This window comes from Zootoca vivipara, chromosome 2 (assembly GCF_965207765.1).
Source record: "Zootoca vivipara chromosome 2, rZooViv2.hap1.1, whole genome shotgun sequence".
Lineage (NCBI taxonomy): Eukaryota > Metazoa > Chordata > Lepidosauria > Squamata > Lacertidae > Zootoca > Zootoca vivipara.
In genome coordinates this window covers 82,145,131-82,632,717 of record NC_142584.1, presented here as the reverse complement: position 1 = coordinate 82,632,717, position 487,587 = coordinate 82,145,131, and the positions used below count along the sequence as shown (strand labels likewise).

At 42.0% G+C, this 487,587-nt stretch overlaps 6 protein-coding genes and 2 long non-coding RNA genes across 22 annotated transcripts; 5 read left to right on the top strand and 3 right to left on the bottom strand.

The window, feature by feature from the left end:
* The first annotated feature begins 1,107 nt into the window (after positions 1 to 1,107).
* Positions 1,108 to 40,070, top strand: ABTB1 (ankyrin repeat and BTB domain containing 1). Of its 3 annotated transcripts, none has more exons than XM_035106466.3 (12): positions 1,108 to 1,602; positions 4,245 to 4,307; positions 5,869 to 5,924; positions 8,557 to 8,701; positions 9,333 to 9,492; positions 10,166 to 10,211; positions 13,522 to 13,638; positions 24,188 to 24,303; positions 27,007 to 27,105; positions 27,812 to 27,979; positions 33,934 to 34,134; positions 36,506 to 40,070. In XM_035106466.3, exons 1-12 carry the CDS (start codon positions 1,547 to 1,549, stop codon positions 36,710 to 36,712), a joined length of 1,434 nt encoding a protein of 477 aa, XP_034962357.1. In that variant the 5' UTR covers positions 1,108 to 1,546; the 3' UTR covers positions 36,713 to 40,070. The 3 variants fall into 3 exon arrangements, with proteins under 3 accessions (XP_034962357.1, XP_088518467.1, XP_088518468.1); XM_088662342.1 differs by lacking the exon at positions 1,108 to 1,602 and adding an exon at positions 2,741 to 2,759; XM_088662341.1 differs by lacking the exon at positions 24,188 to 24,303 and having other exon boundaries at positions 27,011 to 27,105.
* Positions 40,071 to 59,176: 19,106 nt separating this feature from the next.
* Positions 59,177 to 139,293, bottom strand: MGLL (monoglyceride lipase). Of its 7 annotated transcripts, none has more exons than XM_035106463.3 (8): positions 139,068 to 139,292; positions 137,247 to 137,385; positions 116,873 to 116,979; positions 82,248 to 82,384; positions 74,766 to 74,876; positions 71,938 to 72,027; positions 65,526 to 65,741; positions 59,177 to 64,258 (listed from the first exon to the last, which is right to left on the bottom strand). In XM_035106463.3, exons 2-8 carry the CDS (start codon positions 137,369 to 137,371, stop codon positions 64,133 to 64,135), a joined length of 912 nt encoding a protein of 303 aa, XP_034962354.1. In that variant the 5' UTR covers positions 137,372 to 137,385; positions 139,068 to 139,292; the 3' UTR covers positions 59,177 to 64,132. The 7 variants fall into 7 exon arrangements, with proteins under 7 accessions (XP_034962354.1, XP_034962353.1, XP_034962352.1 ...); XM_035106462.3 differs by lacking the exon at positions 139,068 to 139,292 and adding an exon at positions 137,991 to 138,367; XM_035106461.3 differs by lacking the exon at positions 139,068 to 139,292 and adding an exon at positions 137,547 to 137,683.
* Positions 114,066 to 116,270, top strand: LOC148686943 (uncharacterized). The gene is made up of 2 exons (XR_015948257.1): positions 114,066 to 114,259; positions 115,378 to 116,270. It is a non-coding gene; the product is annotated as an uncharacterized LOC148686943 (long non-coding RNA).
* KBTBD12 (kelch repeat and BTB domain containing 12) lies at positions 138,901 to 211,796 on the top strand. Of its 4 annotated transcripts, none has more exons than XM_088662337.1 (6): positions 138,901 to 139,070; positions 165,010 to 166,162; positions 168,102 to 168,372; positions 173,861 to 174,011; positions 195,349 to 195,546; positions 209,438 to 211,796. In XM_088662337.1, the coding sequence occupies exons 2-6, from the start codon at positions 165,084 to 165,086 to the stop codon at positions 209,602 to 209,604; spliced, it is 1,866 nt and encodes a 621-aa protein (XP_088518463.1). In that variant the 5' UTR covers positions 138,901 to 139,070; positions 165,010 to 165,083; the 3' UTR covers positions 209,605 to 211,796. The 4 variants fall into 4 exon arrangements, with proteins under 4 accessions (XP_088518463.1, XP_060127393.2, XP_034962346.3 ...); XM_060271410.2 differs by lacking the exon at positions 138,901 to 139,070 and adding an exon at positions 160,004 to 160,153; XM_035106455.3 differs by lacking the exons at positions 138,901 to 139,070; positions 195,349 to 195,546; positions 209,438 to 211,796 and adding exons at positions 160,004 to 160,153; positions 176,134 to 189,148.
* LOC148686942 (uncharacterized) lies at positions 189,297 to 232,911 on the bottom strand. Of its 2 annotated transcripts, XR_015948255.1 has the most exons (7): positions 230,711 to 232,911; positions 223,001 to 223,146; positions 215,958 to 216,064; positions 214,874 to 214,919; positions 209,374 to 209,480; positions 190,897 to 190,948; positions 189,297 to 189,772 (listed from the first exon to the last, which is right to left on the bottom strand). It is a non-coding gene; the product is annotated as an uncharacterized LOC148686942 (long non-coding RNA). The 2 variants fall into 2 exon arrangements; XR_015948256.1 differs by lacking the exons at positions 189,297 to 189,772; positions 190,897 to 190,948; positions 209,374 to 209,480; positions 215,958 to 216,064 and adding an exon at positions 214,015 to 214,144.
* A 129-nt stretch (positions 232,912 to 233,040) lies between these two features.
* SEC61A1 (SEC61 translocon subunit alpha 1) lies at positions 233,041 to 246,833 on the top strand. Of its 2 annotated transcripts, none has more exons than XM_035106451.3 (12): positions 233,041 to 233,074; positions 234,671 to 234,738; positions 235,826 to 235,891; positions 235,997 to 236,075; positions 236,694 to 236,825; positions 236,961 to 237,070; positions 241,107 to 241,260; positions 242,286 to 242,446; positions 243,338 to 243,535; positions 244,695 to 244,886; positions 245,602 to 245,678; positions 246,415 to 246,833. In XM_035106451.3, exons 1-12 carry the CDS (start codon positions 233,068 to 233,070, stop codon positions 246,599 to 246,601), a joined length of 1,431 nt encoding a protein of 476 aa, XP_034962342.1. In that variant the 5' UTR covers positions 233,041 to 233,067; the 3' UTR covers positions 246,602 to 246,833. The 2 variants fall into 2 exon arrangements, with proteins under 2 accessions (XP_034962342.1, XP_088518465.1); XM_088662339.1 differs by having other exon boundaries at positions 233,041 to 233,343.
* A 28,806-nt stretch (positions 246,834 to 275,639) lies between these two features.
* Positions 275,640 to 307,053, bottom strand: RUVBL1 (RuvB like AAA ATPase 1). Its single transcript, XM_060271411.2, has 11 exons — positions 306,827 to 307,053; positions 304,342 to 304,428; positions 302,358 to 302,490; positions 300,137 to 300,288; positions 299,068 to 299,157; positions 297,646 to 297,795; positions 295,579 to 295,642; positions 293,691 to 293,889; positions 290,316 to 290,418; positions 277,188 to 277,279; positions 275,640 to 276,133 (listed from the first exon to the last, which is right to left on the bottom strand). The coding sequence occupies exons 1-11, from the start codon at positions 306,965 to 306,967 to the stop codon at positions 275,974 to 275,976; spliced, it is 1,371 nt and encodes a 456-aa protein (XP_060127394.1). The 5' UTR covers positions 306,968 to 307,053; the 3' UTR covers positions 275,640 to 275,973.
* Positions 307,054 to 313,832: 6,779 nt separating this feature from the next.
* On the top strand, positions 313,833 to 477,147 carry EEFSEC (eukaryotic elongation factor, selenocysteine-tRNA specific). Of its 2 annotated transcripts, none has more exons than XM_035106448.3 (8): positions 313,833 to 314,032; positions 315,826 to 316,238; positions 359,793 to 360,000; positions 367,448 to 367,544; positions 371,242 to 371,406; positions 412,942 to 413,583; positions 425,605 to 425,761; positions 476,280 to 477,147. In XM_035106448.3, the coding sequence occupies exons 2-8, from the start codon at positions 315,929 to 315,931 to the stop codon at positions 476,462 to 476,464; spliced, it is 1,764 nt and encodes a 587-aa protein (XP_034962339.2). In that variant the 5' UTR covers positions 313,833 to 314,032; positions 315,826 to 315,928; the 3' UTR covers positions 476,465 to 477,147. The 2 variants fall into 2 exon arrangements, with proteins under 2 accessions (XP_034962339.2, XP_088518462.1); XM_088662336.1 differs by lacking the exon at positions 476,280 to 477,147 and adding an exon at positions 426,716 to 427,559 and having other exon boundaries at positions 313,891 to 314,032.
* Positions 477,148 to 487,587: the final 10,440 nt, after the last annotated feature.

Below are 487,587 nucleotides of genomic sequence, written 5' to 3'. Positions count from 1 at the left end.
AGTAGTACTTCCTTTTGTCTATCCTGAACCACTTAGCTTCAGTGGACAACTCAGGTACTAAAATTATGAGGGAGCAAAACATCTATTTACTATGACATAGCTGTCAAGTTTTCCCTTTTCTCCCGAGGAAGCCTATTCAGCATAAGGGAATTTCGCTTTTAAAAAAAGGGAGAACCTGACAGCTGAATAATTGGACACACCTCTATCACGCCTCCCCTTACCCTAGTTTTTTTTACCAAATTAAAAAGTCTCAGGCAATTAGCAGCTTAAAATGTAACAAAGCCGTCGCCTCCACAACTCCTATTTGTCAAGCTACTGGTATCATCTGCGGGTAAGCAATGGGCGTCCCAAATGTACACACCTCGGTTTAACTGCGAAGTGCATGCGGTTTTAAGATTGCCTTTCGGATTAAAGCTGGTTTGAGGGGAAACACATCAAGCGGCAGTATTTCTCAAGAAACTGGGTTGTGTGCATACGGATTCAACAAGGGGGGTGTGTGCATTGGAGACAGAGAAAAGGATAATGTGGTAAAAAAAAACCCTAAACCGTTGATAGCCTGTCTCCATAATGGAATTGCACCAGTTCCTTGAACACTTCCGTCGCCCTTTTCTGCATCTTTTCTAGCTCGACAACATCTCTTATTTTGGAGACGAAGAGAATTGAACCGAACAGGCTTCCTTCCATACAATAAAAACTTGAGTAGGAAAGCGCATGGATGGATGCCTCCCTATTCTGCTTCTCCTACTTGCTTGCGGCCCTGCAACGAGAGACACTGGGAGTTTATATTCCTCCCGGTCTCCTGACATTTATTTATTTATTTTCTTTCAATTCCTCTGGGGAGAGACCACCACGCGAAGAACACGGCGCCAGAAATAACCAGGAAGCTCCCTTCCGCGAGCGGACAAAGGAATTGTCCGCTTCAGCCTCGCTCCGACCGAGGCTTCCGGCTCACAGCATGGGGAGCGCTGGAGGAGCCCGAACTTTTTAAAAACACGAAGCCTTTTGAAAATTGCATATAAATATATAGAGGCACAAACGCCGGTGCTAATCCTCGCTCTTGGCTCTTGGAGAGGAGGAGGTGGCGGCATCTAATCGCGGGCGAATCACAGAACGAACCGAGGCGGACTCTCGTGCAAACGGGGCGCAGGAGGAGGAGAAGCGCGCGCGGCGCCTGGAGAAGCGGCAGCTGCTGCTCGCCCGTCCGGGGCTTTGCCAGGCGGCGGGGGGAATTAAAGCTGCACAGGCACGACGCCGGCCTTCCGCAGCCGCAGCCCCCTTGAACGCCGACGCCGCTGCCCGGTATTCTAGGCTGACCTAGGCGAGGTGGGCGGGCCTGCGCGCCGCCGGGTCCTCCAGGAAAGGGCGGGGAGCGGGGCCGGCCTCCTCGCTGGTGTGGAGCAGCCTCTCCGGCGCCGTGTTTACATCCGGCGCCGCTTGCCCTGGGCTGCCCTGCTGCTGCTCTTCCTCATCCTGGGCCTCGGCCTGCTCCCGCAGAAGCCGCCTTCGCTCCCCTAGGCCGGGTCAATGCGGCGTTTTCCGGCGGGCTATGGACACCAGCGACCTCTTCACCAGCTGCAAGAAGGGCGATGTTTTCCGAGTGCGGTGAGGCCCTTGCCCAGGTTGTGGGGTGGGGGGGGTCTCCCGGGAAAGGGCCACACACCCCATCGGTGCTGCGCCTTGGCAGAGGCTGGGGCTAGGGAGCTTAATAGGGGGCTGTCCCTTGAGGTTCCGGTTTGGGGAGCACCTGAATGGCAGGTGGAGGTTTAGGGGCTGCACTGGGACTTAAGGTAAAGTCGTCTATCCCCCCTAGCTTTCCTCGAAGTTTGTTGTATGTGTTTAGGATGTTTAGATGTCTCTTCTAGACAGCAGCAAAAAGGGCTGCCTGAGAAGTAAAACTGGGAAGCTATTTAGAACAAGCTTCTGGGCTTGTTTGCACACATGAAAGCAATAACATGGGTGAGAGGGCTCTGGGCATGTACAAAGTGCCTTCGGTAACCCCAGCTAATGCCTTCTCCACCAATCTAGGCTTAAAGGGAGGAGAGTGTTCCAGATAGGAGCTTCGAAGTTCTAGGCAAGGCGGATTTCTGGCACACACGACTTTTAGAAAGCAAACGTGGGGCATAGGGGCAGTACTGGCTGGGGCTGAAAAAAAATAGAATGGAGGATATTGGGAGCAACCAGTGATATTTTGGAGGGAGATGGTCACAGATCTGTGAGGAGAATAGGGATCAAGCATGGACTGGATAACTTAGTTCTGTTGGGTGTGGCAGCTCTTTGGTCTTCAACTGGTGGGTTGGAACCCATGACTGTCACAGCCTGATCTAACATGTTGCAGCAGCAGCAAGACCATCATACAAATATGTGTTAATTTTTTTTTGTTTAAAAAGGGTTTCCAGATGCATGTTTTGGTTAAAAGTTGAGTCCTAGGTCTGGGAACACTGAAGATTATTGTGGCAGAGAAAAGGTTAGGGGGCAGATAAACAGTTAGGAAGCAAATTTCTTTTCAGAAATTATTTTCACCTGCCTGTATTTGCCAAACTCCCCCCCCCAAGCTACTCATATTTGGCAATAGAATGGGTGCTACTGTGTTGCTTCATGTCCCTAATGGGAGGCCCCAAGTTCTTGCTGTGTTTTTAAAAAGGAAAACAACTTTGCCTCTTCTGCCTATCAGCTCAGCTTCCTGTCCTGAAACAGCTGACTACTTTAGATATCCCCTGAGAGCAGGACCAAAAAGAAACAGATGCACAAAAAGGCAAATGGTATTTTAAGGCTTTATAAACACATTTTCTCCTTTTTTAAACTGAAGATGTTGTAAAATATAAACTATATGCTGCTTTTCCACACACGTGTGCCCAGCATGACTGAACAGAATACAAGCACTGTCACAAAACACATCATTGCAAAGACAAAACAGTTAACATGACAGTAAATCATGAATACAAGCATAAATATATACCAATCGTATGTGAAAAAAATCTATTAATTAATTTCCTGATTCATTGGATTAAGATGTAGTAACAGCTAGAAAAGTACTGTTGATCACAATATTATATCAATTCAAATTCATTGTGATGTGCATAATCACCATAAGTGATGCTAACCATCAATTTCAGTGTCACTCTTAAGAACTAGTAAAAATCACAACACTTATAGCTTTCAGTTGCAACAAAATTTACAAGCAGAATCACAAAAAGGACAACAGTAGCAGCATACTTGGAGAACACCAACCAGTTGTTTTAAGATTTTTAAATAATGGCTAATTTTTGCTCATGATTTTAAAATGTCATTTATATTTAAATTCATTCTAACCCCCCCCCTTGCCTTTTTATTTTATTTTTGCAACCACCCTGTGAGATAGTCTAAATTCAGAGACAGGGACTGACTTTATCCCCAGTCCTAGTCCAGTACTCTTAACCATTGCACCATACTAACTCTGCTTCTTTAAGGCCTTTCCAGAAAGCAAAATAGAAACACAAACTATTTATCTTTGTGTTTTCTGTGTTCCTTATAATCTGGATATGCACTGTAGTGCCCCCATAGAATTGGTGGGAATATTTGTCACTAACTTTTTAAAGGAAAAAAACGAGGGGAGGTGTGTGCTGCTGTAATGTAGAGCAATGTGATGCCTCCAGATGTTAGACTAAACTGTCCATCATTTCTCAGATGGCCAGGGCCGATGGGAGGTGGAATCCAAAACATCTGGAGGGCAGCATGTTGGTTTCTTCTGATATTTAGGAAATTACACGCTTAAAAATCAATGGTGGGGGTAAAGGAGAATAAATGTAATGTGAGGGGAAATAGCCTTGCTATTTTGTGTCCCTTCTTTTAAAAGTTGCATGGGCACTCCCAAACTCGAGTATTCTGTGAACCGCCCTGAGATGTTATGATGAAGGGCAGTCTAATCTAATCTAATTTCTGAAGCTGTTGCTAAAGTGAGTTAGATGAATTCTTAAGTCAGGGTCTCCAAACTAAGGCCCGGGGGCCGGATGTGGCCCAATCACCTTCTCAATCCGGCCCACAGACGGTCCAGGAATCAGCGTGTTTTTACATTAGTAGAATGTGTCCTTTTATTTAAAATGCATCTCTGGGTTATTTGTGAGGAATAGGAATTTGTTCATCCCCCCCCCAAAAAAATATAATCCAGCCCCACACAAGATCTGAGCAACAGTGGACCGGCCCCCTGCTGAAAAAGTTTGCTGACCCCTGTCTTAAGTGCTAAAGCTGTGCCCTTGTTTGTCTTTCAGATACCTTCTTGAACAGAGAGATGTTGAAATCAATGTCCGGGATAAATGGGACAGTACCCCTTTGTGAGTGCTTTGGCCTTGAGACATACATGCTGTTTGGTAACTTATACAGGATTTAAAGAAATGCTTCCAGGCATTGCAACGGTTCCTCATTTTACTTCTGTTGTTGTGTTCAAAAAAGAAAACATTTTTCTTATATCCTTCTCCTACAATCTGCTCCCCATTGTCTCAAGTTTTCAGTGTGCCCATGCTGTCTTTTGTTGGCAAGACCTGCTGTTGGAAATAATTTTCCTCATTCAGAACAATATTCTGGAAGGCAGTTGAATGCCTGCCACTGCTTTTGGGATAATTTGTGGCAACCATTTTACTAGCATGCTAAGAAGAGGCCTGCTCCAATTGCGCCATTGGCTCATCTTGTCTAGCTCTGGTTAGCCGTAATGTTCTGGGAAGGTTGCAAACAGGACATGAAGACAACAGTCTTCTCTTGTTTGTCCCCAATATATGTTCATCAGCACTATGCTACGTCTGTCATAAAAGAAAGTATAGAATGGGAATCCCTGGAGTTGTACAATGTGTCCTTGGGATATTGTCTTGTCAGCCTTTATATGATTGCACTGACTGCTGATCTATTTCCACATAAAATTCAAGGTACTGGATCTTATGTTGAAATCCCTAAGCATCTTAGGACCTAGGTTACTTTTCCTGCATGAACTTTCCTATCACCTGTGATCATTGCTGGAGTTCTATCGCCTTCTGAAGTGAGGTGGGTGGGAATTGGGAAAGGGATATTTTTCATTTTGCTGTCTCCAGGGAGGCCCACCTAGCACTAACTAGTCTGTCTTTACAGTGACAGATGGAAGACTTTTTATTCACCCACAACTTTTAATGTCAACTTTTAGAAGTTTTTAAAAATCTGGGATTGGGTTTTACATGAGAGTTATTGTTGTCTTTATCTTGCTAATGGAAACTGCTCTGAAAGTCTCGACTAATAGAGCAGGATGTAGATACTTGCAATAGAAATAATAAGCATGTACCCTAAAGTTCCCTAAAGTTCTTGTTGGTAAGGCTATCATACAGTGTTGGGGCTGTTGTGCAGATTTCACCTCTCTCAATGTTGTCCCATAGAACTTGATGGGAGCACTGAAAACCAAGGCAGCTCCGTTTGCAAGGTCCCACCCCTTCATCTGCCTAGCCCTAGTCCACATCTCTTTTTTCTACTAGCACATGAAGCAAGTGCATATCTCATCACTAGAAAAGGAGTGGGAAAAGACCCTTCTTCTCCTTGTCACAACAGAAAGAAGTGAGAATGCTATGGAGAGGACTGGATCAATTTCTTGTAAGGAATTAACACCATGGGGGGGGGGAGCCAACGTGGTGCCCTCCAGACGATGTTGGACTACAACTTCCATCTTCCATCATCTGCAGCTGCTGCGAGTTTGACTCCAACAACAACTGGAGGGCAACACATTCGCTGTCCCAACCTAATGTGATTTTAGGATCTTAATTAGATTGCAAAGTTGGTGCTGTGGGAGGACTTTTGAAGGCCATGATACATTGAATCAGCAAAACTTAGAAGTTTTCATTTCTAACTGTCTCATTCATAACTCATTCCTTGTGTTAACAGGTATTATGCTTGTCTCTGTGGACATGAAGAGCTTGTACGGTATCTTTTAGCCAACGGTAAGAAAAACCTGATATGCTTCTCCTGGAGACTGTGTGCCCAATATATATGGTCACCTGTGTGTCTCTTGAATTGTCACTGAAGGTACACCAGAATCAAAACAGTATAATCCTGCTCTGATGGGAAACTGCATAGCTGCTTTTGACTTGTTATGCTAATCAAACAGCTAGAATCTTATTTTGCAAGGAAAACTTCCTCCCACGATAGTGGTGTTAGTACAGGGCTCAGTTTTTTTAAAAAAGTTTATAGTACTAGCCCTAGAGTGACATTAAAATTGGATCTTAGCCAATGTGAAGAGCTGCTATTTTTAATCTACTGTAGTCTGTTTGTTGCCATTTTGTTTAAAAAATGCACCTAAAAGTAAATGTCCATTTGATGTTTTACTACATTTTATATACAGTGGTATCTCTACTTACGAATTTAATGCGTTCCGAACACACATTTGTAAGTAGAAAAAAATTGTAAGTCGAATCCCATAGGAATGCATTGGGAGAAAAAATTCGTAAGTCTAAGCAACCCTATCTAAAAATTCGTAAGTAGAACAAATCCTATCTAAACCGCATCCAAGATGGCGGACGGAGCTCCATTTGTAAGTAGAAAAATTTGTAAGTAGAGTTATTTGTAAGTAGAGGTACCACTGTATGCTGTAAGCCATGCAGAGTGAGTGAGGGAACCCAGCAGGATCGGTGGGGTATAAATAATAACAAATAATAATAATAATAAATATTAATAACATTTTTTATTATTAATAATAATAATTCTCATTTTTTTTGCTTTAAAAAAGCAAATGTTAAGGCTCCTTGTTGGTACATTTAATATTTCTGTTCTTATCATAGCACCCAGCAGGGCAAAAATAAATGGATTTAGTGTTTGGCTTTACTAGTAGGAATAAATTCACCAGTAATACACTGAATCAGTAGCTGCCACCATTTATTGAGTGACTAGTAAGAACAGTTATCACCAGGAATATGTGCTTTCGCTTGCAGATCTATCTAGGTTACTAAGTAACAAGTCTGCCAGCATCCATTCTTGAACCACCCAGCTCCCAAGGGCATTATTGCGCTGTTTCTTAGTAACTTGGCTAAAAGGACAAAGGCAATAATGTAGGGCAGAGCTTTCCAAACTTTACATGTTGGTGGTACACTTTTTAGACAGGCAAGATTTCACGACACAGTAATTCAGTTTTACTAGCAAAACCGGAGTTACTAACCAGTTTTACTAACTAAACCGGTTAGTACAAGCAAACTAACCCTTTTCCAGCCCTGGGAGCACTATGGAGAGCATTCGTGTGACTCACCTACACACTGCAGCCAACACACTAATGTGTCGCGACACACAGTTTGGAAAACTCTGGTGTAGAGTGAGATAACCTTACTTCTCTCACCCACACCATCAAAATACGTTGATTTCATTTAATCAATGTTAGGTCTGTTGTTTAACAGGTACAAAGAATATAAATTCAGTCAGAGAAATAAAACAAAAGCATGGTTTCTAACTTTATTTATCAGAAAATTTATAAACCACCAACACAATTATTTTTGAAGTGGTATACAATACAGTCATTAAAAATAACAAAATTGTACATTTATAAAATCATAAGATGACTCAGGCTGAATCAGATTAAGTCTTTAAAAACACTTGGTGAAGCAAATATATTTTCAGCAGGTGACAAAACATCAGGATTGTAGGTGCCTTTCAGATTTCCATAGGAACAACATTCCAAACTTGGTATTAGATCATAATTCATAGTTTACAGCTAAAGCATATAATAATCCTTCTTGGGATAAGAAATCCAAATCATGCCGGAGTGGGGGAGGGTTGTTGAATTTGGTTAGCATAGCTTGTCAGTAAACAGTAGCTACATGCAGACTATATTAGAAATGGGTATATTTCAACCAATGCAGGCACAGACTTAAGAGAGAATTATATTGAATAAAGTTTATATTCCTAACTGTAGTTAAACACACAATCAAAAAGTTGTTTTGATTTTTCTGGGAAGCTTTTTAGCTTGCTTCTAACTTGTATTTTACTAAATATTTACAGTGTACTTTAGAAGAGATAGTTTTCTCTGTTTTTTAAATTATAATAACTTTTCTCCAAGGAGCTCGAGGTGGTGTTCATGGTTCTCCTCCTCAGTTTATCTTCTCATCAACCCTGGGAAGTAGACTTGGAGACAATGACTGTCCCAAGGTCACCCAGCGAGCTTCATGGCTGAGTGTGGATATGAACCCTGATCCTCATCCAACACTCTGACCACAATCCAGCTCATAGTGTAGCACACTGGATCACAGTGGTATGGGTATAGCATAAATGTTTTCTGTGAAATATTGTAGAATGTATGCAGCTTCATGCAGCTATTTTCTTTTAAAACTGAGTAGTCTTGCAGTTGTCCCAAGGCAGAAATTAAGAGACTGGATATTATGGTTGAATGTTAATTTTACTTCATGAGCTCTGCTTTAGACCAGAAGAACATATGGAAGTACTTGTAATGAGGGATGAATGTTGCTTCAGTTGTTTAGTGGAAGCAGTTCTTAGTTCTGTTCTGCAAAGAAAGACAATATCACATATGTAAATGATATGCCTCTTGTAATATGGCTTCAAACCTAAATGCCAGTTGGTATTGGTTTACAGGTGCCAAATGTGAAGCAAACACCTTTGATGGCGAGCGTTGTTTATATGGGGCCCTGAGTGATGCTATTCGGCGGGTGTTAAAGGAGTATAAGCAGATCACAGCAAAGTGCATGAAGAGAGACTACTATGATGTCTTCCTTCAACGGTAAAGAGAGAAGGGATGCCTTCATTGCAGGCTATTAAACATTAAAATGCACCTGTTTCCATTGGACTGCCACACCCACTCCTCGTTTTGTTTAAGGAGTTTATATATATATATATTTAATTCCCTCCCCACTGAAAAAAACTTATCATGCAGTATGCATGATAAAACTGATTAATCACTATCTACTGCATAAGTGGCAAAAGTAAATAAGACTACTTAATATATATACTGCATGTGTGTGTGCAATCCTGTTTATGGAATGCTGTCCCCAGGGAGGCTCACTTGGAGCAATCATTATATAACTTTAGGCATCAGGCAAAAACTTCACTTTTTCTCCATGGCATTGAATCATAATTCCCTGTGGCCTCCTTGAGTGGTTCAGATTCTGCCTTTTTAAGAACAGGATTGTCATTTCATTTTTTCATTGTTTTTCTTTGTGCTGGTTTTAATGTATGTTTTTCTTTGTTTATATATTGTAAGTCACTTTGAGTTCCCTTGGTAAGAAAGGGACCAATTAATAAATAATAAAGCATTATTTTAGAACCTTGATTTTGAAGGAACAAGCTGCTCGCAATTGCTGAGTCCTCCAGTTCAGTTTTTTTCAGACTTGTTGTTCTCATTCTCCTTGCAGACTTCTGGAACAGGGTTACCAGAGTGACATTGTATTCATTGTGCATGGGAAGTCTTTCTGTGCCCATCGCTGCATTCTCGGTGCCCGGAGTGCATATTTTGCAGAAATGTTTGAGACCAAGTGGAAGGGGAAGAATATAATAGCACTAAAGCATCCATTGGTGAGAAGACTCAAGCTTTGTTTTAACTAGAATAGTGTCTGCAGTTGGTGCTTGCTTTAAGGTTTCAGGTGCTAAGTCTAGACCCTGATTTACACATGCATCAGAATGAGACAATAGAGTGGACTCTACCACTTAAGACTGTGGGTGAGGATGTCATTTCAAATACATTAAAAAACATAACAATCAGCTAACTAAAAAAACCATTAAAAAGCAACTAACTTCCTGAATTGGCTCATTGAGAGGAAGTGGTTATGGGCTAATCCTCTCACTGCCATTCTCCTTTCTTCTTATTTTTTACTTACAGTGAATATTGTTAAATTTGGAACACTCAAAATGGGCTTCTGAGAGCAAACTGAGAGCTGGCATTGAGGAAAAGGGAGATACAGCTAAAATATTGCCCTTTTTGTTGCTTGCCTCTCCAGAGTTAGCACTACTGCAGAATCTCATGGGCCTTCATTACCTTCTAGTTTGAATATAGCCAATGGGGTACCCTCCATAAGTTGTTGTGGACTTCTGATCATTGACCTGACAGGCTGGGGCTGATGTGAGTTGGACTACAACTACAACAAACACCTTAGCTACTGCTATTCTAGCTTGTTTCTCATATCAGTGTGTAGTTCAAGCCATGGCAAAATGCAAGCTCTGTAAATAACCACTTTCATTCATTATATAGATCAACCCAGCTGCCTTTGGTTCCCTTCTCCAGTACCTCTATACAGGTAAATGTGGGCATGTGTTCTATTGTAGTGCTTACAATTGCTGCATTTGGATTCAGAATAACATATTGCCTATATCTATATACTTCACATAATTATTTCAAAACTCAGCTTGTCAGAAATGGCTGGGGTGACGTACTTTTTCTCTCTCTTGCAAGGACTATACTGATGGAAAGCAATAGGTCCTGGGGCATAGAATAACAGCATTGATGGAGAGGCATGGAACTGCACAAGTTGTGTTGGACCTTGCTAGAGCGAGATTATGGGAGATTGAGGTTCTTTTCTCTACCATCGTGCTTTTGCTTTAGGGTTAGCCACTCACCCACCCAAGCAACAATATTTTTTTTATTTTTTATTTTATTTTTTACAATAATTTTTATTAAATTTTCCATTTCTATGTTCATTACATTATATTCATTACATCTATCATGGCTTTAAATTCTTAAATTTCCAATCAAATAGAAAGAAAAGAAAAGGAGAAAAGAAAAGACAAGGAGGGAGAAACATAAAGCTAGAAACAAAAACCAAAAATATTATTAAGTCCAATTTCTATTCAACTTTATATGTTGGACTTCCATTCTTCTTTCTTCTGTCTTCATTCTGTCATCTTTCCCTTTTTCGCAGATATTTTCACAGTTCGTTTTAATTTTCTTCTCTCTTTCACAAATTATAAACATAACATTGAATATACATACAGTATATAACTGGCTTTTAGTCAATCATGTATTTACTATACCAAATTAATGAACTTTTGTGTCCTATGTTATGTTTTAATATTCATACCCTGTTATCTTATTGTAATAAAGTATTTTATAGCATCTAGTTATGAGATTGAATTCATTTTGCTAGTATTAATCCATTCAACACATCTTACTGATATATTTTTACATATTTCTTTTCATAGTGTTTCTTCGCCCTACTGTCAAGCTTTTGCTGTTGATTTTGTTTTTTCCTTGTATCCAATTTTTCCTACCACCATTCATCCACTAATAAAATTTGCTACAATTTCCAAACCTAAACAAACAAAAGCAAACAAACAAACCACAAAACTAAGCTAACCATTTCAATAGAAGGGACCCCGTTAGAGTCTCCCATCGTTGGTATTTATTGTCCATATAATCTATTAAAATTTCTTCTAATTTTCAAGAAGTTTCCACTTTCTTCTCAATCTTGGCATGAGTACCTGCTAAGCTTAATTTTCCATCCTCTTATCATTATATATATCTATACATATATATATATTTCCTGCTCAATTTCTTATTTATCTCTTATCAGGTTCCTCTACCACTCCTTGTATTTTCCCCAACTCTTTGTGGCTTCTTCCAAATTCCTTCATCTCCTGCTCTGTTTTAATCTTAAATTTTTCATCCTTGTAATAAAATAATACGCCTTCAGGGTACTCCCATCGAAACCTTATTTTGTTTTCAGTCAATTTTTTTGTCAATTCTTTGTAAACATTTCTTTTAAATAAAAACCGGTCTGGAATATCTCTGTACACCACAATTGGTTTCCCGTCTATATACCACTTCTCCTCCCTACTTTTCTTCATAATTGTATTTCTGACTTCTATTGAACTCAATGTTACTAAACAGACCCCTGGACATTTTTTTGATCTTGTTATGGGTGAGTTAGCCCTTATTCTGAATGCATTGGTTATCATATAATCAACTTCCTCTTCTTTCAAATCTAGCAACCTAGCAGTTTCTCTAATTAATTTACCCCTTAGGTTTTCCCCCTCCATTTCTGGGACACCGCTAAATTTTAAGTTCTTTGACCTTTCATTCATTTGAAGAAGCGCCAGGTTGTCCAACGTATTCTCCTGTGTTTTTATTATTTCTGTTATTTGTCCTTTCATTTTTTCCCCTTCTAACCTATTTCCTCTGACCTCTGTGTGTATCCTTTTTGTCTGCTCTTCAGCTGTCTGGATTTTATTTTCCAGTGTCTTTATTTGTCCTGATAGTTCAGTGCCCGAAAATGCCCGAAAATGTTGTCTCCCACCACCCAGCTGATGGATTTGTTTGTTTTGCAAGTGCTGTATCAAATGCAATAAAGGCACTGGCATTGCTAGTAATGAGTGACACAACTTTGTGTCTGGACATATTCCTGGTATGCCGCTCTGTTGCTCTAGTTACATTTACGTCTAAAAGCGCTATGGCATTAATCCCCTTTATTTCAGCAACAGTTTCTTGAAACGTCGAGCCTTCAATCTTAAACACACTTGTTTGGGAGTAAGTCTTTCTTGAATTCAGTGAGACTTACTCCCGAGTAGACGTGCAAAGCATTCTGCTGTCTAGAAGATTTGTTTGCTGGTTGGGCATTCCCACCAGGCACAGACTGTGCTAACATGTTTTTCTGCCTCTATTTGCATATGGCAATAGGGCTCCTCCCAATTCCAGAGCACAACTCTGGATTGGAGCTACCAAAGGAAACGCAAAGAATAAAAATTTGTCTTATTTTTGTTTGTTTTTAGTGAACAAAAGGTCCTTATCCTTATCCTTCACTAGACAATGGCCATATGTTTCTGGATGTTTGGGCACAGGAATATTTATGAATCTGGCTATTGAAGTTGCTCCTCTTTTTGCTTTTATGAGACAGGAGTACCTTGAAATACAGAAAGATACAGAAAGTGACACATGCATCTTTATTTAACATGTCGGACACGTGGATTAAACCTATAGAAGGGATTCTGGATTAGCCTTCTATACATTTGCTCATTGCTTTGGGCAAATGTATGTGGGAAAGTGGCATACCTATTGAAATAAAAGCTACATTATTGTAGTTATCAGAATTGATAAACTTGTATGTAACATTTCTTGGCTTTGTCATATGGAGACATGTGCATCCATATTTTTATTTATTAGGGTGATAGTCAACCAAGTTGTGTATCCATAGTCTATTTGTTTACTTAGGGTGGCATCCATCTTTGTCATATTCTTTGTAGACTGATTGCAATTAATGAACTCAAGTCTACTGATTTTAATAGGCATATACCGGTATCGCTGTTGGATGTCACCCTTACTACAATTTTGTACTGCTAATCCATTCAAGGTAGTTTGCAGTCTAAAATAATAAAGATGCAAAGGGTAAAAAAAAAATCAGAATATCTGAAAAGCAACATACATTATGGCTCAAAAGAAGTTGCTGTACTAGCTGTACAAGTGGTGTTCTCAAAAATATAAATGCAGTCCTTCCTTAAGTCACAGGGGGGTGCTGAAACATAAATTTGCAGCTGTGGATGTAAGGATGAATTTTACGTGTTGGTGAATAAATAGAGAGAATTGAAAGGGTCATTTGCTTTCTTTTCTTTTGCCAGGCCGTTTAGACATAGACGTAGAATATGTGAGCGACTGCAAAAGATTGGCAAAACAATGTCGGCTCCAGGATCTCATTGAAGACTTGGAAACCAAGTGTAAAAAGGTGCATGAATTTGGTAAGGTCCAAATTGCTCAAACTGGCACTTTATATAAGAAAATGGAAAATTGTCTTTTTTCTGAACGGCTTATATTAATTAGCTAAAAATTCTAGTAATAACTTTCTGTTCTGTTCCGCTCTTCTCCTGAAGTGCTCAAAACAATCACAATATACTATGCAGATAAGCAATTAACAATATGAAATATTCTTTAACATGGTATTATTATTATTTTCTTTCCATTTCTATACTGCTTTATAATTTAAAGAAAAAATTCTCAAACTGGTTTACAACAGATTAAAACATCAAATAAAACAATCCGGAATAAAGCATTAATGAAGAGAGTCAAAAAAATATCAAGTATACATTCAAAGCAATGTAATTAACAGGAAACTAAAATATTATCTTAAAGATTTCAAAATAAAATATTACAAAATAAGTCAACTACAGAATACACATTTAGTGCAGTGAAATTAACAAAAAGTTATCGTAGAATATGTGAATATTTGGAAGGGACTCCATGGTCCAACCCCCTGCAATGCAGGAATCTCAGCTAAAGCATCCATGACAAATGGCCACCCAACCTCTGCTTAAACCTCCAAGGAAGGAGAGTCCACAACTTCGCGAGGGAGGCTGTTCCACATTTCAATACTTAAACATTTCAAAAGAAAACATTACTATAGGAAGTTAAATATAATACGCACATTTAAAACTGCATAATTAGCAAGAGACTAAATTACTATCATAAACTTAGAACATACCTGCTCCTATTGCTGCCAGTCGTGCCCATGGTGGTTGGCAGGTGTGGAAGCTCAGGCTTGATGACTTGTACTAAGAGACAGCCAAGTTGGGCTCTGGCCTTTTCAGCAGCCCTAGCTTTTGTAGCTGGAGTCCTCCCTGCCTTCCCAGGCCAGGTAGAAAAAGGCCTGCAAGGCGGGGAGCGGGTCTTCCAGGATTCACAGCCAAGATGGGTCTCCAAGATGGTAAAATCAGTCAAGAGCAAGATCTAAAATTTCACAGTGAAAGCCCAACCAAACAAAAATGTCTTCAAATACATAGTGAAAAGATTTCCTGACTGGGGTATTCTAGAATTGTAGCACCCACAAAAAATGTCCTGCCTTCTGTAAGTTACCCAGTAGGTAATAGGGACTTCCAAGCTGATTTTAAAGCCCATGCAGGCTACAAAGTAAGTGTTCCTAATAGTTATTTGGTCTTAGGCCATCTAGGATCGTCTTCAGTGTCCCACATGCTGTACTGCAGTAGTCTATACAGGAAGTATTCAAAGTGTAAATAACAGGCCAAGTCTGTTGCTTTTAGAAACTGTGTAGGTCTTGCACTAGCATGGGCAAGGTCTTCAGGCTTCTGGGATGTAGGTGCAGTGACTAAGGAGAGTTCAGGTAGATTCATGTGCCCTTGATTTGGTGACAAAGTTCTGTCTCCATTGTACATCAAGTTACTGTGCTATACTAGTGGGTGAGTACTCTAATGGGGCATTTAATTGTTTTTGGCCTCAGTCCAGTATACCTGAAGCAGTGTTTCCACCCCCATCGTTCTGCCCGGACACTGAGGTCCACTGCCGAGGGCCTTCTGGCGGTTCCCTCATTGCGAGAAGTGAGGTTACAGGGAACCAGGCAGGGGACCTTCTCGGTGGTGGCGCCCGCCCTGTGGAATGCCCTCCCATCAGATGTCAAAGAAAAAAACAGCTACCAGATTTTTAGAAGACATCTGAAGGCAGCCCTGTTTAGGGAGGCTTTCATTTTTTTGTTGTAAGCCGCCCAGAGTGGCTGGGGAAACCCAGCCGGATGGGTGGGTTATAAATAATAAATTATTATTATTATTAGCATAAGCCTTTGCAGCATTCTTGTTTTCTAGAAAGAGTTGTGATATGTCATAACAGGGGCATATGGCTATGGTCCAGAAATCCGCTACTTGAATATTACCTGCCTGAGGACCATTCCCATGATCTGGAATATAAATACTTGGAATACTCACTTGTAAATGGCTTAGTTATCCATCTTTGTAGTGCTATATTCTGAAATGGTACATTATTTGTCACTGTCATAGTTTTAAATGTATTTTATTGCTGTAACTCACCCTGGGATTATGAATCAAGGAAGAACAGGCTAGATATCAAACTTAAATATTTAGTGGGGCTCTGGGCCATTTCTAAACTGGATGATATAGGTTGCAGAAAATGAGGCAAGCAAAAAATATGTCTCTAAACCAGATATGATTAATCTTGAATTGGATACTTGAGGAGCTCCCTCCCAGACTTAAATATATAGGTTGCTTGTTTGTTTTGTAAGGTTAACTGTGTAGATATCAAACAATAATTTATTGCAGTAATGCTTGATAGATGCTGATAGATATTTCACAGAACACCCTGTATGTTTTCTGCAAGTGTGTTAAGAATAGTTGAATTTCATATCCCATGTACATACCGGTAGTTTAATAAAAACCATGCTCTCATCACCTTAAAGAGATAATGAATAACTAATTTAGCTATATTTGTGTTAATGCTTGATTATATTTCAGTATCTCTGATTACATAGTTTTTCAGTTCTTTTATTTGAGGTTAAGCTGATTGATGCTAATAAACTCTTATTCCCAGAAATGCATAGTTATGATTTCTTAACGGATGGAAAAAGTCAGGCGGTTAACACAAGTTGCTTTGCTGCCTTGGTTGTGTGCTAAGACTACCACCTATTGTCATCCCTGCCCCCCCCCAAAAAAACAAATCCCCCCCCCAGTTCCATTGCACCAGGGGAAGTTGCTTTTTCTCTTGGACACTTTGAAAGGATAAGGCTGTCGTTTGTTTCGCAGCACTCATATTAGACATCAGAATTTAAATAGTTGGCCGGGCAGATCATAAATGTACACTTCTGTAGGTTTATTTTGTACTCTACTTCTCACCATTTGTGAGAAACCCTTAAGTGATGAAAGGAACAGTTTAGCTTGCTTCTATATGCCGCTGTCTTCAAAACTGAAGGTGCTAGAGCATCCTTTATTGACAATCCGCTCTTGAGATCTTCTTCTGCCACTGCTGCCATTAGTACTGGTAGCACTTAAGCTTTGACCCTGGCGTAGCTACCCATGTTGCAAAAACTGCAAAATATACTATATTCCATTCAGCTTCCCACTTTTCCCACTGGAGAAGAAGGAAGCATTTGGACTGGTGTCCAAGAGGTCCTTGCTTTCATGTGTGTGGACCATTGTTGGTGCTAAATGAATGCTAATTGTTGCTGCTGCCTTGTCCACTTTCTTGACACTTTATAAATGTGAGTTGATCTTACTGACGCTGCTGTCACCAAAAGCTATTTACTTTTGACTGACCACACTCACATTTGTATTACATCTGTTCCGAAATCTTACCATAATTATTGCAATATTGCTGTCATAGATTGAAAGATGCAGCCCATCATAGCGATCAGTTTCCCAGAAACTTGTGATAAAGTGCTTTACCAAAACTCATGACACAAATTGGTATTTTAAAAAAACTCTATGCCATAGACAACACATCTGGGGGGGGGGAGGTCTTGAGAGGAGGAGGCTGCCTCGCTCAGCTGTTCTGTTCTTCAGCTTGCACTTCATCTGCATTATCTAAGCACTTTAAGCAGAAAATTGCTATCTTCTAAATGAACTAGAAACTTCAAACAAAAGCATCTCCATAGATAGCCCTCTGAGAATGTTCTTTTTCCTCTTCTAGAAAAGAATATATTGCTGCTTCTTAGTGTCTCCTGGATAGGAAATATAGGCTGACTCAGTCCTCCTTGAAAGCAAATTGCATATGCTTTTGGTTTCTGAGTTTAAATTGGCACCAGGCTGCCACTTTTCCTTTGGAACGGTTCTATGAATGTACTTGAAACAGATTCTACAAGTTAAAAGTACAATAAACAAATTACATTCACCCACCAAGTATGGGAGAAATCTGTTCCTAACAACACACACACACACACACACACACACACACACACACAGAGAGAATAGTGCTGAGCCTTAACTTTGTTCACGTTGAGCCTGAAACAATTGCAAAACATAAGGAGAGGATGTTAACTTTCATTTGTAAAGGAACCAGACCTGCCACTAGGCACACAGGCATTCATTTCATCCATCTTAAGAACATGCTTCATCAGGCTAATAGTCCTTCTAGCTAGCACTACAGCATATTTTCCACAGTGGCCAGCCAGATGTTTCTAGGTTTCTACCAGCAGGATGTGAAGTCAACAGCTGCCTTCTGCCGATATATATATATATATATATATATATATATATATATATATATATATATATATATATAACATAAACACCACAATACTAATTTTATTATTTACACCCCGCCCATCTAGCTGGGTTTCCCCAGCCACTCTGGGCGGTTCCCAACAAAATATTAAAAACACAATATAACATCAAACATTAAAAACTTCCCTAAACAGGCCTGCCTTTAGACGTCTTCTAAAAATCAGGTAGTTGTTTATTTCCTTGACATCTGATGGGAGGGCGTTCCACAGGGCGGGTGCCACTACTGAGAAGGCCCTCTGCCTGGTTCCTGTAGCCTCACTTCTCACATTGAGGGAATTACCAGAAGGCCCTTGGTGCTAGACCTCAGTGTCCAGGCTGAACGATGGGGGTGGAGACTCTCCTTCAGGTATACAGGGCCAAGGCCACTTAGGGCTTTCAAGGTTAGCACCAAAACTTTGAATTGTACTCAGAAACGCACTGGGAGCCACTGAAGATCCTTTAGGACCAGTGATATATGGTCTCAGCAGCCACTCCCAGTCACTAGTCTAGCTGCCGCATTCTAGATTAGTTGTAGTTTCCGGGTCACTTTCAAAGGTAGCCCACGTAAAATGCATTGCAGTAGTCCAAGCTGGGGATAACCAGAGCATGCACCACTCTGGTGAGACAATCTATGGGAGGTAGGGTCTCAGCCTGTGTACCAGATAGAGCTGGTAGGCAGCTGCCCTGGACACAGAACTGACCTGCGCCTCCATGGACAGTTGTGGGTCCAAAATGATTCCTAGGATGCACACCTGGTCCTTCAGGGGTACAGTTAACCCATTCAGGACCAGGGAATCCTCTACACCTGCCCACCCCATCCCCCCCAAAACAGTTCTTCTGTCGTGTCAGGATTCAACCTCAACTTGTTAGCCGCCATGCTCCAACCGCCTCCAAACATTCACACAGGGCCTTCACTGCCTCACTGGTTCTGATTTGAAAGAGAGGTAGAGCTGGGTATCATCCACATACTGATGAACACCCAGCCCAAACCCCCTGATGATCTCTCCCAGCAGCTGCATGTAGATGTTAAAAAGCATGGGGGAGTGGATGGAACCCTGAGGCACCCCACAAGTGAGAGCCCAGGGGTCTGAACACTCATCCCCCAATACCACTTTCTGGACACGGCCCAGGAGGAAGGAGCAGAACCACTGTATGACAGTGCCCCCAGCCCCACTAGACGGTCCAGAAGGATGTCATGGCACCCAGGATTCAGCAATCATCCTGCCTCTGAAATTTGGAGTTCCCAGTTACTCCACGAGTTTGTTTAATCGCCTTCTGAATCATCACTACATCCTGTGGCAGTGAATTCCATAAACAATTCCTTGTTTTCCTTTTTCACTGTCCTGAATTCATTAGGTGACCATCCAATATCTTCTACAGGGAAAAATTCATGCACCTTCTTTGAAATTTCCTTACCCTCCTCCTAGCGATCCTTTCACATTTCTGTCATCTAGTTGCCCAACTGTCTTCCCAGATTTTCTGCTCCTATTTAAAAATATGTCTTAACACTTTTATAATAAGCTACAAATTCTCTTTTCTGCGCCTCATCAACTTCCACTTGTTTTGCCTGAATTTATGCTGTCCTCATTTGAACTAGACACAACTTCTTAAGGGAAGCCTTAATTAATTATTTAATCAATCAGTCAATCAATCTGTGTGATGTGCTTTCTCCAGAGTTTCTTTTAATGGGGATTAACATCCTAAAGAAACTTGAGCCCTTTGATTTTCCCTTCCAATGAATACCCTCATTCTTGCAAAATTAAGTTAATTCATGGTCAGATGTATCCCCCAAGAACTTCAGGCAGTTTACTCAGTTTAGACTCAGTTTAGAAGTGGACATGGGACCATACTTGGCAGTATTTGCTAAATACAAATGATCCCAGTACAGTTTGTGTTTTACCATTAAACACATGTTGCTTGAGTGTCCACGATCTTCAGCTGCTTTCCCATTTTTAATGCTCACCCAGACACATCATAGAATCATCTGCACCAGGGTCCCCCCCCTGTTTCTAGTTGAAAATATTCATTTACATGTGTTTATAAGTTTCAAAACAATAGATTGGGTGGGGTTATTGAGACTTTATTGAGGACCGAAGGAAGCTTTTTGTAGAGATTAAGTGTTCTGTACAATATGATTTAGTGCAGGCATAGGCAAACTCGGCCCTCCAGATGTTTTGGGACTACAACTCCCATCATTCCTGGCTAACAGAACCAATGGTCAGGGATGATGGGAGCTGTAGTCCCAAAACCTCTGGAGGGCCAAGTTTGCCTATGCCTGATCTAGTGGCTCTGTGCCAGCAGAGCTAATCTATCTCCCTTCCTCTTCTGTCTTCTACTATAACATAACCCCGATGTAGCTCCTCACAATTAACAAAGGAGGGGCAGGGAATTGTCATTTCCTGAGGTGTTGAGAAGTTGGTACTCTCTCATGTGAAGGAAAGAGTGAGAAAGAAACAGTCTTTCCTCCTACCCACCACCTTCATATGTTGGAGCAAAGTTTCAAGTGGCAAAAGGTATAATTTCACTATCTGCTGACAGTAATGGCGTATCTGTTGAAAGGCATTATATTGCCTGTTTAGAATCATAATTCTGAGGCATGTACTACTCGTTAATTTGGGGCAGGAGGGTTGGGAAGAAAGATATTGTACCGTGGCAGTCTTCTTTCACCCACCTCTCAATGTTGTGGTAAGATAACATCCCTGCGTAATCTGTAAAATGTCAAGAGCAGCAATTTCTTATGCCAATGTGAGTCACCTGAGATTTGGAGACAAGTTCTAAATCCATTGAGTCACGCTTGTCGTACCACCTCTTGTTCTGATGCAGAGGCAACTTAGCCAGCTCAGGAGTAACTTCCTTTTCTTGCTGAACTCCCAAGTGTAAACCAATGAAGACTTTTTGTACATTGCTAACTAGATTATCATGGCATGAGCTTTCGGCTCTTGGTTACAAAACCTCTTTCCACGATAAACCACTTAATACCAAAGGTGCTGAAATAGCAGTTTTGTTCATATTATTATAAACAAGTTCTCTGTATTAACAAAAGATATAAATAACATTCCCTAAAATAAAGACTCATGTGAGCTGGGTGTAGGAGGAGGAGACAAATAACACTGTGTAATGAATCACAAGCTGAAATCAATATGGCATCATAAATACATACTACTTGTTAATGATTTAGTATTGATCACAGCAGCTTGCTTTACTGTACCAAGCTATTCAGGTGCTCCTTCTTCATACAGCAAGGCTTTGGAGACTCATAACATGTAGGCAGCACTTACAGTAAGAAAATATATACTGTATGTGTACATATATAGTGCATGTAGTGCCCAGACATGCACTAAATGACCACTTCTTCATCAAGAGTTATTGATCTATTCCCTTACTTTAATTCTTGAAATGGCTATGTAATATGACCAACAAGGAAATGTTCATAGATGAATGGCTGTGTTAATATGAACAACAAGGGAAAAGGAGCCAGGAGCCTCATACTTGCATGCTTCCTCCTTCTCTCATAGCAGAGAAGTGGATTTAAGCAGAGATTAGTTTCACTTTCCACAAAACATGGCTTGCTGTTATGAGCTAGAGATTGTTCTTTAAAACAAGCTCTGGTTAGTCTTTGAACAAGCCAGCTTCAAACCATCGTTTATGAAACTACAGTTGTGTTATACTATGGTTTCCAGTTCATACATAACAGCAAAATTATGGTTTAAAGCAAATTCTGGTTAGTTTATTTTTTTAAAAAAATAAATAAATTCATTTTATAATAAGACATCATAAAACAAAAACAAAACAAATACATCACAGAACAAAAAATAAAAATAACAAAAAAGAAACACTTATCAATATTTTTAACCTCATATTTTACTTAACATTGTCTTAAGGACTTCCTCAAATCCCACCCTTCTGATTTTCATTTTTTAAAATTATTTTTATCCTTAGCAGTTTTCATATGTCCAAATTTCAACCATTACCATCTAAACCAACCATTATTTTCAGTTATTCATATTTCCAAAACATTATTCTTTCTCTCTCTTTTTAACTTATTATCAACCTTCTCCTATCCCCCCCCCCTCCCCAGGCCTCCTCCTGCCACGAGAAGGTCCCAGGGTGAAAGGACAGTCGAAGGTGATCCATTTTATAATTAGACTTCCCCCCCCTGAACCTCCCCCTGCCACCAAGAGGCTCTGTATTCTGGTTAGTTTAAGCAAGCCAATTTCATTAACCATATGGTTTGAAGTTGGTTTGTTTCGAAACTAACCAGAGCTTGTTTTAAACCATTATTTCTCATTTGTTCATATTGCCAGGTCAGGTTCCCTAGAAAGGGAAACTAAATTCTGATGAACTCATTCTCCAAACCATGCAGGAATAGTGAGCATGGTAGCTCAAGACAAGGGGAGGGGAATGTCTGAGCGTCCCAATAGATCCTTCCCCCTCTTGGATTCTATGCTGAACCATGCTTTAGTGTCGTGTGCAAACTAGGCCATTATTTCCATATTTGTAAGACAGGCTTCCTTTAGGAGATTCAGTTAATTGCCAGGGCAGATACAAGCTCCGTTCTGATCTCTCCCAACATTGTTTTTGTGGTGTATTCCTCCCCCACCCCTTTGGACCATTACATCAAGTGCCGGCTTGTTTTCATGCAGTGGAGTGGCTTGGTGCCCATACAGTAAAGCAATCCTTTATTTCTTAAGAGTATTTGATCCCCTCAGCATTTATGAAGGCCCATCCAACCCTAAGCCACCCAGAGTTTGGGAATGCGCAGCACCACTTGACATTTTTTTATTTTATTTGTTGTCCTTATGCTAGGAGGGTGTTCAAATATTTCCCCCCTTTTGAAGAGAAGCTCACTATAGTAGCAATCCTACTTGGCATTTGTATTGCCTTTTTGAGAATTCAGGGCACTCTGTTTTACATTCCTTCTGCAGTCCTTGGAACAACCCCGAAAAGTGGGTCAGTGTGAGCCACCGCACTACAAAGCTGAAGGCAGTGGCTGATGTAAAATTGTAGCCAGAGTTTTTACAACTTGCATGTTTAACCAGTGCACATCAATGCTTTGTTGTGGTTTTAGCATGTAGGAGAGAGATTGGGAGTGAACAGTGTCCTTCCCAAAGAATCATGCTAAATGATTATAAGCTGCCCGAATTCTCTCTCTCTCTGCTCCCCGTAGATGTTGGATCCCTAGGGTAGATAGAGGAGTTCTGTTTAAAGGCTTATTCCAGAAATGTCTAAGCGGTTGCATGGCAATTACCAGGACAGATGTGTTACAGTGTTTTTTTCTGAAACACGCTGAAAGACTCTGAAAGTCTCTTTCACATGTCCATGAACACCCCCAAAGAGGTCACTATGGAACAGGGATGCAAGGATCCTGAAGGCTTCCAGGCGTTGTTGGACTTCATCTGCCATAATCCCTGACTATTTGACATGCTGGTTGGGCTGATGGGAGCTGGAGTCCAGCAACGTCTGGAGGGCACCCATTGGTTCTCCCACTTCTGATCTGGAAGGAGTTTCATATTCATTAACCATATCAAGATGTGTAATTTAATACCAGCATCTTCATGGGGATGTGAATGCTGCTGAAGAGAACCTTTCTTGTTTGTCTGCCTACCACATGTAATCTGTTTAATGTATGAATGTGTGATGGGTGGTATCAATAGAATTTGTCATTTTTAAAACGCACATGTCCAGTTGAATTGCTACATGTTGTTGGGCACTGATAACCCCCCCCTTAGCTGTGGTATTGGTGGTATGTGCATTGGTGTCTGATCACAGATATTAATTTGGCAGAGCATGTGCATACTCTGTGGTCTTGTGGGGAAGATGGCTATGTGTGGAAGATGGCTATGTGTGGAAGATGGCAAATAAGAACTTCCCTTTGGCTCTCATGATGACTTTTTGGCCAACTAGTAGGCATGATTCCCCCCTCCCCTCCCCCCAGCAGTGTAGTCATAATTCTAAATCTCAAAATGCATGCAGATCTCTTACAAAGGGCCTACTGCTCTGCAAAAGCAGTAACAGAAGCAGTTGTGAGCATGAGTTTTGTGTGGGAAAAGTCTACTTGTTTTTCTGTAGCCAGAGCTTTTCAAAGAAGGAGGGAAACATAATGCTTAGCAGTCTCTTCCATAATTTTTTTTAATGCTTCATTCATTTGCCTAACATTTGCATATAAGAGGTATGGGCCATCCTTGAATTTTAAAATATCCCCAGATATCTTTAACAATCACACTCCCAAAAGGATGTCCATATAGTCTTCAGGATTCTATACTTTGGAATATTTTTTTTTTGCCTCTTCCAGTTTCTTCCAAGCCAGGGACCTGTGTGAAGGTGCTGACGATTGAGCCCCCAGGTAACTCACGGCTACAGGAAGACCTGGCTCTGCTAGCAGACTGCGCCCTGCCAGCCGAACTCAGGGTAGGAAGTATATGTTTTTCCCTCGCTCTTCTTGCAGGGTCCTTCCAGTTAAGCCCTCAGGAGTCCTGCACTCCGCTAGGGTTGACCGTTGACAGCTCCTGCTTCCATGGTGTCAGGGCACCAATCTTGCTGGATTCCCTTACATCTACTCCTTTCTGCTCCCTCTCAGGCATCCACGTTGCTGTATGAAAGAGGAGATAGTTGCGCGGAATATCTGCATGGGAGCTTTCATGCCCCTCTGTACTTTTGGTACATGACTGAAAGTGTGTGAGAGAGGTTCCCCCAATAAAAATAAAAATGACAGGGGTGGTCTGCCTTGCTATGTCTGGGCTATTCCACTCTCTTACAGCCTGTTATTCTCCTATATTTTGGTAGTGTCAAAGGGAGGTGGCAAATGCCATGCCTTGTTTGGTCCCGAAGCAGCCATTTGTCTTCTTTGCTCTTGGGAGTCCAACATACTGTGGTCTCTCTCCATGAAGGAATACTCTAGATTTGGCCTGTTCCATCGTTGGTCTTCTGTAAGAGTGTGGCGAAACTATCCTGACGGTCTCAACTTTCAGGAGCGCCTATGACCGGAACATGAAATGTGGTGACATATAAGCTGGGCATTAATTAATAGCACTGCTCAGATCATTTTATCGTAGAAGTCCTCAACTCTTGGTCAAAAGGTCTTACTTTCATGGGAGAGTGTTTCTGGCCTCTAACGATATGAAAACAATGAGGTGGGGGAGATAAGGGTGCGCTGCATGTATCTTGACCTTCTGTTTCTACTTGCTTTGGTGTTAGGAATGTGATTCTTGGATATTTTGGATTCTGAGTGCCAGATTATCCTGCTTTATTTTCCCCTGGTGCAACATGGTTGCTTTTTTTTATGGCTTGGCACTTGGCCCATTGCAACACGATGCAGATCATGGCTGCAGGAAGTGCTCTTATACTGTACTTAGGCTTTCTGTTGCATGTTCTCGAGGAGCTACAGACCCAACCTAGCATCCCTGTAGTTACCCTCCATAACATTTCAGAGGAAGTCTTCATCAGGGTCCTCGATTACATCTACAGTGATGACAGAGGTGAGAACACAAACTACAGAATAATAAAAACCAAAAAAACTAACCACAAACAAACATTTACTCCTGGCACCTGAGCTTCCCTAAGGAGAGCACCCCACAAGCGGAGAGCCAGCATGGAAAAGTCTTCTTCTCATGTTGCCACCCTCTGGACTACTCTCAGAGGGGCCCATGAAGAAGGGCCTTAGATGATGATTGCAGGGTCTGCGTCAGTTCATGTGCACCTTCCCTCAAATAGTCAACCTCTTGTGATGTTTTTTCCTAAAAAACAACAACAACAACCACATCGGATATAATATTCCCTGTACAGGATTATAGTTGTTTTTAGCACTTTATATAAAAAAGAAGAAGTTTGTTTTTCCACTCTTTGCCGAAATATCGAATATCGAAATTTGGCATACTTACCCGCCCAGCTTTCTTTCATGAGGCTTTGGTCCATGCCCAGATTATCATGTTTCCTCAAGATTAGTCATTGAATATGTTGTGTTTTGGTTTGTGTGTTAATCTTCACTGTCTAAAACAGGCATCCCCAAACTGCGGCCCTCCAGATGTTTTGGCCTACAACTCCCATGATCCCTAGCTAACAGGACCAGTGGTCGGGGAAGATGGGAATTGTAGTCCAAAACATCTGGAGGGCCGAAGTTTGGGGATGCCTGGTCTAAAACAACAGGAACAAGAAGACAAAGCTGCTGTTTGTCCCACAAATTTTGTTCAGTGAATAACTGACAGCAGCTGTGTATATCAGTAATATTTGGGAACGATCAATAATCTCCTAAGACTAAATGTAAACATCCCTGTCCTACAGTTCACTTACTATTCTTTAAAAACAAATCATTGTAATCTCAGTTCTCTGCATTTTACTGTGTTAGCCTGATTTGTTTTTCAGACCCCATCGACAGCAAAACGCCATGGTGGTCAAATTATACACTGAAATCCCAAAGCCATCTTTTCTCTCCCCAATCCCCGATCTATAGTTATTACAGCTCTACCTATTAGGAAAATAGGTATAAATGTGTTTAATTTACTACTTAAGGAATTGTCATGTGTTAATTTTTATGCCCTTTACTCTTATCTCTTAATGTAATAAATCTCTTAATGTAATAAATCCTGGAATCAGGATGCAAATTTAAGAGAGATTTAGATATTGTAAACTTCTGTATATTCATCTTCTTGCCCAAATTATTGTATACATCCTGCTCTGCAGCTCTAATGTTTTGAAAGTTGTTATTACTGATGGCCTTATTTGCTAGATTCACTGAAATGAAATAAAAAACTTCTTTAATAAGTAGAGGTAATTGTCTGAATGCATCCTCGGTCTTACAAAGCTTGGTTAATGCCTTATGAGAATACTTTAGGATTTATTGCTTAAGTACAGTCACACCTCGGTTTAAGTACGCTTCGGTTTGAGTACTTTCAGTTTAAGTACTCCACGGACCTGTCTGGAACGGATTAATCTACTTTCCATTACTTTCAATGGGAAAGTTCACTTCAGGTTAAGTACAGACTTCCGGAACCAATTGTGTACTTAAACCGAGGTACCACTGTATACAGGAATGTTTCTGTCTGGTGATAGGTATTTATTTTAAAAGGGGTCCTAATACAGAAGGTGTCATAACAATTTCCCCCCCTGTTTGTATAGGTAGGTTTTGGAGAGTTGCCGTTTGATAGCACTGACAACTTTAGCAGCTGTCCTGATGTTTGTTTCCGGGTGGCAGAATACAATTTCTTGTGTCACAAGGTATGTATTTATAGTGACTTGCTTGCATCTTCCAATTTGGCACATACCAAGGTATATTTCTAAAACCAGACATATTTGTAAGACTACATTGGGCGGGGGGAGGGGCAGAGCAGGGATTCTAAGGAAGTCCTCACTGCAATTCATGAGCATGCTGATTGTCTAGCACACAACATATACAACAGAATCCTATGCCTGCCTACTCAGAAGTAAAATAGAAGTAAGTCGCACTGAGTTTTATGGGACTTAGTCCCTGGTACGAACTTTCCCACTGTCTCTTGGGGGTGATTGGTATTAAATGTTTCTGCCTGACTGCTTTTCGGAGCCACATGGCTGCAGTGCTATGTGACACTGAAGACTATTATAGAGCCTCCACCTGAAAATGAGAAGCTCACCACATGCCTTTTCATGTTCCCAGGTCTACTAAATGAGCTAGTGTGAACTGCCAGTACCTGCTATGCTGGGGCCAGTAGTTTGAGCACATGTGTAGCTGCATAAGTTGAGAATTGCCTGTATGTTTCTATGTGCTTTAAATCACTGATATGTGAGCTGCCTTAGACTCCCTTGAGACGTAGGGCAGGATGTAAATGTAATAAATAAACCTTAGAAAGCTAGGAGGGTCAATAGAAATCATTCATATCTGGTTGCTCTCCTGGTGTGCAGGGCAATGCTGAGCCAGGGAGATTCCTGCTTTCTCCTCTTCTTGCAGGCATTTTTCTGTGGCCGCAGTGACTATTTCAAAGCACTCCTAGAGGATCACTTCTCTGAAAGCGAGGAGCTGCAGACTCAACCTAGCATCCCTGTAGTTACCCTCCATAACATTTCAGAGGAAATCTTCATCAGGGTCCTCTATTACATCTATAGTGATGACACAGAGGTGAGTTTTCCATTTTCACCCTTTTTGAGCACAGCCCATTTCTAGAACGTTCGTTCTAGCAAGGACTGCTGTGGTCCTGGGAGAAAAGTGCCAGAATTGCCACTGTGTGGTGGGAACAGAGTGTTATTTAATGAAGCCTGTTAACCTGCAAATGTTCCAACCATGGGATAAAAGAACCCTATCTTTTCCTGTGAAATCATAGAATCATAGAATTGGAAAGGGACCCTTAGGATCATTAGTCCAACCCCCTGCAATGCAGGAATATGCAGCTGTCCCATATGGAGACCGAACCTGCAACTATGGTGTTATTAGCATCATGCTCTAGCCAACAGCTGTTATGCTTACCCTGGATTTTTTACTTATCTTTCACTGCATATTAATAAAAAGGTAAAGGGACCCCTGACCATTAGGTCCAGTCGTGACCGACTGGGGTTGCAGCGCTCATCTTGCGTTATTGGCCGAGGGAGCCAGCGTACAGCTTCCAGGTCATGTGGCCAGCATGACACAGCCACTTCTGGCAAACCAGAGCAGCGCACGGAAACACCGTTTACCTTCCCGCTGTAGCGGTACCTATTTATCTACTTACACTTTGAAGTGCTTTCGAACTGCTGGGTTGGCAGGAGCTGGGACCGAGCAACGGGAGCTCACCCCATCGCAGGGATTTGAACCGCTGACCTTCTGATCAGCAAGCCCTAGGCTCTGTAGTTTAACCCACAGCACCACCCATCACCGTAAAAAGCCATGCAGCAGTCCCTTGCTGGTTCAATAAAACATTTTCCCCATTTACTTGCCTTTTCTAGTGGGTCTTGCGTCCCTCCCCCCCAAAATGCTTGAATTTTATTTGAGGTTAGATGTGAACTTTATTTACAAGACTGCAGTGCAGCCATCCGTAAATGACAAGAAACAACCACCATGGATAAAAATATATCCTAAGTCAACATGTCTCTCATACTGACTGGTTTCTTGCCCCCATGTGGTACATTTTTTCTGATGCCAACTGGGAGTACTCACTCATCTGAGGAATTCTGTGACGGCACTAGAATACATAGGGCGGTCAATCTGCCACTAGGGGGCAGTGCCAATACACAGTGAACTGGCTAGAAATGCACTGTTTTCTCCTGTTTGTACTGCTGCTTGTCTCATTCAGAAGAAAAGGCGTGGTTGCACTTTTCCCAGAAGTCCTAATCTAGATTGAATACAGGAGTGTGTGAATCCTGCACTCGTTGCACAGGACTTGGCATAGGATGCTTAAGGAATTGTTGAGTGTGTGTTGTGTTTTGAGTAACCAGAGGGTCTCCAAAATGTAGGAGATGCAAAACTTCAGGGTGGTGTCCATGCTGTCAAAATGGTTACAGGCATTTCCCTGTCGACCAAAAGTTGCTCCCTGTGGAGCAAAAGTGTTGCTGCTGTCAGCATCAGCAGTCTGTTGTGGTGCTGTCTAAGCAAGTGAGTGGCGAATCTGTGGGAAAAGGAACACGGCGGCAGCAACACTCAGCAAGAACGGCTTGGGGGATGAAGCCATCACTGAAAGAAAGGCTTGTCAAATGTCTCGTTAATATCCTGAGAAGTGCATATGCATTTTGGCTGCAGTCTCCCGTCAGCTTTAGGACTGACAGGTGAAGTGGGAGGTGGTAATCTCATTCCCAAGGAAATTGAATCCCTGTCATGCAGTGAGCAAGCTCCAGCTCACTGCTCTGAGCTCAGAAATGCAGCAAACTGGAAAGCAAGAGCACTTTCAGAACTGAAAAATAGCTGCAGCATTCCCTCTCCTCCAGCAGAATTATACACTGGCTGGCTCTCTCAGAGCTGCCATTTGCCTTCTTTTGTGTGCTGTTCCTTTAGAGAGCAGTGGCTGGGGGACCAAATATTGCTGGACCCCATTGGTTGTGCTGGCTGGAACTTGTGGGGGTGTGACTGAAGGCTATAGGTTCCCCACTCCTGCCTTAGTATACTTACATGTTGCGCTGGGGGGGGGGAGAGAGAGAGAGAGACTGAGAGCCATCTTCAGCTAGTTGTTGCCCCTAAATCTCATTGCATCTGGAAGGCATTTTACACTGTAGGGAAATGAGGCACTAAAGGATAGAATGTAGTGAGAGCACACTTTGCTCTGCAGAATACTCTCTGAAACCATGAATCTCTTTTCCCCCCTTGATCTGTCGTCCTGCAGGGCAAGAAGCAAAGCTGCCAACCAAGCCATCTGTCCTTGTTTTCTTTTAGATAGCTAAGGAACTCTTGAAACAATTATCTTCTTCTTGACACACACACACACACACACCATCCCTTGCTTTAAGGCTAGGGAAGTTTCTTTTAAAAATCATGACACATACACAAGCATTCCTGTTCTTCAGTAATTCCAAAATTTGGGTATGGATTACTACTGAACTTCTTTGCATCTCAGATGTTACTTTTATTAATTACTTTCCCTTCACCATAACATCCCACGGCAGGTCACAACAATTTAAAATAAAATACTAAAACCAGTTTAAAGCAAATACCGGTAGGATGGGTCCTATTTAAATGCATATGTCAAGTGTCAAAGGTCAGAGGTGCATCTTCATCAGCATATGATGAAAACTGCACTCACCACTGTGAGGAGGGTATTCCACAACTTAGGGGCTGACACAGAGAATGCCCTCTCCAGTTCCCCACCCCTGCTGAACCTCTGAAGGCAGTGGAATGACCAAGAGGGCCCAATAGAGTTTGCAGGAAAGGAGGTGGCATTTCCAGTATTTGGGATCTAAGACATTTGGGGCTAAAACACTGAAATGAGCACCTTGACTTGGGCCTGGAAATGAAGTGGTAACTAATGCAGCTGTTTTAAGACAGGGTTCTACAAGTTCCAAATGCGACCCCAGCCAGTAATGTGGCTGACGCACTTGGGCTAGCTGAAGTTTCCAAGTGGTCTTCAAGGGCAGCTGCTTGTAGAGTGCAATAATCCAGTCTGGAAGTTACCAGAGCATGGAGTACAGTGGCCAACATATCTTTCGCAAAGTTGACTGTAGCTGGCAAACCAGTCAGAAACAGCTGGCAAGCCAACACCCTTAGCCACCAAGGCCACCTGGACCTCTAGGGACTGTGTTAGATCCAGGTGCAGACCCAAAGTACAGAATTGCTCTTCCAGGGACATGCAAGCCCATCCAGACCAGGCTGTCTCACATATTCACTACTGTAGATTCACTGCTCAGAGGTATGAATCTGTCTCCCTATATACTCCACTTAGAAGTGGGATCTTTTTTTTTTTTTTTGTTTCTATATTTTCCCATAGGCTAATGTTCATGGGAATGGCCTCCAAAAATGTCCAGAAACTTCTGCTGGTGACTGGTATTGCAACTGCTCCTTGTAAAAAGGGTACGATAGAAGTGTGAATAGTAATAACCAGGGACAGGGTGTCATGAGCATTTTATGCCACTGCCAAAAGAGCTGTATTGCCTCCTCCTTGGTTACTGGGCTCATTTTTACCTATAAAGTTCAGCACAACCTGGGACTGACGCGTCTGAAGCAACCTTCTCCACATGAACTGACCCAGCAGTGAATTTCCTTGCCTGTCTGAGACCCTTTCCTGGCTGCTCCCTGCCTTCTGAGGTTAGGTGGCTGGAGAGAGATTGCTTTGACAGGGGTGACACACACATTCTAGAATTACTCCCTGATTTGTTTCTGGCACTTTTTGCTATTGTCTCTTAAGCACTAGATGAAGTTTTTCTTGCTCTGTTAGGCTTTTAATGACACCTGCCTTGCCTTTTTATGCTATCTGCTTCCCCCGGCATGTGTCTTTGTTTTCAATGGCTCTTCGTTTTGTGCCATCTGTTGCTGTTTTTATTTCATGGTTGGCCACCTTGAAACAATTCTTTTTAAAAAGGTACACAAGTTACAGTGCTAAAATGTGGCCTGTACATCTGTACTCTCCCTAGGTTCACTTCCCTCTGACTTTGGTTTTAGTCCTCCTCCTCCTAAATAATTTCTTTCTTTCTTTCTTTCTTTTTAAAAAAGACACATCTCTGGTAAATGTTTGCCATGTGAAGAAGTTTGAAAATGCAGTGACTGAGGGGGGAGCTGAACAGTGCAAACTCTTCATCCTTGGAATAGCAGTAAAATGGGCAAAAGCAATAGACCTGTGTATCAGACATTCAGGATTTTCTCCAAACACTTTTTTGAAGAAACAAATAGGGAGATCTTCCCCTCTGAGCCCTGTACAATGTTTAGCTTGTTAACGCCAGACTTTATAATGCCTACAACAACTGGGGCTGGCTCTGCTTTGAAGCAGAGTGAAGCAACACACTATGGGTGGTAGTGGTAGAGAAGAAAAGAGGCCATAGTTTGGTGTCTGAAGAATGGAATGCAGAAAGAAAAAAGTGTTGGTGGGTGCCATTTAGGCTGTTCTTCAGGCAGCAGAATGCCCTGGGTTAGCATTGACATAATGAGTTGTCATATTTGTGTACGGCAGTGGAAATAGCAAGGCTCTTGGCTGTAATGGCCAGTTAACTGTGCTGTGCCAGTTTACTATACTATAGTGTTCTTCACAAAGAATAATAATTTAGTTTAGTTTCTTCAGTTCTTTTTTTAAAAAAAGATTTTCTTGGCTTACAAAAGTACATGCCTTGTCTCTTTAGTTTCTTCAGTTCTATGTAACTAAAGTCCAGTAAATCTTTGCAGAGAATCCACTAGAGCATTGCTGCTTACACTTTCAAACAGCAGGAAAACTACTTGCTATGGGCCTCCTAGAATCATGGAATCATAGAATTGTAAAGCTGGAAGGGACCCTGAGGGTCATCTAGTCCAATCCCCTGCAGTGAAAGAATCTCAGGTTACTGACACATGGTCCCCATTAAATGAACATCAAGGATTTGAACTGATGAGGCAAAGAGGAAAGGCAAAGTCATATTTGTCTTGGTGTTATATTTTGGAACTGCCTTGTGCTTGCTTGAATGAGTGGCTTAAAAGTGTCTGGGAGGAGGAAACGTCAAAGCCACGCAACTCAAACCATAGCAGTGAACTTGCAGTAAATATTAAGACAAATTTCCTGGGCCTAGATTTTTGGGAAGAGGGTGATTGCAGGGGCCAAGGAGCTGATGGAGGAGAGGAGTATTATCTATTGCACCATTGCACACTGGCTGTGTCCACATGTTTCCTCGAAACAAATAATGAGCTCAGTTTTTACTGACACGATAACAAGCCCAAGACTTGTGGTTTGTTGCTTCCAGTATTGTGTGGCCAGGAGCAGGAGAAGAGTGAAATAGGAACTTACAGGTATTAGACCATAGTTAACTGGCTTAGTGAAGCATACGAACAAGGTCTTTTAAGTCACTTGCCTTCAGCAAAAGCTCTATGAATGGCACATCCCAACATAATGCACACACAGGCATTTGTGGAAATAATTACTAAAGATGACCCAGCACTGGATTTAGTACAGGTGGTTCCCCTGTACAGGGCACCAAGGCGAGGGGGCGCAAAATGATGATGATGATGATTTAAAAACCTATATTTATATGGGTGCTTACTGAAAAAAATCCATTAAAAAAGCAAGTGTAGCAAAATGAATTATTGTGAAAATAAGAAATATTTAGATACCCAAGGCTATCGTAGAGCATCTTAGTGATGACTTCTGTGCATTGTCAGGATATATCATATCATATCCAGACAGAACTGCACTTGGTGACTGACCTGCAACTGAAGATTTAACCAGGCCTGAGAATTTTTCAGCAGTGGTGTTGTAAAATATTTTCACTGGTATGGGTTTGAGCTGGCAAAGCTAAGTCTTGTGTGTGAGTGTTTGATTTAGTTGTGCTTGTGCCTAGACTTTTAAACTAGTTATAAACTTCAAGTCTTTGGGCAGAATATAAATAAATTGCATTTAATCTTATAAATGAGTGTCATTGTTGCAGTCAGATATGATTTCCAGGCAAGGTTTTAGTTTTGATACCGAGCCCAATTTGATGGATGCCCTTTTGTCACGGCAGCTGTCTCCTGATAATGCCTACGAAGTGCTTTGCGTCGCAGACATGTACCTGTTACCTGGGCTGAAGCGTCTTTGTGGGAGGACTTTGGCCCAGGTTCTCGATGAGGAAAGTGTTGTCAGCATCTGGAAGATCGCAAAGCTGTTTCAGCTGACCCGGCTGGAGGACCAGTGCACAGAGTACATGGCAAAGATCATTGAGAAGGTAAGGAGGGGAGTTTTCCCTAGGGGTGGGTTGTATGCAGCAGTCAACAAGTAACCAGCGTTCATCTCTCTCAAGGCTTTTAAAGACTGATGGTCTAAACCACTGAAAGTCAGCGATTCAAATCCCCGCAACAGGGTGAGCTCTCGTTGCTCGGTCCCTGCTCCTGCCAACCTAGCAGTTCGAAAGCACGTCAAAGTGCAAGTAGATAAATAGGTACCGCTCCGGCGGGAAGGTAAACGGCGTTTCCGTGCGCTGCTCTGGTTTGCCAGAAGCGGCTTAGTCATGCTGGCCACATGACCTAGAAGCTGTACACCGGCTCCCTCGGCCAATAACACAAGATGGTCAGGGGTCCCTTTACCTTTATGCATAGTTGCCCACATTTCTTAAAAACAAGGCATCATGTTCTCTGTAGAAGAGAGTGCCTGTAGAACAGCAAGGGCTGTTTACGTGGAGGACTGTGGATCATCTGCTTGCCTGAACTAGTTGCTTGGTTAGTTTATTTGAAATGTGAGGATTTTCAGGTGCAGAAGTAACACACAAAAGAGCTCAGTATCCTAAGTAGTCCTAAAATATGGTGCCACAGTTTGCATTTTAGAGAAAGTTCTCATACATATCAACTTTCTGTTGATATGTATCAACTGTAGCAGATTCAGTCTATTTCTTCTTTGCTTTGTGGTAAATGACTTTACTGTAAGCTTCCATGGAGGACCAATGGCCTAATAGTACAAGCCATATCTTCTTGTACCGAATCTTGGTTGCAAAGATCAGTTTGTCCCACAACCCCACCAGGTTGTACCTTAAGCATTAACTGCTACATGCAGACCTCTGTTATCTGCAGAGTACATACATCGTCTCCCCAAGAAATGCTTAGGCAAGGATTATTTGAAATATCTCCCAACTAAATTGGTGCAGAAATCTAAATTGTGCTTTAACTGGACAGTAATAACATGCATTTATGCCAATGTTTGCCCCAGGAGAAGAGGAAGAGTGCTGCCTTCTCTCCGTCTCCTCTCCTGCTTGACCAGTTGTAGTATTGACAGTCCCATACTACAGTCCCATGAACACAGGTTCACAGTCTTGCCTCTGCTGGGCATTTGGGAGCCCGGTCAATTCACTGTTTTTTATTTTATTTTAATGACTCTAATTCGCACACCCACACAAGTTGCAACGTTCTTAACAGGCTTTGAGAAAGGTGTGAAATTCTTTCTTGACTGTGAAAGCACATTGAAGAAAATGATTTCTTAACAGATCCTCTTATACAAAAGTACCTCTCCCATTTTTTTCCAGTGAAAACAAGCAGGGAAGTGGTTCTTAGTGGGGAGCCCTTTGTTAGCGAAACAAAAATCAGGACTTGCCATTTAACTGCACCAAGGATTCTGTTTTTCCTGCACCTTCGTTGTGCTAGTACAATAGGCCATCAATGTTTTTTAGATGCAGAATTTATATTGGAATATAGAGGCATAGGCCTATGCTTTTTGTAGCCTTTGGTGGGTATCCTATTTCATCAGCCTTTTTTGCTTCTGTGAAAAATTGTTACAATCTCCTGTTCCTGCTTTACAAGGTATGGGAAGCTTTGTTAAATGTTTGAGCAGTACCCACAAAGGCGCCGGACTGGGACAGCTAGTGAAGAAGTTGACTAAGATTGCTTAGATCAGGCATCCCCAAACTGCGGCCCTCCAGATGTTTTGGCCTACAACTCCCATGATCCCTAGCTAACAGGACCAGTGATCGGGGAAGATGGGAATTGTAGTCCAAAACATCTGGAGGGCCGAAGTTTGAGGATGCCTGGCTTAGATTAAGGGGGTGCTATGTAATGGCTAAAACACCAGTTCTAGAGTGACCTTGTGTTGGGTAAATTTTTGTTTCTGAGGTTAAATAGTTCAGTAAATGATGGGATGGAAGGGAGCAAGAGGGATGGGTGGTTCCAAACAGAAAGCCTTTGTGTGGTAAACATGTTTTTTTTTAAAGGTTTCAGATAGTTGCGCTGCCATTTTTTAATGCAAAGTTGCATCCCAGACCTAGGTCTGCATTTCTTAAAGAGATGCTTTTCTTGCTTGCCAGGTCTTCATAAAATTATTGAGCTGAATTAGGCCTCCTTATGGAAATGGTGGTCTCTTTTGTGTGGTGTTACAATAGAGTGATTCTTCTTCCCGCTATTCTGAAATTTTATATCACACTTTCAGTGTGAATCTTTTTTATTTTATTTTTTTGGTAACTCATGTTCATATTATGTATAATTGTACACACTGAATCAGAATTTCTTCTGTACTACTACCGCTGTTTAAAATTCTAAATGACATCATTATGCTGGGGACTCTTAATGTGCTTATCTGTCTACCAATTTCCTTCACCACTTCTCTTTCCAATCCAGCTAGTGGAGTTTGAGGAGTTTGCCGTGGCAGTGAAGGAGAATGCAGAGGCAGTCGAAGAACGGCAGGAGACAGACTCAATCCCTCTTGTTGACGACATCCGTTTCCACATAACCAGCAACGTGCAAACATACAGTGCAATTGAAGAAGCCAATCAGAAACTGGAAGCTCTGGATAATCTTCTGGCCAGCATAGGACTTGAATGCTAATCTGGGACATCACCCTGTGTGACTTCACAGTACGGTAGATCAGCTCAGAGTTCCCTCCCCTCACCCCCTGGGTTTTGTAGCTGCTTCCCACTTTTATGCGTAATTTCAGTTTCTAACTTAACATTCTGACAATTGCATACTGATCTACCTTTCTTCTCCTGAGAACCAGGTCCCTGGAAGCAGCTCAGATTTGAAAACATTGCTGCTTCTACATCGTAGTGCTGACGGGTGATCTGCAAACCAATTTTAATGAATGTATTGATTGGCATATTGTGAGGCTGCCAGATGTTGCAGGCCAGTGATGCTTAGTGAAAATTGGTGCAGCCTGCAAGAACATTGGCACAACACCTTCCTGCAAGCAAACTAAAGCAGATTCAATTCAAGGCAGTTGCTGGTTAAGGAGTGAATCAGACTGCCTTTCATGATCCATATTTTACGGGATAATTAGGGAGATAGGCACTGTTACTTCTACAGGGCTATAGAAATGTTGTGCTTGTGCAGTGGTATCTGCATTTGCCTGCTGCTTGCCTTGCAGAAATGGCTGTGTTTATTCATCCTGCAGCCTTATCTTCCAGATTTGCACAGTGGGAGCAGAGCAGAACCTTGGCTTTCTAACCCGGATGCCTTATTATTCAGCAAGCTCCTGTTCAATTCAGGTGTCCCATCTGTTTTTTATTCCCCATTTCTGCAGTTCTTACTGGAATACAGTAGTACTCCATGAAATATCATGGCTTGGACTTTTGTCTTGAGTGCAAACACACTTGGCCACCTACTTTTTACATGTTACTTTTGTAGAGGATGCTCAAATGCTGACATTTAGCAGGAACTTTAGTCATGTGTCTGTTCCACTTCAAGCATAGTTGTGATATTTTATAGATATTGTTGGGCTTGGAAGTTTAGTTCAGGTGGTTCGCAAAGTTTTCAAATCCTGGTTTGGAGTATGTGAGTGTATGTGTGGCATGCAGCATTTCCCCCTTTCTCATGGAAGCATAACTTATTGCCCTGTTCAGGTAGTGGTATGGGGTGGGGTGGGGTAGAACGGTCATGCAGCCATCTCCACCCCCTGACCGCCCAGTGCCAACACACTTGACATCACATTGGCATAGATCCAAATAGCGTGATCGAAATGTTGCAAAATTAGGGTCTGTGAATCACATTATTCTGGTATATGCATGTTGGTGTACAGACAAGAAAAGCAGTGGCTCACCACTACTCAAGAGTGTGTAGTGTCTCCTCTCCCCCTGCCCCTCCCTTTAGAAATGGCAGGAGTTGGAGGCAGCTACAATCAGGGCTTGCATAGTGCTCATCCCATCATCACTAAACTCTCTCTACTGATTTGAGTGAAATATCTGCTTGTAACAAAGCTTACCAAGGCATGTCCTTTAAGGCTGCCACAAGTTAGTAGGTTTTTTTAAACACAAACTCCTCTTAAAATCTTCCTAGCAAGCCCTATTTGAGACTTTGGCAATTGGAGAACATTTTGGGAGGACGTGGGGATGTGAACAACGTAGGGAAGGGCTGTGTTGCCTTACATGGAAACTTTCCTAGCTAAGATAATGCAGTGGCTCTGTACCACATAACCGTAAGAATTATGTCCTGTATAAATATAAATATGACAAGGAGGCCCACTTTGGATTATCTTGGCAATGTGAGGATGATTATTCATATAAACAAATACTATTAAGCATGGGTACAATTGCATTAGTAGATGCAGTTGCTCCGGCTGATGTAATACTGAGGTCAAGAACTTGTTTTTTCACTTTCCATTGATGGGTGTGATGAAGTGAGAAACTTACATTGGGTCTTTCCCCCATTTTCCTATCTGGTTTCGTGACTTGAGCAAGATAGATGACATTATATAACCATGTAAGCAGAGTCAGGGCTTACCAGAAGTTACTGCCTGCCACACTGGAGATTCATCTTCCTTTAAATGTTTTGTGATAGAATGGGAAATGGTAGGATGGGGGTGTCCCAGATTCTACACCTGTAATTCATGTCCCCAGAGAGGTACAGTAGCAGGACTGAGTTTTTTGTTTTCTCGGCTCTTTCTCAAAGCATATATATCATCCATATTCATGTGATGTTATTCCCATGCTGGCTATCTTAAATGAGGCACTTAAACTCTGACTTATTTCAGTTTCTGCTTCGGAATACACAGCCATCCCAGTCTCTAAACAAGTCTCCTTTGAGCCTCCACAAATCTACAGTAAGGGTCCATGCAGTATTTGACAAATGAAACTAACTTGATGTAGAATTTTGACACTTCTGACTCCTGATTTTGTGCCAAGGAAAGCACATCTCTTAAAAGAATGGTACTTGTTCAAAATCATGTGGAACAGTTCTGTTATGCAGAGGCAGCAAACTAAAAACCTGGCCAAGGTATTATTTTTCTACTTTTCACCAAAAGTAGTCACAGAAGTTAAGTTTGATGCTGGTGGTTGGGACCTGGATTGGCTGGGCACAATTTCTCTCCATGGTGTTATGGCAACAACTCGGAAGAGCACCTCACAGAATAAAAGGGCATCATATTGAAAGGGACACAACTTTATTATTGAGCTGCTGATTTCATTCTGTTCCGTAGTCTTCCTGTTATCATGAAAAAAGGATTCAGTTGGCTATCTGCTGAATTTAGCAAACAAATGAGGTTTAATCTTTTAGAGTTTATGCCAATACTGAATTATTAGGGCAAAAACAAACCAGAAGCACAGAAGGCTTTTTTAAAAAAAGGCACACTAATATTTCTCCTTTCAAGTATCTGGTAAAGTAAATGTGAAATATAATTAGTTAATTGTCAAGAAGCATGGCACCTGGGTGCTTCTGGTGAAATGACTTCTGACTCTTTCTTTTAATTGTAGAACCAGGGAAAGTGTGTCAGGGTGGCCTTTGTTTTCTTGCCTAGGTTTGCCCAGACTGTTAAATATGCTGGAGAAATTAAGAATGGATTGCCAGTGTGAATGAGTTGTGTAGCTGCATTTCTGAGTTCAGCTCCTTGGTGAATTCTCCCATCACTCCCAACTCACTATCTGGTAGTATTTGGATTCTTGCCCTTTGCAAGAAGAAACAGATACTAGGAGCCACACTTACAAGTGAAAAATTCCCTATTTAAATAATAAATGAAATTAATGGATTTCTGATATTTATTGAACTTTTTTTCTTGGCTATTGGTTGTAGTTATATTGCAAGACAATTTAAATGTAAATTGTTTCCTTTGTTTACATTGGTTCTGCCCTCTGCTACTTGTTAAAAAATAAAGAGAATGTAAAAGCTTTTCAGAATGGCAATATAATTAAATAATAATAATATATTTAAAAGCTTAATATATAAGCATGTGTGCAGCAATAAAGAGTTTATTTCATTAGATCTGGTTTGGCTGTGTGTCATTAATTCATTATATGAATGAGTGCTTAAAAAGGTTTCTTACATGCTCTCCCCCCCCCCCTTCCTCAGGCAGTAGCTGTGGTTGTGATGACATGGGGCTGTCAAATGCCACACAAGTGTTTTTCTACCCTGGCACCATCTTCAGATTAATATGTTGTGCACATGTTATGAGCAAAGAGCTGGGTGCTTAACAGTGGTGACTTGACACCATTTAATTCCATGCTTCTTGTAATGACCCTGAGGTAAACATACTACCTATGGAAGGAGTATTTGCATAATTTCATAGTTCCTTCCTGAAATTCTAGTACCTCATGAAGCTCTCCTCCCATGACTCACAGCCTGTGGTAGCAATCAGGGTAGGAGTAAGAAAGGAGGTTGGTGTGAGTCACTCAGAGGGATTTACAATACAATGGTACCTCTGGTTGCGCATGCTGTGGGTTATGAGCTCCAGGAAGTAGCCGCTCCCAGTTGCAAACTTTGCCCTGGAATGTGAGTGGAAATGGCGCGCCAGAGGTGCACGCCCAGCGGAAGGCACACTTTCGCTAATGGCGCCTCAGGTTATGAGCGGTTTCCAGTTACAAACAGACCTCCGGAACGGATTCCATTCGTAACCAGAGGTATTAAAAACACAATTCTCCTCTACACAAATTCCCTGCAGATAGGTTTGAGCCCAGACTGCTCTGTTTGTCCCCATTTCTCATTTTGTGTGTTAGTTACTTACAGTAGGAAGCTTCTACCGAGCAACGTTCAGAATTGCATCCACATCTGCACTCCTGATACATTCTTCCCCACCACCTCAATATTTTATCTCCGCTTATCCAAACATGCACTCTTCAACTTGTGCCTGGATCTTGGCCCCAGCTGAGACTCTGTCTCCGAACAGCATTTTGTAATGAAAGCAACAATAGTTTTCAGAATAGAAAAACCAGGAATAAAAATGGCATGGCATTGCAGTTCACATCCGTGAAACAGATATATGGTTTCCCCTGTTTCAGGGAAGCACTTGTAAGTTATGTCCTCTTGTTCTAACTAAAATTAAAATTATGTCTCCAAGGTGGATTTAAGATAATCCACTGGTTAACCTTCTTAGCAGAAAATGAAGTGTCCAAAATGGTGTTACTCAGATTTTCAGTGTACAAGGTCCTAAGCAAACACTTTTAATTGTTTTTTGGTGTTTTTTGGAAGAGGGATAATGATGGATGGATGGATGGATGGATGATAGATCGATAGATAGATAGATAGATAGATAGATAGATAGATAGATAGATGGCAGAAAACCAGGAAAGTTGAGTGGATCCACCTTCAGGAAAAGGGTTAATTACCTGAGTGCTTCAGAAAGGTCAAAACTGTGAGGCTGCTGTGGAAGTAACACAAATGAAAGAGAAAAAGAAAAGTAAAAGAGAAAAGTGCTGTTGCGCTGCTGTCTGGTTGGTAGACTGGTAAGTAGGTGAAGGCCCTTCCATTATCGCTGTCTTTTCACTCGAGGGCTTTATAGGAACAGCGCTAAAACTAACATGAATAATTAAATAAGCCGGAGGTGCCTGCTTTAAAAGGGCATCAGTCATGAGACTTCAAACACTGCCATCAACGTGGCACATTTTTAAAAGGGTATTTCAATCTCTTGATTTCATGAGTTGAATGAAGACCAGGAGTGAAAGTAAGTGGTCACAGGAGGATAAATAAATTGTTTGAGGGAAGAAAGTGTAATGCCTAAGAAGTCAGGCAGACTTAGTTCCCTCATTATGAAAGGGGTATGACGAGCTTTTTAGCAGGAGGAATAAGACATGCAGTTTACAGGGGTGCAGACAAGTCCCAGCCACACTTCAAAGCATGATACGGAATGTACATTATCTTACTGGAGAAGCAGCAGCAAAGAAAGCCGAGAATGTGTTCTCTTAACATGGATCATGGTAGGCAGTGATATTGGTGGGCATTTTGTTCCTTTGCAAAATGGGGTGTCTCTTCTGAAGGATCCTTTTGAGAAGAGTGGTTCAAGACAGTATTGCGATGGATCCCATTGAGAAGGTTGGGTGAATCTTTAGAGCAGGGGTGCCCAAACCTTTTTCAAAGAGGGCCAGATTTGATGAAGTGAACTTTGGCTGGCCAAAGTTGAGCTTTTTAAAGGATTTTACCTCAGGACATATACTGCCATGGGGGACAGATTAAATCGATCGGCAGGCCGAATTAGGGCCCCCCCCCCAATGGACTTTGGACATGCCTGTTTTAGAGGCAGATAAGGCGCATAATCGATCTTGAGTCCCTTCAGGGGGAAAGGTGGGGTATGTATGAACAAACAAACAAACGACTCATGTTCCCATCTGGCACAACCAGTTATTAATGTTGACTCCCTAGAACTATTGCTTGATAAGGCCCCAAATATTTTGCAGCCAGTAGTATTAGTCCACTCAGGTTTTTAACAGCATGCTAAAAAGATGTGTGAAGGCTTCAGGTAACTGCCCCCCCCCCACAAGGAACATGGAACTTGACTTGGCAAGTCAGAATGTAATACATGATCTAGTCTACCGGGTTTGCATTAGTGGTGGAAGCAATTCCCGGAATGCTAAAGAAGACAAATTAGAAATGTGCCAAGCCTTCTCTATTCTATTGTAATCCAATGACACTACCTGTGTCTATGATTCTCTTATAGCTGTGGAACTCCTGAACAGACACATCTCCTAGATTATGTGTTCCAGTATACATTCTCAGCATAATCCTTTTATCATGGTAGTCTAGCTGGTCTCAGCTAACTAGCTGTGTAAGTTCAGAATTTTTAAGATGGAACCAGACTCAGTTCTGATTTGCTACCTTTGACCATTTGCATCAGAGATGGGACTTCTCTCACCATTGGTTCAAGCAACCATTCATCTGAATTAAGAGGTAGGCTGTTACTAATCTCTGATTTTTGTCTCCTTGTAAGCATCCCAAATTAAGAATCAAAACATGCTCTCACATTCATATCACCTTTTGTGCAAGGAAACCCATTATCCACTTCAACCAGGTAAAATATAACTAGGTATGTTTGAGTGATTGTGTGTGTGTGTGTGTGTGTGTGTGTGTGTGTGTGTGTTGCCAGTGTGGTGTAGTGGTTAAGAGCGGTAGACTCGTAATCTAGGGAACCGGGTTCGCGTCTCTGCTCCTCCACATGCAGCTGCTGGGTGACCTTGGGCTAGTCACACTTCTCTGAAGTCTCTCAGCCTCACTCACCTCACAGAGTGTTTGTTGTGGGGGAGGAAGGGAAAGGAGAATGTTAGCCGCTTTGAGACTCCATCGGGTAGTGATAAAGCGGGATATCAAATCCAAACTACTCTTCTTCTTGCATTTCCTTTAAATAAATATATGGGCATTTAGCTTCCTTAGATTAAAAGGAATTTAAACATTTCCCCCATGTGCTAAACTACATAGTTGTTAAACTACCCCTCTGTATTTTAAGGACAATTCACAAGGTTCTGTAAGATTTGGTATCCTATGGGCAAAGCTTATTATTTAATATTTCTTGGGCTGGGCTTAAGGGAAAGGGTGCTAGAATTTCTATCAAATAGCATGATAGTTCTGCAGTTGTTCACAAGGCATGGTGAGCCTGTTATAATTCTTTTAGGGGAAAACCTTTATAGAAAGAGTTGGCCCACCTATGGGGAAAATCTGCCCCCCCCTCTGCAGATTCCTCACATGGCAAATGACTATAAGAAATGTGTTGTCATCCTCCAATGCTATTTTTATATCACTTCCAAAATATGTGAAATAACTATTTCCAAACTCTGCCATATTTGTATTTTAAATTTGCATTGGGTACAAAGTCAGCTGCTAATCTGGATCCCCTCTACAAGAACGCAATCTGTAGATCCATCTTCCGCATAGGGAAAGGAAGCCAAAATCTAAATGGAGACATAGCGCCTGGGGAAATAAGATAAAAAAAATCCTTCAGTAGCACCTTAAAGACCAACTAAGTTTTTATTTTGGTATGAGCTTTCGTGTGCATGCACACTTCTTCAGATACACTTGAAACAGAAGAGTCAGACCCTTATGTATATACAGAGGGTGGTGGGGGTGGGTGGGAATGGGTGGTGGGCTGATAGGAGTGGTAAACCTGTTGATGGCTGTTAACAACTGCTGATGACTGCAATTGGTCCTGCAATTGGGGAAATAAGAATTAGACAGGTGCTGCCAAACCTGAAAGAGAGGCTTGTGGCACTGAATTTTATCTACAGAAGGCTAGACCCAAAGAGGGGAAAAACCAATAAATTAAACATGGTATCTTTTAAGCATTCAGTATTGTTTAAAGCTTCTAAGTGTGAACTTATTTAAACAAAAACATTTCAGATAGTGCTGTGCTTGTTACTCTGGGACCAGAGCCTGCCTTGAGCAGAAGGATTGCAGTGGTGCATTCCTAGGGCTGCCATACATCCGGGTTTTCCCGGACACATCCGGGAATCGGGCTGCAAAATGACTTCTGGGCAGATTTTTGCTGAATCGGCAAAATGTCCGGGAAAACCCGGAAATATGGCAAGTAGGGCGATTTTAAAAAAATAAAAATGCTATGCATTTCCAAGGTCCAATTCTTCCTACAGTTCTTTTAAATTATGATGGGACATTCTGCCTCATAATCTAATACAGAGGCTTTCAACCTTTTTGGGTCCATGACTTCCTTGACCAACTGCATTCTTTCTGCGGGCGGCACCCCTGTGGGTCTCAGGAGCCCAGTTATGTCAACCCTTGCCTGCAGAACTGGCAGCCTCTCACCCTTTTTCAAACCCCCTCCCTTGTGAAGTGTTTCCTCAACCTCCTCCCCTCTCCTTGGGAGTCCTCTGGGCAGCCACAGCTGCCACCCCTAGTCTCTGAGCTGCTTCCCTGCCCCAAAGAAAGGTTCTTCCTCAAACTGCCCCACGGGGGTCCGGGAAGTACCCCCTGGCCAGCCCCAGAGGCTCCATTTACCTGGGGAGCTTGTAGCCAGGGCTCCTGCAACAAACAGATGTGCAAGCCTTTGGGAGGCAGAGATAGAATAATAGAATCATAGAATCATAGAGTTGGAAGAGACCACAAGGGCCATCCAGTCCAACCCCCTGCCAAGCAGGAAACACCATCAAAGCATTCCTGACATATGCCTGTCAAGCCTCCGCTTAAAGACCTCCAAAGAAGGAGACTCCACCACACTTCTTGGCAGCAAATTCTACTGTCGAACAGCTCTTACTGTCAGGAAGTTCTTCCTAATGTTTAGGTGGAATCTTCTTTCTTGTAGTTTGAATTCATTGCTCCGCGTCTGCTTCTCTGGAGCAGCAGAAAACAACCTTTCTCCCTCCTCTATATGACATCCTTTTATATATTTGAACATGGTTATCATATCACCCCCTTAACCTTCTCTTCTCCAGGCTAAACATACCCAGATGCGAGAGGGCATTAGAGGAGAGAGGGAAGGAAAGAGGGACAGAGGCCAGTGTTGCAGGTCGTACCCCTGACCATCATTCAAGGCACCCTGGTTGAAAACCACTGATCTAATAGACCCAGGGTGGAGAAAGAGGGGGGCGGGATGGCCGCGTTTGCCTTTGAACTCTGTTCCAGCTGTGACTGCCTGAGAACTCAGTGCTGGTCTCTCCTGCCAAATTTTTGAAGCAAGATGAGGGTCATATTCATACTCAGCCGCTGACTCCAGCTGGCTTCAGGGGAAGGTAGGAGTTGTAATTTAAAAACCCTTTTCCTAAGTGTTTTTGGGTGTTTTCCCAGTTTACGGAAACTAGCCCTGATACTGTTCTTCCACCTGTCTGGATGCCTGCCCCGCCAGCTGGGGATATGAGAGGGGTGACCTGTACATTCATAAAGAAAAGCGCATCATGCAACATTCCTTGGACTGTACAGCATCAGAATGCAGGTGGCAAATGTAGGAATAAAAGATCTTCCATGGCAGAAACTTTCCGAGTCAAAAACTTGCATGTCGGCAGACAATAATCCCCCCACCCCTCTTTATGCACTAGTTTTCTGTGCAATTATTCCTACTTGTATCTGAAATGGGAGCACTACACCATGTGTATTTTCTTCTTCTTCTGCAAATGTATATTTTTATTTACATGCCATTAACTCATAGGGCTGCTAACATAGCTGGCAGTGTGCAACAAAATCTTCAAAGCTTCATAAAATTATTACTTAAAACAACAACAACTATACCATTAAAGATCTGTCTCAGTTGCCCATGACATTTGCTAGCCAAATGTTTCTCACCCTGGCCAGAGCAATAGACTTTTCTTTGGGGTGGCATTCTTTCTAAAAGCTTGTCCTCAACTGAATATGAAAATGAGCACACATCACATGGCTCCACCATTCACAGTTCAGCTGTGATGTGAGATGCCAGGTGAGAATCTTGGTGGAATCTACTGCAACAGTACATAACCCTGAAAGTAGTAGATAAGTGATAGATTCCAGTTCTCTACTGAATCTCCAAAAGAAATGCATTTACCCAGCTTCCAAACTAATCCATGTGGAGAGCTGCTTGTGTAAATAAGTGCTTGCCATTTGCATCCAGTGGTTTTTGTTCTTGGAGCTATACTCCTTTTTTTGTTTTGTAGAGAAGCATAATTAGAGTTATCCACACTGTAAGTTGCTTCATGCAAATCGCTCATCTAGTTGAAGTGGCTTAAAGTGATATAATATAGCCTCTGTAATAAGACCACTTAGTCTAAAATGACCTGAGGGCAAAGTGTTCACATAACTCTTGCTTTTAAAACTGACACTGAGTTAGGTGAATTTTGGTCCAGAAATTTGGATGTAGATTCTTTTCTCCCCACTTGTAATGTTGGCTGCTAGAGCAACCTGTCAAGCTTAAGTAATTTGCACAACTCTGTGGGATTCACTTTCACAAGATAAACTGATATATTTCACACCTCAACTAGAGAAGGTCCTTGCAGAGGGATTACAGCCTCCTATATGAAAAAATGATTGAAGCTTGTTTAAATAGCCAAGGACATCTAATGCATTTCTGGTCTATTACAAGCTGACTCCCAATAATATCACATTTTCATTTAAAAGTTGCAAATCCTCATAGCTGCAAAGAGAAGCGTTCAAGAAAGATGGGCTTGGAAATCAGAATGGAGACCAATGATTAAGAAAGAGACCTTTGTAGTCCTGAGAATTGCTGTGCTGTGTGTTTGCCACTGCCTCTGCCTCGCAGCGCCCTTCACCACCATCTTTCCATCTAAAAAAATAGATGTTCAACCCCTTCTTGACTCCACAGAGTAAATATAAAAATAAAGTACACCATTCCAATTTGCACGAGATGCATTGACAATGCAATCTGTGTTTCCAGAATGCAGAAGTTTTGAATGGTAGTCTGTACAGAACTCAACAGCCATCGCGATAGTTAAAATAACAGCCTTGACCATTGCCCTGTTAATTTATTATTGTACCATGAATGCTTTAAATTCCACCTCCTCACATTCAGATTACTGTTTCTGCTCTGCTGTTGCCATATCATTTGAAGCAGAGGAAATAGCAAGTTGAATTATTTCAGTTCCGTCCAAGTACCCCCTTTCCCCCCAACTTATTTAAGGTGAATGTTAGCCTTTGAGGATAATCTAAAAAGCTAGTGTAGGGAACCTCTGGGCCCATACGCCGAACTTGGCCACCCAATGGTTTTCACCAAACCCTGCCCCCCTGTCCCATGGGATGGTAAGTAGAGACGCTGTGGCAAAGGCACTATCAGCAGCCTTAAAGTGAGCTCCCAGCTGTGCCCTGGTAAGGGAAAGCGGAAGCCTCAGGTGCTTTAAAACACAACACAGAGCTTTAAAGTCCAGTATCTGAGGCCCCAACTTCATTGTGATGTCAGATGACCGACCACCCAACCTACCAAATTTGGCCCATAGAGCCAAAAAGACTCCCCACCCCAGTCTAAACATGAAGCTTTGTGGGACTTTTGTTGTTGTTTACCTAAATTATCAGAGTTCTTTGAAATATCCAAAAGCATTCCATGCCCAGCTTAGCTTGCTCACTAATGTGCAGATCAGAATAATGGGTTTTGCATACCTTGGGATGTTGTGACTGTTCTCAGCCTAAAAATGCACACTTGCATATTTTGGGGGAATAAAATCACATTTAGATACATTAAAAAAACATGTTTCGATTTTGAAAAGTGTTTTTAACCATAGATTTATGCAGAAACAATGGAATTAGGGTTAAAAACATGCAAAAGCAAACCGTAAACAGGGGAATCTGCCTATTGCTGGTCTGAACACAGAGCCACAATCTCTAAATAGATTGGAATGGCAATTCCATTCAAACACCTAGGGACCATTTCCTTTATAACTTGACATACTATGCCTGTGGATCTTTGCACATTTCAAATTGCATTGCCATGGCTCAGTGGTAGAGTATATACTTTGCATGCAAAGGGGTCCAGGTGCAACCTGCAACATCTCCAAGTAGAAATGGGAGAGACCCCCCACCCCCCATGTCAGTCAGTACTGAGCTAAATACACCAACAGTCTAGTTCAGTAAAAGGCAGCTTCCTGTGTTCCTATGCATTTTAGTTTTGCCAGAGCAGACTATGCTCAGAAAGTAGCTGAATGATATCTGTACGTACACATATTGTTTATATCCTAACTCAAGCATTTTTGACTGGACCTTAACATTTCAGTGCCTAAGGAGGGGGTTGTCCAAATGACAGCCTTCCCGCCTCTTCTCCGTTGCCTTTGGTACAAGCAACATAATAACACACGACAGTTTCCTGTCCTTTAATGGTGTTCAAGTTATTCTGCCTGAGGCAGCTGCCTCGCAGGGCCTAATGGCATGGCCAGCTCTGTCTACAATACACATTCATGTTTATGGGAATATTCTGCTGCCAAAGGTCCGTACTGGACATGCTCATAGATTCTTCAGGCAACATGTTTCTTGAATGTTATGCAAGTATGCTATGCATTTACATTGTCTCCAGCACAGCTCACAGTGCTTGCAAAACATTTAAAATGATAATAACGACGACAACAACATTTCTAGCCAAAGCAATTAAGCATCTCTCTCTGCCTAATGGCTGGGGGTACAAGACAGAATTTCAGCAGCTGCAATTTGTCCTGCAGGATTGAGGAAAGTTGTACCTACTGACTAAAATGCCCCCTGACATGAACTGGCAGGACTACAAGAAGGAGGGAAAGGATCCTAGCGAAGGGTGTAGCCAGGACTGGGACACACCGGGGCCAACTGGGGAAGGGGAAGGAGAGGTTGGTGTAGGAAGTACTCACGGGGTGATGGAGGATGATGAGAGGGTGGGGCGTCAGTGCACAGGAACCAGAGCAGCAAGAACCCATCACTAGAGCCAGACAGGCCCCTGTCTCCACAAACAGGGTGGGCTCTGAGGCACAGGGAGCAGCAGATAGTACACTCTAGGAGGCAAAAGCAGGCAAGGGCCCACATCCCAGCTCCCTAGCTGGCCAGGTGGGGCTCACTAGCGAAGAAGAAGAAGAAGAAGAAGAAGAAGAAGAAGAAGAAGAAGAAGAAGAAGAAGAAGAAGAAGAAGAAGAAGAAGAAGAAGAAGAAGAAGAAGAAGAAGAAGGGGAGTTTGGATTTGACATCCCACTTTATCACTACCCGAAGGAGTCTCAAAGCGGCTAACATTCTCCTTTCCCTTCCTCCCCCACAACAAACACTCTGTGCTCTGTGAGATGAGTGGGGCTGAGAGACTTCAGAGAAGTGTGACTAGCCCAAGGTCACCTAGCAGCTGCATGTGGAGGAGCGGAGACGCGAACCCGGTTCCCCAGATTACAAGTCTATTGCTCTTAACCACTACACCACACTGGCTCTCTTGAGCCTTAGGGAGGAGGTGTGTGATTCCTCAGCTGGAGTAGGTGAGAGTCACAGCCTCATCAAGCCCAGATGCTGCAATCAGGGAAAAGGGAAGCAGAGCACTTCAGTGTTGGGTCTGCTCAACTGCCCATTTTGGGGGACCTTGACTTGGATGCCCCTGGACCTCTATGGGACTTTACTTTGGGTTTGACTCTGGACTGTATCCTGACTGTGGAACTTCAGACTCGGCTACTTGGATCGACCCTGAACCTTGTTTACTGACCTTTGGACTTTGCTTGTGTGGACCGACCCTCAGATTTTGGACTCGGCACATTGACTTGCTGGCAGGTAGGCCAAGGGATCAGGACACTCCTCTACTATATATCTGCTAACTCAGGGGTGGGGAACCTGCTGCCCACCAGATATTGTCAGACTACAACTCCCAACAGCAAGGCCCATGGTTGTAGTTGAAGGGTGGGAGTTTTCGTTCAACAAATATCTGGAGGGTGAAAAGTTCTCCCATCCCTGTATTTACTAAACACACCCTGAGCAGCACTGACAGATGACCCAATAGTGTTTTGTGATAGCTACACTCACTGTGTTACCGAAAATTCATGCATTATTCCTAGGGCACTCAAAGTGAATAGTTGCGTAAACTAAGGTCCTCTGCATACTACAGCCACTTGCCCATTGACAACTAGAGTGTTCAGGCTAACTCTTCAAATTAATGTGTAAGTCCTTCTAAGCTATGCTAGTGTTGTAGAAGTTTTGGTCTGAGTGACAAGACCAGAATGGTGTTCTGCCGCTGGTTGGCACATGGAAAATTAGTATAGGTGTAATGAAAGGTGAATTCCTGGATGCCAATATCCAGATTTGGGACATGGTTGATGTGTTGTGTGATGTGAAAAATGTAAATTAATAACATTTTTTTAAAAAAAGAATTCATGGCAACAAAAAATCAGCACAGATTTGAAATAAGTGGTCAAAACAGTGCACTTTTGAAATGTTTGGCCTGCTATCGCGATTCAAAGCAGCATCCAGCTGTATCCTGAGTCAAATCTGCTCCTTGATCTTGGGAACAATCATGCAAGATTTGGTTAAGAAGTGTATCCAAACAAATAACTTTCTGAAATATGTAGTAGATGGGTTTTCACTAAACTTGTCTTGCTAACTAAACCAAAGGAGTTTGAAGGACTGGAATATGCGGCAATTGATAAGATTTGCAAGCAGAAGCTGTTTCCAACAGCTAAAATACACTAGAGAAAGGGAATAGGAAGATCCCACCCAGCTAAGGAGTCTTTATTTAAGGCTGTATTCAATGCTGCAATCCGTTGATATTAATGTTGGATATAAAACTGGATTCCCTGTTGTGGCTGGTATCAAGTGATACCAAAGAAACAGCTTTGCTCTCTTCAGCCTTTGCCCCCAGCTGCTTCAAAGGCACCTATTGGGGCATCTTGTCTGTGAGGCATGCAGATGTCCCCCACAGGGCCTTGCATGGAGAGGAAGCTTCCCAGGAAGGGAGCCTCACTAAACATCTGCCAGGCGGGAATGGCTCTTTTGCCACAGCCCTGGGAAAAGTCGGCTGCCTGGGTGTCCTGTCAGCAACGCCTTAGCAGTTCTGTCTAACAGAGAGCTCTCTCAAACAGCAGTTTTTAAAAGGGAGTGGGGGGGGGGGAGAGACGAAGCAAAGGTTGGAAGCAGAAAGGCAGTACAGCACCACCTCAGCCGCTGCTAGGCCCATGCGTGCAGCAAACGTAGAGGCGCAAAAAGCCTGCGCTGGTTTATCACGAAATGAAGACAGCACCTTGGGAAGCCATTAACCTTGGAAGAACCTCATTTGTTTACAACAGGATTGCTCCTGTGAATGGAATCGGAAGCTTATGTGGAAATAAATTAAGCAGCTTGGGCCCTTTTTATTCTTTCCAGCAAAAGAGCTCCCCCCACCCTGCTCTGTATAAAGGACTGGAAATGCTTGGATCGAATGGTTGCATCCTGCTCCCTTCTGTGCTGCTTCTGCACATGTGTTAGTGCATGTCCGTGTGTCTCTCTGTGTGTGTGCGCACGTACAGGCACTTCAGGAAGCGCTGCTCTGGGAAGCTCACAGGTGGTGGTGGGGAACGAAGTGGATGCTTCACATCCCTTCAAGTGTTTGCTTCCCATGTCCCTCCTTCTTCCCTTTGAGGGGGCTTTATAATGATCGTGCTTCAATAAGGGATGGACAAAAGAAGCCATCTGTGCTAGGGTGAGCAGGACAGAACAAAATAATAATAATGCGCTGATCAAGTAGGCCCACAATCCTGTTAATTAACAAAGATATCCTGGGCCTTTAAATGCTACAAAGAGGCTGGCGCTTTTCTCAGCATGGAGATGTATTGCAGGGAAAAGCGGCACGTGCAGATTTTCTGCAGCTGTTTCAAAGCCCAGGGCTTCTATCTCACCCTCAACCTATGGCAGCCATACAGTGGTACCTCGGGTTAAGAACTTGATTTGTTCTGGAGGTCCGTTCTTAACCTGAAACTGTTCTTAACCTGAGGTACTACCACTTTAGCTAATGGGCCCTCCCGCTGCCGTGCAATTTCTGTTCTCATCCTGAAGCAAAGTTCTTAACCCAAGGTACTATTTCTGGGTTAACGGAGTCTGTAACCTAAAGCGTCTGTAACCTGAAGTGTCTGTAACCCGAGGTACCACTGTATTTACTGTCGCTGCTTTGTTCTTAGACGTGTGAAGGTGGTTATCATTCCTTGATCTACAGGGCTTTGTTTCTTTAGAGCTGCTAGTAACTAATGATTATTTTATTTTTTGTTAAATTTATTAGTTTCTTCTTCTTCTTTTTTGACACACAAACACACAAACCAACTTTTCTTTTAGCTACACTTCCCATTTCCAACTCTCCATACAATTATGGAGATGTAGTAAAATGCATCTGGGGTGGGTGAGCTTTTAAATTTGTATTGAGTTTGTATTAATTTGGTGACATTGTTAAAAATTATGGAAAATCAATTTAAAAAATAATTGGCAAAATAAATAAATAAAATGCATTTCAGGGTCAAAATATTTGGTGCACAGTTTAAAACCTACCTTAAAAAATAACAAAACAGAGAAAATGTAGAAAAGGACACCCAGAACAATCAGGTTGGAGATGAAACATCTTCCTTGTGTGGGGAAGGTTGCAGTGGATCTTATAATGCTTGATGTTTTGACAAGCTTGCTACAAGACTGAGAACAGTGAGGATGGATTGAAGAAATACAGATTTATCTCATAATGCTAGAACTTGGACCACCTAATTAAATGGATCAATAGCCAGTTTAGAGGGGAGGATTTCCCCCCTCACAATTTGATAACGGCTGCTAGTTTCAACGGCTTTTTAAAAAAATCGTAAGAAGTAGGCCAATCAATGTGTATTAGCCATGACAGCTAAAAGTTGAAATTTTGTATTCAGTTGCTACTGGCCTCTCATTACCAGATGCTGAGAACAAATAAGGCAGGATCAGGCTCTGCAGGTGGGCTTCCTAGACCATCTGGCTGCCTGTTGCTAGAGGCAGCATTGGACTAGATGGTCCATTGGTCTGATCCAGTTAGGCAATGCTTTGTTCTTATGGAAAATAGTGTAATGTTTGTGGTGTTGATATAAAGGTTCTGAACTTCTTCAGAAACTGTCAGGCATATACGTAGGTGGAATATTTGTGCTACCATGCACAGAATCTCTCCACTTTCTGATTATGTCAACACTGGACAGAAGACCATGCCATTAGCTGTCCCTTACCAGCTTTATAAGAAAGCATAATTGTACTTCTGAGATTGTCACTAGGGATGGGGAAAAATTGAGTATGTTCACATTTAAAGACAAATCTACCTAACTCACACCTTCCAAGACAATACTTAAACCATTCTTTGAAGTTCGCACTTATCTGAATTTTGCAATGCAGATCTCCAGCCAAGTGCATATATTTGTGAAAATGACACACAAAATACAAGAAGTTGCTTTGCAAGAATCTGCCTTTTAGGAGGGGTATAAACTTTATTACAGTCGCAGACCAGCATAATGCCTTTTAGAATAACTTTGCACTAAAATGCTAAAGAGGTATTTAAAAAATCATGAACAGGTGTGGAAATATGGGGAACTGAACTTAAGAATGGGAAAATGAGAAACGGAGGAAAAACTGAAATTGATAGATTTAGAATCATAGAGTTGGAAGAGACCACAAGGGCCATCCAGTCCAACCCCCTGCCAAACAGGAAACATCATCAAAGCATTCTTGACATATGGCTGTCAAGACTCCACTTAAAGACCTCCAAAGAAGGAGACTCCACCACACTTCTTGGCAGCAAATTCCACTGTCGAACAGCTCTTACTGTCAGGAAGCTCTTTCTAATGTTTAGGTGGAATCTTCTTTCTTGTAGCTTGAATCCATTGCTCCGTGTCCGCTTCTCTGGAGCAGCAGAAAACAACCTTTCTCCCTCCTCTATATGACATCCTTTTATATATTTGAACATGGCTATCATATCACCCCTTAACCTTCTCTTCTCCAGGCTAAACATACCCAGCTCCCTAAGCCATTCCTCATAAGGCATTGTTTCCAAGCCTTTGTCCATTTTGGTTGCCTTCTTCTGGACATGTTCCAGCTTGTCAGTATCCTTCTTGAACTGTGCTGCCCAGAACTGGACACAGTACTCCAGGTGAGGTCTGATCAGAGCAGAATACAGTGGTACTATTACTTCCCTTGATCTAGACACTATACTCCTATTGATGCATATTTGCACATGCACAGTTGTTACTGAAGTGCAACTTGGAAGTACGTGGAAACAAAGGATACCTGAAGAGACTAGGCTCCTATTTGTTTTAGTAAGCTTTAGTAAGCTGGTGGGCAGACCTTAAAATGACTTCATCAAAACATTCCTTGCAGTGCAAGAAATTCCTGACAAGATCTATGTCATGCTGTCTTCATCTCAAAGCTGTTCTGTGAGTTGTACTCAAACTGATTTATTCACTGATAAACAGCAACATTTGTAATTCTGGCTTAAAGTCAAATGAAACATACTACCTTAACACGTTGCAGCCTGCATCTGATTAGATGCTGATGCAAATGTTGGATTCCATGCTTCATTCTCAATTCCACATCTGACATTTCTGGAATAGCAGTAATACCGGTTCCAGACAGGAGGAAAAAAAACTGAGTTAGAAAAACCCAGAGGACTTAATAGAAGTGGTTTGCCAACATCAATTCAGCTTTTGTATAATTGGCTTCAGGTGTGGAGCGGCCAGGTGGCTTTGTTTCTCGAAACTGTTCCCTCCACCCAATATTTGTGCATGTTTTACACACAGACATTAGCCACAGTACACTGCACAATTGTGTGCATTTAAACTCCCATTAAAAGAAGTGGCATTAAGATCACCTACTTCTGTGTTGAATGCAGGCTCTGCTTTGCAATCTATTATTGGGCAAGCATACAGTGTGAAGAGGCTTGAAATTGTTTTTTGATACTCAAGTATCATGGTCAAATGCATAGAAGGGCAATCAGTTTCATAAACCTTAATAAATAAAAGTCGCAGCGAACCAAACTGTACCTTTGCTTTGTACCCTTTATGTGCTATGGCAAATGGCCAACACCACCAGAGGAAAAGAAACAGAGAACCCAGATCATCCAGTAAATAGCCCTTGTGATATTTATTAGTTCAGGTGCTGTGTCACATTCTTTTGTAAATAAATAAATAAATTGCATTGTGAAAATAATAATCAAACAAAAACAAAAAAGAAACGAGTGAAAATAGAAGAGGACATGGAAAAGTGCTTTGATCATATAAGGCGCTCTGACCATATAAACCCAAATATACTGGACCACCAAATAGGATGCAGAAGTCTAAAAAAACACAGCTGACCAAATGTTCCCATATTTATCTTCTTCGTGCTCATGTGTATACACGGCCAGTTCAGATGAGGACAGGGAGTGCAAACCATTAATCCATCATTGTATACAGGGCAATGACTTTGTCTTCCAGTGTTAAAATACAATGTGCTTGGCTGAGTGCACTGCACGCATGGCCAATAGGTCATGGCGCCATGGTAAATTCCAAATAGTGGGGTTATAGTTCAACAAAACATGCACATCTTTGATATATAGCAAGCCTTTCAGGAAAGCTAAATTAATCATTACCAGGAAAACATCACCTCTAAAATGGCTTGCAACTGGACAATTCCACATCATGTTGATAAGGAACCCCATTTCCACCTCATATCACCAAAACCTCAGAGACAACATTGTATAGTGGCGATTATGAGGTATCCACTAACTCTAGTGCACAGGTTTTGGATGGTAGTGCTTTGGAACACTCCTTTTCTCTTCATGGAAATAGGATATGTCCACCTGAAGTCTGTCAAAGAATCACTGGTATAAACGGGCCACTGCTCTTCAGAAGGTCTTCTAGGTGCTCTGAGAGTGCAGATAGTCCAAAACAGACTGAAGGAGGTGTTTAAGTAGGAAAAGTTCATGGATTTGTAATGTATGAGGCTAGAATTCTTCCTCCTGTCCAAATGTTGGCATGAAGTCTTAGCCCCGCAGCTTTGCAAACTTGTACATCATTATCAGGAGCCTGAGATGCTTTCAGGATGGACACAACAGGTTAGCCACTGGTCAAATCAAGTTTGACGTGGACCAAGTAATGTGGACAAGGCCACAGTTCTAGTTTGTACCTTGAGACACCTCTGCAAAGTAGTATGCATGGTCACCATTGTTTGCAAGCTTGTCACCTTATGCCCAGGTGCAGCAGTAACCTGGCACTGCATCCCATACTTGTTTGCTCTCAAGAGAAAAGCTGCATTCTTGCTGCTTGCCAGCAACTTGGCATCATTCTTGCGGATGATTGACAGTGCAATGAAGCTGTTGCTATATGTTTAGACACCTGGATCTCGTCCCCACGGGGCTGGGAATTTGGAACTGAGGACTGCAGTTCCCTCCTTAAGTGTTTTACTTCCTTGTTCTTGTTACAGGTAGGTAGCCGTGTTGGTCTGACGCAGTCAAAACAAAATAAAAAAATCCTTCCAGTAGCACCTTAGAGACCAACTAAGTTTGTCATAGGTGTGAGCTTTCGTGTGCATGCACACTTCTTCAGATACACTGAAACAGAAGTCACCAGGCCCTTATGTATGAGGGTGGGGAGGGGTATTACTCAGAAGGGTGGTGGGAATGGGTTTACCACTCCTATCAGCCAATCACCCATTCCCACCACCCTTTTGAGTAATACCCCTCCCCACCCTCTGTCTATATATAAGGGTCTGGTGACTTCTGTTTCAGTGTATCTGAAGAAGTGTGCATGCACACGAAAGCTCATACCTATGACAAACTTAGTTGGTCTCTAAGGTGCTACTGGAAGGATTTCCCCCCCCTTGTTCTTGATGGAGTCTCTGCTGCCTCCCAAACTCACTCCCCCAACCTTTCCCCAAATGGTTGCCTGCTTCCTTGCATTAATTCCACCAGAGGAAACTGTGTGTCCAGACTTCAAGGCAGAAGCAAGTGTCCCGCTGGATGGGCCAATACTTGGCTGTAGTAGACTTTCATCTGCCCTGAGCAGCATGCAAAATGATGTGTCTCTCACACCTACTTATGAAGTACTAACTTCAGAGACAGAGAAATAGTTAAAACTGCAAGCACCATTTGCTCTAAATGTTGTCTCCTGCAGGGTTGACTTGATCTTCTAGCTATGCTTGCATTCTGCTGTCTACTTGTCATAAAACCCCACCCAATTAACTTGCTTGGATTTTCCAGTTCCCCTCCCCCCCTTCACCTTACAGTGGAACTGAACTGTTGCCTTGGCAGCTTGAAGCTCTCTCTGAAAAGACTTGGCTCGCAGCCTCCCAGCTCAACAACCCCAGCAAAAAAATATTAGGATGGATTCCCAATAGGAGATAGCAGATGCAAAAATGTGGCAGATGATGAGATTTTCTTAGAGCACAGGTGGTTGCCTTTGTTACTTAAGATATATGACGGCTGGCTGAGATATTTAAAAGCGAATTTCAGCCAATGCTAACAAAAATAAACATTAGGTATTAAGGGTGAGGGTCCCTAGCACAGCAGAGGATTCTATCTTGCATCTCTTATTGGTAACAGGTTTTATTAGCTGTTCGAGGTTCAGCGTTTCCAAGGATGTAGATTGCAAGAAGTCTCCTAAGGGCCTCTCCAGATGTCATTTTTAATGTGCATTCATGATGGATCTTTGCAAATACTAGTATTGGGATGGTTATACATTATCCTTTTTTCCAGAGTTTGTGCCTGGAAAAGTTTTGGAATGGACATATTGCTTTGTTTGTAATTGGGAGTATGTCCTGTGGCTTCCTGCTGATACTTTTCATAATGTTCGTAACTTTCCATAAAGTTCAAGGGTTGTGGTTGTTTTGTCCCACTTTTGTTGTGCTTTATAGTGCCCCTCCCAAAGGCAGTAATTCAGGAAAGTAAAAAAAAGTGGAATGCCTGTGGGGTCCAGTATAAATTCACCACTAGTGACATTGCAGAATACACATGCTAAAAAAACCATCCATTTGGAGAGGCCCTTAAAAGGATATAATTGGGATTCTAAGCTCTTGTGTACTGTGGGCCTTGTTCCCTCAGGCTGGAAATGAAATGGCTTAAGAACACAGGCATTTAAGAGCAACGAAATATCACGGGAAGTGTATGTGCATTTCGGAAGCTAGACAGAGGGTGAAGTGATGGTGTAAAGTGAAGGAGGGGAAGCTAGGCAGGTATACTCAATGAAGGCGCCATATTGGGGACTTGGGAGGTCTAATAAGCTTAGAAAAGTCTGCTGGCCCATCTACTCCAGCATTCTGTTCTCACAGTGGCCAATCAGATGCCTGTGGGAAGCCCACAAGGGGACAATGAGTAAACATTAATATGAGCAATCAATGGCATTTTAGCATTTATTCCTTGTGCCCACGCTCTTTCTTTTCAACCGTGTGAAAGTGTATGCTATAGTCTTCATCCATGCAGGGTTCCCAGCCTGCACTTCAAGATGGCTCTGTATTCCTGGGAAGACAAAAAGCCCTCGCTGACACAATCCAGTGCCATCAACAAAGAGAATGAGCATGTGCCAGAACATCCTTTTCTAACCTGGGTTTGCATTCCCAAAGGCCCCCCTCTTTAGAGTGTGGTAAAGACTTGAATTATCATTTGCAGAATGTCCCTGAGTTACTCCCCTTCGGTTAACAAAATACCTGGTCTATTTATCAAATATTAACTGGGTAAAAGCACTGTTGTTGTTTACAAAAGAGCAACAACCAAACACCTCTGCAGCTCTTGATATAAGTGGGTAGATACAAATGCTCTCAATCATGCCATACTCAAAAAACGTATCTTTATTATTAGTGTTCATATACATATTATTTTTATTTTTCTCTCAAAAGTATCTAAGTTGTACACATTCTCCTCGCTGTAAATACAGGCATTTCAAGTGTGTATGTTGAGTGTCTAGTACTGTGTGAGTTGGAGCACAAATGAAACAAGCAGAAACAGTGGCACAGGAATTACTTGGAAAAATAAGTTATCTTGGTAAGATAATAATGTCATCAAAGTGGTAAGGGGACTGATATAAAAAGAGCAGGCTCATTATAAAACGTTGTGCCAGACATGTTATGGGAAGGCTGGTTGTCATGCCATGTCCGGTGCATATGATGGCGGTTATATACATTAGTTACACACAACTATTGCTCTGTCATAAAGGAACTAAGTTCTCAAAGGGGGGAAACTCCCTGTTGGTCCCCAGCACAGCAGTCTGGAAGCTGATACAAGTTCTGGAGAACTTTGCTCTCCAGAAATGGCATGCATCAAACAAGTTTAAATTGTGGATGCTTTTGGTGAACTCGAGTTTGGGATTTTAAGGTAGGGCAGGCCTGTGCAATTTGTCACCTGCCAAGCCAAATAACGGCTCACTCACCAATGTCTGAGACTCTGTAAGACTCCCATTTCTGCTGCATGTCTAGGATTGTAAAAGCAGAAGACTTTGCAGGCTGCAGGAGAGGTTGTAGTCAGTTTGGTGGGTCACAAGTTGTGCAGGCCTGAGATAGGGCAGCCCCAAGGAGCTTCAGCTGGTTTAATGTTGATTAGCAAGGCAGGCTCCTGAAGATCACCACTACAATCTCTCTTTTTTCTCAGGGCAGGTGCAAGAGGCCACAGCTATGGCCATAATGCAGCTTGTGGCTCTGCCCTTATTTCCCCACAACAATCTAAATGCTGCCCCTGGCTGCCAGCTGTGGTTCCTCACCAAGTTACTTTCTTTAGAACATTGCAGAAGTCCAACTTCCCAGCATGAGCAAGCTTAGACTTGACAGGCTTAACTACAGCAGAAATGATTTTTTGTTTTAGAGTCTTCACTGGTGTTGATCCAGCACAATTCAGTTTACAAACTGTTGCTTATTCTATCCCAGCAGGAATAGAAGTCTTTTTCAAATTCCCCAACATCTAGCAAATGAGTATTGTTTAAATTGCCCCTCCCCTTTTTTGAAAGCAATACTTAAGCCAGGCATCCCCAAACTACGGCCCTCCAGATGTTTTGGCCTACAACTCCCATGATCCCTAGCTAACAGGACCAGTGGTCAGGGATGATGGGAATTGTAGTCCAAAACATCTGGAGGGCCAAAGTTTGGAGATGCCTGACTTAAGCAGTTAGTTCTATTCTTTTAAAAGCTCCATGGCAGACGGAAGCTCAATAGGCCTATGTGAAGGTGGCCGGCTTCTATTTGCTCTTAAAGGAACATAACCTCCCTAACTCACTCTCCCCAAATGCATAGTCCTTAGCAAAAATGAACGAACAGTAGCTATCACTTTCCCAATAACAGTAGCTATTGCTTTCCCATTAAGTAAGTGTCTGGTTTTTCAAACCTATGCATGACTCTTGACAGTTGAATAAATAGTTTTCAATCCACTTGTCTCCAACATGTGGTCCTCAAGATGTGGTTGCAACCCAGCTACTCCCACCAGTCCCAGCCACCATTGGCAATGGTCAGGGGGATGGGGACTATACAGTAGTTCAAAACATCTGGAGGGCACCAGGTTGGGGAAGTCTGTTCTAACTCTTCTCGATCTATTGCTTCAAAGCTCAGGAGTTACAGCAGGCTTTCGCTGGACAAATTTATTCAAAGGCACTGAACTTAGAAACTCTTCTGGGCATGTATACAATAGAGACCAGCACAGCAGTGCTCATGTGTGTAGGAGTTAAATGCAAAAAAGCACTTCTCCTCCAAGGCAGCCAGCATTGACCTAGATTTCTCACACTGTGGCTAAACTCCCAATTGACTTGAATAGGTGAAGAATTAAGCTAACATGCACATCTTTGGAATACTCTCCACCTTGATTGCCATTTTAATGTGTGCAATGTGCATTTTCTGAGTGCTTCTACTTCTGTGCCAACTGTTGCTTATTCATGCAGCTTACCTGATTTTTTTTAAAAAAAAATTAAGGTTTATAAATGCAAGGGCATTCACCTTAGCTAGTCACCACCCTTGCAATATTGCCTGTTCCCTCAGCTCGTGGAATGGGGAAAGAAGCCTATTATGAAGCTAGAAGAACAATGGTGTATCTAATTCACTGGGCTTTTGCTGCTGAAATAACTCCCACCACCCATATGCAACGGCAAGCATGCTGTTCTCCCATAGCCCAGTCTCCATTTTAGTAACCCACAGGCCACAACTCCAGCTGCACTGGTTCAGTGAGCTGAGCTCTTATGGTAGGGCTAGTCCTCTGTGATGTGAAATATCTGCAACCAATCATTAATCCGGGGCCTGCCAAAGGAAGTTTTAAGCACCCTGATTCTATAACAAAAGGCGGCTTTTTTATCTGGATGAACTGCTAGGAGTTGCAAGAGTCTGTGCAAACCAGGCGACTATTACTCCTACAGTGCTTTCTCTTGCTGAGGTCTTATGATGTGTTAAGCTTCTGCCACTCACACCCTTATTAGAGAACAGATCAGAGCTAATTAAAGTTAGATTCGGGGGCTGTTTGTTATTACACAAAGTTCTCTTTCACAGTTCCCAAAAGGAACTGGCTTTGGAGGTGGGAAGTGAAACTGTCATAATCTGGGTGGTTTTGCAATACAGTACAGACTACTGGTCCAGCTGAAAAATCTCAACAGTGGGGAATGCTGTGTTGTTCGCCCCCAGTGCAAAGCTGAAAGACCAGCAGGTGAAGAGAGTTCAAACTCCTGCTGGGTATCTATTATATAAAGTCCTATCCACTCTCCATGCCCCTCTACAGCAGAAATGCATGGTAAAAGCAGGACTGGCACTCTTGTAGAAAGATCATGGTAGGCACCCAATGGAAAACTTTTAAAACTGATTCTCTTTCCAAGTCACTTTAACAGGAGACTAGCTCAACAGTGCTAACGGGTTATTCTAGAGGGGGGAATAGTAATAAATAGAAGAATTTTGCTGCAAAGCAAAGTTGGCAGGCCCCTCATAATCCTCACACTAGTCAGGGTGGAGGGGGGGCACTTTTACACAGCCTTTCAACAAACATGGCAATTTTGGGCTGCCTGAAAGCACTGTTTGATAGCTAGGTGGCATGTTTTTGACTAGCCATGGGCTGCTCCTTCATATTTTCCTGGTGCAGCTGGCCAAGCAGCTAGTCCCAGTGAAAGCTAATACCCCAAAATTGTTGCAATTAAGAGATTCCACATAACTGTTTTGCTCTCAAATCCCCTCCCTCAGAGATGCGTACCATAAACAGCCCATTTTACCCATTTCCTCACCCCTCCACACAGATCCCAATCTTCCTCATATGCAACAAGCACTTTCACTCAACGGGTGGCTCTTTTCAATTCTTAGCGCTGCCCATTTCCCCCTCCTCAAATAAGTATTGCCAAAAACATGTTAGCCCTACTACTCTGCTAGTCAAGCTTCCAGGGCCCCCACATACCATGGACTCTGAGAATCCAGTAACTTTTACAATCACCTCCTGTCCCCGACTCGTCCATTACTTTGGCTTCTTTCTCTCACTCCTTCCCCTTATTTCCTTCCAAACATGGATAGAATAAAAGAATGGGGAGAAAACACTACCCTACCCCAAAGGCAAGCTGTTTCTGTCTGGTTCATCCTAATTAAAAGGAGTGTGAGAACTGTGGAAAAGCAACGGGTAGCTACCACCTGGTTTTCAAGTGGCAATTGCATTCATATTGCAACATGGCAGAGTTAAACTTGTGCTGCCTGGAAATCCCTTAAAGGGACACACGTTGCAGAAGCGACACCCCCTGCCTTCATTCTATACTCTGTTCCTCCTCCTCTTCCTCCTCCTCCTCTAGAAACCTCTGAACGACCTTTAGAGACATTATATATTATATTTAATATATATTTTTAAATATAACTTTTGACTTTACATTTTAAGTTATCAGTTAACACAAATAACAAGAAAAGCAGCCCCTACGTGTATTTACAGATTACAGTTCTTGCACAGAAGAAGGATTTGGTTTCTGGAAGCAGAAGTAACAACATCAGCATCTCTTTTGCGTGCTTAAGAGTCTATGCCTTAAGGCTTGTAGACTTCTATGTTAGTCCTGTTCCTCAGTGGCGTCATTTCTGGGGCTGATCATTAAACGGCGCTACATCTCAAGTGCTGTTTGCACTGTTCCTGTGGCCTGCTGGACTCCTCCTTGTTCTCAAAGCCCTGAGGGCTGAGAGGCCCTTTCGGCCTGGCCTGACCCTAAATCTAAACACTGTCATGGCCTGAATTCACACAGGAAGAGACTCCGCCAGCAGCCTAACTTCCTTCCTAGCTCCATCTCCATCTGACAAAGACGTTTCCCTTTGGATCTGTTTTGTATCCTTGGAAGTAGAGGAGGGAGGAATGATCACCTGGCAAGAGTAGAAACTGAATGACATGGAAGATGCCAATTATTTTTTAAAACGTTCTGAAGATTATTGCAATATTTAAAAAATGGAAAAAAATACCTCAGCACCTCAGGAACTCCCTGGACAACAAAGAACATGTTTAGAGCGTGTTGTGGGCTTTGAGGGGGGATTCAAGGAAGTCCCTTAAAGCAGCACCCCCAGCTGGGAAGTCTGTACTGATACAACATTCCCGTAGCTCTTTCTGCTGGGAAGAAAGCGCCCTTCAAACCGCTGCGTGGCAACCCCCCTCCCCACAACGCCACAGGAAATGTCTGTTTGAAAATAGCGTATTTCAGGAGTCCCTTTAAGAGAAACATTTTTGCCCCCGGAAAAGAGGTTGTAAAAAACAGAAAAGGAAAAAATATCTTCCCGGAATAGCCCAACAACCATTTAAGAAGGTCTCAAGCCAGCTTTTCTTTAAGAGCGACGGGCTTCTGCTGCTGCTGAGAGTTTCTGACTAATCCACGATTGTATTTCCTTAAGGACAGATGCAGTCACGTCAGGAAGCTCTTTGTGGAGGGCATGATAAGCCTCGTCATACACCTGCAAAGAGAAGAAACAAGCACGGTTAAAGGCACGGTTAAAGACACATCCATTTCAACGGGTCTTCTCTGAGTAAACCCTAGTTGAATATGACCCAATGGATCCAAAGATGTTGGAACCATACATCAAAATGACCCATTTGGGGGCTTTCTGCTGCCAACTGACAGTGGTAGCTTCCTGTCTGCCAGGGCAAAGGTTACATGTCTACCACATCAGAGAACCCACCACCCCTGGCACCCATGACTCCTCTCTGCCAGTGGAGGTCCAGAGAAGAGGACACTATGTGCCACCCTAAACCCCTGCTCTCACCACCATCAACAGCAAGGGTGGGGATTAGGATTGCACAACAGGCACTGTGTAGTATATGAATGAACTCCACAAGCTTACAATAACACCCTTCGCATCCTGCAAGCAAGTGTGGCCATCTGTGATCTACTCAAATAGAACTGCACTTTAACATGTATTAACAAGTCATCTTTCCCCTAATGCTCCGATGCACACAGAGTGGTAATGCTAGCGTCACAAAACCAAGCAGAGATTGAAAAAGAAGCCCCACATCTCTCCCTTGTTCAACTGATCATAACTACTGTTTGTAACCATGGATTGAAAGCAGGTGCCGAATTTCAGCATGTACCATCCCTTTTGTACAAAACTACACTGCATGCACTGTAATTCTTCATAAATACTTCAAAATGGCTCAGAAGGCAGCTTGTTTCAAGCTGCTCATCAACACCTGATAAAAATACACTTTATCCCTCTTTTTTTGTTTACTCTCCTATTGCTAGAGCAGATGTTCACTCAAACATCTAATGAATAAAAATTAAGTGTAATTTAAATATTTTATGGTTGTGAAATCCTAGTAGGTATTGCACTCCCTGTTTTTGTTTTTCTGCACATGCTTCCCATTACTTCATGTTAACTTCCTTGTGTTTTGGCTGAAATCAAGAATGTTCACCCTACTCAGAATAGACCCAGTGAAATTAATGGACACAGCTAACTGGGGTTCATTAATTTTAGAAGGTCTGCTCTAGATTAGTTGAGTGGCGTCCAGTGGTATTTATTTCCAAATAAATGTGCTTAGACCTACTTAAGTATTGCCCCAGAATTTAACTCATATCAGCCTGTGGAAGATAGAGAAGTTGACACATGCCTCTTCCCCAGGTGAGGTTTTCCTTTACAGTGCCTTACATCAGCCGGAAAGGAGCCCAATCGAACTGCCAAGCAGTAAACACCAATCCCTTAATCCTACAAAAAAACCCAAGATAACCTTGAGAGTTTTATCCTGGCTTGGTGCCGTATCCATCAGCAAATAAGAGCCTTTGATATCGCAGAGTTTGTCAGGTGAACCATGGAGCACCAGCAGGGGAAGAGTCAGTTTGGGGAGTGAACGCTCTATTTTGGCAATGGCATTCAGCAACTGGATGACGAAGGAGACTTTCATTCCGCCATGGTAAACTAGCGGGTCTGTGGTGTAAGAGTCAACCTGTTGAAATAAAAGGGACATTTAATGAACATTTTATGGCTTAACCAACTCAATGGATACTTGCTTTAAAGGCAGCACATTCTTATGTGGTGAAGCCTCCACAAAGGTTCCCAGTTTTGATTGCAGTCACATGAGAGGTTTTAATTTATATGCTGCCTTCTACAGAAAACCATGTTCAAAGCAGGTCATAATGTTGTTGTTGTTGTTTAGTCGTGTCTGACTCTTTGTGACCCCATGGACCAGAGCACAGAAGGCACTCCTGTCTTCCACTGCCTCCCACAGTTTGGTCAGACTCATGTTCGTAGCTTCGAGAACACTGTCCAACCATCTCGTCCTCTGTCGTCCCGTTTTCCTAGTGCACTCCATCGTTCCCAACATCAGGGTCTTTCCCAGGGAGTCTGCTCTTCTCATGAGGTGGCCAAAGTGTTGGAGCCTCAGCTTCAGGATCTGTCCTTCCAGTGAGCACTCAGCAATATATAATATCATCATATACAGCAACAAAAACAATACAATTCGGTTTTTGAAAAATCAACACAAAGTATCAATAAGCATCTCAATTCCAAAATATTTCAATATTAAGCAGGACATAGTGCTACTTCAATTATATTAACAATAAGAGAGCATCAACCTCCTTTCTTCTTTAACTCGTCACAGAATTCCATGGACTCTGCTATGAGATTAGCTCCTTCTTCCCTCAATTGGTAGCAGTCATTCCATCTCATTACAGTAGAGGGGGGGGAGAGGAGGGCCACCACTAAGTTTGGTAGGGCTCCTGCTGTCCCCCACTTCCTGCAGTGGCCCTTGGCACAGCAGGGGGCCCCTCCTCTTCCCTGGACAATAGAAGGCAGGCACAGCAGCAGCAAAAATTAAAAGCCAGTATCTATAATTTTAATCCCCCCCATGCCTCTGGAGCTCCATGTACTATTGCTCTATAGCAGTGCAGTCTTGGGGCCCCAAAAGCATTGTGGGGGAATTAAAATGGCAGCTGCCAGCCACAGCCACCTGGGCTCAAGCACTGGGCAAAGGAAAACCAGTGGACCAGCAATGAGAGGAGCAGGGTGGCTGGAGCATGTGGGTTATGTGGTGGGCCCTCCTGAGGGTTTTAGGCCACGGGAAACTGCCTGGCAGTGCTGATCTCTACTGCTGCGTAAATAGAAAGTATGAACAGCAGGTATGGACTTTGGTCAATACTCATGGGAGATGCTGCATGTGCCGAAAGTTCAGTTTCTTGTTGGTTTGGGGCGGTTGCTTTGATTTTTTTGAAGGCAGATATGCTTTTTAGTCAAACACTGAAACACACCTTGGGTGCAGCAAAAGTGTTCTTGGGGAAATGTGGAGCACAGTCATCCTGTGCCTCTATTTCTCCTACGGAAATATTTTTTCTTAGAAACGCTGGCTTGTGCCCCTGTGCCTAAGGGTACGTGAGGAAACCCAGAAGATTTTGTTTGCCTGGATGGGGGAAGAGAAGATGGAGAGAAAATCCTTCCGTACAGGTGGAAGTCCCTGCACCAATGGGATAACTCTGTTGCAAACAGTCCACTCTAAATAAGTAGACAAGTATGAATCAAGGCATTTCTTCCCTTGCCTTTAGGCATCTAAACTCTGCTTCTTCACTGTCCTCCTCCCATTTCTGCTCAGGAGAAACCTTGCTTTAGAAAGGTCTGGCTTCCGGTTTAATGTGCTTTCAGGGAAGAAGAAAGAGATGGCTAACGGAACAACTGAGGCGAGTGCATGCAATTTTGCCAACTCCCTTTCCCAGCACCTGGGTGTCCTCTGACATTTTCACCCGGGCCAATTCGACTTTTCTCCTCCAATTTAAACAAAAGTGCTGGGTTGCTCCGGCTACTTAGCAACTGGCTGCAGACTAAAAACTGCCAAGTTGTTTGGTGCTGTGACACAGCACCACGTGCAGGCAGCCCAGCCTCAAGCTGCTTCCCCGACGAAAAAGCAACAGATAAAAAATTCTTGGGGGAAGAAAAATCACAAAGGAGTGGGTGGGCGGAGTGACAGACGTCCTCTTCCCGCAGAATAAAATAACGTAGATAAATTCATATGACGTACCACCTTCGCCACCCTCATATGCAAAGCCACGAATGCCAGGAAATAGCCTAATGGGATTTTCTTTGTTTTCTCTCCCTAACCTTGTTTTATGCTGTTTTTTTAATCCTAATGCAGGAGAGTTCTTAAAAAAAAAACCCAAAAACAACCCTAACCAACCAAACAGTTTAAACTGTTTTAGGATGCTTCTTAAAAAAAAACCCATTGTGGATGTGCTTGCCTCCCTTGGGCTCCTTAGGGAGGCAGAGCAGGATATAAATGAAATACTAATAAAAAAAACTATGGTAGAAAAGCGTTTAAGTACAGTACAGTACAGTACAGTAAAGCAAAACAAAACAAAGAAGAAAACACAACAGGCATCACTGGAACACTATGAGTTGCTTTGATACTGCAGAGTAAACATGATGTTTGCAAGCCCCTCCTAAGTTTCCAGCACAGAAACTATTGCCTCTGTTCATCTAACCTGTCCTGTTAGCAGAACCACAGAGAAGGACTATTACTGCTAGTGAAACTGGGCTTCCCCCATCTCCTCCCCGCAAACTGGCTCGGGAGTCGCAGCCAGGGGAACCCCCAGAACAAGGTGCAGGGGGAGAGCTTTCTTCATCAGGTAAGCACAAATGCTTGCACCGACGGAGTGATCTCCTTAGCGCCATGTTGAATTCCTCCTAATACAGTGGATACTCGGGTTGCGAACGTGATTCGTGTGGGAGGCATGTTTGCAACACGCAGCGTTCGCAACCCGCAGTGCAGCGCCGCGTCAGCGCACGCACGGGTCGCAATTCAGCGTGCATGCGCAAAGCGCGATTTAGCACTTCTGCACATGCGTGAGCACCGAAACCCGGAAGTAACCCATTCTGGTACTTTCGGGTTCGGCACAGTGCACAACCCAAAAACATGCAGCCTGTAACCCGAGGTATGGCTGTATACTGATATAGTTTTTTCAACCCTAAAATTTGGTTTAATGACCTTTTCAGAGATCGAGAAAGGAAGACTGGTGAGTGGGAAAAGGCTGGATTCTGGATTCCCATTGGCTTTGCAATGATCACTCAGGTCCACAGAACCAGCTGGATGTATCTTAATGCAGATGGAGATGCACATCATAAGATGGGACCACTAAGGATTGTTCAACTAGAGCTAGATTGAGTGGGTTTTGCTTTTTAAGGCAGGCAAGGCCCACCCCACCCCCCAAACCCAAGTATAAATCTATAGCAACACAGCCTTCGCATCAAACACATTTTAGATTATGGTGACAGCCTTGCTTTCTTTTGAAATTGCACCCCAACACATCTGGAGTTTTGCATCAAATTTAACAAGCCAGAAATTTTTTTTTGATCAAAATGTCTCGAATCTATCATTTACATTTCAGTTCCTGGTTTGCAAAACCAAACTGCTATGAACACAAACAAGTCAGGAAATTCTTGGAGGACATCCCAATGATATTTATAGAGACTAGAAATTGGTCTGGCAGATGAATACGTGCAGCATGTAAATAGTGGCTGTTCCCAGTACAATCTAAACTTGTATTCTGCAGGTTTTGAGTGTAGGTGACACTAAAATGCTGGGGATTTATTTCTGTCAAACTACAGATAGGTCATTTTTCAGAAGTAAGCCAATGTCAGCAGACATGGCAATGTTTTCAAATTGCTTGGAAGTTCTGATGCACATAGCAGAGATGGACAAATTTTGGCGTCAGAGATCAGCTTTGACTCACCTTGGGCATTTTTTGCATCGCAGTTACCTGAGCTCTCTGTTATTGCTACTGCTACTACTATTATTTCAATTTATCATTTGCCCTTCGCCATAAGTTCCCAAGTTGGGTTACAACAACTGAAAATACAGCATTAAAAACATTTTAAAACAAACTATTGTCACAATAATAGGCTGGGTGTCAAGAGGTCTGTCTTGGGCACACTTGTGCAGAAAGAGGCCATAGAAAGGCTTGGATGAGCTTTTAATCTGATACAGTCTCATGTGCATATCAGACAAATTCCTATGTTGTTCCCAGCAGATTCTAAATTCGTATTTTTAAGATTCTGAGTGTAGGTGGAACTAAGAAACTGGGGACTGCGCTCTCTCTCTCTCTCTCTCTCTCTCTCTGTGTGTGTGTGTGTGTGTGTGTGTGTGTGAGAGAGAGAGAGAGAGAGAGAGAGAGAGAGAGAGAGAGAGACTGTTCAAACTTTTATAGGTAATGTTTCAGAAGAAATCTAATCACAGCAAACTAGACAATATTTTCAAATTGCTAACAGTAGGTATCTGTAATGTATGACATCAAAGAGGTGTTCCTGGTTCCAAAGCGATTTGGTAAGCAGCAGTGGTCAGTGTGGTGGAACAGCATGACAGAGTTGTCTGGCCAACACCAGTGTTGCTACAGGTTAACTGGGTAGTGCTGGGGCAGGACTGCATGGATTTACTGGTGGAGTCAATCCAACATCTGCACAGTCCTACCCACACCACTGCCCTGCCCTGCCCCAGCACTGCCCAGGTATGCTGTGCCAGTGTTGGGGGGAGGGTGGCTGCACGATGCCAACACTCCATGTGAGCTGCTACTGCTAGTACATTGCACATGTGGACTGTATGGATTGGATGACCTCCATGAACACTTGCCAAAAGCTGCCTTCCGGAGAGATGGCCCATTGTTTTTCCTAGCCAAATATTGTCTACTATGATTGATAATGGCTCTCCAGGCTCTCTCAGGCAGGGATATTTCTTAGCCAGATCTATTATCAAAAGGGCAAACTACAAATTACACTCACTATGTAGCTGTGCCTTTAAGTATTTGATTTGTTTTCTACACAAATTGCTGGGACCCTGGCATGGGGATTATTTGGAGGGCTTTAACCCTTTGCCACCTGATGTGGTTCTGATCTGGATTATTGCCCCTGTGTGTCTGTAATTTCCGGTGGGGGTGGGGAGACACGGACCACCCCATACATTTCAATAGGACCATTAAAATTTTTTTTTAAAACTATGCAAGCTACAGGTATGTTGAAGCCCCTGCGCCAGCAATTTAAGTTAAAACATCCCTGTACTGAAAAGCTCAGAAACACAGGAAATTTAGCATGCAGTCTGGCTCATGGACTCTTTAATGAAAGATACCAAAGACAGAATCTGGACCTTAAATGCAGAGCCACATACACCCAATCCTCCTTTAAGCTGCTATGTGTAGACCTCTCTGTTAAGTACAAGTGTTGTTGACTACAACAGGCTGGATGTGCTAAGAAGCATTTTAACCTTGCTGCATTGCTGGCATCCTGTTTGCACTTTGCTGTCAGACACCTTCTTAGCATTTCCAGGGTGAGAGCTCCATCAGCATGTATTAATCATTGCAATGCAGCTTACCTAGCAAGTTAGCAGCATTAAATATATTTACAGTGCATCTGAGAGAAATCTGAGCTGGTAGGAATGTGCGTTCACTAACATGCTATAGTCTCAGACTGCTGCTTTTTTCAAAATCAAATCCCAGAGTGGCATTTCCTGTCAGTTCAGTTGATCTTTACAATGAACTACAACCCCATCTAGCAATCCTTTGTCAGCCTCTGCTTACATTCATTTCCCCCCTGCCTGTATGGCCATGATTGTGTTCTCCTTTAAAGAACAAGTACATTTTTATTTGTTACCGTTTTGATGCCAAAGCTGCTGTGGATATCTCTGGTTTTACTAGCGGCTGCAGGTGCAGGTTTGCATCCTGTGCTTCAGGAAATGTCTGTAAGCAGCACGGAGGTGCTTGTCTACAGAGCTACTGCAAAATGCAAGGTCTACTACTGGGCAGCCGCCACCACGGGTGCATCATGGCAACTATGAAGTCAACCCATTTGCTTCCATATTACCGTAAGATGAAGAACAGGGACACAGAATGACAGAATGAATTTTCCCTGCTTCACAATACTGATGCAAAACATATGAGGATTAAGTCATTTCAGGCTGGATTAAATTTTCTCCTCCTAAGTGCCGTATGAAATTCTCTCATTGTCTATACAGACAAGGTCCCATCCCTTTTCCGAGGGCATTTCATCAGTTTGCACCAAGATGCAACTTGGCACTTGTAGTTCAGTCAAACTGCTGAGGCAAGAACAAATGGACAAGACTGGGAAACAAGAACAGACACCGCAATGATTTGCAAGAGCAATAAAATTCTCACCTCTTTTTTATTCCGGGAAACCACGTTTGGGTCGATAGATCCCAGGGACAGGTTTGGCAGAACTAAGTTAAGTATTTTAGCTGCAAAAACCTGAGGGAGATGAATGTAGTTAGTAACTTGGACAGCAAAGAAGAGAATTACAGGAGCCAGATCAGCAGGTGGCAGAAATGGTTTGAGGTTCTCTGTTACTGTACCACCACATCAATGTTATATTCCAGCTGAGGATCCGGTCTTAAGTGCCAACTAACAGCTCCAGTACAAATACACTGAAAAGGCAGGGAAAGTTCCCATGGCCATTTACAATGCCATTTCATGATGCAACAGGCAGTGTTCCTCAACACATCTTTGTCCAGCTTCAGGACTCCTGCATTTCTTCCTGGCACCAAAATAAGCAGGGAGAGAGTCCTTGCTGAAGAAGCTAATACTGAAGCAGCGCTTCACTTTTCAAAGCAGCCCAATTTTGTCTCATCACCATTTACTTCTAATTTCAGTCTGTTACAATGCAAATTGTCGCCTGTGCAATCCAACCAGTATTTGCCTAGGCTGCAACTCTTTCTGTGAAGCACATTCTCTAGGGGGACACAAATAAACAAGAACAAATGTGCAGGCATTGACTAAGGAAATCTATTGCATACCTGCCCTCTGGGAGTTAAATGCAAAAGGTCTGAACTTCTGGAGCATAAAAATGTCCACAGAAGAGAAGGAAAATGTATTTCTTTCTCCCATTAAAAGCATTTTGCAATCAAGCCCAATATTTAAAATTCTCCTCTGATCTTTTGAAAATTACCTTCTAATTAAGTGGTGATTGCTTGGAAATGTTGACAACCAAGAAAACAAATAGCCGGGCCTTTGTTTTATAGTCTCTTTGAATGTCAAATACTGTATCCAGAGATACTTCCTGCAAAGTATAAAATGAACCGTGCAACCTTGCTAGAGTACAAATCCATTAAATACACCCAGTCACATAACATTCTCTCATCTTCCTTTATCAAAGTTGCTATGGATTGGGAAATTATACTGTATTAGAGCAAAGATAAAAAGGATGAAATGAAGAGTTTCTCCAAGGTACCAAATATCAAAGCAGTCACAGATTTCAGAGGCATTTAGAGGCATTTCAAATGCCATTGCCATGGAACACTCCTTTTGTACCAAAGCTTCATGAGCTCCATTTAGCACATGGGCCAAGAGAGAGATTTTAGGACATAAATGTCTTCGCCAGAAATGCAAACGTGGTCCTGGAACTTCAAGTCACTTGGAAAAGTTCACTTTTCCACTGGCACTAATGCACATATTTCTACATGTTAGGAGACACCCTCACAGAGCTGTATTTCCTATCACCCTTAATGAACTACAGTTCACAGTATTCTTTTTTTGGGGGGGAGTGCCATGACTATTAAAGAGGTTTAAGAGTGCTTTAAATATTTAACATGAATGTGCCCCTGTGCTTTGTTTGTGCACCACTACTTATGCTCTGCCTAATGTGTTTAGTCTAGGCTTAGTTCCTAGCACTGGCCTGAGGAGGTGAGATGTCCTGGCTTCCTGGGGGGTGATACTAAGAGTCAGTGAAACAACAGGCTTTTAATTAAGCAGCTTTGTGTAACAAGTACCTTGTTTTACCTGGGGAAAAGCTAATGAACTCATCTGAGCAGTGTTCTTGCACAGTGTCTTCTGCCAGGAGTTGTGGTTGGTAGATTTAACTCATTATGGTGCATATCCATCTACATCAGGGCTTCCCAAACTTGGGTCTTCAGCTGTTTTTGGACTACAATTCCCGTCATCCCCGAGCACTGGTCCTGCTAACTAAAGATGATGGGAATTGTGGTCCAAAAACAGCTGGAGACCCAAAGTTTGGGAAACCCTGATCTAAATGATGGTACATATATATGCATTGCATGCGCTCTTAACAAGACAAATAAGGTGGGATTCAACCATGGTATGTTTTATTCAGAGTAGACTAACAAATATGTCCAGGTTAGGGGCATCCGTTTCAATATATCTTCTCTGAGTAAAACTTCACTGAATTCCACTGATATAAATAATGAAGATTAGCATATGTCGCCATTCTAAAAATCTAAATTTTACCATTATAAAGTTTGAGTAGAGCAACAACTGCATGCATGCTCCCATGCTTATCATTAACAGATGCCGGGACTGGATATAGGGATTGAGGCTACTTTTCCAATCTCAGGGCGTTCCCCCCCCCCATCCACTTAAATGCAAGCAAATTCAAAATTGCTTGTTGTGTAATACTGAGACTAAACCTATGAAGCTAAAGCAAACTAGGTTGAACCAAACTAGATTGAACCTCGCCTCCCAAGAAAGCCCACCAATCACATAAGCCACATCAATTGAAAATATATTAGGCAGAATTATAAGTGAAAAGTGTCCTTCCACTCATAGCGACTTTACAAAGGTAAACATGAACCTGGAATATGGAAAAAGCCAGGGAGGGGAGAATAGTAGAGGTAAAGTGACAGCAAAAGCCAGTTGTTAGGTCTTTGCAGGTTTCTCTGCTCCAGATCTCACTCGCTCAATGGTGCCTCATGCACTTTCTTAAAGGCAGCCACTGGGATTTTGCTATTCACATGTTTCCAACACATATTTAGGCCCATAGTCTTCATAGTGACCATGGCTTTTACTCTGAAATTCAGTTAAAATTAGTAAGGACCTTAAATCAATCCTTCCCCCTTTTCTTTTCTTTTTAGTGCAAATTGACATGTACAGAGGAAGGACTGGTGGGGGGAAAAGAGCTACTGGCTGGAGACTGTGTAAAGCTCAGCTGACATTTAGCTAGCATGTTGGAAATTAATTTATGCCTGGATTTTTACCTTGATCGGTGTTGCTACATCTGGGTTTGCAACTACCAGAGGAGAAATTAATACCATGCCTGAAAAGTCATTTGGTCTTTCGCACGCAGTGAGGATGGAGATGGCTCCTCCCTGAAATGAAAAAGCAAGCAACATTTTGAGTGAAAACACTGGCAATTGCAATGAGTATTATAGTCATAGGATTGTAGACCTGGAAGGGACACCAAGGATCATCTAGTCCAACCCCCGCAAGGCAGGAATATTCATCCCAATAGAGCAAAGAGGGATTCTAAGTATTTTATAGTCAAGTGCAGTAACAAGGTTTGCTACTGTACCCAGGAATCTTGTCGATTTGCTCTAGCGATAGAGCTACAATTGAGCCAAAGTAGTTAACGTGAATTTCCTTCTACGCACAAAAAAAACAACACAAAACAAATTTAGATAAGAGTTTCATCCTCACATGCCACTGAGTTCAATGGACATTTTTTTTTTGAAGTGCCAACATGGGATCACAGTGCCTGTGAAGCTGGCAATTTCAATTTTTATAACATGGATACAAGTGTGTATCACAGGTGTGATTCACCTGCCAATCTCAGCTGAGCAATTTTTGCGCTTCAAAGGGGGTTCCAATGCTGCTGCAGCCACTGCAACACTCAGAAGCACAATTATATGAAAGAAGGCATCCTGTCAATCTGCACACGGCTATTCTGTGATAGGTACATCAAGCTCAAGCTCATCCATATATAAATCCCAAGTTATACATAGTTTAGCAGAGAGAAATGAGAACAGTAAACTACTTTATTTACAACCCACCCACCCACATTTTAGACAGTAATTGGCGTGGGGCAACGAGGTGCAAGAAGTAAGAGTATGGTTGTCCTGGTGGTGTGGAAAGGAAGGATGCCTCTGATGTGCATATAAAGGTTAAAAAAAATGTGGGGAAAGAACTGACACAATCAAAGGGGCATGAGATGGTTGTATGTTATCGGGAAAGACAAGGTGAGTTAAGGAGCCAACTGGAAAAGGGGAAATGGCAGAAAAGACAGGCTGGCCAAAAACCAAAACCAAAAACTAAGTTACCAACAAAAGACAAAGAGAAAACCGAATTAATAGAGTTGTGCAGCTAGACACTAAACCTCAACTATTAAACACACACACACACACACACACACACACACACACACACACACACACACCAAAGCTATGGTAACTGTTTTCTGACATTCAAACCTTTCTTAAAACTTTCTGGGGGTTTTGCCTCCTCCAGAAGTAAGCTGCAGCTCAGGGTCATGACAACCTCTGTGGTGTCAGTATCAGAAGCAGTATGCATTTGAATGCCAGTTGCTTGAGAGCTCAAATTGGGAGGGGGGGGGAGTGGTGCTGCACTTATGCCCTGCATGTGAGCTTCCCACAGGCATCTGGTTGGGCAGATGTGAGAACAGGATGCTGGACCAGATGAGTCCTTGGTCTGATCCAGTCCAGCATCCTGTTCTCACAGTGGCCAACCAGATGTGAGAACTTATTAAATTATTGTGTGTGTAGGGCTCCTTTGCTTGAGTGGGGGCTCTGGCTGCTTCACATAGAGCAGCAAAATTCATGTGTGAATGGCCTGCAGGTACCTTGGCATCCAGAGCACAGCTCTCAGGCACAACTCCCACCTTTCCCTTATGCATATGAGGTGTCTATGAGAACTAAAGGCTGAACCATTTTGGCCTACTTATCCTTACCGCCCAGTTATCCTAGCCGCCCAGAGTGGCTGGGGCAACTCAGTCAGGTGGGCAGGGTACAAATAATAAAAGCATGTCTGAACTGAAACACGAAGTTTAGGAAGAAGCATGAAGCACACACGTGTGCGTTTTCACCACAGCGGCACAGGTCACAAACACCTAGGTAGGAGCTAGGCTCCACAGAGAAAGAGAGTCCTTTACATTTGCTGTGGGGAGGAAGGCCTAGTATGGTGGTCTTTAAAAATCCTGTGAAGGACTGGACTCTAGAACCTTCTTGGAGACAGGGGATTTTGCAATTAGAGACTAAACTAAGGCTTTAAATACTCCAGTATTGTTGGCTAATATTTGACCAGTCTTTTAACAACATTGTTTCATCTAATCAAATGGGAAGGCTATCTTGGATCACAAATCAGTACAGCCAGGACAGAGCATATCTCAGGCACCAATAAGCAGGGATTGCCTTGGTGAAATTCTATGAGCTGGAGAGTCACAATCCTGTTTACATGTAGAAATGACAAGAAGACTATGTAAGACTTCATTTTGATGAGGATTTAGGAATCAGACTATTGCTACAGTCAATTTGCCTTTAAAGGTATGCTATGAGCTTCAAACCAAACATCTTCATTCAAGTTGGTCGCATTTGGACTAGTGACGGGTGAACTCCCTCAGCCTTGTCTCAAAAATCATTTTTGTTTTGCTTTGAACTTTCCTTGGGAACACTCAGAAACTTGAAATTAATTGTTTTTGTGTGCTGAATTCTGCTACTACCCATTCCAAACAAAGAGAACCTTTCTATAAAGAGGAGACGGCTGCCTAGACCCTACTGCAGTGTTTCCCAACCAGTGTGCCTCCAGATGTTTTGGGACTACAACTCCCATCATCCCTAGCTAGCAAGACCAGTGGTCAGGAATGATGGGAGTTGTAGTCCCAAAACATCTGGAGGCACACAGGTTGGGAAACACTGCCCTACTGAACCAAAAATAATGGTCCTGAGCATGTTCAAAGTTTTCATTTTCCTGCCAGGGAGCATGGGATTTGTAGTCGTCTCTGTTTCCCAAGGCAAATTCAACTGAATTAATTAATAGGGGTCCTGTTCAAAGGGGAGTGAGGCTTTTAGAACTAGGGGAGTTCGTGTTTCTGATTTCCCCAGTTGCAAAACTGCACCCACTAATCCTGACTCAGTATTTTCTTTTTAAACCTAACAATAGGCAATGCACTTTTCATGTGGCAAGTCTTTGAAGCATAATGCCGTGGGATATGGGGATGGCTAACAACATGGTAGTAATGCTAGATAAAAGGAGGGGGCAACATATTGGCTTAGAAGATCTTCCAGGGGCCTTAACTAATGAGCTGATCCTACTGGTTGCCACTCTACAGAAAGGAACAACACACTGAATAACTCCCCCCGTTCCTACTATTGATGCAGGAGTGGACACTGGAACTCCTGCAGTGCTGATAGCTGCCTCCAGCCCTTGCTTAGCTGTGCCAGGCAAAGGCAATTACATAGCAAGGAGAGAACCAGGGTCAGTTTTATGCCATGGCATCCGGCTCAGAGGTCAGAAGTCTGGGTTTGCTTGGCAAGTAAATGCAGCACTGCAGGTAAATAAACCAACCCTTAATGACTGGAGATGCAGATTAACAGGGCATGTATCCCCATAACGAAAGCTGTTGCACTGTATGCTCTAGGGCCCTCCAACAGACTACCTTTTGTATTTGCATTCCTGATCCTTTTTATGTTTTGCTTATATACACAATAATAATTGAACTAAGCTCCTATGAGGCTTGTGTGCGTATTCTGTGTTTTAAAACTCATTATTCCCATTCATGCAATAAGGTAACAGAAAGTCTCCATCAAGGAAAGCAGAATTCGGAGTTATGAGTAAATTGTGCATATCTGTATATATTCGCTTATTTTGCTTAATTCATGCTTCTTTTGTTAAATGGCAGAGGGAGCTATGCTGAGCCATACTGAAGCCCCCATTCCAAGATCACAAGGAGCCCTGCTCAACATTTTAATGTTTTAATGTTTGATGGATTTCTGTATTTTAGAATTTCTGTTTGGTTGGAAGCCGCCCAGAGTGGCTGGGGGAACCTGGCCAGATGGGCGGGGTATAAATAATAAATTATTATTATTATTATTATTATTATTATTATTATTATTATTATTATTATTATATTTACTTTCGTTTCTGAAGTTTTCTTGAGGCGTTATCCACAACCTTTCTACCTTATCTCTAGCTTATCTCCACAACCACAGGGACTAGGCACCTGGGGGAGTTAGCTTTGTTTTGGAGAAGAACACGGAGATGCTCAGGTCGTTATTATGTGTCTACTATGAACTGCCCAGGAGGATTCCCCTGCTTGAGTGCCCTGTTCCTGCCTCTCACCACCTGACAGGCCTCATAAGGACGGTTGCCACTGCTGCTGTTGCTGCCCAGGAGAACTCAGAACAGTGCAGAGTTCTTTTAAAAATGTTTTTTAAAAATTCTTTTTTACCTTTTTAATTTCTTTTTGGTGTGGGGGGTGGGATGGATGTTTAGTCGGGTTTGGGAATTTGTTCAATTTTGGTATGTTTGTAATTTTTACTGTTTTTGGTTTGTATTGCTTTATTGTGTTGTTTTTTTTATTTTGTTCTTAAGGGGAGGGGTCAGGGCTGCCTGGGAGTGGATCCCAGCCAACAAAATGGATGGGGCAGGTTCCACCGGGGGGGGGGAATGCACTGGGCCAACCGATCTCAGTGATCATGGGAAGGAGGAGGAGGAGTTACGCTAAGACCAGACCATGTCATTACCGAGGAGGCAGGTTTAGTTGTTGTTTGAGGACTATCCCTGCCTCCAGGTCTGGTCTTGACCAGACGGATATGGAATCAGCAAGGGATACCCACATGACCAGAAGGTGCTGCTGTGCAATGCCAGGTCAATGATTCATAAGACCACCGCCATCCATGGCTTGATCGTGGATGACCTGGCAAGTGTAACAGAGACTTGGTTGGATGAAGCAGATGGGCCTGTCCTTGCCGCTGCTTGTCCACCAGGTTTCTCTTACGCACAGCAACCCGGGCCTTGTGGGCAGGGAGGGTGGGTTGCAGTGATTTTTAGGAAGTGATTAGTTTGCACCAGGCATCCTATTGGGAAGACCCAGTCCTCTGAAAGTCAGTGTGGTGTAGTGGATAAGAGCGGTAGACTCGTAATCTGGGGAACCGGGTTCACGTCTCTGCTCCTCCACATGCAGCTGCTGGGTGACCTTGGGCTAGTACTTCTTTGAAGTCTCTCAGTCCCACTCACCTCACAGAGTGTCTGTTGTGGGGGAGGAAGGGAAAGGAGAATGTTAGCCGCTTCGAGACTCCTTCAGGTAGTGATAAAGCGGGATATCAAATCCAAACTACTCTTCTTCTTCTGAGTGCATGTTCTGGAAGTTGGGCAAATAGGGGCAGTACAGGATTCCTTTTGGTGTACCGATCTCCCCGCCGCACCAAGGCTTCCCTGCCCGAGCTGCTTCAGATCATGGCGGATGTTCTCCTGGAGACACCTGGTTTGGTTGTCCTAGGGGATTTTAACATCCACACCGACACGACCTTACAAGGGGTCGCTCGAGACTTCGTGGAAAGCATGGCCTCCATGGGGCTGTCCCTGAATAAGCCTGGCCCAACTCATAGCTGCGGACATGCCTAAGACCTGGTGTTCATCTCTATAGATGTTGGTGATCTGACACTAAGTAAAAGCAAAATTAAATAAGTGCCACGGTCAGATCACTTCCTGGTGCAACTGGACTTCTCCGCAACCCTTCCCCTCTGCAGGGAGGTGGGACCGATTCGGATGGTCCGTCCCCGCCACTTAATGGATCCAAATGGTTTCGAGAGAGTGGTAGGGGATGCTTTATCCCATGTTGGTGGCCTTTCAGCTGATTCCTGGTGGCCCGCTGGAATGTGGAGTTAACCAGGGCTACTGACTGCTTGGCTCCGAAGTGCCCTCTCCAATTGCATGGAGCCCGAACAGCCCTGTGGTTTTCCACGGATCTGAGGGCAATGAAACAATCACTGAGACGTATAGGGCGCCGGTGGCGGATACCTCATTCTGAAGCTGACCAGACACAGGTTAGAGCTCAATGTCGAGCCTATCAAGTGGCAGTAGCGATGGTGAAGAAGACTTTCTTCACCGCCTCTATTGCATCTGCAGAAAACAGCAGCAGGAGACTCTTTCAGGTGGTTCGCAATTTAGCGGAACCTGCTCCATCGGGGCCCAGTACGGGCCACATGATCTCCTGCAATGATTTTGCAAAGTTTTTTTGCAGATAAAGTAGCTCAGATTCGGGAAGAGGTGGACTCTACCGTAGGAGCAGGGGCGGGGTGGGAGAGTGCTAGAGTCCTGTCTAGTTAAGTTGTGTGGGATCAATTCCAATCTGTTACCTCTGAGGATGTGGACAGGCTGCTTGGACGAGTGAAACTAACCACCTGTCTCCTTGATCCTTGCCCATCCTGGCTTATAAAAGCTAGCCGGGAAGGGCTGGGTGATGGGCTTTGCAGGGTGGTGAATGCTTCTCTGTGTGAGGGAGCCTTCCCAGACCCACTAAAAGAGGCGGTTATCAAACTGCTTCTATATAAAAATTCTTAAACCCGGCCAATATGGCCAACTATCGCCCAGTCTCAAATCTTCTATTCTTGGGCAAGGTGATTGAGCGAGTGGTTGCTGAACAACTCCAGGCACACCTGGAAGAAGCTGACAATTTGGATCCCTTCCAGTTGGGATTCAGGCCTCATCATGAGACTGAAACTGCCTTGGTCGCACTGGTCGATGATCTCCGGCGGGCTAGGGACAAAGGTGAGAGCTGTTTCCTAGTTCCGCTGGATCTCTCAGCAGCTTTTGACACCATCGACCATAACATCCTTCTGGACCTTCTAGAGGGCTTGGGAGCTGGGGGCACTGTTATACAGTGGTACCGCTCCTTCCTCCTGGTCCGTGTTCAGAAAGTGGTGGTGGGGGATGAGTGTTCAGACCCCTGGGCTCTCACTGGTGGGGTGCCTCAGGATTCTGTCCTTTCCCCCATGCTTTCCAACATCTACATGCAGCCACTGGGAGAGATCATCAGGGGGTTTGGGCTGGGTGTTCATCTGTATGCGGATGATACCCAGCTCTACCTCTCTTTCAAATCAGAACCAGTGAAGGCGGTGAAGGTCCTGTGTGAGTGCCTGGAGGCGGTTGGAGGATGGATGGCGGCTAACAGATTGAGGTTGAATCCTGACAAGACAGAAGTACTGTTTTGGGGGGGACAGGAGGCAGGCAGGTGTGGAGGACTCCCTGCTCCTGAATGGGTAACTGTGCCCCTGAAGGACCAGGTGCGCAGCCTGGGAGTCATTTTGGACTCACAGCTGTCCATGGAGGCGCAGGTCAATTCCGTGTCCAGGGCAGCTGTTTCTTCCCTACTTACTACTTCAGTCCTGAGCTTGATTAGTCTCTCAAACCTTGGCCATATTGTGTCAAGTCATGTGGGTTCTCTTTCTCTTCGCCTCTCACAGCTTCTCGCCACAAAAGCTCACCAAAGTGACTTGTTTAGTCACCTCACTGGTTCTCCAGTGACTCCATCCCTCAGGGTCATGCCTGTTCACAGGTAACTCCACAGGTGCAATTACTGCTTTTAGCAATTATCCATGTAAAATGAACATAAAACGAAGAAAAAGGGGTAGGGAAACAGAAAAGACCAAGAATGGGAAAAAAGTGTCCTCTGCTCCTTGGTAGGAAGCCGAGAGTCCATTAAGGAGGGATAGAGCAGGACTGCTTACCATGGAGTGCCCTAGAAGGAACACAGGGAGGCCTGGGTGGTCTTTCTTCATGAGGTCAATGTGCTGCAAGCTGTCTCTGACAAACACATGGAAGTCTGACACAACCATACGGTCTCCTTCACTCTGCCCATGGCCAACTGTGGAGGGGAAAGGAAAAGTGACCTGCTACATCAAAAATATTCAACACCTTGAATGTAAAGATGCTTGAGGCAGCATCATATTTGAAATTCAATGGAGAGAGAAGGGGGGGTGCTAGAGATGTGCAAAGAGCTCTTGTGCATTGTCAGGGATGACCAATGGCAAAAACATCTTTCTGGTTAGTTGTAATCATATGAAGATGCAAACATAAGGGTAAACCACCGTGGCCTGGACCCAAATAATGCTGCTGCATGCAAACAGATCTGCCCACACACTCTTGCCTGGATAGCTAGCACTGACCTCTCTCAATGTTGGGGACCGGGATTCAGCCGCCCTCCAGAATGTGCTCCTGTGAGTGGCTCTCCCTTGTTAGCTTGGGGGTGCATCTGCCCACAGATGCACAGAGTGAGGGACTCATTGACTGGCAGCCTGCCAGAATGTCTGTCAGTTATCATGACTACACAAATACCTTGCATATGAACACACGCAGGAAGAAATTTTCCAGGAATTACACAAAGATTATTGGCACCCAACTATGTGCTGCCAGTGTCTAAAGCATTCAGCTTGAAAAGAGATGTTGATTGTGCTGGGAGCAGCTAAAAAGGCATTTCTGATTCAAAGGCAGCAGATGTCTTGATCCAAACCTGGATACTGGAGTGAGTGAAGGAAATGGCTAACAGTTAAGGAAATTATCAAAAGGGTGGCGTCCACAGCGCAGAGAAAGAGGAAATGCATGAGCAACAGAAGCTGGGAAGGAGACACATCAGCACTTACTGTAAATCTCAGGGTTAGAATCTAACTTTAGCGGGGTTTGAAATGCGGATGTTAAACATCATATGAGATACAGGGGAAAGAGAAAAAAATGACATTTCAGAATTTTGTCTATTACTTTTCAGCAAGGAAATTTTATGCCCTCATCAGACATTCAGAAATCATCTTTGGGGAATCTCAGAGCCAAAAACAGACATTAATTTAATTGCATGGCTAGCAGTCACATCTGTTTCGTTTTGTTGTTTTAAATGCAATATCTGGCACAGTGAGGGTGAGACTAAGTCAACTTTCATCAGGACCACAGCATGTGGGGTGGGGCGGTTTAACCCTTCCTTCTCATTGCCAGTCCAAGTGAAAATCACCCCCTGCACTACAATTAGTATTAGAAAGAACATTTCCTATTGGCACGAATAGGAGGCAGCTTTTTCTCTCATGCTAATTGTGGCACAGGGTGATTTTCATTGGATTCAAGACTGGGAGGGAAGGATGAAATCTCCACTGTTGACATGCTGTGGTCCGATTGAAAATTATTCCCTCTAGACTGGTTATTACAGTTAAAGTAGCATATATTTTGATCCTTAGGCAGCCCATGTGCTTTAATTCTCTTCTTCTTGAACCCATTCCTCCCCTATCCAATTCTATAAAAACACAATAGCTCCCTAAAAGATTAACTGATATATTAAAAGTTACAAATCTCCTGATAACTATTCGGAAGCATGAGTGTAAGTAACTATGCAGAGGTGCATGGTGGGGCAAAAAACTCTAATTTCACATATGCACTGAAGGGGTCTGAATTTGGATGCCTTTAAAAAGGGGTTTGGGCAAATTCATGGAGGATATCAGTGGTTATGAGCCATGATGGCTATGTCCTACTTTCACTGTTGGAGGCAGAGTGCAACTGAATGCCAGTTGCTTGGAATCACAAGTGGGTTGTGCTCAGGTCCTGGCTGTGGGCTTCCCATAGGCATCTGTGAGAAGAGGCTGCAAGTCCAGAAAAGTCTTTGCTTTCTCATGCTCTTAGGTAATCTTGGAGGAAACTTGTGTATGTGGCAGCAGTGAAAAATTCAGATTTCATACTACAGATTATAAAGAGAGGGATGGGAAACAGTGCTTCTTGCTTGGTAAAAACCACAACAGAAGGGGCTTTGTAGAAACTAGCCTTCCTGCACAAAGGCAAATTTGTCACCGGTTGCTCTGCCCACTTTTGCCTATGGCTCCACCCACCACAGGCATGTGGCCCCTGGAAGGTTGCCTAGGAGGGAATGTGGCCCTTGGGCTCAAAAAGGTTTTCCATCCCTGGTTTTCGCATGGCATGTGAATGTGAAACTGAATCTCAGAATTATTTGCAGCAAGATGCAGGGCTGGCTACTATCTATGGCTGCTTTTAAAGGAGATTAGACAAATTAATGGAAGATATGTATATCAACAGCTATTAGCCATAACAGCTGAAAGCACCTCCATTGCTGGGATGAAACAGTGGCAAAAGGCTTTATGACCCCTTTTCTGGGCTTTTCAGAGGCAACTGATTTGCTACTACATGCAACATGATACTGGACTGGAAGGACTCTGGATCCAGGACTCTGGATGGATCCATTCAGGCTGCTCACAGCCTGAATGAGAACTGATTGCAAATTGTAGGAATATGGCCCATTGCTCTTAAAAATAGAAAAATAATTATTAGCCTCCCCCACTACCCATCTCTTGCCAGATAAGGATTGTTTGCGGCACTGGACTATTGAAATTCGTAATTATCCCTTGAGGAACAGAACTAGAGCAGCAGCAATAAGCACTGATGATAAACTGATCTGAATAGGTGGGCTGCTGCCATATCACTGAGCCAAAATTACAGCTCCTTCATTGTAGAGTAGCTCTAATTCCCAAAGGGGAAAATGCAGAATAGCCAAGCTGGGAGAGGAGGAAGAATTCAGATCATTGAGAGACTTCTGTCACTCATCAGAGGAACATTTAGTATAAAGTGTTTCTCTTGCTGCACCCGCAGGTTTTTATCTAGATCTGCTCATACAAATTCTGCAAGTGCTTCCTCAGTTCTGACACCTCCATCTAGTGAGATCTCACTCAAAATGAATTCGAAAACAGACACAGCAAAGGCCTTCCTATTAAAACACTAATTCAGGCTCATTAGACAGCTTTACATTATCAACAGATTTGTAGGAAGCAATAGCATTGGCTGGGGGAAGGGAAGCAGGTGAATTTTTAATACGTTTAAAAATAGAAGTTCTGCAATGTACCATTCCAACTCCTCAACAGATAATGTACTGGGGACTTTGCTTGACTCTTTAGGTCTCATGGGCCAATTAACACACAGCTTGGTATTTTATTTTGTTTACTTAGGATCAGAATAGAGGTGGAAATCACAGAAATGCAGATGGTTGGCAGCTGTGCCATGTGGATTCTGGGTCATAGCTGAGTAGAGAAACAAGCAAGCAAACAAACATATTTTTTACATGGATCTGCCCTTGGTTTGGCTGGAAACCAACAACCACACAAGTCTTCTACATACCCGGTATGAATGAGGCAGCCTTGCAAACAGTTTTACAAAACATACTAGCCCCATGTGCCCAAATAGATTGTAGCTGAAAAGGAAAAAGATCCAGTCTCATTTCCTCATTGCTCTCCTTCACCCCCAGAACCCTGGAATAAACAAAGGTCAGTTTGACTGTCACTTTGGGCTGCTTTCTTAACCTAACTGAGCTGCCTTGATTGAATAGAAGTCAGGAGGAGCTCACCTGCAGGCAACTTCCACCATCACTGGAGCTCCAGAACGTGGCATTTGAGTCTCAAAGTCTGTCGCCCCAAGAATCTGCGAGCATTCAGGATTTTAAAAACATTTTTTAGATAACAGAGACCATTTTCTGAAGGCTTCCATTAAACATGGTGCTGTGGTCTGTGGTGGGATCATGGTCTGACCACAGTAATAGTAAGAATAACAAAAAGGCTAGGGAGAGCAAAACTTAACACCTGAACGATCCCTCAGAAAGATGAAGCTGCCATATGCAGTTCTTTATTCTGACACACTTCACAGCAGGCCTCCTTGACTGCTTTGTAAGTAGTGAATTCAATCTAATTTCAGCATCTTTCAAGTTCAGAGGGAGCTGCTACAATAACACTCCAGTATCTTGGTATGCAGAGGCTGTTGACTTTCATCCAGTTTCCTAGGATTACTTGGACACGTAACTCAGCTCTCCTGTTTCCTCTGAGATTCTTTTTGAGAAGAGATAATTGTTAGCATTGTTTCTTCTCTCCCTTAGTTTAATTACATACACCAGATGATGATCCTTCTACTGCACCACTTGACAGATTATTCCATTGCCTACTGGATTCAGAAGCCTCAGCTTCATCGCTCCTAATTCCTTTTAAAGTAAGCAGTCCTCTCCCCGCTCTCTGGTGTTTACACTTCTCCAGTTGCATAAATTGCTACTGTTGTTACTGTGGACAAACGCCAGGGGCCTGAAAAGCGACATGAGTGTCGCACCCCATAGTCGCCTTTGACTGGACTTAACCATTCAGGGCTCCTTTACCTTTACATTTTTTTAAGCTTACTGTTGATATTCTAATAAACCAGGGTTGGGGAACCTTTGCCAACACGAGAGCTGCATTCCCCCATCAGCAGCCTTATGGGGTGGAGGCAACTGTCATGTTGTGGGTGGGGCCAGAGGCAAAATGGGGGTGGAGCTACAGCTGTGATTCTTACCTTTGGACAGCAGGCTACATTCCAGCCACACAAAAGTAAGAGGTTTCTACACACACACACACACACACACACACACACACACACACACACACCCTCCATCCTAGTAAGCAAGACAGTATCACAATTCAGTGACACATTCCACCAAGACCAAGCACTTGGGGAGGGTGCAGAGCAGGGTTGGTGACCATAGTGGCCTAGGGAGAGGGACTGTGGCGTGCAAGAGCTGGTGCAAAGGGAACTGAGAAATTCCTGGAGGACAGGATTCTGTGGTGCCTATATGGAATCTTCACGTTCAGGGGCAATGTGTGCATGACTTCAAGATAGGGATGCAAGAAGGCAGCATTTTCCATTCCTCCCTGTAGCATGCAGCAATGTTTCTATTCCGCTGCAGTTCATCTTTCACCCAAAATGACCTTATTCATCTCACAGTCCGCTGTGGCAAAATTATGTGCCTTACGTAACTAATTACATAAATTATGACAATCACATTGTCATGACGATATTCCACCTCATTCAATTCAATGCAAAGGAAAGGTAATGAAATGTAATCGCTTGCTGACTGAAAGCAACAACAGTAGTGAATACTGATTATATTCACTGGATTTATTTTCATCTAGCTGGCCATTGTTAGGAACAAAGATTTTGCTCCAATCAGACAGGTTTCTTCTCATGCTCCTATTAGGTTCTGGATTCTTTAAATGAATATCCAAGCTACGTAACTAGGGAACATATTATTTGCCTTTGGTTTCCAAGTGAGCCTTTATTTTGTTTTAAATCAGGATAATTGAAGAGTGTATTTCACCATTACTTCCTATGGGAAATAATAGTGGCTAATTGTGATTTTCAGGTCATCTGACATCTCTGAAAGGTAAACAAATATTTTGCCAATCCTGAGAAAGCAGGGGTTCAGCAAAAGAAGTGGCTAGACCAGAGATGGGAAAAGGGCCATTTTAGTTTAGTCTTCTACCCAGCAAACAAGCTTTACCATTCCCATCTGTCCTCTGTTTAAACTTGAAGTAAACATCTGTACAAATAAAGTGGGAAAATGAATATGTACGGCATGACCTCTCTTTCCTGGATGGCCTGGGAGCCATGCAAAGTATTTGGATAATGAGAAGTCTGGATAAACAAGAATGCAGCTTCCTTGGAGTTACAATGACAATGAACTATATGGAACACATACACATTGGTGGGTGCAGGAAGAGCTTGGGGTAGCTGGAGTTCATGGGAAGGGGAGGATGTATGGAAACTTAGCCACTGGTTTCAGCTGGATCAGTTCTGTACACATTTATTTTAGAACACGTCAGAAGAATTCCCCATAGAATAAAAGCACGTAAATCAAGAATGGGTTTTTAGGAAGGGAGTGGAGCTTGTACATGAAACACTGGATTTAACAAAATACATGGCATTTAATTATTCAAGGAGCAAGCAACACAGCTAATTCAACCATTGTACCCAAGAAGAAGGAAATCCCAAGGGCGGGGCACCTCTTCAACATCTGGAAATTCAAGGGCTCACATCCTTTTGGACATGCAAAGTCAACATTGTTCTGACAGAGCACAGGAAGCACCTCAAGTAAGCACATACACAAGGACACATGCAACATCAATCTGGGAAACATCTTTTAACACGGAGCAGAAGAGAGTGCTTTAAAAAGCCTTAGTCTACGTGCAGCTGTTTAGTTTTTAAAAACAAGCACACCACAATTTCTATATTGCTTTTCCCCTTTAACAAACACGATTGTATTAAAAAAACCTACCAATCTAGCAGTGGTGGGGATCTAGCATTTGGCTCCAAGAATCTGGGGATGAATCCACCCTAGCTCCATACCACGAAGCAATCCTACCCTTAAACTAGGGACCATCAGTGCTGCTGTGTCAGCTTTGGATAGGTGAATAATCTGCACCTTCAGTGTAGCCAGAAAACAACCTCACTAAGTGGTTATAGCTTATTTTTTAGAGACAAGTGGATCAGATATGGCTTAGTACTGGGAACTGTTTTACATGTTGAAGCTTCAACTTTTGCATGTTGTGCTGGAGCAGCTTAGGCAATGGGTGGTTTCATTCTTCCCATGTGCAGAGCTACATAAATGTACACATAGCTATCATTTTAGTGGGTCTGATGCATTAATTAGTGCATCGTGTAGGTGGAAGACTCTCTCATGGTTTCCCTGCAACAGACTAACACGCCTCTGAAAAGTGTTTCCCCCTGTTCTGGCCCCGCCAGTCCATTTGGTTGGTTGAAACTTTTGCAAGGTCAGAATGGGCAGTGCAGCGCATGGCTGACTTCCAGCTTTGAGTATGGGGGGTGTTCTGGGGCTTTAAGAAATGGTATCCTGCCTGCAGGCTCTAAAATGAACTAGGTACTGAAAAAGTAACAGATTATCTACAACCTGGATGCCTCCAAACCACTCCCATTCATTGCAAACCCAGAGGCCGGCCCATGCCAGTGTTCAATTGTCAGCTTGTGCCAAGGCAGGCCTAAGAATTCTCCAATTTGTGTGACTTTCAGCATGCTACTTCTAAGCCACATTTAGGGTCAGTGTGCCGAAGCTGAACGCCACAGGCACTGGTGAAAACCAACCACACTATGGCTGTTGCTGCTGGAAACTAGCAAAGGCTGGCTTTCATTTGCAGTTACCATTGGCTGAGCTCATCTTCTATTTTCTGCAAAAGCGTGTATCAGTTCTACTTTTTATATTACTGATGTCGCTGGGCTGGAATACACAATCTTTTTGTTTCCAGCACGATCAACATCCATTTCTTTTCAGTGTTCGCAAGATTACTTTTCTTCTCCCGCCTCACACAGCACAACACATTGAGAAGGATCTCCTCCCACCAGGCTCACATTTTTGGAGAGCAGAGATATTTTTAGACTATTGCCTGCACAACACTTACATTATTGTTTTGTTGTCTTGGGAGGGAGGGGTGGGAAGAATAATTGGAAAGAGGCAATTTTCTAGGCTAAAATTATTTCTGCCTTATTTCTGTGCAGCAGAAAATCTCTCATCTGGTAAATCCACTGCAAGGGGTTCCCCCCTCCCCTCCAGTGCTAAACAAAATGATCCCCGATGTCAGAAGGAACATTAATTCCCATCGGATAGAACAGCTCGGTAAGAAAAAGGACATGCCTCTGCTTCTATCAATGCTGGGGGCCAAAGTCAGACTTGGGGAATCAGATATGCAACTCCTGCTAATATTTTCATAAATGACCTTTTTTCACCAGCAGTCTCTACAAAACCTGTTTAAAGCAAACAGACTGAGTGATACATTCTTGGCGAGGTTCACCTAACAGCACCAGTATCACAGAACCGAGCGGGGGGTGGGGAAACCACATCAAATTATTTCAGTGAACAGAATCAGGGGCAGTAGAAAGGCTGCAAAGCTGCAGAACAGCAAGCCATATCCCTGAGGTCAATATTTTGCATTTTGAGTGGCTCTGCTAAATGCACAACTCGTGATTTCTTCTTCTTCTTCTCAGAATGTCCTCAGAGCTTGCTCATGCACTGGCTTTTCAGCTGAGGCTAGATTCCTGGATTGATCCAATTAGTGTATATGCATTCTCCAAGAATGCTTCCTGGATGGCTTATTCTACCATCCATGCACATATATTTCCATGCACATATATGGGGATCATGTCAAAGGTAAGCCTTTCAGTTGGAAAACATTGTAAGTTATATAGGTTGGCATCTCTCTGTCTCGGGAAACAATGGAAGAGCACACCTTCAGGGGTGAAGTCAAACCACTGGAGAGTTACAGCGCCTGCTGTGGCTGTAGAGACCAATACAGGAGAGAGATGTTTTGTTGCAGCTGAGGCAGATGAAGGCGTCTGTTGCCTTGCATCACACTGATATAGGCAACCGCACCTGGCTGAAGGCATACACGCTCCTTTTTTTTGCACAATGAGTCCTGAACAGGAATGCATAGGAAAGCCATGTGACTTTTTCACAGTTCTTCATGAACGAACTATTATCACCTCTTCCCTTTGCTAATAGGCAGCATAAGGAGAACAAAATCTATCCAGGATGTCTCAGGTTCACTGAATATAATGAGTTTCCTGAAGAGAGATCAGAGACTTCTTACATGCAGACTAGTCAGCTCTGGGCCACGGGCAGCCATGTATGTGGAGAGCAGAAGGTATATGTCCTGGCAGGATTGGACTCAGCAATATCAAAAGCATCACGATGGCCAAAAACAATTACAATGTGAAACTTTATGGAATAATTCAAAACATAAAGATTAACAAACTAAAGTCTCTGAAAGTCTCTTGAGAGTACTGAATGAATCACGGTGCCAGACTTTACCCGGCGGAGAACAAGCTGTAAAGCTTTGTAATCAGCAATGTCCAATTCTTATGTCCAACTCTGAACTCTGCTAAACAGTGTTTCCAGATAGCAACTACCGTTTCGTTGAATTCTTCATCAGCCAATTGGAAAGATATGTAATTTCTTCATAAACCAATCTTTTTTTCAAATAGATGTAATATACACGAGAATGGAAAATATTCTGGAACAATGCTCAAGCAGGATTGGAAGCAGGAGCAGAATGGGGCACTGCACCAGAGCACCTCAGGCAGGGTTTAGAAGGCAGGTTGGCAGAGAAACAATACAGAAGGTCCATAGAGAGGAAGAGCTAGTTGCAGGCAGGGGTTAAGATGAGGAATTTGATCAAAGGAGGCAGGAACAAGCATGTTGGGAAGCTGTAAACAGGTGGATAAGGAAGCTGCCTGCCCAGCTGGAAAGACCAGATCTGACTGCAGCCAAGAGAGAGAGACTAGCTTGACCTGCAAGCATCTATAGCCAGAAAGAATCAACAGGTTGTCTGGGGAATGGCCAATAATGGGACTACCCCTTTCTTTCCCCTCTCTGTAGCCTCAAGCTGCTCATTAAAAGACTGAAAAGAGACACCAGTGAATACCTGACAAGCAGTGTCTCTTGCTTTAGAATAACATACTTTCATTGTACACAATTTAAGGTCCTTATATATCAGAAGCCCATAAAGAAAACCCACATCACAATAACTTGTTCTCCATTTCTTTCAGGTCAACAATATGACTACATGTGGACAGGTAGTCTGGCCATTTTTTCCTCAATGTGCTAGTAAGCTTTGCATAGCTGCCAAGTTATCCCTTTTTTAAAGGGATTTTCCCTTATGCTGAATAGGCTTCCTCATGAGAAAAGGGAAAACTTGGCAGCTATGCATCCCCACACTGAGGCCCTCCAGAAGTTTTGGCCTACAACTCCCATGATCCCTAGCTAACAGGACCATTGGTCAGGGGTGATGGGAATTGTAGTCCAAAACATCTGGAGGGCCGAAGTTTGGGGATGCCTGCTCTAAAAGAACCAGGTTTCTTAACATGATTTGCTGGAACAGGTGCACTGTTACAGTTTAATCAGGAAAATTGGTCCTCAGAAGGTCCAGATCATTTGCCAGAGCCTCCTATGAGGAAAAGTCTTTGGGGGTTTTATATTGCTGATTTCTCATGATAGTCACTGCAACCATGTGGATAAAGACCACCGACTGAAATAATTTTAGTGCATAGTTATTTTAGAGAATGGGTGGAGAACATTTTTCGGCCTGAAGGAGGCATTCCCTTGTGCACAAATTTCCAGTGCCCACATTCTAGCGCTGGGCCGGATCAGAGGAAAAGGTGGGCAGAACAATAGTTGTGACCGTTGTCCAGTAAGCTGAATTTCAACTACCCAAATGTGAGAGGGTTCTAGACAAACTGCCTTCTCCATCATCTACTTGGGCATGAAAGAACCACTACCACAGTTCAGGGACAAGCGAGACGCACTTGACAGTATGGGACAGGGACCGTGAGGGTGTGGCCTGGGGAAAAGTGGACGTGATATGGGGAAGGACATGGCCTGAGGAGAGCCCTGAGGGACATCTAGAGAGACCTATGGAGAACTGCACTTGGCCCCCATCCCAGCCCCTGGTGCTTCCCACCGATTTCAGAGTTTTAAGGTGTCGAACATGGTGCTATTCTGTTATGAGCACTGTGACAGCTTTCCCTTTACACAAAATCTTCATTATGGCAACATGCCTCAGGTTTTAAAGAGACTATACCTACCATTATGTCCCTGTTGTTTTTAACTAAGAACATTGGGTAGCCGGGGGGGGGGGGGGGAGAGAAAGAGACTGAAGTAGGGACACAGGATTTACCTTTAATAACTCAAGAGTTTTAGAAACAGCTGAAGCACAATGCCAGAGCAGTTGGGTGGTGGTGGTAGACTATTTGCTGATCACACCATGTGTTTTCACACCATGGGCATTGAGGGCATGCATGCAGCTGTGCTTTACAGCAGCACATGCTATTAAGTCCCAAATGACAGCTTGCTTAGCTGGAAAACATTTCCTTTCCTTTTCAACTAAACTCACCCACTTCCAGCTCTTCTGTGGGGCTTTGTTCACTCTGCTCGTGAGTTCTATATAACCCATTTGGCTGGTTTCGATTCAAAGAGTGTTACTAAGCTTAAGTAAGACCTGTTGGTCAAGAGAGAAAGGAGGGGTTTTTCCGCAGAGGCACATCGGAGTACCTTGTCATGTTGTGTTTATGTTGCAGAATCAAAGTTTGAGTTTCAAATAATGTTGGTGCCAGAGAAAACACAGAATTCTTATTTGACTTGAAAGAATCCTCTGTTTTCTAGCAGGAGTGGAGAATAGGCCTTGTGAGAGAGCTGGAGCACAGACTTCCTTTGATGATGGCTCCTTTGCCATCCTTGGTATTTTGCATTTTTAAATGAAAAATTCTTCTCAAAACACTTCCCCTGTCATGACTAGCCAATACAGCTGCCATTCACCCAGTATGCTGAATAAATGCAGCTGGCTTAAAAATATATAGAGAGAAGCTACAGTTCCCAGTAGATTGCTTTATCTTATAAAGATTGCATGATATTTCAAAAGTATCTTCTGAGTTTTGTGTACCTTAAAACTCTTGCTTAAGTAAATCACAACAGTTTGTGCTAGCTGTAGTTTAAAACCCCAACCATAGTTTGAGCTTCCAAATCAGTGTTCGAAATTCCCATTATTCTAGGCATATTTTGCGACAGGGAATTTCATTAGCGCGAGCAGTTTCTGAGCTCTGGGCGCAGTACTGCGCCTAAGATTTCAGATTAAAACTGCAGAGTGAAAGGAAAAAGAGGACCTTTTTCTGCCTGCCCACTTCCAGCTACTCTGAAGACTGGAGAAGAGACCATATCTGCCAAGTTGCTGTCAGAGAAATAAGGGACCGGGCCGGAAATAGCAGGCCGGAAGTAGCGCTGCTGCCATTTTGGAACTGGGCGGAGCATACTCAGAAGTGACTTTTGATGCTGCTTTGCCCAGTTCCAAAATGGCCACCGCGCCAGAAGTCGCATTTTGGAACTGGGCAGAGCAGCATCAAAAGTCGCTTCTGAGCATGCTCCGCCCAGTTCCAAAATGGCCGCCACGCCAGAATAAACCAGGAAAAAACAAAAAAAATCCGTTTTTTCAGCTAGGAACAGCTGGAAAAACGGGGATTTCCCGGGGAAAACGGGAGACTTGGCAGCTATGGAAGAGACCCTCTTAAGAATATTAGGGGGATGGGCAGGGGAAGAAACAGACCATGTGAAAAATGAACATAATATTTTTAGCTTTGTATTCTTGTTATCAAAAAATTGTGCCTAGACTTTTGTTGTTGAGGCCATAACCTAGGTTTAAGGTACACTTTAGCTCCTAGCTTTCATATATCAGTTTCTAACACTGTTCCAAAGGAATAAGGCAACCAAGGCTTAGAGCTCCTTGTCTACTTTCATTTCTGGTCTGTTCAGCAATGTGATTTACAGGTCTACTGTGTCCTCAGGAAGAGAAACCATGGTTTGCCAATTCAGGCTTCTCACCAAACCATTAGATGCCACAAACCAGGATTTGCTAATTCACTTTCAACCATGGCTTAATTGAGAATCACTTTGTAAGAGGCAGCCAAGAGCCACATGTGTAGTCAAAAGATTTGTCCATGTCTTGGCTTAATAGGCTGACATAGGATTTTCCAAGCACAGCCTTTGTGTCCAAATCCATTCCAGCTCAATTGGCACTTCCTTTTTTCCCATCAGACCAGATAGAGATAATGGTCAATGGAATCGAAAGACACTGAGATGACAATGAAAACCAATAGGATCACACTCAACAAAATTCAGGTCAACCAAAGGAGTTTCATTTCCAAGTTCAGGCCTGAGGCCCGCTAGTTGTGGATCTAGAAAATCAGTCTTATCCATGAGTGCTCAAAGGAAGGAGAGAACAATAAAGGTATGAATTAAACAGGGGAATAATATTTTACTATTTTAAAAATTATTCCTGCCACTTTTAATCATTAATTTGATACCAATGTTGTGCTAGGTGCTACAGAACCTGGAAAAGAGTATAATCCCTGACCAATTGACTTAAAATAGACAAACCTGAGTGGGACACAGAAGAGATTCATCCTCTGTAGGCATTGGGAGAGTACAGGAGAGTACACTTCAACTAATATGAAGCGGCAGTGCAATGGAAAATCATGGTTGTGTAAGATACATGTGGGTGGAAGATTTTGCCTGATCCAGATGCTGGGAAAAGCCTGTCCTTTGACTATATTCAGCACACTTTCTTTGTGAATTGAGCCCTGTGTCTGCCTCTGAGCATTGCCTAGTCACACTGGCTCAGCTGCTAAACTAACTTCCATTGTCTCCCAACCAAAGCTCCCACTTCAGCTTCTCTTTGCTATGCTCTGTGTGCTTGTCAAAAATAGCACATTCCCTACATCTCTGTGTGTGATCTGCTGGTATGGCTGAATCTTTGACCTTAAAATTCTGGCCTTTGATTAAAAAAAGAAAAAGATCAAAGCAAGAGATATCTCTTAGCCCTCATTCTCTGTACTTACAACACTTATACTAAATTATAATGGCATTTATTTCAATGCAGGAGACAGCTCTGTGTGCACAAAGGGACAAATGTACCAAACTATCCCGTCCACTGCTGTTATGAAAGATGCCTCTTGTGCAAGAGTTTCTTATGTACACTGGAGCATACACAAAGCTCTCAACTGGCTTTCAAATTCTCTCTCTCTCTTAAACACATGCACTAATCAAAAATATAATTTGCACAGTCAGAGATGAATCGTCTTAAGTAATTTAATAATAGAAATGTCTGAGGTGGGAGGCAAAATCCATTTAATGGGATGGGATATATGTCATCGTAATAAGAAAGCAAATTTTAAAATACTAAAGCTTTCTTTTTAAACACGGCTAGGGGCTTTTTTAAAAACGCTGCAAATTTCACATGTGGGTAGAAAGCAGGCAAATGCTAAGCAGTTGCTTTAATACTATGGCGATAGGTTTGCAAACAAATGTACTTACATCACCAAGAACTTCAGATGATAAAGACCTGGGACCCAATTCAACTAAGAGCTTCACACTTTTTACCAGGGGTAGGCAACAGAGTGCCCTCCATATGTTGCTGAAGTACATCTCTCACCATCTGTGAACACTGGTTATATTGGCTGGTGTTGGTGGGAATTGCAGTCCATCAATATCTGGAGAGCACCATGTTGGCTAGCCCACACCCACCCTTTTTTAAAAAATGCAAGTCTACTCAGAAGTAAGCCCCACTGAGTTCAATGGAGGTTATTCCAAGGAAACGGGGAGGGGGGAGTAAAACTTCCCAGGGGGTGTTAACTGAAAACTGTGCTTGTATTCTGTTTCCAATAGGAGGAAAGAAAAGGGAATAAACTATACTAGCTCCAGGACTGAAGTAGCTTGTTCCTTGGATTGAGGGTGTGTTGGACAACTAGGAAGGCAATGGATCCTTTTAGAGCCATGCCTTTCTCCAATCCCACTGAGGCATGCCTCAAGACCACCAGCAGAATACTCTCTTTTTGGCTACACTGATGGTGGAATTCTGACACCAACAGGTCAGGATTGTCAGGGAGCAGAAATTTGACACTGGGTCAATCTCTCTGAGGCTAGAGAAGGCATAGGCAAACTCGGCCTACAATTCCCATCATCTCTGACCACTGGTCCTGTTAGCTAGGGATCATGGGCCAGAGCTTTCTCTTCACCCTCAAAGTGGGAGATTTGATGCATCCTACTGTCCCTGAGATACTCTTCTGAACTGTAGGACCTGCCATTAATTCCACTGATAGAAAGAGGTTCAGCACATGTTCAACAGTTTTGGCTCATCCTCTCTTCAAAATCGTCCCATTTCACAGCTGGTCATTTTTTCCCTACCTCCTGCAGAGCAAGAGTTTTGCAGGTTGTGCTTAGCTTAACTCATCACAGGTTTACTAGATTACACATCACCTGGTTTCCTCAAAATGACAATGCACCAAGATGTGTTAAGTGTGAGCAACCACTAACAACTGCCTAATAGAAAAATAAAAAGCAACCTTTCTAATCAGACATTCTTGGCAAGTAAACGATATAGAAATCAGTTAGCTGATCACACTAATGAAATGCTGTTGCTATGGAAAAACACGGTCCTCATAAACAGTAAAACAAGGGGGAAACTCAGATTCACACTTCTGCATTTACTGCAGTACTCCTAAAGGATTACTGGTAAATCTTCTGAAGAAGGGTAGGCCACAATCTTGGCACAATATTTTAGATAATCTGTTTATTTCCCTCCCAACATTTTCAGATTTAACTGTGTACAGCCAGATGTACCCAACAGATGGGAGATTATGCAAATTTATATTACACAAGTCCCAGTCTCTCAAATGCCCTTTTTCAAAAATCCCAAAACTCTAACCCACCCGATCCCTAGCTAAACTGAAGTCAAGGAAGATCTATTTATTCACGTACCATAGGAACATAAAAAGCTGCATCAGACAACTGGTACATCCAGCTCAGTTTTTCTATACTGACAAGAAGTGATTCCGCAGGACTTTAGCTAGCAGTTCCAGCCCTACTTGGAAATGTTAGGGATTGGATATAGTGGGATATGCATATAGAGTACATCTTCTGCCACTGAGCTACAGCTATTTCCCTTCACATCAGGCCTCACCTGGTCATTATCAAAGCAACATTGCTAATAACCTCTAGTGTACAGTAGGAACATGCTTGTGGTGCTACCCCCCCTTTTCTAAACCTGCCTTCTTCTAATTTTCATAAAAACATTTGGCTGCAGACTCACTTTCTGCAGCAGGCCTTTACAACTTAAGGCTCACACAAATTAGTTGTGGTCACTTCCCTGTTCTCAAGGAAAAAATGGGAATTGTGGGAGGAGTCATCCCATCTAATGAATGTCCTCCTGTCCACTCTTGCAAATTAAGTCACATCCACATCATACATATAAAACACCCCCCTCAAAAAAAAGTATAATGGGAACTGTTATTTGTGAAGGGTGCTGGAAACTGTAGTTCTGTGGGCGGGGGGCTTAAACTGTGCTTTACCAATGTGGATCTACTGGCATTTGATAAACGAGTCAGCATCTACTCCTGGACACTTCAGTGGAGTTGCTCCGGGTGACCCCAGTGTGGGTGAAAGTCAAATTTTCTTTTTCCTGTGGGAAGCGCTCTCTGGTGTGAATGATTGGCAACCTATTGAAAGTATCACCAAGAGCTGTTTCTGCTTTGCCCTGCCTGTCAAAACCATTTTGCATCAGTTAATGTGCAATAGGGAAATTTGTGTTTCACAATGATGTTAAGTGGGAAGGAGCTCCTACCCAAAACTCTAGAGAGTGGCTGCCAGTCAGTGTAGGCAGTCCAGAGCTAGTTAGACCAATGGACCTGACTCAGTATAAGGCAGCTTCCTGAGGAATACCTGAGCTTTCTGCAAATAATCAAATGAAGGCTGCTGTATTTATACTCAGCCTCTGGCTGCAGCAAATGCACTGACATGCTTCTGCGAAAGAAGACACATGCTTTCAAACAACGTGTCTTTTAAAACGGAATCGAGAAGATAGTGCTTCACCTACAGAAGGCGCAGGAAAGCACCGTTGCTTAGGTGTTGAAGAATGAGCTATGCAGCCAGTAAAGTGAAACTTTAACTTGACCTACTTCTGTTGCCAAACAAAAGGTATCAGCTTACCTATGCCACATACAAGGAGGAAAGGCAATTGATCAGTGAACGTGCATGGTTCATTTCTGAGGAGCACGACAGCAAGCATTCAAGAGACACTGATCTTAAAACCAGTAGCTACAAGGATCTGTGGGCACTTATTTGGGGAGCTCCTTTGATCCCCCAGCACTATATCAACAAATGCCTCCCAAGTGTAAGAAAGGAAAGGTTCCTCTGCTTCCTTCCTCAAAGCAATGAAGATCTCACAACCATACCTGTTCATTGTGGAAGAGTTATGGCGTTAACCAAGGAGAGGGCATTTAAAACTGTGGCAACCTGGTTATAAAGAAGCATGGCTGGCGCATTTTCTGTTATATTTTAGGTGCCAGGCAAAAAGATTTTCAATTCCCCTGGGCTTTAAATGTTTTTAATATTTTTTTAAAGCTGCTGTGTAGCTCACTTTGCCATTTTTAAGTGCTTTTCATGTCTTTTGAATTTTGTTTTGTACATATGCAGTGGTAGCTTCACAATAAAAATAAAATACATTGTTGAATGTGAACCACCCTAGGATATGCATTAAGAATGGTATATAAAGGTTCTACAAGTAGATAAATAAAGGCTGCAGTTCTATACACACTTACCTGAGAGTGAGCCCCATTGAACTTTATGGCAGTTACTTTTGAGTAGACAGGCAAGAGATTCAACTGATAAGGAGTCTTGATATTAGCTGTTCAAATTCTAGAAAACATTTACTAAGGACTTTGAAGGACTCTCACTAGATCTAAGCAAAACATTTGTAAGGTGTTTTTTTGTGTGTGAGCTGCCTTGGCTATAATAGATATATATAAATCTCCAAAGGTGGAATAAAAATGTTTAAAAACAGTATATTTGTTTCCAAGATTGTACCCTACCCTTCAATAAATTCCCAGGGTAGTAAGATGGTGGTGGCTGCCTAGGGTACAATTCATCCACAGTTAAGCACTTTCAAGCCTATGGATGTAAAATAAATCCACTGAAATAGAATGCAAAACTGCTTAACGTTCTGGATCTGGATCGTAACCATAGTAATTTGCAATTCACATCCTGTGCAAGATAGCTGACCTCCTTTGCAAGCATTTACAAAGTGCTGATCATCTTCCAAAGAACTATGCTAGGTTGCAATGGGATTCGGCAAGCACAACTCTGGGACAGCCCTGATTACAATAACACTGTTTGATACAGTCAAGCAAAGGTGAAACTGACTAGAATAAATGCAAAGTCAGGAGATAGGCAGATCATCCTTATAATCAGGGATTTGGTTAGCAAGACAGTACTGAAGAAAATATGCATGCTACTTACACATGGCAGGTGTTGGTTAGATTTTTTACAATAATGTTCCAAATCTACAGCATGGTGTCACACCAACCCACATAATGCACATTAAAACATCAACTTATCTTTACTCTTAAAAATCCCACACCCTGCAAAGTGGGAGAAGCCACACCTCCAGGAGCAGAACATGGTTGCTATGTCTCAGGTTGCTTTCACCAGACTGGCACAACCAGAAGGTAGGATTGCACTGTCAAAGGTGTATATCCAGAGAAGGGATGGATAAATTGGTTGATATCAGTTGATTTCAGTTTGATTTCAGTTTCCCAATTTTTCCAACTTTAAGTTCAGTTAGCCCCCTTTCTGCATCAAGTTGATTTTTTTTCCTTTTAAAAAGTCACACAAAGCCATATGCATGTTTTGTGCTGATTTCTCCTAATACATGTCTTTTTGTATGCATTTTTTATAATATATTAGGGGAAATTGCTTGCTGAAATGCATATATTATGTATTGTACATTGTTTCCCTAATAAGTGCATTTTTGTGCGGAAAACCACTTCACGAGATTTGGAGAAGTGTGAATTTCTGAGTGTAGCTGCAATTTGGCTTCCTTATCAGTTAAGGAAGTACAAATTAGGTAGAGAGTGAGTGTGATGTATTGTTTAGAGTATTACACTAAGACCTGGGAGACCAGGGGTTCAAAACCCATTCAGACACAAAGCGCACTTGGTGTCCCTGGGGCCAGCCACTCACTCTCAGCCTAACCTACCTCACAGAGTTGCTGCGAGGATAAAATGGGGAGGGTTCAGTTCTGTTACCGTCAGCAGTCTCCAACATCCCTATGTATCCCTCTTGACTTTGACACTGGCAACTAGGGAACTGTGCTCAAAGAACAGCCGCAGAAAAGCTTTATGCCTTCCAAAACCTCCCCACCCCGCCTCATTTTTGTTTCCATTCCAGATTTATTGGTGTCTGAAACAACACCTTCAGGGTGCTTTAATGCAAGAGCCAACAGAACGGGTGACTCTGGCCAACTAACAGCTGATGATGAGTTTACCTCATAGAACAATCCTCTTCCCCAATACGCATGCCTGCAGAATAATTATAAAATACTCTAGGAGCCTAGCCAGAACTAACAACCTGTCATTTCTTTCCTCTACCGCTGTGGTTGAAGCAGGCCAGCTTCACAACAGACCCACTCTTGGCTGTTCTGTGAAACAGAAGTGACTGGAAACTGAATTAAAAGAACAGCAAAAAAAGATAAAAGAATAAAAATTCCTTGAGGCAAGGGAATCTCTCAGGGCTCTTCGTGAAGCAGCAGGTCTTAATGTGGGAGGTGAGCTTTCCCTAGGGAGATCCTTTCTCCCAGAGTAGGCACTGACTGGGCCAAAAACCAACCTTGTCAGGGCTGAGTGTCAAAAAGAAAAACATTTCCCCCAAAGCTTCTTTCTTTGGCATCTTAAAGGATTCAGCAAGAGCCCCTGTAATCCTTCTCCTTCCTTAGTTCGTTTTTTTTTAATCCCTTCACCTCTAAAAATAAGGACAAGAGCAGGGTCAGAGAAAAATAGTGAACGATGGTCAGTAAACCTACTTTCCCTTTTGCTTGGTTGTGCTTACAGAGTTATTTCAATCACTGCTCCATTACTCTTGTGGCAAAATTTGAATACTATTGTGAGTGAAGGGACACTTCACACACTTGATGGTCATGCGAGGACTTGCACATGTGTTACTGTGGGATCAGAACTTGAACACTGCACTGTAACTTCAACTTGGTCACATGATCGGAGATTGTGAAGGAACAGACCAGTACATTTTATGTGCCTCCCTCCCAGTTTGGGATAACTCCTTTTTAAAGAAACTTCACCTGGAAACTTGAGTACTGATCTTACAGATGTGGCCGGAGAAATAACCAATGAGCATATGTGGATTAACATATAGTCAATGAAAAATGTTACCAATCTAATAAACACATGGGTTGATCAGATCTAGGGTTACCATATTTCAAAAATTGAAAATCCAGACACATAAGTTACTGAGCTTTTTAGCCATTTTTAAAAGGAAATTTGCCAATTAATAAACACTTCCGGCATACAACATCTCAGACAATTTTGCGATTTTCAGAAATTCCACCCGTACACTATTTCTGATGGATGATCCCGGATATGTATGGCAGCCCCATTATATCTCAACTTGAAATGCTCTGGGCATTTTACACAAATGAGAGTTTATATGGAGTGGGGTAAATTTTTCTGCAAGTCTTTGGAGAACAAAAAGGGCAGCCTGCTCCTATGGGGAATACAGCCCAAGGACTTAAATGCCTTGCTTGTGTACACACACACACAACACATACACAACACATACAAACATGCCATGCACCTGAAGATAATTTGAATGATACTTCCATGATACAACCTAAATTAAGACAAATGACAGTGGGCTACACTATTATTTCAGGAAAAAACTGATGATACTAACGTACTAACTTGTCTTAACACATTCCAGGAGTTTAACCAAAGACTGATGTGAGTTTATATATATATATATATATATATATATATATATATATATATATATATATATATATAATATTCCCAGATTAATTAGGGCACTCTGGACACATTTCTTTTACACTTTGAGATACCTGATTGTGACAACAATGCAGCAGTAAGCAAAATTAACAGCAAGCACATAGTGACTTGAAATGAGAAGCAAGGGTGCAAGTTCAAGGCACACTGGGACTGTATCTACCCAAACAATAAATTCAAACGGAAAAGCTGCACACCTGGTTATGAACCCCGATTTAGCAACCATGGCCACTTCTGTGTTAAGAAGCCCACCATGCCCAAACTACAGTTCCTCCTTTGTGTATTCCAAAATGCAGGAAGAGAGGGATGGCACCAATCTGAAACAGACTGCAACCCTCAGCAAAAATCTGCGGGACCCGAGTTTGAAACAACCTTTCCAGACGCTTCCCAGTATATAGCAGTTGCAGCAATAAAAAGAAGCTTTGGACCTAACTTTAATGTGGACACATCCGTTCCAATGATTTCCTTATAGGCATCCTAGGGATAACCAATGTTATTGTTTCAATTATTTTATAACAACAGAATAAATTAGACTGTTTCCCATCTTCTTGTTCTTGAATTTCTTGAGGTGCTTGCTCCTTTTTTACCCTGCTGGCATAATTTTGTGTTGTACTGATCAGTTTGTGCTGATCAAAATTTATTTGCTTTGCATGATAGATGTGCCATTCTATTTGATTACATTTATTTTGAAAGCAAGAAGTATTACAGGAGCTCTTTTCTCATTTTGGAATATTGCCCATATATCACTTCCAAACCAGAATTGCACAATAGCACTCCTTTTAGGGAGAAGAATTGGTCCAAGCATGAAGGCACACTGATAGAAGTGCTCAGAACCAAGGATGGATGGATCAGCCTATTTCAGCTCCATATGCCTTCAATCCTAAATCCATTCCATCCCATTTTCTTTGGTGTTTTTTTTTAACCATGGGGAGGAGGTGAATTTTAAATGTAGGAGTTTTTGTTAGCACACACAGGTCCCGCTTACTAAACACAAGGTGTTCACTGGAAATTGTTCATATAACAAGCCCACGATTTCCATTATTTCCTATGGAAATATTTCTAATGTGGGACTTGCTCCCCACTCCCTCTCTCTGTGGCTTTTGCCTGAAAATGGATGTCACTGACCAGCAAAACACAAACAAACAAGGAATTATGGAGGTTGGTGGTTTGGATATCTGAATCTGCACAGTGTTTATCAAGGTTCCGGCATAATTCTTTACCTGCAGATGACTGAACTTTTGGATAGCAAGCATGTGGTTAGCAGGACTTGCATGCACTTTCCTCTAGAGTTTGTTTCATGCATTTCCTCCTTAACATATGCATTTTGTGTGCTTTTCTCCGCATTCCCCCCTTTTAAAATAAATCAAAACACTAGCATACAAATTCAAGGTGCACAATCTGATTATGAATTTTCTTCCAGACCATTTGTAACTGTGAACTATGTTAGTCCACTTGAAAATGTGGAATGAATGACATCCAAATACTGACTCTTTCTTCCTAGGCCATCAATCCTCTGCATCCATCTTTTACATGTTCTAGGAGTATTCCTATTTTCATCTCTGAAATGTCAAATGGTAGGTGGGAGTATGTCAGAAATCCATACATTCTCTAAGTTAGGTGAGAGGATAAAAAGGTTTTGCTTGATCCAGTAATTACAGCTGGGAACTTGGACTAAATACTCAGCTTGGTGCCAAAAATAATGGAGGGGAGCTAAGACATGCCGAGTAAGTCAATACTCCTAGCTTCAATGTCTTTGGAGAATTCATTCCACAGTCAGCTGCACAGGCTGTATGTGCAGCTTCATTGTCTTTTTATTTTTAGTTCTGTGTGGTCCAGCTGTTTCTTGGCTTGACAATGTTGCTCCGTTGAGCCTCCTGGGAGCATTACACACAGCGAGAAAAAGGCACACTTGTCTGTGTAGGATGCATCTTTCAGAGTGGAAGAAACTGCAGGTGATTTTGCCTCCAAGACTAATGGAGCTTCTTTCGCTGGGCAAAGTGAAGAACCAACAACATTCAACTTCCCTGTAACTGAAAAAAAAGGGATGGAAAAATACCCGGGGTCAGGACAGAGGCACACTACTGTGGGAATCACAAAGACATACTCCAAAGACAAGGGTGGCTGCCATCTGCTTGACATTCTCCAAAGGAAAAGCCCAAAGGGCCTCCTTTTGAAGTTTGCGAGGTACAGCCTGGGGCTCTTGACAAACTGCCAACGAAGTCTTCTTCGCTTAAATGTCGTGTCTTGATCAAAATACATCTCATGCTGGCTCTCCCCTAGCCTTACGTTTGAAGGCTGCTTCCATCCATGTTGACTGAGAGAAGTCATTCCAACTGCATTCCATACCGATGGGCCTCTTCATTTCAGCTGCTGTAGCAAATTCAGGGCCATAACTCTGTGTCACCTGAGCTGTGTAGCAGCTTTTTAAGTGCAGGGGGTTTATTTTACTTTCACAAAAATTACCAGAGTGGGGGTCCTGATCCAGACTGGTACACCTGGATGGCATGGGTGGGCTTTAACTCTTTACCTCCTTTGTGGAACTGATCCCGAACAGGCCCTTTGTACCTCCAATTTGCACTGAAGGGGGGGGGACCTCAATTTGATTCACTAGGAGCTTTTTCTCTATGCAAATCAAAACTGTGGGAGGCCCAACCTGGACTAAGTCCATAGCAAGGACAAAGGACTTCCATGCTAGGGTCCCAAAACACATCAGGGTCATTGTGCTGGCAATTCATGCAAATAAACCAAGAGACATGCACTTAAAAGGAGATCTGCACAACTAAAGTCGTATAGTTTGGCCCTCAACCACCCTACGTTCTTCCTGCTGGCTGCCTTTTGAGCAGCAGACTGAATTTTGAAATCGAGGCACTTAATGTTTAAAAGGACGCAGAGAAGTCGTTAGAAGTTCTTACTTCGTATTACCTGCAGTTTTGTTGTGTCAATGGGTTGACAAACCTATTCTGCATTGGGCTGTACAGAAGTGGGGCCAATTTAGCTATCCCTTCCCTTACAATCTGGGTTGTAGTCAATGTAGCCTTAATTAATTAATATCACACCCTCTCAATGAAGCAACTTTTAAAAAGCACTCTTAACAGTTACAGCTGGAAAGTGTAAAACAGTTATAGTCAAAACATTGTCTCATGCAGTGATCTCAGGGTTGCCAGGAACAGTGTCCTTCAGACATCAAATGCCTGGGTAAACAGCAGTGTTTTCAAGCTCTTCCTGAAAGTTAATACTGAGGGAGGTAGGCTCACCTCACCAAGGACATTCCACAAACGAGGAACTACAGTACCATTGAAAAGCCCCTGTCACGGGTCCACATCAGTGGTGGCACCACCAAGTACACCTCACCTGCTGAAGGTCACCAGAACATAGACAACTGAGACCAAGTTAGTCTGGTCCCAGAAATGGCCATAGCTGGAGAATCCACCTAAGATGGGCATAAGCACTCCTAGTCAAAGAAGCCATTTGATATTCCAGTGACAAATTGGAATCCAGGAATACTCCCAAACTATGAAGCTGTTCCTTCAAGGGAAGTGCACCCCCTCCCAGAACAGGTTGTGCATCTATTTCCCAGATCCGGAAACCAATCAACCCTACTACTTCCATCTTTAGCCATAGTACTTCAGCCTCAGTTTATTGTGCCCCATCCAATCCATCACAGCCTCCAGACACCTGTCCAACATCTTCAAGGCCTCTCTGGATTCTGATGAAATGGAGAGGTAAAACCAGTGCTTTTTTCTGGGGGGGGGTACGCAGGGGTACACATACCCCTAAACATTTTGTGAACCTTTGTACTTTTGTCAATTTATTTATTTTTCCCGATTTGAACTAAAAATGCTGATTTTCTTGAGTCAAAATGAGAGTACCCTGAAACATTTTTTTTTAGAGAAAAAAAGTACAGTGGAACCTCGGTTTATGAACACAATTGGTTCCAGAAGCCTGTTCATAAACTGAAGCGTTCATAAACTGAAGTGAACTTTCCCATTGAATGTAATGGAAAGTGGATTAATCTGTTCCAGACGGTCCACGGAGTACTTAAACTGAAGCGTTCATAAACTGAAGCGAACTTTCCCATTGAAAGTAATGGAAAGTGGATTAATCCGTTCCAGACGGGTCTGCGGAGTACTCAACCTGAAGCGTACTTAACCCGAAGCATGGGTGTAATTGGTTCCGGAAGTCTGTTCATAAACTGAAGTGTTCATAAACTGAAGCGAACTTTCCCATTGAAAGTAATGGAAAGTGAATTAATCCGTTCCAGATGGGTCCGCAGTGTTCGTAAACCGAAAATTCGTAAACCGAGGTGTTCATTAACCAAGGTTCCACTGTACTGGGTAGAACTGGTGGTGCCATGCTCCAAATCCCCAGACGGCAGTGCTCAATAGTTTCATATAGATGTTAAAGAGCTTGGGTGCAGAATGGAGCTTTGTGGAACCCAAGAGCACTAAAGCCACGAAGCCAAGCAACAATCTTGAAGTACTACTTTCTCTCTCTCTCTAGATTTAACACCCAAGCTCGAGTAGGTATCAGAGCTTTGCCGAGTGATCATAACTTGAGTGCTTGAATTTGTGAAACTGTTTGGAAAACCACAACCAAGTTATGCGCAATCTGTAGAGTCATCTGCTAGCCTTTCATGGGATTTTGTTCCTGGTTATTGTAGAGGGACCTTCTGTCTCTAGCTCTTCTTGGCAGGGAATGTATTATACGTGTCCTTTGAAATGCTTTGGCTGGAAGGTGAAAATGAAGACTTTAAAAGAGTTGGGGTGGGGAGGAAAAAACATAATCATTGGCAGTTTAATGGCCCTATCCCATTTCAGAAGTTAAAAGAAGATTGATTAGGGTGGGGATGAGGATTATGTTCCCTCCCCCCTGGTGATATAGTAGATTGGTGGTTGAAATTATTTCTGATCCCCTGCTCTGTCATCTGCCTCAGAAGAAGGGGAATGTTTATAATTGCTTCTCCTCCTACCCCCTGCTTCTTCATGAAGGTAGATGAGATGTGGGTGAGAATTCCCAATAGGTCATCACAGCTTCCAGAGCTCCCATAAAACAACCAAGATGCTTGTGAAATTACCTATCTAAAAGCTTTCTTTGCTGGTAAAATATTCTAATTACTACAGCTTAGGTTTAGGAGCTCCCTGTTCTGAATTCCTAATAGCTGTAGGAACTGAGGATAACATTATTACTTCATTAATCCATCCTGCTGTGATGCAGGGCATGAAACAAGGCTTTAGTCATGTCTCAGCATCCCCATCTAGCCCCAAAGATCGTAAAAAGATGTAGAGGAAGGTCAGAGCACATCTAATTTGAATGGTAATTTTGTATCTTCACCTTTTTATGATGGTGTTTGCAAGATCTAATCCAAAGGACCAAAGGTCTGGTTTCCTTAATGGGTTCTGTGCAATGCAATTCAATCAAAGCTTGCAAGATATAAGAACAGCAGCTGCTGCCGGTAGTACTGGTATATACAAAACCAAGCAAGGTCTATGAAGCTGGAGATGCTCAGATTTTCCTGAGCTAAGCCAAGAATTAAAACTACTGCTCAATAAAACTGAAAAGTGGGTGATTTAGGACAGACAAATGGAAGTACTTCTTCACACAGCACATAGTTAAACTATGGAATTCACAAAGTCACTTTGTGGTGACTGCCCTCAAATTGGGCAGCTTTGAAAGAGGATTAGATACATTCATGGAAGATGAACCTATCAGTAGTTACTAGTCATGATGGTTACCTCCAGAAACAAGAAAGATATCACAGCGAGAGAAGACTATTGTACTTGTATCTTGCTTGTGGGCTTTCCAAAAGTTGGCCACTGTGGAAACAGAATGTTGCGCTAGACAGGTTTTCGGTCTGTTAAGACGTTGTGTGAACTTAAGAAGTTCACATAAGTAGCAGGGCTGCAATGACTGAATGAGCACATGGATTTCTGTAGTCAACAATGGAAGGAATAGACATCATCTCAATGTATTCTATATATTTTATTATGTGTAAGCAACACAGCTATGCTAACTAGACCTCTAGAAAGATTCATGCCTTACTACACTTCTGTCTGGATGGGGGATTTAGCTGAAAGGGTTTGTCCATAAGGAGCCAACTGGGGCACAAAGCTACTGACCACAATTTTCATTCTGTTGTACTCTCAGTTTTTGAATTTAATGCTAAGAGGTTGCCTTCATTCAATGCCACAGTGGCCCCATGTGCTCATTTTTCACTCACCATTATAATTCTCAAGGAACTTGAGGCAGGTAGAGCACCTCACACTTAGCATGTACAAAGAGAACCTGAGGAAAATGCTTATTTTGGATGAATTACTCCTGGATTTAAAAAAAAACCAGTGTGCTTTAATGAATGCCTTCTTGGATTAATAAATTCTGGACAGCGGGGAACCAACTCTACTGGGAAACTACTAGAAAATGTCTTTCCTTATAACCTTTTTGAACACAATTATCTTCTTTTCCCCACATTCCTTTCCTTTCCTTTTTGCCACAAACCAACCTCACCATACCAGAAACAAATCTCTCCAAAAACTCTTCAGTAACTGCATATCTAGCCATACTTCTTTCCTTCCCCTCACCCCCAACAAGAACAAACGTACTACTCCATTTCAACTTCTTCTTGTAAATCACCCCTTTCAAATGCTGCACACCAGCACACACCACTAAAAGGTTTCTCTGCTTTCTGCAACAATGGACCTTGAAAGGCCTCGAGATCAAAACCCTGCCCCTGCAGAAGAATCCCAAATATTTTAAAATGTACAATTCCTACCGCTCCTGCTTTTCATGAAACAGAACAGAACAGTAAAGCCTTTGTTAATGACAGGACTCTTTCCTGGGGAATGCAAAACACCATGGTTAGAATGGGGACTCTCTGGAGGAAAGAAATGTGCACTTCAGTCGCAAACATCTTAAAAGACTTCTGAATAATAGGAAAGAAACAGCCTTCCCTTTTTCCTTTGATCTGACCTTTCAAGCGAATGGAAAACAACATTTATCTTCTGGTCCTTGGTATTGTAAAGGAATATGCAATGCTGCAAAGCCTGGCCTGGCCCATCTATTTTTTGCTCAGCCTTGAATATATGAAGCACCTCAGGATCAACGTCTAAACCAAGGATGAGGAATCTTTTTCAGCCCAAGGACCCCATTCCCTTGGGCAACCTTTGAGGGGCCACATGGAAGTGGCAGATGAGGCCAGAGGCAAAAGTGGGCAGAACAACAAATGTAAAATTTGCACTTTGTACAGTAGGCTAGTTTCTACACACACTCTGACACAGCCCTTTCTCCAGGTAGCCAGGAGACATTAGGCAAAAATTATCAAGGAGGGAGCAAAGAAGGGCCAGCGAGGGTTGTGGTCTGGGGAAGAGGTGAAACATGAGGAGAATCCCAAAGGCCAGGAAAAAAAAGAGGCCTGGAAGGTGACATTTGGTCTCTTGGTCTAAGGAGTTCCCTCACCCCTATTCTAAAGGGAGCTGTTAGGGATGGAGACATACAACAACATCTTCCCGCTTGATGGAAACTTCTGGCATTTTAACACTCCATGGCCAGGCCCCTTCATGGGAAGGAGCCAAGAAGCATCTGGTTATGTTTCATTATTGATTACCTGCTATTATTAAGAGCCAAACAGATGCTGGGCCTTTCACAACGCTAAATTCCGTGTGGCAGTCATCAAGGAGCAGCTGCCGATAGCTGAGAGAAAACCACATTATTTGTTTTTAAAATGCTTGTTGCCAATTTGGAAGTTTTCAAAGTTGTGAAGCAGGCTACAAGGTTACTGAAATCAATTATCCGGTCAAAATTGATAAGCACTGCCCACAGTGGACAAACAAGAAAGAATACATAGTTAATGTGTATCGTTCCCTGGGCATGCACATCTTGTCATTGTTTTGTAATGAGATTCCTATTGAAGTTTTTCATAATACAATAAAATAGTGGCTAAAAAAATACAAATATAATGAGTAGAAGATGGAGTCCTCTCTTAAAAGGAATGTTTAGCCCTTACCTCCCTCAGAAGAGAGTAGCTCCCCCCAGCTCTCACCTGATATCTTTCCTTTCTCCTCCCAACCTCACCCTAGGACATAGGGTTGCCAGACTCAATAGAGTACAGGACTTCTGTACCTTTAATTGCCCTGCTCGCTTTTGAGCCTGGAAACCTTAAAGAGAACCAGCAGACCCTTTGTTTAATTTCCAAGCAAAGGGTCTGCTGGTTTCTCTTTAAGGTTTCCAGACTCAAAAGATAGCAGGGCAATTAAAGGCACAGAAGTCCTGTCCTCTATTGAGTCTGGCAACCCTACTAGGACACCAGCATTTCCCTATCTCTCACCCGGGGTCCTTCATCAACCCTTTACCACCCCCATGAGTATACAGCAGAAAACAGCCTCAATCAAAGCATTTGAGGTTCCTCCCAAATCACCCTTATCTTTCAGAGTGATTAATAGCAGTCTCAGGAGGCACTGAGCTTGAGGTGAACAGCTTAACCCTTGTCCCTCCCACCTCTAGCTCAAAATGGCCCCAACTCCCCCCTTCCTCTTGTTCCCTCTCATGAAATGCACCACTTACACACCTTTGTATAAAATCAGCCCTCAAACTGTGAAAGTACATTAAGAGACTAGATCAGTGATGTAAGGACTGCAAGAATGTAGAAAAGAAACAATGAAGAAATTCAGACTTAAGGCTCAACTTCAAATCCAAATATTTGAACATATGGAAGTGAGGAGCAATGTCATCCAAGCAACATTAACTTTGCCGACTGCAGTGAACCTCAAAAGAAACCCAGATATTGGGAAAGCACTTATAAAATACTGCACAAGTGAAGAAAACAGTGGTGCTTCCTAGTTGTATCCGTGTGTTTTAAAATAAATCTTTAAAAACTGTGAAGCACATACGTGACAAAACGAAGCAATCTTGTTCCACTTTTCTCTGCATGACTTTTCAATTTGGGGGGTGGGGGGAATGTTACTACACAGAAGGCTTTGGTGACACATCCAAAAACATCTCCAAGACTCTAATGCCTTGATAATGTGTTCTGACTCACATAAACTAACTGAATGGAATAGCTTTACCAGGTGCAAACTGTTAATGGATTATTTTGGAAACTCAAAGGGATTTTTGAGTGTGTGTTTTTAAAGCATCTGTGGCTAAAAAAGCTATTCATTATTCTCCAGCATAAAAGACATTCAAGAGATACGGAGGGAGCACAGCCCTCATCATGTAGTGCCACAGAAGCCTCTTTGCTTCTATTTCCCACCCTCCCCAGTTTCCAGATGTGCCATTTTCTCTGAAGTATTTCCTCTGAAGCACTCATCTCTTTGGAGTTTACCATACTATACCTCCTGGGGATGTATGTGTCTCAAACTGAAGAAGATGAAGAACCAAAAACGTAAAATGTAAACTCAAAGAATGAAGGCTTCTGAAGACCTGGCACTCAAACAAATGGCCTGGGTGCAAGCATGTCTATGGTTCCCATTTAGAAGGCGTGAAATTGGTTTCACACAGCAGAACTCCACAGGAGCCGAAACATTTGTAACCTACGTGGATGCAGCCAATCATGTAGTGATACACCCAATAGGCCCAGTCAACATGTAAGAAACTTACAACTGTTATGGTCCCAGCCCAGAATACTGATATGCAGACATATTTCAACACCTTCACAAAGACACGGAACAACTGGTCCCACATCCTCCACTTGTTGCATCTCCTCCCAGTCATTCCTGGAGATGGTGGGATTGAACATGGGGTGTTTTGAGTACAAAGTATATGTCCTGCCATTAAATTACAGTCCTTCCCCTAAAGTCGCACTTGGCCTGCCAAGCAACTCAGCAGCTCTTCTTTCCAGCTACAAGTATTATCAATGGTGCAGGCGCGAAAACGTTGGAAGTCCATCCATACAATGCCCTTTTATCTAACATCACAAAAGGCCTACCAAAGGACTATATTCCAATAATAGATTTTTGATCTCTCATTAGTATGAACTTTCATCACCTTCTGATAACCTATTGGGCATGATGTGAACAGCTGAACAATGTTAGTATGGGCATACAATAAGTTACTGCATAGTGAAACAATGAGTTTGACAGGCGGCTGTTGCCAGCTCCTGACAAACTAGGCCAGGTACCTCAGCATCAGTTTCAATGAGATCCTGTTCAAGATGATATTATTTATTTATTTATTTATTTATTTATTTATTTATTATTATTATTATTATTATTATTTTATATTTTCAGGAGTTGTCTCCATTAATAGACTGAACAAGGTCAGGGCCAAATAATACATTTTGTGTAATTCTATTTTGAAATGAATCTAAAAAATACAGCTAATGAAAAGGGAGGACACACACAAACAACAATACAGAACTTCCAGTACAATAACATAAAAGCTGATTTACAGTCCTTAGTACCGTATTGCCCCGAATATAAGCCACATCCGAATACTGTATAAGCCGCAGCTTTAAAATTGGAGGGGGGAAAGAAAAAAAGAAAAAATACCCAAATGTAAGTTGCTCCCCTCCTCGCTGCTCCTGGCTGCATCCCGGGGTGGGGGGGTGGGGAGCCATGCTGTGTTGCCAGCAGCCTTTCCCCTTCCTTGCTCTCCCTCTTCCCAGCCTTGGGGGAGGGGACAGGGAATTACGCATGGGGCGGGTGCCACTTCACCACGCTCCTGGCGCTGTTTGCCCTGAGCTCCTGGCTGCATACCATAAGGTCGTGAATATAAGCCACACTTTAACTTTTCACAGAATTTTGGGGGGAAAGTGTGGCTTATATTCAGGCCAATACGGTATATCATAAAACTGGCCACATTACTTTCTTTACAACAACATGGTGCAGAGGGTTTTCATGATGCTGTTTTTCCTAGGCTGGAAATCACACCCCAAAGCTCCTATTTGTTCCCACAGGTGTTACACCTTTGGGGGGAAAGTGACTTTTGACAGGAAAACTGCAAGGAGAAGAGCTGAGCCCTTCCCAACTATGTCATGGTCCCAATTCACCCCTATGGCTGATTCTTTTCTAGCCATGTTAGTTTACAAAAATATACTTTTAGCATAATGTGCAGTTTGGCCCTCAAGTTGGGAAACTAACTGTATAAAAAAAACTTCTCAAATACTGTGCAACTAAATATACTAGGCTTTATAACGGCAAACATGTACTAACCTTGATGTATGAACAATGGACAAAGAGAGAAATGCTTATATGCTTGGTCAAAACAGGTTTGGTATTTGTTATAGATTAACTAGTGTTTGCTATACATCGGTGTTTGCCATACATTAGCATACTATATCAAGGCAGGCAGGCAGGCAGCGGGTCAGGAGGTACACACTTCGCCTTCAAGCACCAGCATCACTGCAGCATACCAGAAGGAAGAGGGGTCAGCATTGTGCACACACCAAGGGGCTCACCAAATTAGCTGCCAGTGTATTCGCACAATGCCAACCTCTCCACCATCCCTCCTTGCTGAAAAGGCACAGGAGGCCAGGTGTGTGCCATCGCCCCTCCCCTCCATTTGGTTCCACAAGAAGGTACTTCTTTTTATTTATTTTTGTGGCTATAAAATGTTATATATTCAGCTGTGCAACATCTGAGAAGTTCCTTTTAAAAACATTTCATTTCCTAGCTTGTTTGCAGTTTTCTTGGGGGCTGTGGCTGGGCTACATTAATCTCTCTGTGTGTTTTTTTGAGTTTGGCCCTCGGTCACTGTCCATTTCTGGTCTCCATGAAGAGCTCTGGGGCTTGAAAAATCTCTTTGTACGATTGACTGAATATTGCCAGAGTCTTGCAAATACCAGAGAATAATGCAACTGGTCTGTGACCGTAATAATAAATTCATTCATTCATGCCAGAGAATAAAAACAAAATCAAGCAAGTTTCAAGTCCTCGTGACTGAAGAGATGAATGGGCAATACATGCAGTGGCAAAATCCTACAATGCCGCCCTCACGCCTTGCTCTTCTTCTAGTGAGAGACAAAAGAGTAGCAGAGGCCAAACAAAGGCTTCGCAAGGCATTTCTCCCTGTAGGTTCCTGATGGATCAGGAAACGGAGTGTGTGTACCTTTCAAGGCATAATAGCCACCATTAAGTGTCATTAACATGGGTTGGGTGGGGGAGAAGAGATATATTCAACCCTGGATGCAGCTCAAGTGCACACTCCCAGATGGTCATTAGGGGGAATTATGAACTTAATTGCTCAAGCTGCATGGCTTCAGCATAAGGCTGCCTAATGAAATAATTGGGGTTTCTTGGGAAGACAAACATGGGGACATGGCAATCCATGTGCCTTCCTTAAACCTGCAGAAACAGATGAGAATTTTCCCAGAAAACAGTGGGGTCTGTCAGGAAAAAAATTAAGTGTTAGAGGAGGGTGGAGAGAATGGAGCAAAGTGAAGTAGGGTCACTCTTCTTGTGTGAATTTAAAATGGGAGAGCACACTACAGATGTTGGCTCTAACCCACTTGTCCTCAATTGCCTGTTCTAATTAACAAATTAACAAGTCAAATAGAAGAACTTTGTTCTGCCTTTGGAAGGAAGCAAAATTTGGGTATGTGGAAGAAAATCCTTAATAATATTGTCCTTTGGGACAGGGTGGGGAAGGAGAGAAACATCTAAAAGTTATGTAAAGTTTTGTTTTGTTTTCTTGAAGACAAGATGGCTTCATAGCAAGTGGGGACAAACAGGAAAGCAGGATCTTCTGGCAGATCTGAGTGTAGATTGGCAACGGTCTCTGACTCTAAACTGCTTAACAATGGAAACAATGAAGTTGTTCCCCCACCACCGCCTAAACTGCACTGCTGAACTGAAGAAAGCCAACCAGGAGTGGACTTGTGGGTGAAAGGATTATGAGCTCATTTCTGTACTGAAAAGAAAATTTTAGGCTCAAAATGTGTGAAGACAGTTACCCTGTGCTTTAATTCAAACTGTATGGAATTTGCCCCCGACTCTTATAGGTAGATCTTGGGGTTCTGGTAAAAACAAAGTAGACCTGGCAGGCAGGCCTGAAGAAGGCCCACTTCTGCTCAGGAGACAGATCCTTCTGTTTCTTCAAAGTTCCCTTCCCACCCCATCTAAGCTACTCAGAAAGGCTTTTATGCAACTGAGGGCTACAATGCATTTTTAGCACAAGCATAGGTCTATTTCACGGAAGATAGATCCAAGCAAGGATAGTTCTATCAATGGTTATTAGCCATGACAATGCTATGGAATATCCAAGGTCCAGAATATGCCTCTGAACTGTAGTTACTGGAGAGCAATAACCAGGGAGGTGCCCTGCTTGTGAGATTCCCAGAAGATGACTCCGATTGCTGGCTATGAAAAACAGGGTGCTGGATCAGGTGGAACTTCGGTATGATCCAGCATGGCTTTTTGCATGTCCTTATGACAAAAACATAACTGTTACCTGTAGGAGGTTCAGTAGCGCGGTCATACTTCATTTATGTATCCCTCTGATGCCTTCAGTTTTATATTTTTATATTTGTATTGAGAAATGTTTTTCTTTCTGACTATCGGTCGAATAAAGTATTTTGATTGATTGATAAACTTTTTCCTTCCACAGATGTCCCCATAATTCCCAGGATAGTTAGAATTGTGGTATAGCAGGGGCAACCAGAATGAAGGGCAAATGCAACAAAAACTGAATCCTTCATATCTAAGCTAAAGAACCCAAGTGTGTCATACACCAAAACTTATTTATTGTGTTTATATCTCATCTTTCTCCAGTCATGGAACCCAAGGCACTGTACATGGCACTGGCCAGACCCAGACCTCCCTAGTTTCAGTGACCTCATGTGCCTTCATACTCTGGGACCACATTCCTAGAGCACCAATGTTACTAGAATACGTTCTCCGTATTTCACCCTGCCTCCCCACCACACACACACAATCTCAAGTACAGGTTACAATGTAAACAGCATTCCAATCAATCCTCATATTTGATGATCTCAACATTTTGGATGTAAGCAACTGCATTACACATTCATTTGGCACTCAGACAAAATAATGCAGATGGGTGGAGGAGCCGCATCAGCTGTCTTACCATTGCTTAGAATTAATTCACAGTCTCTGTTTCTAAGCACCGAAGAGCATTTGACTTCATCCCTTTTGCTATCTCAACCACGCACTGTTCTTTCAATGGCACTCACCATGGTCATGGGCAAATACAAAAAAGTTGATTCCCGTCAACATCTGGGCCAAGTCATCATAGCGACAGCAGTGTTCTCCAGCACCATGAGCAACGAACACCAGGCCCCTAAATGGAGCATCAAAGTAGAATGTGTCAATTTAGAAACCAGGGAATAAAAAAAGCAAACAAGCGGTGGTTAAAAGAGCAAGATTTAAAAGCTTCAGTATTGTTATTTACAAATGCTGTTTTGAAGCATTTAAAGACCTGGGACCCAGATATTTACTGGACTGCCTTCTTCCATACCAGTCCATCCATTTACTGAGATCATAATCAGGGGCTCCCCTCCTGCCTCCTGATTTATTTATTCATTTATAAAAATATTAATACTACCTATTACAATCCATCTCAAGACAGTTTACAAATTAAAATTATACATGATATAAATGCAACTGATAGCATGGCATGTGGTAACTGGAGAAATAGGATGGAATAGAACTAAGCTGATCGTTCTGTTATTACATTTCTGTTTGCTGGATGGAAAGATCCCCCTCAGCTCCCCCCAACATGCTGTTCCAGGGGTTCTCCTGACCCACTCTAAGTCACCAGGGTGGATAAAAATCAATGATTTTTTTAAAAAAATAAAAAATCGGATTTTTTTGATTTAAATCGATTTTTTTGATTTAAATTGGATTTTTTTAAATAAAATGCTTTTTGAGGAAAACATATTACCATCCAAAGGTTATTCCATCATGAAATAAAGATTAGTTTTTTTAATTATGTAGTATAAGGTTGTATATGTTTAATTTTGGGGGTAAATAAATTCCATTAATCCATTCACCTCTTCCAGAGGTTTTTGTAAGATTATTGGGCAGTTTCTCTGCCTACAAGATATTATCACAGGTGCTTGGTTTACTTTTGCAGTTCTCAAAACTGAATTTGACTCAACAGAGATCACATGCCTCTTCTTCACAGCAAAAATGTTATAACATGAACAGAGTTGAGAAAAAGACCTTAATCCTATTGTTCTACAAACCTATGAATACAGAAGCAACCCCTTCAGTGCTAAGTTTCAAGAAGTTCAGTGAATAGAATAGAAACAATATTTTTCTGATTGTTTGGAGTGGACAGTATTTAAGTTTTTCATGTGTAGGCTGGGCTGACAGTCTAAGTTTCTTAAAATATATATATATTGTTTTTGTTTAGCCAAATTAGTTAACAAACATGGATGTTTGTTTAAGCAAATAACATTTGCTGAAATTATTGTTTCAGTTGAATAAATCTATTTAAATTGTTATTATTAAGGTAATGATTATTTTTCTCCTTCCTAGGTACAACAGTAAAGTTGTCCAAATATGAATGATTAACCTATTAAACTGGGGATAAAAAAACTAATATGAAAAGTTGTTATTCTAAAAATCTTCATCTCCTTGCATAATAAAGTTATACCAGCAAGAATTAGTCTTTATGATTTAAATCAACTATGATTTAAATCAAGCCTTACTGACTAGTGATTTAAATCGTGATTTAAATCGTGATTTAAATCAGTTTGATTTAAATCAAATCCACCCTGATTTCTGGGTCTTTGAGGAACACCTGGGGAAAGAGGGGGACGTCCTATTGCACAAGAAGTATTTGTGTGGGCTTCCGCTGACTGGATTCATTAGCTGAATCCTGCCCATAGCCTTTTAAGTGCAGCCCCTCATGTTTATTGGCCCTCATCCAGCTGATTACTGAACACTGGTTCAGCACTTGCCCAACCTCACGTGCCTCCAATGACAGAGAAACAGAGCTGAATGTACACTGAGCTCAGTATGCCGATGACACCTCACTCCAAACCCTCTGATGGTCTGCCAAAACTGCTTCATTAAAAAGCATAGAGTGGTAGATGGGAGGTAAGACAGAACCATGTTGCTTCTTTCTGAAACCAACTCCGCAAGTAGGAACAGAATCACTCTGTTACCATGCCCATGTTACCAGCCACAGAACCAGTCCAGGAAAATACAGTACCGTAGACACTGTTATCAAAAAATTGCTAAGAGGACAAGCAAAATACAATGGTTCACAGTATCAAAAACCACTGAGACGGCAAGGAAAATCAACAGGGTTGTGTTCCCCCATCTTTCTCCCAATGGAGTTAACCCACTGGTGCAAACACAGCAGCTTTAGTGCCACACTCGGGCCTGAATCAGATCGAAGTGGATCTAAGAAATCTGTTTCATCCCAAAGTATTCAAAACCACCACCTTCTTGGGTATCTTGCACCGACAGGTGATATTAGTGTACAGTGGTACCTCGGTTTATGTACACAATTGGTTCCGTCTGTACTTAACCTGAAGCGTACTTAACCTGAAGCGAACTTTCCCACTGAAAGTAAAGGAAAGTGGATTAATCCATTCCAGACGGGTCTGCGGAGTACTCAACCTGAAGCGTACTTAACCTGAAGTGAACTTTCCCATTGGAAGTAACGGAAAGTGGATTAATCCGTTCCAGACGGGTACGCAGAGTACTCAACCTGAAGCGTACTTAACCTGAAGTATGAGTGTAATTGGTTCTGGAAGTCCGTACTTAACCTGAAGTGTACTTAAGCTGAAGCGAACTTTCCCATTGAAAGTAATGGAAAGTGGATTAATCCGTTTCAGGCGGGTCCGCGCAGTACTGTACTCAAACCAAAGCGTACTTAAACTGAGGTACAGTATGACTGTATTGGTAATGGTTGTTAAAATCTCCCTGAGTGGCCACACAACTGCTTCATGACTCATGAGAGCTTACTGATCACAAACTGAATTTTCTCTTTTCATTGGTCGCTACAGTACAGTAGCACGCCATCCATTCGAAACATCTGGGAAAATGTAAACACCAAAAAGCAGACTTGCACAGTTTGTTACCCACCAAACTGAATGCAGACCACTAGCCACATTTGGTGGCTCTTGAGTTTTTTGTGAGGCATGCCCGAGACTTAGAAAACAACAACAATAGTGTGGTTGCCAAGCCCCTCTCAAGCTACTGCTGGGCTGTGTTCACCATGATGGGCTCAGGCCTACAGAACAGCCAAAGAAACGCATCCAACTTTTGGACATTGGAAGACCCCACTAACCACAGTGCTTCTTTTGCAGAGTTATTTTCATCTCCAGATGCTACAATTCTGTTAGCAAGAAACTCTGAAATTGACACGTTCCAAGAAGAAACCAGCATGGGCAGCATGAAAGGCATCTCTTGTACATCTTCTTCTTCTTTTTTATAAAAAAACAACAACTCATATAAGTAACAGAGCCAAAATAGCTCTCTGCACAGCCTGAAAACTGGCTCTGCATGAATGACCTGCAATTTCTACAAACTGGATTAAAACAACAAACGTGGCCCAGGAGTCAGCAAATCCTAAAGACTGCAGTTTTAAGCATGCTGGCGTGGAAACAAATTCCACCAAATCCAATGGAGTAAATGGATTTATGACTGATATGCCAACAACATGCCTAAGTTTGAGCAAGTGAGTAGGACGGCGTTCTGCTGAACCTAGCAACGTGACTAACATCACACAGGTGTTTTATATAACACACCATGGCTGTAGTATTAGCAGCAAGATGACGTGGTTGTCAGAATTTCAAATAAGCAATGCAATTAAGTGGTGCTTGGCTTAATGAGAGAAAGGATCCCCACAATGGTATAATTGTGAGCTTTCTATCTCTCCCCATCACCACCACTAATAATACTCTATCTGGAGGATTTACTGTAACACTAATGAGGGGAAAGGAGGGAGAATCACCTTGTGGTGCAATTTTCAGATTGCCAAATCACTGGAAGTGGGTAGGGAGCTGGCTGGGCTTGTTCTTGGCCCTCTGCAACAGAGCTGGCAAAATCAACAGGTATTCCACCCTCCCGCAGCACTAAGAGAAATGGTTGGCAGTTCAACCCACTGCTACAGGCCAAGGAGAAGGGAGCGATAAAAAAAAAAAGGTCTTAAAGCCTTGCCAAGTGCACTTATACTTGGCTTGCCACTTTCCTATGAGAATTAACAATTTCACACAGGGAACCAGGCAGAAAAGTTCCTAAACTGAAAGGGAGCAGGTTTTTAAAATTCTAACAGGCTACCCAAAATATTAACACGGATCCTACAAGAAAGAAGATTCCACCTAAACATTAGGAAGAACTTCCTGACAGTAAGAGCTGTTCGGCAGTGGAATTTGCTACCAAGAAGTGTGGTGAGGTCTCCTTCTTTGGAGGTCTTTAAGCAGAGGCTTGACAGGCATATGTCAAGAATGCTTTGATGGTGTTTCCTGCTTGGCAGGGGGTTGGACTGGATGGCCCTTGTGGTCTCTTCCAACTCTACAGTTCTATGATTCTATGATCCTTAGTTAGGTGGTGAACCTACACAAACCTAAGTGAGAGTTACGCAAGAGCGGCCTTGCTGGAACAGGCCTAAGCCCCACCTAGTCCAACATCCTGTTCTCACGGTGGCCAAGCAGGTTCCTATAGAGACTCTGAAAAGTCCAACAGCACTCTACGCACCTGCATCCCCAACAACTGGCATTCAGCAGGGACATTGACCATGGAGGTAGAACATAGTCATTATGGCTTGCAGTCATTGACAGCTCTATCCTCCATGAATTTGTCTAATCCTCATTTTAAACCTTGGTGACCATCGCTACCCCTTGTGGAAGCAAATTCCGTAGCTTAACTATCCACTGTGTGAATAAGTAATTTATTTTGTTTGTCCTGAATATTCCAACATCCAAGGATTCTGAGTGGGAGAAAAGCTTTTTTCTCAATGCCCTTTTACCACACCACATATGATTTTATACACCTCTATCATGTCCCCTTCTTAGTTGCCTTTTCCCTAAACTAAAAAAAAACCCCCAAATGCTGCAATACTTCCTCACAGGGGAGTTGCTGCCTCTCTCTTGATCAATTTAATTGCGCTTTTCTGAGCCTTTTCTTATTCTACAATATCCTTTCTGAGCTGAGGCAATCGGAACTATGCACAGTATTCTAAATGCAGTCACACCAGAGATTTGCATAACTGCGTTATGATATTGGCAGGTTTACTGGCAGTCCGTTTCCAAATGATCCCTATCATGGCATTCACCTTTTTCATCGCTGTCGCCCACAGGATTCTGTAGGAAGAACTGGATTGTGTAGAAACTATTATTATTATTTATATACCACCCTATTTATCAGGTATAATTCAAATATTCTCCAAAAGAAATAATAAAGATGCTTAATTCACCTTAATTACTCCTCCTAAGACAAGAGTATGCATGTTGAAGCATTCCAATGGGAAGCAAAACTGCCACCATTTGCATTTTCATCTGAAGTCAGGAATGGAATGGAATGGAAACAACACAAGCAAATACAAAGCAGAATTTGCTATCATTTTTTTAAGTCCATAAACGTTACGGAAATAGTTCTTTTATATTTTGCATTTCCCCCTCCCACACCAATGAAATTAATTACATAATTACTTATGCTAGTTTCGCCCACAGTAGACAGAGAGATGAACAGTATAGGTTTTAGCGAGAGCTGAACTGTAGCAGAACAGAAACAGCACTAATTGCAATGAATGCAGGATGGAATTCAGTGCCTCCATTCATTCCGAAATGAGGGCTGGTTAACAACTACGTAGAGGCTGCTGAAAACACAACTCCACACACGGCTGCTGTAATGTGTAGAAGCTGTTTACAGTCTGGACTGGTCCCACTGCACAAAGAATTTCCACACCAATGCTGCACATCCCTGGCACAGGAAAATACCACAAAATACTGTGGTCAACCACTGTTGCAGCCAAGACTCCAGTTTCCAACAGTGGCTTGTCAAATTCCTCTGAGAAGCTTAAAAGTAGGACATGAAGGCAACAGTCCAATTCCTCGCCACTCACCTAATGTTTGCCCTCAGCAACTGGTATACAAAGATATACTGCCTCTGTTTCTGGAGGTTTCATTTAAATTTCATAGCTAACAGCAACTATCCTCCAGCCACAGCATAGGGTAGACTGATATACATGCATTATAATAATGATTCCTTTCCTTTTGATCCCTTTCTAACAATCCTTAATATATGTGCACAATCCATGCCCAGAACAGGGATGTTAATGAGCTAGTCTGTTGGTGGGAGGGGGGCATGCTAGGCCAGAGCGCTTATCATTTAACTTATATGTTAGGGTGTGTGAGGAAAATTACAGAACATCTTTTACTTGAAAGGTTTCAGCGCAATAACTAGACCAGTTCTAAAATAGCATTGCTGACATACGCAGAGTGAACACTTGAAATTTAAATCCCTACAGAAAGATGATGTTGGGGTGTGTGTGTGTGTGTGTGTGTGGAAATCAGCTAACAGAAACTGGGGATGAAGCAAACTCACATTGTAACTTGTGAGAGTGTGGGTTCTCTGCAGAAGCCAAGCTGACTCAATTCATACATTTATCTTTAAGGCAAGATTGTGAGCTCAGAGATGCTCACTTCCTATTGGCTCCCAAGCTAATAAATGCATATTTTGATCACATTGTCCCACTGAGTCATGCAAGCACCTTCTACATCAGCAAGGATGGAGGGATGACATTGTTGTGGAAAGTGTCTACACGTTCTTGGCTATTCCTTACGTTATGTGGGAACCAGCCACAGTGGAACAGTTCTGCAGTAGCAACCAGATTGCTATGTCAACAACATCTGAATTGGAGCTCAGGCTCAAATTGCAAGCTATCCTAAACAAAAAGCCACAAACCGAAATTCCCCAGTAATGATTTGTTAAAGAAAATGGATGATATGACATCTTTCTATTCAGCATTCCCGATTGCCCACATCACACAGCTGCTCAGCTCCAAATAGCTGGACTATGCATTTCAAACTCTGCTCACTATGAAAGGCACCATACAGTCAATAAAGCACTATCTGTCTACCTGGAGTGAGAGAGTGCAGAAGGAAAGGACAGAGGCATAAACATCTGAGATTCTGAAAAAATGGTAAAGGGAGGTGGGGCAGCTGGAAAAAGTGGAAAGCTTCCAATTAAGATGTGACATATTCTGGCAGCCATCCTGTGCCCAGCTACAGCTTAAGCTAAATCTTATTGAATTAAGAGGTTCAACTAGGCATAGCAGAGTACAAGGTTCAAAATATCTCTTGTGTATGGGACTACCCAAGATCAATTTTTTTTCTACCTCTGCGTTCGTATTTCTCCAAGTCTTGAGTTTTCCAGAGCTAACTTAAAGCAGTATGAACAGCTTAGCAAATATGAACTAGTGGTATCTGGGGCCATAAAACAGTTTTAGCACTACATATAGCAATGCATGTGGCCATAAATACTGAATGTTTCCCACAGTGGTATCGCATACAGCCGAATCACAATCTTGAAATCCTATGTGACATGAATCAAATTTCAAGTATTGATTTCTTTCCAAAGAGAAAGGCAGTTGTGCATTTTTAAACTGCATAGAGAATAAGCACATTGATGTATGAAAAATCTGTATTTCAGCACTGACTGCCCAGCTACATTCTTTGACTCTGCTGAGAAAGGGGGTATGACATGAGGAAATACTCTGCTGTTTTAGTGTCTGGGGTCTTAAAAGCCTGGGGTCTTAAAAGCATGTTCCTTTCATTCAGCCTTCCATATTTCACAGACATACATATACAGGGTGAGTCCTTTAAAAGAGGCCCCGTGGATACAGAGTACACATGTTCCACAGGGTCTCTTTTAAAAGACTCACCCTGTATATTTGCATATACTGACATGTGAAAAATAACATTAAAAAATGAACCCTGAAATACAACATACAACAATTCTGCTAAGTCAACTGTTAGAAGAACATGTGCTTTAAGGGCTGAGTCATGCTTTCATGTTGTTTTAAAGGGTGCAACGGATTTGGCAGTTAATGCTATGTTGATCCACAGCTGACTTACAGTTAACTCGTCTGATCAACAATCCTTAAAAGCTGACAAATAAATTGGGCGATCCACAGCGGAGTAATATTTTTAAAGATACCTAAATTATGTAAAACGCTTTAAAATTTCTGTAAACCGCTTAGAGGCTTTGATGATTGAACAGTATGGAAATCCTGTTAAATAAATATATACAGTGGTACCCTGGTTTAAGAACAGCTTAGTTGATGAACAATGTGGATTAAGAACACTGCCAACCCGGAAGTAGGTGTTTTGGGTTGGGAGGAACTTTGCCTTGGGAGCAGAACATGTTCCACTTCCTGTTGAGTGTGTTCCATTTGTAAATTGAGTCCCCCACTGCTACAGGAAAGCACACTTTGGTTTAAGAACGGACTTCCGAAACAGATTAAGTTCGTAAACCAAAGTACCACTGTATATACATACATACATACATACATACATACATACATACATACATACATACCAAAAGTAGATTTGTTAAGATCTTTTGTCAGAAAAATAAATTTTGTCAAATTCAGTAGGACTTTATTTTTACATAACTGTATTTAGGTTCAAACTGATAGTGGTATCATTGTGTATATATATATGTATCATTATTTACTTGTAATTCTCTCAGATCTTCAGCAGATTTCTTTTTAAGGGTTAACAATGGCTGCATGCATATCAGGCAGAAAAAGAGTTAGGTGTCCAAAAGAAAATGGATTTCCTGAGCTGGATGTCTCACGGTCCCTTCTGACCTACTGCGAGAGGAGGCCCACAGCATAACGGCACAAGACTGAAGTCTGAGGCAACACTTCAGTCATGGTATCCCCTCCACCTTGAGATAAGGCAGAAATAATTGTTGCTGATTTTCGACAGTGCCAAAAACCACACCTTTTTGCCCAGGTTTTTGGACACAGCAGGGGGAACTGAATAAACGCTCCACTGCCTACTAGCGATGGTGAGCTGCAATCTTATAATTGTTTTGTTATTTTACCGTGTGTTGAGATGTAGCAGCGATTCCGAGTGCTGCTCTGGTTCACCAGAAGCGGCTTAGTCATGCTGGCCACATGATCCGGAAGCTGAACGCCAGCTCCCTTGGCCAGTAAAGTGAGATGAGCGCCGCAACCCCAGAGTCGGTCACGACCGGACCTAATGGTCAGGGGTCCCTTTACCTTTACCTAAGATGTAACATGCTCTTGGGTCAATGGAACTGATGAAGGGAGGAATGTAAATTGAACAAACAAATAGATGAATACTGTATTATCTTAAACTGGTTGTTGACATGGAGCACTGCACTGAGGTTACACAAACAATCCTGTATTTTACCTTATGTTCAATTATTCTATGGGGGGGGGGAGACTAAGAGCACTAAGAGTATCCAATAGATGGGTAGAACTAAGCTAGACCAAGCAGCCAGTGAGATGGGAGAAGTCCCCAAATATGTGATCAAAAATCAGGGAACATTGGAATTCATTTCTGCACCCAAACTGAAAACAGAAAAGGAAGTCAATCCTCATTTGTAGCATAGCTGGCAACTGCTGAACCAAAACATACATGTACACCTACAACAATGCCAAAATAACAACTCTCGCATAAGCCTCAAGCTGTTATTCATTTATAGGAGAGCTGTGCTTTATGGGGTTCTCTTTCATCAAAGGCAGAACAATTATAGCACATTTTAAAAGGCACTGCGCAGAAGCCTCAACATCCTATGAACTCCTCTAATTTTAACCCTGCCTGTGCTGTATCCTACAGCTTCTTTACACTGAGGATGCAATGGTGAAAATGATAGTAATTATGTAAGTAATAGTAATGATTATACTACCGCAGTTATATGCATATATATCCCAGTAATTTAAAATGGGAAATATGTGCAAGGATGCGCACACAGCGTCGTAAAAATTTCAGGGGGGGGGGGGAGAAACACGCTTAGTTGTGAATTTTCTGCACGTGTACATCTTACTGACATAAAGTAAAAGTACATGTTCACAGCCTAACCCTATATGACAGGGGGTTGGACTATATGACCCACATGGTTCCTTCCAACTCTACAATTCTGATTCTATGGCAGGTACTGTGGATGGGGAACCTCCAGACGTTGTTGGACTCCAATTCTCACAAGCCACAGTCGGCAGAGCAGCCAGATGATGGGATTGTAGTCCAACAACATCTGTAGAGCACCAGGTTCCCCGATCTTGCTATGTGGACTGTAGCCATTATACTTATACCATGCCTATCATACAGCAATGAACCTTTGGCGCTCCAGATGTTGCTGCTACAGCCTCCATCATCTCTGGTGCGTGGCCATGCTTGCTAGGGCTGATGGGAGTAGTGGTTCTGCAACATGTGGAGGGCGAAGGGGTCCCCACATCCATCATACAGTGTAGACGTGGGAAACTAGTCAGAGTATTGGTCTATATAGTTCAATTCTGTGAGCCACTCTTCAGCAGTCCAGCTTGGAGATGCAAGGGACTGATCCCAGGAAACTTTGAATGCAAAGCCTGAGCTCCACCACTGAGCTACCGCCCTTCCCAAAACCTTCCCACTACATGGCCTTTATCTATGAATGTACAGTTCTCCATCTGCAATCATGGTGTAATTTCTGCTTGTTTTTACTAGTCCCACCAAGGCTAAAGAACAATGTGATGCCACAGGGACTGGTTTACAGCAGGCATCCCCAAACTTCGGCCCTCCAGATGTTTTGGACTACAATTCCCATCATCCCCGACCACTGGTCCTGTTAGCTAGGGATCATGGGAGTTGTAGGCCAAAACATCTGGAGGGCCGCAGTTTGGGGGTGCCTGGTTTACAGCTAGGAAGCACTAGATGTGTCCTCAGTCCGATCCAAGACCGCTGTTCTTAGGCTTTCCAGGGTCTCCCTTAAACACAAGAAAGGACAGCGGAGAAGGATGTGTGTGCAGGAAATGGCAGAAGCTGAAGTGGGAGAAGGAAGGCTTGTAAACAAGGAACAGCAAAATGTTGGGAGGGGGATTTTACTTGTACCTGGCTGGGCTCACTAGTTGAGTATTCTGCAGCCACATGCTCTGGAAGAAGCTTTCTGTGATACTTCTGTCTCTGCCTGTGGCATACTGTGGATTGAACACTCTGATCTGAGAAGGGATGGTTCCGCTTGGTACCAGGGTGTTGAACTAGATCATATTTTTTGTCTCTCTTGTTTCTAATATTGTTTTATTACTCTCCAATAGGTATGAGAATTCTATCCAGATTAATAACAGCAGCAAAAATGTGCTGTTCTTTTCTGCCCCCAGATGTACAGATAATTATTTATAGTTGGGTAACTGATTGATTAATCAGGTGAAGCTGCCCAAACTCATCAGCTAAAACCCCTTTAATCTACTAAAATTTCATTCTAATATCCCAGGCTATATGCTGTCCCCAAGGCATATTGGGAAGGTCAGGGCTAGGTTATATTCTAAAAATTAAGTAGAATTCTGCATCTTGTGGTTGGAGGAATATGACTGAAAATCAGAGCTCCCACCATGGACAGAGCTTCAGCCACATCAATAGGATTTCAGGGCTGGAATATTAATCACACTGCTGAAGTGCAGAACACCACACTGTTATGTACACTTACTTGGGAGTAAATTCTACTAAATGTAGTGGGGGCTGCTTCAGAGTAGATATGAAAAAGACTGGGTCACATGGCACTTTTAAATGACATTTAGGCATTGGATTGGCTTTGAATTGAAAAGTCAACTTGGCTTTGAATTGTGGCCACTGTGTATAACTCTATTTTTCACATTTGAGGGCAACATTTTCATAATGAAGTCATAAAAAATATTGAGGTTGAATCCTGACAAGACAGCAGTACTGTTTTGGGGGGGACAGGTGTGGGCAGGTGTGGGGGACTCCCTGGTTCTGAACCGTGCCCCTGAAGGACCAGGTGCACATACTCAGAGTCATTTTGGACTCACAGCTGTCCATGGAGGCGCAGGTCAGTTGTGTGTCCAGGGTAGCTGTCTACCAGCTCCATCTGGTACGCAGGCTAAGACCCAACCTGCCCACAGACTGTCTCGCCAGAGTGGTGCATGCTGTAGTTATCTCTCGCTTGGACTACTGCAATGCACTCTATGTGGGGCTACCTTTGAAGGTGATCCGGAAACTACAACTAATCCAGAATGCGGCAGCTAGACTGGTGACTGGGAGTGGACACTGGGACCATACAACACCAGTCCTAAAGAATCTTCATTGGCTCCCACTGCATTTCCGAGCACAATTCAAAGTGTCGGTGCTGACATTTAAATCCCTAAATGGCCTCGGTCCAGTATACTTAAAGGAGCGTCTCCACCCCCATCGTCCAGCCCGGACACTGAGGTCCAGCACTGAGGGCCTTCTGGCGGTTCCCAAACTGCGAGAAGTGAGGTTACAGGGAACCTGGCAGAGGGCCTTCTTGATAGTGGCACCCTCCCTGTGGAACACCCTCCCTTCAGATGTCAAGGAAATAACAGGTATCTGAATTTTAGAAGACATCTGAAGGCAGCCCTGTTTAGGGAAGTTTTTAAGGATTGATGTTTTTATTATGTTCTGATATATGCTGTGAGCCGCCCAGAGTGCAATGGCACTGCACCCATCACAGGTAAGCATGTTCCCTCTGGGTCTGGAAGCTCTCACAGTAAGGATAAAAACATGCTTGTTTACAAACCAAAGGATTTTTAAATGCATGGCCCTTCTAAATGTAATGCTGACCTGTCATCTATTGTTTACAAATGGACAGCACGAAGCAGAATTCTTAATTTGAAGTTTAACTATGCCATATGTACCACTAGGTCAGTGAGATACTGATCTCTCTAAAGTTTAATTACTTACCGCTTCCCCAATACTCCCCCCCCCCCGGCCTGGCATAACGAAGAAACTATGTCTCTGTGCACGTTTGACAGACAAGTCCAAAACCTTGCACTGAATAACAACTGAGGAAACGTTATTAAAATATTCCCTTGCAGCCCACAAACTGGCTAAAAGCACTGACAGACCAGAAAATTACATTTGCTCTCCATTTTAAAAAGGACCATTTTTGCACCCTTGGAGCTTCCAAATCCTGGGAGAAAAAACTTAAAATATATATAGTACTCACCTCTGTATTTCGCTAGATCAGGGACTTTCTTTAAAAGAGGTTACTAATCATTCTTATCTTTAAACCATGCAATTTGTTTTCATCTGGCACCTTATCCTTATCTGGCTGTCAGCATCTATACACATTAACGGAGTGCAAAATCTTTCTACAAATGGATTTACTACAAGTATTAGGACAAACCCAAAGCAAGCCTGAGCTCTTGGCCTATACTTAAAATGTGGTACATTTCCTTCCATTACTTGATCAGTATCATCATGCAGCAATTTCCAGCTGAAAAGTGGAAGTAACATTTGGAGTCACTTGGCAGCAAACCATCCTAGAGGAAAATTTACTGAAGTTCAGCTCTTTTTGTATGTGGTCTGTTCGTTTCCCCTTTGCTGGCAAATCAGCTGCTAGCTTGTATCATTTATTTGGGATTTGACCCTTTAAAAAACAACAACAAGGTATGTGCATCTGAAAATCTACACTATATATAGTCACCTCCGTCTTCCCTGTTCAACCCGTAGCTTCAAGAACACTGTCCAACCATCTCATCCTCTGTCGTCCCCTTCTCCTTGTGCCCTCCATCTTTCCCAACATCAGGGTCTTTTCCAGGGAGTCTTCTCTTCTCATGAGGTGGCCAAAGTATTGGAGCCTCAGCTTCAGGATCTGCCCTTCCGGTAAGGCTGATTTCCTTCAGAATGGAAAGGTTTGATCTTCTTGCAGTCCATGGGACTCTCAAGAGTCTCCTCCAGCACCATAATTCAAAAGCATCAATTCTTCGGCGATCAGCCTTCTTTATGGTCCAGCTCTCACTTCCATACATCACTACTGGGAAAACCATTGTTGGTTGGGTAGCATTAGAAAAGAAGGAGGAAGCAGAAGATTCTAGTCTAGTATCACTTTTCTTTTCTTTTCTTTATCTCTTTTCTTTTCTTTACAACAAAATTGCCACTGCTTCAGCCAGCAACTCATTAGCATTATTTTCTTCCTTACAAGGGCCCAATGAGAATGATGCCATATCATTACGTAATACCATCTGCAGGGGCATTTTCGGGGGGAGATAATTTTAAAAATGAAACTGCTACCACCTGATCATGGTTCTAGACAAAACAATTATAATATGACTGACTGGATGGTCATGGGGTGATTTCTGTGATCATGAAGACACAGCCGCTGCAGAAGCATCCGTAAGTGAAGGCTGCCTGCAAGGATTCCCCCACCTCCCAGTGTCTGTCATGCTAGAGACCTGTGTTCCAAGTCATCTTCATGGTGTCATTAACCATGATTCATGGACCAGCTTGTTTGCCTTCTTTCATGGGTTTTCCCACTGCAAAACAGAGACAGATTTGTTTTTATGGAGCATTCTTGTGGCAACTGGGAAAAAATTATCGCACTAATGAGGCCTGTTTGAGCATCAACAGCGAGATGAGAAGCAGGACTTCTGTATTTTTTTTTAAAAAAATCTTCTTATTTTGAAGCTGGGTTTTTTCCATCGTTGAGGCGAGAAAAATAATAATAAAGGGTGTCCCACTGAAAATTAACAAGGCAGTCGCCATGGTGCAGAGGAATGCAGTAACACTGAGAGGAACGGAATAGATAAGATGACTCCCTGGGAAAGAAGGAAGACTTAAAGCTACTCATGACATTGAGATATAGATGGGACTTGATTTGCCAGTGCCAAGTCTCCCCCTGCCTGCAATTATGTACTACTCCCAAAACACATAACTACCTCTCTGCAATATCTTCAGCAGGCCTATCACAACAATTTACATAGTATACTATTTCAGATTAAACACATTAGGAAGAAATCTAGCTGGATTGAATAATAAATAACAGCATACGTAAACACCTTGGTCTTTCCAGATCCTAAAAACCTTTTGTATCCCCCTACTTTTAAGGCTTCACTAACGCTGGCATTGATCCAACACAAACATCATTATCTCATCTTCAATTAATAGATGGTAGGAGACAAGGGACACTCAGGTAGCAACCCTATCTACACTTAATAGGGAGCAAGTCCCATTGAACTCATTGGGACGTGTTGGGCCAGGAGCCAATCCCACCCTCCTAAATGCTGCCAACACCCCTGGGCTTTAGGCCTGAAGGAAAGACAGTTATCATTACAAGAGATTTTTAGGTGAACCAGAAATTGCTCCTTTACCCACAGAAACATCAGGCAGACAGTAGTTTATTCAAAGATTGTATGTTTAAAAATACCCCTTTCTCTAATAACATAAGCAAGTTACATAAGAAAGGGGTAGGCTCTCTTGATGGACATTCACCAGGTGAGGCCTTCAAAGTATCAATAGCACACTCCTTCTCCTCTGACTATGGAATGATTATGTTGTTATTACCATTTATTTATATACTGCTTTTAAGTCCCCCAAAGAGATTAAACACACATGCAAACACAAACAAATGATTCTATGAAACACACATACCGTGTTTCTCCGAAAATAAGACACTGTCTTATATTTATTTTTCCTCAAAAAACCACACTATGGCTTATTTTCAGGGGATGTCTTATTTTTTCCTCCTTCTCCTGCCGCGGCCAGCATTGCTTCTGCGCCTATCACTATGTCTTATTTTCGGGGTATGGCTTATATTCCTTGAATGCTTAAAAATCCTGCTACGGCTTATTTTATGGCTACGTCACACATGTACAATTAATTGCCATATATCAATGTGATGTTTTATTGCGTTTTTAGTATTTTGTTGGGAGCCACCCAGAGTGGCTGGGGCAACCTAGTCAGATGTGTGGCATATAAATAATGAAATTATTATTATTATTACTCAGCAAGCAAAACAGTGTAAGACGGCAACATCACAACACAGGAGGATTAAACAGTGCTCTTCCTAACCCTACATATCCAACACTTAGGGGCTAGAAACTTGAACAGACAATAATAAATAGTAAAAGAAGCCTAACCCACTTAGAAGAATTAAGGGTTCAGGGTGAACAAGCAAACAATGCAAACAATGGCAAAAAAGGGAATACTTCCAAATATCAATAGCTGTCAAGTACAATACTTCAAAAGCTTAGGACAAAAAAGGATATTTGCCTTTGCTTCTTTAGAATGGCCAAATGAGCTCTTGCACAATGATTCACTCCAATGACTGCTGGTTGGTTTCCATGTTTGACAGAATAAATGGAAATTTGCTCAGCTGCTCTACTACTAACACCTGAAGCTAAGAGCCAAAGGCCCAGAGCAGGCCTCTACCTTGAATGGTGTGTGCTTGTGTTCAAAGGGAAACCCATTTCCAAAGACTTTAAAAAACAACAACTGTACTATATATGATTCAGGTTAGGGGATTAAACATGAAAAGCGGCTGGCCCATATTCTCAGAAAAAGTAAGCATAGTTTTTAACTCAGGAGACTCAGATGATTTATGCCGTCATAAACAGTCACCAAAAACTGTAGCTATTTATGAAGTGCTTAACTATTTGACTGATTTTCTGGAAGACCAGAATACCAAATGCAACAAGATGAATGGGGGAGGGGAGAAGAGAAGAGGGTATTTTATTTTAATGTGAGGTGTATATTCCCTACATGTGGCAAGCAGGGGTTTTCTAGCCTTTATTGGAAAGACTAGGCTTAACTAATATTGAAAACCTATAGTACGGGAGTGTGCTTTTTCTCCCCTCAACCTAGCCGCCCCTAGGAAGAGTTTACTATTTTCCTGCATTAATGATTACCTGAACTTCCAAACAATGCTGAACTACCTCGAACTTGTTCTTTCACTGTGTAGCTATAGCTTCAATTATATTGGATAATTGTACCTACTTCCCTGCAAGCGATTCATGCTCTGCTTTAATTAAAACCAACAGTGTTTCTCTCATCATGAGAAATGAAACAACAGGGCTAAATTAACCCAACCCAGATTACAGACCAAACAGACTGCAACATCACATTTCAAAAGGATTTGGACAAAAATTTCCACAAATCGAGTTTCACAAGTTGAACAGCTTCTGTAATTGGAAAGACACATCTGCACTGCCCTGTTGAGCAGTGAAAGCAAAAAACCACCCCACATCCTAAGTGAAAACTTCTAGTCTGTCTTAGAGCCTATGGCCTGGTGATCACCACCTTCAAAGCAAAATTGTATTTTTCACTGTGATTGTTGGCTCCTGGGTTTGTATGCTGCATATAGTGGGAGATGGGGAGGTACAGGTAAGTCAGCATTTCGCTCAAGACAGGCCACAGGCACATGGACCAACTGGATGAAACACAATTCTGCACAGATTCAGACATTATTCACCTGCACCTTGCACCAGTATATCACTTCCCTTCCTCTCCTTTCTTCCCTTTGCTCCAGAGGTTTGGGGAACCCCCAGAAGCAGATTTGAGGAACGCAGGAGGGGAAAGAGGGAGAGCGTTCTCTTGTGCAGGGAAAAATCCTTACACCACTGGAACACTTGCCGTAACACTACATGGAATTCTATCCTAAACTTCATGAGACTTAATATTTCTATGCATGTGTGTCAAGTTGGGGAAGTTTACTTGTGGCGGCTTCCTCATTTTATATTCACAAGGGGAGATGTATGTGTGAAGCAATTGCCGCCTTGAAGATTCCAAAGTTGCTATCTCACAGAAAAATGTCCGAAACCTACCTGGCAAGTTCTATAGTTTTTTCTCATGAACTTAGTCCAACCCTATACTCAATAGGATCAAGGTAAAACAAAACAAAACAAAAAACAGTCACAAAATATAACTGTCTCCCTTCTGGGTTTGAACCCCCATCAGATTAACAGAACAGTAAAACTGACCCAAGACTCCTCAGTATTATTATAGTTTATCATTTGTATTTAGACAAAAGCTGTAGTGCTTCTAAAAAAGAAGCAGGGAATTAAAGGATGCTTTGGAAAGTGTCCAGGAATGCGTTTTCTCCAATTATCCTAGTATTTCAAGATTGTCCCATGAAAATCGGATGCGGCTGATAAATTATTATTCAGCAACCTACAATTTCCCCTTCTCTCACACATAACCCACAATACATCAGAGGCTAAAAATAAACGGCTCCACACACTTAAGAGCCACTTGTAAGTGAGCAGCCCTGATCCTGTTTACTTTGTTGTCACAAAACTAGGGCAATCTTGCTCTCAATTAACCACTTGGTGTGTGCAGACACCAAGCTACCAGGAGGAACAAAATGCCAAGTTCTAACTTTCACTGCTTTGCCGTCCTTTCATTTCTTGATCAAAGACTCATGTGAGCACCACTAATTTGCTAAGAAATTAAACATGAAAGGAGAACGCAATTCTGCAACTCACTGAAGAACACTGTGGGCAGTTAATGATTAATTAGCATTATAATACGTGACAGGCTGGTTTCACAGAAGAAGCTTGTTTTGATTCTGAATTTGTTCAGTAGAGGAAATCTTTAAGGATGATGCCAGAACTCCTGTTGCAAGTGCCAGTAAGTTACCCTCAGGTTTGGCAGAGCTGCCGCATGGATCATGTAGTTAAAAGTCTGGCCAAGGTAGATGCTTTACAGACAACTCCAAATCTTGTAAGGTTTGTCCACTGACCCTGGGAGGACTTAGGATATAGCCTCTAAAATGACTTACAAGTTGCAAAAACAAAAACAAAACAAGCTCAGGTGCAAGCTACTAAAGCAATTCATTTGAAATGATACAGCAGTACCATTTCGGAGGGTGGCTTCTGCATGTCGTAAACAACAAAGCACAAGGATTCTACAGGTTTTGTTTCTAGGTGAAAGGTTGAAAGCTTAAGGTAGGCCTTGAATGATGACAAAATTATGCTAATAGTACTCCTGTATCATTTCATGAATGATATGGGACACAATGCGCTAAAGACAGCAGCTAATGATATGGGACACAATGCACTAAGGACAGAGTCCTTTTTATTCAAATAACTGCTTTATTATCCCCAAACTTCAGCAGTTCACTAGTTTTATATGTTAAATAACTGAAGGCAGGATGAACATAAAACGTCCGTCAGATCAATAGTCCACTGAGCCTTGTAACCTCTCTCTTAAGTTCACAGGAAAACACTAGCCAATGATCTTCATAGCTTCAAAAGCTAATGGGAAAGAACACCTAGATCAATTACTTCATGCTTGCCCCATTGCTGCTCTTTCCATTTTCTAGGAGTGCTGCTGGAGACCAGTTCATAGTCTAGATCAGGCATCCCCAAACTGCGGCCCTCCAGATGTTTTGGCCTACAACTCCCATGATCCCTAGCTAACAGGACCAGTGGTCAGGGATGATGGGAATTGTAGTCCAAAACATCTGGAGGGCCGAAGTCTGGGGATGCCTGGTCTAGATGGATCATTGCTTTCACACAATATGGAAGTTTTATGTTCCTGTCTTCAGCCAGATGTCACATCATGCAAAGCTTAAGTACTGTAGTTAGATAGCTACAGAAACTACCTAGACAGGAAAGCTGAATTCCCTACTGTTCCTTGGGTAACCGTTTTCCAAATATGATTTCTTGCCTTGCAATGTAAAAATAAACAGAGCATATCCTGTTGGCCTGCAGAAAAGACAAAGAGCAGAACAATAGTCTCACTCTTTTCTATTTGTAACTCTCCTCCATTGCTAGAGCTGGCATTTATATCCAACAAGCCAGCTTCAATAGAGAAAAAGGACAGAAATAACAAAAACGAGGAAAATCCACATGACAAGTCCATCTAGAGTGCAATATTCATGCTTCCTGAAGAACCATATCCAAGAAGTCATTATTCTGTAGGAGATTATGAAAAGGGGATTATCTAAATGACTATTTGGTAATTTTGACTATTTGAACATATCTTCAGGGCTCTTGAGTTCCAGTAGAACCCTATGGCCAAGCTAAAGAGTCATCTCAGTACACAACTACCATTAGGAAAAGTAAATAACCACACAACATGTGGGCACCCTTGCCATTGAATTGAGATGTATAACCATTTTAACTTGGCTCCGAAGTTTTTACTTACTTGCCCTAAAATAATGGGAAGGACTGTGCAACCTGAACCTTCACACAGCTCTGAAACGCAACAGTGTTTGATTAACATATTTATTTACGTGTTGAATATTTATTTACGTGTTGATTTTTCTCACGGCATTTGGTTTTGCTGGGTTAAGAAACAGAACTGCCCCAATCTTCCAAGCCTTACTCATGTGAGTTGCTTTTAAGGCCTATTTTAATGAGTAGGAGGTTGAATGATTAATAGACAGCTCCTCTCTTACCGCAGCAGCATGCAATTCCTTACTCAAGATGGGCTTACCAATAGTTGTATTAGTGCAATATTTCAACATGCAACATTGCTCCATCACAAATACTGAAGGATCAAGGGTGTTACAGCCTTTGCAGTGAAGTTGCTTGGGGCAAGGATCTGTTTGACAAAGAACATGTTCTTTGTGCTACTCTCTCTACACCAGAACAAAGTGAAGCTGAATGAAAGGTATCTTATTTATTGACACACAAGAAATGCTCCACTTTGCAGTGCTCACCTTGGTGGGGTGGATGGCTTCCAGTATCTGCAGAAAAGGTACTGCCCATCAGCGTTGACCAAATGAGGAAGGTCCCGATATGGGACATTCTGGGGAGTCTTCCTTGGAGAACTTTCCTCTGGCATTCTAGAAGAGTGACCTACAAGGTGTGGAAAGAGGAAACACACACTCTTAAGCATAACTGCTGGAAAGAGTCTGCATGCAAAGGAATCTGCGAATACCATACACGGAAGAGAGTAATCCATAAATCAACTTGCACTATCCAAGTAAACCTCTTCCACTTTCCAAAGATGCACAAACCTAGGTTGGATTTCTTCTGCTCCATGCAACTGCTCTGCAGACTGAAGACTCACATTTTCTTTTTGCAGGAAGAAAATGCTCAAAGGGTAGAAAGGAGAAAGAGCACCCAACCACACTGCCTCATTATGGCTTGTAGTCCCCCCACCCTCTCATCTCCCATCTGTGTTTATTTTCCATCAGTTTAGGGAAGCGGATCTTACACACACACAAAAGATTTTAGCTCCAATCAAGTGCAAATTGTGAAGCTCCTGTATGGATACAAGAAGCCAGCTGCATAAAAGATTCATCATCTCTCTTTCTTAAAAAACAACACACATATCTCCAAAGAACGGCACAAGAGACACTGTAATGAGGTGACTGACACTGCCTGGTTGCTATGATCCTTTCTGACATGTGAGGGAAGGGAGGGTAAAAGAAAACCACATACAGAACGTCGTAACAAACCTGATTTCATCCTGTGCACGGTTTGCCGGCATTGCAAGTCAAATGCAATCAAGGAGAGCGCTTTGCACGTCGCCGAGGAGCCGCAGGAACACCCCGCCTAACACCCAGCACCCCGCTAGTGGCTAGATCAATTCTTCACCGTTGCAAACGGCAGCTAACTGAGCCGCTACCAGCAGCAATGCTCACTTCCCACCCCTCCTTTGCAAGCTCCTGTGCTCTACAGGGGCTGGGCTGCCTGCGATCGGTTCTCGCTCTAGCTCTTCCCCCTCCCGTGCTCCTCTTTGCAATCGCTCTCTCGCGCTCTCTCGCGCAGGAGGAAACGGATCTTAATCAATTTACCACTTTTTGCTAATTTCAACACTCCCCCACCCCGCGCCGTTCCTCTTAAGCAAATCGCGCGTGTGGGCTGGTGGGAAGAAGGTGGTGGGTAGCCGTGGTGGGGGGGGGGGGTAGAAAGCAAGCAAGAGTCCGTTCTCCCAGAAACAGCTCTCTCTCGCTCTCTCCACTCGCACACGCGCTCGAACACAAACATCAAAGGCACCTTGAACATTCAGCCATGGACCGGTTAAACTGAAAGTTCCCAGGCGGGGCCGGCTGCAGGTTGCTTTCAAACTTTGCTGCCAATACGAGGTCGAGGGAAGCAGGGAAAGGGAAGAGATGGAAGGGGGAGGAGAGAGATGTCTTTACTGTTGCGACCCCGGTTGGAAAATACCTGGGGTCCCTCCTGCCTAGACCTTTCCGCAAGATCTCCTCCAAACACCCCGGGTACCGTATTAAAGCCACCGGGTTACTGCATTTGAAAAGCAAGCAACCTCCCTCACCACCACCGCACACCCTCTGCTTGTGTGTTTTTTAGGGCTTTAGCCTTTAGGAAAGGCAATGGGGAGACCCGCTTTCTAAATAAGCCCGTGTGCGGAGCAGCAGCAGCGAGCAAGGAGCAGATTCGGATCCAAGCAGGCGCCCGCCGCGAGAGGACGCGATCCGCAACTCCGCCGAGGCGCGCGCGTTGCCTTTCGCGGCGGCTGGCGATGGAGGCGGGGATTGTGGCTGGCGGGCGAGAGGAGAGGGCTTCGTTACCAGGTGCCGAGACGCGCCGCGCTCGCCGGGTTGCTTGCCGGGGGTGGTGCCAGGCGCGGAGCCGCCCGCTCCGTTCGCAGGCAGGTAGACCTTACAAAGCGGCGGAGGCGCCCGAGGGGTTTATTCTAAGGCCGAGGAAATAAACGCCTTCCCTTCTGGTAGGGCAGGCAGGCAGGCGCACTGGGGGAGGAGGAGGAGGAGGAGCGGCGGCGGCGGCGGCGGTTCTTCCCCACCTCCCCCGCCCCGCGCCTTGCTGCGAGAGATCTTCTCACTGGTGGCCACGCGCGGGAGACCTGGCGTGCTTGCCACGCCTGGGGCCGGGTGACTCCCCTAGGGGACGTGGGCGGAGCCCTTCTTCCTCCTCCTCCCCCGCGCCGAACCCAGAATCTTAGGGCATCGCCTTGTTGGGTACAGACCAGGGTGTCAAGGAAGGCAGCGCGGTGCTATTCCTCCTTGGTGGCGCCTCTCGAGGAGGAACTAAGGCGCCTCTCCCTCCGCATACCTACCAAGCACCTCTGCCCGAGCGGTAAAGCCAGGAAGGCTGCTGCTGCCAGCGGACAGGTGGTGCCAGCGGTGGTTCTGGGGGCAAAAGGCCTGGGCCCCTCTCAATCGCGGACCCTGAAGCTTTTGGGGGGGGGGGTGCTGCAGTTTGAACTGTTACGGGAGGTGCTCTTCGCTACCAGAAACAAGGCCTGGGTAACCATTGTTACATCTTCACGGGGGTTGCTCCACGGCAGATCAGTACGTGTTTTTGTTTGTTTTTTAAAAACAACTTTACTACTACATTTCAGGTTTTGATTACAATTGCTGCACTAGATTGGCTCACGTGTCAAAGTCACAAGTGGAATTTCCCCCCCCTACGCATTTATAGTTGTCAAGTTACGAGGAAGATGAAAATTTGGGAAATGTTATATACAACATGCATGAATAAAGCCGCTTCTTTATTCACCCCTTCAGGATTAGGGATTCTGAATATTTAAGCTTCATTAGTTTCATAGTAGATCTGGCCCCATTTAAGGGGGTGAGCAGGTGAGGGCCCCGAATACAGCACACTTAGCTCATGGCACTGAGGCACCACGCAATACTGCTGTTGAAAAGGGATGTGGGGTGGTGGTCATAAGACCAAAGTTTAAAATTGCCTAGATCAGGGGTCAGCAAACTTTTTCAGCAGGGGGCCAGTCCACTGTCCCTCGGACCTTGTTGGGGGCTGGACTATATTTTTTGGGGGGGGGGGTGAACAAATTCCTATGCCCCACAAATAACCCAGTGCTGCGTTTTAAATAAAATGAAATATTCTACTCATGTAAAACACACTGATTCCCGGAAGGTCAGCAGGCCGAATTTAGAAGGCGATTGGGCCAGATCCAGCCCCCGGGCCTTAGTTTGCCTACCCATGGCCTAGAATGCACCCCTGACTGTAGCTATTCTAAACAAGGGGAAGGAACACCAGCACTGATTTATAGAGCCTCCCCCCCCACAATACATTTTTTGGCACCCTCTCTCAGCTGCTGATTTTTGAAGGTGTGTGGTTTGAGTAAAAGTGGTGGTAGATTGTTTGGGGTTTATGGTTTATTAATCCACCACCAACAACAATCTCTGTAATTTTGAGCACTAAATCTGAGAGTAGCTCCTGGACCTTAGGTACACAGCTGTAATTTGTTGTGAATTACAGCTATGAGTGTTACTATTAATAGTGCCAAACATTAATAATAATAGGGATTTTGTTTTGCATTCTGAATACATGGGCCTGACTGTGGAGGATAGAGTCAGAATTGTATTTTTTTTAAAATTAATTTAAAAAAAAGAATTGTATGGAGTATGAGTGTAAGCTTTGGAAAGTCTTCTGTTGAAATGCTGCCTCACGATAAACTTATTAGGTGACCTCAGCCCCACGGCTGTAATGTGTATAATAATAAGAAAGAAGATTCCACCTAAACATTAGGAAGAACTTCCTGACAGTAAGAGCTGTTCGTCAGTGGAATTTGCTACCAAGGAGTGTGGTGGAGTCTCCTTCTTTGGAGGTCTTTAAGCAGAGGCTTGACAGGCATCTGTCAGGAATGCTTTGATGGTGTTTCCTGCTCGGCAGGGGGTTGGACTGGATGGCCCTTGTGGTCTCTTCCAACTCTACGATTCTATGATTCTATAATGATGATGATGATGATGATGATGATGTTACGCGTGGTATACAGAAGGACAAACAGCAGCCAGTTGTCATAGGTAGTTAAAGGACCAAAAATCCAGCAACATGAAAGTACTGTAGCTTCATATGCTTGTTCTAATTTAGAATTATTGAGTTGATCTATGTAGAATACACTGTACAAAGGCTGCTTATATGCTGCTACTATTAATGGTCTCTGAGTCCACTAAAAAATTAAAAAGCACAGAGAGTCGCCCAGAAATCTTTATGTTATATGGTGGCACACAAATGTCATAAATAAATAAATATACATTCAAATTCGGACACAGGTGGCGCTGTGGTCTAAACCACTGAGCCTAGGGTTTGCTGATGAGAAGGTTGGCTGTTCAAATCCCCGCAACGGTCCCAGCTCCTGCCAACCTAGTAGTTCGAAAGCACGTCAAAGTGCAAATAGGTACCACTCCGGCGGAAAGGTAAACGGCGTTTCCATGTGCTGCTCTGCTTCGCCAGAAGCAGCTTAGTCATGCTGGCCACATGACCTGGAAGCTATACGCCGGCTCCCTCGCCTAGTAAAGCGAGATGAGCGCCGCAACCCCAGGGTCGTCCGCGACTGGACCTAATGGTCAGGGGTCCCTTTACCTTTATACATTCAAATCACACACTTCAACCTCAGAACATATAATCTAATATATTTATCTAGATATAGATGTTTGGGACTACAGCTCCCACCAGCCCCAAACAGCTGGCTAGCTGGGGCTCATGGGAGTTTTAATCCAGAATACCTGGAGGGCACCAGGTTGGCAAAGTCTGGCCTAGAATAACAGATGCAACGGGAGATGCCATTTTCTCTAAAGGATTGCTTTTCATCCTAGAAAGTGAAGTCCTTGTAGAATACAGTGAGCATCCTTTATGAGTTGTGCTCAATGTTCAGTGCAGCCTATTTTAAAACACAATACAATATACCTTTATATCCAATTGGACCTATGCAGAATGCATTGATTATATCCCCTCAAAATAAATTAAGAAATAGTTTAATAACATAAACTAAGTATCCAACACAGGCAATTTAACTCAGGATGCCTTTAGCACTTTGTGGTCAGATAACTATAATAAAAATGTAGGTGAACTTTGTTACAAACAAATTGAGTGAAAAAGTTATTTATGGCAATTAACTTTAACTTTAAGAGTCAAAGTTACTTCTTGATTTAATGAGGGCTTCATGTACATGTTTAAAACTCTCCCATGAAAAAAGAGTGGTATATAAAGTGCTCCGTTTCCGTTAGATTGTGTTCTTAAAATAGTCTACTGCCTTTTACTTCTTATGAGGCCTAGACTCCCTCTTTGCTTCAAAACTGCTGCATTATTTCAGTGATTTTCGAACTGCTAAAATCCTAAGGCTCCAGCTGGATCCGAACACTTCTGGCTCATGAAATCTACATTCTCTCAAATGACTGAAGATCTAATGGAATGGTAACAAACAAGTCAAACAAGTGAATCTTTCAGAGCATGTGCCAGATTTTCCTAATCCCAACACACTCTGTTGGGATTTTGAAATGTTGCCTTCATATTACACCATTTCCTGTAACCCAGAAAGCTAATCAATGCCTTCAGATGCCACAGAATGTCTTGTCTGTTTTCAAGGATGCTTCACAAATACAAAATGCCGCTGGCTCACATTTTGAAAACAGGGATATACTAGCAAAGCTGATCAGAGCTTTACAGTATTATGTATTGGTCCTGCAGAAAAAATATATATAAAGCAAAGGAGATGGATAGCATAATTCACACAAAACAAGCAAGGAAATTATAGAAGCAAGCTGTTGGGCTGTAAAGAATTCAGGCTGGTGTGCATTATTAAAATGAGGATTAAGGAGCACTTCTAAACTGCAAGCTTGCTGTGTCAGGGGAGTGCAGCCTCATATAAAATAGGCTGAACACCATCTCTTGGACATAACCAGGACATGCCCACAGCACCTCCATCTTGTCATGATTCAACTGTAGTTTATTGGCACTCATTCAGCCAGCCTTTGCTTTTTCTCATATGATTCTGCCAAGACACGCTGTCTAAACACAGTTCAGTTACATTCTGTTTGGTACAGCTTTCCATACAGATGCAACATCAACCGAGTAACATGCCATCACCTTCCATTGGGGGCATTCTGCTTCAGAGACCCTTCCAAAGTAATTGTAAAGACCCACCTCTTCTGAACATCCCCAAAATTATGTAAGGAGGATTTGGTTTGGTTCCATTTATGAACTTCTGGAATGCACAACTGCAAAGTTCAAGATTAACTGAAGCTACTCAGTTGATGCTGAAATAACCACATGAGTATCCATGGGAGGGCAATCACACAGGCATGTCTCTGGATTAAATATGGGATGGGACTGGTACCTCCAAAGATCCCCTGATGCTAATTGAAGTAGAGCAATCATGAGCTATAAAATAAAATCAGGTACAATGTTTTATTATGTTTCATACTTTCCTCTGAATATTTTATTTTGAGCACATTTTATGCAACCTACTGGGAAAATGGGTAGTCAAACCTTTTCAGTCTCATCCGCATAATGCAGCCAATTATGTATATATTTTTTCTTTCAGATGCCTATCAATGTCCAATAGCCTCTAGCACCTTAAGAATTACAGTACACAGTATCTGAAAAACTAGGCATTGTGCCCAGGTAAATTTCAAATATGGAACAAAAGCCAAGGAAATGAAAATGCCAACAACAACAACAAATTGAAAAAGCACTCTCAAACCACATTAATAATAAGAAATCCAAAGCAGATTTCCCTCCTTTTATAGCTTACCGGTATATGAAATCACATAAAGGTTTTTTTATATTAAAAAAAAATTCAAATAGTAAAAAGCAGAATTACAGACTTCCACATATTGTAACATCTTTAGAGTCCATGAATTTCTTTAATAAGCAGAATGGAGGCCTCCAGAGCAGACAGTGGGGGAAAGAGCCCTTTAAACTTTTAAGTATAAAATGCCTTTAATAAAACTAATAAATTAAAATGACTTATTTGTCAACCAGCTGTAATTGCGTGATGTGCTATTTAAAAGATTCAGGAGGTGTCAAAACACCTTCCGGATTTATGTAAAATGTGCAATGAACTTTTGGGTTATAATGTGTGTTAACCAGTAGTTCCTGTTAAAGCAAATTCAGGGTGGTAAAAACAAAAATGAGATTTCAGAGAGCTCTAAAAGGATCTCACCAAGCTGGGGGGTTTGGTTTCAGACTTCATTCCTGCCACTGAGAGCATCACCTGAGCAGAGTTCTGCTCCCAGGATGCTCTTGCCAGCACTTTTGCCAATCCCCTTCTCTCCTTGGAGCCTCCACCGGCCATCTAGTGCCCTCTCACACAGTTCCAGAGGATCAGGGAACCCACCTGAATAGTGTGGGAGGTGGTGCTGGGGACTACAGCGTCAGAACAGGGAAGAACTAGCAATAGTGACCCCACCTACACTGGATCAAAAGACTTCCAGTGGTGGAAGGAGCCTTTACAATCCATCCATGGAAGGCAAAGTCTGGATCCTGAGCAGTAAAGGTGTGGTTCAATGGCACATGAATGCAGATGTCAGACTCTTCAGTTCAGTAGTTGGGGCACTAAATCAGCACCATGAGAAGCGACCACAGCAGATACCTTACAAAAGCAGGTGTCCTTTATAGTGCAGGGGGTTGCACTAGATGATCCTCAGGCCCTTCCAACTCTACAATTCTATGATACCCATTTCCCATCTCTTCCCTGATAGCCCTGGCTATGCAAGGAATGCAGAATCGCCCTCTGCATAGTTTGGTTTAATGCCATTGCAGACACACCTCTTGTACTCTGACACAACTGTAGGAGAAATTAATGAGTAGCAGCTGGCTGGCGGTCTGCTGTTCGTCCTGGTTTAGATCCTGAAATAAGAAAGGCCACCTGAGGAAATTCCATAGTGAAGGAGCAAGGGATCCCAACTGTGCAAGGTCAGGTCAAAATATAGATGTCCTGGTCAGCCGTGGCTGCTTGCTGAGAATTCCAAGCAGTTCTACCTCTATGGGAACAGCCAGAGGCAGGCGGCCCCATTGCCGCATCTCGCTAAGGACTTTGCGGAAGCACACATGCTAAAGCCAGCAACATTTTCAATTGCAGCCTTGAACAAATGGCATGTTTACATATAATTGTTCTAGCAGGGTCATGTTTGCTTGTTGGTATACATAAAGGTTTGGTTCCCCAAAGGGAGTTCACCACATGACAGTTTCCATTGAGTCATAATGGAAATGTCATTCCCCTTTCTGGCAATGTTACATTACACCGGGGAGCAGGGGAGGGGGGAAGTGGCTATATTTGCTACGTGAATAAAATTACAGTACCTTCTCTTTCTCATCATCTTCCACAAAACAGGAAGTAAGAAATAAAAGTAGCCACATTGGTCTCTGAGATATGTACACGGAATAAATACTTTTTGCCTATTTCCTGGACACATATCACACACAGGCTTACTCATGAGACAATTACAAGAACTTCTAATTTCCCTCTCATGTAATGAAGGGTTGGAACCCTTTCTTTCCCCCACTTTGAATCCCTTCCACTTCTGTCTATGTGATATACTGCTATATTTGGAGTTACAGGTAGGTAGCCGTGTTGGTCTGAGTTGAAGCAAAATAGAAAAAAATTCCTTCAGTAGCACCTTAAAGACCAACTATGTTTTTATTTTGGTATGAGCTTTCATGTGCATGCACACTTCTTCAGAAAGCTCATACCAAAATAAAAACATAGTTGGTCTTTAAGGTGCTACTGAAGGATTTTTTTTCTATTTTGCTATATTTGGGTATTGCAAATATATTCTAATGGTACATCGCAGGATGCCTGCTCAAAACTACTTCAGGTGTGATAGCCCTTAATATTCATATTGAAAAGATGAGTTGGCAACCAACATTAGATATTTTAATCTCTCCATCTTTGAAGCCCTAACACAGGGGTGGCTAACCCATGGCCCATGTATGCCCCCAAAGTTTTTATGGTTCCCAATACACCCTCAAATTTGTTGTTTTCTAATGAAGCTAAGAAAAAAATGACTGTTTCCACTCCACCCCCACCCCCGTGATGCCAAAAGGTATACAGCGGTACCTCAAGTTACAGACGCTTCAGGTTACAGACTCCGCTAACCCAGAAATAGTACCTTGGGTTAATAACTTTGCTTCAGGATGAGAACAGAAATCGTGCAGTGGCAGCGGGAGGCCCCATTAACTAAAGTGGTACCTCAGGTTAAGAACAGTTTCAAGTTAAGAACGGACCTCTGGAACGAATTAAGTTCTTAACCCGAGGTACCACTGTATTTGTGGCTTTCCAATCCCATCGTCCATTTTTATTTCTTTCCTGAGTGCCCCCACAGTAACCCCACTGTGATACTAAAAGTATTTTGGGAGGTCGTTGAAGGGCTCCAGAAAGTTATCCTTTAAAAATAACAACTCTCTGCTCCCACAGATCCCTTGTTGCGAGTCTTTTATTCCAAAAGCTTTTTATCCCCACCCCCAAAAATGTGTGCTTTCAAAAACCCATGTTGATGTGCAACTCCCAGAGGGTCCGCCATGAGTCAATGTGACCCTTGGCCCCCAAAAGGCTAGTTACCTCTATCCTAGCTAAAGACGATTACTTCTGCTTAATTTATGTTGTAATTTTGCTTGTTTACCTTATGATGCAATTGTTTAGTTGTTTTTCTGGTTGGCCACTGAGAGAAAAGGACGCTGGACTAGATGGGGTGCTGACCTGACAGCTATCATGTCTCCCCTTAACCTTCTAACAAACTCACCTCTTTCAACTGTTTCCCATCGCCATCCTCCGGGCACACATTAGGGCAGGGGGCGGGGCAGGGAGACAATGGGGAGGGGTAAGAAGCGGGGGGGGGGTTGTGTTCCAGGGACATCCCAGGAGGGGGATGAATGCTTGGAGGTGGGCAAGTCTGTAACAATGGCACAGCGTTTCAAGTGACTTCTGTTGTGTTCTCAGTGCCAAGGTTCTCACCTTAGTAAAGCTTGTGTATAAACCCATCATTATGCTGGCTACCCTCCTCTGGACTTTTAGTACAGTAACTGTATTGTATTTGCATTGTAAATGTATTTCACAAAGAATAAATGCTACTGGGGAAAAGAGGTGGCAGTTGGCAGTTGGCAGTTGGTTGGTTATTTCATTAGTTGATTCTTGGACTGAGAACGTGGGAGTGTGGTGACTTCAAGCAGACGATTTCTGTAGGAGTTTGTGAGGACAGTCAAGTTATGGATAAATAACTTACGCACTGCTATGAAGGAGTTTTGAAAACAAAAGGACTAAACCCTCTCTTGGACTCAGGGGAGAGAAACACATTGTATTCATATATGAGAATATACGAGAATATTTGTTGTTCAACTGTTGCCAACCTGACCTGAAAAAGATTTATTTTCAAGTTTGTGTAAGGAATATGTCGGCTGGTAAAGTATGAAACTCTTAAGCTCAGGGTCGTGGGTTTGAGCCCCACGCCGGGCAAAAGATTCCTGCATTGCAAAGGGTTCAACTAGATGACCCTCGTGGTCCCTTCCAACTCTATGATTCTATGATTTTATGACAAATAGCTAACACGGACTTGCTCCAGTTTGTCAAAATCCTTAATATGTGACATCTAGAACGGGACACAGTACTCCCAACTATTTCTATTTTCTCACTGCAAGCTGCCTGAGTTGTTTTGGGTCAGTCACTCTCTCTCAGCCTAACCCTACCACACAGGATTGTTGTGAATATAACATTTGCTTGCTTGCTTGCTTGCTTGCTTGCTTGCTTGCTTGCTTGCTTGCTTGCTTGCTTGCTTGCTTGTTTCACTGCATTATCTCCCACCCTATGGTGGAATATATGCTTCTCCTCTTCCTCATTTAATCCCCATAACAACCCTGGGGGCAGGGGGAGAACCATGCCTACCATCTCAAGTTGCTCCTTGCAGGAAAGATGAGCTAAAAATAAAAACCAATCAATCACATAAAATGCACATTACTGCTGTCTGATTATGAATGCTTTTAGCGATTGTGAGCTTGGAACTTGGAGATGGTATTTATTTGGATTAACCAGAAGCAAAAACAGGGGAAGACAGAGTACGATTCTGTGTACATCAGGCATGGTGTCTGCCTTCTCAAATTCAGAGAGTAACTGTAGAAAAAGTAGTGTGTGTATCAAAGGGGCTTGGTTTGCTGTGAGCGTGATCTTACTTGAATATGAGAGAATTCCTGCCTAACCCAGCTAAGTACCCAACATTGCCATTTACTTAAAAGGCATGTATAATGCAAATGGGACCACTTGCGTCTTCTGTGTGTGTTAGGCAAGTGCTTAAGTGCTTTGCTGGAAGAAACTGTACTGGCTGCGCTGCATTGTGTAGCATCAAACCCCTCATGCGTACAAATGGCACATCTCACTCCCACTATATATGCATGAATGAAATGATCCCAAACTGGTATAGTTTTTAAGAGGGTAAATGATGCCAGGGGTGTTTGGGGGGTGGGGTTTCCTTTTAATAGAGGAAAGAAATCAACTGCATTTAGTTAGATCAGGGTATATAGTAGGTGTTGTGAGAACAATGGAGGAAAGAAGTAGAAATGAGTGGAGGAAGTACAGACCGATGAGAGAGAGACCATAAAGGGGGGGGGGAGTGAGAAGACAGTGTGGCTGCCACTACACATTCACAGCAGGATTTGCAAAGGATTGCTTCATTTTGGCATCCACAGGTAAATAGAATTTATAAGATCCTTCTGCTCCACTTCACTGCAGCAACCTCTTTAATTGCAGAAGGGTAATTTGATTTGTGAAGAAGATTTAATCAGATGCATGTGCCAAGCCATTTGCAATTCTGCTGAATAGGCGCATGAAGATCTGCTTCACTGATGATGGCAATGGCGATGTGTAGGGAAAAAAAGGATGCAAGAAGCAGTATTAATGTCAAATCTGGGAAATATTGATAGGACAAAGAAACAGTAAGAACGAGCCATGTCTCTAAGTTAAGGTGTCAGGAAACTGCTAGAAAGAGCAGCAGACAAAGGAAACAAGGGGATACGAAGCATGAACAAGAGGCAATCCCACACACAGAGCGCTCCAGAAACATGCAAAGCGGCTTGAGAAAGGGACATCCAAAATGCTCACATGATCCAGGTGACCTGCTTATAAATGGCAGAGAAGTCATTAACCATTCTCCTGGGAGAGATTGGACATTAAGGAGAGGACCAGGATTCTGGAAGAGATATGATTCTTGATACCCAAGGATGGATGCCAGGAGCTGTAGCACAAAGCATGGGTACAGGCTGGGAAAATATCAACATTTAGCCTACCCTGAAGATTCACAAATACATTTGTGTGTTTGTTTGTGTGTGTGTGTGTGTGTGTGTGTGTGTGTGTGTGTGTGTGTGTGTCAGATGATTTGGCCCCAGAAGATAATGTTGAAAAGCACTGAAAAACACTGTGTTGGATTTTGGGCCACATTAGTCTGGTGTATTTTGTGGTTACTGTATATTCTGCAACATGTCAACAGTGCAATGACAGTCCATTAGTGGTGGGTTTATAATGGACACATCATTTGGCTTTATTAGTTCTGCAATGATTCACCAATGTTACCACATTATTGCCATCTGGAAGGAAGGACACTCTTGCACTACAGCACAACAAAAGCTGGTCAAAAAAAAATCATCTGGATCATTTGTGGTATAAAAACATGCAAGGTGTAAACAGGAACTTAAATGCACTGATTGGCAATGAAGTAATATGATTGCTGCAAACCTTTTGCAGGCATAAACAGCATTGATGGTGGGATCACATATAACTGCTCCACTACCATCGTGATCATAAATCATTGGGAAAGCACAATAAAAAGGGTGTCTGGAGGGGTTCTTTGTGTCATTGCCACCTCTCCCTCTTGTTCCCAAGGCTACAACTCTGTGTCCAAGGCAGCTGTTTATCAGCTCCATCTGGTACGCAGGCTGAGTCCCTACCTGCCCACTGACTGTCTCTCCAGAGTGGTGCATGCTCTAGTTATCTCCCGCTTGAACTACTGCAATGCGCTCTACGTGGGGCTACCTTTGAAGGTGACCCGGAAACTACAACTAATCCAGAATGCGGCAGCTAGGCTGGTGACTGGGAGCGGCCGCCGAGACCACATAACACCGGTCCTGAAAGACCTACATTGGCTCCCAGTACGTTTCCGAGCACAATTCAAAGTGTTGGTGTTGACCTTTAAAGCCCTAAACGGCCTCGGTCCGGTATACCTGAAGGAGCGTCTCCACCCCCATCGTTCTGCCCGGACACTGAGGTCCAGCTCCGAGGGCCTTCTGGCGGTTCCCTCGTTGCGAGAAGCCAAGTTGGAGGGAACCAGACAGAGGGCCTTCTCGGTAGTGGCACCCGCCCTGTGGAACGCCCTCCCACTAGAGGTCAAAGAGAACAACAATTACCAGACCTTTAGAAGGCATCTCAAGGCAGCCCTGTTTAGGGAAGCTTTTAATGTTTGATGGATTTCTGTATTTTAATGTTTGATGGATTTCTGTATTTTAGAATTTCTGTTTTGTTGGAAGCCGCCCAGAGTGGCTGGGGGAACCCGGCCAGATGGGCGGGGTATAAATAATAAATTATTATTATTCTTATATATTACACAAATGTGAGGAATCCATGAATGTCCATGAGATGCTTTGGATTCTAGCAAAGAAAGGTCTCTGGGTTATTATATTATATTATATTATATTATATTATATTATATTAATTCCTAGAGAAGAAAACAACTTGTAGAGAAATAGGAGCTATTCTCGGATCCTATCATTAAATCAACACATATGAATGGCTACAGAGCAAATCTGTATTGGCTCTGAAGAGGCTGATGAGTGAACAGGCGCTCTAGTGCTTGACCTAGACAGAGCATCCTTAAAAAGCATCTGGCCTTGACAAAGTTTACTTGCACCTCATAAGTTAGGCTAGTTAACACTTTAAGAATCATGAGCATAGGCAGCATTTATCTATAGTTGGGTGGTCCTTGACCAAGGTGAATGTGACATTTATCTTAAACAGATGCTGGGTGGTCCTTGGGTACACCATACAGTGAATAAGCAAAGTCTTATCCTTAAGTAAGAAACACATGTAGCAGGGAATCTCTACCAGGGTGTGGTTGACCCTAAAGACAATAAAGCTAATGGTAAAGCTGTTACTGGGGGGTCTAATGACATGTCTACATGGCTATGTTCCACACTATGATTATGGCACTAAACCAGAAGCAAGGGGAACACATGGAAAGCATCTCCTCCAACGCAGACATAATTTCCATCCCCTGTGAAGTCAGAAAGTTGGTTGTGCAGATTGGGTGGCCAGGACTGATATCTAACCAATTCCTTTTTGCACTGTGACTGCCAGGAACAGAAGGGGAATAAGAGACAAAATATCGGCATCACTGTCAAAATACACTGCTGAAACATACAGTCAAGCCCTTTCCATGCCTCATGCCAGTATGCCATAATGGAACCCTTTGTTCCATTATCACCAAGCTCAAAACCATGGAGGGACCTGGTTTGAACAGAGATATCGGGTTCTTATCTCATTATACATGATAAGCGATCTTCAGCCATCTCCACCCTTGCTTTTTCATGCAAAACCATTTGCAGTCGTTTCCGGTCATCAACAGCTACCAGTCAGTCAATCACCCATTTCCACCACCCTTCTGAGTGATCCCCCCTCCCCATCCCCACCCCTCCCCACCCCTTCTCTACATAAGTGCCTGGAAACTTCCATTTCACTGTATCTGAAGAAGTGTGCATGCACACGAAAGCTCATACCAAAATAAAAACTTAGTTGGTCTTTAAGGTGCTACTGAAGGAATTTTTTTATTTTACTTCGATCCAGACCAACACGGCTACCTACCTGTAACCGGAACCCTTTGTGTGAGCATTAAAAAACAAACTATGCCCATAAGGCATTCTCACATCTTCCTAAATCTTTTCTTTTTTCTTTTTTTAGCATTGATATACTGTAATAAATAGATTTCCTCTTTTCCTTCCTGTTAAAGCTTTGCCAATGATCTCTCATATCTTCCCCACCCCAACATTATATTTTGTTGTACAGTATTAAATGACACCATCTGCTGGAAATGCTCCATCAAAATGAATGGGAGTGGCACGAGAAACAGCCTCTAACGGCCAGATTAGCTTGCACAATCCCCATTTAATTGCATAATCCCAATTCAGGACCACAATACTGCAAGCACTACCTGTCTCCATAAAAACAGCCTGGGCCCATCATCTAAGGCCCTTCTTTGTGTGCCTCCTCCGCGAGAGGTCTGGAGGGTGGAAACACAAGAATGGGCCTTTTCTTCAGTGGCTCCCCGCTTGTGAAATAAGCTCACCCGGGAGGCTCGCTAGGCACCTTCATTGCATATACTTAGGCATTTCTCTATGACCAAACCTTTGGCTGATTAACATTCTATGGTCTTTAAATGTCTTGTGGGGGGCAGGGGAGAGTTATTGGTTTGTGTTTGCTTTATTGTGTATTTTGTGTTCTCATTTTGTATTTTATGAGGGGAACTGCCCTGTGATTTTCAGATGAAGGTTGGTTAATAATAATAATAGGAGATTTTACTTTCTTGGGCTAATAATAGGAGAGATTTTACTTTCTTGGGCTCCTTGATCACTGCAGATGGTGACAGCAGTCACGAAATTAAAAGATGCCTGCTTCTTGGGAGAAAAGCAATGACAAACCTAGACAGCATCTTAAAAAGCAGAGACATCACCTTGCCGACAAAGGTCCGTATAGTTAAAGCTATGGTTTTCCCAGTAGTGATGTATGGAAGTGAGAGCTGGACCATAAAGAAGGCTGATCGCCGAAGAATTGATGCTTTTGAATTATGGTGCTGGAGGAGACTCTTGAGAGTCCCATGGACTGCAAGAAGATCAAACCTATCCATTCTTAAGGAAGTCAGCCCTGAGTGCTCCCTGGAAGGACAGATCGTGAAGCTGAGGCTCCAATACTTTGGCCACCTCATGAGAAGAGAAGAATCCTTGGAACAGACCCTGATGTTGGGAAAGATGGAGGGCACTAGGAGAAGGGGACGACAGAGGACGAGATGGTTGGACAGTGTTCTCAAAGCTACGAACATGAGTTTGACCAAACTGCGGGAGGCAGTGGAAGACAGGAGTGCCTGGCGTTCTATGGTCCATGGGGTCACGAAGAGTCGGACACGACTAAACGACTAAACAACAACAACAACAAATAATAATAGGAACTATGCAATGTTGAGCATGTGTTCTTATGTAGCTTCTACTCCTTTCAATGAGGGTTGTACAGGAGGTCTTCTTGGTGGGTTGTATTCAAAATAAACTTCTGAAGAATCTTTGATATTACATTCTAAATGTTGTAATATAAATAAATATGTTCATTTAAATATTTTTATTTATATAAAAAATATTTTAGAAGCCAGAACACTGGGGCAAGAAGATATACCATATTTGTCTGTGTATAAGACGATGCTTTTTTGCTTTTAAAAAAATTTAGGCAAAAATTGGGTGTCGTCTTATACACGGATCGTGAATGCAGGGGGGGGGACGTGTGATTAATGGCAGCAGCAAGCAGAAGATTGGCAGTGGCGATTGGGCGGGTGATTGGTGGCTGCGGCAAGGCCTGCTGGCGATTGGCTGTGGCTGCGGCAATTGGCAGGCGATTGGCAGCTGCGGCAAGTGGGTGGGTGGGCTGTTGGTGGAGAGGAGTGGGCAGAAAACTGGCTGCTCCGGCGAGGTGTGTGATTGGCAGTGGCTGTGGCAAGCGATTGGCAGTGGTGGGCAGGCAGGTGAGCGATTGGCGGAAGTGACCTTCCCCACCCCACACAAAGCTAAACAACTTAATTTCTTAATTTTGGGTTAAAAAAATAGGGGTTGTCTTCTACATGGGGGCGTCTTATACACAAAAAAATGTGGTAATATGCTTTGCATTTCCTCCTGCCCCCAACTGAATTTGCATGGGAATCCTGTACATGCCACTTTCAAAGGAATATAGGTGTGCTACAGAGCATTTCATAGGGAAGCAAGCCAAAGACTTGCTGTAGTTTTGAGCACTAGAGGGCAGAGCAATAATGGCTTCATTTGCCAAGGCCTTTGAACAACCTTTGCTGCTTAGAAACCTCCTCTGTCATGTGCCTTTTATTGTTTCCTTCCCCGTCAACGGGTTTTGACTCGCCTCTGATGTCACTGTCACGGTCCTCTCTGCCCCGCTGTCACAACTGCTGTGAGAGGGAGCAGCACCCGTTTCCTGGAGCAGAGGAGGACTTAAATGAAGTGCCTGGAGGGAGATCTTAATCTCCTCATTGTGGATACAGACAACATGTTCAACAGATCTGTTCTTTGATGACATTTCCCCAGTTGCCATGGTGGGAGCCCTGTGAATACAGGAGAGGCTGTCAATCATTTCATTAGCCACAGCGGTTTTTCAAAACATATTTCTGTTCATTTACATTTGTAACCCGGCCTGCACTACGTGGTCCCAGGACTGGCAAGAACATCTATCCATCTAATTCCATAAGCAGATAAAACAACACTGAATTTTGTGTATGTTTTTAGCCGAAAGGGCCCAGTATGGCAGGCCCACAAGAGTTTTGTTGAACATCCATGCTAGTTTCACAGAAAAAGCCAAGCCATTGTCTTCTTTCTGGCTGGGCTTTCTTTCCATCTTCCGGCAGCTAATCCTCCCCAGATAAACACCGGAAGATTGGAGGGGTGGGGGGAGCAGTGAGACAATGGTACAACTCCTTCTCTCCATCAAAGAGCTATTCCTGCTCTGTTAACTTGAGAAGGGGATGGTCCAGGTCCAGCTCCCAGCTCCCCACCCCCCCGCCCCCCGCCCCCGTTTCAGGCTGCCCCAGCCTTCCCTGCTGCTGAGATAGTTGTGGGAGGGAAACTTTGGGGGTTTTTAAGCCCCCCCCCCGCAGGAGAAGCTGCAATATGTCACCAGATTTTCATTCTACATTCTGAAGCCTATGGGCAATTTTGTGATTAAGCTAAAGAGTGCTGTGGAGCTGCTCCAGAGTAATGACCCCCCCCAGACAACCTGATCTGCTTGCACAAAGCTTATGTGGAGGTTGGGTTATTTTCCCTCGGCCATGGGGCCTACTCAGTGATTTTGCGATATCTAGCCTACCTTACAGGTTGACATGAAAATAAAATGCATACTTTTATGCAGAGCACCTTTTGAGCAAGGGTGAGGTGCAAATGGCAATGAATAAATAGAACATTTAGGCACAATATTGCATCAGCTACATGAGAGTATGCTGAAAATGCACCTCTTTACCTTGTCCATTGGCACCTATTTTGAGAGACCCAGCTGCCTGACTTCTCATTGAAAATTGTTCAAACCAATTTTTATACAGTATTGTGTTTCTACATTGTTGTAACTTGCCCTGGGCCATTATGGTGAAAGGCGGGTAGATAGCACATAAATAAATAAATAAATAAATAAATAAATAAATATTTATTTATTTGGGGGGGGGTAGGAAAAGTGTAGTATAAAAAGGAGCAAAACCAATTATTATTCGCGATAGCAACACAGGAAATATAGCAACATAGGAAGCAGCCATATACTAAGTCAAATGTATCAAGCTCAGTATTGTCTAAGCTGACTGACAGTGTCTGTCCAAAGTTTGAGACAGGAAGTCTCTCTGAGCCACAACTTGAGACGCTGGGAACTGAATCTGGGAGCTTTGGCATGCAAAGCAGATACCCGACCACTTCCCCATACATGTATTTATTGCTTAGCTTGGGTGTAATTCCCCACCAGGGCTCCACACATACATCTTCTCTAATAATTCTTTCAAAGCATATCAGTATGGCACTGACTGCATGGCTCCCGAGCCCTTCATACACTAGGGCAGTAATACCCTGACTACGTGTCTCCTACACAAGACCCTGTGGCAGCCATATAGTGCATGAGAGTCGACAAGCTCCATGGGGCCGACCAAAAACGATAATTTTGTTGCATGCCGCAGTTACGCAATAATTCCAGTGTTTTATTTCTTATTTCTGATAATATTCCAATATAACATTTTGTCACATCAATTAGCATTACGCATTAAAATGCACCCATAATTTCTGTTTGTTCTAAAGATAGGTTAACAAACAAAATACATAAGCAGGACTAATGAACTACACTGTGCATTATCTGTGGTCTCCCAAAATGGAGCCTGGGAACTTGAAAATGGCAGTAGCTTTGTCAAGGGAGCAAGGGTCGTCATGCCACCAAGGAAGACTAAATCTCGAATTAAACCCCCTCGATTCCAGGGATAGCATACTGTTCACTTGTCCACAAAGGAAGCAGATTATCTTTGTAATATCAAATTCATATGGATAAATATAAATTCTCTCAAGTATTTATAGCCCTGCCTTTCAGAAAAGTGCCTTTTTAATGCTTCGTCTCCTTTTTTTATTACCGGTGATGATGTCAACATAACCTACTTTATAAGCCCCACATAACTAATATAACAAAAGAGAGAAAGAAAGAAAGAAACTGTAATTCTTTGCTGGATGGCACATTGCCGCATTTCAGCAGCCAAAGTGGACAGAATTGTGGAGGAAGGTTTATTATTGTGCAGCCTGGCTCTCTCACACTGCCTCCCCAATTGACAAAAGTACCATCCATCATGCTTTGCATTCCAATTTTTCTATGCGTTCTTTTCTAGCTCATCATAACATAATTATGTCCCTTCTGTTTCTCCCAGCCAGGAAGCGGGACTTTTCTTCTGCTAAGGCAACATCTGCATAATATAAAGATGACAAACCCTCAACAATGGTAGAAATGTGGCTGAAACCTCCCCATATTACATAGTTTATAAATGTAGAGAGGTGGCATAGCTGATTTCCAAAGCTGATTTCCAAAGCTATGCCACCTCTCTACATTTATAAACTATGTAATATGGGGAGGTTTCAGCCACATTTTTACCATTGTTGAGGGTTTGTCATCTTTATATTATGCAGATGTTGCCTTAGCAGAAGAAAAGTCCCGCTTCCTGGCTGGGAGAAACAGAAGGGACATAATTATGTGGGCCTGCAACTTCATTGGTTACTGTGGCGAACCTATTTAGGAAGAAGGTTGAGCAAGTAAGGGGTTAAGTTTTGGAACCTTAGAACCCTCAGGGGCAGGTGCTGGCAGGGTATTAAAAAAAACCTCCCCAGTGGCAGTTAGGGGAGTTGAGTTGCAGTTGGGGTTGGAGTTGGAGGTGGGGAATTGTGGAAGGGAGGTAGAGGTATCAGTGAGAGTCAGAGAGCTAGGTGGATTATTGGGTGGAAGGAACAGACAGGATAGCAGATTGAGGTGAAACTGGTGGCGTTGTTTAAGTAGACGTTTTAGAGGTATAGGCCGGTAATTAATTGAGCAGGTATAGGCCAGTATAGGTTAACAGTTATAAGATTATGTACGATCTTACGCTTTCAGTAACCACACGCTTCGGTACCAACAAATAAACCACACTTGTTATTTAAAACATATCCTGGTCTGTGTTATCTGAATAAAGTGCAAGTATCCAGCTGGCAGACTGAGGGAAACTGCAGCTGCGGATACAAAGTGTCATTGGTGCAGCATCAATCGATCGTGAAACATCCAGTGGTGCTGTACAGGTCCAGGCAGGACCATGACAGTTACCATTTGCAAATTTTATGCTACTACCTGCTTAAAAGGTAAAGGGACCCCTGACCGTTAGGTCCAGTTGCGGACGACTCTGGGGTTGCAATGCTCATCTCACTTTTCTGGCTGAGGGAGCCGGTGTACAGCATGATTAAGCAAATATATTGAGTAAAGTAAGAATGTAAGCACTTCTTTAAGTACCGGTGCTCTAAATTTCCCAGTCTTGGTTGTTTCTAGTTTCTAGCAAATAAATCTAGTTTCTAGCAAGAAAAAAGGTACTTACCTTTAATTTTTATTTATTTACTTTTAAAAAATACAGGTATTTTAAAAAATGAAATAAGACATATGAATTTGGCATGAGGAAAGACAAATCTGCAAATATTTCCCCTTTTCCTTTTCATTACCTCATTTTGTGTTTGCGTAAAAGGAAAACACACAGTGAACTAAAACAACTGAAGAGTTATTGAGAGTCTGTTAAGATAACAAGCCTTGTTAGAATGGTAAATATTATGAGAATTGCTTATCCTTTTAAAGAAAAAGTGTAAGTACCTCATTCTATATTATGTTTTAAATTGCTAGTTAAAAATAGGTCAAAAATCATTTTCAGTGGCACAACAAAAGTGATCCGGATGGTGTAAATTAAAACCTCTTCATGCATTTGGTTCCTTAATCTCATTGGGTGTCTTCTTGATCTGTACCTCTGAGAACCAAGGGAGAAAAATTAAATTTCATGTCTGCATAGCTAATTCCACAAGTCTAAAGAACTTTTCAGTTTTCCTTCTTACTCAGAGCTGATCTTTAAAGCTTAATCTTCAGTTAAGAACAGCTCTTTAATCTTCAGTCATAAATTGATCCCCATGCCAACAATTTCTTATTCTCAAGACACCCCACACACCGCGGTCAGTACAAAGTTACATAAGCAAAGCAAGTAAAAGGGAAGCTGCCATTGTCTTTTGAACCTTTACTAAGGCTCCTCACTGAAGTTAGTTACAACAGGTTTATTAAACAAAGCTTTATGCAGCTCCCTGGCAAAGTTCTTAATGTTATAGCACAGTTTCTCCTACACACCATACATTCAAAAACATTTAAAGCACACAAACACACCGCAAGAATGCTGGGAATTGTAGTTTATGCCTCACTGAGCTACAATTCCCATCCCCCTTAACAAACTGCAATTCCCAGGATTCTTGGGGGTTGCACACTTTAAACGTGCAGCGTCAACGGAATATGCAGAACTGGCAAAATTAACAGATAAATTACATGAAAAGGATAACAAAGACTTTAAAAGAGACTGGGAACCATTTACAACATATAGGATGAGGCAACATAAAGAACTGGACTCATTGGCAGGGTTTGAACAAACAAACACAATTGTATTTAACAAAAAATAAGACTTTGTGTATTGGGGAAATTTTGGGAAACAACACGCAGGGTGAGAAATATGGAAATAAAACAAAATGGGAATATGAGGGAAGTCCAGGGGAAGAGGGGGCGGGGAAATATGGAAAATTGTTAGAGAAATATTGTTAGAGGATGTAACATGGAAAAACCAATAAAAATATTTTTTTAAAAAAACATGCAGCGACTACGCACAGCCTTTGTGTATGGACTGGTTTCTATATCTTGCTAAATCAAACCATAGCTTTGTGTGAATGTGTGAATGTTCCTTTGCTCCTCCCCAGTTATTTTTGTTGCTGTGCCTTAATGACAGCTCATGGTTAGCCTAAACCATGGGTCTGGATTTGGACAATACGCTAGACCAGACATTGGTGTAGCTCCTCTCTGGGGGCTCTCTGCATGTTCACGCTAAGCCATGCTTTGACATGCAAACTAGGCCAATGTGGAGAGAGTGGGGCAGGAGCTCAAACAGAGGATTGTCCTCTGTAAAGTTGAGCACATGGCCACCGTAGTCCTTCCCCACCAGTACAGCAAAAGCAAGGCTGACTTGCCCCAGTTATTAAAGTCCAGATCCAAGCCCCAGTTCTCTTAAAACTAGTTCACCATTTTATTTTTATAGCTACATGTCGATTTATACAGGAGAAGCACAAATGCCAGGTGGTGAGTTGTCTCACCAAGTCCCAATGTGCCCCCACGATGTAACATTAATACAGATCTCTCAAAGTGCCAAGTCAAATAATACTGAGCCAAGCCTATTTATATCTTCTGGCTTTCATTCCATTCACATGTGACTCTGGTATATGCACCAGGCAAAAGGAGGATTGCTTTCCCTCCTCTCCGTCTGTACCTCTCTACTCCTCCCTCCCATCCTGGTCCCCCAAAGAAGGAAAGACCCAGAAGTAACAGAAATGCCGAGAGAAAAAGGTAAATATGCCTCTTTTGGCATTGGATACAAATGCGGGGGCAAGGCTGAGCTTTAGGTGGCAGGGAAGTGATGTTTGTGATGGGAATACGGGCCTAAACTAGGCCTTGAGAAACAAAAATAAAAAATTAACTGCATTCTACAGAGATGAGGGTGCCAGCATATGGGAACATTTTGAATCTACGTAGCATGGCAGACAATGGCAGTCATTCAAGAAGGTTTCTTTGCAGTACTTCAATATGAAGCCATATTGTACATCAAATGTGTGATAAATTATACAGAACTGCCAATGAGATTGCATGAGACTGCCTGAAACGGAAGTCAAGATTAGAATATTTGTGTCTGAATGAGACTGAAGGAGCGTTAAACTACAGTATTATGTTCCAGGGCTACAGACATCAAACAAGGCAACTACAAAAAAACAAGAAACTGAAATCAAAACCAATTTCTAGAGATGCTTTCACAGAAAACATTTGCAGTAGATTTAACAGCTACAGCCATGGAGTTACAAACTCATATTGAGTATATTATTGTGCCCTGTGAGATCACAATACGTACACACTTAGATGCATAATTGCTCTATTGCTGATATGGGAGTTCTAATTTTTGGGTGTAGAATACCTGAGTCTGACAGAATTGCTTAAGGTTACATATATTGGTCAAACACTGCCAGCGAGAAGGGAATGCAAAGTAAGGCGGCATACACACCATGCACATTACTTCAATGTGTACACATTTAATACATGTTACCTTCAAAATCCTGGGGACTGTAGTTTATTAAGGGTATTGCAGCTCTGTGAACCACAGTTCTCTGGATTATTTTTTTTTGGGGGGGGGAATAAAATGCTTTAAATCTATTGTGTGTGCACAGCCAAGTAAATAAGAGTTTTCATACCATTGGAGGAAATTAAGAGGCTGCAAAACTGCTCCTTCACAGGAGCCAGTGACAAAAGTTGTGTAGTGTCAGTGTTGATTCACTGTACGTTGTATGATGGAACATACATTTGCCACATACGACTTTATGAGTCCCTTAGCTAACAGGGACACTGGAAATGTCAGGTGTCTTTATGCTGTGAATCAACTTGTTATTTATACTGTATCAGAGATGACCAGAATGTCTTGTTGTAGCATGGGGTAGTCTGGGTGTCATCTTTCTATCTCCTCCAAACCTGTGGTTTTATATCTGCGGATGAGAGAGGACCTGCTGAAGCGGTCAAAATAGTCTCCTCTTAATGGCCCTAGCCAAGACTATTAAGGACCACTGTGCAGAACTAGAGTCCAGATGACTCATCGCCACAGAAACTACTGGTTAGTGATGCTTCTAAAAGGAGGGTGTGAGGAGGACAACAGACTAGGAACTAGTCTTGTCTGGAGCAAAGATCACAGAGCCAGACTTCCTCTTTACACTGAATCCAAAGCTATGGCTTTGCTAACCCACAGGCTAAGAGGCCTTAACTTGGAGGGGGGAGGTATAGGTACTGTGTACCCCTGAGTACCCCCAGAAAAAAGCACTGAATTCAATGGGACCCACTCACAAGTAATAATACAGATATAATACAGGTAGCTTGCAACTTATATTTGCATTTAACACATGTGCATTCAGTTTTTGTGCTTAGCAAGAAAAGGGGGGGGAATTAAAGAGGGCAGAAGGAAACAGAAATGGGGCAGGCATCTGGGGAAGAAAATACTTTGGCAATCCAAGTCCCAGTTCTCTTAAAAGTGGTTTACCATTTTATTTTATTGACTATATTGGTTTACCATTTTATTGTTTTGACTATACTGTACATGATTTTGGCTTTACACACTATCCCCAGAATGTCACCCCCGCATAAGTTGAGAGTCACCTGTATTGCAGCCTTAATGCTCTATTTCTGCACAATGTTTTGGGGTATTTCCTAACAGTAGTCCTGGAGAGCAGATGTACAGAGTGTTGCCAAAGCACAACTGCTAGAGGTTTTGTTAAAGAATGGGGAAGCATGCTGTGTTAACTACCCTAATAATTACTAAATTTAAAACAGATTTACTAGAAGGAAAACGAAATTACCGTAACATTGTCAGGACACAAAGGGTAACCAATGAAAGTAATAAAAAGGGAGAATGCAGCCTTCTTTCTTTCTTTTCTTTAAATGTGGTATTTCAAGTGTTTGTATTATACACAGTAAAGCAAGGTTTTTTAAGTCTTTCAAGCCTTAGCAATTAGCATATTAGGGAAATGATGGTGTTACAATGGAGCAGGGAGTTAAAAGTGAAAGCCATACCATATTATATTTTACTGTTCATTATTGTATTGTGCTATTCATTAGACACAGAGAAGGATTTCTATATTTCATTCAGGTACCAAACTGCATCAGTACATAAAAAAACTATCCCTGTATCAATTTTAAAAAAAATCTGGAGCAAATTTAGTGCAAACCCAGTTGTTGTGTATTGATTCAAAGGATTTTATATATCTGTACAGTATTACTATTGTCTGTATTTGCATTAGGGTAAAGTAACTGCCTTTTTGTTCCAGAAGTTACAGTTACTATTGGTATTACTATTGGGAACTGTTACTTTCTCCCCCTCATAGTTCACAGCACCATTAACAAACTAAAGTTCCCATGATTCTTTGAGGGAGACCATGTGCTTTAACCCCTGGGACGCGGGTGGCGCTGTGGTCTAAACCACAGAGCCTAGGGATTGCCAATTGGAAGGTCAGCGGTTCGAATCCCCGCGCTGGGGTGCGTTCCCATTGTTCGGTCCCTGCTCCTGCCCACCTAGCAGTTCGAAAGCACGTCAAAGTGCAAGTAGATAAATAGGTACTGCTCCGGCAGGAAGGTAAATGGTGTTTCCATGTGCTGCTCTGGTTCGCCAGAAGCGGCGTAGTCATGCTGGCCACATGACCTGGAAGCTGTCTGCAGACAAACGCTGGCTCCCTCGGCCTATAGAGCGCCACAACCCCAGAGTCGTCCACGACTGGAGCTAACGGTCAGGGGTCCCTTTACCTTTACCTTTATGTGCTTTAAAGGGGTTTGATTGCAAGATGAGAATTCAGAGGAAAGAGGGCAAGCTGTTTTCTACAGGTCCCATTCCTAGCTTTCTTTCTCAGTTCCTTTTTCCAGCATGTTCTTTTGCCGATATGGGGCTAGCATGGTTCTTCCTGGTTCTTCCCAAAATGCTTTCTATCTTATGTAACCAAGATCAAAAAGAGAGAGAAATCTAATTACATGAGAATATAGAAATCACACACCTGGAAGAAGCATGCTATCCTCTTATGGCTTCAGCAACCATATGCACACACACCCACTGTTCAATTGAACAGGGTGTGCCATCTCCTCTCGGCAAGTTAACCAAGAACATTTTGGGATGCATGTATGAAAAAGTGACAACTGCGCTGTTCTCATTATGTGAGAGAATTAGGTTTTGCTCAGGACCGTGATCTTACATCTTTGCTAGCATTTTGTCTCCCATGGCAACCTTCATGTCCAAAATAGTATGGTTTATAGGTCCCCAATCCAGCCTCATAATTCTCTCCTCCTTATTAGATGTGCTGTTATATTACTCCATAACAATCAGATGATAAAGAAAAAATTGTTCTTTCCTGTCTTCCCTTCTCTTCATTCCCCCCATGAGCTGTTGAATTCTCAGCTCTACCTAGGAAGCTCCCTCAATCCAGGATGTCTAATGCAAAATATTATCAAAATGTTACTTCAGTGGGAGTCTTATTTTCATGTATTAATAGCTCTTTGCCAATTTGTCTCCAGGAACTGTTCTTTGAACAAAATCTAGCTACCCTCCTCTTTCATTATTGAAGAAGAGAGCTAAACTAGAGCAAGGCACTTTCTTTTGGGAAGCTGTGTTCCTCCAGAATGTGCTGAATTTCCATCAGACCCAGCAAACATCAGTATCCTTAATACAGTAACAATAACAATTAAATGTATGTCCTAACCTTCCACCCAAAGGTGTGCAGGGCAGCAAACACCAAAGTGATAAAAATATTCAAAATAAAATCTCATTTAATTAACAAAAACAAAAACATCTAAAGGCATTTTTAAACATTAAGAAATCTAAAAACATGGTACAATTAATGCTCAGTGATTACAGTACTGTATTGGAGTTGCAGGACATATTCTCCACCCCAGCCCAATACAAGGATTTGGACTTGTGAGTATAGAAGCACTTAGCCATTAGATTATAGGGAAGAGCTTGTGCATTGTTTCCCATAGGCTGCAAATCAAAACACTTCCATTAGCTGAGTTTTCGCCCACAACAATTTATATTGGACACTGGATGTCAGAGTAAAGTTGCAGCATCAGTTAATGCTCAGTCAAGGTTTCTGCACCAATGTTTCTTTGCCGGAATCTGCAATGGATTCGGAAACTAAATAGGATAAAGAATTTGTTTTTAAGCAGGCGTAGATGTATGAATTAGTAAATGGTTTACAAAAATGCATGGGTTTTGATGGATGGAGACTGCAGAATTTATCCATTAGAATCCAGATTTATATACTGGGTCTCAACATTCTCATGAATTCTTAACATTCGCACTGTGAATATTCTGCATATTTGTTCAAATATTGCTATAGTAATGCATTATTCAGGATCTTGTCACTGACAACGGACATAAATTCAATCAGCTCCTGGTGCAAATTGTTCAATCCTCAAAATCTGGAGCGGAGAAACACTGGGTTTTTGTTGTTGTTCAACTAGAAATTGAAAATCCTAAATTTGCACACACACACAAAATGTATATATTACAAATTTATAATCCATCTTCTCAAAATATTTACTGCCTTTAGGCTGTAACAGTAAAACTTTATTGTCAGACAATTTGAAGATTTGTTCACATAAGAAAATTACATGTTTCTCCTCCCCTCCAGGAGCATCATATTGAAGGAACTTCACATCTTTCAAACCTCAAGCAAGTACAAGAGAAGATCTTAACAACACACAAATGTTTAGCATGGATTACAAGTCCGAGGGTAAAAGGAAGCAGCGGCATAGCTTGAATTTACTGGATCAAATAAAAAGTATGAAAGATTTATCGGAAATGATCGATATGGTTTTGGTGGCTGAAGGTGAAAAGTTCCCTTGCCACAAACTGATGCTGTCTGCTTTCAGCCCCTACTTCAAAGCAATGTTTACCTGCGGCCTGGTTGAATGCACACAGAAAGAAGTGGTGCTGCAGGACATGTCAGCAGAGAGTGTGTCCATACTTCTCCAGTACATGTACACGGCTGAGCTGCACCTCACTAATTCCAACGTACAGGGTGTGGCCACCACTGCATTTTTCATGCAGATGGATGACGTTTCCAGCATGTGCCAGGCATACATGATGGAGCACATGGATGCTTCCAACTGCGTGGGAATCCATTACTTTGCCAAGCACATTGGGGCCGAAGAGCTGTCCGATCAAGCCAGGAGGTATTTGTACCTGCACTTTGCAGAGGTGAGCCTGCATGAAGAAATATTGGAGGTTGAAATGCAGCAGCTGCTAAATCTGATAAGATCAGATGATCTGAATGTGTCCAGGGAAGAGAGCATCTTGGATTTAGTCCTCAGGTGGGTTAACCACAGCAGGAAATTGCGAGCAGATCACCTCTCTGAGCTACTGAAGCAAGTCAGGCTAGTGCTTGTAAGCCCTTCATTCCTAGTCGAAGCTCGGAAAAGAAACACGGTGCTTCTCAGTAATACACTGTGTAGTGAGATGATTGAGAGAGCATTGGAAACTATCAAGAAAACCAACCAACCTTCTCTCACCCTTCGCTATGGCATGGAGACCACCACCCTCCTGCTTTGCATTGGCAATAACTCGCAGGGCATCAGATCAAGACACGGTAACTACGGCGATGCCAGTTTCTGTTATGCTCCCGTGACACAAAAGACGTACTTCATTTCCTCTCCGAAATATGGAGAAGGCTTGGGATGCGTATGCACCGGTGTGGTTACCGAGAATAATGATATCATTGTGGCCGGGGAGGCAAGCGCTGCCAAAATGTCTAGGCAAAAGACCAAGAAAATTGAAATTTATAGGTTTGTATCCTCTGACATGAAGAAACTAAATACAACTAGCACCCCATCATAAACTTCAAATTACCATGTGTGCATAGAAGATAAGGTTTAAGGGCTACAACACTCACCCCAATGCCTGCTTAATGCTGTGTGGCCTAAACCTCATCCTCTGACATTCTGATATTCTGCCTAACTTCAGAGGTTGGCAAACTAACAGCCTCTTTCTTGGGCTTTAACTTCAGATCCATTATTTCATAACAGTGCTGATTAAAAAGATCCCATATGTAACTGAGTTTATGAAAGATTTCGGACAATTATAATTCTTCATCTGACTTATACTGGTGGCATCTGAGAAGTTTTATTTTATTTAATTCACCAATACCAGTTTATTTATTATACTACCATAAACTATCTGCTTTGGGTGGCTATGTTGTTGCCAAGACACAGGCTTCTACAGGGTTCCCCTTGATTCCATATTTAGTACACTATGTACAATATAAATACAAATTGCTCAAGTGGAATTTCTACAGGCTGTGGACTAAATCTTTTATTTTGTACCCCATTCATTGATAACAATGGCTAGAGTGCCCTCTATGTGCCACAAATAATTCCATAGGCTACTAGTTATTGTTTTTTCCTCCTCCTTTTGCAATGGTTTAGTCCCTGTTGAATCACAAGCAAGTTTAGTGCTCTTATTCTTGTCTACTCAATAGTATCATTACTACTGAAAGTCTTCACGATGTTTTAAGAGAAACTGAGGTTGGATATAAATCCCAACAAAATCAAGAGGAATTATTTTGAAGTAATCTTGGTTAGGACTGAGCTGTAAGGCTAGGTATACACACTGCTCATTCTGTTTTCTACCTCTTAAAAAAACACCAGGATAGAAGACAGAAGAATTTTCCTGACAGAAAATTATCCTTCCCGCTGATATTGCTACACCCTCCTATTAGTCAGTATGTTCTCCACTGGCCTTCCCTACTCAGGTGGCCTCCAGACGTTGTGGGAGGGAGTTCTGCAGAATAGCTGCTGCCTTGCTAAGAGCTTATTCCGACATTGGGCAGAACGGGTGACCTGTCTTATCAGATATGGACCTCCTGATAAGAGGGGGTATGTAGTAGGATGCCCTCTCAGACAGAGTGCAATGATCAGGTTGGTATATAAAGGATGAGACACTTTTAGGCATCCTGGTTCCCCTGCAATAGGGCTCTGTGTTCCAGTACCAGCGCCTCAAACTTGAGAGCCACAGATTCACACACACACACACAAACACACACACTGCTGTATAAACCTAGCACAAACATGTGGCATATATATTGCAATCATTTTAGGGTAGAGGTTTGCCAAGGTATGAAGTTGTTTTGGCACATTTTGGCTGCAATCCTATTCCCACATACTTGGGAAAGACACATTGAGCCCAATAGTACTTCCTTCTGAGCATACATCATTAAATTTCTATCTTGCCATTCTTCCCAAATGTACATGTTTAAAATTGCATTGCTTGTCATTGTTGGAAAATATAGGTAAAGGGACCCCTGACCATTAGGTCCAGTCATGACCAACTCTGGGGTTGCGGCGTTCATCTCGCGTTATTGGCCGAGGGAGCCGGCGTACAGCTTCCAGGTCATGTGGCCAGCATGACTAAGCCACTTCTGGCGAACCAGAGCAGCACACAGAAATGCCGTTTACCTTCCCGCTGTACTTGCACTTTGACGTGCTTTAGAACTGCTAGGTTGGCAGGAGCTAGGACTGAGCAACGGGAGCTCACCCTGTCACGGTGATTCAAACCGCCGACCTTCTGATCGGCATTCCCTGGCTCAGTGGTTAACCCACAGCGCCACTCGCGTCCCATTGGAAAATATAAATGACACATAAAGAGAGGGATTAGGTATAAATGTTTCTGAATCCACCTGTTGCCCTGACAATTCTAATATTAGCTGCTGCTGCTTCTTTTTTACAGGTACAACAGTCGGGGGAATCACTCTTGGCAAAGTCTGTGTACTGCAGAGTTTCGTGAGCTCTATGCTCTAGGCACCATCCATAATGACCTATATATCACAGGAGGTCAGATGAAACTGAAAAACCAATACCATATCACAAACTGTGTGGGGAAGTACTCAATGGAGCAAGAAAACTGGAGGGCCTTGGCTCCCCTCCCAGTGCCTTTGGCCTGCCATGCTGCAGTAACCGTGAAAAACAGGCTGTACGTCATGGGAGGTTGGACACCGCAGGTGAGGAATATCACAGAGCCTTTTAGCATTTATGGTGTACTCTTCCACCCAGACTGCCTGTGCTTGTTATGGAGGCCTGTACATATTCCCTGTGCCTCCACTCCTCTAAGAACATGTACACACTCTTGTTTACTTCATCCAGTGTGCTCTCACTGCTGGTTTGAGAAGCGGTACGCATATATCATTAGCCACAATTCATATGTGTTCTGTATCTGTCTTGACATTTCTTATGAAATACAGTGGTGCCTCACTAGACAAATTTAATTCGTTCTGTGAGTCAATCCGTTTTGCGAAAAAATTGTCTAGCGAATCCCATAGGAATGCATTGAATATTTTTTTAAAAAAATTGCCCATAGGAACGCATTAATTGAATTTCAATGCATTCCTATGGGAAACCGCGATTTGCTAGACGAATTTTTCGTAAGACGAATTTGTCTAGCGAGGCAACCTCCGCTCGAAAAATCTCTTTGTTAAGCGAAAAATCCGTCTTACAGGGCATTCGTCTAGCGAGGCACCACTGTACTGCATTTTGATGCATTTTTCTCCAAACCAGCATCAATTTGAGTTGGAAAAAAGAATGACCTAACTGCATTTTAAGCCAGTAATGCACACACAGCCTTATTCTCCACAGACACTTTTCACCTGGGTGCTGCTTTGACTCCGCCCCCCACCACCCCACTCTCCTGCTGTCAATCATCTTTCCTGCTCACTGGCTTCATAAGATGGTTATGCATTGTGGCAGAATAACCTTTCCCAGCTTGCAATCCTACGTGTACTTATTAGCCTAATTTCCTCCACGAGGTTAAGGAACAGTGATTCTTACTGCTCTTTCAACTGTAGCACCCAAGTGTAGAAATGAATTAGGCATTTCCTTGTTTGAGACACACAATCCAAACAGTGCCCATTCCCCGCAGTAAAAATGCAATGCGCATGATGTCATTCAGAACTTGCTGTTCCTGAAACAGAACCTCAAAGTCTGCCACTTGTGGGTGGGCTATCTCACTCTGGCTACTAAGCAAGGCTGGCCCAAGAACCAGATGGGTAAGACAAGGGGAGCGGGATACACAAGGGGTGGAGGGTGAGCTGTGTCTGGGAAGAGCAAGGAGATCTGGAATATCACTCTAGTCAGGATGATGGAGGGAGGGAAATTGGAACCTGAAACTGAGCAAGGCTGTTTCAGGCAACTGCCGTGAGCCAAGGAGCAGGGTGCAGAGGGAAGGAAAGTGGACAGGCTTATCACATGCATGGGATCTGACTGGGAGAATGCAAAGGCGGCTTTTGTCAGTTGGCTGCTTGAAGGTGCACCAAACAGCTTACAAGAGGCTTTTGAGAGTGGAGAGAGGATGTGGTAAACCCTCTGTGCTTTTAAAGAAACGTCTGGCTGAGCAACACTGAGAAACAGGAAGAAGACCTACATGGGTCCATATGCAGCAGGACTCTTCTCATGAGTTCACATGTGAGCCCAGGGTCTTCTTAATGCTGACCTTGCATGCTACAAGAGGCTAATTGCAATTCAATGACTAACTTTTATCTCAGCAAATTGCTGATGATTCATTTATTCAGCTTGTTCAGCTAACCTTTTAAAGTAGTAGATTAGTTGGTTTCCCATGGAGGATATTTGACAGATATATTGGAAATCCGAAAGCACGGAATGTGGGAAAACATATGAAAACATACTTGCCTATATTGTTTGTTCCAATGCTGCAGGCCCACATCCATGCCATATATTTAAAGTACCCTTATACCACCTGAACAGGCTTGGCTTCCCCACCACCACAGAATCCTGGGAACTGGAGTTTAAGTGCACTGGTAATTGTAGCTCTGTGATGGGTATAGGTACTGAAGTTGCCAGGATGGGGGAAATAATGATTGCTAACGTGGTCTAATATGCTTTAAATATACAGCGTGGATGTAACCCCAGTAAGACTACAGGCATGCATTTCATGTGCACAAATATTCATGTCCCGTCCTGTTCTGTTCAATGTAACTTTTATTGTTTCAGCTGTTAGCTGTGAAAATCATGGGAATGATGTTTAGGTGCTATATTTACCTTACAATACTCTGATATTAACTTATAATTGATAAAGTGTCTAAAATTTACCAAGTCCTGTACCAAGATTAAAAAGAAAACAAGACAGCCGTTGCCCTGTGGCTTACAATCTAAAAGGCACGACACAAAAGGAAAAAGGAATGGGGAGGGAAGATGAAAGCAATCAAATTCAAGTAGCTGTTCTAAAAGTTACGAAAGCTCAGTAGTGTCATTTGATCTGAGGAGGCAGGCCTCCCTACCTTTAAGCACACATACATAAACAACCCAGCAGCCCTATGATGCAATATCATGGGCGCTTTTCATACAGACGGACAAAAGAACATGCGGTTTTGAGCAATGATTTTTTGAAGACGCTTAATCCTCATGTAATTACAGGCTGCATAAAAATGCCAACTCCTAATCTTACAGTTACACAATATTAAGCCTTAATGGCCTTTTCATGACTTCTGTCAGTTGCATAGTTGAACAATGATTGTTTAATTTAAGTATGGTTTTAGGACTCAGATACAAAAACCCAACAATACATGCCAGTGGTTTTCTGAATGACTCCTTGTCATGTTTTCAAAGTAAGAACCCATCTTTTTCATAATCTGGATAGGACATCCCACATAGGTGTGTTTCTTTATTGTTTCCTTGTGCCTATTTCGCAAGCAACAGGTAAGCTTCACTTGGAAGGGAGAATCCTCCAGATTTAAGGCAGAGAGCCACTGATTTATATCAGGTGGGACAAATAACACAGGGCTAAAAAAATGAAGCAAATACACAGACAGTACCAGTTTCACAATAACAGCCCAGCCCTTCAAAATCCAGAGCCCAAATGGTTCTTTTAAAATAATCATGCATAGACTCTTCTCTAACTAATGTGAAACCCACTGAATTGTCTAAGATGGACTTTCAGACTAAGTGCAGTCAAACTGGCTTTTTTGTGTCCAGACACTTCATTGATGATGAGGTTTTGCTAAGCATCGGCACAGACCTTTCTTTTCGCTTCACACAATGCAACAGAATGGCCAACAACATTATCTAGAGGTAATTCATCTTTTAATTATAATGTTTCTAACTAAGGCCTGACTTGCAGATTATTTTCCTGGCGTGATAACACCATTTCAGCTTTCATGTGGTGAATACTCAATCTGAATATGCATTTCATACAGTGAGTTCATCATATTATAATTTCGTTGGTCTATGCTGGTGTGGTAAATGCCAGCTTTCACTATGTGGGAGTGCAGTTAAATAAAATTGTCACAAGATGAAGTAGACATAGTATAATTACTTTAAGGCAACTTTTCCAGAACAAAGCATAAACTTGAGAATTGGGTCGCAGGGTGACACAGTTCTCTCTTTCATTAAGCTGACCAACATTACGTAATTATTATGGAATTAATAATAAACAAACAAACAATACCGACAACAACCACTTTCAACACACCCGTCATCTCACTACTCTTTGCAATAATCTGGTAACATAGTCCAGTATTATTATGTCTGTATTGCAGATGGTAGGCTAAAGAGCTAAGTGGTTTGCCTAAGAATAAGCTGCAGTGGCATTTGAAGTGGATTTTTCCCGGCTCATCCTCACTTGTTTGCTTTCTTATTAAAAACAGTTATTTTTGTTAACCACTTCCCCACATTAGCTCAATAACTATTCATCCTATGCATTATTATACCCTTTTGAATAACTACAGTAGATGTGGGGAATCTTTGGCCCTCCAGATGTTGCTGAACTGCCACTCCCACCACCCCTTATCATCCCTGGCCATGCTACCTGGGGCTGGCGGGAAGTGTAGCAACATCTGGAGGGCCAAAGCTTCCCCACACCTGAACTACAGTCTATCTAGGTCTTTTCCTTGTCAGCCATAGAAGACAGCACACCCGTTGTTGAAACACCCCTTGTTCTCAGCAATCAACACCATCAGCTTAAGGAAGCACCATTAGCATAGCTGCCAAGTCTCCCGTTTTTCGCGGGAAACCCCCATATTTTAAACCCGTTGCCGCTGTTATCCCAAATAGAGAAAAATCCCGTAAATCCCCCGGATTTCCTACCTGCCAGGGAGGCTCCTTCTGCGCATGTCTGGACATGCGTAGAAGCAACTTCCGGTGCCGCGCCGCTGCTGATCCCGGATTTTTCTTACCGGGAGTTGGAGGGTATGACTATTAGGCTTTGTTCACACACACACACACACACACACACACACACACACACCCGGGGATCCTGAGATTGACAATAACGCGTGAGTTATTCTTGTTCATATGGCACACAGAAGCCGGTCATACCTTTGCTGGGCTTTTTACTAGGGTGTGTGTGAAAGAGAAAGACAATACATACAAGTGATAGGGGGAAGTGCTTGAGTAAATTCAGATTACATGCAAAATGAAATGTGCATCTATAATAATAATAATAATAATAATAATAATAATAATAATAATAATTTATTATTTATACCCCGCCCATCTGGCTGGGTTTCCCCAGCCACTCTGGGCGACTTCCAACCGAATATTAAAAACAGTACAGCATCAAACATTAAAAACTTCCCTAAACAGGGCCGCCTTCAGTTGTCTTCTAAAAGTAAAATAATTACGTATTGCCTTGACATCTGCTGGGAGGGCCTTCCACAGGGCGGGTGCCACTACCGAGAAGGCCCTCTGTCTGGTTCCCTGTAACCTCACTTCTCGCAATGAGGGAACCACCAGAAGGCCCTCGGTGCTGGATCTCAGGGTCCGGGCTGAATGGTGGAGACGCTCCTTAAGGTATATCCATCTATCTATCATCTATCTATCATCTATCTAATCTATAGCTTTGACATTAATAAATGATCCCCCTAAAGTGTTCTTTCACAAGTCTTCAAAGCACCTCTGGAAATGTTTGAGCAACCCAAAAAAACAACTTATAATTTATTTATTTATTAAATTTCTATACCGCCCTGCATCTGAGGATCACAGGGCAGTTTACAATATAAAAACACAAAAATAACAACATAGTAACAAGCAAAAACAATTACCCATCTCCAGTTTTAAAAGCCATATACAGTATATTGTTTAATTAACCAAAGGCCTGGGAGAAGAGGAACGTTTTAAAATCCCATCTCGGGGGAGAAATAAAGAGGTTTTTTACTTTCTTCTGGAGACTTCACAGCAGCCTTACAAAAAGAGCTATGTTCTGTCAGTGCTGTGTCCGTAGATGGCTTGTTATTACCCAAATCCTCAGCTCCCTAACTGCAGAATATAAATGTGTCGTTATTCATGTGCCTTCCACAATGTATTTCCCAGCCACAAGTCATGGGTGCTGTTAAAGCCTAGTGAGTATGAATCACTTCGCTGCTATAATTGATGTGTTTATGTTATTTATCTGCTCAGCTGCCTTCCATGATTAATAGCATGCAGGCGTGCACGGACGGCTCCAAATGTTGTATTATTATATGGCTGTCATATTTCATACAGATGGATCTTCCTGACGATGAGCCTGATCGATTAAGCAACAGAATGTTGCGCTATGACCCAGGCCAAGACAAATGGACAGAGTGCACGCCAATGAAGTACTCGAAATACCGCTTCAGCACAGCTGTAGTCAACAATGAGATTTATGTCCTGGGTAAGAGCAAACAGATTTTTAACAGATAGGGCGGCCACTTTTTATTTTCGCCAGCAATTTGCCTCTTTCGAAGTGAAAGATTTCACCCCCTCTCTCTCTGTATTGTAGGTTAAGGAAAAGACACTGGGACAAGAGGAAAGTACCCTTGAGGTCATAGGTAGGGAACTTGTAGCCCTCCAGATGCTTTAGGACTCCAGCTCACATCATCCCCATCAGCATTCAAGTTGGAATTCAGTAACATCAGGAGGGACACAGGTTTGACACCCATGCCCAAAGTGGTGATAATATAAAGCCAGTCTAAAAGGGGCCCCAGGTATCAGTGAGCTAAGAATGGCCCACCTTTCTTTCTGGTAATCAAACAAATATGTATAGGAGCACTAGCAAAATAAGAACAGCTCTCTCCATGTGCATTTAATAATAATAATAATAATAATAATAATAATAATAATAATATATTATTTATACCCCGCCCATCTGGCAGGGTTTCCCCAGCCACTCTGGGCTGCTTCCAACAGAAAAATGAAATAAAATAATCTATTAAACATTAAAAGCCTCCCTAATCAGGGCTGCCTTCAGATGTCTTCTAAAAATCTGGTAGCTGTTTTTCTCTTTGACATCTGATGGGAGGGCGTTCCACAAGGCGGGCGCCACCACCGAGAAGGCCCTCTGTCTGGTTCCCTGCAACTTGGCTTCTCGCAATGAGGGAACCGCCAGAAGGCCCTCGGTACTGGACCTCAGTAATATGTCCAGTAATATGTCCTCCATATTAAGGTGCTCTCCTTTCAGATATTTTTGAAGGGATCACTAATAGCCATTTTAAGGCAAGCCCGTTGTAATTCTCCCTTCAAGCATCCTGGAGAACAAACAAGGGATTTTTTGTTGACACATGATGACACAGTAGTTTCATTCACAACGAAGGAAAGGGGATGGAAGAGAATGGGAATAGATTAGGAACTTTATTGCCCCAATGGGGCCTGAGCATGATTCTTTTCACTGGCATTCTAAATCCATAACTCTAAATCCAGGGGGGCTGGTTTTAGTCCCTTTTACTTCCCCTCCCTGCTGAATACCTGATCAACATGATTTCTGCTAAGGTCCTAACTACTTGTTATAATCAAATAGAAGCCCAACATGCCTCTTTCACAGGGAGTGAGTGATTGGGAGCAGAGAATTAATGTGTGCAGAAAAAAAGGCTGAGTCAATTCTCCTTGGTGTTTCTGCCCTCCCAGTCTTGCATCCCAAAGTGGCTTTTCCTGGGAGCAAAGGGCCATAGGGCTAACTTATGCACATTTTCATTTAACATGTAGTTTAGACCTAAAAGGGTTCTGCATGTACACCCTCATTGCTATACGCATGTATCCTTCAGCGAAGGTGTCAGAATTCTGACCACATGGGGCAGAATTAGATTTAGTCAATGATAAAGGGTTCATGACTCATACTAGGATGGATGCATAAGGCCATAAGCTTTTCATATCAAATATACAGACCTACCCCGAAACCGAAGTTCATGAAGCATTTGTGCTCGGCCTTCAGTTTTGGATTGAATAAACACAAACTCTTTTCCACACGATCTGTTGCTAATATTCTCTCAAGAAGGAGATTCAGTCCGCAACACATCCTGTCAATTGTCAGTCTGTGCTCCATTTCCTGGTTTTCTCACACAAAATCAGATGTGGTTTTTTTCCCCCTCAGCACCACTTCAAACTGCCAAAAAGCAATTGCAGTGGCTTTATTCCAGATTTACACTTCCTAGTGGTATAACAATTTTGGAATGATTTTTAACAGTTTAGGTTGAAAAGTGTCAGCTAGTCACAGATGATTCAATTTATTTTAACTGTACATATTTACTCCAGGCTTGGGGTGTATGTCTACCCCAACTTTTCTATTTTAAAAGGGTGAGCAAAGAGTGTTATGGCTAAACCAATATTTACAATAGGGATGGAAAACCCATTGCCCTCCAAATGTTGTTGAACTCCAGCTCCCATCAGCCCCGGCCAGCATGGCAAATACTCAGGTGTGACAGGAGTTGTAGTCCAGCAACTTCTGGAGGGTCACAGGTTGTCCCTCCTTATCTAGTTACAGGCAGAATGTCATTGTTATTACTTTTGCTTTCTGATTCCAGATGACATCATGCAAATATGGCATGCAGTTGGGGGTCTGGTGGGGGCACATTCAGTGACGAGGAACACCTAGATTTACTGCAAGGTGATGTGAGTTATGAATCTTTGCTTTAAAGGCAATACCGAAGGTGTCCTACCTGGACAGAGAGAAAGGCTTAGGCAGATTATAACATTGCAACATGCAAGTTGAAAGTTTTCTTGTGGCGCAATCTTATGTGTGTTTGCTGAAAGTCGCCCAATAGAATTCAGTGGGGCTTCCTTCCAGACAGGTTTACATAGCATCGCAGCCTCATTCTGGCTAGCTCAGCTCTTGATCATTCCTATGACAGCGATGACAGAATGAGAATTGCAAGAGCTGGAGGTGACAGGCCAAAGAATGGTGGCTGCCGTGAGAACAGAAAACTCACAGCTTGCTAGTCTGGGAGCCGTGATTCCTCAAGACATTAATTGCTTCACAAGTGTCAAACAGCTGTGTTCAGAAAAGGATTCACAATGGTTCCCCTACCACCAGCACCCTCCAAAGAGGAACTGTTAGGATTGTGATAGGCAGGAGCTTTCTGTACTGCTGCTTTGGCAGTTTTAGTGCTAAACTGCAAGGGTGGATAGCCGTGCCAGCAGGACTGGGCCAGGAAGACACTTTTGCTGCAGCAAATGGCATTCTCCATCCCGCAAGACAAGATGCCTAGTTCCCAGGGAGCTGTCTATTTTGCCACCTGAAACAGAAACATCTTACAAGGGCATCTTCCCCTTTTTGGTGGCAAACATAAAATACTAATACATTCAGTATTAATTCACTGTCCTTTCATAACACAATCAGCTGCCCGAGGTAGACACCTCGCTTTGCCTACTGGTAGGGCTGGCCCTGCAGAGCAGAAAAAGGAGGGACCGTGTTTCAAGGGCTGTTAATCGAACATCAGGATTTATTTTATTTTCGAACATCAGACTTTATTTATTTATTTTCAGAAGATAAATATCAATATGCCATCTTGCCTGCCACTATTGCTTGCAGCAACTTTAAAATTACACAGAAATGGATACAGCAGTAAAGGCATCCTAAAGCAAGGGGTTAAACCACTAAAACTTCTCAGTCCAGCAGGTCAATCTCCTTCCAGAGTAAAAATGTATTTGGCCCCCTCTGCCGTATACATTTAAGGCCCTGCTGTATGACTTCATGGCTTCCTCAAAAGAATCCTGGTGCTGAGAGTTGTTAGGAAACAATTTACAGAATTCCCGGCAAAAGGGATTGTTTAACCACTCTGAAAATTGTAGCTCCGGTTTCCAGAGCGGTGTAACAAGAAATCCCTCTTCCCAGAAAATTCTGAGAATTATACCTCTGTGAGGGGAACAGAGCTCTCCTGACAACTCACAGCACCCCTAACAAACTACACTTCCCAAGATTCCCATTGGCATGATATTGCTTAAAATTCATAGTGCGGGTGAGGCCTTAGAGTGCGGGTGGAAGGCCTAGAGACAGGGGCCAAGGGGATCTTCCGAGATTAGGAGTGACATCATCTAGTACTGGCTTTTATACCGCTTTTTAACCTTGTTTCCCATTGCTGCTACCCTGTGAAAATATTATTGGCAGTAGGTCTTCCATTACTGAAATATACTCGGAGTCCTGTAGTGACTTCATGCTCTTTATTGCAGCTTGTAAAACAGTGAATGAAATGCCCCCCAAACCTCAGGCTTTATATACATTATTTACACAATGAGTCCCGTGTGATTGGCAGATTGGAGCCTGATTGGTCCTTTCCTGCAGGCCAATCAGTTGTTGCATTCTACAATCCAACCAGCCTTGTTGTTGTTTAGTCGTTTAGTCGTGTCCGACTCTTCGTGACCCCATGGACCATAGCATGCCAGGCACTTCTGTCTTGCACTGCCTCCCGCAGTTTGGTCAAACTCATGTTCAACCAGCCTAATAGGCTGGTTAACTTCTTCCTGGAGTCTGATTGGTCTTCTCCTGTAAGCCAATCAGTTGTTGCATTCTAGGATCCTACTTGCCTATTGTTCTAGGATCTAAGCTTAGTACATAACAGTTACCTATTTTATTTGTATACCACTTGGTGTGTTTTTGATCGGTTTATAAATCTTCTGAATAATAAATAAATTGAGCATTTTACTAAACTACCCCTGGATTAAAATCATGTCAAAGTGATAGCTGCGGCTAAGTGGCTGGCACCATGGGAATGTCACTCTGTGAATTTCAATTTATCTCACGGGTACATTTCCTCCCAAAGCAAATGTATAGCCAGAAGAAACCATGCCCAGCTTTCATGTTTTTAATGTGATTGGCAGGCCTTCAATGATCTACCGGTACATGGGACTCATTCAATGTTCTTAATGCTGCACATGCAGCTCCTTACAACCTTAGTCTGAGGTTTCTGACTTCGGCTACTCAGGCATATAAAATGCTGAAATAGATGGACACAAATCTGATCCAAGGTGACAGTCCCCTTACATTCCGATGAGAATGAAGCTCAGGTTGCTTGGGCATCTGATAGCATTATTAACTGGGAACCTGTGCTGTGTCTTTGATCAGATTTCCTGTCTTGATACATTGGTTAAAATTCCTCAAGACTCCCTTACTACTTAAATGCCACACAGTCTTTTGAAGGAAATGAAGAGCATTTCCTGAGGTTCCAAACCCTTTATTCTTTTCACAGTATTTGACTGATCTTAGCTCTTTCTCTCCATATTTTCCCAGGAACATAACTATATTTGTTCAGAAGCCCAAGAAAGAGTAGTATTGTGTTCCTAATGACAGAGCCAATTGAATTCAGCCACTTTTTGGAAGAAAACCAGATGGGGGAAGGCACTGTTTGAGGTCATGCATTTTAATCTCTTGCGTTAAAAAAAAGAGAGAGAGGCAAAAAAAAATCCTTCACAGCTGAGTCTGTGAAAACTCATTACCAGCAACGGGCAAATTAGAAAAAAAAAGCCTGGCCAAGGGCACAAACTTAAAAAACACTCCCAGAAGAATGACAGTCTGTGAAATATAAGTCACCAGCAAGGGCTACAGCCTTACCATTAGGGGCGTTCGTGCTGCATTGTTTCCCTGTTATGTAATCCCTGGTTGTTGTTTTTTATAAATAAGAACATACAGAAGGAATTAAAGGAGAAATCCTATTAGAAAAGGCTTGGAAATCAAAGAATCTTTGTTTATCCTCCTCCGTCTGGAATTCCACCTCATTAAAACCCCGTTTTCCCTGGGGCTCTTGCTGAGAGCTTCTTTTTAAAGTTTTAAGCAGTTAAGTGAGGTTCAATTAAATTCTGAATATCTCCATCATAAAATACTTATTTGAAACGGCACCCAGGGATCTCTCCAGAAAGAAAAGTTAAAATAGGCAGGAAGCTGCGTTGCTCTAGTAAGCAGGTTTGGTTTGAATAAATTACACTATTTCTAAAGTAAACACGTTACTGTATTTATTTTAGGAGTTTCTTAAGAGTGATAGCAGTCTGTGTGTTTGACAGTGAAGTCAGGGATTTACCAAGAGCTGACTGTGAAACAGTAAAAGCTGTGAAAAACTTTGACCCTCCATTTACACACACACACACTCCTGGGAACTGTAGTTTGTTCAGGATGCTGTGAATTGTAGCTCTGTGCAGGGTAAACTACCATTCCTAGGATTTGGGTGGGATGTGCTTTAAATGTGTGGCGTTTATACAGCCTCTGTCCAGCTTCTGGAGACAAATTATGGGAAGTATTTATGTGGGCTTCTGTTTGCTTTACCTAGCCCAGTTTTCTCCCTCTGTCTTGCTGCCAAGCTCACTAAACCAATTGTGCGGCTTAGCGCACACTTATCCTCTGATCCCAACCACATTTACTTTGGAGCAAGTCCTATTGATGTTGGTGGGATTTACTTCCAGATAAGCATAGTCTGCAGCCTTTCTGGCCCAAGGGGCAACCGTAACAAATTGAAATGCTTTCCCATTTCAGACTTATAAGAGCTTGCCAGGTCTCTCTTTATTGCTCCTTTATTTCTCCATGAACCAGTTATGCAGAGCTGGTTTACAGAGAATGAGAGAGCAATGTATGGGCTCAGGCTCTCAGCTTGACTGCTGGGACTAGTGAAGAGAAATGTTACAAGAGAGATTACAGCTATTAAACCCATTGTGTATTCCAAAGATCAATTTAACAGTGAATTATTTGGAGAGAGAGAGAGAGAAAGATTAGTTTCTCTCCCTTGCTCACAAACTGTGCTCAGTTGAAGAACTTTCCCCCCTTTTCTTCTTCCATTAAAGAAGCAGCACTAGTTGTAAAGCATTATTAAAAAATAAAATAAAACCAACAACTCACTGATTGCAATTAATGAGCTTAATGAGGTCAGAGTTACTATAGTCTCCATTTGACATGGAATTCAAGGTGTCGTTTTTTGAAAAAGGTAGGGAATGGACAAAAGGTCAAACGTTTCAAAAGAAATGTTTGTTGCTCATGTCACCTTGTTGAGGTAAGACATTGGGCTGGGGAAATTGAAGGTTGTTTGTTTTGTTTTGTTTGTTTGTTTATACATTTCTATCCCACTTCTCCTACCAGGAGTTCAGGGTGGTGTGGTGCATTGTGGGCCATGCACTGTTCTGTGGGGTGGCTTTGGCTCTAGTCTATTAATTTTAAAAAGTAGACAATTCTGAAGATGCTGGTAGGAGTAGAAACCTGACTCTCTGGCCAACCGCACAGCCTCTCCTGTTTCCGCCAGGTGCACCACACAGATTCCTAACACCTGTGCCACTTCTAGTACCTTTGCTGCAAGCTGGCCAGCCCTGCAGTTCAGAGCTGAAACGCTGAGGACAATATCCTCATAGCTGCCAAGTTATCACTTTTCTCGCGAGGAAGCCTATTCAGCATAAGGGAAAATCCCTTTAAAAAAGGGATAACTTGGCAGCTATGAATATCCTTTCACTGACACCACATTGTGTTTTAACATCCAAAGCTTCTTTGCTAACCCCAGTTTCTTAACGGCTGTGTCTTCCTTCCCATTTATATATATGCGTTTTATAAACACAGATTTGTTAAAATTTAAAATCCATTAAACTCATTGCTTGCAGAGCGAAAACGCTTTTTGATTGCGGAGCTATCCAAGCGTGATATAGAAAGCTCAGAAGCATTAATGGCTTTGATAATACAAAGATGTCTCTGCTGGTTTGCTGTAGTTATGCTGTGACATATGAACTATTTCCCAGATAAAACAAATAATGTTCTTTCTTCACATTGAAGGAGGAGGGGAAAGTGTATTTATGGCACTAGGGAACGCTGTTTGGACTAAAAATCTGCCCCCTTTTACATGATAAAAAGACAAGCCCAGACACATTGGGTGGTATTAAGTAAGTTTTCTCAGAGTAACCCTATTGAAATTCATAGACCTAACTTGGGGCTCCTCCACACTTTTGTTTGCTCTGTCACTTTCCCCTGGGAAAACTCACTGTTTAGTGCTGAATCGGAGCAAATGGCAATCAAGTTTTCTGCGGGTTGCCGTTTGTTCTGATTTGTTGTTAAAAAGTGGGTTTTCCAGGGGAAAGCAGAGGGGCAAAGACAAAACTGCTTGGACTTCTGCTTAGAAAGCACAGGCCAAGAGGAAGTGTGGACGAGCCCTGAGTATGAGTAAGACATAACTGCATATCACCCATACTGAAATATTTCAGATATTCAGGCGGCATACACAGCACACCATACATTTAAAACAATGAATTGTGAAAACTGTAGTTTGTTCAGAATGCTGGGAATTGTAGCTCTGTGGAAGGTCAACTACAGTTCCCAGGATTTTTTTTGGGGGGGGGAGATGTGCACTTCAAATATATGGTGGGTATGTAGGAAGCCTTTGTCACGGCTAAAAATTGGCTTCTTCTTCTTTAATGCTAACAGAACTAAGTCAGCATGAGTCAGCGGCCTACAATGACTCATGCAACCTTTCATCTAATTGTACCTGTATATATAGAGTGGTCAATGTTAGTGCTGGGTGTTGGGTTTGTTGGTTGGTTAGAGAAAGATGGTAGTGTTGATGTGTGTACAGTTGGTCGGTCATTTTGTAGATAAAGACTTTTAAGAATAAAAGCAGAAAATACTCCGCAAGGACTCTCTTCTCATGGACTCTTTTTATGCCGACACGGGTCTGAGGACCAGGCTGAGAAGACAAAGGAAGTCAGGACCTTTGTTTTTTCAAACACTGGCAGCCTTTTTCTGACCTAAAAGCTTTCCAGTTGCATGGGGATTTCGATGCAGAAGCCATCCCCTGCACACACTCTCCAGGTGGCAGAGCTGCAAGAGAAAATGCGTTCTTGAGCTACAACTCCCAGGGTTCCTGGGAGGAGGAATGGCCTCTTAAGCCACCCTAGGAACTGCAGCTCTGTGAGGGGAATATGGGAGTCTCTAAACAATGCTCTATCAGCACTCTTAACAAGCTACAGTTCCCATAATTCTTTGGGGAAAGCCATGGCTGTTTAAAGTGGTGTGGTACTGCTTTCAATCATGGAAAGGTCAGCAACAAACCACATGTTCCAGTAGAAGATGGGGGTTTCTGGTCACTGTTGATCCATAGGCCTAATGCACTATCAAAATGGGTAGATGTGGGGAATGAACTGTTGTACCTAAGCAGCACCAGTAGCTCAAAAACAACAACAGCCCTTTGATGACATACTTTCTTATTTTGGGGACTGTCCTGTTGTTACTGTCACTCCTAGAAGACGCACCGGGAAATGTCATGGGCAGAGCATATCCACACAGGTGTGTACTGTGTGCCTCTGTTTCTTCCGGCACTTTTGCTGAAGATATGCACATGATTGCTCAGATTCTAACATTACTTCATCCCTATCAACAATGCTCAGTTCAAAGGGTATGTGAGACACTTCTTTCATTATTTCCTGCTTACCTGCATCATTTTTAACCACAGTTTGCCATACATTAATCCAACATAAAATCGAAAATGTAAATCATCATAAAACAGTCAGTTAAAATAACAGAAAGCATTCCACAGAAGAAGGTGACTGCATGGCATCATTCTTCCCCCCCCCCCCAAAAAAAGGCCTGGAGAAAGAGGTGTGCCTATACCCATTGATGAAAAACCAACCATGTTGGTGCGAGATTCACCTCAGACAAGGGGCCACCACAGCAAAGACCCTTTCTCACGCATCACTGCCCTGGAACTTTATTTGGAGGCAGTATTGCACTGGAACAATTGCATTCCACTGTTCCCTTGGAAAGAATATTGTGTTTTCCCAGCTACAAAATATTGCATGTTACGTGCGGGTGCTGCTGGTGGTGGGAATACTATCATAACAGCAACATTCCTTTGAGGAAATACATTTGGATCTGCCACAATAAATTGTTATCAACTGATTGCCTAGGGAAACCCTTATTTGTGTAAACTCAAAAATCCTTATTTGCATAAACTCAACCCAAGAGAAACATCAACACAGGAGAAAAAGGACATTGAACATTGAAAAATTAATAATAATCTTGATGCACAGCTGCTAAGTGGGACTCTTCCCTTTTTTTATTTATAATGATACCACCAACTCATAAAACAATCAAAGCAGTGCAGACCCTCCAAGTGCCCCTATTTTCCAGGGACATCCCTGATTTAGAGCTGTCCCGGTTTCTGATTTGATCCTGAAATATCCCGCTTTTCATTGGAGAAATGTTGGAGGGTATGGAATTATCCGACCCCCGAGCTTTTTGACGGCAATCCTATGTAGGGTTTTTTTTTTTAAGTGTTTCATGTTTTACCGTGTTTTTATATATGTTGGAAGCCGCCCAGAGCGGCTGGGGCAACCCAATAAGATATGTGGGGCATAAATAGTAAAATTATCATTATGAAATGGGATGTCCCTGTTTTCATCGGAGAAATGTTGGAGGGTATGGCAGTGTACAACAAAATGTATACAATAAAGCACTGTTAAAATAAAGCACTGGCTAATAATCGAAAGAGTTTTAAGCAGCTGCTTAAATAGGTCTGTCGGCATAACAAGGTCTTCAAGAGATGCATGTCGAATCTCAGCTGGAAGAATGTCCCACAGCATGGGACCAGTGACACTAAAGGCCCACAACTTCTAGTTGAAGCCAGTTGGGCCTCTCTAACACATAGGACACCTAAGCACGCTTCTCCAGATGATCATAGCTGGTCACAATTATATATCTTTTGGTGTTGCCCTTCAGCACCAGCATGCAGAGAGGACTTTTGGGGTGGAGAGAGCACAGCTACCCTTCATTGCAGGCAGAGAACAGGTTCCCTCCAAAATCAACAAGGAGCTTTGTGCCACCTTAAAGACAAGCACATTTCATTACAGCATAGATTTTCAAGTCTGTGGAAGCTTGTACTTCAATAATAATAAAAAGTGTTAGTTTTAAAGGTACTGCATGACGCTTGGTTGATTTTGCTGCAATAGACAAGCACGGCTGCCCCTCTGGCAAAAATGCTCCATCCAGGGCTCTTTGTTATATTGCAGTGATGATCATATCTCTTATTAGGATTTAGGCTGGAGTTGTTGGCTTCCATAGCAACAGAACGAAACCTAAAGGGAACAAAAGCTTGCCTTGGTCTTTTCCTGGTGCATTCACCTGTTTTATCTGCTGGTTCTAGAAGTCTTTGAGGAGCTTCAAGCTATCCCTTAGGAATGCACAGAAAACTGTAGTGAAGGCTAGATGCCTTCTACTAGGAATTGCATTCATTTAAAAGAACCTTGCAAGGGCACTCACTGCTTACTGTACGTTTGTGAAACCATTGAAAACATGGATGTGGTCCGGTTTCTCTGTCCCATCCCAATTATTTTATATCTGTCAGGCATATAACTGGGGAGAGGGAATGTGTTTGGAATGAAACTACAATTTGAGTCCTCTGTCGTGGTAAATCTGGGTCACACAGGAAACAAGCAGGTATTCTGGAATCAGACGGCCTTTCCCATAGGAGCATACCCGTAAGGCAAATGCAAGTCAAACTATTCATCAGGGTGTCATTAAATTTATTTATTTTGAACTGCATTCCCCTCAAAAATATTTTCCAAGCCCCCACCATAATTGAAATTGGTTTCTTTCCAAGTAGTTACCATCGTTTTCTAATGAGGAGGTGTCCAATCTCCCTCCCTGGGCTTACGCACGCAGCAGTACATAATGATTTTGAATTCCCTGTCAAAGCTGACTTTTCACTATTAAGAGGACTGTAATTCTGTTCCAGTTCAACATAAATCACCTGCTTGGCTTCCTGTTTCCGGCAGTGATAAATGGCTGACTCCCATACGATTGGACCCCAGTCATGCCAGTAATTCAGGGTGTATATGGGGGTAATTAGCCCTGACAGACTCCCCAGGGTGGGGGAGGACTGTCTCGTAGACCCGCAGATTGTCCGAGATTGCCAGCTTGCATTGTGCAAGAGGTAGGACACGGTCCCAGAGCACGACACGGCTGGCACTCTCCGAAGCCACTCTTATAGCCGGAAATATCTGTTTGATAAAATAATCAGATTTGGACAAAACAGACATAGTCTGGACCGAAGAAGCCCAAGAAAAAACCTGCAGAATTGTACAGTCCCTGGCATTTAAGCTCGAACTTCAAAGAGATTCTCATCATGGTGTTTGGATTACGGAGGATGTTATGTTCTTTTTCTTCTTCTCAACACTTACAATTGGTCTTCTACACCAAGCCTCATTAAGAAACCTAATTTATTTTGAGGAGTACAGATGGACTTCTATTTATAATTAAATATTCAACTGCGCAGCTTTATTAGGTTTGAAAGACTTGATAAAGAAAAGAAGAAACAAGATGGCGCTTGTTACTCAGCACAGAAAAATGAGAGTTCCTCCCTGTTTCGAGGGAAGTGGGAGATGTTTGCTGGCTGACTTTGTAGTGATTTGAGACAATAATTTGGGACAATATTTGCATCTGTTTGCAGAATTTCTTCATTAAATGTGTGAGAGAAGGCTAAATGGATGTCTGGCAGCCGCCCACCTGTGTGGTCTCCAAAAGCCGACTGATCGTCAAATGATTTATATCTGTGGAATAGAGTTCATTTACATTGCAATATGCAAACAGAATGCCTAACATCAAAGACAAACTTGGACAACAGCCCAGATGGGAATAACTCAACCATTTAACAACATGGGAGTTGCTGCATCCTTAAACTTTAAAAGAAGACTTGGATAACAGCCCGGATCAGGAGATTGAAAGGAAGCCAGGAAAAGCTGCACTGGCAAATAGACAGTTGGAAAAATATATATTTACAAATAAAGCTGTACTCGATGGATGTAAGGATATATGATTTTGGACATGATTGAGAATCGCATAGCCAGGGACGGAATGTGATAAAATCAGAATGTGGAAAATAGGAGAACAACAGAAGAAGGCAGGAATGAGACATGAGAGGTGTTCTTCAAGAGGTCCAGACTGTGGAAAGCCTGGAAAAAAATTAATAATTAATAATTTGGACTATCATTTGGTTCTTCTTTTTTTTTAGTTTAGATGTTAATTGGCAGTTTGTATTGGAAAAATAATAAAAATGATTTAAAAAATATATAAATCCCCTTTGTTTCAGAACTGCAGTGCTGCAAAATTATTCTCTTTTGACTGCAATTTTCATTTTGAAATAACAAGTGACAGAGGAAGTACCTGCAATGAGGGACCTTTTGAAAATGCTGTTTGGAGCAAATGAAGGAAAGAACCTTGAAGATAGTTCCCTTGACTTGTCACTCACAGCCCTGACTGCATCAGAACATTTTGTGAAGATGCTCCCAGGCTGTCACTATTTTCAGGTGGGATTCACTCACATCCGAGCTAATGCAAGCTGATTTAAAGCTCTTGCAAAGCAAACTAGTTTCTCCAAAAGATCAGACTTTTTGCAATTAGTCCGCTCACCTCTCTTGGTGCAGCGGTGTTGCTGGACAGAAGAGGCTTCATTGGGGCCCCCACGGTGGAATTCAAACGGCAGTGCCCTTCCTGATAGGCGGAGGGGGCATATACCTCCACCGTCTATCAGGAGCTGGATCTTAGCCTGCACCCTGCATTGGCTAATGGGGATGCAGGCTGAGATGTGGGCGGAACCAGGGCAGAGCCAGTGGAGCTGATGGTGGACTTCCCTAGGATCCACCCCTTGCCCATTTAAGCAGCCCACACCTGGGGCACAGCCTGTTTGTTCCTGCGTCTGGGTTTTCCCCCATCCCACCCACCCACGGTTTACGCTGATAGGCAATGACTTTGCTGTGGCTACAGTGGTCGCTGTTCTTTACAGGGCCAGGTTGGAATTTGCCCACTGGGCTAACTGGCACTGACCCAGTGGTTTTGCCTACCTCATAGCAATCCGTCACAACTGGTTGAGCATTGGGGCAATCCCTTGTTTTGGACGGAGGGGAGGTTGCAGACCCCGCCTGCCCCTCCAAACGCAGCGGTATCCCGTTAAAGGGATTGGGGGGGCAGAGCCAAAGGCACTCCCCCAGATGGTGGTCCCTGCGGGAGTCACCCTATTTGATGTAAGTCTTCGGAACCCCCGCTTGGATTGACGATGCGTCACTTCTGGCAGGCAGGCTGGAAGTATTTAGATTGCCCCTTGCCGAAGCCAAACCTCTTTCATCTGTATTAAATAAAGTTGTGGCCTGTTTTTACCCAAAACCCCAGTCTGATGGGTCTCTTATTTATATGGGTTGGGGTATGGGAAGTCCGATGCCGTGACCTGCAAGGAAAGTGGTGGGGAAATGGACTGGAAAGTGTTGGATAATACTTGCTTGATGCAATGTTGTGTGCGTGTCCACAACAGAGCTTCCTGTGGGTTTGTGGCCCCTTGCAAGCTCATGAGGACTGTGCCCTGCGGACGGGAAGTGGGGAAGGCGGCAAACAGGTGGAAAAAATGGATACAACAACATTCTGGAATTGAAAATGGCCACCACGTTATTGATTACAGATGTAGGTAGGCATTGGCTTACGCATTGGGCATGTAGCCTGACTCACCCTCCTGCCTGAAGTTGTTGATATGGGTTGTGCCTGGGTTAAGGGTTGCCTCAAGATGCAGATCAACTAAGCTGCCCCCACCCCCGGCCACCATTGGACGTTCTATGGCCCGTCCACTCCCTATTTGGGCTTCAGGACAGAATCTTCCACCCAGACACATTTACTGGGGTACACTGAGATATTGCAAGGGGATAATGCACCATCTCACACACCCATTCTGGGAATATACCAAGGATTCAAGACAATGTCTTATCCACCACTTGAGCCGGCCCCTACTTTGCTGGCTCGCCACCAAACCCACCTACAACTCAACCAACTCCACAGGCCCCAGTACACATCTAGCAACCAACTCTCGTTGTCGGCAGGTGATAAGTGCCTGCCATCCGGATGATACAAGTCCTTCTTGACAAATGCAATGCCTGGGTGCCGTACGACTCTACCACCCAGGCGCTCCACACGGCTTTGTTCACCTTCCACAGGGCATGATTGATATGTGCAGGCTCCCTTGAGCCACACCATTGCTGTTGTTGCAGGAAATGCCCATGTTCTGCCCCATGCCAATCTCCCTCAGAGTTTCAGCCTCATCACAGCCATGTTGCCGCATCAAGATCTGCCGCCGACTGTGCTGCTGACACTCTGTGCAACTGGCCAAAATACTACAGTGGTGGACCCTTGTAAATTCGGGTTTACATGCCACAAAAAAATAACCCAATAAGCTGGGGGGGGGCTTTCCACTTGTCCTGTACTTTCCAGGCACAGTTACAGGTAGGTAGCCGTGTTGGTCTGAGTTGAAGCAAAATAAAAAAATAAAAAAATTCTTCAGATATCTGAAGAAGTGTGCATGCACACGAAAGCTCATACGAAAATAAAAACTTAGTTGGTCTTTAAGGTGCTACTGAAGGATTTTATTTTTATTTTTCAAGGCACAGTTACAGGTAGGTAGCCGTGTTGGTCTGAGTCGAAGCAAAATAAAAAAATTCCTTCAGTAGCACCTTAAAGACCAAGTTTTTATTTTGGTATGAGCTTTCGTGTGCATGCACACTTCGTCAGATACACTGAAACAGAATCCACCAAACCCTTATGTATATTCAGAGGGTGGGGGTGGGGGTGATGGGAATGGGTGATGGGCTGATGGGAGTGGTAAACCTGTAGATGGCTGTTAACGACTGCTGATGACTGCAATTGGTCCTGGGGGGGGGGGGGAAGCAAGGGCTGAGGCGCTAAAGAAAGCTTGATCATGCATAATGAGATAAAAATCCAATGTCTTTATTCATCCCAGGTGGCTCCATGGTTTTAAGCTTGGTAATGAGTTCCAATTCAGAAACTTCTCTTTCCAGTCCGTTCCTGAAATTTTTCTGTAATAAAACAGCTGCTTTGAGATCTTGTATAGAATGTCCTGGGAGATTGAAGTGTTCTCCTACTGGTTTCTCTGTCTTGTGATTCCTGATGACAGATTTATGTCCATTTATCCTTTGGCGTAGGGTTTGGCCTGTTTGTCCAATATAGAGAGCTGAAGGGCACTGTTGGCATTTGATGGCATACACAATGTTAGAAGATGTTTCCAGGCACAGGTCTGAGTGGTTTTCTGTTTGCCCCACTGCTTTCCTGGGGAAAACACACTCTTTACTGCTCAATCAGAGCAGATGTTAATCCACGGGAAACCCGACTGGCGTTTGCTCCAATTCAGCGCCATAGGGCAGGTTTCCTCCGGTGGTGGGGATCTGCAGGAAAGTGAAAGTGTGGGTGAGCCCTCAGTTAACCTGTCTGTAAAAGGGGAACAAAGCTGACAAAGTATTGCCAATTACTGTGACAACAGGATTAATGTGAAGACATGAGTTCAGAACTGCGAATGACGCTGCACCTATCAATCCGTGCCATTGTAAGGGCAATGATACAATTTGAGTCACGATACCGACAAGGAGGAATGGAGTGCCCAGCAGGCTCCTCCTCCTCCTCCTCCCCCAAACAGCTTCATCCTAGTGAGGGACTGATAGATGCTTATAAAATGTGAATTTAATTAGCAAGGTTGTGCCCAGCTAAAGAGGATGTGAGGGGCTTAGTCTGAAGCGTACATGAAAATGGCCAAAGCCAGCTGTAAGAAAGATGCTGTTAAGGAGCTTTCCTTCTTTATCTGCCTAATTTACCAGCTGGCCAGACAAGGGCACTATATAAATCAGAGAGGTGGCATGTACTTGCCACTCTGTGACTACAAACAAAAGGCAAGGCATTAAAAAAGCTTGTTCCTCAAAGCCTTATTTATTTATTTAATCCACCACCACCCCTTTCTTCCTTCAGGGAGCATGGGATGGTTCTTTTACCTGCCCTTGTCATTTTATCCTCACAGCTGGAGTGGAGCAAGCAGGTTGCATTGCTCTGTTGACCAAGAAAAGGCAGAAGGCCTGGCTCCTAGTATTTATAACAGCTCCTGGCCTTGTACTGTACACCACTCTGAGACTGAAGCAGTCTGTGACAGCTCACCAGCCAAATCCCTGTTGCCTAAGATTTTCCAAGACCAAGCAAAGCAAATGAGCAAGTCACTTCTAGGGATTCTACTGAAGATGTTTGGAAACCGTATCTTCAAAAATGTGCATTTTGCTACTTCAAATATTTACATTTCATGAATGTGTAAGGTTGTGGGTTTTTTTTTTTTTAAAAAATGCCCATCTTATTCTGAAAGCATTAAAAGAGCCTCAAAATTCAGTGCACATTAATCAAGTTCTTAGATGCAGTTACAAAAGCAGAGAATTTTAAGAAGCCCAGTGGGCAGAGAAGTTCCCAATTGTTGTTGGGTACAATTTCAATTTGCTTCAGCAAGCAAATATGCATAAACAAATAGGTACTTTACCTCATAAGCAGATATCATTGGAGACTGTGACAAGAGATATTGCAGCCTGGAGCTATAAATGGAAAAAAATTGAATCTGCTCTAACTGGCTTTGAATCAAGTCCTAAGACCACCATATGCTGCTGAACCACTTAATTACAGTATATAATGAACCTGTTTTAAATGGGAAATCTCCAAATGATCATACTGTGAGAAGGGGAAAAAAAGACTTTGTGTGTCATAGGGAAATCCTTCATTTTATTGCCTCCTAAAGTGAACCCTCATTTTCTCCAGTAAGTGAAGAAGCGGTAACTCAGTAGAGTTTAGATAATTTGCTCACCAAATCTTCCACACAACAAATTCTTTCACTATTTAGGGTTGATACAGAAAGCACCTGTTTTCTTCTCACCCAAAATGTGGGTTCTGCTAATGCAGGAACAGATTTGAGAGCCTGTTGAAAATCTGGCCCTCCTGTGGCAATCTGAGAACACAGCTGTCGTTTTATGTTTAGAACTGGTCACTCCACCTCTCCTAAATAATGATCCTTTGGCGTGGAAATAGTATCAATGCACATTATATGGTGCTGCATTCAGCAGTGTAGATGCAGAAGTTTCTGGGTCATGCCAGCACATTCATCTCTGCTATTTAACGATTACAGATTGCCCACCTAGAAAAAAAAAAGATTGTAAGCAGCCCTATTGAAGCCAACAGGGCTGCTCTAAAATAAGTTCAATTGTGTATTCCATGAAGGTCATTCTTATTCTGTGCTAGCATTGCCAAGATTTTGAGAAGAGGGCTATGCTGAATGTCCTGCTGGCATCTCTCTGCTCCCACCCGCAAAACAAGTGCTGAAACAGAGTTGAAATAAGTGTGTGTCGCGTGTGAGCAATCTAACTGCTGAAGGATGAGAAAATACATGTTCTGTATATGATGCCTTACCTCCTGCTGGGTCAAAATTGAGGAGGACAACTTTGGAATCAGCCATGGGCATTCAGAAAGAGTGGACCTCTAAAGCTTTGAATGGATCTGTTTCTGTGCTTGTGAGATGTGCCAAGCACCGAGGAGAGTCTGGATGCACTGTGGGACACTTTGCTCTGAACCACAGCAACACTGATGCTCCAGAGTGTACTGTTAGCAGCATACGGAGTGAGTTTATGGAGGATGCCTCTGGGGTGCTGCAATTCTGTCCTAGCCAATCAACGCTGAGCTCAGACCTCTCAATTTACTGGTAATTGGTAGAGTTTCTTTTGTTCAACAGGAGAATTATAATAAGCGTGCTTATTAGGGCTTGGCAAATTGTTGTAGCGGTGACATGAAATTATATTGTTATGTAGGCGTTTGTGTGGCGTTATCCAAACATATATCTTTCACTCCAGCAGGCAATTCATTCTTATGATACCTGAGAATGGAGAATCATTCGTTCTGTGCCTCCATCATATCACTTTTGTCAGGGGAGGGGTCCATAGCTCAACAGCAGAGCGATACATACAAGAAGCCACAGTAGCAGAGCTCACATACGGAGGGCAATAGGTTCATTTCCTGGCATCTCCAGTTAAAATAACGCCAGGTATTAGAGCTAGGAAATACCACTGCCTGAAAGCCAAACCAGATGACAACATAAGAAAGGGCTTGGTGGGTCAGACCAAAGGCCCATCTAGTTGAGTGTTCTGGCCAATCAGCAGCCCACAAGCAGGAGTCGGACTTGAGCACAATGGGCATGGGGGGTTAACTGTTTGTTCCCCACTGGTCTGATTCACAGGCAGGGGGAGCATGATTAGCTGCATTGGCAGGAAAGCTCCCATTTGCTATCTGGCTGGAATGAGTGCGTTGTTATGCTCCCTGAGCGCTTTAGGCTGTGTGGATTCAAGTAGCAAGCCACGTGAAGGAAGAGACTATCAAACTTCAAAGTTATTTATGCCTCCATATCAGTACATGTGCAGAGCAATCCTGTGGATATGGAAGTAAGCCCCATAGTATTCAGAGGAACTTACTCCCAGGCAATTGTGCAGAGGATTGATCCCAACTCATACGATTTTTTTAAAAGCTTTGCTGTTGACTTTTTATGGGACATATATTTCTTCCAACTTAAGTACGTGGACATTTGCAGTGCTCAGCTAGCAATATAATTTATTCTGCATTCCTTATTGGGTAATATGCTAGCATCCTTTAAACATGGCCTCCATCCAAAGGCTGAAAATAGTTACACATTCAGATACAGATTTCCTCCGCCCAATCATCCAAGCCCAAATAGTGCTTTAATACCAGACTACTCGTCACTCAGCCAGATATCCCCCATTTAAAATTAATGTGCTTTTGTGCAAACATCCACTTTCAGATATGTGAACATTTCATTCCGTGTTAAGTAAACACTGCATGCCTCTTGGTACATGAAGTGAGTTTTTAGCCCCAACATAAAATACATGCAAGCTTTGATTGCTACAACTGAGGGCACTTCCTACCTTATGTACCACATTCAGAAGCCTGTGTGTGCTTCAGGGTGTGTGTGTGTAGCTTCTGTACTAGCAAGCTGACCCATTCTCTTCAACAGAACTTGCAGTTCTAGGCATGATTTCCTTTGAGCCCACTGAGCTCTCTCATCCATTGGTTTGAATGTGAAGAGTTCCATGAGTGCATTGGAGCTCTGACCCTACAAATAAATACTGGCCCGGGGTCCAAGCAAACTTTTAGCTCACCCACAAAAGTCTCACAATAGAAGTTCCTGGAAACAGCGGACATCACCCTAGTCTCTCACTCTAGACTTGCTTTTCTTGTGCAGGCCCAAGGTGGACAGGACTTCCTCAGGCTGCCCACAGCTGTGTCCCACTCAGCTGGACTCCCCACACCCAGTTCCGGGTACAGCAGATTGAACACAGCCTAAGTTGTGTTGGCTTCAATCAGACTAAAAATGCTTAACTTTTGAGCATCTTCCCCATTATGAATGATGCACCATTTGAGATGGCCGTTTATAATTTGGGCAACCACTGTGGCCACATCTTAGTACAGTCATACCTCGGTTTACGATCGCTGCAGTTTGCGATCGATCGGTTTCCGAACGCCGTGGACCCGGAAGTGCTTACATCCGGGTTCCGTGGCGCAGAAGCAATCTGCGCAGCACGCGCATGCACAGAAGCGCTCTATCGGCACTTCGCGCACATGCAAAAGAGGCGCTCCATTTATGGACAGCTCGGGGAGCGACCGGCTCCCTGGAACCAATTGAGGTCGTAAACGGAGGTACCACTGTAAAATATATTGGCGTTTTCAAAATGTACTTCTTGTTACATCTGGCTTTGATAAAGAGTTGTGGGAATTCTCTTTCAAAGAGGCAGTGAATTCATGATTTGTTTAATTAAGAGGCATCTAAATAGGGGCTATTTCCAGCTGATCCATTTGTGTGTGTGCTCGCACAAAAAGTCTGCATTTGTTTCTTATCTGTTGCACACAGTCCACATTCTTCCTTCAGGGGTCAGTTCACTTCTGCTGTGGGGATATCATATTTTCCCAGCACTCAAACTAAAATATTTTGTACCTTGGAAAACGAGACGGTTCTCCCCAGATACCACATTCCTGGCTTTGGTTGCGGCAATGAGGAATGTGGTTCTGCCAGTGCAATAGACAAATTTATTATTCTGAGCCTGTGTGTGTGTGTGTGTCCCTTAATGATGGTGTGTCCAGCCATAATTTTGAAAAAGGAAGGGGCAAAGAGCAGCAAGGTATACCATACCACCTTCTGACCATTTCTTCATTCATACATTCACTTGTCCAGCCTTAATTCTTTAGGTGTGCAGTGCTTTGCCTCTCTTGCTATGCAATGCACACCCAGCCTGGTTTTTTTAAAGGGGTGAGCAACAGTTTGAGTTTCCCCAGCACACCAAAACCATTTGGTCCTCTCTTCTCCTATTCATATGCACATAGGACAGAATAAGGAACCTGGAGTCCTCCAGGTGTTGATGGATGGACATTTTTTAAAATAATATTTTTGACATACAAGTTTTCCAATATACCAGACTTGCACAAAACAACAGATTAAAAAAGTGTGTCTGTGTGTGCTACTCTCCGCCATAGCAGCAGCCACAAAGGACCACCTCACCAAGCAAGTATGGGGTGTGTTCATAGAAGACACTCAGCAAAATGTCACCATACACGTTAAACACACACACACACACACCATACAATGCAGTATACCCACAGTTGGGTAACATGCAATTTTATCTTGGATTCCCCCCACCCCCGTACCTCATTATCCATAGATCAGGAAAATATGAATTAAATGTATGGGGAATGTACACTGCCACTAGGATGAGGATAATGTTGTGTGGATGACGTGTAAGACATGCACACATCATATCAATCAAATCAACTTTAAACAGCCTTATGTACACAGTGTAGATCTGCTATGAAGAGCCATTGGTAGAAATGCATTCCTCCATGTTTTCTGCCATCATTAATGTATGTCTCTGTCTGTCTGTCTCTACAGGTGGGATTGGCTGTCTTGGTCGAGACAGAGGACAGTCACGGCAATGTCTTGATGCAGTGGAGATCTATAACCCTGAAAGGAATTTTTGGAGAGATGGTCCTCCCATGCCCTATCCTCTTCTCTCCTTGAGAACTAACTCTACATCTGCTGGTGCCGTGGAACGGAAGCTCTATGTCTGTGGGGGATTTCGTGGAGCAGGTACTGAATAAATCCAAAGAGAATATGGCTGTTTTTGTAATATGCATTAGGAGCCACCAAGGCAGCTGAATACAAATTCCATCATCCTAAGAGATACAAGTTGCATCCTGACCAGCTTTTATAATCCCTTCATTCTCCTGATACATGAATAAACTGAGCATCGTGTCGCCTGTTCCCTTGGAACCAAACCTGAAGGGTGCCCCCCCCAGCTTTTCAACCCTCTGCATGTTGCCCATGTCCTGAGTGATGTTTGTTTTTCATGCTGCTAACTACCTACTTTTATAAAGTTGGTAGAGCAGGAGAATTTTAATCTCAGGTTCATAGTTTTGAGCCCCAATTTGGGCAAAAGATTCCTGCGTTGCAGGAGGTTGAACTAGATGACCCATGGGGTCCCTTCCAACTCTGATTCACACACACACACACACACACACACACACACACACACACACAATCTAGGCAGAAAAATTGAGAAAGTTGCTATAACAGAGTTCCCAGCAATATCTGTGGTTCAGCTTTCTCCAAGTGCCTTTTAAATGAACCCCCACCCTGTAGTTTATATTATTCCACCTGATGTGGCCTTGAGAACATGGCTCCGTAGCCCTCCATCACATATGTAGGGTTGGCCCTAGAGCATTAGGCAGGGTAAGCCTAATACAGATGATTTTGGGTTTCATGAAAGGGCAGCCGATTGATAGATATTTAATTTAATATGGGCTGTATCCAATTAAGTAATTGGATGAGAGCAAGAATTTCTTCTACCTGTTTACCTGCTGAATTTGACAAAATCTGCTTTGGAGGGTTCGGGGGGAACCCAAAATTGGGGTTTTTTTGTGGGGAGTGCAAAGGGAGATGAAGTCCTATTGCACAGGCGGACATCCTTCTGCCAATTGGATGACGACTTTGCTGGATGCAGCCCAGTTATTGTATTTACTGCCAGAGAAGGGAAGAAGCACTTAGGAGATTTTCTGCCAAAATAACTTAAACAGCCTTGTGTTCTATACAGCTTTACTAGAGCACTGGGTGCCATTTGCTGCTCTCATCCCAGGCCTGTGTAGTGAGCCTTGGTGTGAACCTGCCCTCACTCCGTGTTTACACCAGAATGTTGAAAAAATCTTGCCTGCCCTTCAGCTTCTATATGTGGATCTTCACAGCTGTGGAAAATAAAAAACAGCAATGCCCTTGGCCAGACTTCCCCTCTAGTGAGCAATGTGTGCTGTTCCCTATCCTTGATCCCACGCACAACTGCTTTCTTTGTTTTCATATATTCATGGAGCTCACAGGAGAATTAGCACTAAGGAAGCACAGAACGGAATTATATTATCATTACTATTAAAGTCCCGAGAGAGATTTCATGTTCCCCAAACAGTGACAGTACTGCCCCACTTGTGTAAAATCTGGTCCCTTGTCCCACAAGGCCAGCCTCACACACCAGCATGCTAAGCATGGACTTTCCATTGTCATAGTAGCAGCTATTGAACCAATCGGCATCCTCCGCTTCCTAACTCATCAGCATACTTGGATATGGTTGGTTAAAAATATTTTGTCAGGCAGCTTCAGGCATGCAGTCTTCTCATACTGTGGCTGTTATGTTTTCTTTCTCTGCCCACCCCCCCCCCACCTGCCAAACACACCTAGGTCTTAAGTACATCAAACATGTATTCCCACCTGACACAGCTGCTGTTGCCACAGTTCCTTTCACAAGGAAAACGCCGGCAGACAGATACATTATCTAGCACTAATGAATGTCAAGTCAGGTTAATTACTTCCCAGATTCTCTGCTTGGGAACACCACAAAAACATGCATCCATCTTTTAAGTGACAGTAGTTCCAGCTGGGCTTGGTTTGAGTTGTTATCTCACTTCATTTTAAAGCTCTGTCCTCTGGATTCTATTCAAAACTAACCCTTCTTCCCACTGCCATTCTTAAAAAAATTATAATAATAAAAATGACAGACATATTAATGGCCTGGAACTGTACAGCTCAGAACACTGGTGATAATGGTAATAATGCATTGCTGTATTTCTGTGGTAAATATTGTGGGCCCCTCTAGGCATATTTTTTATTATGCGTTCAGGATGATTTGTGCTCATGGTGGTATCAAGGTGGTTACGCACAATGCTGGTTTCCCTTGCAACAGTTTTGGGGTATACCTATCGCTTTGCTTCCAGTCAGAGCATGTTCCATAGTTTCCTCCTGAAATTGTGTCACTTTGTGCACAACAAATACTCAAAGTGTGTGCGTCTTTTCTCCCACTTTCGCTGTGCTATGGTGCAAGAGTACCTTGACAGAGGGCAAGCATGCAGTGACATTGGGGGAGCATTGCAGAACTACTAATGTTGCGTGGACAGTTCAGTAGAACTCCACCATTGCACAATTATTTCATCAATAAAACACCAGAGTGAAGGGACCCTGGGTGTTCTTGCACTTGTGATAGTGCAGCCTATAGCACCGACTGGCTAAGCTGGTGTGTAGCACTTAACAGTTTGCAATCCAGCTTCTGTGAGCTTGGCCAGGACGTAGTTAAACGTCACACAGAAAAGTTTGGACGGGCTCAAAATCTCACAAAGGTGCATGTTAAGGATTATGAAGAGATCCCGTGACATAGAACAGGGATTAGCAGACCAGATTTGTGGGTTCTACTTCATTAAAAAAGAAAAAAAGAAATCTCAAGTTCTGCCACCTGGAGCCGGGTGCAAAAGATATACACATGCTAAGAATGAAAGGACTCTGAGCCCAGCAATTGTGTGTACAGTTACCGTATGTGTGTCTGCAGTGGGTGGATTTCACATACTGATTTGCCCTAACCTACCTATTCTTTGCGGGCTTCTATTCATCTTTTATTTTCATTCAGATCTGAAAAACAAAAAGCTGAAACTTAGTAGGTGAACAAATTCTGAGTACTGATGGCATGCATCAAGTAAATGAAGCAATTAGATTCAGCATGACTAACTGACTTATCATCATACAGTTTCTGAATAAGGCCTTTTGTACGTCAGAACTGCCATGATAAACACCCTGTCAAAAATGCCATCAATGATGGGAATTGGAGCCCTATCCTGATCTAGAGAAAGGCAGGACTGGCAATGGAAGGAAAGAGGGAGATGTTTTTCACAGAAAAGTTTGCCACGAGGAGAGAAGGGCTAATTACAAACCTCAAATCTCATCATCACGAAAAACTGACTGCACGCTGAACTGCTCAAGTTACTTGCTTTGGAGAGTTCTTACAATAGTTCCTTTCCCCCTGTTATTTAGATATGGGATAGCTTTCCTCCACCCCTATGCCCTTAAAGGGATGGCAAAATGTAGCCCAAAGTTGGAGGTTGCGGGAACAGCATGTAAACAAGATCCTGAAGTAGTGCTGGAGGTTCCCAAGTGCATGAGCTCACATAACGCAGTATGTGTTTGTACTGCGAAGTGAACAAAATGTGACCAGAGCCCCTGACAGCTGCTTTCAAGACTGTGCATTTATCTGAAATGTCTGTAAGATAATTATATTACATTTTTATTATTTGAGAATCCCAAGTGGTGCTCAGGCCAGTGGATGTCAATACTGGCCACAGATCAGCACACAGCCACATGCCCTCAACTCTCATGGTTTTCAGAGTTTGCATAAACAGTGAGCTGGGCTGAAGAGGCAGCTATAAGGTCCATTTGGCACTGAGATGGAGTCTGCTCAGAGAACTGTCAAGACTGCGTGCAACTATGATTTTTTGTGCTCAATTTGCTGCTTAATATTGGCTCATCCTTGCTATTAGTAATTGCTGCCTTCCCATTATGCTATACGACCGAAGCATTAAGAGAGCTCATTATAAGTAGCTTGAAAACTCTGCTTGAAATCCCTTTTCCAACCTGCTCTGACATCAGCCAGGAATCTACACTCTTTCCCCCCCCATTAAAGCAGTAAAACAGTAATTTGCTTATTAACTGTGCTGATTCTGCTAATATGCATCTAATGATAACATTAAGGCAGGGAGGAATCAATCTTTATGTTCTGGTGATTCTCCCCGCTCAGCTCCTTTCCACCTCTACCTCTCCAATTAACAAATAGTGATGTCCTCCAGTTGTCAGCAATATTAAATCCAGCAGTGGGAGGTTCAGCAAGGCTGTTTTGCATTAGAATCTCTATGTCAATTACAGTTTATAGCTTTGCTTGCCCCAAGAAGCTATTTTCTTTAAATGAACACTCAGGAATATGCAGTGGACAAGAGCTGACTTGTGTCTTCCAAGGGGGTTTACTGCTAAGCCATTGCCCGTATTTGAATGATTTCAAGAGAGTTGTTGCAGACTGGTAGCACAAGTGCTTCTATTATGGCTCTTTTGCTCTCAAGCTAAACCTCCCAGCCTCCAGGGGCTGACAGCTGTGACCTGTGTTTGCTTGACACAATTGTCACATTTAGTATGCTTCACTAAAGGAAAGGGCAAGCACCAGCTTCAGGTAACTTTAGGTAGTGGTGGTGAACTGGTGCTTCACTTGCAGAGGTAAGCAACAAACCAAACCCCTGTGTTGCAAACACTGAAGTGGAACCAAAAACCGGGCAACACGTGACCAAATTCAAACAAACAGAATGTATTTACAACACATGTAATATCAAAAACAAGACTGGAAACTGAACATATCTAATATAATTCACATGAAAACAAATCCTATAGGTCTCTGAAAGTCTCTGTTGATATGAATGGAAACAAATGGCAGAAAGTCATTCAATAAGAAACAAGCTGAAAAGCTTTGTATTGCAAAGTTCCAAAGTAGCTAAAATAGTCAGCGAACCTGTTGCATTCCAAAGTTCCAAAGTAGCTGAATTAGTCAGCGAACTTGTCGGACAGTGTTTCTGGAATGGTGCACTGTTTCGTGAGAACTTCTTCAGTGCAGAAACAGAAAACTGACGTATTTCATAAACTGTAAAAAATTAGAGGTACAATGTCCTATATCTACTTGACAATATGAAAACAAAATTTACAATGAAGTACAATCGCTGAATACATACCACATCCATCATATGGATAAATATACCGTGTTTCTCATATTATAAGTCATGTCTTATATTAATTTTTTCCTGAAAAAAACACAGCATGGCTTATTTTCAAGGGATGTCTTAATTAAAAAATACGTACCGGTACCGGTATCTGTACAGACCACAGACCTGCTCCCACCGGGTCTTCGCGCGCGGCAGGCAGAGGCTGCAGCCGGGTCCTGGGGCTGCGCGCGCGGAAGGCAGAGGCTGCAGCCGGGTCCTGGGGCAGCGCGCGCGGCAGGCAGAGGCTGCAGCCGGGTCCTGGGGCTGCACACGCTGCGCGCTGAGGCTGCAGCCAGGTCTCGGGGGTTAACGCGGCAGCAGCAACCCTTCTTTGCCACAGACCTTCTTCCACCACCCGGTACGGCTTATTTTCGAGGTATGCCTTATATTTTTCCACCTCAGGAAAATCCTGCCATGCCTTATTTTGTAGGGATGCCTTAAAATATGAGAAACACGGTATGCTTGCAGAACAGTGCTCATAGACTCATGTAGTCACTGTTACTATACTCCCAGCTTCAAACACTAGGTATTATAGCTAACTCCAGGTGGTGCCGATTACAAAGGAATGATGTTTAAAGGTACGAAACTGAAAACTGCCTCAAGCTAAGGCATTAGATGAAACAATTCAAATCAAATTCTGAGTTGAGTCCCCCTGGGTGCATAGTTTTGAACATAAAGATAAATCGGGACTCTTGTTGGCGTAAATATATCTCATAATCCTTCCTAACTCCAATGGTCTTCTGATTAACCCACAGTACTGTAAACAGTAAGTCTGTATCTGAATGGTTGTGCGATACAAAATGTTCCACAAGGGGCGCCTCCCTGTTGGCATTTCGCATACGGGAACGGTGTTCCCCGATGTGGACTCCAACAGCCAGGGTGGTCGAACCAATGTACAATAAGTTACAGGGGCAGTGGATCAAATAAACTACATTTTTCGTCTGACAAGTACTGAAATACCAAATGGTGAATCTAAAATTAGTAGTCTCGTTATAAATTTCCTTAGTTTGTAATGCAAAAGGACAGGATGTGCACCTGCCACACCTATGATGGCCAATCCCTGACTGCTTTGTAATTTTCAATTCTTTTCAGAGCTTACAGCTCCTGTTTAGTTTTGATTATAAGGAAACCTCAGCCCCTTAACATTTTCCTTCTGAGGAAACAGATACTTTCCAGTGAAACGAGTCACTTAGCCGGCACCTCGTCAAGGTTTACTTTATTTAGAGGTTATTTTGAGATATTTATTCTTTTCTATATCAACGTTTCTTTTGGAACATTTAAATCTACCGTATTATGTTTCTTTGAGTAATTATTAGTTGAGTTTTTTCACCTTACCAATATCTCGTTTCAGGGATTTATCATGGCATAGTTTGGTTTTTGCTCTGGTCTAATAGGAGCTTTTAAAGATTGGTCAATCACAGGGTTAGGTGTTATTATTGAATGGACAAAATATTGCCTATGAGAAAATTACAAAAATAATGGGAGGAACAAGACACCCAATGTTTCAGTTCTTTCAGATTAAGGGAGCAATTACTTTTATACTTACAAAATATGGAACACTAGTAAAATAAAGGAAACGTGAAAGGGGCCATAGGTAAATTCTACTATATGATTTGAGATACAGAACAAACAGTAATTTTATGAGAAAATGAGAAAGGGATGTTAGATCTGAAATAAGAATAGATAAATGGAAATGGTTATGCAGTCATATTCTATCTAGGCTGGTATCAGCAGATTTAAGTAGATTTAAGGGGAAATAATTTAAAAATCCTGTATCAATAGTATCTTACACCATACAAGCTGAATTTAATGTATCATACAGGACTGGATAATTGTTGGAGATGTGGGGTAAGAAGAGCAGATTTTATATGGATATATTTTGATAGTGCCTTATAATCCAGTTTTTTGGGAATATAGTTATAATACTCATAGAAATGGATGATCATTAGACACTTCTTGAGCCTAAAGTAGTGCTTTTAAGGTTTTGTGATGGTGTCATTATATATATATATATATATATATATATATATATATATATATATATATATATATATATCAGTTCCACAAAATGATTTGGAAGTGACAGTCCATTTATTAACAGCTATAAAAATAATGCAAGCCAAGAACCCGGAAAAGAACAATGTACCATCCTTATTAGATTGGACTGAGAAAATATGATCTACTGTTAACAATGATCAAATTAACTTGCTTTAACAGAACACATATAAATCAGCCAGATAGATTTAGGGGGAAATGGGCTATGTTCTTTCTGTTTTCAAATAGTAAATATCAAGACAATGCATAACCATAGGATGCTTTTAATCTACTGTAATCATATAAACATTACTCATTATTATTTCTGTGTTGTACAATAATAATATAAGACAAGCGTATTGGAAAGAGCGGTAGGACGGGAGAGAAAGCACTAGAAAGTGCTAGCAAAGTATATTTTGGAATTAATGACATCAGTTTCAACAGTACCTCCAACTGATGCTCTCATGACCTCTGCAGCTCAAAGAGTACCACGTGATTGTAAAATTTGTACAACAGGAAGGAATTCCTACTATAGAACCGGCCCTGATTTAGAACCAGTAGCTTGGCAACTGTACAAAGAGAACTTTGAGGATGGATCATAAGGAGAATTAACTGTTAAGGGTAGAAATTATTTCTGACTGCGGCCATAGACTGATGCATGGAATGGTAAAATTAACTGGTCTGGATTTCAAGCATCTATTGATATGATAAAGATAAAGAAAACTGTGGTCTGGATAGCAGGGTACTGCTGAGGAGGTAGCCATGCAGTGTCGAGTACCAAAAAAATGTCAAGGATAAGGATGCCAGGTTCAGGAAGGGGCAGAGATTTTGCACTCTCTCTTCTACACAGCTGCAAAAGCAGCTGCACTTTCTCTTATATCTGGCAGGTCAAATGACCAAGAGCAGCAGTTCACAATGGTTTCATCCCCTCTAATAGACCCACCTCTGCTTCTGAGAAGGGAGAGGGAAATATTTGGGTTGTGGAAGGGCTAGAAGTAGTGGTAGTGCCGGGGAAAAGTGATAGGATCTTGAGGGCCCATAAAGGAAAAGAGAGGGTGCGGCTGGGACAGCACAGATGGGGTGAGAAGGGTAGCAGAACAGCAGGGAGACCGAATCATAGAATTGTAGAGTTGGAAGTAACCCTGGGGGTCTTTTAGTCCAACCCGCTGCAATGCAGGAATCTCAACTAGATCACATAGATAATGAACAATAACAACAGTGTGGGAGACTGGGGACTTGCTATTGCAGTTCTTAACCACATAAAGACTTAGAACTTTCAGGGACTCAAGAACTAGATCTTATTCCCAAACTATGCAACAGCCTTCCTGTTTGACACTGTTCAGATCATTTATCCTCTTTTCTCCTTTTGCCAACATCTATTTCTTTGGATTATAGCATGCATGAAACTAACTTACCCAGCATCATCAGACTCAGGTTACATCTACACCATACATTTAAGGCACTGGAAGAATCCTGAGAACTTTAGTTTGTTAAGGGTTCTGACCTCACCATGCTACAATTTGCAAATTATGGTCCCTAAGATGGTGTAGACATGTGATATACGTACTTTTGCCAACAAAACTCTTTTGATTTGATTCCTTTTCATAGTTCAAGGGACAGGAGGCAACTATCCGGCATAAAACAAAATAAGATTCAACACTTCCATTAAAAAAAAAATAGTCATGTGCTTTAGACTCCAACTTCTTATTTTTTGCTGTTCTTGCATGGAAGAACATTAAAAAGTACATGACATCTCAAATATTGAATTGCAGACACTTTGCTGGAGATGATAGATAGATAGATGATAGATAGATATGAAGTTGGCGTTTCATCTTCAAAATTGTCTTTCCTGAAAAATTCAACTTCCCCATAAAAAGGCAGAGAAAGAAAGTAGCAGCAGCAATCGATATGTAGTACCACAGGGGTAAGTATAAGCTCTAACCACATATGGAATGCAATTTCCAAGAACAGAGAAGCAGATTAAATATTTATCCAGCATACCCTAAAGCAATCTGTAAGCTTCCCTGTGCAGTGGCCAGTCTTGAGTGAAGCAGGCCGAGTCAGCCTGTCATACAGCTGTAACAGCAAAACCCAGCCTGGTTAAGGTATGTCTGAGTGGCAAAATGCATTCATACTTGGAAATGGAAGTTTATGAGCCTCCAAGTAGTGCTTCCTCCCTTGCAGAGCATCTGCAAGAATGGTGCAGAGCATAGTATGGCTGGGAATATGAAGCAAGTATGTTTCCTAATAAAAAACAAATCAAGGTGAGCTAGTGGCACTTATCCTGGACAGAGGTGCAAACATGAAAATTGGAGTTTTAAAGCCTTACCTGATCCTTAAAAAAAATAATTCACTGCTAAATTTGTGACTTGAAAGACAAATGAAGGATACTATCCATAATGTAAAATAAAAAAGTAAGAACAAAGCTATACATAAAAATATAAACTGAAACCAGCTTGCCATGCTCACAACAAACCCAGTAGTCTGTGTGGGTTTGCACGGTCCTGTACTTTATTGCACCAATAGCTAATAAAAACATTCAATTTGTTCACAAAGAGATAATCAGATTATCTTCCCTCTCTGTCTCACCTTAGTTATCCATTTAATGATATGTACAATATCTCATACTTGAAATATCTATTCCTCCAGTGTCACTAAGTTCATTTTTCCCAGTTATAAAAGATTATCAGTTTAAGAACTTCAGTAATTGTTGAACAAATTCCCTATATTCCAATGGTGTTTGATCGTTTATCAGCGCAAATAAAATAAAGGATCAATTAGTAGTACATAACTTGTTATCACTTCCAATCTCCTTTACCACCTCAGTCCAAAATTTCACAACCTTAAAGTAAGCTCAAAATGTAACATTCCAGATTAGCTGCCTCACGTCTCCAACATAAATTACTTGCCATACTGTACTATGGAAAGAACTGACTTATAATGGTGTTAAATGCCAGCATCAGATTAATTTAAGACTTGACCTAATTGTACAATAAGCGACATTTTGCCAAATCTCCAATGATCCATTGATATTTTACCTAGTTTGCCAAAACAAGAGTATAGCACATTCACTTTGGGTAGTTGGTTCCATGACAGGCATGGATAAATGCCTGTGGAATTCTGACTGGTTAATGACACCTTCCTTTCTCTCCTTCCTATTTGCCATTATATGCATTTTTAAAAAATGTTTTAATTTTTAGACCATAAGGAGTCCTCATCAGCAAGAATCCTCATCTGATCTATGTAAACATAGACACCCAGCAATGCTCCTTCTTTCTCCTAGCACTGCTTCCAATATTTTAACAGCTGTTCACTCCCCTTTTCAGCACACAAGCTTGCATCTCCCGTTCCTGCAGACCTATGTCAATTTTGTGAGCAATGAAAAGCTAGAGAAATGAAATGTATGTGACTGTATCGGTTTCCCTTCTTAGGATTGCAGTTACTGTATGCAAAGTGATAAAGGACTACTGTATTTATTTAACTTGTTTTCCATCCTCCCCATCTCAAAAGTCTCAGGACAAGCAACTACACAAACATAAAATCCATAAGTACAATATTTATTAAAATACAGAATGCAAATATCATAATAAACAATTACCCCATGCCAAAGAAATCACTGTGCACATTATTCCAATGGCATAATTCCATCATCCATAAATTAAGTGATAATGAGCACCCCTGAAAAGCAGCAAAATAGCCTCTCCTCTTGTTCCACTTTTATAGTCCTCAAGAAAGGGCAAGATTATAATGGAGATTTTACAAATGAAGAGAAAGCCCCAGTCAGAGTCCAGTAAATAATTTCCTGTGTAAACAGGAAGAAGTACAGTAAACAGTGAAGAAATTCACTGGAAATTCAGTGGGGTGTGTTTCACAATGGGAATGCAACAGACACACATTTGGGAGGATGTGCATTGAAATTGGCTATGACTCCCTGCTGAGGGTGAACAGTGGCAAACCTAAGTTTGTCACTGTAAAATGTGTGAAATTGCTCAGAGAGTTATAATCGACTACCCCGATGGCTGTACCAAGCCAGGCTAGACCTAGAAATTCCTCAGAGCAGAGAATGAAAAAGATGAGCAAATCCTCTCCACACATTTTAGCTATAGCAAACGTTCAGCTGAAAATTTCTAACTGGTATTGGAGGGGGGGGGGAGGTAGCTTTAAAAAGAACTTCTCATTAATACCAAAGCAGTTGGCTTTTTGTAATAGGTGTCAAAAAGCCCAGCTTTTGTGCTAGAAAATAAATGGCTCTTCCATTCACCTGTAGAAGAAGAGGGGGGAAAGAACTCTGAAGCAAAATTCTCTCTTGCTTGGTGGCTCTTTTGTTATGGTACGATTTCTCAGCCTTGGGTAAAAGCGGCTCTTTATAAAAACTGGCTTTAACAGAGTTGCTTGAATCTAACTGCTTTTGCCAAATCCATCAGTTTTTCCAAACAGGCAAAGTACAAGAGAGGCACTGAAAGTTGTCTCCACCCTGTGTAGGAGATGGCTGCTTAACACTCATGCTCATGGAAACCACAAAACTTAGTTTCCAGAAGCCTGGAGGGTATTTTCTTACACAATGTTTTTGAGAATGTCTGACATGCCTTTTTGTGTCACATGTGAAGGCTACTAATACGGAGAAGAATTTGAAAAGGATGTTAAGTGTTCATTGCAGCCAATAAAGGTTTAGTAACTGCATTCTGAGTTAAGTTTAAAGAGGCAGGTCTCATCCTTGTAAATAAAAGTACCCTCAGTTTTATCCACAACAGCAAAACAATGTAAGATAGCCAGGATCAGAATGGCATACTTAGGATAGTGTTATTGTTGTCGTTTAGTCGTGTCCGACTCTTCGTGACCCCATGGGCTATAGCACGCCAGGCACTCCTGTCTTCCACTGCCTTCCGCAGTTTGGTCAAACTCATGTTGGTAGCTTCGAGAACACTGTCCAACCATCTCATCCTCTGTTGTCCCCTTCTCCTTCTGCCCTCAATCTTTCCCAACATCAGGGTCTTTTCCAGGGAGTCTTCTCTTCTCATGAGGTGGCCAAAGTATTGGAGCCTCAGCTTCACAATCTGTCCCTCCAGTGAGGATAGCGTATGTACCTTTTAATGCAGATCTAACCATTGCTGGATCTACTTGCAAGCCAACATCTACTCTAATTAGTTCGTTCACTTCTGTGTGATTTGCAGCTGCCTGTAGAAGTTACTCGCTTTAGTTACTCTTCTTTCCATGACCACGCCAAACATTGGGAAACCATCCCATATTCCTTGCAATGTGTTTTCTGCAGGGTTATGCCGTTTCACACACCAAAAGATTCTAGCCATGGCGAATTAGTGCTCGAGATGAGGATTTAGGGCAAGTGTGACAACAGGGCCCAGAGCGAAGAGTCATAAGAACATAAGTTCCCTGCTGGACGAGACCAAAGGCCCATCTAGCCCAAACTTCTGTTCTCACAGTGGCCCAGCAGATGCCAATGGCAAGCTCATCAGCAGAATGTGAAGGCAAAAGTCACTCTCTCTTCTTGTGAGTTCCCCAGAAGCTGGTATTTAGAGTCCTTTCTTACTGAGAGCTCCTATCCTAACATCTCTTAGAGTACTCCATTGCAGCCATTGGGAAATCATAGAATCATAGAGTTGGAAGAGACCACAAGGGCCATCCAGTCCAACCCCCTGCTAAGCAGGAAACACCATCAAAGCATTCTTGACATATGCCTGTCAAGCCTCTTCTTGTAAAACAAGTCATTTACTTGCAGTGAAATAAATTAGGTTTAAGTTATGTGCGAGTAATATTAGATTCTTTGGCATGCAAGCTTATTATATATGGGTGAGGTCCCCACCATCCCTTGAATTGGGGGGTTGGGGACAGGGCCCAAATAACTGTTAACTCACTTGCATGAATTCTTCTGTCCAAGCGGCCAAAACAAATTGGATTGTTTGGACACTAGCCCTTTTTTTCAATAATGGCTGTCTTTTCTTTGACACTCACTTTTTACAGATAACCCAGAAGCCATCATTGTTTGGTCACTGTCTTCCAGTGTCTTCAGTGTTGTTTTCCTCTTCCCCCACCCCCCCCACCCCCTGAACTGATGCACATTTTCTTTTCTTGTCAATAAAATGCAACTGTAGCACCAGCGTAGATAGGCAAAACCCTAATGAGGCTTTTACAGGCAAGCAGGCCCTTTCATTAAAACTCCTGCTAGCAGGGAATGCCCATGCTACTTGCTTTCTGTTCAGTATAGATGAGGATAAGAAATTAAATTATTGATTTCCTTTCATTTATTTTTAATCTTTATTTCATTTTGCAATAAAGGAAAGAAAATAAGTCCAAGAAAACCAATAGTTAAAGATCCCCTATCCCTGCAAGGAAGCAATAAAACAGGGGAAACCTGTAAGGAGGGAGTTTTCAATTAACATTGCAAGGGAACTTTGCTGGAAAAGATTTACTTGTAAACAAACTCTATAGAAAAAGGACAATTCTGGACCATGTAGCACTATATTAGTTTAGTATGCATTCAGCATGCAATTAGTTTGGGCACATCCAGGAACCAAGTTCATTTCCTTTTTAGATACAGTGGTCAAAGTAGAGAACCAATACTCAATGAATGGTGTCTTTTGTTATAAGCCAAACAAAAAAGGACTTGGCATTCTCAAGTCAAATCAGCACAACCTGGAGTTTCCAGACACATTGTACAGCTTGGAGTACAAATATTGGGTTTGCAAATCATGCTTCAGTCACTGCCATATCTCCTTTTAATCTAAGCATAACATAAAAGATTTTTTTTTGCTTTGTTACTTACATCAAAGATGGTTTCTTGACTCCTTTGTTGATGTTGCATTTCATTTTTCTTTTTTTGGTTGCAGCTCGGCATGAAGTTATCACCAAAGAGATCTTAGAGCTGGACACCTGGGAAAATCAGTGGAATGTTGTGGCTGTCAACGTCCTCATGCATGATAGCTATGATGTCTGTCTTGTTGCTCAGCTGAACCCACGGGATCTCATTCCCCCTCCTCCTGATTTAGTGGAGTAATAGGCATGCAGGTTTCCCTTGCAGTTGGCCAGCAATGTCTCCTGGACACCTAAGAATGCCAGGACAACTGTTAGTTAAAGCATCTGGAGCGAACGCGAGCATTTGCAGTTGCTTAAAGAATTAAGAAAACATTTGCACATTCAGAAATCAGAATTCTATACCAACATAAATACTGTGAAACCATTAAATTGTCAGCCAGAGGGCCAAATGGAACGCAAAAGGTGGCCTTAGGGTGCAAACGGGTACCTGTTTACCTGGAAGTAAACTCAACTGAACTCAATGGGGCTTACTTATGAGTAAACACACATAGGATTGTGCTATTAGTCTCATAATCAGGTGGAATCGGCTCAAAAGTTAGATTGCATTGGCCCTGTGTTGATGGAGGAGTTTGCAGATAAGAAGCCTTCTTTCACACAATCCTGCATATTGTACAACCATAACTGTCCAGATGTTCTAGTTACAGGTAGGTAGTCGTGTTGGTCTGACGTAGTCGAAACAAAATAAAAAATAAAAAAAATCCTTCCAGTAGCACCTTAGAGACCAACTAAGTTTGTCACTGGTATGAGCTTTTGTGTGCATGCACACTTCTTCAGATACACTGATGTTGAATCTCAGCTAGAACAGATAGAACATTAGTTCTCTTGAAGTTTGGAATAAACTATCAGCAATGGTTTCTAAAGTTCTGGTTTGGTGCCTTATACAATGAAGGATTTTGCTTGCCTTAATACCTTGGGGCTTGCTTATTATAGTTTCCGTATGGAACAAATAGGAGGTCCATACAAAGCTGTAGGACACAAAGTCAAAGCATTGGTCTATTACAGAGATAGCCAAACTGGTGCCCTCCAGATGTTGTTGTACTGCAGCTCCCAGCAGTCCCAGCCAACATGCCCAATGGATGATGGGAGATGTAGTCCAACAACATTTTGAGCACACCACATGGGTTACCCCTGTCCAGCAGTAGCTCTTCACTGTTTGGGGCAGGAATCTTTCCCTATCCCAACACAGAAATACCAGAGATTGAACCTGGGACCTTTTGCATGTGTTCATCTACATAGTGGGAACCCTTCTCTGATGGTCTTCTGCTACCATAAGGCAGGCTGGGACATTCAGAACTTTCCACCCAAGGTTGGTCTTATTCAGGCATCCCCAAACTACGGCCCTCCAGATGTTTTGGCCTACAACTCCCATGATCCCTAGCTAACAGGACCAGTGCTCAGGGATGATGGGGATTGTAGTCCAAAACATCTGGAGGGCCGAAGTTTGGGGATGCCTGGTCTTATTGATCCTTTATCCATCTCTTCTGTCCTGAGTTTGACACTAGAGCATTAAGGAAGGGCAATCTATGCTGCTGCCACTAGTGGCATTACCATTACCTACTGCTCACCTGGGATGATTTGTACTGAGGTAGAGAAAGGGTGAGCTGAGAATGCAGGTGTCGCATAAGAAGTAGCTCTAGAGCTCCTAGGAATGAGAAAGGGAGAAAGAGCTGAAAAGGGAAGAGAATCATAGATGTGAGGGTCCAGAATGAGTGGTCTAGGGCTTTTGGGAAGCAGTCATTCACTTTTCAAGTGTAATGTGTAGCCAGCCCATATTTAAAATTGCTGCTGCAGGTGTTTGAACAGGGGGGAAATGAGGAGATGAGATATATTTCCTACTCTGTTTATGACTCATCAACTTTACCTTGAAACATCAATGAATGTTTCATAAAACACACAAAGGTAGCATGAACTTCACAAGAACTTGCTCAATGCAGAACACTATGCTAGGGTTGAATCAGCATGGGTATGTGTTTAATAGAAATAATCTAGAAAAGAAGTGAAGCTGTGAGCCTCATGACTCAACCTTTTCCTTCCTGTGTGCTTTGTAGGTAGGATGTATTTGACAGTTAAAACATTTACATTTGAATGTTTCACTGCTATACTGTCAACACTAGAAGAAAAGGTTTTAGCCTATAGTCTGGGGAAATGTGGGTGCTGCTTCCATAGATTATGTTGAATCTTGATTCTGATGTGGGCAAAAGGCCATCAGGATGCTTGCAAGTGCAGTGCACACAAACAAAGTATACTGTACATCGCTTTGTTGGAGTTTAGAGATGATAAACAGTACTGAAGAACTTTCTCCACATATGCCCTAAGCCGGCTTGATGCTATATTTGTCCAGTTTGTCCAATAAAGCTGCTATATTTTTACCTAGATCGCCTCCAGACTGTCAGCATGTTGTGGGAGGGATTCAAGCACGTCCCAAAGTTTAAGTTTGTGCAGTTAAATTGGATTAAAGCACTTTGTTGCTCTAGCACAAGAAATCCACATTTTCCCCCCTTTTAAAAAAAATGACCTTGTGGAGTTAGGAAAGAGAATTGGGAATACACTGAAAAGTATAGGATGAACAAATTATTAATAAGAAGGCATATAATAATTTGTGAGTGTGTGTGCATGCAAGCACAGCACCGAAACTCAAAAATTAAAAATATCTATTGCTGCACACCAAACCAATCTCTGAGCAGTGCAAGATTCCAGGGGTTCCAGGCTCTTACCCAGGGTTTGTTTTTCCTTCTGGAAATGAGGCACAGCGGAGACTGTGTTGTCTTTATTATATATGGTTTATATAATGGAGAGGTTCACAGCATTTACACCCCAAGAAGGTCTTGCTTCTCCTGTAGCTGCAGCCTTGGATTCAAACAGAAATCGAACATCACTCTGCCTGTCTGGCTCCCTAGCCTGCTGCCTTTTCTGCTTCTACCTTCTAGCTCACATAATGCCACTCTCCACTCTGGCCTTTGTCCTTCTAACTACTGGGGAGCTGAGGCACAGATCCACTTTCTTTGTTCCCTTAGGTGCCCATTAACAGGTCCTAGGCTATCACCTCACCAGGAAGCTACGGTAGCTTGGCTATTCCAGAAATTTGAATCCTTAATTAGATTTTACTACTTGCTAGATCCAGGCAAGTACAGCCTACTTCCCCCTCAAACTCATAACACTACCCCCCCCCCTTCAAATTGCTGAGCAGCGCCAGGTACATCTTGCTAGTGCTCAATAATCAGGTTGTCTGGAACAGCTCCTAATCTTTGCATGCCTCTATATCTTTGAAATTGTGTGTGTGTGTGTGTGTGTGTGTTTGTGTGTGTGTGTGTGTGTGTGTGTGTGTGTGTGTGTTTGTTTGTGTGGGTGTGTGTGTGTTTATATTCAATTTCAAAGACAAAGGAGCAACAGAGCTAAGCTTTAGCAAGGGGGGGAGAAGATCATTATTTTTACACTTTCAAAAAGTAAAAACAAATACAGCTTTTTGCCCATCGCTAACACTGTGGTTGTCAGTTCTAAATAAAAACTATTTACATAACCTTCAGCCCACTTGGAAATGTGGAACAGGGGCTCTGTGAGTACAGACTTGCAAATTAAAATCTCGCCAGGGTGGTCGCTCACATCTTGCTCTGCTCACCTGAGCACCTCCTCCTTTGCAGCATGCTCCTCCCTGCCCTCCCACCACAGCACCCTATGCTTCCCTCTCTGCATTCCTCTTCTCATCCCCCCCCCAATGCATTGCACTCCCCCCAAACAGGGAAGTGGGAACTCTCATTAGTGGAGAGTTTTGTTTCCATGGTACCTACCATGCTAATAGCTGTCTTCTTTCCAAATTTAACTATGGGCTCTAATGAGTGATTAAGGCAGCAGATCACCTCAGCCATTTATATGGTTAACTTACACCCTCCTGCAGGGGGGCAAGAAACCATGAGATTGCCCTCCCCAGTCTGCGGGCCAGAAGACCAGAAGCAGCATCCTTGGATCTCCCAACTTAAAAATGGTGTTCTCTGTGTCCAGAATGAACCGGGACAGAAAAAACCATGCTAAGTTGGGGAGCTCCAGCGGGACTGCTATTGAGGAATAAAAATGCCCATGTTTTACTAAGAGTAGACCCACTGAAATTCATGAAAATGTCTAACAGTGTAACCTATGCATGTCAATGGGTTTTTCCTGTAATTTTATATTGTAAACTGCCCTGAGATCTTCAGATGAAGGACAGTACAGTGGTACCTCAGGTTGCGGACCCGATCTGTTCCAGGGTGCCGTTCGGAACCCGAAAAGTCTGCAACCCGAGCGGCGCTTTTGTGCATGCATGAAAGTGCCTGCATGAAGCGCGCAGAACGCTTCTACGCATGCATGTGTGGCAGAACCCAGAAGTAAACACTTCCGGGTCCGCCGCGTTCACAATCTGGAAAAACGCAACCCGCAGCGGACGCAACCCGAGGGATGACTATATATATATTATAAATTTAACAAATAATAAGTGTATTTTAGGATTTAAGCCTAAATTAGGTGCCTTAATTTCAATGGGAAATCTACTGAGTGCTACCCCATGGCTCCCCAGATGTTGTTGGACTATGAATCCCTTCATCCCTGCTTACATCATCGTTGCCCTCGCAGCCTGGGAACGGTGGGAGTTGAAGTCCAACAACCTCTGGAGGATCTCCGATTCCCCATCCCTGCTTGATAGTGGCCTTGGATTACAACTTTCTGTTACTTGCAGAACTGAACTAAATTTCCACCTGCAACAAGAAAATCCATTCACTGCAAGCTAATGTAATCAATGTAATGCAATTGAGCCTCTTTGCTGTTAGGGAAATGGCATGTTCTGGTGCTAGAAAGTGTGTGTTGGAGTCACACAACAGGGGGACTAAGGACCAGGAATTGGGGGAAGCAAAACATTGTGACTTGGTCCTCCCTAACTCTTGCTTTTAGCGATAGGGAGCTTCAGATCGAATCCCACTTGAAAATAATGACAATCATGTATCAACAAACTCTGGTCACACAGTTATAGTTGTTTGGGAGGTTTTGCGTAAAAAAACAATTTCCCCCAAACCTTATGTGTACAGTAACAAGAAAATGGAGTGGAAAGTGTGGGATAGCCCTTGTCTTGACACAATATAATCTACCATACTCTCCAAAAAATCAGGATGAATGCTCACAATTCCAGCCCTGCAGTGTACAATGAATGTCTCACACCAGACCAAAATAATGCTGTAAGTCAGGGATGGGGAACTTGTGGCTCTCTAGATGTTGTTGAGCAACACCCATCATCTCTGCTCATCTGCTCATGCAGGAGCTGGAGTCCAGCAACATCTCTTGAGGGCCATCATTTCCCCAAACATACATACTGTAAGTAACCCAACAGGCTAGAAATCAAAAAATATTTCTTCACATCTCTCTAGAACTTCAGATTTTAAAATGGATCGGGGAGATCTGAGCATTTCTTCAAAGAGATGCAATTCACTTACCAGTCATGCTCAGCTGCAGCTGATGTGCTAGCATTTTACTCCAGATCTGGAGACTGAAAGAAAATGATGTTTATAAAACCTGCCTGTGAAACACACACAGCACATCCTTTGATGCTCCTCCCTTATTTTCTTTGGCTTCAATGCCTTATGTGCACTTGATGGAATGATTTAATAATACCCTCTTACTTCAGGAGAGCATGAATTCTACAAAACATAAGCCCCAGAGAAGTGAAGTTTTGCTGTATTATTATTATTTTTTTAAAAAAGTATTCGGCTGCAATCTTACACCTCTTACCTGGGAGTAAAACCCATTGAAATTAATAGAACACATCTCTGAGTAGATGTGCTTAGGATTGTGCTGTTTATCGCAGCATATAATGTTTATACAATGAACATTCAAAGCCTCTTTCAGAAGAGAAATAAGAGTCTGAGTTTTGTTTTTGCAAGTGTCTGCCAAAGTATGTATCATCCTTAGCTTAAATTGTTTCTTTTATTTGGTTGGGCAGCAAATAACCTGATCCTTTAATCTGCTGTGCAAGGCAAAAAAAAAAATCAATGTGATCTGTGTTATGGGCTATTATTACCAGTGCAACTGCACCACACAAGGTCTTGCAAAAGTCCAACTTGGGCTGATCGGAGGTGCAAAATCACTAAAGACTATCCTGTCCATTGCAACTGAGTTTCTTCCTCCCCAGTATCTTATACGGTGGCCTGTTTCAGGTTGCCTCAGGGTCAACAGGGTATATTATTACCCTTGTCATATGTGTATTCAGATGTCAATTTTAAGTTCTGACCTTACAGAACAAAACTGTGAGCATAGTAGTTGTTTATATTGTTTAAAAAAACACCCCAGAATTTAGGAAATCAATCCATTTGAGAGTATTGTGTCTAGATCTCGTCACTGCACTTAAAAAAAAAAGTCATAGAGAAATAGGAATGGGTTCAGAGAAGGACAACAAAGATGGTCAGTGGTATGGAAAACAAATTCTATGAAGAAAGGTTGAAAAAACTGGATATGCTTTGTCTGGAGAATATATGAATTGCATACACACAACACGTTATTCTAGGTTCAATGGAGACCTACCGGTAGTACGTGTCTTTTCCATGTAGTTTGCACATAGTCCATATACAATCTAGATCAGCTGCATATACTTTGCCCCTGAGTAAGCTTCTTGAGAAACTGGTTTCATTCTGAAAACAAAAGCTCATTAGAGATGGATTCTGCATTACTCCACAGTGTGTCCATTTGAAAACAGATGTGGGCGGTCCTGGCAATGAGTGGAGGGGGTATCTTCACCTGTCCAATGTTGCTATGGGCAGGTGCACACCAAGATTGCAATCACCGCTTTATTCATTCACTTGAGGCTTGAGCAGGAAGGAAAAGGTGTGGATAACCTAATCAAGGGGATGCTTTTCAAAATACATGTAAAGTAACCAAACCCAGCTTTGTGGATGGCAGAATCTGGACTCAAACTAGATTGAAAGCAGTACGTTAAGGAAAAGCATGAATGATTCCGGATTGAGAAAAATGTTTTTGTGTGCAACAAACAGGCTAGTGTGTGCAGTGTGTACCTGAGAGAGGTGGCATGATAGCACTATTACAATACTAGAAGAGTTGTCACTGTAGAAGGGGCAAAGACTTGTTTCCTTCTGCCCCAGAATGTAGGACTAGATCTGATGGACTTAAGTTACAAGAGGTGAGATTTGGGTTGAACATCAGGAGAAGTCGCTGAACAGTAAGGGCAGTCCAACATGGAAACCAATTACCTAAAGGGGTGATGGGCTCTCCCTCACTGGAGGTCTTCAAGCAGAGGCTGGGCAGCCATTTATTGGAAATGCTGTAGCTCTGGGTTTCCTGCAGCAAGTGGAGTGTGAGGTGGCAGCAACAGAACAGATGACCTAGCTCTAAGATTCTTTGAGAATATATAGGCGGCAGGAAGAAATTGTGTGCAACAGGGAAGAAACAGAAGGCGGTTTGTAAAAGCACAGCAGACATGGCTGGTTAAAGTGATACCTGAGCTGAATTTAGACTACACACCACATCAACTCTGATTAGGAAAGCAGCTTGTGAAAGTCTCCCGAGACTCCCATGAGGAATATGTGTTTGTAGTCCTCCAAATCCAGCTGCAGCTCCGGCCCAGACATTATGCGGAGAACACTTATTAGGCAGTGTGAGGTCTCAAGACTCATACACAGGGACCTCATTCACTGAAGCTAATAGAGTAGCACTGCAGGGGAGTTCTGCCCTCTGCTTGCCCCTTGCTTAAGTATAGGCTTAGGCTGTTAAATCTCAGCCACAACACGGCATGAACTGCAAAATGGAAAAGCTCCAGGGACTAGCTTTCCACAGACAGACACACAGTCTAATCAGGAACTTTTAATAAAAATAAAGGTGGAAGTTTTGGTCTGCTTTCCTGCAGCTATCCAGAAATAAAATAAGCACAGAGAGAGGATTAGCAGGCAAAGGAGACTGGATCTTAATTAGGAAACTGTTCACCTTGCTTTGTTTCCTGTCTTGATTAAAAAAAAGATTGGAACCATATGTGGGACTTAAGAGCAAGGAGGGGAAGGAAACTAGAAGCTGCAGGTGGGGCAGAACCGCTTGATTAGTTCATGTGGATAGGGTGATTATAGTTAGGCACTAGGTGGCGCTGTCCTGGGTTATTTCTGGGTGGAGTAAACAATTTCCTGTCTCTGTTCCTGTCTGAGGGGGATAATAAAGTTCTTGTCTAGCTTTCTGACCAATGTGTCCCTCTTGGCTTCCCATGACAGGTCACTTTAATATGTGAAATCCAATCAATGGTGGTAAGAAGCTGGCAAAATGTTATCTTTTACAGCCCTTAAAGATAAGGGATACTTTGCAGAGACTGCAGCTGGCAACTTGCTGCTTCCTTGGTTTCCTGGGAACTGTAGTTTGTTAAGGTTGCTGGCAACTGTAGCTCTCTGAGGAGAAAACTAGAGTTCTCGGGATTCTTTGAGTGAAACCAAGTGCTTTAAATGTGAGTTAAATGTGCTTTAAATGCATGCTGTGGGTGTTTCTTAGGCATAATGTCTCTCCTTTGTTTATTTGTCCAATAACAGGGAAAGGTAATTGAATTCACAAGCAGGTGAATTCCAGAGGGGAACAAACTAATATGAGGTAACGTTCAAAGAAGTGTTACATCAGTTTTTAACCACTGTAAACAAAAATGCAGCCTAGTTCTATGCTGTTTTCCCACTGGGCAGGTTGCAGCATCCTATCTAGTAAAAGGTAAAGGTAAAGGGACCCCTGACCATTAGGTCCAGTCGTGACCGACTCTGGGGTTGCGCACTCATCTCGCATTATTGGCCGAGGGAGCCGGCGTATAGCTTCCAGGTCATGTGGCCAGCATGACAAAGCCGCTTCTGGCAAACCAGAGCAGCACATGGAAACGCCGTTTACCTTCCCGCTGTAGCGGTTCCTATTTATCTACTTGCATCCTATCTAGAGGCAATGCAAAAACTTTCCCTGAGGATCAAAGTCCTATTTCATTAGGTCATTCTTATCTCTTTCTGCTTTGGAATTTTGCCAAATGCAGTTGGATACTGTACTAGGCAGACAGAGCAAAGTTTATTTAAGGTTGGCTTGTCAGATGGAATAATCCACCAACTCTCCTGACCCCCACCACCTAGCTGATTTTAAAACCCACTCCCAGGGGCTCCTCCTCCTCCAACTGAAATCAGAGTCATTTCAGACTGCTTTAAAGTTAATAATAAATTGATAAATTGAGAGAAAGGGCCACACATTTCTCACCCTGCTTCTCTTTTGACCTTCACTAAGAACTGCAATTTGCTCCCTTAACTGCTCATTGCTTTTAGCTTCTTGCGCAATACAACAGTTCCTAAGAGCTACAGCAAAGAAAACTGTGCCCTGTGTGATTTGGAAATGGCTGCTGCCAAGGTCGTGGGCTTTCTCTTAAGAGCTCAGCAGACTTGACTCCTGCATTTTCTGGCTGGTCAATTCTGTAACCTGAAGTACATGAGGGATTTAAAGCATTTCTTTCAAGTGAATTTGTATAGCTTATCTGCTTAGGATGGATTTATCAGCTGGCCTCTTTTGCAACCAGGACAATAAATCCTCATACCCATTCAGCCAAAATATATTGTTAAGTCATGCTTTATGGAACCAGCTCTTTAGTATTATCTCTGTTTAGTTATAAGAATGATGTAATTCTAGAACCTGGATGGTTAATACATCCCCTGCTGGAGTCTGGAACCAATTCCAGATGAAATTACCGTAAAAGTGTTTTGCCATTAACTGCTGTGACCGTATTATATCCAATTTTAAAAATGGCCATCCTTAAGGTATACAAGCTCTTCCACATATGTCTGGACATAAGCCCAACCCACAATGATTGAGGTCCCAACTAGGTCTGAGATTGGATTTATTGAAGTCTTCTTCCTGTTGTTGTTGTTGTTGTTGTTGTTGTTGTTGTTGTTATAAAAGTATATGCAAGTGACGGAAGATTTTGACTGTGGCCACAATGCTAAGGAGAGGAGATACCAACCCTTTCCTCTCATGGTATTTTCCTCCCTTCTAATTTCCCCTATTCCCAGCGGCTATTAGCCATGAAATGGGAAAACAACACATACTCATATTGAACCCACCTTTGCCCTCTCTGCAGCTAAGACAGGCATCCCCAAACTTGGCCCTCCAGATGTTTGGGGACTACAACTCCCATCATATCTAGCTAACAGGACCAGTGGTCAGGGATGATGGGAATTGTAGTCCCAAAACATCTGGAGGGCCACGTTTGGGGGTGCCTGAGCTAAGAGCAAGGGTGTGTGTGTAGTGGATTGAAGTCAAGAACTGATTACAGATCTCCCGTGCCATGTCTAAAATGGCCTTGGATTAATTTAGTTCCTTACCTGAGAAATTCCCCACCTGATCGTGCCAACAAAGATATGTATCTCTAATGGTGAAGATAAATGTGCCTACCTCTGCCCTCCTGCCCCCCCAACCCATAAAAGTTGAGAAACTTAGTGAGGATTTGTTGGAGCAAAGGGAAGGGAAGAAAACGGCACTTTGCTAGATCCACCAGCTTTGCAGTAGAATTTTACAAGGAAGAGACAAAGAGACCCTAGGTGTCCGCCCTAGAATCAGTGGTGGCTGGTGGTCCTGTGGGCTGGTGGGGTGGAAGGCAGGGAGCTTAACAGTCAGTGACCAGTGATAGGGTCAAGTAATTCTAGTTTTGTCCTCCTCATTCTCATCCCTGCTGGGTTAAAGAAGGGGAAAACAGAGACTAAGGAGGGGTCCGTGCTATGGTCTATGGGGTCACGAAGAGTTGGACATGGCTAAACGACTAAACAACAACAAGGAGGGGGAAGCCGACAGCCCGTGCTACCCCACTGTACTGGCTGGAATAAATCAGGCAGGTAGGGGCTTCTTTCAGTTTCTCATTTTTCCAATCTGAAGTTCAGTGCTTGAGTTTGCAATTTTAAAAAATTCTCATGAAAATTCATTACTATTTTATTTCTCCAACTACACATATTTTGTATGCAATTTTGTCCAATATGCAGTTTTCCAAAGCAATTTCCCCTAATATAATGCATTTTAATATATTATTTTCACTAATCCCATCGAGTTTTCTTGGCAGGGATACTGGAGTGGCTTGCCACACCTTGCCTACGAAGGTCCGTATAGCTATGGTTTTCCCAGTAGTGATGTATGGAAGTGAGAGCTGGACCATAAAGAAGGCTGATCGCCGAAGAATTGATGCTTTTGAATTATGGTGCTGGAGGAGACTCTTGAGAGTCCCATGGACTGCAAGAAGATCAAACCTATCCATTCTTAAGGAAATTATCCCTGAGTGCTCACTGGAAGGACAGATCGTGAAGCTGAGGCTCCAATACTTTGGCCACCTCATGAGAAGAGAAGAATCCTTGGAATAGACCTTGATGTTGGGAAAGATGGAGGGCACTAGGAGAAGGGGACGACAGAGGACGAGATGGTTGGACAGTGTTCTCGAAGCTACGAACATGAGTTTGACCAAACTGCGGGAGGCAGTGCAAGACAGGAGTGCCTGGCGTGCTATGGTCCATGGGGTCACGAAGAGTCGGACACGACTAAACGACTAAACAACAACAACAACTTTTCACTAATATGTGTATGCTTATGCACACTTTACCCTAGCACATGCATTTTTGTATACGTTACTTGGCTGGAAAATTGCATTGCAGATTTCAGAGAAGTGCAAATTTCATAGGATGGCTGTGTTTTGGTCCACGTATTGTTTTGAAAAGTGCAAATTGGGTAAGCTCACTTTTAAGTGCAAACTGAATCATGTTTCTCCTCCATCCCTAGTGATAGATTGGTGCTGGTGGGGCAGCCTCCACTGCATAGGATGGACTAGGTTGTCTGAGAATAGAAGTGAAATATTAAAAAAAAAAGCATCAGTATCTTTTGGATTTAATTGATGGGCTAGGTTAAGGAAATTAAATTGATATATATGGTGCTGGTTGGGAATCAGTTCACACTTGTAAGTTTAAGGGGGTTTCAGTTTATCCGTATAATTGAGACAATGGTTAAATTCAGCTGGAAATCAGGATTCCATGGAAAAGATTGTTTTGAGGAGTTGGGATAAAATGCTAAATGAACAGGAAGTGTCTCCACCTGCTGTCATAGATTAGGGAATCTGTAGGGTCCCCCCCCCCCCAAAAAAATCTGTCACATCCACAGTGTTGGAACTAAAGAACCTCAAGTCAGGAAAGCAGGAAGTAGCATTTTTTAATCTTCCCTTTTGGTATTGAGACAAGTCATAGATCAGCACATGAAATGTCTGTTTATGATAGCTAAGTTGGTAACAATTATTCTGGCTTTGTATAGAGTATGAGATCTGTGCTCTGAGAGGGTAGCAATTTTGCATGACTCAGGCCAAACTAGATATTACACTTGGGATGGGTGTAACAGTCTCCCAATTTAAAAAACAAAATGAAAACAGCTGCAGGAGGCTGCCACTTTTAGCAGAACCGAAGGGGAATGGCTGCTTAACCATGCAAAATCATTTCCTTCCTTTCTGTCTCCCCCCTCCTTTCTTATTTATCCATGGGAGAAACACACAGGGTGTGTCATGAATGATCCATGATTTAAACAAATAAACAATATTCTGATTCTCCCATGCCTATTCCTGATTAATGAGATATCCTTTCATCATAAACTGCAAGTTCAACTCCTAAGCAAACAAAAATTTACAACACACTACAAATACCCTTCCTCTATACAATATAGTCCAAAGAAACTCTCCCACTCCATTTAGTATTTTCAATGTTGCACTGGTTCTCAGAAAATGTATTTTCTACAGACTGACGTAAGAACCAGTTTACCTTTTAAGAACAGGGTTCGTCCTTTACTGTTAATAATAATCTGGAAGCCATAGCTTAGGGTTTGCTCCCATTGTCACACACATTTTTCAGACAGCACCTTCACATGCATCAGGAGGTGATTATGGTTTCACACATTTTGCACAAGAATTACTCTGCCAATGTCAACACAATAGTTAATCAGAGGAATAAGATCTGGACTGGATGAATCCCAAGCCGGAATTAAGATTGCTGGAAGAAATATCAACAACCTCAGATATGCAGATGACACAACCTTGATGGCAGAAAGTGAGGAGGAATTAATGAACCTTTTAATGAGGGTGAGAGAGGAGAGCAAAATATGGTCTGAAGCTCAACATCAAAAAAACTAAGATCATGGCCACTGGTCCCATCAGCTCCTGGCAAACAGAAGGGGAAGAAATGGAAGCAATGACAGATTTTACCTTCTTGGGCTCCATGATCACGGCAGATGGTGACAGCAGTCACGAAATTAAAACACGCCTGCTTCTTGGGAGAAAAGTGATGTTAAACCTAGACAGCATCTTAAAAAGCAGAGACATCACCTTGCCGACAAAGGTCCGTATAGTTAAAGCTATGGTTTAAGACAGGAGTGCCTGGCGTGCTCTGGTCCATGGGGTCACGAAGAGTTGGACACGACTAAATGACTAAACAACAACAACAACAAGGTCTGATAGACTCCATTTGTGGAGAGGAAGGTCCTCTGCATTTCTCTTTGCCTCTCCAAACATTCCCACACAGCATAAGAGCATTACAATGAACCCACCATACCTGTGTACCAGAACCATCTTGGCAGGCTGGGACAGAAGAACGAGAATGGTGTGCAGGATGCCTTAGACTGCAAAGCTGCGCTGCTGTGGGGAACAAGCCCCTCTGTAATGCTGTGAACTCTCTTCCTCCACCCAGGTGTGCAGTATCTAGGTGTAAATTAAACCATGTATTTTAAAGTGCTACACTCTCTGACATGCTTGAATTCCCAATGGAAACACAACCCTGTAACTGCCTGGAATCTTGCTACCACTCAGCAGAGACTGGAGGTGGCACACAACCTTTGTAAGCATATAGGTCCTACGGCATCAAGCATCCTGGTCTACTACAAACACTGTCTACTTTAGCTAAAATGGCAGCAGTTTTGGAATGGAGGAATTAAGCCAAGTTGAGTTACAGGTATCTCAACAATGGTATCTCAGCGATCTGCCTGCATATTAAGCCCCTGTGTGAAAGCACCCTATGAGGATCCACACAGAGGGTCAGAAGTAGTAGTAAACTTGGTTAAAAAACAAAACAAAACCCCAAAGCCAGCTGCTGAATATCCTCAATTGCCTCAACCAACATGTACGGTAGGAACCTTTGCTGTGGACACAACTGCTGGCCCTGCTGGAGCGGGTATGTGCATGGACAACAAGGCCTTTGTTAAGAATGCCCAGGGTGGCACCTAGGTTGGTTATTACAGGTCTTTTTCTCACATACAGTCTATCTGTTTTGGCACATTATGGTTATAAGATTTCCTAATAGATAAAATGTCTTTTAAGTACCAGAGGGAGATCGGGGGTACAATACAATATAGCTTTTATTTATAAAGCCTTTTACAAATGTCCCAGGGAGCTATTTTGCAAAGGCAGGAGCGGACACTTACGGCACGATAACAACGAATCACAGTTCATTCACTGCACATCTAATGTCATGGGGTCTGGTTTCAGCTTTAGCTCTAAAACCAAACAGGGAATTTGCTTGGCGAGTTTCTGCTGCTAATGTCTTGACAGTATAATATTATCATTGTTTACATGGGGTGTACGGATGGGCAATCTTGACCATTTCAGTTTGTCTCCATCTCATTTTTCCAGTCTTAAATTCAATTCTACACATTTCCACATTAGTTAATCTCCCCCCCCCCCAAAAAAAAATTAATCATGGAAATGAATCAACATCTTAGTGTAATTTTCTCTTATCTACATGTTTGTATGCGAATTTACTTGAGATACAAGTTTTTGCAAAGCAATGTTCCTTAATGTTATGCTTTTTTCTGCTATCTTTGTTAATATATGCCTTTTCTACACATTGGGGTAGAGAACTGCATTGCAAAATTCTGAAAAAATATGAATGTTGAAGGAAGGTTGTGTTCTGTTTTGCATATTGTTCAAGACACTGGTGTTTCAGGCTGCCCTTCCACTTGTGTTGCATCTGAATCCTCTCTCAGGCTCCTCTCCTGGGAGTAAAGATCTCTGTACAACCCAGCGGAGGTTACTGAGTGCAAGGGCCATCCCCTCTGGTGGGAGATCTGAGGCTCATGCATACATGGGTCTCTCTAAATGCCGTCATCATGTAGCTTTGTAATTAGAATAACCATTGAATAATGTCAGGCATATGTGTAGATTCCATACAAAGTTTAAGCAAAGGCAGATTTATAAGTTAAACAGTCCTCCCACCTTGTGGCTAAGCTGAATATTACTGCCAAGATAGCATTTGCGTTAAATAATCAGAGGACGTAAATGCATATTAATCCCAAATGTGCATGGCGTGGAGAAAGTGGATAGAGAAAAGTACTTCCTCAGTCCCATAACACTAGAACTTGTGGATATCCAGGGAAGCTGAATGTTTGAAGATTCTGGACAGTTAAAAGGATGCACTTCGCCATGCAACACAAAAACTATGCAATTCGCTCCTACAGGAGGCAGTGATGACCACCAATCTAGATGGCTTTAAAAGAGGATTAGACAAATTCTTGGGAGGAGAGGGCTATCCATGGCTACTAGCCGTGATGGGTATGCTCTGCCTTCACACCTGGAGACAGCAATACTTCTGAATACCACTTGCTGGAAACCACAGGAGGGGAGAGTGCTCTCATGCTCGAATCCTGCTTACAGGTTTCCCACAGGCATCTGGTCGGTCACTTTGAGAACAGATGCTGGGCTAAATAGACCATTGGCCAGATCCAGCAAGCTCTTCTTGGGTGCCATCTTAACATTTCAGAAGCTACGTGTGAAACATGTTTGATACAGTAATTATTAAAGTTGTTCCACCTAGCATTGTGATAGTCTATCAGATGCTCCACAAATACTTTTCATCACCTATTAAGAGCCAGAGGAGCTATAGCACAAAGGGCAGTTGCTGACAAATTATCTATTTTATTTGTATAGGCTGAGACCTGTGTCTACTACAATCAATATCCCTCACATGTAATAAAAAAATATCTGTCCACAAGGTGGGGGGGGGGCATTAACTTACCCAATGGAGACTATTACCCTAATCTGGTGGAGCAGAAAATCATTAGAAAGCTGCTTATTGGTCTAACTAGCTCAGTATTATTTACACTGACTCTCTAGGGTTGCAGACAGAAACCCTGCAGACAGAGTTTCCAGCCTACAAAGAGGCAGCAAGGATTGAATTTGGGGCCTTCTCATGCAATGCACGTGCTCTGCCAGTGAGTTATGCTTTACTTCTTATATAAAGATGTGGCAAATTTTCCTTGTTTCAAGGATTTCCAGCTCTCAAAATGTAATTGAAAATCTCACAATATCATATTTGGTCTCTGTGTGCAAATGTTCAAGGATGCAATTGAAGGGTGGAGAAAAATCTATAGCAATGATGCTATGACCAAAAAATAGTGGAGAGGGGCAAGCTAACTACCAATCCCCCCCCCCCTGCAGAACAGCTGGACCACATCAAGTTCATGCATAGGTCACAGGCAAGCTGGAAATAGTCAGCCCGGGTAGCCACAGTGACCAGAGGAGAAATAACTGCTGGGAGGAGTGCAAAGAGAGAAAATGCCATGGTGCATCTGTAACAGCGAAATCGGATGACTTCATCTGCCCCATCTGCAATAAAACATGTCTCTCCCATATTGGTCTCTAAAGCCACAGCAGGTTTGACTTTACCCCTAATAGTGCATTCTTCCATTGCCTTTCAAGACAGATGCCAACAATGTACACTTGCTGAGCACTGATTTGCCAAAAGGCTGGGTGCAGTGCCATCCCACTGAGCTCAAGCCAAGCAAGACCTTGTGATAAGTTTAGGAGGACAGAGGTCAGCTCCTTCTTCCACATGATATCACCTATACCTCCCAAGGGGCAAGAGAAAGCTGAAGGAATCAGCTGAGCTTCCTTATGTTGGCCAAGCCATGTGAGAATTCTAAGCATGGCCACATAAAGAATGAATGCAGAGTTCCAAGGGAAAGGAGGAGATGAGGGATGGAATAAGAATGAGGACCGACAATATTATTCTACATGGGCTCAGTATGGTACCTCCTCATTACAGTATTCCAGTATAAAGTGATGCCAGGAAAACCTGGAAAAATATTACCCTATTAAATTGGTTGTCTTGTACAAATTCCCCCTGTCTATAAGGTTACCCATAGTATTACTGTGAGTAAACTCCTTTAATACCAACTCCAAAACACACACACACACACACACACACACACACACACACACACAAAACCACAACACCACAACTCTCAGATCTCAACATTTACCCATGTTTGGTCATGGTTTGGCAAAAAAACTCAGAATGGGTGTGGCTGAACACAGGCTAGAGTCTATTCTGTGGCAGTGCAGGCAGTCAAAAATGATTTTTTTCTCTCTGCCTCCGTTGTGTCAATGTCAGATCAGGAAAAAGGCAGGGTAACAACAACAACAACATTCAAGAGCAATATTCTGAAGTGAATGGCTGTGCTTAATCTGACTTTTGGTACTAATTGTTGAAAGAAACTCCTTCAAGTATATATCAAGGCATGGAATTATTCTAAACAGATTCATTATACAGAATGGTTATCTAACAACCATTGTCTTAAATGAAGCAGTTGACATGCCTCTCCCATGTGTTTCTACCCATTCCCAGAGGTCATATTCAGAGACCCCTCTCTGAATGCCCTTGCAAGCTGAAATACGGTGGGTGGTCACAGGAGAAAAGGCCTTCTCAGCAACAGTTCCTTGTTTATGGAATGTTCACTTGGAACCATATTTCATGTCTTTTTTTTTTGTGCCAAGCAGATACCTTTTTATTTTCACTGGCTTTTAAATTTTCATTATTTTACCCCATCTTACTTTTCTGGAAGGTAGTGGATTTTGCTGTTTAGCATCGTTTTCAGCTTTCTGTCTTATATGGTTTATTTTAATTCAGCTTTTAGAATTGCATTTTTGTATTTTATGGTTTTGTTTTGTTTTTGCTACATGCTGCCCAGAAAAGGTGGCTAATAAATACAGTAAATTGTAAGAGCAGAAATAATAATGCTAATAATACAAGGTGTTCAGAAGACCAAGCTCCCAATATTATTTTCCCAGCAGGTTGTGGCTCAGGGCACAACCCCATGGCCCTTGCAAATGTATCCCAGGTGATATGGGCATAGCCAAAGTTGCTTAACTTTTTTAGGAAGTTCAGCAGGGAATGCACATGTGCCACCACTTTCTGCCATGCAAGCCAATCAAGGTTGTGAAATTGGTGGATTGTCTGCCTCCAGTTTTCTCTCCCTTGAAGGGTAGGGTTGTTCTGCCCAGGTTGTAATATAGCCCCCAGTAACACACACATGCATATGTCACTAAAATCAATGGGGCTTAAATTAATTTAGGAGTGGTGTGGACTCTAAGGCCAGTACCTCAATCCCTAGGACTTCACGTGCCTTGCAAAGCCCATAACAGCACGAAAAGATTTAAAAGATGAGAAGGTAACAATTCCTTTAGTCCAATAAAATAAAATATACACACATATATCTATATCTATATATTAGAAAATTTGAAAATCACTATCATGTTTTCACAATCTTCTGAGGATGGAAGAAACTAGTTCAATACCATGCTTCTTAAAATATATTAAAAGAAATAGCATTTGCCTGGTGTTGAAAAGATGCAATGATGTGGGTTTCCTAGGGGAAAACGTTCCAAATAAGGAGAATCTCTCTCTCTCTCTCTCTCTCAATGTCACCATTCAAATTTCAGCAGGAAGGGGCATCCTGAAGAGTGCATCTTGTAATGTAGACGATCTTAAGATCTGGGTAGCCTCGTACGGTAAGTAGGGTACCTTCGGATACTGGGGTCCCAAACCATATATGTATGGCTTTATTACCGGTAGTTAAAACTAGCACCTTGAACTGGGCTTGGAAATGTAGTTGCAACCAATGTAAGCAAATGAGGACTGGCAAACATGTTCTGATAGTTTAATCCCCTTCAGCAACCTTGCTGCCAAATTCTGTCCTAACTGAAGTTCCTGGGTCATCTTCAAGGGCAGTGCCACGTATAACACATTGCAGTAATCCAATAATGGATGATTTATTCATGCCATATCAAAAAATAAGTATAAAGTTAGTGAAAGTTCAGATCATTGATTACAAACACATATGTCTGAAGAAGAGGAAGTTGTGTATGTGGTGTGTGCAGTGCTTTTTTTCTAAAAAAAAATGTTTAGGGGTACTCTCATTTTGACTCAAGAAAATCACCATTTTATAGTTCAAACCAGGAAAAATAAATACAGTAAATGGACAAAGTACAAAGATTCACAAAATGCTTAAGGGTATACGTACCCCTGCATACCCCCATAAAAAAAAGCACTGGGTGTGTGTATGTGTAGGTCCATTGTTTCACTCAACATTTTTGGATTATAAACGTGTAAAATATCCAGATGGTGCAACAAGCAGTGATCTGTGTAATGCTGATCACTGTGTCAGGCTGAGTATTGCCACCCAGACAGTGCATATATTTGAGGGCTTAGCTGTCCATTTCTTATTAGGACAGTAGTAGCACACAGAGCAAAACCCTTAGTTGTTTAGAGTTATTTCCCAAAGCCAACAACACCCTTCAAAATCTGACAGCTGCTCAAGGCCATGAATAGTGCAAACAGCTTTTATTAGCTATTCTTATCTCCCAGATAAAGGGATACTAGCATAAACAATCTATTGGACTGTATAGCTTGAAGAAAGAGTAGATAGAACAGTTCAGAAAAGACAAGCTGAGCTCCCCAAGGAGAAACACAGTCATCTTTCTCTGCCTAGCTATGGACAACCAGGACAAGAGTGTGGATTTCTATTTAAGGAACAGCAGCAGCAGCAGCAGCAGCATGGCAATCCGTAGTATTCTGCCATCTTTCAATATGCCATGGCCACATCAGGTTTTAACATCTCAAGATGGAGCAAAAATCCCACTGATTCTTTGTCGCTTAAGAAGAAAGTACTATTTTTCTTTTAGTAATTGAACTGACATTTGACTCTGTCGACCACAGCAAACTATGGCAAGCACTTAAAGAAATGGGAGTGCCTGATCACCTCACCTGTCTCCTGAGAAATCTCTATGTGGGACAAGAAGCTACAGTTAGAACTGGACATGGAATAACTGATTGGTTCAAAATTGGGAAACAAGTACGACAAGGCTGTATATTGTCTCCCTGCTTATTTAACTTATATGCAGAAATCATCACGCGAAAGGCTGGACTGGATGAATCCCAAAATGGAATTAAGATTGCCGGAAGAAATATCAACAGCCTCAGATATGCTGATGACACAACCTTGATGGCAGAAAGTGAGGAGCAATTAAAGAACCTTTTAATGAGGGTGAAAGAGGAGAACGCAAAATATGGTCTGAAGCTCAACATCAAAAAAACTAAGATCATGGCCACTGGTCCCATCACCTCCTGGCAAATAGAAGGGGAAGAAATGGGAGGCAGTGAAATGGGTTCCATGATCACTGCAGATGGTGACAGCAGTCACGAAATTAAAAGACGCCTGCTTCTTGGGAGAAAAGCAATGACAAACCTAGACAGCATCTTAAAAAGCAGAGACATCACCTTGCCTACAAAGGTCCGTATAATTAAAGCTATGGTTTTCCCAGTAGTGATGTATGGAAGTGAGAGCTGGACCATAAAGAAGGCTGATCGCCAAAGAATTGATGCTTTTGAATTATGGTGCTGGAGGAGACTTTTGAGAGTCCCATGGACTGCAAGAAGATCAAACCTATCCATTCTGAAGGAAAACAGCCCTGAGTGCTCTCTGGAAGGGCAGATCCTGAAGCTGAGGCTCCAATACTTTGGCCACCTCATGAGAAGAGAAGACTCCCTGGAAAAGACCCTGATGTTGGGAAAGATTGAGGGCACATGGAGAAGGTGACGACAGAGGACAAGATGGTTGGACAGTGTTCTCGAAGCTACCAACATGAGTCTGACCAAACTGCGGGAGGCAGTGGAAGACAGGAGTGCCTGGCGTGCTCTGGTCCATGGGGTCACGAAGAGTCGGACACGACTAAACGACAAAACAACAAAACAATTGAACTGACTGATATTTTTGTCTACATTCACTGCCTATACATTCCATCCTCCAATCCTCTTTTGCTTCAATTCCTTTCCCATATCTCACACAAATAGGTCTTGTATTAAACGCAATCTGACAACCTTCCAAAGAGACAGTCTCCAAGAACATCCCTCTAAAATAATGGAGGAAAAATATGTATATGGCTTCATACCATGATAGTTGAAAATGAACTTCCTTGATAAATTTTGACTTACCAAGTGATGGAGAAAAAGTTATTTCTATCACTATCAGTATCTGCTTTTATATTTCTCCGAGGAACCGGGCTGGCCACTGTTGGAGACAGATGTTCTTTCCAGATGACCTGCTTATTGAGCATTCATCCCAATTTGCTTGCACAAAGTTTGTTGGAAGTTGCTGTACTGTGACAATTTTTCTGAGCATTCACTCTTATTTATTTGTGGGGAGGTTGTATGGTGTCGCACCCAGCGATTGTTATCCCACCCCCTTAGAAACTGCCATTCCCACAATTCTTTGGGGAAAGCTGAGACTGTTGAAGTGGTGTAAGAGTGCTTTAAATATATGTAATGTATACAGTATATACATACATATTCTAGGGTAAAGTGTGCATAAAAATGCACATATTTGTGGAATAATATACAAACATACATTACATGATGGAAAGTTGTTTTGCAAAAATGTGTCCATTAGGAAAAATATACACACTAATATAGGATATGACAGCTGTTCTACCAGTATAGCGGTGGCATATTCTTCAGTACCACTACCCTACTGTAGCTGGAGTATAGGGTTTCTGGATCAACTAAATCAAATATGATTAAGATTTATTTAATTGGGTGACAGTCCTCATGTTATTCTACAGATACTACTGTTAAGAAAGAACTGTCAGCCAAATTTAGGGATGGGCTTGTGAAGCCATTTTGTCCCTTACAGACAAAAACAAAGAAGCTGACATAGTCCCATTATCATAAAACAAGCCTCCACAAAATGAGCACAGATAGTCAAAGCCAACACCACACAGAGTGTATTTCAGAAGTTAACCTTTAAAATGACAAAGGCATTAATAGTGGTCACCAGAGTTGTATCTGACCAGAGGGATCCAAAGCCACACAAAATACTTATAACCAGTCTTGATGATCACATAATAAAAAGTTTAGTTGAAAAGCCACTGGATTCCTTCATGGGTGTCACATCCATACACTACAATTTCTTTTTTCTTTTTAATGTGAACTTGCTGTTTGAGAGAGATTTCTTTATCCACTCTTGAAACAAATAGCCCCAAGGCACTTAGAACTTGCCATGATTGCCTCAGATATTGGCACCAGATCTTAAAAGGTTGGTGACTACATACACCTTCAATAAAACAATGTCACAAGTGCATGTTTTGTTTATATCAGATCTCTCAAGGTACACTGCTTGCACATTCCAATGGAGATCCCTTGCATAATGCGGACCGTATTGTACTTGATTTGGTGTGGAACTGTGGATGATTGAATTGACATCTTGCAATTTCAGGGATCACTTATTCTAGAAGTGAACTTAGGTGGCTTAAATGCCATTGAGAGAAGAACCAAAATGGGGCCACCGGGAAGCGAGTGAGACACCCATATGCTCAAATCCAAAGATTTTCGGGGGTGTGTGTATTATATCAAAGAACTTAATTTTGGCAGGGGGTGGGTAACAGTTCCACACCACACGCCTCCCTCAAAGAATTCAGGGAACTGTAGTTTGTTAAGGGTGCTCTGTGAGGGGAAACCATAGTGCCCAGGGCTCTTTGTATACCTGGCGTAGCTCTGCCCTCCGTTGAAAAACCAGAACGGAACAGAATGGCCAGTTGGGAGAAGCAAGGCTGCTGAAAAGAATTACTGTATCCCTAGCAAGCGAGAATATACATTGCAACACTTTTGTGAAAGGTCTCACTTGCTTCCGCTACTTAAAAAACCCCTGCAGCTCTTCAGTGTCCCCATTTTTTGATAGGTTGACTTGCAACTGAGCATTACTTTGGCTCCAATCCTTAAAGGAAAAGCGCGTGCGTCACCCTACCACCCCCGGCCTCTCTTGCCTGGAAGCCGACCCTCGCCTGGGAAACTGCCCTTGACTCGCTTTGATTTGTTTTCATGGCGACTACGGCAGAACCACAATTCCCAGCATGCCAAGGGTTACCGCTGACGCTACGGGACGCGACGCTTCCCAGCCCCGTTAGGCCACCTCCAACTGACCAGCCTTAACCACACCCGCACTAAGAACCAGAAAGGAAACGATTTTCTTCCCTCCCTCCCAACAATACCGCGCTACGCTCGGTTACAGAGTACTCGCTCAGTGACGTGCCGCCGTGACGTAAACCGCGTACGTTAAGGCAAGGCCTCAGAGGACGCTGGGAACTGTAGTCCTATGAGTGGGGAAGCCTCTACTGCGCCTGCGTAGATATGCTTGCCTGTTAGCGCGCGGGCGAGGTGCGGGGGGGGGGCGGTGCGTGGCAGGAAGCGGAAGGAGGCCGGGAAGGCTCAAGTAACTGACGTGTCTCTCCGAGAAAGGAGCCTGGAGTCTGCGCTTCTGCTTGGTCCTTCCCTTTTCCGCGTCGAGAGCGCCCAAGATGGGGAGTGAGTATCGGCGTCGCTGCTTGAGGGAGGGAAGGCGGAGAGCCGGTCCTGCAGCCGCCGCCGCCGCTGTGGCGGGCGAGAAGCGGAGGGCGTCCGCGTGGACTGGGGGCGCGAGGGGCGAGGCGGCTGCAGGAAGGTCGAAGCGCTTCCGTCAGTGGCAGGGAGACGAAATGGCGGCTGGGGAGGGAGGCTGGGGGAGGACGACTCCCCTCGAAACGGGGAAGGAACGGGAGGCCGCAGGATCCCCCCGGCTGAGGATTCAAGGGCAGGTGCGGGAACTGTCAGCGGCGCTCGGCTTAGTTACGGGGGATCAGTTGCCCGTTACGTGCCTCTGCCCTGCCAGGACTGCGCTGGGGCGGAGGTGGGGGGACCTCACCCTCTTTAGACGCGGAGGCTTACGTGGCCGCCCCTTAAAGGCTCGCAAAACGATTCACGTTCGCTCTCTTCGTGATCGTTGCAGCGCCGGCCTGGAATGGCAAATTCGGCGTTGCCCCACCACCACCCTAAGGTCGCAGAGTGCGCCCGAGGTGCGGCTTAAATGGGTGGCTGTTTAACACCCAAGGGGGAATCTTCTATACATATATAGATAGATATGAGAAACTAGTAAGTATTTTATATGGGAAACTAGAATCACTAATAAATTGATACAATTCAGTGTGGATTATGGAAGAATTTTGTCCTTTTCATTGCATTGCCACCCTGTAAACACAAATTTTCTGAGTGGTTTAGATAATAATGTGTTAAAAAAGCAGCTCGGGTTGCATAACCATAACGTTTCAAGTACTGTACAATGTAATGCTCTTCATTGGGAGGGAAACTCTTTCAGATATTGTTTACAATATGCAGAAATCATTCTTCTTTTACACACGTATCTAATTGTGACCCTTGTGTGAAGATAACTCTTTCCTTCTCTTTTTGCCTCCTGCTTCCCAATGCAAACATGTTTGTCTTGCTATGTGCCGTTAAAGTGTAAAGAGGGCACAATGACCCACAGTGGAAGCCACAGTGGGCTGCTCCTGCTATCTATTTGCATTCCTTCAAAATAAGTACAAGGCAATTTTAATTTCTTAGATTTTCATCTGTGCTACGGTACTATTGAATAGCCTTATTATCTGGCAGCTTCATTTATACTGCTCTTCTTAGTTCTGCTTCTAGGAAAAGACAAAACCAAAATTTGATAACATGCCTAGTAAAAATGCATTTTTAAAAATGGCAATGTTGGGTTGCTTGCATGATAAACACTAGTTTTAATACATGTGAAGTTTCAAAGTAATGCTAACACCAGCCGTGATTCTAGTGAAAGTAGCCTTTCAGTTTGGAAATAAGATTCTGAAAGTACAGCCACCTCAATGCATAGGATCCCCATTGGAGTGCCAGTGGGAAATATGCTTGTGCCAGTCCTGAGCCTTTGCTCAGACAGGGAATGAAGGTTCACTGTGACTTACTCAGGGTTATCATATAGGTTAGTGGCTAGGCAAGGTTTAAGGGTTTAAGTGGGACTTCTAGGTTCAAGCCTAACTCCCTGGCTCTTAAATTGGCTGATAAGGACCTTGTGAAATCCATATATCTGTTCTCTTTTCATACCTTTTTTTACAGTTAAATTTCTTGAAGTAATCAAGCCCTTCTGTGTTATCTTACCTGAGATCCAAAAGCCAGAAAGAAAGGTAAGTATGCTTAAATCAATATTTGCAGGAGTTACTGCTAGGAGATGAGTTTGCTTATATTATATTTTATTCTACTTTTCAGATAAATATTGTCTCTCAAAAGAAGCTTGCATAGTTAAAATGACGGAAAGCTACTGCTTTCAGGCTTTATAACAGAAAATGCACTTGAATGAAGGGGAAAGGTACAGAAAGGAGATCAGTTTGACAGTGTAAAAACAAGTTAGTGAGTTGTAAGCTGGCATTTATAGCCAGTCTGATCTCCCCTTACTGTCGGTCTAAACATTAGGAAGAACTTCCTGACAGTAAGAGCTGTTCGGCAGTGGAATTTGCTGCCAAGAAGTGTGGTGGAGTCTCCTCCTTTGGAGGTCTTTAAGCGGAGGCTTGACGTCCATATGTCAGGAATGCTTTGATGGTGTTTCCTGCTTGGCAGGGGGTTGGACTGGATGGCCCTTGTGGTCTCTTCCAATTCTATGATTCTATGGTCTTGCTTGGGTTGAGGTGCTGCGACTAACTCACCAGCCCTTGTTCCACTGACCAGTGACAGAAGCTCTCCGATTCCAAGGCATCTGGAGCTGAGCTCTTAGGGAAGGGAGGGTGGGCAACCTCTGCTGCTGCTCTTCCCCTGACTGATGGATGGGGCCAAGCTGATCTTCCCCCTTGCTTTGATGTTATTTATGGAGAGCCGGGGGTTGAACCTTCAGTTGGCCCCTTGGTCTGCTGTCCAGTGTTAAGAAAGCTGTATATGTTGAATACAGTTAGATTGGTAAATGTTGCCATAAGTTACCTTGTACATTTGTGCAGGCATGTCTGTAACTTAAGCACATGTGTTGGATTCCTGGCTAAGGCACTGTGCAACATATGTACAAGAGTACAACATTAGCAATTCTATGCTGAAATGTTACCAAGCAACTGGAAAATAAATTGATATTCATCTGAGGTCCTGGTTATGTTTTCTTTTGCCATGGTACTGTTTCTCTACCTTGCTTTCAGTGAACCTAAGGCTTGTATTTTAACAATTTCTTCTAGCCTCAAACACATGGTGGTAGTGACTTCTTTTATTTATTCTTTTATTTATTCCTTTCTTTAGATCCAGTTTAAAGAAAAAGTACTATGGACAGCTATTACCCTCTTCATATTTTTGGTTTGTTGCCAGGTATGCATATTACATTATTTCAAACTTTCCTTTAAATTTAAAGTTTAAACCAAATCCAGGGAGCTAAGCCTGTGTTGATGTAATTGTCTTCTCTTGGAAATTCAGATTCCCCTGTTTGGAATTATGTCATCAGACTCAGCAGATCCATTCTATTGGATGAGAGTAATTTTGGCTTCAAACAGAGGTAAGAATGTCTCACTTAGCAAATGACTCTGCCATCTGCTGTGAGATTTTACACTTTAATACTAAGTAGCAAAACCGAGTGGATCCTACCACTAACTTAAGCATTTTGATGTGCCACCGACTTCATTGTTAGAGAATTTGGCAACTACCTAACTTGCCCATTGAAACTCTGAAACATCAGTGTGCATAACTCACTGATCCGTGGCCCAGATATTGAAATTGGGAAATGGAATTTTGGCTTATCTCCATGGCTGTGATGATGCTATAGTATAAAAATGGGAATATGTAAATGTGATAGTGCTCAGAACATTTCAAGTGGCTTCGGCATAATTCATACATGTTTTCTCAGTAGTCCTTCCTAACCTATGTTCCAGAATTATTGTATTGTCATTGTGTTGCTGATTGAGGTCTGGGTTGCTGACCGTGATACAAAGATGCAGAAGAATGATGAATCATTTGGAAAGGAGTGGAGCTTCAGTTATGATCCAAATGCTTTCCCCTCCACAGTGCACATCTTTGGCCCTCTCCACATGTGCAGTGACTAGCTGGGAGGGTTGGCAGGAAAACTATGTTTTTTTCCTTACCGTTTATCTGTCATTCTGATTTCCACATCCAACAGGCACACTGATGGAGCTGGGCATTTCTCCCATTGTCACCTCTGGTCTCATCATGCAGTTGCTGGCTGGTGCCAAAATAATTGAAGTTGGGGATACGCCAAAAGACAGAGCTCTGTTCAATGGGGCACAGAAATGTAAGTATCAGGAGACATAACAGAGCTTGCCATCTGGATTGGCTTAATGCCTTATGCAGATACTGATGAATTGTATCCTCTCGGGTAATTGGAGGCTAGGTTAATTCAGTCTTTTCTTGTGGATTCATTCCTCAGTGTTCGGCATGATTATCACCATTGGCCAATCTATCGTTTATGTAATGACGGGGATGTATGGAGACCCATCAGAGATGGGAGCTGGAATCTGTCTGCTGATTACCATTCAGGTATTATTATTATTTTTTTGTATTGGACTACTCATTGAGTGGATTTAGAAGATCTGTGGTTCAGTTGAGCTTCTACAGACACCATCATTTTATAGTTAAGCACACTGCTTTATCCCCTAGTTGTCCTTGCAGTATATTAATTGAATCTAGAATGCATTTACCAATCATCCTGAGGCTTCATTATTAGGCATGGCTAAAAAAAATAAATGTAAAGGACCCCATAACGGTTAAATTCAGTCAAAGGTGACTGGGGTGCGGCGCTCATCTCGCTTCAGGCCGAGGGAGCAGGTGTTTGTCCACAGACAGCTTTCCAGATCATGTGGCCAGCATGACTAAACCGCTTCTGGCACAACGAAACACCGTGACGGAAGTCAGAGCACACAGAAACACTGTTTATCTTCCTGCCACTGTAGTACCTATTTATCTACTTGCACTGGTGTGCTTTTAAACTGCTAGGTTGGTAGAAAAAGGGACAGAGCAACAGGAGCTCACCCCATTGTGCAGATTTGAACCACCGACCTTCCAATCAGCAAGCGCAAGAGGCTCAGTGGTTTAGACCACAGCGCCACCCACATCCCTTTTATTAGGCATGGTATTCTTCATAGAAGCCTTGCATCTCTAGATATATTGAGTGCGTAGTTAGCTCCTAGGTTCCTCGTAAATATTATGGATAAATTTATAGGGAAGTTTTTAATATTTGATGTTTTATCAGTTTTTTATTATTAATATTCTGTTGGGAGCCGCCCAGAGTAATTATTATTACTATTATAGAAGACCAGCTGTTAGCCATGACGGCTAGGAATGGAAATCTCCCAGAGCTGGTTGCTAGAATCTAGGAACAAATGGAGGATGACTTAACGGCATCCTACTTCAGAGTGATTCCTTGCTACGTATGTTGACCAGTCTTGCCAAAATAGGATATCTGAACTGTACTAACATTTGGCTTAACACAATGTAAAAATTTTCATGCCATATTGATCTTCAGAGTAACAGTTCAATTCATCTTCTGTATGCTGGTTTGAAGACTATGGGTTGTTAACAGTATTTACATTAGTACATCTCTTCTCTTTATGGCCAAAGGGTTTTTAAGCATTGGGTTCACTATAAATCGTTTAGACCTGTGTGCTGCTTTTGTGCACCTGGGCCATCAAAGTCATATTGTGTGAGCAGAGCCAGTGTAGCTCAAGTGATGGTGGTGTATGTGGTCTAGGAATAATAATAGGAAAATGGGGATTCAGTATCTGCACAGCTGTTGCTTTATTGCCGGGAAGAGAAACCCCTTGAGATGCTGTTGAACTCCCATCTACCCAGCCAGCCAGTCGTCCAATATAGTGGAAGTTGTAGTCCCAAAAAACATTGACGGACACAGCTTCCCGGCCATTGACTTATTGGTTAGTGTTTGGAGCTGCACTTGACTTCTTCCCCTTCTATAAGGGAGATTGACCATAATTTCATATACATGATAAACAACATAGATGCTGTGGGAGAGCTAACAAACAATACATGCAGCTCAGTTGATCAACTGCTGCGCATGAAACCTAACAACCAATCCAAAAGCTAAAAACTTACTTAAAAGGTGTAAAAGTTGTATTGTACAATCAACTTTCACTGCCCCCCCAAATATCCTTAGCTGCTGCTAAGTTATGAACAGCTTAGGAACAGCTTAGAAAGTTGAGTTTACATGATGCTTTATTTACCTCACGTCCAAAGGAACTTCAGTTCATGTATCTCTGACTTGTGTACTTATGCTTTCAGTAATAACCATGTCAAAAAGTATAAATCAAAGATTAAAACAGATAATTGTCTTTTTTTTTTTTAACATACTTTTTATTAATTTTACAAAATACAAAAAAACAAAAAAACGGTACATACTTAAACCCCTTTTCCACCTCCTTCCTACCCACCCACATGGGTCCTCCCCTGCCACAGAAGTATCCCATGTTTGTGAACAGTCAGAAATGGTCCATTTTATGCTTGGATTTCTGTCCTCCTCCCCCTCCCCTGACCCCAAAGCCCCCCCCTGCCACCAGGGAGCTCCAGCAAACCAGGGCAGTACGCAGGAGGACATCCATCCAACCATCTATTGTTATACCAAAAAAAGAGAAAAATAGAAATAGGAAAAAAAGGGGAAAAAGAAAGGGCGAAGAAAAAAAAGAAAAAGAAAAAAACAATACAAAACAGAAAATTTTTTCTTGCATTCATAGTTGAAAAACCATATTTTATGGGCTTCCCCTCCCCCCCTTCCCCGGTTTTCATCCCTTTTTTATCATCTGCAACAGTTTCTTACTTTATAAAAATACACCTTTGTATCTTATACAACTTATAAATCAATTGTTAACATTTTCATCTAATATTCAAATCACTGAAAATTCAAACTCCCATTTTCTCTTCCCGTGCCTAATTTTTTTTTTTCTCCCTCTATAAGCCTCCATATTTTCACATTTTCCAAAATCCATTCACTTTTAAAACTATAACTATTCTCAATTTAACCTTACATCCCCGATTACCGGCTCCACCCCCCCCAATCCAGCAAATTCCAAAATCAGCAGACCAGTTATAAACCTGTTAATCCATCCTTATAATCACAACATCACTTTCCCTTCACCCCACCCCCTGTTTACAGTCTCTTGCCATCCAGGTCACCATACAGGACCCCTGAATTTCTTCTCTTCTCTGCATATTTTTTCCTTCTTCCCTGTGGGCGTTCTGGAGTTCCAATAATACCAATCGTGCCCCCCTCAAAGGCAGGGCACTCCATCCAACTTTTTGTAGAGTAGAGTCATCATTTTTTTCATGGTGTGTTTCATTTTGTGTTGAATCATCACAGTCCTCATCTTCATCTTTTCCTTCCCCATCATTGTCATTCTCACATTGCTCTTTTTCAGTGTCAAAAGCTTCATCTCCTAGAAAATCATATTCCGCCATCACCTCCTGAAATTTCTGCTGTAACTCCTGTCGTCGTGTCTCCTCTTGACATAACTCTATTCTTGTTTCCCACATTAAGGTCAAAACAGACCGCTGGAACTCAGGGGAACACTTTTTTGTTGACATATTTCAGTCCTGCCAAGGTCAAAACTTATCACGTGGGGTGGAATATGATCACAGTTTATTTTCTCGACTCCATTTTAACAAGCTGGCTGCATTCTTCAAGTCTTGTTAACAATAAAGTTCGAACTCACATTTCACAAGCACTTAAGCCAAAAAAGAAATTCCACAAAGTCCAGAAATACAAAGTGAAGTAAAAATTGACTTATAAATCCTGATCAACTCACTGGATTGCCTGGGCTGCCGGCTCCCGAGGGAAAGAAAGGTTTTTCTTAGGCTTTACCTCATTGCTGCAGGGCAGTCATAAACCACAGTCTCTCTCCCCTTTTCACCCTGCATCAAAGGGGATATTCTCTTTGATGCCTTTGAGGGATCCTTTTGAATTACAAATCTTCTGTTTATGGCTTCGGGTTTCTATTTACTGTCTCTTTGTTGCCGTGGGGGGGGGGTGGCTTCCTCTTTTCTCCCCTCTCTCCCAGACCAAATTGTTTTATAATCCAAATCGTGAGGTTACTTACAGTCTTTTCCAATCGTTTTATTTTCGGAAGAATCCAGCGCTCTCCGCCTTCGGCTTGAAGCTTCTCCCTGCTAGAATAACGTTGCCGCTCAAAATGGCCCCCGCGACTTCTACCCTCCTCGCTCCGGAGCTCTTATTAGAGCTAACCGAAGAGTTGGGGAGTCCGGATTGGGTCTGTGCCGAGCAAATTGCCCTCGGGACGCCCTTCCCGAGGTTCTAAGGGGCGCAGCGTTGCTCTCGCTGCCCTCCCCACTCCTAGCAGAGACGGGCCGTCTCGGAGACGAGACGAAACCCCGCCGATCGACGCTGGCGCTGAACCCGGAAGCCCCCTAAAACAGATAATTGTCATGTGTGCTGCATAAGCAGACATTTGCAGAAAGCGCTGACACTTTATTTAGCAGCCCCTCTATTAAAGTGATCAGGTACGGTATGGTTGTGGTAACTCTGGAAAATAATTCATGTTTGGTTTTGCAGCTCTTTGTGGCTGGATTGATCGTTCTTCTCTTGGATGAACTTCTGCAAAAGGGGTATGGTCTTGGTTCTGGCATTTCCCTCTTCATTGCCACTAACATCTGTGAGACTATTGTCTGGAAGGCATTCAGCCCAACCACAGTAAACACCGGCCGAGGTAACCTCATACATGCGTGTTCTTTGTTTCACTGGAAGCGTATCAGTTCCTCAGTTAAGTGACTCGGTGCCCCTGTGGATTGGATCAAAAGTTGGGTATTCTTTGGGGAAATGTTTAAAAAAACACACATACAAATGCACACCAGTACAATCAGGGCGTCAGTATTCCTCCGAAGCCACGAAATATTGAGTGTCAATTGGAAAAGAGATGGAAGACTTGAGAGTGGGGAGTGAACTGGTTTACCTGAACCATTAACAATTAACAGTATCTTTGCTGGCTGGCTGGAACCCTGAGCAGGATTGCTTCTTTTTGGAGGTGAGGATGTTCATTTTATTGGAGGTCTCACTTCTCGGAAGAGTAGACTGACTGGGGAAGCTATCTTACTATTTTTCACTTGCATTTTTTTGGTACCCTTCCTGCATTAAACTCGGGGACTTTTACTTAGGCTTTTTTTTTTTTTGCTATGCAATAAATTGAATATAAAGGACAGTTCATTCTTTCCTTTTTAAACTCCAGTTTTAAGATTACTGCTTCAGTGAGTTTCATTTTTGTGTGTGATGTTAATGCATGGTTAGAGGGGATAATGTACCTCTGTAAGCAATGATTGCTAGTAGCTGCAAGTAAGAACGTTTAGTCCCTCCTATGCTATCGCTGCCTGGGTCGTTAGATCAGTTTGGAGGGGGCTTTCTCAGTGATTGTGCCCAAACTCTGGCATTCTCCCCATTATATCATTGATGCAACTTGACTGGGCTATGGAAGACCAGTCTTTTCCCCCTCAGACCTTTCAACCTGCTCTGGAGGTTATGATTGCTTTACTGTGGTACATTCTGGTTTTTAACTGAATTTTGTGTGTTTATTGGCTTAATTGCATTGTAAACTACTCTGGGACTGCACTGGTGAAAAGCAGTTTATAACCTTTTAAAACAAATTATTATAAATTTTGTACAATTGGTTCAAAAGCCACACTAATAAATGTCAAATTATATGCAACTAACCATCTCTTCATCACTTTTCTCACTTTTAAGGCATGGAATTTGAAGGAGCCATCATTGCCCTGTTCCATCTGCTGGCTACTCGCACAGATAAAGTCAGAGCTCTCAGGGAAGCCTTTTACCGTCAGAACCTCCCCAACCTTATGAACCTGATTGCCACCATATTCGTCTTTGCTGTTGTCATCTACTTCCAGGCAAGTAGAATTATTGAATGTTACTTAAATCTAAACAAGATGACAACAATAGCTGCTTACTAACAGAATGCTTGTTACAACATTTGTGACTGGGTCTTAAGTATTGTTCAAAATGCCCCGAGTTTAAACTCTGTTTCTACCAGTTTCAATGGCCTAATTTTAGTGGCTTTCATCCACGTTATCTTTTGGCCCTTGTTTCTCATAAGTTCATCCGAACTAATCCTCAGAAGACCTTTCTTCATGGCCTTTGACATCCTCTTAATCATTTCCAACTTTATCCAAGCTATAAATATTGTAATGGGATTTACCCATTCTCCCTTTTTTCTGTACTGTTTTAGATTGCTAGTTCCTTAGGGGAGCAGCCTGTTGCGTACCTAAATTTGGAAAGCCCTACTTACTAAGGCTAATAGCACTCTATAAATAACACCAAAGCATGCTATGGCCACAGCAAGTGTATTCATAATGGCCTTAATAGACCCTCATACACAAAGTATTTCTCTTTGCTTCTAAAAAGCATTCTGCTCCCAAGTTATCTCCCCCCCCAAGGTATAAATCAATCATATACTGAAAAAAATGGGTTGCACTATTAAAGGAGATTTGGTGCTCCTTCATAACAAATTCTCTTTTAAAAACAACCCTAATGCACTGGGAAGTGTGAATGATGCTGGATGGTATCACATAACTTCCATGCAAACAAATCAGAACGATTGCTCAGTAAGCAGCAATCTTTAACCACTGTGCAAATTTTATGCAAGCAAGTCAGGGTGGAATGTTGAAACTGGTAATCCAGAAGAACTCCCAGATTGCTGAAGGTTTTTAGGTTCTCTTCAAGTGCACTGTTACTAAGAATTGTTTGTTTTTGTATTTAACACTAACTTTTGCAATCTGCAGGGTTTCAGAGTGGATCTTCCTATAAAATCTGCCCGCTACCGTGGCCAGTATAACACTTACCCAATCAAACTCTTCTATACCTCCAATATTCCCATCATCCTTCAATCTGCGCTGGTGTCCAATTTATATGTGATCTCCCAGATGCTCTCTGCTCGTTTCAGTGGCAACTTACTTGTCAGCCTGCTGGGCACTTGGTCTGTAAGTATCCGCTTGATAAGATCTGTCCTGGATCTTGCAGCTTTAAACATAAAACCTGCTTTATATTCGGGCTTGTACACTGACTCAAGTATAAATCATGAGCTGAATTGGTGTCATTCAGGGGTTTTTGCAGTGACTATGGGGGCAGGTTGGGCTAGTCCTGGAACAATTCCCCCTTTCCCAAGCTGACTCATTAAAAAAAGGGCAATCCAGAAGAAGAAACTGCTCTCAGAAGCCAAACTCAGTGTCGCCATGTTTCCAAAATTAAAACAAAATAAACTAAAACACCATATAAAGAAGATGCTGAGATAGGCTCAGGGGATAGGTGTAGGAGCAGAACTGAGCTTCATTGTATTCTCACCTAATGCTCCCATTCAAGGGCTAACAGCAGTGAGGTCATGCTAGGAGATACCTGTTCGGCAGGATAAATCACCTTTGTAGAGGCTAACTTGTTGCCAACTTTCATGCTGCTATGTGAAAGCACAATATAATTTTGGCTGGCTTGATTTCCTAATGCAAGTCAATGGGATTTCCACAGATGAGTATTTTCTAGAACTGGGGTGGGCTGGATTGGGCTGGGTCAAATCAGGTTAACACATTGATCCCACAAATCAGATTGGGCGTCCATGCACAGCCCTAGTTTTTTGCTCGCAGGATGAATGAGACTGCAATTTTATACACACCTGAAAGTAAATTATTCTATTTTTATATCTTTCTTTATACCCCATCTCGAGGCAGCTTACAGGTAAAAACAAGAATCGCTAAAACATAGGACAAAAGCATAATTTAAAACAATTAAACATGTATAGAATTAAAACTATATATGACGATAAAACTATAAATCGCACTGAACCCCTAAGGAACAATTTTCAGTAGGCAAGCATAGGATTGTGTTGTGAGTGATGAACGTGTAAGGTTTGTTTTAGGAGCAAAGTGGCTTTCATACCATGCCTTGCTGGATTTTTGTGTCCTTGCCAGGTCCTATATTTAGCACTTGTCTTGCAGTAGCTGTAATAGAGTTTCTCAACACATACATGGAGAAACCTATGGAGGTTTACGGTTGTTATATTTGAATTCTGTGGGCATAAAAGTGACCTTTGGTGGCTGCATAATACCTGTTCACTTAAGGCATAATCCAAACTGTCCACTTTGATTGCAGGATACTTCGTCTGGTGGTCCCGCCCGTTCATACCCCGTCGGTGGTCTCTGTTATTACCTGTCGCCTCCGGAGTCATTTACTTCTGTTCTGGAAGATCCTGTCCATGCAGTTGTTTACATTGTGTTCATGTTGGGTTCCTGTGCTTTCTTTTCTAAAACTTGGATTGAAGTGTCTGGCTCTTCTGCCAAAGATGTAAGTAAATAACATGGACCCTGCAGCTCTGGATGCTTCTCTCCTCCCTCTTGAAAAACCATAATGCTTCCCTTGCTTTGTCATTTAGCAGAAGGTGCAGTTAGTTCTGTGTCTATTGTCACTATAGAATATATTTGTATTTATGGAAGGATCAGGTTTGACGAAGCAGAATAGGATACCAGCAAGCATTTTTAATTTTAAAACATGACTCCATGATACCTCCCACTTGCTCAAAATGTCACTCCCTGCCTAAGCTCTTCATCTTCCTAAGCCAAGTCTGGTATCTTTCAAGGTTGTCTGTTTAACAAGAGAGGGGACAGTCATGAGCTTGCCTTGGACAAAATGGGTTTAGACCCACAAAAGCTCATGCTACAATATATTAAGTCCTTAAGATGGAGACGATTCATGTTTCAGCTTGTGAACGTTCATAGTTCATTTCTTATTGCAAACCATTTTCTTGAGGTTACCTGAAAAGATGGTCTGCTTTCCATGGGCAGATATTGAGACATGCCTCTCATCAACTTTTATATCTTTTTAGTTTGCTTTTCAGAAATATTTATAATACTGCTACTTCAGAAGTCCAGCATTGCCATTTTTAATAGTTCTTAAATGAGGAGCATTGACACCTCTAGGTTCTCATTTATAGGCAGTTCATCCTACTAACTGACTATAAAAAGACCTAAGCTTCTTTTCTTTGTTACTTTGGCCAATGCAGGTTGCTAAACAACTGAAAGAGCAGCAGATGGTTATGAGGGGTCATAGAGAAACCTCTATGGTTCATGAACTCAACAGGTGAGTTACAAACATGCACAGATTCATTATTATTATAATGCTATATTTAGTCAATAATTATTATTATTTATATCCCGCCCATCTGGCTGGGTTTCCTCAGCCACTCTGGGCAGCTCCCAACAGAATTAATGATAATAATAAAAAAGCAATAAAACATCAGACATTAAAAACTTCCCTGGACAGGGCTGCTTTCAGATGTCTTCTAAAAGTCAGATAGTTGTTTATTTCCTTGATATCTGTTGGAAGAGCGTTCCACAGGGCGGGTGCCACTACTGAGAAGGCCCTCTGTCTGGTTCCCTGTAACCTCACTTCTCACAATGAGGGAACCACCAGAAGGCCCTCGGCACTGGACCTCAGTGTCCGGGCTGAATGATGGGGGTGGAGATGCTCCTTCAGGTATACTTGGCTGAGGCCATTATGCTTCTAATGCTCTTGCAGTGTTGTAGAGTTGTTGTTTTTTTGCATGCCATCAAGATCCTAGCTTTATAAGAGCATCTGTTAATTCCTGAGAATACCCAATTTCATGTTTGTTTCTAGCCTCATTGTTTGCTGACTTTTCTTAATATTTGTTGCAATTTGATGCATAGCTATCTTTCTCTGGATTTTCCCCCTGTGTCTTAACTATCTAGACCTACAAAATATTTTTTCCACTGACTGTGTTAGTTGTGCCTGAAGATGATACTAGTAATGTCTCTTCATATCTAATTTCTTTCCTTCTCATTGTGTCTCTTGTCAGATACATTCCTACAGCAGCTGCATTTGGTGGCCTCTGCATTGGTGCTCTCTCTGTGTTGGCAGACTTCCTTGGGGCAATTGGATCAGGCACAGGAATCTTGTTGGCTGTTACTATCATTTACCAATACTTTGAAATCTTTGTAAAGGAGCAGAGCGAAGTTGGCAGCATGGGAGCGCTTCTCTTCTAAATGCATTGTCCCATGGACCCTTGGGGCGTATGAAGAGTGTTCTAGGATTTTTTAAAAAATCAGGTGAAAAAGATTAACAGCGGCATAGTAACATGGGCACACTGCATTAATAGGAACAGTTATTTTAATGTTTTCCAAAGCACATTCCTTTGGTTCAGACTTTGTTAATATTCAGTTAATGTTTTATAAATCGCTGGAAAATGTGCAAAAAAAAAAACTTTTTAGAAAAGAAGGTTTTTTGTTAATTATTGCTGGAAACAACTTCTAAAATCTGGTTTAGTTTTGGTTATTTACTCTTCTCTGCCTCTCCCTCTCCCCTGGTCCTATCCCAGGATTTCTCAAGCTTTTCCAACTGCAGTTTAAAGTGGGACAATAGAGTGCAGTGGACCTTATCCTATCCATGTGGAACATCCCCTTCCCCTACTCCCCATGCACTCCCAAAATTGGGTCCAGGAGGACTGCTGGGGGAAGGGGAAGTCATGTCTGCCTGTGTGGTGCTGGATCTCTCCCTATCTCTTTGGTAGCGAGAGAGATATTTCCCACCCATCATCCCAGTACCTATCTATTACTTTGTCCTGAGTACATTTCTTCACTCTTCCTCCAGGGTACTTCAAATTTTGGGACTGCCAGATATCTCGTCAGGTACTCTGGTTCTTGTGCTTCAGTGCAGACTGTTGGCTTCTGACTGTTGCCTCACTTTTGCAGGTGATATGTTCTTTCTGTCAGTAGAAAACTCAGATCATGGGAAGAAATAATCATGCCTCAGAATTGTACATTGAACAAACACAGACCTTGTACGAGTAATTCCACACAGAAAGCCTGACATTTCCAAGATGGATGTTGTCTGTATTCTTATATCCTGAGAAGAACAGTGTGGTACAGTATTCCTCCTGGAAGTTACCAAACTCTTAAAAGTTCTTATCTGCCATCACGTTAAAGTAAGTTCTGTCCTAGCAGCTATGAGTGCTACAGTCATCCTGCTTGCTGAAGAATACACAGAAGCTGCTGCTCATAAAACTTGCATATCGCTCCAGAACACTTTTTTTTACCAACTTTTTCTGGAACACTGACTTCAAATCATGCACGTTGATGCCAGCCTTAGAAATACCTTCCCTATCTCTCATGAACCTAGCTGGAGAGCAGTGATGGCATTTCTCTGGAGGCCTAATGGCTTTTGCTTATTTCCAGGACAACTCCTACCAAATAGGAGAAGTAGCCATAAAGTCTTTAAGGAGTTTTGCCCCATCTTTAAAATTCCTTAAAAACTCAACTTCTGTTAGGATATATTGGTGGTTGTAAGGTGTTTTGTGTGTATTGTACAGGACCAAATAAAAACACGGTATAAAAGGAAGCCTGCAAATAAATTCTCCCCTTGTCAAGGTGATACTTGCCTTGTTCCCACTTGAAAAGGGATAGGCCAGAAAGATTCTCTTCTACTGCTGGTCCGTATCTTATCTACCTAGATTTCTTAACTGGCATTTAAAATATGACTGTTTCTACCTTGACAAAGGCCATGTGGGGAGGAGGCCAGCAGCTTCCCCAGACAAAAGCAAGCAGGCACCAGAGTTCTTGGCCTCTGAGCCATACCATTCAACCAGTGTTCATTTGACAGAACAGCCTTGCTGACAGTGTGGAGGAGAGTACTCAAATGTACTGTAAATGTGCTGCAGGCAGTTCAAAGCAGCTGGTGGCCATTTCAAGGGCAGGTGTGGGTTCAGATTTGTAGGTGCTGAAGCAGAGTTTTTCAATGACTGCAATTGAACTGGAATCCTGTTTCAGCCTGGATATACTTTGGACAATTGATCTTTAAAAAACAAGTGAATCTCACACTTACGTGCATCTTGCTTTCTGTGACCAGAGTCGTCATGGTTGTTTTGATAGGTGCAGCCTGAATGAGGGACTTGAATTAGAGTTTGAGAGGAATTGCTTGCTCAAGGTGCTCTTGAAAATGAGGTGGTGCTTGATTTTCTCTGTGAAAATGGCCACTCCAGTTTTCATTCTAATAGCTCCAAGGCAAATACTGCATTTTCCCTTTCTCCCCCCCTCCCCATTTTGAAAAGGTTGAACTTTAAACAGACCGTAACATGCAATGTAATTTTTACAACACTGTGTTGTATCCAACAGTGTTGCTCAACTGTTGGTGCGGCTTCTGTCAATGGAATGGAGAGGGAAGCTATTTTCAGCAGTCCTCTCCACAGATCTGCAGCACAGGGTTGGAAGATGCCCCAGAACAAGTGTGGTTACAGAAGATGAAGAATTGCTGAGAACTGTTTCTCTCCCTGTTCCACTAACAAAAGCCTTGACCATCAGCTGTGAGAGACATTAGTATTGCCCTCATATTTCAGATTGCGTGGATCAAGCTAAGAACAAGTGGCTTGCTAGCCTCATGTAATACATTGTGAAGGTAACATTTGAGTCGGCTTGAGTCAAGAAGTCTCATGAGCTCAGTAGGTCTTGCTTCCAAATACAGTCGTACCTTGGATCTTGGAACGATCCCGAACGTACCTTGGATCCCGAACGATTAAAACCTGGAAGTGAGTGTTCCAGTTTTCGAATGATTTTCGGAAGCCAAATGTCCGGTGCGGCTTCCAATTGGCTGCAGGAGCTCCCTGCAGCCAATCAGAAGCCGTGCTTTGGTTTCTGAACGTTTTGGAAGTTGAATGGACTTCCGGAACGGATTCCATTCGACCTCCAAGGTACAATTGTAATGGGGCATAGGGTTGCCATCAAGGCCTTTACCTGTTCTGCCTTCCTCCATCTCCCAATTGGGTCAAGGGGTCAAGCTAGGCTTTGCCCTTAAAACACTCATTCATTAATTTTTCATTCTAAAATTGCTTCAAGGCTTCAGACAAGGAATTTTCCCTAGGGCTGCCTACATGCAATCATTGATTGCTTATTTAATTTCTATACCACTTAATATATTAAATAATATTTTTAAGTGGTGTGAAAAAAACTGAAGCAATAACAGAACTTAAACACACTATTACAAAAATGTTACATTAATACAAAGTTACTGATTTATAAGAATATCAGTTCATTTCCTTCTGACACACCCGTTCTGCTTCCGGGCCCTCAGTCAGGGTTCAACAAATTCTCACAAAAGTCTCACAATGGGAAGAGATCTTTGAAACCGTAGACATCACCCTAGTCTGACTTGACTTTCAGGTGGATGCTGCTTTCTCAGGCTGCCCACAACTATGTCCTGTTCAGCTGGCACCCAGTTCCAGGTGCAGCAGGTTTGTTGAGTTTTCCAGCAGGTCCAGAGCGTGGGGAAAGAGCCCTCCTCCACTCTCAGTTCTTTCTTCACCCTTTGTCCTGTCTGCCACCTCCAGCTGTTTTACTCTCCAGTGCCAGGGTTTGCTTTACTTGTGCTCTACTGCTGAGCTCCAGGCCCTTCTCCATCTCCATACAAGTGATAGCTTTGCTCTGTTTTCCTTCTCATTTTGAAAATGGGTGTAAATGGACCTGAAAACCTAAGATCTCTTCTGTGCTTGGAGAAGAATAAAATCAGAAGAAAATGCCTGAAATGGACCCCATGCCTGCTAATTGGAGATGAATAAAGAATAGCTTTAGAGCGGGGATGGCCAACTCGCAGTCCTCCAAATGTTGGACTACAGACACCCATCATCATTGACCATGCTAGCTCAGGTGATAGACGTTGTAATTAAGAGCATCTGAAGGAACCCAGGTCAGCCAACGACACTTGAAATACTGTGAACAGTTCTGGTTACCTTGCCTCAAAAAGGGCAACCAAACTGATCAAGGGAATGGAGCAACTTTCCTATAAAGAAAGGTCGCGACATTTTAGTTTAGAGAAAAGGCAAATAAACGGGGGATGTGATAGAGGTATAAAACCATGCATGGTATGAAAAAGAATAGACTTTTTTCCTGTTTCTCATAATACTAGAATTTGCAACCACCCAAGGAAGCTGAATGCTGCAAAATTGCAAACTAGAATTATCTCCCACAAGACTCAATGCATATCACCCAAGGCTGACTAAGTTATTTTGGCACCTGAGATTGAACATTCCATAAACACCTCCCCCTGGCAGTCAATACGCAGCAATACATGAAATTCCTAGAAAATTGTTTCATTTCAGGTATGTTGGACAGCTGATGGGAAATTCTGATCGATCTGTCAACGGTCTCCAGTTTTTCTTCCTCTGTTACTGTAAAACAATAGGAATCCCCAGCTTTTAACGTGTTTCCTGCCTAAAGAAGGCTGAGGTTTGATGGCCAGGCTCATATTGCAAGCCACCTCATCATGGGGGTAGAGCGAGGGAAGGCACGCACCTTTCAAGTAGGGACCTGTTTGCCAAGAGCTTGGGAAACGGGAGAGTCCTAGCTAACAGAGACATCCTTGAAAGGAACATTCACATTGCAACACATGAGTATCCACTAGAGGATGCTGTTTTATTGCAGTTTTAAAGTTCCTTGATGCTAATAACAAGTAAGCCAAATAGATCTATGCTGCTACCAGTACATATATTTGCCGTCGGTTGGGAAGTAAGAAATGGAGAATTATTTGAAAGTTGCCTCACGCTGCCTTGGTGATCATACACTGTTAAGTCTCTTGGGTTGCTATCATGGCAGCTTCCTAAACACCATGTTTAAACTGAAAGCACTATCCTGTCTTAATAGTTCTGTATCTGCAGTTTCTAACTTCCATGTTGGATCCATTAGTATGCATCTCTTGAAAAGGTGGAAGAAACCTATAGTTTTTTAAAACCTCCCTGACCCTTTTTGACCTTTGTGTAAATGCAAGATGTGCTCAAAACATGTTCAAGAGCAGCAAAAGTAACTCTGTGACCCTGGCTGGTACACTCCATTACATTTGGGGTCTTTAGCTAATTTGATGCTAACATCATCGCTACCCTCAATCCTATTTTTATAAAAATCCTATTTTGTGTGCGCTCTCTACTCAGTCACACTTCATGTATGCTTCTTCATATCAGCAGGGTTAAGGTACAGAAATCCCACTGTGACCAACTATTGCCAAAACGCTCTCATCGTTGGTATTTGAATGGGAAAGATCAAGGAGTTTTCTGACAATGGGGACTATTATGTCGAGTCTCTCTGAATATGTGCAGGAAGTTCTAAGGAGTGGAGAGGGTGCAAGATCAAAACTGATCCACCCCTTCCCCATCTTCCAGTGCAAGGAGAACTCTGTACCCCAGTGGTGCAGCCGGCAGTCTGATGGATGCTAGGGCCACAGACGAAGAGAAACATTAAGACCAACTTCTAGTGTACAGGACCATGTGGCAGAAGCCAAGTGAGTAATGGTAACACTAAGATCGAGGAATAGGCTCTTGAGGGCACATTTTCTGAATGAATTTGAAAGTGTGTGAGCAAGAAGATCTATATTGCTAATGCAGGCTTTATCTGTGGCTCGATGACAGCATCTCTCTACATCCCTCTCTCCCTCTGAAGTTAGATGCATTCAAGTAAAACTAGTAACTAGCTTCCAAAGATAGGAAGCTACATTGCCCTTCTTCGACGTCAGATACATTAATGTGAGTTGACATCTAGGGTACAAAGTTCCCCTCTCTGTCCTATGTGTTTTCCCTGTTTCTTTGCTATTCTCATTCACTTCTAAAGTATCAAGTCATTAGGGGCAGATAGCTGCTCCCACACCCACTCTAAAGTGCTTAGTATGTTTTAGGTGCCCTATTAATGATAATGACTTTCATTATCTGCCTTTGGAAATGCTGCTGTTGCTTGAAACTATCTGCATTGAAATATTTATCCAGTGATGGTGCTGACCATTGCATCTCTGAAAAGCATCTGTGCTGCTGTGTCCTTACTTACTGTATTGTGGATTTGACTGCTCTTATCCACAGTTCCACACTGGCAATATGTCGGGGAGAGTGCAGGCATAATGTTATGAAGATACATAGTGTGTTAAAAACGGCAACCACTTGAACAGAAGCAACTTTTCTTTCCCAGTTCTGATTTGCAAAGTGCAAAACAGAGCTTCAATGGAAATCCACTAAATCTGATGTTGAGGATCCCATCCTTAGCTGCTGTCACTAGTGATGGAATGCCTGCCCTCTTTCAGAGTTAGAAACTTATGTCATTGTCCAAACTCCTGCTCCAATAATCACCAAGCTGAGAAAAATGAAACGACTAGGTGCCATTGCAATCTCTTTCCTTTTCCACCACCTGCCCCAGCCATCTTCATTCAGACAAATGCAGTCCTAAAACAATCCACTGGGGGAAATAAATACAGCCAAGCAGAAGAAATCAGCAATTTTACTTTTTATAACTGAGATGTAAAAATAATGAAGGATGGGTGAAACTAGGAGGAGAGGAACCAAAACCCCCACAAACCTACCTAGATGACTTATTTGTTCTTGAATGATGCAGCTCCATGCAAAACCAGGATCCAATGACATTTCTATTTCCAGCTTCGACACAAATTCCAGATAATCTATTCAGAGTCAACACCACACAAACAAAAGTTGAAGTGCAAGCATACTAGTTGTAGCTCCACAACTTTGCGTTTTACATACACCACCTGCTGCAGATACTTCAATCTCCTTCTGAAAACTCTGTTTCCTGTGTCTTTTGAGCTACTTTTGATATTACTTTGCATTCTCTCCTAGCTTCTTATGGGCGACATCAAACAATGTACTGTATGAGCAGACAGCTGCTCCTCTTCCACCATCCTGCAGCTCCCATGTGCACCCCACATCTTTACACCAACTCTCCAAAGAAGATTTTGGGGACAGGTTGCAAGGGGACCGGTTGCAAGGGGGAGGAATGATAATTCAGTTAGAATCATAGAATCATAGAGTTGGAAGAGACCAGAAGGGCCATCCAGTCCAACCCCCTGCCAAGCAGGAAACACCATCAAAGCATTCTTGCCATATGCCTGTCAAGCCTCTGCTTAAAGACCTCCAAAGAAGGAGACTCCACCACACTCCTTGGTAGCAAATTCCACTGCCGAACAGCTCTTACTGTCAGGAAGTTCTTCCTAATGTTTAGGTGGAATCTTCTTTCTTGAAGTTTGAATCCATTGCTCCGTGTCCGCTTCTCTGGAGCAGCAGAAAACAACCTTTCTCCCTCCTCTATATGACATCCTTTTATATATTTGAACATGGCTATCATATCACCCCTTAACCTTCTCTTCTATATGGAGGTCTCGTACACCCCAGGTAGTGTGGTTGCTGACCTTGAGCCAGACATCTTGGAGAGTGAAGTCAAATGGGCCTTAGAAAGCATTGCTAATAACAAGGCCAGTGGAAGTGATGATATTCCAGCTGAACTGTTTAAAATTTTAAAAGATGATGCTGTTAAGGTGCTACACCCAATATGCCAGCAAGTTTGGAAAACTCAGCAATGGCCAGAGGATTGGAGAAGATCAGTCTACATCCCAATTCCAAAGAAGGGCAGTGCCAAAGAATGCTGCAACTACCGCACAATTGCGCTCATTTCACACGCTAGCAAGGTTATGCTTAAAATTCTACAAGGCAGGCTTAGGCAGTATGTGGACCGAGAACTCCCAGAAGTGCAAGCTGGATTTCGAAAGGGCAGAGGAACCAGAGACCAAATAGCAAACATGCGCTGGATTATGGAGAAAGCTAGAGAGTTCCAGAAAAACGTCTACTTCTGCTTCATTGACTATGCAAAAGCCTTTGACTGTGTCGACCACAGCAAACTATGGCAAGTTCTTAAAGAAATGGGAGTGCCTGATCACCTCATCTGTCTCCTGAGAAATCTCTATGTGGGACAAGAAGCTACAGTTAGAACTGGATATGGAACAACTGAGTGGTTCAAAATTGGGAAAGGAGTACGACAAGGTTGTATATTGTCTCCCTGCTTATTTAACTTATATGCAGAATTCATCATGCGAAAGGCTGGACTAGATGAATCCCAAGCCGGAATTAAGATTGCTGGAAGAAATATCAACAACCTCAGATATGCAGATGACACAACCTTGATGGCAGAAAGCGAGGAGGAATTAAAGAACCTTTTAATGAGGGTGAAAGAGGAGAGCGCAAAATATGGTCTGAAGCTCAACATCAAAAAAACCAAGATCATGGCCACTGGTCCCATCACCTCCTGGCAAATAGAAGGGGAAGAAATGGAGGCAGTGAGAGATTTTACTTTCTTGGGCTCCTTGATCACTGCAGATGGTGACAGCAGTCACGAAATTAAAAGACGCCTGCTTCTTGGGAGAAAAGCAATGACAAACCTAGACAGCATATTAAAAAGCAGAGACATCACCTTGCCGACAAAGGTCCGTATAGTTAAAGCTATGGTTTTCCCAGTAGTGATGTATGGAAGTGAGAGTTGGACCATAAAGAAGGCTGATCGCCGAAGAATTGATGCTTTTGAATTATGGTGCTGGAGGAGACTCTTGAGAGTCCCATGGACTGCAAGAAGATCAAACCTATCCATTCTTAAGGAAATCAGCCCTGAGTGCTCCCTGGAAGGACAGATCGTGAAGCTGAGGCTCCAATACTTTGGCCACCTCATGAGAAGAGAAGAATCCTTGGAAAAGACCCTGATGTTGGGAAAGATGGAGGGCACTAGGAGAAGGGGACGACAGAGGACAAGATGGTTGGACAGTGTTCTCGAAGCTACGAACATGAGTTTGACCAAACTGCGGGAGGCAGTGGAAGACAGGAGTGCCTGGCGTGCTATGGTCCATGGGGTCACGAAGAGTCGGACACGACTAAACGACTAAACAACAACAATCATATCACCCCTTAACCTTCTCTTCTACAGGCTAAACACACCCAGCTCCCTAAGCCGTTCCTCATAAGGCATCGTTTCCAGGCCTTTGACCATTTTGGTTGCCCTCTTCTGGACACGTTCCAGCTTGGCAGTATCCTTCTTGAACTGTGGTGCCCAGAACTGGACACAGTACTCCAGGTGAGGTCTGACCAGAGCGGAATACAGTGGTACTGTTACTTCCCTTGATCTAGATGCTATACTCCTATTGATGCAGCCCAGAATTGCATTGGCTTTTTTTTAGTTAACTGCATTCAACCTGCTGCTAGATGGACAATGCTGGTAGGTCTCATTCTCCACCTTTCCAGCACACACCTTTAATAATGGGGAAGGCTTCACTTGCCCATTTTTCTGAATGCCCTACATCTGTTAAGCATGGGAACCCTGCTACCGGTAGTAGGTGCAAACATTAGCACTGCAACTTACTGTTAGGAGAGCAGTGAAGTCTTCCCTAAAACAAGGACAGAATAAAGTCTGCTCATGTGCTTTTTAGCAGCACAAAGGTTGCAAGTGACGGTTTTCACACCATGGATTTTAGTGGGGAGGGGGAGCTTTCCCTGTTAACTGTATGTTGGGCTGTTGCCTTTAATGTGAAAATTCTCTGTTGATGCATGGAGCGACTAGTCCAAGCTTGATCACCCCATCCTATCAAAGGGAGCCAGGGAAGTAGGTTGGTCATTATTCTCTCTTATTTTAAGGGATGACCCCCCCCCCCCACACACATTTTATTAATTGATTTGCCATAAGTAAAGAGAACTAACATTGCACATCTTCTCAGTGTGGAATACAGCTTAAAGACCAACCATTTCCCGCAACTTTTCTCCTGATCCTCAGTACCCTTACTCAGAAGCAGATTCCCTATGATAAATGAGGCTGATGTCCTAGCAATGTCAAAGAGGTTGTAAGTAACAAAGGAAAGAAAATACCTGTCCATTCCCATCCCATCTCAAATGCAGCATTGAGGATAATGCTTTATGATGCAAATAGACTTGCCTGCATCGTTAATTTAAGGCTGTTGAGTAGCTAACGACTTTTATTAATGGATTCAAAAGCAAAGATGTAGTGAACTGTTTTAAACCTGATAACTAATTATCCCTTTTGAGCATGAATGCATATATAGTGAAAACTGTTGCATAGCTGGAAGCAAACATGCATGGGGGTGGGTGGAGCAAGTGTGTGTCAGTTGGGGGCTCCTATAGGAGAGGTGAAAGATTGGTGGAAGCGGCTGGGTTCAAAGGCTGCTCTTTGATGTATTTATTATTAACGGTGAAATCCTATGCATTTCTTCTCAGATGTAAGCTCCACTGGGTTAAAGAGAAATTATTTCCAGGTAGTTATGTATAGGATTGCTGCTGCCAGTCAGAATGGTACTGGGTTAAATGGTCAAATAGCCTGTCATGTTTCCTACTATACCATCGCAGAGCCCAAGATTTTCAGGGATTTGAATTGCAACCCACCCTTGTATACATCACAGAATTCTGGAGCAATGCTTGTGCAATTCTGATCAAAGGATGCTGATGAATTTCAGTTTTTAAGTCCATAGGTTTAAGCATTTCATGCGCTACTTAATTAGAGGAGGATAGCTTTTTTCCCCGTGGCCCAAAATCTAGGTAACGCCTGTCTTTCTAATAATTTCCCTTGTTACCAATGGGTGATCTGGGGCCAGGATGCCTTAAGGGCAGGCTTATACCCCATGAACATGCCCCCTTACCCAGGGCCGTCTCAAGCAGGTCGGGCGCCCTGGTGCTGAGGCGCGGAGATCGTGCCCCCGCCCTCGCAGCGTGCAGCGCCCCCCCGCCAGCCCGGCACCCTGGCGCCCCCGGGACTGCACCTAGAGCCGGGCCTGCCCTTACCTGCATAAGCTTTTGAGGCCCTGCTCCAGATTTCCTCACTGTCTGATTTGTAGTGGATGACATGGCCTTATTGGTGGTGATGCCTAGATCATGGAACATATAGTTTTATGATATCACACCTTGACCAGTGTGATCAGCAGTGTGCGTAGCTGCAGTGAAGAAGTCCATCAAGAGCATTAGAGTCTTCTTACTCTCTATTTATTAGCCTTTTCACAGTTAACAAGTTACGAAAACTCCTTGCCCATACAGTTCGGTGTAAAGTGTTTATTGTCTCAAGACACAAGTCAAACACACTATACACATCAACCGGTGAGACACTGGTGCATCATGAAATAAGTACGAATTTCTGGTCTTAGAGGTTAAACTGTAGACATCCAAATATACAGAGAGATCCACTCACTTAATCCAAACTCCTCACTTCTAACTGCTTGATGAATACTGTCTTGGCTTTATAAGCATGCATGCACATTCTTTTGGAGAAAGTGAGGGTGGATAGATAATGCCAGAGGCCTGTAGCCTAGAGCTGTTTCTAATAGCCCATCACAGCTGGCATTCTTCCCTGAACAGAATTCAGATGTGGGGATAAGGGAACTTCTGGCAATGCTCATCAGTAATTAAAAAATGGGAAGAATTGACTTATCTATTTTTTAAAAATATTCCACCTTCCAGACCAATTTTGCCCACATTTCCAAATTACACCAATGTATAATTACCTCCTTCCAAAGGAGGCTCACATGACTCTCTCACTAATGGGGCTCAGATGACAAGTTAGACCCTGCTATTTTGGAGGGCATTTGAGATGGTGGGAAATAAAACTCTTCGTTTTTATGACCTCATTCAGCCCTGTGATTTCTACTACTGTTCATGCTGTGACTGCATTGTTTGATTCTGTTTTAATATAGTTTGGTTGTTCTATTGTGGTTAAGAGGCCTTGCAACATCAACTTGGATGGAAGGTGGAATCTTTTTTTTATTTTTTAATAGATAAGTCAATTTTTCCCTTTATTTAATTACTGAGGAGCATTGCCAGAAGGTACCAAACTAGGGTAGTAAAGTTCCTCAACTAGTAGATGATGCAGTATGTGAGGCGGGATGCAACCTTAATTTACAGTATAACAAAAAGTCAATTCAACTTTAATTTAAAACCTTCAACTTTGCCACCAATGGCTGTCTTCCTGTATTTTTCCATGTATAAGACTAGGTCTCCCCCCTAAAAATAATGTCCAAAATTTGGGGGCGTTTATACACCCACCCCCATTTTCTTAAATCAGAGTCCCCCATCTTATACATGGGGGTGTATTATAGATGGAAAAAATAAAATACAGTACGGTAATTGTAGCATTTTCCCATTCTCTTTTTTTCTGAAGCCTCAGTGCTAATATGGAAGGAATGGGAGGATGGTATCAGTACAGTAGCTACCACTGGAAAGTCAGTTCTAAGAGCACCAGATTCCTGGAGATGATGTAGGATTTTGTGTGGACCGTAGAAGCAGCATCATGGGCCACATGGGGAGACCCATGAGGGACCTGGAAATAACACTGAATCTTCATATTTGACACCTGTTCATTGCACCAGTAGCTGAAATTCAGTGTGGATCCACGGCACTATTTGTCAGTTTCCATGTGTCTTTTGTGGTTAGCCCTGTTGGGCATTGATATGCTGCCAGATACTGTGAATTGCTCAAAATGCCTATGGCATGAATTCAAACTGTGGGCCAACATTTATCCAACTAGCTCACCTGTTCTCCTGTAACCTGGGCATGTATTGTGTTGGATGAACAATTCACCAAATCGGGGTGCAATCTTCAAATACTGGCAAAATAAATTTCCCAACCCCCGATAAAATATAATTTGAGGAGTGTATTGCTGAGAACATCAAATTTATTTAAATACAGAAGCAGGAAATTAGCCAGGGAATGGGTTAAATGCCAAAGATGTTAAAGTTTTAGCGAAGGAGGCATGGGAAACGGCAGAAAAAGTTTAATTGTTTGCATCTCTGTTCGCTATGGAATATTTAATTATGTAGTTACATATTTATTAGTTCAATTTTATAACTCATCCTTCCTTCCCAAAGGGGGCCTAGGGTGGCTCACAATAGTAAATTTACATTCAAGTGTTTAAAAACAATACTATAACATATTTCAGTCAACAGTTAAAATCAGCTTTATAAGAACTTCATAAAACTCTTTGGCGTGGATTAACAATATATCTTTACATGCTTGCTGAATGCAGCTAAAGAGGGGGATCCCTTGAGAGGGAATTCCATAGCCAAAATGCTGCCACTGAGAATGCCCTGTTTTAGGTCCTATGAGTATAATCACTTCCACAGCTTACAAATTTCAGGAGGTCTCAATGCATTGATGAAAATGCCAAGTACTTGTTTCCCAAGTCATGTAAGGTTATATGCTGCTAGTACCAGACTTTTAGAATAACATCTGAAGGCAGCCCTGTTTAGGGAGGCTTTTAATGTTTAATAGATTACTGGGGTATAAATAATAATAATAATAATAATAATAATAATAATAATAATAATAATAATTTTGAATTGGTCCCAGTAACTCACAAATAGCCAGTGGTGTGGCTTAAGAAAAGGAGATAATATGATATTCTCTTGTTACACCATAAAAGGGAAAGGGAAAGGACCCCTGGACGGTTAAGTCCAGTCAAAGGCGACTATGGAATGCAGCACTCATCTCGCTTTCAGGCCGAGGGACCCATAATTTGTCCACAGAAAGTTTTCTGGGTCATGTGGCCAGCATGACCACACCGCTTCTGGTGCAACAGGACACTGTGATGGAAACCAGAACACATGGAAACGCCATTTACCTTCCCTCCGCAGTGCTATCTATTTATCTACTGGCATTGGTGTGCTTTCGAACTGCTAGGTTGGCAGAAGCAATGGGAGCTCACCATTGTGCTGATTCAAACCACCAACTTTCTGATCAGCAAGCTCAGTGGTTTAGACCAGTGTTTCTCAACCAGTGTGCCTCCAGATGTTTTGGGACTACAACTCCCATCATTCCTGACCACTGGTCTTGCTAGCTAGGGATGATGGGAGTTGTAGTCCCAAAACATCTGGAGGCACACTGGTTGAGAAACACTGGTTTAGACCACAGTGCCACCTGCTCCCCGTTACACCATAAAATAATCTGACAGTGGTATTCTATATCATTGGTAACTTTTGGGCTGTCTTCAAGGTTAGCCCCGTGTAAAAGGTGCTGCAGTCATCTATCCAAGAGCTTATTAGATTATGGATCGCTGAAAGCAAGCTCTCATTCAAGGAATTGGTGTAGCTGGTTCAATACTTAACATCTGAAACACTGTTATGAGGAATAATGTCTGAAGGTTTAATTGACAAGAAAGGGAGACAGGGGTGGTCAAGGAAATCACCTTTTTCCTGTTCCAGATGAACTGTAGAAAGTGTTATTCAAGTTTAATGTTTAATAATTATGTTTTATAACATACAGATGGAGTGGTTAAGCTGTGATCCTCCAGGTATAGTTGGACTCCCTACTCTCACCATTCCTGACCATTGACTCTTGTTGGCGGGAGCTAATGGGAGTTGGGATATCTGGAGAAGGCTGGATCTGGAGTTTAGCCATGTCTGATACAGGAGAGCAAACCTTAATGTAAGTATTTGCATGCTTTCTTCCAACTCTATGATTCTATGAACCCCACCTCACCCCCTTTCAAATCTCTGAGAATGTAGCTGGTAAAGAACAGGAAACGGAGGCCAAGCAGAGTTTCAAAAATATAGGGAAATAAGGGTGGGGGCTCCCAGAGATCAATTTGGGTACTGCTGCTATTTGAGATTCATAAATGCTCTTGAGTTAGGAGTGAGTAGCCAGGATGTGGCTTGTAATCCAAAGCATCTGAAGGGAACCATTGATCTTCAACTGGTGGAGAAGGACTGACTACTAGCTTGCGGTCTGATCCGAGATGGGTTGTGATGGCAGCAGTCAAGACATACAAAAAAAAAATGCATGTTTGGGTTAAAACTAGATCCTGGTTTTCAAAACCTTGAAGACTAGTGTTCTAAGCCTCACTTTGGAGACACACACAAACCTCCACGCCCATTCCTATGTGGAATGTAATCATTATATTACAGTACTATTTTAGATTACCAAGTTAAATAGTACCTCCCAATCTCTCGTTCTGTACTGAATTCCAGGCCTCTTGCACCTATCTCTTTAGTATAGTGGTATATGCGTGAATGACAGACTAATAATCTCTTGCTGGGCCCAGTAGCAGGTGTCCCAATACTTTCACTGAATGCCACCTCCTCCCCCCCCCAAAAAAAATTATCAACAATCTTCCTTCAACAATGATTTATTATTGGCATAATTTGCCTTGGTACAATGAACCAGCGAACATATTTCTGCACCCGGGTGACAGCCAGTTGATGGCTCTCCAGGCTCCTGTTTTATTTAGTGTTGAACCTCATATGATTTGGTTACATTTCTTCCCCCCTCCCGCTTCTCCCTCCGCCCCCCCCCCACCTCCCACCCTCCCCACCCAACCTTTTCTCATTTTGTTTTGTTTTGTATGAGTGTGTGTTCCGCATAACCCTGGGCCGGCTGACAGCGCTTGTAAAAACCAGAAGTCGATCTTGCCGTGGCTTTTCACCATTAATCAAGCTGCCTGGAATTGGAAAGTAACACTGACAGGCTTTTATCTTGGAGAGAAGGAGGATGGCAGATGTATTTTATGGTGGATGAGCCTTCACAGCTTCTATTAGGCTGGGACTTCGGTGGTACAAGGTGGTGGTTTGAAAGAAAGGTGGGGGGGGAGACAGAGAGAGAGAGAGAGAAGGGAAGAAGGGACGTGGAGGTTTGGAAAGGGGGACGTGTGGTGGGGGAGACCAGCCGGGAGAAGCAGGGAGAGGCCTATAGATAAATAGATCCGTCAGTCAGGCGATGTGAAGGTCTCTAGGCGGCCAGCCATTGTAGGTGACAGAAAAGGCAATCAAAGACAAAACAAATCAAAAGGTACATCTTATCAGCAGCAGGCCAGCTGGACTTCCACAGCACTCACAGGCCCTGCGGAGGGCAGGAGAAATTAATCGTGCTGTCGAGGCCAGAGAAATTGTCGCCGCTGAAGGTCCAAGTTCAGGCAAGCAGAGGTGGCCAACATTAAAGGAGAAAGAGAAGCGGGGGTGGTGGAGGTGGTGGGTGTTGTGGGGGGAGAGGAGAGAGAGAGAAAGCGAGCGGTGTTGTCCCACCAGCTCCCTCCTTCCTCTCCCACCCCCCTCCTCCGGCCGCCTCGCTCTCCTGACAAGTGCATTCATCGTGAGATGATAGCTGGGCACCAATGATTGGTACCTTTAATAATATAGCCCTCGCTCAGCTGTCACCCTGAAAGAACAATTTTTCCTCCCGCTTTCCTCGATGCAAAGATACATTCATAATGAGAAGTGTGACAGAAAGTGGGAGCGCAGGGAGCCAGGGAAAGTTTGGAAGAGCATTAATCAAAAAGTGAAGCCGGGGGTGATGGCGGCTGCCGGGAGCGACAGTGCCATCAATATGGGGTTTGTGGATGGTGTGCGGACCTTTGGGTTGAAACTTCCTGTTCTGTTTGAGCCACCTCAAAGTGAGGATGCTCTCACAGCGGGAGAGGAGTGACTTTCTCCTTCCTTCTTTCCTTCCTTCCATCCATCCATCCATCCCACAGAAACATCAACTTTGGAAACTTCATTTTTCTTCTTTGCCGAGAGGCTGTCATCAGAGCCATACTCGGTGAGCTAAAGCTTATGCTTTAAGCTTAAAACTTATCTCATTGTAAAATCACAGAAACTCAATGTATACCATTGGACTACGAGCATAAGCTAATCCTTACAGCTATCCTTTTCTCCAGGCAAGGAGTGTCCTCCAGGAAAAGGTGCCTTCTATCCCCAGAGCCTCCATTTTCTTAATCCAGAACTTTCCAAACTTTTAACGTTGGTAACACACTTTTTAGACATGCATCATTTCGCGACGCAGTAATTCAGTTTTACTAGCAAACTGAAGGTTAAACTAATCCCCTTTCCAGCCCCAAGAGGAGTGCGGGGAGTGTTCGTGCAACACACTGACACACTGCCGCCGACACACTAACATGTCGGAAAGCTCTGTCTTAATCCCTTCTTCCTTCATTCCTTCCATAAATGTTGCTTCAGAAGTTATGGGCCAACTTGTAAGGTAACCCTTTGTCACTTGGGAACGAGTACGATGATGGGCGCACAGCTCCATAAGAAGAAGAGTAGAAGAAGAGTTTGGATTTTATATCCCACTTTATCACTACCCGAAGGAGTCTCAAAGCGGCTAACATTCTCCTTTCCCTTCCTCCCCCACAACAAACACTCTGTGAGGTGAGTGGGGCTGAGAGACTTCAATGAAGTGCGACTAGCCCAAGGTCACCCAGCAGCTTCATGTGGAGGAGCAGGGACGCGAAGCCAGTTCACCAGATTACGAGTCCACTGCTCTTAACCACTACACCACACTGGCTCTCATAGGCAAGAGTACTTCATCCTCCCAGTGACATTATGACAAAGGCAGGTTGTGCAGTGTTATTCTTACTGTTGGGGTCTTCCTTAAATATTGCCATTATATTTTCCTTGCTCTGTTAAATTGAACCAGAATCCAGCCAGCATTATGCATGTTTGGGTCTTATTGATTTAAATAGCGGTGTTCAGCACATTCTTAGCTGCCTCCCATAGAAATACATGGAGCTGAGAGCACAATCTTTGCATGTTTATATGTGTTTATAGTCGGACATGGGACTTACTCCCATATAAATGTGCATAAGATTGCAGCTTAACTTTGCTTGGTTCATGTACTTGATATTACTTCTACAGTGCTACTGTCTCTGTTACACATCCAGTGAAATAGTCTCTAAATCTTAAACTACAATAAAATGGTTAATTTTTAAAGTGACACAGAATTCTGATTTTTGCCACAACAGACTAATACTGTTCCTTTTCTGGAACAGACCAAGAGTGACATTGTCATTTTCCATGTTGCCATATATATTCTTTTATAGATTAGTGCTGAACTAAGAGGTTGTATTGTGTCATCTGACATATCAGCCTGTTTTTTTTTGTCGGCTGATGTATCCAGGATTACATTAATGTATTTAGAATTTTCTGCTGCCTTCATTCCACTCTTGAAGTACTGAGATCTTGTGGAGATATTTACATGCAATATCAGTGATAGGAAGATCACATTCCTGCAGCCTCAGATTACTATGGAGAGAATGACATATGTCCACATGACTAGTATGCTTTTTGGATGTAATGTTTGCTATTCAAATTATTATCTAGAAATAGCTGAAGACTGATTTATATAATGTTAAGCAGGAACTAGTAAAGCTGCTTTCATATATTAATGCTTAAGAGAGTGAGTGAGCAAGCTTAGTCTATAGCTTGGTTGAGAATAGAAGACTCCCTGGAAAAGACCCTGATGTTGGGAAAGATTGAGGGCACTAGGAGAAGCGGACGACAGAGGACGAGATGGTTGGACAGTGTTCTCGAAGCTACGAACATGAGTTTGACCAAACTGTGGGAGGCAGTGCAAGACAGGAGTGCCTGGCGTGCTATGGTCCATGGGGTGACGAAGAGTCGGACACGACTAAACGACTAAGCAACAACAACAACCAATGTTAGAGCATTGTTGCCAGTCATTGCAGCAGACCCTCCAAGCGTTGCTATTTTCCAGGGACGTCCCTGATTTAGAGAAGCTGTCCCGGTTTCTGATTTCATCCCAGAATGTCCCACTTTTGCTTAGGGCAGGGGTCAGCAAACTTTTTCAGCAGGGGGCCAGTCCATAGCTGCCAAGTTATCCCTTTTTTTAAGGGATTTTCCCTTATGCTGAATAGGCTTCCTCACGAGAAAAGGAAAACTTGGCAGCTATGGGCCAGTCCACTGTCCCTCAGACCTTGTGGGGGGCCGGACTATATTTTGAAGGTGGGGAAAGAACGAATTCCTATGCCCCACAAATAATCCAGAGATGCATTTTAAATAAAAGCACACATTCTAATCATGCAAAAACACGCGGATTCCCGGACCGTCCATGGGCTGGATTTAGAAGGCGATTGGACCGCATCCGGCCCCTGGGCTTTAGTTTGCCTACCCATGCCTTAGGATGTCCCTATTTTCATTGGGGAAATGTTGCAGGGTATGGAGTTATTCAACCCCTGAGCCGCCTGAAGGCAATCCTGCATAGGGAAGTTTTTTTTATGTTTAATGTTTTATTATGTTTTTATATATGTCGGAAGCTGCCCAGAGTGGCTGGGGCAACCCAATAAGATATGTGGGGCATAAATAGTAAAATTATCATTATGAAAACAGGGACGTCCCATTCCATCAGAGAAATGTTGGAGGGTATGGTCCAAATATAGAATATCTCTCTTGTTTGATAATAACTCATTAAGAATAGAAGGTGGAGGGGAGAGTCGCACTCCCTCAAAAAATTGCACCTGGGGCCATGCCCCCCTCCATGATACTACACTGTCTGTGTGCACAATGGAACTTCTTCCTCATCTGCCCCTTCAACCTCTGTTGTTGTTTAGTCGTTTAGTCATGTCCGACTCTTCGTGACCCCATGGACCATAGCACGCCAGGCACTCCTGTCTTGCACTGCCTCCCGCAGTTTGGTCAAACTCATGTTCGTAGCTTCGAGAACACTGTCCAACCATTTCATCCTCTGTCGTCCCCTTCTCCTAGTGCCCTCAATCTTTCCCAGCATCAGGGTCTTTTCCAAGGATTCTTCTCTTCTCATGAGGTGGCCAAAGTATTGGAGCCTCAGCTTCACGATCTGTCCTTCCAGTGAGCACTCAGGGCTGATTTCCAACCTCTAGGTGGCATCAAAACCAGCTTTTTTCCAAACTGTGTTCTTAAAAGCCATGGGCCTCATTGGAAACTTATCAGGGGATTCCTCACTGGTGAGATCTGTACTGGTAGACAAGTTATATTGAAATAAAGTTTGCTTACCACTACTTATTTTTCCCTGGAGTGGGCAGCTCTAGAAGACAATTGGACCACACTGCGCATTTACTGGAGGCAAAGGTTGAGCTCAACTGGACTTGACAGTGCTCTGAGCAGGGCACACAGTACATGCCCCACAATCCTTTGCAATGTGCAGGAATTTTGTGGCTGATGAGAAGGTATAAAAAGTAATCGCTGGAGGCTGAAATTTTTGAAAACCACTGCTTAAAAATTGAACAGAAGACTGACAATGTGCTTTGCCCTCCCTCCATTCCCCACCCAAACACCTTTGCAATGTAAGAGCATATAAATAAATACACAGCCAAGATACCTAAATGGACATGTTTGCAGGACCTTTTCATCTTCCGGTCACTGCCCTATAATACTTTCTTAAAAGAAAAGCAGGGAAATACGGTGTCAGAATCCGCTAGTAGTTGCTGTTTCTTGGATAGCTTTCCACAAGTATCTTCCAAGCACCAGCAACTTTCCATCTGTAAAATGGAAACATCTGTGTGTGTGTGTGTGTGTGTGTGTGTGTGTGTGTGTGTGTGTGTGTAATGATGAACAAGATAAGGAAATGTTATTGCTTCAGCCTCAGGCTGTGAATCCAATTAAACAATGATGTTCTCAGTCCCTGGCTTCCGGTGTTCACGTCCCCAGTTTTCCTAACAGACTTGGAGTTTTTATGCTGTAGGTAATGACAAATCATCAATCACCCTCATAAGCTGACACTAAGAGGGCCCTGGCAACATCAGAATCTAATGTTATTTCAGTATGTAACACAGGTTTGCATTTTTAAAAGCTGAAAATTCAGTAGGGCTGATATCGTCTACATTTGGCTGCCCAGTGCTGTTACTGTGGCATGACTAAAGGTGATAAAAGAGGGTGCTGATCTCCAAAGCAGTAAAACTATTGCTGGTTACCTGTCACATCATTGTATGCACCTGAGTTAAATTCCTAATGTTTACATACAAACTGCCAATCCTGTCCCAATAAGCCTCTTTCTGCCTTGAACCATCACCATCAGACAAGCTTTCTTTATTAGGGAGGGATCTAACGGCCACCCCAATCCAATTAGTCCAGTAGAGGGGGCTGGATGCCATAGTCCAGTCCAAGGAAGTGGCACGTGTGAGTACAAAGTTTGCTTTCTGGTTTTTCCACAAATCCTACTGCTGAAGAAACAAGCTGAACCATTTAAACAGCTCCTAGTCTCTTCAGCAGGAGTAAGAATAATAGAAGCAAACGTAGGAAAACACACAGCTCCAGTTTAATGCAGCGTTCTTTCTCCACTTGTTGCACTGTGTAGATCCCAGCTTATATTTGGGATCGATACAAAACGCCTCAGCTTTCTGACCCCTTTCCTCTTCCAAGTGCCCTCTCCTAAGGAGAAACCAGTATAGTCTTTCTTTTAAAATCAAATTTATTACTTTAAAAAAGTAACAAAAAAACCTTTTAGCATGATGGCATCATAATAATGGAGGCTGCATGGGACAGTTTGGCATTTAAAAAATAACCAAATGTGTGTGTCCTTCCAGTAGCACCTTAGAGACCAACTAAGTTTGTCATTGTTGTTAAGTCGTTTAGTCGTTTCCGAGCACGCCAGGCACTCCTGTCCTCCACTGCCTCCCGCGGTTTGGTCAAACTCATGTTCGTAGCTTCGAGAACACTGTCCAACCATCTCGTCCTCTGTATAGGTATGAGGTATGACAAACTTAGTTGGTCTCTAAGGTGCTACTGAATTTTTTAATTTTGTTTTGACTGTGTCAGACCAACACGGCTACCTGCCTATAACAAATGTGTGTGTGTAGGGGGAGACAACCCCCCCTCCAATGTGTTAGCCACCCCTGGCGTATGGCGTTGTTTCCCAACTCTAATTGCTCCCTGACTTGCAGACATCTCGGGTTCTTTACTTGTCCCTGTTCTCTTTATTGTGCAACATGTCTCAAGTTCCTTAGGGATGATGCATAAGGTGGGTCAGTCTGGTCTGAGCATACACCTGTAATGCGGGTGGCGCTGTGGTCTAAACCACTGAGTCTCTTGGGCTTCCTGATCGGTAGGTCGGCAGTTTGAATCTGCGTGACAGAGTGAGTTCCTGTTGCTCTGTCCCAGCTTCTGCCAACCTAGCAGTTTGAACACACCAGTGCAAGTGGATACATAGGTGCCACTGTGGAGGGAAGGTAAACAGTGTTTCAGTGCGCTCTGGCCCTCGTCACGGTCCTCTGTGCACCAGTAGCAGTTTAGACATGCTGGCCACATGACACTGTGGACAAACAGTGGCTCTGTCGGCCCGAAGTGAGATGAGCGCCGCACCCCAGTCACCTTTGACTGGACTTAAGCGTCCAGGGGTCCTTTACCTTTTTACCTTACCTTACTGCACCAAGAACACAAATTGAGCAAGTAAAATGTATTTGACCATAGTGGCCAGTGTTCGTTGGGATTGATAGGGCAGAAGGCGGAGAGTCCAACAAGGTGGAGCCACAGCCAATGATAGGCAGAGCCAACTAGTGCAAGTATTGCCACCATCCTCCTCCCTACCGAGCTATTACGAGGACCGCTCTGGGACTAAGGAAGAGGATGCTGGGAACCAGTGCCACTCCCTAGACTAGATGATGAGGCTGGCGGGAGTGGGCTGGCTGAAGGCAGACCAAGGTTGGTGCCCCATTTGCCCGAATGAACCAGCCTCCATTGTGTTTAGATGATTATTATCCAAACATCCAGCATTACAAACCTAAACTCCACTATACACAATAGGCGTGGATTCCAAAAGTGCCTCCAAGTGATCAAAAAGGCACTTCTGCTTGTATTTGGGGAGGTCCTGAATTTCTGCCAGTAACATGTCCCAGTCTGTGCCAATCATCTGTGTTTGGTTTTTTCTGTGTGTCTGTGTGCTAGAGGAAGTGTTTTTTGCTCACAGAGGTTGGGATCCAAACCAGTGTGTGAATAGTGCCTAAAACAGGCACCCCCAAACTTCGGCCCTCCAGATGTTTTGGACTACAATTCCCATCATCCCTGACCAGTGGTCCTGTTAGCTAGGGATCATGGGAGTTGCAGGCCAAAACATCTGGAGGGCTGCAGTTTGGGGATGCCTGGCCTGAAAGATGAATCAAACCTGTCACAAATTTTTGTCCCAATGCAGGATCAGATTTGGATAGCAGAGCCCAATTTTGAACAATTTAATTTTGCATATTAATATATAATTTTTGCAAACCTTTTATGGTAACCTGCACTTTTGTTGTAGCTTCTCTCTCTCTTGGTAAGGCCGAAACACTTCTTCTGCATTTTTAACCTTTGGAAGAATGAGAGTGACCTGAAGTGCCTCGAAAAGCTTTTACATTAACAAAAACATCAAGCATGAGAAGAATGCAATTTCAGCACTTCATATTGATATGGATGCAATCATCCTTCAAGCTGCTTTGCCAGTGCACACTGTGCCATTTGCATAGGGGGCACGTACACTGGATTTATGTGTAGTCACTTCCTTAGGGCCGTATCCCAGTAATGACGAGACCCACAACCTGAAGGGAAATCACCACTGCTGAGCTTATAATATTCAACTGGTTCCTGCAGCTCCCACCCACCCCGGCTTTAATATTAGAACTATTTTTCACACTGAAACTGAAATAGTACAAAATATGGGCCTGCTGTAATTGTTGTTAGATTATGTGTCACCCTGATAAGATGTAACAAATATTTTCCTACCCTGCAGGGCCTGTTTCTCTGTGGTTAATGGATGGAGAAACTTCTCATAGTCTGCAGGCAATCGGTCGTAAAAACTTCGCTCTGAAGATTAATGCAATAAGTGCAGCACTTCTGGAAAATGGGCAGAGCTGAATTAAAATAATGCAGTTATTCCCCCCCCCCCCCAGATTTAATAAGAAACTTTAAGCAACCGAGATGGGATTTCCCCCTCTGCTAGATAGTCGTGTCCTCCATATATAAGAACACTCTTATTTCGATTATTGATTTTAAAGGAGAATTACAGCTATAGTGCATGGTGCTGTTATTCTTTCAATTGAACTGTTTATCAGTTATATGACGGCCATTTTCATGGGCAAAGCTTTGACACCAGTAATTCTGATGGGAATCACTTAATAGACCAGATAAACATTCAGGTACAATTTAGCATTCAATGGTTGTTGTTGTTTTAATCCTTTATATTGGCTTTCCTGGATTTTTTTTAAAAATACCTGCTCTTTATGGAGCATGGTGCCTGTCTCTTTGCAAACTGTTCCACAATAAAATAAAATATATGGAAAGGAATCAAACAGAGGCGAAATATGCAACCTTCTAGCCCTTCTAGCCCTTGTGCTGCCTTCCCAAAGCTGGCTAAGTGAAGTGCTGGCCTTTGGGAAGGAGGCGTGAGTACGGTTGCCACATGTCCAGGATTTCTGAAACATATCCGGAATACTGCAGTTGGCAGTAGTGTGGGTGGAAACAGGAAAAATGACTGGGAAAATCCGGACATATGGCAGCCCATGTTGGCAGTGCTGTTTTTGCCGATTTCCCATAAAAATAGATAAAAAATTGCTAATTCTGCTCACCAACTTTTCTGTCCGAATTTTCAGTTTGAAATATGGCAACCCTAAGTGTGAGACTCTGGCATGGAAGTGCATGGAAGTGTGGAATCCGGGGATGTGGACAGGCTGCTTGGATGAGTGAAACCAACCATTGTCTCCTTGATCCTTGCCCATCCTGGCTTATAAAAGCTAGCCGGGAAGGGCTGGGAGATGGGCTTCGCGGGTTGGTGAATGCTTCTCTCTGTGAGGGTGCCTTCCCAGAGCCACTGAAAGAGGCGGTTATTAAACTGCTTCTTAAAAAAACCATCTTTAGATGCGGCCAATATGGCCAACTATCGTCCAGTCTCAAATCTTCCATTCTTGGGCAAGGTGATTGAGCGAGTGGTTGCTGAACAACTCCAGGCACGCTTGGAAGAAGCGGACCATTCGGATTCCTTCGAGTCGGGATTCAGGCCTCATCATGGGACTGAAATTGCCCTGGTCGCACTGGTCGATGATCTCCGGCAGGCTAGGGACAAAAGTGAAAGCTGTTTCCTAGTTCTGCTGGATCTCTCAGTGGCTTTTGACACCATCGACCATAACATCCTTCTGGACCATCTAGAGGGCTTGGGAGCTGGGGGCACTGTCATACAGTGGTTCCGCTCCTTCCTCCCGGGCCGTGTTCAGAAAGTGGTGGTGGGGGGATGAGTGTTCAGACTCCTGGGCTCTCACGTGTGGGGTGCCTTAGGGTTCTGCCCTCTCCCCCATGATTTTTAACATCTACATGCAGCCCCTGGGAGAGATCATCAGGGGGTTTGGGCTGGGTGTTCATCAGTATGCAAATGATACCCAGCTCTACCTCTCTTTCAAATCAGAATCAGTGAAGGCGGTGAGTGCCTGGAGGTGGTTGGAGGTTGGATGGTAGCTAACAGATTGAGGTTGAATCCTGACAAGACAGAAGTACTGTTTGTGGGGGACAGGAGGCGGGCAGGTGTGGAGAACTCCCTGGTCCTGAATGGGGTAACTGTGCCCCTGAAGGATCAGGTGCGCAGCCTGGGAGTCATTTTGGACTCACAGCTGTCCATGGAGGTGCAGGTCAATTCTGTGTCCAGGGCAGCTGTCTATCAGCTCCATCTGGTACGCAGGCTGAGACCCTACCTGCCTGCAGACTGTCTCGCCAAAGCGGTGCATGCTCTTGTTATCTCTCGCTTGGACTACTGCAATGCGCTCTACATGGGGCTACCTTTGAAGGTGACCCAGAAACTACAACTAATCCAGAATGCGGCAGCTAGACTGGTGACTGGGAGCGGCCGCCAAGACCACAGACCACCATCTACATTGGCTCCCAGTACGTTTCCAGGCACAATTCAAAGTGTTGGTGCTGACCTTTAAAGCCCTAAATGGCCTCAGTCCAGTATAGCTGAAGGAGTGTCTCCACTCCCATCGTTCTGCCCGGACACTGAGGTCCAGCACTGAGGGTCTTCTGGCGGTTCCCTCATTGCGAAAAGCCAAGTTACAGGGAACCAGGCAGAGGGCCTTCTCGGTAGTGGCACCCGCCCTGTGGAACACCCTCCCATCAGATGTCAAAGAGAAAAACAGCTACCAGATTTTTAGAAGACATCTGAAGGCAGCCCTGTTTAGGGAGGCTTTTAATGCTTAATAGATTATTGTATTTTATTTTTCTATTGGAAGCCGCCCAGAGTGGCTGGGGAAACCCAGCCAGATGGGCGGGGTATAAATAATAAATTATTATTATTATTATTAATCCCTCACACCTCCTTCCCCAACTTTGGGAAAGCAGCACAAGGGCTGCAGGGGGGAAGGGTGTTGTCAAATGTTTCTGAGGGCTGCCGAGAAAGGCTTTGAGGGCTGCATATGCAAATTTAATTACTGCTGCTGCTGTTGGCTGCTAATGCTCTAGCACAGGGGTAGGCAACCTAAGGCCCATGGGCCAGATGCGGCCCAATCGCCTTCTCAATCGGCCCACAGACGGTCCGGGAATCAGTGTGTTTTTACATGAGTAGAATGTGTGCTTTTATTTAAAATGCATCTCTGGGTTATTTGTGGGGCATAGGAATTCGTTCTCTCCCCCCCCCATAAAATATAGTCTGGCCCACATGGTCTGAGGCACGGTGGACCGGCCCATGGCTGAAAAAGGTTGCTGACCCCTGGTCTAGCACAATAATCTCTGCTTGCACAATGGAACTTCCCTCTCTCTCCTCACAAGGGTCAGAGGGAGGTCCCAGGTCTCATTGTACACGTTTGCAGGTTCTGTATTTAACAACTTAGCTATGCAATAAAACACATGCTTGTTTGTTTCCAAGCCAGTTCAAGATACTTCCCTTTAAAGCCCTAAATGGCTCAGGCCCAGACCTTCTAAAATAATCTCTCCTATAATGGCATTATATAATTGTTTTGATTTTTACGTTGTGTAGATAGATAACGTTTGTGTTGTATTTTGTAAACCACCTTGTTTTCTGATGAGGGGTGGTATATATACACAAAGAAACAAATACCACTCTACCTGCTCCCTAAGATCCAATTATGAATTTCAAATACGTTACTTGTGTGTGGCTGTTACGTGTGGTCCAACAAGCAAATGAAAACTGATGCATAAATGACTCGCACGTTTGACTGATGCAGGAGGGAAAACATACATGACCTTTTTTTTCTTAAGAAAAATTAATCCTTATAATTTAAGGGGAAGGAGCAGGTGATATTCAAGTCCCTCTCTTCATACTGTACTTAGATATACAAGTGACCTGTGCATTTACTTTTTGTTTTAGGACACATGAAATTTTTTGAGAAAAGTACTTTGCTCTGGGAATCTTCATGTACCATGAATAATTATGGTGAATCAAAATTTAAAAAAAATTCCCCCCCCTTCCAGTAGCACCTTAGAGACCAACTAAGTTTGTCATTGGTATGAGCTTTCATTTGCATGCACACTTCTTCAGATACACAACTTCTCAGGCATGGGCATTCTTTTTTAAAAGCAGTAAAATAGATCACAATAGCATCATAAGTGACAAATTTACAAGAAACCCCACCAGAAGCAGAACAAAGAGTTGTTCAGAGTAAACAAGACTTCAACACGCTGTAGCATTTTTGGTGAGGGAAATCCAGGGTTTGTTTTTTGTTCTTTTATGGCAGTTTATTTTCACTGTCATTCATAACAAATTTGATCTGCTGCCATTTAGCTTTAGCTGCATGAGGAAGGATCAGGGACAGATGACTTGATCATAATAAACCATTAGAGCTATATGACAAATGAAAGGGAGCTAGCCAATGGTGATTGTCCTCTGCCTGTAGGAAATCCATCAGCAGAACGAGGCAATTTTTAGCAATTGCCGTCAAATTCCTACACTCCCCCTTCCTTATATTTGCTCTGGAGAGTCCCTCAATCTTTTGCTGAAGTTTTATAGGGGGCATGGAGTGCTGCAAAGGGAAGGAGAGATTGCCAAAAATAGCCTCCCCCTTTGTTCCATCCGGGAACACTCACCATTGAATACTGCTTGTTATATTTTTGCTATAAAAGAATGCATTAGGATCTCAAAGGGCTCAGCTGGCAAAACCCGATTAGAAGCACTGCTATTGCAACAGAGAAGTCTACACAGACCTCAGTTTGGTACATTCAGCAGCAGCAGCACACACTTCACAGAGGCTTGTATTCTTCTGCTTAGAATGAACTCTGTGTGCGTCATAAACTTCACAATTTTGTTACATTCAAAATAGTAAACAGGAAGTTCAGTTTTAATTTGGGTTCGCATACATCGTACCAATCATTATTGTTGTGAAGGTTAGCTTAGTGAAAGACACACAAAGCAACGACAACGGAGAAGAAAAAGTAGTGTGTGTAAGAATTCTTCAGTTTCCATCAGTGCCAAGGTTTTTGAAAGTTACCGGCTATAATCCAACATGGGCTTGGGCGTAAACGTGTTTAGCAAACTGTTGCTTGCAATCATGTTAGAAAACAACAATTTCAGTGGAAAGTTGGTACTATGAAACACATTGTATAAACTTCATGGAGCAGTATTAGATCTCTAAAGGGATTTTGCGTTGCAGAGGCTAAACATGGCCCAGTAATGCAAGGCCCCTCAAGCTATCTGCGCTCTGTAAGGCTCATTCTGTGATGCTGCTGGTCTCTACTCAAGTCACACTGAGAAGGAGCAGGGGTTAGAATTAAAGGCCCATTTGTTCCCCACCAATTCTAATTCCAGACAGACATACTCAGTGCTTGTTGCAAGACTGGACACCAAAGTGTTTACCCTTTCTAGACAAGATCAGCCTTTTAAATAGCTGTCCAGGAGGCAATCTACCCCATCACACCTCCACTTGCTCTGCTCTTCCATGCCAGTGTTGTGTAGTGGTTAAGAGCGGTAGACTCGTAATCTGGGGAACCAGGTTTGTGTCTCCGCTCCTCCACATGCAGCTGCTGGGTGACCTTGGGCTAGTCACACTTCTCTGAAGTCTCTCAGCCCCACCCACCTCACAGGGTGTCTGTTGTGGGGGAGGAGGGGAAAGGAGGGAGATTGTTAGCCGCTTTGAGACTCCTTTGGGTAGTGATAAAGCGGGATATCAAATCCAAACTCTTCTTCTTCTTCCTCTCCCCTAGTGCTACGTGAACTGCCTGTCCTGGAAACAGTCACCCATGTGTCTGCCATATTCCTGTAATTAATACAGCACAGATACGGTATAAGACTATACATGCGGGCGTATTTCCTCTTACCCGGGCAGGGTACATGTACAGTTTGCCACCTGGGAGAGTGACAAACTGTGCTACATCCAACTTTGGTTATTCAGCAATTAAACTTGGAGAATTTGGCCCACCTCTCCAAAACCAAGCAAAAGCCTAGAATCCAAGTGAATGCACCTTCAGGTTTTCATTCCCGAGAATGAAAATGTAGGCAACAGCATCACTTTTACTGGGTTATCCATCCTCTGTTGACAAGGTTTGGGGGACACTCCAAAACACCCATTAGTCTGTCAAACTTGAAACATTTTAAAAACAAGTTCACATTTATTTTTAAACAAAACAAATAATGAAAATAAATTGTCTTTTCTTAGCAACTTAGCAATCAAATCTAGAAGAGGAATATAAAGGTATGCCAGCCTGCATCCATTTCATATAGGCACTCAATATATAAAACATGAAGATACCACAGACAGAGATGATTTCATTCCATCTTGGTGAACTAAGAACAAAGGGAATTCTGCTTCTTGCTACAAAGCAGTATTGTGATATTTAAGAACTTTTCAGTTCCAGGGAAAGTTAAAATTTGGAGAATGTTAAGAGAGGCTCTGAGGACTAGAAAGGCTAACAAATTTCTTCACTTCATGTATTTCTCCTGTTGATCCGCCAGTATTTTTGCCGAGGATTTGGCATCATAGAAGAGTTCATTTATTTCTTCAACATGTTCCTTCTCTATGCTGTCTTTCCCATTTATCTTGGCCAGCAGATTGGCTGGGGTGAGTAACTGCACAGCATACCTATGGCCAAATAATAAGAGCATGTGTCAAATTAACATGCCTGCTACAAAGTAGAACAGAGAAACCTCCTCAAAAGAGACACGTACAGAAATATTCCTCAGGATGAATAAATGAACCTACCTTCCAGAAATGTCCAATGCACCTTATATCTGGGAAAATTAAACATTTAAGCCAAGATCCAAAGAGCCATTTAAAGCACACCCACCAACTTGACTCTTTCCGCTTTTATGCAGTGACGCCACCTCCCATACAAGATGAAAAACATGAATAATTTCAAAACTATTTGTGATGTGGAAATGAGGCTGTGGTTTGAGAAACACAACTTCATAATTCCTCGAGTTGCACGGAAATGAGTGCATTTCTTTAGACCCTAGTCCCCCCAGTGACATTCGCAATAGTACTAGAATCTACTTTCAGGACTCCTCATTGCCTTGCAAGAAAGTTGTAAAAAGAATCTGCCAGCCACACTTTGCAAATGACTCCATTCTATTATATATCCTGCTAGGATTGTTACAGAACAGTATTGCAATGGCTATTTTCATGTGGTCTGGAACTTACTAACTCTTGCAAAAATGTCGCTAGCCTTGAAAGTGGGTAGAATCAATTTTGCCAGCCATCAATGAGTGGCTGCAAAAGACATTTGGCTCCCATGTCCAAAATTACTGCAACCTGCAAAAATGGCAAGGAGCAGTCAAACAGCTCAATAAGTAATACACAGTCCATTAAAATGACCAATCATTATCATACAACTATTAATTTCTGCAAAGGATTTTCACTATTATAATTTAGCTTGTCTGTAAGTTATGTACAGTATATGCAAGTATTTCATATGTTAATAATAAAGAAGAACCACCTTAAATGCAGATTGAATGTCATGAATAAAAGTGGATGATGAAATACTGGTGGAACTCTGAGCTTTGTCATTCAAGCAAATTAGTATTTCACCAGAAATCCACAATGGTCTGCTGGTTACTCCCTAGCTACCTGTTTCTGCCCATCTTCATACCATTTCCAAAACCAGTCATTATTTGACATTTATAGTCAACATGCTTACCTTAATGTTGTTTTGGTGCCTATTTCTCCAAGATGGTTCAGTGCCTCCTCACTAATATTAATACTCTCTGTCTGAGCACGGAGCTTTATGATCTAAAGCAGAAAAATATATTTAACACAGTTTGGACTTTTAAAAAATGCATTCCTTAAAACTGTGTACACACCTTAGCATCACATGCAAACCATATATAAAGCAAAGTTTAAACATGGGCTGGCTTATTTTAACACCTGCTTTCACTGCATCCAATTTAGAACTGCGACACAGTCAGGGATCCTTTTGGGGTTGCAAATGGAATAATATTTTGGGGCATTCATCAAGAACACTTGTAACTCCTAAAGTATGAGAATGATACGGAATATACATACAGTGACCTACAGAATCACAGATCATCAGTACCCCACCTGGAATAATCTTCAGAACAATTTGCTTGAAAAGTCTCAACTGTCCTTTAGTTGCTCAAATGCATGCCAGACATTTTAGCCTCTTGACAAATAAGACGGCGAAATAAATAAATAAATAAATAAATAAATAAGTTTCTCTGCAAGGTTCACCTACTCCCACAAACCTCTCAGATAAATCTAATCTATCAAGAACAGTCTCCAGCTTGTACCAGTTTGAAGATCTTTGTAAAGTTGAAGAAGAAGATATCGCCAATAAGCCTGAGCACATAGAGCTGTAACAAAAGTGGCACTAGGCTCCCTGCAGTCCGTATTACCAGCTGAGTGATAAGGGGCAGACTGGATAATGATGTTGTGTTGTAGTGTTGAGATAACTCTGGAACTGCGAGTCTCATATAATACAGGTATTTTTCACTTTGGCAGCTTTGTAAACAAGATATCAAGAAGCACTCGTTTAAATTAAAGCCATAAAAATGCACCAAGGGAATCAAGAGTGCGGAAGAGGGGGAAGGGGGATGAGCACAGAATTGGGGCTTCACATAGTAGGCAGCTAGTTCAAGGAACATTAGAATTTAAAGTTGCTCTTGGGAGTGTTCAAATTTGACCAAAATATTAAGGCTTAATGCTTCATTTTGTTTAATAAAATATTTAGACTGCACCTCATATAAAACTACCAGATGGTGTTCAACAAAATTTACAAATAAACACACCAATAAAAAACAATACGGAATAATCATAAAATGACTCGTTCGTGTTAAATAGTTTAAATCACTGAACAGGCCTGGTGACATAAATAAAAGTCTTCCACCTGCTAGAAATGTATTCCGCAGCAGGGGACTGGCAACACTAAATGCCTGACTTCCAGCTGAATCTAGTCAGGCTTCTAAAACACAAGGAGACAATTAACAGCGCTCCTCAAGAGAAATGTGAATTTACAAGTAGAATGTATATGTAATATTATGTAAACATTTTATATATGTATTGAGATATCAATAAAGAAAAAAACAGCACTTGTATAAATGGTCTCAGTCATCAAATTTGAATATAGGTACATCAGAGAAATCCCTCCACCAATATGGAGTTTATAGCTGAAATTCAATTCTTTTTTTTTTTTTTCCTGTAAATTTTTTTTTTTATTAAAGGTTTTCTCAGTTTACAAAGACATAGGCAATGTCTCTCATAGCTTTTTTACAGATCAGTTTCAATTGTTGAGACATTGGGGAGGAAAGGGGGGAGAGCGGTGGATGAGGGGAGGGGTTGGGGGTTGGGGTGGGGTAACAGTGTTTCTAGATTACTTAAAGTGGGGGGGGTGTCAGCATTGGTTGTGCAGGTTCTTTGTTGTGCCTTTGTTTTCCTTTGATGGTGAGAGTTTTTGGGGTTGGCTTAGGATATAGTTTTCTTTTGTGGTTGGCTGTGGTGGTCTGTTTTATGTGAGTAGGGCGGGCGGGTGTTCTGGGTCAGGTTAGCCATATTGATTTGTATGTTGCTGGTGGGTTTCTGTCGTTGTCTTGTTGGGCTGTGTATGTGATAAAGGGGAACCATACTGGGGTGAAGCCGTCTTCTTCTATTTGGCCCCGTGTCAATTTCAACTTATTGGTTAATTTTTCTAATAGGGCTGTTTCCCATACCGTCTGGTACCACTGATCCATGTTTACTCCTGCCAGGTCTTTCCAGTGTCTGGTTATGGTGTTTCTGGTAGCTGAGAGTAAGTGGGTTATGAGTTCTTTGTGATGTAAGTGGGCATTATTGTCCTGGAAGATGTTTAGCAAGGCCAGTTCTGGGGTGAGTTCTAATGTTTGTTGGGTTATTTTACCTATTTCTCTTATGGTCGTTCTCCAGAATTGTTGGGCTTTGGGGCATTCCCACCACATGTGAAAATATGTGCCTGTTGAGGTGCATCCTCTCCAGCATTTTGATGAGGTTCCTGGGCGTATTAGTGCTAGTTTTCGTGGTGTTAGGTACCACCTGTAGATGGTTTTCAGAGTGAGTTCTTTCCTTTTTGCTGATATGGATTTAAAGGGGGGTTTAGACCACATTCTGGTCCACTGAGTGGGGTTAATCTCATAGCCTATGTCTTCTTCCCATTGTTTTTTTATTGTGTCTGGGGAGTTTGTGGGATTTTGGAGCAGTATTTTATATATTGCAGAAACCATCCCTTTGCCGTGACCCTTTGTCGTTAGGAGGTTTTCAAAAGGTGTCAGGGGTCTTGTTGCTGCTAATTTTATTGCTGGCTTGTTTAAGAGGGTATGTAATTGGTGTTGTGCTAACCAGGGTATTTGGGTGTCTTCTAGTTTATCCTGTATTTCTTGTGTTGTCAGAGGTATGTTATTTTTATAGAAGTCCGTTAGGCGATATAGGCCTTTGGTTTGCCAGTTTTTAGTGTGGATGTTTTGTGCTGCATGGTGGAATAATGGATGGTAGATCAGGGGGAGTAGTGGGGATGTGGTTGGGGATAGTTTGTCCATTTCTGTTTTCCATGCTTTGAACATGGTTTGTGTGTATCTATTGAGTGTTGTGGGGATCCTTCTTAGCTTGTTTGGGAGGAATGGGTATGCTGTGGTGCTGATATTTTCAATTGTGTCTCTCTCTAAGTGTATCCATTGTTTTGTCTCATCTTCCAGCATATATGGGATTATATGTCGTATTTGATTGGCCCTATAATATGTTTCTATGTTAGGGATTCCCCATCCCCCTTGTGAGGTGGGGAGGTGCAGGTATTTGGTGCTTATTCTTGGTTTTTTATGCGAGAAGATGAAGGAGTGCAGTTTTCTCTGCCATCTGCGGAGTTGAATTGGGGGAATCCAGATTGGGAGGGTTTGGAATAAGTAGGTTAATTTTGGGAGAGTGATCATTTTGATCATTGCCATTTTATCTGAGAGGGTGAAATTCATGTTGTCCCATCTCTTCAGGTCCTTGTTTATTTGTCGCCACAAGGGTTTGTAGTTGTGTAGGTATAATTTGTTGAGATTTTTGGTTATTTGTACCCCTAGGTATCTGAACTTGGTGTGACAAAGTTTTATTTTGGTGATATTAGTGAGTTCTTTCTGGGTGTGGGGAGGAGTGTTGAAGCACATGGCTTCCGATTTTGCAAAGTTTACTCGCAGGCCTGACACCGTCGCAAATGTGTTGAGTTCTCTGGTTAGGGGGATTGCTGTGTTTAAGGGGTCTGATGTTGTGACCATTAGGTCGTCTGCAAAGAGCCCTATTTTATATGTTCTGCCTTTTATTTTCACTCCTCTGATGTCTGTGGCTGCACGGATTCGGATTGCTAGCGGCTCTAGGGCCAGTATAAATAGGAAGGGGGATAGTGGGCATCCTTGTTTTGTGCCCCTTTGGATTTTTATGCTATTCGAGTCTATGTTGTTGATTCTGCAATTTGCTGAGGCTTGTGAGTATATTTGTTTGAGGATTTGTAGAAAGTTTGGGCCAAATTTCATGCTAGTTAATACTGCTAACAGGTATTTCCATTCTAGGCAATCAAAGGCCTTGAGGATGTCTAGAGACATAATAGTCAGTGGGGTTTTGGTTGCCTTGCTGTGCTCGATTAGGTTCAGCAGTTTCCTGATGGGGTCCGTGATGTTGCGACCAGGGACGAATCCGGTCTGATCTGGGGCTACTAAGTTGCATAAAAAGTTTTTTAAGCGGTTGGCCAGGATTGATGTGAATATCTTGTAGTCTTGGTTTATTAATGAGATTGGGCGATATGATTCGACTTTGAGATTGTCCTTCTGTGGTTTTGGGATGGAGACTATTTTGGAGTGGGTCCAGGATTTGGGGATGGGCCCCCCTTTCATGATGTCATTAAATAGGCGAGTTATGTGTGGCAATAGGGGTTCTTTGAATTTCTTATAGAATTCTGCTGTGAAGCCGTCTGGGCCTGGGGCCTTGTGTGGTTTCAGGTTTTTGAGGACCATGTCTATTTCCTCTGGGGTGATGGGCCTGTCCATGTATTCCTGTTCTTCATCTGTTAAGGTAGGCATGGTCAGTCCTGCTATGAATTCTTTTATTTCCTTCTCAGGTGGGTTGTGGGAGGTGTATAGATTAGAGTAAAATTCTGCAAATTCTGAAGTTATTTCTTTGGGGGAGAATGTTGTGTTGCCGTCTTTTTTAGTGATGCAGTGTATTCTTGTTTTGAGTGTTCTTTTCCTACATCTATTCGCTAATAGTCTGGAGTTTTTCCCTCCATATTCATAGAAGCGTTGTTTAGAATATAGAATGTTGATCATTGTTTTATTAATTTCTAGGGAATCTATTTCTCTTCTCTTTTGTTCTATAAGTTTAAGAAGTTTTTTGGATCCTGTTTGTTTGTATCGTGATGTGAGGGTCGTAATGTCTTGTTCTAGTTTAGTAATCTTTGTGGAGGTTTGTTTTTTAAGGAGTGTTTTCTCTTTTATGCAAGCTCCTCTGGTGACTGCTTTCATTGCGTCCCATAGGAGAGGGGTTGTTATGTTGTCTACATCATTTTCTTTGAAGTAATTTTGGAGGGTTTTTGTGAGACTTTCTCTAGTTTGTTTGTTTGTGGTTAGGATGGGGCTAAAGGACCATGATGGGGTACTATGTGTTCTCTCTCCTATTTTAATGGTGACTTCTACTGGGGCATGGTCTGTGATTTTAATGTTGCCTATGTTTGATGATTCCACCCGAGGGATTAGGTTCTGTGTGAGCAGAATGCTGTCCAATCTGGACGTTGTGCCATGTCGTCCAGATTGGAATGTGTGGGTAGTGTCTCCCGGGTTTTGTTCACTCCAAATGTCGTAGAGACCCCTGTCTTTTAGCAGTTTTATTAACTTGTAAGAGTCCCTAGTTATTGGGGGTTTTCCACAAGGGAAAGTTGCCCATGGGGTTGTAGATTGGATGTTTTTTAGGGATATGCCTTTCATATTTAGGTTGAGGTCGCCTCCTATGATGGCTTCCCCTTCCATGAAGGAGAGGAGTTTGTTCAGTGTCTTCTGGAAGAATTCTAGTTGTTTTGAGTTTGGGGCATATATAGAGCCAATTGTCAGTTTAATTTTGCCATCTAGTGTTCCTTTGATGAAAATGAATCTGCCCCTTTTGTCCCTCAGGACTGTTGTGGCTTTGAAGTTTAGGTCTTTATTAAGTATTACAGCTACTCCGCGAGCCTTTCCTGAGCCTTGTGCCACCCATTGTTGACTGAAGCGGGGGTCGCTCAGAAGTTTGTTCCCTTTGGGGGGGTTGTGTACTTCTTGTAGGAAGGTGATGTGTGGTTTCATGGTGTTTATGTATGAGGTAATGCGTTTTCTTTTAATGGGGTTTCCCAACCCCCTCACATTTAGTGTAACCGCTTTTAAGCTAGCCATCACGTCTATCTGTTGTGTAAGGCAATTCCTTGCCAACCCGTCCAGGTTGTCCTGTGTCTCTCACTGTGTGTTGTTTACTTAACCATTGGGGTTTCGCTGACCTAGGGTGTGGTGGGTAGGGGGCTAATGGGGTTAGAGTTAGGTTTGGGTTAGAGAGTAGGGAGTAAGGTGTATAGAGTTTCCTATGTGTAGTCTTATAGGTGTTCATTTGGGGTATTTTGGGCCATCCGGCCCTTGGCCGATTGGCCCTGGGTCTCAGCTGATGTGGAGGGCCGTGTTCAGAGACAGGCCTTCCCCCTTGTCGTTTACGGTGGGGGATGATCAGCGAGACAATGTAAAGCGTCTTTGCGACATGGATGTCGGGTATAAGGTTTGGGAACAATGTTGCCAGTATTAATAGCAACATCATTGTTTTTGTGTTAGGGTGTAGGTGTGAGTGTTGGTGCGCTCTCTGGTGCCACCATTGTGCTAATTAGGTATTATCTTTTAGCCTGATCATAGGTTGGGTTGTGTGGGTTGCATTTGTTATATTTCCTTAGAGTGGATTCGGGGTTGTGTGTTGAGGGTGTGTGTTGTGAGTTGTTGGGTTGTGGGGGATGTGGTTGAGGTTGTTTGGACTGGTGTTGGAGTGGCAGTTTCTGTGGGGATGTGGGGCGGGAGGGGGGGAATGTTGCTGGTGTTAGTTTTGTTCATAGCCTAGGGGGGGAGGGGGGAAGGGAAGGGGAGTCACCAGTCCTTCAGCTTGCGATGTTTTCCGGCTGCTTCATTTTGCTGTGGTTGTTGTTGCGGTAAGGTCGTTCCTCTGTGCTGTGCTGGTTTCGTCGATCTTGGTCAGGCTTCTTGTGTCGTATGGTCGGCCGGATGGTTTCGTGTGTGATGGTGTTGTCTGGTTGTATTGGCGTGCTTTGTGTTTCTCTTGATTCTTTGCCTTTTTCTTCTTGTTGTTCTGGACTTTCGTCCAGCCATTTGCTGTTGTTTCATTGTCTTGGTCTTGGCTGTCGCTTGGTGGGTCCTCTTGAAGCCATTCCGGTGGGGTGCTGAGTCCGAGGTCCTTCAGTAGTTGCTTGGCTTCCGTTTTGTTGGTAGCTGTGTATTGTTTTGCGTTTTTTGTTGCAATGAGGCGGAAGGGGAAGCCCCATCGGTAATTGATCCCTGTTTCTTGGAGACTTCGGGTGCATGGGCGCAAGGTTTTCCTCCGGTTTAGGGTATCTTGGGACAGATCTTGTAATGCCAGTATGTGGTTGTTTTTGTATTGAAGGTTGGCCGAATTTCTAAGGTAGTTCCAAATTTCTTCTTTCTTTTTGTAGCGTGCGAAGCACACGATGATGTCCCTTGGGGGGTCGCCGGGTTTTGGCATGGGTCTTAGAGCTCTGTGCGCCCGCTCCAGGTCATCTATCTCGATTTTCAGGTTTGGCACTGTGTTTTTTAACCAGCTTACTATTAGGTTCGCTGGGCTTTTCTCTTCCGCTTTTTCCGGAAAGTTGCGGAAGCGGATGTTGCAACGTCTGTTCCGATCTTCAAGGTCCGCTTGTTTGATTCTCAGTTCTTCGTTTTCTGTTTCCAATTCGTTCAGTTTCTTTCTTATATGTGTGTTTTCCTCCTGGTGTTGCTCTATTGTCCTTTTTTGTGTTTGGTTTTCATTCTCCAGAGCTACCAGTTTGGATGTTAGTTCGTTGATTTGTGCCTGTAGGGGGGCCACTGTGTCCTCCAGTTGTTTTGTGAACTGTTTTGTTAATTCTTTTGTTATTCTCTCTATCAGTCTTGTTTCCAGGTCCCTCTGATCTTTTTTGGTCATCGGGTGGTCGTCTTCTTGAAGAGGCGTTGCGTTCTCAGCGCTGTGTGCCATTATCCTGGTTGGTGTTGTCGTGATTTCCCTGGGGTTTTTGGTTTGGGGTCTGTTTGGTGACTTCTTGGAGTAGAATGTGTAATGGTTGGAAGTCGTGGTGTTAGGTTGTTGGATTGATCAGGCGTTGATTGGTGGCTATTCAGAGCGTTTGAATTAGGCGGTCATTTATGTGCCGTCTGGGTTGTGTTTTGCAGGCTTCTCTTGAATTCTCGCAATTTCCTCAGTGGTGCACCCTCGTGCGTTCAGGGTGTGTGTGTTGGGGTCTAGTTGGGGGTGGGAGGTGGGGTTGTGGATCCACAGCAGGTAGTAAAAGGGTTTAAGTTTTGCAGGGTTGTTTTCAGGTAGATTTAAGCAGAATTGTATAGTGTCAGAGAGTGGGAAAGAGGGGGGAGAGGGGGTTTAGGAGGAGGTAAAAAAAGGGGGGAGGGAAGGATAGGAGACTGGAAGGTAAATGGGAGTTGGAGGGAAGGAGGGGAGAGGGGGGGAGGAAGGAGTGAAAGGGAGGTAGAGAGAGAGGGGGAGAGAGGTAGGGAGGAAGGGAAGTAGCAGCAGTGATGGTATATTGTGTTGGTGATCTTAAGTTTGGTGTGGGGTGAGGGTTTGCTGGGGGGGTTGTTGATGAAAGTGGGGGTATAGGTATGTAGCTTTTGGGGTTAAGGGGGAGGGAGCAGAGAACTGACAAACTTTAAGTGAGGTATAGATTGGGGGCTGAGGCTGGGGTGGAGAACAGTGTATTTGAAACTGTGAGGGATGGGGGTATTAGCAGTAAATCAAAGTAGGGATGACTGCAGCAGCAGTGGTCCTCTGTTTAACAGGGAAGTGTTGGGATTAGGTGCGGGGTGGATTTAAGAAATAAAAGAAAATAAAGTGGTCAAACGAGCATGGGGGGTGGGAAATGGGGTGGGTAGGGTAGTGAGAGGGAGATGTGTAAAAAGGGGGGTTGGGTATTAGTAACTACGGGGGGTTCTGTATGTTAAGGGTGGGAGTGGGGTGTTATTGGTGGTATAAAGATGCTGGTGTGGGGGGGGAGGGGTAAAGGGGGCTTAAAGAGTGGGATGGAGATAGAAATATAGGTGGTTGATATATGTGTGTATATACACACACGCACACACACACACACACTCACACACAAGATAGAGCCAAAAATAAGGTATAAAAAGCAAAATTGTGTGGGGGAGGTGGCTGCAGTGGCAGCGCCCCCCTTAAAAAGGGAGATATTAAAAAAGAAAAAAGAAGAAAAAAAAGGGGGGGGGAAGGAAAAAAGGAAAGAAAAAGGAAGGGGGAAATTGGGGGGGGAGGCCTTTCTTGTTTTTATTTTGTTTTCCGAGTTAGAAGGACTGGAGAGTGGGGGGGGGGGCTAATAGTAACAATAGATTGAAAAATGGGAGTAATATAAAAAATGAGGGGATAAAAAAGATAAAAATAGGAGAAGCAATACAAAACAAAAACAAAGTCAAAAATAAACAGAGATCTCCTTAGGTGATCCCAAGCAGCGTCAGGAGTCCTGCCTCGGGTTGCCTCTCTCTGGGTCTCGCCCGTTCAGAGCAGCAAGTAGTATATGTATATTTGTAAAGAAAAGAAAGGGGGGATTTTTTTTTTAAAAAAAGGAAAAATAGACCCCCCCCAAAAAATTAGAAAAAATAGAAAAAGTAAAATAATAGCAATAATAATAAAAAATTAGAGGAAAATTATTTTAAAAGTTGCAAAAAATTGCAAAGGCGATGTCTTTTCCGACGGGCCTTGTTGGTGGGGTTGAGAGGCGGGCTTGGGCCTGGTTTTGCCTCGTGTTTCCCCCACGGCCTTTGTCCTCCTACCTCGCCTCTTCGCTCTCCTTAATGGCGGTGGTGGTCCTTCGGCAGGGCTGCTAGGCCAGGCCGCGACGGTGGGGACGATGGGGTTCTTTCTCCCTCAGCGGGTTCCTTCTCTTCTCCCTCTTCTCTCCTCGTCCCGGTGTGGGAGAGAACGGCTGCAGCGCACCCGGGGGCCCGGCTCCCCCTTTCCCTTGGTACGTTCTCTCTCTCCTCCCTATGTCCCAGGGGGGAGAGAGTGGTGGCGGCAACGGGAGCGTGCACAGGGGCTCTCCCCCGTCACCGGAGCGTCGGTGCTTAGGGACGCAGGCTTCTGCGCGTTCGGGGGCTCTCCTCCGCCGGAGCGTCGGCGCTCCGCAGTGCAGCCCTCCTTAAGCCCCAGGGCCACGGAGCTTCAGAGCTTCGCGGGGCTGCGCTCCGCTGAAGGTTGGATGTCCCCGGCGCCGATCCGGCGCAGTCGCCGGGGAGGGGTGTCGGTGGCTCTCCGGGTGGTCCTTTGGGACCACTGGGTTCCCGCGCTGCAGCGGTTGCGGTCCCGGTGGCCTTCCGTTGTCCGGGGGCTGCTTTGGCGGCGTTGGCACGTTGGCTGTCTTTAGGAGCTCCGCGCCAGCGTGCCCGCCGCCATCTTGCCTCGCCGGAAGTCGCGACAATTTATCCTGAAATTCAATTCTGATCTTTCTAGAAACATGAACAGAACTTGGCTGTGATCCGAAGAACTGTGTGCCCAAGTTGGCTTTGGAGTTGTGTTTCTTTCTTGATCAGTAACCCACAATATATCAAGTCAAGTTGTAAAAACGGCTGATGATTAGGTACTGGGTCAAGATAAATCAGAAGTCCTCTGAATGTGCACAGGCTCTTGAATGAACCTGAACTGAAATCTCTCTTTGGCTCCCAACCCTTAAACCACTGCAACTGAGATAAATACTAAACCTGAATATAATTTTTAAAGGCCTGTGTAATACCGGTACTTTCTTCTTTGGAAAAACAGATAAAGGCTACACAATCCAGTAAATAATCTCTGCAGCCAGTTTATGGGGTGCCATAGTCAACCCAAAATACGTAAACCACTCTAAGGCTTTAGAATCAAATACCTATTTGGATTATTGAGTCACACCATATCCCATTGCCTAGTTGCAAGGTATTGTTCTTTGTGCAGGCACATCTATGTCAAAATAGGAGAAAGGTCTGGAATGCAGGTGGTCCCTACAGTATGCACACAGCCTTCTGGCGGTATGCATGCAAATCTTACTTTGGCAGGGACAGGAACAAGAAGGCATTTTTAAACCGGTAAGCTCCTGGAGGTATACATATAAATGGTACTTGGGACTGATCACACTTTGAAGTGTTCATTCCCCATCTCAGCTGCAAAGAGCTGGTCAGAGAGGCATGCCAAAGGATCCTTGAAACCAGGGTTGAGCAACCTTTGGTTCTCCTGAAGAGGTTGGACTCCAGCTCCCATCATCCCCAGCCAATGGTCAGGGCCGATGGGAGTTGAGAGAATAATAACATCTGAAGGCACACAGGTTAGCCACTGCTGCTGTGAACTATAAGGGTGGAAAGCCCCACTTGCAGATTGTGTTAAAAATGAACGTTTTTGCCTGGTGCCTAAAGGTGAATAAAGAAGGTGCCAGGTGAACTTCCCTGGGGAGAGCATTCCACAGACAGGAAGCCACTGCAGAGGGCCCATTCTCGTGTTGCCATCCTCCAGACCTCTCAAGGAGGAGGCAGATGAAGAAGGGCCTCAGAAGATGATCTCTGGGTCTAGGATGGTTCATACGGAAAGAGGCGGTCCTTGAGGTACTGCAGTCCTGAGTCATTTAAGGCTTTATAGGTCAAAACCAGCACTTTGAATTGGGCCAAGAATCTTTACACAATTGCAGAAGGGAAATGTTTAAAACACATCACTAAGCAAATCTAAACCCTGTCCAAATGAGATGCAAAAGAGGGGCAAACTGCAGCATATAATTAATCAAAAGCAGATAAGGAACCAAGGGTCATCTAGTCCAACCCCCTGCAATACAGGAATCACAACTAAAGAGACCCTGAAAGACAGCCATCCAACCTCCGCTGAAAAACCTCCAACGGAGTCCACCATCTCTTGTGGGAGTCTGTTCCACAGTTGAACAGCTCTTACTTTCAGAAAGTTATTCCTAATGTTCAGTAACAAACACTACCAAGAGGTTGATTGAGCAGAATCAAAAGGGTAGCACTCTATGATAAATGTCAATAACTAGGATGGACCAAGGCTGTTTCAGTGCCATACCCGGGTCTGAAGCCAGGCAGAAATTGGTCTAGAATCTAGATAATCCCTTTCACCCAGGCACAGCTGCAGTTGGCCACTCTCAATTACTTTGCCCAACGTTAATATTATAATACATAGTATTATGCTAATATTGAAATGAAAACCTCGTTGTACATCTGTATCCTCTAGCCACCTCTGTTGTAATCTATATCAAGGTGCTACAGCTATCCTGTCAGGTACACAAAAACATCCCAAGTATCAATACCACGGCATATTTTGAAAGAAGGCCCCACACAAAAGCTTCCTCATACCAAAGGAAATGAGCCTTTGCTGGTACGTTTATATTCAATAAATGCCTCTGCTTCACCTTGGCACTTATCCAGCAGCAGAGACTATTATCTGGTGACAATGCTTTCCGCCATTGACACTATCTCCTAAATAATACAAAGAATTGACATGATAAACCGTAATGGCTCCTGCATGGTGTCAGCCCACAGCACTGAGACACTAATGAGGGGGGATCTTTGACAAGATGCCTCATAATGGCAACCAAGGATTATAATCAATGCTCCTTGCACCAAGATGAGCCTTGCAGCAAAGTCCTGCTGCTGCTTGCTGGACTGTTGCTCTAGGCAATCATTGAAAAAATCTCGTCTAGATCAACTATAAAATGGATACAAGAATATGGAAGATGAACCCCAGGAGTTTACAAATGCACATACTTCAAATACTAACATGGCACGGTTTCATTTCAAACTGAGCAAAAATTGAAAAAAAATTAAGATCTGGAATTAAGAAACAAAAAAAATGTAAGCAGTACTGCCCTTTCAATGAAGACCTGTTCCCATCACATTTCTAATATGATGAATTAAAAAATCAGTTCACATGGAGATAAATATGGAGAGTGGAGCAGTCTTCATACTTATTGGCATTTTTAAAGCACTTTTCCAGTTGACTTATGGGTTGTTTTTAAACAGAACTTTTTGTGGGCTGTTTCTTTACCCATTATTGGAGAGCTGTTCTGATTTTATCAGAAGTTGCAGGTTTTTACTTTTGTTGTGAACCATTTCTGGTGATGTCCAAATAGCAAAGGACGCAGCAGACATTTTAAAATAAAATAAAATTAAAATAAATATTAAACAATTTAAAGGAGAAACCATAGCCTTCATAGTTTCAAAGCAAGAAACCTGCAGGGTGAATTCCTACTTGGATGAAACTTTCAATGAAAGGGCCACATATATTACTGTATTAAATATTTTTCACATTATTGTAAGCAACTCTAGAGAACCTAGTTATCAGCCAGCATATAAATATTATTTTAAAAAATAAATGCAAAATTGAGTTAAGTGCACTCTATAGGACCCAAAAACTTTCTAAAAAAACAAATCCTGCAAACCAGTCATGTTTTAATAGGGAAGAAGCCAGTGCTGTTTCACACCCCGCACCACTGGCTGAGGTTCTAGAGAGGGACCTTTGCTGCCTGCCCCCCAAGATATTACATAAGTAAGAGAGTTACCTGCTTCATTTCTTGTGGCGTGTATAACATGGTTCTAATGATCATCACCCTATCCAGAAGATCCAGAGGTATCCCATGAGGAGAGATTATATCTTCTGTACCTCTGCAAGGATAAAAAGAAAAGTTCAGGTTTATATTTATCACCTTAATAAATAGGGTTGCTGGTGGGAAGCTTTTCTTCTAACATTCAAAGCAACACACTAAGAAATTATATTGATTGGTGATGGCTTACATTGCACTGTCCTAAGAGGCAGACTTTGACATACCTCTCCTGAAGAGTGGCTCGTATTCTACATAAATGAGCTAGGCAACAGAAAATGTGGATTCAAGAATAAGCTTGGTGAAACCCTTTGTCATCACAAGGTACCTTAATTTGCAATCTTAGTGCAAATATTGTGAAGCATTTGACTGATGAACACTCCTGCCTTCCACGCCCACCAATATATTTTATCTATGTAAAACAAGAAAATGACTTTGCCCTTAAAAAAATTTTTTTTTGAGGGGGGGTATTGGGTTGCTGTTTTTATTTTGATTATATATTTTCTGGTTTTATATTTTGATTTTGTTCTGTGAATCGCCCTGAGACTTCCAGGTATAGGGCGGTATATAAATTCAATAAATAACAAATAATAATAATAACAATAACTTCTGTTCTCCATTAGAGGGCACTCCAGTTTCATCTAAAAATATTTCTTATTCAAGAGATTACTAGAAAATCATGATCCTACTCAGTTGTGGTGTATGAGGAGCAGTGGGGAGGGGCAGCAGAGCATAGGAGTAGAATGTTAATCTATTTCCTCCCCTAAATTGTAGAGGCTTCTATTTCTAATAATAGAATCATGAACTCAAAATTCTTTCAACACGACATGAAAGACCATTGACACAATTTTCGTTGTGGTTCATAGGAAACTTCTGTCTACAAAAAGGTGCTTTCACTGCACGGGGCCAAAATATATTTTGCATAAGCCGAGGAAAGATTGGGTGTGATAGAAATTGTAAGGAGGAAGACAGGCTAAGAGTCTGAAGATAACACTGTGAGCTGATGAGGAGAAATCACCCAACAATTACCAGAAACAGACTGTTCTTTAACTTTTGAGAGGTTCACTTTTGAAAACTCTTCAACTGATACCTGGCCTAAGGAGAAACATATTGACAAGATGACTGGAGGCGTTTATGGTGTGGTTGGCCTTAATTCCAAGTATTTGGAGAAAACATTACTTCACAGTAATTTAAGTTTATTAAAAATCTATAGCATGCACAGCATAAAGTGCAAGTAAGGCAAGAGAAAAAAAGTGGACTGGGTCTCTTCTCCACTAAGATAGAGAATGGATCTGGGCATGTTCTTTTCTCTACCATCCTCAACCCTTTTGTCCAAATGTACTGCCTAATATTCTGATTTGTGGATATCAGATCCCTTCCCCAAGCGTCTTAAAAGTGGTTGGCTAAGTGGTTTAAAACAGAAAATAAATAGTACATATTCATAAATTCACTTGCTTTCCTGCACCCTCCCCTCGCCCCCAAGAGTTGCTCAATTAAGGGAATGGGATGGGAAACTTGGAGGGGGGGGCTACAGTGGGACAAGTAAATTGGTAGAATTCGCCTTGTGGAATAATCTTTCCACTTGCACAAGACACTTTTGGATCTAAGCCCATGTCTTCTGCAGGCAGGTTGCAGAGCAGGTGCCCAAGCTTATATAAAATGTTGGTGGGTAGCAAAGAATGTGGATATTAAAGAAAAAGCCTGTACTACACTGGCAGGGCCTCCCTCTTCAGCAAATATAGGTGTGTGTGAATCATGCGATAGTGGAAGGCTTTACAGACACGTGGACTAATGCTGCTTTGAAATAGCTATTCTAAACATTCGAATTATTGGCCTCTCAGAGGTATTTTCTGTCCTATATGTATACGCAAGTGTGAGAGATCCATTTCCCATCCCAATCGAGTGCCAGAAGGGGCAGGTCCCACCATTTGACATGTTTCCTGTGGCAAATTGCTAGCAGTAGAGGGTGGAGAAGGTAGTAACCCTCAATGCCAGAGAAATTGTCATTTTAATTATTATTTCGATTTATATCATTGTATCATTTAATTATCTACATGCATGTAGATAAATAGGAACCGCTACAGCGGGAAGGTAAATGGCGTTTCCGTGTGCTGCTCTAGTTCGCCAGAAGCGGCTTTGTCATGCTGGCCACATGACCTGGAAGCTGTACGCCGGCTCCCTCGGCCAATAATGCGAGATGAGCGCGCAACCCCAGAGTCGGTCACGACTGGACCTAATGGTCGGGGGTCCCTTTACCTTTACCTATCATTTATTCCATTGTCACTGTTTTACACAATGTGGATTTTGTTAGCTGCCTAAGAAACGGTGATATATGTATTTAATAAGTGAAATAAACCAAGTTTCAGAAAAAAAATGCAGTAAGCAGACCACGAAGCGACACAAGAAGTAGACAACAGTAATGAATAGGGATGAATCTTTGATGAGTATAAGTAGTCTATTTAAGTAAAGGCAAAAATGTTAGCAGTAATACCTGAAAGCCACCAGTCTAGCATTTAGCTGTTAACAGTATATAAGATGGGATCCAACTAAACTATAAAAAGGGAAAGCAGGTAGCAGCGTTGCTAATATTATTTCTAAAGCACCAAATGCTTTTTTAAGTGCTGGAGCAAAAATCAATAAACAAAAGCCATCGCCCACCCGAAATCTAATGGACATGCTTCAAAAAGAAAAAGAAAGGGAATATTTAAACAAGACATTTCTTTCTTTTTATTAAGGAAATGATGCTGCATAATTCTTTTTATCCAAGTGCAATATGTAAACTTGTTCACAGTGCAGCTCAAAGCCGTTTGGAGACACAAAACCTAGTCTAAATTATTAAAAGAAGACAGATCACCTCTGAGGGCAATAGTGCCATTATAAAAAGAAACCTGACTGTATGGGATGGAAGATGAGCAAGTGCAAAGACTGCCAACAGATGAAGCAGTATAACCAGATAGCTACAGTGCTAAAAAAAGGTAAAAAATGAACAAGTGGTATCTGAAACATTATGGGGAAGACAAGCAAAGCAACTGTAAAGGAACAGATCTAAGGATGTGCACAGGGGGAGGGAAAAAAAATTAAGATCCTGAAAAACCTGACTCTAAAGAAACTTACTAATTCTTGGTCATCGCAGTGTGAAGGTTTTTCCTTCAGTGAAGCCCTTAAGCAGCCCTGCAGCAACAGATATGGTTGTGACCCATCAAGATGATTATCACAGGTGTATCAGCACCACGGATAAAAAGCTCCCAAAGATCATAGCTCTTTGTGCTGAAGCAGCTAACACTGAGGCTTATGGGAAGACGAGAACCATGCAGGACTAAGCTTTAAGCACTGTACCTGATTATACAGTTCCCCCGGTTGGAAGCAAAGATGACAATCGGAGCAATAGAAGATTCCAGCGCTCGGTGCAAATATGTGAAGCACTCAATATCCAGCATGTGAACCTCGTCCACAAAGAGAACTCCGGGGACTAACTCAGCAATGCCTTGATCAATGTATTTATTCACCACCTTGTTGATCTCTCCTCGAAGCTTGTCTAAGGGAAAGATAAAGGTTAATAACCTGATTTATTTATAATGAAAGCTCCAAGACAACTTACAATAAAAGAGAGACCCCTTTTGCACCAACTTATTAGTATCCTTTTCTGAACTGATGCACACACAAAAATCTTATTGCATAATGAAACTTAAAATAAAATTGAACTCCTTTAAAATGGATGAGTCCGAGATAGTGGTTTTGCATAATTATGGATTCAAGTCAATCATTACTCAACTGCTTATTTTTGGATGGAAACCAATCAAACTAACAGCCTTTTCACATTCAATATTTGTAAATATTGCTGTTTTGTCAAAGATTGCACCAGGTTGTTGTTGTTGTTTTTTAAAAAAACAAATAAATGAAAATTGGTGAATACAAGCCCTTATTCTAAATTTAGCGAGTCAGACAACTTTGTTCATCTAGCTCAGTAACTGTCTACAGTGTAAACAATACACTGTCTTGCAATGATTCTCCATGGCTTCAGATAGGGGTCTTTCCAGTCCCAGTTGGAGATGCTGGGGATTCAATCTCAGTTCTTTTGCACGTCCATTATTTGTTATCTGCCAAAACTCCAGGATTCTACTTTTTGTGCTATCCATCCATGCATAGTATTCACATTCAGTAAGGTGAATTCTCACCCTTGCAGTTTGTGGAAAAATTCAAGAAAGGCTGAATAACTTCTGAGTAAATGACTAATGACTGATATTTTCAGGATCTGATAATGTTTTCAAAATGCTGGATGCTGAATGCAGGGCACATGCTATACTGCTCAACTATGTATACAAAATTGTAGGTCAATAAATGTAAAACATACTATGAATAAAGCTTGTTTAAAAAGTGTAAGAGAGGAGTAAGAGCTGATGCATTGACACCTGTTCTGCTGGTGCCCCATTTGGGAAAAGGAGACCAGGTTCTGATCAATACACCACCAGGTTCTGATCAATACACTCACAAGTACCAACAAGATGCCCTATGTAGCACTTCACACATGAGTAGTCACTGAACTGCTGGAACACTATCCAGTGGTACCTCGCAAGACGAACGCCTCGCACAACGAAAAAATCACCCCTTTCCCTCAGAGTGGAGTCTTGGCTTGGCTGGCTCAGGCCTCAGCGGCGGCGGCAGACATGATGCCGGTGAGCGCTGGGGCTGTGAGGGAGGCGGGCGAGCTTCTCTTTCTCTCTCAGGCGCCTTAAAACAGCCATGGAGCGGAAGAGCCTTAAAGCGGCTGTGGCGCTTGGGGGCAATGTGGCTGCTGTGGCTGATCCTGGCTCGGCGGGTGAGTCGGCGGGAAAGAGCTTCGGCTCCCGAGGCGACCTGGGGGGAGGGGACGCAAGCGCACTGCAGGGACGAACCTGCAGGAATCCCGGAGGGCAGCGGCTTTCCCCCCCCCATAGGAACGCATTAATTAAATTTCAATGCATTCCTATGGGAATACGAAACGACTCGCGGAACGAATTAATTTCACCTTGCGAGGTACCATTGCATTCCGAAACCCCTTCAACTTTAGCAGCGCTGTGTAATGCACATGGCGCATCCTGTACATTCCGACTATCCTTCCTTCTGCTTTGCTGAAAGCTTAAGGATGCAATACTATACACGACGCAATACAAGTCTCACCATGTTCAGTGGGACTTACTTCCGTATAAGCATAAGGGTCAGGCTGAAAGTGAGACAATTATTGTACCTGTGATTTCAGTTTTCTTAGGCTTCATCAACTGGCCCATCATGGAAAGGATATCCTGCCCACCCTAGAGAAAGCAAAATTGAAAATTAAGGTTGTATCTTTTTTGTTACTGTACAGAAAAAGCTATGAAAATTTAATTTGGTCAAACAAAAAATAAATGGTTGAATTCAAGGTAGCATTATGCAGATCTCCTCCCCTGACATAACCTGTGTGCCCCCTAAATCTGTTATGGGCAGATCTGCAGATGGCACAGAGCACCTATGGAGGGATGGAGCAGTGAATCCTGTTGCTCTAGTGCTAATTTTGCACTATTAAGTTGAATATGGCCCATAATTCTTATTTCAGTTTTTTAAAACAGTATCAAAGTTTCTAATACTGTATCAGACAACTACTTTATAAATTCACCACTTTTGCATTCTAAGCATAGTTATATATATATATATATCTGTTAATTCTCATTCTTTATGTGCACTTTGAAACATGATGATGCTATTTTATTCAGGTCTCAGTAAATTTTGCAATGTTTCAGAACAATAAAATTACAGTGGTGCCTCACTAGACGAATGCCCTGTTAGACGAATTTTTCCGCTATACGAAGAGGTTTTGCGATCGGAGGTTGCCTTGCAAGAACCTCTATAAGCTCAGCGACAAATTGAAAGGGCCATGTACTGAGGGGAGCTGACAGTACAAATTCTCATAAAAGCAACTTAATCTGTCCATGGGCATTTAACAAAAACTGGATAGATCCATTAGATATTTCCAAAAAGTATCTAGACACCCTGAGTGTAAAGCAGATTAGTTTTAACAATGTGTCAAATACCACACACAGAATATGCTTTTGCCAAAGGTTTTAGGAGTTCTCTATATTCCCTGTCTCTGCATGACAGATATCAGCTTGAGTCATTGATCCCTGACAAGAGTTGCAATATTGACTTTCCTGCTATATGTGTGCCTTAACGACTTCTCAAGTATTCACTTTTCAAAAACATGTAATATGAGTTTAAAAGAAGACAAAAAACTTTTCTGGCTTCTTGTTATCAGAACCAGTAAAAGAACAGAAAAATCTAGACCTCACAGAAATATGTTTACATTTTAGTCAAACTATCGTATCTTTGCCTGTAGGTTCAAAAAGCCTCACCGTACTAAAATATGTATACAGTTTAGGATGCAGTGGAAATTACTGGTAAAAGACAGTGAATATTATTAGCACCAAAAAATGTTATCCATTTTCTTCATTGACCTATGTGCAATAACCACCCTCACTAATTCCCCCAAAGCAGAGTCAGGAGCCTTTGGGCTTGTAAGGTTTTTTAAAAACTAAATTGTTAAGGTTTACCAAGCAGATTCAATGATCTATTGCACCTCATGAAACACTCGTTAGGATACATACAACCCTGTGTGAGAGTTACTAGAAATCAGAGTACTCTAAAACTGGTGACAGATCTGAATAAAGACCTACAGTAGTTGGAAGCAACTAATTAGTATTCCAAATTTTACAGGTGAAGAACTCTAAGGGCTAACACAGCTAGCACAGAACAATGTTGGTGGTTTTTAAAACTTGCAAATATTGGAAGTCAAAAACTCTTGGAGATGGCTGCAAATCACCCACAGTTGTACCAGTAGATCCTGATCCCTGTTTTAAACGTGTTTGTGTGTTTCAGGAAAGCCTGGCTTACTCTATACTGCAGCAACAAGGAAAAATAATGGATAGAACTGTGACAGTACTCCTTGACCCCAGGTGCTGGCACACTCAAAAGGGAGGCAAATATCTATTGTTAGATTTTTAGTGTATTGGTCCACTAAATTTTCTTCCGAGGGAAATTCCACTCAATTCTTGCTGATAGAATTCCTTACCCCTGCAATCCCATATACCCCCTGAAAATCTGCTCCAGATGATTGTGGGAGAGCCTCTGTAACAGCATGGGGGATAGTACAGAGGATTGCAGAGGGGAATCCACTGTCTCTTCCCTTCTTTCCCTAGTGGAAGCCTTTGCAGGATTGCTGCCTATCCTGCAAAAGCAAGACTTCCTTCTCGTCACAAATCTGAAAGTCAGTATAGTTAAATACCTGAGGTCTAGCATTGGCCACATCCAAGTCATGAAGAGTTACATCCTGGATAATCTCTTTCTTCTTGTGCACATCACCTTTCGGCAAAGGAACATACTCTTCAGCCTCAAGGTCAAACTCTGTTGCATAGGTGTCACACCTGCCTTGCCTCTGTGAAGAGGAATTTGGAAATCACATACACTATATTTATAATTACTGTTATTGCCAATATTGAGAATGACATACAGCTGATAAACAAAGGTCTTGTTTTACAGTGATGATCCCAACTGGCTTCGTTTGACAGTTTTGAAAATGCCATGCTTGTCCTTGCAAAAGGAACGACTGATCAACCTATGAAATCGTACTGAAAGCACCTGGTATTTTCTCCATTCTTCTGAAAGAGCGAAACTCTTGCTAAAGGACAAATCCAGCAGATTAGCTGGAGATTGGAGAAACTGTCCTAGACTTCATGGGACATGGATGATTTATTGTATGATACAAAATATTATGCTCATCCATTAAACACCAAGTATCTCCTTAAACTACATTTTAAATCAGATATGAAGAACATGCTAACTAATGCAGTATTCCCTTCTAGATGCATATATCTTGTGGCAAGAACACCAGGAAGATAAAAGATTAAAGGCTCTATGCATTTCTCTTTAGTATGACTAGTTATTTTAGGTTTTCTCTCTTCACTTATATATCACATATGAAGATGAACACACACAAGTATGAAGTTAAATATTAAAATGAATGAGAAAACCCCCGCCCATCTGACTGGGTTGTGCCAGCCACTCTGGGCAACTGTAACCAGAGCTCCCAAACCAGATGACCTTACTTGTGAGTCAAATGATTTCCCTTTAGAGGTGGCATTTATTTCATGAATGATCCCTTCCAAAACAAAAAACACACCTGTCCTTTCCTGAGGAAAACCACAGCTATCCTAGAAGGGATTGATAAGGTTTTTGGGACACAGACTTTTGACAAAAAGTTGGAAAATCCTGAACCAATACTATGTCTTTGCTTTACCTTGACAGCTCCACTGTTTGCTTCAATGTAAATCATTGGCAGGTTGGCAGGAGCTGGGACCCAGGTGGCGCTGTGGTTAAGCCACTGAGCCTAGGGCTTGCTGATCAGAAGGTCGGCGGTTTGAATCCCTGTGACGGGGTGAGCTCCCGTTGCTTGGTCCCAGCTCCTACCAACCTAGCAGTTCGAAAGCACGTCAAAATGCAAGTAGATAAATAGGAACCGCTACAGCGGGAAGGTAAACGGCGTTTCCATGTGCTGCTCTGGTTTGCCAGAAGCGGCTTTGTCATGCTGGCCACATGACCTGGAAGCTATACGCCGGCTCCCTCGGCCAATAATGCGAGATGAGCGCGCAACCCCAGAGTCGGTCACGACTGGACCTAATGGTCAGGGGTCCCTTTACCTTTACCTTACCTTGACAGCTCCACTGTTTGCTTCAATGTAAATCACATCACCAGCTTCTACTCTTTCCTTCTGCAGACTTTCAAAGATGCTGGGGTCCAACTACAATAAACAAATAAGACAATAAATAGAGATCAACTATATTAAGATGCAATTGCAAAGGGTTTCCAGTAGAAGTGTGTTAGCTTTTATGTCTTCATATTTATTTTTCTGGGCAGCTTTCATGAGCGGAGTTCCGGCTAGCAGAACTTGTCTTAGTCTGCAGCCCACCCCATTCAGCAGAGTTCCTGACAGTCAGGGGAATATAGTACAGGGGGCTGCTGTGAGGAGGACAGGTATGAAAGCCAGCTTGAACCAGCCCTGTTAAACATACTTAATTCTGGACTCAACGCAATGTGTGAGACAGACTTCCAGTTATTGCTTTTCAGTGATAACAATTTGCAATTTGGTACTGTCGCATTTATTAAAATAGTTATGTTTTACAGTCATTCCAGTTTCACTGAAACTCAGCATACATTCCTATCTGTACTGGTAACATATCAATCAACTGAATTAGTTCTAACAGTACAATCCTATTCAGAAGTAAGACCCATTGAGCTTTGGAAGATTTACTTCCAGGGAAGTGTGCACAACAGTGTTGAGGATCCTGCATTCTGCCAGATGTTACTAGATTCCAAACTCTTATCAGCCCCAGTCAGTCTGGCCAGTGATTAGGAAAGACAGGAGTTGTAGTTCAACAACCAGGGTCACTCCTGGTGTATAGTATTGCAACCTAAGTGCTTTACAAATGGTTCTTGATCCAGACGGCTTACAAGGCAAATAATGCTTAGCTTCAGCAGAACTACATCACCTATCTCCAAACCATTCTTGGAATCAGGAGTGGGCAATATCTATTAATTTATGTGGTCAAGTGGCAAATGACCTAGAGGACCTATCAGATCATGTGGTGAAACAGAAATACCAAAATAAACAAATTCTATTGCTTAAAAAGTACCCTTAGTCCTGTTCTCCTGCCCCTTTTACTGACGTGAGGAAGTGCTAAGATGCTGGGAAATGTGTGAGAGATAAGACCCCCACCTACCTTGAGCTGTTTAGTTCCTTTTGCAGTTTTGAGTCCGATAATGACATGACTAATGGTTTTGCCATATCCTCCCATGGGGTTCTCAGTCTCACATGGAGTTAATTCTGTGACTTCACCTTCATAAACTTCCTTGGTTTCTTTAATCCTCAAGCCTGCAAAATATTGATTATATAAGCTATAAAAATAATTGCCATTTATAATGGACTACTCTTGATATTTGCCACCTGAAGTCATCTTTGCCATCTCCAATACCATCAGGAAATATTTATGTAAAACCCAATAAATTTAGTAGCACTGAAACAAAAGATGAAGAAGGGCCATTTGTTACTGTAGCACTTAAACGAAAACTATGTCATGAAAGAGAAAAAAACCCATTACAGATTCTAGAGTTATAACCAGTAATACATATTTATCAAATAGGACATTAAAAAGACTGACAGTCTGCTTGAAAAGAACTGATAAATAGTTCTTATAATTGGCACCTAAAATCTGACTCTGAAAAGGCGTAAACATTAAACATTATTTTTTATTAGTGGAAAATTGTCTGTTTTGTAAGATCACTAGTAACAATGAATGAATGCCAACTGCAAATAAAATTAAGCAAACTTTGTAGTTCCAAAGTCCTTAGCTTTGTTTACTAAAATACATAGGATAAGGTTACTAAATTAGATCAATCTACAGAGAATAAATTTTCTGATGCAAATAAATTTTAGCAAATTACCCAAATTCATATCGGAACATGTTCTGTAAGCTCACATGACTATGTTGCACATGTGAAGACTTCCCTCAGGCTTTCAGATTCTGGGGAAGCTTTCACAATCTACAACTGTCAAGGCCCTCTCTAGACGTTCCTTCTATATGCACGGTTGTTGGTGGAGGAGTGCACAACTTTGAGGACTGGGCTATTTGTCACAACCCCACTCCCTTGCCTTGGTGTTACTCAACAGAGGAGTAACGAATGACCAAATCAGGCTATACTCATAACCCTTTGGCACTCATTTCAGAGTCTACTGGAACGTCAAATTAACAAACTCTACAAATCTCTATTGCAACCCTAGAAATATCCTTTGAGTATTCTTAATTTGAGAAAGAAAATCTGGATGATTGGACAAGAATTAGAGCATGTTTCCATTAAGCAGAGTAGGCAGTTACCAGCTCTGAAATATGTCTGGATTGTTATAGGTATTAATGGAGAGAAAACAATTTCTCAGAGGAATGTTTTAATAACTTGGGTTAGATAAAATTCAGCAGATGGGAGGAGAAGAATTTCTATCTTTCACTAACACCAAATACTTATTTAGAAGCATCTTCATGCTGACATCCAGGGAATGTGGAGCACCAACAATGTGGCTGGCTGTTAAATTATTGCTATCTCTAAGAATGACAACATGGATGACACAGGTTTCAACTGCTGGTTCAAGTTTCCAAATCTGACAGGGAACTTCATCACATCAAGGAAATATCGCAGACTGCGCTCTCTCCATCTCTCGGCTCTCTCCCCCTCGACCCTGCCAATTTAACAGTAACTTAAAGAGCACAGATGATTGAGAGTCTCTTTCTTACAGAAATCAATGGGCCACTTTTTCCAGTTGCAAGAACTGATGGAAATGTTTCTTCACCTTAATGCCATTCAATACTAAGATGAAGTCTGTGGTAAATCATGATACAGAGCCCCGGGGAATTAATGGATGTTGGACGCAGTAATAAAAACAATTAGGGTATCTTTAAGCAATCCAAAGGTCTGTAAAGGGATAGTTCTATCAGCTGTCAGCAGTAAGTAAAATAGGAAGATTTTAGATGCTTAATGTTTTGCTTGCAAATCCAACTCTTCCTCTTGACAAACTGAAACAATTCAATTGATAAATCCACAAGTACTAAAGAGAAAATTAACCTAATTGAAAAGCTACTCATCTTGTTAGCTACAAATACCTTCCTCTATTTTGTCCAGCAATATGCAATGAGAATGCAAAAAGGCAGAGTATCACTCTTGCACTGTTTGTGACTGAAGCAAGTCAACTAAAATGCCATATGAAGAAAGCGTTTACAGAGCTTATGCAAATATGCTAGCAAGAGATTCAGTAATTCTGCAGTAATATTAAAAACTGAAGCAAGATATGGTTTATTAATCAAAACAAATGATAGCATATATGTTATACGTTCAATCGAGCAAAAAAATATAACCTTGCACTGATAACTTATTTTCTTGTTTCAAGGTACGTACCAATTGCTCTTCTGAAATTTTCCATCAAGACCTCTGTCTTCTTTATTTCAGTAGAGTACACTTCACTTCCAACCATAGGGCAAAAGGGAACCTTACTACCCAACTCCTGAGCAATAGCCAAAGCCAAAGCAGTCTATGGAAATAAAAAGTCAAGAGACTGAGCAATTATATATTATACAGTGAAATCTCAAAATTTCAGAGAATTTAAAGAAATTAGATAGCCTACCATGTTTTAAACTTAAATTTCAGTAGGCCTACACTGAGTAGGCCTACTCTTGAGAGTCCCATGGACTGCAAGAAGATCAAACCTATCCATTCTTAAGGAAATCAGCCCTGAGTGCTCCCTGGAAGGACAGATCGTGAAGCTGAGGCTCCAATACTTTGGCCACCTCATGAGAAGAGAAGAATCCTTGGAAAAGACCCTGATGTTGGGAAAGATTGAGGGCACTAGGAGAAGGGGACGACAGAGGACAAGATGGTTGGACAGTGTTCTCGAAGCTACGAACATGAGTTTGACCAAACTGCGGGAGGCAGTGCAAGACAGGAGTGCCTGGCGTGCTATGGTCCATGGGGTCACGAAGAGTCGGACACGACTAAACGACTAAACAACAACACACTGAGTAGGGTTAACTTTGGATACAACCTAATGTTTTTTGCAAGTGGAATGTTGCTTAAAGGATCTCCCCACCGGAGGAGGCAGAGGGGAGACCATTTTTGACATTTTCTCATTTTCTGCCCCATGCAAAGCAACTTCAGGGGAGTTGAGGGAATGTTCCAGAACACTGTGGGAGTATTGGAGGATGCAGAGAGGTGATTTTTGACAGGACCATATTTATCAAAATAGGCTAAGGAGGCTCTTGCCTAAAGATCATGATTTTCACAATATAGTGCTAGAACAATCTACTAATTTTTCCATAGAGATTTACCAGTTAAACAAATCCTTCTCTAGTCTGGGGCTAGATTTCAATAATATGGTGCTGGTTTTAAAGATGATGGAAAGGGGGAAATTAAGTAATCTGCTGCGATCTGCAGCAATTTTCAAATGTTCCATGGGGGTGGAACAAGTTTAAGAACTACTGGTTTAAAGCTTTTTAGTAATTTGTTAGTTCTAGCATGTCTCCTAAAGGCTTCTTAGAGATGTGTATAGAATTGCTGCCTAAATAAGTCTGTGACCCTCAAACTACTGTTAAAAGGTTGCACATTCACAAAATCTTCCACCTAGGACAAGCATACTAGTTTATTTGAATATCTCCATTAGGTGCCATCTTTAGACAACAGGGGAAAATGTTTCTCTTGAACCACGCATTTGGCTGATTAACATTCTATGGCCTTTTAAATGTGTGTGTGTGTGGAGGGGTGTTATCGGTTTGTTGTGCTTTTGAGTTTTAATGTATTCTGTGTTTTCATTTTTCTGGTATGAATTGCCCTGTTATTTGGATGAAGGGCAGTATACAAATTTAATTAATAACAGTAACATTCCTACAATACAAGGATGAAATGTTCTGCAGTAGTTCAATTCTCCTCCCATTCCACTGACAAAATGAGTTTAGAAGGTCTCATGTGTATGTGTATACTGTGCTCTTTGCTGTACTCTTGTTGACACCTGCTGAAAACATTTGTTAGGCAAGCCCTTCATGACATATAAAAGTTACATGTGCTTTATTTCTTTTTAGCTGCTGTTTATTTTAATGATTTTTGAATATCTTAACTACCCATTACAATGTGATGTTGTTAATATTTTATTTAATTGTATTTCTGTAAACTGATTGAAGACTTTTTTTTATTTTACAAACAATCAGCACATAAATTCTGTAAAATAATGTATAAGCACAAATGTACAAGGTACTGGGAAGTAAAAGGTAAAAGGGAAGGAAAAGGACCCCTGGATGGTGAAGTCTAGTCAAAGGCAATTATGGGGTGCGGCGCTCATCTTGCTTCAGGCCAAGGGAACCAGCATTTGACACAAGCTGCATTTAAGAAATACCTTTCCAGTTCCAGGAGGTCCTGCCAATAGCACAGCTCTGCCAGCCATCTTCTTGCTTCTGATCAATTCCACAATAATACCACAAGCCTAAAACATTAAAATACTAGTTATAGATACTGGAGGGTCTTGAGATTAGGGACAGAAGGCATTTGCAATAGCACAGGACACTTAACATTTCACAAATACAACAGCTATATATAATCTTCTGGCTTGCTTGAGTAAATCTACTCAATATCTTGCACAATCACCAGTTTAAAATGATGAAAGTGAGGGATTTGGCAAAGATCTCTCACCAAGCTTGTATTGGCAGAAGAAAAATGAGAACTTCAGAGTGCTCTTCTTTTATAAAGTTTCTTATTAATAGCTCACCTGATGTTGAAATGGCTAATTTGCAGACTGGTGGAACGTTCAATGTACTAACACTAATTTTAAAATGTAGGCATGTCTACTCAGAAGGGCCACTGTGCTCAGTGGGGTTCACCGTTTCAGATTATATCTTTATATATATGTCTCTGAATTCAATACAAACCAAAGAAATATGAACTCTGAAAAGGCCTAGTCTTTAATACAGTTCTAAGCTAAGCACCAAATTTTAGGAAGTTGATGAAAGGTGTGCAGCAAGGCTGCAGATGCAGCTATGGCCTTGATGCTCCATAAAGCCCAGCCAGTCAGATTGCCCCTAATAATGACACATGGAGACGCATGTACACCACCTTGAGTTCCTTGAAGGGTGGAATAGAAGTGTAAGAATACAGTCATACCTCAGTTTAAGACAAGTACCCTTCGGTTTGAGTACTTTCAGTTTAAGTATTCCGCGGACCCGTCTGGAATGGATTAATCCACTTTCCATTACTTTCAATGGGAAAGTTCGCTTCAGGTTAAGTATGCTTCAGGTTAAGTATGGATTTCCAGAACCAATTACACTCATACTTCAGGTTAAGTACTCCGTGGACCGTCCGGAAAGGATTAATCCACTTTCCATTACTTTCAATGGGAAAGTTCGCTTCAGGTTAAGTACACTTCAGGTTAAGTAGAGACTTCTGGAACCAATTGTGTACTTAAACTGAGGTACCACTGTAAAGTGGGACCCAGGTGGCACTGTGGTTAAACCACTGAGCCTAGGGCTTGCCGATCAGAAGGTTGGCGGTTCGAATCCCTGTGACGGGGTGAGCTCCCGTTGCTCGGTCCCAGCTCCTGCCAACCTAGCAGTTCGAAAGCACGTCAAAATGCAAGTAGATAAATAGGAACCGCTACAGTGGGAAGGTAAACGGCGTTTCCATGTGCTGCTCTGGTTTGCCAGAAGCGGCTTTGTCATGCTGGCCACATGACTTGGAAGCTATACGCCGGCTCCCTCGGCCAATAATGCGAGATGAGCGCGCAACCCCAGAGTCGGTCACGACTGGACCTAATGGTCAGGGGTCCCTTTACCTTTTACCACTGTAAAAGGTAAAGGGACCCCTGACCATTAGGTCTAGTCTTGACTGACTCTGGGGTTGCGGCGCTCATTTTGCGTTACTGGCCAAGGGAGCTGGCATACAGCTTTCAGGTCATGTGGCCAGCATGACAAAGCCGCTTCTGGCGAACCAGAGCAGCACACGGAAACACTGTTTACCTTCCCACTGTAGCGGTACCTATTTATCTACTTGCACTTTGACGTGCTTTCGAACTGCTAAGTTGGCAGGAGCTGGGACTGAGCAACGGGAGCTCACCCCGTCGCGGGGATTCGAACCGCTGACCTTCTGATCGGCAAGCCCTAGGCTCTGTGGTTTAACCCACAGCGCCACCCGCATGTAGAAGTGTAAGAATAAACAAACACAAATAAGCTACATCTCCAATGATACACTATGAACTTCAGGTGCTATGTCTATCTGACAAGCAACTGCTCAGTTTGATCTTCTCACTTAAGAAAGACACAAAATTAATGTACAGTACTTAAACAACTGAAACAGATTTAAGTTAAGCATACAGAAGAGCTTCCAAGCTCTGTAGGCCTATGAAGGTCCCCTTCCTAGAATAGCCACTTGTTAAGTTACACAAGGCAGGGATATGGGATGCCTAGCATTTGGTTGAACCAGATTTGTGGTTTTTTTTGGGGGGGTGACACTTGTGACCCTGCACATGTTGTTGGCCTCCAATTCGGATCAGCACCAGCCACAGCATTATGTGCGCAGTAGCCCATGAACATTCAGGGGTCTCTCCATGGCTTAAATGAACTCTCCTAAAGCCATTGGGGGGGCACTCCTAACTTTCAATCTGCTTGACCACCCTCGTCTCAAACCACAACTTATTTCATGGCTTGAAACGGAACAAGAAGCGAAGCTGCATCCCCACTCGTTATGGCTCTCTTTTGGCTGCCGTCTTCCCGCAGGGCTTTCCCCCTCAGGGGTCCCGCAGCTGCATCAGCGCCTCCTTAGGGGAGACGACGGACCCAGGGGGCTCCTGCCCGTCGCCTGCGAGTCGAAGAGTCCAAGGCCGTCCTCCTCACCTCCCGCGCGTTCTCCTGCCCGACCAGCCCGGCCGCCGCCGGCTTGGCCGCCCCGCTGTCGTCCAGCCCCAGGCCCTTGACATGGCTGTGCGCGGCGATGCGCTGCGTCTTCGACGTGCTCTTCACTTCCTCGATCTTCATCCCGCCGCTGGCGACCAGAAGCAAAGGAGGCCCCGGGAAACTCAGCCCGCCGCCTTCTCCTCCTTCTTCTTACCGGCCGCACACGCAGTTAACATGCGCCACCCGCGCGTTACCAAGGCTCCCGGCGCGGTGCCACCTTGTCCTTGCCCCCTTTCAAATAACTGGATAACGGGAGCGAGCTCTCGCTTGCCATTGGGCAAATCTGCTGTCAATCAGAGGTCGTGGTTTTTCTCCCTCCCCCTTTAGGCACCGCCCAGGCAGTTCAGTTTAGTGCACCTTCGAAGACGCTCCGGTTTCATCCGGTAGCTGTAGAAAGAGAGTACAGTACCGGCAGAGAATGGTTGCGGCTGGGAAAGGGCGCCCGGAATTTTTGTACGGCTCGTTGTTTTTTCTGGTGTTTTAGCAATACTACTGCTAATCAGTATGTGATCTTCGGGTGCAAGGCGGTATATCAATCTAATAAATGATAATAACATAATAAAAAGGATACCATTAGTGTATACAAGGCAGAATCCTGTTCCTTTGGAATTAAAGCTACAGGAGTGAAGAAACAACGAGGATTGTATCGTGCGCCTTTTCTTCATGGACGTCGGGATCTTGTTCCTCACAACAACACTGTGAGAGAGGTTGGGCTGACAGATGGTGGCACCCAAAGCTATCCTTCATAGCTGAGCAATTAACCTGAGTTTTCCACACTTAAGCCTCAACTTTGTAATCACTCCACCACACTGCCTCTCAATCTGATACCAGATCTCTAATCATTAAAAATATCATCCACACACAAAGGAGTGCTCTTTTGATATTCAGGACTTGTTCACAATGTCTTTCCATTTGACTACTGGAATTCTTTATGTGTGAGGCCTTCAAGCAAATTTGACTCAAAGAGTCTTAAAATTCAGAAAATGGAGGAAGTATTTTTTTTGGCAAGTGACTTATTAATACTTCCTTCCATAATATCCCCTTTTTATTATTTATTACTTTATTGCATGTATGATAGAGATGATAGAGACATTCATATCTTTTTTTTAACTGTTCAAGGGTTTTAAATGCAGCTCAAGAAAAAGAAAAGGGACCACTCAAGCAAACTAAAGCCTGGCAGAAAGAGTAACAATCCCCACTTTTTAGGTTGCTTTCAGTAGACTTACCACCTTTTCTGAGGCAAATATGGATGACAAACTTTTCTTAGGACTGTTTCAGAGTTGGGACTCTGAGCACACAGCAGTAGAACTTGGATCAATAGCTATACTTGTGAATTCATTTGCCCAAGATAGTATCTGAACAAGCTCTTCCTACAGTCCTCTTTATATGTAGTCATGAAAAAGAAAGTGGCATCATGAATCCAAATATAGCAGGCAATGATATGAAACAACTAGAACAAATAATTATTTCTTATGGCACTATTAGGTGAATCCCATTTTGGAAAACTTGTGAGACATGTTGGAATGCATTGAGTTGTAATAAATTAGATAATTTTGAATGCACTTGTAGTTGCTAGTCTAGTTTATGGTCCTCTTTGGACATGTAAAGAAATACCTATGAAGAAGAATGGCTGGAAAAAATTGCGGGACATTGCTATAAATCTTCAAGTGCATTTGAATGTGTTAATGAAATATTTTGCTCCAGAAGATCAAAAGGACATAATGTGGACAAGTGCTTACAATGGACAAAAACTAAATACATTTTAAAAAATTAATGGACCATGCTATGCAATACTATATTTACTAATTAATCTTACAAACTTGTTTATTTAACTTATTAGCCAACTTATCTAACATGGATCCATGTAAAGGGCTGTATGGATCACAGGCTCACAGCAGGAACCTATGCATGTGTACTGCTTTTCAGTTCAATGGAAATTACTCTCATGTAAGTGTATAGGATTGCAGTTTCATATTGCTTGCACTTTCCTAAACAAATCTGGTTTATCCAGTGTGTCAATGATAAGCCCATTTTATAGCGATGATTTCTTCATGTTACTGTTATCCCATCCCCTCCAACATTTCCCTGGTGAAAATAGGGACGTCCTATTCCATAATAATAATAATAATAATAATAATAATAATAATAATAATAATAATTTTACTATTTATAGAAAATTACCAAAGCCACTCTGAGCAGCTTCCAACATATATAAGAACATAATAAAACATTAAACATTAAAAAAATCTTCCCTATACAAGACTGCCTTGAGATGGCTTGGTGGTTGGATAGCTCCATACCTTCCAATATTTCTCCAGTGAAAATAGGGACATCTTACCATACCCTTCAATATTTCTCTGATGAAAATAGGGACATCCCAAGGAAGAGAGGGACATTCCGGAATCAAATCAGAAACTGGGACGGCTTCTATAAATCTGGGACTGTCCCTGGAAAATAGGGACACTTGGAGGTTCTGCTATCAATAATATTGTTTCAGACCACACAAGTTATTGTTCATTTGCAAAGTGCAGTTTTGAACAGCTTATTCAAGGACCAAATATAACTAAAATATAATTAAAATTAAAATAGCCAACACTCCCTGCCTAGAGACATCCACTGTGTACTATTTTTGTGCCTGCTTAAAACTTTTTTACTTAGCCAAGCCTATCCAGATGTGTATTTATTTCATAAAATAAAATTTATTTAATAAAATTAGAAGTTAGATTTTTTTTAGCTACTGCCAATTTGATACATCTTTGAATGTTTTAGATACTTGTTTTTAAATTTATCAATAATATTAATGTTTTATTGTATATTTTTGTAAACTGCTCAGAGGATTTTGCAATCGAGTTAAAACTTTTTTTGTTAAATAAACTAACACTGATGTCTGATGCAAGTTATAATACACCATCATAAAAAATACTGAAGCCGAATAGTCTCCTTGCTCTTGATTGAGTATATCATTTATACTGAAGAGAAACAACGGAGGAAAGTAGGATTACTTTAGAAGGCAAACATAAAACCATTTCTCTGCATTGTCAACACGTTATTAAGAGGGCTTTTTTGTTTCTTTACTTAAAGCATTTAGGTATAACTCAATATTCCACTAACCAGAAAAATAATACGACTATGGAAATTTGACCTATTGGTCTTCAGGTTTAATCAACTAACTTTGCCAACTTCTTGTATGCTATTTTCTGTTCGTACCAACCCATGGGGTGGATGGGAAGGAAAAGTTGTCTGAACAGCCAGTCTGCTTTTTAGCACAGACGTCATGTGATACCCAAGGAGGGAGCTGGAGACTTCAGAGTAGTTTTTTTTAATAGACTAAACGTTTGAGATTACAGGACGTAGCCTAGTTTCACATAAGCTCCCAAATTTCAGTGGGACATGCTGAACCCTGAAATTGTCAAATAGTATATTATTTTTGGAGAGAGGAAAATGTGCAAGTCTGTGAATGACCTTTACATTTTTAACCCATCCCAAAGGTCTGACTTCCTGCCCTTGCTCCCATGAGGTTTTGTAAACTCCAGCAATTAATAGCAACATTTTGTGAAGGAGCAGTTTAATGTATAGAAAAGGAAATTGGAGCAATGGGTGTTACATCTAATTAACAAAGGAGGGGGGAATGTTTTTGTGCCCTCTTCTGTTTCTTTATTTATGAAGTGCAAAGGTTTGTATTTTTGTAACCTTACCAATAACAAGTTGGAGGTTATTCACCACCCCACATATCTTTGCTGGAGGTCCAAGAAAATGAACTAGAATGTTCCCAGCCTTCTTAAAATAGGAATGTTGTATGTGTAATACATATTATCTTTACTTCCAATTCAGCAACAACAATAACAATACCAATACAAAAAGGTACATTATCAGTTTAATTTATTCACATTTACTAACTGCCTTATATTCCAGTTTAATTTTTTGAATTCAGAATGCACTTTGCATGTTCATGGGCCCTCATACTATTGATACAATTGTGCATTTGTTTCATTTTAGCAATGTTCACCAGTGTTTCAGACATGACCTTACAGAAAATACGGTAAATAATAGGCCCCAGGCCCAAACCACAGGGGCCTGCCTTTTTCCAAACACAGGGAAATATAGGTTCCAGGATATGGTCTGAAGGTACAGGAACCCACTATTTTTCTGGAGCTAAACAGTGCCTAAGTTAGCAACTGCCTAGGATGCACATGTACACCACCTTGGCTTCTATGGTGGAAGACTGCATATAAATTCAAGAAAATGTAAAAATAAATAAAGTCCCCTTAGTTTGTTATTATTGCCAGCAAATGAAAGGTTGTGAATTCATAAAAATCCACTGAGGTAACGAACCTCTTATTTTCCTTTTAGTTGGCTTCTTTACCACTACTGAGCTGTTAATTTAGAGTTGGTCATTTTATGGATTGTTTTTCCTAGCAGTCCTTTTAAAAGGTAAAGGTAAAGGGACCCCTGACCATTAGGTCCAGTCGTGACCGACTCTGGGGTTGCGCGCTCATCTTGCATTATTGGCCGAGGGAGCTGGCGTATAGCTTCCAGGTCATGTGGCCAGCATGACAAAGCCGCTTCTGGCAAACCAGAGCAGCACATGGAAACGCCGTTTAACTTCCCGCTGTAGCGGTTCCTATTTATCTACTTGCATTTTGATGTGCTTTCGAACTGCTAGGTTGGTAGGAGCTGGGACCAAGCAATGGGAGCTCACCCCGTCACAGGGATTCGAACCGCCGACCTTCTGATCAGCAAGCCCTAGGCTCAGTGGTTTAACCACAGCGCCAGCAGTCCTTTTATGATTACTGAATTTCTTACAAATGTGTGTAGCTATCCATATCTATCATCTATCATTTATCTCTCTATCTCTCTGCAAATGTAAACAGGGGCCTATGTTCATAGGAAGGAGTATTGTTTTTGTGTTAAAGCTCAATATTCACCTAGTGGGAATTAAATGTGGTATTAAAGTTTCTAGGACAGCTAGTGGCCTAATGATTGGATAGAGGAAGGGGAGCCACTCTAGGAAGCATGGCAAGCAGCAACCACTCTTCAGCTTATTGCAATGTGGGAATCCCTTCTACAAAGCAGAAAAGCTAGACTACAGCAAGAGCTTCTTTTTCAAAACATAACACAACAAAATAAGGTAAGCAGCAGGCAGCCCTTGCCTAGCATGCATGCATGCGCACAGTGTGGAAGAAACCCTGCCTTTTTCCTAACCTTTCTTAAAAAACTTCTATAGAGGTTGGCAGAGCCCTCTATAAAAGGCATTCAAGAAAGGTTATGGCCTCCATGAGCTCTCTCCTTTCCTACCATCTGCAGCCTCTTCCTTTAGACCCCCCACATCAGTCCCCACATAACAGAACTGTCATTTTGCATGACAGACAGAAACTCCCAACTATGCCTAATATACTCTTTCCATGCAAGCATTGCATCCTCTCTGGTTTGTGCTCTCGTAAGAGCACTGTCTTCTCTGCCTTGTTCCATCACAGTAAAGAGACCAGCTCCCTCTAGCATTGCACGTGCAAAGTTGCTCAAGGTGAACAGCAGGTGCGAGAGTTGCTGTGGACGGACTTCAGAACTGCTGGGTCTGTGAGGAGGAAGGAATACATACACTTTGCTTTATCAACAGATTTTTATTTTACTGAACTTTCCAAAACGAAGCAAAAGTATACAGTCAAACGATACAAACTAAATCAAGATGTGTTCTATGCATACAATCAAGTAGGAGAAGGGGAAGGTGGGGGAATGGCTAGATCTATAGGAGTCCACGCATCAGGGAAATTATCATCTTTCCTAGGTTTAAAGAACGTCACCACCTCATATGCTGCCAACTGAGGGGAAGGAAGGAAACACACACACACACACACACACACACACACATTCTTAACTAGGGGAGGAAGGAATGCTCCCTCCCTCCATAGTTTTCTCCTATATATACACACAACACCAGGGCCGGATTTAGGTTTGATGAGGCCCTAAGCTCCTGAAGGTAATGGGGCCCTTTATATGTCCAGCTGTCCTCTGTCAACAACAAATTGTTGCTGCTTTTTGTGTTGACTATATGCTATATTGTAATTTATGGACCTAATAGGTATCTAAAGCCATTTGCACATAACAAAATATGTATTTTATCATGCAGAATGTAGGCACCCTATATATATAGAAATGAGCAAACCAGTGATATTTTAGTGAGCAGGCTAGCAGGCGGGCCCGTTACTTACATCATAGGAGCCTACACAACACAAAACACTGTTGCTGTATGTAGGGGTTTTTATGTTATATTTTGGAATATCTTATATTTTGGAAATGTACATCCAGGTTTTTTTCCCCTTTAATTTTTTGCCCCCCCCCCAAGAGAGTGGGGTCCTAAGCTATAGCTTGTTTCGTTTATACGTAAATCCGGCACACACGCGCACTTAAGCATTACCCGGCTCTTTGCTCCAGTCTCCTAACAGCGTGGGCAATCCCAATAGGCAGCTTTGAGGCGCCCTTCTGGCCCCGCTAAAACTTCCTTGTGCAGATCCCCAAAATTTGGCGTGTTCCTCTCAAGACATTTCCTCACAGACGCCTCTCCCCCCCCTTGGGGTCTCCCCCTCGCCGCCCACCCCTCGGCCCTCCTGGAAATGCATTTCCCACTAGCAATTCCAGGCAATGTGTGGGTCGCCTTCACCCAGGGGCAGAAAGCGGGCGGGGGGAGGGTAGGGGCTTAGCAACACCCCCGGCCGGGGAAACACAAAGGCCGTTTCGTCTTGCCGCGCGCAGAGAAACAGGGAAAACTCTCTCCGCAATAACTTGTTTGCTCCCTCTCCCCTGCATCAAGCTCCATGTCCAAGACAGTACGGGGGCGGGGCAGAGAGGAAGGAGGAGGCTTGGTTCTGGAGGACACCCTATTTCCCCTCTCCCTTTCCTCCAATTTCCTTCCTCTCTAGAAATCCGCCTCTTTCGCTTCTTTTAACCCTCTGTGAGCCAAAAGCGGCGAACTCTGGCTGCCGCTTATTGTACTTCCCAGCAAGCGGGCGGGTGCATTCGCAGGGATACCGGAAGCGGAGGCAACGCGGGGCGGAAGTGGAGTGTGAAGCCTGCTGCAGGGGGCGTGGGCTGGGCTGGGGTGTTGAGTGAGTAGATTAGGGCAAGGGAAAGCAAACCGCAGGAGCGTGGCCGGTAAGCGAATTTAGGGCTGTATTTATTTGTGTGTGTTTGTATGTGTGCCTTAACTTCGGATTTTCCCAGGCATCAGGGGAATCCGAAATGACTGTAAAAAAAAAAGCGAAAACGAAAAACCATGAGGTTGGATGCTGCATCAGGGAAACGTCACGTGGAGGACACCCACAAAACTGAGGCTCAGGCAGCCTCCAGTGCACAGTCAATGCACACGAAAGCCGCGGGTGGATAAGCCCCATGGGAGTCCCTTTCTGCACCGCAAGGGCGGCAGGGGGGAGGACACATGAATCATTGTAACGAGTGAAAGAAAAACCAGCCCCCTTTTTTACCTCTATGGTAAGGGTGAGGGGTGGCGGAAGAGAAAGTAGCAAGGGTCTCTCCCCGACTCCCGAGCCCTGACAGTGCACCTGAGGACAGCACTTGCAATCTGGTGCCCAGCATTTCCCCCCCCCCCCCATTCCAGCCATAATAATAATAATAATTTATTAGTTATACCCTGCCCATCTGGCTGGGTTTCCCAAGCTAGCATTTTTTGACCGAAGTTTCATTTTATAGATTTAATTGATTCTTTTTTATTGTATCTTTGTAAGCCGCTGAGGCTTACAAAGCTGAGGCTGAGGCTCCAATACTTTGGCCACCTCATGAGAAGAGAAGACTCCCTGGAAAAGACCCTGATGTTGGGAAAGATTTAGGGCACAAGGAGAAGGGGACGACAGAGGATGAGATGGTTGGACAGTGTTCTCGAAGCTACGAACATGAGTTTGACCAAACTGCGGGAGGCAGTGCAAGACAGGAGTTCCTGGCGTGCTTATGGTCCATGGGGTCACGAAGAGTCGGACGCGACTAAACAACAACAACAAGCCGCTTAGAGACTATTGTAGTTAATCGGTGTGCAAGTTGTTTAATTTAAATAAATAAGAAACTTAGGAAGCCACCTTAGACTGACACTGTGTACACACTCTTGTTTCCTTATGCTCCGGTGCACCCCCACCGCTGGTGTTTGAAGACGTCTGTACAGTACATGTGACATCAGCCACACAATCCTTATCCTGCAGTTTCTTGGAAAATACTTTCCAGTTTCCGTCTGGTTTTAAAGTGTAAACCGCCATTGTTTTGTGGTTAAGCTTAGGTGTGTGCATTGGAGACCACTGTTGCACAGGTGCGGATGACAGTGCATGCACAGATGACAACCTCGTGAATAGGAGTTGAGGGGTTGCTTTACGAAAAAGACAATGGTGCATTGGGTGAAGACATCCCTGCCCCCCCTCTGCTGTGTACAACACCATGCAAATGTGACTTGGAAGTGCAGCAGGGGGAAAGGAACTCGCTGCATGTTAGCCACTAATGTGTACATAGCCTAGATCAGACCATAAGTCCATCTAGCTCAGTATTATCTATTCAGACGCCAGCAGCTCTCCACAGTTTCTGACAGGTGACATTCCCAGCCCTACCTGGAGATGCCAGAGACTGAACTTGAGCATAAAAAGATTCTCCACCACTGAGCTATGGCCCTTCCTCTAAGAGGAACTCCAAATGGTTTGTGCTGCAGTTCCCATCATCCTTAGCCATGCATTCTTGGCCTGTGTTGGGAAAGCCAGTCTAGGTTTATGTTGTGTGCATAGTAATGTGGCATTTCATTTTAGAATATGGAGAGAATGTAAGGTAATTTGTACAGCTGGGTGTCATTGGGGAACTGCTTTGTATTCAGGATGCTCATAGCAGAGCGAAGCAGAACTTCATACTCATTCCCACAGCTCACCCACTACTTTTTAAAATTATTGTTTGTTTTACAGTTTCCTGCGATTGGAACAGTCCCAACCTGGCCTGTGTTGTCACAGGGGTGGTGTTGCAAGCAGAACCGCCTTGAAAGAGAAAAGAACTGCTTTCAAGACATCCATGGCTGGTGCAGCTGCTACTCCCCCTGTCCCGAAGCCCAGCACCTCTCATCGACTGAATATAAATGTTGGTGTCCTGGGCCACATTGACAGTGGCAAGACTGCTCTCGCGCGGGCCCTTAGCACTGTTGGCTCCACTGCTGCCTTTGACCGAGCCCCGCAGAGCCGAGCTCGGGGAATCACCTTGGACTTGGGCTTCTCCTGCCTCTGTACAGAGTTGCCTCCGCACCTGGGGACCGAGCCTGGCGAGCTCCAACTGACCTTGGTGGATTGCCCGGGACATGCCTCCCTTATTCGCACCATTATTGGAGGTAAGAGGCAGACAGAGGCAAAACTGCCAGGGATGGGTGGGTTGCCTGCCTGTGCTCTGAAAAGAATGTATACTCATTTATTGATTCTGGTAGAGGACTGGTTCAACCTCCTTGTCCCCCTCAGCTCAAAGCTCCCTGTCATGCCACCACTACAGAGACTGAGTGAGTGAGCAAGCAAGTAAGCAGGCAGAGGCAATCATTTGCATTTATTCTTTCTGGTTGCTTGGCAGGACCTGCAATAGCAAACCTTCCTCACCAAGTGGTTGGAGGAAGTTGCTGTGCTGTTGTTTTTGCAGGAGCCGTTTTGCCCTCATGATGTTATGGTGGAGAGGGTTGAATGTGTGGCTTGTTTGCATCCCTGTGCAAGGAAGGTAAATTGGGTATGGGTGGGAGGAATAGGCTTTCCTCCCCAATGTGCTCCTGTTAGTGCAAAAAGTTGCCCTCCACCACACACTTGGTAGCCAAATGGGCATGCGAGGTTCTTACTATGTGTAAAAGTGAAGCACAATTGTCTCTTTTTCAAAAAATAGAGCATAGATGATGGCTGGCTGTGGATAATAAGATCAGAAAACAATTGCATATAAAATAATTTTAAACTTAATGTTTAATGTATTTGTATAGTTCCTTTCCTTTACAAAATAGTGTTTTGTGACTGACAGCAAAGGAAATTGTGCCTGAAAGCTCTCCAGTTACCATTGTGAGTGTGTGTTTTTCCAATTCATTCTGTTTGGCAGGTTTTAAGATGCACAGTTTAGGGTAGCATGAAAAATGTCCTGAAAGTAAATTTGGCTGCATTTCCCACGTTCATTATTTGCAAGGTGCCCTGCTAAAGGCAGACGGAAGAAATAAAGATAAATTGTACTGGGATTGTGGCCTTTATCCAGCAATTTTCATTCATTCATTCATTCTGCATAAAGTGATTAGTAAAGGCAAGATATTGTTCTGCCTAGGAATTAATATTGCCTAGAGAAGTGTTTCGCATTTGAAGAATTGTATTTGTTGTTCTGTCTGGCCTTCTTCATGGTGGCACCCTGGTTTTGGACCTCCATGCTCCTTGATACTCATCTGGCTCCTCTGTTGAAGCTCTTTTGTTGCCAGCTAAAAACACAGATGATTCAGTCTAGTATTCAGCCCTTTTTTGAAATTTACTCATCTGCGAGGGGTGATGTATGATGTGGTTTTTATTTATTGATCTTTAGAGGTTTTTCTGCTACCCACTCTGCTATTCCGGCAAGAGGGCAGGATATAAATAAATAAAAATATAAGCTCATTGCATACAAGCAGTCTTGTGGCACCTCAGTAAAATGACGTCTACTTTGATCACAGACACAGGTGGAGCAACCAGAGATTTTAAAAATTATATTTCCATGCATATACAGGTTTCGAGTGTTTGTTTGTTTCATTTATTAGTGGCTTGCTGTGAAAAATCCTGAAGCAATTTAACAATAAAAATATCAACAATAAAAGTTTATTTAAAATACAGACTTGGATAAAAATCTTCACTTAAAAGGCTTGTTGGAAAAGGAAAGTCTTCAATTGGTTCTGGAAAGATAATAGAGATGGCACCTGTTAAAAAATTATATTTCCATTTCAGTCCTGGTTCTGAATGACACAATCTGTTTTGCAATCTGTATATCAAAGCTGATCAGTGTTGTGAAACATTTTTGATAGGCACTTCATCAAATGCAGATTGCTGTTACTTCATTGGTGGAAAAATACCTGCTTAAATGCAGATGCCCGTAATCTGATGTGCCTTATAGAGAAATAGCTTGTTTGGTTTTCAACGGGTTGTCAAGATCGTTTATTTTGCATATAGAACTAAAGGTTCTTGGTTTTAAAAGGGTTTTGTGTATGGGTGTTCAATCACATTCTCACACAAGTTGGTTGAATTGTATGAATACTTCTCAGGGTGGCAGTTTCTTTGCTTGAAGTTTTAAACTAAAATTATATCCGATAAAATAATGTAGTGTCAAGATAGTTTTGCTAAATGAATTTCGTATAGCAGGATCTATCCTATTATGCTGGGCAATATCTGACCTTGGAGGTACTTTGCAAAAGAACACACTAAAACTTAAGGATAAAACTTTTATGTTTTAATAAATGCAGAATATTTGAACAGTAACAAAACAGAAGAGGAATGGAAGATGGAAGTCATATTTCATTCTCTGTGCTTACATTTTTCTTAGAGACTTTGCCCTTGAAAACAAAGCATATCATGTTTTAAATCAAAATAATTTTTTACCTACATGCTAGGAATAGAGAATGCTACAGATCGTTCCACCCCTGACATTTCTAAAAGGTTGGGCGGTAAGATTAAGTTGGTAGTCAAGGTTGGATTTAAATGGTGGGTTTGGGCTCCGGTTTCCTCCTCTCACTGCATGTCTATCAAAGTTCTCTCCCTTTTTTTAAGATACACTTTAAATGGCCAGTGCTAAAATGTATTCCAAGACCAGGCATGACTGTCAAGGTAAGGTGTTCTAGCCAGTCCAGTTTTCAGAATTATTCTGTAAATTCTTGCAAAACGTCTGCATCTCTCCAATTAGGTGCTGAGCAGTTTCTGCTAGAGTTCAGTGATAGGGGAAGCCTGCTGAGAGGTTATACAAGTTAATCTTTCAGATGAAATCCAATCCCCATATTTTATTTTAAGGCCACTCTGCGTAGCAAAGTAGTTTAACAAGTAGCAGATTTTTTACTTGCTGATAGTTAATTTCATGCCCTACAAAGGGTCAGCGCACTAATACAGGAGAACATGATTACTTCACCTTACCCTTTCTTCCCTCTTGCCCCCCACACACAGAGCACTGCCTGCTGAACTGTTTGTTTTAGGTTAAACTGTTTTTAAGATGCCCGTTGTTTTTGCTGACTTTGTATTAACCGAGAGAGCTTCTGCAAGAGCAGATCAAGAATATATATTGCCTTTTGTTCTTCATGGAAGTGTGAATTCCAGAATAGACTTGCAGTGTTTTAATTCGAAAGCTCCTGCTTGATCCAGATTGTCTAAACCTGTGGGAGGAACGGAGACGAACTTGTAGTTTTGTAATTCCTTACACTTGTCTGAACCTTTGACCTTTTTACTTTTGACCGGAGCTTCATTGTCACCATTTGTCCCTGCAGCTCGTTTCAAAGACGGCTGCCTACAAGTGTCTGTTTCCACTTTGCTGCTGTGTTCTTTTAAGGAAGGGTATTAATTCATACCTGATACATTGAAGGGCCAAGACTTTTGAACTCCTGCAAGGGCTGGTGGGGAGGAGGAGAAGCTGAATACAGCAAAAGTGGGTTTTGCTGATGCAAATAACTACTGTTAAAGTCATGGAAGATCAAGAAAATTGTGGAGTTATTACTACTGCCTCAATTGTTTTCCTCTTATTTAGATTATTTGTAAGATTACCATAGTAGCCTTCCTGGTTTTATCTAAATACTTGCGTTCAGCCTATCGAACTGCCCTACCTAATCAAATCATTATTGGCCTACATATCCAGTCATCTATCATTAGGGTGTTAGAAATGATGGAACCGTCCCCCCCTCACTCCTACAGAGAAGGGCAACAGCTGATTGAAGATCTCGTTCTTGTTCTGTAGTTAGCATCATGATGAAAATGGCCCATCTTAGGCTCCTTTCTTTGCATTTTCAGCATAGACTAAATTTCTACAGGCTACTGGAACTCTAAAATTTGTCTCATGGAGAAGGACCATAGCTCAGTGATGGAGCATCTGCCTTGCGGCCTTGCATGCAAAAGGATCAGAGCTGGGAAGAGCTACCACCTGAAACCCTGGAGAACAACAGCCAATCAGAAAAGACAGTACTATGCTAGATAGATCAATGGTCCAAATCAGTAGAAGGCAGCATATCTATTGTCATCTGTGGAAAACATCTGCATCAAGAAATGGGCTAGCAAAATATTACCTTTGAAAACAAAATGGGAAAAAATCATTTTAAAAAGGTCTGAAATTCTGCTAATGTGCCATGTGACATTTTCAAGGGATTTATTTGAAACGAGCTCAGTGTGCTTCTGATTGTAGGCAGTTCTATGTAGAGAACTCTGTAATAAACATGTGCATTCCTCTGTAGGACCAAACTAGTTGTTAGGCAGCAAACACAATACTTAAACATGGAGTCACTGTTTCTTTCCTGAAAAACAGTGTACTGTATAAGGAGTGTGATTTTTCAGGTGAGTGATGGCATGTGTCCTTAATTCCCCGTGCCTTCTGCTTTTGCCTTCCATGTACCCCTTTCCCAAATTGATTTGTTCTCAATTCTTCTAAAATTGGGGAGACTGCAGAGGGAATGTGAGAGGCAAGGAAGTGGTCAAGCACCCTACTTGCCAATTTTCTCTATGGAAATCATAACCCACTCCAGCTCGTGTTTTCTGCCAGTCACTTAGTTCAGTCCTTTTTGCAATGAAACACCTCTTCAAGAGTGCAGTCCTAAATGCATTTACAGGGGAGAAAGCCCCAGTGAATGAACAGCAATGAAACCTATTTCTGAGTAATCACACATAGGCTTGCTCTACTCTGTTGCAATCTTGTGCAGACACACTTTTGAGTAAGCAGGATGTAAGATGCATTTCCCATTTATCAACACTGTGGTTGGGCCAGAGTTTCTGCTTTGCGTTTTGTCTGTTTTTAACTTGTAATACATGTTCCTTAATGCCTAAAACAAAAATGGATGAATATATAGAAATCTACTGTTGGCGTTACGCATTTACCTTTAAAAAGCATACAAAATCCCTCTGCTCAATATGCTAGTGCACAAGAGGGCAGTGTTTGCTTGCAAAGTAGGATCTTTAGGATAGATGTGTAGGGTAACAGGTCACTGAATTAGAATTGGGAGAAAATAAAATGAAGGGCTGCATAGCTTGAAGTTCAAACTTGAATTCCGGTTCTCCTTTTCAGTACCCCCCCCCTTGATTTAAAACAAAAAGTGGAGGACACTCTGTCTGATTAATTTCCTCCTTAAAGTATCCTGTTAACCTTGTCTGGAGTCCAGGCACCTATCATTTCATGGGAGAAAGAGTCTTGTCTTATGCTTCATTATGTAAATACTAGGTCAGGCATCCCCAAACTGCGGCCCTCCAGATGTTTTGGCCTACAACTCCCATGATCCCTAGCTAAGAGGACCAGTGGTCAGGGATTATGGGAATTGTAGTTCAAAACATCTGGATGGCCGAAGTTTGGGAATGCCTGTACTAGGTAGTGTGACTACTAAGTCATTTCTAAGTCTACTAAGTCACACTCAGAGAAGACTAATTGAAATCAGTCAACCTAAGGTAGTCATTACTAACTTAATTCCATTGATTTGAATATGTCCATTCTGAATATGACATAGTAGTTTGATACCACCCATCACTGTTGTAGTGCAAAATATTTGTTAGTTAAGAAAATAAATTGGCTGCTCTTCTTTCACTTGCAGATAAGGGGGTCAAGTTTTAATATATGTAATCTTCTTCTTTGGTGATCACTCGTAACCAAGTAAGATTGTCTTCCATAAACATGATTTTAACAATGGGTCCGTAAGTGACTGTGGAGGCCAGTTCTGGACCCACACGTCCTTCCACAGTGGGGACATTGGTTCCTGGGCGGGAGTTGATCATGGTGTGGATTTGCCAAGCGTGCCTTCCTCTTAGCACGTTTCTCCCTTGTCTCCTGAGTTCGAGTGTCTTCAAAGGCTGTTCTCCAACTGGAGCGCTCAGTTGTTGGTGTTTATACTACATTTTAAAAGATTTGTCTTGAGACAGTCTTTAAACCTCTTTTGTTGACCACCAGCATTACGCTTTCCATTTTAAAGTTCGGAATAGAGTAGTTGCTTTGGAAGATGATCATCAGGCATCTGCACAACATCACCAGTCCAATGAAGTTGATGTTGAAGAATCATTGCTTCAACACTGGTGATCTTTGCTTCTTCCAGTACACTGATATTAGTTCACTTGTCTTCCCAAGTGATGTGTAAAAATTTTCAGGGACACCGTTGATGGAATCTTTCAAGAAGTTGAAGATGGCGTTTGTAAGTGGGCCATGTTTCACAAGCATACAGTAAGGTTGGTAGTGCAATAGCTTTGTAAACAAGCATTTTGGTTTCCCTGCGAATGTCCTGGACCTCAAACACTCTCCACTTCAATCGGGAGAATGCCACACTCGCAGAGCTGAGGCAATGCTGGATTTCGGCATCGATGTTGACCCTTGTGGAAAGGTAACTGCCTAGGTAGGAGAAGTGATTGACATTTTCCAACATTACACCATTGAGTTGGATTTGTGGTGCTGCAGAGGGGTTATTTTGCAGCGTTTAGTACTGTTGCATGCATTGATGTGTTAGGGAACATCCCCTTATAGTCATACTAGAAATAAACAAAAGAGAGATAATTAAACACCGTAACTCCCAATTGTCTTCTGACTCTCCGCTTCCCCTCATATTGCGTTTTTGGTTCTAAGGCCTTCAAGTAAGCTCGGAGCAGCAGAATTTAGGAGTGGCATGGTGGCTGTAGTGTAAAATATCCTTGGACTTTTTACATGTTAAAACCATGAGGGAAAAGGGGGGGGGGAGAAAACTGGAAGATATATAAATTCACAAGTAGTAATGGCCCCACTCTATGCAGTTTAAGAAGGATATTGATGCACTGAGACCCATCCAGAGGAGGACAACAAAAGGGATGAGAGGTTAGGAGATCAAATCCTTTGAGGAAATATTGAAGGAGTTCTGTACGTTTATCCTGGAAAAGCGATGATTGGGAGGTGACATGATAACCATCTTCAAATACATAAACAGCTTTGAGGATCTTTCTTACAATCAAGTGGTATATCTGTTTTATGAAATGAATAAAATAAATATGTGAAGGACTGCCATATGAATCAAATTTGTTTTCTCTTGCTTCTCCAGGGCGTAAGACGCAAACCAGTGGTTTCAAAATACAAGAAAGGGTTTTTAAATAGTTATTTATTTTCACTACCTGTGTGCTGCCTCATAACACAAATCTTTCTGGATAGCTAATAATAATAATAATAATAATAATAATAATAATAATAATAATAATATAAAACAACTTAATGAATCTAGGGTAAGCAGAAATTTCTCCCCTGGTGCTGAAAAGACCATACTATGTTGTCAGACACTCATCTAGAGTATGGCCTCTGAAGCTGATCTTAATATTTGGGTAGGTAAATATGGGGAAGGCCAAACTATGGGAAGAACTTCCTGATGGTATGGGTTTTTTTATAAAAAAAATAGGAGAATGGACTGCCTTGGAAGCTGTTGGACTCTCCTTCAGTAGACATTTCTAAGCAACGGCTGGACGCCTTCTCAGGGAAGCTGTGGCAGCAAATTTCCTGCATCAGCAGGGTGACAGATTATATGACTTTTGAGATCTTTTCCAACTCTATGATTCTGCATTTGTTGGTGAAGACATATTGTCTGCCTGACTACAGTGTCTTAAAATGGCTATTCCAGAAGTTCCCCTCACTAGATTCATTAAGTTACCGGTAGTTTGTGCCAAGTGCAAAGCATATCAGATTGCACTAAGATGTTGCTTATATACCCCAAAAGCTTTTAAAGTACAAGCTGAGTATGTGTTTAATATAGTATACCTTCAGAATTCTGTCTAATATAGTAGTAATTATATTATTTTTATTCTACCCACCCTTCAATTACAGATAATTCCAACAGGATCTAGGGGTATACGGTACTTTTCCTTAAACAGAGTTTTCTAGGCAAGAGATCCAGCTTTCTGGCCTGTTCTTATGTAGATGGGTTATTATAATCTGGATTATTAATTGCTCCTTTTTTTACATTTATTCCAGATTGCCTACATTCTTGTTTCTAAGAGACATCAATTTTGAGACTGCCATGAGCAAGCCAGGGAGAGGAGAATCAAACCTTCTCAATTTTCAGTTGGCTTCTTGCATGTATAGTGTACCTCGGGTTGTATCCTATAATGGAGAAAATTGAGTGAGATTCCTGCAATGAAAAACAAGAACAGCCCAGAGGATAGATATGATGGGAAAGATATTGTATATACTGTGAGAAAATGTTTTCTGTGCTGTCTGTAAATTTCAGACTAAATAGCCATTCTGAAGTGCCGCTTTTCTAAACAGTTTGCTTCCGTAAGCATTACAGGCAGAGTAAATACCAATAATTCCCGTTCCCCGTGTTCTTATCTGCACTTCTACCAAAATGTTCTCGCGCAGCCTATCTAATCTTTTCAAGTGAACATCAAATGATTAGTGTCGGGTCCCAATTTGAATTATGATTTCTGTTTCAAGCCCAAGCTGATTAGTTCTGTGTTAGATTGTGATTATCAGCATTACCAGAATCTGGCGTGGCTGCAGCCCACCATAAGCTTTTGTGTGTGTGTTTATGTGCAAGTGTAATACAAACAGGCACATGCATATGACTATTAGAAGAGTTTGGTTAGAAACTACTGTTCGGAGGTATTTTACTATTACTATAATAAGAATTTTTGCAGATGGTGACTGATGTGAACTACATGCTTTCAATCTTAGTAGGATTAGCACATCTCTTCAGCTTGCTTTCCGAAACACCCCCCCCCCCTGCACATTGATAGTTTATTGGGTGGAAGCCTTTAATTTGGTCTACTTCTTGGGGAAGCTGGAAAACAAAATCTCCTAAAGGATAATCTTATCTGTGATGCCCCAAAGAAGATGTTTTTATTCCTGCATCTGCTTTCAGGTTATTCTTTTCTCTGGCTTTAATGAGACATCCTTTGATCTCCGGTCCCCTAATCTAGAGTAAGAAATAGGCAATATTATTGAACCACCTTTTGCTGATGAAAGCACATGCAGGCTTTGGTGTTGCTCGGTGCTTTTTCATTCCAAGCTTTAATACGTTCGCTTGGAAGTAAGCTTCGTGAAGAACTGTTCTGTGGCAGCGTGGTTAGCATCGTACTGCTTGTCAGGCATAAATGAAAAGCAGATGCCATTGGTTTATTTTGCTTTGCTTATAGATGGCAACCAAATAGGGAGTGCTATTTTTCTGGGAAAAGAGGTGCTGGAACTCACTACAAACACCTCCCTCCTCCTCTTAGAATGGCAATGGTGCCCACCTGAGAGTTGCCGGAACTTCAGCAAATTTCGGCTGGAAAAAAACCCCCTGCTCATAGGCTTTGTAAAGCTTTCTATTTCAGGCTTGTAAACAGTTCCTTCTTTGGTTACATGAATACAGAAAGAATCTTCTTTTGTAAGAGGGAAAAAAGAAGAAGGCAGCCCAGGAGGTGACAGGGTTGGAAGCTTTTGTAAACTACACCCTGCTTTCAGTTAACCTGTGACACACTGATGACTTACATCAGGCACCCCCAAACTTCGGCCCTCCAGATGTTTTGGACTACAATTCCCATCATCCTTGACCACTGGTCCTGTTAGCTAGGGATCATGGGAGTTGTAGGCCAAAACATCTGGAGGGCCGCAGTTTGGGGATGCCTGACTTACATGGACCTGTGCAGGCAGATGGGTTTATTTTTTTTACAGTTGTGGACTTTATTGGAAGGTTGTTTTGGTATCTTCTACATGAACATATGTGAAGACTTAAGTTGTGTCTGCACATGAGCTTTGGGAAGCATGTGCATGAAAGAGCCTATTTTTAGTCGCTGTCGCTGTTTTTGTTCTTTAAGTGTACTTTCGCTAAACAAAGTCCACCCCTTATTCCCATGGTGCTGCTGTGGGCAGAATTGTATTTCACTGGATAAGAAAGTCTTCAGAAGTAAGCAAAGACTGTTTTGGAACAAAAGAAAGAAATTTTGCTGTGTGTCCTCAACCCCCCCCCCCGGCATGTATGTCATTTACAAGTGAGAGCACTACAAATTCCTTATATTTGACAGCTGTTTTCTAAAGACAAAGCACAGTCTCCAGCTGACCGATGTTGTCATTGGGTCTTCCCCATCCCCACCCTCAGAGCAATTTTATCTCCATTGAGAGACCCCTAAACCCATTGGCAGGTCCATAGCCTGTGATTAAATCTCATGCTTGGGTGAAATTCTAATGAGGGTAATTGTTTCCTCTTTTCAAGTCTGTGGTCCCCTCATCAAAGACCAATACGGAAATTATGCATTTCTGTTGTAAAGCGGGAGGTCACAATTACCTGAACCTGTGGTTGACTTGGGGGGATTCTGAGTGGTGTTCGGGCAGCGGTTATCCACTTTGACATTCTAGTATGTGAAATGATTTAAAGCGTGGCTTTTAAACAGGCAAATAACTACCGCTGGTATGCCTCAATCTGCTATGGCATTTGCTTGCTGCTGTTGTAGCATCTTGACTACTATTGGAGAAGGGCCATGATGACTATGCATGGTTTGGTTTCAGTATAACCGAGTGTGGAATCGTGAACAGGGGTTTACATCGCAGGATTGGGTTTCTGGAGGAGTTTGTACCTACGTGTTGGTCTATGAATTATTACAGTAGGAGCAAAAGTGTGGAATAGTACCGTGAATAAAGGTTGAGCTTCTGTTGCATTTGGGTCTCCCATATACAATGACTTCCATGGTACTAGTGGCTCGATAGTGTTGTATTTTGCAGAAGCGCACAAGCTCCAGAACCAGAAGTATGCTTTTTATTCCTGTGGCACTGGATATAGAGAGGAAATGTATGGATGAAACAACATAGTATGCTTTTCCAGAACCCAAAATTGATATATATGTTGTGTCCAAGCCAGCAGTTTTTGTGCATTTTCATTATGTGGTATTTCTCTCTGCGTTTCTGCCAGATTTGCGGGGGGTGGGTGTGGGGGTTACAAGAAGTTAAAATTTCAATAAAGCAAATACATTAATGCAAGTATTAAATCGTTACAACGTATAAAAGAAACACAACGTGGCCTTACAGAAATGCAGAGAAGGTTGAAGAACTTGGGACAGTAATAAGGCCTTTGTAGGTCATTGATTGGATAAAGGTAAAGGTAAAGGGACTCCTGACCATTAGGTCCAGTCGTGACCGACTCTGGGGTTGCTGCGCTCATCTCGCGTTATTGGCTGAGGGAGCCGGCGTACAGCTTCCAGGTCATGTGGCCAGCATGACAAACCAGAGCAGCACACGGAAACACTGTTTACCTTCCCGCTGTAGCGGTACCTATTTATCTACTTGCACTTTGACGTGCTTTCGAACTGCTAGGTTGGCAGGAGCTGGGACCGATACCATTGTCCAATAGTACTCTTTCCCCTGGGCCCAGACCTCAGGTAATGGGGGCACCTTAAGAAGGAACATGTCAAACATTTTAGTTCATGAGCAGGTAAATGTGAAGGCAAGTGGTTCTTAGGGATCCTAGTCCCAAGCTCTGAAGGGCTTTAAAGGTTGAAATTAGTACTTTGAAATGAGCCTTGAATAAACTGGGAGCCAGCAGAGTTAATGAAGCACAGATATAATGTGGTCATAGCGTCCAATTACAGCTATCTTTCTTTCCACCATTAATGTTTGCACACCTTAGTTGGTAGAGTATGAGGCTCTTAAATCTCAGGGACGTGGGTTTGAGCCCCACCTTGGGTGAAATATTCCTGTTCTTTGATTCCATGATTTTGCATACTTCAAATGCTTTCTCCTTATCAGTTCACAAACTTGGATTTCTTACTTTTTAAAAACTTGAATCAGCACAGATTCACTGCTTACAAAACAAAACAAAAACAAAAGCTCTTATAATGGAAGAGACGGTTTCTCCGTAGTGATGAATACAGTATTATGTGGGGAGGAAGACAAACTGGAGCATGAAGATTGCTGTGGAAATTAACTGCTTGTGGCATAGAGTGTCCGTCTCCTCAGTTGCAGTCAGAATATGAAAGAAACCCTTCTAGTTGGATACCACTTAAGAAGCAGTGATAACTCTCTGAAGTCATGTGTCCTGCTGAAGTATCATAGGAGGAGTAACCGACTTGGATTCCTGCATTCTCTTTCCTCTTGTGCTTCCTGAAAAGCCTCTCCAGAAGTTGGGGAATCATCCTGAGCTGCAGTGGGAAGGAGGAATCGCCCAAAGTTGGGTGGAAGCAGCATGTGCAAGCAGAGGTGCTTCCACCCAATTTTGGATGCTTCCCCTCTCGCCCGCATTGCTCTGTGCTCTATCCCATTCTGTTCAGGAGGTCCTCTGACCTTCTGGAGAGGCATTTCATGGGGCTCATATGGGTCAAAATCTAACTATGCATGCCCACCGGAAAAGAAGGCATTGTGCTCTTAGCTCCACTTTAGACCGTGACTATAATAAAGTGTCTACAGCAATTCTCTGGGTTGATGCGGTACGTAAGAGAAATGCAGACTATGGTCTTTTTTCATTGCAATATCTGCCAAAAGCAGCATGTAGTCAGTCAAAGCAGCACACAATTTAATCAGCTGTAGAAAGGTTGCATGCACTATGCAGCTTATGTAACTGTATTGTTGGAAAACTTGGATATGGGGTTAACAACCAGACATTTGAAAGCGGTGATGTGAATATCATAAAAACGATTTTTCAGAAATAACTTATCTCCAGTTTCATGCAGACAAAGGTGGGTTCCCTATACAACAACTGATATGAAGAAGTTTGCATGTGTAATCCTCTGGTGAGGATTGAAAGTAAAAGTAAAAAAGTAAGAAACACGCACACACCAGAGTTTTAATTGCCTCTGGACTTTTATATCCTTGACCACCCATGCTGCGCTATTTTGTTATACTAATTAGCTGTGCCCTGTTAAGGCAATGGGAGATGTTAGAGCTCTTGGCTTTCACAGGAGGTGCATTCCAATTTTCACGAAAAGGTTTTGAATGATACTTTTATCTTGTCATGCATGCTGTGTCTGCCAATTTGATCTTATGAGAGGACTAGGTGCAATCCAGAAACTTCTCACTTGGCAGAATGTCCATGAAAGGCATTGGGATTGTTTCATATTAAGCAGTTTGTTGATTGCGGCTTTAGATCTTTATTAATTGAATTCCAAACGATGAGTTTGAATTGAAATTTCCCTTCAGGAAGGGAAAGAGAGTACATTGGGAGCAGTAACACAATGAACTAATCCATATTTTGAGTCCCATTCTTGGTATTTTGGAACATACTTTCCATGTGAAATCATGTCACTTTGATGTCTCTGGATGTTTCTTGCTTCTATTTATATTACAAAATAAACAACCCACATTTAATTGTGTCAAAATTGCTGGTTAAATACCAGTAGGTTCTTCCTCTTGAATTTGTTATTCCCTTCTCTAATATTTCAGTTCCTTTTCTTCTAAGTATATGGGTTGTACAAAATCATCAGATGCTGCTGCTGAATCATAGAACAATAGATTTGTAGAGTTGGAAAGGGACCACAAGGGTTATCTAGTCCAGCCTCCTGCAGTGCAGGAATCTTTTGCCCTTCTTTCACTTGTGTAGGGAAACTCCACATGTGCCCTATGATATAAATAATCAGCTGTGCTGCCATGGCTGAATCTGCATAGGATTGGTAGTTGATCACGGCTACGATTTGCACACTTACATGCCCCAAACTGAATAACTTTACATATAGACTGCAAGGTTCTGCAAGATTAAGTGAAATACGCTTCATAGTGGACTCATTTAAATGGTCTAAATGTAATATACAAGCTATGCTGCTAAGTTAGAAACCTTACAAGAGTAATAACAAAGCTCTTAAGGCATTCTTAGTTTTAAAAAGGGTTATGAATTTTTCTTTGTAGGATGCCTTGTGGAAGGGGGTCTTATTGGTTTGTGTTTTTTGTGTTTTTTAATTCTTGTTTTTATCATGTGTTTTGTGTTTTAGACTGTATTTTTATGTTGTGAACTGCCCTGAGATCTACGGATTAAGAGTGGTATATAAATTTAATAATTATTATTATAATAATTTGCTGTACAGTGTGTCTGTAAGTTGCTCAGCCTTTCCTTATTCAATCAAGATCAGATAATGATTTAATTGTAACTATGCTACTGTAGAGATTTGGCATCTTTATCCCATTTTTCTTGTATATGCAATTTTCAATGCATTTTCTTAACTCTACAAATATGTTATTTGTAGGTTTAGAGAAGCAAAACAGGCTTTTTGTAGGTTTAGAGAGGCTTAGAGAAGCAAACAGGCTTTTTGATGAGGAGAACAAATGGCAGGCATCTATTCAACATGATTGCAAGAAGACTGCAAGTGCAAGTTTGCATAGGATTTCCTGAATGCTTTTGTAATGCTGCCATAGTAGTTAAGCAATAAGAAAATATGGCAATTAATGGTTCTTAGTTCTTGATACATAAGTTTATCGTTCTGGCCAAAGGCCATGACAAACTTGTAGCAACAACAACAACAACAACAACAACAACAATTGTACAGAACATCCATGCATAATACAAGCCAACATCCATGATGTAAGAGAGAGAAGATATCAGAGACACCAACAAGCTTAAATCTAGCTTGATTTCAGATTAAACATCCGAATCACCAAAACAACTTACAGCGATTTTATCTAAACTCATTTTGTAACTACTATTGTAACTACTAAAATACTTGAACTTGATGCTGATGTGGAACAAAAAAGGTGCAATACAATACAAGGACTGGTAAACAACTTTCTCTGATGTAATATTTGACTATAATAAAAGTTACCACAATTCATAATCAATTTTGGGAACTGTAATCTTGCCCTTCTTTGATGGAGCCCAAGGTGGGTTCTATAGCAGGGGTCAGCAAACTTTTTCAGCAGGGGGCTGGTCCACTGTCCCTCAGACCTTGTGGGGGGCTGGACTATATTTTGAAAAAATATATATGAATGAATTCCTATGCCCCACAAATAACCCAGAGATGCATTTTAAATAAAAGGACACATTCTACTCATGTAAAAACATGCTGATTCCCGGACCGTCCGCGGGCCGGATTTAGAAGGTGATTGGGCCACATCCGGCCCCCGGGCCTTAGTTTGGGGACCCCTGTTCTATCATAGCTGCCAAGTTTTCCCTTTTCTCGCGAGGAAGCCTATTCAGCATAAGGGAATTTCCCTTAAAAAAAAGGGAGAACTTGGCAGCTTTGTGTTCTATAGCTTCAGCAAGGCTGTTGCTTCATGTGCCTTCAGCCCACGTCCTGCCCCTATAGGCTTGGAACTAGGGGTCTTCTTCAAGTATTTGGCCGAAGTGATATTTTTCATATGACTTTTCTAAAGACAATTGTAGCAGGTTGTTTCTTGCCTGCCCATCACAAAAGGGTGTGGTATCCCTCACTCTTTTGCATAGTAGGGAGTGATGCACACAGATAGAAAATAAGCTAAGTCTGTAATTGAAAAGCCACCTGAATTCTTGCAAAATGCGGAGGTTGTATAGTGAAACCAGCCTTTCCGTATAAGGCATTTCAGGGGATCTTGACGTATGTGTGTATGATATATTGTACAGTGGTACCTCGGGTTACAAACGCTTCGGGTTACAAACTCCTCTAACCTGGAAGTAGTACCTCGGGTTGCAAACTTTGTCCCAGGATGAGAACGGAAATCGTGCGGCAGCGGGAGGCCCCATTGGTGAAAGTGCGCCTCAGGTTAAGAACGGTCTCAGGTTAAGAACGGACCTCTGGAACGAATTAAGTTCGTAACCCAAGATACCACTGTATGTTGCTTAAGTGATATCCTGTTAAGGATGCCCTATAGACTTGGGTTCATATCCCAATGTCCATTGCCTGACACAGAATTTTGGAACCTTTGTTTGAACCAGCAGGGCGGTTTTGTTGTGACTCTCAGGAGGTAGTGGCCTCAGTTCTCAGTAAGTTTTATTTTATTTTGATAGAGGAGGAGGAAATATATATTCCTGTTATTGTTTTTGGATGTGAATGAGTAAAATCTGTTTGAGTTGTTCCTCATAAAGAGCCTCATATATACCAGTACCCATTATAGAACAGAACAAAGTGTTCAGTGAATGGGAAATACGAGACACTGGTTAAGGGAGAATGTGATTAAAGGAGTAGTGTTTGCAAAACTAATTTAAGTAAATTTTAGGGGTCAAGCAGAGCATAGCAGTGTATAAAAAGTAACTGATGTCAGTTCAGCTGAAATGCCACATAAGGCTTTGCCATAGAGTGGTTTGCAGTAACCAGCTTGATGAAATCTTGAAAGTTGGTAGTAGAGTAAAGCACATTGATGTCAAATGCCAGTTTGCCCTGCAGCAGGAAAAATAATTAACAGATTAATTTTCCAAAAATAAATGTATTCATGGGCACACTTTTTTCCTCCTCCATATGGAAATGAGACTGCATGCTTCTTGCGAGTCTCTCAGCTGTTACATCTTTTGCCCTCTGTGCTTTTATGTACCAAAAACTTGAGCTTAAGCAACTGCTTGTTTCTACATATCTAAGCTCATTTGGTGGTTTCAGCATTTCATTAAAAGCGATCAGTACTCTTTAATTAAACATAATTTTATCTTAGCAAAGCATTTGCTGTTAGGGGCTGTTGTTGGTTTATTGAATTTGGCCCACACTTAGCTATTTCAGCAGGTTTCCTTGTCTGAAAACAATTAATATTCAACGATGTTCGAGTGAGTTGAGGAAGCAGGAATGTTGCTCCATCAGTATTTTTCCCCCATTTACTTGTCCCTTTTGGAAGGTAGTCAGAGATTCCAATGGAAGCTTCCAAAGAGCCAAGGTCTTTAACCAATTCGCATATCAACCTGGCTGGCTGAGATGTTTAAAGGTCTTTGGATGATCATAATCATATTAATATTTATTAAACCACAACTCCAGTTACCCTGTTGTGATCGGTGTTTGATCAAGAGTGCAATCCAGATGGAGTCAGGTGTCCCTATCTCATTGAAACTGAAGAATACAGGCACTTGTGCCCTGTAGAGTTCAGATATTTATGTATTTTACTTTATGATTATATTTAATGATGTTTTAATGTTTTTATTGTTCACCCCCATGAATTTTTAAAATGAGCTGGTGGTTTAGAATTTTTCATTTATTTATAAGAATAATGTAACTCCTGGATTGTACTTTGACCACTTTAAGAGTAGTAAAAAACGTATTTTTTAATGCAGATTTTGTAGGATTCAGAAGTACCAGGTTGTTTGAGCTGCCTATGGGAATTGACTGCTTAGAGCTCCTAGGAGGAATGAAGCAAGATTTGAAGGAGCAGAGGACATAAGCTACAGAAGAAGGTTAGAGAGAAGTTAAATGGGCAGTTTGTTGGGAGAGACTGGCTGACAATCATATCTTGGCTTAAAATGAATGTGCCCCTTGACCGTGCATGGAACAATTGATGAAGTATTCCATTAACTATAGTTCCCTGTTCCATTCAAACTGGGAAACTATGGCTAAGAGCTTTGGAACAAGTCAGGATGTTAAACCATGGTTTGAAGTACTGCAGGCATAATGTTCTGGTATATTCTGGAGCATTCAGTTTCCTGGTTTGGATAAAACAAGAAACAATAGTTGATGGAACACTTTCTGGCATGTTGGCTCATTCCATGGAGGAAGAAACGATGGAGTTGTATGTACTGCGAAAAGGCTCACCCATATTTTGGCTCATTAAGCTGGGATGTGGCTGTCCAAACATTCCTAGAATATCTGCAGCAGTTTTCAAAACTAGCTAGTTGTTGCGGCTCACAAATAAAGGAATATTTGGAACCATAATTATGTGAAGCGGCTATGGAACTCTAACAAAGATTTCTCAGACTATGTATGCATTTGTGACTTAAAATGTAGCAAGGTTAATAGTGAAAGTTGTTTCCTAACCCCTTAGACCTTTTATTTATGTTTATGTGATCTGTACTTCCTTAGCATATGAAGGCAGGCAGTAGGGTTTGTTTATGTAAATAGTTACTGTATTTTGTTATGCTTCTGTTTATTGTTTTATTTTTCCACCTTTATAAATCATATTGGATGGTTCACCTCTCATATATTATATATATGATATAATATATATCATATGATATAATATAATATAATATAATATAATATATATATATATATATATGATATCATATATATATATGATATATATATATATATATATATATATATATGATATCTCACACACACACACATATATATATATATATATATATATATATATATATATATATATGTTGTTCCTCTTGTTCTTCCACTTGCTCATTGCTATACACACCAAACAGGGAGTGGAGATGGTTTTCTCTGATGCCCATTAACAGCTTGGTTTCCCTGCCCCGGGTGGCGATGTGGTCCAAACCACCGAGCCTCTTGGGCTTGCCAATCAGAAGGTTGGTGGTTCAAATCCCTGTGACTGGGTGAGCTCCTGTTGCTCTGTCCCAGCTCCTGCCAGCCTAGCAGTTAGAAAGCATGCCAGTGCAAGTAGATAAATAGGTACCGCTGTGGCGGGAAGGTAAATGGCGTTTCCGTGCACTCTGGTTGCTGTCGTGCCAGAAGCGGTGTAGTCATGCTGGCCACATGACCCGGAAAGCTGTCTGTGGGCAAATGCCGGCTCCCTCGGCCTGAAAGTGAGATGAGCACTGCAACCCCATAGTTGCCTTTGACCGTCCAGGGGTCCTTTTCCTTTACCTTCCCTGCCCCTGCAACCTCCCGTACTCATATTCATGTAGCTGCCATCTGCACGTGCACAATGACTGTCTTAGAGGTATAGCTTAACGCAAAATGAATGTGGCTTAGGTTTTCCTTTCAGATTGAAGCTGGTTTGAGCAGAAGAACACCAGTATTTCTTAAGAAACTACAGGATAAATCTATATAGTGGGTAACGTGTGTACAGTGGTACCTCGAGTTACAAATGTCTTAGGTTACAAACGCTTCAGGTTACAAACTCCACTAACCTGGAAGAGTTACCTCGAGTTCAGAACTTTGCCCCAAGATGAGAATGAAAATCGTGTGCTTGCGGCACAGCAGCAGCAAGAGGCCCCATTAGCGAAAGCACGCCTCTAGTTAAGAACAGTTTCAGGTTAATAACGGACCCCTGGAACAAATTAAGTTCGTAACTACCCTGTTTCTCATATTTTAAGACATACCCATAAAATAAGCCACAGCAGGATTTTCAAGCATTCAAGGAATATAAGCCATACCCCGAAAATAAGACATAGTGATAGGCGCAGCAGCAATGCCGGCCGCGGCAGGAGGAGGAGGAAAAAAATAAGACATCCCTTGAAAATAAGCCATAGTGTGTTTTTTTGAGGAAAAAATAAATATAAGACGTGTCTTATAATATGAGAAACACGGTAGAGGTACCACATCGGTACATGGATTCAAAAGGCAGCAGTGGGAGTGCCCTGGAGCCAGTCTAAAAGGTAATGTGTACAGAGCTGTAGTATTCTCACAATAGTAAACTTGCCAGAGTTCTTGGAGAAGCCATTACTATTAATCCTATTTTAGAGCCATTTTAGAAGATGGACGCAATCCATTAGAAAATTCTCCTGCTTAAGCCCTGTTATAAAGAGGCACGTGCTGCTACCTTCCCTGCTTTTGTGCAGCTGACTCGCAGGTAGAACTGCCAGTACAATTTTCTAAGTGTTTGGTCTGAACATGTGAGAATGCAGAAGCAGACCTGAGTTTGCTCCCTTCTAGTAACCAGGTTATGCCAGATCTGAGCTGTGGGCAAGAGCATGTCCAAGCAAGAGATCACCCGAAATGGCGCAAAAAGAAAATGTTTTTTTCCAACTAACCTTACAGCTGATAATGCAAACAGTTTGGGACTTGTTGGAGCACACGGGAACAAGCAGCAACATGGGCAGAGGCAAAGACATTGGGGAAATTTATTATTTCTGTCTCTGGAGTGTCAGGAGAGGGTCTGGCAGCAGAGAAGGGTCTCAGCCAGTCTCGTGGAAATTTGCTGTACTTGAGACACCTGAAATTTGTTATGAACGCAGAGAGGATTTGGCAGTTAATACTTGCCAACAATCCAGTGAGGTGTTACAAGAGGCATGAATGGGAGGGAACAGTCTCCTTGTTGGTTCCTGTGGTAACACCATCTTCTGTATTAAGAGAGAATGTTTGGGATGTGTCTTGTTCACTTGTCTTTAATGGTGTAGAACAGGGGTGGCCAACTCCCAAGAGACTGCGATCTACTAACAGAGTTAAAAACTGGCAGTGATCTAATCCCTTTTGGGGGTTCAGTTCAAAGTTGAACTTCTTTTTAGGAAGGAAAGCCCTGGTTTTTTTGGGTTCAGGTCAAAGTTGTTGAACTTTTTTAGGGAGGAAGGAAGGACCGTTTTTGGGAGGTGCAGGGCAAAAATGTGGAGCTTTTATTATGGGAGACAAAAGTTGTTGAGCTTCTTTGGGGGGAGCCAGTGATCTATCAGTGAACTACCACAGACGTCCAGTGATCTACCGGTAGATCACAATCTACCTGTTGGACGTGCCTGGTGTAGAAAGTTCCTGGGGGGAAAGTAGGATAAATAAATAACAAATAAAGTTACCGTATTTTTTCCATGTATAAGACTAGGTGTTTTTTTTTAAAAAAACCAAGAAATTAGGTTTTAAATTGGGGTTCGTCTTATACACGGGTAGTGCTGAGGGGTGTTTTCTTAATTTGGAGTCCCCCAAAATAGGGGGCGTCTTATACACGGAAAAATATGGTACTTAAAGGATCAGTACCGGTAGTGTTAGAACTGGTTCTTTGGCTGCAAACTGTATTTCAGCAAATCACATCCTTTGTGGTAGAGATGTAGATTACATAGGATGAAGGGTCTTTGCATGATTCAGAGTAGTGAATAAGCTCTGGGGTTTTGTAGATGCTTCAGCCAATATGCTTCTGAAGTGTCAGTGAGTGCGAAGGCTGGTCAGTTCAGCTGTTAATTTCATGGCACGTGCCCTTTGCAAGTGTGGGTCTAAGCTAGTAAAATAAATAAATAAATCCATGTCCCTTTTAGGGCTGTAGTAAAATATTTCCTCGCACCCTCAGTCTGCTTCCATCACAGCACAGAAATAACTTCAGAATCGTTTTCCAACTGAATATTAAATTGAATTAAATTGGCTCTGTAAGTATGTTCTCCAACCTCTGACAAAGGAGAATTGGTATGTTTATTTTATGCAAACTTGGGTTTTGTAGCAATGCTGGTGAGCAAGCAACATGAATGTAACCTTTTTATAAAGTTGTGCTAGGCTTCAGCAAGTGGAACTGCTCAGCTGAATCCAGCTCATAGGGTACAAACCTCGCACAATTGTGCCATGAATATGATTCACATGGTTTTTATTTTCTTCTTTTGAATGTTTGTATGCCAGATAACCAAAATCCTCTTTTTCCATTTCAAGGAGACAAGTTGATTCAAATTTATCAACTGGCTCACAGGTTCAATTGCTTTCTTTCTAATTTGGATATTTTCATTTGGGAAAACACAAGCTGCTAGGTGAATCAATGGTTGTGGATTTTGTTGTGTTTTGTTCAGAGCAAGTGTGGTTGCTTAAAATAACCGGGTGTCTTTTATGTTGCATATATTTAAATACTAAAATTCTAAAGGATACAATTTTGTACAGAAAAAGTGTTTTATAGCACTTATCTAGGATTCTTAATTTGGCTGTTTACTGTAACTTGAATGATGCTAGCATTCTTCAGAGCCAAGTCACATGAGCTAGGCAAAACAATGTATGTCCTGAATAGACGCTCTGTGTGCATACACGCGTGCGCATAAACACAAACAAGTTTTTTTCTTCAGTTCCCTGGAGATATTGCCATTCTCTGTTTCAGAATCCAAATTTAGATTTGGAGGAGACAGCAAAAGTAGAAATTGATTACGAAATGAAAGTTGTTGTATAAAGTGGGATATGAGAGAGTTGTTAAGTGGAGGGAATGAGCTTGTGGCCCAAGAAATTCTCATCATTGCATTTGAGTATGTGTGACATTTTAGGTTGGGCTGCTGTATAGAATAGAACAGAACCACCAACCTTGGGTTACAGACGCTTCAGGATACAGACTCTGCTAACCCCAGAAATAGTACCTCGGGTTAAGAACTTTACCTCAGGATGAGAACAGAAATCGCGTGCCAGGGATGCGGCACCATTAGCTAAAGTGGTACCTCAGGTTAAGAACAGTTGCAGGTTAAGAACGGACCTCCGGAACGAATTAAGTTCTAAACCTGAGGTACCACTGTAATGGAGCAAAATATTAAAAACCCACCTGTTATGCAACAGATATGCAACTGATGCTTAAAATCCACAAAATACTAGTAAACAGTTATTTTAATACTTCTTTGATCAGTATTATGATTTCTGATAGGGGCATTACCGTTTCAGATGTGATGGAAAGGCAAAGGAACAAGAAGCCTGAAGTGTCTTATGCTTCCTGTGTTTTGCTTGAAACAGAACTTTCTCATCTCATTTTCAGCCCAGAAAAAAATGGGGGGAAAGGAGTTCTTATGGGTTTACCTGTTGGGTGATAACGCCGAGGTCGGTGCCTCCCCCCAACGCAGCGTCACCCGGGATTCATCACTCCGATCTCCCATCATGCTGATGTGACCCATATCCAAGGACATGAGCACACGACTAGCAGAGTCCAAACAGAAGCTCAGCCTTGAGGTGTAACATCTAAGCCTAATTTATTGCAAAGTACAGTGGTACCTCGGTTTATGAACACAATTGGTTCCGGAAGTCTGTTCATAAACTGAAGCGTTCATAAACTGAAGTGAACTTTCCCATTGAAAGTAAAGGAAAGTGGATTAATCCGTTCCAGACGGGTCCACGGAATACTTAAACTGAAGCGTTCATAAACTGAAGCATGGGTGTAATTGGTTCCGGAAGTCTGTTCATAAACTGAAGCGTTCATAAACTGAAGCGAACTTTCCCATCGAAAGTAATGGGAAATGAATTAATCCGTTCCAGATGGGTCCATGCCGTTCATAAACCGAAAATTCATAAACCGAGGTGTTCATAAACCGAGGTTCCACTGTAAATCAAACATAACAGAACAAAGAAAACATGGCTTCTCTCTCTGTCTTCCTTCCTTGGAGAGAGAACTGCAAAAACAATAGCTATACAGAGCGGAAACAGCGTATCTCTTTCCGCTCAACAAGACTTCAATAATCAGTGCTGGAATGTAAACAGATATGTGACATGTAACAACTCCACACATCTGTAGCATGGAAGGAATGGAATTCCCAACATTACCTTGCAGCCCCTTTGCTTCCAGCATTTGAAACCTGAAATGGTAAATTAGACTGGCAGAAACATTGGAAATATGAAAATATTCTCTCTTGTCACAAAAGGCAAACTACCTTGTTAACACGTGAAACTTTTCTCACATGAGCAGTGCCTTTCACATCTGTCTAGAAAAAATGTTTGTACACATATTAAATACTCAAAATTGAAATTGCTTTGCATATCTGCTGGAAATGGGCTTTAATAGCTTTTAATACATAGGAGCCTCTTAGGAAGCACACATGTTCACATTGACTATTAAAATGCAGCAGAATATTTTCCCTCCATACAATTCTCCCTTCAAGAGAGAAAGTAGAAAGTAGATTTGACGCATAAGGAAGAGTTACCTGGTTACCTGTTCCCCTACAAATTTGATCCTGGCGTCTTAATATGTTTAGGAGGGAAAAGCTTCCTAATCCTATTTTGGCCATGTCATCAGGAAGCCGGTCTTGACTGACAGGCCATTGGAGCACTAGGGTGAAAATCTGGACACAGAAGTTGAGTTTTGTTTTTGTTTTTGCAAATTTTTGAGCTATTTTTACAGAAAATTGGCAAAATCCACATTGCTGACATGGGTTGCCATACACCTGGATTTCCCCAGTAATTCCCAGCCGGACACTGCTAACGATGACCAAATCCCGGCTATGTCTGGGAAATTCCAGACGTATGGCAACCCTATACTAGAACTATAGCAGGAAGCAAACAAAGAACAGATGTGAATTGGGGAATTTACGGTGAAATCAGTAACCCTTTTCCTTATTGTGAAATAATCTTGATGAGTTCCCAGGTGCTCATTGGTCTCCCAACCTGAGCTAATGAAGGTGGTCTTGGAGTATTGTGTTCAATACTCTCAAGAAGATGTTTCCAGAGGATCAACAGATCCAGCCTACAGCATGAGAACCAGGCAGAGGGCCTTCTCGGTAGTGGCACCCGCCCTGTGGAACCCCCTCCCACCAGATGTCAAGAGATAAACAACTACCAGACTTTTAGGAGACATCTGAAGGCAGCCCTGTTTAGGGAAGCTTTTAATGTTTAATAGATTATTGTATTTTAATGTCTGTTGGAAGCCGCCCAGAGTGACTGAGGAAACCCAGCCAGATGGGCGGGGTAATAAATAAATAAATATTGCAGTAATGCGGGCAAAGAACCATTTTTTCCCCTGAGCTATCATTGTACCCTCATACTGTCATCCAGTTAAGCTTCTCTGAGTGGTTTCGCATCTTTCTATTTCTAACCAGAGATGTGGTGGGTAGATAGAGAAAAAGAAAGGGACCTTGGTTGGTACCTGGCTATGCTTCTGGGTTCGCTCTGGAGCAGGGTGGGGCCTATTGGGATCTCTTACTCACAAGTAGGACCCTGGCAAAGACACATGCGCGACTGGCATGTTCCCTCCCTCCTGGTCAATCGTTCAGCAGCTTCAAAAGCTTTCTTTAGTCCGAACATCACAGTGACTGATGCCAGCTGACATCAGCACACTTAGGGATTCGCAGAGTTTGCGCAATTGCGTAACAGAACCTAGCAACTCTTGCAGTTTGGCTAATCTACTTTATTTACATATAATACACTTGGAGCACTGCAACATGGCTTCCTCTCTCTCTAGCATCAGACAGCAAAGAAGAGAACAAAGGACAATAGTCCCACTTCAGGAAACACAGTAACACAAACATCCTGTTTCTATCACATCCAACTCTGTGGAATGAAAACATACACCATCATGTGATAGACAACAATCTCATGACAGTAGACAAGGGGAATGAATCTCCAACAGGGCCATCCCCCACATTACCTGTCCATGCCTTGAAGTCATTAGCCAAGGTCCTTTTGAGTCCCACAATTTAAGGGTATAGCTGGGGCTATGCATAAAAAGGGCCTTTTCAGCAGTGGCCTCTGGAGATTTGTATGGGACCTACTTTAATGTCTTTCTGGCATCAGAGAGAAGTAATTTAAGTAGTTCTGTAAATATACTGCTTTGTGTTTTTAATTTAATTCATGCTGCAGAGTTATGCTCCTCTGTTGTTTTTAAAGTGGCTTTTTTGTTCCATTTTTGCCCTGTATCTTATTTGCTGTATATTTAATTGTAATTATGATTATTTTAACCTTGTTTTTATCTTGCATGCCACCCAGTGAACCTCTGTGTTAGGGTGACCTATAAATATTTATTATTCATTCCAGCTGTGAAACAATGTTAAAGTGTGGAGAAGGGCTGGGCTATTTGAAAGCTGTCAGATGCTTCCAGATTTTGTTTAAACCGACCTATTATTTAAATTTAACCATATTTAGGTCACATCCCTCCCTTTGCCTGAGAGATGTCTTGAAGATCAGTGGTACTGTTAAAAGAAAGGAGTCCTATATGAACTTCTTCTTTTTACAAATGAATGACATTTACATTGCTTCCTGCCATCTCTTTTACTTTCTCCTAATACTGTATAATGAAAGTTATAGAACTTGCTGGTCTGCTCAGAAAGTAAAGGAAGGTCCAAGTTCACATCTTGAATGCTTTCCAGCTCTTTTTGTTTCATGAGATTGTACCAGGCGTTTAGCAAAGAATTTCTCTTAAGCAGTAGGGCCCATTCCCTTGCCCCCTCTATTTTTTCACCTTGGAAGCTTAGTTCCCTTCAGTGAGTTCTACCTGCAGTTTGAGATCCATTTTACTTCCATCTCAAAGCAGAAGATGGGAAAGGATGAGCTTCCCGAAAAGAATAAAAGTACTACGAGAGAGAAAACATATGAGAGTAGCAGAAAATTATTGCAAGCAAGAGAATTAGGGCTGTTGGGAGATAAAATATGTTTTAGATCAATTAACTGTGTGGCTTTTAACTGTTCTGTAATATATAAATTTTAATTTATTGAACCTCAATGAAGATACCTTTTTGAAGAGTCTGAAGGAAGGTGAAAATTCCCCTTCAGCCTGGGAGGAAATAAAAGCTTCCCCTCACTGTTGGAAGGAAATGCTCTCTCTTCATATCTCTTCTCTCATCAAATTTAGGGATATGGAATATTTCCAATTATAATAATACACCAGAGGCAAAAGTAGGTTCAGAAATGTACAGGTCCAAGGCCTCTCACTACTGTGAAAAAGTGTTGGCTTTAAAAGGCATGTTGACATATTTTAAACTGAGCACTGCCTGTGGTAGGAAGAAGGCCACCACGGCTTCTCATCGTATTTGTCCTCTTCTTTCAAGGAATCCATGATCCAGCCAGGATGCAAGGAGCCTTGTGTAGAAGCAGGATGCATTCCTGTGCACAAATCAGAGGGGGCTAAAGTCCCCCTTGCACCACAAGGGTTGTTCTGGAAGAATTTGCCATCTTTAGGAACAGTTTTCATGGGGGGGTGTCAGGGAAAGCCCTGATCCCCAAGGCTAAGTGTGTTTGTGGAACACCACACATGGCCTCTTCGATCCTAGCCCTTATATCCTCCCTCTGTATCATGTGGGCTTCTCCCCATTCACCACCATTTCCCCCCTTCTTTGCAGAAATTCATTTTTCCTTTCCCCATTTTGTACCCAACCTCAATTACATAACACTCACCAACGCTGCCAGTTATATCCTCTGCTGGTTAGACCCAAGTAATAGGCCTAGTGGGCAGGAACTCTGGAGATTGGCTGGGGTTTGGAGGACATTGCTTGCCTTTCTTTGCTCTATTTTACATTCACAGAATTGACAAAGAGGAGGAAGGTAGAAGCACAACATCTCAGATTTTTGGAGTCATGCAGTGCAGAGAGAAGGGTGATATCAGATTAATTAGAACTGAGAGTTAGCATGTTGGAAAGAATTAAGGTATGCATGGAAAACGATGCCAAATTAGAATTGGAATTTTACAGCTGTCTAAGCATTCTTCTGAAGAACACAAATGCAGTACAATTTCACCATAATGTTCAGTATGGCTGTGGGTTTTTCTGATACCATGTTTCCATAGAGCATAACTTATAGCGGAGGTGGACAGAAGGTAGTTGATTTCTATTACAGTAGTTGATTTCTGGATGATTTTGCAGTATGTTGGATTCTGACTCTCAACTGTTTAACAATAGCAACAAAAAGAAGACACCCCTCCCCAAATTAGACTGTTAGAATTCCTGATTTGTAGTAACTCAGATGTAAATTTGCATTTGTACATGCATGTCCAAAGAACTGACTCCTGAGCCACCTTTTTGCATCTGGCTTCACTCCCTTCCCCTCTCTTAAGCCACTATTTTGCATCTGATTCTGGTTGATGGACCTTTGTGTGCTAGTAAAAAAAACAAAGAACACCCCACAAACCTCACATAGACAGCCTTGTATTTAAGCACTCAGCTGGTTACCACAGGCAACAAGGAACTGCATGCTGGCAAATGAGAGGACTAGTGGAGGGAGAGATGGAGTGCCCAGTAGGTTGCCAAAGGAGAGAATAAACAAGCTGGTTGCCAAAGGAAGGAAGCCCTCATCTTGACACCAGCATAGAACTGCCCATCCCCCAGTCCCCAACAAGCCAGGAATTTTGCAGACTAGGAACTTATGTATCTGATTGTAGGAAAGCCTTTATTTCCTAGCACAAGAGTTTCACAATATATAGGATGAAAAATAAGTAAGTGGGAGGGAGAAAAAAGTGCAGTGGTTCAATGTTGCCTTTAAAAAATCTCTGCTGTGCCAAACTCTCCAGATTTGCAATCCTTTTTGTGAATTGGTTCTTCTCCCCCCTTGGCATAGAGAGCCATCATCTGCCCCAGCTGCAACAAAACATGCCTGCCCCATATCAGTCTCTACAGATGCATCAGACGATGTTGCCTTCCGACAATTTGACTTCACTCCCAAAGGTGCACTCCTCCATTGTCTCCTGAGACAGACAGACTGGTGACTGGGAGCGGCTGCCGAGACCACATAACACCGGTCTTGAAAGATCTACATTGGCTCCCAGTACGTTTCCGAGCACAATTCAAAGTGTTGGTGCCGACCTTTAAAGCCCTAAATGGCCTTGGTCCAGTATACCTGAAGAAGCGTCTCCACCTCCATAGTTTTGCCCGGACACTGAGGTCCAGCACGAGGGCCTTCTGGCGGGGTATAAATAATAAATTATTATTATTATTATTATTATTATTATTATTATAGATGCCAACCAACTAACAGTAGGAAAGGATTAATCTAAAACTCTGCATTTCGTGTAACATATAGTTTGGCCCTTAGGGTTTGAGTGGGTGCAGTGCTTCTTCCCCTCCCCTCTCCAGCACTAATTTCTTCCCATTTCACCTTAGCCAGGGCTCACTGTTCTCACTATTTCCTTGTTAGAAATAGCTCTCACTATTTCCATGTTGGAAGCGAAGCTTGAGATGAGGGATCCTAAGGCTGGATCCAGAGCACAACCATTATCTCTTAATATCTGCAGTGGTTCTTGGAGTACGCCCTCCCTGGGTAGAATCAATTTGATTAATTTTCCCTTGCTCCAGCGTCTAATCTAATCAGCTCTTATCAAGTTAGAGCAAGTTAGGGCTCTTTTCATCATAGACCAGCTTTCCCCAGTATAGCTGTGGGTGGTTCATTCTGCAAGTTAGCAGCGCCCCTTGGCTTCTTGGAAAGTTGCCAGGGTAGCCTATGGGCTAATTGTAGTGCCTCATTGGTAGAAACTGTTGACCATTTATCCTGCCTGCTGACAATCGCCTGCCTGCTAGACTAATTCTTGTAGCCTTGATTTGGAATGCATGTCTAATGTGTTCCACTCGGACCTTCAGCCTTGTTCCATAATGTTACGTTTAATGGACTGTTTCAAAACTTTCATGTACAATTTGGTTGTACAAGGTAAATTACCACCCTGGTCACATTTTCCTAACAGTAAGAAACAACAGAATACAGATCTAACCCTCCCCCTCTCCCTGACTTTTACTGGTTTGCCCTTGGGCTGTTTTGGAGACAGCGTGGCTTTGGTCTCGGGGAGCAACATTTCCACTGTTTTAACTTTTTGAAGATTGCTGTTTTGATGTTGGTATTAATTTTGGAATGTCATTCCTAACTCTGAACCTTTGGGTTTGTTACTAAGTGGAGGAGAGGGAGGACGGACACTGTCATTATACAGATAAGGATAGCTCAAGCTGGCTCACCGTGCTTGTACACAGCAATATCCTGTGCCAGGCAGGCATGGCAATAAGTCATGTTGTGCCGCCTGCGAAGCCTTTTCTCCTCTTCCGAAAGGTTGCCACAAAATGTTAGATTCCAAAAGTTTCACTGATGCATCTGTTGCTGAAATGCTTTTAAGGTTTTTGCACTGAAATCATGAACGTTCACTGCCTCCTGTATAGCATCTGGTGCTGTTGGCTTCACTGGCTGCTCTTTAAACTTAACATCCCGCATTGGCTCAGAAAACCCCACAGAATAATTTTTGCAGGTGTAGTCATATGCTTGTACAATTTTTCAAATACTTGTTCAGTAGTGTTTTTCCATGTATTTTCTCTTTCTTACGATTTATCTGCAAAGCATTCCTCTTTATCTTTTAATAGTATGCCTTGTTAAATTTAATGTTAATTCCTAATTGTGAACTAATAAAATCTGAACTGTGGCATCATGCTCGTTTTCTACTTTTGTAACCCCTTCCCCCCAAAAAAAGGTTATTTATTTGTGTTTCAGGGTTCTCAAACATTGCCTACTTAAACCCAGCTTCCTTCCTTTGGGTTCAGCCCCTTCCTCCCCCAAGCCCCCAAGCTTTCCCCTTTTAAAATTAATACTGAAAACATTTTGGGGTCCAGACTTTGCACTTTCTGCTTTCCATGTTTAGTTCTGCATTTTTCTCTATTGCTAATCAAGCCATTTAGGGGGGGGGGAGGTCCTCAGCTGATCCAGCCCTAAAAAAAGTAAAAGCAAGGCCACAGAGAAACCTTTGAGCAACGCAATATGAATTTAACTTTGTTTTAAACTGATGAAAATGATTTCAAATAGGATCTCAGGAACCTGATTGTTCCTAATAAAATCTAGGTTGTAACACTCTGTATTAAATAAATTATTATTGAACTATGCTCACCAAAAATATAGTTGATTACATGCTAAACTGCACAGACAGAAGTACATAAAAATGTGTACATGGCAAAACATTTTATGCTTTAGGACCCAAATGGATCTGAATGCTCCTTAATTTGTGTTAAGTTGTTGATGCATTGAGTAGTTTCCCCCCTTCTCTGAGTTTCATGAAAGATCAGAGTTGGGAGAGACAGAAGAGGTAGCTTGGTGATTCCTACCTGACTTGCACCATTAAACATTACAGGAGGGGAAATTAAGGCATAGAGTTGAAGTCTGTTTTTTCTTTCTTTTTGTAAATCTTACTTTTGATGGCAAGGCAGCTCTGTCGCCAGTGAGTCCTGCTTTCGTAGACTCTCCCCCCTTCTGTAAAACAATGAACACATTCAGGCACAACTCATGTTTTCAGTTATTAAAAAACAGAGCCGTCTGTCTCTGCCTGTGACTTTAATCTTTAAGCCTTTATTCCCTGTACCCCACCCCCTCTTTCTTCCCCCAACCTTTTGTTTGTGAAGTACAGAGCTACAGGATATGTGGGCCCTCAGTTTTTTTTTATAAATGTATTGTACATTCTCTATGTGAGTACAGATGTTTATAACCCGGAGTGATGTTATTCCAGTGTTGGAGATGGTGGGAAGCTAACAAACACATTACTGGAGTCGCCTCTAAGCAGTGTTTTTGGCTTTTCATTCTTATTTAAAAGATTTGTGAGAACTTTATGGATTGATTAACAGTTTCTTGAGACTGTTCACTTGAAGAAACCATTTGTTTTAAAGGTGAGCAGTCCCTAGGAGTAAGAACTTGAACTTCTTGCACTGTAAATAAAGGTAGCAGATACTGTACATGTAGCTGCACAAAGGCCACACACTTTTTAAGGGTTGTGCTTTCAAGGTTGAACATTTACAATGCAGGTAAATGGAAAATTATTATTTCTATATTGCAGTTTCTGAGCATCCACGGTGCAGATTTTGTATCCGAGAACATGTATTTCCCTAGTTAATCTGTTAATTGCTGTGTGGAATGTGGTTGAGTTAATATCTCCTTGACATTGTTTGAGAGGAGCCCTCATGTTTCCTACTCAGCATCATAATTTTGCAAACCTTTTCCTCCTCAGTTTTGTTGAATATCTATCTATCTATCTATCTATCTATCTATCTATCTATCTATCTATCTATCTATCTATCTATCTATCTTATCTATCATCAATCAATCATCTAGTAAGTAAATAAGTAAGTAATTTTTTATTTATATCCCGCCCTTCCCAGCCAAGACAGGGCTCAGGGCAGCTAACATCAAATACATTAAAACACAATCAAACAATTGATTGAAATGCAGCTTAAAAATTAGAATCAGGATAAAATTAAATAACTATCATCTATCTATCATCTCCTTTGGAGGCTGTGCACTCCTCCTTTCCTACATTGCCACATATCAAACCATATTTTAATTGAAAAAAATGGAGAATAGAAGTATGGCCTGAATAGCAAATGTTCTCTTTTCAGACTTTATGCAGATCTCAAGTTGTGTCTTGGTAACCAGCTCATCTTTGATGCTGGTTAGGCCATATTCTTCTACAGCGTTTCACATCCATCTTTGGATGTAAGTCTTTTCAAGTTCTCTGCAACGTTCCCTTTTCTTAGCTTGCTGCATCTACATAAACCCTGCTGTTAGTTTTAGACCATCCACTCATCACATAGGTTGTCATCTCCTTGGTCTTTTTAAAATTGTAGGGTCTCCACACTAGCACTGCTTTATTCCCCCAAGTCATCTCTTGCCACGTGCCCTTCCCATGTCCATTTTAACTTTTAAGCTTTAATTGTGATAAAATACTATTTGTGGTCTTGTGAGGCATTTGCTTTTAAGTGTTAGCTGTTCAGGGCAGGCGATTTCCCCTTTCTGGTCCATCTAGGATAAATTCACTAAATGGAAGTAAAATAAAAAAATTCCTTCAGTAGCACCTTAAAGACCAACTAAGTTTTTATTTTGGTATGAGCTTTCGTGTGCATGCACACTTCTTCAGATACCATTCACTAAATGGAGTTCGCCCTATTTTCCTATACACGCTTATTGGAAAACTTCACATAAATGTGATGTAAATTAAGACAATACAGTTAATAAAATTAGTTTTTTTCTAACCTATTTGCATTTCAGAACTCTTTTTTTTTAAAGTTTCACTGAGTCACAGATGCCATTTATGGTCAGCTGTGTAAGGCCCAAGGTTAAATGCTAAGTTACAGTTAATTTTCCAAAGCATCGCATGAGCACATATGGTCTTGATACCAAAACAAAATACCTCCCAACAAGAGGACTGAAGCTTGAACTAATCACACTTCTGCTGAATATTCAGAACCAACTCAACAGGCCATAGGATAATCCTAAATTGCTCTGGATATGGCACATTCTCTGTTTGAGAAAGCGTGTGTTGGCTATGTTTTTAGTTTGTGTGCCATGCACAGGTGGCATTTGAAACAGGACTTTGGAGTACCTCAGTGATGATGCAAGTGACAAAGTAGGCAGCTGGATATAAAGATAAATTGATTAGAGTTCATCTTCAAACACACCCTGTGGCATAAAGTGCGTGTGGATGTGATTAACATGTTAGCCCCATTCCCTCCATTTCCGTTAACATACTGGAAACTGGCAGAAGTAAATGGCCAATATATGCTTCTGACCCCTGGTCAGCCACCATTGAATTGCCTTTTCTGCATCTTCTTCAGTTTAAACTGTTTGGGACAAATTTTGTTACTTTCCTCTTCATGAGGTGCATTGCTATTTTAGAAAACCTTTTACACCCTTAACTCATTGATCCTCAGCAGATTCACTTGCAAGCAAGTCCCATTGATTTTGGTGTGGCTTAATTTGAACACTGTATGTTTAGAATTGCAACTTGAATCTCATTTTTATACTGTATTTCAAAACTCCTGAATTGATTCCAGTCTTTAAACCAGACTTCCTGAAACTTGGCCCTCCAGATGTTTTTGGCCTACAACTCCCATGATCCCTAGCTAGCAGGACCAGTGGTCAGGGATGATGGGAATTGTAGTCTCCAAACATCTGGAGGGCCGAGTTTGAGGAAGCCTGCTTTAAACCTTGGAATAAGGTGTGGTTTCTCTGTGGGATCCATAATGAAAGGACTATTCACACATGAAGATTTCAGGTGTTCACCTAAGATATTTTAAGTCTATACCTGTAAGTGTAGAATATGAGCATATCAGATGTGCATATTGTCCTTCTCAGGAAGACAGGATTAGATGCTTTGGTGGGCAGACGTGTGTTAGACTGTGTAATATGTGAAATGTCCCAAAGATAGAAAAAATATATAGATATGGGTCAATTTATGTTTGTGAAATAGAGACAAATGTTTTGTTTTGGAGGCTCGGATTTGCTAGAAATCAATTGCCATTGTGTTTTTGCACCTGGTAGGTATAAATCGGTCAGCTACATGACTTTATTCCTCTTCTTCCATGCCCTTGGGCTCATATGCTCCTCATTCACCTCTTTTCTTTAGGTACAGTCGCAAAAAGACATTATGGCCATAAATCCAGGCCTCATGCATGTGATACTAAACAATGGTTTAGCATTATGTGCAACATACCCACTGTTTTGGTATCGCTTTCCTATAACTTTTTCCATACTTGAGTTTGGAGTGAGAGTATAAAATTGACATGATTCAGGTAGTCACTTCTATAGGCTCGACATCTTACCCAACAGAGCTAAGATTCCATACTTGCAGTTTCATTAAAGTTGTCCCGTCCTGTTTCAAAACCTTATTTGTTTTGCCATGTGATGTTTATGTTTATTATTTTCCTAAAGTAACTGAAAATGAGGTCCTTTATTGCTCCAGTGGGCGAGAGGATGGTGACCAAACAGGACTCAAGAGGCTAAAATGTACCATTTAGAAAGATTTATTTTAAATGGTCTAGTGAATTCATTTCCATTTGTGAAAGATTTGAGCATAATAATCTCAAACAGCAACAGTTCCGTTATCGATGAATGAATATTTGGGAAGGGAAGGGAGAAAAAAACAGCATATGCAGGTAATGGTTATATGAGAAAAATAGGATATGAATTTGCAACTTAACTCTACTGGGCTAGTAATATTTGAGAAAGGAGAATATATGGGCTTGAACGTCAACAGGAGCAGAGATTAAAGAGCCATCAAGGCAGTGACATCACATAACATCCCCATCACAAGTGTATTTTAACACCTATTGCTTAGAGGTTATTTTGTTCAAACAACAACAGTGGTCTGATTAAAAGCATTGCTTTAGGATAGGTTTTCAGTGAGCTTTCAGTTAGGATATTTAGTTAACGTTCAGTAGCGTCTTAAGGTCATTGGGCGCCCTGGTGCAGATCCCTCGGGCGCCCCCCCCCCCACTCTTTTTTTTTTTTAAAAAAGGAAAGCTCCTAGTGCCCCTGCTCCGGTCGTTTACCTCTCTCCTCCGAGCGGCGCGGCTGGCGGGCGTCCAGGAGGAGGGAAAGGGGAGGCTGCCGCGCAGCTCCCCCACTTGCTGGGGCACCCCTCAGCGCCCTGGTGCCCTGCCGCCCCGCGCCACTAGGGCCAATGGGCGAGCCGCCCCGGTTAACGTTCATGTACATTTGCTATTTAATTTTGCACTATCAATTCTGATTGGCTGCTACTTTTTTGTTAAGGCCATTTGCATTGAATTCTAGCAATGATTTCAGATCTTTGGAATGGGTTATTTTGTTACAAATTTCCATACTTAATCTGCTATGAGACGAATGGTGTGCAATTGAGGTACTTGGGGTTTCAATTGTTCATGGAGGTAAGTTCAAGTGAGTGTAAAAAGCCCACTACATCCAGATAGCATTGGCATGCCTTGATTAAAGTTCTAGTTACAACTCCAGTTTTGATGAAAACGAATTATTTTTTCCCTATGGAAAGAGGAAATGCTGCGATTTGTTCTGCATACTTTGACTCATGTTTCTTTTTTCTACCCATAAAAAGTCATGTGAGTTTAGCTTGCTGCGTATGCTTATTCTAGTGGATTGAAATTTCTTTTAATAATAATTTAAATGATAACTTATTTGGGAGAATCTACTATATATTTTGAAAAGTAGTTTGTCTTTCTGTCCATCCGCCTCTTCTCTATAGATACTTGAGATACTGTCACCAAACTCAGCATGATGGTTCCTAAGGTGGGGACAGCAACCATTGTTAACAATGGTCCACCACTCACCATTTTGAATAAAGATGGCAGACCAAAATTAGGGATGTTTGGAGTTGTAGTCTATCAAATTCTGGATTGCCACAGATTCCCCATCTCTGCTTTTAACGTCCTGAATCCCTGGCCTACCTGGCAGCAATTCCCGCTAGCATATACAGTATGTCAAGTCCAAAGTTCAACAGTCAGGAAACATGGTCCAGGGGTCAGTCCACATAAGCAAAATCTGAAGTCTAACGGATAGGAAACACAGTCCAGAGTCAATCCAAGTAAGCCATGTTCAAAGTCCAGTAGTCAGGAAATACAGCCCAGAATCAACCCTGAAGCACAGTCCCATAGCCGTCTTGGAGTATCCAAGCTGAAGTCTATCCACGTAGGCAGATGAACAGATCGAGCACCTCAGCTCTGCTTCCCAGAGCGTACTTCCTGCTTCTACCTACACCTCAGAGTCTGCCTTGTTCATACGGTAGAGACGGAGGCCTCTTTGGTTCTGATGAGGGGTCCTGCTCTTCTGGTCCCTGCGCACTGACCCCCATCCTCTTGCTGTCCTCTGTCATCCCATGTGTACTTTCCGCAACTCCAACCTCTGCTTTTCCATCCCCAGCTTGCCCCGTTGGGTCCCAGTCATGGCTGCATCCCTCACTGGGATCCTCCTCACTGTTGTCCTGCCAGTTTCTGGCACTTAAGGACTAGTGCAGAACCCTGTCATTTTGGTAGGTGGGATGCATGTGAAGGGAAAGCCTCCATCTTGAGTGATTCTGTCACCAAGTGCAGCACTTCTGCTGTGCCCTTAGGAGTGAATGGGAGCCATTCACCTATATGTGAGAAATGCGAAGTTTGCACTGAGTGGCACTTTTGGCTTGGGGACAGTAACTGGAGCCCAAGATCCCACAGTATGCAGCCCCCAGAAGGTGGCTCATGAGGGGATGTGGTCGTTGGCTTGAAAAAGATTCCCCATCCCTGATTTAGGGCTTTACAAGACAATGTTGGCCAGGAAAGCTATAGAAAGCTACTGTGCCTTGTTGTAACGTTAGGAGTCAACGTAACTTCTGGCTATCTAGAAATACTTTACGGCAATTTTCTATTCAAGGGTTTCTCTAATCAAATATCTTGACTCCTGTGGCAATCGGTGTTGGGTTTTTGTAGGAAGCAACACAGAAATTAAGGAGTGACTGATTCCCTGATGTTCACCCCTGACATCCGGCCACCAGGGTTTAGTGACACCTTCCATATGGAACAGCATGCCTCAAAATACTTAGGGGATGCTGGAACCACATTGGGAGTTCCTGTTTCTTTTCAAAATGTTGTCTGTCCAAAGCTCTGGTATCTGGTTTTGATACATGATTTGCATTCGTTTACAGAGGGTTTTTTCATGTATAGTTCATGCACTCTTGGCCCCCTCCCTTTAGTGTGGAATTTTGCATATCCTGGAAAAATCTTCCTTGTTCACCCCATCAGCTCCCCAAAGGTACCTACAAAAATCCTGTATAGCTTGTAGTATCTCCCAAGGTGTTACTATATATGAAACAGAATAATTTACGTACTTCTGAATGGGGATTTGGAGCAAAAAAAAAAAAAAAGTTAAGAGAGGGTGGCGGTGGAAGTTTCGTACGCACTGCATGAAACAGACAATATTTCCTGAAACAGGAGATATTAACCTCAAAGAATTTAAAATAAAATATTTATTTTATGATTTTTTTTAAAAAAAACCTTTAGTATAGAAGGAGAAAAGGGTAGAATAGTCAGTCTTTTTATCCTAAGTGCAGATGAAATTGATTAAACCTTTTAAAACTCGCCTCAGTCCACCCGGTTTATTAATTGAAGAATTTCCTCTTTCCCCAGAATGGGAAGTGCATATTAAAACAGCTTTGCCCCCGAATAGCAGTGATACTTGAGAACAGCACATTTTCTCTTCTGTGCTAGAGGAAATCCTAACATGGTAAAAAGCCATATATATTTTAAAATACATTCAAGGAAATGCTATTTCATTTTCTTGTAAAGCATGAAATCAAATTATAGCCCATGGCCCACAATTATTTTATTTCTACATTTTAAATTCCATTTTCTGCCATTTGCAGTGCCTGTGAAGAGGTCTTGTGCTGTTTGTGCAAAGAGAACTAAAGAGATTACCTAAACAAAAACAAAAAAGAACACAGCAGTAGCTTAAATAGGCAAGTAGTCAGAATGTTGTGCTTATGTTCAATCCTCTTGTGACATGTGAAACCTTTTAACTCATTCTCACTTGGACCCTCTTCCCTTTTCCTCTACTCGCTCAATTTTTATTGTGTTTGGAGATCAAGGCATGTACAGTTTTTGATATTGATAGATACTGATGGAGCAGTCTGATCATGTGCCAAGCTCAAGGCACCTCTTTTAGTTTTCATTTTTAGGGGGCAAAAGTTCATATGCTTTGAAATGAGTAGCTGGAAATTCATCTTTGGTGTTCGCATGCACTTATAAAAACACCTGGACATACAACGCATGCCTGGAGTATTGTAGTCTAACTGTTCTAGTTGTGTGCAGCAAGCCTATTAAAAATAAGTAACAATTCTTTCGATTCCAAGAAATGGAAGGGGAGGTCTATAAGTGATCCAGTCTTGACATTTGTAGCTCACTTAATTGGATTATTGTAAATGAGTTCCTATTATATATTTGGGCTACACAAACAAAAACATTTTATATGTACTGATTAGGTATCCTTTTATAATAATAATAATCGTAATCATAATCATAATCATTATTATTATTTATACCCCGCCCATCTGGCTGGGTTTCCCCAGCCACTCTGGGCGGCTTCCAACAGAAAAATGAAATAAAATAATCTATTAAACATTAAAAGCCTCCCTAAACAGGGCTGCCTTCAGATGTCTTCTAAAAATCTGGTAGCTGTTTTTCTCTTTGACATCTGATGGGAGGGCGTTCCACAGGGTGGGCGCCACCACCGAGAAGGCCCTCTGCCTGGTTCCCTGCAACTTGGCTTCTCGCAACGAGGGAACCGCCAGAAGGCCCTCGGTACTGGACCTCAGTGTCCGGGCAGAACGATGGGGGTGGAGACGCTCCTTCAGGTATACTGGACCGAGGCCATTTAGGGCTTTAAAGGTCAGCACCAACACTTTGAACTGTGCTCTTTTATGTAGGGTACCAGTTCTACTGGAAAGACACATGTGATTGGTTCTGTCCATGTGGGTTAAATATTATTATTATTATTATTATTATTATTATTATTATTATTATTATTATTACCTGCCCTTAACTCTAAGTTACCAGGTCAGGTCACAACTGTTTAACTATTAAAACAGTTTAAAACAAATTGCAATCACAAGAATAGAGTGGGTCTTAGAAATATATATCTTGGGCTTCAAAAGGACAGGGTAAAGTGATGCATCTTCAACATACAATGAGAACTGTATAGTGAAGGTTCCAGGTGTACCTCTGGGAGGAGAGAATTGCACAACTTATGAGCTGCTATAGAGAATACTTTGTCCTGGGCCACCACCAACGCAAGATTCTCAGGGCAGTGGATCTACCAAGAGGGCATCTTAGAGCTCTGCAATGGGAAAACCTATAGAAAAGTGTCTTTCACAAACCCTTTCCAGACATTATAGGGTAGTGTTAATCTGCAGAGGGTAGGGGGTGGGGACAAATATTGCTTTAATGGCTTAAATGTGGTCCTCCAGATGTGCTTAAATGTGGTCCTCCAGATGTGATGGGATTCCACCTTCCATCACTCAGTTCCAGGCTAGCCATGGACTGTGGCAGAGTTTTCTATTCCATATGAAGGGGCTGCATGTTAGCTGTCTTGTTTTCTGCCGTTTTAGAGTCCCAGGATAGGCTGAGGCACTCACTGATAGGGCAGAGCTCACACTCCAAAGGCAAGGCAAGTCTGGTTGTCTGTTCAAATCTGGTGAACAAGTCAAGTATGCTGCTGCCAGATCTCAATCAAAGTTGTAAGGAAAGGCAAAAGACCAATACTGGCTAGGATTGCTGAATTGCCAATGTTGGGAAAGATTATCTGTAAATACATTTCACTTCTCTGATTATGCCTTGTGACTCACTCTAGTGAGTTGATAGGTTTTTGTTTTTAGACTGCAGATGCATCCCAGGGTGAGCGTCTGTTTGTTTGTATATGTATGTATTTATACGTGTCAGGGCTGTGATGGGCAACCTTTTTCAGGTCAGGGGCTGCACTTGGTTTGCAGGACCTGCTGAGGGCTGGAGGCCAGCAGAGCTGGGATCAGAGCAATGTTCAGAGCCACCTAATTAATGTAAGAAATGGCAATAACTTATATCACAGTGAATCCTAAAGCTATAGCCATCTATTTGTGTGGGTGGGTGGTGTGCAGTCATGAAATAGCTATTCATTGCCGTTTCTAGAAGGTGTAATAGGTCTGACAGCAACTCTCTTATATTGGAGAGGAAGTGTGCTGCTGTAGCTGAATCTGCGTTTTGAGATCTTTTGGTCTAGCTTTCCTGGGAAATAGCTCATAGGTTGGAAATTCCCCCCCCCAATAGATTCATGATGTTTTTGTTTCTAGAAGATTTTCCCAATTTGTAATTGGTTCTATCTGATCATGGCTGGTGTATCCACAGTAGATTGTAATCGTTTTCTTGTTCAGTGATGCTTTCATGTATGCAGATCACTCTTCTGCATGTCTGCTTCATTCAGATTCATTTTGAGTCCCACTTGTCTGCCTTTGGTGGTTTCTGAAGAACTTTCTCATCTCTCAGATCACTTTTTATCTATATGGAACAATATCCTCTGAAAAACTGAAACAGTTCAGTTACTCTTTTTATTCCTTTTCCCCACAGTGTCTTTGGAAGATGTTCTCTCAGCAAATTGTGCAGGTTTATGGTGAGATAGCATCGCCTTGTTTTATTCCTGTCATTGTTTCTGATGTCCCCACCGCTGCGGCTGTGATAGTGTTTTCTTACCTGAATTAAAAGCCTTCTGTTCATGAGATTATATGCATAACAGTGCGGTGTTATATAGGTTCATCTTCATATTTTCCTTTGTTGTTTAAGTCCTTAATACCTGCGGGAAATCTCAGATATCTTTGTAATCTTTTATTGTCATAAATATGCTTTGGCAGTGAGTTCTTTGCCCACTTATTTCATGTTAGCCAGGAGTTCATGAAATGTTACTTCGTAGAAACCCCCTCCTCTACAAGCACTCTCCTAGGAATGTCAGCCTCTAAGTGGACTCCATTGTCTTTCTTGACAGGGGGGTGGGAATTGCTATGTATCTGTGAAATCTGGAATAGAAAAAAAAATGGACCTGGTTCCCCATGCTTGGCTTATGCCATAATAAATTTGCCAGTCTTTACAGTAGCACAATACTTTTTGTTGTTGCTGGAGACTAAGAGGCTACCCCTTTGGAAACTGACCCTTTAGCTTGCTTTAAAAAAAAAATCTAAGAAAAGTAGGGTCAGTAAATAATACCTATCAAAAATGTTTGCTTTCCCCCACATGATTTAGGAACGGAGTTCCATATTTGTGGGCCATCCCCTGCTTCTTCCATTGTCACAACTTTCCATTCCTGGCGTGCAGTTGGAAGGATATGCTTGGTCTGATTCGGAGATTGGCAGTTTCCCATGACATTTTCCACCCTCTTAGGCTTGTGGAGATGTTCATAATACAGTTGAGCTAGAATAACGTAAGCTTCTAATATTGCAAATTTCCTATACAAAAGCAAGCCCTGTGTAGGAATTTTGTAATGGCTGAAACAACCCTTGGTCTGTAGCGGTGTTGAGGGGGAAATCAGGATGTTATGCAGTGTTCATGCCTCAATGCTTCTGCCTTAATTCCTTTCAGCCATGCTGGTCAAGATCCAGTTAACATTGATGCAGGAATTATAGCTAGCACTATTCATTGTTTATGAAACACCTCTGCATTTCAGATTGTTTAGCAGTCACTGTTTCAGGTAAAGTGGTTCTTCTTTTACATGTTGGAAACCAAAGCTGAGAGATAGTGACAGCTAAAACTATACAAATTAGTTCAGGATTCACTTAAGCCTGATGCTGGCAGTTTACAGATCCAATGTGGTTTGGTTTTTGTGAAATTCACATTACAACACATCGGTTTTATGGAATGATTTGATTAATTTTATCTGATAAATCAAAACGCCTCAATTCTTAAGGGCTTCAGTTTTGAGTATAGTTGTAAGCTTGCTATGGTATAATCAGCAACGGTTTTATCTCTCGAAAAAGCCAACCTGTACCCACTATATGCCAAAACATATGCTGTTGTATCAGGCATTATTTGGACATTGCTACAATTAATAGGCAGCTGAATTCTAAGTTTAATGTAATTCATTAATGACATCAAAGTAACATAAAATACTCCACAATGTTACAAATAATGAATACTAGGTACTTCGGAAAAAACATTTTAAAAGCACCCAAAATATGTAATTCATTTTTGCAGCATGCAGAATGGTATATAATAATTTTCTTTAACCTCATAGCCCTGTGAACTAGGTAAATGTTGCTGCTCCCATTTTAGAGAAGGACAAGTTTCTCCTGCAGTCACAGGTTGACGTGAAACATTATAATCTTACTGCTTAAAATTAATGCTCCCCCAGTTTATGTAGATTTCTAGCATTTAAATGAGAACAGCTTTTAATGATTAGCCAAAGAGCGGTTTCACATTTTAACATGTTGAAGTTACTTGTTTTCTCATGAGTTAGTAAATAATGCACCGTGACCCATACATCTGCTTGAATCACTGCATTGTAGTGCCCCAAAGATAATCGGAAAACATGGTGTCAGCCTGTTAAATGCACACGTGAAGCCATCCGAATGTTTGATAAGATGGAAATAGTGCTTCATTGCTTTGATTTTGCTTCACCAGTAAAATATGGTCAGATACATTATGCTGATTGTGTATCTTGCCCAAGTGCTCCTCAGCTTTGATTACTACAGTGTGCTGCATTTTAATGCACTTTTAAGCTGAATTTTTTGAGCTCATGGACATTCTAAATGAGTGTGTATGGATATGGATAGCTGATTATATCAGGTAAATAAAGTAAGCCAGGAAAAAGCAAGCAAGCTCTTAAATGCTGATGGTAAAGGAGAAGATGAAAGAAAAACAAGTATGGTAAATCACGTGTCTTGAGCGTAACCTTTTTTTAGCATAACTTTTAGAATGTTGTTGTTAAGGATATCATTCTTAAGACAAGGGAAACTGTCTGAAACTGTTGTTAAAATGCTTTATAATTCAATCCATATCATATAAAGCAGCACACCTTTTGAATAAGGCTATGACACATAACTACATTATGCCAGTTCAGAGGTGCATATCTTAAGCCAAGATGTAAATGAGTGTTGTGAATCTGAGTGAACAGATGAAGGGGGGGGGGGGAACCCGACAGGAGGACATACAGTTCCAAAATCTCCATAACTGAGGGCCATGGCCAGTGTTTGGTCCCTAGTGAAGAATACACATATTTTGACACAGCACTATTAAGTTTGGTGGCTGGAGGCATTGGAAGGGAGGAGGTTTGAAGTAGCCTTAAGACAAGGGATCATAAGAACCATCTTATTTAGTTTGCTCTTGTGCAGTTCTAGTCTCATGAGGGCGGGAAAGCGAGAGTTGCGCTCATTGGCCTTCCCCTTCAGTTATCTTCCTAACAGCCCGCCTCTTGCAGCCCTCAATGTGCTTGAACTGCACTTCTGCAGTGGTGAGTCTGTTCTACCCATATTGGTTCTCCAGTTAGGGATCTAAATTATTTGGGGAGCCACCATAAATAAAGCAAGTCCCTCAGAGCAGAAGTTCAGCCTGGACTTGTGGGGGGCTGCAGGGACATGCCGTTGGGATTATGATGGAGGAACGGGGCCAGCAAGCAGGGCCCCCCACTCTGTGAACATCTGGAAATTATTGAATTGGGTAAACAGCTGGTGCATACTCTCGACTCCATATTATTGATCCAATTGCCACCCCTTTAAGTTGAATCTAATAAGGAGTTTTTCATGGTATGTGAGAAGAATTTGACAGTGGTGTTTTAGCTGTTGTGGAGCGTTGCAGCATTTATAGCACATTTTTAAGTCAGAGCTATCAGATTGCTTTTTTAAAAAAAAGTTTAAATTGTTCAGTTAAAATTATGTTGGGTCAGTGTGGTTCTGAAATAAGATGAGATATATTGTATTTTTAAAAAATTTAATACTCTGTATCAAAATTAAATTTTTATTTCTGTTTTCTTTGTTTAATTATCTTCTGTCCTAGTGTTAACATCATTTAAATATCTAGATAATGCAGAATGTTCACTGTGGAATTTTATCTAAGCCACCTGTTTTCTTTGGTTATAACAAATATGGGTGGTGTTTGCAGTCACAATTTTACTGTCTTAACCTTTAGAAATTTGACACTGATTTCATTTTTTATTTATTTCAGGGGCTCAGATAATTGACCTGATGATGCTTGTGATAGACGTAACAAAAGGGATGCAGACTCAGTCAGCAGAGTGCTTGGTGATTGGGCAAATTGCATGTCAGAAAATGATCGTGGTTTTGAACAAAATAGACCTTCTTCCAGAAAGTAAACGACAAGCTGCTGTTGAGAAGATGTCGAAGAAAATGCAGAAGACCTTGGAAAATACTAGGTATGTAACCAAGTGAGCCATGTATGCACATGAAAAAAAGAGTCAGAATGAGCCATGTTCTATAAAAAAATCACTAAATCAAAGCTATCCAGGATAGTAGCCACAGCTCGAGGGATTATGTGTGAACATGTTCTGTAGATGACTGTAGTTTTCACATGCAACCTTTCAATGGAAATGATTGAGAGCTATCCCACAGATGAAAAATGCCCTTTAATGGCTTGATCAAAATGAAATCTCCTGCTTTGAAGGCTTAGTTAACACTTTTTTTTTCATACGGTACTTTGGAAAAGAGCTTGCAAGTGTGTACATATCCAGCTATAAGGTGTAGTATTGTGGCTGCCTTTGCATGGGTGTTAAATTGTCACTTATTTATATGTCTTGTTACAGAGACAGGTTAGTTTGCTATATTCCTGACCTGCTGCTCTATTAGTGCTTTTAGCACCTGCATCAGGAGATACAACTTTATTTTTCTGTGAAATATCTACAGAGCCACTGTCCGGCGGCAGGTTGCTTATGCAGGGAGCTTCTATTGTTGAGGTCATGGCTACAAGTGGGTACATAGACTGGATTTTCCCCTCACAAGGTCACAGCATAGAAAGATTGCAAGGCAAAGCACAGGAATCTTCATTTTTCACCTGCTATATTCCTTCCCCTTCTTAAGTTCAGAGAGTTTCAGCAGAAATAAATAGGGCATGCATTTTGAATACTGAATGTTTGACAAGTACAAGAGGACAAAATAAGTTGGCCATACTAGGTTGCATAAACCATCTTATGTCTTACTCTGATTTCAGGATAGTGTCTTTTTGTTCCACCAAACAATCTGAAACATCTTACTGTTTTATCAGTCTCTCTGTTGTCTTTGCCCTGTTTCGTTTTCATCCGTATACCATAAAGGTCACCGAGTTGAATTTCTATTTGCAGATTTGATAGAGACAAAATCCCATCAGTTTAAACTGTCCTTCAAGGTAGTTGCTGGAGGGCAAACAAATGTAAATAAGCTGCGATTTGTGTGTGTGTCAACCTGTTTTATAGTATATTCCTCTTTATTTTGTTTTTCTTTGGTAAGTAAATACTTTCATATTTGCTCTCAGCTATCTTAAAATTTCAAAGCTCTAATTTCTGATTGACCTCAAATGCATGGTAAATTTTTTTTATAGTTCTGGCTGTTTGTAAAATCAGTCAGGTAATATAATATCACTGGCTTCAGTATTGGGTAAGAATGTAATTTCAGTAATAAGGTCCATGAGATTGCAAAAACTGAGCAGAATTATTATTTTACAACAAAACCAAGTGAAGGATTTCCTGAAATGTTATTTACTTGCTAGAAATTTTGGTTTACAGTACATCTGTGATACATCTGTTTGAACATAATGGCAACAGATGTTCAGCTGAGGGGAATATTCAGGTGAGTTGTACTTGTGAAACTGAATACTTATACTTGAGATTATCCTTTCTCTATAATTTTGTCCCCGGAAAATGAAAAAGGATTTTCTAGCTTTTACTTGAGTTGATATTACTGCTACTATTTGACACTGGGATAAATATGAAACCTTTCTATAAATCAAGAGAAAATGACCACTGTAGAGGTCAACACCCTTCAACACCCAGATAGACTGAGGATTCTGACTGTAGGGTTGACAAAAGCTGGAAGTATATAGCAAGGATATAAATGTCATATTAAAAATCCTCTCACCCTCTTCTCTGTTAAACCTTTGTAGCCCTTTGAACCTCATAATTTCTCAGAAGCCATTTTACCAGGCCTTCTGGCATATCTTGGAAGTTAAAGTGCAAGTGTGTTCTACAGAAAAAGAGCTCATAAATTAGAATGCTTGATCTTCCTTCCTCCATTATTAAAACTCAGGGTCATGCAATCTCATATTTTACAGGTGATCTCTGTCTTTTTGATTAGGAATATGATTGTTTCCATCACCAAACCAACATTTGGCCAGCAGGAATTTCTGAAACATTCCTGATTCTTAGTACGTAAGCCAGCAGCACCAGGGCTTATTGGAGTGATGTAGTCATAGCTGTCAAGTTCTCCCTTTTTTAAAAGGGAAATTCCCTTATGCTGAATAGGCTTCCTCGCGAGAAAAGGGAAAACTTGACAGCTATGGATGTAGTCATGCGTAGTCCTGCTGCTCACACTGGTCAGGATGGAAGCTTAGGAGATGCCTCCCTGCCTCTACCTACCAAGTTTAGTGCAACGATCCTGTGTTGCCTAAGTGTTACCGAAACCTGTTAGTTTAAGAACCTTGGAGTTTATACTAGCCGACTAGCTTCAACCATGCTCCAATAAAGGTGGATGCAATAACAGTAGCTGTATCAAAAGCTTAACAGTTTGCTTAGAAAGCTCCATGTCTCGCTCCCAATTCCCACAGCCATTATCTCTCCCACCTCCTTTAAGTGGCTTGTGAAGGAGTAAGGGCAAAGCCTTTCTTGGGCTGGTTTTAAAACTGGATTTTATTTTCCTTAAAAAAATTGTATTTCTGTGTTATGTTAAAATACTTTAGCAAGCTGCCGCATTTTTCTCTAGGGTGTAACCAATTGCCTTATTTATAGATTATAATGTAAGGATTTTTTCCAGGACTGATTGGATGCTTTTGTTTGGGGAACATGCCCATTCCTCTGAAGTTTGTGGATCAGCCCACTTGCACGAGACACCCGGATTAGTTTTTAGTAAATTTATCTTTACTTCTTAGCCACACTTCTAGTACTCCTTTTAGTGATTCTGCTCTCTTTTGGGACTAGCCCATTAAAGATGCTTGGATGTGAAGCCTGGATTAGATACTGCAGGAAGTTAGACTAGCTGCCCTTTTGCCCTGCAGTTTTGTGGTTCTTATAGTTGCCAGTTTTGGCTCTTTGAGTGAGCTGCATATATTTCTACACAAAGGGCTCCTTTCTCATTCCTTTTGAATGCATGTAGGCTCTAATGAATGTATGGGGGCTGTGGATGAATGCAGAGAGGCACTTAAGGACTTCCAATGAGTTGAACGGATTATTTGCTAAAATAGTAGTGATACAATCCATGCTAACAGAGAAGCATAGCATCAAGCCAGATTCATATCATGCAGAGGACAGGAATAGGAATTGCATCCTCCTTGGCAACCCGCAGGCGACTTCATTACTGTGCACCATGAATTGTAAAGCTGGAAAGAAAGTGGTGGCATTCACTCAAAGTCTCCTTGCACTGAAGCAGGATCCTCTGAATCGATATACATCTTAGACCAGGGGACGTCTAGCGTTTTGACACTAGGGCTTATAATGTTTGTGTAGGTGAGAACATTTTTCACACAGGGAGCTTTTCAAGCCCCTGTAGCACTGCAACATGGAAATCTGCACCTGCTGAAACCCCTTTTAAAGGTAAAGGTAAAGGGACCCCTGACCATTAGGTCCAGTCGCGGATGACTCTGGGGCTGCGGCGCTCATCTCGCTCTATTGGCCGAGGGAGCCGGTGTTTGTCTGCAGACAGCTTCCAGGTCATGTGGCCAGCATGACAAATCCGCTTCTGGTGAACCAGAGCAGCACACGGAAACGCTGTTTACCTTCCCGCCAGAGCAGTACCTATGGAGCTCACCCCGTCGCGTGGATTCGAACCACCGACCATCTGATTGGCAAGCCCTAGTCTCAGTACAGTAGCTCTAATGTTCAAAGTTTGGTCTTCCCTGATTTGATGGTGGGCCAGTTTGGATATAATGCTGAATCAAAGTGTTGTGCAGGAGTAGTTCTTCTGAACCAGCCTTTCTGCTGCTTACTGTAATGGTGCAAGGCAGGGAGGTGGCAAGGTCAGGACTGTGTTGCTGCATTGCTGGGTGTGCTGGATTGGCTGTGTCCCTGTACCATCACACACACACACACACACACACACACACACACACACACACACCGTATAAGACTCCCCCATGTATAAGACTTTGATTTAAATTGGGGGCTCCGATTTAAGAAAATGGGGGAAATGTATCCGTGTATAAGACACCCCCAAATTTTTGACATTATTTTTTAAGGAAAAAACCTAGTCTTATACACGAAAAAATACAGTATATATATTTCATTTTACAACAAACAACAAACTCTTAAAAATCAAGTTATTACATATATCATATTTTGACTCCCCTCCCCCTCTTTCTGTGGTTCCTTATATTTATAATATTTTTACTGCATTTCCAAATTAAACCTATTTATTATTTAACACATATAATCAATAGTTATTTAATATCACTGCATGTTTTTACATTAATCCTGCTAATGTCTTAATCTCTTTGAAATATTTTTGTAAACATTCAACAAACGATTTCCACTCTATATTAAAAACATTGTCATCCTGATTTCTTATTCTTCCTGTCAGCTTCGTTATTTCTGCATAGTCCAATAGTTTCTTTTGCCATTCCTTTTTTGCCAGGACGTTTTCTTCCTTCCATCTTTGGGCAAATAACATTCGAGTGGCCATGGTCGCATACATAAATTGATTTTTATATTGTTTAGGTATCTCTGGTCCCATAATTCCCCAAAGAAAAGCCTCTGGTTTCTTTGGAGGGCGGCTCTGTCTCACTGTCTCACCACGCTGGCCTCTCGTGGTCTTATGAGCACAAGCTACAGCATTCTCCCTGGTTTTTAGGCACCTGAGTTCTCCATCACCTCAAACTTTGAGGGACTTTGGTAACTTCAAAGTCCAGTTAGTGAACAAAGCACAGTTTGATCCTGGCTTGTCTGAGCTAACTACAAATTGAACTAACAAGAGGTCCCTGATTTCAGATGTAACATGGAGCTCTGGTTAATTTAAAATAGAATGTGAAGGCTTTCAATCTGCTGTTCTTGTGTGTGAGACTGCATTTTGCTACAGCTTCTGCATATAATATTAAACTGGTTCAGCATTGTGTCCAGATTGGCCCTATATCTCTAGATGTGGGCCTCAAATAAAAGCGGCACCCCTTCCTCCAGTTTTGTGATAAATTTGGCTGACTGGTTTATTCATTTCTGTAGTGCGTCTAGCATTCAAAATGCTTCACAGTGCTTACTGTATTCTTGAAAATCCCACAAGTGTTAAATTCTCCGTTGCTTCTGTTACAGATTCGGGAGCCAAGAGATTGTGATAGGCCCGAGAGTTTATCCACTAGTGACCAGTAATTTGAACCCAGTCATTCTAGGTCTAAGACTGCAAACTCTATCTGTCAAACCCACTTTTCTTAGTGCAGATCCCGTCTATCCGATTTGTCACGTCTACTTGTGTGAATGTTGATACCTCGGAGGAAGTGGAGGACAGGGGAGACATCTGAAAATCTCAGGGGGAAATGGAAATTCTCACCTCATTTGGCCGCTTTTGAGGCACAAGATTAAAGGAAGCCATGCAATACTGCACCCCTCCCCCACTTCTTCTCTTCCTACTGGCCCTGATATATGTCCGGTGGCTCTTGTATAACTTAACTCTTAATATGTTTTTATAGAGTGGAACTGTAGTCTTGTTCACGTCATTTTCCAGTGTTTTAGCAAGGGTATTACTGTGAGAAGCAGGTGTTCTGATGCTACTAAAACAGGTTACAGGGGGAAAAGTTTGTTCCCAAGGTATGCTATATGTTAATACATTTGTAAGAACAATATGTCATGTTTTCAGCCCTTGCCTCTGAAAAAAGCAAAAGGGAGAGATTGCCCAAATGTATTTGGATAAAAATAATTGAATTTCCAAAAAGCTTTATGGTTAATCGCTCGAATTCTCAGTACACATTTTTATCATCCTTTGTCCCTGGGAACCTTAGGCTTATGGCACATAAACAGAGAAAATACCTTGTATACAGGATTAGTGTTAGATAACTTCTGTGGAAGGGCAATACACTTGGGCTGTGATCCCAGTGGAGCCTGCACTGGAGCAGCTTTGAGAATCAAACTTCCCATGAACATTCTTGCTTTGTCAAAAAGTTCCCTTCCCCCAGGAACTTGCCCCCTTGAGATGAAAATCTAAGGCTTTGGAGTCTGAAAACAAAAAAGGCAAGGGACAGGCCTTTGACTCAGAAACTTATCGCCAGTATTTGTTATGTGGCTGAAGTTGAAGGCTTGCTAGAACTGAGCATATACTGTATTTGTAACATTTTCCTACCCCCCCCCCACTTTTTTATGACAGAAAATGAGCTATCATCATTCTGTTTACTTAGGTTTTTGTCTTAAGAAGGGGGAAAAAACCCTTCTTTTTAAAAGTGCCAATAGAATTTGTGAGGCAAAATCTGATTGCAGGTGCAGAAGATACGTGCCAGAGGATTCACAATCCTGAGAATGTCAGCTTTCGATTTTTAAATTCCTTCAATTGCTGATTTCAAGTTCTTCATTATATAGGCAAGTCTTATACTGTATAAACCTCCTGTCAACCTAGCAGTTCGAAAGCACGTCAAAGTGCAAGTAGATAAATAGGTACCGCTCCGGCAGGAAGGTAAACGCCGTTTCCGTGTGCTGCTCTGGTTCGCCAGAAGCGGCTTAGTCATGCTGGCCACATGACCCGGCCAGTAAAGCGAGATGAGCGCCGCAACCCCAGAGTAGTCCGTGGCTGGACCTAATGGTCAGGGGTCCCTTTACTTTTTATACTGTATAAATATTGCTGATTCTTGCTGAGAACCCCACACTGTCGGAAAGAGAAGCCATAACAGAGTGCAGACCATGTATTTTGTGTTTAGAAAGCCCAGCTCCAGTTTCTAGATTCTCTGGTTCCATACTCAGCTAGCAGGAGATGTAAAAGTTGTCTGTCTGAGACCCTGAAGAGTCCTTGCGTTGATGATATCTTCTGAAACTTGGCTACTGCTAATTTATTACTTGCCTAGAAAGTAAGAAAGAGAAGGCAGAACGCATACAAAGACACACGCTATAGTCTTGAAAAGTCAATCACTGAATATACCATGATTCCATTTGTAGGTGAAGTGTCCTGTTACATGATTTGATTCCTGTTGAGTTGCCACCACTGAAAAATCAGGAAAGTGTTGTGGTTTTCCTGGTGAAAGCAGGCAGGCAGGACACATTTGCCTTGGAGTTTGTAGGGCTGCTCCCTGGAACAGAGCCAATGCAGTAGGATGAGGCTCGGTCAAATTAATTTTCCCCTTAGTTTCTTTGGGCCAGTCCTTGGACTTGACTGGGTCAATAGCCTATACGCAAAAAATGTAAAATGTCCTTATTTAGGCACATGCTCAGGAGATTGAGGAGGAAGGTCTGGATTGGTTAGGTGCCACTCAAACTGTATTTGGTCTAGTTATGCTTTTTTAGTTTTTTAAACATTAATTGGTTTCAGGGAATATTCAACATGTTTGTTTATATGAAATCATCGCTGGGAAGGAGGGTGTTATTCCTGGAATTTTATAGTGTAATTTATTTTCTTCTCTGAGCCACTTAGGAATGGAGTGGTCTTTAACTCTATTTTTTAAAAGAGAAGAAAAAAGAAGGAGCAACTTGTCTCTGAGGTGGATTTCTCTTTTCTCAGGTTCCATGGGTGCCCTATAGTTGCCACTGCGGCAAAGCCTGGCGGACCAGAAGCTCCAGAAACAGTGACGCCGATAGGGGTTTCTGAACTAATTGAGGTATGTGTTTTGGAAATGTTGTCAGTCTGGGCATGCTACAAATCCTTGTATCTGAAAGTGCTTGATCTGTGTGAAACGATTTAATTGGAGGGGTGTATTTGAAGCAGTCCCTCACCAATAGAATTAGGAAATAGAATTCCTTCTGGTTTCTCCTCCTCCTCCCTCTTTGCTGCGCTGATCGCCGAAGAATTGATGCTTTTGATTATAGTGCTGGAGGAGACTCAAGAGTCCCATGGACTGCAAGAAGATCAAACCTATCCATTCTGAAGGAAATCAGCCCTGAGTGCTCCCTGGAAGGACAGATCCTGAAGCTGAGGCTCCAATACTTTGGCCACCTCATGAAAAGAGAAGACTCCCTGGAAAAGACCCTGATGCTGGTAAAGAGTGAGGGCACAAGGAGAAGGAGATGACAGAGGACGAGATGGTTGGACAGTGTTCTTGAAGCTATGAACATGAGTTTGACCAAACTGCGGGAGGCAGTGGAAGCCAGGAGTGCCTGGTGTGCTCTGGTCCATGGGGTCACGAAGAGTCGGACATGACTAAACAACTAAACAAAAACAACAAAGATCTTTTTATTATGGCTGGATTTTTATGAGCTAGACAAGGTTTCAATGAGTCCTTCCCCCCCTTTAGCTGCTGATTTTGTAATTGTTTGTCACTGTTTCTATTAACCTATCATTTTATAAACTGTAAGCTGTGCTGAAGTGCGTTTACACTAGAAGGGCAGGATATAAATGTCCTGATAAATAAATGACAGAATGATGGAAACCCCAGTGTTTTTAGAGTCCCATAGCCCTCTTCAAACAAAGTGGGACTGTGTTGGCTGGTTCTACCCCAACTTAGATCCGCTGTGGGAAGAGCCCTGGTGGCCATATTTTCACGCAAACACATGAAAAGGTGCTCTACATGCATGTAGGGGCTTCTGTGTAATTAGGGTCTGAACACTTAAGGGTTTATGTGACACAACCTTGTGTGTACTGGACCCCTCCACTCTCCCTGGCATATGGGAGGTACTGTCAAGGGCTCAATATTGTGTGATTTTTTTTAAAGTACTTATTCATATTTGGAAAAACTGTCATGTTTGAGTCCAAAAACTGATATTTTATCAAGGAGGAGAGGGCTTTGTCTGTCTGTCTGTTTGTCTGTTTGTTTTGTTAACGAAGGCTGCAATCCTATTCATGCCTTTGGTAAGAAGTCCCTTGAACTCAGCAGAACTTCCTTTTGAAGTTCTGGGTAGACATGCATAGGATTGCACTGTTCAAAGTAAACATTGTAGAACTATGAGTACTTAATAAATAAACTGAATTTAAAAACTCTTTCAAAACCAAGTTAGAAGCTACCTTATCCTAAGTCACTGCTCTGTTTCTATGACTGGTTTCCATCTTCTTCATGGTGGAAATGCCATGACTTAACTGGGCGGTCTCATGCATGTTAACTGTGCTTTGCCATAAAGTCATTCCCTGTCCTCCACACTTCAACCTCATTATTTCGTGATTGTCATATGCTTGCTGATCTAGCTGTGTAAATTGTATATGTTTTCTTTGTGTATGTGTGAGAAATGGCTAGGGGTATATTCTCACAGTCTAAGGTGCCCAACTTCGCCACAGGGTTTCCTCCTCTTGAAAGGCAGAAATGTAGACACAGACTTGAGATGGTGCAGATAAATTTCATTAGTTTATTCAGAGGGTTCCACTGCAGAAAAAGACAATGCAGAGTTTTCCATGTTTCTGGCAGCAGTTTGTTTATTTATTTAATTTTTTTTGGTGCTGGTATGGCATGCATGAGTCAGCTTTCAAATTACCACTACAATTGTATGCATAAGCTTGCAGGTACAGTATCTACCTATCAGCTTGGAGAATATCAATGACAAAATATCCTTAATTGATTAACATGTTTTTGAGAAAAAAATGTGCACATTCCATGTTGACCAAACTACCTTTAAAGTAAACCAGTTAGAAAGTTAAGAAGCATCTTTCCTAACTGTCTTTGTAGCAGCATCAGTGGTTCAGTGGTTTTCCTGAAAATGTGTCCTAAATTCTCGACCTGTAAATTTACCACCCAGGATAGTAACTTTAAAAAGAAGAGCTGTTCAAAAGGCAGTACAGTGGTACCTCGGTTTTTGAACACAATTGGTTCCGGAAGTCTGTTCATAAACTGAAGCGTTCATAAACTGAAGCGAAATTTCCCATTGAAAGTAATGGAAAGTGGATTAATCCGTTCCAGACAGGTCCGCGAAGTACTCAACCTAAAGCGTACTTAACCCGAAGCATGGGTGTAATTGGTTCCGGAAGTCTGTTCATAAACTGAAACGTTCATAAACTGAAGCGAACTTTCCCATTGAAAGTAATGGAAAGTGAATTAATCCATTCCAGATGGGTCCACGGCGTTCGTAAACCGAAAATTCGTAAACTGAGGTGTTCGCAAACCGAGGTTCCACTGTACTGTAATATATTGTCAACTTGATGCAACCATGAACTTAAAGATAACTTTGATTATAACAGAAAATGTGTGAGTTTTACAATATCTTTTTTTCAATAAATAATGGTTGATTATTTATTGTGACAAACTAAAATTGAAATTGTTGGTGCCTAAGGCTGCCCCAAAGAATAATTTTATTTAAAATGTATAGGGCTTGGTTAAATATATCCTTGTGCACTTGGAGGTTTCCTCCACCCCCATTTTTTAAGGACTTCAATCATGATCTATGCATGGATCATGGGATCCAATTATCTATTGACTTTGTACAACCTGGATTTAAGTGCCATAGATTCATTGTGTGGTCTCCAGCAAGTCACTATTTCTTGGCCTCAGTTTACCATGCATGAAATGGAAATTCTAATGCCCCACATTTCACAGAGTAGTTAGTAGCAAAACGAGGTAAAAGCACATTAGGTTACAGGTGGGGAGTAGGATTCACTTATAAACATATAGATCTCCAATTACAACAATATTAGAATTTCCAGGAGAAATTTAGTACGAGCCCTCCTGCATACTGTAGATGTGTGCACCTGGATTTAAACCCCTTTTGCAATACCTTTCAACAGAGAGCCCTCCACCTTGCTTACTGGGCTCTGGACACCTTCATGAGATCTTGAATGGTACTGCGAGATCTTCTGAAGGCCTTGTGAGACCTTCCCAGAACCCAGTAGGCAAGCCTGAGAGCTCAAAAGCTCTTTCCGCACCAGGAAAGCCAGGCATGGAAAGAGCTTTTAAGATTCCTGATTGCATGAGTTTAATTTGTGTGATATCAGCTGGCCAGCCACCAAGTGCATAAAGCTGTGATCGTGCAAGTTGCGATCCTGCTGTAGTCACAAATTGTCCAAGGCAAAGAGAGGCGTGGATATAGGTGGGGGTATATGCATCCTTATTTTTCCCAGGGGGTGTAAGCAGTTGCTCTTCACTGTGGCACAGCAGTGTCTGCATTGCTTTTGGCAGGATCTTTGTCCCCGGCATTGTTGGCTAACCAAGCTGATTGTGCTGCACCAAATCCTTAAGGCAGAAAACTGAATCCTGTTGCTGCTGCTAAGCGTGCATATTCTGGATAGCGTACCCAGTTCATTTGACATTGGCCTGCTCCAACTTGCTGCAGGACTCCTGGAATCAGAAAAAGTATATGCTGTCCTCCTCATGTTTCCTCCATCCATGTGCGATATGACGGCTCACCAACCTACAGCGCTTGTTTTGGTATTGTGTTTAGGTCCTGAAGTCAGAGGCTTACCTACCCACAAGAGACCCTTCGGGATCTTTCCTCATGGCCGTAGATCACTGCTTCTCCATTAAGGGTCAAGGCACTGTGATGACGGGAACCATTCTTTCAGGCTGTGTCAGCAATGGAGACAATGTGGAGATTCCTGCCCTCAAGGTGAGTGTATCATTTCTATCTCTAACATCTCTATAAAAGGAAATGAGAAAAATATGCAGAAGGTAAGACTGTGCTAGCTTCTTCCTCACTCCTCCATATATTTCCTAACTTACCTAACCAACCTGTGTTGGTTTGCATGTTGGGAACGTAACAAACCCTTTGGGAAAAATTGTATAGCACCATGCAGCTCTTAACATGGTATTGTTAAATGGAATCATGAAGAATGTAATTTGCAAGGGAAATGGAAGACACAGGCTGGCTTCTTAAAAGGGGGAGGCCTCAGAAACAAGGATATGGGAAACAGTTCAGGCAGCCAAATGGGGCAAAATCTTTGCCTGATTGTAGCAGCAGACAGAAGTGAGAAGAGAACAAATTCAGGGCATGTCTGTAGTCAAGAACATTAAGTGAACATTTTAAAATCTGCTTTCAGCGAAATTTTGTGCCTGAGGACTGTGGGTTCAGTTCTTTTTTGAGACATTATTTGGAAAGACACAGGAAATCACTGGGGGAAATATTTTGACAGGGGAAACAGACAACTTTAATATTCTGCCTGCTTCAGAAAAGGAGGCGACTATAAGAAAAGTGAATGGCACTGGGAAAGTGAACAGTTAGCTGTTGCAATAAAATGTTATACGGCACCACCCTGTGAACAAAAGATGAACCAAAGCAGAGTAATTATTTTTCCATATATTTCCAACTGAAAATGTATATGAGCAGCTATTAGCATGGTAAAAATTGTAACATCATACCCTTTGAATGTTCAAATGTCATGGACATGGAAGAAATGTATATCCTAAAACTGAACTTAAGTGTTTCCATTTAATCAGATGTAAATCTGCTTAGAATGTCACCCTTTGCAATTCAATCCTAAGTATGTTTCCTCAAAGGTGGGTCCCTCTCTGTTGTAAGGGATTTACTCCTATTTTAGTGAGGATACGATTGCAGCCTTGGACCCATCGGAGATCAGCTTAGTATCCATTCCTTCCTTCATATGTCCTGAATGTTACAGATGTCTCCGTTTTTGCTTTCCATCGCCTCTCTCTGATTATTCTCTCTCAATCTGAGTAATCTGACATTTTGAAAACTGTCTGAAAAAAACCTAGTAGTCCCCTTTCTGTCTTTGGAAGGTTTAGCACTGTCAGTGAATGTGAATCATGTACTGGCATTTTTATTGCTAGACAACAAGAGAGCCATGGCTACAAAACAAGCAAAATGACTATCCTCTTTCCATTGGGGCATCCATTGGTGGAATGGAACATCAGATGTGAGACACAGAATAAATGAATGATAAATGGGGCTTTTCAGATATTGGGTTGAAAATCTTGTACTGTAAACCATTTGATTCTGAAATGCAGTTTTTCAGATAACCCTTTAAATATTTGTCATAAGGAAAAAGTCATTTCATTAGTCTGCATTTTTGCCTAAAACTAGTAAGATTATATGGAAAAGAAGGACAGCATGACTTGTAATGTGAAGAAAGGATAAGATTGAACAGATGAGAGAGGTGTGTGTAGATCCAGAAAATACTCGCTTTCATTGTCAACTTGTGAACTGTGTACAGTTCACCTATGATATGGATGAGTTTGTTAAATGAACTTGAATTGGTTCCAGTTGTTCCAATCAACATGCTATAATAGGAAAGGGAATTCAAATCCTAGATTTGAGATAAAGAGATAGAAAGGCACAGAACGCCAGAATAAATCAAGCCATCATTTCTTCATTACAGTGGTACCTTGGGTTACAGACACTTCAGGTTACAGACTCCGCTAACCCAGAAATAGTACCTCGGGTTAAGAACTTTGCTTCTGGATGAGAACAGAAATTGCACGGTGGTGGCGCAGCGGCAGTGGGAGGCCCCATTAGCTAAAGTGGTACCTCAGGTTAAGAACAGTTTCAGGTTAAGAATGGACCTCCAGAACGAATTAAGTTCTTAACCCGAGGTACCACTGTATTAGGTAAGGTTCACTTTTATTATGTTTAACAGCACCATTAAAAATCGAGTTGTTGTTTTAAAAAATGATTATATTAGTAGTATTTTGCTTGTTGGGTATGCCTGTTCCTTAGTTCAGGAGTGGGGAATCTGTCACCCTATAGATGGACTACAACTCCCACCATCCTTGACCATTAGCCCTGTTGGAAGTTGGGTTCCAGGCCACAGGTTTCCCACCCCTGCTTTAGTTATGTAGAATATAATTTAGTTAGATGTCCAGCATGTATGCAGCATTTTAGGTTTTTAGATAAGTGTGTGCCTCCACATAGACATGATTACATTGGGTTTCTCACGTATGCTGTGTGGAGTGCTAGGCTTGGATACCTGTGAGAGGTTATTCCATTCACAGGTCTACAAAGTAACAGAGGAGGCAGATTTTATAACACACTCTGGATCATGACACTCCTTGACCTTTCTTTGCCCTGACCCTTTGCTAACTGAGATTGACAGCTGGTGCCCACTGGGCATTGGGGACATTGCAAAACAGCTGCTTTCCAAATTCAAGGAACCCTCCCAGCAAATAAAGTGGCATCTCGTACCTATTCTGCTAATAGACTTCGACATCTGTGACCGCTTGAACTTGCACAAAGGAGGGACAGAGCAATTAAAAATAAACAGTGACATTCTCGAACGCCCATACTTTCTGATTGAGGTTGAGAACGCCAGCAGCACACAGATTCCTTTACACTATTGCCTATGTAAATTGCCATCTGGGGTTGATTATTGGAACTGCAACGAGAGAAGTGTGTGTGTGTGTGTGTGTGTATGTGTATGTGTTGGCTAAAATGTTTGACGCGGCAAAGCATTCTCCAATGAGGCAATTTAATACTATTTGCTCAACAGTACTTGAAATCCATCTTGAAGAGCATGAGCCTAGGATTTGTGCTTTGAAAATGTGGTGATAACACATTTCTGATTGGCCTTTGGGATTACCTTAATGATAATTAAGGTATCTAAATTGCTACATATCCAAGTTAATAAACTGGAGGAGCATACATGATGTGACACAACTGCTGCCTTTTTAATAATAAAGTTTTGGAATGAGGATATCAAATATTGTGTTCCCTCCCCCTTTCTTGAGCTTTGGCAAAAAGAAAGAATTTGCCCATTACTCCAGTCATTCAAAAAACTTGGAAGTAAACTTCTAAGTAGACAACTGAGTTGTCATTGTTGTCTTTATTTTATAGGCTAGGAAGCAATGTTGTTACAGGAAGCTCCTGTAAAGGTAGATTTGTATGCCTTCAACCGGATTAGTTGAAAGCTATGTTTTCTCTCTTTCTTTCTCCTACACAGCCCAGTAGGCAATCTGTTGGTGACCTTTCTAGCACTTTCTAGGGCACATCATAGAATGGTAGAGTTAGAAGGGAACCTGAGGATCATCTAGTTCAATCCCTTGTGATGCAGGAATCTCAACTAAAACATCCATGGCAGATAGCTATCCAACCTCTGCTTAAAAACCTCCAGGGAAGGAGAGCCCACCTTCCCAGGGACTCTGTTCCACTCTTGAACAGCTCTTACTGTCAGGAAGTTCATTCTGACGTTTCTATTGCCGTGGCCGATAGATGGGACTTTATTTTCACAGCATTGTCTTGCTGTGTGTGCTGTTGATGCTTCTCATAAGAAAGAAGTGGTTAAAGCAGGATAATGATCTGATGCCACGTGGAAGCAAAAAGTAAAGAATGGCAGCACTAGATAGTACAAAAGCAAAACTGACAGGTGAATCTTCGAACTCATTGAATTTGTGGGAGGGGGTTATTGGTTTGTTTCTGTTTTTATTATGTGTTTTGTGTTCTCATTTTATATTTTTATGTTGTGAACTGTCCTGTGATCAACAATTGATGCCGGTGAATTGCCCACAGTTGCTGTTTATATTCTTGGCTTGATGAAACATGCCAAAGCACAGTCTATATAGAATTGAGTTTATGGGTGACCTACAATGCTGCTGCTTGCACAACAGCACTTCCCCTTGTCTTGTCTCCCCCCTTGCACCCCTGAAATATGTTCTGGAAGCTTGGAGCAGATTCTGGGGTACACCAGCAGGGGCTAGGCAGAGGAGATTATGCCCAGTTGCACACATGGAAATCTGTTGTACATTTATTCAGGCATTGTTGGATGACGCCAATATAGATGTTATACCACAACAGTTATGGAAAACGAGAGAAATAATTTATAGCCCCTGTAATACAGTAGTTTTAGAAACATCGAAATCCAGCACTAAAAAGGTTCTCCTGACCTGGAAGGAACAACTTTCTTTTATTACATAATAACTCAATAAGCTGCTCAGGTAAAGGAGACAAAACCAGACTATGTCTTTGAAGTATCTGTAGGCAAGGTCTTGTCACTGCTGCAACCATTTGAATTGAGCCAGGAAACTGATTGGTAGCTCCTGCAGTTGGGCCAGAATTGATGTACGGTAGTACCGGTATGTTTAGGCCTTCTGGTCCTAGTTAATAATCTAGATGCTGAATTCTTCACTGGCTGTACTTTCAGAACTGCCCTCAAAGGAAACCCCATGTATAATGGAGCTGAATGGCCAAAATTGTGGAAACTTTTTGGGGAAAGTGTATTTTTGCGGTTTGACTGCTCTTAGCAACCCCTTTTTTTGGAGCAGTACCATAAAAGTATATATCAGTGGAAAGATAATTTAATGAAGAATGTAATGCAACAAAGTTTGTTCAATTATCTGTATTCTATCAAAAGTTACAGACAAATAAGAAAAAGGAAGCTCAGCTTGCTTAGGTTGATATGCAGTAGCTTTCCATCATTTGAATGTAGCCAATGAGCACGAGTATTTAGAGAGCCAATCAGGTGTCATACTGTTTTGGGAATGATCCATTCAGCTCCCAGTAGGATTCAGCTATTAATGTTACAGTAACTCAGTGCCCCTGAGGCCACTTGTGCCTCCAGTGACAGCAGTGGATTCAGAAGGACCCCAAAGCTGTGCACCTGCTCCTTTAGTAGGGAGTGCAACCCCCTCCAGAGCAGCTCGATTCCTTAATATTTATTCCTTTCGTCAGGATATGTAGAGATTTCTGTTGAAATATGAAGTGGTATATAAATTAAATAAACATGTGAGAAGATGGGAGGAACCAAGGTTGTGGATGGGTGCATAATGTAACCAATTTAGAGATTGGAGCAGTGTGTGTCTGTAGAGACCTTAAGTCCTGCTTTCATGCTTAAAGCATGAAGGTATGCTATGACCTTAAGAGAAATAAGCCCATCTTAAGTGTCAAGTTTTTTTAAATAAAAAAGTTATTAAATAATTAGAGTAGTTGTGGGAAGTAGTCTTCACTGGTAAGAGTGAAACAAATGTTGGAAAGCTGACTTATGTGTAGAGCTCAAAACATTAATTCCAAGAGAATAAAGACTTTTCTTAAGTCTAATAATAATAATAATTTCAGAACCACATGTTAGTGAGGGTTGCAGCTCATAGCAGCTGTTTGCAAATTACAATAAGTGGATTGCAAAAAGAACATTTGTCCAGAATTACTTTGGTCTTGTACATAAGCTTGTTAATGAGGCTGAAGGAGGGAAACCTGCTCTAGTCAATTTTATGATAGTTTTATTTTAGTTTGCCTTAGTCTGTACCTTTTTCATAGTGTGCCACACACACACACACACACACACACACACACACACACACACACTACTATGAGCAAATCCAGTCAGGCTTGCAGTTATGATGCACTGGAGGCTGTTCAAACTTAATGACAAACATATTCCAGTTCAGAGATGTGCCCATCCTGGCAACCTAATCCAACATGTTTGTGCCAATGTGTTTACTTTTCTCCTGGCAAACAGACAGTGTGTGACTCTTGTTTCTTCAGAATGGTTGGCATGCAATGTCCTAGGCACTTACTTGTTGGTGCAACAGATCTGAAGATATGGCTATAAGTAAAACTTCCTATTCAAAAAAGGGGGGGAATCTAGAGCTCCTTTTGTTGCAAGTGTTTAAAGAATAAGATCGCAGCATGCCAAGAACTTCTCTTGCACAGGCCCCGTTGAAATGAATATGTTTCCCGAGATCGCGGCTGTGCTCTTGCGCCACTCCCATTTGTTTCAGTAAGGTTTGTTCTGTTCCTTGTGTATTGTGCTCTGTGAGGTTTTCAGGTCTCTTGTTTGTGGAAAGTTCATTGGAAGGTTCTGATGCAAGTAGTTCTTTAGAAGCCTCTTTTTATTTTACCCTCATTATTTTGGGTATATTTTTCAGTCATTGTTTTGTTGAAATGCTGTGAAGTGGAAGCCAGCTCATCAGATCTATTGGGTGGTAGAAACTAATAGATGAACAGGAGAGCTTAACATCTAGGGAAGAGTAAATTTCACACCTAGTTAAAATTATGAACGCACTTTTAAGTAATTGTTGGTTCATTTCCTTTAATTGCCTCTCGATTTCTGGGTTGAGTTGATCAGATTAGGCTGGGCACATTCTTTACATAAGCAAAGCATGCAGGATTTGACAGGTGATCGGACATAATTTCTTTTCCAGATGAAGATGGTATTCCTTATCTTGTTTTTTGTGTCATGCTAAGTCAAGGCTTAGGGACCCAGGTGGCACTGTGGTTAAACTACTGAGCCTAGGGCTTGCTGATCAGAAGGTTGGCGGTTCGAATCCCTGTGACGGGGTGAGCTCCCGTTGCTTGGTCCCAGCTCCTGCCAACCTAGCAGTTCGAAAGCACGTCAAAGTAGATAAATAGGAAGGTACAGCGGGAAGGTAAACGGCGTTTCCATGTGCTGCTCTGGTTTGTCAGAAGCGGCTTTGTCATGCTGGCCACATGACCTGGAAGCTGTACGCCGGCTCCCTCAGCCAATAATGTGAGATGAGCGCGCAACCCCAGAGTCGGTCACGACTGGACCTAATGGTCAGGGGTCCCTTTACCCTTTACCTTTAAGTCAACCGCGTGAGTGTGTGTGCTCTCTTTGCTCCTCCCTGGTCCTTTTTTGCTTCTAAACTACATTAATCCAAGGTTTGCCTTAGCATGTTGTCCTTACCAGGACTTATGGTTAAACTTTCTTCTCACTAACCATAAGCCGTATTCAACCTTGTATACAACTCATGAGCCAGACCTTAGGAGTGTGAAGCAAAGTAGTTGCAAGTGTGCCTTCAGGAGCTCACATGGTCTCTCCTGGTAGAAGTTGTAGCTTTATGTCCCATCATTCAGAGACCAGAGAATTCAGCTACAACTTTTCACAACCAGGTGACTCACTTTCCCCTTAGCACCGATTAAAACCTTCTGTGTTAATGAAATCATTGATCACTGTTAAAATAATAATCAAGATACGGAATATATTGTATAACAATACCTGCGTCATCTTGACTTACAATGAAGTGCCCTGCATTTGTCCTGCATGTGAGATATAAATGAGCATAAAACGAAACTGAGATTAGCGCTTTGAGCTTTGGGGAAAAGTCGTATCGTTTGTGACTGCTGTGTTCAGCATCTGAACCTTGTAAAGTCAGGTACAGTATTTCTTTTCCCATGGATAGTTATGTCTAAGGGGTGCCCTTGCCTAATTAATGTGATTTAGGAGTGGGGCTGGTTTGAAGGATGTGTTTCACTCAGGGCCAGGTTCAGGTATGGAACGGGAGAGCTACATAATACACATACAGATAGTTTGTTTCTTTTTCTTGGTCAGAGGAGAAGGAAAGAAAGAAAGCCAGAGGGAGCACTGCCAAGCTGAGCACCACTAATATGAACCATACGTTGCATCTCCTGTGCTTGTGTATTTAATGTGATCCTTTCAAGCAGGAGAGTGGCCTGGTCACTGCTGTTTTATTAACTCTTCATATGGTAAATTTGAAAACAACTGCGTGTCTTAATTCCAGAGTATTTGCCTGCTTTTAGCTGCAGTCTGCTTCATAAAACGAATGCGGAGAATCCTTCTTAAAGCAGCTTGGTGGCCAGGCTGTCATTAATAAAAGTGGACCATTCTCAAGAACATGCATGCTTTCCTCTTGGTGTTCACACACAGTTTTTCCTAACAAATTTAGATGCCTCCCCTCCCACATGTCCATTAGCAAATGGTTGGGTCCTGTTACAGCAAACAGCAAGGAAAGTTATCCTAATTGCAAAGAAGTTTGAATTAGAGGTGGCACTTTTATTTGTTTCATGCACAAGTAAGAAAAGCAGTGTGCAGACAGAGAGGATTCCAAAATTCTCTCCTGGCAAATTTATCAGTTCCAATTTTATTATCCCTGTTTAGGAAGTGGCACTACTGTGCATTGATATCTGGAATTTGAAAAGATTGCTGCCCATGCATCATAGCTGCCAAGTTTTCCCTTTTCTCGCGAGGAAGCCTATTCAGCATAAGGGAAAATCCCTTAAAATAAGGGATAACTTGGCAGCTATGATGCATGCATGCCCTTCTTTTCTCTTTGCTTTGCATTTGATTAAGTACAAGTAACCGGGCATTCATTCATTCATTTACAAAGTGTGTTCCCCTTCCCCCGAGCATGTGATCTTGCACAATATTGCACCAGCATTCCTTTTAATTGATTGAAAGATCCCAATGCCTTGGTTTCTGTATTAGTTCAGATTCTAATGACCAACATTCACTGTTATTTTAAAGGTGCAAACACAGTTCATTTTTCAAATAGGAGGCATTTGGGTGAATCATTCCATTCTAAATGGCAATGTTCTACCTCTACTGTCTGGAGATGATATGGCTCTGAATACCAGTTTGTGGGACTCAAAGAAGAGCTGAGTGCTATTGCTTCTAGACTTCCTACAAGCTTGCCACTATGTGAACAGGGAGCTGGGGTAGATGGGTCATGGTTTGATCATATGTGTGATATATATATATATATATATATATATATATATATATATATATATATATATGATTCCAGCGATGGAGTGAGGAGTGACTTAATTGTGCATGGTGCCACCGTTTAAATAGAGAATATTGTGCAGAACAATGTTTTAGATCTGTTATACTCCTTAGACAGTAGAGGGACACACTGCTCTCTTCAGAAATCACCTTCCCAATTACAACATGGGTATTGGTGCCTTACAAGTGGTAATGGTCCAGCCTTCCACTGTCTTGGCTCAGATTTACAATGCAGTTAATCTTCCCTTATGTTGTCCCCCAGGCCCTGGCCAGTTAGTGCTGGTTGGACATGAGCCAGTACCTCTCTTCCTAACACTATCCTATTCCTAGATTTGCAGCATCACGCAGGGCATAAGTCTCCCGGACACAAGTTTCCAAGTCTCACCGCAAAACCTATATGTAAATCTGGTGTCCAATTAATTAGTAGACAGCTTTTAAAAACTGATGGACTTTGCACCCCAAATTACGGGGAAAGCACCAGCTAATTACTATTCCTCTCTCTCTCTCTCTCTCTCTCTGTGTGTGTGTGTGTGTGTGTGTGTGTGAACACAAGGATCCAAAGAGTGAGTTAGGGGCGTGGGAATATCCAGTAGTATTTTTGAAGGGGGGCAGGAATTAATACCAGGCCTCTGTTCTATAACACAATGTATTATTGAAGGCTTTTTAATAGCAGTTTTTCATGTGGCATGGAAGAACCATTGTTCAAAAAACTACTTGCATACAGACAAGTTATTACATGGTTTTGATAGGAGCTGGTGCCATAACTCTTCCAAAGTTGATGTTTATTCAGTACCGGTAAATTAAGATATGACTATATATTGTGGCTTAATGCAACAATGAATATGGTTTGGGGTTGTGTCTAATTTTAGTAACACTCAGGATTGAAATTATGGAACCCAAGTTACTCATATCCATTAATTTCATTGTGTCTACTCTGAGTAGCACCAGCATTAGATACAACCCTTGGAAATTACTGTTACTTCTCTAGTTGCATTATGGTTATAGCTGAAATGAATACTAGCAAATTTTCTAATTTTGATAGTGAGTTTGAGTAATTTTGAATTAAAAATTTAACTTGTGATTTTGTGAAATGTTTACCTGAAAATTAGAGTGTGAATGCTTTAACTAACTAGCATCTCTTGATTGTTTGATAGGCTTCAAATGTGAACTTGCATGAGCTGTCAACTGTCAAATTATTATTCTGTTTTAACAAACTAGAATAATAATTATTGGTATACCTTTGCATGTCAGTTATCAGCTGTAGGTTATCGAATATTAAAACCAAATACTAGTGGGGCTCAAATACAGACATAAATTCTCCAGGTTATATGAACATGCAGAGAATATGTGGAGAAGATTTATTATCATATCTTGCAAATGATTTTTTTTTAGGGAAAAGCATTATATGATCATATAAAAGCACATTTAAAGTTTTATGTGAATCACATATTTTGGAGCAATATCAAAAGGAAGGAAGAAAAGAAATTAAATTCCATGTTTTATCAGTAAAAAAGTGATAAGTTTGTAAACAATGTCTTCATTTTGTTCTAGTGCTTTAGTGTACAACACAAAGCCTATCTTTCTAGTCTTTGGATAATCTTTATTCAACATTTTGCAGAAAGACAAGTAAACCATGAACACTTGGTATAGATAGTGTTAATATTCAATAAATATGGATAAAAGATTCAAGAGGAGACACATATCCAATACCTGATTGGTTTTTACCTCTGCAATATTTTTTTGCCACATCTGGTTTCTTCCATGTTACCTGCTGGGTTACCAGGCTAAGGTTAATTAAGTTGTCCCTTTGAAGCCCTTCTGCTGTGCAGTAGTACACTCTTTAGAAGAAGGTGGGGCAGACTGTTTCAGTAAATGTTTGTCCCTTGAGAATTTTGATCTATTTGTTTGATTTGAACTGAAGCTGAGACATGGAGTTATCTAGTGAAACTTTCCATCAAGACTCATTGATGTTCTGCTAATGGAACGATACTTGGATGATTTGAAATAGCATATTATGCATTGAGAGCATTGAATAAATGGTAGCAAACCATTTTCGTATACTTCTTTCTTAGTCCAGTAACATGGTTTGCTACCATTTTGCTCCATGTCCATAAACTATAACCTGCAGAAGTATTTGCATTTGACTAGGATGTCAAGTTCACATCCTAGTATCACTGTAATATCCTGGCCCCAACCAAAGATCATAGAATTGTGCTTGGAAGTGGACTGGTGGAAGTCAGTGAAGAAAAATGAATATTGTATTTCTGAGCACAATTCAAAGTGTTGGTGCTGACCTTTAAGGCCCTAAATGGCCTTGGCCCAGTATACCTGAAGGAGCTTCTCCATCCCATCGTTCTGCCCAGACACTGAGGTCCAGCTCCGAGGGCCTTCTGGCGGTTCCCTCCTTGCAAGAAGCAAGGTTACAGGGAACCAGGCAGAGGGCTTTCTCGGTAGTGGCGCCCGCCCTGTGGAACGCCCTCCCATCTGATGTCAAGGAAATAACCAACTATCTGACTTTTAGAAAACAACTGAAGGCAGCCCTGTTTAGGGAAGTTTTTAATGTTTGATGTTTTTAAACTGTTGAGAGCCTCCCAGGATGGCTGGGGAGGCCCAGCCAGATGGGCGGGGTACAAGTATTATTATTATTATTATTATTATTATTATTATTTTATTATTATTATTATTATTATTATTACGGTAGTGCACGCTCCATAAAAAGGCCCAGCCATAAATCTACTTAGCCCATGCTATTTTTCAGGGGGTGCTCAAGAGTATACAGTACCAGCACCTCTTTTTTGTTGTTAAAAAGTGTGGCACTTACTGAAACAGCTTCATGGTGAGTACTGGCACCTATTTTTCTAGAAAAAAAAGCTCCTGTGTTTTGCACCATTGATGGTGAGTGTTGGCAGCCTAGCCCAGTGAACAGTGTGGGATCCATCAGTGACCCCCTGAACCCACTCCAGGCAGACATAGCAATGGCTATTAGGTGTGATACCATTATCTGTAAGGTAATGCACTGGGGGAGGCCACTTTGGGAAACAGCGGAATAATTTTTGATCCAATTCAGTGTGACATTTTTTATAATCTCACATAACAGAAAAGATAGCAAATGCAGGTTTGCAGTGAGGTGCTCACTTGGTTGTCTGTGGGGAGTCAGAATTGTGCAAAGGTCAGCTTATGATGTGAAAGCCAGCTCTCTATTCTAGCTGAATTTCTGTCTCTTTACGGATGCAAGTCAGCTAAGGTCAGGGCACGGCTCACTTACAGGTCCTAGCCACCAGTTGAAAATCAGGAGTCTTTTTCCATCAGAGGCCTGCTTCTAATTTTATTTATTCCACAGAGATTTGTTTTGTAAGTGCTTTGGGAAAAATAATAATACCGTGATGGTCACATGATCATTTCATAAAGTCATTTTAAAGGTGTGAAACCATGAAGTTGCTTATGTTTATACCTTCATTGCAGCTTCCTTCAGTTAAGGTTTGTTTATACAATCAGCTATTAAGAGATAATCAGCTATTAACTCATTTCAATCTGGTGTTTTGTTCCGTGATTAAGGGGTTATTTAGAGATAACCTAGTCAATCACTAAATAACCCTTTAATCAACTTAAAAACCAGTAGAAATATACAGTATAAGAGCAAAAATATGAGAAGTTATAACATGAAAGCTTATCTAAGCTAACAAATTAAGTTTACATTGAATTCCATAGCAAAAATGGAAGCTAGTTTAAGGAAGAATCAAGAGAAATATGAATAAAATGGAAAGCAAGAGAAATAAGATGAGATGAAGAATTCAAATTCAAATACAACAGTTAGGTAGACCCTATAAAAGGAGATGGCAAGAATCAACTCTAGGTAGTATAAGAGAATTGAGCAAGATTTTTGTGGTATCAAAAGGAATGGCAGCTTGGGGAATGTTTAACAGTTGGTAATAACTAAGATTTAACTGTAATTTCAGTCAAAGAGAATTTCCAAATTATGAACTTGTGATGAACTTGTGAAGAGAGGACAAATAGGAAGGGTCAGAAAGAGAACTATGAGGGGCAAATCAAAAGTTAAGTTTTTATTATTATTATTATTTTAAAATGAAGGGTTCTGCGAAGAGACCGTTGTAAAACAGGTGGATATATTAAGTAATGAAAAAGACAAGCCTGTGCTGGAGAGATACAGTTGTAGATTATAGGCATTAAAATAATTGACATTAAACTAACAAAGAGTGGGAGGCAAAGGAAGAAAACAAAAAAAGGGCAAGAACAGAATCTATTGGAACGCCATTCCAAGAGACATCATTAACAGAAACAATAAAATAACATATTTTGTTTTATATGGCTCTGCCATCAGTAGATCTCCATTTTTATTTCCTAGCTCTGTTGACTCTGAAGCTTCCTAATTCAATTTAGGATTAGTCTTTTATTTCTTGCCTTGTGGTAGGTCTCATTGTAAAATGTGAACAACATTGATCCTCCTTGACAACTTGGTATGTGATTTAAGTATTTTAATATTGGTGAGATGCACCGATACTAAAGAAATAATAACTTTTATGGTTGTGTCGTAAAACATGTCTGCATTTTGTTTTGTTGCAATATTTTTTACTTTGGAAAAGGTCACTAAAGAGAAATTGGAAGAGAAATAGGTTTATGTTTCAATGTTGTTACTACTTCCGAACATTTTCCACAGCATTAAAATCTTACTCAGATTGCTGTACAAATAGGAAGAGAATTTCCCCACCACACTCCAAAGTCAGTCAGTTTTAAAGTGAATTGCAGAAATATGAACCTAGAAGAGTATCTGAAGAAGTGTATCTGAAGAAGTGTGCATGCACACGAAAGCTCATACCAAAAAATATAAACTTAGTTGGTCTTTAAGGTGCTACTGAAGGAATTTTTTTATTTTGCTTCGACTCAGACCAACACGGCTACCTACCTGTAACTAGAACCTAGAAGAGATAGTTTTATCACACCGACCCCTCACAATCAGCTACATACCGGATTACTTTGTCTAAATCTCTGTTAAAATAGGAGTAGTGTGCTACAAGCACATCATTGAATAAAGTGCCTGCAGTTCAGATTGCACCAAATGATTCAAAATAGTAGGCAACATTGAAAGAGAACTGCAAGACCTACCTTCCCTTTCCCTCCAGCGTTTGGGATCGTGTGCTTTTCTATCAGTATCCTCACTTGTTCCTGGTGCCTCAAAGGATGTGGTGGTGGAGGGAGAACACTTTTGTTGGAGGGGAACCCCCCCCCATTTTGTAACAGTAGTTAACAACCATAAATGCCCCCCCCCCAAAAAAAATATTCTTTAATTTTTCATGTGATTTCTGTGCTCTGAGTGTTTTTGGAGGCTGGGAATTTAAATCTGTAATAGGAAATTGTTTTTAAATTCCAACAAAAACTTCTTTTGGGTGGGCAGTGCACTGACACTAGTGGCTTTATTGGCCACCTCATGAGAAGAGAAGACTCCCTGGAAAAGACCCTGATGCTGGGAAAGATGGAGGGCACTAGGAGAAGGGGACGACAGAGGACGAGATGGTTGGACAGTGTTCTCGAAGCGAAAAACATGAGTCTGACCAAACCGCGGGAGGCAGTGGAAGACAGGAGTGCTTGGCGTGCCTCTGGTCCACGGGGTCACGAAGAGTCGGACACGATTAAACAACAACAACAACAAAGGCCTATGTTCTCTATCATCAGTTATCCTTTCTGATGCACATGCAGGGAGCTGGTGACACCCCGACTTGGATTTTGAAAAATTGATGCTGCAGTACTGAAATATGGTATGCTACAACAGATTATTGAAAAAAGACATTTTTTGGAGTTCTCGCACAAATATGCCTTAGTTTTTTTTTAAAAAAAGTTTTGTAAGAGACAGAGCTTTCATTAAGAGTGAAATACTGGAATTGATTTAAATGGTGGCCTCGTGTTTTCATACTGAAATAACGGGGGAAATAGACATTTGTAAGTTATGAAGTGCAGCCATGTAAATAGCTGGCCTGAGCATTGTGTGACTCACCCAGGGTGGTCAGATGAACTATGGGGAACGCCACAGAAGCAACATGCTGTCAGAATAAGGGTATATAAAAAGGGGGCATTCTTATGTTGAATACAAACTTGGGCCAGGGAGCAGCTCTTGTCCTGGCTATTGCGATTGAGCTGCCATGCAGAGACCCTGTGGTACACAGCTGCATAAGAAAGTGAGGAGATTTTTAAGCTAAGCATATCTTTGGGTGCAAGCACTGTGCAGGTTTGTTGGTTAATCTCTAGTATTGTCGCTGTTCTTCAACATATCAGAGGAATTCACTTCACAGTAAAGTGATACAGAAGCTTCTCTGTGGAGGCACCCCACCTGCTTGTGGAAGTATGTTTGTCACCCACAATGACACTTTCAGGCATCAACTGACGATTCATTTGTTCATCTGGGCTTTTGGGACGTGAATGGGATCTGGAATCCAGTGTTAGTCATTTTTGTCTGTGTTCTGTACTACCTATTTTTTTGGTATGAAGTTTTAAATGTCTCACTTTATTGTTTTGCAGTTGGTTGCATTTTATAACACTATATATTTCCATTTTTAATGAACAATGGCTTAATGAACCACTGTGTCAGAGTGAATCACTCCCAGTTTACTCCTCCCCACTTGTCATGAGATGTAACCCTAAGCCAAGTAACATGGTTTGTTTGTCCACGGTGTGAGTGGGGAGGGGGGAAATGGGTGCAATGACCTGTTGCACAGTAGATGGTGGTTTATAGTAGCTTATGATGTGAAAATCTGGCCTTTGTTAAAGCAACAAGTAGTATCACAAAATCCTATTGGTTTAAACTTCCCTTATTACTGTTAAAAATTGTTTTAAACTTGCTTCAGTTAAAAAGCAAGCAATAGACTCAAGAACCAGGATCAAAGTACAGTTTTCTTACCTGAACATTTTAGAGTAGTCTTTCTCTAAAAGTGCTTTTCAGAGGCTTCAAATTATTTTATTCTGATGGTTTAGGTTGGGTCTGTCCCCCCAGGGAGGTGGACTTGATTGTTTAAATTTTGATAATCACTAAATGACTTGAAAAATTAGGATTCCAGAGGCTAACAATGTTTTCAACCCCTGTCAATTATTTTTAACATTAAAAGTCAGCAGATGGAGCCAAAGACTTGTAGAAAAATTACTGACGCTGAATGTATATTAAATTGCAAAGTACTTTCCTTTCTGCTAAGTGCTTGTGCAACAGCTCCAGTGCAACAACTTCAAAAAATGGTGTGTGTGTGTGTGGGGGGGGGGGACTCAGTAACTCTTTCAAACCTCCTTAACTCATGTTCATGAACATATACAGAATTCCATTGTGTCAATTAGTCCTTGGAGATCCTAGCAAATTGGCAAGGAATAAAGTTGCCGTTTTTCCAACTGACTTAAAAAATAACTTCACTAATGATTTATATTAGAAACAAATTCTATAGCTAGATTTAAAATAATTTATAGTTTTGCATAACATACCTCATAGGTATCAGCTGGGTGTCTGTGTGAGTTCACTGCCAGTTGCCATTATGACATCAGTTCATAATAGAGAGCAGAAAAGTGTTATTCACTCTTTTTATCCTTATGAGATGAGACCCAGGTGGCGCTGTGGGTTAAACCACAGAGTCTAGGGCTTGCTGATCAGAAGGTCGGCGGTTCAAATCCCTGCAACGGGGTGAGCTCCCATTGCTTGGTCCCAGCTCCTGCCCACCTAGCAGTTCGAAAGCACATCAAAGTGCAAGTAGATAAATAGGGACCGCTCTGGTGGGAAGGTAAACAGCGTTTCTGTGCGCTGCTCTGGTTTGCCAGAAGCAGCTTTGTCATGCTGGCCACATGACCCGGAAGCTGTCTACAGACAAACGCCGGCTCCCTCAACCTATAGAGTGAGATGAGCGCCGCAACCCCAAAGTCGGACACGACTGGACCTGATGGTCAGGGGCCCCTTTACCTTTATCCTTCTGAGATAGATACTCTGCAACACTGGAGTACTGCAGCTTCTTTAGGACATTTGAGGACCCCTCGGCCAATAATGCGAGATGAGCGCGCAACCCCAGAGTCGGTCACGACTGGACCTAATGGTCAGGGGTCCCTTTACCTTTACCTTTATTCCCATCACAGTCAAGAGGAAAAGCATAGCTATACCCTAAGGATCAGGAAACCAATTGGCTCTTAATCGGTGAAAAACTTTATAGAAATTTATTGCTGACTTAGGGCTCGTCCACACTTCGCTTGTTCCGCGCCTAGGAAGAATGGGTCCAAGAGGTTTTCTGCTTGTCCCATGCTTTCTTGGCATGGATCCAAGTGGTTTTCCGTTTGCCCTGCTGCTTTCCCTGGGAAAATTTGGTCCTTACTGCTGAATAGGACCAAACGTAAATCTGGGGGGGAAAGCCGTTTGCTCTGATTCAGTGGTAAAGAGAGGGTTTCCCCAGGGGAAGGGTCAAGCAGAAGTGTGGACGAGCCCTTAGTGGGTGTTAATAGTTAATCACAGATCAACTGAAACAAAATCCTTTGATTTTCGCACTCTGGCATTCATGGGCGTACCCAGGATCAAAACTGGGGGGGGCAAGGGGAGGGGCCAAGGCACGGAAGGGGAGGGGCCACAAAGTGGGCGGGAACGGCGGGCGGGAACGCTGAACTCGCGCTCCGCCGGGCTGTGCCCCTCCCTAGAAGCAGGGCTGGTGGGCGGAGGCGGAGCCCAGCCCAGCGGAGCGCGAGTTCAGCGTTCCCGCCCGCCGTGCCGCGCTCTCTGGTTCCCCGCCGCGCTTGGCCTTGCCAGAGGGCGCGACGGGGAGCTGGAGGGAGGGCGCAGCGCGGCGGGCGGGAACGGCGAACTCGCGCTCCGCCGGGCTGTGCCCCTCCCTAGCAGCAGGGCTGGTGGGCGGAGGCGGAGCCCAGCCCAGCGGAGCGCGAGTTTGGCGTTCCCGCCCACCGCGCCGCGCTCCCTGGTTCCCCGCCGCGCTTGGCCTTGCCTGAGGGCGCGCCGGGGAGCTGGAGGGAGGGTGCGGCGCGGCGCGGCGGGAATGGCGAACTCGCGCTCCGCCGGGCTGTGCTCCGCCTCTGCCCACCAGCCCTGCTTCTAGAGTAGGGCAGCTGCCCTAACTTGCCCCGTGGTGGGTACGCCCTTGCTGGCATTACACTTTACCATAACATGTGAAAGAACGACCCAAACATGCCTATGTTGGCTGTTCACATCCTTTGCATCCATTCAGTGTTTACTAACTTCCTTTGGATCCGTGAATAGTAGCAAGTAATGCAAGACAGCAAACAAGGTCCATAGAGCACGCTTTTGCATGTTGGGTTTTTACCATTTTCAAGATGAAAAATGATCTCTGTTACTTTTGGCATTCCCTTTGGTTTTATACTGCATGGACTGGACAGAGAATGTTTGAGTAACATTAGACAGCTCTATTCTGCCCGAAGCAATGGAATTTGAATTGTTTTTATGGCTCTTTGTAGCTACATCTTTTTTAAGCTGATTTTTTTTAGCCCATCCCCTCTTCAGGGACTTGGAAGCATATAACAATAACTTTAAATTGTGTGCACGTGTGAAACCTGTATTTTCCAAGCTTGTTCCCGGCTTCTTCCCCAAATGCCTCTTCCCCAAATCCAAGTTTAATTCACGTGTGAGAAGAGGCAATAGAATGTGCAAAGACCAACATTCTGTCCCATACATTTATTGTTTTGGCCTGATTACCTCTTCACCTGTACAATTAGTAGTGTGGGAACCAATTCTGTACGCTGCAATCCCATTTAAATAATGAGACCATATGAGTGGGTTAAAAGGATTGATCTTTCCCATTCACACCCCCATAAAGAAGTTGCCATTTTTTAAAAAAAGAATATGCTCATGTGATTACTACTGCCTAGGTGGTTGCATTTTATACATTTCCACCCACTAAGGTGTGGGGTTGTAATACAGAGTCAGCTCTCATGCTGCAGGCTGTATAGGAAAGGTGCAGTGGGTGGGCTGACTTTTGTGCTCTGGCCTCTATTATGTGATGAACTTTATGTGCCAAGTCCTGACCTTTAGAAGCAAAACACCTCCCTTTTCTAGCAATCAGTGTGTGGCTGCATGTGTACCAAATTTCAAACTTGTAAATGTTGTGGAAATACCTTGATCATTTTGTGCTGCGCACCATGACCCCTCATTCATAATGATATATTTCTTATTTTCTAGTAATTGGTGTGTTTAGGACCCTGTGAAATCCTTTCCCCTCCCCCCTTCTTGAGTATGTGGAAATGCATTAACTGTTCACCAGGGTAATTTTTAGCCCCCAGTTTTGATGAAGAGCCTGTGCTCATTTTTTTCTAATAATCAGGACTTCTTAGACTACGCATGTTGCGAAAGTTCACGTCTCTCTCTTTCTCCCATGTGGAATTGCAAGTATATCCATCATTAGAGATGATTTTGTAAATTGTTGAACCCTAATGTTTGGAGGCACATGACAACATGAAGCTCCCTTGTGTTGAATCAGATCATTGGCCCTCTATCCCATTACTATTTTATCCTGATTTCAAGCAGCAATCTTTCCCAGGTCTGCTTAAGCCATGTCCTCTACCACTGTTCTATAGCACAGGGGTGGCTCTCCAGTTGTTGTTAGACTGCAAACCCCTTCATCCCTGACCATGGGACATGGTGAAGGTTTCCCAATATAGCTCAATTCTTGGCAGTTGACAAATAGGGGGATAACCATTGTAGTGTGGTGTTTTTTCAAGGCAGATTTTATTGTTTGGCGCTAGATGTATTTTGTAGACCAGGGTCAGCAACGTTTTCCAGCCATGGGCCAGTCCACTGTCCCTCAGACCATGTGGTGGGCTGGACTATATTTGGAAAAAAATATGAACGAATTCCTATGCCCCACAAATAACCCAGAGATGCATTTAAAATAAAATGACACATTCTACTCTAGTAAAAACACGCTGATTCCTGGACTGTCCGCGGGCCAGATTGAGAAGGCGATTGGGCTGCATCAGGCCCACGGGCCTTAGGTTGCCTACCCCTGGTGTAGACCTCCATGTTACTATGTAAAACCAGAAAATAAACACGTTTCTAGAGAAGAAATTCAGAAAATAGTTTGGATCCTAAGGTGCACTTTTTCTCACATAAGGTGGGCCTTCCCAATTTCTGATTCTCCCTTCCTTCTGTAGCCCCTGCTTTGTTGTCTGGAGGTTCCCTTGACCCTTAGAGTGGCTTTTTAAGGTGGTGCAAATGGTATAATAAGGAGGATGGGCAGGTAATCTCAGTTCTGCAAATGAAGTTCCACTTCCACTGCTCTGGGGGCAGAAATGTTTGCTGTTAAGAGTGAAGGCAATTGGTTGTTTCCTGTTTTGTTTGGCCTAAGAGATGCTAGTATTTAGCAAAGTCTAATTGCTCAGCATCATGCCACCCTTCTAGTTCACTGTCTGAAAAAGAAGATTGTAATCAGAATAATTCATCCTGTTGACTGATCCTCTTAAGAAGAGCCCTGTTGGATCAGGTCAAAGGCCCATCTAGTCCAAAATATGGCCACCACAGCTAGTAGCCATTGATCACCATACCTTCTATGAATTTGTCAAATTGGTAGGATACCAACGACCACTGTTGCATAAAATGTGTATGAGCAAAATAGTGTTGAGATACCTGCATAAAGAAGGCCTCCAAAAGGTATCAAAAAATCTAGAGGTGAAGAATGTGCTCTTGTGGGCCTCCTGCCCTCCAACCTAGCTGGTTAGTGGGCAAGTTAGGACTGGTTTTTTTTTTTTTTACTTATGGCTAGTTTGGACTACTCTTTGGTCTATGGGCATACAGTGATTTTCATGCATGTTCCTGTTTTTTCCATGTTCCTGAAAGCCCTGTTCCTTAGCTGGGAGGTCTCCATTGTTGCAGATCTATAGAGTAACCTTCATGGTAGCCTAAATGTTACGATTTAGTGACTTCATGTAACTCAGGTGTATATTGCTTCACCAGTGTTCATGTCTGTCACCTCATGTTCGGGCCATTTGTAGAAATCTGCATGGCCTGCAAATGGGCACTGCTAAACAAGATTTGCTCTGGAAATGATTATGAGTTTTAAACTATAATATACATTTTATATTAATAATTTTATAATTGATTTAAAAATGGTTGAATCTTAAAACAAAAAGGGCCCCAAGGTTGTGGGGCAGATCTCTTACTTACTAGGTTAAAGGCACATGTCTTTGTTAGATGGACTGCTCAAAGATATTGATGCTAATGTGGCTGAGTTATGAGGTTAATTTTGTGCCTGTTAGCCATATGGAATTGATTGTCTGCACAAAACAGAAATACACACATTCCTAGCTTCAGTTATTCTGAAATGCTCTCTTGCTATAGCATAAAAAAGGAAGGAAGTGCTTTGAAATGGGAGGGTTGGAAACAGGCCATTGATTTATTGCATTTCAATACTAGCGACCTGTTGAGCCTCACATAATGATAAATTACTGAAACAGGTTTACATGTAGTAGCCAAGCATTGTTACTTGCACCTGATGCACACTTTTAACACAGCTCCCCACCCCAAATGCCTCATAAATTTGAAAATATATAAATAGGATTTGATTAGTGTCCTTTAACTACTTTCACCTCCTTTTGTATAAGCTCCTTATATTTCTGGCTGAGTAATCTACCCCAGGTGGCATTGTGGGTTAAACCACAGAGTCTAGGGCTTGCTGATCAGAAGGTCGGCGGTTCAAATCCCTGCAACGGGGTGAGCTCCCGTTGCTCGGTCCCAGCTCCTGCCCACGTAGCAGTTTGAAAGCACATCAAAGTGCAAGTAGATAAATAGGGACCGCTCCGGCAGGAAGGTAAACGGCGTTTCCGTGCGCTGCTCTGGTTCGCCAGCTTTGCCATGCTGGCCACCAGGGCCATCTTAAGCATGCCCGGCGCCCTGGCACTGTGGTGCGATGGATCCCTCCGGTGCCCCCCCGTCCCGTTTCCCAGCGCGGCGGGCGGGCGGGTAGGCGCCGCGTGCCGTGCGGCTGCGCCACCCGGCCTGCCGTAGGGCCAGCCCTGGTCCAGGGGGTGCTGCCCGCCCCCTGTTGTGATGCCCCTGCATGCGGCGAAGGCGGCCCCAGGCCCGCGCGCCTCTGGAGAGCGGCCTGAAGCCGATGAACAGCAGAGGCGCGCCTGGGGCAGCCTCAGCCGTGCCTCTCAGCGGGCGCAGCGGTGGCCCGCGCCACTGGGGCGGGCCTAGAGCCGGCCCTGCTGGCCACATGACCCGGAAGCTCTCTGCGGACAAACGCTGGCTCCCTCGGCCTATAGAGCGAGATGAGCGCTGCAACTCCAGAGTCGGACATAACTGGACCTGATGGTCAGGGGCCCCTTTACCTTTTTAATCTATCTTTATAGGCAGACATGGCAATATGCCGTGTACATATATGTATGCTTATATATTCACTCATTCATATGTATGTATGTATGTATGTATGGGAGCTGGTGGAAGCCATTCCATCAAGCTTCAGAGCAGGTGGAGAGCAGGGAAGCAGGTTTTGCTGAGAGAGCAGGTGGCTTTACCTTTCTCTCAACCTATATCTAGCTGCAGCCAGTACCATCAGGCTATCTAGGCTGTTTGCATCCCAGCAGGTCATTATAAAAATGGCAACTTTAAGGCAGGGGTCATCAATCTTTTTGGACTATTAGGCACATTTTGAGTGCTGGGAGTGCAAAACACAAAATGGCTGCCATGTGGAACATGACATGTCACAAAATTAAAGAGAGAACCACCCCCGGCAACCTTAAGCTTATGATGATGTCTTGTTATGTCCTGCTGGTCCTGATTATGACACACACTCTGTCTCTCTTTTGGTCTGTATGTGTGTACACACACACACACACACACACACACACACACACACACACACACACTTTTAAAAAAGAAAAAAGAAAAGAAGCTCAGAGTCTGGAGCATCTGTCCAGGGCCACTACTGGAAGGCTTCATGGGCACTAGGTTGGGAGCCTATTACAGTACTTTAAGCAACGGTACCTGAATTTGCTTTTTTCATCCTCCCAATCAGAATAAAATTGGGAGGGTTTATGTCGTTTAGACTGAAAGCCAGAGGGCAAGGGCAGCTTTTTAAAATGGATATGTAAGCCACTCAGGGAGTATTTTCAACTGAAGAGGGAGGTAAAATTATTTAAATAAATTATAATTATGTATGAGTGACAAAAATCCTTTGCCCCCTAGAGTGGCTGTAGCAACTCAGCTGGATGGTAAGTGTATAAGTAAATTGTTGCTGCTGTTGTTTAGGCTCTGTTCTTTATCCATGCATCCAGTGTCAGCTCTTTTAGGCCCTCTGGAGATGGCAGACCAGAAGTGGTCGCTCCCCTTGCCTGCAAACAGTGGTGACCAACCTACTGAGAAGCTAGTGTAGAGAGTTGCTTCTGCCTTAGGCCTATCTCATTTCCTTATACAGTACATGTTCTGGGGCCTGTGAATCCTATCAGAGTCACTGCCCCCACTGTCCATTGGGATCTCAGTATCCCTGTTTATTATCCCTTGCTTATTCATTGCTCCTGCTGCCCAGTCTGCTGCCACACTCTGTTGATCCCTCTTGCTTGTACATTGAAAATACCCACAGAAATTAATAACTCTGGCACAGGTAGTTCTGGAGAGAGAGCATATCACATAAGGAGGTTGTCCCTCATGTACTTTCTCTTTTGCTATTCAAGAGGAGGGCATTGATTCCTCTGATCCAAAGTTGCTTCTAATTGGCTACAGTAAATTTCACGAGATAGGGATACCCAATAGAGATGCAGGGAAATAAATTTGCATAAGCATCCTCAAGCATGATCCACTATTCTTGCCTCAGGAGAATGAGCTTGTAGTTTAGGCCTGCCCCCACTCCCTGGACACCTACGGTAGGTAAAAAATTTCCCTGCCTTTGTTGCCAAGTGACCTCGTTAAGAATGCTGAAGTTAAAAACAACAACACCAGAGCTGCAAAAATGTAAATGGAAGAATTAGCGTTTTTTCTTGATGATAGCTTAAAGGTTTAGGCATGTAGGTGATATATTAAAAAGATAATTCTTTAGAGCTAAGCATCTAGCATTTAAATGCTGCTGCAGCAACAGGGACAGAATGTAATAAGGAGGCTGAACTGTTTATTTTACTATTCAGGCTAATTTTAAACTTGGACAGCTTTTATTCTGCAAGTTTAATGAGTCTCCATGTTTATTATGTATAATACAGTCTTATGTACAAAGAAACCTCAATGCTGATTCAAGACAAAATATCATAGCAGGTCTACTTCAGTGAGTTGAGAAAAAGCTTTATGCAAACAAACAGGATGTGTGTGTGTGTGTGTGTGTGTGTGTTATTAAAAAACAAGCAGTTTTCTATTGTTAGGTGAGCCTTTATTATCTCACAGGCTATACTGCACTGCTTTTAAGTGTGGGTGGCTAGGTGTGGAAATTCATACTTGAGTTGTCATAAAGTTTGGTCAACACCTCGTGAACTTTTTATTTCAAGTTAATACCAGCTACTGTGGTCAATAAATGGACCTCAGCTTTTACATATGTTAGTTACAACGTAAGTGTTGGGTCAGGCAATAACAAGGGGGTAGCCTGAGGTCTAAATGGTTAGTATATTATTTGGTGGAATTCCATGGTTCAGATATAGGAACAACAGAAGCTGCCTAAGAACATACGAACAGCCTTCTCGATCAGGCCAATGGCCCATCTAGACCAGCATCCTGTTTTTGCAGTGACCAAGGAGCAGAACATGAGCTAGGGTTGCCATATTTCAATAAGTAAAAACCAGAGCATAACCATCAGGGTAAGGTAGAGGACCCCTGGATCCAGTCGAATTCAACTATGGGGTGCGACACTCATCTCTACTTTCAGGCCGAGGAAGCTGGCGTTTGCCCTCAGACAGCTTTTCCAGGTCATGTGATTAAACCGCTTCTGGCGCAACGGAACACCATGACGGAAGCTAGAGTGCACGGAAACGCCGTTTAGCTTCCCTCCTCAGTGATAGCTATGTATCTACTTGCACTAGTATGCTTTTGAACTTCTACCTAATACTGAATCAGGTCCTTTGGCCCATCTAGCTCAATATTGTCCACTACACTGACTGGAAGCGGCTCTCCAAGGTTTCCCAACCTTGGGGATTGGCCAAAGGCAGAAGCTGTAGCACCCCTCCCCGAATACTAGTTATACTGTAGTTTCTTGGGTATAATTTGGTACCAGTAACACTTGCTGGGGTTATATGAAAATAGGTCCCATCATATTTCAGTTTCTGGAACTGGTCTGTGACCAAAATAATAAAATCCATTCATTTATTTCAGTTTCAAGTTGGACGTGGATCCATAAGTAGGGCTACAGTTTTATTTTATGACTAGGCCACCAACCAGTCCCTCTTTGCTCAGGTTTATATTTATAAATCAAGGGGAGAATATAACAGTAAAGGGAAGTGCTTGGTGTATGGAAGCCTCTGCCAGCCTATTCTAGAACCTTCTTGGTGTTCCATGGTGACTTTCATTTTCTTGCTGCATTTTTTAAAAAATTCAAATTGATATACATTCAGTGGGTCTGCATTTTTTTTTATTGCATGAGACAAAGGGAGAAATACTATTAATTTGGTTAAAGGCTATCTTCCCTTCTGTCACATTGTAATTAAAAGCAAAACACCCATCAGCAGGAGAGAATCTTTTGGTTAATAGGCGTTCATAATATTTCAGTGCAGAATTAGTGGTTCAGTCCCCCCCCCCCCCTAGGAGCTGCATTTAATTCCTATCATTCTGTCTTGGGTTCAGAATGGAATATTGCTTTTGAGAGAGATTGAATTAGTGGTATGATGAGAAACCCAAGCAAAGGTTTTGTTTTGAGGTGGAGGAGATGAAGTCTAGAGAGCTTGCCAATTCCCCCATCTTCATTGCTATGAAAGAGGTAAACAGACAGCAATATACTTCCTTATAGGTTAGTGTCTCTTTACTTTACGTCTCCATTGCCAGTGTTAGGGAGTTCTGAGTAGCTCGTTTAATCTCTTTTGAAGAAAAGGTTAAATTTATATGCTGAGATCAGACCTTCCCTATAACTCATACAACTCATCCTGTTAAATGTTTTAATATATGGCACCACTGTTTCATTAAACAACATCCAGGAATAATTAGTTCAGCAACGATGCCTTGGAACAAAAGCCCTTGATTTAGTTTAACTTTATAAGTTAGGATTCTTTTGATCTGCAAGAACACATCTGGGCTCTTTAAGAAAGTAGAAAGAAAAATATTAAATGTTTATTAAGACTGCTGGTGAGGGTTTTCGAATGACAGTAACCCTTTGGTACCAGGATGTTATTTGAAGACAAAAAAAGGGGGGTAAATTCTATCTATTACGCAAGTCATGACATGCTGCTTCATTATGGTAAATACTTTTTTTGTTCTGTTACTGAATTAATATTTTGGATTGAAGCTTTTACTTTCCTATTTTCTACCTTTTCTTAACAGACTTTTTTTTTTGGTCTTATGCGTATTCTTATTCTTTTAGTATTTTTCCCTCAGGTGAGCATATTTGTATAAAGTTAACCATGATGTATCTGTCCTTCCTGTTTCATGTAAGTCATTTATTTAGGCTTGCATGATCATATTTATATCATTACTACTTCGTAAAGCAGCACAAATGCTACATCTTTCCCCCCCTAATTGCTCAGATATTGGATTTAAAACAACAACAACTCTTTATCATTTCTTTCCAGAATTTCAAAATGGCAAATTCACAGCCATTTTGTGAATCTGATGCCTAGGATCAAAGCCTACTTGTTTCTTTCAAAAGTTAACTGCTAGTCTTTTATACTTTGGAAGAGAATAGCATATAGTGTTTTTGGTTTTGTTATTATAATTTGGCTAATTTTAAGATTACCTCATCTAACAACTGACTTGACCTTTTTTGGCCAAAGGTTTAAGAACCCGCTTAAGAATGGGTCCTGTGTTCCATTCACAGCATATCAAAAAACAGTTGATATGTCATTTCATATATTAATCACTGCTATATTTAAAAGTTATCAACATCTGTATCTGCTTAATTTGTCATTATTTTTAGGAGCTGAAGCTCACAGTTTTCTATTCTATTAAATTTCAAGCAAAAATTGCCAACGGTAAATAAATATAGAAAATTGACACCACTTACAAAACCAACAAAACTCCTTTAGAATGACTTGTCTTTAGTCCTTTCTTCCCAATGCCTCTTTTTAATAGGGTATATTTCAGTTTTTAATACTGATGTTGCAAATGAGGAAAGGCAGAGTTTTGCTTACGAGAAAGAAATGAGTACAAGAAAACTGGATATCTCCTGCCGCCCCCATACTTTCCCAGCAGAAGTGAAAACACCTAGCAATATTATTTTTCAGTATTGATTTTATTTAAAATGCTGTTTTCTGTTCTCTGTTATATCTTTGTTAGGGGGGGCAGTGTTTGCAGGCATTGTTGTTATATTTTTAATTGATCCTTTAACTGCAAGGTTATGAACTAATTGTGACCCCTACACTCCACTCTTAATTGCTTCTGACCTACTCTGTTAAGTAAAAAGAAATAACCTAACAGAAGGGTAACCGGATCACTGCTGCCACACCAAGGAAACAGGCAAGCGTTGGGATGCTCTTTAATCTCTCTATCCACACAGCTCTCATTTTAATTTGCAAAATTGAACCCAGATCGAGAGCAGTAAAGCCTGAATACGGTAAATATTCATGCCTCAGTGATCTAGAGTAGCTCCATTACATTTCAGAGATTGGGAGAATTACCTTTTGGATTATGTATATTCATGGGCTGATTTTTATTTGAGATATAATATTACTCACATTGGGCTACATGTCACACATTCTACCAAAACCAGCCTCCTGACAAAGCTCCAAATGTTGCTTACACATAAAAAGTTTTACTTCTCTAGCCTATAGTTTCCCTTCTTTTATGCTTTTCAGCAACTAGTAATAAACAAAAATATCCTGTTTTGGGGGTGGGGGGGAAATTCACCCTCTGGAAGGTCTTCTCTATAAACCTTTCAGCCCTCTGTTTACTCTGATGTAGTATTTTGTAGACCACTTTGAAGTCTCTGGATGAAAGTGTTCCTATTGTTCTAAACCCAAGTCTAGAGTAAAAACAGAGGAATTTGGTTTATTTCATTAGAAGAATGAATTTTCCCACATGTAATTTTACAACCTGGTTTTTCCCTTGTGTATGGGTGAGGTCGTTAGGAAGAAACAGAAATATGTGGCTTGAAAGCCGTTTTGATAACTTAAGGTTTACTTGATATTAAATGTTAATCTTATTTATAATGTGTACACTATAGAAGAACAGATTGAGTTCCCCCTTTTCTGCATCTGCTTGGTGAAATGCTAACTTAGTATATACATTGACATGGATGGACATGGCTCATTAGATATTTTAATCAGCATGTTCTGTCAAAAGGGGTGGGATTTTCCACATATGTGCATATATTTGTGGCTCTAAAGCAGGCACCCCCAAACTCCGGCCCTCCAGATGTTTTGGACTACAATTCCCATCTTCCCCAACCACTGGTCCTATTAGCTAGGGATCATGGGAGTTGTAGGCCAAAACATCTGGAGGGCCGCAGTTTGGGGATGCCTGCTCTAAAGATGTTCTTCTCAACATTTTACCATTTTCCTTATATATAGCAATAGGTACATATAAATACTATAATATACACTTGGTCTAAAGTAGGAGGAAAAATAGCCAGCCTTTGTGCTGCTGTGTGGTCCATCAGTTATCCCACTTCTGACACAGTTGCGGACAGCCAGGGCACGATCAAAGAAGTAGAACTCCCTCAGCTATTTGATGTGAGGGGATAATACTGACAGTCATGTAGTGATTCACTGAAGAATATCAGAACCTTTCAACCTTCATGTTTCCCAACCGACTGCAAAGGCAGATGTTTCTTGGTTCAAACTAAATCATGATTATGATTATTGCTCAAAATGATTAAACTTGTTGAGGAGGACTCAACTGATGCTGTTTTTTGTTTTTTGTTTTGTTGAGGTGTTGCTTTTTCTATTGTATTTTTATTGTCCTGTTATATAAATTTCTGAATCGACATTCCTGTACAAGTTTTCATCAAATTTAGTTGTGGGCAGCATTACCACCAATGACTATTGTGTTCATTTTTCTCAAAAACAATTCAAATCTGGTTATTTGCAAATGTGGAAAATTTCATGTTGGGTACATACTTGGTCTAAATGCTATGACCAAGCCTTTCAGGTATGACTAAATGAAAACTAGATCACAAAAGCACATGTCATAAGAAAAATATATATCTTTATTTCAAATATATACTCATTGGGTCCGAACTTGCGGTGACTGACCAGGAATGAGGCCTTAGGGTCATAATGGTTAACTTCTTTGTTGTACCCATCTCTGATATTTCTTCTTGAAACCAAGTTATTGGCTCCAGGATGCCAATGCAGCTTGTGTAGAGCAGTGTTTCTCAACCTTTTTTGGGCCACGGCACACTTGTTCCGTGAAAAAAATCACGCGGCACACCACCATTAAAAAAGTTAACAAAATTAACTCTGTGCCGCCCTATATTGACTATAATTATGACTGTAAGAAACACTTGCCAATTGCTGTGTTGGTTGCAATCTCCTGTAATAAGGCTTCACAAGCCGCTGATTTCTCTGCCAGCACGTGCTCCTCGCCGAAGAGGCCGCTCACTCCCTGACAGAGTGACAGTTTGGATGCTGGCTGGACAAAAGAGGCTCTTCTCTTTGCACCTATGGAGTCCCTGTGCGATTTTTATGCATTACAAAATGCATCGTTTCATTTCCACGTGGCTCTGCTCCTCCCGTCGAACCCGGCTGGGCCGTCCCGAGGTTGCGGTGCATGTTGGGATACTGGGGGTTCTGCTGCTTTTTCCTCTCTGGGGGGTCTGGGCTGAGGTTGCGGCTGCAGAGATGGTGAGTAGGGGAGGGGGAGCGCTCGGCGGCTTTCGATTGGATGCGGAAGACCATAGACAACTAAGTCAAAGGGACGCTCGAGGAGGAACCATAGAGATAAAAGAGAGAGCGGAGAGTGGTGGTGGTGCGGGCGGGGCAGGCAGGCGGGTTATGACAGGAATCGCCACCATCTTGTGAAGGGCGCGCTCAAACGCAGCCATGCTGAGAAGGTTCTCCACACATAGGTATGGTAGTTCTGCAAATCGCCCTTCTCGGCGCCGCACGTCGCGGCACACCAGGCAGCGTCTCGCGGCACGGTAGTGTGCCGCGGAACAGCGGCTGAGAAACGCTGGTGTAGAGATCAAACTCTTCTTACACAACAGATGTTGCTTGTTTGTTGTTAGTCATTGGTGGTATCACACTGGATACCTAGGTGAAAGGCATCTTCTAGTTTAATATTTACGTCTTTCTCGTTAATCATATTTTCCCCTTCTTCTCTTGCGTGGTTTCCCCAAACTGCTTCTCTGCCTCATGACAACTTGCACCATAATGGGTGACATTTTCTTTGGAAAAATTAAGTTTCTCATTATTTCACTACCTTAGGGCTTCTTGTTGAAAATTTGGCTCCGTGTCCTCATTCTCCAATACATCATCTCCCGCTGAGGCCCTCAGAATGGATGTGTGCACCCAGCATCGCCGAACTATCAAGCACCTATGCTTTTCTGAGAGAGTGGGCTTTTGTGTGGTATCCATTAGAGATCTTGTGCCCCCCATTATGTGGAGAAATAGCTGGGGTGTGTGTGTGTGTGTCAGTGTCCCGAAGACCTGAGTCTGACCAGGCACAAGTTTCCACTTTGGTTGGATGGCTTATATGTGGCAGAAAATGCTTCCCACTTCAGGGAACCCCAGAGTATTGCTCAACGTCATCTTCATACAGTATGAAAGAAGCGTGTTATACACCTTTTAAAAATAATTTTTATTAAAAATTTTGCACATAAAATACAATAAAAGCTAAGCTAAAAAAAAGTAAAAGTAAATGCAAAGCCCTCTATCACAATTGTATCATGCCCCTTAATCCACACATGAAAAAAGGAACCCTCCCTGGTTCCACCTAGGAACTTCCCTCTCTTTTCCTAGCCTCCCATCCTGAGAGATTCTCTCTACCTTGCCTTTCACGCCGGGTCCTTCATCTCCCGTCTCATCACCTTCCCGTGTGTATCTTCATTAATCCAAAATAGGGAACTGAAAGAAGCATGATACATCTATAACTCAAATAATTTGACATAATTCTCAGTTTGAAACAAGTGGTCATCCATCTCCTCTTGTTGAGTAAGTGTCACCATACGTATATGCTTTGAAGACAATGACATTTTGGGGATGGTGAGATTCAGAGACACTCCGTCGTGATGTACTTTGAACATGGCCTTTGGTATGAACATGATATCCTCTGCCTTTTGTGCTGTGCCAAGTCCTACTCATCTAGTGAAACAGGAAAGAAAGAGGGGGATATGTATGTGCCGAAACATCTGGAATGCCTAGTTGTTTGTATAAAACAGGCATGGTATCTTTTTTGGCTTTGGTACTTTGGTTGTGATTTTCCCAGAATCCTCCAGAGTAGTGGATAGGTTCAATCTTAAACTTAAGATGTAACATCCTACTAAGATGTATGGCACACTTGATGCATCTCTCACAGCTAATGATCTGTGCTGTCACCAGAGCCAAGAAGAGAATGCCATGCCAGTAACTCTCTTGTCAAATTTGCAATCTTTATTCATGACCATGAAAGCGGGAATTTATTATAAAACAGAAGGTCACTGAATTTTGTCTTTGGAGGCTGGTACTCTGGAGACCTCCAGGGCAACTGGATATGTATATATATACTGTATATAAGAGAGAGAGAGAGAGAGAGAGAGAGAGAGAGAGAGAGAGAGAGAGAGAGAGAGAGAGAGCGCTAGCTAGCTGGTATTAAACATACCTTTTATAGTGTATTACTGCTATAGGTCAATGCAAGATTGAATTAGTGATCTGAATGATGCTCCAGGATGCTGATAGAACTCCCCACCCTACTGCTGAAGAACAAAGCTGCAGTTCCATTTTTTGGCAGTGAACAAACAACAAAAAAATGGGCTGTATTTTCATTTCCCCAAAATATGTCCACACCATTTTTCTGTCCTATGAGTATAATCTTAACTCTCGCTTAAATATAGAGCCATCCTCTCATTTTAATAGAGGTGGTATGTGCATTATGTTAATGCACCAATTAAAGTTAGCTAACGTGTTTTAAACTGTTTGATTACTAACTACCTTAACTATGAGTTCCAATCTGCTTTTTATTTTTATTTTTAATTTTTCCATTTCATAATTTACTAGTTTGCTGAATTTGCTGTGATCCCAGTTATTATCAGAAGGGCTAGGTTGCCTTTATCTCTTTTGTATCAGTAAGATGCAGTGACAGCACTGGAGGTAGAAGGATGCTTGGACTCTTATCTAAAAAAGCTAAGAGCTATGGCATATGGAGTACCGATAACTTAATGAAAGTTGGATAAATAAAGGAAAAGAAGCTTCATTGTATCAGGAGAAAAAGCCATTAGTGGAGTTTTTGTATGCTGTTTTCTATTAGTTAAACTGCTTTGAAAATCTTAGTGGGCTTTTCCTTTGGTCTTCAAATAACAGGTTCTTTTCTTATATTGAACACATTTGTTTATCTTAAGGGCCTGAACAGTTTGGGTGCTTTTAATTTATCTCTCCTTTTGCATTTTTTTATCTGTGTATGAACACATGGACTTCCCCAGTCCTTCTTCTCCACCAAAGCCATTTCACAAGCCTCTACATCATACTTAGAAATATTAATGTGATCATCCAGATAAAAATATTGAACATTCTTTCCTGATTTATTTTCAGGCATTACAAGTTGCCACCCCTCTAGTTAAATATGAAGCTGCTTTAAGCAGATTTTTCAACATTGGGGAGTGTTTGTTTGTTGATGAGCTTGAAGTTGCTAGATGAAGTTCCATTTCTTTCTGCGTGACTGTCCCAAAATGGATAAAATAGGTATGCCATTTTTATATTTAAAATAATTTTTTGGATGGCATGAAACAAAGAGCTCCAGTGGGGAGGCGAGAGTCTTTGTTGAACGAAATCTGTGACATCTGTGTGCTTTTAGAAAGATCTGAAAACTCCTTTTATAAGGGAGGGCTCAGGCAAGCATGCAAAAAAGAATGCTCACATTCTTTTCCACACTTTCAGGGACTTGTGAATCACCACTACAGCAATACTCAGATTGGGAGCACAAGATGTCCACGTTATTTCTTTGCATAAAACACTGTAAGCATCCAGAGATGGAGCACCAATTGCTCACCCGCCCTCTATCTCCATTTCACGGTGTGTGTGTGCACGCATGACTGACAGAATTTGTAATATAGATGTATGAAATATCAGTCTATACAGAACCATTCTACAAATAAAAATGAAGCAGAAGATTTTAGATTTCAGGTGAGCAGCAATATCCTTCTTTAAAAACTAAGACAGCAGAGAGAGAACCTGTTAAGAACCTTTGTTTCTGATGTGCTGGTTTCCTACTTCCAGGGAGTAATGTGGAGAAGCATTAAAAATGTGATTCATAGAATCATAGAGTTGGAAGAGACCACAAGAGCCGTCCAGTCCAACCCCCTGCCAAGCAGGAAACACCATCAAAGCATTCTTGACATATGCCTGTCAAGCCTCTGCTTAAAGACCTCCAAAGAAGGAGACTCCACCACACTCCTTGGTAGCAAATTCCACTGCTGAACAGCTCTTAGTGTCAGGAAGTTCTTCCTAATGTTTAGGTGGAATCTTCTTTCTTGTAGTTTGAATCCATTGCTCCGTGTCCGCTTCTCTGGAGCAGCAGAAAACAATCTTTCTCCCTCCTCCATATGACATCCTTTCATATATTTGAACATGGCTATCATATCACCACTTAACCTTCTCTTCTCCAGGCTAAACATACCCAGCTCCCTAAGCCGTTCCTCATAAGGCATTGTTTCCAGGCCTTTGACCATTTTGGTTGCCCTCTTCTGGACACGTTCCAGCTTGTCAGTATCCTTCTTGAACTGTGGTGCCCAGAACTGGACACAGTACTCCAGGTGAGGTCTGACCAGAGCAGAATACAGTGGTACTATTACCTCCCTAGATCTGGATGCTATACTCCTATTGATGCAACCCAGAATTGCATTGGCTTTTTTAGCTGCTGCACCACACTGCTGACTCATGTCAAGTTTGTGGTCTACCAAGACTCCTAGATCCTTTTCACATGTACTGCTCTCAAGCCAGGTGTCACCCATCCTGTATTTGTGCCTTTCATTTTTTTGGCCCAAGTGTAGTACTTTACATTTCTCCTTGTTAAAATTCATCTTGTTTGCTTTGGCCCAGTTGTTTAATCTGTTAAGGTCATTTTGAAGTGTGATCCTGTCCTCTGGGGTATTAGCCACCCCTCCCAATTTGGTGTCGTCTGCAAACTTGCTCAGGATGCCCTCAAGCCCATCATCCAAGTCATTGATTGTTCTACATGCAGTGGTACATTCCATTCTACTGCTATTTGTAGACCCACCAACAACACTTCTTGTGGAGCAGCAAGATTTAGTTTTTTTGATAGACTTTTGCTTCTGAATTTGTACCTGGTTGTTTTCAGTTCATCAACTAAATCATGAAGTAGAACCATTTATTTCATGTCCATTGATTTCAGCAGAACTACTCTGATTAATGTTGGAAATAATCCTACATGCCCCACTTTATCCAAAGTTTGTGGCTTGCACACATATACATAGAGGTGACGCAACAACAAAACTTCAAATTTGGAACTTGCTATCTGACTTTTAAATGTATTGAGTTCTATGACAGAAGTATCTCTCCAGAGTGACAAGCTTTCTGAGAAAGGAAGAAGTGCTGTGTTGAGTTGTATTTAAACAATACATTGGTTCCACAATCTGAAACTGTATATTGAACGCACAAAGTTCATGTAACATTATTAAGACGCTGAAGATCTTTCTGCATCTGTTCAGATGAGTGAAAGAGACAGTGGCAGGCACACGTGGCTAATGAATAAACTGGGGGGGGGAAATATCTTCTTAAAGGATAAATATAAGAAGAAAAAGAAATGCAATGAAAAAAGAAACCATATTAAACTGAACTGGTTTGCCCTCATCAAGCTGAACCAAAGTTGATCTTTTTGAAAAGCCTATTTTAGTCTTTATTTTTCCAGCCTTAGAAGTTTCTGAAGAAGAATAACTGATACAACTCTAAGCTTATTAGCATCACTCCAGACTCCGTACTGTTTACATTTTTCTCATGTAACATGGATAAGAGAAAATAGACTATATCCATAAACAGTGGGCATAGCCCTGACATCGCCAGTCCATATTTGTGCTTATTGTTTTCAAATTGCTGAAAATTAGAATTTGCTTTTCATAAATCTAACAGTTGTAAAAGAATAAAGAAGAAGTTGATGGGGGGAATTGAACTATGTTAAAAGCCTTTCCTCCCCTCCTCAATACTCTACGGGGCTAAATAGTGAAAAGGGTGTAACATAAGCAACATAAGTGGATTGGACTTGACAATAATTAAAGAAGTAAACCAAGACAAGACCTAGTTTCCAGATTCCCCGGATTGTGAACTGCCTATTGGAGAAGATATTCAGTTATTTGTGTAAACTGTGGAGTCATAGCGGTGGCAGGAAATTGATCCAGGCAGAGGAAAAATTCAAACAGGAAGTAGCCCCACTCCTAGGGAAGTTGCAAAAAACACTTAAGACTCAAAAGTGTATCTGGGACCTGGGACTAAACGGTATTGAACAGCATTTACCGAACAACGCTAAGACATCCATCTATTCTGGACTGATAACTCAATCTTGTTAACTCCTTTGAGTTAATTTACAACCATGCCTCTTTTTAAATGTTAAGATTGTTTAAACGGATTTGAACCACGTGTATAGTTAACTACCTACTCCCTCTAATTTTTTTCCTCCTTCCTTCCTTTTTTCCCCCTCTTTATTATTTCAACCTGTCATCCTATAGGTATTATAAGCACTGTTTAAAAGATTGTTGAGGCACGGTAGAAACCCCAACAGAAATGGCTGGGGAAAAAAATGTTACCACCGCTACTAGTCTTTTGGGAAATGCTAACAATCAAGCTAGAAGGGGCTCAGGAGCGGATATGGATATGAATTTGGATGTGAAGGAATTAATTTTAAGCCTCAAAAGGGATTTTGTAGATATGAAAAAAGACATGAATGAGAAATTGGATTCTTTTGGAGAAAAAATTGATGGGAATGTTAAGATAGTAACTGAACTGACCGAAAAGGTGAAAGAGCTTGGGGGGAAAAATGCGGAACTTACGAAAACAGTGCAGGAGCTGAAAGGAAAAACTATAAATTTAGAGGAGACAGTAAGGAAACTGCAGAATGACAATAGAGAATTGAAGAGGGAGGGAGAAAAAGTAAAGAAAGATATGGTTGAAATGAAAGAGACCTATGAGGCGGTAATGGATGCAATCTCTATGATAGAGATGCATAGGAGGGAGAAGACTCTGAGGTTGAGGGCAATACCGGAGAAGCCTGACGAGCAAATTGGACAAAAAGTGACGGTAGAACTAGCTAAATGGTTGGAAATTCCCGAACAGGAAATGGAACAGCAAATAGATAGAATCTTCAGAATAAGATCTAATGTTGCTAAGGAGAATAATTGGCCAGGGGACTGCCTGATAACATTTAAGAACTTAGATATTAGAGATAAAGTCCTACAAACAACAAATAAGAAAAAGCTAAAAATAGACGAAATTGACATAATCATACATAAGTATATTCCAACCAGATTTTTAAAAAAACGAGAGAAATTTAAACCATATGTTGAAGCGCTAAGAGGAAAGGCGATAACTCACAGATGGGAGTTTCCGGAAGGCTTCTCTTTTTATTTTAAAGGTAAAAGGAGGAAATTTGTGGTAACAGACGACGCGGCTAAGTATTGGAGAAAGTACCCGAAGCAACTGGGGGTAGTAAGAAGGTTGAGTGGAGGAGGGGAGGATTCGGACAACCCAGAGGAGTTAGAAGAAACTTAGAAAGTGGTTTTAAGATCAACAAATTGTTAGCTACTCGGTGTTCATTGTCGGTAACTGATATATATACGGGACCTTTTCCTTTTCTTTTAGAAGTGTATTTTGTATAGTGTATTTTTTTAGTTTAGTTACAATAAAGACAAAAATAAAAATAGAATAAATAAAAGGGGGAAAAATAAATAAATAACAACAATAAAAAATAAACGAATAAATAAATAAAATGAATCTCAAATTTTTGACTTGGAATGTACACGGCTTAAATGAGAAAAAGAAAAGAAACAAAATTGAACATGAGTTAAGTAAACAAAAAATTGATCTGATCTGCTTACAAGAAACTCATGTGATGGAAAAACATACAAGAGTCTTAGTAAATAAAAAATTAGGCCAGGAGTTTATCTCGGCGGATAAAACAAAAAAAAAGAAGGGTGTGGTAATTTATGCTAAAGATTATTTGCAACCCAAATTATTGTTCAAAGATTCGGGGGGGAGGATTGTCATTATAGAAATTTCAACACAAGGAGAAAGGATGGTTATTGTAGGAATTTACGCACCCAATAAAAGACAGAAAGATTTCTATCAGAAATTGGAGAAAAAGATAATCGAACACGTGGGAGAAAAGATTATTTTGTTAGGAGATTTAAATGGGGTTACGACACCTGAAATTGATAGAACAAACAAAAAAAATAGGAAAGGATCTAATCAGACTAAACTACCGATAGCATTTACCCAAACCATGGATATGATGAACATGACAGACGCATGGAGAGCAAAACATCCGATGGAGAGAGAATATACATATTTTTCGGAGCCAAACAAGACAGCAGGCAGGATCGATGCCATCTGGATCCCTAAAGAACTAACAATGGCAATAGCAGAAGCTGAAATACAACCCAGGATTTTATCAGATCACAGCTCGGTGCTTATTTGGTTAAAGAAAAATCAACCTAAGTTAAAAAGATGGAGATTAAATGAATCTCTATTACATGATGATGTGATCGTGGTAAAAGCTAAAAGGACCCTTCAAGAATTCTTTCAACTTAATTTAAATAAGGAGACCTCTGCCCTAACGGTTTGGGATGCCGGGAAGGCAGTGATAAGGGGTTTTTTCATTAAACAAAACGCGATTCAAAAGAAAGAAAAGGAAAGGAAGAGACAAAAACTTCAGGAAGAGATTAGTAGAAACGAAGCAGAATTATATAAAAATCCGGAAAATGACAAAATTAAAAAAACTATCAAATTACTGCAAACGCAGTATTCGAATATATTGAATGAAGAAATTCAGTGGAAATTGAAAATGATGAGACAAAAAAATTTTGAACAGGCAAATAAGCCAGGCAAATTACTCGCCTGGCAACTGAAACAAAGACAAAGTGGAAGAATTATAAGTAAGATAAAATCAGGAGAAAATTATACTTCTAACCCCAAAGAAATTGAAAAAATATTTCTTGATTTCTATAAAGAATTATACAAGGAAGGGAAAGAATCAAACGTAGAAATAAAACAGTATTTAGAACAAAACAACTTAGGGAGAATATCTAAGGAACAAGCCAAAAGGTTAAATGCCCGGATCACCACTTTTGAAATTTCTCAGGCCATAAAGAAAGCTAAAACAGGAAAAACGCCGGGTCCTGATGGACTACCCGCGATATATTATAAAAAAATGGAAGAAACCCTTATAGAGCCACTGAAGGAAATCATGAACAAAATATTAGAGCAGGGGGGAATGCCCGAAACATGGGGAGAAAGTTACTTAACTCTTATACCAAAACAGGGAGCAGACATAACATTACCATCGAATTATAGACCCATTGCGTTACTGAATAATGATTATAAATTGTTTGCCGCGATTTTAGCAGACAGACTTAAAAATATTTTAGTAACAATTATTCATGAGGACCAGACGGGTTTCCTCCCAAAACGACTAATGCAAAGTAATATTAGGAACATCATAAACATTATAGAATATTTAGATATATGTATAGACAAGCCGGGAATTATAATCGCGGTCGACGCGGAAAAAGCGTTCGACCAAATTTCTTGGAAATTTATGAAGGCAACCATGGAGAAAATGGATTTGGGGAATTCTTTTAGCAACGGAATACAAGCGATTTATAATAAACAAAAGGCAAGAATATTACTAAATAACAACATTACAGAAGAGTTCGAAATAAACAAGGGGACTAGGCAGGGTTGCCCCCTGTCTCCCCTAATCTTTATTATGATAATGGAAATATTAAACAGTAAAATCAGAAATGAAGAGGAGATAAAAGGAATTAAACTTGGCAGCAGAACTTATAAATTACGGGCCTTCGCCGACGATTTAATTATTACGACGGAAAATCCGAAAGAAAGTACAATTAAGATTTTGGAAATTATAAACGAATTCGGAAAGGTGGCGGGATTTAAATTAAATAGTGCAAAAACCAAAATGCTGGCCAAGAATTTATCTATTGAAGAAAAATTAGAAATTGAAAGAATAACCCAATTAAATTTTTTTCCAAAAATTAAGTATCTAGGAATTTGGTTAACCGCAAAAAACATAAATTTATATCAGGACAACTATGCAAAAACATGGGAAGAAATTAAAAGAAATTTGGTGATCTGGAGTAAATTAAAATTATCTTTCCTGGGGAGAATTTCAGTAATTAAAATGAGCGTATTGCCGAAGCTCATGTTTCTTTTTCAAAACATCCCCATTATTCGCAACATTGGGTGTATAAAGGATTGGCAAAATGAAATTTCCAAATTCATCTGGCAAGGCACTCGGCCGAGAATTAAACACAAGCTGCTTATTGATACTAAAGAAAGGGGAGGTTTTGGACTCCCCGACCTGAAGCTATACTATGAAGCAGCGTGTCTAATGTGGTTAAAGGAGTGGTTTGCGCTTCAGAACTCAAAATTATTAGATCTAGAAGGATTTAACTTAAGATTCGGATGGCACGCCTATCTGTATTATGACAAAATTAAATCACACAGGGCTTTCTCCAACCATATAATACGTGGCTCCCTTTATAAAGTGTGGGAAAAGTATAAAAACTTACTAGAGCCCAAAACCCCACTTTGGATATCACCAGTCGAGGCCAAAGCTGTAAGGAGGAAAATTACTAAAGAAAGATGGATAACTTATCGATCACTGCTGAGGTGGGACGATGAACAGATTGAAATGAAAAGTTATGAGGAAACAAAACATGAATTAGTAAGCTGGTTAGACTACCATCAATTAAGAGAAACTTTTAAAGAGGATAAAAAGAAGGGATTTAATATGGAACAATCTAAAATGGAAAGAGACCTCTTGAACAACAATACTAAAATCATCTCCAAAATGTACCAGCTACTTCTCGAATGGGAAGTCCAAGAAGAAGCAGTTAAACACGTCATGATTAAATGGGCACAAGATCTAGGCCACACAATAATGATGAAAGATTGGGAGATTCTGTGGAACCATAATATGAAATTTACGGTGTCATCTGCAATAAAAGAAAATATGTACAAAATGATGTACCGGTGGTATATCACACCATCTAAATTATCCAAAATGTACCCTAAACTGTCGGATGTTTGTTGGAAATGTGGGGATGCGAGAGGAGATCTAATGCATATGTGGTGGGGTTGTCATAAAGTAAAAGAATTATGGAACAAAATCTATGAGGAATTGAAAAAAATTTTGAAACTTAATTTCGTTAAAAGACCTGAGGCATTCCTCTTAGGCATACTGGCAAAGGACATCCCAGTAAAATATAGAGAAATTTTTCTATACGCAACGGCGGCAGGGCGCCTGCTGATAGCAGCTAACTGGAAAGGGGATAAAACCCCCTCAGTTGAAGAATGGCGAACGAAACTATTAGAATTTCTTGATATGGCCCAATTAACAGATAAATTAAGGGGGAATTCGAAACAAAAATTCATGGAAAAATGGGAAAAATTTAGAAAATATCTACAAGAAAACTACAGAAATGACGAAATCTTTATGGGAGCCATAGAATGATTGGTTTTTATCAATAACTCAGATGAAAGGGTATAATCAGTGTTAATATGTACAAAAGAACTAATAGGACATTGAGGAGAAGGGAATGTACATAGAGAAACCTATTGAGACACACAGCGGATAGTGACGGGAAGTCAAGGTACGAATTTGAACTGGTAAACTATTGGAAGAATAAAGCATGTTATGGAAACTTTGTGCTGGTGGAATCACCAAGAGAGAGGGTAATCTTTTGGCTAAATCTGATTTAGGAATTGAGACCAAAACAAAAGTGAAAAAGAGACAAGAAACTGTATAACTGGTATTCCTTTATTTGGTATGAATTACGACTTTATTTTGTAAAAACTGTAACATTATGATTGTTTTCTTTTGATTACTTTATTCAATAAACAAATACTTATTGCAAAAATAAACCAGTGCCTTATTTATGCAGATACATACTGATCTGCTAATTCCTTTTAGCTACTATAAAAGTTACCAAATTCAAAAGAATGATTCTTAGTATTATTTTCTAGTACAAAAGATAGACAAAGCTTTAAAAAGTAATCCTTAGAGAAAGCATTCATTTAGATAATTTAGAGGGTAGATTTTTCTTGTAATTACTATGTATCTCTACTAAAGAGCAGTGTTTTAATGTCTGGAAATAACTCTGAAGAGTGTGTTTTTGTTTTTTTCTAAAGACCCAGAAAAGTGGGTATAAATGTTTTTAATTAACAAAATGCTTTACTAATAAATAAACCGTATGATTATGACTATTTTTCTTATCCTTTGCTCCCATAAACAGGTGACAAAGAAGGTCAAGTCCATGCAGATGTTTCATACTCCTGTTAACTATGCCATGCAAGGTGACAGGGTAGGAATCTGTGTGACTCAGTTTGATCCAAAGCTGTTGGAAAGAGGTCTGATCTGTACACCTGAATCTCTCCAGACTGTTCACGCTGCTATCATCTCTTTAAAGAAAATCCCATATTTCCGAGGCACTCTTCAGACCAAGGCAAAGTTTCATATCACAGTTGGCCATGAAACTGTTATGGGAAGAGTTATGTTCTTCAGCCCAGCTCCTAATGACTTCACCAAAGAACCCCTGGAGAATGATTTTGATTTTGGAAAAGAATATCTTTATCAGGAGGAATATCTTTCCAAAGACTCAAAGTCCTCAGAAGAAAATAAGGAGAATGACTGCACTGAAGAAAGACAGCTCCCAAAACAACAGTGGGCCTTACTTGAGTTTGAGAAGCCAGTTACCTGCCCTAAACTGTGTCTTGTGATTGGCTCAAAGCTGGATTCCGATATTCACGCAAACACTTGCAGGTTGGCGTTCCATGGAGTGCTCCTCCAAGGGATGGAAGACAAAAATTATGCAGAGACATGTCTCCCAAAGCTTAAAGTTTACAAGCTGAAACATAAGGAAGGACAAGTGGAACGGGTAAGCTTGTGTGTGATTTAATTTGAGGATCACCTGAGATTACTGGGCTGTAGAAGAGTTAATATAGTAAAGGAAAGTTAGAGGGGAACACAAGAGAAGGGGGATTTGACAGCTGAAATGCTGATATGCAATAGTAGGGAGAGCAGCAGAAACCTGGAGCCAATAACGTGGTACAATAAAGGCTACAACTGGAACTAAGATGACGGAGTCATGGTCTTTGTTGAAGCCAGTGGCAATTAAAAATAGGACTGGAGGTTATCTGTTCATGAAATTTTTCCGGAAGCCTGGTGTTTGGGGTAGCCCAGGATAGCAGAGAGAATGTTGCTCACTCTGCTGCTAACACTTTTGTCCTAATGTACGGTTTTCATACCAAGAGGAATCATGGAGACATGCTTATATAGGGCTGGTGATATTGTTTTCACAAATTTTCATTTATTTCTTTTTAGTTAGGGACTTACTAGCTTGGATAGGTTTTTTTCTTTTCTTTTTTAGAGAAAGCTGCAGCTTGATGTTGGGTCCCAGCTGCCGTGGAGAGGGGTGTGTGCAGTGTGAACAAATGGGTGATGAAATCATTCATTGCTTTTAAGAAAAGTCCAGACTCTGGTTTAATAGAAATACTGATTCAGATGGTCCCACCCTGCTGCCGATGGATGTCTGGAGATTAGAATAAATAAATTTACAGTGTCTATTCTTGGCACTGATTGAGGAAAAGGGCATTCTCATTGTCAAGGAAGGAAGTGGGTGGCTGCCCTCCCCCTCTCAATGCTCTAGGGAGGCACTAAATAATAATGCCATGAGGAATACTTTCACCCTAAAAGCATTGTAGGGAACAGGCTGGGAATGAAGGAAAGACTGCAGTTTTTAGCTTGCCAGTTTCATAGGAGTCTATTCCTGAAACAAATTTTAGTGATTTTTTTTTGTGGTGTTCCATCTCCCCTCCCCCCAAGAAAACGCACTACGGTCAATTAATATAGCTGGTGTTGATCCTGTTCTCCTTCCTTGCTGCAGAATTTGATATGAACTCCTCCTGTTTTAATGGCCAGTTCACCTTGAATAAATTCAAATCAGGCAATTATATATTGTTCTAATTATAATTAGATTAATACATTGCTCTCATTGCTCCATCAAAGTCTGCTCTGCTTTTTTGAGAAATAGCAGCTATTATGCATTTGTGAGTTGTTTGTGAGTTGTTTTCTTTGCTCAGGTCAGCCAAATATCATGGCTTCAGTAGCTTGTTATTAGGTAGCGGTAAAGAATTAGCACTTCAGTTTTTACTACAGTACTTACAGTTGTTCTATAGCTGCCACCCTTCAGCAAAATCCCCTGTTTCTCACAAAGCTATAGATCAGATGCCTTCAGTTAGTCAGTCTAGGGCAGGCATCCCCAAACTTCGGCCCTCCAGATGTTTTGGACTACAATTCCCATCTTCCCCGACCACTGGTCCTGCTAGCTAGGGATCATGGGAGTTGTAGGCCAAAACATCTGGAGGGCCGCAGTTTGGGGATGCCTGGTCTAGGGAATGTATGCTTTGGGAGAAGTACACCTTTGTGAACACACTGTTTCCACAAAGCAGACAATTGCAGCTCTTTTTAAGAATCAAATGAAAGAGACCCTGTGTCATGCTTACAAACTACCAGTTTTCTACAATTACTGGTATAGCATAGTGGTTAAGATTGGCTCTTTTTACCTGCAGTATATGAAAATGGATATGAAAGAGCCATGCAGTTGGCCCCACCTATGAGGTTCTTTCTTACAGATCCATGCAAATTGTGCTGTGGGATTCACACAGTGCGAAGTATATGTGTGTGTACTTCAAGGGACGTTGTGGCCCATGTGAGTAAGCTCTTTGAAAGTTCCCAGTTCAAATATTACATCAGCCTTGAGCTCTCTAGGTTGTTTTAGCCAAGTCACTGTTTCTCAGCCTCTGCACCCTCTTCACATCTGCACCATGGGAATAATAATAATGACTGATTTATTTAATACATTTATATTTTGCTTTCCTTACAACGTGGAACTCAACTTAGTTGAGCTACTATGATTACTGAGATATTGACCTGGTTCACATGACATGATAAGCTAAGCTATGACTTTGCAAGACTGCACAGTCTCCCAGAGAGGAGCTTGCAGCCACTTTGTTCCTCCCACCCAAGCTAAGCCACAGTTTGGCTTGGTGTGCCATCTGAACAGAGACTTGTGGTTAAGCTCTTCTGCTCACGGACCAGAAGCTTGGCTTAGCTCTAACTACCACCTAAAGTGTGTGTGTGTTTGTAGAAAACAGGATGTCCCTAACTTTGTCCAGACGTTGAGAAGTATGAATCTAATCATCTGAGGAAATGCCATCTGATTGGCCCCAATGGGGTAAAAAGTCTCCTGCACCAAGTTCAAAAAGTGAAAGGTGATCCATAGAGTCGTGCTGTGACTTCTTGGTGCGTCTGTTGTGCAAATGTTTTGCATAACCAAGATTAGATCCTAACATGTTGTTACTTTGCCTGTGGCAAGGGATACTTGTCAATGAGTAACTCTGCTACAGTAGGAAGAGAAGGCGGATGGAGGGGGAGCCCCCTACCATGTTTGCAAAGCACAAGCTGCACTGCTTGTTGTTATTTTGGACTTGTTTAGTGAAAATAAACATATACCTCAAGGAGAACTGCTCCTTGCTGAAACCATACACAAAGCCCTTTGGTATGTGGAGATTTACTGGAAGATTTTTGGCCAACAAGGCTTCATGATCAAGTATTTTAACAGGGTAGCTTGGATACAACCAAGTTTCTGATTTATTTTTTTAACCACAAATGCTTTGAAGCCTGCATCTGGATCATCATGTGTGATAACTGCTCACACATCTTTTCCATTGTGTGGATACAGAATAAGAAGCCGCAACCCTACTATATAGTCTTGCTTGTACTGTACCTACTTTCTGAAGCACATTGCTATCATACATCTCTCTATAATCAGAGGGTTGTCTGCAACTACGTTTTACTCAAAGTAGAACTTCTGAAATTAATTGGCCCAATACTAATACTGGATACCGATTGAGCTTCTCCGTTTCTAATTAAAAGACAAAGTGTTAGGATTTTAACAAGGGCAACACAAAAATTCCTTGTAGGGCCTGTGTTGGCCATTGTACATGAGGTACAGTATTGGTGCCTTGGTTCGTCCTTAGTTTTGCCATTTAAATTCTGTTATATACGTATGATGCTATGTGATATCAGTGTTTGGCAGTAAACTGAACTGCCTAGCAGAACCTGCTTTTACCACGATTAATGTTTTAGCTGCTTTGAAGTCTGAGCATAGGTTTGCATGGTTGTGCTTGGCTGCTGATGGCATGCTAAATGTGATAATAACACAGCAATGAGGGCACTCAGTGGATAAAAAAGCACAATGCTTTCACAGGTTAAAATCCGCAGTAAAATAGGAGCATAAGAGATGTATTTATTTTTTGGCTGCTGTTCTGTTTGCGATTGAGCAATTTTGTGAAGCTTAGGAATGTGGAGATAATGGTGTTCTCATTTGAAATACTACAGTATTCATGTTTAAAAGTGAAGAAGATGAAAAAAAAAGGATGAACTTTAGTGGCAGAAGGTTGAAGGATATGGTAATTTACAAAATATGGATCAACATGGTTTGGTTAATTGGTCACAACATTTTCCAGTGAAGGCAGTTCTAAGGAAAGAATAAATATTTTACTTTTAAAATAACAGTAAATATACTTGCTTTGGCTGATGAGGCAGAATTTGGCAGGGCTTGCTAATAGAAATTGTCTATGGCCATTGCTTTGGATATTGTTAGATTAAACCATACAGTATAAACGTTTCGGCTTGCACAGGAGTTTGAACAGTCATTAATTTTTTTTAAAGTTGTGTTAGAGTCACTTACTGAGTATCTGTTTTTGTTAGTGATGTTGAGGCTGATAAGGGCATAATGAGAATGTAGGAGAGATAGTGAGTTGCACATGATTGTATGAGTTAAAAAGCAGGTTTATATGCTTAGATTTGTAACATAATCTAGCTCTAGCCCTATTCAAGTGTTCTCAAAATCCAGAGATACAGCACATGGCGAGGGGAGCCATGGGGACAAGTGTGCAGGCTCTGCCCCACCACTTTCTGTGAGTTTGAGGATGATTATTTGAAGTGGGTTACTTACTTCTACTTTTGGAGGCCCACGTGATGTTGAACCCTGATTTCCAGAGTTCTCCATCATGTGGGGAACTTCCTTGAGTGCAGGAGCCTCTTGCTGCAGATAATCGTTCTGCAGTTTGGAGAGGGTGATGGGCACAGAGCCAGTGTTCTCATCTCCTTGTGTCATTTGTTGTGCATTTCCCTGTGTATTTGTGAATTCCCAGAATGCCTGAAAATGGCTTCTGTTGTCTGTCAGTTCTAGTTGGGCACCTGATTGCTGAATCTCAGTGTTTAATGCTTTTTAGACAAAAAAAAAGGAAAAGCTCATTCTCATGGTTTTGTATCTATTTTCTCTGTGTAATAGCAAATATATAAATCTTATCTGCTAAAGGTTTAGAACCTGGGCTTTGCAGGATTCCAGCCTTTTTGTCTCCCCACTCCACATTCCCATAATCTTTTGCTGACTTCTTTAATGCAGCCCCCCCCAAAAAAATATATATGTAATTTTAAAACTTTTTTTTTGTCTCAGTGTTCTTGGCTTGAGTGCCATTTTTATTACAATGATGTTGAACTATAAAGCAACCTGTGTTGTTGTTACTGAACTGATTTAAATTATTTCTTTTTGGTGGACACTTATAACTGATCTGAGCTGTACTTCTCCAAACACACTGTAGGTGATACTGCCTAGTAAGATTTCATGGATTGGATAGGCTTTTAGAATTAGCAGAATCAATCTCAGCTTGTTTTGTTTTCTGTTTGTTTCTACTATAGATAATGGTTACGGTTCTGCATCTTATTGGTGTTATCACATAATCCTACAACTGGAAGGAACCAAAATGTAATCAAGTCCAACTCCCTGACTTGAGGCCAGTGATAGGGGTTGTAAAAAGAAAGAAAAAATAGAGAACTTTTTGGGAAAATTGCAGATTAGGGTAATTTGCAAGGGGTAATTTTACATCAGAAAATGCTCAACTTGTTTAAGGCTCTCTGTGCAGCTAGCCCCACACCTACAAAGCCCACACCTCGGCAGGGGGTTGGACTGGATGGCCCTTGTGGTCTCTTCCAACTCTACGATTCTATGATTCTATGATTCAGTGCTTCTGTTGTGAACTTGCTATGACACTAGTTGCTGTGCTCCAATCAAACTGATACTAGTCCTGAATGTGAGCATTGTATATTCCTATATAGTGCCCAGGCTTGAGACTGTCTGCCCCAAACTCTCTTTCACAGCACTGTAGACATGAAGGTTCAGGTCCAGCAGCTAGCTCCAAATTTAAACATTTTAATGCAGAGGAGGCAGGGACTTTAACATCTTTAATGATTTTGTGTGTGGAGAGAAATATGTAATGACACCTTCCTCAAATCCAATTTATTTCCCTACATTAAACCCTGGCAGACCATTTCCCTTCCCTTTAACCAAATGGTTACCCATCCTGCCTTGTGCCTGTGCCTGTACTTTCTCTTTGTTCTAATGCTGCTAGGACTGTACAGTGTGTATGTGCTGTCCTCAGTCTTCCTGTTTTGAATCCCCTTCTAGAATTATTTATTCTACAATCCTGGAGATTCCCTGACTACCCACAAACCCAACTAATAATGGGAGTCCAATCAATGAGAAGAAGGTGACCCTGCGCAGCATGAGGATTGTCACATTTTCAGGAAACCTTCAGAGATGGATAGTTAGAGCAATTATTGCTATACCTAGATAAGGGGGGGGGAGAGAATTGGAAAGCTATTAATGAGTTCCTGTCAGGCAGAATTTAACCAAAGAGCAAATACCATTTTGTATATTTGGAGGGTCTGTACTTACAACATCACGCAATGATACAAGGAAGTTTTGTGAAAGGACAGACAGGCTTCGTACAGGCCTCCATTACATTCGTGTGCTATATTCCAGGTATGAAAGTCATCCCAACAAGTCTCAGTTGTAGCTATAAAGTCACATTTCTCTTCCTGTATTAGGTGTTCAAGCTCATTTTGTTTCCCATGCTCTGCACATTAGTGAATAGACATAAGCAAAACAAAAACCTTGAGTTTCTGTTCCACTGCTATATGAATGTGGGGTTTGCAAGGCAACACCACAACTTCCTCAGTTTCTCCTGTAGTACCAAGTCCCCATCTTTAAGCGCTTATCTTTGGGCTGTTTTCTCCACCTCCACAGGATTTCGTTTTTATGTTCTCTTGATCACGTTCACCATGCTTCAGCCATGCTCATTTCCCCCATCCTCGTAAGGAGCAGCCCATCTCCTGCCAGTAGTCCATTAAGGAAGCTTAGACATGTTCTCAGAAACTGAGCCTCTCTCGCTGACACCATCTACATAACACATTCTAGGGAAGTGTTTTTCTCTCTGTATGTAGTTCTCTGCATTTACACAGGAAGAATTAGATACTAAGGTCCTTCAACTTCCTGCCTTTTGCTACCTAATCAGATGGGATACTGTCCTAGTTGTGCCTGATGGTGTCATTTGTTCCCACATGGATGAACAAGAAGGGATAAAGATCAGTGGGCATGACAGACCATTGTCCAGCCCATCCTAGATCCAGGCACTATGGGATCAGCATTCTCCAAAAGTTAACAGATCGGATCAGCACACATCCTTACTTCTCAGTAGGGAGTCCGCAACCTTTGTCCTTCTCTTCATGCAGGTGGCGATTGAGCTAGCTCTGTTCCCGAAGCTTTGAGACTCTTCATTCCCACTCAGACATTCTCCATCGGGATTGTTACAGCATCTCTCATTGAAAAGATTTTGAAAACAACAATAATAATAATTTATTATTTATACCCTGCCCATCTGGCTGGGCTTCCCCTGCCAATACATTAGTTCCAGTGGTTCAGAATGTTCCTGCTTCTAACAGTCACTCTGGTTCATGCACTTACCCTGTTTGCTACAGTTCTCATTTTCTTCCCTGAGACTCTTCCTGCTTTTGTCCTTGCCATAGTGCTCCCTGTATCCTATCTCCTCTAATGAGGCAATGAGCAGACTTGCTCATCCAGTCCTTTTACTTTCTCTTCCAACAGAGCAATTACCCCTACCCTTGCTGTTAGTACACAAGCCTTGATGTAGAAGCTTTCCTCCTACACTTTCCTAGGTACTGCTAGGATAAGGAGATTGGAAGGTTTTGCTTCCATTTTCAGTTAACGAAACTGTGGTTAATCTTAACTATTCATTATTGAAAAAAGACTTCATAAATAATAGTTTGAAGTTGGCTTGTTTCAGTAAAACATAGTTAAAACCAGGCATAGGCAAACTCGGCCTTCCAGATGTTTTGGAACTACAACTCCCATCATCCCTGACCACTGGTCCTGTTAGCTAGGGATGATGGGAGCTGTAGTCCCAAAACATCTGGAGGGCCGAGTTTGCATATGCCTGGTTAAAACTAACCCAGTTTGTGTCCAATTTTAGAAATAATTCTTAATTGTGGTTACCGTAGTTGAAAATGGAAGCAGACTGGGAGGAGCCAAGCAGATTGAGAATGCCCTGCGGGAATGCCCTGCGGGAAAGCAGATTGAGAATCTCCTGTTGGCAGTGGCGATCAAAGATATCTCTTCCCTCACTCTGCCCACCCTACAGGCAGAGGCTGCGTGGGGGAGGCTACGTGTGTGATCTCCATTTGTGTACGGGTGGCGCAACATTACACAGGAGGAGCGCAAGGCACCATGTTTCACTGATGTTAAAGGCGCAGAGGGGGGATATTACTTCAATCGCTGTGCTCCTCCTGTGTAACGTTGTGCCGCCCGCACACAAATGGGGCTGCGTGAAGACACTGCACGGCAAAAATGGACTGCCTACAGCCTCCTTCCCAGCTGTAGGGCAAGCAGAATACTGTAAGGAGGCTCTGCGGGAAAGGTGAAAAGTGCTAAAAGTAATTGAAGAAAAAAAAGCTTCACCACTCTCCCCCCCCCCCAAAAAGCTCAACTCTGCCCCTCCACAAAGCTCAGTGATTGCCAGCGAGGGATCAGCTGAAAGGCGGCCTGTTAGACATGTGGAGATGTTAGCCGCAGGGCAATCCCCCCCCCCCCCAATTTCAACAAGTCAGGGCAATTTCCCACCATTTTCTTAATTTGTGGTCCCCCAAAATAGGGGGCGTCCTATTCATGGGGGCGTCCAATACACAGAAAAATATGGTACTGCCAGATTGAATCCTCTTTAACATATACCTGACCTGTGCTTAATGGAACAGTTCATTATTTAGATTATTTCTAGAGGATCTTTTTACCCCCAACTTTTCTTTCCCCCCTTCATTCCTTGTTCTAGTTCTCTTTCCCCACCTATTGTCTTGTGTCTCCCTATGTTCCTGGTAAACTGGTGCCTGTTAATTTCCAAATATGAGCAATGTATTTCAGGGACTGAATCTGACTGTAATTTGCATTATTCTAAAATTAGAATAGACTTTTTGGTGTCTCTGAGGAGGAGGAGGTTCTGTTTAAGTATTCTCCCCCCCTCCCCACCCCCCACCCCATCGATACAATTAAACCACAAGTTTGTGCTGGGTGTCATCACGCAAAACGTAGCTACAGCATTGCAAACATAATACCACAATGCAAATAATATTTAAATCAAAAGGATTTTAAAACTGTGTACTCTGTATTAAAGTTTGTGTGTGTAAGGGAGAGGGAGAGGGACTGACTCTTCACCTATGTTAATACAGTACTATTTGTTTTTCTTTCTCTTTCTGCAAACACAAAAGCCAAGGGGGAGGGAATATTTCATAAAAAATCAATGCTATTGTGTCCTCTGGTCTAAGCCATAAAACAAGAGCAACAGAAACATTCCCTTTGAACTTGAAATCCCTTTCTAAGCTGCTGATATAACCTAAGCAAGAGAGGGAGAATTTACTAGTCAGAAACATTTGTTCTTTTTCCCCTTTCCCTTTTCTTTTCTTTTTTTAACTCCTTAAGTGAGTTTGATGCTGCACCTCTGCCCATAAATAAAAAAAATATTATTGTAATGTAGGTCAGTGAACTGAAGCGCCACTGTACACCATGGAGGATTAAAGTCAGAAAGGCAACCCTCTTCCACTCCCACTAGGTCATATGACAATATAAACAAGAAATGCAAGGAGCCTTCCAGCTTTTTCTTGACCTAATCCTTTGTTTATGCAGCACTTAAACTGACTTTTGGGGTCGTCTCTGTCTGGCATTAAAGCCCTTAAGCTTTTTGAAGTTTCCCTGAAGTTAATAAAATTAGTCTGCCTTCACGGCGAGGCCCCTGTCTGCTGCCTCAAAAGAAGAGTATGTATCCGTTGTTGTCTTTGCAACTCTAGGTTTTTAAACTTCACATTTTATAACCAGAAAGAAACTGGAGGAGAGCCTGAGGAGAGACCCAAAGCCCAAAAGGCTGCTCAGCTAATGGGCAAAGTGATTGCCGTAGTAGATGTTCTGAGAACTCAAAGGAGATCATGGCTCTATCCAGTGATTGGCGCAAAATTGCTGGTGCACTAATAAAGAGTTGGGTTTCAGTGGGAGCAAATAATAAGCTTTTCTAAAACATTTTGTAAGAAGGAGATGGCAGCATAAAAATAAAGACAGTTTCAACACAACAGTTGTTCACATTTGGAAAAAAAAAATGCTGTTTTTTGAAAGCTAGAGTTCCTGTCCTGCTACCTGCCAGTAAACAATTGGTGGCCATATAGTGAAGCTTTCCAAACAAAGAGAAATAATTTTCTGTATTTCCTGAAGCAAACAAAATATTGCATTAAATTGATACAGGTAAATATTAATTTTAGATTAGGTGTGATTTGTAAATGGGGGAAATAAGTAACGGCACAATCCAGTTGTCCTTTGCATCTTCACCTCCCTCCTTTCCCTCTCCTTGAGTCACCCTCTCATGCCTGGAGAGCAGTGCTCACTGGACAGCAATACATGCCTAAGGCCAGATGGTTTGGACCCTAAATAAAATAAATACAGTAATAAGCTTTCAAAGCCAGCCGCTGCTGAAAAGGCTTCTCAGGTCCAACTCCTATACATTCCACAAACCATATTGCATTTGCTTTTTGACTGACTATGGCAATATTCTGAATACACAATTTTTACCATCCAGATTAGTTGTGAGAAGAATTCTGTGCAGCTGAAAATCTTGTGTCTCCTGAATTTAAAATACTACTCTTGGTCCACCTAAAAAGGTCTGTCTGTGTTGCTCTGTATTTCTTACTTTGTGGGATCTGTGTGACACAGAATTACAATGTTGACTTGATGAGAAATCATGGTAGCTTGCCATTCAATAAAGCAGCATTTTCTTATTTCCTTTCATGTCAAGACTCTAGTTATGACACTGAGGCATAGAGACTTCAGGGGGTTAGTATCATCCAAAGATATTCACACCTTGGGGATTAGGCTCACTTCGTTGCACCTTTGCTTTGCCAGTGCCCCAGGGAGCATCGTTTATCTTTCCCTGTGCAACAAGCTTGCTGCCTCTTTTCCTGATTGCTTAATTATGAATCCAAAGTTGGAATGGTGACTTCCACTGGTTTAATAATCTTTAAATTAAAATTAAATACAGCTACTTTAAGACTCTGAGTTTAACAAATTGACATGATTGCATACGGTACTCCTTGCAAAGATGAATTTTTAAAAGGTATACATTGGTACCTTGGTTTACAAACTTAATCCATTCCGGAAGTCCATTCTTAAACCAAAGTGTTCTTAAACCAAGGCGTGCTTTCCCATAGCAGCAGGGGACTCAAGTTGGCAAACCGAAACACCTACTTCCAGATTTGCAGCATTCTTAATCCAAGTTGTTCATAAACGAAGCTGTTCTTAAACCAAGGTACCACTGTATTGTCATATTGGAAGCATGTTTCCTTATATGAACAGGAAAAAGAACCTGCTGAGATGAAGGTGGTAAGGGTTGAAAGGTGGTAGACATGTCAGTAGGAGTAATGCCAGGAGCCTGAGAACTGTGGGTGCATTTAGAAGCACATCTAACGTGGTACATAACATATTAGAAACCTGGAGCCAAGTAAATGACTGCTTAACACAAATATCCACAAATCAGATGCACAAAAATATTGGGGGGGGGGAGACGTGGCTTGACTGTAGTACTTGTGAGAAGGATTTAAGGAAGGACCACAAACTTAACATGAGCCAACAGTGTGATGCAGCCAGGGGTGTGTGTGTGTGGATCTGATGCAATTATAGGCTGCACCAACAGAAGTAGTGTGTCCAGATCAAAGCAATTAATAGCATTACCCTATTGTGCCTTGGTTCAACCTCACCTTGCAGCTCTTTCTCCAGTTATGGTCACCACCAGTGCTTTTTTTCTGGGGGTATGCAGGGGTACGCATACCCCTAAACATTTTGGGAATCTTTGTGCATTTGTCAATTTACTGTATTTATTTTTCCTGATCTGAACTATAAAATGGTGATTTTGTTGAGTACCCCTAAACATTTTTTTAAGGAAAAAAAGCACTGGGAACCACAGTTTAAGAAGCATTTTGACAAGCGGGAATGTGTGCAGACAAGGGCAGCCAAGATGATAAAGGATCTAGAAATCAAGCCTTATGAGTGACAGTTGGGGGAGTTAGATATGTTTAGCCTGGAGAAGAGAAGACTGAGAGCCATCTTCAGATATCTGAAGGGTTGTCACATGAAGGATGGAGCAAGCTTGTTTTCTGCTGCTCCAGAGGGAAGGACCTGAACAATGGATTCAAATAACAAGAAAGGAGATTTCGACAAAACACGAGGAAGAACTTTATGATGGTAAGAGCTGTTTGGCAGTGGAACAAACTACATTGGTAAGTGGTGGGCTCTCCTTCATTGAAGATTTTTAAGCAGAGGTTGGATGGCCATCTGTCAGAGATTCTTTAGCTGTGATTCCTACATTGCAGGGGGTTGGCAATGCAGTATCTTTTAAAATCTTTTTTTAAAACCAAGAACTTAGATTTTGTGTTTGTTTGTTTTTTGTAGCTCTGTGATGATTACAGTGTGATTGGTCGTTCACTGTTTAAAAAAGAGACCAACATCCAAATTTTTGTGGGGCTGAAGGTCAAGCTGTCTACAGGAGAGGAAGGTTTAATAGAAGGTGGCTTTGGACAGAGTGGAAAGTTTAAAATCCGCATTCCAGGTAAGTGTTTATCTTGCTGCATGCACACCTTTAGGAAAAGTTTTTATAATATCCTCAAAAATCCTGGGGAGCCCATTATTACATGCAATCAGAGAGATTCATAGCACATAAGTGGGAGGTATTGTGAAATTGGCTCATTGTGGGAGACTGTTATTAGGACTGAGCCAAAAGAAAGACGCTTCATCTGAATACAGTCATGTGAAAAATGTCCCCTTTCTGTGAACAGGGGCAAAAGGTCTTTGCACCACAGCAGCCCATGCTCTTCCCACCAGATACCCATTCAAAGTGTTAGCAATGAGTTGCAAAAGCGCTGTCTGTGCTCAAAATTGGTCTCAGCTAGCCAAATCTGTCTTAGCTGTGTGATGCTGTGGCATCAATACACTTACTATGTGACCCTGATTGACTGGGAACAATTTTTAAAAGCTGACATTTGATGGAGGTGTTTTGTTTTGTTTTATTTTACCCAAATGTTTTCCCCTCACACTTAAAATATTTCTGGTTTGCCTGTAGTTTAGCTTTGATTGTTATTGTTATTAATTGGAAACATATAACACTTTAGAAACATGAAAACAGAAGATAGTCGCTAGTCCTAGTCTTGCTGTGAAAGGACCGTCTTGCATACATAGCAGCTTGTCATGGGTTATGACAAGTAGTACAAACAGAAATCAGAAGCCTCTTTTCTTCTTTACCACGGAAAGGTCACTTAAGGTACTTCACTACCACTTGTTAACCTGGGTGAAGAGCACTCAGGGAAGCCTTTTCAAGAGGATTTGCCAAGAGCAGAAGATTTCCCTAACCTTTCCAAATAACCCTTCCGTTTAAAACTAATTTCCAGTGCTAGTAATGTTAGCTAGTAAAAGCACTTGGATTTCATATTGAGCTTGTAGATACCTCCCCCGCCCCCCCACCAGCCTAGGTCATTTATATAATGAGCAGAGTAAATATTTATTGTAGGTTCAAACTGAAAAAAGAGCATGAAAAAGTAAGCAAGTTCAAAATAAAAGGCAGCACGCAGTCACTCCTCAGGGTTTACCATGGAAGACTAAATTGCAGAAGGAAGACTACTCCTCACACAGAGATGGAAACAACAGGATATTCCGACAATTGAAGAATGGCAACAGAAAGTATTGGAGTATGCAGAAATAGCAAGGCTAACTGGAAGAATCCGACAGCAGGACAATGAAAAATTCCAAAAAGAATGGTCCAAATTTATGGTATACTTAGAGAAAACTACATAAATAAAGACACTCACAGGACTGAAATAAATACTCATAACACTTATCGTAAACATTTGGTTAGATCATAAGATGTAATGCTGTAATATAATAAAGAATGTACGTTTAAAATATAATACAAAAAATTATTAAGGAATTGTAGATATTTATAGAATGTATATAGTAAACACGCTTAAGTAAGAGTAATGTAGAGAAGCCAGAAGAGGGGTGGAGGGAAGTTAATTTGGATAACATATAGATTTAAAGGAGAATAATATTGTTAAGCTGTATTGTGTTTAAGATATTTGGAAAAATTAATAAAAAATATTGCCGGGGAGGGGGACGGACGGACTAAATTGCTGTTTGGATAGTCACAAAATGTGCACATTCCTCTCAACGCAGGTAAAGTACCATGAGTTTTGAACAGAGTTCCCTTCTGGCTCTTTCAGTACCATATTCTAGGCAACTCCCTGGCCTCAAAACATGATCCCTCACCACCATATTAAAGGTCAGATATGCTCACCCTTCCCACTTTTTACATGCAGTACTCCACAAGAAAAGTGTTAGTCAATAAGCTGCTCCTTCACTGCCATTTGACAAAATAAAAAAATTCCTTCAGTAGCACCTTAAAGACCAACTAAGTTTATATTTTGGTATGAGCTTTCGTGTGTATGCACACTTCTTCAGATACGAAAGCTCATACCAAAATATAAACTTAGTTGGTCTTTAAGGTGCTACTGAAGGAATTTTTTTATTTTGCTTCGACTCAGACCAACACGGCTACCTACCTGCCATTTGACAGTTAATAAACCTTGGTTACAGCTAGTGGTTGGTGAGGAGAGATCTTAGCCATGAGTCCAGGACCAAACGTTGGCCTAGTTCAATATGTTATAGGAGCAAAAAGGACCAAGGAAGAGCAAAGTGGCTGTGCGTTCATCTCTAGGAGCCTGAAAGGAAACTGAAAGGAACTTGGAAGAAGGATATTCGAGTTCAGCCTTTCCCTGGGAAGTTTAGAAAAGAGATGGTTCTCAGCTTGATAAGCTCAAATAATCATTTATTAGCTAGTTAGGTTTGGAACGGGGGGGGGGGGTTCTTGCCAGTTTCTACTGTTTTTCAAAGTATTTATTAGGAAAAATTGGAGAACTATACTGGGAAATGAGAACAGATGCATTATTAATATTCCAATAAAATGTACTGAAATACATTTTTCAAATTGGTAATAGTTTTGAATTGATATGAAATTAAACAAAACAACAAGAGTCTCAACCAGAGTGGATTACATAACTGCAGTTTATATATATCGTAAACTTTAACTACAGTGCAATGTGATTTCTATTGATGAAACAATTTTAAAATTTGTTCTTAACTGTGCTTTTCTTGGAGAGAGAAAAACAGGTTTCCCACTATGACTAATGTTAGTTTTAGCTTGTTTCTTGTTTGTGGACCACAGTGTTTTAATTATTCTGAATAATTACAGTATATTATGTCTTTAAAGTGAGGTGAGCGCCACAACCCCAGAGTCGTTTACGACTGGACGACTGGACTTAACTGTCAGGGGTCCTTTACCTTTTTATGTCTTTAAGATACTGATTATGAAATGTGATGTACAACCTTCTTTCACATTTTTAATCCAAAGATCTAAGAAATGGGTGTGACAAATATGTTTGCAAACCCATGAAAAATATTTGTGAATGCTTCTAATGTGGCTCTTCAATTTTTATTTCTATTGGATTCAAAGGGGTGTGTTTTGGGCTGGTATTTGAGCATAAGGCTTTGAGGATTCAGCAGATAATAACTTCGTTTCAGAGGCTCTGAAACCAAGCAGAAAGTACTTCTGCTTGCATAAAGCAGGGCCCTGATTTTCACCGATACCCACCCACTGTATCCTGTGCCACATCTTGTGGTGTTCTGATGGGTGTCCCACTCTTGGGAACAACTTCAGTGTAGTTGTGTAGGGGATATTTGTCAAATATTGAGGGGAAGAAAAAAGGTTGATTAGCGATGAAGCATCTCATTGACAGGACAAAGTTTGCAGTGCCCAGCTGTGGTACACATGGCAATCTTTTCCCCATCCTAATCTCTTTCATATATCAGAATAATGGTTTCCTCATTTTGGGGGGTGGGGAGCCGAGACTGAGAATTAATTCCAACCTACAGTACATTGTTAGCTGACTTGAGGGTAAAGCTGTTTGCTTACACAAATGGTCTACTTGCATGAGCAGTGTACTGTCGGAGCCATGAACTCATGCAAGGTCAATAACTTTCTTTCCATGAAAACAAAATCAGCAAGTTCCAAGTTTTTGTTTTCATAGAAAGGGAGCCGCAAAATGTTGTGAGATCACAGTGTCAAGTTACACTACTCATGAGCAGCCCCCCCCCTGTCAGCTGACAGCAAAGCGGCAGAACTGATGCAGAGTGACATGTCCCATGGCTGTGTTGACATTTGAGCCAAAGTCTGTTCCTGACACTCCATCCATAGCCATTCTGCTTATTATATTTTTCCTAAGGATACCATTTTTCTTTTCTTTTAACTCTACAAAAAACAATATTAATCCAAAAATATTTTGCTGTTTGGAAAAAGAAGTCAGCTGTTCTTCACTTTTTCTGATGAGCTACCTCTTCTCCTTCCATGCAGTCAGGAGAGGGAAGGTTTTAAATAAGCTATGCAAACCATGGTGTATAAAGCTGGCTTGTTTAACTAACCATAGTTTTTTGTGTTTTAAACCACAATCTCTGGTTTGCATGCAGTGGCAAGCCAGGTTTCATAGAAAGTGAAACTAAACTCTGCCAAAGTCAACATCCTGGCCTTATGAGAAGATGAAAGGCGAGCATGTGAGTCCGAGGCTCATAGTGCGCTTTCCTGCTTATGCATGTGGCACTAAACATGGGTTTAGACTTATCTGCAAGTGGGCTGTTTGGGTTTGTCTGGGCAGGGGAAGAATCCCAATTATTGGCACTACACAGTTTTCCCATAGCTCGTGGGTTTTGACTGTAAACTCTCTGGGTTGTATCCAGTGTCGGTCCTACTAAAAGTAGAACTGGTGGAATTCATAGATCTAAGTAATTTAAGTCTATTTATTTCAGTAGCTCTACTCTTGAGGTGAATTCAGATTGTACCCCCACCCAGCCAAAAGAATCCTAGGAACTGTAGTTCACCCCTCACATACCTATAGTTCCCAGCACTCTTAACAAACTACAGTTCCCAGAATTGTTGAGGTGTGTGCGTTTTATTTGTTATTTAAATGTATCGTGTATAAACAGCCTTGTTGGATACAGCCCTCTATCTCAAAGCACCCTAACCCTAACAGCATAGTTTGGTGCACATGGGCTTGGATTATATTGGCAGCTGTTGACCTGTTTAGTAGATTCTTGGCTATAGTTACTAATTTTCAAATAAAATAAAGATTTATGTTTTATTTGATGTCAGAAAGCCTGTAGCATATGGGAGCTGGCAAGTTCTCATCCCAAGTGAATTCTTGCCACCATGTGGGGACCAAGCAGCACAAGCTGTGATTACCTCCACATGCACCAAACTTTTGGAGTCTGCAGAATATTATAGTATTTTAGGACTTTGTTCCGAACAAAGCTAAAGACACAATTCCTTCTCACAGGTGCTAAGATCTCATTTTGGTAACAGTGGCCAGTGCTGCACAACAAATCAAATCAAGATTTACAGAATTGCTTGTTCCTATTCTCATTCACTGAATATTTTCTGGTATGGATCATGATAGAATTTGGCAAGTTATAACAGAATATTGTAACAAGGAGTTTCTCCACTCACCATCTAGTCTGAAACAGACTTCAGTCTTTGCCACCCATAAATGCAGGGGATAGTGACTTAAACAAGGCTGTCTTACAGAACCAAAACTACACACTCTGGAGAAAATAAAAGCATGACTAGAAAATTGCTAGATGTTTCTTTAAGAGCTACCAACATTTCATTGTGGAGAAGGGTAGTAGATATGACGTTGCTTAAGTCAAATATAGTTCACATTCCATTGTTAGGTCAGTGTTGCTTTTTTAATATGTCTGTATCCTGTTTGTGGTTTTTTAAAGGAGTTGTTTTTTTAAGTTTAGCTGGTTGAATTCCCCTCTTCTGTTCTTCTCCCCATACATATTATTCTACCTCTTGTTCTCTTTCATAAAAGTTCCTTTCACAGAGGCTTACTCATATAACCTTTTAAAGAAACAATGTAATTAATTTTTTTAAGATTCCTTAAACAGCATGCATACGAAACTCTCCCACTCCTCATGAGAACAAATGAGAGGTTTAAATGGTTGAGGGATGACTTCAAGCTGAAAGACATAACAGTTTCTTTAAAAGAGGAGAAAAACAAAGAAAAAAAGAAAAGCACCCAATTTTTGAATGCAGTTGAAACTGTTTTAGAAAAGAAAGGCTCAAGAAATGAAAGAAACTGTTGCAGTACATTTGGTGCAAGTGAATTGATTGCACAAAGAGAATACTGTACATATTCTATTTGGTAGCCAATTTTACTGTATTGGGGAATCAATTGTTAAATAATAGTAGAGTTGCGTTTGCTTTGACTTTATGTACACATTTATCTGGAAGTTAGTACCGCTGAACTCAGTGGGGTTTACCTTTGAGTATACATGTATAGGCTTATACTTTAAGACTCCTAGGGGACTGGTGTGTTTTTGCAGGTGTGTTCTACTTCATGTCATTGACACAATAATAGTACATTAGTGGTAGATTTATTCTGGATGCCCACAAGTCATTTTGCTTTATTAGTTCTTCTCTGGTGCTTGCCCATGTTAGCACATTATTGCTTTCCAGAAGACACTCTTGCACTACAGCTCAACAAAAGTAGGACAACCCACCTGGAACATTTGTGGTATGAAAAGGTGCAGGATCTCAGCAGGAAGCTATGGAACATGCATCAATTAGAAACAAAGGACCATGTCCATCCCCAAACTTTTGCAAGTGGGATTTCATGTAACTGCCTTGATAACCATCATAAGCACAAATTATAAATGTGCAAGGAAAAGGATTTTTGGAGGGGCCTTAACTTGCATTTAGAAGGTAAAAACAAGGTCCCACCCTCTGGATTGAAAAGAATAGCTGTGTTGGTGGCAGTTTTTGATGGCAGCTTAAAATCAATAGGGAAACCATGCAGGTTTGGGGGTTGCAAAGGAGAGTCTTTGGTACCCTGCTTCTTCCCTATAGCACCTCCTGTCTTTAGATCCTGCTCTCCTCTCAACATCGAATCTCCTCATAGATGTTTCTAAAAAGTGAAGGAACTCGGAAAAGCACAAGAAAATGTATTGAAGGGGCTAAAGGTAATTGATTTGCTATTGAAAGAAAAAAAAGGAAATACATACAGAGAAAGTATGTCATGATAAATTGTACAGAATGATAATTAAGCATGATTATACACACAAGAGATGTTGATGCATTGTGTAGGATTCCCCAAGAAAGTATGACACAGCCCAATCCTATCCACATTTAACTGGAAGTAAGTTACTGACTTGCAGTGGAATCCTAACAAAGTCTGCTCAGATGTATGTTCTATTGAATTCAGTAGAGCTTACTCCCAGGTGAGTGGGGTTAGGACTGCAGCCTTACTCCCAAGTACATGTGCATAACATTGCACCTTTAGAAGAAGAGTAAGTGTGAAGAAGAGCAACCGATTGTTTCATAGCAGATGCTTATTAGATGATCAAGATTTGGCTTTGTGCCTGGAGTGTGTGCATCCCCCAACAGCTTTTCCCCTTGCTGCTCTGGTAAGGTGTGTGCATAAAAGACTTGTGTAAGCAGAATCAATGACAAGTTTTGTTCCCACATCAATATCTACCCAGCTAGGGTATGGGGTTAATACCCACATTATTGTCCCTTCTTGCACTGCTCCTTCTTGTGTACGTGAACAGAGTAGCATGGGTAGAAGCTCTCTACCAGTAAACACAGATTGTCACGAAGTGTTGATGGCCAGGGTCAATTCCATTTCATTTCTGTTACTATATCAATGACTGTTAGCATTTGCTACAGAATAAATGCATTGCCTTGATTTTTGGCAGTGTGTGTTTGGTTTGAATACAGCAAATAATTCCCAGACTTTCAGGCTGCATCCCATTCTCCTGACTTGGACCTAATCAGGTTGCTGCTAGGAAAAGATTTGTACTTCCTGTTGCTGTATGGCACTTTCCCCCACAATTTTTATTTCCATGCTTTCTGAATTGTATGGCAAAATATTGTGATACATATGTGCAGTTTAAAAGCAGCAGCAGTTTTCAGTTTTTCAAAAGAAGCCGTTTATAGCCAGCATATTCATAACCAAGTGGAAATATTAGCTGTTTCCATTATACAAATCTATGGTGTGACCACGCTTGAAATACTGTGTACAGTTCTGATCGTCTCACCTCCAGAAAGGATATTGTAGCTGAAAAAAGTTTCAGAAAAGGGCAAACAAAATGATCAAGGGGATGGAGTAACTACCCTATGACGAAAGGTTTACAGTATCTGAGGCTTTTTAATGTAGAGAAAAAGTGACCAAGAGGTGATACGATAGAGGGGTATAAATTCACGCAGGGTGTGGTGAAAATGGATGGTGATAAGCTTTTCTCTCATAATACTAGAACTTGGGAACATCCAATGAAGCAGAATGTTGGAAGTTTCAGAACAAACAAAATAGAGCACTACTTCACACAGAGCATAGTTAAACTATGGAATTTCCTCCCACAAAAATCATCAACTTGGATATCTTTTAAAAAGGATCAGGCAAATTAATGGAAGATAAGGATATCAGTAGTTACCATCCATGACAGCTATACTCTACCTCAAGAAGAAGAAGAAGAAGAAGAAGAAGAAGAAGAAGAAGAAGAAGAAGAAGAAGAAGAAGAAGAAGAAGAAGAAGAGTTGTTGTTTATCACTACCCAAAGGAGTCTCAAAGTGGCTAACATTCTCCTTTCCCTTCCTCCCCCACAACAAACACTCTGTGAGGCGAATGAGGCTGAGAGACTTCAAAGAAGTGTAACTAGCCCAAGGTCACCCAGCAGCTGCATGTGGAGGAGTGGAGACGCGAACCTGGTCCACCAGATTACAAGTCCACCGCTCTTAACCACTACACCACGCTGGCTCTCATGCTGGACTAGATGGACCTTTAGCTTGTGACAAACATGACTATTCTAGATGGTACATTTTCTATTATTTTCCATTACTTCATTCTGCTTCCATTATCGTTGTTGTTTCACTCTGTCTTTAAAATGTTAGAATGCTTTATTCTTTTCTTTTTATAATCCAGAAAAAATGTTGTGATTGCTCTCAATGGCAATAAAATGGCATTGTTTCTTTGCAAATTATTGATCTGAAGTGCAAATTAACATTTCTCATTTGTATACTCTTGAGAGAGAATTATGTTTTGGGGGGAAAACCTTAAACTTAATACTTATAGAATCCTAAAATACAGATTTCAGATTTTGGTACAAAGCAACAAGCATTGACAAATCCTAGAGACTTATCACTGGAAATTCAGCAAACTTAAACTCTGTTGACATTTTAGGAAGTATCGTGTGTACAGTATCTGTATATGGTGCTGAGTCAGCTTTTCTTTGCCCTTATTGTGAACTACAGCTAAAACTATATTCAGTTTTAAAAATAGCCTTGAAATGGAATATGCACCCAACTTTCCCCAAGACTTCTTAGAAAGGATACCTGGTTTGCAAAAGACTTACGTGTTGCATTCATTTAGTCTACAGTGGCCTGTCCTCCTCTGACTTCCGAAAGACAATATGTTAATAAACTGACTCTAGATGGAGTGAAATTTAAAGCAAGAGTGGTAAACTATGTATCCAGCAACCATCTCCTTTGGTGTGAAATGCTAATTTATTTATTTTCTCACTGGGGATCCTGGGGATCCTGGGACTTGTGCTCCAACTGCATGATCCCCAATGGGAAAAGATACTCAGAGCACCATTTGCTGCAGGAGATGCCCATTTGCCGCTGCCAGAGTCTCCTCTGTCTACAACTGTGGAACTGCCTTCCTGTGGAGCTTCAGTAGGAATGAGCCCTTCTTTCTTTCAGATGTCTTCTGAAAACTGCACTGTTCAGACATTACGTCTACTGATCTTTTGTTGATCTTTTTGATTATTTTTATGGATATTTATAGACTGATTTTTATTGTATTTTATATGCTATAAGCTGCCTTGTTATATTTCAATGGAAGAGTGGGTTGTAACTTTAAATAAAAATAAATAAAAAGCGCTAGAACAGCCTGGTTAATTTTGGAGCGATGCAGCAAGTTTTTGTCCGTCTCTAAAACTGACCATCTTAGGGTTTTGTTTTGGTTTTTTTTAAATAAAAAACTTAAGTAAGAACACTTAATAGAATGTTTAATCTCAGTATGGATCAGGTTATAGAAAGAATGCATTTCAAACACATTCAGAAACACTTATTATCTGGAAAGGCAGTTATGGGGGGATGAAAGGAGGCTGTGTGCTGACATTTCGAGCCCATGTGCGTCCATTTACATGCATGCGCACTAGAGTCAAGATGCATCCTGTCCCCCACTCAGAAAGTTAACTTCTAAAAACCCAGGAGAAGGGGTTTGAGGAGGAGGAGGAGGAGGAGGAGGAGAAAAAGAAGAAGAAGAAGAAGAAGAAGAAGAAGAAGAAGAAGAAGAAGAAGAAGAAGAAGAAGAAGAAGAAGAAGAAGAAGAAGAAGAAGAAGAGTTCGGACTTGATATCCCGCCTTTCACTCGCCTTAAGGAGTCTCAAAGCGGCTAACAGCCTCCTTTCCCTTCCTCCCCCACAACAAACACTCTGTGAGGTGACTGAGGCCGAGAGACTTCAGAGAAGTGTGACTAGCCCAAGGTCACCCAGCAGCTGCATGTGGAGGAGCAGGGAAGTGAACCCGGTTCACCAGATTACCAGTCCACTACACTATGTGTAGAACTCTTAACCACTACACCATGTGTAGAACTCTATTGCCCTCTGTATTAGCTAACAAATATAAAAAGGCACCCCAGTCTTGTCCCCCAAAAGCAAAGTTGAGACAAAATGGGAACAGTCTTTTCCTAGGGGTTAGCAACAGAAAAACAAGTTGCAAGGGCTGACTGTCACTCAAGGCCCTACCTTTAAAGCTCCATTCCTTCCCTGCCATATTTATTTGGCACAAAACTTTGGTAGTTACACTGATGTGGTGGGGTTGAAGAGAGAGAAAACAAGGGAAGAAGAAGCATGTCCAAGTTGGACAGATATAGATGAAAGAGGCTTTAATAGGATTTTTAATTAATTGTGTTATTGTAGTGTTGCCAAATCAATGGTAATGGGCAAGTAGATTTTTTATACCAAATGCTAATTGCATATGGTGGCTTGGGAGGTCAGTGAGACTGTGGAATTTTAGTGGATACAAATAGAAACAAGATAGCTTGGTTTTCCAGAGATGAGTTGATATGTGCAAGAAATCCATTACAGAACATTTTTATCACTCAGTATGCTTCCTTTTTAGGGAGATCCTGCTGTTTGCATTCCTTTGATTACGTTGCATTAAAACAGGATTATCTTGGTGTTTTGGCCATATGGAATTTAGGTGGGTTTCTTTGCATCATGCCTCCCCACCTCTTAGAAAGAAAACAAGAGCCACTAGCCACAAGGCTTGATGGGTTGCATTTTTTTCATATCAGATGTTGCTGAGTAGGAGGATTTAATCCAAGAGGTGAATGCAAAAGCCCAACGGCAAACAACAGCAACAAACTCTGCAAGTTGCATTTTATTTAAAAACTGGAGATTCACTCTGCTTGTTCTTTCATAGTCTCTCTTCCCCTACCCTCTAAAGTAAACACACACAAAATGAAAACCCTTAAAGGGGTACTTCAAGCATAAATCTTCCTTCCCACTTTGTAAAAACTAGCTGCTGTGACATGGACAGAAGCTGATGGAGGCAGGTTGACAGGGAAGTAGCATTTTCCTTTATGCTCCTTTATATTGAGAGGATTAAACTCTGGCAGTATAAAAGTACTGATGACCACAAGGAGGAGGTGGATGATATTGATTACAGAGGCATTGACCAGAAGAAAACCTTGTCCACCGTCTAAGTGACCCATAAGTAATCTTTGAAACTGCAAATCACAATAGGGTAATCTGTTGTCTTGACTTCTAGTTGGGTCAGAACTGAGATTTATACTATTTGCTTTCCACCAACAGATGTAAAATTGAGTGCTTCTGTTTTGGTACATCCCAGTTGTCTGTGTTATTCTATGAAAGGCAGAAACTGTGAGCAGGGTGTTCATCTGCAATCAGTATAACCCCGGCACAAACTGCTTTCCCTCATTGTTTCCTCTTTTCAACCTCTTGTTCTGGCTCTTGTTCTGCTATCCCTCACTTGCTTCTTGCATGGAGACTATGTCTGGCTTGCTTATGTATAGTGTGTACCTTCTCTCTGTCAATCGGTTCCTTGCCCTTCTCTCAATTTTCCCATCCTCTCTTGATTCATATTGACTCCTGGTTCTCATACACTCTTGAATCCGCAACCTGAACAGGCAGTGGATCTTGGACTCCAGATTTCTGACCCAGCTGGCCTTAGATCACAGTACTGATGAGATGTCATTTGAGTTGAGTCATTTGAGTTGTCCTTGATCATTGGCTGCCATTCACCAAGTGTTGCCTTGCCCTCTTCCAAGTCCCTGCTGACATGTTTGGCTGATGAAGTTTCACAGCAATATGCCTTTCTTGTACATACTTCTGGGCTCACTCCCCCCCCCCAAAAAAACCTTTTCTTAGTGGCCAGTCACATTTTACTAGTTAAAACCCCATGTGTCTGTAGAGAGGCAGCATAGACTGTCCACAGCTGCTATGAATAATTTTTCCCCTCAGCACCAAGCCAAACTCTTTTATCTTAAAGCAAAAGCCTTCATGAAGAAGTTTATGATAATAGTGCACACTCCTTAATAAAGTAATTTTTTTGTTTGGAAGCTTTATCCATTTAGCAGGTTTCAGTGAATTTATTTCACCATGCAACATGGTTGAGTTGCCTGCGTAAGACTAACAAAAAAGAGTAGAAGCATTTAAGCCTCTAAAGCTCATCTGAATTCAGTGCTGAACAGAAATGTTTTCTTCTCTTGAAAAAAACGTTCCTGAATAGGAAGTGGTACCTAATAGTTATTGCCTGTCTTCTGTCTGCCTGTATATACCCTTTAACCTTACATCTATCCTCATTATTCCTAGATTCTTCCTATTCCTAGATTTGTGCAGCTTTTTTACAGCTGATGTTTTCATGATTGGTCAACTGCTACTAGCAGAAAATTAGGCAGTTAATATTTGTGGTGCGGGGAGCTTAATTTCATTTATGGAGTACTCAGTGCAGATAACACTACATGCTATAAAGCATATTGTATAACATCATCCCTCTGGTGCAACCAGTGCTTCTTATTGATTACATTTATATACTACCCGTCCTTATTCCAATAATAAGTATAGGGAGAAATGAGGCCCATGGGATATTCCTTCTTTGGGCTTCATCATTGTTGGGCATGATTTCTGAAAGTGAGATGGAATCCTTTCTGATTCAATATTTACGTATGACTGTACACTTAGTGGGTTTGTGTCCATACTTGATAATTCTGTTGCGCTTACATTATCAGTGAAGTTTGGGTATGTGTTGCAGATTCTCTGCTGCTTTTCATTCGCTACAAAGGTAAGAGTGGCTTGGAATGGGGTACGGTAAAAGCCCTATCTGTGAACAATCAAGGATAGAGTTCTGTAGTCCATCCCTACCAAAGGATTCTAATTGGCGCTGTCTGAGCCAGTCTTAATGCAATTTAGTTATCATCAAGCAGAAGGGTTTTATTTATGGAACAGGCCCCTCCAGAACTTCCTCCGACCTTTGAGAAACCGTGAATATGAGAGAGTTGTTTGAGCAGGCATGCCTGGCTGGTGTATGCATTTCTTTAATAAGGCAGGGATTGATGTCTCTTGCAGTGCAGGGGTTAGGTAAACAACAGGCCCTTGGTTCAGTGCTTTCCATGTTCAACTGCTTGTTTATATGGATCTCAAAAGGTTAGGTTAGCCTTCTTGACATCTCGAGGGAGCCTTCTTAGCCATGGTGTAACTCTCAAGACATAGCATCCCTTCTTAGGAGAGGCATCATCCAAATGGAAATCTCTGGCTACGGATCATATTGATGGTATTGAATTTAGTGTTCAGAAGTGCTCATTTAAAAATGCATTTTTAAACATCTGGACCTGAACTTTTTTAACTGTTCCATCCTCTATGTAATTTACTTGTTAGTAATTTTCACTGTATTCAGTGGGGTTATACCTGGGGAGTGTACATAACCTTGCAACCTATAGTCTTTCCTTGTGATTTCCCCCTCCCGCAATGTAGTTTCTGTGCAGGATCCAGCCACTTTTCTGTAAGTGAAATGTGACAAGTTCTGGTGCAGTCTTACACTTCAAATATATTCAACATCAAATGTTACTTAATAATCACTCTCCCTTTGCCCTTGCCTGGTCTCAGTTATGATTTAATTTGCAAACAGTTGTAATTTTCATATTTGTATCACAACCGTTTGAATGTATTTTCTCAGTCTTGTTGGGGATGATTTGTTGTGTTCATTTTAGAAATATTACTGTATTAACTTCAGTCAGGTAAATTAGCCTGTAATTGCCTTCCTCTCTCAGAAACATGTAGCATGTTGCTTGTGAAAACTGGTTTTAGTTCAAGAACAAACCTTGTTTCGTGTATTTGTGCTGGTTGGTGAAAGCACTCATATATATATATATATATATATATATATATATATATATATATGCCTGCTACACTTCACTAATTAACTTTATATGCATGTGAAAAGCCCAAAATGTAATTACTAGAAAACGTTAAATCCCTATCAAAAGCTCCCCTGTGATTTAGAAAATGTGGGTGACCTTTTTCGTTCCAAATATAAGGGTTCCACTAATGTGAGATAGACCACTGAAAATATTTGTGGTTGGCATGAATACCTCCAACTGAAATAAGTGTCAACATGAGCCATCAAGGGTAGATAGTGTCAAGTTGGGCAACATGACCCCAAGCAACTACAGTCCCTTCTATGCGTTGAAGTCGTCTTCTAGCCCCATGGCTGGTTGATGCAGTGCATACCGCATGGATGTTGTGGTTGACTGAATGGCTGTAGTAGTGTATGGCTAGGTTAAGTAACTGCTTGCTCCATGCCCACCTCAAGCCAGGCCCCGCCTAGTTTTGAAGAAGGCTGTTTTCTCATGTTGATTAGGGTGCATTGTATGCTTTTGTCCCCCTTAAATGACTTGTGCAGTGTCTCACTTAAATGTTGCGCTTTGCATTTAATCAATATTAATATGATAATGGGGATGAAACAACTGAAGCGAGCTCAAGGAGATTATCTTTCCTTATCCGAGTGCATCCATTAGCTAGGAATTATAGGTTTCTATTAAATGAAACTGACAGATGGGCATTTGGAGGTGGCTGTGGGAGGGAGGACGAAAGAGTGAGAGGAACGGGAGAGTGCAGGGTGAAAGTTGAAGTTTAGAAAATCTATAAAAATGAAAACAAACCATCCATCTTGATAGTTGGCATTTTACCCTCCTGGTGCACTTTTGTGATGCTCTTCTGATTCTCATTGAGAACATTATGCTGAAATTTAATCCAGGGGAGCCCAGAGGTTATACTACTATGCTTTCCTAGAAATAAGCGACAGCGTCAGGGCAAGGATTTGCCATTGACTAGAAAAGTTAGTCTTGTTCCCTTGACAAAAGTAGTGCCCTGAATTTTTTTTGGGGGGGGGGGGAAGCAGAGGGAGGGATGTATATGAAAGAAACAATCTCCATTGAAGCATTTCAGACTATTATCAAACAATAAATCAAATAAACCTCCCCATCTAGGAACTGCTGCAACAATGTTAATAGCTAGGGCTAGAAACCAAGACAATAATACTATAAATAATTGTAGATGGTGGAGATAGTGGAGAGAAAATAACATAATTAAAATAATTTTACAAGATGGGCAGTTCACTGAGATGGATGGTGTAACACAATATGTTAAAAATATCTGTTGTATAATGCAAACATGACATTGTTGATGGGAAGCATCTGTCTTGTCAGCAAACCGCTACAAATTACCCTTGCTATAGTTTCTGCGCTGGAAGGATCTTTCTTTCCTTTCAAGGAATAAGGAATCGTGTTCATGCCATACTATGGAACTGAAGAGTAGACCAAATTCACACAACTGGTTGGACCTTTTTAATGGTAACTTCTGGAAGGGGAGGGGGAGGGAGTTTGTGCATGTCTTGGGGGGCATGTTTGGAAGTTATGGATTAATTTAACAAATTGAACTTGACCCTTATTTGCTACTTGGGGAAAACCGTTGTGGCAAGTGAAGGAAGCTTGGTTGGATGGATCACTTAAAAATGAAAGCTGACAATGTGTTGGGAATATTCATTTATGACTCAAGGCAGTAAGGAATGGAGGTTTAATTAGTGTGGTAACCAAAGTATTATGGCTATTCCGCAGTTATACTAAGTTGGTTGAAGGGGAAGAGCACGATAGGAGGATAACACAAGCACTCTTTTAACTCATAGAGGCTCCCTTCTTGATTTAGAACCCTGAACTTATTTGTGAATGATGTTGCTTGCATTTTTATTGTTTTTGTGTAAACCACATAGAGCTATTTATTACATTGAATGGTTGAATACATGCATAAATACATACATACATAAGACTACAGTTCCTATCATAACAGACTGGTCATGCTATCTGGGGCCAATTAGACCTTTAGTTTAAAACATTTTAGGAAACCGCATTGGCCACCGCTGATTTAATGCAAGAAATGGCTTTTTAAAAAGAGTGTGGCCACATATTACCCACCACTGGTACAGAAGGTTTTAAAAGTAAGCACCAGCACTTGGAATTGTGCCTCCAAATGGGCTGGGAGGACATGATACACCAGTAGTTATTATTATTATTAATTAATATAATAGTTAACATTTCTGCTGTTTCTAAGAAGTCTTCCATGGCAGCTTCACATATAAGCATTGCCCCGTAATCTAATCTGAAGGTTGCCAGGCCATGGATAACTGAGGCTAGACTATCTCCATCCCGAAGGAGTCGCAGCTGGTTTACCAGCCTAAGCTGGTGAAAGGCACTTTGTGTCACATAGATTAGCCTGGGCATCCAGTCTGTGAACTTGATCCTTTAGGGGAAGTGCAACCTCATCCAGAACAGATTGAACAGCAGCTCCTCAGGCAGACAAATCACCTGCCACCAACACCTTCAACTTGTCAGGGTTGAGTTTCAGTTTATTGGCTCCCATTCAGCCTCTCACTGAAACCTGGCACTGATCCAGCACTTCCATGACTTTTGCCCTTTGCATTAATTATTAGTTATTTTATTCTTCTGCTGCAGATTCTGCTTGTTTCTCTCCTTAATAAGTTGTTTTCGTAGAACATTGCTAGTGACAAAAAAGGGAAAAAATATATTGGTGGCCAAAAGAGTCACACCTAATTAATAACTTTGTGAAATAGGTTTATTTTCCTACAGAAGTATTCAAACAGCCAGGGAGCAATCCTAGCTCTTAGCCAGGGCAGCAAAGCTAAACTGAGTTGATGGAGCAACCAGTACACTCAATATCCTGTCCCTCACACCAGCTAGGGTGGAAGATGTATGTTGTGTGGGTGGCTATGTCCCTTTTTTTCTGTTCAAGTTACAGGGCAAGTCCTGTTTACACAAGTGGAAGCCAGATATTACCACTGGATGCCACCCAAAGTGCTTTTCCATCCAGGATGCATTTATCCCCGTTTACTACATCAAATTTTGATCATGTTATCTGATTGTAGTTTCTTGTTAACCGTGTACCCTTCCATTAAATACAGAATTTTAAACCTTATTTTTCATTTCAATAGTTTACTATTTTGGCACTGTCAACAGAGAAATTACTCAGCAACAGACGTAATCACTATGGACTCAGGTGCAGCTAACAGTTCAGCTTTAGACTCGCAAAATTACAGGTGCAATGTGAATTTTACTTCAATGTGTGCTTATACTAACATAATTCCAGTAATTACAAATTTGAGACAGGACAATATGATTTAATCTGGTCATACATAAGTGGTTGGACTAACAGGCAAACTCACTTGTCCAAGCCACTAAATATACTCCAGGGGCACATATTTACATTCAGATTTGAGCAAAAGCCAGGAATTACACTAGGATTCTGTTTTTCAAGGTGATATAAAACAGTGATAATTATCAAACGACTGCATGTTTTTGAGCATTGGAAGATGCAGATGTATTGAAAATGGAGATTTTATTATTCTTTTTACAAATCACAGGCATTCATGCCGGGTTGACCTATGGACTAAAATTATTTTTATATCTACTTGAAATTTGACATTTCTCAAACATTAATGTGTTAGAAACATAATTATAAATATGTCAATCTAATGATTTTTTGGGGGGATGGGGATGTTGCTAATCAAGCTTCATTTTTGTGTTAGGGATATGGGAACGGTAGACAGGAATTTATGCTCTGGAAGCACAAACAGAAGCAAATCAATGAACAAGTATGGCTCTAGGGGAGAAAACGTTCTATACATCTTGTTCTAACATAATTGGCCTTCTGTAGCAGGCATGGAGGCCTCACAAAGAGGGCAGGAGCTGCACAGGCTGCCTGTGATTTGACTTAAAAGTTTGTTATGACCCTAAGCTATGTTCATGTTTGACAGCACATAACAAAAGCATATTTGATGTAACGTTAAACTTTCAAATCCCCCGCCAAGAAAGCGAACAAAATGTTCCTTTAAAATATTGTCAAATGTGGAAATCAAGCAACATCAGCAGGGACATGATCCATGCTAACTTTAGACAGCCATAGCAACATCACAGGGAAGCATTCTGCTCTTCCCATGCGTTTTTTGTTTTTGTTTTATTTATACAATGAAAGCAAGATGCATCCTTGGGGGTAAAAGGGTCTATAGAGTGTGGTGTACTTTATACTGTAAGGAAAACCGCTGCTTTAGAAAATGAGTAGCTTGTCATCATGATAGAGATGTATAAAATTACGCATGGTGCGGGGAAACGGAAAAGGGTGCTTCCCCCCTTTTCATTACACTAGACTTGGGACCATCCAATGAAGCTGAATGTTGGAATTTGCACTCACAAGATGTAATGTTGGCTGCTGACTTAGATGGCTTAAAAAAAGGGTTAGTCAAATTCATGGAGGATAGGGCTTCTAACGTCTACCAGACATGATGGCTATGGTCTACCTCCAGTGTTAGAAACTGAGATATGAAAGCTAGGAGCTAAATGGCACCTTAAACCTAGGTTATGGGCGCAGCAATGGAATGGAATGTCTAGGTGCACTTTTTAATAACAAGAATACAAAGCTGAAAATGAATGAACTGCAGCTAAAATATTATGTTCATTTTTCACACTGTCTAGTCCGGTGATGGCGAACCTATGACACGCGTGTCAGCACTGACACGCAGTAGCCATTTCAGTGACACGCGGCACGTGGCGGGATCTTCGACCTTACACTTCTGCATCACAATTATTACCCCCATCTCCCACTTTTAATACATAGACTCCCCCCTTCATTTTATACACCAAATCCCCCCCTACTCATCTCCTCCTTATCATCCTCACCTACCCCACTTCTCACCCCCACTCCCACTTTTGTCACTGTTGTTTGACTGCTGGTTGGCCTGCCTTTAAATTGAAACCTGCTTGTCTGACTGTTTTTGAGAGGGGAGCCTTTTCCCTCCCCCTTCCCCACCCCCCTTTTTCTTTTTAAAAATAATAATAATTAAAATACTGCAGTTGAAGGCTGGGTGGAACAAAGCTGGGAAGCTGTTAAAAATCTGGGAGACTAAAGCAGGAGACCGCGGTGGGCGCAAAAAACAAAACAAAACCGCAGGGGAAGAGGGGGTCAACCCCAATGCATTTTGAACCTCCTCTCAAGGAGTGGGAGTGAGGGGAGAGGTGGGCTGAAGAGGGCCACGAGGAGGCCCAGGCCCAACCCGAGCCCACCTCCCCAGCGGCAGACCTGTTGGAGTATGGCCTGAGCCTAGAGTCCCGCTGGGAAAGACCTCTGGGTTTTGCCTTATTTTTTTCCCTTTTTAAATATTGTTTTTAATTATTATTTTTTTAAAAGTTAAATAATTAGTTTTTGGTTTATTAAATACAGTTATATATTACAATTATACATTTTTGTTATTTAAACTATAAATATCGTGAAATTGTGGATTTTTTTCTCGAAGTGACACACCACCCGAGTTATGCTCGGTTTTTTGGCGAATTTTGACACACCAAGCTCAAAAGGTTGCCCATCACTGGCCTAGTCCTTCCCCTGCCTACCCCTCTAATATTCTTACAAGGGTCTTTTCTCCAGTCTTAAGAGAGTAGCTGGAAGTGGAGAGGCAGAAAAAGGTCCTCCTTTCCTTCCACTCTGCAGTTTTAATCTGAAATCTTAGGCGCAGTACTGTGCCCAGAGCTCAGAAACTGCTCACGCTAATTGCAAAATCCGCCTAGAACAATGGGAGTTTTGAACACTGTCTACCTCCACTGTTGGAGGTTGTATGCCATTGAGTCCCAGTTCCTGATAATTGCAAGTGGGGAGAGTGCCATTGCACTCGGGTCTTGCTTGTGGGCTTCCCATAGGCATTTGGAGCACAGACCAGCTCCACATGCCAAGAGCAGAACACCTGTGTGGTATGTTATTGCTGCTCCCGATTTTATGGCTATACAACTAATGCTAGGAGATAGGCGTTTGCTCAAAGCCATCTAATGGACTCATGCAACTATACTTACATTGTCCCTTGAGCTTGGAAAAACAATGGGAGTCAGGATTTCTGTTGAAGCATAGGCACAATTGGCATTTCTGGATTCTTCTCTGGGCAGACTGTACACATGTTCCCAGTCCACCGCAGTTGCTTTGGCATGTGGACCCCTTAAACATTTTCCAGTATTTGTATCTTGCTATTGGTCCGTATCACAGCTGGAACTGATACTCATGATATGTTGGAGACAAATACTGGCACTACTAACAAGAAGAAATGTGTTGACTTGGCTGCTATCAGGGTAGGGCCATACAAGTTGCCTTCTGAAATTAGGTCAGTCGGAGAGCTGGATTTCTCAGAAGTGCTGCCAGCATAGCTGTTCTCTAAAGGCAGGACGGTGTAGCAGCCCTTCCATTTCCATCCACTGTCGATGGTAAAGCAACAGTCTTCTGTTTAAAAGCAGCTCCAACTTTGAGAACTCTTTTGCGGTAGAGGCAGAAGTAAAACATTTCCTTTAGAAATTTCTCGCACTGAGCTAAGATATCCACAATCGTTGTGATCAGTAACTTCCTTTTGTATGGCTGGGACTTTTGAAGAACGAGACTTGCATTTTTTGGCATCAGTCAAGTAGTCTGGTCTTCATAGACTTGCCTTCTGTAGTGTCTTTGTGTTGAATGCTCTCCCTGAGGCACCAGCTAGTGTGTTAATTCCCATTTCTTCAGCTGCTGATGTATGAGTTGTTTTGTTAAACAACTTTTCTCTCTGTACAATTTTGCTTCTCTAATGTCTGTTTATTTTATTTGGTTTGCGTGCTGTATCCAAAGTCATGTTCTCTCTAATTTGTTCTTGGGACACTAAAATATCACGTTACTATGTGCATGACTGAAATGTTTCAAACTTAACAAAAAATGATGTGCTTATTTAATTTGTTGATTTTTAAAAAATAGAAACAGTAACATGCAATTTGTTAATTTATTTATTTCATTTATCTACAACATTTGTAGTCTGCCATATAGCAAAAAGTTCTCAGGCTGGCTTGTAACATAAAATAATATTTAGTAAATGTTCAGTAATTGACTGTGTGTATATTGTTTTTATGTGTTGGAAGCTGACTTGTGAGGGCTTAGCTCTAAAAGATCTCAAATAAAACAAGCTAAGTTCATTAAAAATAAAATGGAAAAATCAGTAAAATGCAAAGCAGCGTAAAGCACAAAGAAAGTAGAATAAAATGGTAAAAGTAAAACAGAATTAAAAGCTAAAACACATTTTAAATCCAAGAGAAAATAAATAGCCATTTGTCTGGAACTTAAAATATCACAATGTGGGGGAGAAGAGGTGCTCTCCTTAATAACTACCCACTGCACCTCACCTGGCAGGGGCACTCAGGAGTAATCCTTCAATATTGTTTTACCATTCTTTTCTATTGCTTGCGATAGTTTTCATGCTTCTTTCACACAATAAGTAGATAGCTGTTAGGTTTGGTGGTATAATAAAGCTTCTAGCAGAAGTAATTCCTTATACAGTCATACCTTGATATCCGAACGCTTCGACTTCCGAAGGTTTCGGTCGGCGCATGCGCAGAAGCGCAAAATCGCACTTCGCGCATGCGCACAAAGCGGCGCTTCGACATCCAAAAACCTCGACTTACGAAGACGGCCGCTGAACAGATCGTCTTCGTAAGTCGAGGTACCACTGTATATATATTACTATCAAAATTGCATGATTTGTCTGTACTATAATAATGAAAAACCCTGTCTTGCCCAAATTTTGGTGCTTCTGACAGTGAATGGTAAGACAAAGTTAAGGAATGCTGTGCTGTACATTTGGCTGAAGCCTTTTTAGATTGTAGACACACTAGTCTGGAGCTCTATCAATTTTATGTTCTGTACAGTACCCTCATTTACATATACAAACCATGGTGTAGTGCAAATGAGGAAATTGCAACCACTTTGCTCCTCCCACAGCCATTTGATGCTGCACTGAAAAAGTTTGCTGACCCCAGTGTTAAGCCAAACTATGGCTTGGTTTATAAGCCATAGTTTGGCTTAGCACAGGGGTCAGCAAACTTTCAGCAGTGGGCCGGTGCACTGTCCCTCAGACTTTGGGGGGGGGACTATGGGGGGGGATGATGCAAGAGCAACACGAACCCTGGTGGCTGCTTACCTGTGTCTTGTGAGCAGCAGGGGCTGGCGGCGGCAGTGGGGGCGGGGATGAGCGGTGCGTGAAAGGGCTCTGGAGAGGGGCTGCTTAAAATGGCGGCCACTCGAGCGCTGCTGCTGCTGACACCAACAAAGCCCAGCCCCCTTCCTCCTCTAGGCAGGGCTGGGAGAAGCCAAGAGGAGGGAGGGAGGAGGCGCCGCCACCGCCGTGTGAGGGAGAGGGAAAGAACATGCGCTGGCGATCCACACGGCGATTCCCGGACCATCCGCGGGCCGGATCCAGAAGGCAATTGGGTCTGATCCGGCCCGCTGGCCTTAGTTTGCCTACCCATGGCTTAGCATGTCATCCACACCTGGGCTTGTGGTTTAGATCTCTCCAGACAAACTACAAGAACAAACATTGGTTGCAGCTTGTGGTTTGTCTGGAGAAAACTAAACCAAAAGCCCAGGTATGGAAGCCATAGTAAGCTAAACCATTGCCTGCTGCAGTGAAGCTGCAAAATGATCAGGGAGAAGTAAAGCAAGCATGTTCTCTTTAAGAGCTTGCAGGTTTGTTCAGTCGCAGTGAAGGTTTGTTTTAGTACATGAAGTCTGCAGCTTACACACATTTTACTTGTGCATATTCAGCTTTATGCACTTAGAATTTTTAAAAATAAAATAAAAAGGGGGCAGGTGTCTGAGGGGAAAGTTTTTGTCAATTGCAACCACCATTGCACCCAATTTATTTTGAGTATACACAATTTTGGCAATCCCCGAAGTGTAACCCCAGCATAAGTTGCAGTCTTACTGTATGTATTACATGTGAACCACACTAGTACCTGATCCACTGTTTAGTTCGCCTGTTGATGCAGGAATACAGAAAAGGCATGATGGTGGTATTATAATAATAGTTTGTATGGAACTCCTTATCAGTAGCATTTACATTTACTGGGCCTTGCACATGCGAATGCTAATTCTGTTGTTGTCACATTAACATGGGGAATATGTATGTGATCCTAGTTTAATAGGCTGTGGAACTGTGATATATTTGCTAAAAAGATAATATGTTCTAACTATCATCTTCAGCTGCTACCGGTAGTTAAGTTTAGCTATTTAGGAAGAGAGAGAATATCCGCTTGATCATCTGAAGAAAAAAGAAATTCAGATTTTACTAACATCAGGAAGCAAAGGCCTGTTACAGATCAAGAGTACCACAGCCAGAGATAATTGTTTAAATAAACAAAAAATACTCCTTTGGCTGCCCTTTGTCTTCTCAGGTGACGTGCAAATGAATACAAATTCTAGCATGTTGCTGAATTTTAAAGCACAGCCTTTCATTTATTAACCGGCTGAATGTGCATACTTGCCAGCCACATGCTGTACTGTGTGTCAGATGTACCTTGGACCCTATATGCATATTATTGCTCTTGTAAACATAAAGAATATCCTATATGCTTCCTTTGCATGCAGATTTTCTGTCTTGGGACTGTGTTTCCTCATCTTGTGTGGCATGTTGTATACTTCCAAGTGCACATCCACATCCTAAAGCCTTTCAGGTCAAAAAGTGAGGCTAAACTTTTGAACCCAGCTGCTTCCAAATTAAGTGCATGTGCAGGGACCACCGGAGCTGGGGGGTTACTGTATTTCAGGAAAGTGCCAGACACCAACACCCACACACTTGTAACTGTGCAGAAGATGACAACTACTTCTTCTAGAGCCTGAGGGATGACACTTTTGAAAATACTCTGTCTTTTTTGCCCTTTTCTTGTCACTAGAAAGGACGAGTGGCAGTTCAGTGACTTCTCCCTTCGTTATGGAAATGGGACCGATACAGTAATCAGGATGCTACATATGGAGCTTTTTAAATTACTGCTCTTCACTCTTTTGTTAGCCTTCATTATTCCTGAAGATTTTTTAAGTCATAAAAATGGCATTTTTAATATGCAGAATTAAAAAAAATGCAATATGAAGAATACTCTTACCTTTTAAACCAGTTATCTTCGTTTCTGCTCTAGGTATTTTAATTGAAGATTAACTACTGTTAAAGAGTATACAAATTTAGGTAGTGTATATTTGAAATATTAAAATAGGCCTCAATAAAAGGTGAGAATAGGGTAGCCTGCCTATTCTAATTTAAAATTGCTGAGCACACTCACGTACAAAGAAGTCAGCAAGCTGATCTTCAGGTTCTATGGCTGCACAGCTTTTCCCCCCACTGATGAAATTAACTAAAAGTAACTTTCCCACCAACAACTTCAATATGCTCACTAAATGTTGTAATGAAGTAGGCAACACTCCTATCCATAACGCTGAATCCTCTAACTTTTGCTTAATGTCATAAATGGTGAACCTCTTTTCATAGAAATGAACCTCTTTTCATAGAAATGCAGAAAATTCATTGTATTGTAAAGTGAACACTGAAATCCCATAAAGTAAATCCAGTCTGCAGAAACGCACCAGTAGACCACCCATTCATTTATGCCTTTTTACCTGTAAAAGAAGGTTTTTAGCCTTAGGCACCTTTCTCCCACCTGACTTGAGAACAGAGCAGAAATGGAGGCTGGACTGGCCACTTTCCCTACAGTATCCCTTATCCTGAAATGGCAATGTTGTGGGTCTTTCAGAGCATACTTGGCCAACTATTCTGCAGTCAGCATGTGGCTCTGGTCAGGGTTGAAGGGACTTCGCTCCTTATTCCTGTGCTCTGTCCTAAATTGACCCTAAATTGACTTGATGTGAACTGCCGCAACGTGAACTACTTTGAGGATGGGAGTGTAACTCAGTAGCAACGGATGTACTTTTTATTCAAAAGGTCAAAGATCATCATCATCATCATTTTATTTGCATGCCGCCTTTCCACAGTTAAAAACAATGTGGCTTACAACATGACAAGATTTACATAATTACAGAAGTCATAAACAATAAATAAACCTCATCAAAAAATGCACAACCATATGGAAAACAATTTCCACAAAAATCTAAAACTAAGAATACAGCATTAATATCACAGTTTAAAATGACAAAGGTAAAAAATAACAGCAATTTAAAAAAACCCAACAAAAAAACACCGGAGCCCCCTCTGCCTAGCAGCAGCGGTGCAACAGTCCTTTATGGAGCCCATCAGGCCCCACCCTAGACCAGGTGGTGAGTGGCAGGTGATGAGTGGCAGATCGATATGCGGCATCTCCATGAAGGGCTGGAAATGACTCTTGTCTGAGATCTTGCATTTGGCCCGAAGGGAAAACCTCAATAATATTGTATTGTATTGCAATTTTCCAACAGGAATTGTCCTTGAAGAAGAAGAAGAAATTCCAAAAAATATTTATAACCACACAAAATCTTTCTGAGAGCACTTTGAAACCTTTGCCCTCTTTTGCTTTCTTGCTTCATGTGTCTCCCCCCCTACTCCACCCCCACCCCACTGCTAGTCAGTGTAGATGAATCAATGATATGACTTGGTACAACATACCTTCCTACACAGTCTCGTAAAGTATTGTTAAATATTACTCCTATACAATATACTTTCGGTTCTGGGGGACTTGTGCCTTGGCAGGGCTTAGTGAAATGCACCTGTAATGGGCTTTCACACAGAACTAACCCAAGAATAAAAATTCAGGGTGATACTTGTATATTTGATAAATCAAAAGAATACGAAAGTACTTGTTTGGGGCTAAATAAAATTAAATGCTATTCCACACAGTATGAGCATTCCAACCATGTTGGTGTGTTCAATGATACAGGTTTTCCCCACCCAGTCAAAACCCTAAGATGAGGAAGGATCCTAACTGAGGGGGAAAGGCCTTTGCAATTTGCCCTACCTATGTGGTTGCCCAATTCACACACAGTTGGGGAACATACCACTATAGTAACCTGATTGTAGTTTGGTATCCAATCCTGCCATGCTACTTGGATTTCAGCCGATACTTGTTCAATTGAAATCCAAGCTGCCCAATGCTAAGACTTAGTTTTCCAGCTATAAATGCTTTGGGAACAAGCATGCTGAGTCCTGTGCTAGTGCTACATGGCGGCAAACATATAATTCTAACATTGCAGGCGGATATGTTACTGTAAAGGTTTAATATTGAAGACCAAACGGTGTTAAATCTAAGCACTCAGGCTAAAATGATCTGTAGAGTAAGAGTTTTAAGTCAGAATAGAATGAGTAAGCAGATTTACTCTTGGGTTTGACATGTCTGCTATTCCCAGTCAGAATGTACTTGAGTGATAAGCAGCTGCATCAAAAGGTCCAAATACTCTGTGCTTCAACACCTTGATGTGCAGGCATCTATAGCTGAACTGTTGTACGTTTCCATAACAGTGTCATGAACTATTGGAAGACGCCTGTAGGTTTTTCCTACTGCAAATATATCTTGACTACCTTGCTGCCTTAACTAACCACTCCCTCTCTCTCTGCATACTTAAACATAGGAATGTTATAATTGAGTTGACTAAAGTGGCGGCTAAGGGGGAAATCTCTATCAGTTATCTGTTTTCCTATCTTTTTAAAAATACATTTTCTTTCACAGGAAGGTAGAGAAATGGGACCAGATTTGTGGGTAGTAAATTCCCCCTTTTTCCGATGGATTAGCAACAGCTCTCAGAATTACTTCATAGATTTCCGGAGCGGAGGAGGCTACAGCTGATCAGTTATTATTTCAACTTGTATGTATGAACAGAGGAACAACAAACCTAGAGAGAAGAGGGAAAGAAGATAAAATTAAAGTGCAGATATTATTCTCTCTCTTCTAAGAAATGTTTTTGATTGATTTGGGAAGTAGAAAAAAAGGATGGGCTGTCAAGTGAATAACAGTTGCTATGTGAATGCAAAATAATTAGTTTGGTTTAAATGAAGATTCAAATCAGATGCCTTCATTTCACCACTACCTTGTCCCCTGGCATTCAAAGAAGAGTTCTGAAATACATGAATTAGCCCTTCCTCCTTCCTCCTTCCTCCTGCCCCTCATCCCGTCTAAAGGCAAAATTATAATCATCTAAAGACATTCTATATAACCATTGGTTTAGGCTTGACTTGTACTTAATGACAGGAGCTAATAGATTAGAGCTAGTGGAGATGATATGGAAAGCTCCTTACCTTTTACAAACAATATGTTCATCCAATCCATCCTCCCCCTTCTTCTGAGCTGCCTGGGATTGGGCTGCCAGGTTTCAGAGTTTGACCCAAAGTTTCAAGCTCCATCTTCCTTTCCACAGTCTGAAGGCAAAGGAATTAGATCTTGAAGTAAAGAGTTGAAAGAAAATGGGCAAACCCTTTTCTCACTGGTGCCATTCCCTTATTGTAAAATTAAAATCTCTCATTTTTTTACCATGTCCATCCGTCCCGTCCCCGTCCCCCCCATCCCCCGTCTTGCTATATCTCTCTCTTTATATTTCCTTGTAGAGCTGGTGCACCATGGTGGCTAAGAGACTGAGTGACAAATCAAATGTCTCAGGTACAAGTTTTGCCCCTGCCATGAACTCACTAGAAGGCAGAGCACTGTCAGTTTCATCTCCCCATTAGCAACATGGGGGTGATAATGTTGACCTACCTTACAGGGCTGTTGTAAAGACTGCAACATGACAATACTTCAATACTCTCTCTAAAGCATTATACAAACACTTCATCATCATTATTTTTCCCTTTGGGGGAGAGGCAGGCATAAAGGAGGACAATGATTCTGTATTGTAGATCAGCTAGAGGCTTCCGATCTGTCTTGCGCTAAAATTCCCAAGTACATTGAAGGTTCTGCCATCTGCTCTCAGAGGCACTCTGACTGATTTTCCAATCTTGTGATTTCTAAAAAAACTTTGCAACTCAGCCCTGGAACAGTGAGGAATCTCACTGGACTTGTGGTTGTGGTTCCTAGGGTCATCCTTCAGCCTGAAGGAAACTATGTCCCCTTCTTTCTCCTTTGCTCTGCAAGGCACCAGGATTTAAATTCCTGGAGACTTCTTTATTCGGATTTATCCTCTTCTCCCAGAGGTTTCTGCTCCATAAATAAGTTGCCCCTCCCCAAAGAGCCTTGAGTAGCATACATGGATATTCCCACCAGGCCCAGTTTTGCTTGCGTTCAGTGGTAGAAAATGTATTATGTGTCTTCACAGCAATCACCTTTGGTCCCACCAATGCAAAGGTGAGGAACCTGCCACTCTCCAGATGTTGTTGGATTACAGCTCATATTGTTTCTGGCTGGGGCTGCATGGAATTGGAGCCCCAACAATATCTGGACTGGAGGGCTACAGGTTCCCCAGCCGTAGACAAAATTGTAGAGTTGAAAAATACCATGAGGGGAATCTAGTCCAACCCTTTGCAATGCAGGAATCTTTCATCCAACATGGGGCTTGAACTCACAGCCCTGAGATTAAGTCTCATGCTCCACTGACTGAGCTATGCCTCTGTAGCTCCACCACCAGATTCCAATCTTCTGTGCTTCCTTCCTTCCTGCCTGCTACTTTGCAGCTACTTCACATTATCATTTCCATTGTTTGCAACAACTAAAAAAAACCCCTATTTATCTCCTTTAAGCTACTGGCATTTTACCTAATCCTTCTGGCCCTAACAGCTACTGAATCCGTCCTGAGGAAGGTCATCTGTGCTGCCAGGTTTGTGTTTTATTCACCTTTAACTTCCATAGGGAAAAAAACTGTTATCACTGAGCTGAGACATCACAGGACCCAGCAGTTAGCAGCCACCAGCAGCTGGAAGGATGGGATGAGAGCGTTATGTGAACATCTAAGACTCTCCGCCTCCACCATCCAATAACTGACAGCACCAGCTTCTCTATGTTCTGCCAGGCTCTAACAGCCTGGAGTATTTGGTGAAACTTCTTTCATCATGTAGAAAAGATCGAGCTGTACATCTCTCTGTGGTTTTATTTAAAGGTTCAGCAATTGGCTTTAATTAAAAATGCATAGAAGGAATAAACTAGCCAAGCAGGCAATGGCAAGAGCAACTTGAAATGCAAGGAATAAAATGAATGGAATTAGACAGTGGGCTACAAACACCCCCACCCCCGCCAAATATATGCACATGCGGTATCTTGTAATGAATTTCCATCACAAGCCAATGTTGGCTGAAAAGCAGGGCATAAGTATAGTTAATCTATTGTTGTGGGGTAGTGAAAATATAAAGTTGCCTTGTTAAAAAATAATAATAAATTATTGTTTGATCAGCCGACAACCCATCCAATCCAGCATTCCCTCCCCAGTATAGTTCAGCCAGATTGCTTTTAGAGTATTCTCAAACAGGGTTTGATAGGGGTGGCCACCTGCTGTTCCCGGAGGCTGTATTCAGATTCAGCGCCAAACAATTGTTCGATGCTACGTTCAGCCTCATGCCCATGCGCTTTCTTCTCCACCTTTGTTCTCTTCCTGGTTTATGAGAAACCATAGCTTGCCGTTTCATCCTAACTGGCTCTTGGGCTTGCCGATCGGAAGGTTGGCAGTTCGATTCCCGATGACGGGGTGAGCTCCCGTTGCTCTATCCCAACTCCTGTCAACCTAGCAGTTGGAAAGCACGCCAGTGCGAGTAGATAAATAGGTACCGCTGTGGGGGGAAGGCAAACGGCATTTCCATGTGCTCTGGTTTCCGTCATGGTGTCCTGTTGCACCAGAAGCCGTTTTGTCATGCTGGCCACATGACCTGGAAAGCTGTCTCTGGACAAATACCAGCTCCCTCAGCCTGTAAGCGAGATGAGCGTTGTAACCCCATAGTCGCCTTTGACTGGACTTAACTGTCCAGGAGTCCTTTACCTTTTACCTTTGGGCAAAACATAGTTTGCCTTCATACCTGAACATCAAGACCTTTGATTCTGATTTGTGACTGAATTACGCTTTGCTCAAATCGCAGTTGGCAGAATTCTGATGCAACAGCAAATTAGCAAACAGCAAATTTAACTGTGAAAGCCTTGCTAGGAAAAGGATAGGACCTCTTTCCCCCTACTGGTGTATTGTGGTTTCTCCTTCACAACATCCCTTCAACATAGGAAAGAGGTTGGGAATGTTGCAGTGTCTGGTACTTGGATCTAGGACAATTAAGGCTTAAGTGCCTGCTCTATGCAAATGTGTGGGATGATTTCCCAAGAGCTGCATTTTGTGAAGACAAGCAGTTTCTGATTATTTTGAATTGAGAAGCAACGGGCTGTAGGTGTGCTTCACCCTCTCCTGTCTGGTTTTCCACTCCAGATCCACCCTTCTCTCCCCCCCCCCCCGCAGCTGGCAGGTGTAAAAGTGTGTGTAAGAGGTGTCAAGGTAAAGGGACCCCTGACAATTAGGTCCGATCGTGACCGACTCTGGGGTTGTGACGCTCATCTCGCTCTATTGGCCGATGGAGCCGGCGTACAGCTTCCAGGTCATGTGGCCAGCATGACTAAGCGGCTTCTGGCGAACCAGAGCAGTGCACGGAAATGCCGTTTACCTTCCCTCCGGAGCGATACCTATTTATCTACTTGCACTTTGACTTGCTTTCAAACTGCTAGGTTGGCAGGAGCAGGGACCAAGCAACGGGAGCTCACCCTGTCGCGGAGATTCAAACCGCCAACCTTCTGATCAGCAAGCCCTGGGCTCTGTGGTTTAACCCACAGCACCACCCTAAATAGAGGGAAAGCAGTGAAGGAGGGGTGGGGATTTGAGGTGGGAAAGGTTTAAGCAGGTTACACAATCCTGCTGCTGCTCTGCTCAAAATTACTTCCTCCTGAAACTTTCAGGGTTTCTTACTTGGAAACATGCATCCCCCCCCCTCTCTCTCTCACACACACACACTGTGCATGGTCTATCACTTTGGAAAAAGGACATAAACAATCTGATACCTTTTTATACTGTTAGAATGGAAGGGGGGAATGAATGTATCTTTAAGGATTCCAGCAATTAAATGCATGCTGTTGGGTTTGGCTCAACCTACAAGATATAAATAGGGCACTATGTTATGGAAACTTCAGAAGTTTTAAAAGTCCATTTTAGGAATAGAAACAAGGCGCAATAGGACTTATTGTGAGGGATACACTAGCAAATTGTCAGGCTGCTTCAGCGTGCAACAAAAGATTCCTGATCTCTTTATAGTAGAAAGTTATAGGGAAGGAATTCATAGGATATTTAGACTGAAAACTTTGTAGTGTTTAATGTGTTCTTGTGGCATACTTCATTCATCCTTTCCCAATACCTTATTTGTCATGTAATAATTAGTTTAAACTTTCATCTACTTCTGTGGATAAAGACATTTTCATATAACTTTGGGATTTGTGTGTATGTGTGTGTATGCTTGTGTGTGTTTTCAATCTTTCTTCAAAATGCTGGTTGTGTTTTTTTTATAACAAAAAAACACCCATGAATATATTATAATTTCAATTTTCATGGTGTGTGAAAGATTTCTGCACTGGGTCTTTATTGTTTTTGAAGAATTCCTCACCCTAGTTAAGAAGCTTAATATAAATTAAAGAAGGTATTAAGGAACATTAAGACATCAAAATGTGGAGCGTTCTTTTCCTTTCGATTGCTCCAAATGCAAACAAGTTGAATAAAATGCAATCAAAGGGCCTGTTTGGAGAACATTGAGTGGCTTTATAGCTGTGTTGTGGAGAACCTCTGGTAAGAGCACAATTCAAATAAAAAGGCCTTTCTTTCCTCTTCCTAATTCTCTTTGTTGTGGTGACAACAGAGTACAAGTCTGATAAAAATTTAATCACCTTATCTTTTTAAAGCAAATTGCATATTTGTTTACACACAATATACATAACATATAAAAAGAAAAGGCTGCTATCCAGCCTTCTCCTCCCCCCTTCTCCTAATCGCATTAAAGGCCCTTGCCTAGAAGTGTAAAATAATAATAATAATATAAAAATTAAATGTTCTTTATTCCGAAGTCCCATTGTTCAGGATTCCTTTAAAACGGCAGCCCAGGGGAAGATGAATATCGCCCAACTTAAACCCTGAACCAGCTCCAAGCAGCAGATGCCTCCAGATAAGTCTGCGGAGTTGGGCCAGCTTAACCGGCTTCTGTGGTGCCTACTCCGCATCAAGAGTTTCAAGCAAGGTGGTAGGATTACCAGTCTACAAATTTAGCCCTTTGAGTGGGAGTTGCGTTGTAACACAATGGCTTTTGATCCTGTGTCAGTTCTGCCAGCCTGAATCTCCCCCCCCCCCCTCCAAAAAAAAAAACCCAGCACTGTATGCATTTCTTGAAAGCTGGTGTTGTAAGAGCTTTTGTACTGTTTTCCTCCCCTCTTGCCTTTTTATTCCACTTCCCTGATGACCATTTAGCCCTTTACACTGTTGAATTGGTGCTCACCTTAATGTAGAACAGAGGAACACCTTGCTGTAAGTCTCTATGATGTTGGGGTCAACTTTGAAGGCAATGCAGACAAGCAGCTACTGCTGTATAACTGGGATGTGCTTGGAAGGGACGAGAGTATTCATAGATATTACAGTGGTGCCTCGGGTTACAGACGCTTCAGGTTACAGACACTTCAGGTTACAGACTCTGCTAACCCAGAAATAGTACCTCGGGTTAAGAACTTTGCTTCAGGACGAGAACAGAAATTGTGCGGTGGTGGCAGTGGGAGGCCCCATTAGCTAAAGTGGTACCTCAGGTTAAGAACAGTTTCAGGTTAAGAACGGACCTCCGGAACGAATTAAGCTATTAACCTGAGGTACCACTGTATCCAATTCCCCTCCCCCCATTAGATAGAGCAGGCATCCCCAAACTGCGGCCCTCCAGATGTTTTGGCCTACAACTCCCATGATCCCTAGCTAACAGGACCAGTGGTCGTGGAAGATGGGAATTGTAGTCCAAAACATCTGGAGGGCCAAAGTTTGGGGATGCCTGAGATAGAGACAGTTGTGTGCTTCTTTCATTTTATGTTACTCCAGCTAATAGGTGTGTGCAACTACTATGTGTTGGGGCTCAATAACAAGGCAAATTGGGGTGTTTCCACTTTTCTGTACACTGTTTTTCTATGTTTCTCTGTTTCTCCCATCTAGGACCATAGGCTTCATAAGAAGTGAGGCTATGTAAACGCTGCCTACAGAGCGCCAAAGATCTCTGGATAGGTTTTTGGGGGTTTTTTGTTATAGCAGAGCAGTGGAGAATTTATTTTTTAAACTAAAAGCTTAATTTAATTCTTTCTTTTTTAAAAGTCTACTCTGCTTGGAAAAAGCACTCCACAGGTATCCACAGGTAATATTAAGGGCAGCTTCACCTTATAATGGCTATTGAAAATGTCCCTCACAACAGCAGAAAAGACTCCTGTGAACCTGCTATTTTAAAAAATGTACAAACTAATATGGATTCTGGAGCTTTAGTTGGTCTGTTACAGATATTGCCCTAATATAGATCAGGGAGGAAAGTGTATCCCTTTTGCTTCTCCACAAAAGCCCCTGGACCTATTTGTCTGTAATTTGAGAGACTTGATTCACCCTGGAGTAGTCCCTGTGCCTACAGATTTAATCTGTTTCTGCCAAATGGGGGAAAGTTATAGTCATAATTAGATTCTCCATAAAAGTGAATGGGGAGCACAGAACTTCACTTCATACAAAACAGCTCAGAACCCAAATTACATATCAAAGTGGACAGAGTACAGAGTGAGTCAAAAACAGATCAGAATGTCTTTTTTAAAAAACCACACACACACACAGTTACAAGCATTGGCCATTGCTTGCTTAGAATACACAGCACCATATTGATCACCATCATGCTACCTACTAAGCACTTAAATCAGTCAACAAGATCCCACCCCTTTAAATATTGGCCAGGATTCAACTAAGTTGTTGTGTGCGTGGAACAAGGTCTGCTTGCACAATGAGATTCTCTCCCACCCCCCTAAATCTGTTCTGGAACATTGGGGGAAACCCCCAAAACAGGTTAAGGGGCTTAGAGAGAGATTGGAGTGTACCTTGTTACCCTTTGTGTTAGCGCTATGTTTAATTCCACACATCATCCCTTTCCACACTGTAGAGTGTCACCATTGGCAATCGAAAGTGTTCACTGGAACTTTCACTTCCCATTTGTCTCATAGTGCTTTCCGAGAATGAATTTTCATACATTAGTAAGGGATTCCTGTAAGCAATTCTGTATTTGCCCCCCAAAGTTGTGTGTTTTTTTTTAAAAAAAACCTGTAGAATCGCTGTATAAAAGACAAATAGTATAGCTTTGAGGTCCCATCATTGTTTCACTATCAACATTTTTCTTGCTAATCTATCTTTTTTGACAAAAATATATCAAAGACAGAGGTGATAGTTGATCTTAAATAAAAGAAAAAAATTAAGCCAACACAAGGTCACCCTTGCTTTTAACTCCAGCCCTCCGATCAGCAAGCAGGCACTGAAGAGTGGCAACAAATGCACACCATCCCTGAGATAATGGAAACTAATTATGTCTGATAAAGCCTAACCTCTTTAAAAACTTTCCATTGTTGTTCCCCACCAGGATTACATGGAGCACTTGGGATGCGTCCTAATGTTTCAGCTAACAGTGAACTAGAGACCCTGATTTATCTAGTGCTGGACTCTTAATGAACAGGAAGACTGTGAGCCACAGATCCCACGTTGTTCTGTTCTTTGCAGATGCTTGCAATACCACCTGTTCTACGTGCTTAGCTTCTTCTAACCCACCAAGGTCTGTGCTCTGAAGACTTTTTAATGCCAAGGACAGGCAAGCAGCTAATGCAAGGTCATTGGGGCCTATGCAAGCCAGCTCTGTTCTTTTGTCTCCCCATCTTTCCTAGGGTTGATAAGCTCTTCTCCTAATAAGCTGGATATCAGCCACACCGTTTTTTTGAGCTCAATAGCTTTGCAAGTTAAACACTTTATATTAGTAAAATAAAAAAAATTCCTTCAGTAGCACCTTAAAGACCAACTAAGTTTTTATTTTGGTATGAGCTTTCGTGTGCATGCTCATACCAAAATAAAAACTTAGTTGGTCTTTAAGGTGCTACTGAAGGAATTTTTTTTATTTTACTTCGATCCAGACCAACACGGCTACCTACCTGTAACTTTATATTAGTTGCATACTTGAGACATAGCTGCCAAGTTCTCCCATTTTTAATGGAAATTCCCTTATGCTGAATAGGCTTCCTCGCGAGAAAAGGGAAAACTTGGCAGCTATGACTTGAGATTTGATAATTGCACAGTATGGTTCAAAATCATTGTTTTGACATGCGTTATTCTATTTCATCTATTCCATTGAATGGTGATGTTCTACATTTTAAGAATCTTTCCTCTGCATGCTTTACTTTTTTAAACAACTGGGTACAGGTGAAGAAGGGCATACTTTAGCACTTTTTACAGGTGTGGGCAATTGCTTTAGATTCTTTTATCTATTACATCTATTCATATATGGGTATAATAGTATTTATTATTATTATTATTAATTACAGTATGCCCAAATAATTGTGAAACTAAGCAGAATTACAGTGGTATTTTTCCAAAATATTTTTTCTTTAACTCTATAGGCCTATGTTGTGCCTTTTAATTTAGTCCCAGTTTATATACCGGTACCCAAGAAAATCAAAAGGTACGCTGTTTCCTAGACTAGCTGTAGGGAAGAAATTATGTATTCAAATGAAAGCTTCCCAGTGGCTAAAGAATCCCCTCTTCACTTAGAAAATTAGCATGTCATTATTATTATTTTTTAAAAAAACCAACCTTTCCCCTGTCTTGAGACTTTGGACAGAGAAAGAGGTGGTGTGCCAAGCAGGAGTCTTCTAATTGTTTGTAAACTTTTTAACATTCTCCCCTCCATCTTTTGCCTTTGTAAACCTTGAAATCTAAGCTCTGTTAATGTGCAGTATATGAAAGTAAGGGATTGAACCAAAGTTGCCACCTTTAATTGAAGAAGATAATAATAGTATACCATCTACTGCTGAGGCTTTAGAAAACTACTCTTCCCAAAGACTTCCACTTCTGTTATGGGAACTTCTGAACTGACCTCTCTGAACTGTTTAGTGTTGTAATTATTTAAACATAGTAGCTGCTTTTCAATTACACAGGAAAATTAGATGGCAATTGAAATTGTGTCAAGGGTGCCTGGGGACTTGTTACAGTACAAATTATCCTAAACTGTTTAGCAAAGCCTTGTTCCCACTGTAAGGGTTTAGGGGAAAGAAGGGCCCTTCTTTGAATGTCTGGCTCTGCACATGAAAGTGACGCCAGCAATTGGAAGCAATTTGTGAAATTGTTTGATTACATTAATTATGGCACCAGCAAACAGTGCTTGGGAAACAGTTGTGTTTTCTTGCATTCTTTCTTGATTGCTAGCACTGAAAGCCAAGATACAAATGTGCCTTTAAGGACTGCTGGAGAGTTCTATTGTGTAGAATTGGCACTGAGCATGAAAGAGTTGTATCCCTTCTTGATGTGAGGATTTTCCAAACACAGCTTTGGCCAGAATTTACCTAAGCTGTTCCCCTGCTCTCAGACAGCTTCTGTCTTTTTCATCAAGAAAGAGACCTCTCTCTGTAATAACCAAGAGCACAGAATAAATTCTGTTCTAGCAGTGCAGTTGAAGCAAGAATTTGTACAAGAGGATTTTGCATCCTTGAAGCCACCACAAATATAAACAGCTGTGCTTTGCTTCGTAGTGAAATGCTTCGAGGGGGGGAAATTGTGTGTGTTTCTAGCGCACCACGAATCTAGGAGTCGGTGGGCAACTAAATATTTTCATTACTTTATTTTCATCACCTCCCCCCTCCTTTCCACAGCATTAGAGATGCTGCTGAAGTTCTCCTGAACCAAGCTCAGAAGAACTTTGGGGGCTCCTTAAAACCTGCCTCAAAGGAGAGGCAAGCTTTACAAATCCCTAAATTCTCCAATTCATATTGAAATCCGAGCAGGAGAAGAATAACTGGCTTCTTTGTCTGACAAAGGCTTTGCATAGCCAGGCAAAAGATCTTTGCCAGCTAGGGATCATCCAGCCTAGCTTCAGAGACTCCCTGCAGAAAGAGAGAATCAGGTATAGGGAATTCTATACGACACTCGGAAGTAACTCCTACTGTGTTCATAGAAATTACTTCAATATAGATGCCCGTAGGATGGCAACTTTAGTTACGGGAAAGCATAAGGATACTAAATAGTAGTAAATATCCACTATCCTGATGAAGAATGGCAACGCTATCCACAAGAAAAAGAATGTATTAATCTTTCTCTTCTCTCTCCCCTCCCTTGCAGCCCCAAATCAGCTATTCCCAAAACACTCCAGGGAGCTTCACCTGAGACAGGAGAAAACTGAAGTGGAAGGTGTAGTGCCACTCTGACCTCAGCCCCACTTTAAGACTCCCCAGTGTCTCTTACGCCCCACCATGTTCAGCTGGAGAAGCCAAGATCCCAGTACACAAGCTGAGGAAAGACTGCTGCCTAATACTCCATCTCCCAATTGTCCCAAGGTGTTAAGCAGCTTTGTTTGAAGTGAGTGGCGGTCCTGCAATTGGCTGGGCTGCCCTAACCCTAGGTGACAGATGTGTGAGTGGTGGCAAGCAGTGGGAGACAGAAATAGAACAGGGCAGCCCTTCCCACTGGGCAACCCACCCTGCAGGGGTGGCACTAGAGCGGAGTGGTGCAGTCCACCACCATAGGTTTCGTTGATATGGCTTCTACCACAAAAACGGAAGCCTTCTCGATAGGGGCGCCCACCCTGTGGAACACCCTCCCATCAGATGTCAAGGAAATAAACAACTACCTGACTTTTAGAAGACATCTGAAGGCAGCCCTTCAGATTTAGGGAAGTTTTTAATGTTTGATGTTGTCGCTTTTTTATTATTAATATTCTGTTGGGAGCTGCCCAGACATGTGGGTAGGGTATTAATAATAATATAACAGAGGCAAATAATTATTGGGGTTGTACTCAGCTAACTTGAATACAAAGTAGACTTATCGAAATTCATGGACCTACTTTTGTCATGGCCATTATTGCCAACTGGTGAACTCTGAGCAAGTATTAGTTGCATGCAACCCTTGATTTCTCTTCCAGCAGCCCTTTGCACCTTGAGTGATATTCTTATATGCTACCATTTTCAAATGTTGCTTTCATAAACTCACCCAAAAGTCGTATACTTCTTTTTCTTCTCGTTTTTGTTGTCTGCATACACTGTCAAATTTGTCAAAGCCAGATGATGCCTTTGGTTTAATTACTGCCCGTTCAGCATCCCATTTGTCAGGTTGTTTGTAATGTGATAACCCTGTTCAATGTTGAGCTACTGGAATGAGAGCTGGTATGCATAATCAGGGCACAATTCTGTATTTCAAGCTTAAATGATATTTGGAATAAAGCCAGTGTGCACATTCAGGATAGCATGCTGGAATTCAAGAATGAGCCCCAAACTTGACTGTCTCTCACACCACACCTGTTCAAAAAGGGCCAAGGAGGATGTAAAAAAGCAGCCTAGCTGAGTCATCAGAAATAATGTTGGTGGGCACTTGGACAACATGCTGTATTTCAAGAATGAAGCACCTATTTTCAAAGTCCCATTCAAGGTGTAAAAGACAATTCAATATTGTATTGTCTTTGAACAATCAAAATGAAAGTAAATGTACCCTTGATGCCGAATTTCAACTATAAATCTCAGTTCAACCACTGTGCCCTGTTTAAAACTCTGCTCTACTAATTTTACATATATCTAGTCAGGGCCTGCGCTTTTCTCAACGAGAAACTTATTTTGAGCATGATCTCCCCACCCCACCGGTCACCTGGTGGTTGGCAACCCCCACCTCACCGTTACCCCACTCTTCATGGGTGCATCCCTAGAACACAAGCAGAGTGAGGACAGTACTCCCTGCCCCCATTTTAGGGAGACAACCTGGGAGAAATGGCAGTGATTTGCCAGAGTAAGACCTGATAGTGCTGGTTTCAAGGAATAACCCCCCCCCCCGACACACACACATTGAACCAAAAGTTATCGTATGAGAATTTCCCCTCAGTCTAGCAACTGCTATGTATATATGCTCCAAATTCAGTTCTTGGGATAGTCTTATATGTATAATAATTTCTTATTTGTGATTTATCTCCATAACTAAAATGTTTTGAATACTCTGGAAAAAAGAGGACATGAATCTGAGATAAAAAGATATATAGTCATTAGAAGTAGGTTTCATGTGAATAGCAGGGTCCAGATACATTATTTGTATACACAGAGCAGTAGTTTTAATATATATATATATATATATATATATATATATATATATATATACACACATACTGAATTTCTCAGGCTGGGAATGATAGTAGTAGCTCCCATTTTTATCTGTATTCATAATCTTAACAAGAAGGCTGATGGAAAAAAATCACTCTCCTGCTCAGGAGAAGCTCAGGCTAAATCCTGATTCTGATTCGAGAGAGCAACGCCTTTCGTAGAATGAGTTTGGAAATTCTTCAGGGAAGATAAAAAATACTGCATTATATGCTTGGACCTTCCTCATTCATGGATGGGTAGGGTTATAAAAACTGAATTGGGTCTAGAGATTGTGAAATATGACATCTGAATTGAGCCTATTTGAATCAGAATAGAATATCAATTGAAATTTTCAGTACTTCAGAATATTTGCAGCATTCAAATGAGGTCCGTATGCATCGTTGTAAATGTTGGTGCTAAAACTGGCTGAAGCCTCTAAACATCTAAGGTGATGCTGAGTTATTTGTGTTGCTGTGTTCAGATAGCAGTACCACATGATTCTCCTTTCCCTCTTGCTGCAATCACAGGTAGGAGTTTTCAGCCACTTGACTACACTTTCCCCACCCGACCCCTTTCTGGGGTATAGGATGAAACTTCCCACCTAAGGTTGCAAGGATTCCAGTTCTCAATTTAATCAGCTCCTATAGGACTGACTTACTCATTCCTGACTGGACGGAAGGGTAAGGTTGTTAGGGTTCATTTTAAGGAAATCCTGTAACTGTGAAAAATGGCTGTGAATAATCCATTGTAAATGAGGACTCTTTCTAACCCTTCTTTTTGGATTTGTTCAATTTTTCTCTCTCCCTTAGGTAGAGAGAGAGAGAGAGAGAGGCATGCAAGTCTATTTTTCCCATTTGAAAGCAGTGCATTTGCCTCCCATAATTATTACTTCCAGTATCAAAATTGTTTTATTAATGAGTTTTATGCTCCTCAGTCAGTTTCCTGTCACATATGAATGCAGATGGGAAGCAAGAAGCTGCTGTTGGCAGAGTTTTTCCAGCCAGAGTGTACAAAGGAAGTTAATTGCGCATCCCACTTACAATAGTGAGGGATGGCAACATTCCTCGCGAACCTCCAATAAGTAACATGACTCTGAATTCCAGAAAGGAGTCAGATAATGCCTTGTGTAGATGCTGGCAGCAAATCAAGAATAGGCTTTAGAGTTTCCTGACACTGGTGAGCATGTCTAAACTAGAGAGAGCAACGGGCACATTACGGCGACAATAGTCCCAATGCAAAGTGGTGCTAAGCAGTTAGCGTAAAGAGGGCTCTGCTGTTCAGCCGATTACCATGGTGTGATATGAAGGCCTAAAGTCCTGTCTCTGCAAGACTGCAGGGTCTGTGTAGGGATTATGATAAGCCTGTTTCTCTTACTGCCATTGATATAACTACGGGCAGGGGGACAGGGCTGTCTGAATAGGCATCATGTCAATTGTATGTTGCACAGCCCCTAGCACAGTGTTGATGGTGTTAAATATTACTGTTGTGAAGTAGCCCTCAGAAACAATAGAATGACTTCTAGCTGCAGGGATATACAATATTGTATATTGGGGATATAGAATATTGCAATATATATATAATACTGCAGGGATATATAATATTGTTGTGTGCCTGTGTGCATTAGCCACACATTGGTCTGATTGAGGTGTAACAGTCAACCATGGTTTCCCACTATATGAGTGACCCACACTCTTCCCCTCCTGTTTCACGCACCAGAGGAGCCTGAAAACACCCACTTCTGGTTTTAAACCAGCCATAGTTCCTGTGATGTCCAAACTAAGGGTAATGTGGTTTGTTTAAATTACTATAAGTGAGAACAAGCCAGGATCTGAAAGCACAGTTTGAAGTTGGCTTGCTCTCATTAAATGTAATTTCGACAGACTACTATTCGCTGAGTTTGAATATCACCGGGATTAGTTGTGCCTGAACCAGGACTTGATAGATTCTTAGTTTAGATGCTGCTGTCCACATCATCCATTTTGTACTAACTTTCCAAACTAGATATGAAGGAAGCATGGCTAATGATCAGTTTAGTAATCTGACTATAAGGTTAAAAAGGGGGCCCTGACCATCAGGTCCAGTTGTGTCCGACTCTGGGGTTGCGGTGCTCATCTCGCTCTATAGGCCAAGGAAGCCAGCGTTTGTCCGCAGACAGCTTCCGGGTCATGTGGCCAGCATGACAAAGCTGCTTCTGGCAAACCAGAGCAGCACACGGAAACACCGTTTACCTTCCCACCGGAGCGGTCCCTATTTATCTACTTGCACTTTGATGTGCTTTTGAACTGCTAGGTGGGCAGGAGCTGGGACCAATCAACGGGAGCTCACCCCGTTGCAGGGATTCAAACCGCCGACCTTCTGATCAGCAAGTCCTAGACCAGGCATCCCCAAACTGCGGCCCTCCAGGTGTTTTGGCCTACAACTCCCATGATTCCTAGCTAACAGGACCAGTAGTCAGGGATGATGGGAATTGTAGTCCAAAACATCTGGAAGGCCGGAGTTTGGGGATGCCTGTCCTAGACTCTGTGGTTTAACCCACAGTATATACTGTAAAATTCTGAGTATGTTGGTACTTGGCCAATAATAAACAAACAAACAAACAAATAAATAAATAAATAAATAAATAAGAATCTCCTCTTATGGATATTTTCAAGTCGAGCAGGGAAGTAGTAGTTGAGACTTACCCTAAGACAGGTTATTTTAAGAGAAAAGGAGAGCAAGCTATCTTTGGACTGGTTCTGTGATTCCTTGATGAACCAGAAGTGCTGGATCTAGTGCTTTTTTGTGTATGATTGCAGTTGTGCATAGGGCTTTCAAGAGAGACATTTAAAACACGACGTTTCCACTGGTATTACATGGGTATCAGTTCCCTCCCTTTGAATTTTTGTGTACTGGGTATGCACCTTGTATCTCTTCATGCTGTAGGTGTCTCAATCCAGTACACACTGTATGCTGATGCTGAAATATTTGTGATATACCAACGCTAACAGTGTTCATTGAGTTTTTCAACCTGTTTGCTTGGAGATCATTTGACATAAAGGGGGCTCTTGAAATGGGGCTCTTGATGGGTAGTTTGAATCTGTGTTTGAGTGCAACTGTCATCACATTAGAAACTGGCACTTTTCATTCTCTGATACTTAATATGGTCAGTGCACAAACTTCTCTTTGTGGGTTTGGAGCTCAGCTGTATAAATTAATCCTCCCCCCTCTCTGCAAAAGCTCAGTCCTTACATATATTATGGCACCTGTTCACAATATTCTGATTAGCTAGTGGCTTGGCTGTTATCCCCTTCTCAACCTAGGCAGGCACAGAAAAGATATTGGATTGTCTTACTTCTCCTCCCAGTAAGTAGAGGTCAACTTTCTACAATTTTTCCATTAACTCAGCATTTTTTGTTTGTTCAACCTTTAAAAGGGGAGGGGAGCAATCCTTTCCTTTAAAAGCTTGGCTGATATAAAGCACCAAGCGGGAGAGGAGAGGCGAAAGATAGGACTTCATAAGGAGTCATGGTCAGTTTAGGAAACATGTAGGGCATCCCAGGAAGCTGTGGGGAAACCAGTGTTAGGATGGAAGGAGAGAGGTTGTTTTAGGAAACTGATAAACTGAAGCTGGAAAACATGGATAAAACGCTGCAGGTATTGATGAGTGGAAATTAATGATATTAATGAACAGCCTTTCTATCCAATGAATGGGAGGGAGTTACTCATTTCAGGGTGGATATTCTGACTCCTCCCTCCTCCCTCCCCATCCCTCATGCCCCAACCCACAATGGGTTGATTCAGATGGAAACTGTCTTCACAAGGCCTGCACAATTTGTGACCTGCCAAGCTGAGCACAGCTAATCAGCCATGTCTTGCAGCTTGCCAGGGGCTCATTTAACATCCAGTTTCTGCTGCCTGTCTAGAATCCCTGAAACAGAGGTGTTGTCGAGCACTTGACAAGTTATCATAATACATACATTGTATGTTGCGTTTGTCTTGGAGGGGAATGGGTCACAAGTTGGGCTGTCCTGCCCCTTTTTTAGCACAGCTGAGCGATTGGGACTGGGGTCGCAATGTAATGCACTCCCTCTTCTCAGAATGAATTACCTCTCTGCCACCTTAATGCATTTAAGATAGATAGATCTTTATTTCGGCTAAAAGCCCACAGAAATAAAATACAGTGGTACCTCGGTTTACAAACACAATTGGTTCCGGAAGTCTGTGAACTTTCCCATTGAAAGTAATGGAAAGTAGTTTAATCCGTTCCAGATAGTCCGTGGAGTACTTAAACTGAAGCGTACTTAACCTGAAACGAACTTTCCCATTGAAAGTAATGAAAAGTGGGTTAATCTGTTCCAGACGGGTCTGCGGAGTAGTCAACCTGAAGCGTACTTAACCCGAGGTATGGGTATAATTGGTTCCGGAAGCCCGTACTTAACCTGAAGCGTACTTAACCTGAAGCAAACTTTCCCATTGAAAGTAATGGAAAGTGGATTAATCCATTCCAAACAGGTCTGCAGAGTACTAAAACTGAGAGTACTCAAACCGAGGTGTACTTAAACCGAGGTATGACTGTAAATCAAACATAAAACACATACACATTTCTGGTAATGCATTTAATGCATTTCCTGGTTTCAAATCTTGCTGAAGGTTCACTATGGATTCCTCAGATACAATTAAATGTGATGTGAGATGTTGCAAGGGAGGGAGCTCATTATCCTGATTATATTCTCAACCTCTTGAACGATGGGTAAAAAGAGGACCAGTAATTTATCTGAATTGTCTCAATAGCCTGGTTAGCATGGCATAACAAGTCAAACTATGGCTTGCTGGATCCATGCAAACATGGGTGCTCCTGGTTTGCAGCCACTTTGCTGCTCCCTAATAATTTTTGTTCTGAAGTAAGCCAAGGTTTGGCTTACTGTGTTGTGTGATTCAGGCCCCTGAAGCTTAATCAAGACGGAAGTGGAGAAAAGTTTTTTATGCATAAGATGAAGTAATGAGAGATATAATGAATGCTGTCTGCAGAAAGAGAAACAAACGGTGCTTAGTCTCCAAATAAAAATTACAACCTAATGTGAGGAACAGAATAAATGTTAACCTATATATGGGAGCCACTGACCTCTGATTATACCCTTTCAGGCTTTGTTCTGTGAATGGAAATAACAGTTTGCCAGTTCTTTATGAAAGCAGAAAAGTGGGGTTCAACTTCTCCCCCTTTTCAGCATTGTCTAGTTAATTCATGAATACAGAACATTACCATGAGAATGGTTGGAGGTAATAAAACTGATTTGCCTAGGCAAATCATATATATGACTCTCATAGGCAGATGCTGAATTAGGGACAAAACTACCCCGTCCAGTAAAGCATCAAGGGAATTTAGAGGCCCAGTTTTAGTCGCCCTTGGGTTCTTCTGGCTAGTCCTGATTAGGGAGATACAAAATATCAAGCACTAGATGATGGAAGAGAAGAGTTATTAAAAACAACCTCTGCCATTTTTTTTGCAGTTGATTCCCTGAAGAAATAAAAGCCTACGTTTTGTTGTGTGTAATTTGAATACCAAATTAATCTGGTTGCATATGTTTATATTCAGTTGCACACTCGTGCTGAAGATGAAAATTTGCATTGCAATTATAAAAATCTGGGCTACAATTTATTTTCAGAAAAGAGTTAAAGGAACCAAAGCTGTATGCTAGGAAAGTGTTGTGCAACTTGAACAGCAGTGATGAAACTTCTCCCCCTGTATCATGAATAGCCAACTTGGTGCCCTCCATATGGTACGGACTATGGCTCCCATCGGTCCTGACCACTGCCTGAAGCTGATGGTAGTTGGAGTCCAGCAGTATCTGTAGGGCCCCACTTTGGCATTGCCTGCCCTAGCTTAGAATTCCTCCAGCACCACGGGGGTTTCTATTTCACATTTAAAGCTGCAAAGATAACACCTTAATAGGCTGTGAAATAGATACTAACCAGGATCCTAGGAGTAGGGTGGCTCCTTCCTCCCACCTTCAGGGCAAAAATGGCATTTTCCACAAAGGAGCCGGCCATATTTGCCTCTCTTTATTCAACATGGCAGGAAGCAAGAGGAGCATTACAAATTGTGAGTGATGTGCTGTAGAGGGCATAAGAGTTACTCCTAGAAAGGAGCACACAAGAACGTGATGTGGGAGTTGTGTGTCTGCTGTTACAACCTGCAGCTCAGAGCTGTGATGTGGTTTCATGTTGGTGCAAAGCTTAGGCAAAAACCACCTCGAGGAAAAGCAGTGAAGCAGAAGCAAGCAGAAGCTACTCAAGTGTGGTGATAGCTACGATGTTTATATTGCTAACGCTGTACAGGTTAGTCTGCTGTATAATAATATATATGCCAATAGAACCAAAATAACCTCATGCATTTTGAGGCAAAATGGGTGGGGAAGAATTTGCTCAGCTTCCTGCTATCTACCATGCCCATTAATAATATTAGTATATGTAGGTATTTCTGAGCAATGTGGGCTAGTTGCCTGTTAGAACTTTGCAGCTTAATTCTTTCTCTTTCTTTCTTTCTTTCTCACATGGGCCTTTTCAATTTAAGCCATTAGCAAGTTGGCAAAATAAAGTAATTGTCCAAGAGAGGAAGGGAGAGAAATCTATTACCATTTGCTACAAATCCGAGTAGTACAGGCAGCACTTAATTAATGGAACAGATTTCTCACTATGTATTCAAGCTTACATAGTCATTGTTCAGAAGAGATTAGACCCTTAATGTAAGTAAGTTAAACTAGACCTCAATCTAAAAATATCCGTCATTTCAGCTATTAAGGGGCTGATGTCTTCTTCAGTGAAGGATATATTTTCCTTCATTTCCTTGGTCTTGTAAAATGTAAAGTATGCATTGTGTGTAATGTGAGAAATCCAGCAAGGTAGATGAAACCTAGATTGTACCTCCCCGCCTGTCTGCTTGAGCTTTCCCTCTTTGTGCTGCTCGGTGTCACAGAGCCTCTTCAGCCCATAGACCTCCTGGCACCAGAGTGGGGGGGGGGACTACCACATGCCATTTGTCAGGGTATGATGCCAGCAGCCACCTAATCTGTTTGCAGAATAAGGGTCGTAGAATCTGATTAAGTAATTTAGATACCTAGCAGTAATACCTGAGCGGCTTTTGGCTGGAAGCCTGTGATTTCACTTGCTCTCACGAGCTACCCTATTTCTTCCACCTCCCCTACTTTAAAACGCCTTGGAGGTAATTGCCTACCTGAATAGGTGTGGAATCTTACTATGGAGTGCTCTTTCCCCTTATATCCTGCCACATACCCCCGCCATCACCACCACACATACCCTGTTTCTCCATAATATGGTGTGGAGCACATTTGTGAAGCTTACTTTACTAGACTGTGAGGCGTGAAGGCCGCTCCCTGCAAGGTCCTTTCCACCTGGTCTAGGGGGTGGGGCCCACACTCACTTGCCCTGCTGAAAAGGCTTCTCACGAGGCCGGAGGAACATCGCCCGGCTATTGTTTTATTGATTTAATATGCTGTACACCGTTTTGAGGTTTTTATTAAAAAAATAAAGCGATATAGAAATTTTAAAAAATAAATAAATAGACATCTTCTTTCAGCCTTGTGCACTTCTGCTCTGCTCACTCTTCCTCATGTAAAACAAAGTTGACTGGATGTTTAGATTTTTATCCCCCCTGTCCTGCATCTGTTGCATAGGGAGGAATTCAATGTTAATCCCTTTTGATTGTTCTGTCAGCACAAGCATTTCTCCTGACCCTCCAGAGCAGAAATAGGGGAGATGGAGGAGAAGGGTGGAGAGAGCCCTGTTGCGCTGGTGAGAGCTCTTGCACTGTCTTCCACTAGCATGCAGAATCAAGGCCATAGACTCTGTAATGTCCGATTCATAGAGCCTGGGGCTTTGGAGCCTTAAGGCCTGTCTTGAGCATATGAGCTTATTGAAGTCAACAGGCTTTGTTGCCTCTGCTATTTTTGCAGCTTAGCCGCAGTAGGACTTTTACAATCGCCATTCCATGCCTCTAGGACTACTTTCCAGCAGGGATTAAAGTCTGGTTTGCATGCCACATTAAACCATAATTTAAAGACAAACAAACTATGGTTTAGCACACTGCTGAAAAATGTCCATTCTGTTTCTACCCCATTCTGCCATGCTGTCAGGAAGGAAGCCAAAGTCCAGTTTATTAGGATATTTGAGCCCAAGCTCATGGTTTGTTCATGTCCAATTAGACAAATCATAAGCACATGTTTGGATATGGTGACGAGCAAGACCCTGGGTTTTTTCTCAACAGAGCTGGGGAGGAGTGGAAGAACTTTCTTTTAGCAAGGGCTGTAAGATTTTTATTTTTAAGTTGATTAAAGTCTTCTGTGGTGGTCTAAGTTTGATTAGTGGGCTTTCTTTATGTTGTTGGTTTAACTGTGTCTGTTTCATTGCTATAATTTATTTTGAGTTCCTGGCAAAGCAGTATATAAATATTTTTCCAAGTATTGCACAACATAGGACAGCTCCAGACATTTCACATCATAAGTTATTGTTCAGTGTGCATGAGTTTTACACCAGTATTTCTACTTAATGTAGATGGCATACCTCTGTGTATACACACTTTTAAATAACTACAGGGACAGATTTGAGAACTCTGACTCAATCAAGAGTTCCCAGACAAGTAAACACAGGTATGGGGGGGGATGCCTATAAATACTTTAAGTTTTGGCATGTAGAAGCCCCTCCTGAGAAAGCTCTTTTTAAATGAATAGGAGACATTCAAGAACACATCATCACCTTTTCTTTACAAAGCTAGGAACTATGAAGAATTTATTCTTCTAATTACAAATAAATTCACTGTTAGGTAACACAATTCCACAGTGAGGACTAGCTGCTTTTTCCTGATTTTTCTTTCTCTTCCAAACAGGCAACTGCTTAAATTAATAATCACCATTGGGATGCTGTTTTTAATCATCCAGCTTAAGAGAACAAACTCCTAGTATGCATAGTCACACAGACCATTGAACAAGGGATTGGGGCAGGAATCAAATTTAGTTTGTGAGTTATACTTAGGTTCACTTGGTTAATGGTTGCTTCCAAAAACTGTGTTTTATAAGCCATGAATTGTAGTCAAGTTTTAGACTCATTGAAATGAATGAACATGACTAAATTAGGTCCATTGATTTCAGTGGGTGGGGTTCACCTAACCAGTTCCATCAGCGGAATCCCTTTCAAAGGACTTCTGCTTTCTCAACAGGACTTCCTCCCACTTTCCTCAATGTGGGGTCATTCGAAATATCTCCTGTTTATACCTAAAAATGTAGCATGTGAAGAAGTCCACATAAATCATGCTTCCTAGCTGACTTGAAATACTGTAATTTTGGAAAACAAATTTTGAAAAGAGGTACTTTGCCAGACCATGCTTGCTATCTTACAGTTCCATACATTATACTGATTGTAGGCTCAACAAGAAGGCACTGGCAATCACAGCTCCCTAGTGAATGATTCCAGATGATATGTGGTTAGTACATTTAAACTTAAATTTTAGATATTGTTGTTCATCCTGTTTCTCCTCAAAGGAGCTTGGGACAGCATTCAGGTGAATACTTTAAAAAAAAAAGCAATGCTGAGTAGCCCTCAAAGCTTTCCAGTCATGTGTTTTCCACATAACTTAACAACTGCTTTAGGATTTATAAATACCAACAGGTGGGACATTGTGTTCACATGACCATGTTTTAGTCAGGTAATCCACAAGGCTGCTTTCTGCCATGCCATATCTGGGGGGGAAAGGCCATAAGTTCTGAAAAGAGAAAAGTTAATGGACTTCTAGCCTTACTACTGTAGCGTCTGCCTTCTTTTAGGCCGCTGCAGCGTACTGTACCTGCCACATGGTGGATATATCTGCCTGACAAGTATGAAAGAAAGAAAGAAAAAATATTTCCGGTACTGAATCGCCACAATCAGCTGTGAATGGCCATTTAGTTTGTCTGCAGTGGAACAGATCACCTGTGCTTGTAGACGTCCTGTCTCCAGTAAATCATAAGCATCTCAATCTTTTTGTCGAGCCACGATATGAGAATCTGTCTCTGAATTTCAGTATGAGGGGAGAGAAGCTGATTAAGTGTTTGAGATAAGGTTATGTGACACTGCAGGTTAGAAATACCTGAGCTGAAATTGGCTCATTGCCCAAGAACTACGTTTTCGGAATATTCAGCTGGGTGGCACTGAATATGCTTGTAAGGAGAGTTCTCTTATCCCACTTCAAGAAATAAAAGGCCTCAGACTCAAGGGCAGGCCCTGGACACCACTTATTCTCTCTTGCTCTGCTGCTTTGATTACAATGAGACTACCTGTATATCTCTTTAAAAGTCTCCAATGTGACAAGTTAAAATAAAGACTTCAGAAGGGCAAGTATTTGTGTTCCTAAACATAATATCTGAACACTTGCTCACCAGCAAAGTGTTTAAACTTACAAAATTCATTCTCCCTTTAAAATGAGAGTATAAAAATAACAAGCATCATAATTCATATTGTGTTTCTGGAGAAACTCTGGATTATGTAGTGATACACTTTGGCATATACAAAATCACAGTTATAAATTCACCCTCTCATGTGTGGTTATGGGCAAATAGTAGCAACTGTATTTTCTTGCTGAATTATAACTCGTTTACCAATTTCGACCGTGTACCCATTTCCTGCAGTAGTCTAGAATGGAAGCAGGCAATTGTATTAATTTTTTTCTTTCAGTTTTCATCAAATGTATTAAAATATGGAACTGTTTGTCTTTAAACTATTAGGAGATCTAATGCTTCCACTTCAAACTGCTCACTCGATGGAGTAATCTCTCACTAAAAACATTTGTACACTTGGAAAACTAGTGTTTTAGATAGAAGCCTAGGCTAGAACCTTTGTCTCTGACATCCCAGGCTTGTTTATTTGTTTGTATTTGCAAACAGGAGTTTTGTTTTGTCAAATCCCAAACACAGATTTGCCACCTCATCTGCTCTTTGTGAGTTTTAGGCCTTCAGAATGGTGAAGACAGTCATTCTGAAAGAGGCTAGAGTGTATAAATGGACCTTTATGTGCAACATAGCTGGCCTGTTTTCAGTAGATTTATTTATTTATTTATTTATTCTGTTAGGCATTGGAGATCTGAAATGAGGTGATAAAATTGCCAATTCTCCCAGATTTACTGGACTGCTGTTCCTACTTTGGAATCCTGCGGGGATGATCTCACGTTCAAACTACTTTGAGATTGACATTAATAATTTTGAAATGTTTGCCCAGAGGTTTTTCCTTTTTTTAAATACGTATCTTTATTCTTTTCAGATGGGGTGAGGCCAGAAACAAAGGCACTTCTGACTGCCACCTCTAAGAAGAAGCCCAAGGCAGGGAAGGGAGATACAGGAAAAGAGGATGAAAGCAGCAAGGTTGACTCAGTCCAGCCTGTTCATATCACTCTTCTTTTTAAAAGATACGTCTTTGATGCACAGAAGAAAATGATTCAGTCTTGAGAAACATCCGAGGTGTCCTTTAAAGGGTGAACACCAAAAAGCATTTCCCGTGGACTCTAGACCATTCTTATTGGCCTTACAGATGCTTTAGATATTTCTGGCTTTGCTGTTCCAATCTGCTGTGCTGCAGGTAGATGGCACCTGTTGAAACTATTAATTCACAGCTAATGCAAATACTTCTGTATCATTTGTATTTTATATATTAATTTGAACTTTTTGATGCTTTGTGATTGTCTGTAAATTGAACCCATAAGTGAAATTTCACCACCCTGACTTGATGGGAAGGCAAAGTGTAAACATGTTGAAACTAAATTGGGTGTTTAAATTCTTTTATGTTTAATAATCCAAATGCGCTGTTTGTAAGGCAGGGATTATTTTGTAAATGAGGTTTGTATCTTGAGTACCATTTATAACTGGTTTCAGTGTCAGAACATCCTCAGGGATGTACATAATTTCATGGTATACGTTGTTAACCTTTTCTGTTTAATGCTTTCGTATAATACTTCTACACAAGCTTTCTGAATCTGCTGGTTAATGTTTTCCTAGGAAAGCTGAGAAAATTATCAACTCTGAGCTACTCTTAAGAAGTTCTGCTCAATGTGAATGCTGCTAACCATCTCCAAAAGCAACTTAATTGTGATTACCAAAGTGTCAAATTGTGAGAATAAAATTTTTTAAGTGGCTTGAGGTGAGCACTTGTTTTATTTAAATATAAAGAGAATAAATTGTACTTTTAAGGTTTTTAACTCAGTCATTTGGTTCCACATCCTCCTCTTTTTCCCTAAGTATCTAGACAGAGTCTTGAGCATAGGACACGAAACCTGTATTTTGTGTTGCCTCTATGCAATGCTCTTTTTTCCCCTAAAAAAATATTTAGGGGTACCCTCATTTTGACTCAAGAAAAATAAATACTGTAAATGGACAAAAGTACAAAGATTCACAAAATGTTTAGGGGTATGCGTACCCCTGCATCCACCCCCCCAAAAAAAACACAAAAAACACTGCCTCTATGTATGTCAGCAACAGGGGAGGGATAGGTCATCCCGGCGGTGATGTGGAGAGTGAATAGAAACATACAGAAATTTCAGTCACAAATTGGGATTGCCAGGTCAGTGTAGTGTCAGTACTGTAGCTGTAAGAAAGTTGAGTAAATTTCTCTGGCCAAAGTTGTTCCAAGCCAATATGTTGTTGTTGTTGTTGTTGTTGTTGTTGTTGTTGTTGTTGTTGTTCTTCTTCTTCTTCTTCTTCTTCTTCTTCTTCTTCTTCTTCTTCTTCTTCTTCTTCTTCTTCTTCTTCTAAGTTCACAGCCAATTTTGCTTTGAATGAAGTATGTGCATAACCAATTTCCGAGAGATGTGTGACAAGTCTTGTGAAAGTCAGTTGCCACTCTGACTATGTTAAGATTTTTGGGAGTGAGCAATTAAAGGGACTGCACACATTTAGAACTAGCACTGGAACACCTATCATCCATTGTCAATATTTCTTTATCATTCTATTGTTTTTATTCATTGATTGTATTGCTATGGGAAAAGAAAAGCCAATAGAATATTAAAGGGGGGGGACAATTTAAAAAGAGCTAGTACTGGAACAAAATAATGGTCTGCAGGCAGACAACTTTTCTTTTTCTGTTCTTTTGGAGATGTTAGTGAACCATATGTGGAGTACGGCAGCAAAGAAAGAAAGAAAAGAGGGGGGAAAGCACCCACTGCTTCTCAGAAAAGTGCCGTAATTATTTTTCTGTTGTTGTTTAATATAGCTCTTTAAATGTGTTGTGTGGCATTTTACAAAATATGAGAGGACCCAGCCCCAGTCCTGGCAAGTTTACATTCCGAAATTCAACTCAGGGAGATAATGGAGGGAGGTAAGAGAGAATATTTCAGTTACATATGCTTAGGCTTAGTACAACGTAATGATTTGTGTCAAAATCTGCTGGCTTAATATTGCCATTGCTTGCCATTTTATTATTTCTAATCATCACAGCGCTGATTCTAAGCATTCTGACCTTAACAATCAATAGAACGTGTTCGGCAGTAAATGCATTTACAACACCTGAAACAATTATGTTTCTGAAAAATTAGGACAGTGGGTTTTCACTACTGACTTTTAGATCCTTTCCAATAGGGAAACAATTGTTTTGTCATATTCTAGTGTATTTTGGCAGTAGTGATGAACTCTAAAAGAAAAAAAAAATGGTAATAAACATTGAGGACATTTCCTACTAAATAGCCTTGCAACATGGCACATTTGATGTCTTTTTGGTCAGTGCTCCTTTAAATCAAAACTGAGTAAAGTGCTGTGTGGAGTGATCTTGAGCGATTTCTGCTGAGTGAGTGAGTCCTAGCCAAAGCTTTAGCACATCCCTTAGGATTATGGGGTATGCTTTCAGCATAATCCGTGAGAAATTAGGCAGGCGAATTCAGTTATTACTTAGTATGACTTGTGCTACCAGACCCACTGAGGGGAAAATTTTATCTTTGTAGAGGAAAAAATGCACTTTCTCTTCTTGTCAGAGTCCTTCATAGCCTACTTGCTATTTGCTGCTGTGGATGGTCTTGGTATAGTAACACAAATGGGGGGAGATGTGTGCAGTTCTTATGCAGTTATAGTACCATCTCAGCCCTCTGGATCCATGGTGGTTGGTTCCCCCCCCCATTTTATGTTTTGATGACATTGTCTTTATTAATAATAACAGTAGCTAGTATTTATATTGCACTTTTCTTGCATATCTCAACAATTGCAAAAATATTCTAAGGTAAGCCAATTACTTTTTCTGCATCTTACAGATATAAAGGGCTGGGACAATAATGGCTTGCTTGAAGCCACCCAGGGAGTTTACAATTTGGGACTAGGATTAGCGAGACCCAGGTTCAAATTTCCACACAGCCATGAAACCCAAAGGGTAACCTGAAGCCAGCCCCAATCTCTCAGTCTAGCTGACCTCAGTGTTGAACTGAGGATAAAGTGGGTGAGCAAAGAATTATATGCATCACCCTTTTGAGGAGAGGCAAGTAAAATTTATAATACATAAATGGATGAGCCGAATTTGAACCCTTGACACCCAGGTTATGCTCATTGTCAGTTCCCTGCATCAGTTCTCCGTGCAATACCTCTAGTGGTTCCTGGTGTTTCATCAAAGCAAACCTTCCTACAACATTGTCTTATACGAAACAGGGTCCTGGCAGATGAAACACCAAGGAAACAGCCCATTAAGATTAGAGTGTGTGTGTTCTGATTTGTTACCCAACTTCACCGGCCAATCATTCTCTTTCCCTTCTTTTATCTCCCTCCCATGATTTAAAAAAAAAAAACTGAACAAAAAATTAGGGAGAAGTATAGACTGTTAGAGATGGACCCCCCCCCCCAAAAAAAAACAACCACCTCCTTGACTTCTTCCAGACATTCCCATTCGTTTGATGTGGCTTGATATAGATTCACAGGAAGTGCTAATTCCAGGTCAGGAGTTCATGTAGAAAACTGTGTCAGGGAGAAGATTAGACTTGAATTTTTTCCCTGCTCCATCAGTTTTTAATATGCAGGCAGATTTTAAGTATCTTTCTTCCACATGCAATTCTGAAGTGGTGCAGTCCCAACTTCTGTGCGGAATGTAGCATGTAGAATGAAGCTTTGCATAGGTTCTCAATCACAAAAAAACAGGAGCTCAGATGTGTGGACAATTGTTATTATTACTATTATCATCATCATTATTTATTACATTTGTTAGTCGCTTTATCTTGCCCAAGGCAACTGAAGTGATTGTGAATGTAAACATTGTCAATCACGGTTAATAGTGTATAGATTCATTTCTTGCCATTCGATACTTTGTGGTTCAGCAAAGCTGCCATTTATAGGACAATGCATGCTAACCATCTCTCTTGAACATTTATTCTGTTTCTCCGTATTCTTTTTTTCCTGTTAAGGAGATTGTAGGTGGCTTCCAGAGGGTCACTATTTTCAGGTGGGATTCAGTTGCATACCAGCAGATTCAGGTTGTGCAATCAGAGTTGACTTGCAGCTCTTGCCGAACAAACCCGCTTCTCCCCAAACTGGATGCTTTGTGAGAAGGAAAGTGACAGGAAAATACACTGGAAAGTGTGGGATAAAATTTCCTTGGTGCAATATGGCTTAACTTCACAAACAAATCAGAACGAATGCTCAGTAAATAGCCGGCATCACCTCATCTCTCCCCACAAACAAATTAGGTTGAATGCTCAAGGAACAGGTTGTCTGGAAGCAACCATAGTCTGCAACCCACTGTGGGACTTTAGAAAACCATTGGAAGCCAAGGCTTAGCCTTTGAACATATATTTTAATTTTAAAAAGGGAGTACCTGTGCCCATGTTTAGAGCCCACTTTTTGCACTGTTGTGCAAACATCTGGAATAGGGGCAGAGCATCTAGTTCAGGCATGGCAAAACTTGGCCCTCCAGCTGTTTTGGGACTACAACTCCCATCATCCCTAGCTAACAGGACCAGTGATCAGGGATGATGGGAATTGTAGTCCCAAAACAGCTGGCGGGCCAGGTTTGGCCATGCCTGATCTAGACGAACTTGAGGCTATTAGCTCTCTTACACACACACACACACACACACACCATAGAAAGAGTTCTAAGACTCCTGGTGTACTTCAGTTTACCTTGAAAAATATCCTAATGTTTTCAAATTCTAATTCTCTATTAAAATAACTGAGGGTTATTCTGGATGTCCCTCCACCTTGCCTGCCACTATGAACTTACTTAGAAAGGACAGAAAGCTACTAACTGCTTCCCCCGCCCTCCCCTTCTAGTTAATTCTGAAAGGAAAACAGAAGTGCACCCAGGAACTTTGATTATAATGTACTATTACCACTGATCTCTGGCTACTGTCCTGAGGCTGTTGGATACACATTCAGAAAATGAGTGAAATGGTGGAACCAAATGATTACAGGAAAATCAAAGCTTTTAAAGACATTTGTAGGATGAACAGATGTTCAAACGTTCTTTTATTTGGGCTCCAGACAGACGCAGCTGAGATTTTGCTTTCATCCTGGTAATCGGTGCATTATGGTGTAATTTGTAAAAATGGCATTAAAAATATTAACAGGGTCATATTGTGATCTACTGACTCTGTATCATTAAGCCGTGAAGCTCAAGAATGGCAGCAGAGAAAACGAGTTAAATGTTGTGGAACATGCTGTACTGCTCGCATATTTTGCAGGAGACAATGCTCCATAATTACTGCAAAAGTAAAAGGTTTGAAAGAGAGATTGAGAAAAGGCAGAAAATGCAAGATTCATGCTAATGCACCGGACTTGGTGCATCCTGGTTTGAGTGGGAGAATTGGGTTTGTGTGGGAGAATTGGGTTTGTGTGGGGGAACCATACGTGGAGTTGTTCAGGAGAGGACAGTTTTTCAACAGCTTCTCCCCTCTGCGGGAATTTATTTCACCTTAATTCAGGGTTTGATCCTATGGAGCTCAATTGCTGCTTGAACATGCTCACAGTAATGATTATTATAAATTTACATTTGAGTTGCTCTTCTGTTTGCAACACTCAAAGTGATTCGCAATAAATGAAACCAGAGCTTAATAACACAGATGGAAATGCTCTTTATTTTGTCACAGTTAAATCAGTTAACTTTGGGACTGAAAAGAAATCCAAGTCCTCCTAATTGCAGGAATTTATGACAAATTCCATAAGTATAAAATTATAACACCAGAGCCTTTACCATGTTGCTTCCACACCAGAGACCTCTAGAGCTGAGGCATTTGTTTTCCTTTTCCATAATTGTCTAGAAGTGGAATTAATATGGAGGCTCCCTACAAACACTTAAAAGAGCACTATTATCCAGCAATGCCCTTCCTTATAGCCAATATTATTCTCTGTCGTTAACTCACAAATAAGTTCCATTCAGCAAAAGTCAGTTCTGGTGTTAATTGAAAGCTTCCTGTGTTCAGTTTCAGACTGTTTTTGTTGCTTTCCTGCTTAGCATGGCTGTAAGATTAGTGATTAAACGCTCCCTATTTAGCCCCCTTCTGTTCTTCACTGCAAGAGGGTTCTTAAATTACTAGTTTTCCCCCCATTATTTTCCCTATCTTCTTTCCGTTGTAGTAAACTAACTAGATAGAAGCTGTCATTTTTACACCTTCCACGGGAAACTTATGCAATTCCATGGGAAACTTAATACAATAACCGATAACTAAACTTGCTGTGAAACTGACCTGTTGCTTTAAACCATGATTTTTTGTTCATGTGGCACAACAACCAAGAATTAGTGGAAGGTAAGACTAAACTCTGGTGAAGTCCTTCTCCCAGACTCACTGAAGGAAGAGTGCACAAGCCTGATGTTTGGCTTGGGCTGCTTCCTGCTCATACAGGTAGCACTAAACCATGGTTACGGGAGGGGTGATGAACTACCTTTTTGTTTGGTGCTTTCAAGAAGAGCTATAAAAGTGTCTGTCCTGTTCTATGTTCTTTAACTTGGTCAACACGATAAAATATATCAAAAGGAAGGAAGAATGCAGAAACTGGTCGTGCACAGTGGGTTTAAACCAAGTCACCTGGCCTCTCCCTGACACAGTTTTTCTATGTTTTTGTAAATAAGCAGAATAGAAAACATAGCAAAGCTTTTGTTTGTGTGTACATTGAATTGAATAAATGCACATGCAGTACTTTAAAAAGAAGATGGAGAGCTACCTGGAAGCATCAGAGGAGGGGTAAGACAATCAGTATGAATGTCAAGTAATAGTAATTATATTTATTATTATTATTAATATTAATACCCCACCCATCTGGCTGGGTTTCCACAGCCACTCTGGGAAGCTCCCAACAAAATATTAACAATACAATAAAATATATCACAAAGGTTAGCCCTGGGTCACAGGCAAGAGGTGCTGAGATCTGGACACAGTGTTATTATCCGGATCACTGTCCTTACGATCACCTTGGCACCAGTTTGTGTGTATTGACAGGCATCAACAGGCATTTCAAAGACTGCATTGCCAGATGAACATTATTTCAGTTACTATTAAGAGACTACAGTACTCGCTTTGTTTATAGAGATTATGGTGTTATGAATCTTATTCTAAATAATACATTGTGGTTTTGCACCATGCTTTGTTGTTTTGCTTTATGAATTTGTGAATCTATGTATTTATGCCTTTATCATTCATTGGTCTATGTGTTGCCTCTTTTGTCACAAGCTTCGGTGTTTGCAGCACAGGGGTTAATTGAGATCTAGACTTCAGCAACAAAGGGAAAAACACATAGAGTCCTGATTTGTCTATGTGTTTATATGCAACCTTAGGGTATTTTACCCATGGTGTCCAATGCACTTTTGAGCCACACCAGTGTGAAAGCCGTTTCAAGAAACTCATTGCCAGAGTAGTCCTCTTCCCCCATGAACTTTCATTTCTATAGAGAAACCACTCCAATATTTCAGTAACCCAAAGTTTAAGGATCTCCAAGCATAAGGATGTGTCTCTTCGCTATTGCCACCAACTAAAGCTATCGTGCTTTCTGAACATTTTAATTTTTTTAAGCCCATATATCCTGTTGGCGATTATAAAATTTTCATGGAGTTCCCATATCACCCACAGTTTAGAGTAATGGGATGTTTCATTTTGGCAGTAACTCCATTTGGGGGGCTTGAGCTACACATGTGGGGGCTGTGAATGTAAAACCACAGTTAATATTTGTCTCATTAGATCAGAAGCCACGTCCTGGGGATTAGACTGTGTAATGCACCTATCCATCTCTGAGGGAAATGGAGCCCACATCATCATGTCAATATTCCTCTATTTGGTTCCTTCTTTATCTCTCTCAATTCAATTAGAAAACAGTGAAGAGTTTATTTTAAAAGAACGAGAAAATAATTAAACTCCCTAGGTAATAATAATTCAGTGCACTAGAAACTTTAGTTGTTGCATTTTGTCTCTAGAAGGTGAGTTCTTAAGAGTTCTGTGCTATTTGCATAAAATGCCTTGGCATGCAAGACAGAAGAATGAATATTTCAGATCATAAAGCAAGTGATGGCAGCTGTTCTTTCTATTAACCACATCGCCTATTGCTCCTGGAACATTCCTGTAGGGGTATGCAGCGAAACTTGAGGTAAATTCCAGAAACCTGCGGTGGTTGTTCATTAATATTTGAGAATTTTGAAGTTAAAGCAATTTGTGTGTTGTTTGTCTATTAGTTGTGCTGATAGTTGTTCCACTTTGTCCCTCAAACTAAAGGCCACGTTGTTTTTACATGGTGGTGTTATGGAAAGCTTCCCAGATTTTTAGATTGTTGTGTGCGGTGGTCAGTCTTGTGAAGCCTCCAACACAGCTGGAGATCATGGCTGAAGGAAAACTTTGAAAAGGTATATTGAATCCTGACCACAGTAATGACATTTGGTAAATAGCAAGTGTTGCTGGCTTCTCTGCCACGTCAAAATGATTGTATTGAATCAGTCCTAATGTATTTCGGAGACTTTGGAAGCCGTATGCCAGGGTTGGGGAACCTTAGGCCCAGAGGCCAAATACAGCTCTCCAACCCTCTCTATTTGACCTTGGGAGCACTCTCCCTCCCCAGCCACACCTCTCATTGTCATTCTTTTGCACCTTCCTTGAGTGTTGTTGCTTGGCTGGGATGTATTAATGAACTCTGATAATGTATCTTGCTTGCCTGGATTGAGAAGAGACAGGGATGTGTGCTTGTGTGTAGAAAATCTACTGTGCAGCTGAAAAAGATTTTTAAGTATACCTTTCCTGAAGCTTTTTTATTGGGATTAATAGGAGAGGAGATTGCAAAAGGAGACCAAAAATTATTTATGTATGCTACAACCGCAGCTATGACTTTATTAGCCCAAAAATGGAAACTACAGGAGATACCGACGATTGAGGGGTGGCAGATGAAAATGATTGACTATGCAGAGTTAGCAAAGTTGACCTGCGGGATCCAAAATCAGGGAGAGACAAAGTTCCAAAAGGAATGGAGTAAATTCTTGGACTATATGGAGAATAACTGTAGAAGTTTAAAGACACTCGCAGGACTGAAATAAATCCTACGAATTGGTTTTAATTAGATGGACTAAAAGGAACTGCGAGATAAGAGTGGGAAAGAAAACCGAATGATGGGAGGGAGGGAAGTCAAAGCTCGGCAGAGCAAAATGAACTAAAATAGGTGAATAGAAGATAAAATGCAAAATTTTTGTTTGTTGTTTATTGTTGTTGTTGTTGTTTGGTGTTGTTTATTTGGAAATTTAATAAAATTTATCTTTTAAAAAAAGAAAAGAAAATCTACTGCGCAAAGGTGCAATTTACAGTTGTTGCTCTACTCACTTTTGCCTCTGACTTCACCTACCACCAGTATGTGGCCCTCAGAAGGTTGTCCAGAATGGACTGTGGCCCTCAGGCAGGAGTAGGTTCCTCACTCCAGCTCCCCCAAAATGAAGGCATTTACACCTTCCATGAAGTCTTGAGTGACCCACTAGAGAGCAAGATATGAGAAGCAGGGCAAGAGCGAGGGGACTGTGGGTGCTGTGTTTTCACAGTGCTTGAATTTCACACACAGCTTCAGATTGTCACACACACACCCACACACCCACACACACACACTTGATGGTGTGCAATTTTAGGTTAACATTCACACAGCAAATTCATGTCAAATTGGCAGTTAGTTGATGAACGGTGTAGGACACCTTGTACTTCATAGAAAGTGTTGACACATATATATATATATATATAAATATAAATATATATATAAATATAAATATAAATATATATATATATATATATATATATATATATATATATATATATATATTACACCTGATCAAAATATCTGAGCAAACAGGACAACAGGACAGTTCTCACCATTTGGCAAAAACCATATTTGGACATTTCTCCTCGTTGTTTGAAGGGGTAGAACAGATCTGCGCTTGCTGGCCCCTCTCACCCTGTCACGGCCCTTCTGCTGGGCCCTACATGTTGGTCGGAGAACATCTGAAGTGGGGCTCCTGCTCTTTGCATGTAGAGTCTCTGTGTGATTTTGAAGCTTACATAATTAAACAGGGTTCTAAATCACCTCAGGAGCCTACACATCTATAGAGGAGGCTCCCTGGTTTGGATTTCTCCTCCCTTGTGCATGGAGAGCAGCATAGCTGCCAAGTTTTCCCTTTTCTCACGAGGAAGCCTATTCAGCATAAGGGAAAATCCCTTAAAAAAGGGATAACTTGGCAGCTATGGAGAGCAGTGGGGCCTGGCAATGGAGGCATTAATGTAGGTGAAAAACCAGTAAATGCAACCCCACTCTTTCCCTCATGCGATTCTAATCACGTAAGGGAGACAACTTCAGCAGGCCGCAATCTTACAGATAACTGTCTCCCTATGAAATTATGCACACGTCATGCTAAGTTACTGCCTTGAAAGGACATCCTGAGGGCAGGACGCCTGGTATCCTGGTTCCTATTCCTGTTTGATTTGATGGGTTGGCAGAGTTGTCCATAGGCAGCTTGAGAGACGGGGCTTTCTGAGCTACCTCGCACCCTAACAAAAGAGATTTGTTCGGAGAGTGCTATTTGTCTCATGTTACTGAAATGGGTTACAAGGGGTGGGAGGCACAATAGCTTTGTCCGGAATCATTTACTCCAAATGCTAACACAGCATGCTCTTTGAAAAAGCAACAAAACCTTCTTCAGTTGGTACATAAAGCCTGCTAATTTACAGCATTAGTTTTGCCGGCTAGTTCTGTTTCTTTAATTAGGAATTTTAATTAGTACATGCTGCGTATTAAGATGTCGGAGCTGTTACTGGCAGTTCAGCATGCAGAAGGATCATCTGTCTCTCCAGGGCGACTGCATGGCAGGGATTAGCTGGGCACCCTTCTACCTGCGGGTGTCTTTCCCTCCCTCTGCCAGATCATCAGCAGCGTTACTCTGAATAATGCACACGTGCCTAATCAGCTCTTGCGGGTTTCAGGTTGGAAACAGTAGGGTCCTTTTATTTTCTGTTTCAGGGTAATAATAATATAAAAAATAGAGCAAGGGTTAACACACATAGAATTGACATTGTGTATAAACAGTTGTGATTGTGCATGTTCATATAAAGTTATGGAGATTGTGCACATATTGAATACAAGGAATTTGTACATTGCCCAGTCTATAGCCT

Bases quoted from the DNA above. Each gene is read 5' to 3' on its own strand.
- ABTB1 (XM_035106466.3), top strand. From the start codon at position 1,547: ATGGACACCAGCGACCTCTTCACCAGCTGCAAGAAGGGCGATGTTTTC. The intron at 13,639-24,187 runs GTAAGGTCCAAA...TGCCTCTTCCAG, and splicing joins TAAAAAGGTGCATGAATTTG to TTTCTTCCAAGCCAGGGACC. The intron at 27,106-27,811 runs GTATGTATTTAT...CTCTTCTTGCAG, and splicing joins ACAATTTCTTGTGTCACAAG to GCATTTTTCTGTGGCCGCAG.
- MGLL (XM_035106461.3), bottom strand. From the start codon at position 137,571: ATGGAGCAGAAGAAATCCAACCTAG. The intron at 82,385-116,872 runs GTGAGTGCCATT...TCCCCTCCACAG, and splicing joins TGTATTTGCCCATGACCATG to TTGGCCATGGGCAGAGTGAA. The intron at 74,877-82,247 runs GTAAGCAGTCCT...TTTTCATTTCAG, and splicing joins TCCTTCTAGGGCACTCCATG to GGAGGAGCCATCTCCATCCT.
- KBTBD12 (XM_088662337.1), top strand. From the start codon at position 165,084: ATGTTTAGCATGGATTACAAGTCCGAGGGTAAAAGGAAGCAGCGGCAT. The intron at 168,373-173,860 runs GTGAGGAATATC...TATTTCATACAG, and splicing joins TGGGAGGTTGGACACCGCAG to ATGGATCTTCCTGACGATGA. The intron at 195,547-209,437 runs GTACTGAATAAA...TTTTGGTTGCAG, and splicing joins TGGGGGATTTCGTGGAGCAG to CTCGGCATGAAGTTATCACC.
- SEC61A1 (XM_035106451.3), top strand. The intron at 234,739-235,825 runs GTAAGTATGCTT...TCCTTTCTTTAG, and splicing joins TCCAAAAGCCAGAAAGAAAG to ATCCAGTTTAAAGAAAAAGT. The intron at 235,892-235,996 runs GTATGCATATTA...TTGGAAATTCAG, and splicing joins TATTTTTGGTTTGTTGCCAG to ATTCCCCTGTTTGGAATTAT.
- RUVBL1 (XM_060271411.2), bottom strand. From the start codon at position 306,967: ATGAAGATCGAGGAAGTGAAGAGCACGTCGAAGACGCAGCGCATCGCC. The intron at 297,796-299,067 runs GTAAGGTAAAGG...TCCTCTTCACAG, and splicing joins CAAACAGTGGAGCTGTCAAG to AGGCAAGGCAGGTGTGACAC. The intron at 277,280-290,315 runs GTAACTCTCTTA...TTTCTGCTTTAG, and splicing joins CGCCACAAGAAATGAAGCAG to ATCATAAAGCTCCGTGCTCA.
- EEFSEC (XM_035106448.3), top strand. From the start codon at position 315,929: ATGGCTGGTGCAGCTGCTACTCCCCCTGTCCCGAAGCCCAGCACCTCT. The intron at 360,001-367,447 runs GTATGTAACCAA...CTCTTTTCTCAG, and splicing joins AAGACCTTGGAAAATACTAG to GTTCCATGGGTGCCCTATAG. The intron at 371,407-412,941 runs GTGAGTGTATCA...TCCCATAAACAG, and splicing joins TGGAGATTCCTGCCCTCAAG to GTGACAAAGAAGGTCAAGTC.